At 40.9% G+C, this 576,716-nt stretch overlaps 7 protein-coding genes across 9 annotated transcripts; 4 read left to right on the forward strand and 3 right to left on the reverse strand.

Moving 5' to 3' along the window:
- Positions 1-84,579: 84,579 nt before the first annotated feature.
- LOC128483650 (carbohydrate sulfotransferase 11-like) lies at positions 84,580-89,208 on the reverse strand. The gene is made up of 2 exons (XM_053459909.1): positions 89,043-89,208; positions 84,580-85,413 (listed from the first exon to the last, which is right to left on the reverse strand). The coding sequence occupies exons 1-2, from the start codon at positions 89,137-89,139 to the stop codon at positions 84,605-84,607; spliced, it is 906 nt and encodes a 301-aa protein (XP_053315884.1). The 5' UTR covers positions 89,140-89,208; the 3' UTR covers positions 84,580-84,604.
- Positions 89,209-104,968: 15,760 nt separating this feature from the next.
- Positions 104,969-124,156, reverse strand: EHD3 (EH domain containing 3). Of its 2 annotated transcripts, XM_053460718.1 has the most exons (7): positions 123,547-124,156; positions 119,785-119,961; positions 118,715-118,812; positions 115,330-115,377; positions 109,448-109,860; positions 107,339-107,503; positions 104,969-106,938 (listed from the first exon to the last, which is right to left on the reverse strand). In XM_053460718.1, exons 1-7 carry the CDS (start codon positions 123,771-123,773, stop codon positions 106,411-106,413), a joined length of 1,656 nt encoding a protein of 551 aa, XP_053316693.1. In that variant the 5' UTR covers positions 123,774-124,156; the 3' UTR covers positions 104,969-106,410. The 2 variants fall into 2 exon arrangements, with proteins under 2 accessions (XP_053316693.1, XP_053316694.1); XM_053460719.1 differs by lacking the exon at positions 115,330-115,377 and having other exon boundaries at positions 123,547-124,155.
- A 13,508-nt stretch (positions 124,157-137,664) lies between these two features.
- CAPN14 (calpain 14) lies at positions 137,665-160,678 on the forward strand. Its single transcript, XM_053460720.1, has 20 exons — positions 137,665-138,108; positions 138,778-138,847; positions 140,264-140,382; positions 140,678-140,814; positions 141,235-141,409; positions 141,832-141,897; positions 142,453-142,538; positions 143,034-143,108; positions 143,871-144,031; positions 144,677-144,852; positions 148,032-148,237; positions 148,896-148,935; positions 150,013-150,075; positions 152,188-152,245; positions 153,344-153,408; positions 155,154-155,222; positions 155,935-156,013; positions 156,457-156,573; positions 159,643-159,698; positions 160,385-160,678. Exons 1-20 carry the CDS (start codon positions 137,875-137,877, stop codon positions 160,409-160,411), a joined length of 2,079 nt encoding a protein of 692 aa, XP_053316695.1. The 5' UTR covers positions 137,665-137,874; the 3' UTR covers positions 160,412-160,678.
- Positions 160,679-201,712: 41,034 nt separating this feature from the next.
- On the forward strand, positions 201,713-366,101 carry GALNT14 (polypeptide N-acetylgalactosaminyltransferase 14). The gene is made up of 15 exons (XM_053460717.1): positions 201,713-202,020; positions 269,999-270,168; positions 319,904-320,002; positions 328,910-328,977; positions 335,314-335,379; positions 341,447-341,568; positions 343,169-343,256; positions 346,869-346,953; positions 347,990-348,093; positions 354,216-354,342; positions 356,568-356,660; positions 358,640-358,723; positions 359,448-359,592; positions 364,900-365,019; positions 365,733-366,101. The coding sequence occupies exons 1-15, from the start codon at positions 201,892-201,894 to the stop codon at positions 365,898-365,900; spliced, it is 1,668 nt and encodes a 555-aa protein (XP_053316692.1). The 5' UTR covers positions 201,713-201,891; the 3' UTR covers positions 365,901-366,101.
- Positions 366,102-380,496: 14,395 nt separating this feature from the next.
- Positions 380,497-402,503, forward strand: LOC128483053 (calpain-13-like). The gene is made up of 25 exons (XM_053459089.1): positions 380,497-380,606; positions 381,546-381,784; positions 382,522-382,591; positions 383,299-383,417; positions 384,311-384,444; positions 385,998-386,175; positions 389,208-389,249; positions 389,759-389,800; positions 390,745-390,819; positions 391,109-391,194; positions 391,618-391,692; positions 392,416-392,576; positions 392,919-393,073; positions 393,523-393,534; positions 394,290-394,498; positions 395,803-395,866; positions 397,169-397,219; positions 397,455-397,512; positions 397,973-398,037; positions 398,480-398,548; positions 399,015-399,093; positions 400,268-400,384; positions 400,702-400,757; positions 401,276-401,335; positions 402,302-402,503. Exons 2-24 carry the CDS (start codon positions 381,557-381,559, stop codon positions 401,294-401,296), a joined length of 2,166 nt encoding a protein of 721 aa, XP_053315064.1. The 5' UTR covers positions 380,497-380,606; positions 381,546-381,556; the 3' UTR covers positions 401,297-401,335; positions 402,302-402,503.
- Positions 402,504-412,198: 9,695 nt separating this feature from the next.
- LOC128483054 (calpain-13-like) lies at positions 412,199-452,508 on the forward strand. Its single transcript, XM_053459091.1, has 27 exons — positions 412,199-412,296; positions 412,912-412,946; positions 415,867-416,141; positions 416,938-417,186; positions 430,243-430,312; positions 430,633-430,751; positions 432,442-432,575; positions 432,942-433,116; positions 433,731-433,805; positions 434,988-435,073; positions 436,738-436,812; positions 437,201-437,361; positions 438,802-438,956; positions 439,560-439,571; positions 440,026-440,228; positions 440,858-440,929; positions 441,849-441,917; positions 442,830-442,860; positions 444,600-444,662; positions 445,244-445,301; positions 447,141-447,211; positions 447,952-448,020; positions 448,481-448,559; positions 450,159-450,275; positions 450,777-450,832; positions 451,349-451,401; positions 452,157-452,508. The coding sequence occupies exons 4-26, from the start codon at positions 416,950-416,952 to the stop codon at positions 451,373-451,375; spliced, it is 2,214 nt and encodes a 737-aa protein (XP_053315066.1). The 5' UTR covers positions 412,199-412,296; positions 412,912-412,946; positions 415,867-416,141; positions 416,938-416,949; the 3' UTR covers positions 451,376-451,401; positions 452,157-452,508.
- Positions 452,509-494,671: 42,163 nt separating this feature from the next.
- LCLAT1 (lysocardiolipin acyltransferase 1) lies at positions 494,672-542,323 on the reverse strand. Of its 2 annotated transcripts, none has more exons than XM_053459825.1 (6): positions 542,294-542,323; positions 529,975-530,143; positions 529,091-529,289; positions 525,247-525,393; positions 514,077-514,193; positions 494,672-495,326 (listed from the first exon to the last, which is right to left on the reverse strand). In XM_053459825.1, the coding sequence occupies exons 2-6, from the start codon at positions 530,137-530,139 to the stop codon at positions 494,821-494,823; spliced, it is 1,134 nt and encodes a 377-aa protein (XP_053315800.1). In that variant the 5' UTR covers positions 530,140-530,143; positions 542,294-542,323; the 3' UTR covers positions 494,672-494,820. The 2 variants fall into 2 exon arrangements, with proteins under 2 accessions (XP_053315800.1, XP_053315799.1); XM_053459824.1 differs by having other exon boundaries at positions 542,185-542,318.
- Between the last annotated feature and the right edge of the window lie 34,393 nt (positions 542,324-576,716).

Genomic DNA, 576,716 nt, shown 5'->3' on the forward strand with positions numbered 1-576,716 from the left:
ACAATGGTGGGACCTCCCAATGATGTCGACAGGACGGTCCGCAACGTTAGCAGTAGAAGCATCCCTGAGCACTGGAAGCATCCCAGTGAATAGTCCACACGATAGCCAGGGGCTCTGGAACTTTGGCCCGGCTATCGTGTGGTAAACCCCAGTTCTAAAGATGGGTAATAAAATCATAGTTCCCAAATGAGCTCCCTCTCCGTAACCACCTCTGAATATTGCCCACCATGAGGCCAGTATGACCCCAAAAGAGCAGCGTGGTGGGACAACTGACATCCTTAGCAACTCAGTCCCAAATGCCAGCGGTTCCATTGACTTGCTGCTAGGTCACGGTCAGGCGCATGGAATGTTTCCAGCCATGTAGAGCCCACATAGCCGGCTAGTCCATGGAAGTTTGGCTATAGACATAGGAGGGGACTGGGCAGGTAGGCAAAGAGTCACTCCATAAACCCTTCATGCCCCCCTGCCATACTCTAACCCATCCGCATGTGTTTTCAGGGGGTTACCGTAACACTTTCGATCAATTTTTAGGTGACATTGTGACCTATTGGTTAAGACGTAATGTGGATATAGCCATATCTTTAGTCGAAGCTCATATATATATATTGGGCCAGCAGTGAAAATCTTCTGGGACCTCAGAGGAGTTTTTGATGGACGCTATTTTTAATTTATGAAATTAAGGTATTTAAGAAGACGCACAATGCATTACATTTTAATCATTAATAATTTAGGACTGTAGAACACACATACACTCATATCCACTCAACATTCTGAAGCCCTAGAGCAGGGGTGTCCAACCTGCCGCCCTCCAGCTGCTGCAGGACTACATCTCCCATAATGCTCTTTTAGCTAAGGGGCTGGCTGAGGAGTATGGGAGATGTAGTCCTGCAGCAGCTGGAGGGCCGCAGGTTGGACACCCCTGCCCTAGAGGGTCATCAGGACAGGAAAGGGACAATTGGGATCCAAAAAGGGCCTCTACTCCAACAAGTATTGACTACTTTGCCATTAGTTATTTATTTATACAGGGTATTAATTCCCCAGCAACACAAATATTTATCAAGATCTCTGTTACCAACATTGTTCTTCCCCAGATACTGCGTTCTATATCCATATTGACAGCTTCAATAAGTACCCTCTAATTAAAGTAATTGTTGGCCTGCAATTCCTGGTGTATTTATATATAATTAAACTCTGCAGGAAATCGTATGGGACCGAGACAACATTTAATTTATTCTATACAAATCAAAAACAACATTCACTCTAAAGCTTTAATATCCATCTTGGACAGCACGCCTCTCCTTTTTTTTCACCGGAGAGCTTTATACTTGTAGAATTGTAAAGCCATTTCTGTTGTAAAAAAAAACTAATTTTAAATGTTAATTAACTCAATTTAGGGACGGTTTCTTCACATCGCTTCTATAATGCTGTTGGCTTCACTTGTAGCCAGAAAGAGCTTTGTAATTCATCGTGATTAAGAAATTGTTGCAGTGTATTTCAATCGTTTTCTTCATTTAGAATAAGAGTGCGGGTTTTCCTGTAATGGCTATTATAGTATTATATGACAAACAAGACGAGAATTCCTGGTTTTGCTATCTTAAAAAGTGATGGCTTAATTCCTTCTTGTTCTATATGAAATTACTATACAGGCTTTATCAGGCTATGGTACTTCCTGCAGTGAGGGCTGTGAAGTTGTAGATTTCACAAAACCTAAAAATAAAAAGATAGATTACATATAAACGAAAAAAAAATTGGTGAAGATACAATTATTGATACCATATTACTATATACTAGACATGTGTAAATGGGCCAAAAACGATTCGGACAAATTTTTCGGTCTGTTTTTGGCCCATTCGTTTTCGGCAACAAATTTCATTCCCTGCCCATGCGGTTCAGCCGAAAATTTGGGGCAATTTTTAATTTGGAAATTAAATTTGTTGCCCAGTGCTCACATTCACTCTCACTCACTCTTTTACACTCCCTACCTTCTCTGCAGAACACTTACGCTTCTGCCAACAAACTACCGCATCTTGTTCATCTTCTGTCTTCTCCTTTCTCTTCTCTATTCGTTATTCAATTTTCAATCCTTAAACTGCTATTTTATTTCTTTGTCCGCATCTCTGTGGACATAACCCGGCAGGAACTTCTGCCAAAATGCCGGAGATGCAGTGACATCTTCCCCGATCCTCCAGTCACCAAAAGCGCCAACTGAGGGCAATATGGCGGCATTTGCAGTGAGGCACTCTCCCTGATCCTCCAATTGGGGGAGAGGACGTCACTGCACTTTCGTTGATGTCATCTACCAGACTGGAGGATCTAGAAGAACACGCCATCATCCCGATAATGCCAATGGAAGTATCTGACCCTATTGATAATCTGGACCCTAAAATGATCTTGAAAAAAATGGTGTCCAAACTATTTTGTATTTAGTAGCATAAGTCATTACTGTGCATAAATCAGAAAATAAGAAGTAAAGTAGAACTTTAAGATTTGTAGTAAAGTGGAGATGTTACCACCGCTATGATTTTTATTTTGAACCTCTCTTCCCGGATCGAAACACGCAAAGAAAATAAATGCGATGCGAAAACAGATTATACTCTTATTATAAGTCAACTGTACATCTACAATACAGTGAAATAGGCGGTATAGTGGATGCCGTGTTAAGAGCTGCCGAGTGGGTAATTACTCCAAGCACACTGGCGGTAATCCAGTCCGCTAGAAATTATCTCAATTATATCTAGTAGCTTTACAAAAATAGACAAAGCTCTGTTACCCATATATATATATATATATTATATCATTGTCTGACATATTTGAGTTATTAATAAAAGAAAAAAACATTTTGATTTATTAAAAGTGTGGGATCTCTATGTAACTTGTATCTAATGATGTCATAATTATACCACTGAGGTCCTTTCAAATATACATTTATTTTTTTATTTAATTCATTGATTTCTTTATTATATTTCTATATTTAAATGATATATTTATTTTATTTTTATTTTGTCTCACACAGTAATCAGGGAGCAGGTCTTTTTCTGTTTGCATTTTATATAATTAGGGGCAGGGGGCTCGTCTAAGACTCTGGTTCACAGACAGAATCCTTCAATGGTGTTACCCCTGACGCTATTGAATGATTTGATAACTCTATCCGATATACTTCGTCTTGATAGAGTTAACGTTTTGAACTAATCACCCAATAGGCATTATATGGACCCTGAGCAGCGATTATAATGGCATTAAGAAAAATTAACCCTTTAATCAGACTTAAGTAATATTGCATTGGCTGATGTAATTTTTAAATGTATAAAAGTGAAGATAAAGCTTTAAAAATATTAATAATGTAAGACAGCATTTAAAACCAAATCATTAGTTCTGTGGCGATCACTTCTCGTAAGACGCGTGGATGCCATCTTTTTTTATGTTTGTTGTAATTTATAGCAGGGATAAAGAATGCATTAGCAATCATTAGTAAACGCATTGAATGCCATAACAAGGCCATTTCCATGCAAGCTTTTAAACAGCAGATCACTTAAATAAGCGGAGGACGGGTGATTTGCGATGTGCGTTAGGAGCAGAAACCATTGGGGAAGGTAATTCTCCTTGTAATAAAATTGTAGCTCTAGTAATGTAACGTACTTACTACTCAAATATGGAAACCAGCCATGTGTAAAATAAGGTCTGTTTGTCCATTACAGAACTATTGGATAGAAACATAGAAACTGGTGGCAGATCGGACTCATTCGGCCCATCTAGTCTGTTGTAAAGAATCAAACCTTAATCAGTCCTGATCTTAGATTCCATATACCCATATGACTATGCCACGCATGCCTCGATTCTCTCACTGCCATGGGGCATCACTAAGGGTGGTCTGAAGCTTCAAGTTTTTTTGGTGGGCAGTCCAAAACGGCCATGCTGAAGTTTCCTTCCCACCTGCCCTTCACTCCAGGTTACCTCAATAACCAAGGAGCCCAGCACAATCGCGTAACACACGCTATGGGATCCCTACGCTAGTAGTAGGTGGGCAGAGATGGTCACATTGGTCATATCTCTCATCTCCTTTCTCTCTTTCAAGGTTATGCTCCACCATCATATCCCTCCTTAACACAGCTATCTATTTATCTATCTATCTATCTATCTATCTATCTATCTATCTATCTATCTATCTATCTGTCTGTCTGTCTATCTATCCATCTTACAGTCACACATGCTAACACCACGCACTCATTCACACGCATGCTAACATCATACACAAATACACACATTCCAACGCTATATGCTGACATACACACTCACACCAATGACATACAGAAACACACCATCCGATCATACACGCTAACACCGTATGCATATGAACACAATATCAAACACTACAGCACAGCACACACTATCACTGACTCTAACACTGAATATACACATTAACGCTAGCCCTATACATATACACACACTGACTCTAACACTACCGTTCACACACTACACGCGGCTGCCTCTCTGCTCCCGTGGGGTCATGTAATGCGCCATGTAATTACCCCACTGGGCACCTCGCGGCCCCCGTCTTAGCACCTAATGGCAACCCGGGGCTTCTCGAGCCCTGATGTTAACAATTAAATCATTTGAATTCTTGAGTTTCTAAACCACTGCTTTTCAAGTAATAATTTTTCTTATTACAAAGCCACATTCCCTTGCCTGGTCAGATATATCGATTTTGGCAAAAATGTAAAATAAAGAAATTATTCATTTATAAAATGAACAGCTATGAATTCCGAAATGATAAAGGTATTCGGTAATGTATTCTTTTTAGTTAGATGAGAAGAAAAATCAATTTGCAATTAAAACGGCATAAATTACGCTTTCCAGTCCCAAAATAATGTAATGTATAATCACAATGCTTCGAACGATAACTCCGGCAAAACTTAAAATTGCTAAGACGGAAAACTGAGGTAATAAGTTTAACAAATTCATTGGAAATACTTGCATTAAATGGATAATGATAAATTTACCGAAAAAGCTAATTTTTATGAATAATCGTTTACGAAGGACAATAAAGGCTGTAACGGTCACCATTAGGGTGTTAATTCAAAAGACTTTTCTTTCTTGGCCCCTTTGGGAGCGAAATGAATTAGCTTGTAATTAGCGGTTTCTTCAGATACAAGCTGTGCTGTGTTTTACGCCTTGATTTTTAACCCCTTAAGGACAATGGGCGGTCCCTAAACCCATTGAAAGCAATGCATTTTGAGCCCGTACATGTACGGGCTTTGTCATTAAGGGGTTAAAGTTTGCTCATTTAAGAATGTGTTTGGAAGAAGACGTCTGCCAGGAATTGTTCATTTTGTGCCGAACACCACCGGTAAATACAATTTTATTTAAAGAACCATTAATGTTTTAACAGGATTTGTTGGCAGATCAGACCCATTCCGTCCGTCGAGTCGCCCTTTTTTCCTGCTCAAACCTTAATCAGTCGTTGGTCTCGTCTTAGATTCAGGAGCCGTATGTCTATCCCATGTGTGTTTAATACCCTCGCTGTATTACCCTCTACCACTTCAGTTACCGGTCACTTACAGCAAGAGCAGTGAGCAGCTGTCGCCGACCAGGTCTCCGTGTGCAAGCAAGTAGTGCCTTCAACCCGGAGAAAGCAGCATGTAACTGCTTTCTCATGATACCGCATGCATTGTAAAAATAGATTTTGGTTTACTTTATAGTATTTTAAAGGTTTATTGGTCATTGGTTGTCTATCTCCCACTTTCTCTACTCTTTCTCGGTCTTCTCTTCCTCCTCTCTTTCTTTCTCACATTCCGTATTCTACACTTTTACACATTCGACACATCGCCACACAGACCGCGCATCACCACGCTTCCATGACTTCAGCAAAATCTCCCCTGTGCATTTTGCCTCTTTTCCCCGATGCATTTCCCTGTGCGCATGTACAGAAAATGCTCGTTTTGATAGGAGCATTTTCCTGCCACTGATTGGCTGTTTCAAGCAACCAAAAGACCTCAGAGGAGAGAAGTGTGCTGCAGCTCTGGATCTGCAGCTTCTCCTAAAATGACAATTTGTTTGGCAACAGGTAAAGAATGTACAGTATATTATTAACCTATTCTTGGCTGCCGAGGCTGCATGGGGCATTAAACTATCCCTTTAAAGGAAATCGTAAGCTAAAGTACTTGTGTGTTCTATGTTCAAGTGTATACTAATGCCCCCTAAAGTGCGATGTTTTTGTGTGTTTTCAGATAAGGATTGGAACCTGCATTCTTAAACTGCACTATAGGCAGTCTTAGTTCTTAAAAAATAGATTATCTTCCGCCCCGCTGCTTTCGTGAACTTATTTCTCCCCACAGAGAAGCGTAAAAGCAGCGTGCTCCGGGAAATCGATGTGAGTTCTTATTCCTTCCCCAGATTTAAGCGTTGATGTGGTCATAATTATCTCAGCGTGGCTGCTAAGGAGCTCTGCGTCCGCGGTAAATAGTCTGGGAGGGCAATCTCATGGTTGCCACATTCTGTGTTCCATGGAGTGCTGTTGTGTTATAATTCTATACATACAATACAATCGTCTGGGTTATGTGGGCTGGCGACACATCAATAAGGGACAAAGGTTGATATTCCTTTAACCCTATGACTTCCATGCACATACTAAAAACCTACTTACCTGTAAGCTTCCTCAAATGTAAGCACATGATTGATTTTTTTTACTAAAAATTGTGATTTTAACCAATATTTTGTATTCTAATTCCAATGCATGGCAGATGCTACGCACAGGAAGTTAAAACGACTGCTCCTTTGCCTGTGCTCTACCAACACATTCAGCTTTTCTTATATTTTTTTTAATTGAAATAATTTATATAGATTTTTTATTTTATTTATCAATATTTGTGGCTTTTTTTGTTCATTATTTCTATTGCTATTCTGCTTTTTTTAAAATATAATATCAGAGATAGATAAAAAGATGGTATAGATTTTTTATTTTTTTTTGCATGTTTGCAGTTGCAAAAGTATTAAGACATTCTTGATTTTTGGAACTTAAATTTCCATTTGTTTTATTTAATGGACATCTCCGATCACCTCTTCGGCATTACGCCCAAAGATCTCCCAGACGGTGAGAACGTTAAAAGGTAATAATCACCACTTTGTTATCTTTCCTGGAAGCTGATCACCAACCTAGCAAGTCATTCTAGAGTCTCCGGTTATAGATTTTCCTAATTCAATCAAGATACGTCTTAATGTAATAGTGAGAACTTGGCAGGTAATAGGCAAAGAAATGCAATTCAATTTCTATATCATAATAAAGTTCAGACGGTGTTTACTTCCAAGCCCTTTCTCCAGACCAATTTATCCGAAATATGAAACAAAAGATTGAAACTATTATTGATCGCAGCGTCGTGGATCTTTTGAGGATGGATGGACTTTTTGCATGAAGTTAAAAGGCACTGGAAAGAAGGATTTCATTTTTGTTCAAAAGCATTAAAAATTAATAGGGAAATAATATATATATCTGCTATCTACTGTGAGGGCTTCTGTACCATTAATAATCATCCAAGGGTCGTTCACCTTTCCATTTTTGTCTGACTTCTTACTAGCGAAAAGGTATAATTACTCATGAGGTGTCAGGGGCACAGGTGCCGGGTCAGGATGGCTCAGGGGGCAGGGGCAAGATGGCTCAGGGGGCAGGATCTTGCTTAGGACTCGGCTAGAGGTTACTGTGTTGGGTTGCAGATGGCTGTCTGCAGTAGCCTTAGACTTTCTCGTTGGTGGAATCTGTAGGCAACTGGAAAAGACTGGGAGTCGAAAAATGGGGTCTGCAGTAGATGGAAAGGAGGTCTGGAGTCCGAGCAGACCTGGGAACAATAGCACCGTACCAAACGATTATCCGAAATGGAAGTCAAAGTCCACTCCAAGAGGTCAAAGTCCAGATACAGTGAATGGGAGTACAAAGAGTCAAACCAGGTTCAATGTCAAGGTCCACACCAAGGTTCAAAATCCAGATGAGCAAAACTAATGTAATCCACAGAATATAAACAGGGCCTGGAACACAATGCTCTAGCAAAGAGCTAGGAGCATACCCAGGTACTTATATTGCATTGATTGCCCTTGATTATACAGGCCTTGCTACTGGCCTTTGTAGCAGCTGCCTGACATTGAACACTGTTGTTAAGTGTACTGCATACAATTTCCCAAATCCTTGTAATTTAATGGTTTCCATAACAGAAGCCCGCTTAATTTCGAATTTGCACATTTTCTTCCCAAAATGCATAACTTTGCATTTGTCAACATTAAATCTTTTCTGTCAAATGGCTGCCAACTTCTCCAATTGAACCCAACCTCCTTGCAGGGAATGTAAAAATGACATATATATAGAGAGAGAGAGAGAGAGAGCTTTCAATGCCCACTGCAAGAACATTTTTAAAGCCTAATTTATACAGTACCTCCATGCTCCCAAAACGCTCTACACGACTTAAATAAAAGCTTTCATGTAAAAGAAAAAAACACATAACATTGATTAATTGTCTCTAAAGTACAATCTTCTGCTGGAGAATACATGGAAACCTCATGGCTTTGCTGCTTTTTCCTTGGGAATGCAGAGACTGCTGTGTAACTTGTAACTTATTGTAAATATTGACTTGCTGAAGTCCGCGCTACGTTTCAGGAAGCAATGATAGTCCTCTCGTGCATTGAAATTTCACAGTGTACATATTTGTCCAAACAACATAACTCATGTGATGTAATTGGCCACGGAAACCCAAACTATTTTTTATTGACATTTTCTCCCATTTTTTGGAATATGGGAATACATTGTTGCCCTCTCTCAAGTTCTGGTGTCATAAAAATTCCATAAAGACTATTTGAAATTTGGCATTGATTTTATGAACAAACATTGAATAACATCTAAAAATAAAAACATATAAGAAAGACTTTTTATGTTTCCAGAGTTTAAAAAAAAAAAAAAAAAAAAAAAAAATTTGGACTCTGCTCCTGATATGATGTAAGAATTTTCTCATTGATTAAAAAAATATGTAGATATTTTTTGATGGTTTGTAGTTTATGAATAGTTTATAAAGATAACTCAATGTAAATGAATGAATGAATGAATGAATGAATGAATGAATCAAATACACTTAAATGCAGAAATGCAGAGTCCCTTCCTCAACAAATTGAGATTTTTTTATTTTTTATTTTTTTATTATATTTTAGGAGGACTTTGTATAAACCCCCGCCCTGGGGTATAGTCTGATTTAATCTTTGGTAGGGTTTTGTAATGATATGCGGAACAAAACAAAACATTAATTAGTTTCATAAGCCCCGCTGCTCTTTAAAGTTTAAATCTTTTTTTTTTTTAGCCACTTTATTTACCATACTTTTTTTAAGGATGCATCAATAAAAGGTTATGTTAACATTATAAGTTTCTTCTTTGTATTTTTGCTTGACTTTCGCCGGGATTTCATTCCAAAAATGTTGTAATAATAGCGGCCTTTTGTATATTTCGATGTGTGCAAATATCAAAGAGGGAAAATTGGGCAGACACGGGGAATATAAATTACATTGAATTAGTCCCAGATGTTGTCAGACACAAGGGATACCTGTTTAATTCAAGCAGACTCTAGACAGGTGAGCAAACAATACTGATCTTTGCCGTTTTCCTTTTTCTTTTTCATATTACATTTTCTTACATGAAAAAGTTCTGTTTGTGTTGTAGGGAAAAACACTTAACTTCTGAATAATGCATTTACTCAGCTAAATAGGAATACGTATTAATTCATCTCTATAAGTATTTTGTATTTTTTAATCGTCTTTTTTGATGGGACACTATTGGTCCCGTTCACTAAAGTACAAAGTTGGCTTAAATGCGAGTTTGTGACAGCAAAGGTAATTGCTAATTTACTAAAGCCCACTCACAGTAGCCCTTGCAAAATAAAAATATCACCGTCCACCCCCTTGGGGTCAAAGAAGTGCAACCCGCATAAAATATGTTTATGGTGTTATATTTTAATTCTCTATATATAGCAAGAATGAAGTACACGTTATACTATTCATATTCGATACACACTGGGTCATAAATGCTGATTACAGGGCTGATAAGCTATATAACTGAGTACAATGCCTAATAGTTGGATTACGTATCTGATTAACTCTGTCTTCTGGAAATATCTGGTTGCAGAGAAGCAGCTGTCGTCAGAGATGTACTTACCAGATGTACCCTCTGCGGTTGGCGTCTTCCCTGCATTAATAGATGTGCCGTCCCTTTAAGACACGGAGCGCCGGATTATGATGGCACAGCCTCCATTGAGTAAATGGGCCAGTTTGGGAGATCAAATATCTCCCCCCGTGACCAGCCCATCGAGCAGCAGGACATGGGAAGCCTGGTTATACAAGAGGGTGATCTACCCCTGGTTTTCACAGCCCCTGGTTGCTGCCCCCCTCAATCTATCTCCCTAGTCGGCCCAGACAAGGATATGTCACTGGCTGTCATCATAATTTACCCGATATCATCTGAAATTCCATTTACTGACATTTAAATACACTATATGAGATTTCTCCGCCCTAAAGCACTTTTTTTTTCTTGCAAATGACATTCTATGTTGGAAAATGTAACATTTTCCTTTCTTATAAACTCACGCTCATGACATACTGAGGGTTTATACAAGGTTGATTAACAGACTTTCCCCCCCTTTGGATTCCAAATCATTGTGTCATTTTACCTCCCCTTTAGTCCCTCTTTTCTAGGAACTCAAAATGTTTGCTGGTTTTCTGGGTGTCACACGGCCCTACAGCCGTAGATAAACAAAAGAAAATTGGTTTATAAATTACATTGTACAAATAAAACACATAGTTCTTCTTCTTAGTGCATTACTTAGTTACACAAATGGCTATTCATAGATAGAAATGTCACATAAGAACCCTCATTAGAGCTCTACCATTAACCTTTAACCTTTTGAATAATTTTAGATGTGCTTCCTTATAAGACCACTAGGGGCAGCAGCAATGCGATGGTCTCATTGATACATTTTATCAACAATGTATTGAGCAGAGTACAATTATATTTATTTATATAGCACCAGCAGTTTCTGTAACGCTGTTACAATAAGGGAGCTGTGAAGCTATTTAACAAAGACAATATAATTAACATATATTATATGTTAAAAATATAGGGGCGCCGAAGGAAAAAATGGCCCTGCTCTTACAATCTATCGGGTTCATTGGAAATTACATAGCATCAGTTCCAAAGACCAGGTGGTTCAGGTGCGTTTCATGCCACAGCGCAATCAATCTAAGTGAAAGCCCACAGTACAACTTCAATATTCTATGTCATGCACATCATAGCGCCCTTCTATAAAGGGAATATAATAATAAAACATCTTCATAGCTCTGAAATAGTTACAGAATCAATAGAGAATCAATAGTTCCCATTCTTTCTCTGATGTTTTGTACTACACAGGCTGCTTTATTATGTGTTCATGTGGAAAGCCACCCTTATGCATGTAATTGTGTAGCAGATGGTATCTTATGGAATTGATGTTCCCAAGTATTAAAATAAAGGATTATCAATGAAATGCCTTCTACTCCTTCATATCATTGGTTTATTTCATCTATTTTGCAGATCGGGACTAATTTAGATTCTGAGAAGCAAACCTCTGTTTGTAGCCTGTAATGTGTGAATGGGACAAATATACATTACTTGGCCCTATCAAAATCCACTATAGTATGGGAGGGTAACTATGGAACATACTGGGAGATTTTCAGCCCAAGGGGTTAGTCACTGAAGTGGTGCAAAACCAGAGAACTCCAACATTTGTACTACGGCACTATGGAGGTGCATGGAAGTCTCCCCATTCACCAATCCAATATGGCTGTACCAGGTTCCAGTGGTGGCGATAAAAAACAATACAAGAATCCCTAATATGCAAAATCTCTCCAGAGAAATTTGAAAAAGTCCCTTGATTGTCTTAGATTCTATTTTCTGAACGTATTTTACATCTTCTATTAAAAGTACTCTAGTAGTATTGCTAGTTCTACAGGCATTACATCTTTCTTTTATGCCATATAACAATACCACATCTAGGGTTGGATCCTTGGTCATTGTCAACTAGAGGTTCACTTGGAAGAGAAAATTTCAGCCTGGAGCAGTCATGTTCCCCTTGGTTTTAGCCTCCAGGTACTGTGACTGCTAGGACTATGCTTCTTCTCTCAAGCAGGAGGACCTAGGGACAAATGTTGAAGTTGGAGGAACAAGTCAAAAGGTCAGGACGGGCAGCAACTCAAGCAGGAGGACCTAGGGACAAAAGTTGAAGTTGGAGGAACAAGTCAAAAGGTCAGGACCTAGCAAAGGAGTAGCCAAAGTCAAAGAAACGGAGAGAGACAAAGATGAGAACCCAAAGACCATTAAGAAGCTCAGTACATGGGCAAGGATGTGTTGTTGGCACCTTGGTAAGAAAGATGCAAAGACGCAAAATATTGGTAGACCACCGGATGAACACAGGAGCACCTGAAGAAGACGAGGTAACTAGGATGTTTTTGAAGGTGCGTTAAAGAATGAGAAAGTACTCTGTGACACCATCTCATAGCAAGGGTAGGATCCTGACCTACCATACATCCAGCGTTCCACAAACATTATAATGATGTCTTTATTTCTACCCATAAAGTTCGACATTGGAAACGTTTTTGACTTTCTGAAAAGAAAAAAAACACAAGCTGCCCGAAAATGACTTTCATTACGAAAGAAAGAAATATTTTACCCCATGAGGTTTTGCAAAGAACATTCCACGGTCTCGATAGATCTGCAACATTTTATCAACTGTCTTTCTATACTTTAGATTTTGCCTAACATACATTTTACAACGAAACAATAACCACGCAATAGCCTTTATTTTTGGAGACAAACTAGAAAACTATTCCATACTTCAGGGCTTTGCTGCCACTCAAGTTCCTTGGATGTTCCTTCCAATAAAACATTAAATAACTCTCCTTCATAGCTACTCAGTTTTTAGTTATATAAAATTCCCTTATGACATTTAAAGCTAGAGTAGCATTGGAGGGCATAAAGAGTGTTCTTTTCTTTTAATGTTTCTTTTTGGAAATATTTTTTTGTTACTCCAACAAGCAAAAAAAACACTTTTTATGGCTCGTTGTCCAATACGCTACAACACATGGTATTTACTATTTAAGGAAAACAAAAAAAAAAAAAAAAAAAAAAAAATATATAAATAAATAAATAAATAAAAAATAATAATAATAAAAAAAATAAAAATAAAAAAATATATATATATATTCCAACTTTCTATCTAATTGAAATAAATAAAACTATGGGGATACCGGTCCTGTTAAAAAAAAAATGTTTTATGGAAAATACGAAAATCACATGGTCACGTAATGTATACACTCTTGAATATGGGCAGAATTTTTATTATTTTTTTTAAATTACTGAAAATATACAACCTGGAAAAATATATTAGAATTCATCCTATAAATCTGGAGGAGCTTTAGCAATTACAGCAATACATACAGGAAAGATTTAAATAGCCAAAGTTGTTTTTATTTATAGAAATATCGTTAACGCGTTTCACTTGACCTTAGCGGGATTCTTTTCGTACACTTTATTTTTATTTTTTTCTACTTGAAAATGATTTTTATTCTCTTGTATTCAATTTTATTAGTGCGCCACATAGATATTATTTATACAACCTCTTAAAAAACCTTCCATTTCTTTGTTCTCAAGGTTCAGCTTGCCTGATTGATTTGGCTCGAGCTAAAACATATATTTTTTTTTCAGTTTTTTTACGTCACTGAACATTGTTCTTAATGATATCTTAGCCTCCGCAAAAAAAAAAACATACCTTTCAGAGGACGTCCATAAGGGACACGGAGTACTTCCGTACTTTTTGGAGTTTAGTAAAAACTATAGAAGCGAACAAAAAACTCCAAATAGCATAGAGAGCTTCCAAAAAAGGCCACTTCTTCTAGCTCAATACATCCCAGGAGGCAGAAAGTTTCAGGGCCAGGAAAAACCCATAGGCTAACCATAGGTACAAGTATACCTTGCCTCAAATAGACTTAAAAATGTATGTTTATGTATCTATGTTTATATCGGGACACCTTAAAGTCCCAGGGCAGAGTTTTGTTGTGTTTTATACACAGACAGGGCCGGCCCAAGACATAGTGCCACCTGGGAACCCAAAAAAAACAAAAACACGTGTCACTCAGGTAAAGTGTTTGCTTATAGTGCCACCTGGGGCAAAGTTTGAAATGCCGCTCCCCCCTCCCCCCTGCCAACGCCACTGCTCATTATCTACCCTTCCTCTCCCTACCTTCTCATTATCTACCCTCCTCCCTCCCTATTATCTACCCTACCCCCCCTTTGTACTTCACTTACCTTCCAGCAGTCCTGCGGCGAGTCTCCCTGCTCTGCCGCGGTGCGCGCTGCTTTACTGCTGAGCGACGGAAATGACGTCATATTCCGGCGCTCAGCATTACAAGCCGGCACCGAGACCGAGCTAGAGGGCTCGCAGAGGAGAGAGAGGGGCGCTGAGCGGGTACTGAAAACTTGATAAGCGAAAACCACTCGGCGCCCCCCTCTCTCCTCCGCTTTAAAAAAAAACGGCGCTTGGGGCGGCAAAGTGCCGCCTCTTCAAAAGTGCCGCCTGGGGCAATTGCCCCACTCTGCTCCATGGTAGGGTCGGCCCTGCGCACAGATCTTGTGCAAATTATATGTTCGGGTCCCTGGGGTGGAATATTTGGAGAGCCCAATGCTCCCAATCCAATATCTCAGCAGATTGGATGCCAAACCCGGATTAGCAGATCCAGTCCGGGAGTTTCATGTAGCCTGTATCCGGGACAGGTGGCGGACTTTGAAGCCCACCTGGAGTGAGAGAATACGACAGAGTGTCAAGAGGAGAGGAAGCTCCCCGGTGCTACTGGGGGAAGGAGAGACCCTGAACTTGCACTTACAGAAAAATCACATGGTTTGCTGCAAATTAGTGTTCCTAAGTCTTATTGCCCTAGAGGACCGTGCTTAGCTACAGGGTTTGTCACAATATGTATTTGAAGCCAATGTTTGGTGAACAGCAGCAGCCTTCATTAAATTCCCGCTATGGAAATCTGCGTGCTTATTCCTCTTCATGAAGTTTCCTCTAACCTGCTAAATTGCCGACTGTTCTTGAAACTGGAACCTCTGTGGACAGAGCGATAGCCCTGTGTATATACACAATTGCGGATTTTATGACATGCTGGCAAGCTGCTGAAATATGATACGATGTGTCACAATCCAAGAATACGATATTAAACAAATACAGTCACACGGTGAAAAACCTGCTGAAAGCCTTATTTCAGAAAGCAGCAACCATCACCGTTTTCTTCTGTTTAGAATAAAAAGCCCCCAAAGAGATACCGCATCTTCATCTATATGTATATTCATGTGCTTTGCTCCAATAAACAAAAACAAAACGTAAACATAAATAAAAATTACATAATGGGTATAGAGATACATTTTATGTATGGTATTATGGATGTAGTATTGAAATCCTAATTTTTCTTCCTAATGCATCTTATTGGTCGATTTTAAGGAACAATCAACCCTAATCTTTTTAATGCCACTTAAGTTGTCCATATTATACACTACTGTTCAAAAGTTTGGGGCCACTGAGCTGTTTTTATAGAAAACAAGGACATTTCTGGCTGTAACATAATTACAAAAGGGTTTCTAACGATCAATTAGGCTTTTACACTTAAACTTGGATCAGCGAACACAACGTGCCATTGGAACCCAGGAGTGATGGGAGTGATAAAGGGCCATTGGAAGTGATGGGAGTGATAAAGGGCCATTGGAACCCAGGAGTGATGGGAGTGATAAAGGGCCATTGGAACACTGGAGTGATGGGAGTGATAAAGGGACATTGGAACACAGGAGTGATGGGAGTGATAAAGGGCCATTGGGACACAGGAGTGTTGGGAGTAATAAAGGGCCATTGGAACACAGGAGTGATGGGAGTGATAAAGGGCCATTGGGACACAGGAGTGATGGGAGTGATAAAGGGCCATTGGAACACAGGAGTGATGGGAGTGATAAAGGGCCATTGAAACACAGGAGTGATGGGAGTGATAAAGGGCCATTGGAACACAGGAGTGATGGGAGTGATAAAGGGCCATTGAAACACAGGAGTGATGGGAGTGATAAAGGGACATTGGAACACAGGAGTGATGGGAGTGATAAAGGGCCATTGAAACACAGGAGTGATGGGAGTGATAAAGGGCCATTGGAACACAGGAGTGATGGGAATGATAAAGAGCCTCTGTATGCCTATGAAGAGATTACATTAAAAATCAGCCGTTTCCAGCAAGATCCCTTGTGTGACTTTGCTCAAGGTTCTAGTTGCAATGGATATCTTCCCAGTTAGCCCAGTAATACTATGGAGGACTGGGCCAAGCCAATATAGGATACACCAAAAGGTGTTGAGTGTCTTTAAGACACTGACCAATAGGATTATGACGTCAATGAGGAAGGAGGTGGCGAGTGGGGGCACTGCCCTGAGTCAGACCTAGGTAAGTGCCCAAGGTCAATACACCACTGGATGCATCCCAACGTATACAAACAAAATGGCTGCCTTTCTCCTTCATAAATAATTGATTTTCAACACTCTTGGTAAAATTCCATTTACCTTCATTCTGATCTTTCCAAAAAAAACTTTTATTTTATTTAGTAATTTTTCAATTTCAATTCTTGAAGCTTCGGTAAAGGTTTCCAGCCAAAGTTGAAACAAGTAATGAAAAAATAATATTTTACTTTCTATATCCCAAGGAACCAAATATTTCACGCTACAAGGCCTACGAAAGAATACAAATATGTTTCTTTCCCCTGGAAATAAATTCTGATACATTTTGTAATGCGGTTCCGTCTGCCTGTGGGATACGAAGTAAAAGAGAGAAATGATTATGATTAAAGGCGCTCTGTATCAGAAAAATCAATATCAAATAATAAATTAGCAATTTGAGAAATTCCATCGACTACTGATTTAATATCTGCTTGTTTTGGGGGTTTTTTTCGGTTGTCAGAAATATACTTTTTTTTTACTGATTAATGGGAATGTAAGTTCCCAGTTAACCACTTTCATTTTATTTTATAATTACTATTAATCTTGAGTGTGTATTTATCTACTTCTGAGCTTTACCCCTAGGTTATTTTGTGTTGAATATTGAGTTAAAGATCTTTACCAAGGGCATAAAAGTCTTCAATATTTTAGCATCAAAACAAATTCTAAAATTCATTCTTTTTTTTTTTTTAATATTAATAAATCAAGAGTTCAAATAAAAATAGTCCTAGCATTTATTTGCCATTGTGAGGTCAGTCTGGTTCTTGATTGGGATGCAATGGAAGCCTCTACAATGAAAAAAAAAAAAATTAAAAAAAATATAATACAATATATAATATTATATATTATATATTATATTATATATAATATTATATATTATATATTATATATATAATATTATATATTATATAATATTGTAATAATAAATATAATAAAATATTTTTTTTTTTTTTTTTATTATTTATTTATTTATTGCTTGGCTTTAATTAATACCCAAAGGGGCTGCTAGCTACTTTCGATTTTAGTAAATGTGGACCCCCTCATCGTCCCAATTCCCCTAGTTTCTTCAGTTGTTTATTGGCAGCAAAATAAAACCATGCCAACGGCAAGAAATTTCATGGCGTCCTCGGGGAAGTCCTGGGAAACTAAGATAATTTTAATTTCTTTTAAATATTGGACATGGTACTTAAGATCTTAAGCAATCTGCTTTATCATCATAGTTTATTCTATTAAAAAAAAATAAAAAAATATTTTATATTTTTGTTTTATATTCAGAAAAAATGTACTGAATAGTTTGTAATCCGTTTTATAAAGAGTTTGTAGTCTATACACTAGGACCCTGGTATCCGAAATCCATACAGTAACAGTAATAAGTTTGTAACGTCTCAGAGGTCCTTTTTTTTAGAAGGATTATAGACTTTTTAATACTCGTGTTCGCTGGGACCAATATAGAAATATCAATTTTTGTTCTGTAAAATGTCAAATTCAGGGTCAAAAGGAAGTTAAACTAAAATAAAAACAATGGAACAGGAAATATTTCATCCCACGGATTGTAATAGAAAACGCTCTATCGTGGGAATAAGCCAGAAATTGTTACAAGATGGAAATAAGCGTTTTAAAGGCAAAACCCCCTACTGCTTTTAATGACTTGCTTGTTTTTTTTCGTATATATTTTTATGACTCAAGAAAGTGTTGAGTTGCGAAAAAATATTTTAAAAAGAAAGAAAAAAGGAAAATAAATCGAAAGGAGAGAAAGAACAGATAAATAATGAGATGGCACAGGAAAAAGAATGAATGAAGGGAGACGTTTTCGACGTTTTCGATCATTCGTTCGTCGCCGGGGCCGCCATTTTGACTACACTAAGAGGAAGAGAATATCGCCATTTTAATTCAACTTCTTCTACTCGTTTATTTCTTGTTTCCATGGCAACCGGACGAATGAATGGGATTTCTGAAAACGAAAATGTTGGATGGATTTCAGTGAATACAAAGAACGTTTTTTCCCCCCCAGAAAACAACGCCCAAATCTACTAAATATTTTAGCTCTCAACAAGTGACATGGCAATTGTAAAGGAAGAGATGCATTATCCAACCATTGTTTACAAACGTTCGAATAAGAGTCCCTTGTAGTATTGCTACAATGTAAGCTCTCTGTGGTCCAGTCTCCACTCTGGCTCTTATAAAGACCTTTTGGATCTTTTATCAGAAGCACTGGCACCACGGGCCAAATAAAAACACATTTTTGATGTAAGCTTTTCTGTGCCAAGTGTCGGATCTTCCTTCTGACTTCTAGAAGCGCTGAGCCTTTTCAGTTGAGTGCCAGCAGAATATGTGTAGGTGACCATAAATAAGATATATATTTCTGCTGGTGTTTATTGAGATATGGTATTTTTATGTTCCTGTTTTACTCTGCTTTCCAGTTCATTGGAGTAGGGGTCATATGCCAGCAAGAAAACACTTTGTATGAAGTATCATGAATGAGCAAACAGATTTTAATTTTGTGCCTACAGCTTGCTCCCATTACTGCATGAAGACAATAGAACTTTGATGCATTGTTTGGACTTCTTGCATGCACTTTGAGGAGCTTTGACTTTAAATAACTTAAATTTGGTAAGTATGATAGAATGACTTAAGGCTGTATTGAGGTGGCTGTATAAACTTTCATTATTGTAAACGGAAGTTGCAATGCACCCTCCAACCACTTGGAGTCACTGGTGCATAGGAATATTTTAAAATGTTCCAATGTGCAACCAATGGTTATTTTTTGTTTGGCAGTATTTTTTTTTAGCTTTGTTTGTTGACTGGCCACTTTTCTGTGCAAGTGACGATGACACCGGTAACAACTGTAGAGGAGCCAGAACGATAACTATTCCTTTAAAGGCACTTCTTTGGGTGCCAAGGGTATGGACAGAGAGTAACTTCAAGGTTGGTTGGGAGAGGAGAGGAGCTGTTATATTGACATATTACATTTTAAAAAAAAAATTATTTGAAGGACTTAACCTTCCCCATCCCATATGGGGTTTAGTTGCACAAGTGACGTCTATGGTAAACGGGGGGCACAAAGGGTACCAACCCTTGCCCGATGATCCTGACAGTCCAGGCCTTTACAGCAGAACAGAAAATTGCGTAGGGAATTTGTAAATTAATATCGTGGGCAATGTGACTGTTCATTCCCCTTTCAACTCGCTAATGCTTTAGATATAAGTATATAACGATAAACATAAATAAAATGTCTAAAAAACGGCTGATACATTTACTAATTAGAAGTAATTAAAACAGCTGCCACCATCTGAAGAATTTATTTCGGGAGACCTCTAACCTACGCACTGATCATGTTTTCTGTTCATTTAAGGAAAATCATCCAAAGACGGAACGGTACAAATTAACATTTCACAACATGGTATCAAACCGCGCGCTTTTAATTAGATCGTCTGTCTTCATTTTGATTGTAATACAGAACAAATTATCGCAATTTATGTATGGGGTTTTTTTCTCGTCTGCGTTAGTTTTGAACCACGCATCATTTACTTGCATTTTAGACAAATCAAAATTAGCTTTTTCAACAAGAAGATGAGGAATTTGCAGCCTTACAAGATAACATAATAATTCGCAGGCTATTTTTTATTAGGTTATTTAGAAATAATGTTAAAAAAAAAAACATAAATCACTTGTTATGTTAATAAAGAAAGCAACTGATGCAGCATTTCGATTTATTCAATGAAAACTTGCGGGGACCTGGAATAAAAAAAGGCTGTTTGTTAAAACAGAAAGAATATGTCTAGTTCGGATTTGTCCGTTCGGATTCGTGCAGATTTTATTTTTTAACAAAACTTTAACTAAATTTGATAATTTCATTAATTTGTACAGATGTCCGAAAACAAGGAGGGACCCCACAGAACAAACAAAAATAAAACGGAGAGCTTCAAATTTTTCTTTTTTTTTGCATTTTGTTGCTTTTTCACTCTCACTCACACTCTCTCACGCTCTTACTTGCACTCTCTCTCTCAACGTTTCTCTACCTTCTCCACTGACTGCTTCCATGTCCTCGTCTCCTTTTCTCTTGACTCTTCTTGTTCTTCTTTCTTCATCTTCTTTGCCATTATTCCTCCAAATGAGGGAGAGGGTGAAAGCAGAGGCTCTGCTCTTTGGAATAGTTTTGGATCCATGTGCACAAGTCTACAGTCTATCGCCTTCTCTCTCTCTCTGGGATTTATTAACTAAGGGGAGAGTTGACAGGAGAGTTTATATATGTCACTTTACCAGGCAATCCAATCTATTCACCTGCTATTCTTTCTAATACAACACTAAGCCAACATCACTTGTCTTTCACTGTTTAAAGTGACAGATTTGGCCCAAAATTGCCCAAAATTCCATTGCATTCTCACAAATGGAGAATGCAATGGAAGAATTACCTTATGTCCATGTGGGGGTCTCATTATACACTCTAGAAATCTGACACAAGCCAGAGTTGGAGCTGACTGATCTTGAATACCCAAATGGATCTCCTTCAAGCCAACTACTATGGGCAAGTGACACTCACTAAAATTAAGTCTAGATAAGCTGGTGCCAATGCCTGTCTAAGCCATGCCCAGGTTAAAACCAGCTTGCTAAACCATCCTAACCTCCTCCAACAAGTGCCCTCCAGACCTTTATATATGGAGGACAAGTTGGTTCGACTCATTCTGGGATTCCACTAGCTGCCTGGCATCTGGCTGAGCTCCTGGCTACCTCCGATGATTCTTCCCCTACCGCTGATGTTTTTTTTTTCTGGAGACCTTTTAGGGCAGATGTTCTTAACCTGTGTTTTTCCACCGATCCAGACCACCCAAAGTAAGATTTGGTTCTCTATGGTAGAGCTACCTCAACATCTTCACGCGAGTTTACAAACATTCGTACAGAAGAACCTTTTGCGATTTAACGATTTTGTTTAGCAGAGATTAAGTAGAGGAGCTTTTTTTATGTCAGATAGTCTAAAGGGAATGTCTGCACCGCCGAAGCACATTACAGCTAATTAGAGCATGCTGAAGAGCAGATCAGCTATCAGGCTATGAGCTGTAAGTAGTTTAAGAATTTAGCTGACAAATAAAGACAACCCAACCAGTGCAGAGATCCGTGATCTGACCCGTACATCGTTCCCCAAAGAAATCATAATAATTTATGCAAGTTAGCAAGAGGAAATGTTTCTAGAGCATCAGTTCCCCTTTCAGTTTGGTCTCCGTTTATCAGTTCGCCGAGTAAGACGTCGGCAAATACTTTGCTTCGCTTACTGCCCATGAGCTGACCTAATTCAAAGAGATTTTAACCCCTTAATGTCAAAGCCCGTACATGTACGGGCTCAAAATGCATTGTTTTCAATGGGTTTAGGAACCGCCCATTGTCCTTAAGGGGTTAACTAAAAACTAATCTATGTTGGCAAATAACAAAGTAAGGATAAAATGATTTGAGCATCTCTCTTGTGTTGGATTGTTACATTACATGTATTTTAAAGGAGACCATAAAAAAAACATAAAAACTTTAACCCCTTAATGACAAAATGCATTGTTTTCTATGGGTTTAGAGACCACCCATTTTCCTTAAGGGGTTAAAAAAATATATATATATGATTTTATGTTACCATATTAAGCTGACACATAGTTACAGAAAAACAAGTGATTTTTTAAGTGAGTTTTAAAGTGGTCTTATCGTTATATCACCCAAAAAATTATCTCAGTTTAACCCCTTAATGTCTTAATGGGGACTTTTCATTAAAAAAACAGCGCCTTGTGCTTTTATACACGCAAAAAGCAAATTATTATGTGTGTGCTAGTACACATAAGGTGCCTCTGATGAACAATGTTCCAATTTATGTTTGGCAACATCCCCTAATTACAGAAATATTCCACATACACGTTTTTTATGTTATTTAGGGCCACATCCAACCCTTAAATAGTACCCTATAGAGTAGTATTTTTAATATTGTGGCTTAAGGGGTTTGGGGGTTGTGAACGGGGGTAGGGGGTTATATATCGCAATGGGATATAAGACCTTTTTTTTAAAAAAAATATATATATATATATTTGTTTTGCACTGTTATTAAAGCAATATGGATAGACATCCCTATAGGGATCGCTCATAAATGTTATGTACGCCAGTGATGTCACAATAACATCACTGAGCTCAATGTATTGTTTAGTTATTTATTTTATTTCTCATTTTATTTATTTATATTTTGTTAAAAATTAACACTTTCTTTTTTACTTTTTCCCTTTGTTGGAGGAGGGAGAAACATTGTTGCCTTGTTCTATGTTATCTCTAACCTGTACACGCTGGTCACAAAATCTCCCAAAATATAAAATACTCGGCTTTTCTTTTTCTTTTTTTGCAGAAACAAAGCTCGTTCTTCATGAAGCTTCCAACCAGCCCACTTGGAATAGCAATACCTTTGTTTCTACGTTATCCTGCGCCGTTCGCCATATTATCTCGGGTAACTTTAGAATCTCCTTCATAAAGTTCTTCTGGAGCCTCTTTACATTTGTTGTTGGTGCAGAAATATTGTCTGCGGGGGATCTGACTGCAATCTGCCCTTTTACTTCCCTTTTATGTCGTGGAAGAACGATTCCTCCTTAATTATTCCTTGGAAGCAGCAGGCGCTTGCCCGCTCCCCGTATCCATCTAAAATATTGGAAATAAGAACCTGCTATTTTTCAGTTGTGCGAATTCATGAAACCTATATTTTAAGGAAGATTATCAGCTCTGAGTTTAATCAAATTTTAATCAAAGGGTTTAGTTGTCCTATTGGAAATAAAAATAGTGTATATAGTATGTTATTTTAAATTGGGTTCCACATTCATCTTTTATAGTTTTTCAAAATTAGAAGGATCAGTTTGCTTTAAGTACACAAAGCAATACGGAAATGTTCGCTGCTAACGAAAAACAAAAGATTTAAATTGAGTCTGTCGTTAATCAGTAGAGACGGAGAAAATGTATTTTATGGGGGTTTTACATTTATTAACGTAATATACAATAGCTTAAAACTTTCAAGTCTGTTTGGATGAAGAGGTATATCACAGCTTGCTGCTGGCCTCCCTCTTTATACCTGGATACTTATTTAACACATTAGAATGTTGTATCCCATAATAGCCAGAACACAGTGGATTTAGTACATCCTAAACTAAGTTTTTTGGGTTTTTTTGCAATAACAGAGAAATATTTTCTCTTAGCTCTGTGCTGTGAAAAAATGGTGCTTGGCATGAGCACCGGTTCACCTTCACTGTTTGAATGCCCGATCATGTAATTAGACATTCCCTACTGGCAGGCGTCACTGCCGGCATCACTGGGATGTCTAAGGAGGGGGTTAGAGACACAGGAGGGTCTGTCCATACACTGTTGGGATATCTGTTGACCCCTCTTTTTGGCTGATTGCACACACTGTATTCAGGATTGCATGTCTATATAGCTCTTGCTCTCAGTGTGATCAACTACAGGGGAGATCCCAGTGTGATCAACTTCAGGGGAGATCCCAGTGTGATCAACTACAGGTGAGATCCCAGTGTGATCAACTATAGTTTAGATCACAGTGAGAAGAGTAGTTTTCCCTCATCCTAAAAATGTATACTGTATATTAAACAAATTTAAGAAGAGATAAAAAGGAGAATTAAAAAAATCAATATAGATAATCGTACTGAAAATATAAAAACATAAAAATAAAGTAATACTACTAAATTTAAAAAATAAATTTTAAAAAATTAAAATGAAAAGCATAAGAAAACAACCCCAAAAAAGCTGTAACTTGGCTAAACTAGAATTTTTTTTTTTTTAAATCAATTATTTTATGCAAAATTTGCATGAAATGCCCTGGTTTGGTGAAATCAGAGCTGAAATCTGAATAACATAAAGAGATAGTTTATTGCCCAATGTCATCCCTACTATAGAAGAACACACATTAAAGTACTCTGTGAGTAACACTAACCCCCTAACACTGACACTCGCCATCAAATTTATAGCCACGCTGTAAAAACTTAATGATTTCTTCAAGGTCTGAAATTTCTTGCCACTGATTGGCTGCTTAAGCAGCCAATGAGTGGCAGGAAATTCCTCCAATTGAAATCAATGAAAAGACTTTGCACATGCGCATAGCATGCAGTGTTCAGCATCTCCGGCATTGAATTTGACTAGAGATAATCACATGCAGGGAGATAGATCTCTTGCAGGGCATTTCACTGGGGGGGATGGGGAAAGGGGCAAATGCATTTGGAGGATTCTGCAGAATCCCCCCCCCATTTATTTAAAAAAGGGACCACTTAGCTATCATATGCATTAAGGTACATGGGATGGCTGGAGGGGGTTTGACGTCTTCATATAACCCAACTTTTAAAGAAGAACTGAAAAATATATTATATCGGAAATTATTATGCAAGCCTTTGAATTTGAAACTCAGAGAAACTATTCAGGAAATAACAGCAAATAAATACATACAATGCTTACTGTGATTCACATTTATAGTGAAGGGTTGGGTGTCCTTTATCTGGGGACCAGAAGTATTTCGAATAAGGGATCATTTCGGGCCTGTCTTCTCACATCTTTCTTTCTTCCTGTCTGTTGCTCAGGCTTCTTCCCGCGGACCCAGAGCACTTCCTGTCCATTGTGCAGGCTTCTTCCCGCGGACCCAGAGCACTTCCTGTCTATTGTGCAGGCTCCTTCCCGCAGACACAGAGCGCTTCCTGTCCGTTGTTCAGGCTTCTTCCCGCGGACCCCAAGCGCTTCCTGTCCATTGTTCAGGCTTCTTCCTGCAGACCCAGAGCGCTTCCTGTCCGTTGTTCAGGCTTTCCCAGAGCACTTAAAAATAAAGCTCGCCTTGTGTCATTGAGGCTTCGTTTATACCTGGAGCCTAACCTGACGTGAGGCCGAGGACTATGAATTCATACCAAAAAAATGTGTTTCATATATAATTGTGGACAATTAAAAAAAAGAATGCTGATATGTTTAGGAAGTATTGCTGTCCCTGTAACAGATGTTGTGTTTGTTTCTCTGTAGGTCAATAAAATGGGTTGAAATAACAACAAATTTTTATGTTGTAAGATTCAGACTTTTTTTTCAATATTTCTCATATTCAAGAATATTTGGCTTCATACAGCGAGACAGAAAATTTCTCTTTGAAACCATTTATTTCCAATTGGTTTGCAGAATTTAGCACACTGTGTTAAAGCTATCTGGGAAAAAAAACAACTCTGGAATTTGCATTTAGATGGAGGGATTCCGGAGACCAATTTGCACCATCCATTTTGAACAAAAATCGCACAATATGAGATCAAATTAATACTTATTTCTTATTTCAATATAGCTTTGTATTCTGATCTCAAGATCTCAATTTTCCTGTCCTTAATTATGTTTTTTATATATTTTATGACAATTTTGTTTTCTCCTCTATACAAATATAAGCTTCTTTGGATTTCTAATCTGATTTTGAGGTTGTTGCTACTGGTGTCACGTTCTTACTATTTTTATAGGACAAATTAAACGCTACAAACACAAGTAAATCCAAGTTAAATCCAATGTAGAAAGATGCCAATATGAAGAGCTCTATCGATATGTTACTCGAAGGCTCCCGCTCAAAGCTAGATGGTTCTCCAGGGATGACTATACGTTGAGTTACTGGGCTAACTCAGCTCATCAAATTAGACAGCACTCAACTTCACTTTCCAACAGCAACCCTTTATTCACTAAAAGCTGACGAGTTAAGAATTGTGAAATGTTGAGTCTCAGTCAAAGCACTTTGGACTCAAAGCAGTTGAGTTTGCTGGTCATTTTGACTCGTTGAGCGTTGTAAGTCAACTCACCCTTTTTTTTAGAGCCGTGTTGGAACTCCACCATCTACTCAACTCAACTCAACTTTCCTTAAGTATGCTTTGCTTTAGAACATGGCAGTCATTTTTCATTGAAACAACGTTAAATACATTCACAAGCAATACTACTGTAGTGACCACCACCAACACCCCATCCATAAAGAGTTAATGGCTTGAATTTAATTGGTCAATGGTTACCAGTTAATTGTCCATGCTAGCTGGGTATTAAATAACGTTCCTCTATTTACATCCTCAGCCATTTCATTTCCAAAACTGATCAATTTTTATTGCGGATGAAGCAATATTTTCATGACTAATGCTTATCGCTTCGGAGCCGACATCAGTTAGATAATGAGTCTCAGCTAATTATTTACCACGTCTGGCATGGCGGGCCGTGATTATGAGACTGTATAAAAGTCTGTTTTATGATTCTTAATATCTAACATTAGCAGCTGGTGGTAAATAGAGAGAAATATGCCTTGTGTATTATTTTTTAAGACATCAGGGTGCAAAAAAAAAAGGTGTTCCACGGGGGGTGCCGGCACGGGAGGTTGTCTAAGCGCATCGTCCGGATGGTCACCGGCTGCGGCAATGCGGGTAAACAGCCTCCGGGTTGTTTACCCGCATCGCCGCAGCCGGTGACCGTCCGCACGATGCGTTTTACCTCTGCCCCAAGACTTACCGGAGCAGACTCCCGGGTGTCTTGCGGGGCTGGCGGGGGACATCTACGCAATACGCGTATACAACTTCCGGTTGTATACGCGTATTGCGTAGATGCCCCCCACCGGCCCCGCAAGACACCCAGGAGTCTGATCCGGTAAGTCGGGGGGGGGCAGAGTGGCAGCATATCTCGGGGGGGGACAGTGGCAGCACATCTTCGGGGGGCGACAGTGGCAGCATATCTCGGGGGGGGACAGTGGCAGCATATCTCGGGGGGGGCGACAGTGTCAGCATATCTCGGGGGGAGGAGGACAGTGGTAGCATATCTCGGGGGGTGACAGTGGCAGCATATCTCGGGGGGAGGAGGACAGTGGCAGCATATCTCGGGGGGGGAGGACAGTGGCAGCATATCTTGGGGGGGGAGGACAGTGGTAGCATATCTCGGGGGGGGACGACAGTGGCAGCATATCTTGGGGGGAGGAGGACAGTGGCAGCATATCTTGGGGGGAGGAGGACAGTGGTAGCATATCTCGGGGAAGAGGACAGTGGCAGCATATCTCGGGGGGGGGGAGAGTGGCAGCATAGGGGGCGGCCTATATCCGAGCCAATACGGTAAATTAAATTAATATATAAATATAATGGTGATAATTCCGGGGTTTTTTAAAGGAAAAAAACCTGGCATCAACCAATGAAGGGCAGCTACGTGAATGGACCCCATTATATCACTTGAAACGACAATTGCTTAGAAACTGAAAATATTTTTAAAATCTTATTTTATTTTATGATTCTGTTTATCCTCATTCATCAAAGCATAGGATTAGTTTATTTAACCTCTTCCACACTGTACCTTAGAAAAAAAAAGGAGATCCCTAGGGGCCCCCGCCTTACAACAAACTGGCTGATTCCTTTAAAGTCCAGAAATAAAAATAATAAAAATATAAAAAAAAAAAAAAACCCTCAAAGTATAACCTTCTTTATTAAACATGAGCAAAGGAAGAAGAATGTCTCTCGCCTGCAGTGATTTATAACACCGTGACAATATGTGACAAGTGCCAGCCTAGCATCACCTAAATGCTTGAGGCTATTGGTGTTCCCTAAAATAAAGCTGACATTGTATTACATGCCTACTGTACAGAAATAAACATGAGCTTTAACTTTTTTCATCTTGTTTGTTTTATATTGAAATTGGAAATATGTATAGTTTTGGATACAATCTCGGTCTTTTCATATACTTGTATATTTCTCAACCTCCATAAATTAAAGGGGCATTGAGAATAACAAAAAAAAAAATAAGGACATTCTCCATATTTTGCCAAAATGTAGGTTCTGTTATGTTATTATTAGCGCTCTTTGCCTAAAATACATGGTACAAGTTGTAAGTAAAAAAAAAAAAATGCTACGAGGTCCTCGGTAGTCCCAATAGTCCCATTTTTAACAACTACTAAAAATTATATTTAAAAGTTAGACTGCGTTACATGAAAAAGACCATGTTCACTCACTTAAGGTCATGTTGAATTGAGCTGAAAGCTTAGTCAAATTGTTGAGGCCAAATCGACTGAAAAATGGCGGCATAGGGTGATTCCAGAGTCTGAGAACTTGACCAAAGTTGGCGCTCCGTGTCCTGACTCCCAGCTTGCGTACGTTACGTTGGAAAGTACATTCACAGAAGAGCGAGAGCTTCTGCTGCAAGAAGACCTTGGCCGGCCCTGTGTAATGTCTAGTGTAATCGACGAGATCTCTTGACTCTCCACTCCCATTGAATTATGCATCATTCCGCGCCAGCTCAGCCCCGCTTGTTGGTCTCCTACAAACTCTCCTGCCAACTCTCCCTTTAGTGAAATAACCCCAAAGGAGTTAACTCTTAACCAAAGACAGTTATTGTTGCTTCAGTTTGGTCTGAACTAAATAAGACAGGAACAAAAGAAAAGGTCGGGAGAAACATAAAGTAGGCAGCGATAAAAAGACAATGTTGGCCCATGGCCCCTAAAGGAGGACTTTTCAACTTCTTTCCACTTACACTTTCAATAAAAAGGTCAAAAAAAGGTCAAATAAAAAGGTCAAAAAGTGCGCTTTGATATAAACCCTTGAGGTTTAAATGGTTAGTTGAAACAATGTAATCTCGATTCGGAGGACATCCAAGTGAAGGGTCAACTCTAGCCAGAGATCTGGAAACCCTCATGTTCTTCTTTTAATGCCCTTGTAAATTATTTCTAAAATTTAGATTTTGTAAATTATTTTTTTGGTTTCTGTTGTTAAATAAACAAAAGCCATTCAATGCTAAGGATTAAAAGAATTGTTACACCTTATAAAATAGTAGGTTACGCAGAACTGTGACGTGCCATCAAAATAATCCAACGTCTATTAGAAGAACATAAAATATCTCGTTCTGTAGTAGACATATTTTAATTCCAAGGATAAAAGTCAATCAGAGCAAACGGGAACGTCTGTTAAATCGCGGACCTTTATGCAATCAATAAATGCATAATTATTTTAAAAATCCCCATTGTTATAACGTAATTGATGATATAAGGCGATGATTACCCTTTTAATAAAAGACATTATCAAGGTATGAATTCTAATTTGACAAATCGGATTTGACCTCGTGTTCTAGCCATCCTTGAAAAGAATTATTAAGCTGTTCACATCCTTCTTTTTCAACATATTGCCAATGACAGGAAGGTTATTCTTTGACAGAGTTTGAATGTATTTTTTTTTATATTATTATTATTAATTTCACTTGGAAATGAAGATTCTCCATAAAGTGACTTATCTCGTTTTAACCGCCGTGTCTGCACCAGGGAAATCTCCATCTCAAGTTATAATGTGAAAGAATGAAGTAATATTAACTTTAGGAACTCACAATCTTACAATTGCCTGATTGGAGATTTTAGGGACCTTATATTTTGGGGAATCACCCAAATCTGAGTGTGATTTTTATTTTTATTTTTTGTGATTTCAACCAGACAAAATCAGGTAGGGTAGTCCCAGGTATTCTTTTAAAGGTGCTGTTCCACTTTTAGCCTTTAGACAAAACAATAGCCAGATCACCGCTCATGGACGGCTGTTTCGTCCTTCATAGGACTCGTCAGCATGTGGTTGTGATACTGGCTTAATAGTTGAGGCTGTCTTGTACAGCGGGCAATTACTTTCAAGGAATCCATGTATAAAGTGGATATAGAGGCAAAAAGTAATAATTGCTAACCTTATTTGCATGCACCTACCCAGAATCCCTTGTGGCTGTGGCAGCACCATGAGATTTCTGAGGGAAAAACAAGCCTTCTGGCGTGTCTGGTGTCTGTAGATGAGTGTTTAATAATACTTCTACTACTCCCTTAATTTTAAGTGGAAGGGTTTCCATCATCTTTACTCGCCATAACTTATATAATGGTATTTCTTGGCTACCCCAAGCCTCAACTATTAAACTGCTGTCACAGCCTCATGTTGATGAGTTGTATGAAGGTCAAAATAGCTGTCAATGAGTGGAGATCTGGCTATTGTACCTCTTACCTGAGTTTTGCTTAAAGGCTGCCCTGTACAGCAGGCAATTACTTTCAAAGAATCCATGTATAAAGTGGAAAGGAGGTTATTGTTATCCTTATTTGCATGCGCCTACCTAGAATCCTGTGTGGCTGTGACAGCCCTATGAGATTTCTGAGGGACAAACAAGGTTTCTGGCATGTCTGGTGTCTGTAGATGAGTTTTTTTAAAATCCTTCTACTACCCCCTTATATATATATTTAGCGTCTTTCGTTCACATATTTACTTTGTGGTGTGACAGCCATATTTAAAAAAAAAAAAATGCATACCAAAACCACTTTGGCACTTTGTCATTCATATTTTTTATCCCCATTATCGCTCCTTCCTCAAACTCTTCTTCCTCTCTGATTAACTTCTCTGTATACTTGGAAGGCAGTTCTTCCTGGGGTCTCCGGTTCACAGACTTTTCTCCAGGCAGGGAAGCAGTATTTGCCCTTGTCTTGCCTACTTCTCCTCCTACGTGTAAGGCAGCCTGGGGTTAGCCCCGCTCATATGCATGTCTAGCCCTGCCTCCGCTCCTCTCTCCTTTGTCTTTTAACCTCTCCTTCGTCCGCATCTCTGCTGACATAACCTGGCACAAACGTCTGCCAAAATAGCGGCGCTTCCGCTGACGTCCTCCCCCTCAATGCTCCAACTGGGAGAAAGGACATCACCGAAAACACCGCCATATTGCCCTAAGCTCAAGTAAGGGCAAAAATGACAGCACTTTCAGTGACGTTCTCTCCCCGATACTCCAGTTGGGGGAGAGGACATCAACGGAAGCATCATTATTTGGTAAATATGCAGTTCGTTGAAATCTGAATGCACAAGTCTAATAGATGTACTGTAGATTTATAGATCGATAGATAGATAGATAGATAGATAGATAGATAGATAGATAGATAGATAGATACCATGTTTTAGGTATTATTCCCTTTTGAAACATTTTGTATTATACAATATATCAAAGTTCTGCCACATTTAATCATTACCAGAAAATACGGATACGTGAAACGTTATTCAGACTTCTTGATACAGAAAAGCTATGTGTTTAAGACACTCTCAACAATTAATCTGACACCTCACTCGAAATCCTTCTTTATTAAAACTGACAAAAGCTCCATTAAATTTTCCAACACCCACAGTTTGTCAGATTTCGATGTATGCCTTTTTTTCCTCTAATCTGGCTTTTTGTATATTTTCACCATACATTCCTCTAATATTCCATCAACTCTGGGAGTTTAATATGTCCAACATATCAAGCTCTAGGAGCGATCTGAAAAAAAAAAATCTCTAGCAATTAAATATGATGTTGTCAAGAGTCTGACTTCTACCAGGGAAGTTCTAAAAATATGTTGTGTCATTATTTTCCTTTCATTATAGCCATATCGTGACAGTGTGTGGAAAGTGTTCAATACGGAAATTGAGTTTGAAATGTACAATCCCTTTTTTAAGGCACAAAAAAGCTGTGCTTTGTGACTTTACAGAGATTGAATTTATCATGCAGGCAAAATTCTCCCCCAGCAGCCTCAATAGCTATTAGGCCATAATGTTGGTAAATTTGGCACCGAAAATGAGGGCAGACCCCTCCCCCCCGTGAATCGGACAAAAACTAAGCAAAAACTATGAATTTTCGCCCAGAATTTGTGGGCCCACTTCCGCTTTTGCATCTTCCGCTTTTGTATCTTCTTCTTCGTGTTCTATCTTTTATCTTCTCCCTTCTCTTCTCTGTTTAATTTGCTATCTTCTATCTTCGTCCGCATCTCTGGATGGAACTTCTCTTCCTCGGTCCTCCAATTGGGAGAGAGAACGTCACCAAAAGCACCGTCATTTTGCCCTTACTTGAAGTCAGGGCAATATGGCGGCGCTTTCGGTGACACCCTCTCCCACGATTCTGAACCGTGTGCAGATCAGACAGAGATCTGTACAGCAGACGTTTCCCCAGCTTTATTCCACCTGCTAAAGCACCGTCACCTGCTGCCTTTTAACTGGAAATATAAACCTGCCTCCTCCTTGGTCTCATCTTAGATTCAGGATTAGCTTTATACCTGCCCCATGTTTAAATTCTCTTACTGTTTTTGTCTCTACCCCTTCTGAAGGGAGGCTATTCCATTTATCTACCACTCTCCCATGAAATTAAAGCTTTCTTACGTTACATCTCATTGATTCCTGCTGCCGCCTCCTGCTTTTGCTTCCCGACTACTCTGTCCCCTGGGTTTCTGGTCCTTGACTTGGATTCTGATTCTACTCTGCCTACCTTCATATTTGGAACAACCAACCTTTATTTTCCCTTAAACCTTTGCCCTGGAACAGCCCTTGTCAGTAGTACACTTTGACGGGTGAGCCTCACTGCTCCTGGGCTCCACTACAACCATCTGGGCCCCTTGGCCCTGACAGTATCCCCCCCAACCCCTATGGTCAAACCACTGTATTTTTTGTTATTTTTAGCGTGGCCAACCGAATCTCTTCTCTTCCTGTGAGAACAGAACTGTGAGCTTTGGACCACCCGTACGCTTGTATTACAAGACATGGCAGGAGCGAGCGTCTGTAGAATCCCATCTGCCTAAACAGCCAATTACAAACACAACATCTCATCTGCAACGCTAAATAACAATGTTTACATGATGCCAGAGCTGCCCGGATAATACAGTCGCTATAATTGGAGACGGCTCCCATAAGACGAGCTGCAATGTGGCTGCAAAGGAGAACGCGGCGTGTAGAAGCCTCGACTGTTGAGTAACAGGAGGACAGTCAATTATAAACACAGTCATGTCTTTTGCAATCAATAACCGCGTTTGTAAGGCACAGGTACTGTCAGCAGATGCGGCCAGCGCATTCTGAACCGGTCCCCGATGCCTCTTAGAGCCATGAATTTTAAGCAGGGAAGTGACTCGGAGAGGAATTTTATATCATTTCTTTTAATATGAAGCGTCGATGTATCATTTGCTATCCAAACAGTCCTTAATTTATGATGGGTTGAAAATGTTGACTTTCAAATCTGTGTTTGCAGTTAAGATCAGTTTTTGGGGAAAAAAAAACCTTCTCAGTTTTGGCCATTTTAGAGATAATTTTATTATTTTTTTGCAGGGAATGGGTCTTCAGGGAATAGCTGAAAAGGGACACTTGTTCTTTTCTAAGTTAGGACTATGCCTAAAGTACGTTAGTGTTCTTTTTACTTAGGGGCTCATAATACATAAATACAGCCCTGCCTTCATCATTACTTGTTTGCATGGGTAGTTGCCTGCAACTGTTCATTTTGTGAGATACTTAAGAGGACATGAGTGTTCAAAGTGACCTTGCATGTTCTCGCCTATAACTCAAAAAATTAACCCCCTTTACATAAAAGAAAATAATTTTCAAAATGCGGGTCCCCATGATCCCCTATTAACCAGGGGGGTTGATTCATCCTCCTCTTCCCCCGCCATGTGCATACCCCATCCTCTGCAAATGTGGATAAAAGGGTTATAGAACATAAAAACTCATATGAGGGCACTGACCCCCATTTGTGCCTGTCCATCACCCTCAACTGTATGCAAAATCCCCATTGTGGGGTATTTTACCATTGGGTTGAGAGGGTTAAGAATAAATGAATTTGTATTGGAAGGGGCATATTGAGAGCCGATATCCCCCCAAAGGCTATGATAATTTTATCTCTGCCGCAATAATCACCCCTACTATTAATAAAGGCCACTTATTAAATACCAGTTTAACTATATTGGCACTTAAGCCTTCAGCACCTGATTTTGTGCCGTTTGGTGAATAAATCCTAAAATGATTCATGATTAATCAACACGACTAGAACGGACAGCTCAATAAACCTTTACCATTAAAAAAATTCCAGTAAAACAACTGTAGAAATCCAAGCGGGAATCCAATTATTTTAGTTGCCACTAGCCCTCCCCATTAACAAACAATGTAATACTTTTGTATAGGCACCAGAAAGTGTGTATGATGTCATTAGTCTACAGAAACGCTCTATAATGTTCTTATTGAGTCACCGTCTTCAGAAAACAACTTTCTTTTTGCTCGCCACGGAGAGCGTTTGCACCCTTTTCTAAGCAATTCATTTTCCTGTCCTTAACTTTTAATGGAGCTGTCAGATTTCTCTCCTCGAATCAATTGTTAATTTAAATAAAAATCAATATCGTATATCTGAGCGCAGATTCACCTGTTAAGAAGCCGCGGCTCACACGAGCGTAAGGTTATAAATGAACAGCCGTTCGAGTAATTGGAGGATTTAACAAAAAGGTGTATTTTTTTTTTCTATCCAGGCAAAGGATAGTAAAAACTGTTTATTATAGTGTTAGTAACTAGTTTTGTTTTTGTAACCTTTGAATTCAATAAGTCAACAGAGGCCCTGACACTTGGGCAATACGCCTATTACTCCACGTTTTTGTGAGCTAGGGAGTAAAGAGTATATGACATATAAATAATGAAGAATTAATAATTTGACCTTAAGAGGTAATTATCCATGTGGTTTTCTACTCTGTTCATTTTGAAATGTATGCAGGTTTCTCCTTCATAAGAGGAAACAATGTTACAACAAGAGGTCATGATCTAAAACAAGAGGGTCCGCGGCTTAGATGGAATGTAAGAAGGTTTTACTTCACTGAGAGGGTGGAACAGCCTCCCAGCAGAAGTAATTGAGGCAAATACAGTAAGTGAATTTAAACATGGATGGGATGGCCATAAAGCTATCATGAATCTAAGACAACATGAATGATTGATTAAGACCCCTTAAGAGTTTCCATGTTGATGTCAACAGTGTGATAGTGGAACCCAGGAGAAGGACTAAGAAACTGAACAGGAGGATTTATCTGAAGAAACAAGTCAAAGCCAAAGGTGGTCCAAGGTCAACCCAAAAGAACAGATGGCATTCAAACCAAATCAGGATCCAAAAGGTAAGAGCAGTACCAAGCCGAGGTCAAACTGAAGTCCAAATGGGAGTCAAAGTGAATCAGGATCCATAAGGCCAAAATGGTGGCACGCCAAGGTTAAACCAGGCGTTGTATATATGAGTCCTTGGATGCCAACGTCAAAGGGAAGTCCAAAATCAGGAACACTACAGACGTGTGAAGAGCATCTGGACATACTGAAGCCGACGGTGAGAGGTTTAATACCTGATCCAGGTAATTACCAACATGGAGAACACCCACCTAACCTAATAATTAGTTGCATAGATGTTGGGCACGTGTGACAAGCAGGGTCTGCACATGATGAGGACGCAAACACAAACCGCTATTATGTTTCCACTCTCGAAATATGTTTTAGGTGCCGACACAGTTAAAGATGAAGAGTAAGAGATCTCACAGCCGCCATTCCTCTATTTTTTATTGCGCCCAACGGCGTTTACTGTGCTCCATTGGTCCATAGGTACCGCAAGTTTTATGACTTCAGTTAAGGCTTCCTGCCACGTTGAATGGCGGTTCCCTGCCGTCACTTATATTATATGAATGTTGAAACCACCATGGAGCTCAACAATAGCGAGAGAACCGCATGCCGCCGAGAAATAATCTCTTAAAGCCCTGCCGTATCATGCGCTGTGAGTCTGCCTTCCCATTACCGCACATTCTTTTTGATCCATGACATCGAGCTGCAATGTAAAGCTAAACATTGACTATTTCAGATTGTGGAATGATATCAGTTGATAAATAAAACAATGAATTGTTCGACGAGGGATCTGTTTGTTATGAAGAGCCTCAATGTTTGAGAATAGAGCACGGACGCATTCCTATTTCAATATCATTTTTGTGCTCTGTGTATTCAACGGAATGAAAAGTTCTTGGTGTCCCTGATATGGGGGAAAAAATCCTTTTGATTAATTGATATTTATAGATTAAAAAAATGTGTGTTGTTAGTCATTTTAGCTGCAAAAACATGTGATGGGAAGAACCGGAAAAACAATTCCTGCAAAGGCTAATTTTAATTAACTATCAAGATATCAAAGTATTTAAAGTTAAGATTTTTTAAATAGAAATATAATGTGTGTGTTTTTTTTTATAAAATATCTATCTATCTATCTACCTATCTATCTATCTACCTATCTATCTATCTATCCGTCTATCTATCTATCTATCTATCTATCTATCTATCTATCTATCTATCTATGTATCCGTCTATCTATCTATCTATCTATCTATCTATCTATCTATCTATCTATCTATCCGTCTATCTATCTATCTATCTATCTATCTATGTATCCGTCTATCTATCTATCTATCATCTATCTATCTATCTATCTATGTATGTATCCGTCTATCTATCTATCTATCTATCTATCTATCTATCTATCTATCTATGTATCCGTCTATCTATCTATCTATCTATCTATCATCTATCTATCTATCTATCTATGTATGTATCCGTCTATCTATCTATCTATCTATCTATCTATCTATCTATCTATCTATCTATCTATCTATCTATCTATCTATCTATCTATCTATGTATCCGTCTATCTATCTATCTATCTATCTATCTATCTATCTATCTATCTATCTATCTATCTATCTATCTATCCGTCTATCTATCTATCTATCTATCTATCTATCTATCTATCTATCTATGTATCCGTCTATCTATCTATCTATCATCTATCTATCTATCTATGTATGTATCCGTCTGTCTATCTATCTATCTATCTATCTATCTATCTATCTATCTATCTATCTATCTATGTATGTATCCGTCTATCTATCTATCTATCTATCTATCTATCTATCTATCTATCTATCTATCTATGTATCCGTCTATCTATCTATCTATCTATCTATCATCTATCTATCTAGCTATCTATCTATCTATCTATCTATCTATGTATCCGTCTGTCTATCTATCTATCTATCTATCTATCTATCTATCTATCTATCTATTAATCAAAAGAATGCATGCCCATCTGTTAATAAATCTGTCACTTATCAGGTGGATACATAAATATCAAATTAAGGGTTTTATTATTTATATTTTGAAATTTGGCCATGGAAAAAATAGTGAAAATATTAATAAAATCCTTTTCTTCCCCAGTTGGTTGATAATTAATATAAATTACCCTTCTTTTATTATTTGGCTACCAGAAGTAATTTAGTAATTTAGGGTATGTGTCCTCTGACTCACTACGACATAGGGTTTTTGTTAACTAATACAAAAGGATTTTGCACATATTGGCATCAATTGCGGAGTAGTCAGCTGTCCGAAATACAGGTCTGTTCGTTGGTGGCCAAGCTTTGCAGCATATAGCGGATTATTCGTGGAAATATACAACATCGGCCCATTAAGCAGTTAGAAGTTTTAGGGTGATTTGGGCCCAATTGAGGATTTAATGTAGAATTCCTTGAGGAGCCGATATCAGTAGGAGAAACTTGTAGGAGGTCAATGGTGGCAGATCTCCGGCGTATAGGTGGGCAAAAACTATTAATATTATAATTAACAAAAATGTTACTTTCTGCTCCACAGTAACTTTTTTTTTGTGTTTCCATTAATGTTACAAGATGTGAACATAATGCCACAATGGAACGAATGTTTCCGGAGTTGTCACGTGTCTTGTAATGTTAGCGAGCAGATATCTGAAGCTTCAACCCTACTTCTGAAGGTGGTAGGGATCCCATCAGAGGTTTCAAAAAGAATACTTATGAGGTATTTGCGAATGTTCCAACGGGAAGAGAAATTGTCCTCGACTTTACAAGACAATTTGGAGCTAGAGATACCTAAGGGAATTTGGCCAGTGCTCACAACCTTAATAGAACCTATTAGGGACCTTCTGTTCTTCTCAAGGGTAATATAAGTCCCAAATAGGCAAACATACATATATTTAATATAAAAATTCATAATGAAATAAGTAGTATTTTCATTCTGAAGATACAATTACTATTGAATAATAGCCAGATGAAATATGAATTTGTTCTACAGATGTACCGTATTGGCTCGGATATAGGCCGCCCCCGTATATAGGCCGCACCCTAAAAGTTTGGTGCTTTTTTAAAGAAAAAGTTTTTTTCTTTAAAAAAGCACCAAAAAACATGCTGCCACTTTGCCCCCCCCCCGAGATATGCTGCCACTGTCCTCCCTCCCCGAGATATGCTGCCACTCTGCCCCCCCCCGAGATATGCTGCCACTCTGTCTCCCCCCCCTCGAGATATGCTGCCACTGTCCTCCCTCCCCGAGATATGCTGCCACTGTCCTCCCTCCCCGAGATATGCTGCCACTGTCCTCCCTCCCCGAGATATGCTACCACTGCCCCCCCCCCCCCCGACTTACCGGAGCAGACTCCCGGGTGTCTTGCGTGGCCGGCGGGGGACATCTACGCAATACAACTTCCGGTGCCGGCACCGGAAGTTGTATACGCGTATTGCGTAGACGTCCCCCGCCGGCCCCGCAAGACACCCGGGAGTCTGCTCCGGTAAGTCAGGGGGGGGGACGGTCCGCACGATGCGCTTAGACAACCTCCCGTGCCGGCACCCCCCCGTGGGAAGTGCTGGCAGGGGAGGCTGTCTGAGCGTATCGGGGAGTAGGATGCAGGTCCCCTGCACCGCTGCGGGGGATCTGTATCCTAACCCCGCTGCCTGCCCGGCGCCCGGGACTGCATGTCCCGGGCGTCGGGCGCTAGACCCCGAATATAGGCCGCACCCCCACTTTAAAGACTTAAAGTGGGGGAAAAAAGTGCGGCCTATATTCGAGCCAATACGGTAGTTATAAAGTGCTGTTCCATCTGACAAGTCATCAGAATTGCGACGCAGCAAATCCCGCTTTCATGTCTTACGCCGCATCAACTCATGAAACATCTGTGAAAGGTAGACAAAGAAAACACATTTTAATATTTTCCACCAGCTTTTGGAGACCCGCTTCACCTAACCTGTCAAACATTCATTAAAAGAAATCTATCATGAAAAATGGCTTTGTGTTTTATCTACAAGTATTCGACTAAGCCGTGTTTTACCAATTGTAAGCAAAATTGTTACATTTTTTCAAAAAAAAATAACAACTAGGCTGAAATTCTTGTTTGTTTTTTTTAAGAATTAATCTTGCAGACACAATGCATCAACATCAGTCATATTAAAAGGTATACTCCGGCCATCGTATGCACAGTTTAAAGTCCCAGGCGCCGTCTCCAAAGAAGAAGGAATGGTAAAGCACTTTATGAGTACTTTATTAAGCGTTCTTTAAAAACTTTGATAAAAAAATTAAAGTACATGCCTGGACTCAGTGGAGATGCTTTCTGCCTATGTACAAGGAGGAGGGTCTCATTAGACCCCTATAACTTTCGCCAAGACGGCCAGTAACTATATCACATCTCCTGCACTGAAAATACGCTAGATGGACAAAAGTATTGGGACACCCGACCGTTACACCAACAGGGGCTTTTATGACATCACATTCTAAATACATAAACATTAATATGAACTTGGTCTCCTTTTGCAACCATAACGGCTTCCACTCTTCTGGGAAGGCTTTCCATGTGATTTTGGGGCTTTTCTATGGGAATGGTAGTGCACATGGTGGGGCCCTTTATAGTTGATCTAGATAGCCCTAACCCCTTTAAATGTGGGGTAAAAATGAGCCTTCTCTGCTTATCAACTATGATCAGCAGTCCCTGGAAACAGCACTCAGTCTGCAGTCGCACGATACTTCAGGTAGGGTCACTGACTCCACTCTGCTGAGGCTGCAGCTTCCCCAAGGTAGTTTCATCAACTTGAAGGGTGCTCAAATATAATCAAGCCTTGCTTTTGGCCGAGTCTTTATATCTGCCTGCCTGGAGATCACCAACCGCTTCCCATCTACCTTTAGTATTCTGTAAATGTATCAGTGATTGACAGGTCACTGACCTTAAAGTGCCAACCACTTAAAGTTTCCAACCACCATCATTAACCAATGATAAGATACATGCCCCGTATGTTTTGGGTAACTTGGGTCGGTATCCTGTGTTGAGTTAACTTTCATTAACATTTAATTGTAAATCTGGTAAGTGACTACTCAGATGCCGTGAGGCTTTTTACCATCCACCTAACTGCCCCATGTGACTTTTGTAGGGACTTACAGACTCTGGACCTCATGGAGACATTGGTAACCAATTAGGAGACCTTCAGCCTGTATAACCCCCCCCCCCCAAATCATCATCTATTGGATGTTGTTTCATAAATTCTAAACGATCACCGATGATTCACTGAACAAACATTCTATTCATTAAAAAAATGATTAAGAGGAAATTGAAACTAATTTGCAACTGGCTCAAACTCACCGGATCAACTTGGCCAGTTCACAATATACACTATTTTATATATATTTTTTTAAAATCTATACCTAAACATATCGAAGTTCATCTACATTTTTGAAATTTTTAATTAGTTCACATTTTTTTTATCCGACATAATTAAATAACCGCGCAATAATTTAGTGGGAAAATAGTACAAAACGGACAAGAGAAAAGAATGTCTTCCAGCAAGCTGCCACGGCTCCTCGGCACCAAGAGGGTTGAAAGAACGAGTGTCGCTTCGCGCCGACATTGTATATTCTATTCTCTGCTTTTGTGTTACTCAACATAATCCTGCATGCTGGGCCAGATACCGTATCACCGTTTTCCCATACCCGATATGGGCCGTTTTATCGTGCGCTTTAAACAAAGAGCGTTTCGCCTCCAGGGATTCCGTCCGCCATTGATTGGATTTGAAGTTCAACATTTTCAAAAATAGATCTTTGCATTTGATGTCGTGCTTTGAAAGGGGTTCTCTCAAGTGAATCCAGCGCCGCAAGACACAAGCCTCCGTTTGCTATCGGCTACCATCTTTTTATATATTCCTCTGCCAATAAAGATCTTACTTATCTTTGGCAATATGTAAGTGGAGATTAGCTGTTTTCTTAGACTAAGAAAAAGAAAGAGCTGCTTTTGTCAGGTTTTGACTTATTTTTTTATATGTAATAAAGTGATTTTTTTATAAATGGACAAAGCGAATTGTATAAAAAAAAAAATATTATTACTTTGACATTTTACAATCAGTTTCTCTCCATTTTTATATGTATTTCCAAGCGCTGATGGGGGCCTTCAAGTATTTTACGCTCATTATATACCCAACAAGGTTCCAAAGTAACTCAATAAGATTTACAACTTATATATAAAAAAAAACAATCTTGGGTCTTCCCTATTTGCTGTATTTTTAACATACAGTATGTGACCAAAAGTATGTGGACATCCCACTATTGCTAGCAGGTGTATAAAATCAAGCCCATAGGAAGCCATCTCCCATAGACAAACAGTAGCATAGGATACCCCCTTTGCCACAAGTCAGTCGGGGGCTTCATGAAATGGGTTGCCATGACCGAGCACTATGTGCAATGCCAAGCGTCATCTGGAGTGGTATAAAAAACCCTCCCACTGGACTCTGGAGCGATGGAAATGGAAGTCTGATGGATGAACCTGGGTTTGGTGGACTTCAGGAGAACATAGCCTACCGGAATGCATAGTGCCTGCTGTAAAGTTTGTCGGAGGAGGGATAATGGTCTGCGGTTCTTTGTCAGGGTTTGGGCTCCTTAGTTCTAGTGAACATACAAAGACATTTTAGGCAATTGGATACTTTCTGGCCCTAGTTTGGGGAAGGCCCTTTCTTGGGAACAAGCCAGCAGGTAAGTGGCACGAGCCGAGCTGGGGGTCTCAACTGCAAATATGAAAAAGTGGTCCGCAGTCATGGTTGTGGTGATGTTAGTTGAAATTAAGAACTCCAGCTTATCTTAACCCCTTCAGCACCGGGACGTACCTGGTACTTCCTGGTTACTGGTCACCGGTAGACCGGGACGTACCAGGTACGTCTCCTCCAAAAAACGCCCCCACATCACCACGATCGCGGTGATCGTGGAGGCGCTGCTGCTACTGTCTGCCCAGGACTCCTGGGCAGACAGCACAGCCTGTCTAAGCCCGCCCCCATGCCTACGATCACTCCCACGGAGTGATTTTGTAGGCAGAAACAGCGATTGCAGAAAGATCTGCAATCGCGGTTTCAGCTGCCGCAGGCAGCTTCAGGGAAGGTGGGGGGGTGTTGAATGGGTCCCCACACAAGTGTGGGGACCTGATCCAACACCCCCCTGCTGCCTGATCGCTCCATGAGAGCGTCAGTGCAGCGTTAACCCCTTCAATGCCGCGATCGCGGCATTGAAGGGGTTAATTCCCGTTTTGTAGGGGGCTCTGCTGCTGGTGGTCTGCCTGGAAACCCAGGCAGACCAGCAACAGCAAAAACGAGCCCCCAGAAGTCCTCTGATCAGTCCTGTAGGACTGATCAGAGAGACTCCTCCCCTACAATCTCCAGTCTGTTGGAGATTGTGTCCCAGCTGCCAGAGGCAGCTTCAGGGACAGGGAGACAGGGTTCTTTGGTCTCCACATGAGTGTGGAGACCAGCCCCCCCACCCTCACCCTTCCTCAGTTAACCCCTACCCTCCTCTTCCTCAATTAACCCCTTCAATGCTGCGATTGTGTATGACCCCCATCGCAGCATTGCAAGGGTTAATATTAGTCCTCACAAGCTTGTGGGGACTAAATACCAGTCAATGCTGTGCTTCAATGGAGCATCAGCATTGAAAGAGTTAAAAAAAAAAATGTAAAAAAATAATAATAAAAAAAATTTAAAAAATAAATTAATTTAAAAAAATTAATAAAATAATAATAATAATAAAAAAAATAACAGCACTGACCTGAAAGTCCAGGGTGCTTCCAGGTCAAATGCTGGGCTGATCAGATCGCTCCTGGCCAATAGGAGTGATCGGATCATTATGGCAGCCCACGGATGACCCTGCTCTACAAAGAGAGAGGGGTCATCTAGGGTAATTATGAAAAAACAAATTATTAATAAATGAAAAAATCATAATTATTACCTGATCACTTGTCGGTGACATTTTAAGTCGCTGATTATTGATCGGTCTCCCTGATTGATGTCAGCGGCCTAAACCTGTCACTTACAAGTAATCTGATAAAAAATATTTAAAAAAATGTAAATGCACATGTTCCAGTTTTGCCCTCATAGCTTCCTCAAATAATGCATGAACCATGCATGTGAGGCCTTGTTGGACTCATGGGATGTTGGTGAACAAAATGTGGTGCTTTCTTCCACTGTTGCACTTATGGTGTGCAAGAAATTCAGTGCAACATTGAAATGTATGCGTTAAAAACGCAATAAAATAATTTCCCTGTGAAGTTTGGCAGACATCAGTGAAGAAATGGCTAACTGAAAACTGTCAAAACTACCCTAGTTGAACACCTTGACTCGTCTACTGTTCATAAATGTATACTTTTATGGGGTAATTTACATTGGGGGGCTTCCAAAATCTCCCAAATGGGATATGGGCCCAGGAAACCAATTTCTGAAAATTCCAAATGTGAAAACGAAAATGCGCATGTTCCAGTTTTGCCCTCATAGCTTCCTCAAAAATTGCATGAACCATGCATGTGAGGCCTTGTTGGAACCGGGGGATGTTGGTGAACACAATTTGGTGTTTTTTTCTGCAGTTGCACATATTCTATACAAAATATAATATAAAATCTAAAGCAACATTGCAACATATGCAAAAAAAAAAAAAAAATATAAAAATACCTCAAAATTTGGCAGCAATTGGCGATAAAATCCCTGTTTGAAAAGTGTCAAAATGACCCTAGTTGTACACCTTGATTTATCTACTGTTCATAAACATATAATTTTGGGGGGATAATCAGTATCTGTGACAACTATTGCAGTTATTAGACTACCATGCCAAATTTGAAAAAAATTACATTTCAAAAACGTAATGCATGCCTTGCAATATTTTCCCCTATACTGGTCAAAATAGATAAAAATCCTGGCCATGTTGGGTGGTTTCCAAATCAGGACAACTTAATGAATATATTTGGGATAATTTTTTCCCATTGGTTCAATGTGTGTACAATTTGTATGTATACAAAACTGTAAAAAAATGCATTTTTTTCATTTTTTCCCCACTTTTTCCAGTTTATTTCAAATAAAACAATGTACTACCCAGCTTAATATGGTTTCAAATGAAAGCCCTACTTGTGCTGAAAAAAACAATATATGATTTGTGTGGGTGCACCACTTGATAAGAGAAAAATTACAGTTGAAGAAAGACATTGCAAAAACACAAAAACGGCTCCGGTCCTTTAGCGACACCCTAGCTTAAAAATCCCGGTCCTGAAGGGGTTAAAATGATGATGGTTTATTTATCATTTATTTTTGGTGTCGTTTCTGCATCAGGCTTTTAAAAATTTTTTTTATCATTTGGTTTTCTTGGGTTGAAAGTGAGAATTGGTGGCTTCATGGATCAACGCTTTAAGGGCCTTGATAATGATGATGACCACAGGTTTGCACCATTTGAGTACCAAATGGGTGGACTAGGATTTTTAGGGGGACAAGTAGGGCTTTTATAATTTTTTTTATAGTTTTTTTTTTACCCATAGGACACAGAAGAAGAGGGTCATGGGAAAGGGGCTGGTTAAGTCTTTGTTATCCTTTCGCCCCAGTGGCTAGGGTGTGGAGGACAAGAGACGAAGAGGATAGGAGGTGAGAGGGAGGTATGGTAGGGATCTGTGCCTTCCGTTGGGTACTATTATAATTCCTAAAGCTCAGGACACTTTGGGGGTGTTTATTCTTGTCCCCAAAATCTAAAAATAATAATTTAATTAATGTCTTTATACGATCTAGGCCGGAGGATTGTGTACAAAACTGGATGGAGTGCTTAAGCATGAGCTTAGTATTGAGTCACATGACTTTTGTGGCTCCCAACTCCCCCAAAAATATGGCACAATAAATACCTTACAGGAAATGTACATATTTCCGAGTGAGGGCGACGCACGGCCTACGTTTCATGTCGTTTCTGATGGCAGTAGAATAATCGTAGTAAAAATGATTGCATTCCCAGTAACATTTTCATTTTAGGAAAATGCTGCCATGTTTAGCCATACAATTACAGAATGGCTCTTATAAACCATTTAAATAATTTAGGGATCTATATACAGATCGTTAGCTATGCGCCCTAATCGCCAGACCTTTTCAGGTTGTTAATCCCCTCGGCTTTAAATTAGCTGGCGAGAGTATAATCGCTTTTTCTGGCACATAGTCGGCAGAATTCCTTGGCACGGCTTTTGGGAGTCTCGTGTCTAAAGTGGAATTGAAAAAGAGAATTGCTAGAGAGAGAAAAAATCAATATGTCGTGCCCAAAAGCCTACAGCTTGCCGACTATTTTCAGACAAAAAAAAATAAAATAATAATAATAAAAAATCCTTGTGGGTTTTGGAGATGCCTGCCGTCCTCCGGTACACAGTGGCGACTCTAGAAACAATATATAGGGGGGGCACACAAGATACCACAGTCAAACTGGGGGGGCATTAATAATTTCCACCATTAAATCATACCACTGATAAAACACACACACACACACACACACACATATATATATATATATATATATATATATATATATATATATATATTGCCAAAAGTAATGTGCTATGGAATGATACTTTTGTTATTGGACAATACAATACTTGATCATTCAACATGGGAAGCCTGAAGCCACAATTTAGTACGACTAATCCTTGAAATCCTTTAAACAACACAATACCTTAACTTTTCCACTAAATGATTTCAGGGCCTAATATTAGTCCCTGCTGCCGATATATATATAAATATATATATAAATATTAGACCCTGCTGCCGATAGCAGGTATAGATCAACACATTAACACACAAGCCCAGCTTTGCATGTATAGATCAATTGAAATTCACTTGTGATCTCAGCACTTAAGGTATATATCAAATAAACAGAATCAGACATACAAATCCTGTATTTGCAGGTATACAATAATAATATATGAAATGTAGCATTGCAGGTATAGATCAAATTAATACATGGAAAGAGCATTGCAGGTATTAATCAACTGAACAAGAAATACAAACCCTGTATTTGCAGGTATACATAAATAATGTATGGAAACATTGCATAGCAGATATGGATCTACAGAAGAACACACAAACCAAGCTTTGCATGTACAGATCAATTGGAATTCACATAAAAACACAGCATTAAAGGTATTTTTAAAACCCCCTAAATTACAGGGATAGATCACAGGTTGCACACCCCAACCACACTGCCCACATAGAACCTGGCCAGCACCCAGATAACACACATAAGATTTGCCATCTTTGTCCCATATACACCCTGCCTGTGCCATCTTGGTCCCCAAGGCTCAAACATCCTGCTAGTGCCATCTTTGCCCTTCCACAATTATACATCTATGATACACACAATCACATTAACTCATGCTCTCCCTCATTCAGACAATTCATCCATTTTAAGAAACTACACCCCTTGGAGCTTCAAATGAGGGGCTACATGTATTTCTAGGACAAAAGTTGAGTGCACAAATAATGATGGAATATGTCGCTTTGGCTTGAAAATATGTTTTTTCTAACCATAGCGACATGTTCATTTGTGTCTTGCGCACTCCAGGTTTGTACTAGAAACAAATACAGCCCCTCATTTGATGCGCCAAGGGGTGTAGTTTTTGCAAATGTGTACTTTTTGTGCCATAATTTAACTTCCTACGTGAGCAGTAATGCCACGTCAAGGCTTTAACCCTAATTACTGACCATTCACACGCCTTTCATATCTCCATTCACTCACAGAAGCACACACCATACTATCCATACATTCACTCACAGAAGCACACACCATTCTTTCCATACATTCACTCACAGAAGCACACACCATTCTTTCCCCTTACAATCCCAAAGAAATGATGGTAAAGGGAGAAAAAATAAGTTTTGCAGTAAAAATGCAAGGCGCTCCAGGGATGAGATGGTTACTCACGTACCGCACAGGCTAAATGGCTGATTTTAATAATATTTGCAATTCATCAGGATTTCAAAAATTGCCTCCCTCTACCGTTGGCTAAATTTAACCCCATGATCAAAGGGATCATAGGATTAAAAATTAGTATCGGCCATTTTTAAAAAGGGAATGTGACTTTTTATAGCTATATGATCGCTGTGGTAACATTGGCTACCACAGTGATCATTTAGCTAGAATACTTAAACTTTTTTTTTTTTTTAAAGTTAAACTACTTTATGTTTAAATAATTTAATTTGGGGGTCTCTAGGCAATTTTGATCTTTTTTTATATCTGCCTTTAGAGACCCCCAAATCATTTTTTTTACATTTTTATTTTTTTTAACTTAATATATTTATTATTTATTTACAATCTATATACCGTTGGAAAGGTGAGGCGATTACCTTTCCAACGGTATATGTTGGGGGTATGTAGCTGCTTAGATGCCTGAGATACAGACATCTAAGCAGCATGTCCCCATACCTCTTTAACTGAAAATTGTCAGTTGTTAATAAAGTTGCGCGGTGACGTCATCGCGTCATTGCGCGAGACGTCACCGGGCAGATCGGGTGGACCCGGTGATGCCCTTCGGTGTGAGGGGCAGATCGCCGGGGTAGGTGGTGATGGAGGTCCCCCCTAGGTTATTCCTTGCCCCCCCTGTTGCCCCCCCGCCGAATTTGTAACCACCCAGGACAGTCCTTGACTGCTAACGACGGCATGGTGCCGTTGCTAGCAGTCCCAGTCAGGTGCTAACGACGGCACCATGCCATCACTAGCACTACCTTACCTTGATGGAGGTCTGTGGACCTCCATCACCACCTACCCCGGCGATCTGCTCCTCACACCGAAGGGCATCACCGGGTCCACCCGATCTGCCCGGTGACGTCTCGCGCAATGACGCGATGACGTCACCGCGCAACTTTATTAACAACTGACAATTTTCAGTTAAAGAGGTATGGGGACATGCTGCTTAGATGTCTGTATCTCAGGCATCTAAGCAGCTACATACCCCCAACATATACCGTTGGAAAGGTAATCGCCTCACCTTTCCAACGGTATATAGATTGTAAATAAATAATAAATATATTAAGTTAAAAAAAATAAAAATGTAAAAAAAATGATTTGGGGGTCTCTAAAGGCAGATATAAAAAAAGATCAAAATTGCCTAGAGACCCCCAAATTAAATTATTTAAACATAAAGTAGTTTAACTTTAAAAAAAAAAAAAAGTTTAAGTATTCTAGCTAAATGATCACTGTGGTAGCCAATGTTACCACAGCGATCATATAGCTATAAAAAGTCACATTCCCTTTTTAAAAATGGCCGATACTAATTTTTAATCCTATGATCCCTTTGATCATGGGGTTAAATTTAGCCAACGGTAGAGGGAGGCAATTTTTGAAATCCTGATGAATTGCAAATATTATTAAAATCAGCCATTTAGCCTGTGCGGTACGTGAGTAACCATCTCATCCCTGGAGCGCCTTGCATTTTTACTGCAAAACTTATTTTTTCTCCCTTTACCATCATTTCTTTGGGATTGTAAGGGGAAAGAATGGTGTGTGCTTCTGTGAGTGAATGTATGGAAAGAATGGTGTGTGCTTCTGTGAGTGAATGTATGGATAGTATGGTGTGTGCTTCTGTGAGTGAATGGAGATATGAAAGGCGTGTGAATGGTCAGTAATTAGGGTTAAAGCCTTGACGTGGCATTACTGCTCACGTAGGAAGTTAAATTATGGCACAAAAAGTACACATTTGCAAAAACTACACCCCTTGGCGCATCAAATGAGGGGCTGTATTTGTTTCTAGTACAAACCTGGAGTGCGCAAGACACAAATGAACATGTCGCTATGGTTAGAAAAAACATATTTTCAAGCCAAAGCGACATATTCCATCATTATTTGTACACTCAACTTTTGTCCTAGAAATACATGTAGCCCCTCATTTGAAGCTCCAAGGGGTGTAGTTTCTTAAAATGGATGAATTGTCTGAATGAGGGAGAGCATGAGTTAATGTGATTGTGTGTATCATAGATGTATAATTGTGGAAGGGCAAAGATGGCACTAGCAGGATGTTTGAGCCTTGGGGACCAAGATGGCACAGGCAGGGTGTATATGGGACAAAGATGGCAAATCTTATGTGTGTTATCTGGGTGCTGGCCAGGTTCTATGTGGGCAGTGTGGTTGGGGTGTGCAACCTGTGATCTATCCCTGTAATTTAGGGGGTTTTAAAAATACCTTTAATGCTGTGTTTTTATGTGAATTCCAATTGATCTGTACATGCAAAGCTTGGTTTGTGTGTTCTTCTGTAGATCCATATCTGCTATGCAATGTTTCCATACATTATTTATGTATACCTGCAAATACAGGGTTTGTATTTCTTGTTCAGTTGATTAATACCTGCAATGCTCTTTCCATGTATTAATTTGATCTATACCTGCAATGCTACATTTCATATATTATTATTGTATACCTGCAAATACAGGATTTGTATGTCTGATTCTGTTTATTTGATATATACCTTAAGTGCTGAGATCACAAGTGAATTTCAATTGATCTATACATGCAAAGCTGGGCTTGTGTGTTAATGTGTTGATCTATACCTGCTATCGGCAGCAGGGTCTAATATTTATATATATATTTATATATATATCGGCAGCAGGGACTAATATTAGGCCCTGAAATCATTTAGTGGAAAAGTTAAGGTATTGTGTTGTTTAAAGGATTTCAAGGATTAGTCGTACTAAATTGTGGCTTCAGGCTTCCCATGTTGAATGATCAAGTATTGTATTGTCCAATAACAAAAGTATCATTCCATAGCACATTACTTTTGGCAATATATATATATATATGTGTGTGTGTGTGTGTGTGTGTTTTATCAGTGGTATGATTTAATGGTGGAAATTATTAATGCCCCCCCAGTTTGACTGTGGTATCTTGTGTGCCCCCCCTATATATTGTTTCTAGAGTCGCCACTGCCAGGTCAACAGCCAAATTACCCAGGTTGCGGAAGTGGGGGTCTAAACACGCCTCACTCCCCGTGCCAATTCCCCTTTAAATGAGCGTGTGTGTCCCCCCCAACATCAGCGGGAACACCCACTGACATCAGGGGGACTGCCTGTGACATCAGAGGGACCACTCATCGACCTCAGTGGAGAGTCCTATCCGCGTCTCCGGTTATTGTGATGTCATAGGCGCCCCCCTCACTCTAAGCCCCAATCAAAAATTTATATAAAACAAAAACAAATTAAATAAGACATCAAAGCCAAATACAATTAGTTAAATATTTAGTTTTATTTTTCTTAAATAAAAAAAATGTCCCTTGTAGAAACTTGTAGACTACCACTCCCATCATCCTCAACAGGAACAATGATAAGGGGTACAGTAGGTATACAATAAGGGTGTACATTTATATTTTTTGGCTTGATTTTGCCATAACTTTGTAATTTAACCCTTTGAAGTGTGTCTTTTCCTTACGATACATTGCATACTATCACCTACATACGCTCTATATGTGATTTATATGTATGTACCTCTACATATATATGATACATTTACTATGGGGGTGAGGCTTTTATTGAAAATTACTTAATTTTAATACATTTTACCATTTCTTTTGAGATTGATATGCATTAATAGAGAAAAAAATTATTATTATTTTTTTTTATTATTTTTTTATCCCTATATTGAGTATCAATGTTTAATAAATAGCTAATCTTGTCCTGCAGTGTAAAGTTTTAATTTTTTTGTTACCCAACTATAGCAAAACTACAAAAACCCGGCCTCTTCTCTCAAGATAAAAAAAAAATGTGCCCCCCCCGACCCCCGGCACTCAAAGGGTTAAAACAATGTATCCCCTCCGTAACTGCCCCTCTTTTACCACCCTCATTACTTCAGCCGAGCAAAAGGAGAACCTCATGTCAATGAAGAAATTGCTAAATGCATTTCAACTGCGGCGTCTGTCTGACATCAATTTCAATCATCAATTCGGCTTCCATTAGTTCGCGGGGTGACTTCGCGTTTTATTTGCTGCTCCTGTAAACAACGCTCTGGCTTTCTGCGCAGAGTCGCTTTAATGTAAAGTGCGGGTGGTTATCGATCGTTCGCAGGAGCCGTGACGCGTGCGGAATGTTCGGCTTTAACTTTTATGGCGTTTCCGAACGATTTTGACGATTTCTGTTTCTTGGAACGGGGGGGACTTCGCAGAAGCCACGGGGGGGACCATCACCCAAAAAGCTTTTAACGGAATTCCTCAAAACATACTAGAAACTGTATTTCTTGATTAATATATAAATATATACTATAAAGTTGGCCTAGTCTTTAGATTCAGGAGTCGTCAGAGCCGACCCTTACGTGGGTCCCGGTGGGTACGGATTTACTGCCCCAAGTCTATCTTTCTGGATCTTCCTGGATAGATTTGGGGAGAAAGAGAAGCGTTTTTGCGAATATTTCTGCGTTCCGGTGTACTTCTGTAAAAAGGTCGAGCAATGGGGCAGTTGTGCTTTTGCCCAAGTGCACCGGGTGCAGTGGCATACTTTTGGGGGGGGTCTGGATGGACCCCCTCTGAACTTAGCGGAGTCACATACCGTAAAGCTCCTCACGTAAGGATCCTCACCTGTTGTTGAGTTGAGGGGGTGAGTGAGGGAAGAAGGCGGACGGTAAGGGAGGGAGTATACATGTATGACTGTATAAACATTAAAGTGTGTGTCAGCGTGTATGTATCTATCCTTGTGTCAGCATGAATGTGTATGTGTGTGCGAGGGAGTATGTGTTAACATGAGTGTGTAGGGTTTAAGTGTGGGGTGCCATGTATAGGATCCGCCCCGGGTGCCAAATACTCCTGGGACTGGGAGGCCGGATTCACAGAGAACTGGACGAAGAAAGAAGACACGGGCAGAAGTGGACGAAGAAAGAAGACAGGAGAACAAAAAGAGGCAAGAGAGAAAGCGGCGCTGCAGGGACTAGAAAGGTAGGAAGACATTGAGAGAGGGTGTGAGAGAGTGAAGTTATGGTAAAATATAATGGATGTGGTCGTGGTTTTGGGGGCATGAATGTGGTGGGGGGGCAGCATTTTATCCTTGTACCCAGACGGCACAATGTCTTGGGCCAGCCCTGTGTGTCATATGCCTATCCTATACATTAAATTCCCCTACTGTATTAACCACTTAAAGTAAAACATTCTCAATACAGCAGATTAAACATTGTATGGATAGACGTGTCTTTACGAAAATAGGGAATCGGACCTTAGATCCGGAATTATATTTATTATATTTAGATTATTATTTATATTATATAATATGTTTTAATATATATATATATATTATATGTATGATATATATAATATAAAAGTATATAAAGATACTAAATATCTTTATATACTTTTCTAAAATCAAACATTTTGGCTTAAATCACAATTCTTAGAACCTAACCCAATGTCAGCATGAAAACCCTTCTTTCCTCTTTCTAAAGAAAACAACGTATCCATATTCAAACTACAAATAAAAGCTTTGTTTATGGATGATACATTTATTTATAAATCCCATCAATCACAGCAGGAGGCAAACCATTATATTAAGAGGAACGGTGCGTCTTAGTCTTTGAGCCGCGGGGCCGGCCGATCGTTCCACGAGAAGCATGTTTGTTCTGAAAAGACTCATCACGATCGTCGGGCTTAAAGCCTCATCACCTCTGATCTCAATTTTTCAACATAATCTGGAATTCTTATCGAGGGTCACTCACCGTGACCCGAAATATTTTTTACAGCGATTTGCTTTCGCCAGGAAACATTATTTACGGGAAAAAAATATATCCCGGAGATGTTTCTCGTATTGTCAAGGTGACAAAAATCCAAATTGCCACTTACAGGTTCGTTGCACGGAATCATAAAGAGAACATCGTCTCATCTCCTACGTATCAAGGAAACTTTGTAATCCTGGCATCTGAGAAAAGAAAGACGACGAGGCATTTCCTAAACAGATATAATGCAGATCATTTTTTATTAATTGTGGGAGGGAATCTAAAGTTCAAGTTGCTAACGGAGAATTTAGAAGCTATAATCATACAGATTGCTTTTTAACCCCTTAATGACAAAGCGCGTACATGTACGGCCTCAAACTGCTTTGTTTTCAATGGGTTTAGGGACCGCCCATTGTCCTTAAAGGGTTAAAGAGCGAATAACTCTTTAGCTGTGATTCTATCGGTTTCGATGAATGACATCGGTTTTGACACATTGGATACAGGGAGTGTAATTCTGCCTGGAGGTTCCGGGACCCGGCCACGGAGAAAAATGGAACGGTTCTGGGTCAGAACTGGAACGTGGGTCCTGGCAGTACCAGAGTGACGCGTTAACTTGGCCATAGCACATAGGTCCTTAGATCAGGACTCCTGGAGTCTCCGCGGCGAATCTCGGAGAGTTCCCAGGCATGCAAAGAGCCGTGTATCAGACAAGACGGGGCCAGCAGCCAGAATCACGGTAACTAAAGACGGCCGTCGAAGGGACTCTACGGACAGGAGTGCGGTCTCAGATAAGCCAGGGCCAGTAGCCAGAATCACGGTAACTAAAGACACTCGCTGAAGGCACTCGACAGACTGGAGTGCGGTCTTGATGCAGAAACACCCAAAGTGGCACCCGACACACTATTGGGGTACCTTGCCTAATAATTTTATTGTGTCTCCGTTAGTTGCCTTAGGTTCCTAAATCTTTAACCTCATTGTTTATTGAACATGTTGACTGGGTGATCATGCCAGCATGCAGAAACCTTTATTTTTATCACTATGGAGACCGGCAGCCACGTTAAACCGTCCGTTCCGTGCGCTAACCCCGGCTCAGAGGCAGGGGTCAGAACTTTATGAGAAGCTGTTGAACGGTCAGTGGCGGCTCAACCGTCTTCTCCCGACTCCATCGCAGATTCTGTCTCTCACATAATCTCTGACGGAAATAACAGAAAGGGCAACCCGGAGTCCACGTGGTTGGTATTCCAGGCCTATTTTTCCAATGAGTCACGGAAGTATTCCATGTATCCACTACTACTCCATCTACTCCATTCCCATTTCCTTTTTATCTAATCTAGTCTAATCTATCAAATATAAAAGAGGGTTTTTTTGCACTTATTGTTACAATACAGAAACATAAGTACATATTAGTTTTGTGATGATATGAATCACCGCATGGCTTTGTGTCGGATAATTAGCTTTATTAATCTGGTAATTAAAAAAAGGAAAAAAAGCATAAAGCAATCCCTTTTATCTCTACTTATTTTTGAAATCTTTACTGTTATGTTTGTTTTTTTTCTTCGTATCGTTATTACCTGTCTGGTATCTCGTCGCGTAGATAGTCCCGTTGTTCTAGTCATTGTTGTTGAGCGTTGTTAAGCAGAGAAACACTGTTTCTGTATCTAGGCCAAGCGCTGCATTCTCCTTGAAGCCAATAATATTAGAACCTGAAGCGCTGTCGGCCGGGTCTCGTTGGTGTTGGACGACGGCCTGAAAACACACCGAATCCCGAGCTCTGGATGCTACATCCCTGCCGCTCTAATCAACTCTCCGACGCAGATGGCAACGCTTCTTTTCTGAACGCTCTAACCTTAACGCTCGCTCTCCGCGGGAAATCGCGAACACAAATATTATTTTTCATCGGCAGAATATTGTGAATTCCAATTCTGGCATTTAACCCCGTAAGGACAATGGGCAGTCCCTAAAGCCATTGAAAACAATGCATTTTGAGCCCGTACATGTACGGGGTTTGTCATTAAGGGGTTAATGCACGGTATGTTTTCATTGCTCATCCTCTCGGTTACCTGTTGGCAAGCACAGAAAAAAGAGAGACATCTGACACATTGCAGTCACATCTCTGCATGTTTTGGAGCGTCTACTGCAGAATGCAGATTATGATAACAAATGCTCTGTATAATGATGTAAAATTATAAAATCATTTTTTTTATGTTGAAGATTTCAACCTCGGTTCCAGAATTAGTCTTTTGAGGGCCCTCTTTTGGAATATAAATGCATGCCAGCACCATTAAAAAATGAGGAAGCAAGTGAGCTCCGCACAACACACCGAGGGGGAAGACTTGGATCACTCTTTGGCAACCAAATCCCCATGCCCCTCTTTTTCCCCCCCAAATACCCCTCTTTCATGCCGATGTCCCTCTTTTCAGGAGCTCAGAATGTTTGGGTATTACAGGGTTCTAAAGCCCTAAAAGCCCCGATAATGTGTATAGAAACAGCCGTAAATGGCTTTATAAATTAAATTCACTCAATATAGCCATCAATAGGAAACAAAGTAACAAAATGTTTTGGTAAAGGTCATTAACCAAACTAGTGAAAAGAGCCTGATTCAAATTTTGGAAGGTATAATTTGTGGCTGTCATGTTGACAGAGAAAACATTTTCACAGCAGTATTTTCATACTTTGTAGTAATTTAATTTTATAACGCATTTATGCTCATACTTTTGGGTCTGTTCGCTAGGAGGTTGAGTTAACTCTCGCAAAACAACTCGCAGATGCATTAACCTGTGAGTAGTTTGCTACGGTGAGTGCTTGGAACTTTAAATTTTGCAAGTTACATGTGAGGACATACGAGTTTGACGTGAAGTCAAACATAATGGAAAAATTACCACCAACTCCCCTTATTAACTAAGGGGGGGGGCAGCGATTGTTTCCCCCCCACACACACACCAGAAAGGGTTATATATATATATATATATATATATATATATATATAAATATATATATATATTGTGGAAAATGTTAAAAAGTTTATGTACTGTATAAAAATCATGGCAGTTGCAAATAAATAAAGTTAACAGAAAAAATAACAGAAAACAAACAGCCTTTATTCACAATTTGCACGCATTTACTAAGACATGAAAAATGGTAAATATTTTGACAAAAGAAGAAAATAAGATGGTAATAAAGGAAACAGGTAAAAAAAAGGAAGCAGGGTGCATTGTCAGCCATTGTGCAGTAGAAGAGAAGGTTGAGAGCAGAAAAGCAATGACATCGACATCCAGACTATGTGACATTATCTGACAAGTTAACTTGACCTTAAAACATCTCGGAGACAAGTAGGGCATTGTGAATATAAAACGATCATGTCACATTTCAACAACGTGCTCCACTAATGTTTTTTTTTTTTTTTTTACTTAATATAAATGTGAAGCTACAAATAACTGTGCATCCCAAGCATTGCATTCTAATAAAGAGAGCGTTAAAACAAATTTAAAGATGACAAACCCAGTATTAAAATATCCTTTGGTAAATATCCAGATCTTTTCCACCAATCTTTTAGCCAGATAAAAATCGGACATATGAAGGAAAACAATTCCTCTGGGTTTTGAAGATGTTTCGTGTTGGTGTTATGCTAATTTATTAGTATTTATTTATTTATTTATTTATTGTTTTATACAGCGCCATCGAATTCCGTAGCACTGTACAACTAATGAAATGTCATTGAATATAAAAAAGTTAAATGATTAATATTTGGGGAAAATACTACATAAGTATTCCATGTTCATTAGTATGAACATGGAATATGTCTTCAGTACCAAAAAGTTGTGATATGCTAATGTTTTTTTTACCCAAAAATACATAAAATAATGCTTATTAGATCAAGTTTGGTTTTCCAGAAATCTAGTGAATCCCTGGATTCATAGATTCTTAAAGTGATTTTTTTTTAATCTATCACTTTTCTAAGTCCTATATAGTAAATATCTCATATAATGCTATAGTTGCAGATTAAAACTAAGCAATATGTTTTAGTGTATTTATTAAACGCCCACCATATGTGTATCCAATGGGAGCAGCCATCTTAACTTCCAGTTCTTGAGATCTTCCTTCGCATTAAGTCTTCTCTTCCCTATTGTTAAGTTTTTCTACTTCGTTGAGCTAAATCTCATGGATGTGTAATAATGTGTGTGTATAGATGTGTAATTGTGTGTGTGAGAGCATGGATGTGTAATTGTGTGTGTGAGCATGAATGTGTAATTGTGTGTGTGTAGATGTGTAATAGTGTGTGTGAGAGCATGGATGTGTCATTGTGTGTGAGCATGAATGTGTAAGTTTGGTGAGATGGAGTGTGTTAGAATGAATGTGTACGTGTGTGTTAGTGAGTATGAGTAAATGTGTGTAAGTGTGTTTACATATGTGTGCCAGAGTGTTTGTTGGAAGGGGGGGGGGATAAGGCAAAGACCAGTTGTTGAAGTGGGGGGACCCAGGGGAAATATTCACACCAGGGCCTTGTGGTTTCCAGTTATGCCCTGAGCAAAACCACTGACTCTGAGAGTTCCTTGATCTGCATGAGCGGAATGAATTACCTGCGTGTTAAGGGGTTTTATGCATCCTTGGGTCCCATCTGGTAGAGGTTAAGTCAAGGATATTTATCATACTCTGGAATTCTGCATCAAAAGAGATTGATCACATTGAGAAGTTATCAATATACCCTAGAATTCAAACTTAACCCCTTAAGGACAATGAGCTGTCCCTAACCCCATTGAAAACAATGCATTTTGAGCCCCGTGCACGGGCTTTGTCATTAAGGGGTTAATGCTCAAGTCAAGATCATTTTTGGGGTTCTTTTTTCTTTATTTTTTTTAAGATTTTTAAAATCATCTTTAGAACAATACCTCCGGGCTGCAAGTTACAATTTATGAGCTGTCTCCAATATTACAGAATAGGAGAAAAATATTTTGGTGTTTTTGTTTTCCCAACAAATGATGAAACTTTGCATTTTTTTTAATGTGTCTCTGTTCTGTTTTTTTTCTCTTCCATGAATATTCAGATGTTTTTTTCCCAATTTTTAAGAACACAAAGCTCTTCTTCCGAGCCCAAATCCTTTCTTTTGTTGCATTCTCAGGGGTGGCTCTGTAACAAACACTTTGAGATTCTTAGTCTGACAGTTTTATTAACTGCAGTTTCAAGAGAGCATTCGTGTTTCTTCTCTCTTATCCTTCAATCTTCATTTAATGCTTGAAATCATGTTTTATTTATTAAAAAGTTGCACCAAAAGCATTACAGTAACTTTAATAGGAGATTTCTCTTCATATGTTCTAATTTCTACCGTCGTCCAACTAACCCCAAAAAGTCTAATATCTCTTCTCATCGAGGACCAGGGAAACCAATCACAGATACGGCTTTTAATTTAAATGAGTTTTTCATAGATCGTGCTAAATGAGATGACGCTTAGAGTTTAACCATTTAACAGCCCATCAGGGATTGGACTGACTTGTTAATTGTCCCTAAGAAAACCATGATTCAGGAGCTGATAATGTCACCTGTATTCAAGCAGGGATTTTCTCTGTGATAAAGCAGTGAGAAAAGTAGCAGTTCGGATGCTCAGAAATCATTAAGGTAAAAAATTCAGCTCCAAACTGTGTGACCCTGAGAATCTGCTTATTTGCCTCAAGACTGCGACATTATTTTTATTATTTATTTATTATTATTGTTATTATTATTATTTATTATTTATTTATTGTTATTATTATTTTTTATTATTATTATTATTATTATTATTATTATTATTATTATTTTGAGACATTATTTTGGTGATATTTCAGTTTGTGACTTCTTGAAAACCATCGATTTCTGCTGCGAATCCTGACCAGCGCCAGGGTACCCATTTAGCCTTGCCGTGCTCACTGGGGCCCCGTCTGTTACGTCGGTGCTGTTCACGTTTTCGCCACCTAGAGGGCGTCCTTCTCCATTTACCGCACTTCTGTATCTGCCGCTGGGCTACAACTAATTAGTGTCGGTTGATCTTTCCAAATATACATTAATATGATAAAGCCTCGAACATCTCGTTGAATGGGGTTATGTTCCACAATAAACCTCACTCATTAACTATTAAACAGGTTCACTTATTGCCCCGTGACATGTAACTCCCCGTATCTCTGTACAGGCTCACCTGGAGCATAATTGCGTGTTTAATTATACATGTAAATACAACGATCGCTTTGCTAGTTAAAATCGTTGAGATCCTGTTAAGCTGCTGCTCTGTTTCCATGACAACATCATAGTTTGCCATTTCAAGGCGTTCATGAATTTATGTTTGTCCCGATGGTGGTTTTAACCCTTTCTCTCGCAAATAAACACGCTTTTCTATTTTCTTACAAATATTAGAACATTTGCAGAAAGTAAAAGTTACAATTCAATAACGAGAGTTTGTGTTCAAAGATAGGGATGACATCAGGAATAGAAGTTCTAAAGCCTGAGAGCATCCGGGTGTTACAGATATTCTATTAAGGCCCAAGATTCGATTACTAGAAGAGGTAGAATTTTGACCTCGTTAAGTAGAATGGCCCAAAACAGACTAGGATCTGGCACTGGAAAAAAGGTTGTGGTGACCATGAATGGTGCTGAAGTGGTCAAGGAATGAGTGGAGTGAAACCCAACCAGGAAGTGGTCATAGACAGGCAGATTAATCTGTAGGCCATGATGATGATGGAGGGAGGAAGAGTGACATTGATACAAGGATGGAGTTCCTCTAATATCAACCCCATGTTGCGTCACTATAGTGGTGGAGCCACATTTCCAAAGCCACCATGTTTAATTTCCACAGCTGGTCAAGTTCGCAACTCAAGAGGTATCATCACCTAAATGGCCTAGGTTTGGAGATATAAAACATGAAGGATATAACATTTATTGCTGCGGTGAACCTACCGCCTAGTTATGAGGGGACCAGTCACCCCAAAACCTTCCTACCCGGAATTAGTAGGAAGCACAGGAGGGTGGTTTCTACATACCCTACACTGACTAGTCTAGGCTCTGATGCCCCTTGTCAGGCAGAGGGTAGATAAGACACATGCTTCTCCTTGTTTGACTTGGAATCCTTCCATATACTAGTTGAAGATCTACAGCAACCTGGACCAAATTGTCTATTCACACTATGTCTGGAGAGTAAGTGTTAAATTCTCAGGTCTTAGTGAATTACGCCCCAGGTCTGTTGGGTGAGGATCCCAAAGGGACACCGGGTAACTGCAATAAATCTTTGAATACACAGCAGGCCGCACTTGGCATTCGTATGGTAATCCATTTTGACAATGCTATGATTTTATATTTCCCCAGGTATATTAAAGAACATAACACAACTTCAATATTTTATGCATGTATCAACTCGGAGTAACAAGGCAAAGCAGGGAGAGAAATCATTTAACTGGAAATGGGTTCCGTACAATTTTTGTTTAATGAAACATTATGCAGTAAAAAAAAATTAAAAAAACAAACCAGCCATTTGTACCGGAATATTCTGAAATACATTATTATCTTCAATTGTGTTTTTCTGCACTTTGCTTTTTACATTTTATTGTAATAGAATGAAGAAAAAAAAGAAGTTTTAACCTCAAGAATAATATATAGCGGATTTAATTTCCTTAATCTGTAAATACTTATTAACCCCATCCATCTACTGACTGAAGCTTTGTAAAGGAGCTGTGTTATATAACCAAATATAGTAGGCGTTAAAGGAAGACGCTATTGGCAAGCTTCCTACTTCCTCAACAATTGGCTCATAATTTTATGCTTTAGTAGTTCTTCAGTAGTTTATAAGAGCACCAGAAGGGAAGGGACCACAATTGTTATAATACTTATTACAGGACCATGGAGACCAGACCCGGACTGGCCATGTGGTACACCAGGAAAATGTCCGGCGGGACGCTGGCCATCAGCATCACACACTCACAGACCGGCAGCTGGATACGTCCAGGTCGATTATAAGACAAGATCATTTTTTCTGATGTTTTTTTTTTTTCTGAAAAAACTTGTCTTTTAATGGAGCAAATACGGCAATCCTATACTGCAGGATTTTCATACATTTTGATTGGCTCTGGTCCTCTCTGTTTTAATTGGTTCTGGACCTCATGAATATATAAATGAGACTGCTTAGCACTCGGTCTCTTGGGAGAGATAAAAGAGAGTGGAGAGCAGGAGGCCATGAAACCAAGGTTTCAACCAATCCATTTGGGTGCTTTTTCATGTTGGGAATATATGTTGGAATGTTGGGCGTGACGATATTCCGTTACTTTCTATTATCCGGAACTACATTAGAACTCCAAACAGTACTCGTATGAGCGGAAGTGTGATATAAGGAGAGACGTCATGTTACAGACATTACCATCTAAACGTCTCCTATATCTTCCATCATCTTCAAACAAGACTCCAGGACCAATGCCGGTGTGTCTGTTAGGTGGCAGCTACAAAATAACCCTTCATATAGCAGCTGATTAAATCCTTGAACCTAAATCAAAAAAATAACCAAATAAATATAATAACGTCTGATGTCAATGGCTTTTCATATTGAATCGACTCGGGTCACAGTATGAACAAAACTCAGGGTCTGGAAGCTATGGTAGCTCGTGGCTTATTGATCTCGTTTGCTGTCGGTCAACACATTGATTAATGGTTAAAGTTAGTAATAGAATTATGGAAGGAAATTAAATAGAACCAAATGGCAAGTGGTTATCAAACAAGTTGGTTCTCCAGTCAACAGACAAGAAGTTATCCATTAGCTCATGACTGACCAACAGAAAGTCCACAAATAAGATGAGGTCCACCACAAATCTACTGTGGGATTTAACCCTTGTCAAACAAACCATTATTAAAAGAACTATGACCCAACTTGTAATAATGTAACGCACGATAAGGTCTTATGCAGGCTGAGGAGCCCAAGGGAACCTCCAGCTAGGCTGCAGGAGAAGACATTTACCCACCTTTGGGCTTCAGGTTCCCCACATGCTCTGTTTTCAACTCCTCACCAAGGGTGAAGATATTATTTTAAATTATTTCAATCATCTCCATGTGGATTTTAGAGTCTCTCTGACTGGCGAGGCTGGCAATGACAGGGTGTAAGTGCAGTTGGTGGCCGTGCGCTGCAGCACCCGATCTGGTATGTGTCCTGTGTGCCAGATGGTCAGTATGGGCCTGTCCATATCACTTATTCCTCCCACAACATACAATATTTCAATATTGACACCAAGGGTACAGCATCCTAAACCATTTTTATTTATAATAAATATAACAATATCCTAAAATATATATAAATGGTCTGTACCCAGGGGCGTAACTAGAAACTGCCCCCCCCAACTTCACCAAGCAACATGTCCTACAGTACCACCTTTGTCCCCAAACAGCTTATCGGTGTCCCCAAACAGCCTGCCTGTGCCATCTTTGCCCCAGCTTGTCTGTGCCCCCAAACAGCTTATTTGTGCCATCTTTGCCTTCAGTTGTCTGTGCCATCACTGCTCCTTACCCCCCACCAAGATACACTATGGCACACATATGTAAGCACACTTACACAAATTTACACATGCTAACACACACACACTTACTCATACTCAATAACACACATGTACACACTCATTCTAACACACACTCCCTCCTCTCACACCACTCATGCCAACACACACTTATACATAGACATGCATGCTCACATGCATACAAACATACACACACCCTCCCTGTCCCTACCTCCTTAACTCTCCTGCAGATTTCTTGGTCCGCTGCTCGCACACTGTGACGTAACGTTACCCCACTGCATGCCTGTCCCTCTCTGCGCAGGTTCAAAATTGTTTAGAAAGGCCCAATTTTGAAGGAACAATTGTTTGCATTGGTTTCCCTCTAGAGACGGGCCCCGTCGCAGTTGCTACCCCTGTAGTTACACCACTGTCCGTACTTGTTTGATTTCTACCGAAAAAACACTTTTGCTTTTCATTTTCCCCTGCGGTACATTGTATCGTCTCATAGATTATGCATAGAATATGTTAAGCTTTATTAGGGACATTTTAAACACTAAGGTTGTCCCCAAGGAAAGATGGTTTTCTTGTTTAATTATTAAATTAACTAATAATACATTAATTTGCATTGCTTTTGAAATATTCAGATATGTTCAGTGAGTTTAACAGTACTCCGGAGACGGTGCCGTTCTAACAAGCTATTCAGAATAACCTCGGGGAACCGATCTTTATACCTTATACTTTGTATCGTGTTGTTGTTTTTGTTTACAAAGACAGCTGTTGCTTCTGCGTACGTCGATCGTCCACAATGTACTTTTCTATAAAGTGAATTATATAAAACTGCTGTGATGCGATAAACCTGCCCCATCTGTCCGCTTTCTAGAAATAGAAGCCGGAAACGATGCAGAATTATTTTTTACAGATTGCGAGAGGCATACGGCGCATTTATTTGGTGGCGTAAAAGCCGCGCGTTAGTTAAAAGAATAACATTTACAAATTTGATACAATCAGAAGAAACACTCTACTTAACACAGCCTGTGTGTCTAATCAACTTGTATTTATGTTTATTAATGTGTTTTATGATTTTTGCAAAATGTAAACTCTTTAGTTATTAAAGTAAAAAAATGTGACCGCCCTCTCATGTAGCTCCTCCCCTGGCTGCCTCTCCAGAAAGCAGGAAGCATTCTTAAGTACACTTGTTGGGCATGCTCAGTGAAATAAATCAGAATATATGTGTGAAATAAATCAGAATATATGTGATTGGCTACGGCTACTCTCACGCAGAGTAGCCGTAGCCAATCACATATATTCTGATTTATTTCACCTTTTTTTTTAGCGTGCATGCGAACGTGGAAGAAGTATCATTTCTGCTAACACTTCTTACACATTATCTGTTTAATTTTATATCTATTGTAAAGCTGTCGGACATCTTGCATTATTTAGGCTTTGTAGAGTTTTTATATAAACTGGTAGGTTATTGAGATCCCCATTTCTATAATATTTACCGTATTGGCTCGATTATAGGCCGCATTCGAATATAGGCTGCACCCTAAAAGTTAGGTGCTTTTTTAACCCCTTAAGGACAATGGGCGGTCACTAAACCCATTGAAAACAATGCATTTTGAGCCCGAACATGTACAGGCTTTGTCATTAAGGGGTTAAAGAAAAAAATGTTCTAAGTAAAAAAACCACTTAGTGGAATAGATATGCTTCCACTCTGCCCTCCCCCGATGTCTTGTGGGGCCGGCGGGGGACATCTACGCAATATGCGTAGACAACTTTCGGTGCCGGCACTTCCGCAACGGAGATTGTTAAAGCGCATTGTGTAGACGTTCACCGGCTGCGGCAATGCGAGCGTAAACGACCTCCACTGCCGGCACCTCTGCACGGAAGTGCCGGCAGGGGAGGCTGTCTCAGCATATCGCAGAGTAGGATGCAGGTCCCCTGCAGCGCTGCGGGGGATCTTTATCCTAACCCTGCTGCCTGCCCGGCGCCTGGAACTGCATGTCCTGTGCGTCGGGCGTTACGAATTGCGCATTCCTGCGCTAGACCCTGAATAAAGGCCGCACCCCCACTTTAAAGACTTAAAGTGGGAGGGGAAGCACGGCCTATATTCGGGCAAATACGGTATTTTTTAAAGAATAAATTTGGTTGTTTTCGTTATATTCTAGGTTCATTTTGGAGAGTTTGCGAAAAAATACAGCAATTTCAAGTGTACTCGTGAAAAATACAGCGTATGACCGGTGCTTAAGAAGCCAGCGCCAAGGGTCGCCCGCAGATAATAAGCTGACGTCTTCCGTTTAACGATATAATGGAAGAGTCGCGGGTATAATAAGAGTGATTATCACGCTGTCGGTCAATTATATATGTATTCCGCCTCTCGTTCACAGAGCTGACGATACAGATTTAATGTGGCTTTTGGCAGGCGACGACTTTGAGGATTAAATTACCTGTTTGGTGGCACCGGCGGCATCAAGTTCCAGAAATAGGATTTGCTAAGGCAGGAAAAAGATTTTAAAGGACAGTGAAGCCTCTTAACAAATAAACTTTATATTAACCCCTTAATGACAATGCATTGTTTTTAAAGGGTTTAAGGACCAACCATTGTCCTTACGGGGTTAAAAGGCAATACCGGGAGATCTGTGAGCTCCAACTCACAGATATAAGAGGAAAACGGCAAACAATGTCTCCCCATCATATAGAGCACCATTTTTTTTCTTCAAAAAGTTATGGAAATTGACAAATTGCCCCCCCAAAAAAATGCCCAGAAAAAATGGTCAACTCAGGTTTCAAATGAGTCCCAAAATCTGGTGAAACCATTAAGTTTACTGGTTCCATTTTCAGAGATTTAGTTTGTTGGATGACTTGCTGAGGTTCTTCAAAACACAACCTGGCAACACTCCGCCAAGCCAATCTAAAGAGCTAATTGCCTGCTCACAAAAAGTGGAGTTGTTGACATGTCGAGTGGAGTTAAAATGTTGTTGGGTTGGCAGCGGCCCGAGTAACCTGACTGCCAGGACCAGACTGGCAATGACAGGGCGGCTCTGGCACTTAGCACTCCATCGGGCAGTTTTTGTAGAAACAGTATTTGCCGACAGATCGGCCCCATCCGGCCCCCGTCTAGTCGCCGTTTCTCCTGCTGTAAAGACTCGAACCTTAATCAGTCGTTGGTCTCGTCTCAGATTCAGGAGCCGTATGTCTATCCCATGCATGTTTAATACCCTCACTGCAATACCCTCTACCACTTCTGCTGGGAGGCTGTTCCACTTATCTACCACCCTCTCCTTTTAGAATATGACCTCTGGAACCCCAGATACATTTAGGATACGGATTCTCACTCTCAACATTTGCACGCTTTAAGATTCGTTCAATGAATTTAACTTACATGCCAAATACTATTTTCACTTAAAATCAATTAAAATCACTTAAATAATCGGCTTGTTTTTCACACCACTTATTGTCCTAAGAATTTCTGCTCTTTGTACAAACCTTGGGCCTCACTTCCAGTATTGACGTCCCGGAGATGCAGAATACTCTTAAAACGGACTTTCTAATAGATGGATCCTTTGAGAGTTGAGTGAAAAGATTCAATCCTTCAGGATAAAATGGCCAAATCCACCAGGGGAACGACGCAAAGCTATCATCTGGAAACAGGATCGGTGAGCGGGGTCCATTAGCATTGATTGCGTGTCTATGTGATCTACATCGACCCGAACTCATCTCCAGACCCCCCCCCACAGCCATTTATATCTACTACACGCTTCATCACCTAAAGCCTTCTCCTTTCTCTTTTCTTTGAGCCTGTAAAGTAGGTTTGATTTCCTTCGTTCGGTTCCATTACCTGATTTACATTTTACAGACCCCTTTATTTTTAATGCACTGGTAACTAAATATAGCAAGATATCCACAACGATAATGAGCGGCCATTTTGGAAAAAAAATATGAGGTCATAGTGAAGAAAAGCAGAAGAACGTTCGGTGATTGGATTGGTAACAGAGAATCAAAAAAACAGGTAATAGTAAAGGAAAATACCATCAATATGACATAATACTAATATACAATATATATATATCACAGAACCCGGAATAACCGTTCCAACGTGCCATTGGAACACAGGAGTGATGGGAGTGATAAAGGGCCATTGGAACACGGGAGTGATGGGAGTGATAAAGGGCCATTGGAACACGGGAGTGATGGGAGTGATAAAGGGCCATTGGAACACAGGAGTGATGGGAGTGATAAAGGGCCTCTGTACACCTATGAAGAGATTCAATTAAAAATCAGCCGTTTCCAGCTACAATATTCATTTGTAACATTAACCCTATCTGCGCTGGACTTCTGATCCATTTCATGTTATTTTATATATGTTTATGTTTTTGAGGATAGTTTGTTACCCCGCAACGATCAGCAAGCCAACAGAGTGTAATGGGAGTCATAGTTTCAAAACAGGTCGGCAAAGAATGCAAAGAACGACGTTCATCAATGGCGGCTTCGAAGAAAAGAAAAAATTAAAAAAGGTCTTATTTTGTCTGAGCTACAGACTTGTCTTTCGAGCGCTTGACACATTAATGATATCCAGCTTTTTACCCAATTTCAATACAAATTGCTGGTAGCGCACGGAACCTCACAGCCAGAGACACCGTACATTCCGAAATCGCACTGATTAGTCTGGCTTTGAATAGAATGTGACGAGATAAAAGTGCCGCATGAACATCTGTTTGCACATTAGTCTGGCAATTTACTTATCTTCATCCCACTCGCTTTTATCTAAGACAAAGTTGAGTCTTTTCAAACTTTCTCCTGCATAATGAGAGTCACTGAACTGGATTTAACCTATACATTTAGCAACGTTCCATTTTCGATCCATAGCACAGTTTCTGTTTTTTTTGTTTTTTTATAATATATCGTTGCGTTATTCATTGTTAGTGGGATTCGTTATCACAATTACGATGTCGCAATGACATTTCTGGATTGTGTAATCGAGGGGTCAGGAATTTTACACAAAGGGAAGCCATCACATCTGATATAGAAAGAAAATGGCGGAGGAAACCATTTTTTTGGGGGGGTTATTTTTATTTATATTTAATGTTGATTTTTTTTATTTATCCACGATTATATTTTGAATTTCTGAGATCGGCCAAAAAGCTCTAGATTGAGCATTTCAAGCAAATTATCCTTAATTTCTCCAAACCTCCCAGGTTAGGACCAAAAACTGTTCCTCTTTCCTCCCCTGATAAGCTTTACAGACCTCAAAGGTCTCTTTTTCATGGAAAAAAGATACCTATGGAGAATGGAAAAAAAATCTAAGAATCCAGAAAACTTATGCCACTCTACATCATTCTTTTATGTTGGCTCAATAAAAATGATCACTTTCGACTAAAGCCTCAATTTACTCTTGGACCAATACGGTTATATCCATTTTCCTACTTTAGTGAAAATAATTGAAAACACGATTAATATTTTGTTAATATGTTTAGAGAATAGAATTGAGGATATTAGTTAAATCCGCCTAGCAGTCCCTCCATAGGCATCAGCCCCCGCTCCCCCCCCCCCCCACAGAACCCATGCAGTGATTCCCAGTATGAAATATTCCCAGCTTTCGGTTTCTTGAGTAAATGATATGGTCAGCAGTTTCTCGTTTATTCTATAAATCACAGCTTTGGGTCCGATTTCTGATTTCTGTTACGCTGAAAATTGGCTTTTGGATCAAAACGAGATGATTTAATGTTAAATGTAGTTTCAAGCGGACAACAAGCGGTTTACCTGGAGCCAATACATCTAATTCTGCTTTTAGCAACTCGACAAGGAGTCAGGCTGGTCTAAACATATACACACATACACACATACACACACACATACACACACACATACATACATACATACACACATACACACATACACACACACATACACACACACATACATACATACATACACACATACACACACACACATACATACATACATACACACATACACACACATACACACACACATACATACATACATACACACATACACACACACATACACACACACATACATACATACATACACACATACACACACACATACACACACACACATACATACATACATACATACACACATTCATACATACACACATACATACATACATACATACACACATACACACATACATACACACATACACACATACATACACACATACATACATACATACACACATACATACATACACACATACATACATACACACATACATACACACATACATACATACATACACACATACATACACACATACACACATACATACACACATACATACATACACACATACACACACACACATACACACATACACACATACATACACACATACATACATACATACACACATACATACACACATAAATACATACACACATACATACATACATACACACATACATACACACATAAATACATACACACATACATACACACATACACACATACACACATACATACACACATACATACACACATATATACATACATAAATAGATACATACATACACACATACACACATACATACATACACACATACACACATATATACATACATAAATACATACATACATACACACATACATACATAAATACATACACACATACACACATACATGCATACATACATACATACATACACCGTATATATACCCAAACCTATAAGCGTATTAATCCTTTGAGTGCCGGGTGTTACATTCCATGTTTCCATCCTGGGAAGCCAAGACAATTTTAGTATTTTTGCTATAGTTCAATTTTGGTGATGGGGGAGGGGGGGGGTGTTACGTTTTTGAGGATGGGTTAAGCGATTCATAACTTACTATTTAAATCCTCACACTGCTCACACGCAATCTGCATGCATCTTAATCTACTGGATAGAAGGACTACGGGACGAGACTTTTGGAAAGATTATTTATTAGGGGTTTTTTTGCTTTTTTTTACCACTATATCATGCAGTTAGCTTAATTTACCCTGAAAAACTTTGTTCCTAGGTTAAATGGAAGCTATTTATAAGATTTCCCCCTTTTTTAAGGAAAAAAAAAAAAATATATATATATGAAAATTACTTTTAGAATACCAGTAAAACATAAAGGTTTTAGGAAAAAGAGAGCATTAAAAGTATACTTTTTTTTTTTTACGGTACTTTTCATCCTGACTTATACTTAGAGTTGGACTTAAACTTCCTCCAATTACTTTAAAACTAACAGAAAGTTGCACTTTTGCCCAAATAAGTTTCCTGTGGGCACAAAGTGTTTCAGCGACGGAGATTGTACGGCCATTTGTGCCATTTGTGTCTCGAAACGCTGCTTGGGCAGTGATGTTGGTGGAGAATCTGGCACGTTCTGCCTTCGTTGTTACTGCTGGAGTGAAACACAACGGGTGCAATTATTGTTATGATCCGTGTGTTATTGGTGGTGCGTGTATTTTGTTCCTCTTTCAATTTATTTTACTTTGTCAGGGAAAGATTAATGTCCCAGGCAGTCCCACTAAGTGTGTGAGTACCTTAATATGCATTACTTAAAATGACAAATCTAATAGCTTGCCTTTAGGAGAAGCTGCAGCTCAAGAGCTCCCATTTGGTCCAACTTTCCATGCCATTGATTGGCTGCTTGAATCTGGGTCAGATTTACATCATTAAGTGTCACAGTGCCCCCATGCACTTATTCGATTTAAAAATTAAATAAGGACCCAGCAAAGGGCACAAAAGCTGTTAGTGTTAGTATGAGTGTGTGTGTGATCAGCAATGCTCGTGATAAGTGCTGGTTTTAAGCAGGGTCACTCTTGTTGCACTTAAGGACCACCTTGAATGGGTTGCAGTTGTCTTTCCAGCTATAGATTGTTGTGACCGGCCCCGACTGGCCATCGGACATACTGGGCAAACGAAGCATTTCCGGTATCCCAGACAGAACCGAGCTGCTGGCTAGCAATTCGAAGCTTCTCTTCTTTTACGGATGTTCAGATTAATATGACGTATAAATGGCTACAGGAAAAAGAAAAAAAACAAGTAAGCCGGGGAATAAATCCAAAACATTAATATTTAATGTAAAGTTTTAACTGTTGGCTGAGATAAAGTGCCTTCCTTCCTAAATCTCGTGTGATTTATAAACTTATTTAAACGACTTCGAAGTCCCCACGGCACAAATCATTCACACACCAGCCTGGCTTTCCAAACACTCCGAGAGAATGTCTGGAAAATACATTTAACGTGCGGTGATTGAGCCGAGTATAGCGTCCATGATTGTAATAGGAGGCATGTGCATAAAAGGACCGGATATGAAGAGTGGGTGTGGCTTAGAAAAATGGGAGGGGTAAATGTGAGAATGGACGGGGCCATTGTTAGGCTATACTATTTCCTCTAATACGTATCAAAAGATCACTGATGAGTAAATAAAACAGTGTTTTAAAAAGTGTTCAATTTTAATATAGGGAATCACACCCTCCCTTTTTTGGCGCTTCATTCATGCGCGCAATAATAATATGAATGAGCACAAAAAAAGAACGTATAAAAAGTAAATGAAAGTATTATTTACAGACATCTCCGCTGATTAATATCCTGCAAAAATGTGAAATCTCCTGTGAGTGTTTTTACTTCAGAAGTTAATTATGTATTAACGGCCTAAATTAACTTGATAATTATGAATGCAGTAATTGCTATGTGCGAAGCAAGGAAAAATTAACCGAGTGCAACTAAATAGATCATAAATTTGTATACAAAGCAGGATAAATGAATTGGGGTTTCTGGATTCTAAAGAAACACTACAGAAAATGATAAAACATTAAATCACTCATTTAACAGCTAATAATCTGTGAGCGGTGTTCTAATTTTGACGAACACATTGTGTGTTATCATCCAATTGTGTTTCATTTGGGTAACACGGAAGCGGTTTCTCCCTGTAATCTGTAATTTATAATTTTCACGAAAAGATTTCATTAAACCACAATATATATATATTAAACTGAAAAAAAAAATTAGTTTTTTTATTTAAAAAAAAAGTCATATTGTTAAAATATTATAATATTGCTTCCTCAAGTAAACAACTAAAATCTTACATGTTGAATGAAGGCAATTCATTTTTGGAAAAAAAATATGCAAATATATACAAGAAGTTTTGTTATACTTTTTACTTTTTATGTAATGGGTAAAATAATATTATTATTATTATTATTTTTAATATTATTATTATTTTATTCAAATAATTTAATTTCCTGCTGTTTCTATATACATTATTAGGGGTCTTTGGGCTGTAGAACCCTGCGATCCCCTCATACCCAGCAAACACTCTGCATACCTTAAAATAATCTAAACTATTTTGTGTTCCAGCCTCTTTAATCTGATTTTTGTTTTTTTTTTATCCCAATAAGTATTATATTTTTGCTCTTTCCTCCATGTATCTGTTCCCTTTCCATGCAAACAATGACAGTAAAGGAATTGTGGCGGGATCACAGATGACTTGCCGTTCCAGCCTCAAGTGTGGACCTCATGGAAACCGTGTCTCTTTCCCGTCCAGGGGAGGTTGTATGGAAGGCAAATGCTTTCTGTGACCACCCAATTTAGGGACAGACAGGCATCATGATTGTTTAGCTTTTATGCATCAGTGAAGGAAGCAGCTAATGGAGTGAAGGGGCGCAGGGCGGCAGGTCCAGGGGCTGGAAAAACCTGGAAACACATCAATGTCTCGGGCAATCAGGACCCCTGGCCTGCCACGTCTAAGTGGACCAGTTACAAGGTAGAGCTCTGATATCCGCAACTGGCCCGAGACGGCACGGCCTCCCTAGTATGCATTAAAACGCGCCGGGCACCTTTAGAACACAGAGCGCCTGGATATGATGTCAAATCCCACCACTGAGCTCCGAGGATGGCTGAGGGTCATCTCCGAATGCGCTCTGAGTTCACACTCTCCCAATGGCTTCCCGCTAACAGCGTCAACCACCTCCGTTCCTGCCGCTCCGGCTTAAGTCACGTGTGAGCGGTCTGTCGCGCCCTGCGCTGCTCTCCTTTGCTTGCATTGCAGACTTCCGTGGTGTGAAAACGGTTAATGAAATCACTGCGCAGCGGAGTGCGACGAGTTTGATTATTAGCGAGTGCGTTGGGTGCTCGTCGGTTGCCTCTCGGAGGAGAACATTATTCCCCGGTATCTTCAAGCATTAAGCAAGCAATATGCGAATGTCCTGTTTATTGAAGGCAGCAGAACATTGCCTGCGGCTCTCACATTTGTAGACAATGTAACAAAGCTTCCTGAGAGGATACATCATCCAGAGCTTCACTTCTAGGTCACGTCACCGATAGAGAGAGAGAGAGAGAGGCTACTTCGTTTGGAACAGTGGGTCTGCTGTTGTCAGTTTTTATCAGACAGTTATATAGTGACGACCGGGAGGTAAAACATAAAAAAGCAGATTTATAAAGAAAAATTCCGGAGCGAACGTTTGAATTGTGGTGCAATCACCGTGGAAACCGATACACTATTCCCACTGATTGCTCCATCTTCTTATCGATGGTGTCCCTAATCTCAGATCTTTACTCAGGTTGATTAGCTTCAAAAATGCCCAAAATGCCTAGAGAAAATAACTATTATATAAAACATTAAGCATTTACCAAGCTTTCTATTAAATTATAAAACAACATAGTAATTTAGGTTGAAAAAAGACAAATATGCATCAAGTCCAACCTTGTTGTTGATGTCATATGCCCCAACATTCCAAATGGTGATAAAAATATGGCGACACAGCTGTATGTTTCCATTTTTTAATCAGTTATATGATTTGTGTCTTAAATTTGAGTGATGAGATTACCTTATTGTTAGCATTATATTTTTATAGATTAGTTTAAGGCGTCAGGAATCCCATGATATTAGGGACCTTCCCAGTTTAGGCGTTTTAGATTCATCAGATATGCTTATTTTGTTTTTTAGCATTAGTATTAGGTAGGGAAATATACAAAAGGTGAAGATTTTTTTTACTAGACTTATATTTGATGTTGATGTTTTGAGGCAAGAAAAATAAGTAAAAAGTTCAGTTTTTCGGGGAAGTGAAGGTTATCGGAAATTCGACAGTTATGTATCTGTGGCCATTCATCTCGCAATCCAAAATCTAAAACAAGGCTTTATTGATCATCTGCAAGACCAAGACCAACAGAGAATAGGCCTGGCCGCCGAGTGCACAGCCTCATCCAGACTCAAGAAGGATCAGGCACAGCCAACAATAGCAAAATATGGACCAAAAAAGAGAGGTAGAGGAAGCTGCCAAAGTAGCAGTCAATTAGAACCCAAGCGTAGCAGAGCACAGTGTCCTCTAATCTCCCTTCTAAAGTCATCTTCTTAACATCTATTGTAAGTCATCTTCTTTGTAAGAACACCATTTACTTGCAAAGGCTTGATGATGCTATGAGAGAGGAGGGAAGCCAGGATCATCTCCAGGCTTCCTAACATCCTGGGTGAAACATTTCATCTAAAGAACATTTAAAGATCTAAAGAAGGTATATGAAGGGCCCACTAAAGCCTGGTTGATCAAGGAGCTGAAATGTGCTGTCATCTAATGCCTTGCCCAAGAAAGTAAAACATGAGTAGCTCTGCACAAACTGTGCACATGGGGTTCTTCTCAAATAACCCCCATTCTGAGAATGTTGAAGAATAATTACCTCCGGTCATTGTTACAATAAAACTTTAACTTTCAGATGCAATCCCTGGATCCCAACTTATTGCATATTGTAATGAGCGATTTAAAACAAGTGAATCATTTTCCAAACCCTGATGAAACATGTATTCAAAAATGCTCTGCCCATGAAATGCTGTACAGGATTATTATTTGTATTTATTTACTTATATAGCGCCATCCTATTCCACAGCATCGTACAATGGGTAAACAGGACATAACAAATAATGCGTGAATAACTTGGACTTATAGAAGCAAAAGGCGTGGAGGGTCCTGTTCAAAGGAGCTTACAATCTAAAAGGATAAAATATAATTTCAGTTTATCTTTAAAATTACATTTATTTTAATACTTTTGGTATGCAAGTAAAAATATATTTTTAGTACATTTTATTTTTTATTCCAAGGTTGATATTCATAATATTCATAAAACCAAAACACAGAACAATTTATGACCCTTTAGATTCCAGGTCAGGACCGATTCTTGACTGTATTTGCATTTTAAAAACTGGATATACAAATAAACTGCATGTTATCGGACAGTTGCTGCAAAAGGAGGAGGAATAAAAACTGAAAAAAAAGACAACTGCGCCCCATAATGGAAGAGATGGCTTTAGAGGTGTTATGGCGACATCTAGTGGCTAACAAGCAAACTTCATCTGTATGTTGATTTTCTTTTTTCTGTTAAAAAAATGTGTTGATTGTGGCTGTCTGGTATTTTCAAATAATTGCTTCAGAAATTACAGATAATATAGTGGGTAATCCTGACATGCAAAGAACTTCAATGAATGTGTACATACAAGGGTACATAATTCAAATTTTTGTTTTTGGTCCGTTCATTTTCAGACGAAACAAATTTTGTTTCCTGCCCTAAATTAAAAAAAAAATTCTCCCTCACTCTGGCTCTCTCTCTACCTTCTTCGTCAACAGCTTCCATGTCTTCACTTCCCTGTCTGTCTCCACTTCTCCATCCCCACTGCCCATACCTGGAAACGTTTGGGTTCCCAGGAGCCTTCCCTTGCGGGACGCAATGGGGGTGTTTCCGGCAACGATCCAATGTCAGAGGGACCGCCCACTGACATCAGTGGCCCGATAAATGTCATCAACTTCCACTAAAGACTTCAAATTATCAAAAACACTAATTTCTGTAAGTTCTTCTGTAGTTTCAAGCGTCGGAAATACACTAAACAATAAACTCAAAATCAGCTTAGTTTAACCCCTTAAGGACAATGGGCGGTCCTTAAACCCATTGAAAACAATGCATTTTGAGCCCGTACATGTAAGGGCTTTGTCATTAAGGGGTTAAATAAACAAAATCCTAAAATTACCCAAAACACCCTGGATTTATACTAAGCTCTCTTCGTATCAGAAGCTGGCTGGCCGGGAATTTGCTGGCAGGATTCCCACCATGGCGGCGTCTGCCCCAGCGCGGTTACAACTTAATTGCAAAGCTTTACATAGATATATTCTTATCGGCGTTCTAATCCATCCACAGCTGAAGCTCTGCCAAGTCAGACGCACGACCCGATTATTTATTCCAAGCAGCGTGAGAGGAGAAGCTGGAGCCGATACGCACCCTCGGGGCGCATTCTCCCTGCTTTACGTATCACGTTATTAAAAGACAAGATTTAGAAAAGAGATTATAAAGCATCGAGATGATTTCAGATCTCTCGTGGCTGAACGCTGAACAAAAACGCTTTGTACGTCGTTATGTAAATAGACAAATTATCATATAAGCATTAACCAAAGTTAGGCATCGTTTGAATAACAGACAAAGAAGACATCAAGAGAAGTGAAGGTTGGGTAGATATCTTCAAGAAGAAGACCACCATGTTTAAGGGCAGGAGAAAGGCAGGTCCTCAGAAGCTTAGCATGGAGGTCCCATTGTTAATATCATTTGTACTGCTGCTCTAGTTTGATCTCGTTAACCCGTTGTGACCCGGACTCGTTGACCTTGCTCCTTGTTTTCCGATTTGGCTTATTTCTGCGCTCTCCTGTTACCGACCCGGCTTGTTTGACCTGTCTGACCTTGGTGGCTCTTGCCATTCCAGTCCGTTCTCCTGTATTATACCTACTCTGCTCCACGGGATCCATCGTACGGTCTCATTACACATACAACTTTTTAAACTTTCTACCCATTTGCAACCCAGTAGAATACCACAATTATATGGTACAAAAATATCCGACCAAGCTCAAGTTGCGTTATAAATAACCAATGTAGTATAAAATATTATATTGGTTATTTATAACGCATATTATAAATATTTGGTTGACCCATTTTTTTTTCAACCAAAAAAAATAAAATAAAATAAAAAAGCAACTCTTCCAAATTATGGGTGGTTTGGGAGATAAAGGAATGAGTGAAAAAATGAGAACGGAATATCTAAGGATTAGTACATCTGGGGTGACGACCACAATAATTTACAAAGAAAGGAGAAACCAAGTTTTATCTGGAAAAACTGGGTAAACCCATTATAACCAAACAAGTCCAAGAAACAACAAGATACTTCACACACTGATAATCACAATTGTATTTATTAAAATGCCCATCAGGTATGTAATACACCCAATTTTGAATTTTTTTTGGTCTTTAACCCTGATGATTACGATATTATTAGGTCAAGATCTAACCCAAATTTATGGATTTAAAGAGAATTAGTAAATAGATTGTAAGCTCCCAAGAGCATTGTCGTCTTCTCCTTTTGTACCAGTACACACTCTCTGTGTTTCACCCGGAGTCTCTGGACGAAGCGATGTTTCTCTTCATTTCCGGGTCACCGAGCTCTGTCTGCAAGTTGTAAGAGCAGTGGTTGGGCACGCCACTCTCCGCCCTGTTCCCCTCCCACTCTCCGTCCAGTTTAAGGTATAAGGGGATAACCTCGCCCACATAAGCAGCTAGCCCCACCCCCTCGCTAAGTAACCGAGGGAAGACTCCTGGTAGCCAGGCCTGGGAGGGTCCCAGATATGACAATATATCCTAATTTTGTAAAGTGTAAATTGTTAACGTAAGCGTTAATTTTTACTCTCCCTGTTGTAATAGCGCTACAGGCGCTATTGTAATGTCAATTGTATACATCTATACATCTAAATGACTACTGCACATCTATGCAGCCGTGTATTCGGGACTCTACCGAAAAATGTGGATTTAAAACAAGAGAAAGAAAACAAAATATATCTTAAATTTTCCTCGAGCCAAAAAAAAAAAACACAACTAAGCAAATGCAATTACTCAGAAGGATGCTGAGCTGCCCCGGGGCAACTGATAAGTCACAGGGTTATGACATAAACGTTAACCTCCTCAAGCCAGTTTCAGATTGATTGAAACAGAGGTAGAGCGTGATTCTCACGCGAGACAGAGATTACAGATAAAAAAAATATAAAAAAAATTACAGAAAAACAGCAGGTTTTATTCTCTATGTAGGATGTTCATTAAGGAGAAAAACATGGCTGTCTAGGCCCTCAAATAACAAACAATAACACAGGACAGAAGTGATGGAGGATAAAGCTGAAAGAGGAACTCCCAGGAAAGATTTTTATTACTACCCTTACAAAAAATTACTGCAGTTTTTCTGAAGTAATACTGCAGTTTTTTTGGACATGAAAAAACTGAAATACTGCACATTTACTGCATTTGTACTTCACTGTACTGCAGTTTTACTGCACATTTACTGCACTTTTTTTTTATATTGCAAACCTACAGTTGTACTTCAATGTACTGCAGCTTTATTGCATTTGTACTTCCGTACAAAAATAACTGCAGTAAAACTGCAGTACAGTGAAGTACAAATGCAGTAAAACTGCAGTAAATGTGCAGTAATACTGCAGTAAAAGTGCAGTATTGCAGTTTTTTCATGTCCAAAAAACTGCAGTATTACTTCAGAAAAACTGCAGTCATTTTTTCGTAAGGGTAATATTAGATGAAAATAAGTTTTCAAAAAAATTTCTCTTTTTTACAACAATTCTATTTTTTTGCCCCATAATATAATGTTTTCAGGCAGCTGCATATCAGCCGTTTGTATGAGGTTCTCGCTCTGTTATCTGATCCCCGATCTACTAAACCCCCCCGACTCCTTATCATACTGCCTGTGGGAAATAATAGAATGAAAATAAAGAGAGTTTTTGGATGGGAAAAAAAAAATTGTCAATACGTAGGAGGGGATACCTGACATCTTGAAAGCCAATGTGACTCTAAATTTGACAAGGAAGGTTGTATATGTAGCCCCCCTCCATTTTTCCATTTACATTTATTGCTGCCACACCTGCTGTTTGGTTGTCTGCTCTCTGCACTCAAAATGGAGGAGCTGGTTGTTTCTCTCATTCAAGCCTGCTAGGGTTATACCAGAAAGCGCATGCATAAGATTATTCCTAGTAAACCAGAATGAGACAGGAAATAGACAGGACGATAGCCTAAATGGGGCATTTGGTTCCTATCTGCTGCCATAACCAATGTCTTAAGGTAGTAGTAAGCAGGTTGTGTGTTCTGTTTCAGGAACGCTACAAGAGGAGAAAGAGAGATAATTACGAGAGAGAAAGTTAAAAAGGAGAAGGGTTAGTTATGGCTGTAGTAGGCCAGAGGGGGATCAGAACAAAGGAATGTGCAAAAAGATAAACATCAACATTTGCCCAAAAAAAGAAACAATCTTCCCCCAAAAATTATTTAGTGGTACATGTACAGGAAAACATAAATGAATTAAGAAACTTGCTTGTTATGATGAATGAAAGCAACTGCACACAAAGCGTTAGAATGAATGAAGTCCATGCTCCAATGAGGCATTAGTAATATTAGTTCCCTGATGCCTCCAGCTTTGATGCTAATGATCTTCAGTCCATAACATCCTCGGCTATAGCATGCGTATGAATGTATCATTTACTCCAGTACTAGATTCCTAAATAGCCCCTTCTACTGTTTAAGTAGGTGAACAAAATGGCATCAAGAATAGTCAACAGCATCATTATCTGTTAATTCGCAAAAACTTGGACCAGGGAAATACAGGTAAATATGTCGGTAAATATAAGTACGAATAAATAGATATTTCATAGATAAATATATCTGATGGCTTTACATTTATCATTACGATTCATATATTTTTGTAGAAAAATATTTTTTATTTATGGAATGGAAGCAGGCAGTAAATATATAATTTTATCATTCTCCTCAGGGGTTGTCTGTAAAGCAGACATCGTAAATCCATCTGAAAACGCTCGGGCTCTCTGTTGTGATCAGCGACTTATTATATTGCTTTTTGCATCCATTTTTTTTGAGGACTACTTTTCTTTTTAACCCCCGTGAGAACTTTATTCTCCTAACATTAAAAAAGTTAAGAATAAAATAGTTATACAAAAGCACGGGAAGTCCGTTTAAATATCCGAGTTTACACAAAACACAGAAACAAAAAATATTTAAATTTAAAGAAAGTACTGTGCAAGCTGACAAAAACTGATGTCAATTAGACAAAACGGGCCAAAAACTAATTTTTGAGTTTGTTTTTGTCAACAAATTACGTTCTCTGCCCATTCAATTCAGCCGAAAATTCAGAGACATTTTTTGATTCAGGGATGAAATGTGTTGCCTCATGCCCACATTCACTCTCCCACACGCTCATTCACTCTCCCACACGCTCATTCTCTCTCTCACACGCTCATTCACTCTCTCACACTCTCATTCACTCATGCTCTCTGAATGTCTCCCTACCTTTTCTGCTGACCACTTCCGCTTCTTCTACATATTCTCACTTCTCTCTTATATTCTATCTTCTACCTTCTTTTCTCTCTTCTATCATAAATTTTCAATCTGCTATCTTCTTTCTTCATCCGCATCTCCGTCGACATAACCCGGCGGGAACTTCCGCCAAAATGGCGGCGCCTGAGATGATCAGCTTACCCATGGGGAACACATTTTTAATGGTAATTTGCTTGTAATTTCTAGGATCATCTTATCTGCGAATGCCCTAACTCACGAGTATGTACCGTTTTATGGACAGATACAGAAAAAAATAATTGTTTTCTAAATGGGAAATAGTAATTTTGAGATACGCCAAATGGGATTTTATGCCTAGCAAGGAAAATCAATATCCGGGTTGAAAATATTTACGAAAAATAGACATTTTGAATAAAAAATAATATGGACACAATCCTTGGGTCAGACACCAAGAAATATCCCTTTCATGACTCTGATTAGAAAAAAAGATGTTAGTTTTGTATCGTCGTCGCTCTAGTTTACTCTTTAGAGATGCTAAGTAAATGCAGAGAAATCCAACATTACCTCCAGAACAAGATGCGATGAATGCTTTATGTATAATTGAATGCAAAGCTATTCATATTGCAAATATCACTAACATCCCAAGGGCAGCATTATCTGCCACACTCGCCAGTTTTTGCTTCGGGAATCTTTCATCTTGGTTTACAGGTTAGTACAAGTTATCATATAAATGGCGCTGAGATAAATCTTCCCATCCATCATAATGCACCACGGCTGCCGATATATTATCTTCTTCTGATTCACCCACAGAGTATCAATAGACAGAGGAGAAATAGTTCAATAGGTAGGGTTTTTATGTCTTTATATGTCTTTATATTTGAATAGCACTGGGAAAAAAAATTTGTTAATGCCTAGCTTTATGCGCCATAACTTGGTGATCCTTCCCGTTGCTTCCAGTCAACCTCGTTGGTCATCAAAGCCCATTATCGTCCTTCTGAACACCATCACATGTTATCATCCCTCTGGTAATCATCACTTTGACCATTATCACATCCAGAAATTGACTGCACTCTTTGAAAAAAAGTTAGAAATACTCATCTGGACAATGGCTTGAGTTATGGTGAAGACACGGATGAGTATCGAGGTCAGAGGTCGATTCATTGCTGGTCCACATTCCAGCCACTGGATCCCAGTGCATGGTAATGTGGGTTTGGTGAATTTTGAGTTTTCCTTGAATTTCCCTTGGATTTGCACATTTTGGAATTGTTTCACGGCAGAGGTGGTAGAGGGTAATACAGTGAGGGGTATTTAAACATGCATGGGATAGGGATACGGCTCCTGAATCTAAGGCGAGACCAACGACCAAGGCCTTAACAGGAATAATGGGCATATTAGACGGCCTGAATGGGTCTGATGATCCAGCAAATTCTATGTTTTCTTTGGTACTGAGGTATTAGACAGTGTTAAAAAAGTGGTATTTTATTTTGGCATTCATTTGTTTTATTTATAATAACATCATAAATTTCATATTTACTGCAACACTTATTATTTTTTTTAAAAAATCCGAAAGGCACTATTCCACCTAAGGCGTCTCATAACCTATCACCAGATATTGACCATTTTAATGCTCCCGGTCACTAAAAAGCTGTATCAAAAGGTTTGTTGAGATACTACAGCCGCTTAGCAACAGAGCCCCGCCCTTCTTCCATACAGCTCCTGCTCTGTGTATTACATTAGGTCAGTCTGGCCTATCACCACTCACAGTCCCCTTTAAACCAATAGCCTATCAAGCAAACACGCCTTCTGTGGTGTCGGAGATTGGCAGGCAGCCAGAGCAGCGCGGAGGGGACAAATTAACCCCTTAAGGACAATGGGCGGTCCCAAAACCCATTGAAAACCATGCATTTTGAGCCCGTACATGTAGGGGCTTTGTCATTAAGGGGTTAGGAGTTTTTTTTAAACAAGAAACTACAGAAAAACTGTACAGGAATACGTTTAACACACATATAAGAGTAGGACATAATAATTTAGCGATTTAGGAAAATCGGGGGGGAAATGTCTAAGTGGAACAGCATCTTTAAAAAGGACGCATTATTATGTATTACAGCAAGAGGCTCCATACATAAAAAATGATTGATAATTGTTATTCAAAGATGTTTTCTATCTTATTAAAATGCTTTGCTCCTTCACGGATCCACGAAGCCCTCTACACCGATGTAACGTGTCCTTTGGCCCCGAGTCCTTCCATTCAGTCCCAATTCACGCATAACTTTTTCTCTTGATCTCCAGCCAAGCCAGCCTCAAAGAGATAAATCATTCTTTACGCTAACTTTCCCAACTTGTCATTTATCGAGAGGGGACGTTAAATAACATTAGCATTTTTTGCTCTGACACGACCCTTTGAAGGGCACGAGGAGGAGAGCCAAGGCGCTGCTTTAGAATTCAATGTACGCTCCCCGTGGACTTTTAAAGGGTTAAAATTTAAAACCGTCTATAAATCTTTCATGCAAATACTTTTATTAATGTCGGGCGAAAACCACAAAGGCAAATTTGCTACAATAGAAGCCAGGCTATGATTAAAAAAAAAAAAAAAAAAGTAGTTTAGAAAAGTCTTTTCAGCAAGTGTGAATAGATTTGTTGGGGTGGAATAATAAAACAGGATCTGAAGAAGAAGAAAAAATAAAATATAGCTTAAAGCTCATGTGTCACTTTTCTCAAATTTTGCTGTTTAATAAATATAGCAATTTAATGATGTTTAAAAATAATTAATAATAATAATAATAAATTATTATTATTATATAATTATTATTATTATTATATAATAATATATAATAATAATAATTAGCAATACATATATTTCCAGTATTAGAAACCAACTTTATGTGTATATCCTGAAAGAAGCTATCTTAACTTCCTATTTCCCTGCCTGGACTTAAATTAAAACACCGTTTTTATTTTTTTTTTAACTTTATTTAACATCCTCCGTGTTAAATAAAGTTTAAAAAAAAACTTTATTAAACATGGAGGATGTTAAATAAAGTTAAAAAACAAACAAACAAACAAAAAAACCCCGATGTTTTCATTTAAGCCCTGGGCAGGCGCCCCTGTTGCCATGGCGCCCTGTGGGGCCGCACACCCATAAGGCCAGCCCTGTGCATGTCAAAGTTTTTCAGATTTTCTGTCAGATTTGGGCAACAAATGTTGATCAGTTTTTGTAAGGTTTGCAGAGGTCTAATGTAGCAAGTGCCCCAAGAAGGGCAATTCTGGAAGAATCTAAACAGAGCAGGCCCGAACACCGAATCTTTCAGCGTTTAGCCTATTACATTTTCCCATTCTCACCGAGCTAAATCACATATTATTACTAAAAAATAAAGTCGGCCAAAATAGTTCTTTAATCTCACATTTTCAGCCTCTAACTTGCATATTTTTGTACATTTTGTGACGGGAGCAGCAGAGACAGCGAACGGCCAGCACTAGTGATTTTTTTTATATACACACGGAGTTCAAGAGCGCCATCTTGTGTATGTTATACAAAAGTGCAAGCTTATTCATTTTTTGGTTTATTTGTGTAAAAGGACGTTGCGACAGACCAGCCTATTCAATAAAATTCTATAGCATTGTCAGTTGAGACAAAGAGGAAAACCCAACTCAAACAATAACTCATAAAAAGTGAGTTGCTGTGCAGTTTGAATCTCTGTCTCTCATTCAGAAGGCCAATTCATGTCGCACTTGATACTGTTGGACACTGTATTCTAAATGAAGTCTCACCAGTGATCTATAAGGGTGCGCTAGTACATTCTATATATCCTGCAACTGATACTTCTTCCTATAGAGATTATTTGTCATTTGATTTATCCCTCCTGGAGTGTAATCCCAACCTTTTGTGTCATCTCCAAACAGGCATACTTTCCCTTCCCTGAAGACCGGTCCCTGAGTACTCCACTGGTAAACTTTCCTTGCTTTGAATAAATGCTGATTTTCTAAGTATGTCACCAAGTCATCTTTCATTTAGGCTTCAATTACATTTAATTCCAGTTCCAACGTGTATACAGCACAAAGGACAAGAAGCAGGAGGGCCCGGCGGGAGTGGAAATAGCTTCTTAAAATCATAGCTTCTCAAAATTATAGGAGACATTTTTGAGAGGCTCCTTGAAGAACACGTTGACTTTGGCTACTACAAAGTATAATTTTTTTAGTGAATGTTCGCCTACCTCAGCAGTCCCAAATTGGCCGGACACAAGTCCTTATAGAAAAATGTTTAAGCTATCCATCCCATGTTGTAAACAGACAATGACCCAAACTTGGTCTTCTGTGGATAGCATGTGGGCAAGTTGAGATCTTATAATGACGCCCAAGTGATGTGGGCAACGTATTGCTGTGATGTCACAATTCTGCCCGAAGGATGTGAATATTGAGGTTGTTCCAACCTAAAGAATCTGGAAACTTCACTTGTCATTTATTTTTATTCCAATCTAGGCCTAAAAGGAAGTAATATTCCTTTTCGAACGTTACCAACTCTGCTGAGCGTCTTGAAAGCAAACCCATACCTGAAAACAGAAAGCTTGATAACGTCTTTGGTGAAATCCAACCATTTTTATTTATCTAATCTTTCCATTGGAATTATTCAAAAGTAAACTATTATAAAACGGGAAGGCCTCGAGGTCGGGTTGGTAGACTTCCGAAAGCTGGGTTATTTGTTCAGATGTCAGGCCCCTGAAAAGATTTTGAGTTAACCATTTATGGGTCAGCTGGGACTGGATATTTGAAAATTTGGGCCTCAGTACGGCCTCCGGTATTCCCATTCGTTTCATGAGGTGAAAAACCTCGGCTCTTAAGAAGTCAAGCATTATTATGTAGTCGTATTGAACGAAGCAAGGTTGGCACAAACTGACCATAGTTGTCCCCGAGTCGTCCCGTGTTCCGCGTTCCAAACTAAGAACATCTTCTAAAAACTCACTGAACGTGATTTCTCCAGCAAACCCCTGCGTATAAGCCGAGACCAGCCTTTCAAAGGGATCTCGGACGAAAATGATTTTGGTGTATGAGCGGAAGACCTTTTCCACCATTGCTAAATTGTATCGATTTTCTTGGTTTTCAGTCAGTGATGAGTTCAGGTTGTGGAGGTCAACAACCGGAGTCTCGATCGTTACGTCATCCTTTTCGGTAAGGACCTCTAGGAGCTCTTCCCAGGCATCGATCCCCGTGGCTCCGGCTTTACAGTAAACCATCTGGAGTTTTTCATTTGCTGTCATCCTGCTGAGAAGATGCTCGGCGCTTTCAACCGACTGTAAGCCGCTGAGCTTCGGGTTCTCGAGACAAAAACTTCTCAGCTTCTTTTTCCGAAGCTGTTGGACATGAAGGAACGTGTCGGGAGTAAGAGTGGAAAAATCTTTTGCTTCTTGGTGATCTGTTGATAAAACATGAGCTAGTATTATTATTATTATTATTATTATTATTATATATCCGCGATAATTTATGTTGTTATTATACACATTTTTGTGACTTTTAAAGCTGTGGATTTTCTGTCTACATTAATGTTTTTCCAGTATTAAAATGCTGCTATAAAGCCTACTCTCTACTGTCTATACCTCCGTCCTCGGTCATCTCTTAATCTCTTACCACCAGTCCCACCTCTATGCTGATAACGCACTAATCTCGGCTTTCCTCTCATCTTCCTAACATGCCTTAAAACGATGTCTCTGAAATCACATCTTTGATAGTTTTCCAATAGCTTGAAGCTTGATTGATTTCTCATGGAATGAGCTACTGGAGTGGTCAGTCCCCATCTCCTATATCCCATGTTCCTGATGTCTCCACCACCGTCGAGAACGCCATAACATATCCAACAGATTGAATTCTCTGCCTTGGTGTCACACTTGACTCCTCTCTCTCCTTCATCCCACATCTCCATTGTTTGCGCAATAAGGTTCAATAAGGACATGATGGAACAGGTGGGAATTAGAACTTCCTACATGGTGTTCAATGTCTATGTCATGTTTTGCTGACACTTCCTCACATGCTTAGCCAAATCTCCACGATCTGTAAAGCGAATCAAAGTTGGCTTCGCTGAGAATGTTATGTTTTAGACATTGAACTCACTCAACCCGTTGCTCACCAGATCCTGCTATGTTCACCTGTGAACTGTCTCTTAAATTCATTCTTTTCTTACACAAAACAGAACAAAAAAACATTCCATTGTGATAACCCTCCTCATCGTTCTCCACTCCAATCTATTCTCAACTTCTTTGCCATATTAATCTTCTTATGCCATTGCTCTTCATCAGATGCCCCACTATGCCGGTCCCTCTGCTGGCTCTCCATATTCTACAGAATAACATTTAACCCCTTAATGACAAAGCCCTCAAAATGCATTGTTTTCAATGGGTTTTGGGACCGCCCATTGTCCTTAAGGGGTTAAATTCACCACCCTACCTACAGAGCTCTTGACGGCACTGCACCCGGTGTACTGCGAGTGTGAGCAAGCCAGTGAGAGAGTGTGAGAGTGAAATGTGGGTGTTGGACAACGAAATTCGTTTCCCGAATTTAAAATGACCCCCCCCCGATTTTTGTCCGAAACAAATGGTCAGGAAACAGTGTTCGTTGCCGTGTGTCATGAGAGCGTAAGAGAACAGTTTCTTACCAAAAGCTACAAAATTTTAATGAAAAATCTATTTTAAAATGTATTTTCATTTTTCATGATAAACAAATAACAAAATTGGCGTTATGGTAGATTTTCCTGCCTTTGACACCTACTTCTATCTTGGTATTTTTATGTGTTTTCTCTTCTTTTGAGGCTCAAATGATCAAAGGCTGGCAAGAGGCGTGTTGTACCAGGGCTGCTCTAACTTAAACCATTTTAAATAAAACTTTTTTTTGCTGGTTTCATGTGCTTTTTTCACATAAAGCCACCAGGGTTGTCATCCAAATGTGTATCAGGAACACGCCTAAGTTCGAGGAGTTCACGGTGTTCTTGCTCCCTTGTTTACCTTTAACCTCCTATCGGTAATCCTATTAGATACTACAGTGGAACTGCAGCGCAAGCACGTGCCAAGCCAACGAGGTTAATTACATGACAGACAAAGCTTCTGCTCGATTACATCATAGCCTCTGAACCTTGTGTTCAGTTCATGGAATGAATCATAACGGCGTGGAAGGGAACATATACGGGAATCTCACTTCCTGCTGCACAGGAAATGCCTGGCATGAAAACGTATATTTCAAAGATTTTTCCTTGAAATGTTTCTGCTAATATCAGTCATATTAAAGGTGCTGTTCCACCTACTTTGCAGAAGTTAACAGCCCCCTCAATGACATTTGTTAAAATTAGGATAATTTTTTCCAAAATTTCAAATTTTAAAATAGGGGAAATTGTATTTTATGGTGTGTTTTTTTTGAGATTTATGAGATTTTGTGACCTATTGATATTACTGCCCAAGACACCTAGCAGATATAATGTATTTTCTTTATAAAGGGGAGCGGCACATGCATCTCACCCAGGTGGCCTTATAATTCGGGCGAAAAAGGAGGTTTTCAACCAATTGTCAGCGCTTTTACTGGCAAGGGCTTTTGTATGGGGTCACTCAACATCATATAGCCCCGGTGCAAGAGCATGAAGTTGCCCTCTTTTTCACCAGTGGCGTATTTATCTTTATGGCTGATCAAGGCCTAACCCAGGGCAGCGCCACCAACCACCATACTACAGTCCTTGGGCATCAGGGTATGACATCATATCCTGGCACTCCACTTTTTAAGGGTGCATAGTGCCGAGAACAATGAAACTATAGGGAACTGGGGCAACTATGGTCCTCCATACCTTGATAGGCAGGTTGGAGATATTGGTGTCAATGGGAGCCTAATTGCCCAACTGGGCTATCGTATCCCTGTTAGGAAGCAGAGGGGCTGCAGCCTCCCTGGATCCACCACCCCAGGCTTAGTCCGCCTAGGCAACAAATGGCTTCTGTTTAAAAACTTACATAATTTTTATGTTTTCAATATTAATTTTATGAATTTAATATGTAATTTGTATCCGTGTACAGGTGGGGGAGGTATGTTTTAGGCTGATATATTTGACCTTTGAGAGAAGGTCTTGAGAGGACAGGAAAGCGAGGGCTGGAACCCTGTACATTCTTATTTTAATTGTTGTCATCATCTCTGTGGTTTTGTACAGTACGGTGAATTAAGGACATGTTGGAACAAGTGTGAATTGGAACATTCTACATGCGTGTCATGTTTTGCTGACATTTGCTCACATGCGCGGCCAAACTTCCTCATTCTGCCGACATCATCCTTCGCTTACAGAAAGTTACGTTTTAGACATTCAGATCTGGAAACTGGTTTTGTTGCTTTCAGGCGACGTCACCCTGGATCTGCTGCTAAATTGGAATATGATACATTTTGATTTTTTGTCTATTCCTCCCAATAGTCCCAGATTTCAAGGCATAGTCACGATTTTCAGGCACTCCTGCTGTCCTGGATAGCTGCCCGGGTGTCCTGATTTTTTAAGACAGTGGACATTAGGTGCCCCAGTCAGGGTGTGTAGCAAGAAGTGGGGCAAAGGCAGTGGTGGGGTCAGTGCAGGAAGTAGGCCGGAGATGTGGTCATCTGACAACCATACCCATGAAGCCACCGTGTGGCGCTGAGCTTCGGAGCATTGCAAGGTGACCACAAGGGAGCTGCGATGGTTGATCTTACAGCTTCCTGGGCCGGTCAGGGGAGATCAGAGGATCCCACCAACAGCCCCATGATCACCTCATGATCACCGCAAAAGCAGGGCAGCTACCTGGGACACTGGGGCAGGATTGGGAGGTATGATGATGTCAGAGCCCCAATACCCAAATATCCCTCTGAGTGCCCTCATTAGGACACATTTTCCTCTCTGGGAAGTCAGGAACATTTGGGGGACTTTTGTTCAAGTTATAGAAGTCACAGCTTACGTGAAACCAATAGATTTAACAGAATGTAACTGTAAATGTAATGAAAATTAAATATTTTTTTCCCCCGAACCACTTAATACTGTAAAATTAGCAATTGTATCACCTGTTGGCTGAGTGGAAGTCACATGAAGCATCCATGTCCACAAGCAAAGGAATCCAACCCCGAGAAACACTGTAAAGATTCTTAATAGGAATCGCATTCTGAAGCTGCACAAAGATAAAAAGCAAAAGGATAACAAGGAGAAGGAGCTCGGCTAACCACGTGTGCGTCGGCCATGAGGGTTAAAGTACTGTTTGCTCGTCTGACGCTCACATCAAGTCAGGAGACAAATTAACAGACAGCGACAGATCGGCGGAGCAGGACAGCAGCGAAAGCTTTCAATGGCTGAAATTAAAGGGACAGTAAGGGTCTCGGGAGCCCGCATTGGTCTGACAGTAATAAAACCTTCGTTCTTACGCCATTATGATTAATAATTAATGCACTTTATAGCTTCCTCTATATGTTAGAAATGTAGCTGATGAATGCAGACACGCTTCTACACAATGAATAAAATAAATACATTTTCCATTTCCAAAGATTTATTGGAGTTTCTGTCTCTTTAAGTGATTTTCTGCCACTTTGCGGACCTCTGGTCAGACCTCACATTGTATTGGGGACAGTTCTGGAGATCGGAGGACATTCCGGTGAGAGTTCAGAAGAGGGAGACAAAGAGGAGGAATGGTTTGCAGAATAAAAATGATCAGGAAGGACTTTGGGATCTCAATATGTCCGGCTTGGAGGAAGGGGAGAGAGAGGGGGATGGGAGAGAGACATTTAAATATATAAAGGGAGTTAACAAAGTACAGGAGGGAATTTATTTCAAAACAGGAGAAATGGTCCAACAAGATACCAGAATCTAAAACTAGAGGGTTACAGGTTTAGATGAAATGTAAGGAAGTTTTACTCTATTGTGAGGGTGGCAGATAAGTGGAACAGCCTCCCAGAAGAAGTGGTAGAGGGTTAATATAGTGAGGGAATTTAAACATGCATGGGATAGGCATACGGCTCCTGAATCTAAGACGAGACCAACGACTGATTAAGGTTTTAGTCTTTACAGCGGGAGAAACGGGCAGACTGGACGGGGGTCGAATAGGTCTTATCTTTCATCATGTCCTTGTTTCTGTATGAATTCTGTATTTTGATTGGTTTTAGTAAATATTTCCCATTATACTTAGGAAGAGTTTGCTGCTATTGTTGTTGCCTATGGAGTAATTAACTCCTTGTGAACAGCATTTCCTAATTTACACAGCAGGGATTGGTTAAAAACCATTTCTAGCTTTGTGGTTTTGTTCATTTTTACCACTAGATGGAGCCAAACTTCAATGTATGTAAGTGAATAGCAGTCTATAAATTGCAGCCATATTATATATAGACCATCATATAATGTTAAACATTTACAGCAACCTAAAGGACTGTCTGTTTGTTTATTCATCTGCTTATCTATTTGTCTGTTTGAAGAAATGCAAGGAGAAACAAGTAGAGAATCCTACCTTTAGAAGCCAATAGATTCCCTATGCGAGAGATCTCCATCCATTCCAAAAAGAGTTGATGACCCATTTGATATAAAGATTTTTTTTTATACAATATCATCATTAAGTATCTCTAAGGCTACTTGAATTAGTAGAACTCTAAAAGTATATTGTTATGTTATTTGCTACATGCCATGCCCTGTTTATCCACATGGTGGCGCTATATAAACGATAAATAATAATATGAATGTCCAATACTCCATATTCATACCTGGGAATTTTCAACATGAGCTGACACTGAGATGCTTAAAATATTAACCCTTTAAAAGCCCATAGAAGATTCTATGTGGTCTCACCAAATGTGTTACCCAAATGCGCTAATGTTGATCCTCATGGAAAGCTTGACTTGTCATTATTTAAAGATACACTTAATTCAAGCAGGGCCATCAAACATAACGTAATGGTAGAAGTAGCACCTTTCTATTTGGCCCGCAGTACAAGTCTTCCAGCAATATAGGTTTTATCACGTTCCACGCATGTCGCAGGATGAATGCTCCACGCTGGGCTAGGCGAAAGTTTTAAAAAAACCCCACAAAATCATAAATCCCCAAAGTTCCCTGAGCACATAGATGCCACGTGTGCCACGTATGCGTGGTATTTCAGTGTCACACTAGACCTTTAAATCATCAGAGTGCAAAGTGAATTCAACTTGCAGAACAGTTAAACCAAAAACATGCAGCTTATGGGTTTGCGGGGAAAACCCCCCTAAACATCAAAATACACCCCACAAAGATCTCAATTTTTTTCGAAAGCCTCTATGATTTCAGATACTTGAAAAGTTAAATTGCACATTTCAGAGTGGGGAAAGGTCATTCTAATCTCTCTCATCTTTGTTCCTAGATTATAACAGAAAACTGTTATTAGTAGTTGTTTTTTACGCAATCGCTTTGTATATTGCATATATTTCGACATTTGTTTCGTGCAATAACGTCCCTGATTAGATCATTATCCACCAAAATAATAAAACTCAATTAACTTGATCCGGAAGACATGAAACTTAAAAAAAAAAAAAAAAACTGAATGCAAACGAACCGTTATAAAGAACATTAACATTCTAAGAATAAAGTCCAAATGTATCTGGTCACTACTGGGGAATTCCGGGTGGCGGGAATGGCGCCCCACTCCCTACCCACTTCGCCTGCAACGTCAGCAGGAGAAGCCCCTTGACTTTAGGGGGTCCGCCAATCGTCGTTAGCAGGACCTCCCACTGGTGTCCTGCAAGGGGGGCTTTAGGTAGGGGGCTGATTATCTAGAAAGCCCTCACAAGCTTTACTGGATCTACTAATAAATATGAATAATATAAATACTATTAGTGATTATAACTACTAATATGTTACAGCGATAGTGTATTTAAAAGTGTTTGTGTGTGAGAATAAACTTGTATGTGTATTGATGTGTGTTTGCATGGATGTAGTGTAAGTCTGTATTAGCATGGAGGTGTACGTGCGATTGTGTGTTAGCATGCATGAGTATGTGTGTATGAATGAGCTTGAATATGTAAGTGTGTGAGAGCATGAATGTGTGTGTTAGTATGACCTTTGTGCAAATGTGACAGTGTATGTAAATATGTGAGCCAGTGTGTATGTGAGTTAGGGTTGGGTGGGAAAAGGATTGATGGAGCCACTTGGCTTTACCCGTCCCCCTGGGCCAGTAGGTGCCAGCCCTCCCTTGGCTTTCACAATCTTCACAAGAGTTTGGGTTAAGACCTGCCAGGGAATTTTGTTTTTCAACCAAAGAGCCAACAAACAGAACCCTCTATCAGACACATCAAGCAAATTCGGGTTCCGGACTATTGTTCTCCATCAAAATAAGTAAGCGGGATGTGCAATAAAACATTCTAAAAATTCACTTAATCCAGATAACAAAGCATTGCGTGGGAGCGACGAGGGAGTTCTCACCAGAGATGTGGTTATTTTTATTGAGAACGTCTCTAATTTTAAAATTGTTATTTTTATCTCTGTTAGATATATTGTCACAGCTTTTGTCTCTAGTAATTTATTTCTTTGGGTAGTAAATTCTAAACGAGCAATGCACTGGTCCTGGCTGAGGAGCGTAGACTTTGCCCGCTCCCAGCCCAGGTTCGGACCACTACCGGTCCAGGTTTTGCCCATTCCCAGCACCTGTCTTAAATTTTTGGGGTCTAGCTCTATCCCCTTGTCCAACTAGCCCCTCTGCTTATCTCAGGCCTAGCCCTTCCTACCTTTCCCATGATCCCTCAGGGAACATATGCGCCTATTTAATATGTTATAAATAAATCTGTGCATTATCATTATTATTATCTTTTATTTATATAGCGACAACAATTTACTTAGCGCTTCTTACAATACAAATATTCTGCACAACCAGAACTAAGACCAACGGACATATTAGATAGAGGGGCCCGGCTCAAAAGCTTACAATCTAGAGGGGTCTGGAAAAGTAACAGGAGAGAGAGAGATAGCGCCATAGAGGGACGCGGGGCTGTATTGGTGGCGCAGATTTTAGCTTCTCTGAAGAAGAGGGCTGTGAGATTTTCCTTGAATGTTGGCAGGGAGGGTAAAAGCCGGAAGTTCGGTGGAAGTGAGTCCTAGAGGTATGGGGGTGACATGAGTGAAGTCTTGTAAGCGGGTAAAGGAAGAAGCAATAAGCGAGGAGGAAAGCCCTAGCCCACGAGGATCGAGGATCTTACGAGGGCAGAAATGTATGGAGGAGCGGTATCATGGAGGGCTTTATTTGTTGGCAGAAGGATTTGAAATTTAATTTTTGAGGTGATAAGGAGCCTGTGGAGGGTGTCGCAGGGCGAATAATCACCCCCAAATATATCGTATTTACAACTAAAGCCTGTTGAGTCCAGAGGTGAGTGTAGAGTTGCTGAGTGCATGGGTTCTTGGCTTCCAACGTTTATAAAGCCGTCTTATCACTATAGCAACAATGAAATATTGCTGCTGATTGGACAATGCTAGGGGATAAGTCACCATCTTTGGTGAGTGGGTTTAAGGTGACTGAAATTGAAGAAAACTCCACATGCGCAGGACCAGTAGTACCGGTATTAGCACCAGGCCCGGTAAAACCTCCTTTTCCTGTTTTCATTCCAAACAGGAGCAACAATCCAGTCACTTATTGTTGAATTTCTCTTCTTGGGAGGAAACTAATATTAGCCTTTTACAAGGGCATCAGGATGTGCACCTTTAATACACAAAGACGCTGGGCCAAATCCCGAATTATATACTCAAGCTAAAAATATCTGCGCATTTTTTTCGTTTAACGCTATTAAGTCATCTGGCACTTGTTCATCTCCCACATTTATTTTGTGATTCTAGGATTAGATATCAGCCAACTCTGTATAAATGGCCACAATTATGTCTTCACCCCTTAAGGACTAATTGGCGGTCCCAAAACCCATTGAAAACAATGCATTTTGAGCCCGTACATGTACAGGCTTTGTCATTAGGGGTTAGATGAAATCGGTAACTTCTGTATGGCAACATTTGACTAATTTGACTAAATCGGAGTTTGGGGGGGAAGAACTTGTCCGGCCGCACAGAGCGCTGACCTCAACCCCATCCAACAGCTTTGGGATGAAGTGGGAACGGAGGCCGTCCAACATCAGTGCCTGGCCTCACAAATGCTCTACTGGATGAACGGGCAAATATTTACACAGAAACTCCCCAAAATCCTGTGAAAAGCCTTCCCAGAAGAGTGGAAACTGTTATATCTGCAAAAGGGGGACCAACTTCATATATGTGTTAAGGATGTGATGTCATCAAAGTCCCTGATGATGTAATGGTCAGGTGTCCCAATACTTTTGTCCATATAGTGTGTGTGTGTGTGTGTGTGTGTATATATATATATATTAGTACTACATTCTACATAAAGCTTCTATTTGTCTCTGTGGATTTGTATATGTCTTAAAATGTTTTAAATGCTTATTTTATGCCTCAAAAAAAAAAATAGACAAACAACAATGAAAAAACACATCAGCAGTCGGACCTTACGTTCAATGTATGATTGTTCCATGCCCCCTCTGCTTTACCAATAGTCAAAATTGCGAGTATCGGTGGAAAGCGAGTGTTTACGGCACAGATTTACTTTTCTGAGGCTTATATCGAGTTAAATGATAAAGTACCAAAAATGTCACACTAGCTCTTGAAGAGTTTCATTAATCAAAAGTACCAAAGGTTAAGTAAAAAAAAAATGGCAGGAAAAATGAAAACCTGCACATGTGAATATTACCGGCGTGTTGAATGTACAGAATGTGGTCAGATCTCATTACAAATTACCCACACGGCTGCTGAAAATAAAGAATGTTACACTAACGTGTAAATTACGGTGGCTGTTTATGAAATAAGATTCCGGGGGAGAGTCAGTAAACTTGAGTTCTACTTACCAGTAATTTTAACTTCACTAACAAACTTAAATTTCATTTTTGATCAATGTAATTATTTTGGAGATGTTTAAAAATAAGGGGGTTTTTGTTATCTCACGAAAGCTGACCACCAGCACTGAACTGAAACCGGCCCTGACATTTTACGCCCATCAGTCAACAAACTACTGGTGAGTGGCTACATTTTTCCAAAGCCAACCATGACCTGGTGAGGCTTGTGGCCATCAATGCTTTTACTTCCACTGATTTTAGTCTAAGGTCAGCTCCCATTCCCTGTTGGAGTACTACTGAGCACAGGTTGGCTCTATCACCACTTGAGTAAAAAGAACCCTTCTTCTATTAGTTTGTCTCCTTCTGCCAAGATGGTGGAAAGCCATAAGAGGACATTATGGGACTCCATAAACTAGATCCCCACTCTTCCACAAGTTATCACTGCCAGTTTAGGAAGTCTCATTGAAGGGGCCCAGAATAACATACATATATATGTACACCAGCCAGTAGAGGACATTCGTAGGTGGTCACCAAAACAGGCAGTGAAGCCCAAAGTCACCTTGGACCCAATGTTCAAGACTGCTGTTACCATTATTGTAATGAAAATACCCATCTACAGGAGCCAGAAACTCGTGGTTAAAAGAGACAATCTATGGGTTTTCCAGCTTTTTCTAGATTCCAAGCTTTTTCTAGATTGGTTCCAAGAAGTATGTCTAAAAATTCACGTCTTCCAGGCAGAAGAGATTTGCCAATTGTAAATCCTCAGGATATGGTTGGCTACATATATAAAGAGAACATAAAGAATATTCAAAATAATACACTTGCCGCATATTTTAAGTTACATTTCTGTAAAATTGTAACCTCCGTTTTTATACAATCCAGTTGGTGATGGGAAAAAAGGTGGATTTTGATCTTTAGAGGTCCAGGTTAAGAGTAAAAGTACTTCCATTAGGCGGTAGAAGAAGAGGTAGCCTTTTCCTCTCCATTATCCATGTCAACTAAAACAAAAGTCCCAGGAAGTTTGACAAGAAAATATAAGTAAGGGAAATATATGTAAAAGTACGTAAGTGCTTAAAAAAAATTATTCTTACTTTATTTCCAAGAACACTTAAACTTAAGAGAAATCCATTGTCCAAAGAAAATAAACTATCGCGCCTCTAAAAATATACCATACCAAGAATGCGTTTTGTACAAAAAACAACAATTCTGAAATAAGAATTCTCCTAAAAAAAAAAAAAAGTTTTAAGATTTAAGGCTAAACTAAGAGAATGGAAAATCATAACAGGAATATGTACGCCGCTGGGCAGGAAATTCTATTTATACAAAAATATGTAATGAAAAATAATACAAAGAATTCTGAAATTAAACACATGGCCATTACTTGGCCAAGAACGCTATAACGTAAAGATTTTTAGGATTGGCAGGTTTTCCCCTAAACTAGTAGAAATTAATTTTATACAGAAAATTTAGATTTCAAGTATTGGGATTAGGAATGGTTTCCTCTACACTATAAATATGACCCCCCCCCCCAAAAAAAAAAAAGACAAATAGCTATGAAGATAGGAGATATGGTAGAAACATTTAAAAACATAGAGGGGTTAAACAAAATACAAGAGCCAGGTATATTTTAATGAGAAGGTAGTGGATAACTCGACTAGCCTTCAAGCAGAAGTCGTAGAGGTTAATAAAGTGAGTGAGTGTAAGCCTTTTTGGGATAGCCTATGGCCAAGCAATGTCTGAGATCCTTACAGCAGGTAACCTCTGAAGGTCATCTGTCATCACTTCATCTCTTCTCTTCCTGAAGACCACCAAATGTTCTTCCTCCTAATTCGCAAAGACCTCCCTCCACACCTGAAAGTTAACCGTGTTCTTTGGATAAGAATGGTCAGAGCTTTACTAACCTAGCTTGGACCTTTCCAAGGTCCGGGGGAATGGTTGCTAGCCCCAGACATTCTTTAGCGGGTGGGGAGTGGGAAGTTGGCAATGAGTAGGTGGTGTCTCTGCGTTCCCCTCAAACACAACAAACAGACCGAGGGAAAGCAGGGCTTCACCTGGCCACTTAATCCTAGGGAGTTCCTAAAAAGTTTTATTAACACAACAAAAAGTGCTAAAACTGACTTAAATTGGTCTTCCTTCAAACACAATGACCCAAACTGAGTGTAGCCACTAGTCACAAAACACCAGCTCAACACCATGCCTCTTTAAGACAGTACCGACTTCCTTTCAAGTTACCCCCTATAACTCACTGGCTGCCCAAGGACACCTTTTAAGCAGTCACAAGGTGCACCTACCGTGGCCCATGGCCCCCCACCACCACATTACTCTTTAATTATTAGAGCTCTTCTATTTCCACCATGTCTGGGCAATTCTCTCATAGATCTGGAACTGTCTATCCTAGTTAGAATTCAAAAAATTGGTAATGCACTCTGGGAAAAGTAAATAGATGTAGATACACTGCAGGATACACTGGATTTGCTGGTGTTTTCAGGTAACCACATTGGTCAGAGCGAGGCCTGGGCTATCCATTGGGCTAGTGTCCGATTGTAGCTCTAACGTACCATGCTGTGGTTCCTTTTGTTGTTGTGCAGCCATTAGCTGGATCCACACAGCCACATGATGCAAAAGTGTAATAGTAGGGTCAGCGGCCATTTTTCAGCCACTGGCCTTAAAGTGCCAGTGCCGATTGAATCCCTAGTCTGTCCCTGGTCAGAGCTGTGCCGATCCTGTCCTGATGAGATTAAACATGATCACAACAGTCACATGTAGGTGGAACTCTATGGTGTGTGCACTTCCACCACACACACACACACACACATACACATATATATATATATATATATATATATATATATATATATATATATATATACTTCGTTTTTCCCTATCTCCCTATCTTAAGTGAGCGTGGGGCTCTATGCTTTGTTTTGCTTTGTTGACCCTCCTTCTTTTCAGACATTTGTATGAATTGACAAACTTGGCACATTTTGTTAATATTAACATTTGAAAGAATCAAAATGCACAAGTAAAAATAAGGGCTTCTCCATTTTGGCTTTATTTTTGTTGAATAAATTATGACACTGTGTAATATGTCACGTGTTGTTGTTCATCTGAGGTTGTATTTACCTATTTTTTTAGACATGGTCACAGGACTGTATATATATGTATATAGATAGATGATAGATAGATAGATAGATAGATAGATAGAAGAGGCATCTTTTATTTTAAGATATACCTTAATTTAATAAGACATATTGATACTAAGATGGATTCAATTGTGGATTGTGGTCGCGCAGTCTCAAGTCATCCATGCATTCCTGAGCAGGGACGTTTTGACAAATGTACAAGGCGTTTCTTCATTCTGATTTTCTGCTTTTGCTCCAAGTTTGTAGTACATTTAGAAAAATAACAGGAATCTCTTATCAGCTGGACAGGAAGCTCTATTGCTCAGTGGAAGTGTTAGTTTAATGTTCCTACTTCTTCCAGAAACTGCTTGCGGAGTAATTTATGGGTCTTGACGGGGCGTCGGGTCTTGGCTGAATGTAGGGAAGGGTGAGCCGAAACGGGAAAAAACAACAGAATCTATGCTATCTTGTGGATGATAACATTGCATTGTACAGGTTACTAAATGGCTCGGTTTTCCTCTTTTTAGGAATGGGAGCGATATGCCGAAAACAGAATGATTTATTTTTAAACTTCGAGCAGCTTTTAAAAATAAACAGAGGTCTCTGTCATCCTTCCCTAAGCCCGCTACATTTAATCACGGCCCATACTTCACAAGTGTCCCGGTTTTCGCGGGACAGTCCTTATTTTTGGGCAGTATGCAGCACTCTTTGGTAGCTGCCCTGCTGCTCCACTTTTTGCAGCCAGGAGGGATGCGGAATGGGTTGAAGAGATACTCTGATCTCCCCTGACCTTGGCCGCTCTTAAGTTGATTGGGAAAAGGCTGCCATTGGGATTTCTGTTTAGTTTGTTTTGCATTTCTGCTCCTTGAGCAGAAATAAATTTTTTCACCCCAGAAGAGTTGTTCAAAAAAAAGTATACCCAACAATGGTAACATAAACAGTTTGCAGGAGAGTTATGAAAGTTATGAACGCCCAGCCTCACTGAGCTTCCGCTACCCAGAGCCTTCAATTGTGGGACGTCCCCTTACAAAAAATTACTGCAGTTTTTCTGCAGTTTTTTGGACATGAAAAAACTGCAATACTGTACTTTTACTGCAGTATTACTGCACGTTTACTGCAGTTTTACTGCATTTGTACTTCACTGTACTGCATTATTACTGCACATTTACTGCGCTTTTTTTTTTTACTGCAATTATACTGCATTGTACTTCAATGTACTGCAGCTTTATTGCAATTGTACTTCCGTACAAAAATAACTGCAGTACAACTGCACTACAGTGAAGTACAAATGCAGTAAAACTGCAGTAAATGTGCAGTAATACTGCAGTAAAAGTGCAGTATTGCAGTTTTTTCATGTCCAAAAAACTGCAGTATTACTTCAGAAAAACTGCAGTAATTTTTTCGTAAGGGACAGGGCCAGGACTGCCCGATGACGTCGGTGGACGGTCCCGCTAACGTTGGTGGGCAGTCCCGCTGATGCTGGTGGGTGGTCCCGCCGACATCACTGGAAACACCCCCATTTAAAGGGGAAGTGGGTGGCGAGCGGGGCGTGTCAAGGCCCCACTCCCGCGACCCGGAGGATTCGGGTGTTGACCAGGTATGGTAATGTAGAGTTAAATCAGGAGAGTACTTCAGTCACCTGAATTATACATTATACAGGGTCAGCTCTGCCAGTGATGACCCTTATTAATGAATGATGAAAACCATGATTCTCCTTGTAAAGAATAAACTCAATTGAATGACAACCGTCAACCACATTTGAGTTACAAGGTTGGCCAAGCGGACTCAGGAGGCCGACCACATAAATCATACAAAATAGACCCTGTCTGTGAGCGGGGATCGGTCTATAGATATAATAAACAAACAGCTTAGTGAAGCTGAAGGTTTCCATGGTAACTGCATGCTGGCGAGTTTGTCAATATGGTGGAACAATTTCCTTAACATACAGTTATGTATAGGTTTACTAAAGGGAGAGTTGGCACATTCAAGAAAAAAATACTTCGACAATTTATTGACGAATTGACCTGGAACCCTCACACTTGAGCGATTATAAAATAAATTGCTTGATTTTCACAATATATTTAGCAAGTGTCACATATAGTATAAAATGCTTTGTGTAAATTGACGCATTTAAGGAAATTTATTTTATGATTTGAGTGTCTTTTCTTTTTACGTTGAATTCTTTTTTTTTTTAGAACCTACTTCTTTTTATAGGCTAAGAGAAAAAAAAATAATGTCTCTTCCTATTTGTATCGATGGCGGCCGGCCAAAATCACATTCCTAACATAAACGTTGGGCACGGGTTCCAGGACGGACGTCACGAACGCAAAAGGTCCGGCCTGTCCGCTGTGAACCGAGCTCGGTGAGAAGCTTCCTCGGGTCAGCGCTCCTGACACGCCAGTATCCGACCGCACAAATGTTAAAGAACAACAGGGGACACGTATGTAACGGTCACAGCAGGAGACAGGATGTCAACCAGGAGAAGACAAGATAAAATAACACTCGGCGGAATGAAGCGTGATAAAATAACAAACAGAACGACCGCAACTTGTGTATCCCTACAGGAAAACATTATTTAGATTTTACATGCAACTGAGAAACACCCAGGGATGCAGATTACATGGTATAATTATAATATGACCCAGTGCTCTCCAACCTTTTAATGCCTACAGTCATCTACTGTACTGAAGGAGGCTACCCTGGAGGCTATGTAATGCTACCCGTACCTATTGGGAACTAAGCGTGTTTGCCCATGGGTCTCAGGGTTCTTACCCCAGCATCAAGGTCAATGGGCAGATTCTCAGGGTCACATAGAATGGAGTTGACTCGTCCATGTTCTACTCTGATTTAATGATATCTGATCATTCCAACTGGTGCCTCTCTCAGTGCCACCGTAATATAGTAGACTTGCGCATTGAGTAGAATTTCGATAAATTGTACGAATGTCTGAGAACAGGGAAGGGCCCCAATGAAACAAACAAAACGAGGTTGAAAGATCCGAAAGATATTCTTTCTCTGTCTCCTTTCCCACAGCATCTTTTTCTTCACTTCTTCTCCGTCGTCACGTTGTCTGCATCTTTATCCTTTTTCGATGATCCGCTTCTCCCTGTGATCGGCTTTATTACCCCGGACTCCTGGAGCACCGGCGCATCAGGCGGAAATGCTCCAGGAGGCCAGAATAATGCGGTGGATCACCAGGAGAAGAGGCGCAACGGAGGAGAAAGAAGAATGAAGAGTTGGAGAACACGAAGAAGGAGAAGTGACAAAGAAGCGGAGCTGTGGAGACAGGGAGGAGGCAGGGAGACAGGGAGGAGGCAGGGAGACATTGAGAGAGGACAAATCTTGAAATCGCAGTCGACAAAAGCCAGAGTGTGGAAGGTTAGTTATCAAGGCCTCAAAGCAAATAGCTGATGGCTGTATAAATGTTCTCCCATGCCTGCTTAAAAATGAGAGAAATCTCAATTTATCGTTTCTAATAATATATTTTATAATTAAATACAACACTATGTTTTTTGTGTGTTCAGGGATACACATTCTAGAAAAATAACTTTGTTTTATTTTAGTAGACCTTCGCCAAAAAAGAATATTTGATATGCAGGAAGTGGAATATTTACTTATAAAAGGGGTTATTAAATATACAAGTCTGGGGTTTCAAGGTCAAAAGGTCATAAGAAAGACAAATGAAAAAAGATCACTCACAAAAGAGAGAGAGAAATCTTTATGGCTAGTTCAAAAAAAAGGTCCAGGATGATCACGATTTTGAATGGATTACTGAATCTGGAAGTTGTGTTGCGAGGGCGAGGGTATGCAACCTCGGATGAGGCTGGTCAATTGAGCTACCCTTTGAGTTGACTTTTGGAGTGGGTTGGGCAAATGCCAACTGAGCCGAACCCTGCTTTTCCTTGAACTGACCTTGACCCCTTCCTTAATGCTGAGCACTTGCTCTGTGGGCTGCGTTCTTGCAGGGGAAAGGGCTGCGGAACCGAGGAAGGAAAAGACAATTCCTAAAATAACTTTGTGTTTTCTGTAGTGACAGCTTCGCTGGAGGTTACGGATAGGTGAAAGGGAGTGGGGCTTCCAAATTCAGCTCTGGCGTCGGGTCATAACTTCCGCACTAATGTGCAAACAGCTGGAGATGCGGGCTGCAGGGCTGAGATATTACTAAGGTCACCGATAGTCATGTCTTCTCCAAATCATCTCCATCAGCCCCACTTCTCTGTAGCTTACCTTCATGTGACCCTGTTAGGGGGTACTAGTTCCTTCACTGCCCATTTTCCTCCCCCGATGCCCCTCTTTTCCAGGAGGTCAGAATGTTTGCTGGGTATGAGGGTATTGCAGGGTTCTACAGCCCTAAAAGCCCCAATAATGTGTATAGAAATGTCAGGAAGCTGGAGGAAAGAAGAGAGAGGGGGATTGGATAGAAACATTTAAATACTTACAGGAATTTAAGTACAGGAGGGAAGTTTATCTCAAAGAAGGAGTAATGTTAGAACAAGAGACCAGAATCTAAAACTAGAGGGTCAGTTCAAATGTAAGGAAGTTTTACTTTACTGAGAGGGTGGAACAGCAGCCCATCTCTAGATTGTAAGCTCGTTTGAGCAGGACCCTCCTCATCTGTTTCAAATTGTTATGTTATATATTACTTGTCATGGCCTGTTTACCCATTGTACAGCGCTACAGAATATGACGACGCTATATAAACAATAAATAATAATAAGTGGTAGAGAGTAATACAGTGAGGGTATTAAACATGCATGGGATAGACATACGGCTCCTGAATCTAAGACGAGACCAACGACTGATTAAGGTTTGAGTCTTTACAGCAGGAGAAACGGGCAGACTAGATGGGGGGCCGGATGGGGCCGATCTGCTGGAAGATTCTGTGTTAGTCCACCATGCTGAATTAATTTTAAGATTTTGGGCAATTAACGCCCAAGAATGCTCTTCTTGGGCGTTAATCGCAATCCCACATTATGCCACTAGGGTGTCTTAATGTTACAAGGATTAAAGGCTGCATTTACCTACAGACTAGATCCCTTCTATGCTCATTTTGGTGAGTGTTTAGGACAGGCCTGGATGGTGCTCACTCAGGATACTGCCTGCCAAATGGTGTTTTGGAAGCCATACTGCCTGGCCACTCTTTAGACTAGTACCCCAGCCCAGCAGCCGGTTCTCAAGGAAAACTAGATGGTCTCAAAATGTATCATCCCGTGTTAACTGTTATCTGAAACCGGAGTCACAGCTCGTAAAGCCTGAAGTGGGGACACAGACCCAGATGTGAATATTTTTTCACACAGTACCGGATAATCAGCCATTGGGGGGCTGAATAAGTCCTTCAGCTCAATTAAGCTGTCAAGCATCAAGCGTTGGCCTTTGACTCAGGAAATACATATTTTACTACGATTTATGTGCAAAGTGCAAACTTTCCCACAGGAGCGTATGCGAGAGCGATCACGTAGAATAAAACGTAGTATTTCAAAAGTACGAACAAATAAAAGTTTTGGATCTCGAGCGTCTTCAGATTTAAAATGTCGAAGGAAAAAAAAACGATTAAGGCTTTTGGAAGAACAGTTCTGCGGTACAATCACGATTCACTCAAAGTGAAATAGGTCGTTTTAACAGATTAAAAACGACACGGCCTCATAACCCTATCAGGTGCTGGACACATGAAGACAGGAGAGAGAGATAGCAGAGTGATTGGAGAGAGAGAGAGAGATTGGGGGGAGAGAGAGAGAGAGAGATTAGGACCTGATCCTTTAATCGGGTTTTGACATAGGAAGGCTTACAGCCTGGAGTGGTGGAATGGGGTAAAGCTGCTGTTCCACCTACTCTGCTGAACTTGACACTTTTGTAATAATTTTGTAACATTATGCCTGGTAGCGTTAAACACCCAAACCCTACCCAGAGTTTCATATTTACTATACCGACACCACGCCTTGGCATAATCCCGTCCAGACAGCCATATGATGTAGGACGGTAAGAGCCAAGCGATGAAGGAAGCACATTCTTTAGAATCGGACCGTTTTGTGTTCATGTAGTAATTATCAAAATTGTTAAATTCTTTCCATCTCATGAAATACCAAAGTCATGATGAAATCTCGCAATAGAGCAGAAACGACTGACGAAAGACATGAAAAGCTACAGATTGTGTGTTGACTGAAAAATATTTTACTGTAAGCAAGAGCAGTGTAGCCCATCGCTGATAATTTATTTTCTAATTATTCATGAAATTATTATTATTATTATTTGGATAAACCTTAAACTGCGTAAGAAGTGCCTCTCCGGTTACAAATATTTAATGACTTCAGGGGGCCTGTGACTGGCCTTGTGGTACAGGGATGTTTAAAAGATGTAGATAACATATATGTCGAGGTGGACCTGCCATATGAGCAAATAATGGGACAATTTTTTTTTAGCCCATGTATTTTTTAGTTTGAAAATGAGACTTCTGCTTTCGGTAGCGGCATCTAGGAGGTAGGAGGAAAGCAAAACAGAAGTGTACTTAAGTATGCTTCCTGCACACAAACCGTAGTCCTCCAGTTGACGTCACCCAGAGCTGAGCTCCCAGAGAAATCAGAGTAGCGGCAACCAATCACTGTGCTCAGCTAGCATAGCCAATGACTTCAAATAGAGCCCTACAGCACATAAGCAGGAAGTGTACTAAAGTATGCTTCCTACGGCCTATAAGCAGGAAGTGTACGGAAGTATGCTTTCTACGGCCTATAAGCAGGAAGTGTACTGAAGTATGCTTCCTGATTTCAGTTTTTGTATTTATAGCAAAGCACCCTGGTGGCCAGGCAAAACGGATTCCAATATAAATCGTAATAATTATAAATTACTACCGGTATTAACATAGTAATTATGTCCCTTAGTTAAAAATATCCCTTAACCTGTATTACATGGATGTGTAGTGAATATAAGAGAGATAAACATACACAGACTCGCTACTCAAAGCAAACATAAGACAGAGTCTTTATGTGTCTATTGTATTACATTTAGAAGAGGTATTTAATAAAATAAAAATGTTAATATATGACTGCTGTATAATAGAAATCACACAATGTAAATCATTTCAAACAATATATTTAAAAATAAGTTATATATAAGCAGTAAAAGAAAAATGAAACTACCACTTGCATATCATCTCGGCGTGGATCCGCCCCATTAGGGAATGGCTGTCCGGTAAACCGCCAATTACAGACCTTAACAATAAACGTATAACCCGCAAATACAGAATAGCGGCTTCCGGAATGTTAACAACGCGGGTATCTAAAGCCAACCATACAGGATTCTGTTCTTACATATACCAATTTCTGCATACACCATGCGCCCCTCCCCCACAACGTCCACATACGTTTCCAATCTCTGCAAAATTTGCAAACAAAAACAAATTCCATTTCTTTTCTCCAAAAATAAAGAAAAAAAACCCCACAAATACTATAAAGTATAACATTATATCATATACTTTCGTTTTAAAGTGGACCTGTCACATTTAAAGGTACATAAGCATCAGAAAATGTATTTCTTAAAATACATTTGTGCTTTACGTAAATCAGTGTAACACTTTTGGAATTATTTGCTTTTTTTTATTTCTACGTTATGCATAAAATTCTACGTAATATATCACACGTCTTATTCTCCGTACACCTTCCTCCAAGGGCAGGAGCAATTCTGATGGGGTGGATAATGGAGCATTATATATGTGTGTTAAATATTCCATATGGCAGCTCCTAGATAAGAACATTTCTAAAATTGGTAATTTTTTATTTATTTTTTTTAAAACACACCTACATATTCAACCAATTTTATGAGCTATGAAAAGGTAGCATTTGGAACCAGTAGAATACATAAGGTTCAAGTTTAGGGGGTCCTCAACGAATACCAGAGGCCACGGTCAGAATAAACACTAGTTTAATTTTCTAAAAGTTTTTTTTTTTTTTTTATTTTAAAGGGTGTTTTGTTAATTGTTGATCATGTGATGCTTTAGGACTCCAATTAGACAAAACACAGGTTATAAATTACTTGGATTAAAATCTAATACTCCATGCTTGTTTGCATTAACACATCGGGAGGACGATACGATGAGGTATTAAGAAAGCATAAAAATATCTGACGCGTAATACGTCGCTACGGAAAGAAATGGAACGTCTTATATTCTCTGCGTCAGAAGTTGTTCCCGTTCTAATATATATATATTTATATACTGTATATTGGAAGCTTGAAAACACTTACCAATTAACCTTTTGATAAGGTTTTGAAGAATAACTTCTTGTTAAGTTGTTAAGATTAGTTTTAGCATTTTAATAATATCAGTATGGACTAACTCAATATGCCACAGCAGACTTAATTCACATTATATGTATAACTTAAGTAAACATGTGTCTCAGAGACTTCATTAGATCATGAAACCGCTTCTTCCTCTTCCGTTACTCGACGACTTTTCTTTTTGATGGCGGCAGGAGATGACACGGAAGGTCATTCGGTAACTCGTGACCTTCAAGTTTGACCTTGATAAGATGGTTGGCCAACGCAAACTCCTCATCGTCCAGCAATCCGTCCTTGTCTATGTCCGCAAGTTTCCATATCTTGCCTAGGACCGTGTTGGGCAGCTTGGACTTTACCATCTCTCTCTTGGCATTGGCACCGGTGACTTTGCCGTTGACAGGCGATAGCGTGTAGAAGATCTCATCATACATGGGCTTATCCCTGGACACCACCCAGTCTGCATCGTCAATACCTTCACCTGCACCTTCCCCATATCCGTGTCCAAAGGGACCATTCTGGGTTCCCTCGAAGGCTCCACCTTTGACCATCTGAACTGGTTTTTGAGTCTCCTCCTGTCTAACCAGAACCATCAGATGGGCGATGTCATGAGCCAGCATTTCATCCACGGTCTCCAAGAGTTTACTCTTGATTGGCTGGAACTTGTTAAAATCTTGTGACTGCAAAAGGTCCTGAAAACAAAAGAGGGAAGACAATGAGCCATGGTTTTGGAGGAACCTTCTATTATTTTTTTGAGGAGATCCGTTCGGCTGGAAACAATCTTTGCCTAAGCCTACGAAATGGGTTCTGACTTCCTATGTGGGCTGAAAGTTGTCTGAGGGACTCTGGACATTGGAAGAAAATTTGAATAATAATAATAATAAAAAAAGGCCAACCCCGTTTGTGAATGTAGATTAAGAAAATAAATATAAATCTGAATATATATAAAAAACAGGCTAAATTAAATACTAAGTACTTAAGAAGAGGGGGGTTTTCAGAGCAGGATTCCTTTATGGTTTTATCAGGCGTGGGGAAACTGGCTGGGAAAGAGTAGAAGAAGACACAGTAAGTCCACCATGATGTTTCCCGTACCTGCATCTTCTTTAAGCTGGGGAAGTCGCCTGGGGAGATCTGGTGTTCGCGTTCGATCCGGGCATAAATCTCCCCAAGGCTGGCAATCAGCTCCTTCTTCTTGTTGTCCTTCCCAAACACCGAGGGCATCTCCTTCTTCAGAGAGCTGATAATATACGCATGGACCTTGGGTTGGAACAGAAACAAAATATTTTGACGTGAGCAACCTTATTAACGATTTAATGTCCTTATAACGCACCATTAATTCCAGATCTTTTTTAACATTCTTAGAACTTCTGCCTTGTAGATTTAGCTGGCGTTATAAATATTCAGCGGTGATTTGGTCTGTTATATTACGCCGGGCAGCAGGGATATCATCATATATTACGCCGGGCAGCAGGGATAATATCAATATCATTTGATACAGACAGTCCTCATTTTACTCATCGCACTTGCATTTTAGACCTCATCTCAAGTTAAAATCGGGACAGGTTCAGACTTCCATCATGTTGCCTTTTCATTATTATTGAAAAATACTCAAAAATAGTTTAATTGGTTAAAATGCTCGAAAAGCATTGGGCAGCAGTTCTAGGGATGCCGTTTTATTGCTATATTTAATTATAATAAAAATTTTAAAAAAGTATTAAATTGAATGGGACAGCACCTTTAACACCCACATTTTGTTATTAAGTCCCTATATGTCATTAAAATGGATACATATATATATATATAATAAATATATATATATATATATTTTAACTCGAGCGATGAGGTCACTGAGTAAGGAAAGCACACATTTCAAATATATACAGGAAATACCAAAACACAGATTACCGCTACCGCAGAATAACCTTCAGTGTAAAAATAAATATTTTAAAAAATGTTTCAGAGGACAGAGGATTACTATTTATATCCAAAAAATGCTTCTCTAATGTAACCCAGTTTCATAAATTATGATTAGTAACAAAAACTAAAAAAAGCTTTCCCCCTTCCAGTTTTTTTTTCACAATTCTCAGCCTTGAATTTAATTTATATATTTTTTTTTTTGATAGACTATTACTTGAAATCTATCAGCCCCCAGGCATGCATGTTAACGCGTATAACCCACTGTAATTTGAGACACTTTCTAGAAATACTGAAGCCACAAAAATTAGATAAAAAAATGAAATTGTGAAAAAATGTAAATGCAATAATTAATTTCTTTGAACATTTTAGTCATCGAAATCCATTCTGCAACAACATTAAGAGCATACAGTTTATTAGGTTTACCTAAATTTGCACTTAAAATGCCAAATTTGTTTAATGTCAAATTCATTTAATCTGAAATGTACAAAATAATATTTATGTTTTTTAGTCACAGATGAAACTAGAACAGTGGATTTATTATTATTATATTAAAATTTTGAATGGATGCAATTGATCACTCATCAATTGCTGTTTAACTTTAATTGGAAACAGACTTTTTTTTTTTTTAAATAAACTGTTCCCATGTAATTATACAAGACGCAGATCTTCAATTTACAGGACAGCCCTCTTTACCGATTCCAAAACCATAGAAGCTGGAAACGTCAAATCGTGTCCAAGTCAAGAAAGTGAGTGGATTAAGCTTTACACAGAAATTCAGAACTTTTTTTTGGTGAAATATTTTTTATTTATTTTTTTTATTTTTTTTTAAATGGCTGTTCCAGTAGCTCCAGGGTTAAAAATCATTAACATTGTTCTGCCTTTAATAACCTTAACAAGTCTTAAAACACTGTATTGAGGTTATTCAAAAATATTTTGTAAGGTTGTTTTTTTCAATTTTTTTCCAATTTTTTTTCCCAAAACCAAAAAGAAAAAAAAATCCTAAATATTTCCATTTTTGGCCTTTCAAATCCAATTTTCACAAAATAAATACTTTTTTTTTTTTTAAAGCTACATTGCATTACTGTAAATATCTGGTAACTAGGGCTGGTTTCAACACAATCAGGAAGAAGAGAAAATATTAACAACGAAAACACGAACCCCCCCCCAAAAAAAAAAACACGTATTCATTAATATTCATAACAAGGTGCATAGTGGCATAGTTTTTTTTTTTTTTTTAAGGAGCAAGGCTTTTAAGTAAAGCAAAATTAAATATTTGCACCTTACCTTTGCTAATCGCGCCCTCTTGATCAAGTCATTGAGTTTCCTCAGCGCTGCGTTGCGTGGCAGGCTTTGAATATCCCTAAAGAGGTCTTGCTCTTCGGCCTCAAACAGTTTGCGATTGTCCGGGATGAGAAGCGGGTGAGACCAGAAGGATCCGATGTAGACTCTGATCACCTCGGGTGTGTTAACGATCTTTCCCAGAGACCACATGAGGGCACCATAAACCCTCATTAACTGCTGGGTCTCGATCTGGTCGGCTTTGTTGAGCACCACGCGCATTTTGTCTTCGTGGTTTTTAAGAGCTTTGATGACTTCGGAGAACTCGTCGGATATATCCAGCTTGTGTGCGTCAAACAGCAGAATGATGCGGTCGACTCTCTCGGCAAACCACTCCAAGACGGCAGCAAAGTCATAGCCTGCGACACAAAGAACCAAAAAGATCTAATAAGAACCAAATAGAGAAAACTCGACTGACCAGAATTCTGAACCAGATGGACCATACCATCTAAAGGACAAAAGGAGGTATCTCTACAGGCATGAGTTATGTCAGAGGTCCACAGCTGGCCAAATGTCCTACTCAGCCTTTTGACAATTGGGCATATAATTTATAGAGGTAGCAGGGACTGAATAAGAAGGAACATGGTCTTGGGTTACTAGGAAAGCACTGCAAACGTTTGGAAGGACTAGACAAGTGTCAAGCATGGGAACCAGCTCCAACACAAGGCTTATGAAAGTTCATGAAAGATATGATGGAATGTCTCCCAAAAACCATACTGATGCCTATCCTTGCTTCAGGCTGCTGTAGATGAGATCTACGCTTATTCTGCCCGCTCCTCGACCTTGGCTCAATCCCTCGCTCCATCTCCACAGCTCTCTCTCAAATTAGCGGCCCGGAATATATCTATATCATTCTGGATATGGGGTCTACAGTACTGTGCACGATACTTTAAGCTCTAGGAGCATAGAGGACGCCATGCTGCTAATGCCTCCGACTAGATATCCTGCTTGCATTCCCCACCGTACTTTGGATTAATGTCCATGAGACCTCCCTATTTATCAGTAGGATTTTGCCAGATCTACACGCTTCTCGCTGTCCTGGATGCCTGAACGAGTCATGCCTGAATGGCTCGATAACTCCATTGTGAACTCTGTGCTGGGTGTGCTTTGGAAAGGAAGCGAACGGAAACAAATTATAAATTAGTACAAGATAAGCGCAGCCTCTGCGATGCCTCAAAAAAGGAACGGTCACATCCGAGGTAGAACAATAGCCTAATCCAGAAACGAAAACCATTCGTCACTTGTGATATAATGTATCCGGCACATACGTTAGAAGGCAGGTAACCCGCTTCCTTGGGTTTCAGGGTAAATGGACAGATTCTCAGGGCAATACTGAATGAAGTTGACATCTTCACACTCCGATATCTGAGCATCAATAACACAGCTGGAATCCCTGCTTGAATACAGGTGACTGACTTCATTGAGGAGCTTTACCTATCGATCTGTTATCAGGCCACCATTAGCGGACTGGTGCTTTTATTATTGCTATATCACAACCTCACTGTTAGGGCTACTGTATTTGGTTGGTGGCTACTCCCCGGTGTCATGTTACGCGATGTCACATGACCCCACACTACTAGTGCATCAGCTACCCCAGATATATGTGCCCTAATTGAGACATTTGTTCCATGTTAAGTGCTCATACCTCCAGACTTCTAGCCCCAACAAAACAGGAAGCTGAGGGGGCGGAGCTTGGGAGTGAAAATCAGGACTATCCCGTGCGCAACAGGACAGTTGGGAGGTATGATACCTTCCAAACCTGTCCATTTTTTTCCGGCGGCTTCGGCTTGTTTCTGCCGTACAGGAAACAGCTTTGTTTTCGGGAGGATTGTGTGTCCGGAATGAAGACATTAGTGTCTAGTATCGCCCACTAGAGAGTTTCCCCAACAGGATCGTATCAAGTAAAACCATATTAACTACCAGGAGGTGTTAAAAACACTTCAAACGACCTTCATTTCCTCGGGAATACATAAATACCCTCTCCAGAAACTTTTATCAAGCACGCCGCGGTTTGTTTGGACGATTCGGTCCCACGGAGCAGAGAATACAGAAGTCTAGATCGCAAGTGCTATTAGGTATCTTTTTTTCAAGCATAATGTCCCTCTCTCTCATTTAGTTTAACCACACAAAGTAATATATTTTAATATATAATAATTATATATATAATAAAATAAAAATCACACATATAAAAATCATAATATTTGAAGAAGAAAAAAAGGAAAAACAAAACAAAATGTTATTTTGTATTTTTAATGCAATTATGTTTTCACCCTAAATCTATATATCTGCACAGACAAAGTTGGCTGCAACCCCCCCTCCCCCTAACACTATTCTATGCCTCTCTCTCTCTTTGGCCCAAGATTAGGCAAAGCAGAAAGAGGCAGAGATTACTGCCAATGTTTACCGAGTGCCTCCTATTGGCTGTTGCTGGTACGCCTGGGTCTCCAGGCGGCCAGTGGCAATCATCCCCTCGCCGGTCGGTGCTGCAATGAGCCGCGGTGACGGTAGTGTAGGGCGTAGCCTTACATCTTCAGTCATTAACAGGTTAATAGCATTTTTTGTTTTTAGGGTTTATCGTGACAACGGAGATTAAACTCTCCACTAAACGAAATGTATGTTTACATTTTCCATGCAAATTTCCCTTTGTTTCCCATGATCCCTCAGTTAAGCCATTATCAGATCACAGGGGGATGAAGCCTATAATGGACAAGTATTAATAAGTTACTTGAAAATAAAAAATATTTTATATGTAGCTTACAGATTCGGGAGGCTTACGGTGAATAAAATATGTGACAAACCCCTGCACTTCACGGAGTAAAGCCAGCAAAATAACTTACGTCAACATGTAGACATCTAAAAATAATCTCTCGGAATTCCTAGCGGTACAAAATTTCCAGCGAGCGTTAAAAGGAATGTCCGTGACTCATGAAGGTTCCACCCGTTTCTATCCTGCATGGATGAGATCTAGCAAAAGAAAAGGTCTGGGTTGGCACCTTCTGGCCCGGGGGGTGAGGTGCATGGGCTTAGAGGTCCAAGTACTGGTCCGTGACTCACTCAACACATCCAAACTTACTCTGCCTAGAGAACACTCCCCAATAGCCCGGTGGGGTCATGTAAGGTGACCCCACGTTAGCCTTGCCTGTATGTAGAACGTCTGTCCTTATAGGCCTAACTAGAAACTTTCCAAGACAGGCTTCCCAAAGATCACTGTCTTCTCGAAGAGCGGCTTCATGAAGGAGCAAGACTATAGCTGAAGGTAGGGGGTAGATGACCTTTAGTGGATGGGAAGTGTGGCCAAATACCACTTCACCACCCAAAGAAGAAACTGACAGAGAGACTGGGCGAAGCAGGGCTTCACCTACAGACCAACGACCCATTAAGGTTTGAGTCTTTATAGCAGGAGAAATAGGTCGTATCTGCTGGAAAATATCAGGTTTCCGTGTCCCTTAAGGACAATGGGCGGTCCCTAAACCCATTGAAAATAATGCATTTTGAGCCCGTACATGTACGGGCTTTGTCATTAAGGGGTTATCAGGAACATGGGGCTTCCATTTCCGTAAGAACCGGTAGGTGAGACCTCACCATGCATGATGAAGGTCCAACCCCAGAGAGCTTCTCCTGCAAGAAGGACTGAGCTGGCCCCATACAATGTACAGGTAGACCTTTCAAGCTACTCAAGGACTTATCGGCCCATCTGGTAAAAAGAAATCTTGGAAAAACGCACAGAGAAAACACACGTTTGCAAATAAATGAACGTAGGGAGACGTCCTTCAGTTAGGTCAACATATGCAAAGCATACACGTCTGGCGTATCATCCCTGATCACCCTACCTCCTGGGTGTTTTGCCGCGTTGATGCCAGGCTGGGACGCCGGGGCGGGGGTTGTTGTATGGAACAGAGAGTATCGCAGTTTGGATGATCATGATACATTTCTTTTTTTCTTTATAAAGAAAACTTAGGCAGGTAAGCCGGTACCTTTAACCTTCTTCAGAGACATAAATTATTACATTCTATATTATACCACTTTCCCGATATCACAGGATCTGCGATCAAACATTTTGTTTGGCCGCCCGACAGCTGGGGTGAAAACACTGAGTCTGCTGGTGTTTCAGAAAAACTTTCCTCTCTAATCCATCTGTGTAAACTGCGAGGACGCGATCCGCTTTAAACAAAGCCAGAGATAACACAATGTAACGAGAACAGACGGAACGCTCGGGACCCAGCGCCGGATCAACAGCTTTTATGTATCCTTATCCCAAAGTGTTTACGCAGCAGAGGCAGCCCGTTATCGCCCCTCTATAAGGCCCCTGGCCGTTTATGTTCCGTAGGGTACCTTCCCTGAACTGGGTGTGCGATTATATGCACACAAAAAAAAAAAAAAAAAAAAAATTTAAAATAAAAAGTGAAAACTTTGCAAAAGGTTTCAGATAAAAAGAATCTTAACTAAGCTTTGTACATATGGGACAGCAGCTTTAAAATGGTTAAAAGTTAACCCTTGTATTTCTAGTATAAGACAGAAACCTTGCATCACCATTTATCTCAAGATTGTAAGCTTGTGAGCCGAGCCTCTCTCCACCTCCAATATATTTTATTGTAAGAAGCGCTGCATAAATTGCTTGCTATATAAATAAAATATAAAAATTAAAAAACTAAAGTAATAAGCTATTTTTGCTGCTACTGCGATGACCAACCCTTCCAAGTTAAGGTTCTCACTGCTGAAAAGAACAAAAGAAAAAAAAAACAAAAACACAAAAACATTTAAAAGATAAAGCACATAATAAGCAATAACCGACTTGGCGGGTTTATCATTAATAGGCTGGGTTTTACAGGTTAATGTTATCTGGTGAGCGATTAAAGCGGGTTTAGCACGGTTTGTTTCTAGTATGAAAGTTACCATAATATATATTTCCAGGATTTATAGATTTTTTTTTTTAAATCAAAGTAAAAATCCTAGAAATATAATTTTTTTTTTTTTTTTAAATGAGAATTAAAAATATGAAAAAAAAACCTAACAAAACCATTATGAAGTATACGGCGAGAACACCAGAACATTCATAGTAAATAATTACAAAGGCATGAAGAGCAAACAAGGACAGTCTGGGTTCAGAATGCGCAAAAAATAACACCAGACACCCAAATTTGGGACTTTTTTTTCTCGTAAGACATCTTAGCGGATCACATGACTAAAGCTTGCATCCTCTTCCTGCTTTCCTGTCGGAGTTTTGACAATAATAGGAGGCAACAACTTCCTGTTAGTAGAAAGTTACCAGGTCCTTTTATGTTTGTAAAGCAGGTGTCACAATTTTTGGTCTGTAACAGGGCATTTTTCTCTTTTATTCACCCCCCCCAAAAAAAAGTTACATTATTACTAATAAAGCACTTTTGAATCTGAGCAAAAAATGGTCAGTAAAAGTTACATTGTCAGTTGTTACCCAACAATAGTTCAAGCGCGGCTCGGGGCCAACCAAGGTTGTTGGACTATAACTGTTAATAAAAAGCCATTAATCGCACCTGGGAACTTTTCAGCCATGTTACCCCAATGTCTACCAAACCCCCCCCCACCACCACCGGCTGTCCAGGTGGGAGACAGGAAGGGTGAAGGCAGCGCTTACTGGTATGGGAGTGGCTAAATGTTAGATATCGGTGGGCCCAACAATAAATGGGAGGGGCTAAGCACCACTTCCCCCGCCTAGCTGTAAAGACTGCCCCAAAAGCCAAGTGGGTCGGCTGTTCCCAGGGATAGTTATAGTCCAACAGCTGGGGGGCCACAGTTTCCCACCCGTTAGATGCCGCCAAAGCCGCAAAAAGCCATTTAGTGCCTCTGAATACCTCCATATGCACATCGATGGCGGGTACTAGAACCGCTCTCTTCTTTCTCTAAATAAGAGAAACATAAAACAAAGTGGGTAACGCATGCAAGATCATACAGGAAAGACATGCGCAGCTCCGAAATCGGGCGATTGCACTCATTAACGACAAAACGTATGGCTGCCGGTTAATGATACAGATCATACTATTCTTATCTCTCTCATATTTTCCCTTTCCTTTTTCCTCTCTCATCTCCCTTTTTTCATATAATTTATCTTTCAATTTTTTGTCTCTTTAAACAATTTTTTTGTCGTCAATTATAAAACCATGCCCCCCCCCCCCCCACAGGAGCAGCCCTCCAAACCTTGTCCAGGAGAAGACTCGGCCAAAGGTGGTAACTCTACTCTATCGCCGATATAGCTTGTAGGATAGCTACATTCATTAGTTATCTACCGTTAACCGTGTGCTTTCAGCAATGACCTCTCGCTTTCACCCTTGCTAAGGTTACCTGAACCAATCAACAATAATCAGCAACTTAATAGGCGAGAGATAACGAGGAAGAAAGAAACAATGAGATGGGGGGGGTGTGTGACAGATTCATTTAAGTAGCTAAAGACTTTTTATAGCTGCTACATTGTAAGGTTGAGTACCAGACCTCACAGCCTACAACTATATATCCCTGTTTGAACACAGATGAGTTAAAGGGTCCATTTGATCCATCTGTGTTCAAGCAGATATGCAGTAATACTCATGTGTTTGTAGCCCCCGAGGCCTGTACTTGGCAGAGGGCCACGAGCGGACAGGCGACCAATGCTTTCCGCATATATCCATCAGAGCTATAATTGGCGAGGGCATGAAGGGAGATTCTCCTATCAGTTGGTTAAATCCTCCACGGGAATGTTTAAAATAACTGAAATTGTTGAAACCTTTCCAAATCAATAAAAAGCACAGATAACCCTTCGGTGACCTGCGTGCATGCAGAGTTATTCCATTTGTCAGAGAGAAGGCTGTATTCCGACAACCTGGTCTCCTCTCCGACAGCAGGCGCGGCCTAGCCGTCTCCTTACTGTCAGGCACAATGTATCAGCACACGGCAGGGGGGGGGGCTGGCAGCCTCCCCTCCCAGCCGACCGGATATAATGTAGCGGATAATCTTCCAGCAACCCTCAAGCATAAGGCGTCGCGTTTTAACAATGTCGGTGAAGATGGGGTCTGTGCCTTGGTTAGAGAGGAACACCGGGTCCCCAATCTTCTTCCGCAGCTACACTCTCTGAAGACATATGTAACCCCTTCCTCCCCTCCCTGGTGAAATCAAGAGAAAGGCTGAATTTTTAATGTGTTAACCTCTTCAATGCTGGGGTGCAACTCTTTGCGAGTGTGATGGCATACTGGTCATACGTCGGTGAAGATAGGTCGGTATGATAGATCACAACGGGCCGGAACCCTCCGCTACGCGCGTTCGCTCTATAAACACAGCTGAAAGATGAAAGGTAGTTTGGCCGGCGGATCCTACTGCAAGAACAAAAAGCCACAGCGAGCGTTTATACCACAAAAGGACACCCAGCCAAGTACAAGGACGCGGGGGTTACATTCTCATCATATAATCCAGAGAAAAAAAAATAAAAAAAAATATATATATATTAAAATAAAATGTATAAAACAATCTGACTATGGAGTTTACACCACATTCATAAACCAGTCTTGTGGACAAGAAACCCGATCCTAGAAGAGCACAGGTCTCAGACAATATTCTACATCGGAGCGGAAACCTGCACGCAAATAAACCTCTGCTTTAAACCTAGGATTGGACTATATATTTTTTTTATTTTTTTTGTAAGGCAACGACCTATAAGTTTCTTTTGAGTCACGCAGCAACTCAGCACTCCCTAAAAAATCCTAAACGAAATAACATGTTACATGGTTAAAGAATGATCTTCTTAGACCAGGACCCCCCCCAACCTCGTTTACTGTTCAGATATTTGGGGTCACTTGGAAATTCTCTTGTTTCAGAAAGAAAAGCAAATTCTCTGGAATTCTTTATAAGTGTACACTCCCATAACTCCTGTGTTCCAATGGCCCTTTATCACTCCCATCACTTCTGTGTTCCAAGGCCCTTTATCACTCCCATCACTCCTGTGTTCCAATGGCCCTTTATCACTCCCATCACTCCTGTGTTCCAATGTTGTGTTAGTTGCCGAGTTACGGTTAAAAGACTAAATTGATCGTTAGAAAACCCTTTTACAGCCTGAATTTCCTTGAAAAACAGCCAAGTGACCCCAAACTTCTGAGCGAAAGGTACGCTCACATTGTCATGTGATGCAATACGCGTTATGTCGAGTTTACCCTTTACGTAGCGCTGTGGAATATGATGGCGCTGTATAATTCAAAGGAATGCCCGAAATGTCGCACGTAGCTCTCGAAGCGTTGCATTTAGCAGAGCGGAACCTTCAAGAAGGTGAGAAGTTTCCGTCGTGATCTACATTCTCTAAGGTTTGGGTTTCAGCCGACCCGACAGAGCAGCCGAGATACCAGTCAAAGCCTGCATGACATCCGCCTCGCGGACCCAAGAACTCTGACATCATTCTCATCAATATTCAGCTCTATAAGCTTTCAAGAATTGAATAAAAGACAAACAAAAAACACAACAGCAGCCGGCTTTCCAAATCCAGAGAGGACGGGACCCTCAGCCGGTCACCCAGAAGACTTTCCTGGTTAGATTTTTGGGGTCCGTGTTCGGTTTTGAAAATTAATTACCAGCCGGACGCTACTTTTCCCTTCTCTCAGTTACTTTTTCCAGATCCAGTTATCATATAAGTGCGAAATATCACAATAAAAAAAAATTGGAACTCAAAACACAGTAAAAGAAAAGAAAAAGAGTCGCCCATTGACTTGACCGCATGACCCAGAGATCTCCATCTCCCACCAACCGTCTGTAGCCGTAAGGGGCATCCGAAAGTTACTGTTACCCTTCTTAACCCCTTAAGGACAATGGGCGGTTCCTAAACCCATTAAAAACAATGCATTTTGAGCCCGTACATGTACGGGCTTTGTCATTAAGGGGTTAATGTCCTGAATTTCCCAACAAGGGATGAATACCGGTCATGCTCAAAGCGGCACCGACCTCAATATGATTATGTACATGCGCAGGCTGCCCATACAGCTCTTAGTGGTTGGCTAAAGTAGAGGCGTTGGATCACATGACTATAACTTGGCTTAGAATTCTCCAGGTTCGCACAATGACCCTTTAAACAGTTACATTGTTGCCAAGCACTATATATATTTATATTTATTTTTTATTATATATTTATTATTATATTTATTTTTTTTAAATTATTATTATTATTATTTTATTTTTATTTTTTTTATTATTATTTATTTTTTAAGTGAGATTGTATGATATTCCTACCTCGACTTATCCTCTGTTTCTCCCCGGAAAGGATCCCAGGGGTGTCGATGACGCTGATGCTCTCGAGTACCGGGTTAGGAAGCTGAGCACAGACAAACCTGCAAAGCAAAGTAAGAGCGCATGAGAGTTTAACAGAAACCGGCTCTGGCTGCCCGAGATCCGACCTACAAATATCCCGGATGTACAGCGCGTCGCAAAACGTCGACTCCGCAGACATCCCTTTATCGCCAGGGCCAGCGATTTGTTTACGGAACGTTATCCTCGCGACGGGCTACGGTTCTAGAATAAATTATTAAACGGCCGCGAAGACTGAAAAACTCACTGATTTAACCAATTATTACACAGGCTGAACTAATAATACGTTATATATTATTCAATACAGAAGTTAAGGGAAGTTACAACTATTCTCTAGATTTACCGACGGCTAAAAACCAAAACAAAAAAGTTAAAGAAAAAAAAAAAAAAAAAACTAAAATTAAATAAAGTTAACTTTAAATAAGATTTTAAATGCAATTGGCCATTAAATTATATTAATAATATGACACAATATAAATCAAATATTATTAATCTAGTATATATATATATATATATTAAATAATGTTATTCTAGCAGAAGAATTCTGTGAGTCAGGGAGGAGTGCAGAACAGAATTATACGATATCAGACTCTACACCTGAAGCCACGCAGGGGATGCCGATTTCCAGCCTCCTGCGAGGGTTAAAGTAATGTCCGAGTGATAAAATGTTTTCAGGGAGCCCTTTAATCGTTGCGACCCCGCAGTCATCCAGATCTTTTAGGTTTGGTTTTGCGCCAGAACAGATACTCGTCAATGGGTTTAGTCCGCATACAGAAGACCCGCTACGGTTTTAACAGGCGGCGTCTGCTTTCTAACACCGTACCCCGACACACTGTTCGTGGACAGACCACCCAATCTAATTTCATCCCACCCGGGGAAAGCAGCCCGATACTTCTACAGTGCAGGCTGCTTTCTGGGAGTTCCATTGGAATTGATAAATGGCTTTGGCACCCGCTGAAAACGGAAAGACTCGGTCCAACCCCACCATCACTGACCTGTTTAGGAACGCATTTCCAAAAGCATTCAGTTTCCGGAAAGGTTTCTTGGGATCCACCACGAGGGCGTTTCCAGGGATGACCCCCTCCACATCGCCCTGCATCACTGCAATGAAGGAGTCCGTGGTGGGCTCAGGGCCGATCCTCATGCCCGGGAATTCCTGTTCCAGGAGATACCTGAAGAGAAGGAAACGCGGAAACAGCGTTATTTCCAAAACGTAGTATACACATTGCCTCGCGCAGGTACGGCGGTAGCGTTAACACCAAGACATACAATAGAGCAAGGATGCAAGCCTTGAAGGAGACTTAAGAGTTGTCCAACTCCCATCATCCTTAGCCAGCTTCTTCAATTCAGACATAGCTGAAGAACCTAGAGGGTAACATTATGCGTTGTGTATGCAAGAACCACCCTAACTGAAACCACCTCCCGGGTATCCACTGCCAAGAACACTCAGGTAAAATATTGCCTCGTTCCTATTATATACCGGGAACACTAAATTGTCATGTGACACAAAATGAGGCACTGATAAGCGGTTGCTATAGTAACCAGGGAACATGTTTTTAGGTAATTGAATATTAAGAAGGATGGAACAGAATTCCGGATCTCCTCTGCTGTATCTGCTTAGCGTGCAGTGAGCGGTTTATGTCGGCTGAGGAGCGCCTATACACATCTCCGATGCATCTAGATAGGTTTGGTGTGGGGATTAAAGGGTTAATACATACGGGCGGCTCGGCGTGAGCTCATGTAGCGAGTTTACGGATACGCACCAACGGCCGGGGCATCCCGCACCCCGTTACCTTCTACTCAACACCTGCTAGATGGTATCCTGCAGGGATTTACAGTTCAAAAGTTTGGGGTCACTTAGAAATGTCCTTGTTTTTTTGAACGAAAAGCAGATTTTGCCCATGAAAATAACATGAAGGGGTTAATGCTGTAAATGACTACTGCATGGAAACGGCTGATTTTTAATGGAATCTCTTCATAGGCGTACAGAGGCCCTTTATCACTCCCATCACTCCTGTGTTCCAATGGCCCTTTATCACTCCCATCACTCCTGTGTTCCAATGGCCCTTTATCACTCCCATCACTCCCGTGTTCCAGTGGCCCTTTATCACTCCCGTGTTCCAGTGTTCCAATGGCCCTTTATCACTCCCATCACTCCCGTGTTCCAATGGCCCTTTATCACTCCCATCACTCCCGTGTTCCAGTGGCCCTTTATCACTCCCATCACTCCCGTGTTCCAGTGGCCCTTTATCACTGCCATCACTCCTGTGTTCCAATGGCCCTTTATCACTCCCGTGTTCCAGTGGCCCTTTATCACTCCCATCACTCCTGTGTTCCAATGGCCCTTTATCACTCCCATCACTCCTGTGTTCCAGTGGAAATTGGACAAAAATGTGCTTGTTTTTCCATGAAAACAGCGCAGTGACCCCCAAACTCTTGTGTTTATATTTTAAGCAGCAGCAGCACTTCTATCCATCGCACCAACGTAACCGAAACACGCCGCTGTAACGTATATACATTTTAAGGGAAAGATTTCAAACATCTCTAGATTTCAGCCAATTAACCCCTCGCTGTCTGTCTGGTAAGGGGTTACAGCCTTTCGCTCAGGAATTCTGAAATCATTCGAACGCCCGCCGACCCCGAACGTCCTTCTGGGTTTTGTACGACTCAGAATCCACCGGATATATGTATCGATCCGGACAATCTGGACCCGGTGCTACAAAATCATTCTAGCGCACAGCTAGAGCTGGAATAAAAACCTAGTATGCCCGCTTCTCCTGCTGTAAAGACTCAAACCTTAATCAGTCGTTGGTCTCGTCTTAGATTCAGCAGCCGTATGTCTACCCCATGCGTGTTTATATCCCCCTTACTGTATTAGCCTCTACCACCTCTGTTGGGATGCTGTTCCATTTATCTACCACTCTCTCAGTAAAACAAACGTGCAAGTGAGCGCCAGCACAGGTATCCGCCGGCTGAAGGCGTGTCAGACAAGTTTTCACCCGTGAAGGAAATTGTTCTGTAAACCCTATAATTGATGTTCTGGAGACGAGGCGATGTTAACTTTTGTCCGTGTTTATTAAAAATTGCACATAATACAGACGGCTTCTCTTAGTGTTTTTATTCTGTGGCAGAACGTGCCCAGTTGCAGGGGCCGAGAAGCCACGGCATGGGTGAGTAGCCATCGGCCCCCTGGCCCTTTGCCCCGGTTTGCCAGACGCCGAACCCTTTTTGCAGGAGAAGCTCGCTGAGGCTTTGCTGTAATATTAGTCGATAAACCCCTCGGCGCTCGACCTGCCGGAATGCGGTTTAACAACTCTGCTTCTAACATCATCGCTTGCCCAACATCTGACGGCTCGTGCCAACGTTTACTTAATAGATCGAGGGCCGGAGGCGGGGTGCGGCACATTGACTGCCAATTGGAATACCAATAAGAGAAAATATAAAAGCGGTGTTTTTTAGCGACCCCCGCCCTACGTAATTTGGATTTAAAAACTCAGGTTCTTTTTTAGCCCCAGGATAAATGCACCGAAAACCAAGAAACGGAGGGACTTGTGATGGAAATCCAGGACAATAATAATAATGTAACTGCATAGCTACATCCCCGGGAACTTTCTAAAAGACCTCAACGCCTTTGAAATATTAACCCTTTAATAGCCCATCGTGAAGCGAATTACCAAATGTGTGACCCAAATGGTCATGGGGAAAAAAAAACGAAAAAAAAAAACGTATTATTTAAAGATACACTTCATTGAGTCACCTGCATTCAAGCAGGGATATCAACCAGAACGTACTGGGGGCAAAAGCACAGACTGGGAGGGTTATATATGATCACAGCGCAGGGGGAATAGGAAGATCCAGACTGTGTGACCCCGAGAATCTGCCCCTTCACCCTGAGATCGGGGCAAAAACCCAGAGAGTCCCACAAGAATTTACCGGATATCCACGGAGGGGAATCCAAGAGTTTCTTGGAAGTTTGCGGAGGGGGAGGGGGGGGACTCCTTAAATTACACAACTGATATTTATCACCGATTGGCACGATTTACAGAAACCCGATATAAACACTTAAAAGCACAAGAGACCATCGCCAAAGGGCAGTAGATAAGTGGGATGGCTTCCTGGCAGAAGTGGTAGAGGGTAATACAGTGAGGGGATTAAACATGCATGGGATAGACATACGGCTCCTGAATCGAAGCCACAGGCAACAATGCAACTTGCGTCAGACTCTAACTGCATTGAATAGAAAACCCGCTAAATTATATTTTTATTCATAGGAATTATTTCTGTTGTAATGCAAGATAAGGAAGCTTTACTGAGCGGGTGGTAGATAAGTGGAACAGCCCCCCAGCAAATGTGGTAGAGGGTAATACAGTGAGGGATAGTAAACATGCATACGGCTCCTGAATCTAAATTCTCCATTTATAGAAATATTTGCCGACAGATCAGACCCATTCGGCCCCCCCCCCCCCATCTACTATTTAATGTTTTACATAGTGCCATCATATTCCTCAGCGCTGTACAACGGGCCCTTTCTAGTCGCCCATTTCTCCTGCTATAAAGACTCAAACCTTAATCAGTCGTTGGTCTCGTCTTAGATTCAGGAGCCGTATGTCTGTCCCATGCATGTTTAATCCCCTCACTGTATTACCCTCTACCACTTCTGCCGGGAGGCCGTTCCACTTATGCACCACCCTCTCAGGGCACAGTTTTGCTCTTATATATTTTTTTCTCAAACAGACCCCGTTTCGACAAACACCTACCTGATGAAGGTAGTTTTCCCGGTAGAATACTGCCCCACCAGCAGGATCATGGGTTTATTATCGAAATCAGCGTCTTCCAGGGCGGGCGAGTGGAACTCGTGGAATTTGTAATATTCTTCCAGGGGGAGAAGCTTCGTTTTGTATAATTTCTTCAGCCCATCGCTGACCGTCTGGAAAACCTCCGGATCTTTCCTCCGTCGATCATCTGTACCCAGCCAGCTAAACATGGCTAACGCGCTACCGGCTGCCTACCTAAAACACCTAGAAATGAAGAATAATGGGATTATCAGGACTTCAATAATCCCCCCAGACACACCGCTGCTATGGCAAGGAAGTATTTCAAAATTAAGAAAGTTGGAAAGCTAAATTCATTAAAAATCCCAAAATAATATAATTTAACCCTGATTTTACCCTCTGCTTCCAGCTGATCTCGGATAAACAAAAAATAGCAATCTAGTAACGCTTGCACCCAAATCTGAATTATTTTGGGGACAAAAAGACGTTTCCTCTGCAGCTGCACTAATTTTCCTTAAGAAACCGGCCCGAAAAACCCCAAATCAGCCTCTTCCAGCAGGATTTAAATGCCAGCAACCCAGGAAACTGATGTGAACCGGAAGTTCCCATCTCCTGGCGAAGCCTCCTAGCTGTGTGAATCGGGTGAAGCCGGAGGGGGCGGAGCCGTGTTGACGGGCGCGGCAGATGCTGCGCAGCACTGCAGTGATGGGGATGGGCCGGCTGAAGTCCATGAGCGCCTGCTGGTGTTACACTGACACCTACAGGCCAAACGTGGTAACTACACTTAGAGTCACATTTGAAATTCTAAATGTGGCACAGGGCTATAAATAACCAGCAGTGACATCATATTTATTTTATTGGCCTGGAATTTTTGGAACGCCCGGGCTAATTGGGGATACATTGCTAGTATAACTGCATGTATAATTATTAGTATTAACATGCATTAACAGGTATAATTATTAGCATTAAAAAACTCAGGAATGCGTTCATAGAAGTTAACCCCATCCACATATCTTACTTTCAGTATAAAGTATCTTACTTTGCTAAGAAGGTGGAACAGCCTCCCAGCAGAAGTGGTAGAGGGTAATACAGTGAGGGGATTAAACATGCATGGGATAGACATACGGCTCCTGAATCTAAGACGAGACCAACGACTGATGAAGGTTTGAGCCTTTACAGCAGGAGAAACGGGCGGCTAGAAGGGCCGGATGGGGCCGATCTCCCGGCAGACTCTATGTTTCTATAGTATGGAGTTATTACCTTATTATTACACTTACCGTGTAAATCATTTAATTCATGGTTCAGGTTTCTTTTTTGCTTTTATTTTCAGATTTTAAAAACATAAACCCTCTGCTACTCGGTATAAAGCTGCTGGTGATGGGAGTTGTAGTGATTAGCAAAGGCAATGAGGAGTAAAGTAGATTTGCAATTCACAATCCAGTATCTCTACATCGCCACCTGCTGGAACTTTAATCAATTACACCAACTTACAAAAAAGACAACTAGAGGTCTGCTCTCAGGTGGCCCTGCTTTATATACATACCTGGCAAAAGGTCAGAGTTTGCCCCTGGGTCTCAAGGTTCTTACCCCAGTCTCAGGGTGAATGGGCAGACTCTTAGGGTCACACAGTCTGGAGCCTTTACATTCTACTCAGATTTAATTCTATGTGAACATTCCAATTGGTGGTTTTGAGGTTAAAATCCCTGCTTGAATACAGGTGACTCCATCCAGAATATTTTTATCTCCTGAGGAGTCATGATTTTCATGGCGGTGTGGGTTGAGCCGCCCGAGGGTGATATCTGCGATGTAAATACCCCCGATCTGCCTGCCTGCGATGGGTGCGCGGGGAAGGTCGGCGAGGCACTTGTCGGCTCACACTGGCATCCCTGATTTATTTATTTTTTACCTCGTAGTCAGCCTTGAATGATGTGTAATAAATGAATGACATCACGCCGGGGTTACGACGCGCAGGCGGGAATTGGTGGGAATCGCACTTCACGTGGAGAGAGCTTCCCCTCCGGCTACGATTTTCCATCGCATGTTCCAGGCCGATTGTCTTTAATATAGATTATTATTAATGATAATAATAATAATAATAATAATAATAATATGATAATAACAATAATAATAATAATAATAATAATAATATGATAATAATAATAATAACAATAATAATAATAATAATTACAATTTTAACTTGACATTCACCAACATATTCTAAAACCTTTTTTTGAAACATTCTCCGGTCTAAACCCGTTTGCCTCCACCCTCTGTTTCCTCTTTAAGTATTCCTTTTTTTAACTCCCACAAGAATTTACATAAAAAAAATTATTTTCCAATTTTCCAAAAAAGATTGTTCTGTTTTTTGTTTTCTTTTAGATTTTAGTTTTTGCCCCATAATATAATGTTTTCTGGCCGCTTCATATCAGCCATTTGTATGAGGTTCTCGCTCTGTTATCTGATCCCGATCTACTAAACACCCCGACTCCTTATCATACTGCCTGTGGGGAACAATAGAATGGCTCAGTCTTAATCACCAAACCGGACACTCTATTTATTATTATTATGGTATACAACACTGAGGGTTATATTACTGTATACAGCGCTGGGGGTTATATTACTGTATACAGCACTGGGGGGTTATATTACTGTATACAGCGCTGGGGGGTTATATTACTGTATACAGCACTGGGGGTTATATTACTGTATACAGCGCTGGGGATTATATTACTGTATACAGCGCTGGGGGTTATATTACTGTATACAGCGCTGGGGGTTATATTACTGTATACAGCACTGGGGGGTTATATTACTGTATACAGCGCTGGGGGTTATATTACTGTATACAGCGCTGGGGGGTTATATTACTGTATACAGTGCTGGGGGTTATATTACTGTATACAGTGCTGGGGGGTTATATTACTGTATACAGCGCTGGGGGTTATATCACTGTATACAGTGCTGGGGGTTATATTACTGTATACAGTGCTGGGGTTATATTACTGTATACAGTGCTGGGGGTTATATTACTGTATACAGCGTGGGGGTTATATTACTGTATACAGTGCTGGGGGTTATATTACTGTATACAGTGCTGGGGGTTATATTACTGTATACAGCGCTGGGGGTTATATTACTGTATACAGCGCTGGGGGTTATATTACTGTATACAGCCCTGGGGGTTATATTACTGTATAGAGCGCTGGGGGGTTATATTACTGTATACAGCGCTGGGGGTTATATTACTGTATACAGCGCTGGGGTTATATTACTGTATACAGCGCTGGGGGTTATATTACTGTATACAGCGCTGGGGGGTTATATTACTTATACAGCGCTGGGGGTTATATTACTGTATACAGCACTGGGGGTTATATTACTGTATACAGTGCTGGGGGGTTATATTACTGTATACAGCGCTGGGGGGTTATATTACTGTATACAGCGCTGGGGGTTATATTACTGTATACAGGGCTGGGGGTTATTACTGTATACAGTGCTGGGGGGGTTATATTACTGTATACAGCGCTGGGGGTTATATTACTGTATACAGTGCTGGGGGGTTATATTACTGTATACAGCGCTGGGGGTTATTAGTTATACTCTATACAGCGCTGGGGTTTATGTTTAAGGAGAGCAATATGGGTTTTTATAAGGGGCTTCCTCTTTAATATCTCTTATATATTTCAGTAAAACTTTTCAATGTTTCCTTAAACTCTCCGGCTGATTAATAAAGTTGTTTTTGTACCGGGTTTGGATCGTTTCCAGCGTTTTTAGTATAAATTATCTCAGGTACCGACTCGGCGGCAGCTTTCACTTTTAACACTGGGTGATATTATGTCTTTTGGTTACATCAGCGTTCTTATAGTGACTGATCTAGAACATATGCCACCCGTGTACTCATCACGCACGGCGCCCGTGATTTTGGCGTGATCACATGCCAACTCGAAGGTGCTTAAGCCCTAAAAGCGCAGGAGTCATCTGGTAATGCACAGATTAGTAAACTCGTAAAGCGTACATTCCATGCTGAGATGATGTATTCCAGCTGCTCTGGATCACCCGTGGTGGATGCGTCCATCACACGCACCAAATGTGCCCAAAACATCAGACAGTTTTTAAAAAATGTATCATTATTTAATTATCATGAATTTTTTTCCTCCTATTTGATAATCATTAGGATAATATTTAAGGGGTTAAAAATTTTATTTATTTCCCCATAGTTAGAATAAAAATTGCTAAAATGATTGGCAGCTAAATTATTTTATTGAAATTATTATTATTAAATGTTCATATCTTTATTAACCCCTTAAGGACAATGGGCGGTCCCTAAACCCATTGAAAACAATGCATTTGTCATTAAGGGGTTAATAATAATAATTTTTGAGAACCCCCCCCCTTTGAAAAGATCCGCTATTTAATATTACTTTAACTATTACTGCGACGGCATATATTTTTTCGTTATTTGCGGAAAACACGTAACGGATCTACCCACCTTTTCCGAAAGACAAATCGAGCCCTCACAGCACTGGGCGGCTCAATGCGGTCACTCGAGTTACCCGGCGATTGTGTTTGATTAATTTAATGAGGGGAGGTAGTTGGGGTAAAGTTAAAGGCGCACTCGACGAAAAATGCATTTTAAATACGTTGTAGGCTTGTCTGTTGAAAGAAAAAGGACTTACCTTTAGGAGAAGCTGCAGCTCCAATGCTGCAGCTTCCTGCCACTTCTCAGTTGAGTAACGTTTGAAGCAGCCAATCACTGGCAGGAAAGGGCTTCCATTGAAATGGTGGGAAACTCTGTGATGGGGTGCAGTTTATCTTAAACTTTATTATTATTATTATTATTAATATTATTTTTATTATAATTATTTATATTATTTTTTTTATTATTTATATTATTATTATTATTATTATTATCATTTATATTATTTTATTATTATTTTATTATTATTTTTATTATTATTATTTATATTATTATTATTATCATTTATATTATTTTATTATTATTTTATTATTATTTTTATTATTATTATTTATATTATTATTATTATCATTTATATTATTTTATTATTATTTTATTTTTATTATTGTTATTATCTTTTATTGATACGGCGCCAACAATTTCTGCAGCGCTTCTTACCCCTCCTACATTCAAAGGGTCCCACAAAACTAGAATTGATGGACTAAGAGGACCCGATACATTAGGGCCCGAGGGCCCCGCTCACAAACCTAAAACCTAGTTATCTAGAACTATTCCTGCGCAGAAAATATAGGTTTCCCAGATACAGGGCTGTCTCAGTGAAATATCAAAACTACAAAAATGACCCCAAATGTCCAGGGGCCAAAAATATGTCTATGGGGGGGGGTGTATTTTACTTGCACTTTTCCATATTGCCAGTAGGGTATATAGCAGAGTATTGGGGTATCTGGCAGGACTGGGGCCAAGAATAGACCCGAGCACCGTAACCCTACAGCTAAAGTGATTATTTTAATCGCTCTGTGTGGCCTATGGCCATTAAAGGCCCTCCCCAACACACACCAAGTCCATATCATACTACTTTGGACTCAAGGACTGGATTTCTCAGTCTTAATCACCATGAAGGACCACTTGACTAACACAAGTCTATGGAGGAAAGGACTTTATTAGATTCAAATATTTTTATTAGGCAGCGAAAAGTCACCTGATAAATCCCGTAAAATTTACTGGGTGCGAAAAAGAGGCAGGAAGATTAACACCAGAGAATTGTTGTAGATGTAACGTGTGTAATAATTATATAATTATATTCCGCTTAACGACCGGAGAATGTTAACAGCGTCTTAATGATACATTTACAAGTCCTAAGTGTTTGTAATACACTATACGGCCAAAAGTATTTGGACACCTGACCTTTACACCAACAGGCACTTTGATGACATCACATTCTAAATACAGACATTAATATGAAGTTGGTCCCCCCCTGGGAAGGCTTTCAGTGCCCGATGTGGACAGAATCGCCCGCTTGTATCCCGAAGAGGGGACGCTCCAGGTAGCCGGAGCCTTTATGTTCCCAGGTGAGATCTCTGATCCCCCAAAGCCGTCCGTTTCCACTCTCCATAGACTGCAATAAAAAGCTCTCCACACTTTTAGGTCATGGAGTGCCGAGATATGATGTCATATCCTGTCATATGGCGGCCATAGAAGGGCGACTGGGGGGGGGGGCGCTGCAATGGGTCAGGCCTAGGGCAGCATCCAAGGTAAATGGATACCAGAGGGCTGAGAGAGGTGAATCGGGACAGACGGCCAGTTTAACAGCTTGTGTTCCATCACAAAGAGTGCGTGGAGTCACTGACACATAACGCCGCCTGCCACTTCCTTTCCCGGCCTACCATCATGCGCAGTATTTGATGTGCAACTTTTATTTTAAACAAATTAAACAACATGTGACATCATCCTATTTCATTTTTATGAATCGTATTAAAAAAAATTCTAAACTCAATGGCTGCGCACAGGTGCTTGGACAACATAGCCCCACACGTCGTCACCATTGCCAAGGAACCATCATCAACGATGAATTCAGTTAATTGTATTATCCGCAATGGGGGGGGGTTATTTCGAAATAACAATTCAAGTGCAATGCTTGAAAAGTGGTGTTATTACTCAGTGCTATATTCTAGCGTAGGCTGACTTGGCCTAGTCCGGCAGGTTCAAGGGGGTGAAAGCCAATCGCCCTTTTTGGACGGCCAGGCTCCCTGTAGCCCCACTACTCCCCAGTTGGCCCAAAAACACCATGGAGGACGGTAACAAGTTGGCGCAGCCTCTATAGCTCACTATACCGGGCGCCACGCTTTCTTAACCCCTTAATAACTCAAAATGCATAGTTTTCAATGGGTTTAGGGACCACCCATTGTCCTTAAGGGGTTAAAAGGCAAAGAGCTGGGATATGATGTCATAGCCTGGTGCTCAAAATTAGGAACCGGTGGCCGGTTGGAGTTGGCGCCTCGTGGCACTGCTTTGGGTTAGGACGCCAAGGCCAATGGAACGACGGAATGGTCCAATCATCAGAAAATTCTATCGGCTGCTATCGTGATCCAATCACTCTTCAACCCTTGCACCATTGTCCTAATTAACCCCTGCTGTGCCATGTGTTTAAAATATATATGTTTACGTATTATATAATGTGTTTTTTCTTGAAAAGCCCCCGTAAAGGGTTCTAAAAATCTGTAGGATCAGCAACTATGTATTCCATGGGAGCAGCCATCTAAACTTCCTGTTCTTATAATCCATGTGATTATTCCTCCCCTTTTAAGTTATCTCTCTTCTTTTGTTTAGTTGGTGCTTGTTGTTGATTGGCTGAGACAGAATACATGCATTTATAGGAATATGCGGATTTTGCTAGAAAAACAATGCATTCTTTCTTCAGGAGAATGTGTCATTGTCATGGATAGCGTGTCCTCGCGTGCGTCCGGTATGTTGAGTAATAACTCGAAATCCCGTTAGATCACTCATGTAAACTTTATTGTGTAACAAATGAACGGGGAAAGTTTGTGACACGCTGTCAGAGTTCATATTAACCAACCCATTACCGGTATAGATCGTCGTCACTGGCCAGGGTGTCATAACTATTGTCAAGAAAAGTTGGCCTGCAAGATTTCTTTAGAGGGACAGTTTAATGTCGCGGGGAAGGGGGGCGGTAGAGTTGTAAGTGGATATGGGGGATTCTGCAGAACCCCCCCATGCGGTTGTACGGGGGGGGCACCATTTAAATTGAAAAGGACCTCTCAGGCATCTTCTGCATTAAAGTTGGGTGTCCCTTTAAAAAACTATGGATGTATATATTAACCCTTTATACATAGCCACGTTGTGAATGAAGCTCCGTCTCCCAGTGAAAAAACATTAAAAAAGTTTCAGGGAAAAAAAAAACATTAAAAAAAGTCAGATTTTTAGAAAGTATATAAAATTTTAATTTGTATTTTTTAAATACTTTCAATGTTCCCTGTAGTAACAGCGCTATGGAATCTGCTGGCGCTATACAACATAATCCAGGGCATCCACGACAAAGCCCGTACATGTCCGGGGTCACAATGCATTGCCCTTAATGTGTTTAAGGACAACCTGTTGTCCTTAAGGGGTTAAAAACTTTTGTAACACAGGATGCCTTTTGATAAGTGTTGCTGACCCCTAGTGGCCAACTGTGATAATAGCAGAAAGGATCAGTAGACAGAGCACACATTGGGATTTATTAACTAGCGCAGAGCTGGCGTGAGAGGGTTACAGTTTGAACATTACACAATGAGCTTCTGCTGTAAGACAAGCTTGGTTGGCCCTGTACTGTGTAGTTTAATCAGTGAGATTTCTTGAAAGGCCCAATTTGAACTATACATTATACAGGGCCAGCATAGCCCTTTAACCCTTGTGTTGGGGAGTGTATGGCAAAAGATGTGGCCTGCTTCACAAGGCGGTCAATTGATGTCACATCTCCCCGGGAGGACCAGTGGAGATCAGAGGATCTCCCCATGCAGTCCATGTTTTCTACCGCTCACAAATGCCTAAATGCATTGGGGTACCTGAAAATGAGGACTGTCCCACTAAAACTGAGACTGTTGAGAGGTATGGTTTAGTGGAAACACAATTTAAGGTCTGACTAGCTCAGTAATGTATTATCAGAGGGCTGTTGCACTTGAAGAATATATAAATCGGGTGACATGGACACATTTATTCTTGGCCATGGGGTACAATGATATGTGACCATTTAACCATTTATGGGGATGTTTATGACTTTTTATGGAAGCTAATTGAACTAAAAAGTACTAAATCAAAGCCCTCCCTGCTTGATTGCTGGGTTTTCATAGTAATTGCAGGTAAGAGAATAATGGAAATGCAAATTTGCTCCCAGAATTTTGAAAATAAAAATGTATAGGAAGTTGTCCAAAATGTTCAAAATGTTTGCCTTCCAGAAGTACTTTATAGCATTTTAGTAGAGGCCCTTTGTAAAATTTGGTACCCTGGGACATTTTGGGATGTTCTCGAAATACCTTTAATTTATGAAATATTATAGGGCAAAATAATATCAAGAATACATTTGAAATTTTGCTGGGCAGTATTTTAATAGTTAAAAAAACACAAATATTAAGAACCATTCTTTTCATAAGAATTTAAATGAATTTATGATTTTTTTAATGAATTTTTACTTTTTTTTTTGCCAATATCAAAATCTAAATAGGCGCAGTTGTACTGTAATCGATATCACGGTGTGCTTAACTCTTTGTGTGCAAGAGGGCCGGATAGTAGACAACGCTCTGGTTTGAAGAAAGAAGACGACTTCTATGTAAACCTTAGAACAAAAAGGTCATAACCTAAAACCAGAGGATCAGAGGCTTCGATGGAAACGTAGGGAAGTTTTACTTTATGGTGAGGGTGGTAGATAAGTGGAGCAGCCTTCCAGCAGATGTGGTAGTGGCTACTACAGTGAGGTTATTTATAACTATACATAATATATATAGTTATATAATATATATCTATATACTATATACATATAATATATTTATATAACCCTCCTGGCAGAGACTGCAGCGAATCCTCATTTTTTCTTGTCGCTCAGCAAGTCCTAACATCCGTCCCGCTGCTCGAAAACCGGCCGGGCGACAAAATTGACATTCCTCCGATTTTGGGGAATTAATAAACAAACTCATCGTTTTTCTCAAGGGTGTAAGAACACATTGTGCAATTTACGCCTTCATCAGAGGGGTTAGTATGATGTCATAATGCAGAAAAATATTCCCTCGCGACGTTCCTCGGCATTTTATTTCCTGCTGAGCGAAGGGTGGCGTTACCTAAATATGCATTTACAGTAATTTACGCCCACGTCACATGGGTATTCACTCAGCGGGACGTATATAAAGGTGAGTCAGGTAATGAAGGAGGATGATTTGCTATTGGAACCGCCGGACAGAAATCACAATAACAGACGACCAGTAAACAAGGTAGGTTCTATGGGTTTATATCCAATATTCTGCTATTTGGGGACCTTTAGTCCGGACGAGAGATTCAGGACTTTTATACATCGATCTGACATCCATAGGCGAGTTTATTTCCGAGGAGGAGAGATGTTAGAACAAGATCGGAGGCTTAGATGGAATGTAAAAGGGTGGTAGATGAGTGGAAGAGCCTCCCAGCAGAAGTGGTAGAGGGTAATACAGCGAGGGGATTTAAACATGCATGGGATAGACATACGGCTCCTGAATCTAAGACGAGTCCAACGACTGATTAAGGTTTGAGTCTTTACAGCAGGAGAATGGCCTGACTATATGGGGGCCGAATAGGGCCGAGCTGCCGGCAGGTCAGGCTATCCAGCTTGTGGCAACCACGGGGTAATTCACAATCTTAGATGCTACTTGGATAAGAGGGCTCATATTATCAGGGGACGGCAGCATTCTTGCCAAGAACTTTGTCGCCGGCCGAGTTAAATTTGGTGGAGTTTGGGTTTTGTTTGTGTCGATGAAATTAATTGGCGTTCGACTCGGTGATGTTTTATTGGCCATTCGAGTCACCATTAACACGATAATCACAGCAGTCATCGCAGCTCCCGTCAGACACAGCCGGGTAATAAAAATATGGATAATGAAAAAAGAAAAGGATAACCCAGGATTGTAATTTTAACAATTCACACAATTTAATTGAATGAAGTCCATTTGGTGCAAATGGCTATATATATATATATATATATATATATACACTACCATTCAAACATTTGGGGTCACTGAGACATTTTCTAGTTTTTGAAAGAAAAGCAAATTTTGTCCATTACAATAACATGAAATGGATCAGAAATCCAGCGCAGACGGGGTTAATGCTGTAAATGACTATTGTAGCTGGAAACGGCTGATTTTTAATGAATATCTTCATAGGTATACAGAGGCCCTTTATCACTCCCATCACTCCTGTGTTCTATTGGCCCTTTATCACTCCCATCACTCCTGTGTTCCAATGGCCCTTTATCACTCCCATCACTCCTGTGTTCTAATGGCCCTTTATCACTCCCATCACTCCTGTGTTCCAATGGCCCTTTATCACTCCCATCACTCCTGTGCTCCAATGGCCCTTTATCACTCCCATCACTCCTGTGTTCTAATGGCCCTTTATCACTCCCATCACTCCTGTGTTCCAATGGCCCTTTATCACTCCCATCACTCCTGTGTTCCAACGGCCCTTTATCACTCCCATCACTCCTGGGTTCCAATGGCACGTTGTGTTCGCTGATCCAAGTTTAAAAGTCTAATTGATCATTTTTTAACTCTTTTGTAATTACGTTACAGTCAGAAATGTCCTTGTTTTCCATGAAAACAGCTGAGTGACCCCAAACACATGACTTGTGGGACATCACATGTGAACAACACGTGGTCCCCGCTGACTAGTTGTCTGTTCCGTGGGAATTAATACCCCTTTCTGCGGTCACATGATAACAATAATTCATTATTATATTGCATTATGTTTATAGAGCGCCACCAGATTCCGTAGATCTATTACAATGGGGGGGCGGTGAAAATTAACAATAACATTAAAATTGACAGAATACAGTTATACAATAAGACTGTCAGACAGTACAGAAGGCCCTGATCTTGTGAGCTTGCAATCTATTAGTTCGAATTGGTTAACTATGCAGGGAGCAGGTGAGTCAGTTTTTGTCTTGTATTAGTTATATGTTAGTGGGGTTAATTGGGAATTGTGGGTTATTGGGGGGGGGTATTTGAACAAACATAGGGTCACTTTTTTGGATGCATTGTTTCACTAGAAGAAATTGCCCTGAAGCTAAGCATATGCCTTTCAACATAAAAAATCCTTCTTGTATGGTAGATAGCATGAAATACAACTCCCATTATGCTTAGCCAACACACTGAGAGTCGCAGAAGAAGAAAAAACAGATGTTTGTTTTTTAGCAAACTCATCAACTCTAACTCACCTGTGATAAAGCAGGGAACATTTGTTATGTAAACTGCAGGAGGGGGGGGCGAACGATGACAGTCCTAGTGGTAATTAGGAAGCAGGTTAAAGACTCTTCAGGTGGGGTGAAGGGGCAGATTCTCAGGGTCACACAGTCTGGAGCTGCCATCTTCCTATCCCCCCTCCCCCCGGCGTGATCATAAATAAGACTCCCTATTGGTGCTTTTGATACCCGTATGTTATGGCTGATATCCCTGCTTGAATACAGGTGACTCATTTGGGCTTTCCATAGGGACCATTTAGTTAATATAATTGGTGAGTCACTACATTGAACCTTCACGTTGGGCTATTAAAGGGTTAATATTCTCATGGTCCGCTATTTTAGAATTTTAAACAATTAATTAATTCATTACCTTTAACGGGTCTGAAATCCACCCATCATATTTAATAGTTATTTATAACTCATGGCTCGTCTTTTTCTTATGTCCATAAATTGGTTAAAAAGTTTAAATGGACCAAAAACTCAACTCTCAAGGTTTGAGGCTCCCGAGTCCGTTTCATGTAAAGTTGTAAATCCTTAACTTTGTTAAATATATCTTTAAAGCGCCCCAAAAAATGAAGTTTTAACCCAGGACCGGGATCATAATAATAACCTAGAATGTATCTAATTGTAACGCGCTTTATGTAACGAGGTTCTGGAGACACAGAGAGGTCTTCTTCTCAAGCGTTACAAATGGTCCACCTTGACTGTAATCAACATTTTTATTACGTGCTTAATGACCATTAAAGGGTTAATCATTTGTTTTTGTCGTTGTTTAGTTCTTCATATAAAGTCGATTCAGCCGTCGTCGATGGTAGGACTCATTTTTTTCACGATGATTTACATTTTTAAGTCGATCTCAACAGTCATTAATGACACATAAAAACATTGTATTAGGAGAATGAGGAGTTTCTACGAAACGTCAGCTCGATGCCTATTGGCTGTTTGGTAAACATGAGCATTAATTAAGAAAAAGATGATATTTTAGGGAATTTTTCAGCCATCTATGGATCCCCCCCCCCATAAAATTCGTATTTTCTATTTTTGGCTCACAATTGCGCTTTTTAGGATGATAATTATATACTTATCACCCTTTGCCACCATTGGGCCCTTTGGCCATTTCCGTAGTTTACATATATTTTTTTTTATAATTCTAGAATTTATGTAATTTTTTTCCTTTCTGTAATCTAGAGATTTAGCTAATTATGATCGATATAATACATTGTAAAGTTTAAAGGTTTTCCAGGAATAATTGAATAATCGTGTAACATTTTGCGCCATGTATGTTTTGTTTGTTGAGAACGCTGGCACAAAAGCAGACCCTGATAGGTTGTTGCCATAGACACCGAAAAAGCTTCTGAAAACTTTCATTGGTTTTTTTTTTTATGGGTTTAACTCTTCATAGGATGGAATAACATGACAGGTCAGCTAAGGTTAAATGGACTAATGTAGAAGGAGTAGAAGACCTTTCTCTCCAGTGAGGGACCTTCCCAAACTCCAACGTTCTAAAGAAAGACCATGCTTCCCAAAGATTCCATAAAGTAACAAGATGCCTAGTGGGCTTTGAGTCTTAACCAGATCTCATAACGTGTTAAACCAAGACTTAACAAACCATATGTGACTCGAAGAAGTGTCTCATGCACGTGGACATTTTTTTGCCATAGCTGAACCTTGACTCAATCGACAGCAACGTGATAAAAGGCGTGATGTTCCATGTTTCGTAATCCAAACACGGTGACTCGGACCATCAGAATTCCCAAAAATATTTCCATTGGGATTCGCATCTCCTCCATCCCATTGTGTTAAGGATTTCGTATCATTGGTGGTGGTAAAAGAAGCGTATCTTTGGAACTGTTGTAAAAATCTTTCGTTGGGTGAGGAACGTGAGGCTCGCTTTACGGCTGAAGAGTTATTTCATTGTTGGAATTACATCACGCCGACATTCCACGGAGATGTGGTAACCCGAAAACCTGCGTGGCCGCTCCTGTTGTGAGGAAGTGAGTTCCTCTGCACACATTCTGAACGATAACAACAAAAGAAATAGTAGAACCCGGATAACGTGGACTTCTTACGATGAGATGTGTAGACCTGACATTGATTTTTGAGTATTTTTGAGTATTTTGTGGGAAATGGGGCAAAATATGTTCAATCTCAACTGAAATGTTAAATATTGTCTTAATATTTATATTTATTTCCACAGGGACTGGAGATCGGCCTTGGAGACACCTACTGGATAATGGTCTTTTCGAAAGCGTTGCTGAGAAATCTTTTTGAAGACCCACATTGAGAGCTTGTCTTGGAGATCATCAAAGACTCGGTTAAATTCCCGTTTCGACTTTTGGACCCACCTCACATCACAATGCCGCGTCTTTCTCTCATTACCGGTGGGAAGAAGCCAAGACAGATCTTGCGAACCGGTACATTCAGAAAGCCTCGGAGACTTCAAAACCAGGACTATCAATGTTTGCTGGAGAGGTGTCTGAGGAATAAGGAACTGTTTGAAGATAGCTCTTTCCCAGCTGAACTAAGTTCTATTGGCAGCGGAAATCTTCTCCATAAACTTCCGCCATGCGTCGAGTGGAAGCGACCACATGTGAGTCCATCCAGCTGGTAATGTAATGTGTGGCCAATTGCTTCTGTCAACCCCAACAGACGTCTTAATCCTCCGACTGTAGTTGGGTTGTCACCTCCTGCTCCTTCCAACCATGGATGGTCGAACCAAAGACCCAAAGGTGGAGGCCACAAAATAGGTGCAGGGATGTCGGTGGTAAAAAAAAACAGAATAAAATTTAGCAAATGCGGTTGCTAGAGTTTAATTACAAGGAAATCGGTTGCTAGGGTAACCTAACATTTGGATCATGACCTGTTCCACCGATGATGGGTCCTTTTGACTCTGGTGGTCTTGGTGGTTGATAGTTATGTTTGGAGCAATTCTTTGACTGACATATCTATGAGCTTTCTAAATAAACTGACCCTGAGACTTGAAATATTAACCCTTTAATAGCCCATCATGAAGATTCTATATAGTGGTTTGCCCAATGTTACCCAAACCTTTCTAATACCTCATGGAAACCTTGACTTGTCATTATTTAAAGATACAGAGGTACACTTAATTGAGTCACCTGCATTCAAGCAGGGATATTAACCATAGCAATTGGGTAGCATCTTTTATTGGGGGGGTTATTAATGTTACATAAACTCAAAAAAAAATTCAATTAATAACAAAAGATGCTAAAATATATATATTATTTTGTTCTTTCAGGAGCTGGTTAAGAACCCATTGTTTTTTGCTGAAAATGTTACCAGATTTGATTTACATCAAGGACTTACAGGTACTAACCATGTTTTTTTGGGTACAAAATCATCTAATTTACAAGTTCTTTTCATTGTTACAAACAACATTTTTTAAACTTAACAAAATTCAGCTTGAATCTATTTTTCCCTAATTTATAGAATTTTAGATATTTTTAATTCCTATTCTATTACTGTATAATTCTTTTAGAATTTGGAAATTACTGTCTATTCTTAGTCTACCTGAGCAACCGATATGTAAATATTTGATATGTAACCTCCACTCATCCACTGGGCACAGACTGTAACATTTTGGAACTAACCAACTTTTCAATTTCTTTTAAACATTCCTTGTGAAATATTCCAAAACTCCAGAACTTTCAAGTTCACATATCATACAAAATAGTTTGATGATAGATTAGACGCCCTTTGTAATGCATGTAACAAAAACCCCAAACAAGATGCCTACTTCTCATCATAATTTTGATAATATACATGACCGTTGTAAAGTTTGGGGTAATTTTTGTGTGAAAAAGCCAATTTTGTCCATTTAAATAACATGAAATGGATTAGAAATCCAGCGCAGACGGGGTTAATGTTCTAAATGACTACTGTAGTTGGAAACGGCTGATTTTTAATGGAATCTCTTTATAGGCGTACAGAGACCCTTTATCACTCCCATCACTCCTGTGTTCCAATGGCCCTTTATCACTCCCATCACTCCTGTGTTCCAATGGCCCTTTATCACTCCCATCACTCCTGTGTTCCAATGGCCCTTTATCACTCCCATCACTCCTGTGTTCCGATGGCCCTTTATCACTCCCATCACTCCTGGGTTCCGATGGCCCTTTATCACTCCCATCACTCCTGTGTTCCAATGGCCCTTTATCACTCCCATCACTCCCGTGTTCCAATGGCCCTTTATCACTCCCATCACTCCCATCACTCCTGGGTTCCAATGGCCCTTTATCACTCACATCACTCATTTATCACTCCCATCACTCCTGTGTTCTAATGGCCCTTTATCACTCCCATCACCCCTGTGTTCCAATGGCCCTTTATCACTCCCATCACTCCTGTGATCCAATGGCCCTTTATCACTCCCATCACTCCTGTGTTCCAATGGCCCTTTATCACTCCCATCACTCCTGTGTCCCAATGGCCCTTTATCACTCCCATCACTCCTGGGTTCCAATGGCCCTTTATCACTCCCATCACTCCCATCACTCCTGTGTTCCAATGGCACGTTGTCTTCGCTGATCCAAGTTTAAGTTTAAAAGGATAATTGATTGTTAGAAACATTTTTGTAATTATGTTACAGCCAGAAATTTCCTTGTTTTCCATAAAAACGGCTGAGTGACCCAAACCCATTTCTCATGATGTGCTGTAGCGATCTCTAGTGTTGGTTTTGTACTGTTGTTTGTCGATAAGTTACTATCATTTCCTTTGTATTGCAGAGAATTGCTGGTTTCTGGCTGCACTTGCGTCGCTCACCTTACACCGCGATATTTTAACCAATGTTGTGCCTCGAAGCCAGAGCTTTCAGAAACATTACGCTGGTATTTTCCACTTTCGAGTGAGTGTCAGGGCATTATTTTCTATGAAATATTCGAAAACATTTTTTTCCCCCCAGAGTATAAAGTTTACGATGATCTAATGACCCTCAAAGCAGAAGAAAGTCGGTCCATGGAATAAGAGCTTTCACTTCTCCAGCAGATCGGCCCCATCCGGCCCCTCCTGTTCTTTACCAAATCCCTTTATGTATTTCAACGTTTCTCTCAGGACTGCTTTGTAGCCCTGGAGAGACGGCTATAGCTACTCGGTCTGAGACGTTACGCATGCATACTAATCCCGGCGCTGTTCTCCCACAGTTCTGGCGTTTCGGTGAATGGGTTGACGTGGTGGTCGACGACCGGCTGCCGGTAAATGAAAACGGGAAGCTTCTTTTTGTCTCATGCGTCAAAAAGAACTTGTTTTGGGGAGCGCTCCTGGAGAAGGCTTATGCCAAGTAAGTAACGCTTCAAATGATCGAGCACGTTGTCTGCTAAACTGGGGTTTCATAGGCGCGGGCGACGCGTTTCGCCTCCATCATGGGATTTACGCAGAAACTCTTCTCATAGGCTGCGTCCAACACAAAAGTATGGGAATGAATCACCTGTTCTCATTCTTAACGGCAGCACAATTATTTATCGAGATGTACACGGATACTGTAGCGTCATTAGCCTTGTAGCCGTCATGAGTTGCCGGACAGGTTTTGCCAAAATGAAGACCTGGCTAAAGTTAGAACATTGAGGTCGTTGCGAAATAAATGTTAATTATCTGTACGCACACCGCGATTGGTTGTCTGGCAGGTTATTATCCACTACACCCCGTCGAGATATGGAGATGATGGATCTGTTCTAACAGCCTTTAACAATGTATCTCACAGACTGTGCGGCTCCTATGAAGACATGCAGATTGGCCAAGTGTCCGAAGCGCTCGTTGATTTCACCGGCGGGGTCAACCTGACCGTCAAATTGGCTCAAGCGCCTCCTGATCTGTGGGACATTATGATAAGGGCAGCCAACAGCGGCTCGTTAATGGGATGCCAGACGCGCACGGGCGTAAGCACCTTCTCTGATCCTTTTTTTATCGGTTGTTTCCTATTCGTTGCGGAATTTTACATTTAACGCCCTCACTGCCAGGAGAACCAGGGGAACGCTTCCGTGCTATACCTAAAATGAGTAAATATGTAAAGATGGAAGATTATGATTTTTTATTTATTTATTTTGGAAATTATAATGCAAAAAAAAAGGGAAAAAATACAGAATACGCAACAGAGATAATAATATTAAAATAATATGTTTTATTATATTCACAAATATATTCGATCAAACCAAAAATGTCACTCCAAAGACGAAAATAATTAATAATAATTTAATATTTTTTTAATAAGTAATATTTTTTCTCTTGAAGAAAAAAAAGTTTTTTATGGTATGCACTTCACAGTTTATAATGTGAATTATTTTCTTGTTTCAATGTGTAGCCTGAAATGGTCCTGGAGAATGGATTGGTTGCAGGACACGCTTATACTGTGACGGGAATAAGAAAGGTAAGTCAAGCAAGTGGGCAGATACCCCCCAACCCCCCCCCCCCCCGGTTAGTCTGCCCATTTGAAGACTCAAACCTTAATCAGTCGTCGGTCTCGTCTTAGATTCAGGAGCCGTATGTCTATCCCATGCATTTATTACCCTCACTGTATTACCCTCTACCACTTCTGCTGGGAGGCTGTTCCACTTATCTACCACCTTCTAAATGAAGAAAAGAACGCATACCTTAAATACCCCTAGTATAAGAAAGTTGATAGCAAGGAGACAAAAATAAATAATCTTAATATACATAGTTTATATTGTTATTTATTACAGGTCTTATATAAAATATTTAATATATTAGATATTTAAACTAGTTAGATTATAATCGTGATTATACATTTCATATATATATAAATGCCTTAACCCTATGCACATAGAGGGTTACATTATTAGACAAAATAAGATAATCAGTCCCAATGAAGTCTTAAAATCCATCCTTCATACAAACCCCACAACCCCTGTGATGAATGTTCTTGTCGCCATAAATAAATAATCTGCGCTCTTGCGTTCCTCAGGTGACCTGCAAATCCGGTACAGAGAATTTAGTGAGGCTGAGAAACCCCTGGGGGAAGATTGAATGGAAGGGGAATTGGAGTGACAGGTAACCCAATAAACCCCTGCAAGTGTTTATGGCTTGTTGGCACCCCCTAGTGGCACGATGCGATACTGCAAGATAACTGCTGGCTTAGAATACCTCTTTTAATGTGTTCCTGACTCTCTCGGCACCATGAGGATAGATAGATAGATAGATAGATAGATAGATAGATAGATAGATAGATAGATAGATAGATAGATAGATAGATAGATAGATAGATAGATAGATAGATAGATAGATAGATAGATAGATAGATAGATAGATAAAAAATGAGGGAAAGGAAAAAAGAAGGAAAGGAAAAGAAAGATGAGAAATGATACGATGATAGATGATAGATGTATACATAGATAGATGATGGAAAGGAAAGAAAGAAATGAAGAAAAAAAGTGAAAGAATAACATTGTTACAAAAAGAACTATTAGAATAATTTCCCAGGTAGTGTATTTAAAATCGTCAATTACATTTTACAATAAATCTCGTTCTTTTCCCGACTTTTGCCAGATCTCCAAAATGGGAACAACTCAGCTTTAAGGAGAGACTTTTACTACGAAAGACCAGAGAAGATGGTGAATTTTGGTAATAAAAAAAATAAACAAACTTATCAGTATTTAGAAAACGTAGAACCTGCCGGTGGATTGGCCCCATCCGGCCCCCGTCTAGTCGCCCGTTTCTACTGCTGTAAAGACTCCAACCTTAATCAGTCGTTGGTCTCGTCTTAGATTCAGGAGCCGTATGTCTATCCCATGCATGTTTAATCCCCTCACTGTATTACCCTCTACCACTTCTGCTGGGATGCTGTTCCACTCATCTACCACCCTCCCAGATTCAGGAGCCATATGTCTATCCCATGCATGAAAAACAGGCAGATTAGATTAACCTCTATAAAAACAGTATTGTCCCATCAAACATCTATCAAATTTCTAAATATTTTGGAAAGACGTAAAAAAAAAATGACATGGTCCTCGATAAAGTTCTATTGGAACTCTAACGCTCTGTTGGTCTGAAATCAATGGACAAATCGGGGAGAGAGCGGGTCATAAAAAAACGTTTGTAGTGAAAAGTGGTCTTATCGTCATAGCGATCAATAGATCAACAGGTCAATAGATCAATTATCACAATTGGTTTCTATGGTGATAAGAACCATCTATTTTATCCGATTGCAATTGTTGAGCGCACGGCTCCGTGGCCTGTACCTCTGACTCCCATAATCCTCTGCAGGACTCACTGCTGGATGGTGCATGATGGGAATTGTAGTTCTTGCATTTCTTTTTACGATATTAATCTGACCTGATAACGACCGTTGATGGCGTCTGATGTTTTTTTTTTCTATCTCGGTAGGATGTCTATCGAGGATTTTGAAACTCATTTTGTAGAGCTGGTCATCTGCAAGCTGACGCCGGACCTCATAAGCCATCAAAATGGCAGACAATGGACATTGTCCATGCAAGCCGGCAAATGGACTGCAGGCAGCACTGCGGGGGGTAGAATGACATACACGGGTAAGCAGGCCATCGGACACACCAGGCAAATGCCCGGGGGCCACGGGCCGACCTCACTTCACAGCATACGGCCAGCAGGTGGATATGCCCGACCGACACGCTACATGAGTAGAAAAAACGATATCAGGTGGCCACCAGGCTTAAAGTGCCATGGCCGCCCAGCCACCACCAGTCTGGTCCTGTTGGGAAAGCCAGTCTATTTCTGGTACCCAAATCTCTTTGCTCCTCTTTCCTCCTTGATGCTCCTCTTTCCTCTCCTGATGTCCCATCTTTCTTCTCCTGATGTTCCTCTCCTCCCCTGATGCCCCTCGTTTCTGGTAGCTCAGAATGTTTGCTGGGTATGAGGGGATCGCAGGGTTCTACAGCCCTAAAAGCCCCGATAATGTGTATAGAAACAGCAGGAAATTAGTTATTTGCAGAAATTTGTCCTAATAAGTCCCAAAGTTATATAAAAAGGTCTTGGCAAAGCTCAGCGAGCCAATTCTTACACCGCACTCTATAAAAGTGACCCTTGTTGGCCATTGGAAAATAGCTGATTGACCCCAAACTTTTGAACGGTGGCGTATATATATTTGTGTGGAATATTATTTGCGATGAGGAAATGTTATTAATCTATAACGAGTAAATGCCCTTTTTTTTTTGTAGAAACATTTTGGAAAAACCCTCAGTACCGTCTGAAAATCCTCAAAGGAGACGATATGGAAAAATATACCAACTCCTGTAACGTGCTGGTGTCGCTTCTTCAGAAACAGAACCACAAGCACCGGAACCAATCACCGCCTCTGTTCATTGGACTGTCCATTTTTATGGTAAGTCTCTTTGCGTAGAATGTAACAGACGTTCAGTATTCATATAAGCAAATTTCATGCCTCTCAAATTCTACCCCCCCCGGTGAATCGGGACAGAGAGGGGGCGGAGCTTGGGAGGCTAGAGTGTCAATCAAACTAGCAACACTACTGTGCATGCACAGCATGCACTGGAGAATTAAATCGGGACCGCAGGAGTTACGGTCCTGAATCCGGCTGTCCCACCGAGTTCTACTTCTTTCCCAAAAAGTAGGGCAGCGGGATAGAGTAGAAAATCGTGACTATCCTGAGCAAAGAGGGACAGTTGGGATGCACGAGAACAGGGATTTACATCTCGAGCAAGGATAGGTGTCCTTTAGTCCTCTTTATACGATCATTAAGCAGCAGTCCGTCACATCTGAATACTAGAACATTTCCTTGTTTCCATGTATCAGTAAAAGGCGAGGTTTAAAGGGATACTGACCCAATAATACGGGGGGGGGGAGGGGATATTGTCGTTTCGAGGTAAAGTTATTATTTTTTTTTTCTAATTCTTCCTTTATTTTCTGTTTCACTTTTTAGGTGCCGCCTGAAGTGAGTACCTTCAGTTTCTTATTTATTTTTATATATTGATTATTTTTTATTCTAATAATATTAATTGTGTTCGGGGGAGGGGATCTTCTTAGAAGGCATTGGTAAAAAAAAATAAAAAAAAATAAAAAAAAAAAAACTTGCGGATAATAGAATTAGTCATATAATTTCAGATTCCGCTGCCATGTTTTATACGGGGAAGGCGTTAAATCCGTGTAGCAAATCCAGCCTCTTATACAGAGGCTTAGAACAAAAATTGATGTCCTTCAAGCTTCAGCTTGTAGACAAAACCTTTGTCTTCCCTGCGTTTGGAACGTTGACATAAAATAGCTGTTTCTGGACTTGAGACTGTATATATTTTTTTTAGAGCTTTTGTCATAATTTAATAATCGTCGTTATTATCTTTAATTACATGTTTCGCCGGCGGGAGAATGATGAGGTCAGGGAGGACTCGCCGAGTGTCTGAGTTGCGGGTAGAGATTGCAGAATGTCGGGAGGTCAAATGCAGCTTTTATTGCGCTCAGAGATTAATGCTGAGGGTTTTAAAACCGAAGCCGCTTTCAGCCCTGGAAGGATAATAAATCTCGATATTGATGAAAATAAAAGCAGAGGGGCATTCATTTATTTTACAAGCAAGAGATGGGAGCCCCGATGTAACAAGGAGATTTACTGCCCGTCCTGCTCATTAGATGGCCATCTATATATATATAATATATACATATTACACCAAGTATATGTTATTAAGCAGTCTATAGAGAGGAAAATACATTTTCCTTGAGTATAAAACCTAACACTGTATACAGTAATAAATCCCCACGGCGCTGTATACAGTAATATAACCCCAGCACTGTATACAGTAATATAACCCCCCAGCGCTGTATACAGTAATATAACCCCCCAGCGCTGTATTCAGTAATATAACCCCAGCACTGTATACAGTAATATAACCCCCCAGCGCTGTATACAGTAATATAACCCCCCAGCGCTGTATTCAGTAATATAACCCCCAGCGCTGTATACAGTAATATAACCCCCAGTGCTGTATACAATAATATAACCCCCAGCGCTGTATACAGTAATATAACCCCCAGCACTGTATACAGTAATAACCCCCAGCGCTGTATACAGTAATATAACCCCCAGCACTGTATACAGTAATAACCCCAGCGCTGTATACAGTAATATAACCCCCAGCGCTGTATACAGTAATATAACCCCCAGTGCTGTATACAGTAATATAACCCCCAGCGCTGTATACAGTAATATAACCCCCCAGCGCTGTATACAGTAATATAACCCCCAGTGCTGTATACAGTAATATAACCCCCCAGCGCTGTATACAGTAATATAACCCCCAGCGCTGTATACAGTAATATAACCCCCAGCACTGTATACAGTAATATAACCCCCAGCACTGTAGACAGAAATATAACCCCCAGCGCTGTATACAGTAATATAACCCCCCAGCACTGTATACAGTAATATAACCCCCCAGTGCTGTATACAGTAATATAACCCCCAGCGCTGTATACAGTAATATAACCCCCAGCACTGTATACAGTAATATAACCCCCCAGCACTGTATACAGTAATATAACCCCCAGCGCTGTATACAGTAATATAACCCCCCAGCGCTGTATACAGTAATATAACCCCCCAGCACTGTATACAGTAATATAACCCCCCAGTGCTGTATACAGTAATATAACCCCCCAGCGCTGTATACAGTAATATAACCCCCCCAGCGCTGTATACAGTAATATAACCCCCAGCGCTGTATACAGTAATATAACCCCCCAGCACTGTATACAGTAATATAACCCCCCAGCGCTGTATACAGTAATATAACCCCCCAGCACTGTATACAGTAATAACCTGGTTTTATCTCATTTTGTCCCAATAAACTCCCTTTATCTGCAGACCTGGAGGCGGCCGTTGCTGTCAGTCATGTGATATTTTGGGTGACTTTCCCGGCTCAAACACCACACTGAGCTGATGCTTTTTGACGATGCTAATAAAGTCCGTTCCTCCATAGACTTTCATTAGTCAGACAGTCCAGCTGGATGATTAAGACTGAGCCATTCTATTATTCCCCACAGGCAGTATGATAAGGAGTCGGGGTGTTTGTCTAGTAGTAGGGCTCAGATAACAGAGCGAGAACTCATACTAATATGCAGCTGCCTGAAAATATTATATTATGGGGCAAAAACTATAACTGGGGTAAAAAAAAAGAAAAATAGCGCAAGATTTAAGAAAATGTATTTTTAATCTGATGCTTGGAATAAAGTATACTATTGTAAGGGTTCCCCTTCAACACCTTGATCGAGTTAGAAGTGATATATCTCTTTAACACTGCGTTCAAAAATTGCCATTAGATTTCATTTCAAATGTTATAAAATATTTATTCTCTTATTCTCAACTCCTGACGAACTAAATGGAGCAAATTTAAAATTCTAAGAAAATTTGGCAAAATGTTTTTTTTATGTCATTCTACGTTTATCCCAACTTGGATGTTCTGCATCAACGTCTTCCGGTTGGCTGGTATTAAAGTCGGGTTCTGGTCATGCCGGAGCTGTAATTATCGCATAACGGTTGAATTTTTACATGGATTCCTTTTTTTTCAGTATCAAAGTATTAGAAGCAGGTTACCCCAAACCTTCTTCATCAACCATCGTCCTATCAACAACAAATGTGTTTTTATCAACGAGCGCGAAGTGACCCAGGATTACCACCTGCTTCCAGGATCTTACGTCATAGTCCCTTCGACAGCCGAACCCGACGAGGAATGTGAATTCATCCTCCGAGTCTTCTCCAGAAAACACGTTCTAGAGTAAGGATGGCTCTTTTCGGACCTCACATTATTGTAGTCATTATCAACTGAGTTATCATAAGGAATGGGGCGGGGGAAGCGAAATAGTATAAAAAAAAAAATAACGAAAAATAAAGAAAAAAATAATTTCATGCAACCCATGACATAAAAACTAGTAGGCATATTTTTAAAATAATAAAATTTAATTTATAATAAATATAATAATTTTTTTTTGTAAATTTAATGTAACTCTATTATCCATTTTTAATTCAAGCTAGACCATTGAAAATAAAATATAAAGAGATTTTTTTTAAAAATAATACAATGTAATTTAAAATAAAAAAAAATATTTAAAAAAAAAATTCATGTAACTCAATAGTCCACGTTATACAAAGAAAGGAGAGCATTGAAAAAAAATAGGAGTAGGAACATTTTTTAAAGTAATAAAATTGAATTTAAAATAAATAAATAATAAAAATATATTTTTGTTCTAATTAATTATAAAGTTCTTAAGTTGTTTTTTTTTTTATAAGAACAATACAAATCCAGACAGTGAATTTCATTATCTCAGGCCTCCAGGAACAATTCCCAAAATGTTTATAGTGTCCAAAACTGACTGTATTATTATTTATATATATATGTTGAATAAAAAACCATTAATATTACATTGTTATTTCAGGGAGCAAACCGAGAGTCCAAACATTGTTTTATGTTGCAAAGTGAGTATTTTTTGTATGAATTTCATCAAAAGTGTAATCAATGTATTTAAGGTGTAAAGTGCAAAATTTACAGCAGGGGGCGCTGTATCCAAACTGATGTAACAGGGGCCAGTCTGTCAATAAGCGCGTCTTTACACAGAAACATTGAATATTCAGCCAGATCGGCCCCCATCCGGCCCCCGTCTAGTCGCCCGTTTCTCCTGCTGTAAAGACTCGAACCTTAATCAGTCGTTGGTCTCGTCTTAGATTCAGGAGCCGTATGTCTACCCCATGCATGTTTAATACCCTCCCTGTATTACCCTCTACCACTTCTGCTGGGAGGCTGTTCCATTTATCCATATGCACTGATATAAGTCCCTTCCCTTATGTATCATTCTCTTGGTTTATCCTTCTAGTTAGTGATGACAGCCGATGCTGTGATGTAATAACATAAAATCACTCTTATTTCTGAAAATCTGAGACATTTTGGTTAATTAAACGTTTTAGTGGCAGAAGAGTGTCTTTTGGCGCTCGAAGGGTGAAGTGACCCTCTGTTCTCTTTTGTCCGGTTAGTAATGCATACGTTATAAGTGCCTTATCAGCACCAAACAGCAGCGGGTTTACACGTTGCGATGGGGCTTAAGGGAGATATATAGGACCAGTGATACTCGTATAAGCGCAATAATTAGCATTTTAATGAAACTTCACCATCCCGAGGATGGCGGATCTTATTTCATAGTAAGGGTCTTACCCCCTCCCCCCACGTCTCAGATTAGGAAGGATTGTTCTGCCAGCCCCTCAGCAGCCCAAACAGCAACCCTCTATTTGATATTGCATTGCAACCCCCATCACGCTCAGACAGGAGCCAGTTTTTCACCTGCTTGTCTGGACCGCATACTCGAGTGGCCCTAGGACAACGTTTAACCCCATATTACTGCCGAGAGAACGGGTAGCGGAATTGCCAACATCAAATATATACATTGTTATTCTAGTAATATTATATATTATTATATTATTAGCCCCCCTCTAACACTGTTAGACAGCGGGCCGCTCTCTCATGGCGCTGATGGGTTTTTTTGTGATTTTTGATTGTAACAGAAAATTGCCGACAAACAGGATGAAAAAATTTGGGAAAACGTCTTCACCAAATGCTTCGAAAAAGTAAGAGCCGATTTTCCTGATAATCTGTGCGTTTAATAAAGAGACGTATATCGCACGTGTCGCAATGTTGCATGCTAATGGAACACGGAGTTTGCCCGTGAAATAGTGACGCAACAAGCAATGCATTTTCAAGTATGGATAACTTCCTGTTCCCAGGAGCTGCATGATCATCACTTCCTGTTACGTTAGCTCTCCCCTATTGTTAAGTTGCTGATTGTTTTTGATTGGTTTTGTAAGGGTGGGGAGGCAGGAGAAGGGAGGGAACTTCATAACAGGAAACTGATTGGATAATGCTGCATCCAGTCTCAACTTCCCTCATATAGTCTTTTTATCCAAGTATCTCTGAAACACCAAAAAACACAAACTGTAACTAATTTTAGGTATGATAAAAACCAGGTGCGTAGCTAGAAACCACAGGGGTCCGGTGCGAAAACTGCGCCGAGGCCCCCCAATTTCACCAAGCAACGTGTCTCGCTGTACCACCTTTGCCCGCAAAAAGTTTGTGAGTGCCACATTCGCCCCAAACAGCTTATCAGTGCCATTCTAATTCCCAAACACCTTGCCTGTGCTATCATTGCCCAAAAATAACTTGCTTGTGTCATAATTGCCCCCAAACAGATTGTCTGTGCCATCATTGCCTTCAAACAGCTTGTTTGCCAAACACCCTTCTTTGCCCTTTGCAACATACCTAAACACACTTACATAAATATACACATGCTAACGCACATACTTATGCATACACTTACTCATACTAACACACACTCCCTCTCACACCACACACACACACACATACCGTATTGGCTCGGATATAGGCCGCCCCCGTATATAGGCCGCACCCTAAAAGTTTGGTGCTTTTTTAAAGAAAAAGTTTTTTTCTTTAAAAAAGCACCAAAAAAACATGCTGCCACTCTGTCCCCCCCCCAAGATATGCTGCCACTGTCCTCCCTCCCCGAGATACGCTGCCGCTGTCCTCCCTCCCCGAGATACGCTACCACTGTCCCCCCCGAGATATGCTGCCACTGTCCTCCTCCCCCCGAGATATGCTGCCACTGTCCTCCTCTGCCCCCCCGAGATATGCTGCCACTGTCCTCCCTCCCCGAGATATGCTACCACTGTCCTCCTCTGCCCCCCCGAGATATGCTGCCACTGTCCTCCCTCCCCGAGATATGCTACCACTGTCCTCCTCTGCCCCCCCCGAGATATGCTGCCACTGTCCTCCCTCCCCGAGATATGCTACCACTGTCCTCCTCTGCCCCCACCCGAGATATGCTACCACTGTCCTCCTCTGACCCCCCCCCGACTTACTGGAGCAGACTCCCGGGTGTCTTGCGTGGCCGGCGGGGGACATCTACGCAATACAACTTCTGCGTAGATGTCCCCTGCCGACCCCGCAAGACACCCAGGAGTCTGCTCCGGTAAGTCCCGGGGGGGGTTGTTAAAACGCATCGTGCGGACGATGCGATTAGACAACCTCCCGTGCCGGCACCGCCCCCCCCCCGTGGGAAGTGCTCGCAGGGGAGGCTGTCTGAGCGTGTCGGGGAGTAGGATGCAGGTCCCCTGCACCGCTGCGGGGGATCTGTATCCTAACCCCGCTGCCTGCCGGGCGCTAGACCCCGAATATAGGCCGCACCCCCACTTTAAAGACTTAAAGTGGGGGAAAAAAGTGCGGCCTATATTTGAGCCAATACGGTATATATATATATATATATATATATATATATATATATATATATATATATATATATATATATATGTCACCCCATTCTCTCAAGATTGTAAGCTTGCGAGCAGAGTCTCTGCATCTAATGTATCGGTTTGTCGTAGTCTGTCAATTCTCGTCTTGTCAGACCCCTTGAATATATGTATTGTATTAAGTGCTGCGTACATTGTTGAAGATAATAATAATAGTAATAATAACAATAATAATATACATTCATGCTCACACACACTTACACACTCGCACCACTTATGCATATACAAGCGCTTTCTCATTCAGATTCATGCTCACACACACCTTGTAGGGATAAGTACAATATGCTAATTAGAAGTGGAAATAATTTGCATCTTGAAGTGTTAAGTCTATCTTTCTTCTCCTTTTTTTTTTTCTCAAAGCATCCGGAAATCAGCGTTTCTCAGCTTCAAATGCTTCTAAACAAAGTTTCCTGGGCAGGTAAGTGCTCGCAGCTACTGACCCAAACTCGTATTTTCCCAGATTACGCATAATTTGTTTCACTTGCTGTCTTATTCAAACCAGTAGAAGTGATTTTCATGAATTTCATGAATATATATTTTGAACAAAAATTCCTGCGTAGACTTGTTTTCGGGATTTTGAAACGTATCCCAGTTTCAGATTCTAATAGACGGAAAGAAACGTCTCTTATAAAACAATACGCCCAGGAGACGGACGATCCCAATATCGTACTTATTTGCATATCGATATCATTTATAATATTCTAATTATGCGATGGTATTCTTGGGTTCTAAATGTTATGTTTCCGTAAAATGACATCGCAGAGGCAGCCAACAATGGTGTTTTCTCACAAGCTGTCTGCCTGTTTTGGAATCTTGAATTGTTAACGGTGCCTTTTAAACTGATTGACATCTATCAATCATCCCATTACTTGGGCTGTCAATCAAATGTCATTATATGTAGTCTCAGTTTCTCATAAGCCACTACGCTTCCTGTATTACGGGTCTATGGATATCACACTTAGTGCGCCGGTAGATCGATAACATATTTAAGATGCTGGATTTCAAAGCAAAAATAGAAACACAGAACCCAACAGCTGATCGGCCCCATCCGGCCCCCGTCTAGTCTACCCGTTTCTCCTGCTGTAAAGACTCCAACCTTAATCAGTCGTTGGTCTCGTCTTAGATTCAGGAGCCGTATGTCTATCCCATGCATGTTTAATACCCTCACTGTATTACCCCTCTACCACTTCTGCTGGGAGGCTGTTCCACTTAACTACCTCCCAGGCTTTTTTTAGTGTTGCGTAAAGCTAAAGTTTGCCTCTCCAAGCACCTTTGTTGGAATTCACACCTTTTGCAGTAAAATCTGAAGACTGGCTTTTAGTGTTCATTTTTCCAGATCTTGTCTGTTATTTCTTTGGGTTTTGACCCTTTCATCGCTGCTGCAGTCATCACAAATATTTAATGAATGGTTGAAGAATCTGATAGCAAAGTCCCGATCAGCTGACTATATGACGGGATCTGATCTAGCAGTTAATATCAGATAAATATTATTAACGTTACTATCATTCCTCTTCAGGTGTGAAGCAGACGCCGGTGAAGTTCAGTTTGGACGCCTGTAAAGTCATCATGGCGCAGCTGGATGTATCCTTTTCTTCTTAGTGGAAAGACTTTGGTTTGCTGACTCCTCAGTGGGTCCCGTGGGTCCTCTCAAACCATTACTCCCAACCAGCAGTGTCTGTTTATACAGCTTTCCGGAGAGCAGTATTTCGTTATCAGACACACTCGCTGAGTACACATGCAGGGTGTGTTAAGGTTGGTGGCTGCCCCAAGCGAGACCCAACTCGATGTCCGCAGCCCCCCCGCCATCCCATCAGAGATCTCCTTGGTAACTTGTCCATTCAGTAGGAGATTACTGAGGAGCCAGATCACCCAATAGGATTATTTGCCCCTCTGTTCTGCGGCAGAAGGTACTGTTGCACTAGAATATGTATAAATTAGTATTATAATAACTACAGTGGAAACTAGGGATTTTGATGTCTGGGGCAGGAGCACATGGCGCACCCCAAACTGATGTCACACTCACTTCTAGAAGCAAAAGCACAGGATGGTGCAAGAGCCAGGTGGCCCAAGTGCTCTCCTGGGACAACTACTTGTCTCGCCCCACGGAAGTTATAGACATACGGCTCCTGAATCTAAGACGAGACCAACGACTGATTAAGGTTTGAGTCTTTACAGCAGGAGAAACGGGCGACTAGAGGGGGGCCGAATGGGGCCGATCCTCAGAATCAATGCTTCTATATTTAATCATGATTAATCCTCCATTATAGATTGTGAGCTTTATGGTTCACAACTAGGCAGAATTCCTCTCTGTGCTTCGGTCCACTGCGGTAGCTAAACCATCCTAATCCTTTACGAATTCTACCAGACCTGGCTTCGACACTTTTTAGATTAAGACGGAATGCAGGGTTTATAAATGGGATCTGGCTGAGTGATTTATTTATTGGACCTTTCAGTGAACAAATCACAATTGGGTCGGGGAGGGCAGAGGTGTCGCTAGATATTTATTGCCATCCAGTATTTTCCTCTTCATTACACTGTACCATAGATACTTGGTATCTATCTTTTTAATCATTATCAATACAAGTTTTATTATAATTAAATAATAATAATAATAATAATTATAATATAATATGTTTATTTTGGATAACAATTTTAGTCTACAAATATTATATTTGCTTTTTGATCATTATTATTATTAAAAGTGTTATAATTATTATATTACATTACATTTATTTAAATATAGCGATAGCATATTTTGTAGCACTTTACAATCAGGATAGGATGAATTTCAAATAATAACCAATAACAAACTGGTACAAAATAAGAAGAGGGCCCGGCTCCTAGGAGCTTACAATCTAGTCAGTTGAGGGGGGGGGATAAAACGGTAAATAAAATAAATTACTTATCTCATTTAAATAATAATAAAATAATCTATGTTGATTTCAGATAACTATTTTAGTCTACAAATAATATGTTTGCTTTTTAATCATTATTATTAAGTTTTATTCTAATTAAGTTTTATTATTATAATTATCTATATAATAAGTATATAATAATCTATGTTTATTTAGGATATAAATTTTTAATCTACGAATAATACATTTGCTTTTTAATCATGATTATCAATTTATTTATAAAATTGTTATAATTATCTCATTTAAATAATAATAACAATAATAATATAATATTATATATATTAAATATATATTATAATATGTTTTTAGATAATGAGTTTAGTCTACAAATCATATATTTGCTTGTTATATTTATGTTATAGTATTTTGGTAAAAATACTCCTTATTAGCCTTAATGGACTAAAACTACAGATGAACACCTCTGGGACGTTAAACATGCAAGAATTCAGAGGTTTGTGGAAGAGGCTCCTGTCCTATCAGGTGAGCGGAGCTTGATGTTTCTTAAAGATGATAACTTGCTTGAATTCCATTAATTAAGTCAATATTTTAATGGTTAGTTAATTAGTAATAATAGAACTGATCAATAAACTGCAAGAAAGGTGTCGGGGTGAACGGGCAGATTCTCAGGGTCATACGGAGCTACTCTAATTTAATGATATCTGAGCATCCCTGCTTTATCACAGGTGGAATCCCTGCTTGAATTCAGGTGACTTCATTCAGAATATATTTACCTCTTGACAAGCCATTTTTTTTAATAAGAATACAACTTTTTGGTTTCCATCGTTAGCAAATCCCTAGAACAAAATGTTAATTGTGGACTTATGGTGTCTCAGGGCCAACTCACACGTATTTAATTAATTCATTATTTGTTCTGTAAAAATAGGAAATGTACTGATCATAGAGTGAAATAAAATAAGGACAGAATTATTTTCACCAATCTAGAATTAGTACCACTGTTTCAATAATAATAATAAAAAAAATGATTATTTTCCCCCCTTTCCCACAATTCTGAACCTAGAAAAAAAAAAATTTCCCATAATCTCCCCAAATGCGTAACATAACATTCTACTTACTCCGACTCAAATTGAGATTTATGTGATTCATTTGTTTCTGTTTTTTTTTTACACGGTGGAAATAAGAAATAAAATAAAAATAAAATAAATAAAAAAGTCACCTTTTATTGCTTCCATAGGAGATTTTCCAAAGGAGAGACACCGATAAATCCGGTTATCTGAAACTGACTGACCTGCAGGCTGCGGTACAAGAAAAAGGTAATAAAAATGTTAAAAATAAAATGAAAAAAATAAAAAAAAATAGAATACCAAATAATTTTCAAAAAGTTGAAGAACGTTTGATGTCCTTCATCGATACGGCAAGTAAGATGACTGGTGATTGGTTCATACGTATAGTAATTTTCTTTATGTAGCAAATCATCGATCGGTGTATATATATATATATATATATATATATATATATATATACTGTACTCTGTCTCGGAGAGCGTTCTTGAGCTATATACTTTATCTGACTCGGTGCACACTGTATATATCTACCCTGGTATTGATTCTCTCCCGAGTGGAACCTGCAGGCAATCAATCACTTCTGTGCCTTGTAGAGATAAGATCTACGTTGGAAGATATGAGTTTGTGAGTCGAATAGAGATATCTCCTAAATCCTTGCGTTATTGACCTTTTTTTTTTTTTTGGCCCCTAAGGAATTACATTAAGCCATCAATTCTACAACCTCATGGCGCTACGGTACGGCAACTCATCCCTGAAAATCGACTTCGAAAATTTTGTCTGCTTCATGTTGAGGATGGAAATCAATGGAGGTAAATCAAACAATTTCATGTTAATGAGAGGCTGATGTAGAAGGGTATTGATTGGCTTTGCTACAGAATGCAAATTATCCACCGTAAATAGTTATAAATAAGTGTTAATAAGTATATACAAGATATATATATACCGTATATAAAAATAATATATATATAGTATATATATGGGGAATTATCCAGACTTCTTCTATAATATGTCCAGGGGAGCCTATTTGTTTCTTGTTCCCCAAAATTGCAATTCCACATATGGCCTCTAGGGGTCAGTAGAGCAAGCCATGGCGTTTCCCGAAGACGGCTGTCCTTTTCTGACATTCTACGTCTTAATGTTATATACACACTAAATAAACCCATGTAGTGGTCTTGGCATATGTTTCACATTTTATATTTTTTTACTGGAAACACTTAAGTGTCATGTGACAGGAAAGCAGACACTGATAGGTTGTTGCCCAATCAACTGCATAAACAAAAAAAAAATGCTTTTATACGATAACAAGAAGTATCGGGTGCAAATTGAACCATGGGAGTAATCATCTTAACTTCCTATTCTCAAGATCTTCATGATTATTCATTCCCGTTAAGTTATCTCCCCTCTGTTTTTAAGTAGGTGGTTATTGGGAGTTGTGGTCCATGGCAGATGGATAGTTTGCCGCGGCCACCCTGGGGCGCTCCAGCTGCTGTTGGCCAGGCCTTGGGTGGAGGAGTCATGTTATGGAAATGGAAGATGTCTATACAGATGTTCTCGTGACCTGCATACTGGGAACTTTAAAATGAGGGGGTGGTCTGATTATGATTGTAAATCAACGTAGAGGTCAGAACATGGTAAATAGGCACCAACAGTCTCCTCAAGTCTTGTCACAGACAGTTCTTGTATGGATGCTTGGTTTCTCCTGGACATGAATTAGAGAAGAAGAGATCCACCTAGGCATGGACATGATGGGGCCACATAAACGCCCCAATGTCCCGACAAGTTCGAGGTTTTTTACATGGAGATCCCAACATACAGCAGATCCTTCTTGAGTCTTTTGGGCGGAAATCATGAGATACAAATTCTGATAAGGGGACGATTTCATCATCATCATCAGCTACTAAATTGTAATGGGTGGTATGAGGGCTGATGGGAAAGGAAGTAATGGAGGGTTCTCTCCCTCGTGGTCGTCTTACTGCTTTCCTCACTAATCCACGTTGTGCTCTCATAGTTTCTAGGCTGCGCCGAACCATGTCTCTACCGCCTGCTCCACCTCCGCCGCGTCAAGGCTCTTCTCATCCTTTCCCCACGTTGTGCCACCGTCACCGCCGGCCAGCGGTACAGGTAGGACGTGGGGAATGGATGATGTGGTATTAACAACAAAAATGTGAAGCCCATCTGTGTAACAAAATGTATGGGACAGACAGGATAACTTATAGAAAATGTATGTTCAAAGATGATCAGCGCGCATGGACATATTCTGGGACGTGTGCCCTTTAAATATAGATGTTATATGAACAGATATACAGTATTTAGAAGGTAAAATGTAATTACATTATTTAAATAATATGCATTAACCCATGCTGCCATTTTTATCATGTTACGCAAGCCTCCCGACATAAACTACCATTCAAAAGTTTGGGGTCACTCATGGAAAACAAGGACATTTCTGGCTGTAATATAATTACAAAAGGGTTTTCTAACCATCAATTAGCCTTTTAAACTTAAACTTGGATCAGCGAACACAACGTGCCATTGGAACACAGGAGTGATGGGAGTGATAAAGGGCCATTGGGACACAGGAGTGATGGGAGTGATAAAGGGCCATTGGGACACAGGAGTGATGGGAGTGATAAAGGGCCATTGGAACACAGGAGTGATGGGAGTGATAAAGGGCCATTGGAACACAGGAGTGATTGGAGTGATAAAGGGCCATTGGGACACAGGAGTGATGGGAGTGATAAAGGGCCATTGGAACACAGGAGTGATGGGAGTGATAAAGGGCCATTGGAACCCAGGAGTGATGGGAGTGATAAAGGGCCATTGGAACCCAGGAGTGATGGGAGTGATAAAGGGCCATTGGAACACAGGAGTGATGGGAGTGATAAAGGGCCTCTGTCGTACTATGAAGAGATTCCATTAAAAATCAGCCATTTCCAGCTACAATAGTCATTTACAGCATTAACCCCGTCTGCGCTGGATTTCTCATCCATTTCATGTTATTTTAATGGACCAAATTGGCTTTTCTTTCAAAAACAAGGAAGTTTCTAAGTGACCCCAAGCGTTTGAATGGGAGTGTGTGTGTGTAACATTTCATTACTCGCTCCAGTACTTTATTTTAAACGAGGGATAAGGGGTAAGATACAGTGACTTTTTTTTTAGGGCGCAAACACATTTCTCATGTCACTGCAGTAAGTGGGGTGTATAACTAATTAATTGATTTCCTTTTGCGAGTTCATACACCCCACATGCTGCAGGGGGCAGCACTGTGCAGGCGCTGGTCAAAAAAAATAACTCAATGTGGTCACCCTGCCTGGGAACCAAAATATAGTCCTAAATGATGATTTATTTGTATTAGAAGTCATCCAATTAGTCCACGAAAGCAAAACCCTAAAATAAACATTTATAATACAATTTATTTAACAGCCATAATATAAACCTAATTTTTTTTATTGACGTAATTATAAGTATTTAAAAATTGAATTTGCAATTTTTAAAAACATTGTCCCCCAGGCATCCTTCCTGTGTTTGCGAATGCTTTACAGTATTTTCCTGTGCAGAAAGGAAGTGCAACAGGAAACTGCTTCCCCAGCTCCTTTGACGAGTGCATTTAGAGTATTGCATTTTTTTATTTCATACAGAACTAGATTTTCTCTGTTTTTTGTGATAAGCAAGATTCTTAACCTCAACGTTGTATTTTTACCTTAAAAACAGAATTTTTTGCTAATACTTTTTTTTGGCAGATATCACCAACTTGAAGTATGTTTTATTTGGTGTTGTAAATAATTGTATGTTTTGCTTCAGCAGTTTTAGTTGAACTGCTGTTAAGAAAAAAAAAGTACATTTTTTTTTTATTTCACTTTTTTCCCACTTTTTTCCAGAGGTATTTCAGAACTTAAGTGAAGATGGAAAAGGAATTTATCTTCAGGAGGCAGAGGTTGGTAAAATTCGTCTTTATCGTTTTTCACGGTAGACAAGAGATAAAAACAAATCTGTGTCTCTGCGAGTGTCGATGATGCAATTTCTGTGATCGAGAGCCGAGAGTTATAAATGATGTCAAAGTGTAGCCTATCCACTAATCACAAAGAGTATATACTATACAAGAAAATGGAAGAAAGTGGGTGGAGAATGGGCAGTAAAGCCACGCCCATGAGGTCCCGTAGAGACTCTCTGAAACCTGAATTGGCAGCCATCTTTATTTCAAGTTCTCAAGATCTTCACGATCACTCCTCCTTGTTAACATTTCTCCGCCCTGTTAAGTAACCCCACCCCTTCCATGAAATGGGCGGGCTTACTTAATGGGGAGGAGTAATCTAAACAGGGCAGAGTAATCTTGAAGAACCCTCCTCTCTGTTAACATTATTACTGCCCATTAAGTAACCCCACCCCTTATGTGGAAGCTGATTGGTTCTGGCAGCTTTAAAAGGTGGAGTAAAGGAGGGGAGCTTACAGGAAGGTGATAATTTATTTTGCCACTAAATGCCCCTGAACAGGTCACTGAAAAATAGTCCTTTTTTTTTTAAAAGCACCACTTCCGCCATCATATGGACTTTAATGTATATTTTGAATTTTGGGAACAGTTTGCTTGCGATTAACTCCGTTTTCTTCTTCTCTTTCCCACAGTGGATGCTCCTGACTCTGTACTCCTGAAAAGACTAAAGCCTCCTCCTGACTCTGGATATTTATTCTTTTGCCACCAATTTGAGAGGGAAGATTCTCCATCTCCATTTTGTTTCGTGATTATTTTAAGCACAACAAGGAGGATTTACCTTGAATTTTTTTTTATTTCCGCAGACATTTCTCAAATATTACTTTCATCTTAATTTTTTATAGAACATTTATACTTCTTTGGCTTTTTTTTTGTATATTATTCACATATTTATTTTTTGGACTTTTCCAAGCAGATCCAAAAAGAACACTAAGGTAAGAAAACTGTTTTTTTTTAAACTTTATTTAAAATTTGTAAAATTCTCTTTTACAAGACTTTCGTTTTAACTTTTTTCCACTTCATATAAGCTGCCTTGGACTGGCCATCTGGCACACATGGCAAATGCCTGGTGGGCTGCTGGCCGTCACCACCCCTTGCTCGTCTGATTTGCAGCCCCTCGCCAGTCCCGCACCCCTCAGTTCACCTGCATGATGGGTGGATTCCTGTAATCATACTTGAGAACTTTCCGGGTTTCACCTGCAGTCTCCAGGCGAAGCTCTGCTTCCTCGGGCCTCTGGGTCACTCTGCTCTTTGTGGGTGGTGCTTAGCCGTGCCACTCCACGCCCAGATCTCCTCATACCCAGTTCAGTGCTCTCTGCAGCTAACCCCACCCCTCATACAGCTAACCCAAACCACTCACTAAGCCATTTCCCCCCCGGGAAGTAAAGGGAAAGCTCCAGGTAGCCCTGCAATGCATGACATCATCCCCATGGGTCCACCACAAAGCATCTATGGGCAAAATACCACTCAATCCTGGCAGCCCTTCCTATAATCCTGACAGCTGCCCTGCTTGCAGTGAACCTGTCTTCGTAATCTGTGTGTTTTGGGGCAATTTTTTTCCCATTTAACTGGGTTTGCCTCCCGAAATTGAGGTTATCAGCCTGCCACGTTAAAGCTCCCAGCATGCTCAGCCACCCACATGATAACGGGAGCATCAGGGCCCTGCGCCTAAATCCTTGCCTATCACCCAGTGCACCTTTTGATTGTTTCCTGTAATTACCTGCTGCATGATTTCCCGTTAACGGCCCCGTTGTTTATCTGTAATCAGCCGCGCGTTATTCTTTCCCGGCATGCTCTTTCCCGGCATGGGGGGGGGGTGGTTGCAGCAAGGCCGGTGGAAAAAAAAAAACAACAATAATTGGCGATCTAAATAAATCCTGCAGAACTGTTGACACAAAACATGTTATATGTTTTGTGTCAACAGTTCTGCAGGATTTATTTAGATCGCCAATTATTGTTGTTTTTTTTTTTCCACCGGCCTTGCTGCAACCACCCCCCCCCATGCCGGGAAAGAGGTTAAAAACTTGACTCTATAATAAGAATAACGTATATCAGACTTTAAATCCCCCTCATTGTATTACCCTCTACCACTTCTGCTGGGATGCTGTTTCACTTATCTACTACCCTCGCAGTAAAGTAAAACTTCCTTATATCCCATCTAAGCCTCTTAAATTATGACCTCTTTCTTCATTGTGTATCCACCAGCGTGTATGTATACATTGTGTACATTCAAACTTTGTGGCTCTATAGCTAAAATTGGCATTTGACAATATCCTGTTTTTAATAAGGGAATTATATACAAATGACCTTCATTTTTTGTAGAGTTACCCTGTAGCCTTTAGCAGAGCCCCTAAAATATCCGTCCAACAGCACAGATATCAATAAAATATAAAACGATCACAGGGTTTGCAGCAGTCATGGCCAGAATTCTAAATTAATAGTCTCGGGTGGAAGTAGACAATGGTCTCAACATAATTGGTGCATCCATCTGAGCCTCCCAATCCGCGCTGATGTTTTTTTTTTTTAATATTTATTTTACATTTTTTATGTCTTTTCCAGGAAAAAAAATATTAAAACAATCAACTCTGGGGTCTTAAAAGTGAAAAAATGTTCACATCCGACGGAGTCATTTAACGAGCGGACGAGGGGATGGTGACGCACGGAGGACAAAATCTGAACGATGCCGGCGGCGAAAACCTCTGGATTCTGATGTAAAATACTCCAAAAAAATTACAAATAACTAAATAAATAACTGTGAATATATCACATATATGAAGTATACCATAACTGTAAGAGGAATTCTGCTACATTATCCTGGCTAGTTTCCAAACTTGAAATGCTTTTTTTTGTTAACGATTATGTTCATAAATTAAGTAATTTATATATTTATGTTGAATTATTTATGTTTTATTATTTATATTCCGAAGTTGTGCCAAAAGCGTTGTTGATACATGAGCCAAACATTGTTATTTTTTTTCCTGTCCATGTTCAATAAAGTTTTGTGATATCAAATTATTTTTTTTTCTTACCCGCTTTAAAAGCTGATGTGGTTATTAAATGAATAAATGCATTTTTTAACTATTTTTTTTTTATGTAGATAAAGCCGCATCAGCCAATTCTATAAAAATTGGTCCACAATATTTCATTAATTATTTTTTTTAATAATCACAAATATAATTTATTTATAAAATTAAAATACAAGTTTTCTAAATTAAAAACAATTCCTTATAGATTCCTGCTGTTTGTTGAGCCTCCAGAAAGCAGTTAGAACCCATTGGGCTTTTCTAGCATTTCTAGTATTTTTTTCCTATTTTTATTTAATATAGCACCATCCTATTCCGCAGCGCTGTACAATGCTCATAACAAATAATGTATTGAGCTTGCAATCTAGAATGGCTGAAGCATGGATCATGGTCATTTCCCCAAAAACCACTCCAGAGCAGCATTCTCTTCTCTGTTCTCTCTCTGGAGTGCACCCCACCACCACCACCACCGGGGCATATCCGCTAAATAACGATTATATCTCCTGCATGGAGGCTGGAAGTGGTCTATGGCTTCCATTGCTTCGTTTTTTCAAAGTGTTTTCCAAATAGAGAAAGGTGCACGCAGGGTTAAATAAAAGCAGATATCTAAACGCTAATGAAGCGTGAGCAGGCGTGCGGCGTCGGCGAGTGTGTCTCTGAAGAGCGGCCGAGGCTTTGTGCTTGGGCTTCCTTTGTGCGAAATGAGCGGCGTCTGATATCAGCGGGAGAATCGCGGCTCGAGAACCAGAATAATGCTGACAGCTCAATGGCTCCATTTTACAAATTGCTCCTATTTCCGAGGCGATGCTCGTTCTCTCCTATCTCTTCTTTTACTTTGTGCATCTTTATTACGCCACTTCGCTTCATTTTCTTCCCTGCGCCGGGTATTTACGGCGAGGCCTGAGCGCCGAGGACCGGCAGCTCTACTGAAAGTCAACGCCAAATAGCATGGTTTCTTTGGGGGGGGGTTCATGCGCTCGGCTAAATGAATAATATAAAGACCTTTCTGATATTCATTTAGTGAAGAGCGGGCCATAGGACGCACGTTATATTGTATATTTATATGTATTTATATTTGGTAAATGAATGGAACAGCGTCCTGGCCAATGGGACATATGGCTCCTGGATCTAAGACGAGACTAACGACTGATTAAGGTTTGAGTCTTTACAGCAGGAGGAACGGGCGACCAGACGGGGGCCGAATAGGGCCGATCTGCCTGCAGGTTCTATGTTTCTATACCTATCGGCATCTTCTGGGCTCATATTGGCTAGAAGACATGTTGAGTCAACGTCGCCATAAGTTCTCTCTCCGATCTAAATCCTGTATCTTCAGTTCCCTGCCCCATTTATTAAGTCCTGTCATTTTTAAAGTCTCCTGCGGGCAGATCGACCCCATTCGGCCCCCGTCTAGTCGCCCGTTTCTCCTGCTGTAATCTTCGTGCGTTTCCTTTTATCGCTTTCCATTCCCTAAAATACATTTCTGAAGGACAAAGCTTCTACGGCGTAATAAATTCTGTCACTTTTTGTAGCTTCTTCAACGAGCTTCGATAAATAGATCATGGTCAAGGTCAACGTTTAACCAAATCCCCCCCACCCCGACCCGCTATTAGCAAAAATAAAGGATCGGTCTTAAATAATTCTGCCGTTTTACTGCTTTTAGAACGAACGGCGTCATTTTATGGAACAAGAACAGAAAGATATTCCGTAAATCAAGCGTAACGTTTAGACTCTGCCCATTGTCTTTCATTTCCAGTTGGATTGATTCTTGCCAGAGGTTGGACGGAGTGAAAACGTAAACGTGCCGAGCTCCGCGGATACCACCTTAATTAATTGTATTATATGCCCCAAGTCTCTTTTCTTTGTAATCTTAATACACCTGATGCACATCATCTCAAAATCCTTTTCTCTCCCTGATCTCCAGGTGAAAGCGAGACGTCTCTCCCCCATCAACGAACAAAAAGCTAAAATAAATAAATAAAAAGTCAAAAAGACTTTAGTTTTTTGGAACCGGCTGACGCGTTTCGGTCGAAGGCCTTTTGCCCTCTTCTAACAGGGTAAGCGTGAGTAAGCACATGGTGTCCGTCTCTACCAAAGATACTCAACTGTTTGAGGAGCCCTTAAGAGACTCCAAGAGTTCTGTGGTCATCATCATCATCACTAACCACAAAAGGGTATATAATTTCTGCCCTTTTACCCCCGGGCTCTGAGATTGGGGTTAAAATATCTGAGATTCCATCTAAGCCTCCGACCCGATAGTGTTAGATGATGGTCTCTTGTTCTAACATTTCTCCTCCTTTGAATAAACGTCCCTCCTGTCCTTTATTAAATGTCTCTCTCCGCCATTCCTTCCTCTCTTCTTTCCCTGTCTCTTCTCTCCCATCCCTTCTCTCTCTCTCTTCTCTCCCCCAAGTCAGACATATTCAGCTCCTTTAGCCTTTCCTGATATTTTTTATTCTCCGAACCATTCCCCATTTTAGTCTTCATTCTCCAAACTCCAAAAGGTTGATATCCTCCTGGGGGTCTCCAGATCTGCCCCCAATACTCTAGGCGATGGCCGGCCATAGATCTATCCAGTGGACTTTTCTACTTCTCTAGCCACCTGCATAGTAAAACATTCTTACTTTCCTTAACGAACGGAGTGTTCCGACAAGGAACGGCAAGACGATTGGCCAACAGGGACCCTATTAAAAAAACATATATGCCTGTCGGGTGAAAGCTTTATCATTCCGTACCATAAAGCCTTCACTCCGTGCCGCGGGTTCGTGTTTATGCGCCACGATATTTTCTCCTTTTTGATTTCGGCTCAGATAACCTATAAAATTTAATGATTCAGATCTTATGTTTTGGAAAATTGAACTTGCTTGAGATAAAATGAATTGTATTGATTTAAAAAATACCGGTATGCTCATTATCTCGGTAAATGATACGACAACGGTAACGACGGGCTGACAGCCGGCACAAACTAATGAATCTTCCTTAGATTGAAGCTGAAGTGACGCATGCGGGGAACGTATTTAATGTCTAATAATTGTATATTGGGGTTTATATCTTGCGTTTACTTCAAATGTTATTTTCCTGATTGATGTTAAGTCTCCAAACTGCGCCTCATAGAGTGGACCCTGTTTCATATTGCAAATCGTCGGTGACATAAATAAATGTAATGGTGTTAAGACATTAAATAATCAATATATATGTATTAGAAACACAACTTTTGGGAGCAGTCATTAACTTCATGTTAAGATCCTCAGAATCGTCTTGATTATCCCTTCCCATTAAGTTACACTCATAGTGTCTGTGAGCAGCTAGAAAGCAGGGTACAGACAAGGTAAAGGGTTAAGGGGTGAGTGAGGAAGGGGGTAAGAGAGGGATAGGGTGAGGGAGTAGGTGAGTATGTATATATTCAATTATTCATATATGTGTATGCATGTACTGTATGTATGTTAGGATTAGTGTGTATGTGTGTTAGTGTAAGTATGTGTGTTAGCGTGAGTGTGTGAGTGTAAGAGTATATGTGCAAATATATGTGCCAGTGTGTGTGTGTGTGTCGGTTACAGTGGAGGGCAAGAAGGAGGCTGAGGGGGCCACTTGACTTTAACTGCCCCAAGCCCAGAAGGTGCCAGCCCTGCCCTGGTTATACCTCTCACAGACTGCTGAGCAACATGGGAATGTCTATTTGTACTGGGGAAGAAATGGCCGGTGTGATCACTATAAGCAATGTTATGATCCACTTGGGGTTAGAATCAAAATGTTACCCTTATATAGTATAAAAAAAATGTTATTTATATTATACATATTATACATATACACACTACCGTTCAAACGTTTGGGGTCACTCAGCTGTTTTCATGGAAAACGAGGACATTTCTGGCTGTAACATAATTGCAAAAGTGTTTTTTAACCATCAATTAGCTTTTTAAACTTAAACTTGGATCAGCCATTGGAACCCAGGAGTGATGGGAGTGCTAAAGGGCCATTGGAACCCAGGAGTGATGGGAGTGATAAAGGGCCATTGGCATACAGGAGTGATGGGAGTGATAAAGGGCCACTGGAACACAGGAGTGATGGGAGTGATAAAGGGCCATTGGAACCCAGGAGTGATGGGAGTGATAAAGGACCATTGCAACACAGGAGTGATGGGAGTGATAAAGGGCCCCTGTACACCTATGAAACAAAATCTGCCGTTTCCAGCTACAATAGTCATTTACAACATTAACCCCATCTGCGCTGGATATCTGATCCAATTCATGTTATTTTAATAAACAAAAATTGCTTTTCTTGCAAAAACAAGGATGTTTTTTTAAGTGACCCCAAACTTTTGATTGGCAGCCTCAATGGATGGAAGTCTATTTTCCTTACACAACAGAAGGTGCTATTGTGAGACAAATATGTGAGAAACATTAATATACTCATCCAATGTATTCAAAAAGATTTAAATTCCAAAGGAATGCATGTCTGCGGGAATTTGTCATAATCTGTGCATTTTCTTTTCTGTTTCTAGATACTGAGAATGTTTCATTGTCAAAGCAGTATGTACCGTAATTATTAAGCCCTTTTGCAAACAAAATTATTTTTAAAAACATATCATTTTATTTAATGTGTTGATAATCATCTTACATTATAAAGTGATATGACATTCCCACTATATATATATATATATATATATATATATATATATATATATATATATATACACTTTATTCTTATGGTAGCTGCACGGCCCCTTTACATTTTCGTGGTGCTTTTAACCCTTTCCTGCACATGGGTTTCATCTAAGAAGCCACCAAACACCTTCCACCCATCCTGTTTAATCTAATACAAATATATAAAATAAATATACTGAATAATGACATTGGAAACTTTATAAGTTAGGATCTATCCAAATAATGCCCCATATGGCCAATCTTTTCATGGACTAATTTACCCCGTTACCGCAATGAGTAACCAGTAAGCATAGATGCAGAGTTCACAGCATGTCGCTGCCGGAATTCAGAGGAGATGGATGTTCCGACTCAGCAGGCCAACAAACGAGTTCTCCCGCAATCCCAGCCAACTCATCACAGACTATGATGGAATAAGAACGATGGGGTGATCCTCCGATACACGACGACAGGTTCCTGGTCATTAAATGCTTTGCGACCGGTCTGGCTCCCTTTGTCGTTGTGGAAGGACGGTAATCACCGGCACTCGCCGTAGGATGATAGTAGAAAGATCGGGTAAAGGATTAATCAGAAAGAGGAAGAGTTCTAGAGAAGTCCTCATAAGAAGCCAAGAAGCGTCTGCCTTGGTGCGTTGGCCAAATGCCAATGAAAATAATACATTAACCCCTTAATGGCAAAGCCCGTACATGTACAGGCTCAAAATGCATTGTTTTCAATGGGTTTAGGGACTGCCCATGGTCCTTAAGGGGTTAAAATATCTAAATATTCCAAGCGTTTTGTGATTAACTGAACCCCCTTTTCCTCTTATTCTCCTATTTTATAACTTTATTATCTCTATCATTTGTCTATCTTAAATGGGAAGGTTTTAGGGCCAATACCAATTAAATGATATATTTTCTCTTCTCTCCCCCCATTTTCTTTTCTTTCTCATCCTCTCTTTTCTCTTCCAAGTTCTTTATTTCTCTTTTCTAACTCTCTCTTCCCCCATTCTTTTGTTCCAAGCAAATATTTTATCACAATGCTCCTGTAATAAAGCTCCTCTGATAGCCTTCTACTTCACAGAATCACTTTAAACACTAGACCACTGTGTCGTTCTATTTTTGATTTTTAAGATTCAGTTTCTTCCTATTTTAGAAGTCCATCAGATCAGATATATTTCCTTTCTAATCTTCCAAGCAAGGACACAGATAATGTTCCCGGATGATATCGGTCTGAATGCTGGGCTTGGTGGACTTCCAAATGCTTAAAAGAAACAGGGACGCAATAAGGATACACAAAAAATGCATTGGGGCAGCAAAGCGGATGATAAACACAGATAGTAAAAACAAGTAAATATAATATATGCATTAAAATGAACGTACAGGTCAGGATTGTATTAAATTACATGATTATGTCTGCCGTATCTTTTGAAAAAAGCCTTTAGCTTAATTTAACTTTCGCTCTCCTTTGTCCTGCAGAACGGTCGTCTGTAACACTAATTTTAAAAGCCTAAAAAGCCTGGATTTTCTCCAATCAGAAGCACGAAATGCATTAACCTACAAACAAAAGTTATCCTCTAGATAAAGCCTTCTTGAAATGAAAAGCATACTTAATATATAAATTCCACAATGGAGTCTAAGTCAAAGTCGATATACCCCTTATTGGGCCATTAGAGAAGAAAGATATGAAATAATTTAAATAATTTGCACAATTACCTTGTCATAAATGCCAGCATTGCACATTTAAATTGGGGAAGAGCTGGAAATTATATCCCACTTGCAATGGGCTCTGTAAATGATTTGTGATTGTATGTGAGTGACTTTAGCTTTTATGAGTTACAGGCAAGGACATACAAGGGCACACAAATACAAGGTGAACTCACATATCAAGTCAAAATCAACCCCTCCACCCCCTGAAATGTTAAATAAAATAGTCCCCATTCAAGTCTATTAAGACTCATTGAAGTCAATTGAGATGCAGTACTGACTTCCAACACTAGGGCCTGCTGGTGAGTAGGAGTATAAAAGAACTCTCCTGCCCACCCAGCAGCATGTTTTCAAGATACTACCATCTGGTAAAGGTAAATTAATATTTGTTGCTGATTTTTTTTTCCCTTTTTTGGATGTCCCCTATCCATGAGCCACAAACTGAGGAGCCAGGGCTTTGTGGATGATCATCGGATGGACCCTTTAGAGATTAATTTTTACCAACAGCTGAGAGACACTTTTGAAACCAAAGTAGAGTTTACCCTTCAATCAGTTCCCCCTCAGTTTGAGCGGCCGTGGGACTTACTGATGATGTACCCAGAATCAAAAGTGCCTCCCTAAATCTGTTAGTTGGTAGAATAGTTGGTCTAGCTGAAATCGCATGAACAAATTCCAAAGCCTAGGGTGGATGCCAGAAATCAGATAATTGAAAGTCAAAGCCATTGTTAGTATGGCAGAGGTCAGGAGTCACCAAAAGCAGTGCCCCATCAGACAATGTTGATCTTTAGACATCATTAAATCAGAGTAGAATATGTATGAGTCGGCTTGAAGCTGTATGACCTTGAGAATCCGCCCATTCACACTGAGAGCACGTTAAAGCCGAGACAGTTCCCAGGTATGAAACATTATCTCTCTATGTCATTCTTTCTCCCTCCTTCTCTCTTAAAGTGATCTAGTAGAAGCATTATTAAACACTCATCTACAGACACCTGACAAGCCAGAAGGCTTGTTTTTCCCTCAGAAATCTCATGGTGCTGCCACCACCACAAGGGATTCTGGGTAGGCGCATGCAAATAAGGTAAACAATGATCACCTTTGCCTCTATATCCACTTTATACATGGATCCCTTGAAAGTAATCGCCCGCTGTACAGGACAGGCTTTAGATAAAACTCGGGTAAGAGGTGCAATAGCCAGATCACCGCTCATGGACGTGAGCTGTTTCGTCCTTACTTTCAAGGGATCCATGTATAAAGTGGATATGGAGGCAAAAGTTGATCATTGTTGAGCTTATTTGCATGTGCCTACCCAGAATCCCTTGTGGTTGTGGCAGCACCATGAGATTTCTGAGGGAACAACAAGCCTTCTGGCTTGTCTGCTGTCTGTAGATGAGCGTTTAATAATACTTCTACTACCCCCTTAATTTTAAGTGGAATCACCTTTACCCACCACAACTTATGTAATGGTATTTCTTGGCTACCCCAAGCCTCTAGTAGTAAGCCAGTATCACAACCTCATGCTGGTGAGTCCTATGGGCAGTGATCTGGCTATTGCATTGCTTACCTGAGTTTGGTGTAAAGGCTGTCCTGTGCAGCAGGTGATTACTTTCATGGGTTCCATGTATAAAGTGGATGTAGAGACAGAGGTGATAATTGTTAATATTATTTGCAAGTGCCTACCCAGAGTCCCTTATGGTTGTGGCAGCAAAAACAAGCCTGGCTTGTCTGGTGTCTGTAGGTGAGTGTTTAATAATACTTTTACTACCCCTTAAATTTAAATGGAAGGGTTTCCATCACCTTTTACCCACCATAACTTATATAATCGTACTAAAGTCATCTATACACCAAGCTATAGACTTATAACCCCATGGTTTATTTAATTACCCCTTCGTCCTCTTTGGTTAATGAGATTTTCATTTGGTTTTAAATTATTGGTTTATTTTTCTATTATATGTATTGTAATGGGAAGCTTTGCATGTTTTAGGCAAGGACACGCAAGGTCTTGTCAACTCGTATGCCTTCGCCTGAAGCTTACAACATTTACAGTCGCTGATCCTTGTCCCCACAAACGATTTGAATATGTGAATTGTTTTGCAAGTGTTAGCAAAACTGGGCCTACAACCTCAATCAAGCCTGGTCAATTGAATTAACCCTTAAATTCCCCTGAGTTTAGTTCTCTAATTTTCCTCATCTGTGCAATTTGAGCCACTAAATGTCCGCTCCTATAGATTCATATGCGTCAAATACTTGACAACACAAATCATAAGCCTAATGAATTCTTTCCAGGCTAAAATGCAGTTTGCTTAGACTTTAAGACAAGACTTAATCTGTTTTTAAAAAACAAATTCGTGATCACTTACATGAATAATCCTCAATTCATATGCAAATAGATTCTTTTACTACTGTTCCAAGGAGAATAATATCCGATAATTACATCTTATTTGCAGTTTATATTTACGCCGTACTTGTCTTCGCTTGTGAATTCTTGTTATGTACAACACTGCCTATAAATCAGGGAAGAAGATCATGTGAAGATATTCATATTTCATTGAAGAGCTGTCTATGACACACACACGGTATAAACAACACACATTAACACGTCTTCCTTGAGATATACCGAGCTTGACAAGGCAGTGGGGAATTTGGGTCGAGTATCGGAAGCAGAGAAAGGCAAATAACGCGGATAGACTGCTTTTCTTTAAATATTTTATTAAAGTCTAAGCAGACGCAAGCCATTGTTAAAACAGACACATGGCCAGCGGTTTAACACCCCAAAGGAAGACTATTCTACAAGTTAATTACAGCCGAGCCGGAAGATCTTTCGGGTCTCGCAGAGTATAATTATATAGACTCATGAATATGCATAAGTTATCTGCATCTTAGAAACCATAAAACGCTGGCGCGGAGAAAACAAAAATCAAAAGTTCTTTCTCGGCGATAGAAAACTATAACGTAAAATTATTTTGTTAAAGCTATTCCCTGTTTTTGTTGTTTTTAGAATGTCATTATGGTGACCCCCAAAGGGTTAATTTGACGTCATATATGTTTTCCCAAGAAATAATTTACAGTGTTTTAGTTGTATATTTTTTATTATTTGAGTGGGGTTAAAGACCATATCAGCAGGGAACGTGCAGATAGAGACGTTATTCTATAAATGTAGACATACTATAGAAGAAGTCATATTAAAGTACTCCTTAACCCTTTTGGGTACTTCAATATACAATAAACAAATAAAACACTTATCTGACATAGAATTTATAGCATGGCAGCAAATTCTAAGTTGTTCCTCCATGAGCTGAAATTTCTTGCTGCTGATTGGCTGCTTGAAGCTGTCAATCAGTTGCAGGAAAGTACTTCCAATGAAATCAGTGGGAGTATTTTACTGTCATTGATTGACAACTTAAGAGGTCAATCCGTGGCACAAAAGTGCTCCCATTGAAATTAATGGGAAGACTTTACATACGGGAAAAGAAGAAACTGACTCCTGGGGAGGCCTGGAGACTCCATGTCATCCCTGAAGAGCTCCCAGGTATTCTTCTAGGTTGTATAATCAAGGAGACTTCTGTGAATAGAGATGGTCCATACCTTATATATTTCTGATTTATTAGTCATTGTTACTTAAGCTATTGTGGCTTCATTAAAAATAGGTTCTATTCTATAAATTCAGTTTATTTTTCAACATAAAGGAAAACAAACTAAAGCCAAAACATGATATAACCCTGACCCAAGGGTATGTGGGACCGGACAATTCATGTGATTTGGGTCCTAGAAATACACAATGTTGTCTAGATGACTTTAAGGAGTTGCAAGTTTCTCCAACAGGAAGGGTTGAGCTGTCCCTGGGTAATGTATAGCTCAATTGGAAGTGACTGATGGTATATCAATGATTGAACAATGCATTATGCAGAGTCAGCTCAAGGTCACAATGCTGAAACTGCGATTCTCCTGCCAAAATACCTAATGTTGTATCAAATATACAAATACCGAAAAAGTCACAATAAATAACTAAATGAATAAGCGTATTAAGAGATGGTGCAGCCAGGGGAGGGCTGGCAGCCTAAGGCCTGGGGGGCAAGTCTAGTCAACTGGCCCATTGCACCATCAAAGCGGCTGCGAGCGACATTGAAAGTGGCCGTCGTGCGGCAGTCACTCCACCAGTGCCTAATGAAATTAAAGTGGCCGGCGTGCATGCACCGCATGCCTCAGCTCTTCATCACACCCCTTTTAAGACGTGGGAAGAGGAGCTGAGGCATGGCCATTGGGTCTGACTGCCGCATGATGCAGGGGCGTACCTAGAGTATTTGGCACCTGTGGCAGACCCTGTATGTGGCACCCCCCCCACACACACACTTTAAAACTGCATAGTTTCTATGGTTAGGCAAACATTGACAGGGGTACAGCATATTTGTTACATTATATGCTTAGGGATTACACGGTACCACCGTCAATGTGTGCCTATACACTGAGCCAGACACTGACAACCCCTATCACTATATACTAAGCCAAACATTGATGTGGTGTAGGCTTACCACTTTAGTGACTGGCATAGTATATAGTAGGGATGCACCGAAATGAAAATTCTGGACTGAAACTAAAAATTCAGCATTCACTTGGCCAAAACAGAAAAAAAAAACAAAAAAAAAAACTTTAAAATACTTTATTAAAAGTAACACCAAAATTAGACAAAAAAATCAACAATAATATTAACACACACACATATATATAACAACAATCACAATCCTATCATGCCCAGGTTCTAGCATGTGCTGGCTGACTTAGCATGATAGGAGTGTGATTGCTGTTTGCAATTATATATATCAATATGTATATATATTAATACTGTCATTGAATTATTCTGTCCAATAAAAGTGTTAACACACCGAAGTTGGACCAAAAAATAATTTATAACAGCAATCACACTCCTATCATGCCTAGGCAGCCACTACATGCTGGAATCTGGGCATGAAAGGAATGTGATTACGGACTCCCTATGCCAAGCTATCCCCCAACACTTACACATCCATGCTATCTGAAACCCTCATTTACAAACATTCAGCATAACACCCATCACTCTCACACACTTACATTCAGCATAACACCCATCACTCTCACACACTTACATTCAGCATAACACCCATCACTCTCACACACTTACATTCAGCATAACACCCATCACTCTCACACTTACATTCAGCATAACACCCATCACTCTCACACACTTACATTTAGCATAACACCCATCACTCTCACACACTTACATTCAGCATAACACCCGTCACTCTCACACACTTACATTTAGCATAACACCCATCACTCTCTCACACTTACATTCAGCATAACACCCATCACTCTCACACACTTACATTCAGCATAACACCCATCACTCTCACACACTTACATTCAGCATAACACCCATCACTCTCACACACTTACATTCAGCATAACACCCATCACTCTCACACACTTACATTTAGCATAACACCCATCACTCTCACACACTTACATTCAGCATAACACCCATCACTCTCACACACGTACATTTAGCATAACACCCATCACTCTCACACACTTACATTCAGCATAACACCCATCACTCTCACACTTACATTCAGCATAACACCCATCACTCTCACACACTAATCCACTCTCTCCTACCTTTTCTTCTTTCACTCTCACGTTTCCTCTTCCTCCTCTTCTTCTTCTTCTACTTCTTCTTCTTCCTGTCCTTCCGGTGCACTGAGCGCGGAAAATGTTGGGCGTGGCTTCAGTGTTGTTGCCGCGCGCACCGAAACGGGAGGGGGGTGGTCCGCCCCGGCTGCCGCTCATCTGAGGAGTGCCACCATGCCGGCACGCCTCCAGAAACTGGAGGCGTGCCGGCATGGTGGCACCCCTCAGATGAGCGGCAGCCGGGGCGGACCGCCCCCCTCCCTCCCCCGCCAGGTACGCATGACGGCCGTATTCAATCCTGCTCGCGGCCGCTTAGTTTTTAACTTTGCGGCCGCAGCCGCATTGAATGTCTGTCTGCCGGTCGTCCGTCCGGCCCACCGGCCCGGATTTAGGGCGGCCTGGGGGGCAATTGCCCCCCTGCCCCCCGGCCCAGCCCGCCCCTGGGTGCAGCCCCCATACCCGTGCCCACCAGGTATAAGCATATACAAATATGTTAATATACAGAATGAAGAAGCGCAGAAATGATAAATGCCACCCCTGATAAAGACCTCTGCGTCGAAACGTTGGGATCTCCTCTGCATTCTGCGCCCTTCTGCCGTGTATCTATCAATCTATCTTTTCATTACTGTATGCTCTTCCAGCTCTATTCTGCTTAATAAATGCTTTTGTGGCATATATGTAGCTTCTGTGCTTCTTTATTCTAGACACGTGAAAATGGGTCAAAAATTATTTGGACAAATTTTGTGGGTTCGTTTTGGGCCCATTCTTTTTCGGACAAAGAGTTCCATTTAATGCCTGTTGAAATCGGGCCATTTTTAATTTCTGGAACGAAATTAATTTTCCGAAGCCCACTTTTACTCTCACTCACCCACTCACTCTCATTTTCATGCACTCTCTCTCTCATGCTGTCTGAATGTCTCCCTACCTTCTCTGCCGACCACTTTCTCTTCCATGTCTCGCAGCTCTGCTTATGCGTCTCGCATCTTCTAGTTCTGCATCTTCTTGTTCTCCTTTATCCTCTCTTCTATCTTCTCTTTTCTCTTGTCTTTGTTCTCTCTTCTTTCTTCGTCCTCCCTGCGAACTTCTGCCAACATGGTGGAGTTTTCAGTGACGCCCCCACCTCGATCCTCTAATGGGGACAGGACGTCACTAGAAGCTCCGCTTTGGCGGAAGTTCACACAGGGTTATCATAGTGCAAAAAAGTGGAGCTTCTGGTGACGCCCCCTCCCCAGATTCTCCAATCAGAGAAGAGGATGTCACCAGAAGCTTTGCCATTTTGGCAGAATTTCGGCAGGAGATTATGTTGCCGAGATGCAGACGAAGAAAGAAGAAAGAAGAGAGAAAAAGAGAAGAAGATGCGAGACATGGAGCAGCAAGGGACGGAAGTGGGGTCTGCCCTCGTTTTCGGGGGTTCATACAAATTGACAAATTTAGCAAACGTCATTAAATTTACATTTCATACTAACCCGAATACACAAGTCTACCATCAATCTCTCTACACAACTGCACCCTGCATGTCCGTGGGATGTTAACCTTAATTCTTGATTTAAAGAGCGCCATCATATTCCGTAGCGTTGTACCTAGCAGAGTGTGGGATGCAAAGCACTGACAGCAAACGATAATGAAACCCGCAAAAAAGATTGATGTGAAGATCCAGATTGGACAAATGAAGGCAGGAGAGATGTCCCGTCACAGTTTGTCACTACAATTGATTAAGTGTCACACAAGAGCAAACTCAACAACGCTGAAATCTGCCGAGCTCTGAAGTGTCAGCACACTTTGTCCATCCGGACGTTTGTTGTGTTGCCAATTCAGGTGCTCAAAGTATCATCGCAGTTCTACATGATGTGGAAAAAAAAGACAACAAAAATATCTTTACTAAGAGAGTGGAACAGCCACCCAGCAGAAGTGGTAGAGGGTAATACAGTGAGGGGATTTAAACATGCATGGGACAGGCATACGGCTCCCGAATCTAAGATGAGACAAAGTAGATCGAGGATGTCAGATATCACGCATATATATAGACTTTTGAAATATTAACCCTTTAATAGCCCATCATGAAGATTCTATGTAGCGACACGTCCAATGCGTTACCCAAATGACTGCAAGCCATGCCTGCAATTTCTTAACAATTTGCGTGACAAAGTACCAGGGGAGGGTCCGCTTTAAAACAGGGGTCACCGGCGAAGCTTTTAGCATTGCCAGTGCCGTCCAGCCGTCTGTACATGCGCGGCCACATGTTATGTTTTCATGGCCGGTGGCCACATTTTCTTTGACTCCTGCCTCGTTTTTATGGAGCGGAGTTTTAATGTGTGCAGCGGAAGAAGCTTCCCTCGTATTCTATTTATTTTTCCTATTCTATAAAGATGTAGCCAGACGTATTAACAACCCAATCTTTTTTTTCCACCCAGCCATGTAATAGTAACAGCGGCCCCACTGTGCGTCTCATCCGTTGCAATTAATTTTAGCTCAGCTATTTAATCTAAAAGCCTCTTTGCATTTATCATAACATCCTTTGGTTGAAGAACAACTCAGCGGTGCCGCCGCTGCCATTAACTCTCCAACCGAGCAAAAGGTCGTCCATTCAGATTTTCACCTAAAGCAGCAAAAAGGGTTCTTTGTAGTCAGAGCAAAAAAGATGCGGAATCCGCTCCCCACTGAGACTGTGACACCAGATCCAATAGATGCCTTTAAATATGGGCATATCATATATAATAATATCAGAGTATATAATATATAATATGTGGAATATACAGGATATAACTGGTTATAAGGACGGGATTAGTTATATGGGGAGAGTATATAATATATAATATGAGGAATATACAGGATATAACGGGTTATAAGGACAGGATTAGTTATACGGCCGGAGAGTATATAATATATAATATGAGGAATATACAGGATATAACGGGTTATAAGGACGGGATTAGTTATACGGCCGGAGAGTATATAATATATAATATGAGGAATATACAGGATATAACGGGTTATAAGGACGGGATTAGTTATACGGGATGGAGAGTATATAATATATAATATGAGGAATATACAGGATATAACGGGTTATAAGGACGGGATTAGTTATACGGCCGGAGAGTATATAATATATAATATGAGGAATATACAGGATATAACGGGTTATAAGGACGGGATTATTTATACGGGGGAGAGTATATAATATATAATATGAGGAATATACAGGATATAACGGGTTATAAGGACAGGATTAGTTATACGGGGGGAGAGTATATAATATATAATGTGAGGAATATACAGGATATAACGGGTTATAAGGATTAGTTATACGGCTGGAGAGTATATAATATATAATATGAGGAATATACAGGATATAACGGGTTATAAGGACGGGATTAGTTATACGGGGGGGGAGAGTATATAATATATAATATGAGGAATATACAGGATATAACGGGTTATAAGGACGGGATTAGTTATACGGTCGGAGAGTATATAATATGTAATATGAGGAATATACAGCATATAACGGGTTGTAAGGACGGGATTAGTTATACGGGCCGGAGAGTATATAATATATAATATGAGGAATATACAGGGATATAACGGGTTATAAAGACGGGATTAGTTATACGGCCGGAGAGTATATAATATATAATATGAGGAATATACAGGGATATAATGGGTTATAAGGACGGGATTAGTTATACGGGGGGAGAGTATATATATATATAATATGAGGAATATACAGGGATATAACGGGTTATAAGGACGGGATTAGTTATACGGCCGGAGAGTATATAATATATAATATGAGTAATATACAGGATATAACGGGTTATAAGGACGGGATTAGTTGTAAGGCCGGAGTGAAGCCCATGGAGCAGCGCAGCTTAGGCGGAGTGGGCCTTGACAGAGCTAGGTGGTGTGCAAAAGCAGTGATTTAATTTAATTGGTTCAAAGTTGTTATGGGTGGGGTTATTATCAAGGTATATAAGTGGCAACCATTTTGTAAACGGTCACTTAACTGCTTTTCTAAATCCTGGTTGTCCCACCCTCCCTCCATTTAAGGTGGGTTGTGGGGGGTGACTTCCCCTTTTTGTCACAGCGGCGGGGATAGTTGGGGATTATTGCCTAGTACGGTGGTTTGTTATGTTTTGGTTTAATAATTCGACTTGGTTCAAGTTATTGGTGTAGGTTTCGAGCTGGCCTGTGGCTCAGAACCTGGGGTGGTGTAGGGGTGTCTCGGTATGCCCCTGCATTGGTGTTTGGGTTAAGTTGGTGGTGTAGGGGTGTCTCGGTATGCCCCTGCATTGGTGGTTTGGTTAAATCGGTGGTGTAGGGGTGTCTCGGTATGCCCCTACATAGTTATAATTTGGTTAAACGGTCTGGTAGGGGTGTCTTGGTATACCCCTATTGTGGTCAATATGTTAATGGGTTAATGTGGAGGCACCTGGTATGTGTTGGTGCCATTGTTATATGGTTAATTTATTGGTTATGTGAGGTCATTGTCAGTGTTAATAAGAAGTAAACTGTTAATTATGTTTTAACCGGGGTGGCTGGGTTGACAATGACCTCTAAATATTGTATATATGTTAAGAAAGCTGTGGACAATATATTTTGCACCCTAATAAAGTGTCTGAGTCATTATTTGAGTATGGGGTACGGTCTTCCTGGGCACAAACTCAACTATGCGCTTGTCAAGTATATAATATATAATATGAGGAATATACAGGATATAACGGGGTATAAGGACAGGATTAGTTATACGGCCAGAGAGTATATAATATATAATATGAGGAATATACAGGATATAACGGGTTATAAGGACGGGATTAGTTATACGGGCCGGAGAGTATATAATATATAATATGAGGAATATACAGGATATAACGGGTTATAAGGACGGGATTAGTTATACGGCCGGAGAGTATATAATATATAATATGAGGAATATACAGGATATAACGGGTTATAAGGACGGGATTAGTTATACGGGGGGAGAGTTTATAATATATAATATGAGGAATATACAGGGATATAACAGGTACAATGGGTAATAATAACAACTGTTATTCAGCTGCCGATTCGGATAATTCACTGGAATGAAGGCACTATATAAATACTAGGTGATATGTTATCCTACCAAAAACTATTTATATTAGCTGGAAAGCTATGTAGAATATTGCTGTTAAAAGGATACCAGGAAGGGGTCTATATTAATTTCTCCCTCTACGATAGCTAAATGATATTATTTCATAACCTGCCTCTCTGCTTAGTGATACAGGCATTGGAGAGAAGATGAAAAGGATCTAGGATCACAGATCTCCACACCCCCATTTGGCATGCGGCGCCATATTGGTGGCCCTGCCATCCTACTGGCATGTCGACCGTGTTGACCTGAAAATCTTGGCTGTCTCACAAAACCTCTTGGCTGTCCTCTTTTAACCTCTTGCACTATAGCTTGTAAGGTTACAATTTCGTTTCCTTAGGAGTCTAGAGGTGGTCCTTTTCTCCTCGTGTGTATTTTTCCCTACCGGCCTCCAGCGAGGTCTGGCTTTAGCCGAATTTATTACTTTCCCTCAAGAGCTTGGAAAGCGTTGCTTTACTTTAGGGTTAAACACATGGTAGGAAAACAAAATAGGTTTTCAGCGACAGATTGAGCGAGCGCAGCCGACGGAATTTCTTATTGTCCGCAGAACATGCAGAAAACATTTTCCTGAAAGTGTTCTCACTAAATGCTTTTTCGTTGAATGCTTTCCTCCGACTTGTCAATTATTTTGTCATATTATTTGTGGTCCATCCACCGAGGCACCGACAGCAAGATATTCTGATAATGGCCGCCCTTCGGAAAGGTAATAATAACCGTCGACTTAATCTGTCAGCTTCAGCCATTTTATTTGCTTTAGAGAATCAATCTATAGGAACAAATAAATATACGTTCTAGACTTTTCAAATGGATGCAGTTTTAGGGTTAAAGTAGAAGAACACAGGAGACTTTTATTCTAGGGGCGGAAAAAAATATATATTAGTCCGTGCGATAAAAATGTAAAAACGAAATGTAAAAAAAATGTAACATATAGATCTATAAGACACTTCTAGAATAAATCTTTATTGATTGTTTCCGCAGGAAGGAAGCGAAAAAAAAGTAAAAAAAAAAATATTTTAACCAAAATCTTAAAATAAAATTGGCTTCAAATCATGTATTAAGTCCGATGTAAAAAATGACTTAATGAAGATTTTTGTTGGCCTCTGACAACTAAATTTTTCAATCATGCGATGCAGAAAATGTACGTTTTATAAACAGCTACTTGTTATTTACACGAATAGGAGAGAAAAAATTAGAGTCATAGAAATAAAATAAAGTTAAATGTAGAGGAAAAAATTAAGTGCTGATTTTTGAAGCCGTTTTAACTTTAAAACAAAGTTTCAGGTTTTGATTAGAAGCACGGAATGCAAGCCCAGTAAGCCCAATCAATCGGTAGTCACCCTAATTATTAAAATAGGGAGTTTAGATGAATCTTAGTGTAGAATGTAGGACTAATTACAATGATTTTTTTAAAATATATATAATTTTAGATTTTTCTTGGGAAAAAAATGTAAATTCTACTATTGTAGGTATTTATTTATTTGTTTTTTTCAAGTATAGTCAATATCTATCTTCAAAAATGTTTAATATATATAAGTGCATATGTAGAAATATACGGTATGAAAATGTTTCCATTATATTAATCACCGTTAGTTGTATTCCTGAGAATAATAAGGTGCCCAATGTAGGATTTGGGAGAAACAAATATATATTTTTAACGCATTTGTTTATTACAAATGAAAACCTATTTCTATTTAATAGTTATTTACATATTTATGCTTTTATCACCATTATTTATTGTTTTATATAGCACCATCAGATTCTGCAGCTCTGGTAATAAATATGAATTTGCATTGAAAATTCCTATAAATAGGGTTTGGCTGTTATTGGAAAAGATACATTTTATTGATTTAATGTCAAATCTTTGTCTTCTTTTACTTATGCAGAAAAAGTGTTGTCTTTTACCAGTTCCATGCCATCAGCGTGCGAATCGCACACTTTGCTGGGAAAAAAAAGATTAAAGGTAGAAAACAAACAAACAAAAAAACCCCCGAAAATAAATAAATAAAAATAATTTAAAAAAATACACCAATTAATTCTTTGTCTTCTTTTACTTATGCAGAAAAAGTATTGTCTTTAACCAGTTCCATGCCATCAGCGTGCGAATCACACACCTTGCTGGGAAGAAAAGATTAAAATAAATAAATAAAAATATTAATAAAAAAATTCATATTAATATGGTGTAGGTCCCCCTTTTGACCCGTGGAGGCACGGACTCCACTAGACCTCTGAAGCTGCGCTGTGGGATCCGGCACCGAGGTGTTAGCAGCAGATCCCTTAAGTCCTGTAAGTTGCGAGGTGCGGCCCCCATGGACGCGTCCAGGTGCCGCGTGTTCTCCAGGTAAGCGACGCACCCGGCCGTCCATGTGATGTCAAAGAAAATGGGATTCATCAGACCGGCCGCCTTCTTCCATCGCTCGTTGGACACCCTGACTGGTCTGCGGCTACGGGGCCCAATACGCAACAAACCGCGACGCTCTGCGTGTTCTGACTCCTTTCTATCAGAACCAGCATTTTTCAGCAGTCTGATGTACAGTTTTTCTGAAGTAATACTGCAGTTTTTTGGACATGAAAAAACTGCAATACTGCACTTTTACTGCAGTATTACTGCACATTTACTGCACTTTTACTGCATTTGTACTTCACTGTACTGTACAAATGCACTGTACTGTACAAATGCAATAAAGCTGCAGTACATTGAAGTACAACTGTAGGTTTGCAATATAAAAAAAAAGTGCGGTAAATGTGCAGTAAAACTGCAGTACAGTGAAGTAAACATGCAGTAAAACTGCAGTAAATGTGCAGTATTGCAGTTTTTTCATGTCCAAAAAACTGCAGTATTACTTCAGAAAAACTGCAGTAATTTTTTCGTAAGGGAGGAGCTAGAAACCCTGGAGTCATAGGCGTAAGGGGAACATGACCCTGCCAGCACTACAGGACGGTGCACATGGTATTAGGGCAGGAAAGGGTTAACTCAGCAAGGGTTAGCACGAGGTGAGAATGCACAGGGAACGAGGGGGAAGTCACAAGGAACGTGACTGTAGGGGGAAGGGGACAGGGCTATAAAGCCCCTCTAAGCACACGTGCAAGGGGCAATTACTGAACACCACAGGAGCAGTTTCCCGCCCGCCCTCCCTCTTTTTGTCTTTTGCTTTGTGTTTTTGTTTTGGCTTTGTGTGTTTTTTCTTTCCCCCTTTCCCTCTTTCTTTTTGCAGGATCCGTTTCTTTGCTGTGGCGGAGGAGTTCCCTGGAGAAGTTTGAATGATAATGGGAGTGGTGAGTTGATGGTTTTGGTTAGAGGTTAGAGTTAATGCCCTCCCTGTACAGGATTAACCAAAGCGTTAAGGTGGAGCTCCCCTATCCGACCCGCGGTCGCTTGGGCGATTGTGGTATCCGGCGGAAGGGGTAGTGTGAAGCCATTGTTTTGTGTTTAGGTTGGGAACCCTCAGCTGTTTGTACACAGGTGTACAGAAGACTGTATAGTATTTATACAGAAGTTATTATTAAAGTGTTTTTACAATAATTTATAAGATGTTAAATAAAGTTATGTCGAGACATTTGTTAAATAAATGTCTCGGCCTTTTCTAAATCCAATCCTGCTGGTGTCTGTCTCTTATTTCGGGTTTGAGAGATGGGGAACCTCCTGGGTATGGGCAGTGCAAGGGTCATGTCTGTTGGATTTGACATCAATGAGACATGGTCTGAGCCGGTCGTCTCTCCATCACAATTCGTCCCTCGTCAGAGTCGCTCAGATCCTTACGCTCCCCATTTTTCCTGCTTCTATAACATCAACTTTGAGGACGTAATGTTCACTCGCTGTCTTATATATCCGACCCGCTGACAGGCGCCATGATAACGAGATTATCCGTGTTATTCCCTTCACCTGTCAGTGCTCAGGATGTAATGGCTGATCGGTGTATATGTAATATGTACATGTGATATGTGATTTTTATTATACTTATTTTATTATTTATATAGCGCCAGCAATTTCCGCGGCATTTCTTACAGTCCCTACATTCAAAGGGTCCCACAAAACGAAGACTAGGGGCCTGGCTCGCAGGCTTACAGTCTTCACTCACATTTCAATATAAATCAATATAAAACCCAAAACATTAAGCACAGGGGAAATCTCCATTAGTACGAATCAGCATTCAGACTGAATTAACATAAAATCCAATTAACACAATCAGTGGGAAATGAAAAATGGGTAAAATATGTATTAAAAATAGAATGTGTTTGGAAGGATAGACCTAAATTAATTTACGATGAGGGCTTTATGTTAATTCTGAGAATTTGTTGTGTCGTTCAGATAAAAGACACTATGAAGTGACGGGATCCAAAATATATATTTATATAATAATATTCTATATCAACCGACGCATATAAAAGAAGAATATTGGCCATACTGACACCGAAAAACATAGGCGGTGCTTTCACTGATCACTCGAGATTAACAAAAAGCTTTTTTAACTTTGCAAAATATATGATATTTTAATCTTCCAGCTGTAAGGGGGTTTAAATATGCATGGGAAATAAGTTATCTATTTTATTTTCCTGAAAGGGTGGTAAACAGTCTCCTAAACATACACACACTAACACACATTTCACATACACAGTTAACTCATGTTAACAAACACACATTTACACTTACACACTCATGCTACAAACATACATTCCCCGCACCGGTGCAGGGAACTCTCTTCACTGCGATGGACGCAGACAACCCCCGCTGCTAACTGCACCTCCTTCCGGCTGCAGCGGAATTTGCCTACGCGACTCGCATAGAGCTCTACACACTGCCCCGGCTATGCACCAGGAGTCATAAGCACCGGTAAATTTGGGGGGATTAAGGCATTTCTGTAGGCAGAGTGTTCTATGAAATGCCTTTTAACCCCCTTAATGCCACTCTGCCTCCAGAAATGCCTTTTTGCCCTCTATATTCCATTCTGCCTCCTGAAATGCCTTATACCTCCCTATATGCCACTCTGCCCCATAATATGCCTTTTAACCCCCTAAATGCCAGAGTGGCATATAGAGGTATAAGGCATTTCTGGAGGCAGAGTGGCACATAGGGAGTCAAAAGGCATTTCATTGGGCACAGTGGCATACAGAGGGTTAACAGGCATATCATGGGGCACAGTGCATATAGGGGGTATAAGGCATTTCTGGGGCAGAGTGGCAAGCCTGGGGGCAGATGTGCATAACTGGGGGGGCAGATTGGAAAATCAAAACTAAAATATTTTTCTCAATCATAGCTTTTATTTTTTTTAAAATAGTTTAGATGAATTAACATTTACTGGTAAAACTTTTTTCCTATAGGGTCGTCTTATATTGAGGTTTTTTCTTTTTTTTCCTAAATGAATATTCAGATTTTGGGGGGTCGTCTTATAATCGAGCAAATACGGTACATTTGAACACACATTTACAGACTCATGCTAACACACACACACATTCACACACACACACTCATGCTAACACATCCACATTTACTGTAACAAACATGCATACTCACTCAGCCAAAGGTCAGGTTCATTGGGTTTAGGTTCTTTGTGTTCTGTTGACTGTAGAATGCAATGTCCACCCAACAAGGACAGGAAGATTGTTAGCATGTACACCTCCAAACTGTCCCGTTTACATGGGGCAGTCATGATTTTTGGGCACTGTACTGCTGACCTACTATCAAACTTTCCCAGGCAGTTGGGAGGGTTATGAGTTGACTATGACTATTCACCAATCTATATCAAATATCAGCAAAATACATTCTAAATGCTACCAAAATAAACAGTCATTTTTTTTTTTTTAATCCTGTTTTTCTTTTTTGATTATTTTTTTTTTACAAGTCAAAGGTGCAAGGCCTGTTACTATGGCAACCCGAGGTACAGCATGAGGCTTAGAATCTAAGATTCAGCATTTTGTTATAATAATCGTCAGTCCAAGTCTGGCTCTATGACAAATTTACACTAATAATAATAATAATAATACTAATAATAATAATATATAATTATTATTTTACATCTGTTATTTATAGATAATTGTTATCATCTATCCAGCGAATTTAATTTGTGGAATTTGTTTAGAAGTGTGAAGGCAGGGCTCATTATGTGACTTTGTGACCCGTTTGTATAATCATGCAGTTTATTTTATTTCATTTATTTTTACTAAGGTTTCCTGCTGTTTTTATACACATTATCGGGGCTTTTAGGACTCTAGAACACCATGAAACACTCATACCCAGCAAACATTCTGAGCTCCTAGAAAAGAGAGGGCATCAGGGGAGGAAAAAGGGGACATCAGGGATTTGGGTACCAAAGAGAGACTTTGGATTTCTGATCCATTTCATGTTATTTTAATTTACTTTTTTACTTAAAAACAAAGAAATTCCTATGTGACCCCAAACTTTTGAACCGTGTTGTATATATGACAGATATACATTGTATCAATAGAACACTGTGCTATTTTATATTTTAATATGTTCTTATATTATATTGCCTTTCAGGTTTTTTTTATACATTCTTATGTATCTTTAATTTGTGAAAAGTAATAATTTCTTTAAAATCAGGCGGTCATGAAGACAGATATATTGCTAAGCGGATAGAGGAACATACAGACAAATGAGATGAAAGAATAAGGCACGATCTTCTTAACGGCTCCTCGTAGTTCTTGTCCGTGCCGTTAGAATGAATGTCTCTACCTGCCTTGGGGTGGCATCTAGTAAGGGGGTACATTGGCCGGCGGTGGTGGCTTCTCCTGGATGAGTCTCCGGCTGTGGCAAAGCAAGTCTCACCAGCTCTTGGCATCTGTTAGCCAGAGAGAAAGCAATCCTTCTACTATGACGGATCTAGTCACAGCAGCTGCAGCCACCCCTATCAGTGACAGCCGGCTTATTTCGCAGAAATTGTGATGGATGCCTGTGGTCTGCTTACCCACCGGGCAGTGCATATGGGAAAGCTCATGTTCTACGCAGTGTTTAATGCCACGTCTAAAATCATCGACTCTGCATGTCCTTTCCAGTGAATTTACATTTTGCATGCAATACAATATCTCTGCTTGCAGCCGTTTGCTTGTTATTTCTATTACAAATTGTGTAAATTAAAAAGATATGGATTTATGATGTCTGGATTAATAAGAATAATATATTTATTATTATTATTGTTGTTGTTTTATTTGTATCAATGTCATTGACGTCCCATGCACACAGTTTTCAGACGCAGACTTTATGAAAAGGTGGTGATTTCTTTACAGGGAGGGTGGTAGATTCATTGAACAGCATCCCAGCAGAAGTGGTAGAGGGTAATACAGTGAGGGTATTAAACATGCATGGGATAGACATACGGCTCCTGAATCTAAGACGAGACCAACGACTACTTAATAGTCTTTGCAGCAGGAAAAATGGGCAAACTCCCATACAAGTAAAATATGAATGAATCATACATGAAAATTACTACTACTACTACTAATAATACTCATAATAATAATAAAAATAATAACAATGCTCATAATTATTAATACAATAATGTAAATATTATTATAAATACTACTACTACTACTAATAATAGTAATAAATACAATGATGTAAATGTTATTATAAATATTACTACAACTACTACTACTACTATTACTACTACTACTAATAATAATAACAATACTCATAATAATTACAATAATAATGTCATTAGTAATTATTAATATAATAATGTAAATATTATTATAAATATTACTACAACTACTACTACTATTACTACTACTAATAATAATAACAATACTCATAATAATAACAATAATAATGTAATTAGCAATTATTAATACAATAATAGAATTATTTTTACAAATAATAATATCAATAATATATTATTAAATTAAATAATATAATATATCATTTATATAAGATACATTCTAGGTCATAGTTTTCATTTAGAAAAAAGGTAGGTTTTGTTTTTTTCCTCATATGACCAGCGGGCATTTTTAATGTACATGCAAAATATTGCGTATTTTCCTGGTAAATGTCACCTTATTTAAATTCCTTTTTTTGTTCCCAGAGCCTGGACCAAGCCTTTGGAGATTATATTTAAAAATATGATTAGAATCTTTTCTCGTTTCATTCTTATTTGTCCTTATTTTTTTTATTTTTTTTCCTTTCATTATAAATTTGTCGATTTGGCATTTTACACTTGTATTATTTGCTCAACACTTAATATCAAAAGATGCCAGCGACGCAAAAACCTCACTCCTGTCAGATTACATTTTAAATGAGTTCCAGATGTCTTCTGGGATATGAAGGACTTTGATAAATGTTGTGTATTCTAAAATGAATGAAGCTTACGCAGGTACAGCGAGGGTTAAACATTTCTATAAGAGCAGCACCTTCTTCTATTGATCAGAGACCTTTACTGCAGATCGGCCCCATTCGGCCCCCATTTAGTCTCCCATTTCTCCTGCTGTAAAGACTCAAACCTTAATCAGTCGTTGGTCTCGTCTTAGATTCAGGAGCCGTATGTCTATCCCAGGCATGTTTAATACCCTCACTGTATTACCCTCTACCACTTCTGCTGGGAGGCTGTTCCACTTATCTACCACCCTCTTCCTTACATTCCATCTAGTTTTAGATGATGGCCTCTCGTTCTAACATTTCTCCTCCTGAAATAAACTTCCCTCCTGTCCTTTGTTAAACCCCTTTATATATTTAAATGTTTCTATCACATCCCTCCCCCTCTTTCTCCCCCCCTATCTCCCCCCAAGCCGGACATATTGAGCTCCCTTAATCTTTCCTGATCATTTTTAAGCCGCAATAGAATTAAATACCCTTAAGCCAATATGGACTAAAACCGAGAACCAAAGACCTAAAATGCTTCACTTTGATCACTTTGATTATTTATTATTATAATAATTATAGTTATTGACCCTCATTTGCATAATCCTGTTTTAGGCGCATGGCCTAGGGTCCGACATGCCTGCGCCAGCGAATGAAGACGCCTGCGTAAGCGCGGGAATGAAACGACTGACCTTGTGTCTCCGTGCCTTCCGTCTTAGACATATCCATTTCGTCTTAAGTCTATATTATTTTATATTGTGTGGCCCTTTGTCGCTTTTGGAGCCACCGTGGGCATCCGGAATCGTTTTACCGATCTCATTGGTCCTCTTGTGTGGAATGGCGTCAGCCATGACGCTGTTCTTAGAACACGGAAGCCATATTGGAACGGGAAGACTATACCGTAATATGGGCTATTAAAAAAATAATAATAAGTGGCCCTTAGTCTAGGACAGGGGTGTCCAACCTGCGGCCCTCCAGCTGTTGCAGGACTGCATCTCCCATAATCCTCAACCCGCCCCTGAAAGAGCCTTATAGGAGATGTAGTCCTGCAGCAGCTGGAGGGCCGCAGGTTGGACGCCCCTGGCTTTAGGAAATTGTCAGTACGGAATTCTGGGGCTTCTGCTCCCCCCGCTATGTATAGTGAGAATGCAAATGAACTTAATTAAAATCCTGCTGCATTTCCTCGTTATAAAGATGATTCTACCTAATATGATTTTCATTAAATTGCCAAAAATAAATCTCAGAGTTGTACGGAAAAACATATAAAGTATCAGCGCCTTCGGGCCACGGAAGAGCTTTTACTTCTCTCAGTACATTACACCGCGTTACAATCCAAACTTATTATTTTTTGCTTTTTACGTTTGATGCCAATTTGGAAGAAGTTGTACTTAAGGTGGTCCCGTCACATAAAAATAAATAAAAATGTTGTGTTTAGAATTTTTACACACTTTGGTCGATTCTATGACAATCCTAAAAAAAACCAAAACTTTTTTATGCCTTAGTTTGCCAACTATATGCACTGCGTTCTTAGTGATATATATATATATATATATATATAATATATTATATTATAATATAATAATATAATCTACAAATATATAAAATATTGAGATTACTGCGCCAACTAAAACCATCCACATAAATATTGATAACATTTTCAGCTTTTTTCCAGTTATGTCTTGAAAAAATAAAACTCTCAGAACCCAAGATTAATTTATTTTAGCTTTTTTTGTCTTTTTTTTTCTTTAGCTGTAATGGTTTATTTTACAATCCCACGGGTTTTAGTAATTCCAGCATTGACATAAATCTTTTTGTAATAATCTGGAGCTTATCAGATAGAGAAGCGCATAACCATCTCCACTCACTGGTTTTTAAACCCCTTTTTATTACACATTCTTTATCGCAAAGATTTACCAGGTTGACCAGGAGTTTGCCGACATGAGATAGAACTTTGACTTTTCCTGAACCCCCCATTCCTGTGTAGCTCGGATCTCTTCACGGCCACTTATGTTTCAGGATGGTTATAAGGGATAAACGTAAAAGGTTGATGTCATACACTGAAAGGTGGCCTTTGGTTTTGAATATATGACCGTTGATTAATATTACCTATATAACCTCCCAAATAAATAAATGGTACTTTTGTGTAAACATATAATCATAAAGGTTATAAGGATGGGATTAGTTATACGGGGGGGGAGAGTATATAATATATAATATGAGGAATATACAGGGATATAACGGGTTATAAGGACGGGATTAGTTATACGGGGGGGGGAGAGTATATAATATATAATATGAGGAATATGCAGGATATAACGGGTTATAAGGAGGGGATTAGTTATACGGCCGGAGAGTATATAATATATAATATGAGGAATATACAGGGATATAACGGGTTATAAGGACGGGATTAGTTATACAGCCGGAGAGTATATAATATATAATATGAGGAATATACAGGATATAACGGGTTATAAGGACGGGATTAGTTATACGGGGGGAGAGTATATAATATATAATATGAGGAATATACAGGGATATAACGGGTTATAAGGACCGGATTAGTTATACGGGGGGGGGGAGAGTATATAATATATAATATGAGGAATATGCAGGATATAACGGGTTATAAGGACGGGATTAGTTATACGGCTGGAGAGTATATAATATATAATATGAGGAATATACAGGGATATAACGGGTTATAGGGACGGGATTAGTTATACGGGGGGAGAGTATATAATATATAATATGAGGAATATACAGGATATAACGGGTTATAAGGACGGGATTAGTTATACGGCCGGAGAGTATATAATATATAATATGAGGAATATACAGGGATATAACGGGTTATAAGGACGGGATTAGTTATACGGGGGAGGGTATATAATATATAATATGAGGAATATACAGGGATATAACGGGTTATAAGGACGGGATTAGTTATACGGGGGGAGGGGGGGGAGTATATAATATATAATATGAGGAATATACAGGGATATAACGGGTTATAAGGGCGGGATTAGTTATACGGGGGGGAGTATATAATATATAATATGAGGAATATACAGGATATAACGGGTTATAAGGACGGGATTAGTTATACGGGGGGGGGAGTATATAATATATAATATGAGGAATATACAGGGATATAACGGGTTATAAGGGCGGGATTAGTTATACGGCCGGAGAGTATATAATATATAATATGAGGAATATACAGGGATATAACGGGTTATAAGGACGGGATTAGTTATACGGCCGGAGAGTGTATAATATATAATATGAGGAATATACAGGGATATAACGGGTTATAAGGACGGGATTAGTTATACAGCCGGAGAGTATATAATATATAATATGAGGAATATACAGGGATATAACGGGTTATAAGGACGGGATTAGTTATACGGGGGAGAGTATATAATATATAATATGAGGAATATACAGGGATATAACGGGTTATAAGGACGGGATTAGTTATACGGCCGGAGAGTATATAATATATAATATGAGGAATATACAGGATATAACGAGTTATAAGGACGGGATTAGTTATACGGCCGGAGAGTATATAATATATAATATGAGGAATATACAGGATATAGCGGGTTATAAGGACGGGATTAGTTATACGGCCGGAGAGTATATAATATATAATATGAGGAATACACAGGGATATAACGGGTTATAAGGACGGGATTAGTTATACGGGCGGAGAGTATATAATATATAATATGAGGAATACACAGGGATATAACGGGTTATAAGGATTAGTTATATATCTTTTTCATACGTTACTTAGTTACTATGTTAAAGGTTCTTTTCTACTTACTCTTTTTTTGACTAAATGATGCATCAGACTCGATTCAGTGAGCCGTTTAATAATTAATCGGTGTGAACGGTGGTAAAAACTGCATGGTTTGTGATTCATCTTCCTCACTAAACCCAAAAATACCAAACTTGTTTTCAATTACGACCACTAAAAAAAACAAAAAACTAAAGAGCAACAGAGAATCAACTCAATGGGGAGAGCAGCTTTTATCGATACATTTTAATGATACATCATACACGTACACTCCAGACCTTAAAAAAATTCTCTAAAAATATTTTCAAAAACATTTCATTCGTCAAAGAGAGCAAAAACAAACACCCAACGCTTGCGCAGACAAAGACGGCATAACATGGACAATTTATCCATTTTTAAATTCCATATTAAATTCACGCCCAAGCAAGGGTTAAATTTGAAAACATTGAAGTAGGTTTGTATCAGAATTATTTTTCTCTCTCTTTATACGGCTAACTAATAGAAAATTGCATTATTTCTGCCCAAAAAAGTAGCACGTATTACTTAAATTAATATCAGAATAACTTAATTGACCTGCTAGAAATAAATAAATAAATATGTTAACATTTTCCGATTATTTCCCTTTGAAGATTAAGTAGCTTTAGATTTCTAGCGTGAAACCCGGATAAGTAAATATTAGCAGAAATAACTATTTGACGTCTGGTACCTTGTCATTTTTTTTACATAAAATATTTAAGATTAAAAGAAAATGTTCCTGCGCGTTTAGCTTTGTAAAGTGTAACTTTACAGTGTATATTTTTAACTCGTCGGAATGTGCCGAATAAGCTTAATTCCGGAGGGCAAAGATCAATACCAAAAAGCTGACGGCGGCCCGTTTTCTTTGTAAAGTCAGCACAAATGTTTAAGGTAAATGGATTCTCGGTTTGTGCTACCTCTGATCTCTATTTCTTGAAAATTACAAAAACCTCTCTAAGTATCTAAGTGTTAACTGCCAAATAAATAAAGCGTTTGCGCCGTATTCCCGCGGCGTCACTCGTTATCGAGTAAAAACTCATTTTGGGGCACTAAAGCTGTGTCTCTATTGCGGCAACTTAACTGTTTTCATTCAATTTTTTAAAGGAATATAATAGATTCTATGAATATTTTTCCTGCGTTCATTTTTTTTTTACGTTAACAAACAATATTTCTGCAGTTAACGTTAACGGAAATGTAAAAAAAAAAAAAAAAATTACACATTTTACGTACAAAAATATTAAAATATGGTGTGCTTTTAGCTTAAAAATTTACAAAAATGTACGTTAGTTTCTCCCGCTTTCAAATATTGTTTCTGATTTATTTTGTATGTTTGGGATTCAAAAAATAAAGTTTTAGGTCTTTCATTATTTTCAATTGTAATAAAATTAATAATAATAATTAAAAAAAATAATATGGTGGGGTATTTTTTTTAAAAACTCAGAAGATATATTTATATATTTGTATATATATATATATATATATATATATATATTCTTAAAAACACTTAAAAAATCTTAAAAACTCAACATACAAAATGCAGATAAATAATACTGAAATAAGAGGACCTTGCCAGCTTTTTATATATATATATATATATATATATATATATACAAAAAAATAATTAAATGCGGTGAACACCCAGTCTCAATGTATTATTAATTTTAATCTGTCAGTCATTTCCTTTCTTATATTTTTTATGTCACCCGGCGGTGACATGCGGGTCAGTGTTTTATGAATTTTAAATACTTTGCTGGTCTTAAAGCCTGACAGCTCTGGCTATAAATCAAATAACACACGGTAGATTTATAAATATAATATGCTGCGTATTAAATATTAACATATGTGTCCGGGCTAGAAAAGTTATCTTCATTTATGTTGGTTCTTTATACGCAGAATCTCCTAGGACCTTGCTCTGCATTTCCTCCAGCACTTTAATGCATCTGATAACTGAGAGGTCCCTTTAAATGTATGTAGCGTCCCCCCTGCAAATAAATACAAATAAATGTGGGGGTTCTGCAGAAGACCCCATATGCAGACGTGTTCAGCTAAAACCTCTCATCGCACATGATAGATGAATGGTCTGGGCCGTGTGTGGATACACGGAAAGTGCTCTCATTGATTTCGATGGTAGCACTTTCCTGCAACTGATTGGCTGCTTGAAGCAACCAATCAATGGCGAGATGCGTCAGACCCTGGGGAGGCCTGTAGCTGCTATTCCAGAACTACAAATTTATTTTGCGAATGGAAGGGGGGATTCTGCGGAGCCCTCCCTATACATTTGCCCCTTTACCCCCACGTCGTGGGTGAGACATTTAGAAGGACACTAATTATTGGGGCTTTTAGGGCTGTAGAACCCTGCGATCCCCTCATACCCAGAAAACATTCTGACCTCCTAGAAAAGAGACCTGCAGTACAGAGGTATTAAAGGGCAGAGGAACGTTGGGGTAAAAGAGGGGTATCCCATACTCATACCTCGGAAACTCATACTTTGTGTGAGTGAGTTTGTGTGTTTGAGCAGATAGGGTTAGCAGGGATGAGAGTGTGGTGTTAGAGTGCATGTGTGTATGGTGTTAGTATGTGAGTAGATAGTGTTAGGGTGTGTTAGTGTGTGGTGTTAAGCATGAGTGTGTATGTCAGTGTATGGTGTCAGAGGTAAGCCCCTGGTTAGTGATGAGAGGGGAGAAGGAAAGATGGAGTATATGTCTGTAAGTGTAGAGTCTTAGAGTGTTAGTGTACGGTGTTAGAGCGAGTTTGCGTGTTTTAGTTATGGAGGGTATTGAAGAAATGATGCACCTAGACATTACTAATCCTCGGCTCATGCCTGCTGGGAACTTCCTAGGGCAGGGGCGTCCATCCTGCGGCCCTCCAGCTGCTGCAGGACTACATCTCCCATCCTCCTCTGCCAGCCCCTTAGCTGAAAGAGCATTATGGGAGATGTAGTCCTGCAGCAGCTGGAGGGCCGCAGGTTGGACGGCCCTGTCCTAGGGTATGCTACCAGGAGCTCTCCAGGGGCTATCAATGAACGCGGGGAGATTTAACCACTTCACTGCCCTGACCGAGGGTAGCAGTGCTTCCCCTCGAGGCTCCAGGTCATTCAATTTTGAGGTTGCTCCTGATTGAGTAAAACAACAAGTAACAAAGAAGTTCTAAGGAGCCCCACTTCTCAGCTGAGTGCCCTTAAAGCTGCAGTATGTCATGTTTTACGTCCCATCACACCCATTTTCTCCATCAGAATAAGAAGCAGTTGTGAAATTACAGTACAGCAACCTAAGGACCCCATCACACACATATACCCTCTTTATAAGAGCCTTGGAGATCTTTGGGGAGGAAATGAAAGGGACTGCGATGATAAGTACATTTATAGTATACACAGGGTAGTGATATATGAGTTTTCCGATGTGATATTATCACCCCAGGGGCGGGCTGGGCCGGGGGGCAGGGGGGCAATTGCCCCCCAGGCCGCCCTAAATCCGGGCCGGTGGGCCGGACAGACGACCGGCAGACAGGCATTCAATGCGGCTGCGGCCGCAAAGTTAAAAACTAAGCGGCCGCGAGCAGGATTGAATGCGGCCGTCATGCGTACCTGGCGGGGGAGGGAGGGGGGCGGTCCTCCCCGGCTGCCGCTTATCTGAGGGCTGCCACTATGCCGGCACGCCTTCAGAAACGGTGCGCACGGCAACTGTGACTGTGCGCCGGGACTTGATGTCAAATCCCGGCGCACAACACTGAAGCCACGCCCACCGTCTCAGTGCACAGGACAGGAAGAAGAAGAAGTAGAAGTAGAAGAAGAAGAGGAGGAAGAGGAAAAGTGAGAGTGAAAGAAGAAAAGGTAGGAGAGAGTTGATTAGTAAGTGTGTGAGAGTGATGGGTGTTATGCTGAATGTAAGTGTGTGAGAGTGATGGGTGTTATGCTGAATGTAAGTGTGTGAGAGTGATGGGTGTTATGCTAAATGTAAGTGTGTGAGAGTGATGGGTGTTATGCTGAATGTAAGTGTGTGAGAGTGATGGGTGTTATGCTGAATGTACGTGTGTGAGAGTGATGGGTGTTATGCTAAATGTAAGTGTGTGAGAGTGATGGGTGTTATGCTAAATGTAAGTGTGTGAGAGTGATGGGTGTTATGCTGAATGTATGTGTTAGAGAGTTATGGGTGTTATGCTGAATGTAAGTGTGTGAGAGTGATGGGTGTTATGCTGAATGTAAGTGTGTGAGAGTGATGGGTGTTATGCTAAATGTAAGTGTGTGAGAGTGATGGGTGTTATGCTAAATGTAAGTGTGTGAGAGTGATGGGTGTTATGCTGAATGTAAGTGTGTGAGAGTAGTGGGTGTTATGCTGAATGTAAGTGTGTGAGAGTGATGGGTGTTATGCTGAATGTAAGTGTGTGAGAGTGATGGGTGTTATGTTGAATGTAAGTGTGTGAGAGTGATGGGTGTTATGCTGAATGTAAGTGTGTGAGAGTGATGGGTGTTATGCTGAATGTTTGTGAATGAGTTTCAGATAGCATGGATGTGTAAGTGTTGGGGGATAGCGTGGCATAGGGAGTCCGTAATCACATTCCTTTCATGCCCAGATTCCAGCATGTAGTGGCTGCCTAGGCATGATAGGAGTGTGATTGCTGTTATAAATTATTTTTTGGTCCAACTTCGGTGTGTTAACACTTTTATTGGACAGAATAATTCAATGACAGTATTAATATATATATATATATTTATATATATAATTGCAAACAGCAATCACACTCCTATCATGCTAAGTCAGCCAGCACATGCTAGAACCTGGACATGATAGGATTGTGATTGTTGTTATATATATGTGTATATATATATATATATATATATAGATATAGATATAGATATATATATATATATATATATGTGTGTGTGTGTTAATATTATTGTTGATTTTTTTGTCTAATTTTGGTGTTACTTTTAATAAACTACTTTTAAAGTTTTTTTTTGTTTTTTTTTCAGTTTTGGCCAAGTGAATGCTGAATTTTTAGTTTCAGTACAGAATTTTCATTTCGGTGCATCCCTACTATATACTATGCCAGTCACTAAAGTGGTAAGCCTACACCACATCAATGTTTGGCTTAGTATATAGTGATAGGGGTTGTCAGTGTCTGGCTCAATGTATAGGCACACATTGACGGTGGTGCTGCGTAATCCCTAAGTATATAATGATAACAGTTATGCTGTACCCCTGTCAATGTTTGCCTAACCATAGAAACTATGCAGTGTGTGTGTGTGTGGGGGGGGTGACACATACAGGGTCTGCCACAGGTGCCAAATACTCTAGGGACGCCCCTGCATCATGCGGCTGTCAGACCCAACGGCCATGCCTCAGCTCCTCTTCCCACGTCTTAAAAGGGGTGTGATGAAGAGCTGAGGCATGCGGTGTGTGCACGCCGGCCACTTTAATTTCATTAGGCGCTGGTGGAGTGACTGCCGCACGACGGCCGCTTTCAATGTCGCTCGCAGTCGCTTTGATGGTGCAATGGGCCAGTTGACTAGACTTGCCCCCCAGGCCTTAGGCTGCCAGCCCTCCCCTGTATCACCCATTATATTGTCATTGAGCAAACATGCTGTCTCCTTCTAAGTTGCTATTTCATTTTATGCATGTTCAGAAAATGTTAATTTCCTCCATTATATGGTATCAGGGTATTTTCTCTATACATTTAAGTATACCCCCAATGGGGGTAACTAGTGATCACCCCACCCCACACTATTGGTTGGCAAATAAGGTTAAACTGCTAAAGCAGGACTCTTGGCAACTATGCCCCCCATGATGCCCCTCTTTCTTCCTCTGATGCCCCTCTTTTCTAGGAGGTCAGAGTGTTTGCTGGGTATGAGGGGATCGCAGGGTTCTACAGCCCTAAAAGCCCCAATAATTAGTGCCCTTCTAAATGTCTCACCCACGACGTGGGGGTAAAGGGGCAAATGTATAGGGAGGGCTCCGCAGAATCCCCCCTTCCATTCGCAAGGAGGAACGCCACGAAAATCTAATGGGATCTAAAGTAATTGTTTTACTTTAGTTTGGCCTGAAAGGGTTACTTTAAGTCGGCTTCTCACCAAAGATCCCTCTTAATCTTTCCTGATGTAATTAAATGCGGCCCAGTAATAATCTAGATACGCCGGACACAGCAAATCCTTTTATTTATTGGAACATTTGTCCCGTTTCCCCAACTTTTAATGTCGCTTTTGTTCAGAGTTATGTTAATTGGACCCTCGTGCTAAGGAGACGTCAAGATAATCTATTTTCATTTGAATAAAATGGAGAAGCGCAGCCTATATACCTTCTAGAATGCGTAATAAGGAGTTCGGATTAGAACGATCTAGAAGCCTTTGTCTCGGAAAATATTCTCTCTGTGTTTTTTCTTGTAGAATGAGCCGCCGTGGCGTTTAGACGGAAGACGTTCTGCAAAACAGCATAAATTTGGGATCAAACAAGGAGAGAGAATTTAAAAGAACAGAATAGGAACATGAGCTTCTTCTTAACAAAAGAGCAAGCGATGGTACCTAACAGAGTAACAGAGTAACAAAGTAACACAGTAACACAGTACCAGAATAACACTGTAACAGAGTAACAAAGTAACAGAGTAAAAGAGTAACAGAGTAAAGGAGTAACAAAGTAACAGGGTAACACAGTAACATAGTAACAGAGTAACATAGCAACATAATAACAGAGTAACAGAGTAACAGAGTAACAGAGTAACAGAGTAACAAAGTAAGAGTAACAGAGTAAAGGAGTAACACAGTAACAGAGTAACACAGTAACAGAGTAACATAGTAACACAGTAACAGAGTAACACAGTAACATAGTAACAGAGTAACAAAGTAACAGATTAACACAGTAACATAGTAAAAGAGTAACAGAGTAAAGGAGTAACAGAGTAAAGGAGTAACACTGTAATACAGTAACAAAGTGAAGAGAGACCAAAGTCCATCGCGTTCCCCCCATCTACCGATCCTTCTGCTTTTGATGCAACAGAAGGCAAAAAAAACCCAATTAAGCGATTTTTCAAAATCTGCGGGATACTGGGGTGGAGTGACAAGATCGGGACAGTTGGGAGGGATGGGATAGTCCAGATTTTTGGGCACCGGCCCAGGTAGTTGCCCCCTATTCTGATCCTCTGATGTCCCCTGACCAGCACAGGTGGTAAAAAGGGCTGTGGTGTTGCTGGTCCCACTTCCTCGAGACGCTAGCGTTACAAGCTTACCTGGGAATCCCCCCAGAGCAGGACGCTGAAACGCCAACCCCCCCAACCATTTCCCACCGCCGTCGGCGGGAACGCCCACTGTTGGGCCCTTAATGCCTAAACGTCATGCGCAGGGTCTATTTACCTGACACTACATACAGGTTTTAAGGTATCTCCAGAGCAGGGAACGTGTAGGGTCCCACCTGGAGTTTTGTTTCGCCGTCTCCGGGGTCCCAAGTAGAGTTCATTCTCCAGAATTTTTGGGAAGCCCGCCCCCTATCCAGATTCTGCCCGTCTTATAGCGCATAAAAATCAAGCCGGGGCTATCCCTACCCCCATGAACCCCTAACCCCGCGCAGCTGCACCCCTTCATACTCCTCCAAGCAGCCCTGGGAAGTTCCCAGGTATTCGGATAACTATACATTAATTCTCTCCAAGAAAGGGTTAAACCCATTATAAAGAATATCCTAATTTCCCGCGATTTCCCAACCCTCCGTATCTCCAAACAGAATCCGTTTATCTTCCATCTTTTCCAATTTCTTCCTCCTAAGCCTATAATTTAGCGTCTAATCCGCCGGCAAATTCCAATTACACAGAAATATTGATGGGAAATAATTTCGCCCCGGCGAGGCTGCGTCCTGCGCGGACGGCTTCCGACCAGCGCGGTAACTCAGCGGGAATTACCGACCCTTACGGGGGATTTTTTTTTAACTAAAATGCAATAACGGTGCATTTTTTCACTAAACGCAGGTTTTAGAAATAAAATGTTCTATTTTTTCTAAACATAAAAAACGGTGACCCATAGGCATGACCCTTGGCAGAGACCCCTGACGGTCCCTCTGCAGCCACCGTATGCACTGCGGAGTGATATGACATCATAACCATACAGTAAATAGGGAGAGCAGGGGAAGTGGCTTAGCAAGGAGGCGGGGTTAGCTGAGGGAGCAGTGCTAGCTCCAGAAAGCAGGAAGTTGTACTGGAGTGGGAGGGGAAATGGGTTGGACATGGGCGTGGCTTAATGAGCTCCAGCGTCCCAGACATGGGGCAGAATGTTCGAATTTGGACACTTGTGTTTGGGGATACCAAGAGGCGATGAGGGGCAGGAGGCGTGGCCACTTAGCCTAATTGCCACCCGGAAGAACCTGGTCAGGGGAGACCAGAGGATCTCCTTAACTCGCCCAACTATCCACTAATGTAGGCTAGTTAGCAGGACAGAGCATGAAAATCAGGACTGTCCTGTGAAGATCCAGGACTGTTGGGAGGTATGACAACGGGCTGTCAGAAAACTGCCTCCTTTAAAATATGACGTGGAAGCAAGACGTTCACCACCGAGGGCAGTAACAGGGGTAGATCTTATATTAATAGTGATTAGTGATTGGTGTCAGCCGTGGGATTCCGGGATGATCCGGAGTGTGGCCCTTTAAATACACAGAAAGGAACCCACAGAGGGGACGCGGTTTATATAGATATATATATATATATGAGTATCGGCCCCAAATACATGCCCCCCCCTAAAATAAAGAGTCACAAGAAGACTGTTTCTTTAGTCTCAGATTATGCAGAGCGTGGCGGGAGTCATAGGATAAAATTTAAAGAGCTACGCTATGACATCATAGGTTCGATTTGGCGGTGTCAAAGGAGTCCGAGAAGCGGCACAGGGATAGCTCGTGGGCCGGCGAGGCAAATAATTATTCTACCAATAACAGTCGCGGTGGCGGCCATTGGAATTAATGTGTGCGCCGGCCTTTTAAATATCAGGGAATTCCGCTCTATTTACTGTTTTTTTGGTAATCCAGTTTTCTGAGACTGCAACTCCCATCATCCCTGCAGGGCTAAAAGCCACCAGCGGGGTATCCAGAGCATTTTGATTTCAGTGCTGACACAAAACACATGGAGTGAACGTTCCTAGACAGTCCTTAAAGGGTGCGCCCATAAAAAAACCTGATCCGTTTCTCTATAATTTATCAAGATCTATTGTTTCATCACCTCCTCTGAAGGGGTTAATCCCATGAAAAAAAAAAAAGCTTTGGCAGATGCTACGGCAACAACCAATCAGTGCCTTGTTACTGATAATTCTTTCTGCGAAGGGTCTGCGTATCCAGCAGGACTGAGAACGCTGCGCCTTGTGCTGCGTTTGGTTCCAAAAGGGTCAAATTCAGCAGTTGAGGTGGAACCGCAGCTTTGATCTGCAGTATTCCCCAAAATGACCTGCGTTGGCTGAGGACACTGGGAGTTGTTTCAATCACCCCCACCCTTTGCCGGGTGCTGGCTGAGCACAGTAGGAGTTGCCATGCCCTGAAGTGGTACTTTCGCAGCTGACACGCTCTGGCTGGTAGTAGGTGCCGTGCAGGAGCGCCCGGCAGGCGGTAGGGGGCGATCGGCATCCCCCAAATCGCTCCGTCTATGGGTTTTCTTTCAGTCCTAGCAGCGCTGGGCAGGATCCGGTGCCTCGTGAAGGGGGTCACGGGCTGGTGTGGCGGGTCTCACACACGGACACGCAGGCAGACCCACGGACAGACACAGACACGCGCGTGCCCGGCTGCCACCCATGACCATCAGGAGGGCATCGGCCGGCGCTCACCACCCAGCGGGGCTGTGCACAGGAGGGGCTGCGATGTTGGTGCCCCGCTCCCGCTGAGTTACCCCTGCCTGGGGCATGAGGCGGATGGCTCGCAGGCTGCTGCTCTCCGCGCTGGGCATCCTCTGGATCGCTGCCCTCATCTTCTTCTTCTTAGGGGGCAGAAGGAAGTTAGAGGAGGGGGATTCGGACGGAGACCCGGGGAAGGTAGGTCTGATCCCCTTATACCCACCCGGCTGGTCCCTGGATTGGGGCATCTGGGGGCAAAGATCGCGGTATTGTGAGCTACTTGGAAGGGGGAGGGGCAGTGGGGCTGTGCACCCACATATGCAAATTAATGCACGCTGGGGGTATCAGAGATAATATATAATAATACTAGTGATGGGAGAGATACTTTGTATCAGTGTGGATGTTGCCCGGCGTGCCACTCATTACTGCCCCTGCAGAGTTCACTCCAAACTTTCCTGGCACAGAGGGGGCAGCAGACACATTGTACCACCCCTGCCTGGAGGTGATGAGGAGGGGGGTGCTTAAAGCACTTCATTGTATTGCCCTGTCCCTTTGATGAAAGGGTTAATCTCCCCAGCCAGGTGACATATGACATGATGTGCAGCGACTGCTGACCAGTGTACTGGGATGGAACTGGGATTACTGGGAAAACTGGAGCTTTGTGTCCGATTTATAGTGTGTTTGAAAAAAAAGAGAGGCTTAGATGGAATGGAGGCAAGATTTACTTTACTGAGAGGTTGGTAGATAAGTGGAACAGCCTCCCAGCAGAAGTGGTAGAGGGTAATACAGTGAGGGAATTAAACATGCATGGGATAGACATACGGCTCCTGAATCTAAGACGAGACCAACGGCTGATTAAGGTTTGAGTCTTTACAGCCGGAGAAACGGGCGACTAGACGGGGGCCGGATGGGGCCGGTCTGCCGGCAGGTTCTGGGTTTCTATGATACAGTATGTAGTAGTTACAGTGGTCCGACGCACCTTCCAAGCATTGAGTGACACCAGGCTCAGTGCCCACGAGCCGTCAGGTTCCCCTCCGTAGTCCGCGCAGGAGAAGCACGAATCGGTTAAATTGTTCTGGGAGGCAGGAAAAGGATTGATGAATAATGCATGTTTCTCCCCGGGAAGTGCTCGGGGACGCCGCTTCTTGTGAAGTTCCAATGGATAATTAGGCGTTTTATTAAACCAACAGACGCCAATCTCATCACTCTATCCGTTTTTGGGGTAATTATAATATAAATACGTATAACGTGCAGGCGTATTTACAGAATGTGCCTTTTTTTTTCCTTTGTTCTGCTTCTTCTGGCTTTGAATTCACAAAAGTGCAAATTACAGCCGATTCTGTGATTAGCAATCAGGATTCCTAATTCCTCCACATATTGTACCATGTGAGAAAAGCGCTGTCTTTTTCACTTTACTGAGAGGGTGGTAGATGAGTGGAACAGCCTCCCAGCAGAAGTGGTAGAGGGTAATACAGTGAGGGGATTAAACATGCATGGGATAGACATACGGCTCCTGAATCTAAGACGAGACCAGCGACTGATTAAGGTTTGAGTCTTTACAGCAGGAGAAACGGGCGACTAGACGGGGGCCGAATGGGGCCGATCTGCCGGCAGAGTCCGTTTCTCTGAATGGTTAATAGGTGTGACCTGCGTGGCATTTGTCGGGGGATTTGTTAATAATCTCCAACAACAGGGCTGATCCATAGTGACTCCTGTGACTTTTAACCAGCCGAGTGCCAGAATTCAAAGGGTGATCCCGTATGCGGGTTTCTTGAGCAGCTCCAGATGCGACTCCCAAAATGTGTTCCCCAAACGGCTCTAATACCGGCCCTCACGGAAACCTTGACTTGTCATTATTTAAAGATACACTTCATTGAGTCACCTGCAATCAAGCAGGGATATCAACCATAACATACCGGGAGCAAAAGCACCGACTGGAAGTCTCTTATATGAAAATAGAACGGAGTCAGATCCAGACTGCGTGACCCCGAGAATCTGCCCCTTCACCCCGCGATCGGGGCAAAAACCCTTAGACTCAGGGCCAATGTCTGAGAGTTCCCAGGTATACTGATGTCCCTCTTTCCTCCCTTAATGCCCTTCTTTCTTCCCCTGATGCCCCTTTTTTCTAGGAGCTCGGAATGTTTGCTGGGTATGAGGGGATCGCAGGGTTCTACAGCCCTAAAAGCCCCGATAATGTGAATGGAAACAGCCGGTAATGGGTTAATAAAACCCACTGGGGAAGCCTTAGCTGCGGCTCTAACTTCCGACCCTTTTTTTTCCCACCATTGGTAAAGCAGTAAGGATTTTTCCGATATTAATATATAATGATTTAGTTATTATCGTAAGGTTTCATTTTCATTTATATAAATATATATATTTATCACAAAAATGGGAGCACATGAAAAAATATTTTATTATTAATATTACCTTTTATAAATGTTAAAAATAGTGAATTTATTTTTATTAAAAAAAAATTAGATTTTATCTTAGCTTTTTAATCTTGCGTGATGAAGGGGTTAACGTTTTAATAGTAATGCTGAATATTTTTGAATTAAAAATAAAACACAAATTGGTCCAATTTTGTCTTTTATTCAAATATGTTAGAAAACGATATTGTTCCCTTTTTTGACAACTTTATTATACTTTTCTACTCTTTTATTGAATATTGAATTACTTTGACTATTTGGAATATTGGGAGTTATAACAGAAACATAGAATCTGCCGGCAGATCGGCCCCATCCGGCCCCCGTCTAGTCGCCCGTTTCTCCGGCTGTAAAGACTCGAACCTTAATCAGTCGTTGGTCTCGTCTTCAGGATTCAGGAGCCGTATGCCTGTCCCATGCATGTTTAACACCCTCGCTGTATTACCCTCTACCACTTCTGCTGGGAGGCTGTTCCATTTATCTACCACCCTCTCCGTAAAGTACAAAATCCTTACATTCCATCTAAACCTCCAACCCTCTAGCTTTAGATTCTGGCCTCTCGTTCTAACATTTCTCCTCTTTTTAAATAAACTCCTCTCCTGTACTTAGCTAAACCCCTTTATGTATTTAAACGTCTCTCCCCTCCCCCTCCTCTCCTCTAAGGCAGATATATGATGATGTATATAATGATAGGAGGTAGTTCCGGAAAGTTCCGGCTATTATATACAGAACGCTCTCCTCTCTGTGTCAGCTCTCTCTGCTATCTGATGATAATCCTTGTTTTACGATGAATTTGTGGCATTTATATTAATATAAATTGGGGTTGTTTCAGGTACTCTTGTGTTTTCAGGTCTTGCCGCTAATTAGTTTTCGTCGGTTCTTCACATTATCTTTCTTGTAAATGTTTTATTTATTTATCTATAAAAAGCCAACGATTCCAGACAGCGTTTCATTAGAGTGTCAATTAACCGTTCCATTTCTTCCATTAGGGCAGATATAATAACGTAACATTTCTTTCATCTGACAAAACGTGAATTTACGGAACCATTTATGAGAGAAATTCTGGAGAGTTCTGTCAGTGTAACGCCGCACGCAGCATAATCTGCATACCTGGGAGCCTACCCCTGCGGGACACGGCCAGGACTGCCCACTGATGTCAGTGGGCGGTCCCACTGACATCAGTGGGCATTCTCATTATGCGAGTGGGCGTTCCTGCTGACATCATGGGGAACACCCCTATTTGAAGGGGGAAATGGGCGTGTCAAAATCCCGTTCCCGCGACCCGGAATTTTGGAAGTGGTGCTTCTCCCGAAGTTCTCTGGGCCAAACTTGGATAGTTCCCAGGTATGATAATCTGCAACATAGAATACCCCTTAATTTTGTTGGGGGATGTGGCTAGAAGGAGTGCATGGGCAGGGCCAGAGGTGGGGTTGGGCGGGACCAGAGGTGTGGTCACCCACTAACCTCAGATGAAGAGCCACCTCACATGCCCTCACCTGAAGAGCATCGCAAGGTGGCTTCATGTGAGCTGTAGTGGAGGTCTGTGCTCGGCCCCAACTAGTCACCCATTTCTCCTGATGTAAAGACTCAAACCTCAACCAGTCGTTGGTCATCAGCCCGTCCCATGCATGTTTAAATTCCTTCACTGTATTAGTCTCTAGTACTTCTGCAGGAAGTCTATTCCACTGATCTACTACCCTTTAATCGGGGGAAAGAGAGATGCGAAGGACATCCAGACACTAGGATGAACTCAAAGAACATTGACGAAGAACATAGACGTTCATCTTAAAACCCACTGCTACCGTAATTCATATAAAAGAGGCTTACTGGGGTAAACCGACCAATAGCAGTGACCCCCGTAATCAGATAGAACGATGTAATTGCAACATTATAAAATCGGCTTTTCCCGCCTCTTTGAAGGACGCTTTTGTTTTGATTTGCTGCGCGGATTGTGAATAGGAGCTGATTGCCATCCAGGTTCACGTCAACCTTTATTTTGGAATTAACTTTTTAACTAAATCGGCGCGGATTCTACAGAAGTTAAAATCTCCGTCATAGTTTTCTTGGGAGAAAAAACATATAATGCCCATTTTCAAATTATTATTTTTATTCATTTTGAGACTTCAAAGAAGCCTTTTAGACGTTGCGGTCAACTGAAGGAGGAGTTTGGTCTCTTCGGTCGGCGGCTGATCTTTCTTAAATGTTAACGAGTTATTTATAAGAGCGCCCGCTCAGCTTTCAAATTAACGCGTTAGGCAGAGACGACGGGGCTGGTCATGCCTTAGAAATGACATGACATTTAGTATGTGGTATAAGAGAAGAATGGTGACAGGAGGTGGGGGGGTTGAGGAGGCAGAGAAATATAGAGGGATTTCTCTGGATCTGCCGCGGAAGTCGCTGGAATAGAATGTGATTATTGGGCTTTCTTTAGATCTTCAGGAAGGTGGAGGAGAGTCTGAGGTCCACCAGCGTATGACGTCAGGTTCCTTTCTTAATACGTGAGAATGTTGGGCTATCACGACATTTTCCACTCACTTAACAAACCCCAACTTCAGCTTATTCCCATCGGGTTACAGACGGGGAACAGTTCTTCGCCCACTTGCTTGGTAACGCCAATCCGTATCTTGAAACGTCTCAAAGCATCATGATGTCATGTCTTGAGATGAAATTAGACAGGGAAAGAGATCTCTGTATGTAAGACGCGGTCAAAACTTTTCACCGAGATCTAGTCCAGACCTTTTGGGACTGTTACCTAATATAAGGAAGAAGTAAGAGTTAGGGCACAGATTAGGCGTATGTATGGATAATGATGACCATCAGATTTCTAGAACAACCTTTGGACCTCTAAATAGAAGACATGTTGCTTGGCTTCACTCAAACCCTGCCCCATTCTCACAATGTATAGCAACCCCCACCACATACCAACCCTACATGTGCATTAAAGTAAAGCTCTGGGGGGACCACCCTGGAGAAGACATCTCGATCATCTGAAGAAATTTTATAGCGTAATGGTGGTAGCTCTATGGAATTGTCTTGGAGGAGAGGTGGAAGGACTAGTCAACAAATGTCCAAATAGTCCTATACATTTATTTTGAATATTACGTAGACTCAAAAGGATGTATCTGTTTTTTCCCTTTTGTTGAAGGGACAGAGTAGACAATCCACCGAATTCCAAGAGCCATATTCTCACAATCTAATAATGATACAAATATATCTGTTTCATGTTGTGAAGTGAGTCTATTACATATTTCTTCTCGCTGGTCCTCAAAAAGTTGGAAGGCTCTTTTTTTTCTCGAAGACGGGTCCTGCGTACAGGAAGGAAGACACGCTCTTTAATGTTTCTTTCACGATTCTTTGGAAATTATGACATTCATAGAAATCATTAGTTGCTGTAGGGCGCTCTTATCTGTGCCCCTTCATTGTTGAAAGGCTTTCACAAGTGTCTGGCTACAGATCAAGAAGGAACAGACTCATGCATACTTCACTTTTCCGCTGTACAATTCTCCGGGAAGAATGAGGTCATTGTGGGATTAAGTGAGTACGCTTGAATCGGCGAGTTAAGTAAACACTGCACAATAGACAGCAGCGCTTCCTTATGACTCTGAAATGGATCCGGAGACGGTGAAATATATAGCAAGAGAGCTATTCAAATATAATAACGGAAAGAGGTGGAATTTTCTGTCCAGGTAGAAAAGCAAAAATAAGTATCAGGCGATGCATTTGAATAACTCTCTTCGGAATCGAGTGTATGTGGCTGCAGTGGACAAGCAAATACGATTAACCTTTAGTGTGCCATTATAGACGGAGTCCTAGCTGTGGAAGTTTAGATCAGGGTAGAAAAAATATGTTTTTTCAAGTATAAAAAAAAGTTAAATCTGACGCCTGACTTTAGCTGGGTGTTGATGCAAGGAGCAGGCAGACAAATATGGTTGCCCGCCACCATGACCATAGCTGTGACTGCATGTTGGCAACTGGGCAAGTTGTGTAAAAAAAAATATATATATATAAAAAAAAATATATATATATATATATATATATATATACCATATTTGCTCAATCCGAATATTAATTTAGGAAAAAAAGAAAAAGCCTGAATATAAGACGACCCTATATAAAAAAAAGTTTTACTAGTAAATATTAATTTACGTGTAGACTATTTTTTCATATTTAATGAAGATTTTTTGCTTTTATTTCCTTTTATTTGCCACTCTGCCCCCAGTTATGCAAATCTGCCCCCCAGAAATGCCTTATACCCCCTATATGCCACTCTGCCTCCATAATAAGCCACTCTGCCCCAGATATGCCTTTTAACCCCCTATTTGCCACTCTGCCCCCAGATATGCCTTATAAACCCATATATGCCACTCTGCCTCCCTGACATGCATTTTAACCCCCTATTTGCCACTCTCCCCCGATATGACTTATAACCCCCATATGCCACTCTGCCTCCCTGATATGCCTTTTAACCCCTATATGCCAGTCTGCCTCCAGAAAAACGTTGAACCCCCCCCATGCCACTCTTACCCCTCGAATTACCAGTGCATCACTTTACTTGTGACCCGTGCTTCAGACTCCCTGGTGCGATGCAGACATCCTCCGCTGCTGCCGGCACTTCCACCGGGGCTTCTAGTGGAGCATCGGAAGGTCATGTGATGCTGGCGCTCCGTCATAAAAGCCCCAATATCTCCATCTGAGATTTTACTTTATTTATTTTATTAAACAATAAAATTATATGTGAACTTTAATGAAAATAAAGAAATCATAGTATTTTTACTTTCTTAAATAAAAAAAAATATTCAGGAATTTATTATTATTTTTTTTAACATCATTGCCACTGTTTTGAAATTAAGTGTTTAATTAATTCAGCTTTTTTTTTTTTTATCTTTTCATTGTGCCATTATGACAATTTAATAAATGAAATTAGCGACATTCATGTGACTTATAATATTAAACAGATATTTATAACTAAACGTTATTACCATTTTAGTTTGTGGTTAATCCCTTTAGTTGATCGCGGATGCTTTTGACACAATAATAATGTAACACTTGTTGTTTTTTTGTTACATGACAAAGCCTTTATTTGCCGAGTATTTTAAAGGGAATTTCTGAAAGCCATTTGCAAACAATGTCAGGTACATCAACCCCGGTTGTTCATTGTAATGAAACAATGTTTGACATTGATTGAAAATATGTTCCTCGCGCATGAAAATAGCCCTGTGCGGGTCTGAAAGTTATTGATTAGAAAGATCATGAGAAAATACCGTTGCCTCTAGGAACGCCTTATAACAATACGACAAATTCCTGGTTATTTTATCCCGCTGCTGAATTATAGATTTTTTTCCAGGGTCAACCCACAAGCTGGTCCTACTTGCCTAATGGAGGTCCCTGGGTCACCAGCACTGCAACCCCCACCACCCCGGGCCAGGGATGCCCCTAGGGCAGCGGCCACTACCTACCAGCAGTGCCCAAAAATGCCCAATTCAGCTGTTATTCCAGCTCAGCTATTTTGGCCCCCATTTTGGACGTCCCTTGGAATTTTTACCAACTCTCTGCTTAGTGAGTAGACCCGAGAAGATCTTATCTTTTCAAGTTTATGATTTTTTTTTATTTAAATATATTACACTTTTATTTATTGTTTAATCTAATTTATTAATATAATAAATTAGCAAAAAAAAATATAATAAAAATAAATAAATAAATAAATAAATAAATATATATATATATATATATATATATATATATATATATTTGGGGGCCCTACAAGCTACCTTGCACCAGGGCCTTTACCTCGCTGACCCACATATAAATATAAATATATTACACTTTTATTTATTGTTTAATCTAATTTATTAATATAATAAATTATCAAAAAAAATAATAATAAAATATATATATAGATTTGGGGGCTCTACAAGTTACCTTGCACCAGGGCCTTTCCCTCGCTGGCCCACAGGCCTTAAAGTGCCAGGACAGATTTTACTTCCAGTCAGGTCTGGTGTATGTTCACCACCATACCTGGAAACTTTGTAAATGAGCGGACCGTAAGTTTAATGAAATATTAACCCATTATAATTTAGTGAAGACTGGTTGTCATGGAAACCTTGACATGTTATTATTTAAAGGGTTCACTTATCTGAGTCACCTATATTCAAGCAGGGATATCAACCATAACATACTGGGAGCAAAAGCACCAATATGAGCCCAGCAGGGTAGAAGCTCCAGACTGTGTGACCCTGACAATCTGCCCCTTCACCCCATGATCGGGGCAAATACCCTTTGTGCACTCAGGTATGTTCACCACCCGGTTTCATTTACACTTCACCGGCCTTATAGGTAATATATATAGGTAATATACGTCTTCCCCATACATGACTTCCGCAGGGCTCTCCATTCTCGCTGCCCGTATATCTGCGGCAATAGAATTTATTCATTTTCTCTTTTGTCTCCGGTTCTTCTTTACTGGCGTCTTTTTTACCCATTTGTGAAATTTAATGCCAACGTCCAAATGAGGAAGAATGACTAACAGCCCGGCTGGATCGCATTTGAACATTTTGGAATGAATGGGTCTGATCTATTGCCCAATAGCGTTAATGATTCCGCCGTAAAACATTCCCGTTCCGTGGTATACGGCGTTTGCCTGCACCCTTCGCTAAATGCCAGGGACGAATACTATTTCATGCGAACGCGCCGGGCCGTTAATTTCCTATGAACCGCTCAGCGAGAACACAAGGATACCGAGAGCTTGTTAATTTCTTTTTTTTTTTTTTTCTGTTGTAATTACAATTAATGAATTTTACCCAATTACACTTCATTACAGCTTTACATTGTAACTGTGAGTGATAGAGCCATTAATATTGATTGGACAAGAACTCTTTTTTTTAATGTTCTCTCTGTTAACTAATTGAGGGCCGCAGGAGGTGAATAACACGTTGGATCGGCCAACACAATAGCATGTGAAGGGTTAAAACCAGCCTCTTTATATGTAATCTGGGCCTCACCACTAGCTGTGCCATAATATGACCTCATATGACGTCATATGACGGCTCGCCATTTTTGAAGGGCGTGGAAGGGCTGCTGAGTCGGGCGACTAGGCCCTACAGGGAGCCTGATCGCCCAATAGAGAGGTTAGCCAGCCTAGGCTTGAATAGGCCAATGATAGTTGCCCCATTATTGCAGCATATACCCCCCCAAAAGGGATATATATTATTTAGGTAAAATAATAATTTTATTTACCCCGTTTAATTTATAAAGCCGTTTCCTGCTGTTTCTATACACATTATCGGGGCTTTTAGGGCTGTAGAACCCTGCGATCCCCTCATACCCAGCAAACATTCTGACCTCCTAGAAAAGAAGGGCATTAGGAGAGGAAAGGGGGACACAAGGAAGAAAGAGGAGCATCAAGTGAGGAAAGAAGGGCCTAAAAGAAGGACTGGTCCTCTCAAACCGATTGAAAAGTATATTACAGATAAATAGAAAGTAAACAAAAAAATGATAAAAAGGCTACGTAGTATAATTGAAATGTTTTAACATAGTGTTAAAGTAATAAATGATTTCAGCGTTTCGTTAAAAGTCAATTGGCCTCCCATTTTCATTTCATTGAATTGGGGTCATTAGAAGTGGCAGGTTATTAATGGCATTAGTGAGCTTGCCGGACATAACCGGCAATGGCCGGGATTTATTGGCGGGCAGCATGATTTAGATAGTAAATATCAAGCTTATTCAATAGACGGAACCTTTGGCCTCCCTGCTGTCTCCCTGTTTTAGGATCAGGTATACAGAGAGCGGCCCCTAATGCATATACCCTGCACCCTTAGGCGGCCAATTAGATTGCCTATATGGTACATCTCCCTTACAAAAAATTACTGCAGTTTTTTCTGAAGTAATACTGCAGTTTTTTGGACATGAAAAAACTGCAATACTGCACTTTTACTGGAGTTTTACTGCACTTTTACTGCACTTTTTTTTATATTGCAAACCTACAGTTGTTCTTCAATGTACTGCAGCTTTATTGCATTTGTACTTCCGTACAAAAATAACTGCAGTAAAACTGCAGTACAGTGAAGTACAAATGCAGTAATACTGCAGTAAATGTGCAGTATTGCAGTTTTTTCAGGTCCAAAAAACTGCAGTTTTACTTCAGAAAAACTGCAGTATTTTTTTTGTAAGGGGAGGGAACTGTTGCCGTCACAGCTCTAGCGTATTTAAATAAATATATCGAATCTATACTATATGACCAAAAGTACATGGCGACCCCATCTAATTTTTTTTATGTCTAGAAAGGCACATTGTTAATATATATATATACTTTTTTTATGTACTTTTTAAAATATTAAATCAAATTTTTTGACCCTAAAAGGACAATTTTGAGCAGAAACTAGTTTTACAGCAAAAATGGATGAAAATTTGTAAACTAAAGAGATTTTATTGTGAAAATATTCTTATGCGAATGTTATTAGTTAACGTTATTTATGTGGGTTGCTGGTGGCAGTCATTTGATTAGATAATGCTGGTTCTGCCACAGGCTGCCACCAATCTCAGCGTCCATGGGTTATTTACATATATAGGTAGTTAAACATAATAGGTGATCTACTGCGTTTTTGGTACATTTATAATCCGTTTTGTTCCATCAGCGGGCACCAACGTTCTCCCATCTCACGCTTGTCTAGAAGGTCTGGTGGGCTTCCTGGGTCATCACGTCTGGGTTTCTAATTTGGATTGTGAACGCGTGTCAGAACGGGGCTGTAAATTATAGAGTGGGGCGATATTTCTGAATGTAACTTCAAATCAGCGGCACTTGCAAGCCCTCAAGAAAAAGGTGACCTTTCAGCTCATTCCGAAAGTTCATGAAGACCATCATGGGACGTGACATTCCGACAAGCGCTGTCATTTCATTATAGCTGATATGTACTAAAACGCCTATATAGAATGTCTTGGTAAATCATAACCAGAAGGAGTTTTTTTTTCTCTTTAAAATATGTATCATGTTCTAAAACTATAGATTAACCCTTTATCATGGTGGAAACATGAACTGATTAGTAGGTAAGGGGGGGTCACTGGCCTTCACGTAAATGTTTGGGGGTCTTCTTTAACTGCTACAAAGATTTAAACAAACTAATCAAGATATAAGATATCAGATACATCTGGAAACATATCGGGGGGGGGATATTGAAACTGTGTGGCCGTTAAAAATATGGTTGGCCAGATGGCTCTGTAGTCCTGAGTACAACCCGGGAGAGAAGAGATAGCTGGAATGTATATCTGCATGCATTTATAGTTAGATGCTACTTAGTTGAGTATTCTTATATAATATTTATGGAACTGTCTGAGAATTCTGCTGACTTAGACAATAAGACGAAGGCTCAACAAACCCTAGGTGGCAGGCAGCCATGGTGGCTGGGAATCGTTTCCTAGCGTCTAGGGTTTCACCTGGTGGTCGGACTAACCGGCTCTATACGGTCTCCTGTAGGTGGCCTTTCCTTCTCGGGCCGTCAAGTGCCAAGTAGTGTCATAAACACAATATCACATGATGACCCCACAGGTTGTAATTCTTGGCCCCTGGCAGCCGGCTCCAACGTCTACACCCAATCTGTCGCCTCCAGACCTAGAGGACTAAGAAGACTCTTTGGTTTTCTGTTCCCGTAGTCAGTAACGGTGATGTCTTCTCATCTAATTTGTTCATAGCTTTAAAGGAAATTTTTTCCCTATGTAACCATTAATTACATCCTGGGTCTCTAAACTGTCCTGTAGACCAACTGAGGAATTCTAGACGACGGAGATGCCCCTCTTACCCTTTCCTATGAATGCCTACGATTAAGAGAATGGTCATCCAATTAAAAAAAATTACAAATGAAGAACTTAACACTAATTCAGGCTTCTAATGAATTAAAATTCATATTATAAGCTATTTTTTTGGTCCGACGCAACTCCAAAAATAATCTGTTAGGACCTTATAAAAGACCACAAGAAAAAAAAATAGTCAATTTCAAAATTTAATGCCGCGGAAACGCTAGCAAAAATACTCCATGATAAGAATATCCGTAGAGCGGAGACATCAAGATGCAGTAACACAGCCCAGCGTGAAACGGTAATTATGCGTTATTTTACGGTAAAAAGTGTCTGAGAATTCGCCCTAAATAGCAGTAATTGGGGAGGTTTAAGTACAGAGTATCTCGTTACGGAACGGTTTATAGGTTTAACGCATCCGTTCCGTGCCTTTACCTTACTCCACGGCGAGGGACCAACCGCCACCATTTAGGGCAGGGGATTTATTTGGCGTAATAATAATAGTTCTTGCCTTTCACTCTTAATGAAAGATTAATTCCTTTCTCTTACAAACTCTTAGAACGTTCTCTTAATAGCCTCCGGTTAAATTGAATTTGGTCCCAGAGCGACGTCAGGAGCTAATGATAGAAGAAGAGAGGATCTTAAAATACTTATTAATATCTGAAGGTGCCGGTAGGTCCTTCTGTGCGGCGCATGCACGTCTAATGACTCCTGCAAAAAGCCTTTTGGAAAGGGAAAATAAATGTGATTTAAGTCGTGAAAGTTTTATGAGTGGGTTATGTCAAGATAATTGGGTAAGAATGGCGAGGCTATCGATCTAACTGTCAATGGGATTTGTGTCGACGCCAGCGCCGGTGGAAGTGGGCAGAAATTAGGCAGCGCGGGAACGTAACATTAGTTTTAGACTCCGCTTTCGTGACTCGGGCCGTCGGAGACTATTTGTGGTCGTGCGTAAAGCACTCTGTACTGGAACCCATGGGCAAAAATATGAAGAAGGGGGGGAAAGAATGGAGAATATTGGGCTTTAGCTTTGTGAGAAACGGTTGTTTTAAATTTTGCCAGAATAAGGAATTGCGCCATCAGTCCGTATTCCTGTGCAGTGGCGGACTTCATTGGAATTGACATTGGGAGCTCTTTATCATTAAATAGATTACGCAATAGGTTTTTAACATCAAAAAAATAAATAAAAATGTGCCTATTAATTCTCATTAGTTTTTTCCCCATTGGGAGTAATATTAATTATCTTAATGTTATTATTATTATTATCATTATTATTTTGTTATCTATTATTAAGCTGGTATTTTTGGCCTTCATCCTGATGGTCTACAGACTTCCTCGATTGTTTTTCAGCTTAGGTGTGTCTTCAGGAATCAAAGTAAAGGAGTAGTAAGGCTACAATCTCTTGCAGAATCAGAATTAGAAGCACAGGTTCTACGTGATTTGGGGCGACTGGAAACCAGCGGGGCGACTGGAATGGATGGGGATTGCTGGTCTATGTTGCTTGGGAAGCTCCAGGCTATGGCATTCTATCACTGGGTACGGAGAGCTAAACAAAATTCCGTCGGAGGTTCATGACTGGTCGCTGGAGTTAAGCGTCACGGATCTCACACCTGTTTCCAATCTTGCTTTTGGTTCTCATTCCTAAACCTATAAAAGACTCCTCCTTCTAAGAGCCTCAGTGGACTTTGTGTGGCCTGTTAGTAGCTTAGCTGTACCTTATCCCTCTCCTCCAGTCCTGTTTTCCATTGGATTGTTGCCTGCACTGATTCCTTTCAGTTCTCCTTTATCTTGCCTGCTGCCTGCACTGACCTTTGGCCTGTCTTCTAACTATCTGCATATTATTCTTGTAACATTCGGTCTTCTACACTTTTTCCTCTGCTTGAAGGTCACTTAGTGCCGTGGATCTCTACTCTACCATTATAAGAAGTAGCAGTAGATTTGGGTAAAAAAACATCGTTCTTATATCTGTTGAAATAAATCGCTTCTTCAGATCTTTGGCCCAAACTTTCTTAGCAAGTCGAGGTTTATGTTGACCGTTGCGTTAGTTTAATAAACAAGGAACGAGATTTAACCAGGTATGAAGACGTCCAAATGGTTTTCCAATTTACGTGAACGTCCTTCAGAGAAATTTATTGTGGGTTCAGCCTTTAATATGCAAATCGTCGATTATACATCGAGAAGATGTGAAGGAGAGATAAGCGGCATAAGTTATTTAAAACGAAAATTGGTGAGTTTAGTGATTTTCAGATCATTCCTTTTTTATGACTCGGATAATTTGCTTCATGCATTTTTATTGGAGTTAATGAATAATGAATGTGACTTATTTAGTTCTAATAGCCAAATAGAACCTCACCTAAAAGATACCAATAAGAACCCAAACCTTCTGATATATTACATCCAATTTGCTGAAAAAAAGGCTGTTTATTAGCGGATATTTTTTGTGGAACTACTAAGTTTCAGCTCCAATTTTGGTTTAGAAGGAGCTGTTGGGTAAATCAGTGATTTTGAGCTTGTTTTTAATGGAATTTTGAGATTTAATCCTGGATTGGTTATCTGATGTTTCCAATTCTTCATAGTATCCTAAAATCGCCAGTTTGTTGAGACGTCTGCTGTCAGCTATTCTAGAAAATGGCTTATTGAAAAAGACCAACTTCGCTTGGGGGGGAAACTCTAAAAAAAGTGGGAGGAGAAATGGGCGGGAGTGGGGCGTGCCTGAACACGCCTCCCCTGAGATTCTTCGCGATGACTCTCAGAGACCCAGAGAAGAAACGCTTCACCTGGAGTCTCCGGGCAAAATCCGAGACGTTTCCAGGCTTTTCTGATTGGACATTGCCATAACTGTGAACTCCGGAATTGATTTCTTGTCTCCAACTGAAACCCTCACCCCCCCAGATGGTGGAGAACATCTTTTTGTCACTCTACTGCCCAAGTATAGTGTGACGAGCCACGTTTCTGAACTCACAAGAGGTCTCCGGTATGTTTTTTTTCTTCTTGATTTTAGATGAATTATTTCCTTGGTGTATGAGTTACAGCCACATGCGGCAATACTTCTAATCTGCCCTACATGTTCTTGTCTGACAGCAATTTGCCTGCTATAAAACTTAATCAGTCGTTGGTCTCGTCTTAGATTCAGGAGCCGTATGCCTATCCCATTCTTGTTTAAATTGCCTCATTGTATCAGCCTCTACCACTTCTACTGGGAGGCTCTTCCACTTACCTGCCACCTTTACATGAGATCGAAGCCCTTGACCTTCTAGTTTTACGGTCTTGCATTTTTTTATAGCCTTTCATCGATTGCACTTCGATTCATCTTCAACAGCATGGCATTAGGGAACAGAAGGTAGCTAGTGACTGAGAGACGGCTTCTTACCATTACAGCAGACTGGATATTTTTTTTTAGCTTGTGAATTGCTACACTTAGAGTATGACAAAAATAGCAAAATGTGCAAAAACCCATTAGGCTAGACGTCTCACCGCAATATTCTAAATTGCTTTCAGAGAGTGTCTTTTCTTTGATAAATAGTGTTCGGTTGATCCTTTATAGTTCTGTGTTCATTCTCAGGAGGGTTTAGTAGATCGTGACCCCCCCAGCAGGACTTTTAAAACACCTGGAAAAATCAATAGTAAAAAGCGGAGGCTGTTGTTCTGAAGGTGCTGTTAAAAGGGTCTCTCCGGCCAGCATATTCACTTTAATGCCTATGATAGGTTCGTGGTCCCTTTAAATTTACATGTGGTCAGTTTAGCAAATGAATGAGGGGTTCTGCAGAATCCCCCCAAATTAATTTGCCCCTTTTCTAACCCCCCCAAGCTAAGTGCCGTGCTGGAGATGTGTTGGTCCGAATATATCTCCTTGATGTCATGCACTTACCTCTAGTAAGATCCAGCACCGGCTCTGATGAACGCTGCATGCGGGGGTCTTCGTAGACCCCAATACGCATGTGTAAAGCCTTCCCATTGTTTTAAAGGTGGAGAGCTTTCATGACACCCATTGGCTGCTTTGGCTGCCAATCATTGTCAGGAACATGCTTCCTTTGATCTCCTTAGGAGTACTCTAATGCCACTGAGTGACAGTTTAAGCAGCCAATCAGCAGCAATACATTTCTGATCAAGGAGGACGAAAAAAGATTTTGTAGCATGGCTGCACGTTCTATGTTAAGTATTGTTTTTAGTTTTTTTTAGAAAAATTCATATTCATAAGGTTAGGGTTACTCACATAGTACTTTAATAGCAATTATTCTACAGGGACATTAAACTGTCTCTTTACGGAGGTGGAATGGAAGAAATTGGGTGGGATTATACTAAAAGTGGGAGAGGTCCGGGTAGCCCTAGCCTAGATGTGCTCAGGTATAGTAATACTTGTCCTCCTTTAAGATGGCCAAGCCATGAACGTAGCTTGCGCGAATCCCAGCTTGCCCACCTACATGGTTATGTCACTATATAGCTCTGTTGGGTGTTAGCGTGTGTGTTGGTAAGTTTATGTTTGGGATCCGTAGAGGTTATTTTAGAAAATCCTTCCCGTGATTTGGTCGCCATGTTTGATTAATAGCTCCCCCCCCTTCTCCGGCCGTTCCTTCAACCAGACGTGCAATAGATCAACCCGGATCTTGTTGTCACGTTCTCCAAATGGCACCAATGTTCTAATTTATGTGCCTGAAGAAAACAGAATACATTAACATTGTGAAATGGGACAGAAACTTTACTTCATGCAGGGAGGATCACGTACAGTATATACAGTTCTTGATTTAAACGGAAGGAGACAATATAAAAAATGTTTGTAACCGGTCCTGGTCCAAGGGGGACCCGAGGATTTGGGGGACAATAAGCAAAATAGTTATTGAAGTCCCATCTTTATCACAAGTAATCAAACAAGAACAACAATGGATAAACTATAACAATATTACAATAGTAATGATCACAGTGGTTTTTACATAAAAATACATTACAGTAATTAACCTTTTCCTTGCATAAGCTTTCCTATTCACCCTATATGGGGGCCCTTAATTAATGGGGCCCCTGAGCAGCTGTAATGTCACCACTGCCAGGAGCCCCCTGGTATATATATATATATATATATATATATATATATGCGGCTGCCTCTCTAGTGCCCCCTACACCAATTTCTATAGTTTATAAAAATCCAATCTGCGCCTTTACACAGGTAACCTTGCGTGGTACCGTTTGCCAATATGGCTGCCTGCTACCATGGCAACAGTGGTGGAAAAAATCTCCTAATCTATAGTGAGTTCAACTGGCCAGCATGCAGAACAAAATGTCTGATCCCAGCGATCAGACTTCAAGAGGTCACAAGTGTGACCGGCAGCGGCACTCATATATATGCAGATCAGGGGCTGCGTTGTGGCCAACAGCTGGATAAAACATAGCGTGCGACCGTGCATATCCAGTTGTTGGCCGCAGTTATGTCATCGCATGGCTGCTGTCCTTAAAGTGCCAGGCCTCCCTATCAACATCCCTGTAGTTGCTGTGTACATTGTGCTTATTATAGGGAACTGGAGGCCTGGAGACTGCGCATGAGCGTGCCTGGGAACTCTGAGGGTTTATCCCTAAGTCTCAGGGTTTTTGCCCCAACCTCACGGTGAAGGGGCAGATTGTCAGGGTCACGCCATCAGGAACTGACTCCTTCCTATTATACCCCCGCTGTGATCATATATAAGACTCCCAGTTGGTGCTGTTGCTTCCAGTATGTTATGGTTGATACCCCTGCTTGAATGTAGGTGACTCACTCAATTACACATGAGCAGTTCCGCTGTGCATGCTGTGGACTGCGACCCCCATTATGCTTATCATGGCGGGAAAAAAATGGCTGCCAGTGGAAAGGATCCCACTATATGTGAAACCGTTTCACCTGCAAATCCAAATTATCTCTCAAACCAGCTCGGTAACATCATAAGAACAGAAAAAGAACCCAAACGCACGAAAGAAATTGACGTGAAATACGGGAGGATTCAAAGCAAAACTTCAAAGGCGACTTGAAAAGGGGAAAATAACATCGTTCAATGGGGGGGAGGGGAGGGACGATTCTCGTATCACAAGATGACTTTAAGAACGTTGGTAATGCGGAGTCTTAATGTGAATGGATGGCAGATTCAAGGTGCCTTTCTCTGTGCTGTTTAACGCTCAGCTTTTGTCGTAACAAATGACAACACATAAAAGGCTCAAAACCGATCACAAGGCAAAAAAAAGCCATAAAACGGGGTTATTTGCATTCCGGAGACTCCAATTTCTTTGTTCTCCGTCGCTGAAGAACTTGAAAATAGGTCTTTGCATTTTTACTGTGCTTGGGATTAAGTGTGCGAAGCGCTAAGCCTATTAAAATGTGTTTGATATGAGCCGCGAGCAGGGAATTTGGCATTTCTCCTTCTGATTTTTTTAATGGCAATTTGAGAATCGAGTGAAAGCCGCGGCAAAATATACCAGGTTATAAGAGGCTTCCGACGCAGCAGGGAAAACGGAGCTCGGAGCGGTCTCTCCGTGTGACTGTACCACCAGAGGAAGGTCACCAACAACAGACTGTAGAGTGGAGTTCATACGAGGTGCACAGGACCTTGTGACAATCTGATAGCCCCCCCGAGTGGCTAGAGGTGGAGAGGTGGTGTGGCCAGGCCAAGAAGTTGGCATGGTTGGTGGCAGGACCACCCAAACACCTTGGCGCATTAAAACGTCTAGAGGAGGTCACGTAGGAGCCTCAATGGAGGTGTGTGCTCCAACAGACTAGAGGTTCTCCTCACCAGGCCGATGATCCCGGCTGCCTGGAAAAAGCAGGACAGTCCCAACTGAGACACCTGGGCGCTTGGAGGTATAGTGTTTTAGCCAAAAGTTTTGATATCTATACAAACACACGCACACACGCATACACATATACACTATTGTTGAAAAGTTTAGGGTCGCTAAGATGAAATGGACCAGAAATCCAGCACAGGCGGGGTTAATGCTGTAAATGACTATTGTAGCTGGAAACGGCTGATTTTTAATGGAATCTCTTCATAGGTGTACAGAGGCCCTTTATCACTCCTATCACTCCTGCGTTCCAATGGCCGTTTATCACTCCTATCACTCCTGCGTTCCAATGGCCCTTTATCACTCCCATCACTCCTGTGTTCCAATGGCCCTTTATCACTCCCATCACTCCTGTGTTCCAATGGCCCTTTATCACTCCCATCACTCCTGTGTTCCAATGGCTCTTTATCACTCCCATCACTCCTGTGTTCCAATGGCCCTTTATCACTCCCATTACTCTTTTGTTCCAATGGCCCTTTATCACTCCCATCACTCTTTTGTTCCAATGGCCTTTTATCACTCCCATCACTCCTGTGTTTACATTTTTAAATTATGTTAAATTTGCATGAAAACAGCTGAGTGACCCCAAACTTTTCAACAGAAGTGTATGTGTGTGTATATGTGTGTGTGTGTAGGTGCGTGTGTGTATATATATATATATACTGAATGCATTTAGGTTTTTCAGGTCAAATTAATCACACACTTTAATGAATGACCTTAATGCTGGAGAAATACTAGCACAGACATTATTTCTCACCTGACAAATGATGATGGATGAAGCTGGTCAGGGAAGTGGACTGTGTTCCAAATGAGAACGTCGATATCTGTCAAGTTGACCATATGTGTTAAAAAGAGAGAGAAAACTAAGCTTATGTTGGATTTGTGCCGACATCTATATATCAGTGTTTCAAGGCAGAATATTTTCGTTAAGGCTATACGTACCTGGGAACCTGATAGAAGAGGAGATTTCAAAAAAGGAGAAATGTTAGAACAAGAGTCCATAACCTCAAACTAGAGGGTCAGAGGCTTAGATGTTACATAAGGAGGTTTTTCTTTACTGAGAGGGTGGTAGATAAGGGGAACAGCCTCCCAGCTCCGTCAGTATCAGCTCCGTTAAACCAGGTCTCTCGGAAGCGCCTACGCAAAAAGGCGGAGACTCTGCTCACACCCTCTCCCCTCATTGGATGAATTGGGAGAGGCTTTCCCCGTGGCTCCGCCCCTTTTTGCGTAAGCACTACAAGAGGCCAGAATACTGCAGATTAATCCATCTTTAGATGCTTTAGAAGCAGTGGTCGGAGAAGATAAGGAGAGAGAGACAGCCTCTATTAAAATACCGTATTTGCTCGATTATAAGACGACCCCGATTATAAGACGACCCCCCAAAATCAAAATATTAATTTAGGAAAAAAACAAAAAGCCTGAATATAAGACGACCCTATAGGAAAAAAAGTTTTACCAGTAAATATTAATTCATGTAAATATATTTTTTAAATTCCCTTTTATTTGCCAACCTGCCCCCCCCAGTTATGCCACTCTGCCCCCAGAAATGCTTTATACCCCCCCTATTTGCCACTCTGCCCCATGATATGCCTTATACCCCTATTTGCCACTCTGACATATAGGGGGTTAAAAGGCATATCATGGGGCTGAGTGGCATATAGGGGGTTAAAATGCATTTCTGGAGGTATATATGCATATCATGGGGCTGAGTGGCATATAGGGGGTTAAAATGCATTTCTGTTAGCAGCAATCACACTCCTATCAAGCCAAGGCAGCCAGTACATGCTGGAACCTGGGGATGATAGTAGTGGGATTACAGCCTCCCTATGCCATGCTACAACCCCCACCCCCCTTACACATCCATGCTATCACACACAAACACACATTCACAAACATTTAAATACTCATTCATTCCATTAATCACACATACTTCACACATTAATCACACATACTTACCCAAAAACCCTCCCCCACCCCCTTACCTGAACTGCAGATCTCTCACTCGAAGACTTCTGCAGGGGACCGGCTGTACCAGCAACTTCTCTGGCCCCGCCCCCAGAGGAGGGAGGGGGAGATAGAGTTCTGTGAGGAAGCTACAAGCTTCCTGTCCTCCTGCTTCTAACGGAAGAGACGCTGCTCGCGACCGGTAAGCAGCATGGCCCCAGCCATTTTTTTGGGGTCTGATTAGAAGACGACCCCGATTATAAGACGAGGGGTATTTTTCAGAGCATTTGCTCTGGAAAAAACCTCGTCTTATAATCGAGCAAATACGGTAAATTGTAACCATTTTTTTTTTTTGAGCGCGATGTCTTTAGTTGAATTTTTATCAAATAGCAATTTATTCTGGAAAACGTTCCTAACGCTGACATACGGTGAAGGCGTTATCTGCAAATTATATAATTAAAAGGCGTCCGGATCACTCAAATTGACTTAATATAAAGTATTCATAAAGGACCCGAGCGCACCTAGAACATTTCTGTGCTTACATTCCCTCCAGGAACGGATCCAATTTTAACTTGAATTTCCTTAATGAACGATTTCCTCCAGAGTCGAATTTCACAGACGGGGTCCGTCTTTTGGACAGGAACCAATATTAATGTCTTTTGGCTTAATGTCTAATGACTTCCAGGTCATTGCTGTTAAAGATTTTATTATTGTTATAATTATTATTATTATATCATTATTATTATTTTAACTCTTTCAAAGTTGGCGCTCTGTAGGAGCACAGCATTGGTCATTACTTGGTCCCTAGATTTTACTATTATGTCTTTTATGTTTTTTTTTCATTGAATAACATTGACTTTCAATCAAATAGAAGTATATATATATATATATATATATATATATATATATATATAGTACCCCTAAAACATTTATATATAAAGTTGCCTAAATATTCCATTTAGAAGACTAATGGATTTTATTTACAATGTTTCATTTATAAAGCCATTTTCTGCTGTTTCTATACACATTATTCTGGCTTTTATGGCTGCAGAACCCTGCGATCCCCTCATACCCAGCAAACATTCTGACCTCCTAGGAAAGATGGGCATCAGGGGAGGAAAGAGGGTCATCAGACGAGGAAAGAAGGGCACAGGGGAAGAAAGAGGGTCATCAGACGAGGAAAGAAGGGCACAGGGGAAGAAAGAGGGTCATCAGACGAGGAAAGAAGGGCACAGGGGAAGAAAGAGGGTCATCAGACGAGGAAAGAGGGGCACAGGGATTTGGGGCATAAAAAGGAGGGTATACTAAAGAGATTTCACACGTCTCATAAAACAGGTGAAAACAGACATTTAAGGCAGGAGGGTCCGCAACTTTTTCAGGTTTTTCTTTACAATTATTCTTTTTTTTTTATTTGATTGAATTTTTATCAAGTGGCCACCTTACCTCGACTGCACAGGCTGCTTCTCCAGCCTTTTTTCTCTTTAAAGGATATCGAAGAATGGTTCTAACCGTCATAAACATAATTTGGAATTTCTGACGTTTCAATGCTTGAGCCGGCACATCGCTTTTCCCGCACGATTATTTGTTTCGAGATCAGGCTGCATTATACGGCGGCACAATGTCCCATTATCTCGTTCGATGTGCTGACGCTTAACGAGGAACATCTGCTCCTTGTTATTTCACCTGAGGGTAACAAACAACATACTCGAACGATTCTCGCATTGCTGCAAAAAGCGCGTGAGTATTCAAGGTTATATAAAGTACTAGAAACCGTCATACTTTGCCGCAGTAAAATAAAGGGAAACGGCGTATTTTCCAGACGCAACCAAAACTAACAATGGGATGGAGGGAATTCTGCGTATTTCTGCCTAGGGGCCCCAACGACTTTTTTTTCTAGTGCCTAGTTAGGCCCTTTCAAAATGACGCTAATTATATATTTTGCTAATGATGCTTCTGGAATTATTTATTACTAGGCATGCGCAAGGTGTTCGCTATCCTGACTCTAAAAGACGAGCCCAAGGACTGACACAGCTTTGATTGTAAGGACGTTTTTCTTTAATGAGAGGTGTAGTGGATACGTGGAACAGCCTCCCAGCAGAAGTGGTAGAGGGTAATACAGTGAGGGGATTAAACATGCATGGGATAGACATACGGCTCCTGAATCTAAGACGAGCCCAACGGCTGATTAAGGTTTGAGTCTTTACAACAGGTAGACTAGACGGGGGCCAAATGGGGGCCGATGTGCCGGCAGATTCTGTGTCTCTAACGTATCCGGATGTATTTACATAAAAATCACTTAGTATACTCCAGCAGCGATGCGATATCTTGACTGTGCTAAGCCGGACACATTTCATTGACTGCGTTTCTTATTCTGATGACATGATCGATGCCGCCTCGCGTGACCTTGATGCTTGAATAATCTCTCTAGGAGCTTTTCCAGCGATTAAAAAAAAAATATCTGCCCTTAAACTTATCTTTCTTGGCCCGGAGGAAGGTTCTTTACGCCATTGGGTTTCAGCACTACAAGTTTGATACATTGTATAATGTGTTTCAGAGCTTAGAATGTTTTTAGAGATATTTCTTAATTTAAAACATTCCAAAACTATTAAATCTAAAAGGAAACAATTATATTAAATTTGATTGATTTATTTATTTTACAAATTAAGTTGTAAATATGAGAATCTGGTATAAAATATAAAATATAAATAAAAAAGCTCCAAGTTTAACTCCTTAATCAGGAGTGTAGGTCACTTGCGCTGCTTTGTCTTCAGTTACTACACGGCGATTGGTTCTTGGTGGAAACATCCCTTTGGTGACTTGGCCAAAAAATTGGGGAAAATGTAAGGTTTCTGTTGATTTTCCAGGATTTTTCTTATCATTTCCAGCCAAGGTTCTCCGTAGAACTTTAAAATGTTTACCCAAGGGCCACAACAACAAGAACTGGTGCAGGAGGTAGGAACTTCATCCAATCCTACCATCGATGAAAACCATACATGGAATAAAAATGGTGAAAATAAAACTTTTTTTTTTTTTTTTTTTTTTACATGGCTTTATGAATTTTTATACACTTTTGGTAAAGCCAAGTCCCAAGTACCAAGAAAAATGTTAAATTCAGTTATGAGAGTTTATATTAAATTAGTTTGACATTAATGTTAGAAATGGTGAAATGTGAATGTGGGCACCATGTTTTTTGTAATTATGATAAATAATTCACAGATTTTTTTCCTTTTTTTAATTCATAATTTTTCAGAATTGTATCGCAGCCCAAAAAATGATGCAGAGGGATAATGACTAGGTGTTAGCGTGCGTAGTAGGTGTTAGCGTGCGTAGTAGGTGTTAGCGTGCGTAGTAGTGCGAGTGTCTTCGTTCCAGGCAGCATAGGCTGCACCGCGCAGGTTTCATCATCCCATTTCTAAGCATTTGGCAAAAAAACTATTGTTTTATGGCCCATGGAAGCTCCCGCAGAAACAATCACGTTTCTGAGACTGAATTTCTGCGGAATTTGCGCTTTATGCAACCTTTCCACAAACTTCGACGAGTCAAGTACTCCAGCCTGCTAAAGAGATGCACTTTTTTTTTTCCTTCCCGAAAAACTATAATATCAGAACCAAATAATTGAGATGAAATATTACAATTTTTTAGCATTGTTTTGTATGTTTGAGTAATTTGGATTTCTGTAATTTAAGTCGTGCATTTCTGATGTTCAGTTTGGAGTGAATCTGCGTGATTTTAAAATGTTTCATTCGGAGACGTATAAAAATCAAACCTTTTTGCTGGGTCATCGCGTCCAGCTGTCTGAGACATCTGTGCATATTCTTTTGTCTTGTTTGTGCTTTTTTGTTGGTAAATTTTAATATTATTGATTAATAAATGTAACATAGAAAGTATATTTATAATCCCCCATTATAATTCCCAAACTCTGCATTTTAAAGTATTTTTGTACTCATAGAGTGGTGTATTTATAAAATAAAATAAGCAATGCATTCATCTTATTCTTATATCTTATCTGTATACCACAATGTCTAACACATTCTCTCACCTTCTATTGTGGGACCTCATGGCTGAAACTTGGCAACTAGATAGGAAGAGTGAGTGAGATGATTATATATATATATATATATACATACTACTGTTCAAAAGTTTGGGGTCACTCAGCTGTCTTCGAGGAAAACACGGATATTTCTGGCTGTAACATAATCGCAAAATAATTTTCTAACAATCAATTAGCCTTTTCAACTGAAACTTGGATCAGTGAACACAACATGCCATTGGAACACAGGAGCGATGGGAGTGATAAAGGGCCATTGGAACACAGGAGTGATGGGAGTGATACAGGGCCTTTGGAACAGAGGAGTGATGGGAGTGATAAAGGGCCATTGGAACACAGGAGTGATGGGAGTGATGGGAGTGATAAAGGGCCTCTGTACGAAGAGATTCCATTAAAATCAGTTGTCATTTACAGCATTAACCCCATCTGCACTGGATTTCTGACCCATTGCATGTTACTTTACATGTATATAGATTGGATTTACATTCTGTTGGGTACCTAAATGTAATAAAAGCAATATTTACTTTATCGATAGAGTGGTAGAGAGGAAAAGCTTCCAGGTAGAAGTGGTAGAGGGTAATACAGTGAGGGTATTAAACATGCATGGGATAGACATACGGCTCCTGAATCTAAGACGAGACCAACGACTGATTAAGGTTTGAGTCTTTACAGCAGGAGAAACGGGCGACTAGACGGGGGCCGGGAAATTCTATGTTTCTATGTCCTTGTACCTACACATTGCACATGCTCAGACGTTCCAGCATTATAGGGGCTATAATCTTCTGCCCCCTCCCCCTATTGTCACGTTTTATGACCGACTAATTAATTAATTGTTGCGTTTCCTTACGAATTAAAGGCAGAATGAAGTTGCTAGACTCGGAGAACGACAGCATGCGCTCCATGTCATTCACTCGTCTTGGCTCATTACCTCCGTCTTCCCGCGTCTTGATTTAATTTGGAAAAAACAACTTTGTTGCTTCTTTTATCTTTTCACGCAGATGCATCGCCGTTAATTGCATTCGCGAAGCTTTTTACTTTTAAAGGAGAACAGTCGCATTCCAAATGATTATTATTAATTTGTATAATTCCATCGTATTTCGCAGTGCTTTGTACCACCGGTAAACAAATGGGTCATGGTTTTCATAAAGGACCATTTTGCTCACTATAATCTCTGTGATTTGACGTTAACCCCTTAAGGACAATGGGCGGTCCCTAAACCCATTGAAAACAATGCATTTTGAGCCCATGCATGTATGGGCCTTGTCATTAAGGGGTTAAAAAGGTTAACATTTGAAGATCCTCAGTTGTTTTTGAGGTATGGGTCTACTTTAGTTAATTTTCGATAATTCCTTGAACTTCTATAGGTAGAATTAACTATTTCAGAAGATTAGGAGAACATTACTGTCTCTTATCATCCCACAATTCCGCCATTTTTGACGCATTTAACAACAGCAAAAAAAAAATAGACTTTGGGTCATTGTAAGTGAAATCTGGCAAATAGTTTGCAATCAATCGAAAACACATTCAAATCTACTATGAGTTAATAAAATGTGGTTGCATAAAGATTAAAATGGCGTCGTAAAAATCTATTGTTGCCAAGCAACGTGTCCATAAATGAACGCAACCATCGAAACTGTTTTCCAAAAAGTTCTTTTCACCAAATTATGGGATGAATTCTCATTATCTTCAGTTCAGACGGATTCATCGCAGCCAATTGGCATTTGGAAGGCCGAAATGGATCACGGCTATGGAAACGCTCATCTAACGAGGACGGCTAGATTTCCCTTGGGAAGCCATTTTGGCTCCTTCATTTTGGACGAAAGGATAGTTTTTGTTCGGAATAGATTGCATCGAACACAAGAAAGAACAAAACAAATCAACCAGTTCAATGTGTGAAAATAAAATAGATGTTTCTGTTTATTTGGGAAATTATGGATGTTAATCGTATAACAGTTTGGCCTTTCGAATATGAATACCTGCCAGAGAATTATGGGCACGCAATTACACATTGACAAAAATTTACAAAAAAAGGAACACAAAACAGCCGTGGCGTACTTGGGGGGGGCAGGGGGGACGATCTACCCTGGTGCCACTCATCAGAGGGGTGTCGCAGGGGCAAATAGGGGTGGGCTGTCCCCAGGCCGGTCCAAAATTGTTCACAAAGGGTTGTTGAACCATTCTGGACCAGATTAGGGAGGCAGGAACGTAGTGGGGTCACGTAATGCAAGGTTACGCGAACCCGCAGTTGAACGCGAGGATGCCCACAGCTGGAGGAATAGCTGCGGTGCTGGTAATGGGGCGGGTGAGGTTAGGAGGGAGTGTGTATGTATGACTGTATGTTAGAGTGATTGAGGGGCGGGTGAGGTTAGGAGGGAGTGTGTATGTATGTATGACTGTATGTTAGAGTGATTGAGGGGTTGTCAAATAAAGGATCTGCCCTGGGGGCCAAATACACTGGGTAAGCCCTTGCAGAACAGATAGATGGATTTGAGCTGGAATTAACTTATTCTAAGGAATTTAAGCAGAATTATAGTTACCGAATGTTCTTAAAATATATTGATGGGGTATACAGAAACAAAGAATTTGTTGGCAGATCAGACCCATTCGGCCCATCTGGTCTGCCAGTTTTTCCTCCTCAAACCTTAATCAGTCCTTGGTCTCATCTGTTTAAATTCCCTTTCTGTATAAGCCTCTACCAGTTCTGTTGGGGGGCTGTTTAACGGATCTACCACCTTCTCAGTAAAGTAAACCCCCTAGTAAACCTAGGGGGGTAATTAATACCAGAGTAGGGCAAAACCCTTTCACCTCTATCTGAAGAACGTAGAATAGTAGCACTTTTCTTCTACATGGACAATTCTGTGGGGGGGGGGAAGCATTTCTGTGGCAGTTGGCATTGCCGGTGTTTACGCGACATCAACAGAAAGAAACTTAAAACTTTTCTCAGTTTTTCCACGCATCATTGTGGGCCGGAATGTGACATTTCCACTGTAACTGCTTAGGGAACAAATATTTCACTTTTATTATTTATTGATTTTTTTAATAATTTCTGAATTCTAGTAGGGAGAAATCGGAGAGAATATTTTCGTTACATCATCGCGCTACCTCTTTATTTTTTTTTTTTTACATTTAAATAAAAACTCAATCACTGGGAATATGGAGTCATCGTTTAGCCCAAGGCATGTTCTCCAACAGCTGACTTTTTTAATACTCTCTCTCTAACAGGCGAGATGAAGCCGACATGTGTTAATATATTTTTTTTACGCCAATCTGTGCTCGTAGAGTTGTTTTGTTCGTCTGGGCGCGGGTGCCGCTTTCATGTCGATTCATTATTCCGCATCTCGTAGCGAGTGTTTGAACGTTGGAGCCATATGGACACTTGGTGGGTTACCTGCCAGCCCGTACAACTATATCCGCCTTTCCAAAACCGCGGGAACGGCGCTACTTTCAAGAGTCGGCCAAAAAGCCTTTGTAGTGAGGCATGCGCCAGATTGGCCCTTGGCTGTTACAATATTTGTTTGATGTTAGATAGTCCGGTGGGGGGGGGGGGTGTAGACAACAAAGGAGTTTTGATCAACAGTCCTGGCTAAAACAAAATTTTGGGAGTAATAATAAAGGATTTGGGTTCGATATACCGAATGGCCTTAAAACATACAGCAATTATCAAGGTTTGGCAGGTTTCACATCGGACACCATCAGGTCCGGACTGGCCATCTAGTATGTCAGGCTAATGCATGCCGGGTCGCTGGCCGACAGGGCCCCATTCACCCAGTTTATTGCTCCAGGGGTAGATTAGGTGCTGCAGTGAGCGTCCCCTGCCCGTATTCTGCGTGAGCATGAAAACGTGGTGTGCGGCCTTTCATTCCCCCCCCCCCCCGGCCCCCACTTCCGTTATTTGGTGGCTGCTGAGCCTTAAAGTGCTAGCCCTAATGACAAAAACTACATTACAACCAACATTGGTGACTGGGAGTGGCTGTGGACAGTGAGACTGCTGTGATGTAATAAATAGGGGAGGGGCTTTGGAAGAATGACAGGGCTCTGTTTCTAAGCAGCTCTTGTATCTTAATGAACCTTTTAACGCATTAAGGCAAAAGCAAAGTGACTCATTTCTTTTACCTCACACGAGGAAACAGTTATCTGGGGGTATTTAGTAAGGCTCTCTAGGTGGAACAGCATCTTTTAGATACACCCCAAAAAAATTCATAAACGGCCTCATTTTTATTTTCTGTTTTTCATTTTCTATTTAAAACAGGCATGTGGGTTGCAAAAAAACAACATTGACTGAGAATTCCAAAGAATTGCAAATTGTAGCAAACTCTTGGGAGCAAAAAGCTAATGGCGCATCTTTTTATGCACTCAAACTTCCCCAGACGGGAAGACTGATGTTTTATGAATGACCTTCTTCAGCTCTAGAGGTCATGAAAATGCTGCTTAGTTTATAAGGATGAAGGATATTTCTGTTCCAGCCCCCATACATTATACATTGGCTTGCCGGTCTCGACTTTGTACTGTATGAATGTATGAATAACAAAGAAAGATGAACTGTATCGTGTCTTCGAAATAAATAATTGATAAAAATACAAATAATATCCAGTTTAAATTAAGGCACAATGCTTATTATTATACGGTTTTGGTATATAGGTAATGATTTTGTAAAGAATTCTACCATTTATTGGTAGAATATGAAATCTGGATCTATTTCTTGTGTTAAGATTCTATGTATCCTCTAATAATTTGGTGTTGCTTGTGCACACTCTGCCAACCTGGAGATATTTTAGAATAAATTAACATTTGGAATTGAATTATATTTTTTGAGGCATTTTTTTCTTTCTGCTTTTTTACATTTCGTTTTGTTTTTGGACTTACTGTTTCTAAAGATGCTGATTTAAGCGCTTTGCTTGACATTGGTGGATTGACCCTTTAAAGTAAGCCTTGTCTTACACTCTTTTAATTGGTTGCATCCTCTCAGTACCTCCCAAATGTATTCAATTGAATTTAACCGCCTCATTGGAAGGAAGGTTTACTTTGCTAATAGGGGGTAGATAAGTGGAACAGCCTCCCAGCAGAAGTGGTAGAGGGTAATACAGTGAGGGTATTAAACATGCATGGGATAGATCGACATACGGCTCCTGAATCTAAGACGAGACCAACGACTGATTGAGTCGGTTTGAGTCTTTACAGCAGGAGAAACGGGCGACTAGACGGGGGCCGGATGGGGCCGATCTCCCTGCAAATTCTATGTTTCTGTGTAAAAGTGGAACAGTCGGGCAAGGACAGGCCCTGAAAATCAGGACTGTCCTGCGAATACTGGGATTGTTGAGAGGTGAGCATTCAAGATTAGAATACCTAGGCCTCACTGGAGCCCTCCATCTTCTAGTAGCCGGATGACGTTGATGGACGGGGGCAATGTCATCGATCGTTGGAGATGATGCTGTCAGCGGGCGAGGAGGTGACTTTGATGATGGGATTAGCCCCGCCCACTTTATATTTCCATGGGGGGCTAATCGCTTTATATTTCCAGAGATTTGAGGCCATGACCCAGAGAAACGATGTTTCACCCATTTTCTCCGGTCAAAACCTGGAGAGTTTCCAGGTATGATCGTTGGTGAAGCTGCATGGGGCCAGTAGACTGCCTCTTAACTTCCTGTTCTCAGAATCTGCATAATTTTTCCTCCCCTTCCAAATTTTTCCGCACGTGATAAGCCAATAGCAGTTTGTCTCGATGTTTTCCAATGCAGAACTTTCACCCACAAAAAGTTCACAAAGGCATAAATATTTCACATAAAATTTGACATCCTTTAGATTCACTTTGCTTTGTAATTTATTTATTTTTTGGACAAATTTCACAAAAGCGCAGCGTTTTTCCAACAAATATATTACATAATGTCCCTCCGTAAACCCATTTCCAGAACGCTTCCGCCGGCCGCCATAAATCTCGAGAAACAAATTACGCCGTCATTTTACGGCTCTTGTTCCGTGGCCTTTGTTGTAAATATGTGGAAGGTATTTCCTTTTTGCTGTAAGTGATATATTTCTCCTGAGGGCCTCTTCACATACTAAGTATATTTAGGGCTCCCGCGTCAAACAAATTATGGCCCTCACCGGCATTCGCAGCCTTCCCAGATTTTTATAAACAGCTCTAAGCAAGTTATACGGAGAGACGGTTTTAAGAGAAATTTAATAAAACAATCTCCAGAGGTCGAGTTATTTTATTTTTCTACTTTTTTAAAAAAATTGTTTCGATTTTTTTTTTTTAAATCCAGTCTCATTTTTTGATTTCCAGGTTTAAGTGGGATTTCAAAGCTTACATTTTATTTATTTTTCCAACTAAATTATTAATTGTTTTCTCGTTAACCAGAGCAATACAATTTGGTACAATTTTGAGATTAAGCATCATGGATCTAAATATCTGGGAACTTCCCACAGTTGGTGGCCGGCAGCTTCCCAGGGTTGGTGGCCGAGAACCTCCCAGAGTTGGGGGCCGGAAACTTCCCAGTATTGGTAACAGGGAACTTTTCAGGGTTGTTGGTCAGGAACTTCCCAGGGTCGGCGGTCAAGAACTTCCCAGGGTTCATAGTAGAGAACTTCCCACAGTTGGTGGCCAGGATCTTCTCTCTTCTGCTGGTGTGGCTTTGATCGGGGCTGGGGTTAGCCCCAGTTAGACTTTAAAGAGGTGGAAAGTGGTCCTAGGGTAGGGTGGTAGCCCAATACAAGTTCTGCCCACATAATTTGGTCACTATTGTGATGTCACCTCAAGCTCCACTTTATCACCCCGCTATTTAATTCAGGTATATCTCCTGGTTTGGGCATTTTACCAGTGGCTACAAAAATAAAGACAATGATTGGAACAGGATAAAACATTTTTTTTAAATAATTAGTTTTTTAGTAAACTTCACAAAAAAAGGCACTTTTAACAAAATTTGCAACTTTAGACTTTAGATGAACCTGGTCGTAGGAGACCTACATGTTTTATTCCTATTAAAAGGGACGCCGTTATGTAAATCATCCCAATGAGTCCCACCACAAATTTGATCCATACCTTGTGCTAACCAGACTTTTACCAAACACATAAATCTGAATTCCAAAAATAATTGAAATACCGCACTTTTTTTTTTTTTTTTTTTAGCTGATTAGTATTCAGTATTTTTACTTTGACAAATATCTTTTTTTAATATATGATACATACATTTCTAATGAGCACCTTATGGTGACACCTGCCTCGGGATTCATTAGCCAGCGGTCCCTGAATCAGGCGGTTATCCCCCGGCGACGACTTGAGTCAATTAAATTAATTACATGATGGAGAAGACAGGCAATAGCTCAGCTTGATAAATCCCACAATGCAAGAAATTAGAAGTGTTTAAATTGGAAAAACACAGAACATTTATAACGGTGAAGACGCCGTGAACCGCGCTCAGACCTTTCCGTGACAATTGGATAGGACATGCTGGAAATACGTTTGGAGAAAGCAAATATATGTTTTGTAGGGTTTTTTTCTTCCGTAAAAAGGCACATTTAATGTATATTTTCTACACATTAGTTAATAGGTTTCCTGACAAAGTATGCAATTATTTTGAAAGATAAATGGAAAATGCAGAACAAGATGACCTTTATTATGAGTTTCTAAATAAATTGAAAGATTCCATATTTCTGACACCGTTATGCATTACGAGCAGCTCAGGCCTAGCTCCGCAGGATCACCCTCTCGTGCTCATTATAAAAGGCAGGAAGTGGGTGTGGCTTCCACAAGGGGCGGGGCTAGTGATGCAGAGGGTGTGATTAGCCTCTGTTAAACTTTGAAGGGGTGGGAATTAGGCAGTAGTGGGTTGAACCGAGGCAGGGAATGGGCATGACCAAGCGTCACTTGGAGATTTAAGAAGCTAACCAGGAGCCCCAGGGAAACAGCGTTTCACCCGGAGACTCCCAGGGAAACACGGTAACTTCTCAACTTTGTTTATAGCGTAAAAGGCCAACGCCAAGGAGTTTCTTCTACAAGACAGGCTGAGCTGGTCCTCAGTTACATTAATTAGTTGACTTTCAAGAAATCTCCCCACTTTATGGATTAATGCATATAAATGCATTATACAGAGTCTGCAAAGTTATTTTTGCAGGAGAAGCAGACTAGGGTTGGCCCTTCATAAACAGGGCCGAGAACATACAAGGTTGTCCCTCTTTTCTAGGAGGTCAGAACGTTTGCTGGGTTTGAGGATATCGCAGGGTTCTACGGCCCCGATAACGTATATAGAAACAGCAGGAAACAGCTTTAGAAATTATGTAAATTTTCTATTTTATGCCTCCTCCAAAAGCTTTCATCAATTACATGATAAGCTTATAACAAGTCACATTAAATGTCTTGGTAGAGACCTGCCCTTAGCTACACCTCTAACCGCACCACTTGTGCATATACCACATACACACACGTACACATACTAACCCTCCTATGCATAGCTGGGAACTTCCCAGAGATGAATACCCTGAGCTCTTCCACTTCTAGAAAAGAGACGTTAATTATGGGGGGGGGTAACTGTCTGTTGGGTGGAGCTAGCTGCGATTAAGGGTGGAGCTGGCCCCAGACACCCTTTACTGGGAGGAAGCTGGGCAGGAGGAAAAGGAAATGGGCACTGAGTATCCATAATTTGGGCAATATTGGCAAAGTCAAACACAGAGAGTTCCTAGGTGTGACCCTATGAATATGTATCAACATCACTGTCTATTTTAAATTGGCTTCTCTCTGTAGGATAAAATCTATAATGGCCATCAAGTATTCAATTTAGGATTTTTTGGCAACCAAACTATGCATCTTTACCGTGGAATACATTTATATTAAGATTTAAATATTCCATAAATAAATATTCCATAATTGGAATATATTATCAACGTTAAAAATTAAAACAAAAAAAAATTAAAAAAATAAATTAAAAGGAGAAACCCAAAGAAAACTCTATTCCGACATTCCGCTCACAAAAAAAAAAAAATCCTTATCAACCAGACCAGCGCATGCCTGCTATACAAGCAGAGTAATTTATTTTTAGACTCAACACCTTTGCTGTTCATTTCTGCTCATTCTGTCACTGGTGGGGTTACAGGAGATTGAGTGGCAATTTTTTCCACAACCTTTAATAGAGGCAACTTGTTTAGTCTGCAAAAAAATGGAAGGGAAAATAACGGTGAGAAACAAACCTTTCCTAGTAACGAGCCACCCTGCCGCTGACTTAAAAGTCTCTAGAGATCTTAGATGTGTAAACGCTTTTTCTTAAGACAGTCGAGATTTTTATAAATGGTACAAAATTGTCTGGGGATGTTTATCTTTGGCTTTGTAAGATTTTGTTTAAAAAAAAAAGAGAATAAAAAAATACTTATTATTTAAATTTTTGTAGAGAATCCTGAATTTTTTATTTATTTTTTTATTCAGAAGATAAATATTTATGGGTTTTGGAGGACTATTAAAATCTTATTTTTTTTTTCTTGAAAAAGGGGATAAGGATGAGTTAAAAAAAATTCATCCTGATTACTAAAAATGTCTCTTCTTTTCTTATGACTAATGCACGTTCGTATAACACACACACACACACACGTCTCCTTCAATAAATAATAACCAATCTAAAACGTCCAATAACGGAATATTTCTGATGTTTTCTAGAATTTATTTTTAAACATAAAATTGAAATTATTAAGATTAAAATTATTGTGGTGCCCCATATTTTTTTTTTTTCATGTAACAGAAATAGGTGGAATGATTATTATTAATTTTTATATAATTATTTATTTATTTATTTATTATTTTTTTGTCCAGCTGTTTTTTTTTAAATGTTAATAGGACATTTTCTATTGGATTTCCTTGGACATTTCCTTGGATTCCCATTAGTTGTGTTGATATAAAACATACTCACCGGCCAATGGAAAGTCAAGTACAGCTGCTCATTGTTTTTAATATTAGATTAGTTTTAGGGGAAGAAATGAAAGGCTTGGTATGTGGCATGTCCCGTCGCTCTACCTCTGGAGAACATAACCTGATACTGGCATGGTCTTCTGAAGTCCAACTGAGACGATTACAAAGGACAGCTTTGGTTGATGGAACAGCAGACCTTCCCCCTATAATGTGACATAAGGCCTACCACACTCATGGACCTCATGGACTCATCCCTAGACTTAGCCAACCTAAGTTAGACTACTTTGTTGGTGAGATGTATGACCTGGACTCATGTCTTACTCCTTTAGTCTATGAGCTGTTGGGTGCGCGCTGGCCGTTAGTCAGGAACCTGTATTCCTGACCATTATTACTAGCTAACCAACAATTGTAGTCCATAAATGCCATGACCATATTCTCCAAGGTAGTCAAGTACACCCAACTGCGCCCTTCCAAGTAAAAAATAAAACGATTGTGGTGGAAGATCCTCAGACTCTGAATTTTATCGTCCGTTGTTAACGGTAAATTATGGGAGTAAAAACTAGATCGTATCGCAGCCTTTTTCCATTGACGTTTTTTTTTATTTCTATTTTATTCTAACAAAGCCGACATAAGTCACAATCATTTTACGATCGTCGGTTCTGCTTACACATGAACTGCTTATAAATTCAGATGTTTTGACGAACAGCCCTTTTTTTTTTTACAGCCGTCCGGAACATAAAACACGTCGCCAGAGTAAAGCTTCGTGGATCGAGTTCTGATTGTTTACAAGACAAGCCCGTAATGTGCTTATGTTTTTAATTTGTAGTTTGGGCTGCCAAATCCGCGCGAGTAACTAAATTATGTTAAAGGTCCATATTAGCATTTAAATTGGAAACACCAGATCAAATGTGTGAGTGGGAGTCAGGTACGCCGCAGTATCTTTTAGAGATCATTCATTTTATGAGATTACCGTATTCTAAATAAAACCGAAATATTTGTGAACGTTCCCAGTTCACATGCCCAGTTTTAATAAGCAATTATCTGTTTTTGGATCTGAACTTTTTTCCCAATTCTTTGCTTTTCTACATTTTTTAAAGGCCCCCAAAAGGTTGCTGATAATTGTTCCATGTGACAGAACTAAATATCTCCAAAACAACTAAACAGATCGACAAACAAAAAGGTACAGGCAACGGGTAGTTTTAACCAATGTGGTGGGTGAGGATGAATGGATTAAAGCCATGTGGATAAGCATCAAAAGATAGAGTAGGTAAGAGAAACCCAACCAGAACGAGGTAGGGGGTTTCAGAGAATAGGCACAGTGTGGGTAAAATCTTAGAGATGCGAGTAGGAAGAGGTAATGGTTGAAGATGGTGGGCAGAGTGAGGAGGTCCATTACGACAGTATTTGGAGATAAGAGATGAGATGTTGTTGTTGAGGTGGGAATAAATTAGTATTTTAGAGTGTCTTCCATGGGGAACGGGTGAATTCCAGAGATTATGTAGCAATTGAAGGCAGAAGAATTTGGTGAGCGACTGGATGTAAGGGGTGAAGGAAGGTTTGGAGTGTAATGGTTGGAGTGTAAGGTTGGGTAAATCGAAGAATTCTCAACAGTGATGGAGTTGGATGGCGGAGATGGAGTCATTACCAAAAGCTCAGTCTTGGCGATGTTGAGTCTCAGGTAGTGTGATGTCATACACAATGTGATTTCAGAAAAGTTAGAAGAGAGGGACAGAGGTTAGGATATGTAAACTAGATTAGAGTATCATCAGCACACAGGTGGTACTGGAATCTAGAAGATGGGATTAAATGTCCAAGAGATCAGAAGAGTAGATGACCTTGATGACCTTGAACTGAGCCATGGGGCACACCAATGGAAATCTGTAGAGAAGACATACAAATACCAGAGGAAGAGATACTAAAGTAACAGTCAGAGAGATAGAATTCATGCCAGGAGAGAGTAGGATTTAAAAGAGAAGGTCAACAGTATCAAACACTGAGAGGTCCAAGATGATTTGTAGGAGGAAGTGACCTCTCGGTCTAGTGGTAAGAAGATCCTTTCAAAAGCACAAGAGGATTTTAATAAGTAAATCTAATTATGCTAACACAGTAAAAGCAAAGGTTCCCCTTCGAATAATCTTGGTCAGTTCAATAGTTTGCAACGCGTTGGGGGAGAACCTATCCAATCGATAACATCAGCAGCGCCGGTATTAACCCCTTAAGGACAATGGGCGGTCCCTAAACCCATTGAAAACAATGCATTTTGAGCCCGTACATGTACGGGCTTTGTCATTAAGGGGTTAAATATTCCACACACTGTTCCGCTTGTAACAATGTTTCACTGACAATTACAGATTCTGGAATCATGAGGAAACGCGCATCATTTTGGATCTTATTTACATCTCCAGATTGCCAAGAGCTTCTTTTTTTTCTTTCATTGCATTACTCTCTGCAGACATTTATAGATTTGCTTATTTATTAGTTGAGTACGAGGAGACGTACAGGTGCTGCTGATTATTACAGCCAGCAGAAAAGCCTGCGTGCCTCTGGGTCATCAATGTACCATTCGCCACGGACGATATTCCGGTCACATCTTCGCCGTAAACTGTTGAATTTCCAAGGAGACAATCGCAAGGGTTATAGCTGCTCTTGGTGAAATAAAGAAATATTTATTATGTTTTATGTTGATATTAAATTATTTATTAGCCCCTGGTTTCTATTGATTTTTTTTTTTGAGATTTAATCCAACTATCCTTTTGATCTTGAATTTTGCTATAGAAAAAAATAGTTTTTAAGCAGAAAAGAATAATTTACAAAGAATTCATATGTATCTTTATATTTTTGGGTAGAAGTTGGGAGGAAGGGGACTGGTAGCACCAATTTTTTAGATAATAATGAATAATAGTGAAAATAATAAATTAATATATATTTAATATTACAGAATATTAATATACCCCATAAACTATTTTGTCTGCAGTTAATGTTATATATCAGTCAAACATGATATAAATCTACCATTTCGTTTAAGAAATCAATTGACATATACATTTTGCACAATTTCTAGCAAATGCACAGATCAAAACAACTTCTTGCCCAGAGGCAATGGGTATTCCAGCCTCCAATTACGCCCTGAATTTTCTCTGCTCACTTGCGGTTCATCTTAAACTTTTTAAACACTTTGGCTTTCATATTATAGCCAGGCAAAAAGTTTCTTTCAAATGCATAAAAATGGCGGAAGGCAACAGTTTTTAGCCGGTGGAAGAGCCAACGTTTCAAGTCAAGTTCGCGGCTATGTTAGGTCATGTGACGGACGTGACCTCTTCTGAAGCATCTTAAATGATGTGTCTTTACCCCTGCGGGGGGTTACTTGCGAAAAGTGAGGATTCAGTGATAACTCCAGTAACCTGTGATAAACCGTGACAGTAGACCATGAGGATTCCCAGTGCTACAATTCCGGTTTCTGTGTGGCTCATATTGGATATTCTATTTTTTTTTGCATTATAGGATCAAGTAACTATGAAGAGCCAATATCTGTGCCCAACCATGCCAGAAAGTGAGGTTCTGCAATTTAACTTTTGGTCTTTTTGCCCTTCTTGGTCCCCTGTACTCCTTCTCACGATCATCGACCTTTTCCCACGTGCTTTGTAATGTGCTAGATGTTCATGCAGGACTCCATGTATTTCACCTCTTTGTTAAGAAGGAAGTTCTATTGCCATGGTCCTTTGTGACGGAAGACAGCATAGAACATCCTCTGTTCTAGAGCCCACCTCACGTGTGACGAGTAATCCCAAATAGATCAACGTTGTCTCATGGCAGCCTGGTCTACCCTCTATTAGTAGGAGTGGATACTCTATATGAGTGTGAAGGAAATCATAGTTGACCAAAGTACTAAAATGCTTTGGTCTGTAGAGCATGAAACGTCCTTGGTCATGAAGGGTTTAAGTTCTATGTTATATTACTATTGTTGCCTGCTCTTGTTGCCCTGATGAAGACCCTTGGTGTTGGGTCAAAATGTTGTTGTTTTTCTTAATTTGACAATCTTCATTTTCCTGAATTATTGTAAACTTTAACATTTTGTTTTTGTGTATTTTGGCCGCATTATCTGCTTTCCAGTCCACCTCCCATAAACATTACATTTCCGTGTTGTCTTACGGTGCGTGCGTCCGATATCATGTATTGTTCTATGTTAGGATTAAACGTAAATGCAAAATAAACCAGGGATTCCAATTGTACTTCAATGCTGATTAGAAACGTTACAAGCTTCATTTAACAAAACCAATGCAGGATTTCCCACCAAACTCACAAACATCTCGGCAAGTCAACGTCAACGAGGACTGCGGGGTTATTGATTACAATGTAACCAATTATTGTTCATAGTTTGGATAAACGTTACAGTTTCTGCCGAGTAGCAGGTGCTAATTGAGGTAGTTACGTGGAGTAAGAATACCAACTGACACAAACTGGGGAAAGATTAAAGACGCGAGGGACAACCGGGATTAATGTAATTGAGTTAGAACTCCTGAGGACAGCTGTTGTAATTACGGAGGGATTCAGTGCTTTACACGTTAATACGCATCTCACCGGTCCATCGTTTTAAGGATGCATACTGGAACATATATTTATAATTTACATATAATATACATAATATATATATAATATACTGTAGCCCAAGGTGCTTGCACTCCAAGACATGAACTAACCCTTCGTCATAGACCACGTGGCCACCAGCCCTCCATCAGAACAGCAGATAGAGATCAGAACGCAGACAGACCTTTTGCTAAGCATGTTTTATTACTCCAGCTTCCTTTATTAAAGTTTGTGACCATAGACCACATTCCACCGTTACCCAGAGGAGGTGGCCGAGGAAGGAACCCACCTTAACGAGACGCATTCTAGGAGAAGGCTAATTGATGGTTAGGAAACCCTTTTTGCAATTACGTTACATCCAGAAATGTCTTCGTTTTCCATGAAAACAGCTGAGTGACCCCAAAACCTTTGAACGGTAGTGTATATCACTTATTTTAATCTGTAATCACATAGATTTCGTTAGTGTAGACAATTTAAAAGTATATTATTTGGGGAAAAGTGACCGATCTGCTTTTAATTTTCTTTGAACTTATAACCACGCAGCATCTATAGGATATTATTTAAAAAAGTCATTAAATTCCATTCATTATTATTATAAATATTATTATAAATTAAATCTTGAATATTTTTTTTGACATTTTTTCTCCATGGAATTTTGTCTTTTTATGCCCCAAAGAGGTTCAGAAGATCATCGGTGACCTTTGCTGTACCAGGGGTATTGCTGTCATCAAATGTAGATTTCTTGCCTTCCTTTCCATTTATGAATGAATTAAGCCTTTAATTAACATTCCCCTGGGGAGAAATGCATATTTTTCCTTGGTTTTATTTTCTTCAAGTGCCTGGAACCTGATTGCCTACGCCGCACAAAGCCATTTCGAATCAGTGTTAAGAACCGCGTTAAGGTTACGGCTCTCACGAGATCCGTGGAGCGGCGTCTCTGTGAAGACCCCCCACCGAGCGAGAAGCCGTGTAACTAAGGTGAACTCTTCCATTGCCGTCTCTCCGTATACGAGAGCTAATCAGCTCAGACGGGTTGGGATGACGTTAAATGAAGCATCGTGTCCGTGGAAAATAGCGGAAAATAGGACAGCGAGTTGATTGGTCAATAAGATACTGAATAGCAGTGGTGCTACAGGGAGCATAATTGCCCGATAGGGCAACTGGCTATCTGTAATAAGGCAGAGGGGCTGCTGCCCCTATAGACCAGGCTAGGCCTGAATATGCCATTGGTCACAGCGGTGCCACCACGGCATGACCATGTTTCACGTGGCCCTAAGAGGCAGAGCCTCCCAATGTGGCGAAGTGCAGTGATGGGGACTCTCGTTTTCGTATAAAAAAATTGTTTCCTGCCCAAATTCAGAAGCCTTTTTCCATTCCGAAACGTTGTTGTCACTCACGCTCTCTAACGTGTTCCTGTCTCGTCTTCCTCTCTTTCTTGAGAGTGAGTGAGAGCAAGGAAATGCAAACGAAAACTCGGAGCTCTCTGCTTTGTTTTTGTTTTCTCCATTGGGGGTCCTTTTTCATTTCCGGACATTTGTATGAATTAACGAAATTGCCAAATTTCATTAAAATTTAAATTTGAAGGAATCTGAATGCACCGGTTATTATTATCATTATTATTTATTGTTTAATATAGCGCCACCAAATTCCGTAGCGCTGTACAATGGGTCAACAAACTATCCTGAAAGATTATCTCCTATTCATGTAAACTTTTCTTGAGGAGCGTGATGTCATTAAGACTTTGTCATTGGCTTCTTATAATTCCCAATGCCTGGTAATTGAAGGAGTCTTGGGATATTGCTTTTCTGCCTTGTAATTACTTTGCTGTCCTCTGCGATAAGTTTTTTAATAAGTTACCCATTTGGTATTCTGCTTGTGTCTCGATGATGATAAAATCTTGGCACTGACAGGGCGTTTGATCGGGTTTTGATAACCTATGGGGTAATATATAGGGGCTGACGAACAATGCTAAACTTTTCACACTATAATGGGAAGAATGAGATAATTGCGTTCCAAATATCAAAAGAAGTGTTAAGAAAATGACTCAATATTAGTACATCTATTATAATACAAATAATTTTTAACTTTACTGGGAGAGCGGTAGATCAATGGAACAGCCTCTTATCAGAGGTGGTAGAGGCTGATACAGAGAGGGCATTTAAGTCAAATGAACTCCAACATCCTTTAAAAAATAAATATTTCATATATATACATATATATATATATATATATATATATATATAAAACAGGTATATATATATATTTATATATATATATATATATATATATATTTTATATATATATATATATTTATATTTATATATATACCGTATTGGCTCGAATATAGGCCGCACTTTTTCCCCCCACTTTAAGTTTTTAAAGTGGGGGTGCGGCCTATATTCGGGCTCTAGCGCCCGACGCCCGGGACATGCAGTCCCGGGCGCCGGGCAGGCAGCGGGGTTAAGATACAGATCCCCCGCAGCGGTGCAGGGGACCTGCATCCTTCTCCCCGATACGCTCAGACAGCCTCCCCTGCCAGCACTTCCCACGGGGGGGGGGTGCCGGCACGGGAGGTTATCTAAGCATTTTACCTCTGCCCACCCCCGACTTACCGGAGCAGACTCCCGGTTGTCTTGCGGGGCCGGCGGGAGACATTTACGCAATACGCGCATGCAACTTCCGGTACCGGAAGTTGCATACGCGTATTGCGTAGATGTCCCTCGCCGGCCCCGCAAGACACCCGGGAGTCTGCTCCGGTAAGTCGAGGAGGGGGGGGGCAGAGGAGGACAGCGACACCGGCAGCGTATCGCGGGGAGGGAGGACAGCGGCAGCGTATCGCGGGGAGGGAGGACAGCGGCAGCGTATCGCGGGGAGGGAGGACAGTGGCAGGATATCTCGGGGGGGGGGGACAGAGTGGCAGCATGTTTTTTTTGGTGCTTTTTTAAAGAAAAAAAACTTTTTCTTTAAAAAAGCACCAAACTTTTAGGGTGCGGCCTATATACGGGGGCGGCCTATATCCGAGCCAATACGGTATATCTATATATATAAACTATATATTTTTTTATTTATTATATATATTTAGAAATATTTTTTAAAAAACCCTATATATATATATATATATATATATATATATATATATACATTTAGGGGGAATCTAAATGTAAATTTTAGTTTGCAATTTTGATGATGGTCTATGTTTGAAAAATGTTAGTATTTTTTTGTTTGTTTTTTTTCTATTTTTAGATATACTATTTTTTTTTTTTTTTTAAATGTACAAAATAAAAAAAAAATGATGCAGTGTTGAGGATTAGACTTTTAATGTTTCTAACACAGGTATAAGACGGAAAACACTCGCTGACGAGTTCGATAGTCTGCATAAAACCGTAATACTATAATAAGTACAAGATATCCACATGTAGCGTAAACAGTGTATTTTATTCTACAAGGATGACTTATTCAGCCAATATTGTTCGACTGAATAACTGAAACTAAAACTAAATGAAAAAGGGCAAAATCCTTCTGAAATCTGGGTTATTCCGGAAAAACAAATCGCCGCCTTTGTTATTTTTCCATGCTTTTTCAATTCTCCAATCTAGGTCACGCAGATGCGCGATTGTTTAGCTGTATATGGCTTGGAAATGTCCCGTGAGCGCTAACAAGAAGTAAATCTAAGCTCCTTGAAGACAGGACTCATACAGAACGCCGAAGCGTGTGGAAAAGCCTTAAGCCGTGTTATGAAGAAAGACGCGGAGCTGGATGGAAGGGAGGCTGGAAGTTCTAAGGGCTCTCGCAAGCTGTCCAGCTGCTCCACTAAATTAGTTCCCTCGGGAGATAGAAAGTCTAGAACAGGCACAAAAAATGTCTACGGTCCAAGAATTTCCTTAAAAAAAAATAAAATAAATTGAAACAGCTTAAAAACTCTAGGACCTTTCAAAACAGTAAATAAAAATAAAATAACAATTAAAGGAATAGTGATAATAAATAAAAATATTAATAAAAATACAGATGCTTCTTGTGTTCTGCTCATTTTTTTATTGCCTATTTTTAGTTTTACTAATTACCGTATATCCCAAAGCACAGTGAGTTTGAGATACTGGATTGGCAGTAACAAGCTATAAAGGAGTGTTCTTTTTTTTTTTTTTTTTTTTACTATTAATAGGAAACATAATAAGGAATTAATCATTAATTAATAACAATAATAATTAAGGTGGCAGTTAGAGAGGCGGCAGCTCTTCTGCCGCATAACTGGTTGTGTCTCGGCCTGTTGGGAGATCATACTGCCTGGCATGCACATTCTCCTTGGGCTGGTCGGGGAGAGACATACGTGGGAACTCTCCAGGTTTGACCCGGAGATCTCTGAGTGAAGCACCGCTTCTCCTTTAACCCGGGTCAAGACTCGATTCCTCTGGGTCGCAGGAGCATTGATGCTCCACTCTCCCCGCCCATTTTCCCTTTAAATGGCTATGTTTCCCGCTGACATCAGTGGGAACGCCCCGACATCAGCGAGAACGCCCACCGACATCAGCTGCCCACTGACATCATGGCTCTACCTACTGACATCAGCTGTCCTTGACATCATGGCTCCGCCTACTGACATCAGCGGGACCACCCGCAAATTACAAATAAAATCTTCTATAATAGTAATAATGTAAATAAATCTAAATTAATCTAATTCAACAATAACCAAAGTATTTAGTTTTCCTCCTTGAAATGATCAACGTGCTATACATAGCAAAAAATAACAATTACCAAACCATAAACTCAAAATGCAAATATCTAAACTAAAATATAACATCAAAAGCCAGGATGGGAGCCGCAGAATTAACAAGCGCGTCCTCGTGGCATTTAAATTGTTTTTGTAATCTGGGAAGGTTTATCAAAGCCTAGAAAAAAAATTCTAAAAATGTTTTTTTTATACATTTTTTTTAGTCTGATGTATGCCTAAAACTCAGGAAGCAGAACGTTAAGACGGTGTCATCGTGACACTTTCCTGTTCCTGTTCTGAAAAAAAAACTGGCAAGTATCACCTAATGTTGACAAGTATGAAGTGTCTGTTCGGGGATGAGAAGTTATTTCTTTTTCTCGGCGTGAGCCAGCGGAGATATCAAATTGTCATTCAGGAATGGATCAGGAATCTCAGCCTGAAAAACCTTTTTTTTTTAGTAAAAAAAAAGTGCTCTATTAGAAGAATTGATAAATTGTTCAATTTTGTAATAAAATAGCAAGGTCTTGTCTGAGATTAAAGTAAAACGTCCGTAACCTTCGTTAGTGAATAGCTGGACAGAGACTGGACTCTCCCAGCCGGACCACTGAACGGTGATGACATCATGTGCTGATGTCATGCACGCTACATTGCATATGACCTCATCGCTGCAGTGTTCTGAGTTTTATGGGCTGCCAGGTGGCGGGAGAAGAGTGAAGGAGGATTATGTGTAGGTGAGTATTCACGTTAAAGCTTCAGGTGAGTAAAAAAAGATTTTAACCCCTTAATGACAAAACCCGTACATGTACGGGCTCAAAAAGCATTGTTTTCAATGGGTTTAGGGGCTGCCCATTGTCCTTAAGGGGTTAAATTAGACTAAAATATTTGGTATATATTATCTAAATACAAAACATTTGGTTGAGACGGTGGGGGCCAGGGATAGACTGAATTGCTGAAGGTCGTGACGAAACCTATTGTAACCTACTGTAGAATAAGTCATTCCCGAATAACTTTTAACATATATACAGAGATTTTAAGGGTTCAGTTCCACCAGATCTGTTGAAATTAAGAATTGTGTTACTAATACTGCCTTCCGTTACAGATGTGTTAAATTCAACAGGTAGGTGGAACTGCAGCTTTAGGAAAAAATAATTACATTTACCAGCGCCAAGGGTTGACCAGATGAATTCCTACAGCGATTTCCCTCTCCCGTCTAACATTACCGAGATAATATCGGACGGGCTGCTGTTCGTGGTGCTGCAAGCAGATCCTGTCTGCTGTTCGTTATTATTTTTTCCCCCCAGTAAACCTGTATTTCTCAGCCTATTATACTGGTGTCCATGCAGTTCTTCTGATAGGTCGAGACGATAATTTAAAAATCCATTTTATTCCAAAATTAACTTGAATGCATTTAAATTCTTTACATTTTTTAAAATGTAATTTTTTTAAATTAAAATTTCTTAAATTTAAATTTTTGTGGTGCCCCCTTTGCAAATACAATATCTTTGTTACTATAATACCGTTCAGTATTCTGATATGAATATTTACACTATTAAAAAATATTTATCGATTGCACTTCGATTGCATATATATAGAACACTTAAGGTCACGTTTATTAATAACAATTAATGTCTAAAAAATGGTAAAAATTGGGTAATCTGCTGGAAAATCGCACCAGAATTGCTTATGTAATATTTTTAATTATTTGTAATTTTTACCATTTTTAAAGTGCAGATGTGCAGCGCTGCGGAATATGATGGCGCTTTATAAATCGATTAAATAATAATTAGTAATAATAATAATAATGAGCACTAAGGTGCTTGGAAGGGGTATAAGCACAAATGGGCGGCAGGATATGGAAATAAAATGGACAGTAAACGGGTGACTTGGTCAAAATGGGTGGGGTTTAGTAAAAGTGGGTGGGGTTGCCATTAAGTCCCCTTGGCTTCTAGGCAGTCTGTCTATCCTGAAATCAAGCCTTGCCGATTATATACAAGGCACCATGTTCATTTAGAATGATGTTTTTATACTTATTTTCTCTTTGATGTTTGGAGGAGATGAAAGAGTCAGCACTAGATCCTCCGCTATTAGTTTCACGAATACCCAAGTAGATCAGGAAGCAATTCACCCACCCCTGCTCCTGATTCTTCTTCTAAATGCCCCCCTCAGTTGCATAAATAGCCAGCAACAGGGCACAAAGTCACATAAAAAGTCTGGCTAAAGCCCCACCCCCTGCCACGCCCCCAACCACACCCCAGAAAACTAAAGTGCCCATTTGAAATGTTGGGGGGTAAATGGATTCCGGTAATGGCTGAGCCCCATGCTTTAGCCGTTCCTTTATGAAAGCGGCGCTCCGGCTCCCTCGGGTCGCACTGCGAGCGGCGAGTGACTTCATTATTCCGCCGGCTGACAAATCGTGACAGGTTCAGCCGCTCAAAGCTGCAAAAGTTGCTGTCGTGTTATATTTTCTGAATACATGAGTTGGGAATACGGGGGAGAAAAAAAAGCTATTTTTATGCAAAAGATCTTAAAGTGGGAAAACCCTGCATTAACCCTTTGAGAGTCAGAGCGTTTGCAGTACTCTTTTCTTGTGGTTTGAGACGACGCACTGGGAAATGTATATAAAAAAGGGGGGGGGGCATTCCTTTTGGTTGCTACGGTAATTGTACCATGTTTGCACCAAAATTTCTCTTTATGTATAAGCCATCATTATGTACTTTTTTTTGAAAATTCAGTTTTCTGTTTAACTCATTTAAAAGATATTAAAGATATTTAATATATTTTATTATTTTTTATTATTATATTGTGATACAATTAACCGTCTCCCGTCCAACCTACATTTTCGATTTCCATATGGCGTTCCTACTTTGATTAATTCATTCGTGACACTTATTGATATTCACGTAGTACAGTAAATGCAATCTATAATGCTGCAGACTCCAGTCTACTGAATATTGATCTTTTGGTTTTTTAAAGGGATTTAACCCTTTAGCATGCGAAAAGTAATCCACATTAAAGGAAGACGCAAAAGTAATTTTTTCAAGCTAGTAACAATTGCGCTTCATTTTCATTATTACCAAATATCAATATTTCGTTTTATATGAGACATACCTCTCAAGTGTCCCTGTTTAGTTTGGCCAGTCTCTCTTTGGGCCCCAACTCCCTTTGCCCCTCTATCCTCCCCTGTGTCCCTTTTTCCTCCCCTGATGCCCTCTTTTCTTTTTCTTAGAATGTCAGTGGGTCACAAAGTCATATAAAAAGTCTCTAAAGCCATATCCACACCTCTTACCACACCCCTAAAACAAAAGTATCCATATTTGGTCAGTTAAAATGTTGGGAGGAGGGGTTTGCATATGAAATAGAGTTTATCAACACCCATTCATCGGATGTAGGTGGCACAAGGAAAAGTGTCTGTTGGCTTCTTCCTAGGGGCCAGGACTCCGTGCGCAAATTCTTTCCACGACTGATCTGATTCCTTTTAGTTGGGGATTAAAAACTAGAATTTAATTGTTCTGTTAAGTGAAGCAAATAATTATATTCTTCATTTTCCATTAAATAAAATATTACCTTTAACTCTAAGTTCACCTTTCCCATGGAGAAGTTTAATCTTCTCTGGTATTGCAGCTATTACTACTTAAAAGGCCTTGCCATGGCAATGAATGAGTTAAGAAATCTCAGCGCTAATGGAAAAATGTCCCAATTTTGATTTGATATATACTGAGCGTTTTTTTTTTTTCCTTTGCTTATATGGAAGGGATTATCTTTAATGGCATTTTAAATTACTTCGTTCTGCTTAAAACATTAAAGCTCTCTAACTATGATTCATTTAAACTCGCCCTAGAAAAGCAGGCTGGTTAAGAAATATGAGGCATTAATATTGCTACGATGTGGGTGTAGAAAAGATTATTTGGCAGACAGTTCATTTATTTACCATAATCTTTTACCCTTAAGCCCCTTTGTAGAAAATTTTAATATAGTTTTTTTCAAAATCAGATGCTGAAATTTCATATTTTTTTGAAGCTTTTACTCCCTTCGTAACCATAACTGGGAAGACTCCAGGTTTGACTCAGAGTCTCCGGGTGAAGTATTGCTTCCCTGAGTCTCTATGCCACCCTCTTTGTTCTCCAGGGCAGGGGAGTAATGCTTATCCATGCCCACTCTCAACTCCTTTAATGCTCTCTGGGGTTAGCCCCTCCCTCATATGTGTCTAGCCCCACCCACTCACAAAGCCACTCCCTCAGAAGAGGAAGAGCTCCGAGAGCCTACTTTCTTAAGTTCTTAAACCATCCCTATATGCTCTGGAAACATTATTGTAGGTAAATAAATAGCGGAACAGCTATATTATTTGTTTGTGCAACGTTGTTTAATCTTACGGCTAGGCTTCTGTTCTGTTCTGGATAACCATTAAATATTTGGGGATTAAACATAAACTACACAGAATTATGCAGTTTTCACACAAATATACCAGATTAATATAATTTATGTCTTCAAGGCTTGCTAGAAGAATGCCGGAGTTTATACTCTACCCTGATAACAGGGCTATTTACACATAAGGTTCTATATATATGTGTTATCATTGTACTTCTAATGTCTCATGACAGAAAATTAATACATCTACAATGTCACAAGCATACCTGTCAACTTCCCAGGGTAGGGTACCCACAGCGCTTCGTCTTCTGGGGGAGTGGCTTTGTGTAGGAGACAGCCTTAAGAGGGTGGGAACTGTACAGGAATCCAGAAAATGTGGGTGTGACTGGGCACGGCTAAATGTGGCTAAATGTGGCCAAACTCCTTGGAGAAAGAAGAAATTCACCCAGAGACCCAGGGACGCACAGCCCCTCTTGGAGACTCTGGGTCAAGCTAGAGATTTCCCAGTTCTGGTCCCAGACAACTTTAATATATAAACTCAAGTATATGGGAAAAATGTTGGAACTTAGTTCAGTAATTGACAGACATGAATTCCTATTTTAAGGATTCTGGAAATGTTCCACTAGACCAGAAGAAAGCAAGTATAATGCCGTTATTTTAAAATAATCACGTTCTGAGCCTGGGAATTATAGGCCAGTAAGCCTAACATCCATAGTGGGAAATTTGTTGGAAGGATTGCTCAGAGATGCTCTCCAGGAATTGGTTTTGTGCAACAGTATCAGTAGACGTCAGCATGACTTTGTGAGTAACAGGTCAGGTCCACCTAACTTGCTGTAATCCACAAGGTGCGCCGGAAATATGTGTGTATGTGATGATAATGTAATATTGTATCTTTAGAGATCGTCGTTTGGGCACCAGTTCACAAAAAGACCCTATGGAAAGGGTTCAGAGGCAGGCAACAAAACCAATTCAAGGAATGGAAGACCTCATAGAACTTTACAGATGACACGGGGGCATCTTCTAAAGTTGGAGGAAAAGCGATTTCATGGAAATTCATGTAGAGCAGCTAATATGTAGAATGGACTGCCAAGTCAAGTGGTTTTGGTGGATTAAGTTAATACTTTAAAAAAAGGTTGGCTGTCTAGTGAAAAAAAACCATTTAGGGTTATAACAATTCAGTGTCAGTATATTTAACATTGATCTAGAGAACAATCGTATTTTGAGTCTTATTGGGTTTTGGTGTCTTCTTCTGGATCAACAGGTATTGGAAAATGGAAGCATTTGCCTTGGTGGAGTCGGGATTGACCATCCCGACTCCATTGGTGCAACCATCTACCGGTAATTCCAACTTGTGTTTTAAGTTGCGATATCACTATTATAAATCATCTCCCAAAGTTCTATTTCAACCTAAGCAACAAAGGCGACAAGACATTCAATCCATGGAATTCTCCAACACTTATCCATTAATGTGTCCATGATGCAAGGCTGGTTACTAGAATGGTCCCTGAAAATCCGGTCCTGTTGGCAGCTATGTATCATAGATTATATAACATGTTCACACCTCTTTAAAGCTCTCAGCTACATGCTTCCAATACATCTGGTTACTGTGCCTATGCCAAGCAGAAAAGCATGAAAATGTTTCCCATTCCTCTTAGTATGAATGTTATTTTATCACCGTGCTTGGAGAGGGTATTACGGATTTAATTTATGATAATCTATGTTTATAATTAAATGGAAAGATATTTCAGCCATGTGTAATTCTCCTGTTGAAAGATATATTGATTTTTTTCAGCAGCAAAAGGCAATTTTTAAACCATTACTCTAGGAAGTGGTTCACGGAGTTGGTGTTGTATGGGGTGGAATTATGATGTCCTGTTCGCTGCTATGACATCACATAATGTTCCTCCAATATTATGCTGCTGTCCTGTTCACGTTTCATGAACTCATTTTAGCCAAAAATCAAGCATCACCCAATTCATAAGTAGGGTCTGGGTGAAGGCGAGCAATGCTTGGCTCCGTCCAATCCCACTGCTTTGTAGTGTATCGGTGGCTGCCCCAATGTGTTATGATCCAACCTCAGACTGGGAATGCGATGGGGCCATGTAACTTGACTTTATGTGACCCCATGTTAGTAATGCGGCCACTCACACAGTCCTGACAACTGGGTTCTTATCCTTTAATGGTCTATTCGCTAAACGATGAGCATATTGGAGAGCATATTGATTTTCCTATATTCTACGAAGAGTCAGCCCTAGTGAGCTTTTGCTGCAGAAAGAGTTTGGCTGGCCCTGTGTAATGTATAGTAAAGTCAGTGTGATTTGATCACAGCCTCCTGACCTGTTGAATTATACATTATGCAGGGTCACCTAAGCGCATCTAGCTAGAGAAACCTGCCATTGTTGGTCCTTCTGACAACTCCACCTTTAATAAATAAACCTCAGAAGAGATGATGTATAATCAAATAATAATAATGTCAGAAATATATGGTGCTAATATTGTACCCTAACCAGCCCTAACTTTGTTATACCCAAGGAAATGGTTTTCTAACAAAGCAGCATTAGAAACATCATATATATATGACGAGTCCTGTTAAGGACGAAACAGCTGTCCATGAGCGGTGATCTGGCTACTGCACCTCTTCCCGAGTTTTGTCTAAAGGCTGTCCTGTACAGCGGGGCGATTACTTTCAAGGGATCCATGTATAAAGTGGATATAGAGGCAAAGGTGATAATTGTTAGCCTTATTTGCATGCGCCTACCCAGAATCCCTTGTGGTTGTGGCAGCACCATGAGATTTCTGAGGGAAAAACAAGCCTTCTGGTTTGTCTGATGTCTGTAGATGAGTGTTTAATAATACTTCTACTACCCCTTAATTTTAAGTGGAAGGGTTTCCATCACCTTTACCCACCATAACTTATGTAATGGTATTTCTTGGCTACCCCAAGCCTCTAGTACTAAACCAGTATTACAACCTCATGCTGATGAGTCTTATTAAGACCAAAGTGAACGGCGATCTTGCTATTGTGCCTCGATTTGAGTTTTGTCTCAAAGCTGTTTTGTTCAGCGGGGCGATTACTTTCAAGGATTCCATGTATAAAGTGGATATAGAAGCAAAGGTGGTAATTGTTAACCCTGTTTGCATATGTCTACCCGGAATCCCTTGTGGTTTTTTTTCGGCATCATCGTAAATAATTATCTTTCAATTCCCTCCAAGGTAAAACGCAGAGTCGTTGGAAAAATAACATCTAAAGTCAAATCCTAATATAATCTTTTTTTGCCTTGGTTTATGTCGAAATACCTTTTAGGATATTTTGCAGCCACCTCGAATATATTTTTATTACCCAAGTTATAGAAAGGTGAGCTGAGCTATAAAAATGGCAGTAATACAAGGAAATTATAATGACAATTTAATTATTCCTGTGCTGGGATTAAAATATATAGCCTTCATTTCTTTATATACATAAGGAAGAAGAAAATGTTAAGCGCATTTTAAAAATGGGGAAAAAAATAATATATTTTTCTTAGACATTGCTGTATATAGTAATGCAGTTTAGCATTAAAAAGTTTTAGATAATTTTGTTCCAATAAACTTATTTTATCGGCTGTGATGGTTGTCAGTCATGTGATAATTTTGGTGTCTTTCCCTGCACAAACAGGGCACTGAGATGAGTTGTTGCATGTATATGTTAATGAAGTCCTATTTATGCTAATGAAGTCCCTTTCCCCATTTGCCTTAATTAGTTAGAGAGTCCAGCTGGAGTCAGGGTGTGTTTAGTGGAACATGCTTATTATGCAGTTTGGTGAAAACATTATATTCTGCGAAAATAAAAATATAAAAAAACAGAAAACACCAAATTATTTTAAATACTTAAATGTCATACAAGAAATAAAAAAACAGGACATCCTTCCTTTCAAAAGGCAGTTATCCTTTTTTTTTTTTTTTTTTTTTTTTAGGCATCAGTGAAGCAAACAGCCTGTGCTTCACTCATGTTATTCTTTGAGCAGACCGCTGCTTGTTCGGTTAACTAAGGTGGCGTCTGCCTTTGTTGTGGCTGAAGGCGTGACCTTGACATACAACCATATTTAAATCTAAAATGCAATTTAAATTTAATTTTGCGCTCGATATGGGAGCTGCCATCTTGCTCCCCCATGCCGTGGTTAAACTTTCTGCCTTATCACAAGATATTTGCGATAACAGCTTTACAGATGAGTGATGCGCATGGAAGAAATCTAGAAGTGCTAGCCGCCGAAGGATTATGGGAACTGAAAGAACATTTGCATATTATGCCCTGGCTATGGTCTTTGGTGGATTTTAGGTAGATCCTAAACAAGGAGGCTTTCAGTGATCCAGATCCACTCGTTGCATGAACTTTATCGCTCATGACCTTCTAAAATAAAAATAGGAGTACAACTCCCTAAACCGGGAGGCTATAAGAAAAAAAAATGAAAAAAAAACAGTCACATTCCGCATTATTCTGCAAATTATTATTTTCTCATAAAACAGTTTTATCGTCATTTTACTAGATACTTATATTTTTTTTCTAAGGAGGCTTCGCAAGTCACTTTTGAGGCTGTAACTCAACTACGCATTATTTTTTTCCCCCCTCCTCGAAACCCACGACGCTCCTCTCTGAAGTACTCGCCGATTGTGCGAAGCTGTTACAATCTTTCAGTCTCTCTGGATGGCATCCAGGGGTATTGTGAAGACTTGGATCACGTTGGAGACCTTTGTACTCAGCCGGGTTTCTCTCATTTAAAGGCAGGCGACGGAAAGAGCAATAATTTAATAAAATGGTTTGAAGTGTGGAACGTTTTCACGCTGAACCACAGAATAGTCAAAAAGGAACATGGAACATGCGCCAACAAAATTTCCCACGTCTTCTGCAAAAAAACCACCAAACGTCAACAAAATAAGACTCCTTGGGTGTTGTTTATTGTGTTATACCTTGTTATTTTCCGTGCTAATTGTACGCGATTGTCTTTTTTTCTCCCCCCCCAAAGTGCTTGCATTGAGTCTAGACAAACAGTGATCAATGTTCTTACACGCTTCCCAACCTACAATTAATCTGTCACCAACGTTCCTCGCGCCCCGCAATATGATTATTAAAGGTTATCAGAGAAGTGGTTAAACGGAACCACTTTGTGCTCTCGGGAGTTTTCAGATCCATCCATGCTGAGTTAAAAGCTTTTTTTGCCGGAATGGCAGGAAGGATTTTACTGGTTTAATTAGGGGGCCCCACTATTAATATTTTATTCCGAAAGCCTTTTATTTATTTAATTTTTTATTACCATTGATTAGGAGAAGAAAAGACTTTGTTGTCGAAACCCATTGAATAAAATTTAATGATAGATTTCGGAACGCTTGGCGGATTATTTATAATGGTATTAATTGTTGAACGCGATGACTCTGAGGTGGCTCTGGAAACGTTGATAATTTCTGATGTATCGTATAGGAGAACTCTCAGTGGTACACAGAGGAGAACTGAAGGAGTAGTAGAAGCGTTATTAAACACTCATCTACAGACACCAGAGAAGCCAGAAGGCTTGTTCTTCCCTCAGAAATCTCATGGTGCTGCCACAACCACAAGGGATTCTGGGTAGGTGCATGCAAATAAGGTCAACAATTATCACTTGTCTGTGGATGAGTGTTTAATAAACCTTAATTAACTACCCCTCAAATTTAAATGGAAGGGTTTTCATCACCTTTACCCACCATAACTTATGTAATAGTTGAAGGGATAGAATAATGTCCCAGGCAGCCGCACCAAAAATAATGAATATTAAGGTGCTTAATGAGTACTTTAATATGCATTTTTTTAAAATAAAAAATATAAATGAAGCATTAGGTAGAAGCTGCAGCTTCCCTTCTTTTCCATAGTCCGACAATTAACTGGTTAAGTCTTTACAGCAGGAAAAATGGCCTGACTAGATGGGGGCCGAATGGGGCAGATCAGCTGGCAAGTTCTATGTTTCTATGTAACATTATGGTGTAAAAACATTAACTTTTGGGCTGTGAAAAAAAAGTTGATAACTTTTCTAGCAATACGTAGGCAGCTTCATTTGGAAGGGCCGAGGGTAGCCCTCAACTACTACATGCTAATACCCATGCTTCCATTGTATCAGAATAAGGTAACTTTGAAAATAACAATTTTGATGTCGTTAATGATGTCATTTACCCTTTTTTCTAAATCAGTGAAGCACAACATGAATCAAGTTGCAGTTAACTCTCCCTTCAGAAACCACGGCATCTCTGCTTCCACTTGGGTGCCACCAGTCGTCGTTGACCAACTCACTAATACTTAAAGATGGTGCCTCTGTTCATTAACTCCAGAACCTTGCGTTGCTTTGAGAAGACAACTGTACGATCTGCTCCTGTGGACAGGTCTGTTTTAGGTGTATCTCGGTTGTAATACGAAATGTTTGAATCCCACGGATATAAGCATCGGTCCGCGTTGTAGCTCACGTTGTGTCCTGATGACTGTGTTATGGAATACGTTCTGCTACCAAGCTGATCTGCCGAGCGTCTGTTTATCGCATAACTAACTCACCAGCTGTTATTTTTCTCATTCTGGCAAGAATTGGGGAACTTGTAGGAGTTAACCGCAGAACTATGTATGAATGGTAAATACTGCCAGGGTTTACGTAACTTATCTATTTTTGTGAAGGACACAGGCAAGGAGTCACGTTCGGGAGGAAGACTTTGATGTCTGCGGATACATTAATGTTTGTGATGCATCAATATTTGCAAATGTACTGGCTCTCCTGGTATCATTTCATCTATTTTGAAACATAGACTTTGCCGGCAGATCGGCCCCATTCGGCCCCATCTAGTCTGCCTGTTTTTCCTGTTGTAAAGACTCCAACCTTAATCAGTCGTATGCCTATCCCATGTATGTTTAAATTCCCTCTCTGTATTAGCCTCTAACACTTCTGCTGGGCAGCTGTTCCACTTATCTACTGGCCTCTCAGTAAAGTAAACCTTCATTACATTACGTTGGTGATAGCAGACAGATCCTGGACGGTATAATGTCACAGCGGCAGGGAGTCTGCGGATCATTAGTAACTATTCCCGTTGGCCTCTGATCTTCTGCTCGGTTATCCCTCTGCTGCGAGGGATTAGCTCGTAATACCAACGGGCAGCCGACAAAGCAAACGCAGCACGCGTGCCAGGGATTCCCCTAAACACACGCCATTCAGAGTCCCCTCTAAGTAGCTTTGACTGCATGCCAAGCAGCCCTCTGCGGTTATGGCATAATTATCGCTGAAAGGATTAGCGCTCAGCATTGTTTAATACCTTAAAAGAAATATTAGAAATAAAACTATCCTATTCCACATCTCACAAGTGTCCTTATTTAGGCGAACAGTCACTCTTTGGCCTCCGAATCCCTGTGTCCATCTTTCCTCCCTTGATGACCCTCTTCTCTACCCTGTGCCCCTCTTTTCTCCACTGATATCCTCTTTCCTCCCCTGATGCCCCTCTTTCCTCTCTTGATGACCCTCTTCCCTCCCATGTGCCCCTCTTTTCTCCACTGATATCCCTCTTTCCTCCCATGTGCCCCTCTTTCCTCCCCTGATGCCCCTCTTTCCTCCCCTGTGCCCCTCTTTCCTCCCCTGATATCCCTCTTTCCTCCCATGTGCCCCTCTTTCCTCCCCTGATGCCTCTCTTTCCTTCCCTGATGCCCCTCTTTCCTCCCCTGATGCTCCCCTTTTCTGGAAAGGCAGAGTGCTTGGTATGAGGGCATCACATGGTTCTACAGCCCTAAAAGCCCCGATAATGTGTACAGAAACAGCGGGGAATTCCTTTATAAATTGAATAATGGGAATAATTAGCAGAATGCCCCCCAGACATTGCTGGGCTTTAAGATATAAGAGCAGAGCGATATCGATTCCTCCGGTTTCAATCTGTATATAAGCAGCTTTGTAGCGGCCGATCAGCCGTTGCCATTATTTGTTTTCCCTCGGGATCTGAGATTGATTTCTCATCCTTGCACGTCGTTTCTATACGACTGAAATATACCCCATATGTCCGTTTCGCGAAACACCCACTTTTATAAAGTGTTCTTCACAGTTTAAAGCAAAGCGGCAGACATGAAAACTGGAACTAATATATACAAATATATTTCACTCGAAAACACAAAGTAACAAATTCCCGGCACGCTCACCCCCCCCCGTCCCTTGTACGCCAGACAGTCGGGAGAATCTATTAAGGGGAATGGTAGACAGTCTGGCAAGGTGGATCTCTATCCACTTGGCCTTCTAGAGGAGGGTTGGCATCTTATGGCCCATGGGCCAAATAAAGCAAAGTGGCAACAGCCCAGATCATCATTGATTTTACAGCTCCCCGGGCTGGTCAGGGGAGATCACAGAATCGTCCCAAACGGCTCATGGTCCCCACGGCCCCCAAACAGTTGGGCAACGGCACAAAACATTGGGTCAGTAGCCCAAAATTGAGAGATCATGGGAAATAAGGAAAATTTACATATAAATTAGGTAGAAATTATATTAGGTATAAATTCTGGTAGACGTCATAAAAAAAATCTGAATTTGAACCTTAACTAGAATTTGGAACATTAAAAAAAGATTATAAATTATTATTGTAAATAATAAATAAAGGTAATAACGAATGATAGAACGTTGCTGGATTTAATTTACGGTTTAACCTGGATGCAGTAGTCCCTCTGCGAGGCGACCGGCCTTCTACCGGCCAATCCCGACGCCGGGTCAATCGTCTGGATATTATGTATCCAGCGCTGATTTTGACTCGTTATATCGACGACGTCTCCCTTGAACAGATGGCTCTGCGCTTGTCTGCTGCGTCTGTCTATGGAAATCGTGTACCAGAAACTACAATGGATTCATCAAGCAGCGGGCGATCAGCAACCAATCTCCTTTTTCAATCCTTTTTTAAAAAAAAAAAAAAAAAATTTTTACGTAACCTAAATTTACCTCCGAGTAAAGTATCATTATGACCTTGCCATATTTTCCGCGTTGCTATAGTAATCTCAAGACCTTCTAGCGAATTATGAAGGCAAATTCGGCAGAGGATAGGAGTTATTTTCCATTAGATAAGTCAGGCATTGTCTTTATTATCTTACAAGTCAAGGTGTTTAAATGTTTCTACTACTACTACTGCTGCTGCTGCTGCTGCACCTCTTTGGTCGTCCTTACTCTCTATAACGAAAGGTGAGCCCAGAAGGTGTCAGGGAAACGCGGCCAAAATAAAACGGAGATTTCACTCGCCGTGCGCATGTGTACAGGATATAGATGTTACGACTGCCAGGCAATATTTTAGATGCTGAAAAGTTTGATCAAAACAAGCTTTTTTTTAAAAAAAATCATTTTTTTTAAATGGAAAAAAAGGGATGAAAACTATTGTATCCAGAGAATTCTAAAAACCCAAAGTCTACATCATTTTCTAACTTTCAAAAAAAAAATGAAGACTTGGACCCAAATCGAGCATCAATACCCAAGGATGTTTCACTGTGTGCTCCTTACCCGTGTGAATTATTTATCCGCTATATTTTATTTATATAGCTTATCTTTGTCAAAACGCTGAGCCTCTGCTTTCCTTCTGAACTATAAAGTCAAATATATATATTTATAGAATCTGTTTTTTTTTTTTTTTACAAAGTTTTTGAAATATAGAGGTTCAATTACAAAAATATATAACCTGTTTATGAGAGGGTGGTGGATAAGTGGAACAGCCTCCCAGCAGAAGTGGTAGAGGGTAATACAGTGAGGGAATTTAAACATGCACGGGGTAGGCATACGGCTCCTGAATCTAAGACGAGACCAACGACTGATTAAGGTTTGTAACATTTCCAATAGAATGGATTTATTAAGTGGATATAGAGGCAAAGGTGATAATTGTTGACCTTATTTGCATATGCTTACCCAGAATCCCTTGTGGTTGTGGCAAAACCATGAGATTTCTGAGGAAAAAACAAGCCTTCTGGCCTGTCTGGTGTCTGTAGATGAGTGTTAAGAATACTTCTACTACCCCCTTAATGTTAAGTGGAAGGATTTTCCATCACCTTTACTCTCCATAACTTATGTAATGGTATTAAAAAAAGAAATAAAAAATTAAGAAACCTCTGTTCAAAAAGCTGCAAGCGATTGGTGGGCCTTGGTCTAACATTCTCTTCTCGTCTGCAGAAATATCCCCTTAGAGCTGCTGTGAAAGGTTGTATGAGGGTTAAATCACTGTGACAAGCAATAAAGATGCGTTTATTCCAGCCTTCCATTAATTATCTTTCTTTTTAACGGCATAATCACAGCCTACACAAGCTGTTGGGGATTGATTCATAGTATCCAGAATATTCAGTACTTCTAGTAACCAAGGCTGTCGCTGTGCGCTCCGTCTGCGGAGTGGGTGTTTTAGTGTCGTAATAACGTCGCCATCTGAGCTGGGTTTCATTGTTCTGGTCGCGCTGCTTTTTGGACTCAGATGTCTGGCCGTCTTTCTGAATAACTTTTCAATAATCGTCCCCCAACCTATTCCTTGACAGGTGCTTAGTGGAATGTGCCCAGGATAACCAGGACCCACAACCCCCCGTTTACACACCTGGTTTGGTTCTCCTGGTCAACACCCGAATCCTCCAGGTCGCGGAAACGGGGTCTTGACATGCCCCGCCCATTTCGTGTACATATTCGTGTACATTATTCAACCAATTGGTTGATGCCAGAGGAGCCCCCTGCAGGCGACCAATAGAGTCGCTCGCACAGCCCTTTAACTCCTGACGGCGAACCTACGGATTTCCGCTCCCGTTAACCCCTGCGATGCCGCGGAGATAAGGTAGGCTAGATGGGGAAGGGACCAGGGAGATTAGTAGACGATGATTCTTCATGTTGTGTGTCTTTGTATACGTTTTGCCGCCGCCATGTTCGGTATTCGGGCTGAACAACGAAAATGCACCCTTTGTGTTCGTTTTCATGTTCACCTGAATACAAATGCACAAGTCTAGTTATTACTGTATACAGCGCTGGGGGTTATATTACTGTATAAAGCGCTGGGGGTTATATTACTGTATACAGTGCTGGGGGGTTATATTACTGTATACGGCGCTGGGGGTTATATTACTGTATACAGCGCTGGGGGTTATATTACTGTATACAGCGCTGGGGGTTATATTACTGTATACAGCGCTGGGGGTTATTACTGTATACGGTGCTGGGGGGTTATATTACTGTATACAGTGCTGGGGGTTATATTACTGTATACAGTGCTGGGGGTTATATTACTGTATACGGCGCTGGGGGGTTATATTACTGTATACAGTGCTGGGGGTTATATTACTGTATACAGTGCTGGGGGGTTATATTACTGTATACGGCGCTGGGGGGTTATATTACTGTATACAGTGCTGGGGGGTTATATTACTGTATACGGCGCTGGGGGTTATATTACTGTATACAGCGCTGGGGGTTATATTACTATATATACCACTGGGGGTTATATTACTGCATACAGCGCTGGGGGTTATATTACTGTATACAGTGCAGGGGGTTATATTACTGTATACAACACTGGGGGGTTATATTACTGTATACAACACTGGGGGGTTATATTACTGTATACAGCGCTGGGGGGTTATTACTGTATACAGCGCTGGGGGTTATATTACTGTATACAGCGCTGGGGGGTTATTACTGTATACAGTGTCGGGGGTTATTATTGTATCGCTAGGATTTATGTTCAAGGAGAATAATTTTTTTCCCCAGGGGACTTCACCTTTAAATTTCCATAATTTTTTTAGTACAATATACGCATTAGAAACATTTTTTACGCATAGTTTTGCTCTGGGGTATTTGTTTATGGAATACCTTCGCTGAAACGGCTTTGGAGAGTTTTGCTTCAGGGATAAATTTCATATAAATCATTTGGATCTGAGATTTATCTTGTTTATTAAAAAATGTCAGATGAACGTGGACTGTAGCGATGAGTGCCTGCTGATCAAAAAGGGGTTTAATTGTAAGCTAATGTACTGAGAGACGGATCCGCAATTTATCTCCATTAAGGACCTTCCTGGTCATGCCTGAGAGGCACACGTGTGCTTCGGATATTTCTTCCCCCGCATCCCGTCTGTAGACTTCCACACGTAAAATACATTTTCCCACTCAAAATATTACATACGTTCTCCTCCTGACTTACTGTAGCCTTTTTCTCTTATATGTATAGCCTTTTTTTTACTTTATGCGAAGACAGAGCCGGACTGGCAATGACAGGATGGTCGTGGCACTTTAAGGCTAGTGGCCAAGTGTGCCAACAGTATGCGCAGTTGCACGCTACATTTTTATATTCATGCAGCGTCCAGGGCGGACCTGCATGCCGCAGCACCGAATCTGCCACTGGAGCAGCAGCGGCGCTATCGGCCAGGAGCCCACTGGGTATTTGCTTGGGGCTCCAGTCTGGGCAATGCTTGAGGAAACATCTCAGCTTCTCCGGGTCAACTCCCAAATCCTCTGAGTCGCCAGAGCAGGGTCCTGACGCGCCCTACCCTCGTCCAATTCCCCTTTAAATAGAGGGGTTTCTCCGCGACTGACCTCGGCGGGAATGTAGCAGACACTCAGTTATGAAAAGACAGAACATCTCTTTGATCATTCATATTTTTAAACTAAACTTTCTCACAAACTATGCATTATGAAGTGGCAACTATGGTGCGTTTCTCCATCCTTCCATCTCCATTGGTATCAGATGAAAGTATTAGACTTCAATACAGACTCTATACAGCTTGAAACTCAATGTATAATGGAGAGAAAAAAGTTGCCTCGCTGTGTTCGGTAACATTAATTCAAACCGGCAACTAATAGGCACACGTGCAAAGCATGGAAACAAGTAAAATGTTCAGCCGTTTCTGGCCAAAATAAAAAAAACTCTGCTCATTCCACAAGCCAGTAAGGGTCAAGGGTAATAATGCATGCAGGGTAGCAGAGATTTCAGTGCATTTCATACACACACCTTTCACAGTACAAGTGCAGACTGTGAAAAAGTGACTCCAGTGATCACACTAGAACAAATAACCACCTTGGGCTCCTTGCCACCTCAGCCCTAAAGCCAGAGGAACCGGTGTTTTCCCCCATTCTCTCAAAGAGTACTACACTCAATCTTAACCAAAAGGCTGAGAAAGAGCCACATCTTACCAAAACATCAAGCCAAGACTCATGTTTAAGTAATATAGAAACTCACTTTATTGAAGAAGCAATCACCACCAGCCTCCAAGAGCCTTTCAATAAGGTGGTGGTGAGCTACAACCAGCATGCATCACACCATATGTAAAACAATATGCAGATCATATGCAAATTAGTTTTACCAGCACACAAAAAAGCACATGGACACAATCCTGCCATCAGAACCAAAATTACTGGTCAGATAAGCAGGAGGAAGGGTGAAACTGGGATGTAGAAAGCTCCAGCTCTCTCGCTGTTGACCCCCTGTACCCCTAATCAGATACAGGGTGATCCAGATATTGTACTGTAATTTGTGTCTGCTGTTACCTGCTGGACGTATGTAATGCAATCCAGGGGTCCATCGTCTATCATGGGAAATACAGCGTCTAGGCGCCACCCAAGTCCCAAATCACGGAGGCTTCCTTGACAAGTGGGTTTTTTACATGGTGTTTTAACCCCTTGAACGCACAGTGCATTGTGAAGGGCCGACACCAGCCATATTCTCCTGCAAGAAGGGCTGAGCTGGCCACGTATGAAGTTAAGTAGAGATTTAAGTGAGATTTTTGAAAGTTAACTTGCCCACTAAAATATACATCACAGAGGACCAGCTCTTCCTCCGTAAACTTTCATTAGCAGGAGAGTCAAACTGGGTGGTTAAGACTGAGGCATTCATTTGTTTCCCGCACGCAGTATGATAAGGAGTCAAATGGCTAATATGCAACTGCCTTAAAACATATAATATAAGAACTTCCATGCAGAAGAAGCTTTCCATGACTGGCCCATCGTTAAGAATTCTGCACTCTTCCGACTATCATTTACAGCTAGCAGATGCCTCAAAGTTGAGCTTCTAATTTAGTAAGTACGGTGATCATTTTAACTGTAATGTGAAACAGGAGCATTTTTTTTTAATGTTGCAGTTAGCCCACGGCAGACATATGACCTTGTGTAACGAAGGAGTTATTACGGGTGTGAAGCTCCTACAATATTTCATAAGGAAAACTCCCTCCGCCGAACGGCTCCTTTTAAAATGTTAAATTACGGCCATTCTCATTGCTCGGTGCTCTCCATTAACTCTCCCAGGATAACTTGCCAAACGCCATCATTTTCTTTTATGATGTGGCTGAGAGCTGGTTCTTCATGTCTGTGCGTTCACTACCTGACTTGGTTAGTTCAAGTATTAGCGACATTACTACTGTCTATCTATCTATCTATCTATCTATCTATCTATCTATCTATCTATCTATCTATCTATCTGTCCATCCATCTATCTATCCATCTATCTCAATCATTATCTAGCTATCCATCTATCTATCTATCTATCTATCTATCTATCTATCTATCTATCGATCCATTTATCTCTCTCTCTCTCTATCTCTCTCTCTCTCTCTCTCTCTCTCTCTCTCTCTCTCTCTCTATACATTAGTCTATAGGCTCCTGTCTATCTATTCTATCTATAAACTTCCCAGGATAGGCTACGTGGAGCTCTTCCTCTTCTGGGGGAGTGGCCTCATGACAGGGCTGGGTTAGCTGCATATATGGGTGGAGCTAGTCCTAGACAGCCTATAGTGGTGAGTGTGTGGGGAAGTAGGCGTGACCAAATGCTGCTCCTCTGCCTGAGGATTGATGAAACTGACCAGGAGACTCCGAGTCAAACCTGGAGAGTTCCTAGGAATGCACACGTATGGCCTAAAACCGGGACCGGCACGGAGCGCCGTACGATGGGCGCTATCGCTGCGTATGAAGCATGATTGGGGTGGCAACTACCAAGCCCGTGATTTGAGCTTCTATTTTGTTCCTTTTGGCTCGGATGGAAGCTCAGCTTGGAAGATAAACATGTTCACGGCATATGACGGAAAACACACATTGCACGTGTAGACTGGATAAAATAAAATACACAAAAACATACAAGATTGACTCTGATCCATGAATTTCAAGGTTTCTGAGGATCTCTTTCGCTGGCTGCGTAGCAGTAAGAATGTAGCAGAGCAGGATTCCATTGGCTAGCGGGAGATCGGAATATTATATACCGGAGACTGGCTGCTGGGACCCAGCTGAGCCATAGACTTTTGGGCTGGCTTCCAGATTCTATAAATGATAGTCAGGGTCATAAGAACCCAGCTGGCGTTCCTTAGTAAATCTGGCATATTTCGCTATCACCAGTTAGACTTCTCTTGGAAGCGAAACATCTGCTCTGGGATCTCAGAAGCACCAGAATGCTATCAACTTCAGATGCTTCGTTATAGAAAATTTATATTTGTGAAGGCACTTGTGTTCGTAAGATTTGGTAAAAGAGGGTCAACACTTTTAGTAAATATCTCTTAGGATAAATGAGAATGCTTTTTTGTAATGAAATCAGAGCTTTAAGCGGTAAATATAAAATATGATTAATTCATTTTATTTGATATTAATTCCAGAAACTCAATTTACTAAAATCCGTGCTCTGCTGCAGTCGACAGATGGAGAATGGAGTAAATAAAAAATGATGCTTTGTTTCAGAGGGCGTTCTGACCGATATCGTGCTACTGCTTTTCACGGTAACTTGAGGAACGCCGATGCCCTCGAAAGCAGTTCATAAAAATGTAAATATCCGATGACAACGCACACAGAAATCCGATTTGCTTTGTGTAGTGAGATGTAAACATAATGTCGCATTACGGCATAATCGCTCATACCTGGGAACATTCTGGGTCTGACCCGGGGTCTCCTGGTAAAGGCTGCTTCCCTGGGGTCTCCGGGTCACCTGCATCCTTCTCTAAATATGGCGGGGTTACATGGTTACATAGTTACTTTTACCTCTTACTCCAATCCCATTCAAGGTAATGTGGGGCTAGCCGTGCCCTGAGAATGACTAGCCCTGCCCCATGTATGACTAGCTCCTCCCCATGTATGACTAGCCCCACCTATCTCGCAACCACTCCAACAGAACAGAGAGAACTCTGGGTAACCTACCCTGGGAACTTTCTATCATGATGTAAATGAGCCGACCTGGAGACTCTTCAAGTATTAACCTTTTAATAGACCATCCGGAAGATTCTACATAGCGACTGGCCAAACGTGTTGCCCAAATGGCTTTAATACCGGTCCTCGTGGAAACCTTGGCTCGTCATTAAAGATACACTTAACAGAGTCACCTGAATTCAAGCAGGGATATCAAGCATAACATACTGTCAGCAAAAGTCTTATATATCACAGCTGTGTAAAAAAGGTAGGAGTCGGCTCAAGACCCTGACAATCTGTCTCGTCACCCTGAGACCCTGAGAATGGGGCAAAAACACTGAGACTCCGGGGCAAACCATGAGTTCCCACGTATGACGATAATACATAGTATGTAACTGGCTGCAAAATACAGTTTTAACCATGAAGGTTTCCACGGGGCGGAAAGAGTAATTTTCTATCAGTTTTAGAATATTGGCAAATTCCGAGGCTGCATACTTGATCTACGCAACATAGACGCGAGGATTCTGAATTCCATTTGTAACAATCAGTACTCGGTATTACATGCTCCATCATATGTTCAAGCACCATCGGTTGACCTAGTTGCCTTCTGTACATCAAATCCAAATTGCCAGCCCGATTCTGATATGAAGCCTCTACCTTATTGTGACAAATTGAGTTTTATCTCTCTCAAACAGTCAGCCGACGGAGCAGCGCGGGAAGACCTTGGCTTTACGCTCTAATTCTTCACGGTTGAAGCGATACGCTGATAATTAGGCGCTGTAAGTGTTTTTTAATGTGTGCGTTTCATAACGATGGAGGTAATGCGGTACCAGAGCGGGCAAGATACACGGAACGTTTTCTACGGGGGATGACATTTTGTCTGTCCCGTGATGGAAGCTGCTGCTAGTAATTAATAAGGGCAGGGTGGAGAAGATCCAGAAGTTCCAGGACTATAATGAAACATTCTCTTACTTCTCAACAAGCTCTAGGGATCTTAGAGGAAATGTAGGATCTATTTCTTCTAGAAGGGTTTCTAGAACCTTAGAGTACTTAGAGTGAGCGTGGGGTCAATCAGGGGAGATCAGAGGCAACTTGATCCCCACTGCGTGCAAAAGTGCCACAGTGGGGCAGGTACATAGGACAGTGCCCCCAGAAGTGGGACTGTCCATAGAAAAGCATGGTACTTGGGAGGTATACCTTCATAATGCATAGTACTATCAGGGAGTTGGAATAATCAGCTATCTTGCAAACGCCAACTTTAGTGAATAAACTCCACTTTGAGTTAATAGTAAATCGCAAGGAAATGATATTGTCTTCATTATTCCCTACTTATGACATCATCAAAGCACCCCAGATGCAAACATTCTGACCTCCAGAAAAAAAGAGGGGCATCGGGGGAAGAAAGAGGGGGTATCAGGGGTTTGGGCCGCAGAGAGGGACTGGTCCTCCTAAACAGGGACACTTGAGAGGTAGGAATTTGGGACACTTACTGCAGTCAATCGGAAAATACGAAAGCAGAAATGATGGGATGAACGACGCGTTTCATGCTAGGAGTTTAATGATGGGCTGAAAGACGCGGGGTGTTTGTACAACAAAAGAACATTAATAGACGGGACAATAAAACCATCCTTATATGATAGATGCTCTGATTTTTATGACGGAAAGCCCCGTTATGCGGTCACTTATAAAAATCCATTTCTCTGCCCGGCCGGCTGTAGAGCTCCATATAGCACATGGTGTCTCTCCCTTCATAAACTCATAAATAGATTGTGTCATAAGCAATTCTCAAAATCGTATTACTATGATGAATGTGCATCCACGTCGTGAGTAAAAATCAATTATCGGATAATATCGCGCTCCTCAAAAGCTTGAGTTACCTCCATTAACCACAAGAAAGAGACGGAAGAATGATTTATCGGCAGGGCGAGATTACAGGTTTCATTAGCGCCCAGGCGGCGGGGGAACCCGCGTCAAAATTCACAGGCGTTACAGGTCTGTCAGCGATAAGACGTGTTTTTATGTTAAACACGGGAGATACGTTGTAAAAGCAATCTGGTTAACGGTGGCGATATAGTGAATGAGACGTCATTAAAATCCTGGGTCTCACGCAGTAATCCCCGCTGTTGCATGTCTATATTGTGCGCTCTCTCCGATCGTCTCTGTGGTCGAGGCTGTGTCTGAGTGTGTATACGCACAGTGTGCGTGTTAGTATGTGTGCATGTGCGTGTATGATTAATTATGGATTTTATGGCCGGCGGCCCTCCGGCATTTGTCCAGCTGGCCAGTCCGTGCCTTTGGGAAGGGAACATATAAAAATTACATTCCTCAGACCTTTTTCCGGTTAATAATAAAATTTACCTGGATTCCTCAAAAAGAGGTTTTGTTGTCTCGGTCGCCGTCTGATAACATTAAGAATCGATATTTCTGTCTGACTGTTTGACAGACTCTAATAAACTCGCTTCATGGCTCAGTAGACGTTAAAGGTCCAAAGCACCAGATTTGTAGCCAATATCCAGGGCCTATTTTTATCTTGTTCCTGTATTGTTTGAGATTGTGAGAGTTTCAGTTGTGATCTTTTCACATTTGTTCTTTTTAGACCTGAATTGATGCATTCTGTCAGTAAATGTGTAAAATGAGTTTATTTTTGTCTTTTTCCCAAATAAAAATAAATAAATAATAATAATATTAAAATAGATTAAATGGATGTCAATTCTTGCCTTTAAAAAAAAAAAGTAAAATATATTAAATATTATATTATTCCCATTTCTTAATTTTAAAAAAGTTAAAAACATTAAAATACTTTAAAAATATGTTTATTCATGCCTTTTACTGAATAAAAAGACAGCAAAAAACGCAAAAGTTTAATTTACGTTAAAAGTATGTCCATGCTTGTCTTTTTCAAAATTATAATACGCTTAATAATGTTTATTCTTGACTTTTTGGTAAATTAAAAAAAAAAAATAAAATCTGCCTTTATCGTATTGAGGAATCTCAATTAATTGTGTATTATATTTGACTTAATCAGTGTCCTGACATAATTATAAAAAAGTTTCCTATGTGCTATATTAACAACGAATAGGGGATACATTGTATTCATCAATAGGTGAAACTTTTTTGTTATCCTACATCAAATATTTTGAACCCTTTTAACTGAGAAAAAACCCTAAATTTATCTTGTAGCTAATTATTTGCTTTTTATTTTACACAAAGGCTGGTTGAGAAGTGGAACAGCCTTCCAGCAGAAGTGGTAGAGGGTAATACAGTGAGGGTATGAAACATGCATAGGATAGACATACGGCTCCTGAATCTAAGACGAGACCAACGACTGATTAAGGTTTGAGTCTTTACAGCAGGAGGAATGGGCGACTAGACGGGGGCCGGATGGGTCTGATAAGCATGTATTATACATTGACTTGGTTGAAACATTTGGAATGCCTTGAAACCATACCCCCTCCCAATGCCCCATTACTTATTTTGTATACCGTAACAGAGGACGTTGTAACCTTGAACCTAACTCGGTGGCTCCTTCTCTGTGTGCAGGACTTGGACGTAGATTGGGATGATTTATGGGACCAATTTGATGAAAGGAGATATCTGAACGCTCAGAGGTGGAAGCCCGGAGAAGACCCTTACAGGCTGTTTGCGTTTAACCAGCGAGAGAGCGAGAGAATTCCAAGTAATCGAGCCATCAAGGACACCAGACATCACAGGTTAATGTCTTTTACCATTTTTTTTATCGAGTGGATTACATGTCTTTGTAGAGTATCAAGAAAGGGAAACATAATAACCAAAAAAGTGTCTTCACCGAGGTCCAAGCTCAACCCTTCTTGCAGGAGAAGCTCATTATATATATTTAATGGACCAAAATTATTTATATTGCTAAGGTTTAGATATTTTTAATTTAAAACAATGTTATTATGTTTTCTCGATCACCTTCTTTGGTTTGGTTTATATAGAATATCACAGATATGGCAAAAATCCTCAACACTCCCGGGCACCTCTGTTGGGGTATGAGGTGAGAGACATTGAGGGGGCAACCTTTGGGTTGAGCGGGTCTGACTTGGAAGTGTGTGGGGCTAGAGGTAGAATCAACCCCCCTGCCCTACCCCAACAACCACCTTGTGGTGCTCATCTTCAGAGTGTCACGAGGTGATTGATTTTACAGCCCCCTGGACCAATCAGGGAAGAGATCAACTGCCCCATGATCCCCACTACCCCCAACAGCTGAACAGTGGGGCAGCTACGCAGACAGTGCCCGACAATCAGGACTGTGTTGCAAAAACTGGAAGCATTGGGAGGTATGGTCTTGTTTATTTGCAAAGGGAGACTCTAATACTTGTTTTTGGGGGAGAGAGGGAGAGGAAAGGCAACCGCAGAGTGTTTCCCATCGATATCGTCCACTGGGAGGCACCAGGGATTTTAATAGTTAAGGATAAGGAAATGATGTGCATTCCTATAAATTAAGAATCTCTGGGAAGAAACAAAATCTTTTTTTCTGTTTCAATAGTTAATTTGTATCAATGGGTAAGATACATGGACAACAGTGGGAAACAAAAAAATAATTCATTCGCTTTTGGGTCGAAAGAAAGCGAATGAGGACTTAATCATTTTGCAGATTTATTGACTAATTATACGCGGCATGGATGCGCTTGTTTTAGACTCGAGCAGGGAAGGAATTTCTCCGAAGGCACCGTGGGATGGATAAGAACGTCACTGTAGCTATCGAGGAGATGACAGCCATCTGGTAGAACCTTTGCTTGCCACTGGGAATGAGACATTTACAAAAAAAAGGAAATCTAAGATGCAGAAATTTTAGGTCATTGTTCAGCGTCGATGGTTCCTTCAATTTTTTTTTTTAAGAAAAGGAACAATCCTCCTTTTTAGACGTCCTTTTTTTAATAGAGCTGAATGAAGAGCCGATAATTAAATGCATTCTTATAAAGAGAGGCAACATTCTCGTGATACAGTGAGAGGCAAACAGTTGGCAATTAATATGGTGTGATTGTTTTGTATTAGGCAGTATGCTTTAGTTCAGCTGTTTTATTTGCCCGTTAGGCTTAGTTGCCCCTAGGCATGATTGGCATGTAGTAGCTAACTATGCCAACATGTGTGGCACATTTACATAGCATGTGCAGAAGTTATCGGTTCAACCATCTATGACATCATACTACCTTCTAGGTATTATGCATGGAGTTGCATGTGATGTCATAAACTGTCTTTGGTCCCAGGCATTTGCCCAATGTGGCAGATGGCCGGTCCAGGCATGTAGTCCTATCATTAGAATGGACATAAACCATTTCTAAAGTAAAGTCATTCTAAACGACGGGGGGGGGTTATCAGCATTTCATTACTGGAAAGGACGTTCCAGCTGGAAGAAGGACATTTAGTCCATGAACTAGCAGCGTGCGGCATGCGTTATCTCTGAAGAGCCAAAGCAAATTGTGAAGTTACTTTAAATAACTGCAGGCTGTAACCTCTATTAAAATCCCTGAGGTGGAATGAGAGCAACCTGTCTATCCAAAATATATAACCAGTGGCGAATAGCTAAAGCCATCACCCCCCCCCCCCCCCCCGGGCAGGAGAGCCGGCGCCGCTCCTCCGCCAGGAGCTTCGTGTTCCGAAACGTGCATATATCAGCATTTTTTAACGATAATAAGAGCGAGAGGTTGGGTAAGGGTGGTTGGGGTTGATTCAGTAAATAGCGAGTTCTATTAAAGATGTCGTTCTACCTGCTGAATGTAACACTTTTCTAAATAAATATCCAGTCCAGTGTCAACGAAGAATGCATATTAAAGTAAGTTAGTTTAATGTACGTTCTTCAACCTGCTTGAAAATGACTTATGCCTAGGAGAAGCTGAAGCTGCAGAGCTGCAGTGAGAGGCCTCATCTGTGGTCTGACTGCTTTCTGAGGGTGCATGAAGTGGGTGCAGATGAACCAAAAAAGGATTCAGACAAGTGTTTTGCTTCATTCTTGGTCCATTCGTTTTCAGACAACAACCTTTCAGTTCAGAAAAAAAGTTCTACAGCTTTTTTGCATTCAGAAATGAAACTCGTTGTCCCTCTCACGCCCTCTCACTCTCTCTCGTGTTCTCGTTCACTCTCTTCCACGCCCTCTCACACTCTCTCGTGCTCTCGTTCACTCTCTCTCACGCTCTCTCTCAATGTCTGCATATCTTCTACGCCAACTGCTTCCCATCTTCGCTTCCTCTCTTGCCTCTTCTTGTTCATCTGTCTTCTTTCTTCTGTCTTCTATCTTTGTCCACTTCTCGCCGTGTTGGATCTTAACGTAGGCTTTGGTAACACTATCCCTTTAAGTACATAGATTGCAGTGCATAGGCAATATATATATATATTTTTGCCTAGGGGTACCCACCATACTTGTAACCCAAGCTCTAGGTGCAGCAGGTCGGTTATCCTTTAACAGGCAGACCCGTCGCTCTCATTAGAGCTGCTCGTCTGAAGTTCACTCCGTGTTCTATTTAAATGTTCTGTATTGTTGGGATTTTTCTGACCGCATCGCTCTCCAGTTAATATCCTCTCATTTATCTCGCCTTCTAAGGCTCCGCTTGTTGAAATTTTCTTTCGCCATCGTGGGATTACTTTGTTTCTTGTCAGTTACATAAACGGCTCTTCTATTCTCATCAGATTTCCCTTTATTCTCTCTTTCTGATATTACAGATTCATACAACGTTCTCTTAGCTCTAAGCCTGTCTTGCTAGAATTTTTATTTGTGGAAGAGTTTTAGACAAACAGAAGTGACTTTAGAATGTTAAACTAAAGAGAGGTTCTAGCCGGACTGGTGATTCCGAGGCAGCACTGCCGCTTTAAGGCCAGCTGCCGCCTGATGATGTAGACACAGCAGACAGATGGATATACGTTTTATGCATTTGCCGAGTGTGCCAGATGGCCGGGCCCACATCATACCTAGGAACTTTTCAGGACAGGTCACATGGACTCACTATCTTCTAGAGGAGAAGCTTCATGTGGGGTACAGTTAGTTTTGGGTTTGGGGCTTTGGTCGGAGGCAATGTAGGCTAGGATCCAAGGAAAGCAGGTGGAATATGGACAGGGTAATAGACATGGCCACACACCACTTTCCCTTCCCAGAGAAAAAAGAAGCTGACCCCGATACCCGGGGAAGTTGGGCTTCACCCGACGACTCCAGGTCAAACATGAAGAGCTTCCAGGTCTTTACAGGTTTCAATGAGGAATGTATCTGTTTTATTTTTCTTCTTGTTGTCAACTTGTCGATTGGTTCTGGAAGCCTTTATAATGGTGAAGGCAGGAGAAGGTGGAGAACTTCAGGACAGAAACTTTATTAGATAACGCTGGCTCTGCGACATTCAGACGCTCATTGTTCCTCTTCCATAAGATTAAAATTTCTACAAAAACCATTACACAGATTGAGAAACATGAAGCACAAGCTATAGGTAGTTTTAATAAATGAATGTTGTCATAGTTAAAGCTGTGATGGCGATGGTTGGCCTCTGATGTTTGTAGCCAAAGATGAGGAGTTACATTTGTCAAGGCACAAAGACCCTCTTTCCTCCCCTGATGCCCCTCTTTTCTAGGAGTTCGGAATGTTTGCTGGGTATGAGGGGATCACAGGGTTCTACAGCCCTAAAAGCCCCGATAATGTGTCTAGAAACAGCAGGAAACTGCTTAATAAATTAAACGGGGCAAATAAACCCCATTATCAATTGCTCATAATTCGCCTGGATGCCATACCTCTAGTTGTCGAGTACGAGGTTGTCGGAGCTTTCAGATCCGTAGCCAGAGCCTCGTTACGTCGTTGACTTTGTGCTGTTTTGAAATGCCTAATTTAGTTACACGTGGAGGTGGCATCTGTACCCCATTTATCATGTCAGTTATTAAAGTGTTGAACCATTTCGAAGGAATATTGATAGTCTTCCTTCTTTAGCCGAGGCTGTAATTCTAGCCGCCTGACAGCATTTCTCCCCTCTCAGCGATAGAAATAATCAGCGAAGAAAATATTACATCGGCGTGCGTAGGGATGGGAGTTATCACAGGGGTTACTGCTATATCACAAAATCCCTCCCGAAAAAAGCTCTTATCTGCAAATAATATTACACGGGATACTTAAATGTAAAATACAGGATTACGAAAAACTGGTGGTTTAACGGACTCCTTTTCATGGTAACAGAGCGAAAAAATTCATTTAAAAAACCCTAAAAAGACCCATATTCACCCAAAAGCTCCAACAAAGCAAAGCTAATGACCTTCGGGTCAGTATATATGAGTATATATAGAGTTTGGCCACACCCACTTCCTGCCCCCTTTTCAAGGCAATAAAAGGCTAGCTCCTCCCCTATATCATGTTAGACCTGCTTTCAATATTTTATATTATTTTTAATATACATGTGCTATTTATATTTTACGGAAAGAAGGACCGTGTTGAGATCGGCCCCATTCAGCCCATTTATTCTGCCCCTTTCTCCTGTAAAGACTCAAACCTTAATCAGTCGTTGGTCTCGTCTTAGATTCAGGAGCCGTATGCCTACCCCATGCATGTTAAAATCCCCTTACTGTATTAGCCTCTACCACTTCTGCTGGGAGGCTGTTCCATTTATTTACAACACTTATGTCTTCTGTCAGATGATTTAGATGTGTAAAAGCATTTTAGATTCTGAAAACCTGTAAAATTGCTCCTAAACTACTCAACAACTAAAGTAATAAAAATGTTGAATTCCTTGATCTATCAAATTAAAATGTAGTATATTTTGCAGAGCATTTATTTACAAAACCTGCAGCAGCTCTGCTTCCAAGTCCCAAATACACAAGTTCCATAGATACTGCATATACATTGGATCCTGCCATATATCAGCCCAAGAGAATGTGAAGCATTAAAGTTGATGTTTGGCCAGCCCTGAAAAATATCAGCTTTTAGTCGCTCGGAGGTCAATTCCTGAGATAGAATGTGAAGAAGAGACCTTTGAAGATCCCAAAACCTCATGTGACTTCACATCTTTTTCAGTGTTGGCCAAATGAAAAGGTGTCAACTTCAACTAAAGACCCCAAATATTTATAAGAAATTAGACTTGGGGAAATTAGACTTTTTTTTTTTACATTTTTTTTTATATTTGTATGTTCTTCGTATTAATTTCCTGTCGGTTTTCTAGCAGGGGTTAATATGGGGTTAACACGGTAACAGTTAGCAGACGTTTTGGTCATTAAAAGCGACTCTATCGCTTTTCATCAACCAATGAAGGGCAGCTGCTCTTCACTAAACTCTTCGTTCCTCCCAGGCCAAGTTGCTCAGAGCGGTTGTCTGAGTCCAAGGTAACCTCTCTGAGCAACTTGGCCTGTGAGGAATGGAGATTTTAGTCCCCCCTGGGAAAGGGCAGGTCGAGTTATACCTCAGAGCCTGGGGAGACCAATGGCTTTGGTGCCAGGATTTTAAAGGTCTATAAGAGCGACCCTATTGGTCGTCGGCAGGGGGCTCCTCTGGCATCATCCAATAAATGGCAGCTGCTCTTCATTGGTTGATGCCAGACCAGCCTCCTGCCGGCGACCAATAGAGTCAATCTTACAGACTTTTAACTCCTGGCATGATACTACGGATTCCCGTTAACCCCTTCTATACTAGACTTAATATAGGCTAGAGGCAGTATGGCATTGGGGGAAAGGACCAGGGAGATTAGCCAGAAGATATTTACAAAGACAAACACGAAGACACTAAACATTCATGTTCTCCCAAATACGAATGCACAAGTCTCATAGGATTCTCTTTGGCTCAATTTTTTTTTTTCCTGTATAATTTTTTAAATATATTTTTTATTTTTTATTGTTAAGAGAACAATCATGTCGTTCTTTCTGAATTCTGCAGCCCCTAGAAGCTCCGTAATAGCGTATCCTTCTATAATGCCCTAATACGATGGACAAACTAAACGCAATGTTCCATTTTACACAAAAACAAACCATATTGTAGATACGATAACAAACGTGATGGAGGCTAACCTTCCGCCCTGCCCGTTCCGGGTTCCTTTGTAGCTCGGAGCTTTCATCTCTATTTTTTTATATCCAGGCTGCTATAATTCAGCAGTGAATCTGGATCGAGGCATTACCCAACGCGGCGTGCAAATCATGATGTGATCCCCACGGGGAAGAGGTTACAATGGAAATGAAAGCACGGGTTATTAGATTTCTCTTTAAATAACTGGATTCATCCATCAAAAAGTCATATTCGGTAAACACTTCAAGGGAAAAATGCCCTCGCACCGACGTAATGCCGTACTTACGACCCAAAAAAATATTAAGATATTCCAACACAACAAGAAACGAGCAGCGGAAACATTTTACCCAAATGTTATTTTTATTTTCCTAGTGTATAACATGTTTTACGGATGAATATGGCCTCCTTGTCGGGAAAAAAACCCATTACATTTTATATATAACGGTATAATTTCCGTGGGTATATATCTAAATGATAAAGAGGAAAATTAGGGTGAAAAAAAGACGTGAAAAAACCCAAAACATTACTCTGGTCCTGTAGTGTGAAATAACCACGGCCCTTAAGGGGAATAAACAAGGACAAAAATAAAATTGAAAATAAAATAAAAACAAAAAAGGATATAAACCAATTTTGATTTAAATTGGTTAATTTAGGGCTTCTTGCTTCACTTTATATTTTTTGAGAGACGTATAATGCGATTATTTGATTAAATAGACAAATTTTAGAAAGGAATAGATGGAACTTCAATCGAGCAAAAAATGTCTCCTGGTTAAACGTATCTTTTCTCAGTTGCTGAGATATTTTTTAACTTATCGCAAAATGGCCTTCAATGAGTCCTGTGAAAGTGGTCAATATTTTATACTTTAAAAGTAAGAGAATTATCGTTCCCAAATGTTTCTTATTTCCTGGAGAGTGGCAGACATATTTAGGAAGCAGGGTAGATTCTAAAGGCACGATCGCGTACGTAGAAAAACGACATGCGTCAAATCAATATCAGCCTTTCCCATATCTGTCTATTTTTATATGGAAACACTACGAAAAAATGATCGGCTCCTGTAGCATTTAAATTCCATAATCTGAAAATTATTATCTAATACAGGGGTCGACTCGGTGGTCCCAATGGCTTTTATCTATTGCCAAATTCTGTGTTTCTAAAACAAATCACAAAATCATACATTAGTTTCATCTAGAAGACTGAGGACACTGATAGTGTTATTGGACGATGGAGGTCTTATTTGGTCAGTCTCTACAGTATGGTTTTCCAATGGCTGACCATTGACTTCCAGGACCATGAGCACAATATGGTACCAGTGATGTAGGACTACGCTGGAGTCTCCTTTTGGTCAGTACCCAGCGTTTCTATATTTCTATATTTATGTATTATAATAAATATCATAACCCTTGTACATGTAGCTTTGGACATTATCATGCATGTGGTCGGTTGAGTTAAACCTTCCAACTACTAGCCTCCACTATGGATTATGAAGGGCCAACCCCAGGGATGAGATCTGTGACATACCTAGGTCCAGGGGCTTGGGTCATCTGGCCCCATGTTGTATCTCTGCTCAATGGGCTAACTACAAAGGAGAACTCTGATCTACCCAACTGGTCCATTGACGCTATGGATGACTCTATAGGATAAGTTAAAAGTGGCTTGTCTCAATGGCGTCATACCCCAATGCTCCGCAGTGAAGATGGCGGCCGTAGAGGAGGAAGGCTGGGGTGAAGACACTGCTGGATGAGGTGGCCCTTTATAATACAATGTAAGTGTGGAGAGATTACTTAAAAGTCACCAACAGATTTTACTATACATTATGGAAGCCTTTCTTGTAGGAAAAGTGTAAAAAGTCAGTTTTCAGAATGTTCTCGTGTCAAGAATAAAAAATATCCCTGATTAATTTAGGCTGGAGACACATCATCGTTCTAAGAGACGTTAGGAACATATTAAACATTTTATATTAAACCTCCGATCACCTAAAAAATATTAAGACGATGGATCATATTCTGGCTGTCGTTTCATGAAATTAAGGGTGATTAATAACACGGTCTGGGAATACCTGAATACTCGTATAGAGCAGAACGTCCTAGAGGTCTGCCTAGGAGAAATATGGGGGAGGGGGAATAAAACCTGCACCTTATTTGTCAAAGAAATGGAAACCAACACAAAAGAAAGATGATAGTGTGTTCTCTAGCACTGCATAGCAATTTGGGGGAAAATACATGTATATCGTAGTAGGGTTTATTTTACATTATCTTGGGTAGGATTTCAGATTATTTGAGGATAGAAAAAATAAATTATATATATTTATATAATTAAAGTAAGATCAATTACATATATGTTGTCAAGTACTGCACATTAATGAAACAATCAATATGTATATATATATATATATGTTATATGTGTATTAGACTTGTGCATTCGGATTCGTACGAATTGCAATTTTACTGAATTTTGGTAAATTCAGCGCTTCGTATGAAGCACAGAAAAGAGCCCAGACCCCCCATGAAATGGGAGGATCAGTTGACATCCTCCCTGATCCTCCAATCTGGGGAGAGGACGTCAACGAAAGCGCCAATATGAAATGGTGACGTCCTCTGCACAATATAGTATAGTATATATATATAGTATATATATATATATATATATATATATATAAAATAAAAACCCCAAAAATAATCTTATGCAAAAAAATATTAAAAATGTATATAAAATTATTAAATGAAACTTTACATTTTCAAAGTTAAAAAATTATAATTTGTAAATGGCAATATTGATCGAATATTACTTGCTCCTCCCCCAACGCCTTCCTGAAAGTACGCATATGGATGGGGGGGGTCTGAGAAATGTTATAGTTGATGATTTGGATTTATATTCAGTTAGTTTAGAACATTCGGAAAAAGATATTGCGTTGTACAGAAGGATTGGTAAAGCTATCTCTGGCGTCCAGACACTTCAGCCGAATCTTATTTTATGTCCTCTAAGGGAAAATCATTTCTTATCCTTCTGGGATGTAAAGAAATTTATATGACTTTTTGGCAGAATGATTCAGATTATGAAAAGTCCCTACTGCGAGATAACAACTTAAACCAGACTAAATCAGCCGAGAAGGGGACCTTAGTTGTCAGAACATCCATGTTACCCTGGGACTTAAATTCAAGGCGAAGCTTTAAAAATTGTATATAATTATGTTTTAAATACATTATTTTTATAATATATCTTTCCAATCGAAGCTACCAATGCTATTAAGTGCTGATATTGTGAATTTGATGTCTGAAATATGATTACTTAAAAAATGCAGGTTTTTTTTTTACATACCAATAATGTACTTTTCAGAGAAAATTTCATGGAAAAAATAAAGTTGCCACTTGCGGATTTTCCAACGATTTCTAATTTTACTTTTTATATTTGTTTTCTAAAACATTCTGTGGTTTTCTTTTTTTTAAACCTGACTCCTTATCATACTGCCTGTGGGAAATAATAGAATTACTCTGTCTTAATCACATAGCTGGACACTCTGGCTAATGAAAGTCTATGGAGGAACGGACTTCATTAGCATCGCCATAAAGCATCAGCTCAGTGTGGTGTTTGAGACGGGAAAGTCACCCAAAATTTCACATGACTGACAGCAACGGCGGCTCCAGATCTGCAGATAAAGGGAGTTTATTGGGACAAAATAAGATAAAAACAGGTTTTTGTTAACAACGACTGACCTTACTGTATACAGCGCTAAGGGTTGTTACTGTAAATAGCACTGGGGGTTATATTACTGTATACAGTGCTGGGGGGTTATATTACTGTATACAGTGCTGGGGGTTATATTACTGTATACAGCGCTGGGGGTTATATTACTGTATACAGCGCTGGGGGGGTTATTACTGTATACAGCGCTGGGGGTTATATTACTGTATACAGTGCTGGGGTTATATTACTGTATACAGCGCTGGAGGGGTTATTACTGTATACAGCGCTGGGGCTTATATTACTGTATACAGCACTGCGTGTTATTACGGTATACAGCGCTGGGGGGTTATTACTGTATACAGCGCTGGGGGGTTATTACTGTATACAGCGCTGGGGGTTATATTACTGTATACAGTGCTGGGGGTTATATTACTGTATGCAGCGCTGGGGGTTATATTACTGTATACAGCGCTGGGGGTTATATTACTGTATACAGCACTGGGGGGTTATATTACTGTAAATAGCACTGGGGGTTATATTACTGTATACAGTGCTGGGGGGTTATATTACTGTATACAGTGCTGGGGGTTATATTACTGTATACAGCGCTGGGGGTTATATTACTGTATACAGCGCTGGGGGGGTTATTACTGTCTACAGCGCTGGGGGTTATATTACTGTATACAGTGCTGGGGTTATATTACTGTATACAGCGCTGGAGGGGTTATTACTGTATACAGCGCTGGGGCTTATATTACTGTATACAGCACTGCGTGTTATTACGGTATACAGCGCTGGGGGGTTATTACTGTATACAGCGCTGGGGGGTTATTACTGTATACAGCGCTGGGGGTTATATTACTGTATACAGCGTTGGGGGTTATATTACTGTATACAGCGCTGGGGGGGGGTTATATTACTGTATACAGCGCTGGGGGTTATATTACTGTATACAGCGCTGGGGGTTATATTACTGTATACAGCGCTGGGGGGTTATATTACTGTATACAGCGCTGGGGGTTATATTACTGTATACAGCGCTGGGGGTTATATTACTGTATACAGCGCTGGGGGGGGTATTACTGTATACAGCACTGGGGGTTATGCTCAAGGAGAAAAAATACTTTTTTTCATGGAAATCCCCCTTTAAATCTATAGTTTCTATAGCAAATACATCTATATAACGGTTTATTAGAAAAATCCACAGGAGCAGCCGTGTTAACTTCCTGTTCTCGTTATCTGCATGCTTGTTGTTCTTTATTGCTGCTCCTCCTCTTTGGTTGGCTGCAGCAGCCTTTGTAGGGGCGGAGCCGAGAGAATGGAGGTCACTTCACATCAGCTTATCCACGTTTTGGCAGAGCTGCCGTTGGATCTTCCCGTTGCTTCCTTTCGGTTTTATGCATTTCTACACATTTCTGATTTCAAATATATTCAGAATCCCGAAGAAGCCGGAAAGTAAACATCAATAATTACTGGATATTTCTGAGAGGTTCGCAGTTACAAAGATATCTCAGCGTTCCATTTCAACCGGATCGCCATTGTTCTCATTCATTATCATTAATTATCAGACATTCAGGGCCATAACTATCTCTTTTCTTCCCTGCTGGTTCTTTAACCCCTTACAACCCAATTTCAATGCTTTACAAAAAAATACTAGATGAGAAATCCTGCAGAAAGAGTGAAAACTTAGTTCTATGCCAATTCTGCGGATTTGTAAGTAAATAATTAAATATGGTATGAAAATACTAATGAATTTTAAAAGTGATAATATAAACTATTTTTCTTTGAGCTCTGGATGTTTTTAACCTCTTAAGGACCAAGGGCCTTTTTACACTATGGTAGCACAGCAATTTTCTTGTTTTTACTATATCTTTTTTCAACTATTATTTCCCTCTTTCTCATTAAGTGAAACCACGCAAATTATATTACAAAATTGTAAATGGGATATATATATATATATATATATATATATATATATAATTTATTGATTTTTAAACCATATTCATACATATAAGACTATATTTTTAAGAATAAAATGTTTAAATGATTAAAAGATTTTTTTTTTTTAAAAAAACATGTTTTTCACAGTTTTACAAATACATAAATTATACACAGCTAGTATAAATGGGAAAAAATACCCAAAAATATATTTAATGCTTCCTGATTTGGACCCAACCCTACATTCTCATATCAATTTCTTTTTTTAAAAAAAATGTTTTAATTTATTTGTTTTGATTTTTTGGAATTGAAGGGTCGGGGGAAAAGGGTGTGCCCGGAAATGGAATTCAAGACCTCCCGCCATTTTGCGTGAAGATAACTTCCATAAAAATGTGAGGTTCCGCCATTTTTGAAGAACTGCTCTGGGAGGTCTTGAATTTTGTTTCTGAATTTAATAAGCCCCCGATTTTCAGCAGAATCAAAGGGGGAAATAAGTTTATGAGGGATTCTGGAGAAACCATCCATGCGATTCCAAAGTGGACACCATGAAATTTAAAGGGATCATTCATCGTATGCATTAAATCGTATGATGGCTGGAGTGCCCCTGTAATAGCATTGGGAAATGTTATATATTATAAATATATATTATATGGCAGATGTGTCTCTGGTTCTATACCTTTTGTCACCTTAGTCACGTAGACTCTTCATACACAGGAGGTTCTCAAATCAAAAGACTTGGTCTGTTTTATCGGTTTTCATGTAGAGAAAATACTCAGCAACAAAATAAACCAAATCCTCGCTCTGCTGAGCGCCCACTAAACAAATCTCTCCTCATCGGTATACTTGGACGGCTTGCAGTTTGCCGAGATACAAATCATCAGGATGTTCACCCACCAGGAATGATAATGTGGATTGGAGCGTGGGCCAACCCTACACTCCATCCCAGGGACCCGAAATACACAGAATAAAATAAACAATAAATCACATCGTCCTGGGGCCAACCCAAGTATATTTCCTGCAATAGTTGGGGCGCTATATTCACCCCACCCCCAGTCATAATTCTGGGGACACTGTTTTCATGGAAAACAAGGCAATTTCTGGAACACAGGAGTGATGGGAGTGATAAAGGGCCGATGGGAGTGATAAAGGGCCATTGGAACACAGGAGTGATGGGAGTGATAAAGGGCCATTGGAACACAGGAGTGATGGGAGTGATAAAGGGCCATTGGAACACAGGAGTGATGGGAGTGATAAAAGGGCCATTGGAACACAGGAGTGATGGGAGTGATAAAGGGCCATTGGAACACAGGAGTGATGGGAGTGATAAAGGGCCATTGGAACACAGGAGTGATGGGAGTGATAAAGGGCCATTGGGACACAGGAGTGATGGGAGTGATAAAGGGCCATTGGAACACAGGAGTGATGGGAGTGATAAAGGCCTCTGTACGCCTATGAAGAGATTCCATAAAAAATCAGCCGTTTCCAGCTACAATAGTCATTTACAACATTAACCCCGTCTGCGCTGGATTTCTGATCCGTTTCATGTTATTTTGAGAAAAATAGAGCACATTCTCTGTTAACAGAAATTAAAGTTATCCTATATTGTTATTGAAATTATTATTTAAAAAAAAAACTTATATAAAAATAGCTGCACAAAGACTTTCCAAAAGCTGCATTCTGTGCACGTTTGGTAGCAATAATGTACATTTCTATCATCGTCCAATACATAATGCTGCCATGACACCGGTAATTGTATAGGACAAGGCGCTAATCAATACAGCAATTTCTCCGGGAAAAAATAGAATTCTGAAATGTTTTGTTTAACTAAACAATATAAACACGAAAAAGGAGTCATTACGTGATAAAGCACCGTATACATTCTACAGAAAGAAACGTTCGAAGCGTATAGCCCGATGATAATTCTACACAGCTTGGTTCTTACTCGGGAAATTGCTAGAAACGCATTTGCGAATGTTTTGGTAATTATCAGTCATAAAGTTTCTATTAAATTCACATCTTTTAAGATGAAAATGAAGTTGCCGGTTTTATTGCGAATAGCTTAGGAAACGATGAACATTTTAGTGCTGTTTGGAATGGATCACAAGGACGAATTGGAAACAATTGTTCCTGATGATGAACATCGCCATTAATTTTTATTACAGTTTGAATTCCAAACATCGTTCGGTTCGAAGCGAGACAGACAAACGGCGTCACGGAATAATAATATTCTTTATCAGAATCAAACCGAAGCACGAGAAAAAAACATAAAATAACAAAATGCAAACAAAATAACAAATTCACGATTCACAGGGGCGCATGCCCCTGGAGTGTCCTGCACTTACACCTCTGTGCACCACGAGTAACCGCACCTAGAGGGTTAACTCCTGCACCGTACCAGCGTAAAAACCTGAGCCCCCGGCTAACGCAAAAAATCAGGGAGGGATGGGCGGGAAAATATTTTTTTAAAATGCTGACCCTATAGCATAAACCCCCCCTTTATATACCCCCCTCAGGGAGGGCAATTACCCCCTCCCTTCTGGTCTTGCACGTGCCTCAAAGGCTTAACACCTTAGGTGCTAAAATTTTGCCTAGTCATGCCTTCACCCTTAACACTAGGCTTTCCACGGGGTACCTCGTCCGGCACTTCATTCATGGGGCCCCTTCGTCCAATTCTTTCCCTACGGGGCTGTTCTTGACGTGATCAGTGGTCATCCTAATTAAAAATACATTTCCAAATCATACCTTAAACTGCCCTACTGCTGTATACAGTAATATAACCCCCCCCAGCACTGTATACAGTAATATAACCCCCAGCGCTGTATACAGTAATATAACCTCCCCAGCGCTGTATACAGTAATATAACCCCCAGCGCTGTATACAGTAATATAACCCCCCCAGTGCTGTATACAGTAATATAACCCCCAGCGCTGTATACAGTAATAACCCCCAGCGCTGTATACAATAATATAACCCCCAGCACTGTATGCAGTAATATAACCCCCCAGTGCTGTATACAGTAATATAACCCCCAGCGCTGTATACAGTAATAACCCCCAGCGCTGTATACAGTAATATAACCCCCAGCGCTGTATACAGTAATATAACCCCCAGCGCTGTATACAGTAATAACCCCCAGCGCTGTATACAATAATATAACCCCCAGCACTGTATACAGTAATATAACCCCCAGCACTGTATACAGTAATATAACCCCCAGCGCTGTATACAGAAATATAACCCCCCAGCGCTGTATACAGTAATATAACCCCCAGCGCTGTATACAGTAATATAACCCCCAGCACTGTATACAGTAATATAACCCCCCAGCACTGTATACAGTAATATAACCCCCAGCGCTGTATACAGTAATATAACCCCCCAGCACTGTATATAGTAATATAACCCCCAGCGCTGTATACAGAAATATAACCCCCAGTGCTGTATACAGTAATATAACCCCCAGCGCTGTATACAGTAATATAACCCCCAGCGCTGTATACAGTAATATAACCCCCAGCACTGTATACAGTAATATAACCCCCAGCACTGTATACAGTAATACCCCCCAGCGCTGTATACAGTAATAACCCCCCCCCAGGGCATTTTAAAGGGGTTATCTTAGAGGGATTATGATACAAATAATACAAATACACACGGGACAACACTAGTCGCTCTCTGAAGATCACACACTAAAACACCAAACACAATCACGTGCATTCAAACCATTTTCTAGAACATAAATGGAAAAAATAAAATAAAAATATTAATAAATCATCTGCCATAATTTGCGGGAATCGATCTGCAAAAGAGACAGGAAGACGAAATGATTAAATCCGAGCACAATAAACTAAAATTTCCCTTTAATCGCGGTTTTTAATAAAAAGGCTAAAGTATCGATCCAAAGCATTGAGGATATCTTACTCTACAGAACCGCTTAGTAAATGCAGAATGTCCGGGTTCTTTCAGTCGCCGTCTCTGCGGGGAACGCGCTTTATGCTGTTCTAAAGGAAAAAAAAAGAGAATAAAATGGGACAATCACAGAAGAATAATAACAATAAAAAAGAGGACGGAAGAATACATCCCGACAATAGACACAAAGCAGCGAGGTGACATTTCAAAAGAAAAAAATGGAAAGTCTGCGGAAAACAAACTCCGGAGAAAAGATGTGAAAGGGCCAGCATTGTCCTCAACTTTTTCATACAAATGAGAGTCCATCTTCCATCGACGCCGATACACTTAACAATATTTCATATAATGTGGAGTCAGCGGGGTGTTTATTTGCCGTTGGCCTCATATGCCAGAATATTCCACCGCTTGGAGTGCCGCATTCTCATTGGTGTATAGAGAAGAACGCCGGGGTTGGTGAGTTCTTCTGGATTCGTAGACTCAGTAATCTCAGCCAAAATGATTATAGACTTTGCATCTTATGACGTGAAATGAATATCTAATGACTGAGACTAAATCGAATGACTGGTCACAAAAATTGCACTTGACCCCGCAGGTCGCCTTTCCACCAGGAATAAATCAGGAGCTGAGATGCTCAACTACCCTGGGAACCTTAATTTGTGAAAACACCACGTTGGGTTATAAAGGATCTGCCCTGGGGAGATTCTTCTTCCAGAAACACAGAGTTATCCCCGAATCACGCATTGATAAATCTGTGAGGTTTGTCGAACGTTGGTCTCGTAGTTCTTGCAGAAGAACCTTTTCAGTGTTGGTCCTCCATGACGTTGAGTCTGAGCTTCACCTCGATCGTCTAAACTCACTTCTACTTTAGAGAATAAACACATATCCCGACGCCGATCTTTATACAATATTTCTTGTCATGGGAAGCAGAAGCACAACAAAGGGCCTTGCGTTTGGAATTCTGTATCAAATCACGATCAAGGCAGACATTTATTTGTAAAGAACCTTCACCGTAGCCTTCAACGGAATGGTCGAGGCAGCACAACAATTCAATCGGTTCCCATGGCGATAACATCACTTTTCAAACTTTGTGCCAGAATTCCATTTTTTTTTTTTGGAACATACAAGCAAACTCTAAATTTTTACTTAACGTTATATAAAATGCCAACCCCCCCCCCCGTAGAATGTTGTCTCTCGGCGGTAGATTTCTGCTTTCTCAGCAGTAAGAGCTTTGCTATTTCCGCGTGGAAAGCAGCTTCGCATTATCCGAAGATATAATTGCAAACAGCTAAGAAGAACATCTGCAGGACGTAAGACAGCTTGGCACAGCCACGCGCGTTTCGCACGTTCTCCGCGTCGGCCGCTTCCATCGCCCGGGCACCAAGACGTAAATGTCTTCCTTTGCTAATTGCAAGTACAAAATCGGATCTGTTATTTAGACGAAATCGCAGAGTCGCGCTCCTGTCTGTATCGGTGGAAAGGTGCCCTTGGGGGAGGATTGGCTCTTGGCAGCTCTTCAATAACGCAGGGTACTCCACGGTACGACCTACAGTAAAAAAGAGAAGAGAAAAAAAAACCAGAATCTCCTGCTGTGTTGACTTTATGTTCTCTCTCTCGTCTTTGCTGCTGATAAAAACGAGCAGCTCGCGCATTAAATGTATTGTTTCTCGATGGAGTCCCAACGGCCCCGGAAGCAATCTGCTCTTTTGTGTTTCTATATCAGCGATGTTCACACCAACAGGAAACCCCGGCGTTGGTGAGAAATAATAGGAGAACGGGATTTTTAATATAGATTTACATTTTTTTTTGTTAAAAATGTAGTATTTGTTTGGCATGCATCAGAGACCTCTTGGAATTTCAGCTCTTGAGCGCTCTCTTCCAGAGACCTCTTTCGATACGTGGCTTGGTTGATATTTCCCGAACCTCTCGGCACTCATAGGCGTTAAAGTACCGAAGCCCTGCCGCGTTCACGCAAATGGAAGCGGGAAGGGTCTGGAGCAAGGTTTCTATCGCGTGCAGAAGAAGTAGGCAGAGCTTTAGAAGGACTCGATGTCCTTACGGTCTTCGGTGGTTTGCCTCCCCGGCACAGATAAAATGGTGGCGACATTTAGAGTGTTTGGGGGACACAGAAGGCAGGAGTCCTGGCAGAGCTCGGCCAAAATTGCAAAGCAAAGGTGTGTCGGGAGCATAGAATATGCCGACAGATCGGCCCCATTCGGCCCCCATCTAGTCTCCCCCTTTTCCTGCTGTAAAGACTCAAACCTTAATCAGTCGTTGGTCTCGTCTTAGATTCAGGAGCCGTATGCCTATCCCATGCATGTTTAATACCCTCACCGTATTACCCTCTACCACTTCTTCTGGGAGACTGTTCCACTCATCTACCATCCTCTTAGTAAAGTAAAATCTCCTTGCATAACATCAAAGCCTCTGATCCTCTAGTTTTAGATTATGTTCTAACATTTCGCCTTCTTTGAAACTTTCCTTGGTCAATCCAGCTCTCCGAAGTGTATCTCTACGTACCCAACAACTAAGGCTGGAGGATGAGGGAAAGATCTGGGTTTCATCGAGCACCGACTCTCCAACTAAAGATTTCCCCATTTGGTGCTATTAAAGAAATTATTAAGCAACCCTTTTTATATTGAAAAGTAGGATTTCCTTACCTTGAGAGAAATCCCCCTTTCACTTACCTTTCAATTTCCGATCGAAACAAAATGCAAAACGCGTTGCCAGAACTTCACTCTTGATTGAGCTTCTTATGTTTAACCCCTTAATGACAAAGCCCGTTCATGTACATGCTCAAAATGCATTGTTTTCAATGGGTTTGGGGACCGCCCTTTGTCTTTAAGGGGTTAAAGAAACTAAATATATATTTAAGATTTTAATAATACTATTCTCATAGTATCTCAATCCCATATCCTTATAACCTCATTTTTGGGGGCGGGGTTTGGTATGGTATGGGCGGAGCATTGTAAGATTTAATTTTTTAATTTTCTTTTTTTAAAAAACATTCATTAAAGTATCTTGTTAATTCTCTCGATATTTTAACTCCTGATAAACCACAGCCTTCTAGCCCGATGGTTGCCTGTGCTACGAAACAATAAATATTCATAATGAAACTATTGATTACAGATCAATTTGTTTAAAGTAATGAGTTGGGATGATAAATTGTGAAATTTAGATTTGCTGAAACTCAATTGATTTACTAATGATCAAATTTAGATTTTCCTCCATTTATTTAAATACATTTGCGTAAATTATTATAATTATTTGCTAATTCATCAGACAGATAATAAATACATCGTAAATAGCGATGGTTATACTATGTATGTGACCCGAACAATCAATCCAGGTCAAGATACCCCCAGAGTAAGCGGGAGAGGGTCGTACATTAAATTAGGTTTGAAATATTAGGGTTTGGACTGCAATTAAGGCAGTAGGGAGAGGATTATGACCTCAGATTTTTGATCGGATTTAGGCTTAGTGGGGCTTTAGGAGCTCAAGGGTTAATAAAAGTTGCTGGTAACAAGGCACCAGAACAACTCAGCACGATGAGTCTCGCTCAAGGATTCGGAGAGATCCTGGGTCATAACGTCGGGACTGATGGTGACTTCCAGGTGCGTCTGGAGATAGAGGTGGCACAAAGACGCGGACACAAGGCATCTGGTGTCTGTTGTCACGTTAGAACGATATTCCGCTGCTTGCGTCCGCAGCCTTGCGAAGCGTCTTGTCGCAGCCAATGGCCAGCAGCCACACTCCACCCTCCTGGTGCACTACGTTACCACCCCACCACCACAATCAGACGTGCAAGGTCTACCATGACAACACAACAGCGTGATTCACCCTGCCACAGTCACACCCGACTCTCTACTCCAATGACATGACACAGTGCATGCCACGCTCCACCGCGGCCATGCGTGGAATGAGGATTTACGGTCATTGGATTGGGATGGACCGCATGGACGATAACGTGATTTGTTAATTCACAAAGTTCTTTCGCTTCCTATTTTCATCCAACATGGATAATGCGCTTTAACTCGTTTGGCTTCCAAAGCCCAGTGTACCTTTACACGTTCAATTAATTGATGGTTTTCCCCGTTACCTACCAGGGAATCACACTCAAGGGGCCAATTATGCCGTTATCAGTCAATCTTCTGTAATGTTAACCGATGAGGCCATCTCTCTGCTTGCGTTATATTGGCGGTGGAGCCAATTAGCAAACTTCCGAACAATGGCTATAGAATTGTGAAGTCAAAACGGGTTAGTGATTTGGACTGAAGAATATATATTTTCCTGGACTTGATGATACCTGGGAAAAAAAAATCTGCATTTATTAACTCCGACTGTCAGTTCGGTGCCTTCTGTCTGACTCAGAGTTCACTTTAATTTGAAGAATTCTAGGCAAATGCAATTTTACCTTTCTTGCCACAATGTATATATATATAGATGGCTGCAAACGGAATCCTAAGGGATTATAGATCCATGTCCACTCAACCCCCTAGCGATTTTTAATTAGCCAGGGGGAGAAACTTGTCAGCAGATCGGCCCCCGTCTAGTCGCCCGTTTTTCCTGCTATAAAGACTCAAACCTTAATCAGGCTCCAAACACTATACACTGTTGTGTTCTAACACCACACACAAAAACTCTAACACAGTAAGCAAAGACACATTCACTCTAACAACATGCACCCACACACTCACTTTAATACCATACACATAAAAATATACTTTAACACACTCACTCCTAACACAGTACACCAACATGAACACTCACTGTAACCACATACAGCTAACACACACACTAACAAGAGACACTGACACCGACATTCAGTCTTAATGCCATACAGTAACACACACACAGGGGCGTAACTAGACCCCTCAGGGCCCGGGTGCGAGAATCTGTTAAGGGCCCCCCACCCCCCAAAAAAAACATGATTTTTACCCAACAATTTTTTTTCAACAAATTCAATTTACATATTGAATCATTTCTGTAAAAAAATCAAAGAAAAAGGGGCGCATGTTCAAAGGGCATAATCAAAGAAAAAGGGGCGCATGTACATAGGGCCCTTTTTGTACATGCGCCCCTTTTTCTTTGAATACATAAATAATCTTTCCACCAAAACAGCCTGACTGTGGCATTTTTGCCACCAAAACAGCCCGCCTGTGGCATCTTTGCCACCAAAACACCCCGCCTGTGGCATCTTTGGCCCCATAACAGCCCGCCTGTGGCATCTTTGCCACCATAACAGCCCTCCTGTGGCATCTTTGGCCCCAAAACAGCCCTCCTGTGGCATCTTTGGCCCCAAAACAGCCCTCCTGTGGCATCTTTGGCCCCAAAACAGCACTCCTGTGGCATCTTTGGCCCCAAAACAGCCCGCCTGTGGCATCTTTGCCACCAAAACAGCCCGCCTGTGGCATCTTTGCCACCAAAACAGCCCGCCTGTGGCATCTTTGGCCCCATAACAGCCCGCCTGTGGCATCTTTGGCCCCATAACAGCCCACCTGTGGCATCTTTGCCACCATAACAGCCCTCCTGTGGCATCTTTGCCACCGTAACAGCCCTCCTGTGGCATCTTTGGCCCCATAACAGCCCGCCTTTGGCATCTTTGGCCCCATAACAGCCCTCCTGTGGCATCTTTGCCACCAAAACAGCCCGTCTGTGGCATCTTTGCCACCAAAACAGCCCGCCTGTGGCATCTTCGGCCCCATAACAGCCCGCCTGTGGCATCTTTGCCACCATAACAGCCCTCCTGTGGCATCTTTGCCACCATAACAGCCCTCCTGTGGCATCTTTGGCCCCAAAACAGCCCGCCTGTGGCATCTTTCCACCAAAACAGCCTGACTGTGGTATCTTTGCCCCCCCCTTACACATCCATGCTATCTCTCACACACACATATATATTAATTCACAAATATTTACTCACTAATTCACAGATAATCCATTCAATCATTCAGATATTCATACATTGATACTCATTAATTCCCTCATTCAGATACTCATTTACATATACTCATTCACAAACATTCATTCACTCACTCCTTCACAGATATTCATTAATTCTCTCACTCAATCTCAAATACTCCTTCATGCAGCCTCCCCTTACCTGAACAACCGAAGATGTAAAAAGTATGTGCCGCTCGGCGCTCGCAGACCAACTTGTTCAGTGCATAGGGGGAAGCAGATGCGCAGCAGGGTCATGTGACGTACGTCACGTACGTCACGTGACTGTTGGATTCCTGCGTCCCCCGGCATCCTCGTCTGCCAGTAAGTAGCGGCCCCCCGCGGAATTAATCGTGGGGGTTGCCCGGGCCCCCTAGAGTGGCGGGCCCGGTAGCAGCTGCTGCAGGGTTAAGGGGCAAGTGCCCCTTTTGCCCTGAGTTATAGACGGCCGTAGAGGCCGCATAGGCCCAGTCAGTCCGGTCCTGACTGGGCCTATGCGGCCTCTACGGCCGTCTATAACTCATAGACCTTGGGGCCCCTTGCCGCCGGGGCCCGATTTCGGGCGGCCCCTTGGCTTGGGCCCCCCTGCCACCGGGGCCCGGTCGCAGTCGCGACCCCTGCGACCCCGGTAGTTCCGCCACTGCACACACACTTCTTCTAACGTCATATGCTAACACACACTCTAACATACAGACACACACTCTAACATACAGACACACACTCTTACAGCATACAGACACACACTCTAACATACAGACACACACTCTAACATACAGACACACACTCTAACGTACAGACACACACTCTAACATACAGACACACACTCTTACAGCATACAGACACACACTCTAACATACAGACACACACTCTAACATACAGACACACACTCTTACAGCATACAGACACACACTCTAACAGCATACAGACACACACTCTAACAGCATACACTAACACACATTCTAACACATACACTAACACCCACACGCATTTGCTATAACATCATACGTTAACACATACACTCCTTCTAACACCATACGCTAAATGCCGTATAAACTCACTATTTGCGAAAACCCACACACATTCACTCTACCCACATAAGCTAACACAGATACACTGTAACATCATACATTATCACACACTTTCTTAAGCATCAAATGCTAACACACAAGCTAACACCCACAAACACACACACAAACACCATACTCTAACACCATACCCTAACACACACTTATTCTAACACCATGAACACCTACACGCACTCTAACATCTTACGCTAACACACACTCTAACAACATGCTCTGTTATAACACGCATTCAAGAAGGTTTCAGATGTTTATCCCTTAAAACATTAAGTAGAAGCAGAAAAATGGATTGAAAAAGAACAGATGATGAGCCAACTGCATTACTATCCTTAGGACCAGGCTACTAGCTGCAGGAGGACGTCCAATTCTACCAATACAAAACGAGTTGCGGTAAATACTCAGCTGCTCTTCACATAATCAGAATCATTGACACGGGAGACCCGACGGCAGCGAGAACAGTTACTGAGGGAACAGATGCTCGGCTAATTTTTATTTTATGATTTTGTTAACACGACAGAAGCTATAACCGTGCTTACGTTTCAGAAAATGATTCTAAAAGCTCCTTTTAGTTTTAAGTGGAAAAATTGACAAAGAAGAACATTTTGTTTTGGTCCCTGGATACCTACTTTTTATAAAAAATACATATATATATTTATCAGCACTTGATCAGTGACTACTGGGTCCATGGGCAGGACAATCGTACAGGTGGCTCGTCCATATGATTAAGATATACTGATGTCATGTAGGGTGACACAGAATCTATAAGGACAGAGAGGTGTTCCTAGGGCATATACTTCCTCATAGAAGCATCTCTTAGATGATTCATTGGTAGGTAACATGTGACTCTGTCGTAAGATCCACCTTATGAGGACAGGGGCAAGCCTAGGGTTAGTGGCTGAGTCTGAGTGCAGTATTTATTCAGTCCCCCCTATAACTAACACGCATACATACAAAACACAAACTCCCTTTAACACCCACTCATGGTACACTTACATAGACACATTCATTCTCATGCTCCACTCTCCCCCTCCCAGGCACCACTAACCCTAGGCTCACCCGTGACACTCCAACACTATGATAACACACACACACATGCTAGCACCATACACTTACACACTCTATAACACCATACAGTCACACATGCACACTAACATCATATGCTCACAAACATTAACAACTGACACTTTCATACACGCACACATGCTTACACTATACTATCCTTGTGTGCGTGGGATGTTATGGAAAAGGTATTGGTTTGTTCAGCCCAACCCTCGCTACGCATAGTAATGGACAAAAATCACAACACAAATTTACACAACACCAACAGTCTCCTTAGATCTATTACAACAAGGTTAGAACACAAAATGAACAATAACATGAGCAAACATAATGTATACCGCTACACAAGGGGCTTACAGTCTATTAAATACCCCACTCCCATACGTACAACTCAAAAGGCAAATACTAACCATATGGCTCAATCAAGTCATGTCAAAGAGTTTTGAGTCAATTTTTAAGAAAAATAATTTATTTTTCAAAAATATGACTCCCCCCTCCCCCCCTATTCCTTTTGATCTTGCTGTTTTAGGTATAATTATGAGCCCTCTCGACAAAGAAAACACAAACAGGAGAATAATTCCCAAAAAAATGGATTTAAAAGCATAAATACTTTTGGAAATCATAACCTATTGAGGCAATGCTATATCATTAATGCGGCAATTTAGCTAAGCACTCAAACGACTGCTAAGAGCGCGGCCAAAAACCTACTTTTCCCTTCCAGTCTTAAAGACGTGCCTCTCGCAGCTAAGTATTTTCATTTTAAATTTGCCTGCGGAAAAATACAAAATTGATCAGACCTGCTAGTGAGATTGGCTTCGCTGACTTCTTTCTTTATGTACGGAATGCTAAAGTATGGTGAGAGAAAAAAAAAATCATCGAATGTATTTGCTAGACTATGAAGATTTTTCCCTGTGCCTCTCAAATTGACCTTTTGAGCGCTAGATGTGTGCGACATGAGCAGAAATAGGCACAACGTGGTTCCCGGCGGACATTTTTAATGTACTGGACACAGTGAAGGACCCTCTTATAAATTTTAAGTAATACTACATAGTCCTCCTGGGTTGAAATATATCAGAGTGAAGCCCAAAACAGAAATAGTAAAGGATATGCGGTCAAGACTTTTTTTGGCAAATTTGGCGATTCGTACAAAGCTCCAAAGATGAGGTCAGACCCCCTCATGAAGACCCCCTAAATGTTTCCCTACATTCTCTGCCAATCACTTCCGCTGACCACTTCAGCTTCCGCATCTGCTTGTTCTTCATTTTCTGTCTTCTCTCTTTTATCTTCTTCGGCATCTCTGCGGACATAACCTGGCATGAACTTCCACCAAAATGGTGGCACTTCCTCTCGCCGGATCCTTAACTCGAGTGGAAGGACATCACCGAAAGCACTGTGATTTTGGTGGAAGTTCACCTTAGGGTGCTGCCATTTTGGTGGAAGTTCACGCCAGGTTATGTCCCATTCTCCAATTGGATGAGAGGACGTCACCGATGGCGTTGTCATTTTGGCAAATGTTCCCAACAGGATATGTCTACAGAGATGCGTAGAACAGATAGAAAAGAGAAGATAAAAGGAAGAAGAAAGAAGATGAAAGAGAGAAGATAGAAAATGGAGAACAAAAAGATGCGAGAGCGGACATGGTCAGCAGAGAAGGTAGGTAAATACGTGAGAGAGAGTGAAAGAGAATGAGAGCCTGACAGAATGAATGAGGCTGTGAGAGAGAGTGAATGAGAGTGAATCTGGGCACCAAATTTTGTTCCAGAATTAAAAATGTCCCTGATTTTCTTCCAAACCGGATGCAGGGAACAAAAAATAATTGTCCGAATGGTTTTTGGCCTATTTGCACATCTAGTACCCATATTCATTCTTGCCCTTACACACAAACATCCTAGAATTCATTTGCCCTGTCATTGGGGTCTTTCCCACAGACACAACAGGGAGATACCACAAAGTGTGTTGTATTGAGCAATTTATTCGGAGTACAAGTGCACAAGAAGAATCACCAAACACAAAATGTATTTTATATACACAATTTACTTGATAAAGTGTTTTTTAAACACATTATTGTGATGTTCAGGGCTACAGAACCCTGTGATACCCTTTTATAGAATAAATATTCTGAACGCCTAGAAAAGAGGGACATCGGAGGAGGAAAGAGGGGCACAGAGATGTGGGTCCTAAAGAGGGACTGGACAAATTAAGGGACTCTTGAAGGCATTCTTTGGTGGCAATGGCACATAGGGGTAAAAATGACTTAGCCGACTAACTGGAATAGATACAAATACGGAATTTCACCCAGAGGAGAGGCTCACTGCAAACTTCAAGTTTTGGCATTTAAAGCAGTGACCTACTTATTGCATGTCATAGCAAGTTGCAAAGGATAAGGATCAGTTATATAAAGAATATATATATATGTGTATGCAAAAGCGGAATTTAATAGAGTTTTAACATTCCGATCACCGGGCATGACAGGTGGAAAAGTTAATTGCTTTCAGCTTCGCAATATGGAAGTGACACTTTATTTTACTATCAAGATATAGAGATCGCCAGTCATTACCTTAGAACAGCTGGTATGTGTCCCCTGACTACATCGAGGGGTAATTGTATGCACAGTTTATAGGAATATGATTTCTAGACTCGTATGTTTATTTTAATTTCCCCCACATTTAGCTAATTTGTATTGTGGATTTTGGTTTTCTTTACATTTTTTGCTTTTTATGTAAAATGTGTATATGCCTCACATAGGGAATGTTCACTTAAATATGCAGTCGCTCATGCCCGAAATGTTAAGAAAGAGTGTTTCTCTGCTGATAAGCATGCTCCTAGTGCATTCTCCCCTAGAGCTTAAATGTGTAGATGTGTGTGAGTGTGATGAAAGTGTGTGTGTGTTAGCATGAATGTGTATGTAAGAGAGTGAGTGTCTTAACATGAATGTAAGTGTATGTGAAAGGGAATTTGTGTGTTAGCATGAGTGTGTATAAGTAAGTGCATGTTAGTGTGTGTGTGGTAGCGTTTGTGTAAGTGCCGTGGTGCGTGTAATTATGTGTGCTAGTTAGTTGGAAAAAGAGCTGATGAGGCCACTTGGATTTAAACAACCCCCCCCCCCGAGCCAGAAGCAGTAAGCCTCCCCTAATCGGCCCAGCGAGCTGTAAAATCAATGGAAGACAGATGTCTCAATTTGGGCACCTGAAATGTTGGGTGGGTATGCCAGCGGCTGGGTTTACGATTGGTCCTTGTAACACCCTGTCCATGCCATCCGCACAATAGCTTGTTTCATTGTCCTTATTTCAATATTTATACCGTATCAAGTACATAGGCCACTTTATACTAAATATAATCAGTGATAAAGGAGAATAACATATTTAGGAGATGGACAGATGTCTACCACTTGTGATGGGAGGCTGTGCCACTTATTAACCACCCTGTCAGAAAAGCATTTTCGTTACTGATTCTTTACTTTGAGATTATGGCATCAACATTTCTCCTCCTTTGAAATAAACTTCCCTTCTGTGGATCCCTTTATGTATTTAAATGTTTATGTATTTAAATGTATCACATGAATAAATATATTCCAAAATATCATTTTTTAAATCAAGTCATCTACGTCTAACCTATTTAGTGCCACATGGATGTGCAACATCAAAGAGTTAAGATTCCATTCAAACTCTAGATAAGAAAACAAAAACACTCAGGACTTGAAGGAGCGCTATCAACATTGACAGAGATTTTATTTTTTTCCCCCCTGAGGGTATGGATTTGTTGGAATGTTTGTAGAGAGACTTTATTTTAGAGACAGACAGATGCAATCCCATAAAACAGAATGCTGGCCCTCTGCGAACCTGCTTGAGGGTCTGTGCTCTACACTGTCCCTGGCTGGGATGTCACTTTCCATATGTCAATCCATGTGTCAATATGTCACATTATATAACAAATACAAATGTGTGAGTGTGTGTGTGAGAGGGAATGTGTGCTTTAACATGAGTGTGTTAGTGTGTGAAAGAGTGAGTATATGTAAGTGAATGTTAGTGTGTATGTGTTAGAGTGAAGGTGCCAGCCCTCCCCTGATCAGCCCAGAGAGCTATAAAGTCCTTTGAGGTTTTTACTGTTGCAACGTAGACCTTCATTTCAGCTCCCACATGGCTCTTTGGGTACGGTGAAGAGATGGTCTTGCCCTGAACTCATCTTTACATGAGGCTGTCCATGTAGCCCATATAGACTATCAAGCACTGGGCTGAGTTGGCACTGGGTCCATAGTAAATTCAACCCGCGCATGCAGAGCACTGGGATATGGCATCATATCCAGGTGCTCAGTATGGAGGATACTGGCCGGGATGGTGGGGCACCAGGTTAGCTGCCCAGGCTGATTGTCATTTATAATTCACCAGCATATTCCATTTGAAAATGAGACAACTTTACATCTTTTTCTATGTTGGCCCAATGAATGGTATCAATGTCAGCGAAAGACTCCATTTTCTTACTTAAGTAGTAGACTTGTGCACGTGGACCAAAAACTATTCGGACACATTTTTCATTTTGATTTTGGTCCATTTCAGGTGAAAAATGGAGGACTTTTACATTTGGAAACAAAATAGATACTCACCCTCATTCATTCTCTCATTCACATTCTTTCACAGTATAATTCAATCTCTCACCCTGACTTTCTCCCTACCTTCTCTGCTGACCGCTTCCATGTACCTGTTTCTGTGACGCACAGGTCTGCTTCTTATCTTGCCTCTTCTTGTTCTTCTTTCTTCTGTCCTCTTTTTTCTGTCTACTTTCTTTGTCCGCTGCTCAAAAAAAGTCTTCATTCTTTGTGCATACCTGCATACCCTGAGACTCTTGAAATATTAATCCTTTACTAGTCCATCATGAAGATTCAATGTAATAACTGACCAATTGTGTTACCAAAATGGCTCTAATACCGGTTCTCATGGAAACCTTGACTTGTCATCATTTAAAGATACACTTAACAGAGTCACCTGCGTTCAAGCAGGGATATCAACCATAACATACCAGGAGCTAAAGCACCAACTGGGAGGCTCATATATGATCATAGCGGTGAAGAATAGGAATGGGTCAGCTCCAGACCCTGAGAATCTGCCCCTTCACCCTGAGATTTGGACAAAAACGCTAAGACTCCCACCTATGCACTTAAACTGGTGAGAAACATTTACTCGTTAGCTATAAGGGACAAATGAAATGGTTACAAAGACATCTCATATCAGGGTTCATTTGCAGCCTCCACGTTATAAAGCCGGACCACAATACCATAGAGATACCCTTCATGTGAGGTCATCTTTAAAAGACCTTATTACTGAGGCCCCGTAAAATACAGATTGGCAGCATGGTCCATGAACAGGGTTATTACCGCAGCGCTGCAAGGCACTATTTTTCTCGGGGGAAAAAAAAAAGAACAATATGAAACAAAATGGTTTCAATTCCACAGACAATAACCAGAGGCACCAGGAAGTGATTTATATCTTCTTACGGGGGCCGTCCAATTTCTAAGGATGTGATTTCCACCCCTGATTCCAAAAACTACGAGGAGCGCGGCAGGACGATTACAATAAATTATCCAGAAAAAAAAGAAATGTCGCCATTTGTTTTTTTTGAAGGATATGACTTTTTTTTATATGAATCTGTTTCAAAGCCATGAAATTTTGAGTATCCTCAAGACATCTATAAACACAAGAACCATAACAACTGATATGGAGGTCATTCGCGATTAAATACCTTCATATACCTACACGGTGCAAAAAGGTGGATTACGTAGCTTGCTTATAACCCGTGAGCTCAATCAATGTTGCATTTGTTGAGATATGGGTGGATAACTGGAACAGCCTCCCAGCAGAAGTGGTTGAGGTTAATGCAGTGAGGGGATGGAAACATGAATGTATTTAAGTGGATATGATGGCTGGAGTGTCCATTTAAGGGCCATCACTGTATTTCCTTGTGTGCCCCACCGCATGCATCTGACCTTGCTATGTATGAGACGTTATTAAGCAAGTGGGGGAACATAACCCCACCAAGATCAGATGCTTTTCCTTTAGGAAAATCAGCCCCAAACTATGTGCCCTAGGCGGTGTCCCTTGGCTTAAAGTACGTGCGGAGGGGGAGCACCCCGTGAAATTGTTCCAGGGCCCGAGCCTTTCCGAGGGGCCCTGCACCCGTTGCTCCAGGGCCTCTGTATTGACGGAGCCGTAGCTCTCACCTGTCACAAGAAGCGACAATCTGCTTAGGTCCCACGACGTGCGGCAATCGTCCTTCCATAGTGACACTGCTCACCCAGAAGTGATAAATGACATCATCTTAATAAATGACATCACTTCTCAGCGTGGAGTGAGGGGGAACGATTGCTGCACGGGACCCCGGTCATGTCGATGAGGGAGCTGCGGGCCACAAGTGGAGGATGTGGTGTATGTGTGTGTGTGTATAAATATATATGTATGTGTGTGTGTGTATAAATATATATGTATGTGTGTGTATATATATGTATGTGAGTGTGTATATATATGTATGTGTGTATATATATGTATGTGTGTGTATATATGTATGTGTGTGTGTGTATATATGTATGTGCAGGCCCGGACTGGCCATCGGGCCCACCGGGCATTTGCCCGGTGGGCCGGGCCACGGCAGGGCCGCATTGACTTAGGGGCTGATGGAGCTGCAGCTCCAGGCCCCTACCCTACCTACCGGGTCCGCCACTCTAAGGGGCCGGGAAGTCCCCACCAAGGCCGGCCTTACGGGTCTGCGGCCGCACAAGGTATAAATTAAAACATCAGGTTTTTTTTTACTTTATTTAACATCCTCCATGTTAAATAAAGTTTTTTTTTTAACTTTATTTAACATGGAGGATGTTAAATAAAGTTGAAAAAAAACCCCAATGTTTTAATTTAAACCCTGTGCGGCCGCAGACCCCTAAGGCTGGCCCTGGTGGGGGCTTCCCGGCCCCTTAGAGCAGGACCGGCCTTTGGGGTGTGCGACCGCACAGGGCGTCACACTCTAGGGGGCGGGGGGCGGTCCGCACCGGGTGCCGCTCATCAGGGGGTGCCAACCCGGCTTAAAATCACTCAACGTCCGCAAAATGCATTTTAACCCCCCGACTTACCATGGCAGACTCCCGGGTGTCTTGCAGGGCCGGCGGAAGACACCTACGCAATACGCGTATACAACTTCCGGTGCCGGTACTTCCGCTGAGTGCCGGCATCGGGAGTTGTATACACGATGTGCAGAGGTGTCCCCCTCCAGCCTCGTAAGACACCCGGGAGTCTACTCTGGTAAGTTGGGGGGGAGGACAGAGTGGCAGCATATCGCGGGGGGGGGGACAGAGTGGCAGCATATCTCGGGGGGGGAGAGGACAGAGTGGCAGCATATCTCGGGGGGGAGAGGACAGAGTGGCAGCATATCTCGGGGGGGCAGAGTGGCAGCATATCTCGGGGGGGGAGAGGACAGAGTGGCAGCATATCTCGGGGGGCGGAGAGGACAGAGTGGCAGCATATCTGGGGGGGGGAGGACAGAGTGGCAGCATATCTCGGGGGGGAGAGGACAGAGTGGCAGCATATCTCGGGGGGGGAGAGGACAGAGTGGCAGCATATCTCGGGGGGCGGAGAGGACAGAGTGGCAGCATATCTGGGGGGGGGAGAGGACAGAGTGGCAGCATGTTTTTAAAAAAGCACCAAACTTTTAGGGTGCGGCCTATATACGGGGGCGGCCTATATCCGAGCCAATACGGTATGTGTGGATTGGTATATATGTGTGGATTGGTATACGTGTGGATTGGCATACGTGTGGATTGGCATACGTGTGGATTGGTATACGTGTGGATTGGTATATGTGTGTGGATTGGTATACGTGTGGATTGGTATATATGTGTGGATTGGTATAGGTGTGGATTGGTATACGTGTGGATTGGTATATATGTGTGGATTGGTATATATGTGTGGATTGGTAAATGTGTGAGAGTGATGGGTGTTATGCTGTACCATTTCCAATGTCTTTTTCATGATCTAATTATGCTCTAAAAGTACATCATAACTCCCATCACTCTATACTGTTCCATACAGTGGCAGAGCTGGGAGGCAGAGGCCTTGCACCCCCACCGCAGGACTCCTGAAAGGTAAGTGAACTTCAAAGAGGGAGAGGGTAGATAGTTAGGAGGGGGTAGATAGGGAAAAGGGCGTGAGACGGGGGAAAGACGGTAGATAGGGAGAAGGGAGTGAGAAGGGGTAGATAGGGGAGAAGGGAGTGAGAAGGGGTAGATGGGGCAGAAGGGAGTGAGAAGGGGTAGATAGGGCAATCATACTCCTATCATGCCAAGTCTGCGAGTACATCCTGGAATCTGGGTATGCCTGGGCATGATAGGAATGTGATTGCTGTTAACAATCATATATATATACATATAATATTGTTTTTTAATTGTTTTGTCCTATTTTGGTGTGTTACTTACTTTAAATAAAAGTGTTAGATTTTTTTATGGTGTGGGGAGGTCATATTCGGTTTCGGACAGGTAAATGCTGCATTTTCGGTTTCAGTCCAGAATTCGTTTCGGTGCATCCCTACTACTAAGCCAGACAATGAAGTGGTAGGCCTACACCACATCAATGTTTGGCGTAGTATATAGTGATTGGTGTTATGCTGCACTATTGTCAATGTCTGGCTCAATGTATAGTGATAGGGATTACGCTGTATCACTGTCAATGTGTGCCTCAGTATATAGTGATAGGTGTTATGCTGTACCACCGTCATTGTCTGCCTCAGTATATAGTGGTAGGTGTTATGCTGTACCACCGTCAATTTCTGCCTCAGTATATAGTGATAAGTATTATGCTGTACCACCGTCAATGTCTGCCTCAGTATATAATGATAACAGTGAGAAGAGGCAGAGGTGGTAGATAGTGATACAGGGGGATAGATAGTGAGAAAGGGGAGTTTTGTTACAAGTTTTTATTCCTTTCTTTTTTTGGGATGGGGGGCACCAGAGGAGTAGTCCGCACAGGGCGCCAGAACACCTAAGGCCGGCTCTGCCTTAGAGTGGCGGACCCGGTTGCAGTTGCGGCGGGCTTAAGGGGCTCTGCCTTAATGTGGCCATATTTTAAGGTACTAGCCTGGAGCTGCAGCTCCATCAGCCCCTAAATCAATCCTGCCCTGCCACAGGCGCGGTCGCAGTTGCTGCTTGCTCTGGCAACAAGGTAAGTAGGGTGAGGGAGGGGGCTGCAGTGAGAAGGGGCAGAGGAGGGTTAGGTAGTGAGAAAGGGGAGAGGGGATAGATAGAGGCGGTACATATTGATAAGTGGGGAAGGGGGTTACATAGTGAAAAGGGGGAACATAGTGAGAAGGGGAAGATAAGATGATGAGAGGGGGTAGTGTGAATGCGTATGAGAATGAATGAATAAATGTGTGGATGAATTGTGTGAATGCGTATGACAATGAATTCATGTGTGGATGATTTGCTTGAATGATTTGTGAGACTGCATTAATGAATGTGTTAATGATTTGTGTGAATGATTAAATGCAAAGATGGTACATGAAGGGTGGGCTTTAACAATAAATAAATAAATAAATAAATAAATATGGGCTGCTCAGGCTTAAATGCCCGGGCCTATTTTTTGTCCCAGTCCGGGCCTGTGTATGTGTGTGTGTATATATATGTATGTGTGTGTGTATATATATGTATGTGTGTGTGTATGTATGCAAGTACGTGTATATGAATGTACGTGAGAGGGCAGAGCAGAAGTTTGAATGAAAAAAGTGAATGAAGGCGAATTAAAAATATAAAAAGGAGACAAATGAGATAAAAGAAAAAAGAGGAAAAGATGTAAAAAATAGACGGGCAAAAGAAAGAATAAAGCCAAATGTAAGACAGCAAGAGGCAAAAAAAAAGCTGAGAAAAAAGAAGATAAAATAGGAATAAAAAAGAGAAGGGGAACTTCCTTTATAATGGATCCAGGGCACAGAGCTCCTTAATTTGGCCTTGGCCGTGCGTCATGGGATTTGTATTCCGCGGCTGCTGGAGCGCATGCACTTTCTACTCGTTTCTGATCCCCGCATTGACAGACTCTTGTAAGAGAAATGAACGCGTCGGTGGAGGCAGATGGGGTGGCTTTGTTTCTCCAGAAGTTGTATCGATTTTGATTATATTGTTACAATCCAATTTCCAATCTCATTTAATTTTCTAGTGGATTCAGGCGCTCTGTATTCTTTAATGTCTTCTTTTTATCGGAACAGAAGCAGCAGACAAACACAGTACATCGTTTAGGATTGTAAAAGATCCGCCTGATTTCTTTATTCTAAAAAAAAAAATGGGGGGCAAATAAGATAAATGGTCTAAATGTGGGTGGTTTTAAAACTAGTGGACTCCACAGACACTTGGCAAATTATCCCACCGGGACAGGCTGGAGGTAAACTCTGGTGCTTGTCCAAATCACTCAACCAGGGTCACACCAAGACAGGAGAGTGTGGGGTTGGGGTGATGGTTGCCCCAAGGAATTCAATTGAGGGAAGATTAAGTTTTAGGAACTTGGTTAGTTGGGTAAATAAGTCCTTCATGAAGCTTTGGAGGGGAGAGGCCAGATTGGTGGGGCCAAGGGAGGACTCTTCCAAGATGGCAGTTATGGTACCATGCTTAAAGGAGGATGGGGTGGATCCAGTGGAAAGGGAGAGATTGAAGATATAATTTAGCCTAGGGATAAGAGTGGATGAGAGAGACTGGGTAAAATGTGAAAGGATAGGTTCGAGGGGACATGTGGTTGGGCAAACGGAATGGAGAAGAACGCAATCTTCATCTTTAGTGACCAGAGGGAACATATGTAATGCAGTGGAGGAAGGAGAGTTCAGTGTATGTGAAGCGGCGGAATCTGAGGAAGGAGGAGAGCAGGAGGGAGGCTGTGCAGATATTTCATGTCTGATCATTTAAATCAGTGATGAAAGGGTAATGATGACCGAACGAAGAAAAGCATGGAAGGTACCGACGAGGAGTTTAAGGTTATGAGACAAGGAGATAAGAGAGGCGAACATTAAAGCTTTACTGAAGACAAGTTTATTGATCCTGCCCCTTCACTTCCAAAGTATTTAAGTTAGGAAAGACATTAAGAAGTTAAATCGTGACTTTAAAATGGGCTGGCGAGGATGTTTTAACTTCTTCTTCTCAGGATCTGCATGATTTATTCTTCCCCATTACGTTATTTGTGTTGTTAAATCGATTTATTAGCCTTTGGGGCTGGAGGCTGCTCAATGATGTTAAGTGCGAGTATCCAGCCAGCAGCCGCCCATTGCTGACCCATAACTTCATTTACTGCCAATTTTGCATATGGAAAACATATAAATAAAAATGTTACATGTTATGACCTAGCGTGATAAGTTCATACGTGATTTCTTTTTAGAAATGTAATTTCCTGCACTGCTGAAATGGGTATATATATGAAAATATACATTCATTAAAAAAAATGGTATCCCAACCAGAGAACGGCTTTATGAATGGTGGGAGGTATATGTAATGGGAATCTTCTCTTTTTATGACTTTTCTATATATCATACACTATTGTATATTCCCCTTGAGTTTATTCTTCGCTGGATCACATTGAATATTTATGTATCAAAGGATGTGCAATCGCTGGTGTATATTTCTAGCTGTGATTTTATACTGATATTCGAGATACAAGCAGATACCGGCAGATCACCGGTGTCCTTAGCAGGCAGGTTATTCTTATTTATGAATAGTACCAAAAAAAGAATGATACATTGCAGTTGATCAAATTTAGAGTCCTTTTTATTGGCTCCAGCTGCCAGTTTCTGCATCCTGCCCAATGTCATTTTTTTTTTTTACTTTCTATTATTCTTTAAGGGGAACTCTTAACATTTTTTTATTACTGTAAATTTGTAAATATATATATTTTTTACTTTCTATCATTGTTTAAAGGGGAACTTCTAAAATGTATTTTATTCATGGTAATAAAACAGCTTTTAAAGACATTGTGACTTTTATATATTTTTTTGCCCCATAATATAATATTTTCAGGCAGCTGCATATAGTCGTTGTTCTGTAATCTGAGCCCAATCTACTAGACAAACCCCCCGACTCCTTATCATACTGCCTGTGGGGAAAAAAATAGAATAGCTCAGTCTTAATCACTCAACTGGACACTCTGACTAATGAAACTCTATGGAGCATTTTAAGCAAATTTTACGCAAATATAATTAGCTTAACTCCAGACTTTGGTATTTTTTATTTTTATTTATTATGATTGTTTTTTTTTTCATATTTATATTAAATTACTAAGTCCTTTCCTGATTGGTGGAGTTTTATAGGACATTAAACCGTCACTTTAAGTGAACCAAGGACCTCTAACAAACACAGACTGCTGCAGGTCAACTTTTGTCTGCAGATGGGCTAATGGATACTTTAGGATCAGCTAATTATCGGGTCCCCTAATGGCTGTCCTTAATTGCATGTTTCATCTAATCTTTCTAATAGGAAAATTCTGGTTAATTATAACAAATGGGGAGAGGGAAAGACGCGGCATTAATGATTTCATTGGTATTTGGAGGTCAGATAAACGGCTTGGCTGGAGAGATACCGGTAGTTAACAAATATTATATTTTTGCAGAGGAGGATAAATAAATTATTTGTATAAAAATGTGTAGCAGGGTATTTGCTAGTATTTTAACTATTAACCCTTTGGTAATCATTTTTGGTCCATTTACCCGCATTTGTATGCTTTTCATGTCTGCAAAGTGCCCCTGCCAAGTAGTGCCAGTCCGTCTTTCCTCACTGGTCTCCTTCTTTCCTCCCCTGTCTTCCTCTTTCTTCTCTTAATACCACTCTTTTTTAGGACTCTAGAACCCTGTGATACCCTCATACCCAGCAAACATTCTGACCTCCTGATGATTGGAACGGGGCAGAAGGAATTCTTAATTTCCAATCATTTTACTTTGTTGCACTGAATTTTGTATTTTTGCACTAATATTTACCTTTGGTGGTCCTCATAGAATCAATTTGTCCAAAAACAAATTACAAAAAAATGCAGGAACCCCCCCCATATATTTTAATGCCCCCCCATCTACAGCCCTTTTTGTAAATTGGTGTTTTTTGCGTATAACCTCTCGATTTCCGCTCTCTGACTTGAAATCGTGCCTTTGGGGTCTCGCATTAAAACTGCTTCCCCGTTGAACTTCTTCTAACCCCTTTCTATGTAAGGTGTATAACGCCGCCACCATTTCCACTGCCTCTGCAAATACTAAATTATTATGACATCTGTTGCTATAGGGATACAACATCCTTTTTTGTGTCTCAATAGAACATTTCTGTAGAACATAAATATTAAATTGTAGCACAAAAGAAAGTCTAATAATTCCGAGCCGGATTCATGAGATCTTTATGAGAAGCCGTGTCAGCATTCATATTTTATAGAATGTTCTCGTCGATAAGGGAGAGAGCTGCTTAACTCTTTATTATTATAATAAGCGCAAGAAAGTCCCAAAAGGATTGGGTAATTCTCCAGTGGGAGGAGGGGAGTTGAGTTTTAGCTCCACCCATTGACTTCCTGGTTGTCCCCATTGTCTTCCTGTTTCACTCCCACTCGTGGCCAGCCTTCCTCTCCTATCTGCCAAAGGGCAATGAAGGCCAGCTAGAATTACCATCTATATGGTACTGTATACAGCACTGGGGGTTATATTACTGTATACAGCACTGGGGGGTTATATTACTGTATACAGCACTGGGGGTTATATTACTGTATACAGCACTGGGGGTTATATTACTGTATACAGCGCTGGGGGTTATATCACTGTATACAGCACTGGGGGGTTATATTACTGTATACAGCACTGGGGGGTTATATTACTGTATACCGCGCTGGGGGTTATATCACTGTATACAGCACTGGGGGGTTATATTACTGTATACAGCGCTGGGGGTTATATTACTGTATACAGCGCTGGGGGTTATATTACTGTATACAGTGCTGGGGGGGGTTATATTACTGTATACAGCGCTGGGGGGTTATATTACTGTATACAGCACTGGGGGTTATATTACTGTATACAGCGCTGGATGTTATATTACTGTATACAGTGCTGGGGGGTTATATTACTGTATACAGTGCTGGATGTTATATTACTGTATACAGCGCTGGGGGTTATATCACTGTATACAGCACTGGGGGGTTATATTACTGTATACAGCACTGGGGGTTATATTACTGTATACAGTGCTGGGGGTTATATTACTGTATACAGCACTGGGGGTTATATTACTGTATACAGTGCTGGGGGTTATATTACTGTATACAGCGCTGGGGTTATATTACTGTATGCAGCGCTGGGGGTTATATTACTGTATACAGCACTGGGGGTTATATTACTGTATACAGCGTTGGGGGTTATATTACTGTATACAGCGTTGGGGGTTATATTACTGTATACAGCGCTGGGGGTTATCACTGTATACAGCGCTGGGGGGTTATATTACTGTATACAGCACCGGGGGTTATATTACTGTATACAGCGCTGGGGGTTATATTACTGTATACAGCGTTGGGGGTTATATTACTGTATACAGCACTGGGGGGTTATATTACTGTATACAGCGCCGGGGGTTATATTACTGTATACAGCGTTGGGGGTTATATTACTGTATACAGCGTTGGGGGTAATGCTTAGCAAGACAAATCCATTTTCACAGGTCCTTTCCTGAATCGTTACAAATGTTTCTTTTTTTCTTTTATAAATCCGTCTGTTTGCAGGGAGGATGGACGGATCTGATTAGTCCGTACATTAAAAAGATAACGGTGAATATCGGCGTTCCGGTGAGCTGGGCGCCTCTGCGCGTACACATGGGGCGAGCCGGTATGCGGAGAGCTTTATCTGCTTAATAACGGTAATCGGAGAGCTGCACTCGGGGAGTTTGGCCGCTGTAAATGCGCTCGGTACAGAGCCAGCTATTTAGGCAGCATTTGCCCAAGGTAGCGAAATGATCACTTACGGATTTTTGTTCATTGTTATAACGCATTTTCGGGCTGCAGGCTGCAATTTTCGCTTGCGGGGAAGGTATTAAATCGCAATTACTCCAGATGTAATTGTCACGCGCGATAATTATGGACATGCTGAATTAAATGCTCGTCGAAGCTAAGGCTTCATTGCCGAGGCAAAACTGAAAACGACTATTGAATTGCTGAAGGGACAAATGCGTTGCCGAGCTTTTTAGCGGTCGTTTCGGGGACAGACATTTTGACAAAAAAGTTCAGTGGATCTGTCAACAGTATACCATACGTTATCATAATTATGATGTAACACTTTTAATATATCATGTGCTGTCTTGAACATACCTGCCAAGTGTCCCTGTTTAATTAAGACAGTCCCTCAATTCTCAAGGTGAAGGGGCAGTTTCTCAGGGTCACACAGTTTTCTGTGAGCACATATATAGTGGAGCCATAACATACCATATTTACGTACTGTTTATAGATATATATATAGAGAGAGAGAAATATTTAGTATGTCTAACAGTGTCTAAAGCATTCCTGGTGAAGCGCTGTTTCTTTGGGTCGCCACGGAGAAAGTCTGGGTTGCGGGAGCGGCACACCCCACTCCTCGCCCACTTCACCTCCAGAAATGGGCTGCTTTCAGTGGGACCACCCACTAGCATCACAGGACCACCCACCGATGTCAGCGGGCCGCTAAACGACAACAGCAGGACCGCCCAGTAACATCAGCAGGACCACCCACTGACATCAGCAGGACCGCCCACTGACAACAGCAGGACCGCCCACTGACATCAGCAGGACCGCCCACTGACATCAGCAGGACCGCCCACTAACCGCCGACCTTCATTCTAAAAAGGGATTCCTCCGGGGAGACACCTCTGACATCACCCCCAGCTCCGTGTCTGTATGATGTAACATAACCCCTCCAGCGCGTTTCGCCTTTTTTTTTTACAAGACAACGCTTTCTCTCCGTTACTGTTTTTATTCCGCTCGGTTTATATTTTCCACCCGTAAATAATTTGAATATTCAGCTTTTATTTCAAAATGTGTTTTCCTAGTGTTAAAAACTATAAGTACCGGGAGCGTATCAGCTCCCGCACGGCTTTGACTTTCTCGCTCATCGGTACGAAATCGTTTAACTATGAAATCTGCGCCCGTAGACGTTTTCTCTATAGCACAGTGCATTTTTTTTTTTTTTCATCGTGTTTCCAATTAATAACTACTGCATCAATTAAAACAATCACATTTCTGGAATGTGAGCGGCAGTTAAATGCAGACACAAAAGCCAATTTACATTTAAATACCACAGTCGGCGGCACGCCTGGATCCCCCGAGAAATTAAAATGGAATTTAAAATGCACTATTAACCATGGAAAAAAAGTCACTGAAACAGCATTTTAATACACATGTTAAATCTAATTTATCTCAGATTGTTGTATGTTGACGTGACCTAGTTTAATGTCGTCTTAGAATCTTATGATCCAGATACAATGTATATTTTGAGCTTCTGAATTAAGGAATATATAAGAAGTACGTCGCTGGGGTTTAATGTTGTTTAATATTTATAATTCAGAAAAAAATAAATTCTGAAGAATTGGATCATTTTTACCACTTTCTTTAATACCTCCTCCCCCCATCGTTTTAGGTGTCCAATTGAGAGGGACAAAAGATGTTGAGGGGTGGGGCCTTGTGCTGGGAATGGGTGGGGCCAGTGTCTTAGCCAATGAGCCACCCCGTGGCGCTCTGCTTCAGAACGTCATGAAGAGGCCACGTGGGAGATGCAATGGAAGCCATGGGATGCCCCAACTGGTCCATGATCTCCATCGCATGAACAAGTGGAGCGGGCCAGCTGCCAAAAAATTGGTACTGTCCTAAGAAAATCTGGACTGTTGGAAGGTATAGAATCAATTAACCCAGAGTGCTAATGTATGTGGTTTCCCAATGATCAGCAAAGTACAAGGGCCTGTCCCTTTAATTGGCTCTTATTTGGAGTTTAAGTTTAAGCCACTAGCAAAGTTGTTTTTTAATTATTTTACTTGCGATTCTATCTGGAGCCGTGAGGATTTCTAACGGTAAAGTAAGAGATGGGGGGGGGTCACAATTAAGGGGCAAAAAGTAATTGCTGCTGTGTTTACCTGATATGAGACTTAGATGTTACCAAGTTATAATGGCCAACAGCATTAGGACCACCTAAAATTCAGCCTGTAACCCAAACAGCTTTACAGGCTCGCAAGGCCCAACCCTTACAGAAAATTACTGCAGTTTTTCTGAAGTAATACTGCAGTTTTTTGGACATGGAAAAAACTGCAATACTGCACTTTTACTGCAGTTTTACTGCATTTGTACTTCACTGTACTGCAGTTTTACTGCACATTTACTGCACTTTTTTTTATATTGCAAACCTACAGTTGTACTTCAATATACTACATCTTTATTGCATTTGTACTTCCGTACAAAAATAACTGCAGTACAGTGAAGGGAAGGATTGTCACTTTTAGAGTCTTTCCAACTTTGATGTCATAGATATTGAACCAAACCCTCTCCCCGGATTGGGAGTTGGGAAAACATCAGATTCTGTAAAATATTATATATTTCATATCAGAAAATGGAATACCAGAGCTGTAATTGTTAATTTGACAGGATAAAGGACATGTTTTTATTTATTTATTTATTCAAATTATTTATCTATCATTTGTCATATTAGACCAAAAAAAAAGCAATAGTCCTCAAGAGGAATGGCAATTTTAAGGAGGATAGAGGAACAAAAAAAGCAATGTGTGAATGGTAGAAAGAAAGAAAGAAAGAAAGAACGAACTTGAGGAAAATAAAAAATAAATCAAGAAAGAGAAAGAAACAAGGAAGGAAGGAGGAAAGGAAGTAGGAAGTGAGAAATAGAATATAAAAAGAGAAAGTAAGTGTGAGGGAACCTTCCGGGGGGGGACTGATGGCTGGCCTCCTGCCTGCTGACAATGGGCCCTGACATGAGAAGGGGTTCTGTTTTTGGGGTAGTGGGTACAGGGGCCCCCTTTCTGCCGATTTTCCCTTGTTTCATGTTTTCCCACACAGAGACTCAGAACTGTAAATGCCAGCTGGGCATCCTGGTGTAAGAAGAAGGGTGGTTATCTGCGTTGTGAAGAAACGGGTATTAATGGGTTACGTGCCAGACGTTAGTACTTTCCTGCCCCCCACGTCTATTGTGATGTCAGGATATATGTGTACCCCCTACTGCTGTGTATACAATTACCAAATACACAGCCAGTAGCGTTGTGTCCTAGCCATCGTCTGTTTCAATGGCCAGAAGGAAGCAACGTCTGGCGGGTGTCCCCAGTGGGGGTGCAGGTCATTCCCGCCACAGTAAGACAGAAAAATAAGAAGAAAAGGAAAAAAAAAGAGAAATGCAAGGAAAAATATAGATTCCCACTAAATAAATGTCATTATCTGCCAGTAGAGTGATTACTTACTGTGATAATAATAGATCACATTATAACATGTAGCCATATCTTATCAACATTCATCAGCAGTAAGTGACACTTTCACTTATATGAAAGGTGTCTTGTAATATGTAATAACAGAACGGGTATTTATGCGAGTAATAATGATAGCATCGTTACTAAGAGTTCTAGAATGTATATAAATGTATCACGGGCTGGAGCACTTTATAAATTTACCGCTTTCTGTAAAATTCTTACAAGATAATAGGCTGCACTCTGTCATTTAACAAATTGCAAGTAAACGTCTTCCTGACAAGTATATTTCAATATCCACGCATGCATAAGTAATATCGCTTGTAAAACGATGAGCCGAGCACCGCGTCGGTCCCAGACAACAATTTTCTGTGATGCCTATACGAGGGAACAAGAGTTCACAGTCGGCACGGATTTGCTACAGTTAGAGTAGTAAAGATGTGGAGTTCACTATTTATGCTGGGAAGGAAGAGCAGATACCTAGACATTCCACAGGAAAGGATGGCCATGATATGATCGTACGCCCGATGTAAGTTGAGTCATAGGGCTTACTCACAAGCCTGGTAGTTTGGATCAGACTCACCTGGCCCCATCTAGTCGCCAGTTTCTCCTGCTGTAAAGACTCAAACCTTCATCAGTCGTTGGTCTCGTCTTAGATTTAGGAGCCGTATGTCTATCCCTGTTTCAACTCCTTGACCTCATTTTGCTTTTGCTGTATATGAGGACAACCTCATTGAGTTTTATCTAAAAGGTTTGTTTGACCCAACCCAATGTGGAGTTAAAGCAATAAGGGTTCTCAACCATAGAACGATGCATTGGGGGCCAGCTCATCACTTTTGTAGAAGTAGCCAACCTTTGTTCGTTCCTCTCGCCATTTTGAACGGCCAAAGACGGACATTTCTTTTAAGGGGGGGTATTAGAACAATGGGGGTACAACCGAATTGAACCTTGAAACCTTCCAAACCACCTCCTCCTCACCATCGCCTACCAAGCATGTTTTGCGCAGCACCTATGGCCCGTCCATAAGAGTTTAGGCAGTAGATGCTGGGCAGAAGCATCTAGGGAAAACGTGCTGGGTCAAAGTGACTTTTTCCTTTCCATTTCTTGAAGATCGTCACCCTGATTTATCTATACATTATGCAGGGCCAGCTAAGTCTTTCTTGCAGAAGAAGCCTACCGGGGTTGGACTTTGGTGATGTAAAGTAAGATGGATTTATTGAAACAATATGGGGTAAGGGAGCTACATTAGATGGAGATTCCATACCTCATTCATTTCATTCATTCTCAGTACCAATAATCAAGGCCAATTCTCTCATCCAACCATACAGTAAGTGTATAAAAAAATATAAAATACATATATTTATTTGCATGGTGTTGAATTTTTAATAACATGCTGTAGAATTTATCAAAACCAATAATTTGCAGAATCTTTTCCAGAACGGATGCGATGATGTAATTAAGACAGTGTTTGTTTCTAACTGTGAATATGTCGAAGCGAGTGAATTATTTGACACTCTGGGTATTTCATGCGTGGTGAGAAAGTAATAAAATATTTAAAAGACCTTTTCCTTTTATATATAAAAAAAAGATTAATTTCAATGCTTCGTCTCAAAGCTTTGATGTGACGGAAAGGAATTTATAAGCCGCTGGTACAAAGCTTCGGAGGAGCGAGAAAATCGAGACTGTTATACATTCCCAGGGAGGGATGACATCTATCCGGCCATTCCGAGGTCTTACATTCATTCCGTTGTTATTAAAACTTTTTATTTCTGTTCAAACGCAATCAGCTGGTTGGCTACTGGAAACGCGGCTATGGAGCAGGATGAAACACATTGTATCGCGTACACTGGAGACATGACAGGACTGCCATGCGCTGCTATTGAATCTGCCAGTCTTTGGACAAAGCTGCTAGTCTGGCAACAGAACATGAGAAATTTCTATATCTCAGGAAATTAAACCTCTTATATTCCACTAATATACCTCCCAAGTGTCCCTGGTTAGGAGAGACAGTCCCTCTGTGGGCCCCAAATCCCTGTGTCCCTCTTGACCGGTGGAACAACAGGCTGCCATGGCATTCCTTTATGTATACTATGGCCGACGGCCTCAAGACCCTTGCTTTCTGGCCTGTCACCCCACATCTCATAGTATGTCTAGCTCATAATGCTCAGTTGCCCCACTTTTCCTCCCCTGACCCCCCTCTTTTCTAGGAGCCCAGAATGTTTGTTGGGTATGAGGGTTCTACAACTCTAAAAGCCCCAATAATGTGTATTATATACACAACACTGGGGGTTATATTACTGTATACAACGGTGGGGGTTATATTACTGTATACAGCACTGGGGGGTTATATTACTGTATACAGTGCAGGGGGTTATATTACTGTACAGTGCTGGGGGTTATATTACTGTATACAGCGCTGGAGGTTATATTACTGTATACAGTGCTGGGGGGTTATATTACTGTATACAGCACTGGGGGTTATATTACTGTATACAGCGCTGGGGGGTTATATTACTGTATACAGCGCTGGGGGTTATATTACTGTATACAGTGCTGGGGGGTTATATTACTGTATACAGCGCTAGAGGTTATTAATGTATACAGTGCTGGGGGTTATATTACTGTATACAGCGCTGGGGGTTATATTACTGTATACAGCGCTGGGGGTTATATTACTGTATACAGCGCTGGGGTATATTACTGTATACAGCGCTGGAAGTTATATTACTGTATACAGTGCTGGGGGTTATATTGCTGTATACAGCACTGGGGGTTATATTACTGTATACAGTGCTGGGGGTTATATTACTGTATACAGCGCTGGGGGGTTATATTACTGTATACAGCGCTGGGGGGTTATATTACTGTATACAGCACTGGGGGGTTATATTACTGTATACAGTCAGGGCCGGCCTTTGGGGTGTGCGACCTGTGCGACCGCACAGGGCGCCACACTCCAGGGGGCGCCGCCGCCGCCGCGGGGTCCGCCGCAGCACGGTCCGACGCCACTGCCACCGCGGGGTCCGCTGCCGCGAGTATGGGGGCACCCGGCACCCCTCCAGAGACGGACAGTAATGTCCGCCGCTGGAGGAGCAGGCTCGCAAGGGAGCAGTATCGGAGGTCTTTAACAGACCTCCGATACCGCTCCCTTGTGATCCCCGCGGCAACAGCTGCTGTGCGCCGGGGTTTGCTGTCAGATCCCGGCGCACAGCACTGAAGCCGCGCCCACCGCACTCCGTGCCCTCTGACCCGGAAGAAGAGAAGACAGAAGAACTAAGAAGAAGAGCGAAGAGGAGGCAAAGAAACTGAAAGAGGAAAGGTAGGAAAGCATAGAGTGACAGTGAGAGTGGATTGGTGTATATGTGTGGATTAGTATATATGTGTGGTTTGGTATATATGTGTGGATTAGTAAATATGTGTGGTTTGGTGTATATGTGTGGATTGGTGTATGTGTGGATTGGTGTATATGTGTGGTTTGGTGTATATGTGTGGATTGGTATATATGTGTGGATTGGTATATATGTGTGGATTGGTATATATGTGTGGATTGGTATATATGTGTGGATTGGTATATATGTGTGGATTGGTGTATATGTGTGGATTGGTATACGTGTGGATTGGTGTATATGTGTGGATTAGTATATATGTGTGGTTTGGTATATATGTGTGGATTAGTAAATATGTGTGGTTTGGTGTATATGTGTGGATTGGTGTATGTGTGGATTGGTGTATATGTGTGGTTTGGTGTATATGTGTGGATTGGTATATATGTGTGGATTGGTATATATGTGTGGATTGGTATATATGTGTGGATTGGTGTATATGTGTGGATTGGTATATATGTGTGGATTGGTGTATATGCGTGTAGATTGGTGTATGCGTGTGGATTGGTATGCGTGTGGATTGGTGTATATGTGTGGATTGGTGTATATGTGTGGATTGGTATGCGTGTGGATTGGTATATATGTGTGGATTGGTATATGTGTGGATTGGTATATATGTGGATTGGTGTATATGTGTGGAGTGGATTGGTGTATGTGTGTGGATTGGTGTATGTGTGTGAATTGGTGTATATGTGTGGAGTGGATTGGTGTATATGTGTGGATTGGTGTATATATGTGTGGATTGGTGTATATGTGTGGATTGGTGTATATGTGTGGATTGGTGTATATGTGTGGATTGGTATATGTGGGGATTGGTGTATATGTGTGTGGATTGATATATATGTGTGGATTGGTATGTGTATGGATTGGTATGTGTGTGTGGATTGGTATGTGTGTGTGGATTGGTATATATGTGTGGATTGGTGTATATGTGTGGATTGGTGTATGTGTGTGGATTGGTGTATGTGTGTGGATTGGTGTATGTGTGTGGATTGGTGTATATGTGTGGATTGGTATATATGTGTGGATTGGTGTATGTGTGTGGATTGGTGTATGTGTGTGGATTGGTATATATGTGTGGATTGGTGTATATGTGTGGATTGGTGTATGTGTGTGGATTGGTATATATGTGTGGATTGGTATATATGTGTGGATTGGTATATACGTGTGGATTGGTATATACGTGTGGATTGGTAAGTGTGTGAGAGTGATGGGTGTTATACTGTACCATTTCCAATGTATTTTTCATTATATAATTATGCTCTAAAGTACATCATAACTCCCATCACTCTATACTGTTCCATACAGTGGCAGAGCTGGGAGGCAGAGGCCTTGCACCCTCACCGCAGGACTTCTGAAAGGTAAGTGAACTTCAAAGAGGGAGAGGGTAGATAGTTAGGAGGGGGTAGATAGGGAGAATGGAGTGAGACGGGGTACATAGGGCAATCATACTCCTATCATGCCAAGTAGTCTACGAGTACATCCTGGAATCTGCGGGCATGATAAGAATGTGATTGCTGTTAATCATATATATGTATATATATATATATATATATATATATATATATATATATATATATTGTTATTTAATTGTTTTGTTATGTGTTATGGTGTGGGGGGGGGTCATATTCGGTTTTGGCCAGGTAAATGCTGCACTTTTGGTTTCAGTCCAGAATTCGTTTCGGTGCATCCCTACTACTAAGCCAGACAATGAAGTGGTAGGCCTACACCACATCAATGTTTGGCGTAGTATATAGTGATTGGGGTTTTGTTACAAGTTTTGATTCCTTTCTTTTTTTGGGATGGGGGGGGCACCAGACGAGTAGTCCGCACAGGGCGCCAGAACACCTAAGGCCGGCTCTGTATACAGTGCTGGGGTTATATTACTGTATACAGCGCTGGGGGGGTTATATTACTTTATACAGCGCTGGGGGTTATTACTGTATACATTGCTTCGGGTTATTACTGTATACAGCGCTGGGGGTTATTACTGTATACAGCGCTGGGGGTTATATTACTGTATACAGCGCTGGGGGGTTATATTACTGTATACAGCACTGGGGGGTTATTACTGTATACAGTGCTGGGGGTTATATTACTGTATACAGCGCTGGGGGTTATTACTGTATACAGCTCTGGGGGGTTATATTACTGTATACAGCGCTGGGGGTTATATTACTGTATACAGTGCTGGGGGTTATATTACTGTATACAGCGCTGGGGGGGTTATATTACTTTATACAGCGCTGGGGGGTTATATTACTGTATACAGCGCTGGGGGGTTATATTACTGTATACAGCGCTGGGGGTTATTACTGTATACAGCGCTGGGGGTTATTACTGTATATAGAACTGGGGGTTATTAATGTTTACATTGCTTCGGGTTATTAATGTATACAGCCCTGGGGATTATGATCAAATACAAAGGTATTTTTTTTTTACCATCAAACATCCTCGTTTAACTTTTATAGAAAAAATGCTCATTGAGTTTCATATAGAACAGAGATAATACTGAAGTTTGTTAGGTAATGGGAAAGCACATATAAACTGTACAAAATGTAATATTTATTTTTTATTGTTAATCTCTATTTTAATGTCTGCCGGTGGAGTGATATATAGCGCTTTGTCGCTGCTTCCCTCTTGGCACAAATGAATGGCTTGATGAATGAAGCTTTCCTTGAACTGTGATAATGCCATTCCTATATAATGTATTGTCCTCGAGCGAGTCAAGGCTACTAAACCGTGGCGATTATCATAATGACTCTAATATGTCATTTGTGTATTCTATTTATTACAAATAAGGTCAGATGTTCTGTAGAATTATAATTTGGACGGGTAATGAAGTCAGCGGTTCACCCGCTGTAATTTGCACTTGCCTCCACCATCTCATTAATGGGTTAAATTTCACATTCTAATGATATGTATTGCTGTAGTAAATGTCATCTCTGACATGAGGATAGGAAAATGGGATTAAGGATCAAACGTGCTGTTGCCGGATCGGATAGGATAAAGGGCAACAGGACTAATGTAATACTAAACACTTTCCATTTTATTTAACCCTTTAGTTTTATAAAAGGGCCCACCGAGCACTGAGAGTTATATGGATAAAGTAAAGAAATGGTTAGTATGCAGCCCAAGGTCTCACGGACTTCATTTGGCGTCTGCTGGCCTTAAAGTTCCAGGGCCATCCAAAATATTATATTTATTATATATGATAGCTAGGTGCTTCCTTTAAATTTTTAGTGTAGTCCTCTTTTGGATGGGGGGGTCTGCAGACCATATGTAATGTTCCTCTTTCCACCTCTGCCAAGTCCTAAGCTTGCGGGAGATGGGTCTGACTGAAGGGCAAAGAGCATGCGCATTATAATCACCGCTACCCGGATCCAGGGCTGGCTCACCCAGGATTTCTAAGGGGTCTAACAAGACCCCAGAGTGCATGATTGGTCAAGTTAAAAAATGCATATAAAAATACTTACAGAGAGTTCCTCGTTGATGAAATTCCATGAGACACTGGAGTTTCCCTTTAAAATTCAGCAAATTCATACAAAGCCCTTAAAATGAGGCCAGACCCCCCACAAATCGGACGAAAACGAAGCAAAACCTTCCGAATTTTCGTCCGAAATTCGTGGGTCCACATTCACTCACACTCTCACTCATTCTCTCACATTTTCATTCTCGCTCACTTTCCCTACCTTCTCTGCTGACCACCTCAGCTCCTGCATCTTCGTTACCTTCTATCTTCTCCATTCTCTTCTCTCTCAAACCGAACGGACAGGGAATGAACTCCCTTGCCCCAAAATGAATGGGCCAAAAAAAATTTGTTTTTAATTGTTTTTGACCCATTTGCACATGTCTAATACCCACTACGACTCCTTCTGGTGTTCAGGATATTAAAATTGTTTTGAAAACACATCTTAAAGGTTCGGCTGGAATAAAAAAACCTTTCTTGCCGACACAGAAATCACTCCTTTAAGTGCAATTCTAAATGAGAATTCTTTTTATAAAATGTAGCACTTAACGTTCTAACTTCCTTCCATTGCAGATGTACGGAATTACACTACTCACCCGATCTCCCTCCTACGAGCATCGTCATCACCTTTCACAACGAGGCACGATCCACGCTTCTGAGGACAATCAGGAGGTAAGATGCGCAGACTCCAATTTGCCGCGTGTTACCGCCGCACACGACGAGCCGAGCGCTCGGTTCACCTCCGCCGACGTTCGGGGGTCACCTCCCGAAATACTTCCAATTAAAACGCATAAACTGTCCACAGGAACGCGCTAGCGTCGCTGAAATGTGGCGACAGGTAGTGACAAGGTCGGGGCGATCAAAGCGGCCTTCTTCTACGGTCGGATTCCCTTTTTTGTAATTATTGTATCTTTGAAGTTACATTAAAAACTGGCGGCAAGTTGTCGGGGATCAACTATTTTCTAGGTGAATGAACCTGTCCGTTTGTTTACATTTAATGAATCTTGGCGATAAAAGATGTGCTCAAAATATAAAATTCAACAAAAAACGGAATCGGTAGAACCCTCTCTTAATCACAGGTGTGTTCTCTTTCTTTGTATCCTTGTTTATTTCTCTGTACGCTGTCCAGAGATGGTAATTCTTCTCCTGCGCGAAAAACGGCTGTCACCCAACAATGACTCTTCCACAGCCGCCCTTGAAAAAAAGCCCATTCTCAGCAACTTTAATAACATTATTTGTATTGTTTTTTTATTGTCTTTTTTTCCCCCTTTCGGTTTCACTCAGAAACAATTCCTTACGTCCCTTTTTTCTATTACGATCTTTAGAGATGTGATACAGTTTGAGACGGTTAATCATCCCGCGTTCCAATTACCACCGAGCCGTCACCGGTTCCTTTTCATTTTTTTGTTTTCGGGTTTTTTGAGCGTGGACCGGAATTTGTGTTCCCGCTGCGCACTGTGTATTTTATTTGTAAAAAGCACAAAAAAACTTAACCCTTTGAGTGCCGACGGTCTGGACACACTTTTGTCCGTAGGATGCCGGGGGGCGGTTTTCATAGTTTTGGTCTGGTTAGTTGACAAATATATTGACAGCTTACCAGTGTAGCCCACAGGACCCCAAGGTAGACACACATACAATGGGGTTATGTAAAGGTGACCCCAAGAGCGACCACGTATCTCATATATGGTGGCACTCTAGGGTCCCCTCTACATGACCGGTCAGCTTCTTGAGCCCACCGGCAGCCATCTTCATCCATGGGAAGTCAAGTTCTTTTAACAACACGCGCAAGACTTTAGGTAAAGAGGAAAGCCACACTTGTAATGGTAAGCGCTGGTCAAGGCTTAACTCAGGGCACCACCACCAGCTGCCCCCGCAGCGTCGCCTTCCTTACTACCGTTTTAGAACATGTGGCGCTGGGTGGCAGGAAGCTATGGAAGACTGTGCCGACATATTAATGGGCCGGTTGGAGATATCAGTGATCCTCCTTAACTGGCCCAGTGAGCAGAGGCCCTCCAAGCGCTTGATCGCCCCCAATAGTGCGATTGTCTCCTTGTTATCCACCATCGGGTCTGCCGCGACATGCCTCGACCGACCAGGGAACATGTCAAATCCTTTCCTCGCTGCATGTTGTGTATCGCGCTCTTAGTCCCCGCGGCCTTCAGACGGTTAATCGCAATCTTATTAGAATGTCTTGTACGCCACTCACCTCGCCGCCGGTAACCTTTCGCATTCTGAAAGAACTCTGGGTTTCTCTGGGACGCAGCCAGCAAACAAGCTCATTAGACGCCTTGTACTGGACATAATGGGATTTATGTCGACGAGATTTGCTTTCTCTTTTTTCACATTAGAGGGAAGTATCACTCCGACGCTCCGTTGCGTTTAATTTCCTAAGGCCAAAAGCGTATCCAAAAATTTCCAACAACAGAAGAATAACTCAGCGAAAAAAAAGGGCAAACGAATCAAAAGGGAACTAATTAAGATTGTGCATAATAATACAGACGCTAAGCGGAAATATTGCATGACCACATAAAGGGGGATTTAAAGCCAATTCAATTTCTCGCCAATGATACTTGATTCTCTTCCTGGAACGAAACATCCCTGCGGACCTCTCTCTCTCTCTCGCTCGCTCTCTCTCTCTCTCTCCGGTACATATATGTTTGGGGTAAAAAATTTAAAATTAGCACATCTGGGGCGCCTTATTCCCCCACTGTAAATCCCCCACTCTCCTATACCCCCTTCCAGTGACAAGTGACAAGTGACAAGAGGCAGGGAGGGGTGTGGTTGTATCATAAGTAGGTGGAGCCTGAGGCGTGGCCACTGGTCCACCTTACCCTCAGAGCGTTGAGACATTGAAACCAGCATTTCAGGTGTCCTAATCGGGACACCTGTGTTGGGGGTGTGGCAAGAGGTGGGGGAAGGTACTAGAATTGGGTGGGGTCAGAGATGTTTCCACCCGCTCATCTTACTCTTAGAGCATTGCATGGTGGCCACGTGGGAGATCTAAAGGAGGTCTGCGCTGCAACAGATCTCCGCAGCTGTCCCAGGATCCCCGCCGATTCAAAGAAAGATATTTCAAACAAAGTCACCTGTATTCAAGGAGAAATTAGATCTGTGATAAAGCAGAAAGAAAAGCACCAGCTGGGAAGCTCGGGTATCATTTAATCAGAGCAGAATATAAGGGTGTAATATTGTGCCACCCCCGAGGATCTACCCAGAGACCTTAAGATTGGGGTAAATACTAAATACCCTGATGCTTCGGGGCAAACCTACTCTTTGGGTATTAAAAAAAAAAAAGAAAATAAAAAAGAAAGGCATTAGACATTAGTCCTTTACAATGACGGACGTATAATGTTATTTATATGATAAAAGATGTGAATTAATGAATCCAGGGAAGAAAAGTGACACTTTTTAATTTTCAGTGTTCCCAGGGAGGGATTTTTGGAGATTTATTTTGGGGATTGGTTTGTTATTAAGACAGGATATTAGCATAAGCTGCATCTGTTTGAAAATGTTAATATGACATTTTGAAATCCAATAAATCACAAAGAAATCTGTGGGACGGCAAATTATCCGTCAAAATTCCAAGCAGAAAAGGCACTCTCTATATCTCATCTCTTATTTTCCCCCTAAACATCAGTTTCTATTTCAATTTGATTGACAGCTTCTGGAACCTTAAATAAGGAGTCTAAATTGTTAACCCTTGCGTGCTAGATGGATTGATCATGACTCTGGCTATAATGTCACATAATGCGGAATGAAGAACAACCTAAAGGAACATCTCATACACAGTATGACCAAAAGCACGTGGACACCTGGCCATCACATCTATATGAGCTTGTTGGACATTCCACTCCAAAACCATGGCCAATAACATGGAGTTTTCCTCCCCTTTGCAGCTATTACAGCATCCGCTCTTCTGGGAAGGCTTTCCGTAAGATTTTGGAGTCTGTCTGGGCGTTTGTGGGGTCAGGCACTGATGCTGGATGTCAAGGCTTGGCTCGCAATAGCCTTCCAATTCATCCCAAAAGTGGGGTTGAGGTGAGGGCTCTATGCAGCTCGAGTTCCCCCACACCAAACTCATCCAAACTTGTCTTTATGGACCTAGCTTTTTGTGCTGGGGCGCAGTCATACTGGAACAGGAAAAGGCCTTCCCCAAACCAGTGCCACATAGTTGGACGGACACCATTGTCTAGATTGTCTTGGTATGGAGTAGTATTAACATTACCCTTCACTAGAACTAAGGAGCCCAAACCCATGAAAAACAGCCCCAGACCAGTATCCCTCCTCCAACAAACTTTACAGTCTTTGCACTCCTGAGGGAAGCATTCTCACGGCATCCGCCAAACCCAGATCCATCCATCAGCCTTCCAGATATTATTATACTAATAATAACAATAATAGCTCTTACAGAAATTGTACAAACTGACTTGCGGCAAAGGTGTCATCCTATGACACAGCACTAAAAGGTATGTTACATTTCGATAAGAGTGAACTATTGTATTTAGAGTATAATGTATGCGCAGTCATCATCGTATCTGGGAACTCTCTGAGTTTGACCCGGAGTCTCCTGGTGAAGCTCTGCTTCCCCGGGTCTCCAGGTCGATTTGTTCATTCTATACAAACAGATCTGCAGGCTCGGTCCGCAGGTTATCCAAACGTCTTTTACCTCCAAAATCCCTCAAAGGGTGCCGAGACCAAACAGGAACAGCACCTCATATGCCCTGGAATTCACTGGTATATGCAAATGAAGGTCGGCAGCTCCAGATGGAACACAAAAAATCCCCTGCTGGCAGCGTGATATAATAATATATCTCTTTTATTGTAATCCAATATAGGTAAAAACAACAATAAACTCGTCACAGACACTAAAACCTATTTTCATATTCTAAATCGTTTGAAAGAAAGGAAATAACACCAAAAATAGGGTCGATCAAAAAGTCAAGAATTATTCTTTGTAGACCCTCATAACAACTATGTGCTCCTGATATCCAAACAAGTATGCTGCCCCCCCCACCTAGAGATGTCTATCAAAGGTTAAAGGGATACAGCCATAGTTGACTTTGAACTCATCTATAGATAAAGCGATATTTATATTGTGGCCGGAAGGCACAGAAAGGCTGGGAGTCACATAGAATTTTTATATTAAAAATTAAAACAATAATAAAAGGCTTGGCTGTTGGTTCTGGGCCTCCCGAATCCACCTTTATGATCCACTTTATAAAGCAGGTACCTTTCGCTGCTGCGCTTCCGCAATAGAAGCAAATTCAATTTGGAGTTATCTGTCCCATTTGTGTCATATATTTCCGACGATTCGATTAATGTAACGTAATAGTATTTACATCGTAGCTGCTTGTTACAATTTCAAGGCAAATAATCAAACCAATTACGTACAATGTAACATGATGTACTCGGCCCCATGAATCAGGGCTTACCGCTGTTTAAACATTTGTTTGCAGAGAAAGAAACACCATACATGTGTAGCATTTATCTTCACGCTTCTATACAATAAAATATTTCTGAGGGATGTGCTGCAGGAATGGCTACGAGCAGGGGTATCTTCTCCGGAGGGCAAAATCACCATCTGCTATGGTCCACTTCCTTCAAGACTGAATGATCTGCCTAGGAGCGGCCCCCACTCATCATCTTGTGGTCCTCCAGACTGCCAATGATGGAGGAGAATTTGAGCAAGTTGAAGATCATCCTGCGACGGTCTCGGAGAGTTACCTGTTCCCTACCAAGAATCAGGCGGTTCCTGGGAGACAGCAAATGGTCCTTAAGGCAATGCATCGGGTTCCAGGCTTCTTCATTGCCACCCATTGTGTGCGTTCCTCAAAAGAGTCCATCGCAAACTGAGCGGTAGGAGAGGAACTTTCTCGCCCCAGAGACTTTGAGCTCATTTCCCATGGATTTCAACGAAGACCTGGACTTTGTAGAGAAAAGGGAGGCATCCTGAGGAGCATACCTGAAGAAGCTATTCGTCTAGAGAGTCTGTGGTCCAACTTGGAGAGTTATTGGGTATGTGAAGGAAAAAAAAAAGAAAAGGCAATTGTGCAGTTCCATAATAGAATTAGATTAATTATAATTTATTAATATATAATAAAATTAAGCAAACAAGTACTACACTTAAGATAATCCCGCTGTTGAGTGCTATCCCTGAGCACTCTTGTTGTAAGTATTACTATATTTGCCACAATGTCTCCTGTATTCTTAACCGAGGCGTAATCCAGCCTGAGTCTGACTTGCAGCGGGGTTTCCTACCCGAGGATCACTAACTCACTAAAACGCTCTCCTGGTCATTAACTACACAGCTTGTGTCCTACAAATCCCCACGAGCTGCCTATAACTCACTGTCTCTTTAACGTCTTCAATCCTTTAGAATTCTAAGGGTTCATCAGAATGTTGCAGCATCAAATAGTTTCTAAAAGCCAACCTAAAAAGTTCCTATTATGTATGGGTTTTTTTATATAACTGCTTTACTTATTAATTATTTGACCATATTTAATGACATTGAACCCTCCTCCAAGACCGCACAGCACTTTCACCTTACTTTATGGCTTTGAGTAGCTGAGACTGAATAATGACTTTCAATAAGTCATTTGACAGAGATTTAGAACCCTCTGAGCTTACTATCAGTCTGTGAACTGGTAACCTGGGGGTATTACTAGAGATTTACCAAAGAGGAGGAAGGAGATACTAGAGATGTTTAGATATTGGAGAGAAGATAACGGCAGATAACCGGTTGTCACTCCAGCCAATGAAAAGCAGAGTGTAATGTAAGGAAAGTTTACTTTACAGGAGGGTGGTACATAAGTGGAACGGTCTCCCAGCTGAAGTGGTAGAGGGTAATACAGCGAGGGTATTAAACATGCATGGGATAGTCATACGGCTCCTGAATCTAAGACGAGACCAACGACTGATTAAGTTTTTAGTGGCAGCAAAAATGCCAAATCCTTAGTAACATTGTAGCATTTTTTGTCTCAACCTTCTAACTTCCATAGGTCAATGTGTTGGACGCGCAGCATCATTAATGTGTTAAAATTCACATTTTAATGTTTTTTTATAGCTGTAGTAAATGTCATTTCTGGCATGAGGACAGAAAGGGATTAAAGATCAAACATATCATTGCTGCATAATAAAGGGAAACAGGACTAATTTGATACTTAACCCTTTCAATGTCTTTTAACCCTTTAATTTGACAGAAGGGCCTATCAAGTACTAGGAGTTCTATACAATGGTAAAGGGTTTGCAGAAATAAATTAACAGGAAAGACTAAAGGATCTCAATATGTCCAGCATGGGAGAGAGACATTTAAATACATAAAGAGATTTAACAAAGCACAGGAGAGACGTTTATTTCTAAAGAAATGTTACAACTAGGTAATCGAAAACTAGAGAGTTAGATGGAATGGGGGGAAGTTTTAAAACTTTACTGAAAGGGTGGTAGATACATGGAACAGTCTCCCAGCAGAAGTGATAAAGGCTAATACAGTGAGGGAATTAAAACATGCATAGGAATCTAAGATAAGACCAAAGATTGATTAAGGTTTGAGACCAAATGGGCCGAATAGGTCTCATCTAATTAAAACCAAATATTAAATCAGTAATCCTTCTCTGATGTAAAAATCTCGCATATGTTTCTGTTAAAGCATTCAGCAATAAATCCCTCTTGGGTCTTGGACTAGTTACAATTGCCTTTAGCCGTATGGAGAACGCAGAGGAATATTCCCGTTGAATAACACATGCCCAGCCCGGATTGTAACATCTTGCGGGACCCATGAGCGATACAAGTCATGTGTTTTCTGCGGGGCGGCAGATGGTCGGATCATTTCTTTGGGCCTCTCGTTATTCTTTAAGAACAGGGAAAGATGTGCATCCATATGATGTATTGTGTTGGAATATTACAAACCAAATGTTTGCCAACAATGTATACAATTGGGGTCCCAATGATTAAGTCAAGTAACGCAGATAGTAACAATGTACGGGAGGGAGACTAATTTCAAAGGAGGAGAACGTGAGGTCATAATCTAATGGGTCTATTCACTAAGCGGTCGAAAGGTTAGTCGAGTTACAGTCACATTCACTCGCATGCTAACGCTTCCAAAAGATTTCCTAATCTGCAAGTTGTTTGCGAGTGGCTGTGACTTTACGTTTTGTGAGTTTCAGACGAAGACATGCGAGTTCCATTTAAACTTGCATGTTCTTTCCTGTAACAAAGTAAACCCCCTGCTACAGTAAATAAATCAATAAATAATAATGGAAAAAAACAATAAATAATACAAAAGAAGGGGGGATCCCCATTACCTCTTATTGGCCAGGGGGAGACAATGATTTGCCTCTCTCTCCCCCCACCCTCCCTCTTAGGGGGGTATCTTTACGCTCCTGTTCCCTACTATTGGGATGAGGGCTTACAAATGAAAGAAAATTCCCTTTTAGAGGGCACAGTTCCCTATATTAGCAGATAACTCGCAAATTAGCGATATCCGTTGGGTTGAAGGGGTTAAAAATGAAAGCTCATTTTATAGGAGCTCAGAATGTTTGCTGAGTATGGGGGTATCACAGGGTTCTACAGCCAATCATGTGTTTAAAAACAGCAGACATTGGCTTGAAAAAATTGTATGAATTGGTTGTAAATTTGAAACGTTTTGGTAAAATGGTCCTTATTAACCCTTAAGGGTAACGATTGTTTGTAACGGAGATAAGGACATCCATTGTGACCTCGTTAACTATATTTTATACCTTGCATTGTGTTATCCTTTCTTCCGGAACACCGAGTATAGAGAGGCATAAATCTCATATGTGAAATTACACCTTGATGATCTACTACACAAATGTTTTTTAAACAGGATGATTTCATTGAGTGTGTAACTCATTAAAAGTTGTAATTATATCTGTTCATCGAGAGGGCATCTCAGGACACTTCAGAGATGTCTGAGTCTTAAACAGAAAATCAAAAAAGATTTCATGAAAAAACATCCTCTTTATTTTATTTTTTATTTGTGGCAAAAGTATTTTTTAGGAAGGAAGGCGAGACAGAATCTTCTTTTAATTTTACACAAACATCATGTTTAGCCTTTTGAGTCTGGGGAGAATTAGAGACATTGTCTTGCCTTAGGAATTTCTACCAAGAGTAATTATCGCTCCAGAAAGCGAGTTAGTCTTCTATTGATACTTAAATACCACGCTGGGCAGTGTTTCTCCCTGTTCTGCGGGTACAGGGGTATTAAATAAGGTTAAATAAGACCCCTTTCCATCCAAGCTGCCCATGATAGGCCTGGTTTGGCATTGTCTACTTGCCATCGGCCACTAGTCCGACTCTTGAGACATTGGTCAGGGACTAGATGAAGAAACATTCACCCATATTCCTGCGTAGGACTTTCCATGTAATAAAGTTTTCGGTTGTCCTTCATTGACTACATGTAAGATCGTTGTGTTTTGATTGGATGTGTTACTTCTTATCCCCCCCCTTCTTCTTGGCTATGAGTATATTTTTTTCTGTATTTTTTTTTAATAATAATATTAATATATCTTGACCAGTTTATATTTTTTGCGAAATACTAATACAATCTTGTTTTCTCCGCAGTGTGCTAAACCGAACACCTATGCACCTTATCCATGAAATTATATTAGTGGACGACTACAGTGAAAATTGTAAGTCATGAGATCTTTAATTTATATCATAGCTAAATGTATAAATATAGTTAAATGTGTGTGTGTATATATATATATATATACAGTACATCACATTTATACATCATTATACATTTATACACTTTTTATAATTTATTTTTGTTATTTTTTTAAATTTTTTGTAGTTCTTTTACCTAATATAATCTAATTATTTATTAATTTAAATATATGAGAAATAAAATTGGATCAAACAGTTATATGAAAATATCTTGGATTAAAGAAAAAAAGCAGGTTCTGCTAAGACCGACAATGCCAATAAAAATTATTTTATATCCAATTATTGAAATCTTATTTTCGGCGAGAAGGGACTGGCTGTTAATATATAACCTAATATAAATAATAGACTGATAAATTGTGGTCTTGTCACCATAGCAACCAATCGGACTAATGGACCATTCGATGAGTTTCCACTACAGTTTTCTACTGGATCTCTTCAGATTTTCATAAATATGTCCACCAAAAGCCAAAATTATTTAGTTTAAAGGCTCATCGCTGTCTAAAGCCTGGCTACAATTAATTGAAAACGTAAAAAGACACATTCTTGCTATGGTTTTTTTTGGCCTATGACCAAAACAAATCACACTGGTTAAATTCCAGGTCTTGGCCGGGGTAGAATTGGCCTGATAAGTCGATGAAGGTAATATACAAAAATGTGAAGAGTTACCAGTTTTGGCTGAACTGGTATTATACTGGTTTGCTTTTGTTAAGGTTGCCACCAAGTTTCACCTGAGCTTACTTATAGACCTTACTTATAGAGGTCAATGGGCGCTCTACTAGGTTGACCAGGTCCTTGAAACCTCTTGGGTGGAACCTCTTCTCAAATAGTAAACGACTCAGACTCGACGCAGGAACCCCAATTAGAGACAGAACATTTAACACTCATGTGACGGTAAAGGGTCTGAGGTCATTGGTGGTGGGCTTTGGTTCCCTTCTCACTTACGTCCCATGTCACTAAGGTGACTAGCTTGGTTGGACAGAGTAATGTAATTCCCCACATATTTTACCAGGCTCCCTCTAAGTGCAATGATTTCCACATGGAGTTCTGTATGGTAAAGGTAGCCATTTTGAACCATTATGGTGGCCCAAGGGTTCCTGGGCCTTGAGTGAACGGCAAGAGAAATATCTACTGACAACTTTTAATTGTATTTGAGATCTATTAGGCTAAACCTATGGCTTTATAAATAGCTGAGGGTACCTTGGGCGATACAAGTTAGCACAGAGCCCTCTTTAACAAAATATATTTACATTTTTTTTATTTTATTTTTTAAATTCAAGCGGTTTGAGAAGTTATTGGCAGTCTAATTTTCCTTTTTTTGTGTGTAAAAGCTGGTAACTAAATAAACTCAAAGGAAGTGATGAATTACACTTAACAGAGTCAAATAAGAAAAAGCCACTTCTGGTGGAAAATAATTAGAACCATTAACTACTTGGAAACGGCGAAAAGATTGAAAGATGCCGTGACGCGTCGGGAATAGATGTTCCTTTGAAAAGACGCCCGTTAGAAATATATGAAGCTAATAACGTTCAAAAGACTCATTGCAAACCCCTTAATTCCGCATATAAAATTCGTGAACGACAATGAAGTATTCTGTCAATGTCTTTGTGCTCGGGTTAAATAAGAGGTTTTTATTTCCTCTCTATTTCATTGTTAAAAAAAATAGAATAAAAAAAAAGTTGAGCGTCACATTAATTTCAGGGTTCTATTTTTTTTCCAGTTTTTTAAGAAAAAAAAATATAAAAAAAAGCACCGTGGCAGAATTAACTGCGGGGTGGTTTATAGAGAAAGGTTTCCGCTGATTTCAAATTATCGTAACTGCTAAGACTCTTAATAACAGTCTTTTTTTTAAAAAATGATTTCCCAGTAAAAAAAAATGGAATTTAATTAACTTTAATGTAACTTTTTTTACATCAATCTTTTTATATACAGAGTTGTAGACTTTTGAAATGCATTAATAAATAATAGTAATAATAAGCAGATATCTTCTTTTTTTTTTAACCAGAACTTGCTGCGGTAGTTTTTTTTTTTTTGTGATAATTCTTTTATTGCCATGGATAAAGATGGAGTCGAATCGTCCATCACGAGGAATGATGGCCAACACTCTGTAATTATTGCCTTCATAAGATTAAATGATATGGCGGTAACTCATCTATCGCTGATAAAAGAATGAAAGAAGTGTTCGGCCTCTAGAAAACTTCTTTATATATATATATATATATATATATATATATATATATTTTTCCCCTAATACAATTTAACTTTTTTTTATTAAATTATTCTAAATCTTTAAAAAAATGAGTTGCATAGAAATCTATGAAATTAACAATAATTTAAGCGCTGGCTCGGCAAAGGGTTTTGGGGAGATCCTTGGCCACATGCGTAGAAAACAATCCCATTGGTTTCCATAGGAGCGGTTACCTGCCACTGATTGGTTGCTTAAAGCAAAAAAAAAAAATAAAAAAATCGGTGGCACAAAAACAGGAGCGGCGTTGCTCTGCAGATATGGAGCTGCAACTTCTCCTAAAGATTATCTCATTTTTATTTTTTCCTACAGAACGTATATTACGTACTTACAACATACTGTATTAGCTATTCTTCGTTAGTGGTGCACACTGTGACACCAGACGGTCCCTTTTTAATACATCTTTATAATGACAAAAAAAGGAAAACGAGGAAATAAATGTTTTTGCGTAAAGGCATTTTTTTTTTTGGTTCGTCCTCATCCCCCATTGCAAGGCTGCAGTACTCGAGAATCAGATTTAAAACCAATTTAGAGCGCTGCTTAGTCAGTCTGGGCCTGAGGGTTTGTGTGACAGATTAACTTCTGCGAATTGTTAATTTTTGCCTTTTTTTTTTTCTTGTATGAAAACCCACAGACATGATTCCCGTCAGTGTTAGTTTAGGACAATAGGGGGCTTCGTATTTAAATAGACTCTGACAGTAAATATATTTGATGTGATTAATATTCTCCTGACATATATTGTGCCGGTGACAAGATACAAGGCTGTGTTTATCCGGAATGAAATCCCTTTTCTTGATGGAACACGTGCATTCCGTTATCGTCCCGCTGAATGTCATGTTCGTTTGTCCCACGCTGATTGTAGACCTCAAGCGTAATTTTTCTGCCAAACAATTAATAATCAGCTGCTCGCGGAACTGGATAATTCCGATGGCCGGTCTTTTAGATAGTATTTTAAGAGATTTTTTAAATGATTAAAGATCTATTTTGTCACTTGTCTTTCCTCATAAGGCATATTAGTTATGTACTTAAATCATACTTTAAGGGAGCTCGGAGAGCAGAGGAGGGGCTTAAAGTTAATCCCGCCCATTCCCACATGGCATCGTTATTCAACAAGCTCCACCTACTTTCTCCTGTTACCCTTATTTTTTTAGAGCACTAGGGGGCGACTGTGGCCTTCATGCCTAGATATGTCTTGTGAATCGGCTATAAGAACTGGTTTTTCAAGCCATGTTAAACTTTGCATAGGAACTGTCGGGGTCTTGGCAAGGTTTAGGCCTAATAATAATTGCTCATACTTTGGGAGGAACGGCACCTTGTGGCCCGGGGTCAAATGGCCCAGTCTGCCCCCTCGCACACGCACTAGCACACCTATATACACACACTTACACAAACTTATGCACTTATGTTAACACACACTCCTTCTCATACAACTTACATATAAACATTCATGCTCACACAAACACTTACACATACGCATCCATGCTAACATACAAACACTCACACATAAACATTCATGCTCATATACACTTACACATACACATTAATGTTAACACAAACACTTATACATACATTCTTATTCTAACATACATACATACATTCATACGCTCTTACCCTCTCATTCACTCCCTTGTTCCCACACTGTCGCATTCCCTTACCTTGCTGCTTACTCTCTGGTCACTTGCACAGAATGCAAATAGCCTCGATTTTAACCTCGCGTTATGTGACCCAGCTGCCCATCTGCCTCACTGTGTCAGTGCAAAATTGTTCACAAAGGGCCAGTCCGACCTGGACCAGCTCAGTCCAGCCCTTTGTGAATAATTTTGGACCAGCCCGGGTGACATGAGTGCACACTTTCTCCTCTTAGAGGCCGAATTACTAGCAGAAGCCACTGAGTTACTAATCTATATGTTGATAAATAAGCTGCCAAACTAGACAGGCCTCTCCCCAAAACCCTCCATTTTACAGTTTAGTGCGCTTAACGAAGCTAATGTTTTAACTTTATCTATATCTAGAAAGAGCTGGCAAGCCCTCCTCCACTCATCAAGTATTGAAGCCAGCCTTATGTATATAACATAGGAGCAGACAACTTACCTCTGTGCTCAGGATTTGCATGATTATTCTTCTCTATTAATATAACGCAACCACTTTGAAAGCTGATTCCGGTAGCTTTAGTTGGATGAATGAAGAGAATGAAGGTAAGTTTATGTCAGGGAGAGTAATACTAGTTACCGGCCAACCCGGAGGCCGCCATTGTTGTCGGTCATGTGATATTTTCCCGGCTCAAACACCACACTGAGCTGATGCTTTATGGCGATGCTAATAGTCTGTTCCTCCATAGACTTTCATTACACAGAGTGTCTAGCTGAGTGATTAAGACTGAGCCATTCTATTGTTTACCACAGGCAGTATGATTAGGAGTCAGGATGTTTGTCTAGTAGATCGGGCTCAGATAACAGAACTAGAACGCATACAAACGGGATACTATATTTAACTAGGAATAAAAAATGTGTGAATTTTACTTCAATTATGCACAATGGCTCCCATAAGTATACCTTCGTTAGTTGAGGCTATGATAGGATAGCAAAGATATGCATAGGTATGTAGTGAATCTACATTATACAACATAGATTATATACATTGACCGTATATCAAAGAAATTGTTATTAAAGCCAGTGTACATAACACTACGCAGTAAGTTTTAGACAATCCCTTCCTTGTAGTTCATGTTGATAAACTTCAAATGAAATATGGGCGTCCCTATCCTCCAAAGCTTGCACTCACATCAATACACTCTTCTGCCGTGGCGAACGCCGTTAATCATACTTCCACACCTCCGTGTCGTCTCACATAGCGCGCAGTGGGAAATAAGTATACGTCCCCGCGCTCTACATACGGAGCGTGATTTATGAGAAAGCTATAATAGTCTTTCTTATTGTCTAATCAATCATGAAAAGTGTTTTCATGCAGCTGGGTGTATACTGTAAATGATCCGCGATACTCGACATACTTAATGGGGAAGCGCAAACGGTATTTAAAATTAACATGCGGGAACCTCGTGGTTAGGCGACGCTTTCGATTGAGAATGATACAAGTAAATCATCGTTTGTGAATTTATTAGCTTTCAGGGTGATACGAATGTTACAAAAATTTAAATGTTACCAGGCTATTTAGACAGTAATACCCCAAAACCTTGCTCCATTAGATGTACAACATGTCAAGGGAAAAAACTTCATGGTAGCCCTCAAAAAAAAAAAAATATATATATACATATATATATATTTATGAAAAAATATAATAAAATATACAAAGAAAATAAAAATATATAAAACAAAAAATAAAAATATTAAAAAATATAATAAAAATATATATACATTTCTATTGTGAGTGATTTAGTTTTCGTACATAAAATGTAATTGTAACAAAATTTACGTGTGAGACGATCTTGCACGGAGTTGTCCCCCCAACCTCACCCAATTCCTCTTTCTTTGCGCTGTTATTTTTTAATTGCTGTCTTAACCTATGATGTAATAGCTTTACAGAGGAATTGTGCCGCTCGAAACTATCTCAGGGACAGTTTAAGATTCAATGTTTGTGGCCTTGTTTGTTGATTGCCTTACAGGCTTGCGGTATTGGTTTTTCTAGAACAAAATTGTGTTGGAAAAGTTGAATTTTATTGTTTTTTTTGCCATTCTCCACCCAAACCAATGTATATTTTAAATTTAAATCCTACCTCAAAATATCAATAAACATATGTATCTGGAGGACAGTGATTGGAGTGATGAGTTGATCAAGCTCTTCCCATACCAGAGCTTAGCAAATGAGACCATAGATTTCTTATCGCATTTAAAGTTTGCTGAAAAATAATTAATTGTGCATTCATAAATATTTGATGAATACAGGTGCTCTGTTGATATGTTCTATGCATCTATTAAATTCTGCATCCGGGTTTCATGGAGCCCATTAATGTATCATATTCCTAATAATACAATATAATATAGCGTTATGTCGCCGCGACTCTCATGAGGGTTTACTCATAAACACCTGTTTGTTTCGACAGCCGATGACTGCCGTCTTCTGCGCAAGTTACCTAAAGTGAAGTGCTTACGCAATAACCAAAGGGAAGGTAAGGGCTTATGTGCAAATACAAGTCGCCATGGAAATAGCAATAGCAATTTGCATATTCACCAATCTGCGAGTTGTTTGCAAGGGCATGCGAGTGCCTGCAGCTTTACATTTTGTGCGTTACAGATGAGGGCATACGAAGGTATGAGTTTAATTTGAACTTTCATGTTCTTGCCTGCATCTCACAAAACCCAACCGCTACATTAAATAAATGTAACACACTTTTTTTAAAAAAATTCATCTATGTTTTTACATGTTTGTATCATATGCTCTGTCTTCTCTCCTCCAACCCATACGTATTTGGGTATATTCACTGGATCAGTCAAGTTAAAGGTTAGCTCAACTGAACAGACTTGGTTTCAGTCTCATACAATGTGCAAATTCACCCGAGTTGTTTGCAAGGGCATGCAAGTGTCTTCAGCTTTAAATATTGAACTTGCATGTCCTTGCCTGCATCTCGCAAAATAACCCCCACCAGCTACATTAAATAAACATACCATTTTTTTTATTGAAACAGGGGTCTCTAGCCCTATAAACAAAGGGGGGGGGGCAATGATGTTCCCCCAACTCATGCATTATAGGGTGATTAAATATTCCTTTGGGGGGGTTAAATACCCCAATTCCCTGCAAATACCTTTTCAGACAATATTAAACAAAAGCCTCATTGTTTTGTTTTGTTTTTTTCTCACAGATTTGGGTGTTTGAAAGGGTTACATTTGTTGTGTTTTTGTGTTGTTTCCCCCCCCCCAATCTCAGCCACTATCCTACACTATAATAAAATTGCCAAAGAGAAGTCATTGTTTACTATTAGCATGGTGACAATAACCGGGAAGTGTCACCTATCACTACATCAGACCCAGAACACGGATTGATCTTTCGTCTGTAACATGTTTCCCGTGTAGCTGTTAAAAGGAAAATCACGCCGATGATTCATATCGAGAAATAAAAAAAAAATATATAATTCAAAGCTGTCTTTGGGTTATTTAGCGTGGAATAAAACAATTTAGCCAGCAGAAATTCAATTTTCATTCAAACCGCTGAAATAATAATTTAGCGAGCAGACGGAGATGCTATTTGTTTATACATCATGAATTCAATCATATTACATTCATATTATTCTTTTTTTAGTATTAAGCAATTTGTAGACATTACTGATTTCCCAGCTTTCATCCACTTTAAAGACTTTGTATGCATGATATGAAGTCGTATTTCTACGCAATGTGACCGCTAAATCTATGGATTCTGGATTCGCTGTCAAATTACATTTTAGTTCAGTATTAATAGGAAACATTTTTTTTTTCCCCAGGACCAGTGATTTATGTTTTTATAGCCATTTTCCTGAGAACTATATAGCATCTCGCTCACCCGGGGGCTTCTGTTCATGCGCGTCCTGCTATACATATCCATGCGGAACCATACATGTCCCGGTGTCATTTTGACTCTGGAGGCTGGGCCTTTGTACAGCGCTATGGAATTTGATGGCGCTATATAAAACAATAAATAATAATAATAATAATAATCATAAGTAGGCACCATACCATGCCATCAGCATTCTAGCCTGCTGGACAGATTAGGGTTAATGTCAGGCTTAACAGCTATAGGGACATAGAATCTGCTGGCAGATCGGCCCCATTCGGCCCCCATCTAGCCGCCCATTTCTCCTGCTGTAAAGACTCAAACCTTAACCCCTTCGCGACCTTTGCCGGTTCAGGACCGTCATGACAAGAAGGTCACTAAATGACCTTTGACGGTCCTGAACCGTCAAAAAGTTAAATAAGCTTAGAAAGTGATCAAGGATCACTTTCTTCGCTTAAACGGGCTTGCTGCAATGCCTCGATGTCGAGGCATTCAGCAAGGCCGAGATCGGCATCGGGGGCCATGTCTGGCCCCTCCCCGGGGCGTCAACAGCCGCCATACATTGTATGGCGGCGGACGCCCGTTTTAAAAGCGTTTAGGAGGCGATCAACGATCGCCTCCTAAACTTAAATGGTGTCGCTGGAATGCCTCGATCAGGAGGCATCCAGCGACACCAAACACTTACCTTTAGGTGGGCTGTGACCGCTCCGGAGAGCGGTCACAGCCGCAGCTGCCGGTGATCTTCGCCATCAAGTAAGATGGCGGCGGCCCGGGAAATAAAACAATAAAGAAGAAAGAGTTCGCTAGAGGGTCTCCAGACCCTCTAGAGAACTGGCTCCACTTGCTGGTTGAATACAGGTACTGCATTCAACCATGCAAGTCAATGGAGCCCAGCTTTCTAATCACTATGTGATTAGTAAAATATTAAAAAAAAAAAAAATAATAAAAAAAAAAAAAAAATGTGCTAACATTTTAAAATAATTATGCAGTGATGTCACTAGATGAACCATCCAGTACCAGCAAAATGTGTAAAAAAAAATATAAAAAAAGTATTAAAAAAATAAAAAAATAAAGTTTATTATTTTGGGCAAGTGCTAAAATTTCTCAAAAATCTCAAAGAGTTAAAATAAAAGCACTTCAAATACCCAAGGGGTGTCTAATATATATAAAAAAAATGGCTGATGGGGTAAATTGGAGTGGCCTAGCTCACAGATAGGGCATAGGTACAGACTGACCAAAATGGAGAAAAAAAGCGCACTTCCCAAATGTGGCATTTTAAATCTGAAACAACCCGACAAACCCATGCATGTGGGGTATCACTGCACTCAGGAGATGTTCCTGAACACATATTGGGGGGTTGTTTGACAGTGACATATACCAGAACCTGTATATCTATAACTAAAGTACAATTTGTGTGAAAAAAATTACTATTACAAAGTTTGACAAAGTGTAGTTGTATAATTGGTGCATGGAAAGGGTTAAAATAACAGCATTCGGAATACCCTGGGGTGTCTAGTTTTCCAAAATATATGGTTTGAATGGGTTAAATTGAGTTAACCGGCTTCAAAGATATTCCAAAGAGGAGATGGAGGCAGAATGACCAAATGACCACCTGAATTACGCATGCCCCAAAAGTAGCCTTTTACCAGCCAAACAATCTGACAAACCCATGCATGTGGGGTATCGCTGTACTCAGGAGATGCTGCTGAACACATATTGGGGTGTTGTTTGATAGTGACATATACCAGAACCTGTATATCTATAACTAAAGTACAATTTGTGTGGGAAAAAAAATAAAAAAAATTACTATTACAAAGTTTGACAAAGTGTAGTTGTATAATTGGTGCATGGAAAGGGTTAAAATAACAGCATTTGGAATACCCTGGGGTGTCTAGTTTTCAAAAATATATGGTTTGAATGGGTTAAATTGAGTTAACCGGCTTCAAAGATCTTCCAAAGAGGAGATGGAGGCAGACTGACCAGATTTGTTAAAAAAGATTTGGAAATCATAAAACGCTGCTTGTACTTATTGCCCTATAACGTACAAAAAACAGCAAAAAAACATAAAAACATTGGGTATCTCTAAACTCAGGACAAGTAGTAGAATCTATTTAGCTAGTTTTTTTACTTGCTTTTTTAGGTGAGTAAAAGATTTTTCAAATAAAAGTCATAAAATGTCATTTTTTTCATTTTTTCACCATGTTTTTTTTATTTTTTTTATAGTAAATAAGATGATACGATCAAAATAATGGTATCTGAAGAAAGCCCATCTTGTCCTGAAAAAAACAATATATAACTTATGTGGGTACACTAAATGGGTGAGGAGAAAATTACACCTGAACACAAGCACCACAAAAGTGTCAAAACAGCCTCGGTCCCACAGGGTAGAAAACGAAAAATGAGCCCGGTCCTTAAGGGGTTAATCAGTTGTTGGACTCGTCTTAGATCCAGGAGCCGTACCCCTATCCCATGCATGTTTAAATTCCCTTATTGTATTAATCGCTACCACTTCTACTGGGAGGGGGTTCCATTTATCTACCACCCGCTCAATAAATTAAAACAGAGTGTTTCTAATAAATTGGGTTTAGGTTCCCAAAGAACGACTGGCAGCTGGTTAATAGGGGTCTTCCCTGCCCCCCCTTACAAATCTGCAACGGCAATCAAGAGATTCATTAACGAGGAGGAATAAATGAACCCGCATTCATAGATATATATTTATATATATTTTTTTTTGCTTCCACGGTCTTTACTGATTTAGGTTCCGCCGTTTTCCTGCACGCACCATTTTTATTCGTACCCTCCGTGTCATTACCTTCCCATTACAAGCTCTTCCCCGGCCAGCCTTCCGCTCTCGCATTAACAGATGGATTCTTTTGTCTAACGATCCTATAACCGCACCGACGGCCCATTTTCCTCTGGGTCGGGTAAACGGCCTCAGCTGCGCGGCTCTCGTTAGCGAGAACGCCGCGTGAATCTCCGGATATAGAAATTCAGAGATATTCTGATTACACATTTTTGGAGCTTTCCACACCTAAATCTGCAAAAACCAACACACTTCTGCTAATTATGTTACAGCAATTAATTTTGGAGATAGGAAAAGGAGCGTTGTTGACTTTAGTTCAGATCATCTGGGTGCTGATGAGCTTTGGCATCGACGCTCGACTCATCGCGGGAGAGATCTCTGCTGCAAACATTAAACGGAATATCTCCTGCGTTTAAAGGGACAGTGATGATACACACTACCGGGCAAACGTTTGGGGTCACGCCGCTGTTTTCATGGAAAACAAGGAAATTTCTGGCTGTAACATAATTACAAAAGGGGTTCTAATGATCAATTTTCCTTTTAAACTTAAACTTGGATCAGCGAACACAACGTGCCATTGGAACACAGGAGTGATGGGAGTGATAAAGGGCCATTGGAACACAGGAGTGATGGGAGTGATAAAGGGCCATTGGAACACAGGAGTGATGGGAGTGATAAAGGGCCATTGGAACACAGGAGTGATGGGAGTGATAAAGGGCCATTGGGACACAGGAGTGATGGGAGTGATAAAGGGCCATTGGAACATGGGAGTGATGGGAGTGATAAAGGGCCATTGGAACACAGGGGTGATGGGAGTGATAAAGGGCCATTGGAACACAGGAGTGATGGGAGTGATAAAGGGCCATTGGAACGCAGGAGTGATGGGAGTGATAAAGGGCCATTGGAACACAGGAGTGATGGGAGTGATAAAGGGCCATTGGAACACAGGAGTGATGGGAGTGATAAAGGGCCATTGGGACACAGGAGTGATGGGAGTGATAAAGGGCCATTGGAACATGGGAGTGATGGGAGTGATAAAGGGCCATTGGAACACAGGGGTGATGGGAGTGATAAAGGGCCATTGGAACACAGGAGTGATGGGAGTGATAAAGGGCTGTTGGAACACAGGAGTGATGGGAGTGATAAAGGGCCATTGGAACACAGGAGTGATGGGAGTGATAAAGGGCCATTGGAACACAGGAGTGATGGGAGTGATAAAGGGCCATTGGAACACAGGGGTGATGGGAGTGATAAAGGGCCATTGGAACACAGGGGTGATGGGAGTGATAAAGGGCCATTGGAACACAGGGGTGATGGGAGTGATAAAGGGTCTCTGTACGCCGTTTCCAGCTACAATAGTCATTTACAACATTAACCCTGTCTGCGCTGGATTTCTGATCCATTTCATGTTATTTTAATGGGGAAAATTGCTTTTCTTTTAAAAGCAAGGAGATTTCTAAGGGCTTTATAGGACTTTCTCATAGTTATGTTACTTAGACATTTAGACGAAGAAATATAAATTAAATATACTTTATTTAATTATTATTTCTTTCCCAGCAAATTGCCCCCGTCTAGTCACCCGTTTCTCCTGCTGTAAAGACTCAAACCTTAATCAGTCGTTGGTCTCGTCTTAGATTCAGGAGCCGAATGTCTATCCCATGCATGTTTAATACCCTCACTGTATTACCCTCTACCACTTCTGCTGGGAGTCTGTCCCTCTTAGCTACCACCATCTTATATGACCTTCGTTATTTATCCAATTTAATTTATAAATACACATTATGGGGGATTTTAGGGCTGTAGATCCCTCATACCCAGCAAACACTCTGAGCTCAGTTTGTTAGGAAGCCTTGGATTTAATCTGAACCTCATTAGTTTTATTTTAATTGCTGTACCGTTCATTAAGCAGGTTTGATCCGGTCTCGCGTTAGAGGGGCAGATGTCGCCGAGGCCAACATCCTCACTTTCTTGGACAGTCATTGTGAGGTTAATAAGGACTGGCTGCTGCCTCTTCTGCAGAGGATTAAAGAGGTAAGAGTGTGTACAGTACTTTACACTTTAAATGCACAATGTTTGCTTAAATGAGATCTCCCACCATTTCCTATTCCAATTATCAGTTCAAAAATAAGTTTTCCAAAATATTGCGCTTTCTTTTTAAAAACAGTTCTATTTTTTCCCCCATAATATAATGTTTTCAGGCAGCTGCATATCAGCCATTTCTATGAGTTCTCGCTCTGTTTTCTGAGCCCCGATCTACTAGACCACCCCTCCCCCCGACTCCTTATCATACGGCCTGTGGGAAACAATAGAAGGGCTCAGTCTTAATGACCCAATAGGACACTCTGACTAATGAATGTCTATGGAGGAACGGACTTCATCAGCATTGACATAAAGCATCAGCTCAGTGTGGTGTTTGAGCCGGGAAAATCACCCAAAATATCACATGACTGACAGCAACGGCGGCTCCAGGTCTGCAGATAAAAGAAGTTTATTGGGGCAAAATTAGATAGAAACAGCTTTTTGTCAACAGCGACCCAACATTACTATATACAGCGCTGGGGGTTATATTACTGTTTACAGCTTTAGGGGTTATTGCTGTATACAGCGTTGGGGGTTATATTACTGTATACAGCGCTGGTGGTTATGTTACTGTATACAGTGCTGGGGGTTATATTACTGTATACAGCGCTGGGGGTTATATTACTGTATACAGCGCTGGGGGTTATATTACTGTATACAGCGCTGGGGGTTATATTACTGTATACAGCGCGGTGGGTTATATTACTGTATACAGTACTGGGGGTTATTACTGTATACAGCACTGGGGGTATATTACTATATACAGCACTGGGGGGTTATTACTATATATAGCCCTGGATTTTATATTACTGTATACAGCGCTGGGGGGTTATATTACTGTATACAGCGCTGGGGGTTATATACTGTATACAGCGCTGGGGGTATATTACTGTATACAGCATTGGGGGTTATATTACTGTATACAGCGCTGGGGGTTTTATTACTGTATACAGCATTGGGGGTTATATTACTGTATACAGTGCTGGGGGGTATTTTACTATATACAGCACTGGGGGGTTATTACTATATATAGCGCTGGGGGTTATATTACTGTATACAGCGCTGGGGGTTATATTACTGTATATAGCGCTGGGGGTTATATTACTGTATATAGCGCTGGGGGTGACTCTTTAATTATTCCAGGTTCCCACTTGGTAGAGCTTACTGAAGTTCAAAAAAGTTTGCAATATGGCCATCTGCTGGAACATTCCACATTTCCCTACCTGCTGATTATCCATTTACTTTTAGATAGATAGATAGATAGATAGATAATAGATAGATAGATATATAGATAGACAGACGGATAGACGGACGGATAGATAGATGATAGACAGACAGATAGACGGACGGATAGACGGACGGATAGATAGATATATAGATAGATAGACGCGTTTATGTATTTCTATTTCCTGACATTTGTAATTTTATATTCCTGTATTTTCCGTGACCCTTGTATGGCGATCGCTGCATCCACTTGTTTTATTACCACGATGTATTTTAAAATAGAAGACGTGACCGGCTCGATCATCTCATGCTTGTCTTTTTTCCCCAGAACCCTACTCGCGTGGTCAGTCCCGTCATAGACATCATAAACTTGGACACTTTCGCTTATATAGCGGCTTCGTCGGATCTTCGAGGAGGTGAGTGTGGCCATGGGGGCGAAGTTTACCAATGTCTGTAGGGGATCTGTAAAGGCCTCAGCCTTATCCAAACTAGAATCCTCCATGCAATGCCTTTGTCCAGCCTGATGCTCTTCAAGGTATGCTGGCCAGAGTCAACTTCTTTGGGACACCATCTGAACCTCCTTACGACCTTGACGTTGTTTGGTTGCAACCTATGTAGCTTCTCAACCTCATTGGATTGAGAGGCCATGAGGATAGTCATTGTTTCTTTTGTAGATGTTCTCCTGCTGTGTTCTAAACCTCGTACGAGCTCCTTATTCCACATTCTGAGGATGACAGCATTGTAAAGAATTGTATCTTCTTTCACATTCCTGTTTCTGCCTTTGTTCCCCTTTGTAGGTTTAGTTACACCAACTAATCACACATCGGTTTCACTCTCATGGTTGTCATTTTTCGCCAGTACAGTCATTCATAAAGCTGCATTTCAATCTATTCCAACTCATCTAAATGTGCAATCCTTATCTCCATGACGCACCGTTCTCAATCCCAAATACCATTCTATATCTGGTGACTCGGACAGAAAAAAAATGATTTGAATCCCTTAGCGGAAATAAATGGAGAATTTATGTCTCAGGTTGTTTTATCAAATTCCAAGGAAATTTTAACACGCAATTACCCGGAAAATGCATTTTCACAATGTCATTCGCACATCCCTGCTTATTCTAATCTTAAACAGCACATATAGCTCCGAAACAGAATTTAACGGGAACAAACAGTGGCTTCTACAACCATCATGGAGATCATTGCTTGTCGGGATCTGCTACTCTAGGTACCCGTTAGTAGACAATTTAATTCAGTGGAGACCCAAATTCAGTCTATGAGTCAAGCCAAGGTTGGTCAAAGTGGATATTGGAGAAGGCGATGGAACCTTCTAGCTGTTAATTCCAATCCAATGGGGTGGACAAGGAGACTGCTGGCACCTTCAGCTACACGGTGCCCATAATATAGGCATGTGACAACATGCGCTGTCCACGGGACACCGGTGGTTGTATTTATAGTGCTTGCTTCCCCAGACCTGACCTGGGCAAAGTCCTCAGCAGGCCCCTAGGACTTATCTCAAGGAGGACCTCGTTATTGTGCCGGTCATCATCTGTGCCGAGCACAAGGATATGATATCATATTCTGCTGGTGCCTCAGAAGAATGCACGGGGTAAGAGATACCATGAAGGATATGCCTAGTAGAATTCCTTTGTGTAAGTGACAAATTGAGTTCCTGTGGACTTGAAGTTCTAGACCTAGGCTACAATATGTTGCCATTGAGCACCTCATCTCAGCCCCTTGAGTTCATAAAATCCTCAAAATCTGAATTTAATAAATAACAATGTTGCCGCCATCACAAGCACTAGAGCGCGCGGTCTGCTGTAGGCTCCATCCAGGAAGTTGGTTACAACTTCCTGTTTGGGAAGAGAGTTGGGTTCCAATGCAATTGTAGCTGAGGGCTCATGAATAATGGAGGGCAAAAATTGCATGAAATGCCGTAAACCTGATGACAAAGCTGGAAAGCGTAATTCTGAGACTGACAATAATAATTTTAATGTTTTGGGTATGATAGATTTAAAGGGGAACTGGCACTTCTGACACGCAATTATATCTGAGTCCAGAACCGAATGCAAATTTGATGTGAGGTGTGCCAGGTCCCCGAAAATGATGGGTCGGTGTAAATAAGCAGGTCTTATTCCGTTGTAATTTATTTTAGATTTTGTGGTTAGCGAGTGCAGCGTTTCAGTCTCCGAGTGGGAAAATTCATGCACCTGTTTGTAGAAAGCGTCGTATTAAATGGAGTGCGTCCAAATACATTATAAATGAGCAACATGCAGATTCTTACCTCGCTTCCCAGCAGCTGTCCTCTGCTCCGTCGGCGCTGCAATTCGCTCAGGAGAGCTTAACGTGTTCAACGTTCAGTGGATTCAAGCAGAATAAATAGCCGATGCCGACGAGTCCACCTGGGGGGGGTATAGACGGAAGATTCAGGAGCAGCAATTTTCCTTAATGAATCATAAAGGAGCAGAGATAATTAGTATGAATCGTTAATGTGTGGATGGAAAAAAAAAAAGAACCGACATTTATAACTTATAGTCCAAGGCAAGAAACGGAAATATTTGCTGTAGAAGACGAGCTATTTGGGCCATCTAGTCTGTATATTTATCAACTTCCCATAAGATCTCATACTGTCCTCGTCTTATATTCAGGATAGCCTCATGCCTATACCATGCGTGTTTAAATCCCCTCACTAACATTTACCAATTCTGCTGGAAGGCTGTTCAATCTACCAAAGGCATAGGCTTTGTACGTTCCTTACAACCTATACCTTCAGCTCCTTCTCCTCTCTGTACGTCCTTCTTGCACAGTCTACTAACTCAATCATTCACAAGAATGGACCCACTCACAGCCTAACTTTCTCTAGCTCAATCTCTAGTTCAGAGGTGTCCAAGCTGCGGCCCTCCAGCTGCTGCAGGACTACATCTCCCATACCCCTCAGCCAGCCCCTTAGCTGAAAGAGCCTTATGGGAGATGTAGTCCTGCAGCAGCTGGATGACCACAGGTTGGACGTCTCTGCTCTAGTTGATGGTTCTCTCGGATCACCACCTGTTACCCTGCTCCCCTACTATACCCCTGTCCCAAACCTCCGACCAACCTTATACAACCAGATACCTTTGCTCTCTTTGTCCCCAGGAATTCTGCACCGATGAACTGCTACTACAGCCAGAACTCTCCTACCTTTCCCTGCAACCCCATCCTTGCATCAGTTGTTGAGAAAGCAGCCCTAACCACAACAGCCTCTTCACAATGGCAACTGTAGCATCTTTGACATTGCTCTCAGCCCTATAAATTCATGTCATGCTCTTCATTATTTCTCATCTTGACTATCGGTGTGACCTTAACCAGTCTCCCAACCCAACTCAACCCATCTTCCCCCTTACAGTCCACCATGACTGCTGCTGCCAGGCTTTTGTCCTTACCCATCACTCTACTAAATGGAACCTCCGACTCTACTCATCTAATGATCGCATAAGTCCACTATTCCATTGTCTACCTCCAATGCTCATATATTTCTCCGGTACCCTATCCTGAAGACTGCCCTACCTCACCTTATCGGACTCCTTGTCTGCGGTCCTCCAAAAAATCTCTCTCTTTTCCCCTGCCACTACTTAAGGTCTCACTCACCCCTCTACTCAAAGTCTCACTCTTACTCTCACAAAGCCTTCTACTCTTTAGTCTGTACATCTTTCTAGTAATATTTCTTTAACAATCTTTCCCCCCGACATACAGTTGGGTGGTGAAACCTTTTTCACTCATGTAATATATCGTCACCTCCTTTTAGATTGTAAGCTCATTTGAACAGCGCCCGCTTCGTTTTTTGTTTTGTTTTTTTAAATAATCCAAATTGTTATGCGATGCACTACGTATTATGTCTTTGTACAGCGCCACAGAATATGAAGGTGCTAACTGAATCGATAAATAATAATAATGCATGTGGCTAAGCCTTCGATCCAGTTGAGTGTTCCTAATTATACCATTTATAATGCATGTGAGCTGGTGATTTGCTTTGAAAAATGTATTTTTGTTTAGGTTTCGACTGGAGTCTGCATTTTAAGTGGGAACAACTTTCTACGGAGCAAAAGGCTAAAAGATTAGACCCGACGGAGCCCATTAAGTAAGAATAAATTACCAATTTGTGAAACAAAGAATCTCGCTGTCCAAAACATCGCTGCACAAACCACTGAAAATAAAGAGAAACTCTGATCATTTGCAGTGTACCGCGCAGTATCCGTAACGCACGCTGGCACCGAGAAACCTGAATATTTTTATAAATAATATACATGGTTCTGAAAAATGTTCTGAAAAATGTAGTACAATTAGACACACACACTAACACACCCTGATACACACAGATACACTTACATACCCAGACACATACACATACCTAGATAAATACAGATACACACTAACACACCCCGATAAACACACCCTTACGAAAAAATTACTGCAGTTTTTCTGAAGTAATACTGCTATTTTTTGGACATGAAAAAACTGCAATACTGCACATTTACTGCACATTTACTGCATTTGTACTTCACTGTGCTGCAGTTTTACTGCAGTTATTTTTGTACGGAAGTACAAATGCAATAAAGCTGCAGTACATTGAAGTACAACTGTAGGTTTGCAATATAAAAAAAAAGTGCAGTAAATGTGCAGTAAAACTGCAGTAATTTTTTGTAAGGGCAGATACACACTAACATACCCAGACACACACCCAGATAAATACAGACACACACACTAACATACCCAACCACATAAACATACCCAGATTATCACAGACACACACACACACACACACTAACATACCCAACCACATAAACATACCCACATACAGATACCCAGATAAACACAGACACACACACTAACATACCCAGATAAACACAGATACACACACACTAACATACCCAAACGAATACCAAGATAAACACAGACACGCGCACTAACATACCCAGCCACTCACACACACACATACCCAGATAAACACAGACACACACACACTAACATACCCAGACACATACCGAGATAAACACAGACACACACACAGATACCCAGATAAACACAGACACACACACTAACACACAAACATACTTCATACTCCTTTCTTAATAAGTTAAAGTAAAGCCAATTCTTGTGTTTCATTTCATTCACAGGACACCTGTCATTGCTGGGGGCCTGTTTGTCATTGATAAATCGTGGTTCAACCATTTAGGCAAATACGACACGGCCATGGACATCTGGGGGGGAGAGAATTTTGGTAAGTGCCATGTTTTTAATGCTAAGAGCCCACTCTGCTCTGCACAAGGGCAACGTATTTCCATGCCTATTATGTAATGTACCTATTTTTCAGCTAAAGAGATCAAAACAACATCAGTCACTGGTAAAAAAAAATACCAGGGGCAGGGTCCCTTCTCCTTATTATGTATCCTTGATATTTTCTTTCAAGCTCTATTGTAATAGTGCCATAGAATCTGCTGGCGCTCTATTAACAAATTAAATATAATATATACAGTACTTTCCAAGTTGTGACAAGTTTTACAACCAGAAGGACTTTTGTTGACTTATGGTTCACCTTTATCTTAACTATTCCCAGTAGCCATCCTGATTCAGAAATAGTACATGAGATAGAAAGGGTCTTTTTGTGAAGCAAGTAGCGAGCTTTAAATTTATAAGTCAAACCCAAACCTAGGGCTTCTAAGAAAGGTGGAAACTGGAAGATCTCTCTATGGCTCCACCACACAAAAAGGAGGCGAGCGTGAATAAAGGTGTTATATGTTACAGAACCTCCGCATATTCAGTTTGTAAGCCAAACTATCAACCTTCATATACTGCAGAGATACATAGCTAACTGCTAGACATAGACATGCTCCTCTGGAGTCCACAGAGCTTGCACTTAACAGATATCAATCAGTCTTTGATTGGTTCTCGAACCCAAAAGTAGTTTAAAAAACAATGTTTCTTAGTAACATTATTTCAGAAACTCTTTCTTGGCGTTGTTGGGATTTCTCACGTTTGTTAGCTCATTTTAAAGGGTGCACCATGACATCTTCAACCTATATGGCTTCTGTGGCCGGCATCACCAATGGTCACCTGAATTCAGGTAGTGTTCTCCATTATAGATGTGTGTACTTGATGAGATTCTCCGCAAGGACCGCCTCTGCATGGCTGACCCATGAGATTTTGGCACTCAAGACAAACTGTGATTATGAGATGGGAATACTTCTACAGGAATTCCCTTTAACTTAAAAAAACTGCCACATCCTCCTCATCATGGGGAGCCAGTTGGTAGTTCTATGTGATTACTGCACCAAGTCTCAGGTGGCCTTTAGTAGGTTGTCCAAAGTCCTGCTGGCCAACATCACTGATGCATTTCAACACTACGTACATTCTATCCCTTTCTGGATCCTGTGTCACCTTGTTGAACTTGCATGCCCTCACCTAAACGTCTCAAAATGTAAAGTTGCCTGCCCTGTCAAGGCATGCAACCTTAGTTGGGTGTAAACAGTCAAGTTAACCCTTAACGTGACTGATCGCTCAACAAGCGTGGAGTTTCCTTTTTCTTCATCTCACTTTACATTTTGAAGGACCTTTTGAAGGATTCTTATCAAAAAAATAGCTTGGATAAACCTCTATAATTCATATTTAAGTCAGTGTGATTCTTTCCAGACTATGAATCGCTTCATAAGTGACTTATTCCTGGTGTATTGGGTTTTATACACATTTTAAATTTAGTAAAAAGAATAGAGCCCAGTAAATCATTAATTGGCACCAAACATGAAGTCTGTTTTACAGAATCGACCTCTGTGCTGAACACATTACCGCCGTTATCTTCATATCCAAAATCCACTTAAGCTAAATTTGCCCAATCGTAAAATATAAATATTATAATACAGCATAAAATTATTCAAACATCTCACCAAGATACATTTTTAAAATATTCAGTTTAAATTTCATGAAACCTCATTAAATACATTAGTATTTACTAGAGATAGGGTAACGTTCTACAGGAATAGAAAGTACATAAATCACCGAGGTGATTTTATGAAAAGAGGCAAATCAATTCAAATGACTTGTTATTTTTGGTGTATGTTAATCAATATATTTCCTCTAGGGTTTTTTTTTTCTGTCTGGAATGCTAATCTTCCTGCAAAGGAAAATGATATTGACTTGGATTAAATCACATCTGAGAAGGGCCATTATGGTAACAGCTCTTCAAATCCACCCGATATAATAGTTAGAAAATGAATGTGCCTAAAACGTGACTGTAATGTAAAATTTAAAAAAAGTGTAAATACTGTAAAGAAAGTGATTTAAAGAAAAAATACAAAGTTTAATTAAAAGTATAATTTTTTGGGGGGATGGATGTCTTTTGGTGCTTTTTGAGATGAGAGAATTTTTTTTGTTGATGTTTGTGATATCATGATTTTTTTTTTTTTTAAAAAAACTCCTCAGTGGGTCCTAAGGACCCCTAATAGGTTTCTTCTATTTCCTTTTTTAAAAAAAATAAGTGTATTGTGAAAGGGGCGGGGCTAGTTTTTGCAAGTTCTATGCAAGGGCATGCGAGTTCATGTTGACCTTGCATGTACTTGCCTAAAGGCTTCAAAATTGAAAACCCAATGCCCTCTGAAGGCATATGACCTCAGTTGGCTGTAGTTAACCCTTAAGTCAACAGATCACTCATTTTGTTTTAGTGAATAACCCCTTTTGTCGTCGCTGATCAAGTACTACTAAGCGTTTTAATTCTCTGTCAGCCTAAGGATATTAACAACGCGCTTTTGTTGGTATTGAGATGATACATTATTATGTTGTTATCATAAAGTTATTAGTTTGTGTTTACTGAGAGGGTGGTAGATACATGGAACGGCCTCCCAACAGAAATGATAGAGGTTAGGGAATTTAACCGGCAGACTAGATGGGTCTTAGACGCCGTCAGATTCTTTGTTTCTATGTGTAAGGTAAGTTGGAAACGTGTCCTGTTTTAACCGGCAGACTTGATGGGTCTTAGACGCCGTCAGATTCTTTGTTTCTATGTGTAAAGTAACTTGGAAACGTGTCCTGTTTTTAAAAATGCATACGGATTTAATGAGATGGAGAATGAAAAAAAAAAATCAATACTAGTCCGTGTCTGTCATTCCACTGACAACAGCGCGAAATAACTGGAATTACTTAGAAACAGGGCCGTATCTTGAGTCCGTAAAGAGGCCGTGCTTGGCTGCACCAGAACAAGCTGATAGTTTAAAGAATGACACTTTCTATTAAACAACCCAATCTACTAGAAGACAGCAAATCCGGAGCCGCTAACATCACCGCGGCGGCGGCGAGCGTGATTAATGCCGCTTCTCACCAAACTCCTTTCAACACAAGAAGAGCATTAATAACGGCACAGACTACAAAATGTTACAAACCCCTTTACAGCGATCACTTCTTTTTCACTTATCAAAAGCCTATTTATGAGAAAATAAGAAAATTTATGGGAAGTTAATCAATTATAATGTAAATATAAGAGGGAATAGTCAGTTTCTGTATATGCCGTGTTTGCTCAATTATAAGCATACCTGGGAACTCTCGGGGTTTGACCCGGAGATTGCTGGGTGAGCACTGCTTCTCCTGTTTTCCGGGTCGCGGGAGCGGGGTCTTGACACGCCCCGCTTCTCGCCCATTTTTCCTTTAAATGGGGGTGTTTCCCGCTGCCATAAGCGGGAACGCCCCCAACGTCAGGGGGTCCTCCCGCTGACGTCAGGGAGACCTCCTCCCGCTGACGTCCATCTGACTCTCTGATAACAGTTCGGAAGGTGTTTCTAATTATATAGTTTAATTAATAAACACAGTTCCTGCTGTTTCTATACACATTATCGGGGCTTTTAGGGCTGTAGAACCCCGCGATCCCCTCATACTTAGCAAACATTCCCACCTTCTAGAAAAAACGGAGGACTTCAGAGGAGGAAAAAGCGACACAAGGACCTAAAGTGACCGCTGTAGCTCCTAGAAGAAGATAAGTGATAGCAAGACTTTTAGTGGCACTATGGCGTTGCCAAGAAAGACTTTTAAGACTTTATCCTTTCCCTTTAAATCTGCCTGCGATGGGTTCCTCTTGATTATGCAGAAACTTTTATTATAAACAAAAAAACAAACAAAACAATTTATTCTGGGAAATGAGAACACTTCCATACTTTGCACGTCAGTCTCTCTTTAATACATCGTCTCCTGGACTGCGTTCGAAGAGAATGGCGCAGAGCCTGTTCCCGTCAGCCGTATTGAGATTGACAAATTAGTTTATGTAGCAAGCAGAATATATGAATCAGTTTAATCAGGTTTCTCTTCTGCGTTCGTTTTTTTATTTATTTATTTATTTATTTTATTTTTTTGCCCTGATAATACATTGACTCATCAAATGAATGTGTCCTCCTGCGGGATCTCAAAGACTAATATGGATGTGTTATCTTGCGATATGTGTGCCGAGCGCAGTCAATATTTTCCTGATTGAATTTTAAGCACCTGGCAGAGAAACGCCACCTACTTAAAAAAAATAAATAAAAAAAAAATAAAAAAATTAAAAAAACATTTGCTTTGCCTACGAAAACCCGTACCGGGGAGACGAAAGCAGCGCACCTTTGAGATAAGAGCTCTTATTAACACATAAAAAAAAACAAGTTTATTGTTTGTTTACTGCGGGGAGCGGATTAAATTAGATGACTTCCAATATATTTTTATTGGAAAATATCTCAAACTTATTGCCGGTGGCTGTAGCGTTTCTAATATGCTATACGGATGCCGCGTACCTGCAAGTTTAGGTTTTTTTTAATAAAGTCACTCTTAAAATCACAATCCTGCCAAAAATGTTGTGTCGTTTTGTTGTGTCCCGTAATTTGTTTAGTTTAAGGCAATTTCAGTTAGAATGAAAAAGAGAACAAAGAGAGAGAAAACAATGCCCCCCCCTTCTTTGATCTTTACATTAGGAGTTTCTCCATGCTGAGATCCTTTAGTCTTTCCTGATCATTTTCATCCTGTGGATCGTTATCCATTTTAGTCGCCCACCTCTGAACTCACTCCGATGCGTCAATATCCTTCTGGAGATGATGAGGGTCTCCAGAACTGTCCTCAATACTCTAGATGAGGTCTGACCAGAGATCTGATGAGTGGCAGAACCTTCTCCATCTTCCTGCTACTAACGCCTCTCACATAAATCACGTTTTTCACAGGAATGTCATGATTTTTTTTATGAATTGTCCCACCGAGTTGCCATCATGGCGCTGTTATGGAGATCTGAGGATATTCCTTTACCGACTCCTGGAGTTGTTGGAACGATGATGGTCTGAAGGTCTGCATTAAAGACCTTAATCATGGTTTCAATGTTGGCTCTCCTCGATCTATTACTACAAAAAAAAGGATATGACCTCATATAATCTGCAATCTGCTCCAACAGATAGAGAAGTTTAGGTATTTTTGGTCATGTCCCCTCAACGGAGGCGCCCCACTACAAGAAACCTGAAATTTGGTGAGTACGTTCTCACTATGACGCCCAACTTGGTCCTTGTTGAAGGCAGAAGACTCTCAGGGGTGTTTGTACGGCCTCCTTACCCTTGAAAATACAGTAGTTTTTTATAACGTTATATCAAAGTGTTAATAATATCTTGCTCTCACACGGCAAGGAAGTTTAAATGTGTTAATTAGAAATGAACTAGATCAATTAAAAGAGAATGGACTATTTACACGGCATCATCTCATTTTTTATCTGCAGACCTGGAGCCGCTGTTGCTGTCAGTCATGTGATATTTTGGCTGACTTTCCCTGGCTCAAACACCACACTGAGCTGATGCTTTATGGCGATGCTAATGAAGTCCGTTCCTCCATAGACTTTCATTAGTCACAGTGTCAGATTGGGTGATTAAGACTGAGCCATTCTATTGTTTCCCACAGACAGTATGATAAGGAGTCGGGGGGGTTTGTCTAGTAGATCGGGGGTCAGATAACAGAGCGAGAATCATACAAATGCATAATATGCAGCTGCCTGAAAACATTATATTATGGGGCAAAAATTACAACTACAATTAAAAGAAAAAAACAAAAAAAAAATAGTTTACCTGCTTATTTTTTTTTTTTTAGGAATTATCTTTTACTTTCCTTCCAAAAAGATTTTTTTTTTTTTAATGGCCAAAAAAAAAAAAATGTTTCATGGAAGATGAAATGTATTTTTTTCCACGGAAGATAAGGAGTTCTATCTGTCAGAAGAGATCTGGTTGAGCGAGTCTCGAGTTACAGTAACTCTGATTAGACGTGCCCTCCGCTGCACAATCTGTTTAATCCATAGTGTACGCCGCGCTGATCTTTCCTCGACTTGGCTAACAGGGATAAGACGCGGCTGAACTTCGTTTCTTGCAGAGATCTCGTTCCGCGTTTGGATGTGCGGCGGGAGTTTGGAAATCATACCCTGCAGTCGCGTCGGACACGTTTTTCGGAAGAAGCATCCTTATGTCTTTCCGGAGGGGAACGTTAATACTTATATCAAGTAAGTGCGGCCTTTTCACATCTGCCAATTAATACAATTAATGCATTATGTATTTCCTTTCTGGAAGCAAAAAATCTGCATTTTTTTTCCAAATTATGGTTTTATATTTTTATATTAATTATTATTATTTTTTTTATTATTATTATTTATATAGTGCCAACAATTTACACAGCGCTTCTTACAATACAATATATTCACGGTATATGACAAGACAGACCGATACATTTCGTGGAGAGGGCCTGTCTGTTGATTTTTAAAAAGAACCGCAAGGACAGTTGGAAATTTTTCCAGGATTTTAGTCCACTTAATGGGAAATTATCCCAGTTGGAAATCAGATGTGATGTCATATATCACCTATAGAGCTACAGTAGCCTCAGATACAGATAGGGTCGTAGGCAGGTTACCAAAGGAAAGTTCTGTCGTTCAGGATCCACAGTTCTTTGTATTTGTGGAGACCCTAGGCACGTTAGGTAGTCCTTCAAGCTCAGTTGGAAACCGTAGGGTCTCCTGCAGCCCTGCCCTGTTTAATGCCAAGATCATTAGGAAGATGATCCGAGGACAAACTTGTCCCACCAGCTACCTGGTGCTGTAAAATATATCCTTACCCCATATTAAATATCATGATGGTTCTTCCAAACCATTGACAAAGTTAGGTGCTGTAGATATGCAACCGGAAAAGATGGCTGAGATACCAACAGAACGTTCCCGTTCCTCATCATTAACCCAATGGAACGAGCATTCTTAATTTCTATAAGGTGGCCATAAGATAGAGATACTTCAGCAATAAGGAAAGAAAAAAGCAACAATCCTGATGCCCACGGGGGGGCCAGAATGGGCCGGAGCGGGCCTTGACTGGGATACCCAGTAGGGCTAGGCCTGATGGCATTTTTTGAGTTTTGGGGTGGAGTATTTGGGAGGTTATTTAAGGACGGGTGTCATTAGGTTAGGGGCTATTGTGTGTGTCACCCTACCTCATGTCGTTCTTCCCTTTCTATTTTTGGGGCATTTAAGTGGGTGGTTCATTTTGTCACAGTCGGGGGCAGAAGCTTACCAGGCATCTACTAGGTTAATGCTCTGGGGGAGGGCATTTGGTGGTATTTCGGTGGGAGGTTCCTGGCTGGTAGTGCTCGTGTCTGGTGTTGTGCATCCTGGTTTGTCTTCCCTCGTGTTGGTGTTACCTGGATAGCCTGGTAAGCTTTATTATTGTTATTTATGTTATCTACTGATGTTCAGGTTAGTAGTCATTGCCCTGGTTTGGTTAAATAAATCAGCTGTGGCCTTTTCAACCCCAATCTTGGTGTCGTGTCAATTATCGGGTATTTAATTTGATTTCGGGGGGTCTGGCCCGGCCATCGAGGGTACATCGGTCACGCTCATGACGTTATCCGCTTTCACGGGAGCTATAATTGTATCTGCAGCTCTATGTAAAGATTTTAGCGTGGGTTGCAGTTTCCAATGCCCTCCGCTTATACGGAATCACTCGATGGGAAGCTAACCTGATTAACCCCGACTCACCGTCTGCAAGACACACAAACCGTTTTCTCCTGCAGGCCACGTATAGATATATGTATATATACAGTATGTACATATATATATATATATATATATATATATATATATAGTGACCCATCGTCACTTACCATCAGGGTGCGCTAGGCCATTTTGCTTCCGGGGGTCCGAGTCTCCGCTTATAATGAGAGACTTGAGTCTGGCAGGTCCTCCGCCCAGCAAAGGAGTCTGGTATAGAGAAAAAGCCTTATAGGTGAGAGGCATGGATGGGTTATGGGGGCAAGGCTAGCGACACAAGGGGTTAAAAAAAGCTGGATCACTTCATAATATTATTTTGTATATGGAAGTGATATTCTTTAGAGGACAAAATATTAAGAAAAAAGAGATTTGACTTTTTTTTTTTTTTTAACAATTCCTTTAAGAATTCCATTGTTTGTTTTTTGTTACCGCCGCTGATGGGAGCCGGACCGCACCGAACCTTATTTCCATTTTAATGAATTTGGGTATTTGGGGGGGGTGCTGCATCTACCTCCGGCCGGGGGCCCTTCCGGCGATAAATAAGATTTGCTTGAAATGCTTTAAGAGAATGTTTACAGGGGGAAGGAGGGATGTTTGTCTCTGCGGAGAGGTACCCGTTATCTGTTGTAGGCAAGCGTGCAAGACAAATACAATTGCTAAAATCGGCTTTTTTTTTCTTCTTTCCTGTCGCTCTTCAGAAACACCAAACGCACGGCTGAAGTATGGATGGATGAATTCAAAACCCATTACTATGCAGCAAGACCAGCGGCCCAAGGGAGGCCATACGGAGAGTACGTAGCCCCTCCGGCGGAGCGAACAGGCTCCTCGTAGCGATAGCTTCCCAATGTGTATTCGTTGCCGTGCGGAGCAGAGGTTTCCGCGGCCGGAATGTTTGCTTTGTTACACTTTTTTATGTTTCTGGTATAAAGACCCGTGAAGCATCATTCCTGGCTGAATTGCACGGGATAGAAAGTATCGTAGAAATTGTTCATATTTTGGAAGTTTTGCCTTACTGAGATGGTGGTAGATGAGTGGAACAGCGTCCCGGCAGAGGTGGTAGAGGGGATTTAAACGTGCATGGGATAGGCATATGGCTGAATCTAAGATGAGACCAACAACCGATTAGGTCTCCGGGTCAGTACGAGGAAACTCCGTGCCATGGGAGAGCCCTGGGCTATTCACTTAAATCTCAGGTTGTTAGTTGATTTAAGGGTTAACCGGCTGCAACTCACACTCACACTTTAGTGAATAGTCACTCCATTCAAACAGAGCGATATCTGACTCTACAGACCCTTGGCACTGAAATGGTTCACCAGAGGGGTTTGAAAAGATCTTTATCTCTGTGGAATGGCTGCTGCTTGGCAATTAACAGGTTAATTGGTATCATCCATTAGTTCCACCTTACTCAATACACGCTGATTGTACTAAACACAGCACTTCTTCTTCCGCCCCGCTTAAACCCTTTGATTAGGAAATGGTTAAAACAAAAGAAAGTGAATTGCATAAAAAAGAAGTGTTTTTTTTTCTTTTTTTCATTTTTATCCACAATTGTAGCTGCAAATCATCTCTTAATTATATCTGAAAGCGAGTCTCATATTCTTAAAACGTTACCCATTGGATTCTTTTTTAATTAAAACTCGCACAGAGATGAGTAAACGATTGAGAATCTAGAGATTTGCATTCTTTTGAGGCATTTTTCACGCGCGGTATTGAATCGCTGTAGCAATATTATGCGTTTTCACCAATTAAGTTGTCTTCTCGGCGGCTCGTGATGCTAAATAGCGTTGAATATTTTTTTTCATTACAAGTTAATTACCACCGAAATCAGAAAAGGAACTAAACTTTGCTTTTGGTACTTGGGGGGGGGGTCGAGTGCCAGTATGGTGTACAAGACAAGGACGTGAAAGGGTTAAAGTTTTTTTAAAAAACTTTTGATAGGGTCAGTAAGCCTCGATGTAGCAGGTACTTCTCACCCTAACTCAGCTCTATATAACCATAGCTGGAAGTTTGGGATCTCTTAGAAATGAAATGAATCAGAAATCCAGCACAGGTGGGGTTAATGTTGTCATAATGTTATAGCCCTTTATCACTCCCATCACTCCTGTGTTCCAGTGGCCCTTTATCACTCCCATCACTCCTGTGTTCCAATGGCCCTTTATCACTCCCATCACTCCTGTGGCCCAGTGGTCTTTTATCACTCCCATCACTCCTGTGTTCCAATGGTCCTTTATCACTCTCATCACTCCTGTGTTTCAAGAGCCCTTTATCACTCCCATCACTCCTGTGTTCCAATGGCCCTTTATCACTCCCATCACTCCTGTGTTCCAATAGCTCTTTATCACTCCCATCACTCCTGTGTTCCAATGGCCCTTTATCACTCCCATCACTCCTGTGTTCCATTGGCACGTTGTGTTTGTTGATCCAAGTTAAAAAAGGTTAATTGATTGTTATTGCCTCGTTTTCCATGAAAATAGCCGAGGGACCCCAAACATTGGAACGTTAGTGTGTATGATGTAATATTTATCGAATAACGTCCACTCCTGTCCAACATCCATCATTCAAAGGCATCTCCATACAAATCCTAGAACAAAATGTATAAAGAAAATAAGAAACAAAGCATACAAAGACCGTTGTTTATTTGGTTTATGGAAGGGTTTGGTGCTTCTGCGTCTCTCGAGATATTTTTACGGTGTGATGATTGAAACCGATATCTCACAGCCCAGCGGGAGACGACATAAATAACTTTGCGATTTTGTCTTTTATTTTGCAGTATTCAGAAGAGATCGCTACTCAGGAAGAATTTAAAATGTCGCACCTTCAAATGGTATTTGGAAAATGTTTATCCAGAACTCAAGTAAGTGCCAACGATTAAGAAGCCGTATTTCTGTGTGACGAGATTATCGATAACCACTTTTTGTATAAATGGAATCAGCATCCCTTATATGGAATTCTGTCGCGGACGCAAAATAAATTTTTTTATGGTGTGATGGGGCATCTGTCCATTTAGAGATCTCATTTTGGGGCGTTCGGATTTGTACAAATTTTACATAAATTTGACAATTTCCTCAAATTCCTATGAATGTCCAAAAATAAATAGAAAATAAAAAAAATGAAAACGAAGGAGAGAGCTCAGAATTTTTATTTGCATTTCGTTGTTTTTTTCACTCTCACTCACTCTTATTTGCACTCTCTCACACTCTCTCGGTCTCTCACACTCTCTTTTCCTGCATCTGCGCTTCTTCTCTTGCCTCTTCCTTGTCTTCTGTCTTCTTTGTTCTTTTTTTCTTGGGCGGCTTCTCCCTGTTATCAGCTTCATTAACCATGTCTCCCGGAGCGCTTCTGCAAATGGGTGGAGCCTCCAATCACACCCTACCCACCCCATTTGGAGCAACAGGGGAGAGGCTGTCCCTGGTGGCTCCGCCCTTTTATGGAAGCGCTCCCAGAGGCCAGAGTGATGCAGACAGATTCACAGAGATTCTATTCATGTTTTTTTTCACCTTTAATTTCCTTAAACTAAAAGTATTTTTGCAGGTCGATTATTAAACCCGAAAATCCTTTTTTTTTTTTTAACCCTTCAGAATCCCAGCCAAATCTTTATCAAAATCAGGAATCATCAGGCAAAGACAAAGATGTATTGAGTCTCAGAAGACCGGCGGTCAGGAGCCTCCTTATCTTAATTTAGTACCTTGCAGTAGCCTTAAAGGAGCCTCTGAGCCATCTCAGGTAGGATCGGTATTTTTAATGCGTAAAAACACACAATGGACTAAAATGTAACGTTTCTTACTGAAGATGGGGCTTTTCTCCCATTGGTTTTGGCCTCCATTGGAGGTTAGAGCTTGGTTGTCGCTTTCGATGGTTGTCTTGGGCGGCAGGGACCTCATTCACAAACCTGGGCTTTCCAGCTGATCTTCAGGGAAGGGAAAGAGTCCACCCCTGGTCCTATTATTAACATTTGTGCCAAAAAAACTACTTAATGGCAGTTTTCATGTAGAAGGAGATCCTTTGCCCTGGGAGCACTCATTTGGGAAGAAGGAGTTCCATTCACCCCTGATTCATTCTGACTTGAAGATTTTGAGCCTCTGCCTTTAGAATTCCACACACAGCCTCCAGGCTGTCTATAATAACAGGGGGGGGCAGCAGTTACACCATGACTGGATACTTACTGTGCTCCTTCATTAGAGTCCATCTGAGATAAACTGGGATGAACAGAGGATAGAACGCAGTATACATTTTAAAGTCATTTAACCCTTTATCCCCTTATGTTGTACTTATTATTATTATTTATTTAAAAGGGTCACACTGACCAGTAGGACTTGCTCTTGTTCTTAATGCTATTACACTGAGAGGGGGGGGATTAAATGCCCCAAACAAAAGTGTTGGCAACGAAAGGAGGGATCCCTCAACGTAACAGATCCTGCTGATCCTCCGATGATACCCGTCTGCAGCAGATCCCACACACCGATCTGAATAGCAATCCGAAGATAAAATAAAAAAAAATGCATAAAAAATAAATCGGAAGAGGGGACACCGCTAGGGATAGCCTCTAGTTACAAAATCGATCATTGGGGCTACAAAGACCCCAAGGCAATCGCGAGTCATGCTGCTCTTCTTTCTGATAAAGAAAAGTGCAAAAAATTTAGTAAATAAATAATAGAGCACTTTGGATACCCTAACAGTAGATATAAAATAAAAACATCTAAAAAATGTTCAGTTTGGTCACACTCGGGTTAAATGGATTTCTACACAGGCTGAATTGGCAGATTCTCTTTGCGCTCTATTTAAGCGGGCAGCCCCCTCAGCCACCCCCTCGGACCTGGGGGGTCACACAGCCTGGAGCCAACTCCACCATACACTACTCTGAATAAACCATATCAGAGCATCCTGGTTGGTGCTTTTCTCATTGATATGTCACCACTGAAATCCCTGCTTGAACGCAGGTGACTTAATTCATAAAGACCTTAATCAGAATCATTATTAATGAGTTAATACAATACAGTCCTTGCCATGCACTATTCCGAAGGTTTGAAGACTCTCAGGGTCATTTGACTATCTCTGTCCCCCTGCCTGCGCATGTTTACCCACTAAATATGCAAATGGCTGCATTGTTTTTTGTTTTTTTTGGGGTTTTTTTTATATTATGACCCCCATGACTCCAGTGTATCCCCCCCACACACACAGGGTTAAAACCTGCGACCTTCTCTTGGCTCTCATTCCGCCGGATAAAGCAGTCGCTTGGCCTCGGCTGACATCGTGAAATGGAACTAACTTAGTGTCAGCCGTTTAGCCGCAGCCGCCTTGTTGCCGACCCGTGTCGCCGGGGACGCTTTTAATTCCGGTTTCCCATTACTACAAACAGATCGTCTCTCGTTTCTCTGAACTCGAAACCGCTCGCCGCTAAAACGTTTCCACAACGATTTCCTTCGCAACAAAGTACTGTAGTTTGGGGTAGCCGTATTAGTCCAGTGTATACGAATGCAAAAAACAGAATGTTGCAGAATCTTGTAATACCTTTTTTATTGGACTAACAGTATTTAAAATAATAGACGAGCTTTCGGGAGTCCTCCCTTTGTCAAGTCAAAAGCATTTCTGACCAAGCAAGTGAAAAACACAGTTTAAAACAGTTTAAAACTGACCAGTACATGTTCTGATACAGGGTTAAAACAGGGGTTAAAATAACAAGATAGAGAATTTGCAGACAAAAAACTAAGAGGGTCGTAAATAGTAAATAGTGGCATATACTGCACAGATAAGGCTGGGGGGGGAAGCAGGGGTGAGCATGTAGGAGAGAGAGGGAGAAGGGAAAAAAAAAAAAAAAAGGCACAGGTTATAGGAAGTTTTGATAATGAGCTAAGAAGCTCAAATCCACATTAAGTCCTCTGTTTTTACAATCATAAAAATGTATCATTTTGGCTTCAAATGTCTTTCTTTCTTGGGTGTTTTTGAAATGACCTCTCAGTGTTTTGATTTTGAGGTCATGTATGGAGTGACCGGTTTGGGTAAAGTGGTGCCCAACTGGGGTGCAAAAGTTTTCTTCATCATGATGGTTGATGGAGTATCTGTGCAGATTCATCCTTTTATTAAGTTGCTGGCAGGTTTCACCGATGTAACACCCTATAGTACATTTAGTGCATTGAATCATGTATACAACATTCTGTGAAGTGCATGAGTATGATCCTTTAATATTGTATGTCTTGTTGTTGTGGGTGGCTGTGTTGCTGGTACAGATGTGTTGACAAAGTTTGCATCTGGCTTTGTTGCATGGTTTGCTTCCATTATCTGTGTGTGTTGTTTCGGTATGTAGTTTGCTACTCACCAGCTTTTGTTTGAGATTCGCTGGTTGTCTGAAGGCCAAGATGGGGGGTTCAGGGAAAATTTCTTTTAACACCTCATCCTCTGCTAGCATTGGTTGCAGATCCTTGATGATTTTTCGGATTTCTTCTAGGGCAGGATTGTATGTGGCTACCAAAGGTATGCGTGAGGATGTTTGTTTGTCTCTGTATTGCAACAGGTGTTCACGTGGGGTTTGTAGCGCAGAGTTAATTTTCTTATTGATTATCCTGGGTTTGTATCCCTTTTGTTTGAATGTCTCAGACAGTGTTTTAAGATGCATGTCTCTGTCATCAGTGTTGGAGCAGATGCGGTGGTACCTGGTGGCTTGGCTATGGATGATGCCTTGCTTTGTGTGGGATGGATGGAAGCTGGATTTGTGCAGGTAGTTGGATCGGTCTGTGGGTTTTCTGTACAGGGATGTATGTAGTGTGTCCTTGTTTATTGTGACAGTTGTATCCAAGAAGTTTACACTTTCTGTGGAGAAGTCCATTTTGAGTTTGATAGATGGGTGAAATGTATTGAATGCGTTATGGAACTTTTTGAGGTTTTCTTTTCCGTCCGTCCAGACAATGAAAATATCATCAATGTAGCGATAATATTTGTAGGGTTTGTGAAGTTGTGTTTCCAAGAATCGTTGTTCCAGGTCCGCCATGAATAGATTGGCATATTGTGGTGCCATTCTCGTCCCCATGGCAGTGCCCATGGTTTGCAGATATATATTGTTGTTAAAACTGAAGTAGTTGTGTGTGAGGATGAATTCTATGAGTTTGGTGATGGTTTGAGGACTGTATTTCTGGTTATGAGTATGTTTTGAGAGGAACAGAGAGCAGGCTTCAATTCCATCTTCGTGTGGGATGTTGGTATATAGCGATTCCACATCCATGGTTACAAGTATGGAATTGGCAGGTAAGTTTGTAATTTGACTGAGTTTGTTAAGGAAGTCAGTGGTGTCTTGTATGAAGCTATTAGTGTTTTTAACAAAGGGTTTTAAAATATTTTCCACTAGGCCTGAAATTGGTTCGGTTAGTGGTTCGGTTTACCCAAACCGGTCACTCCATACATGACCTCAAAATCAAAACACTGAGAGGTCATTTCAAAAACACCCAAGAAAGAAAGACATTTGAAGCCAAAATGATACATTTTTATGATTGTAAAAACAGAGGACTTAATGTGGATTTGAGCTTCTTAGCTCATTATCAAAACTTCCTATAACCTGTGCCTTTTTTTTTTTTTTTCCCTTCTCCCTCTCTCTCCTACATGCTCACCCCTGCTTCCCCCCCCAGCCTTATCTGTGCAGTATATGCCACTATTTACTATTTACGACCCTCTTAGTTTTTTGTCTGCAAATTCTCTATCTTGTTATTTTAACCCCTGTTTTAACCCTGTATCAGAACATGTACTGGTCAGTTTTAAACTGTTTTAAACTGTGTTTTTCACTTGCTTGGTCAGAAATGCTTTTGACTTGACAAAGGGAGGACTCCCGAAAGCTCGTCTATTATTTTAAATACTGTTAGTCCAATAAAAAAGGTATTACAAGATTCTGCAACATTCTGTTTTTTTTGCCTTCGCAACAAACAAACTCTTTGTCCTTTTAATACAATGTAACGCCTGGAAGAGACACAAAGGCCGAGGTCAGGGGTACTAACCGCTCCAACACCGCTTCAGTGTCACAGAAGTCAGCATCATTCTGGCACTAAAGGGGTTAACACGTTGCTAATTGGGTTCGTATGGAATTCCATGTCATGCGACCATAGAAACCTAGAACCTGCTGGCAGATCGGCCCCATCCGGCCCCCGTCTAGTCGCCCTTTCCTCCTGCTGTAAACCTTAATCAGTCGTTGGTCTCGTCTTAGATTCAGGAGCCGTATGTCTATCCCATGCATGTTTAATACCCTCTCTGTATTACCCTCTACCACTTCTGCTGGGAGGCTGATCCACTTATCTACCACCCTCCCTGTAAAGTAAAATCTCCTTACATTCCATCTAAGCCTCTGACCCTCTAGTGTCTAGTGATTATCGCCTCCTGTTCTAACATTTCTGTTGAAATAAACCTCCCTCCTGTACTTTGTTAAATCCCTTTATGTATTTAAATGTTTTTGTCTCATCTTCTCTCTCTCTCCCTCCTTTTTTCTCCTCTCCTTCTCATCATGTCTCTTCCCCCCTTTCTCTGTCTCTCTCTCTCTCTCTCCCCTTTTCTCCTGTCCTTCTCCATCACATCTCTTTTATTCTCCTTCTCCTCTCTCTCCCCTCTCTTTCCCTTTTATTCCTCTCCTTCTCCATCACGTCTCTCTCTCTCTCCCCTCTCTCTCTCTTTCCCTTTTATTCCTCTCCTTCTCCATCACGTCTCTCTCTCTCTCCCCCCTCTCTCTCTTTCCCTTTTATTCCTCTCCTTCTCCGTCACGTCTCTCTCTCTCCCCTCTCTTTCTCTCCTCTCCAAGTTGTACATATTTATCTCCTACATAAAAGGGAAACTAATTTCCAACTTTCACATTTTTATTTTTATGTACATATTTTATATCATTTTCCTTCACCTTTTTATTTAATTGTTAAAAAATGTATCATTTGTGTGTGAGGCGCCTCATCACGCGCCCCCCGGGCATAAACACTATTGGTAACCGACGTGGTGACGCATCTCCTGTGGTTCCTTCTAAGTGAGAGATGCCCGACATGAAGGTGTTAACGGCCGTGCTTTGTCTTACAGGAATGGATTTATACTCAGGTCCAGCAGATCAGCCAAGACAAACTCTGCTTCTCTGTGCACACTTTGTTCCCCGGGACCCAGGTCGTTCTGTTGCCCTGCAGAGAAGGAGACGGGAAACAGGTATATAAATATATCCATTTTATAAAGGACAGCTAAAAATGTCAATTATTTACACAGTAACGGTAATTTAGGTCGGAAAAAGACACAAGTCCCACAGGTTCCTCCTCGCTTTTGACCTAGAAGAAGCAGAACCCCCCCCTCGTTGAAGCGACTTCCAATTGTGCCTAAAAAAGGAGAATTGAATTGTGATTTGTTTTTCATTTATTTTCTAATTCCTCTAAATGGGGGGGGGGTCTAGTTTTCTCTTTTATATATAAAACCAGGAAGTCGTGTCCTAAAGAAATTAAATCACGTTCACGGGTGGGACGTAGGACAGGAGCTCAGGAACCAGCTGTAGGAGTTGGGTGGATCACGAGAGTAGATTTAGCCGCTAGTAGATCTGGCCGCTAGAGCTGGGGACAAAAAGTAACATTTTCTTCAAGCTAGAACGAATATTTGTGTTTATTCATGACTTTTGGTGCGATGGGAGGAGGCATCTTCTGCTGTTTTTAGAACATGGGCAATCTTCTTCTGTCCTCATCCACGTGTGAGGAGTCTGACCCAGCTTCAATTGAGCTAACCAGGTTTTGATACGTTGTAGTTCGAAATGCCAGCATGCACCCGCTTCCTAACGTTAGAACGAGCCTCAGCCCAACGTTCTAGGCATATCCGTGACTCCAAAAGGCGAATGTCTCTGACTTCTTAACCTTCCTTTTGCGTTTCTCGATCACCAGAGATGGAGCAAAGTGGGTTCTCGCATCGAGCACATGGCCTCCCGGTTCTGCCTAGATACAGAAATCATCGGAGATTCCGACGACAACAACCGAGAAGTCGTGATCAACCCTTGCGAGACGACGGCCATCAGCCAACGATGGGAAATGGTGCTTCACGATCTGCACTGAGGAGAACGGGACTTCTTAGGAGGAGACCTGACGGCATCGAGACGTGCCCACGAGACCCGGACCGTTTGCACTTTCCGGTGGACTCCGCGACTGAAGACTTGAAAGAAGAAAAGAGAAAAGAAAAGGCTCGACGGAACATTTTGAACGACTCAAGAACAATTTGAAGTTCGAGCTGACCTTTAAAAGTCAGTCTAAGAAAAACTAGACAATTACGAGGCATGATTATATTTTTATGACTCGAGGAAAAACAGCGCTTTGTGCTAAATGCTGACGATTTTCCCCGTGACCGAGAAATAAAACGAAGAATGCTTAAAGGGTACGAAAGTAATCTTTCTCAATGGAACGCCTCGGAACGAAAGCACGCGATTGGCCGGGAGACGCGTGCGTTTAATAGTAACGTACCTTAAGCCTAAGTGTTTTTCATTTCTATACATACCCCCTTCATGACAAAGGCCGTATATGTACGGGCTCATGATTCATTGTTTTTAAGGACATTTAAACCCATTAAGGGGTTAATAGGAAACGTCGGGTCTGGAGCAGAGCTCTAGAATTCACTTATATAAATATATCTATTTTATTTGTATATTTAAGAAATGCAGATTAATATATACGTCAAATTTCTGATTAAATGGCAAATTAAGAAACATTTGGAAATAAAAAAATTTTCCCGTTTGGCCCGAAAATTTTAAATCTGAGCTCCGGATTAAATTTAGTTTTAAAATAAAATGTTTTTTTTTTGTTTCCTGGAAATCGCAGATGGGAAGTTCTAGAAAAAAAAGGCACAAAGATTTTATTTTCTGATATGTGGTTCACTAATGCACCTTGGCTGCTGGAAATAAAATCGTTTTTCATGAATGCTTTTCATCTGGTCTTTGCGTGCATGTACAGTAAGAGTGGCGGATACACTGAACAGCCTCCCAGCAGAAGTGGTAGAGGGTAATACAGCGAGGGGATTTAAACATGCATGGGATAGGCATACGGCTCCTGAATCTAAGACGAGACCAACGACTGATTAAGGTTTGAGTCTTTACAGCAGGAGAAACAGGCGGCTAGATGGGCCGATTGGGGCCGATCTGTCGGTAGATTCTATGTTTCCAATTAGATATATGAATCAGAATGCTGCTGACATCACTAGTAGGAGTAGGTTCACAAAGTAGGGCTATTGCTCAGGAATATCAACCAATCGGGAGTCTTCTATATGATCCCAGCGGGGTGAATAGGTAGTCAGACTGTGTGACCCCGAGAATCTGCCCCTTCACTCTGAGATTGGGACAAAGCCCCTGAGACTCGGGGAGGTCCCAGGAATGGTTATAATCCACCGCAGCCGAAGCATACTGACCTCCGAGGGGCGTAAGCATCATTTTAGCTAATAAGACTTTTATTTAGTCAATAATAACGTCTATTTAGTCTATAGGCTGAAGTGATGGGAATGGTTCCACGGTGCCACATTACTTGTATTTTCTCCTGCATTTATTATTATTTTTTTTTTTTTTACATTGCTTATATGCTAAATAAAAGTCTTACTTTTCCTGGTAAATAAAATTAAAAAAAAATAAAAAATATGGCTAAAAGAGTGAAACTTTACCATGGGACTTATGGACCAAGTGATGAATCACATATATATATACAGTATATATATACATACATCTGTGTATTAATATAGTTTCAAGATCAGCTTGTGAATTAGGAGCCTCGTTTCGATGTTCTGGTCATGAATAATGAGATAACGCACCCGAGTCTCCTGATTTTAATGTAACGTCGCACGGTTGTATAATTTTCCCATGAAACACTCCTAGTTTGCATGAAATTCCCGCTTTTGCTCGGATTCCTGCTGCTTTATCGGTTGATAAGTGGCTAGTAGTTTGACATTTTATTTACAGAAACCTCCGACACAGCGACGACGCAGCCGAGAAGATACCGTGTTTCTCGCTGTGTAGAGAATATCTTTTTTATGAGTTAAAAAAGTGGAGATGTTGTGAATTTGAAACAAGTAAAGCTAAAGAATACGTTTAACGCTGTGCCTCGAGGACCACATTCAGTCCACGGTTTCTGGACAGCATGGACCTCTGTGTAGAAGTTGTCCATGTGGACCCACGTGTGATGTTTTGGGTCGGATCATTGAAGGGCTCGACTTTCCTGACCTGTACGTTGCTTCTTGTTTGACCACACAGTAGTAGAATCTTCAGCTTTCAATAGATTTCAACGATGCCACCCTTCCACCCCACACCTGTAGAGGACATGGGCAAAGGTGGTTCCAGCATCTGAAGAAAGAGAACGTCGATATTCCATGATTATGAGACTGGTCCAGACTCATTTGGCTTCTCCCCAACTGGCATCCTCCAAATTATCTCCATATAATTATCTCTCACATCAAGATTTGCGAGAATTCTAATAGATATTGAGAAATTCCGTTTCATTTGTGGCCCTCAACCATCAGGTGTTTACTTCCCTTCTTTGAATATCATAACCTAAATAAAATGACATACGTCGGGGGGCCTCCATCAGTGGGGTGCAACCAGTACTGGCATACCGGGCCCGGCCAAACAGAGGGACCCGGCCTCCCAGTTGTCTCAGGGGCCCCTCATTGTCTGGGACAGTAGGAGGAGCATAAGGCATGATGATGGGAGGAGCATTTGGAACAGAAGCATAAGGCGTGCTCATGGGAGGATCATAAGGTGGGGCCATGGGTAGAACATTGGTGCAAAAATAAGCAGGACAATGGGGTTGACATGGGGAGAGCTGATAGGAGGGGCATAGGGGCCCGGGGTTTCTGATAGTGGCCCCTAGGTATACTTCGGCTTGCGTAACCCAGAAGTGAAATACTCAAAAGTACATTGATATAAACAAATCTACAAAGTAAGCTAAGCCTGGAAAATATCTTCATCTAGTCCTACGCTGTCCATCTTCGTAACGTGAAGGGCCACATACTATCCGGCAGCATACTCCGGGGCGAGATGTACTTTCAAATGAACTTCAGAAGACCCAAGAGGACTGAGCTCTGACTTAATACATAAGGTACCTTTTTATTTCTTATTATTAGAACTGTATTATTTATTTTTGTTTATTTAGTTTTTTAGTATTTCTGCTATTTTATGCTTTAGGAACTCTCAGTTTTTAAATACGCACAAATCAGAGATTTTTTCACGTATTTTCCATTAAAATCACAGTAAAGTGGTGCTGACACCTAGTGGCTAACAGAAGCTATTAGCGGATGAAAATAGTAGCAAGTTGAAATATGTAAACTGTGAATATCCAAAAGTGAGAATATTTGAGAACCAGATAATTCAAGTAACATTAACGCACGGCTGTTACACATGAAACCGAGTGACAATGGAAAATCAATCATACGGGGTCACCTCGCCTCTTATTCTCAGGCCCCTGTGTGCAAGTAAAAGAACGATTCAGATAGAATGTGACATTAGAAAACTTTACAGGATACGGATCAAGTCTGCAAGAGAAGATGGGAGGTCAGAGGACAGAATAGGACCCTATATGGGACTTTATATCTCGTTGATAGCTACCTACGTAACTGAGTAAAGGGGTTTAGAAGAAATAGATTTTTTTACTTGCATCATTTAATTTATAAATACACAAAGACTAGTACATAGATATATAGATAGATAGATAGATAGATAGATAGATAGATAGATAGATAGATAGATAGATAGATAGATAGATAGATAATGGATATATATATATATATATATAGAGAGAGAGAGAGAGAGAGAGAGAGAGAGAGATGCAAAGATAATGGATAGATAGATGATAGACGGATAGATAGATAGATAGATAGATAAATGGATAGATAGATGATAGATAGATAGATAAATGGATAGCTAGATAGATTGATTGATAGACGGATAGATAGATAGATAGATAGTAATCTAAGTTGAAAAAAGTTCATCAAACTCCACTTTTCTCTTGCTCAGTAGATAGACGGATAGATAGATATTTGAACATATTTAAACATGCCTCCCCTCTAGGTTTTTCTGTAAAGTCGGCTTGTGATCGAACTCTTTAATATTTAACCTGTGAAGAGGCTGCACAGCTCACTGCAGGAGACTCCAAATCGATAGTGATGGTGGGGAGCGGCGTAATGAACAGCGGAGCAGCAGGACCGCGTTTGAGATGAAGGGGCATATTTCACGGGGTCCACTGGGATGCGTCTTTGAAGAAGATAAAGAATATAAGCTGGAGGTGTAATAAAAAAAAAAGAAAGAAAACATACGCGCTTTGCAAAGGCCGCACTATACAGCTTTGTTCAACCAGTAAACCCTGGAAGAAGGCTGCAGCCATTCCCCGCGTGCATCTTTGGCCTCATCACAGCATGAAATGGATGAGAAATCCAGCGCAGATGGGGTTAATGTTGTAAATGACTATTGTAGCTGGAAACAGCTGATTTTAAATGGAATCTCTTCATAGGCGTACAGAGACCCTTTATCACTCCCATCACTCCTGTGTTCCAATGGCCCTTTATCACTCCCATCACTCCTGTGCTCCAATGGCCCTTTATCACTCCCATCACTCCTGTGTTCCAATGGCCCTTTATCACTCCTATCACTCCTGTGCTCCAATGGCCCTTTATCACTCCCATCACTCCTGTGTTCCAATGGCCCTTTATCACTCCCATCACTCCTGTGTTCCAATGGCCCTTTATAACTCCCATCACTCCTGTGTTCCAATGACCCTTTATCACTCCCATCACTCCTGTGTTCCAATGGCATGTTATGTTCGCTGATCCAAGTTTACGTTTAAAAGGATAATTGATGGTTAGAAAACACTTTTTTTGCAATCATGTTACAGCCCGAAATTTCCTTGTTTCCCATGAAAACAGCGAAGTGACCCCAAACTTTTAGGATACACCTTTATCGTTCATTTTACGATAACAAGTGCATGTAACGCGTGCTGCTGTTGTTTATGGGTCACTGATCTTGAAGACGTTTTGATACTTTCATCTTGTCTCTGGTGTTTAGAGCGTACTGTTTTCCTGAATGCACCCGACCTCTAATTCCTGATTGGCCGCTCATCATAAATTCATAAACTTTTGTTATTCGTCCGATAATTGATGTAGGATCCAGGAGCGAGGATTAGGACGGACGCCGCGTGTAATAAGCCGCTACATTCCGCGTTCTGTCCTCATAACGACTTTATGGAAATCCCGGCCCGTGTTTCACTCCGAGCGATCAGCTTTTGTCTGCTTGCCGGACGGACATCGCTGCCAAACGCAGTGAAAATTATACAAACAGCGCTGGTGTCGCTTTAGCCGTTTTTATAATTATCATGAAGCGGTGAAAGTTAATGTCTGCCTTGGATCCGGGAAAATTGCTGTTGGATGATTAAAATAAAAATGCAATTTATAGCAGCATTGAGGCTGATTTACTGCGCTCTCCCCAAACTTCATCTCATCAAATACTGCAAGGCCGGGTTAAGGAACTTTGGGCCCTGGAACAATTATACGCCTTCCCCCTCTGGATTTCCCGCCTTTAGTAAAATCTTTTCCCTATATATATATATATATAAAAACACTAACGTTCGAATGTTTGGGGTCACTCAGCTGCTTTCATGGAAAACAAGACAATTTCTGACTGTAACATAATTTGCAAAAGGGTTTCTAACAATCAATTAGCCTTTTAATCTTAAACTTGGATCAGCGAACACAAAGTGCCATTGGAACACAGGAGTGATGGGAGTGATAAAGGGCCATTGGAACACAGGAGTGATGGGAATGATAAAGGGCCATTGGAACACGGGAGTGATGGGAATGATAAAGGGCCATTGGAACACGGGAGTGATAAAGGGCCATTGGAACACGGGAGTGATGGGAATGATAAAGGGCCATTGGAACACGGGAGTGATAAAGGGCCATTGGAACACAGGAGTGATGGGAGTGATAAAGGGCCATTGGAACACAGGAGTGATGGGAGTGATAAAGAGCCATTGGAACACGGGAGTGATGGGAGTTGTGACGGATCGTCCTGTGCCCCAGACTGGACACATCCGCCCGTCAGCTCCTTCCCTCTCCCAGTCAGCGGACGCGCTGTGGCTGTCCGAAGAAAGCAGTCACAGACCAGCACTTCCCTCAATCATGAGACAGGACTTCATGCTTTGAGGTTAAAAACAGAACTCCCTTTATTACAAACACACAGAACTTATATACAATCTCCATTCACTGTGCACCGAACCCAACCCCCAATCCTATCAGCCACATCCCATCACAAATCCCATCAGCCACATCCCCTCACAAATCCCATCAGTATACAGGGGATGTATCAGGTGAGGGGATTAAGGGATACAATGGGTTCCCCCACCTGTGTTATCCCCCCTGTAGTGCGGGTGCCGTCTGGGGAGACAGGGCTGTGCTGGCTGATTAAGAGCCCCAGCCGGGTTATAGGATCGTCTCTTTGAAGGCTGGGGCTGAATCCACATTCAAACCGGGTACACATAAATATAATAATAATAATAATAGTGAAGATCAGACAGGGTTCGTCACAGGAGTGATAAAGGGCCATTGGAACACGGGAGTGATGGGAGTGATAAAGAGCCATTGGAACCTAGGAGTAATGGGAGTGATAAAGGGCCACTGGAACACAGGAGTGATGGGAGTGATAAAGGGCCATTGGAACACAGGAGTGATGGGAGTGATAAAGGGCCACTGGAACACAGGAGTGATGTGAGTGATAAAGGGCCGTTGGAACACAGGAGTGATGGGAGTGATAAAGGGCCATTGGAACACAGGAGTGATGGGAGTGATAAAGGGCCATTGGAACACAGGAGTGATGGGAGTGATAAAGGGCCGTTGGAACACAGGAGTGATGGGAGTGATAAAGGGCCATTGGAACACAGGAGTGATGGGAGTGATAAAGGGCCTCTGTACGTCTATGAAGAGATTCCATTAAAAATCATACGTTTCCAGCTACAATAGTCATTTATAACATTAACCCCGTCTGCCCTGGATTTCTGATCCATTTCATGTTATTTTAATGGACACAATCTGCTTTTCTTTCAAAAACAAGGAAATGTCTAAGTGACCCCAAACTTTAGAATGGCAGTATACATATACATACAGATACACATACCCTCCTCTATGTTCCTTGTGGGCTGTAGCGCCCTCACTAAGCGGTGATCCAATTGGGTTCTGTCACTGTGCTCCGGGAAGTGATGTCATTTGCGAGCACTCAGTGCCATTGAGTGAGAATGATTGACAGATCGCCTCTTTGCAGGACAGGAGACATTTCTTGATACCAGGCTCTTCTAATTGCCTTCTAATAATTTAAGAACACTAGAGGGTCAGAGGCGTAAATGGGATGTAAGGAAGTTTTACTTTACTGAGAGAGTGGTAGATGAGTGGAACAGCCTCCCAGCAGAGGAGGTAGAGGCTAATACAGTGAGAAGAGTTAAACACGCATGGGATAGACATTTGGCTCCCGAATCTAAGACGAGACCAACGACTGATTACAGCAGGAGAAATGGGTGATTCGTTGGGGCCGCATGGGGCCGATCTGCCGGTAGATTCTAGATTCTAGGGTCTGGAATGAAACAAAGCAGAGACATTCTCAGAGATGTTTAATAATCCCAGCTTGTTAACTCCGCGCGATAACCCTCCCCATCGCTCAGCCGCTTGTTGATTTATTAATGCCTCCGAGCAGATTGAAAAGCAGATATTTCTGAAAGTTCCCTCAGATACGAGCTCAGTCATCGCGCCGGGTAAAAAGCTGCCGGGTTCTTTAATACCATCAGATTGTTTATTTCCTAAAATAGCTGAGCAGATGGTAGCAGAAATCTGTTTGACTTTATTCTATTTCATTAAATATTAAAATTCCGCTCTTGACACCCAGCAAGCGACTTTTTAGAATTTTATTTGCAGAAAACATATTTTTTTTTTTAAATGTTCCAGAGACGGCAGATTTTCGAAATAACAGTTTTTTCGGAAGAAAGTAAAGAGTCGCGGGAAAAAAAGATTACGACTAATTGTCTTTTTTTTTTCATCCGACACTAGAAAGTGAAGTGTATGAGGCCGCGGTTATTAGAACCCGTTTATTCTTCATGATTATCCCTCCCCGTTCAGTTATCCCTCCCCTATTGTTAAGTTGCTGATTGCTGTTGATTGGCTCAGACAGCCATTGTAAGGGTAGGGGGAGGGGGGGCAGAGAATTGAACAGATAATGCTGACTCTGCCACAGGCTGCCACAAACATCAGTTTCCCTGAAATAACATTTAGATTTATATTTAAGATAAGTATCTCCGGAATAATTACCCTGGAATAAAACCTTCCTAGAAATAATTCTTTCATTTTTTTTCCGCTTGGGACACTTAACTCAAAACCAGGCACTGATAGGTTGTTGCCATAGAAAATACCCCCCTAACCGCCTAGATGGGTCCTCTCATGACCCGCGTCTCCCTTCTACCATCATTACCTCTTCTCACTCCCGTATTCAGGATTTGCCCCGCGATTCACCCCTTCTTGGAATTCCCTTCCCCCGTCCCGTCAGACTTTCTCGCTCATACGCGACTTTCAAAAGCTCCCTGAAAACCCACCTTCCTGGAGAACCTACAACCTTTCCTCCTAACACTCTCAGCCAGCATCCTAATCAACCCATCTGTAGACCAACAACCTCTACAGATCATCCGGACCCGACCAACTCATCCCCATCCAAGCCGTCCTCTCCTACTGCTTCACCTCCCCTCAACCACCGACTAGATTGTAAGCTCACGGGAGCAATACCCTCATCCTCTTTTCCTAGATCGATCAGGAATGATGAAATATTTCTTCTCGTATATATCTCCATGGTTGGTGGTGGTTTGATTTTTAGAACATCAGCCATGGACTGGGGCCTTTATGGAGCCCCCCCCAGTACACCCAGTACTGAAAACCCCGCAGTGGAGCCGGGTGTGGGGGGGTGAGTTGGCATTCTGCCTCCCATGTCCCCTTGAAGACCTCAGTGGAAGAGGACCAAGAAGATCCGTCCCTTCCTTGTAGCCCCAGAAGAAGATTGAGGACCTGGTGTTCTTCTGTGGCAAGGAACTGTTTTCAAGGACGTGGCCAAAGGATGACACTTTGGGGTTAAATCACATTCTTTCTTGGAAATCTGCCAAAAATATTCTTTCCAAATCCCCCCAAATCATATTAAAACGTCGAAAACGTCCTCCTTCCCTAGAGACCTCATTATCCCCGGAGGAAGAATCCTTACCAAATGTGTAGAACTCCAGCAGAAGTTGTGAGTAACTTTTCCCAAATAGGTCTAAATATTTATCAAATTAGGATATTTATTTTACGGCATTAGCTTGATCTTCTGAGATTTTTTTTTTAACTTTGTTCGCACATCTGGTCATAAATCACTAGTGCGGTTTTAGATCGAAAAACTATAATGAAGTTTTCTGCATTACTGCAGGTGAAGACGGTCACAAGATTTCCTAATCACAATACCCGGGATTTTGCCCCAAATTATCGGGGTCACACGGTCTGGACCAGACTCGTTCCAATCCAACAGTGCTGTCATCATATATAAGACTCCCTATTGGGATGGTTGATATCCCTACTTGAATGCAGGTGACTCAATTAAGCGTATCTCTAAAGGTTTCCGTGAGGGCCGGTATTAGAGCCATTTGGGTACCACATTTGAAGAGTCGTTACATAGAATCTTCACGATGGGCAATTAAGGGGTTAATATTTTAAGAATCCCGCGGTCCGCTCATTGAGACAGTTCGCAGGTATGAGGCTTAAGTATATATATATATATTACACAGCAGAGCCGCTTAAGGTTAGATAGCCTTCCGCCAGCTTAACGTACATTTAATTGCTACAATGTTTCGTTCGCGGAGTCTCATAGTAAAGAAGATAATTACGCCGCGTTGACGTCTTCATAAAGATGTCCGTCTGGCTCCAGGTCGTTGGCAGCGCCGGAGATCGGTGCAGTTCTGGTTTTCATTGTAAATTCCAATCTGCCCTGAAGGAAGGCAAGTTAATGACCTGACACGAGCCAAGCGTTTGTTCGACTGCGCCTCCCGATCGTGTTAAACGGCTAAGACCAGTAATTAAAAACGTGGCAGTGCTCATCAGATGAGACGTTCCAGAGCCAACTGGAAGCCAACATCATCGCTCCCGGCAACCGCTTTAATTAATTTGCTGAAAAGTAAGGCTACAAATAACTTAAATGTAGCAATAAGAAGAACGTTGTAGGCGGTGCGATTATAATGCAAATCGTCTCGTTACAGATGTACTTACAAATTGTCTGTGCGCTTGGACGATGTTCAGGAATAACAGGGTATCCGGCGACTCCGCTTCTGTTCATATAATTGTTACGAGCCGTCTGATGGCCGCAGGGGTTGGATTGCCCAGTTTACATAAAATATATGAACAGCTGAGTTTCTAATAAAAACAGTGAACTGGGCTAAAACTTCTGGTTTATATGCAGAGCCAGAGCGAGGAACGGGGGCCGGCAGAAAGCAAGCACAGGATCCGGCCCCATCTAGTCGCCCGTTTCTCCTGCGGTAAAGACTCAAACCGTAATCAGTCGTTGGTCTCGTCTTAGATTCAGGAGCCGTATGTCTATCCCATGCATGTTTAAATTCCCTCACTGTATTGCCCTCTACCACCTCTGCCGGGAAGCTATTCCACTTATCTACCGCCCTACTGGTGAACCTAGGTAGTTGCTGGCCTGGTTTGCGTACCTCTTGAGTACCGGTAATTGCACCATAATGGCTGAATATTCATCAGGGTGAACTTGCATGTCCTCGCCTGTTACCAGCAAAACAAACACCCCACCACATTAAAACGAAAAAAGGAATAAATGAAAAAAAAAAAAAGAAATGTGGGCCCCCAGGACTTAAAGTGAAAAAAAATATCCCAACCCCCCCTTCCAACTCCTTGTTCATTGGGGTGTGGGGGATTCAAAATGACAAAAAAACACATCCCATTCGCTCCCTCCATCCACCACCTTCCACCACAAACATGGTGTGGGAATAAAGGGAAGTCATTAACCCTCCCTCTTGGTTAAGAGGGGGTCCTGGAGACCCCTATTTCATTATTTATTCATTTTTTAACTTTATTTAGCATATGGGGGGGGCAGGTTGGACTCACATGCACTCGCACTTTAGTGAATAGACGAGTATATGTTGTGAATCACAGAAAACAAATGCAACGGAAATAAACCCAGGAAACATTATTTAGAGCTGAATAAAGCTTCGAGTGTTATGGAAATGTTTGAGGTATAATGGATTTTATCATTTCACTGACGCAAATAAGTGTTTTATTCTTTTATACGAAATTAATTTATAAGCACATGATTAGGTTTGGTCATTAATGCTAGAGAAATGTGTGGGGAAAAGGTGCCTCCCGACATTAAATTATCCCAAATGGAGTCATTTATTGTGTAAAATGAAATCATATTAAATTATTATTAGTGTTTTGTGTGTTATATTACACATTTATTAGCACATTACCCCCATACCCCATATACAACATATTCATTAATATGCTATTTATTTTCTCATTAAACCGTAGCATAAAAACAACCTGTTGAGCTGTATGTCGGAGCGGCCATCTTGCTGTCACATCACATCACCAAATGATTTTATTACATCACATAACCAAATGATTTTATTACATCACATAACCAAATGATTTTATTACATCACATCACCAAATGATTTTATTACATCACATCACCAAATGATTTTATTACTATTATCAGATTTCAACAATATTGTGCTGTGGTAGTTTTTGCCCCCAAATATAATGTTTTCAGGCAGCTGCATATCAGCCGTTTGTATGAGGTTCTCGCTCTGTTATCTGACCCCCGATCTACTAAACCCCCGACTCCTTATCATACTGCCTGTGGGGAACAATAGAATGGCTCAGTCTTAATCACCCAGGCGGACTCTCTGACTAATGAAAGTCTATGGAGGAACAGACTTCATTAGCATCGCCATAAAGCATCAGCTCAGTTACCCCATGTAGAGCCCAGGCAAGCGATTGAGTCCAGCCCCTCTGATCATGGTCATGGCCTCTCTCATTGGGTCTCATGGCCCACTATCCCCACCCTGGGCTCTTGCTGGAGGGGCATGGGGCAGGGTGGGTGGGGAGCTGGACAGGGTGGGGTCATATGATATGATGGCGACATTCCATCCATATCAATGGCTAAGCAGAGCATCCAACCAATAAAAAGGAGGTGGAGCCAAGTTGCCAATCAGTTCCCAGGAGTCTTTCACTCAGAGATACCCTGCGGAGCAAGAGGAGGCTGGGGCAAATTCATAGAATTTAGGGAAAGTTTAGGGAAAGGAGGTTTTTTTGACAGGGCTGTTCCTTCATCGGGTCAGCATTCTGCAGAAACACAGATGGTTTATCAGCCGTCTGCAAGCATTGCACCAAAAATCACATTTTTTATATTAAGAAGAGATATTTTTTTTTAGATTAACCAAGAAGAGGAAGAAGAAGAATTTCAGACGCGTTCTTTTTGCCATCTGTAGCATATTTTTTTTTTTCTTGAAACAAACGAATCTCAAAGTTCTGAAGAAATTCAGTATCTTTTCCCGCTGTGTGCTGACTCAGCAGAAATCCACGAGAATGATGAATATTTATAATATCTGGGGGTTTTTTTTCAATCTGCCCCCGGGGTCGTCTTGGTTTTTGGATCTGGGTTAAACAGCTGGAATTATGAAACATCCGTTTTATTCGATTATAGGAGTTATTATAAAATTCTGCATTCATTCAGTTTAGAATCCTGCAAATTAGGGAACTATCTGGCTACCTTTTGGGCTACCTGGACCCCCCCTTGCGGGATGCGGGTAGGAAGTCCCGCTGACGTCGGCCGGCGCATCAAGGGAGAAAAAGTGGATGGTGTGATGTGGACCCTAAAGAGGGACTGACCCTTGTAAGCTAGGACACTTGGGAGGTATGTCAGTTCAACAAATGGACTGTCCTGCATTGTAAATGCTACTCATGATGAATGAATTCATTGTTAACCCATTAATTAACTATAAATAATAAGTAAGAGGCCGCTCGCCGGGGTATTAAAGGGTTCATGGTGCGATGCGCTGGGTCTCTGCAGCTGTTCGTCTTAAAGGCAGTTCAGACAGATTATCTCAGGAACGACGTCCAACAGGTTTTACACCTAACACAAAAAAAACGGTGTTTACCAAGCCTGCAGTGTGTTTTTGGTACTATATTTAACCCCTTGAGCACCAAGGGATCTGGAAACATGTTGGTCCTCCCCCGTCTCACCGAACAGGGGTGTCGGAATGAATTTAGAACGAATCTCAGTATTCCCGATTCATACTTTGTTTTGTTTCTAGAAATTATTTATTTGTCGATCTTTGTAAATACGCACGATCGGCGTCACGGTTGTCCAACGAGTGGCTTGCAGACCAGAAGCAACCCAGTTGGGTAGGGTGACCACACCGGCCATGTTTTCCAGGACACATATAATTTATACATATTGCTGACCAGCTCAGATAAAATGCTGCCCTGCAGTTAATAGGATGCATGGACTTATGGAAGGGAACCAGTTAGTCAGTTATACATCCTCCATACTGCAGGGCAGCATTTTATCTGGGTTGGTCAGCAATATGTAAAAGTTATAAGAGCCCTGGAAAACATGGCCGATGTGGTCACCCTACTCTGGGGGGGGGGGTGAGTGTCAGTCTATTTTAAAACATGGGATATCAGTGTCAAAGAAGTCCCTACAGGACCAACGACGTATCTGGTCCGCTATTGGTTAAAAACGCTCCTAAGTCGCTGCAATAACAGGCTCACTGTTGTGCTTTTTTTATTGAAAGTTATATTATGCAGTTAGTGTAATGTGGAAGGGGTTAAAAAAAATAAAAATAAAAACCTAAAAAAATTTTGAAAGCTTAAAATAAATAAAAATCATATGGTAATATAGGGAAATGTTAGTATTTTTTCCCCATTTATACTAGCTGTGTATAATTTTATAGCTGTAAAATTGTGATTACAGGCTCTCTTTTTTTTAAACATCCAATTTTTTTTTATTATTATTATTTATGAAAAAATAATGTCTTGTTCCGAAAAATAGAGATATATATAAAAATGTTGGTGTTTTTTGTTAAATTAGAAATAAGGGAAATAATGGTGGAATAAAAACATAGCAAAAAAACATGCTCTGGTCGTTAAGGGGTTAAGGAGTCTAAAAAAAAGGCAATATACAGTGAAGAAACTTTAAAGTGGAAACAATTGTTTAATTAAAAAAAGATAAATAATACTTATTTTGTCTTTTAATAGAGCAAAAAAAAGGCATGAGGGTCCATAGGTGGCGTTTATTTAACCGATTAAATGGGGAAGGCGGTTTGGAGAATTAGTTTGGAATTATTAAAAAAAAAAGTTAAAAATTTACAGAAAAAATACATGTGTTTATTAGACATTTCGTGTGAAATTTCTATGAAATACTTTTGCTTTTTGTTGTCTATTCAGCTGGGTCATTTCTAAGCCGACGTGAAACTGGAAACCAGCTGCCCCCCCCCCCCCCCGGGGCATTTAGGAGACCTGCCTTTACCTGTCGGCATTGTCACTGCCTTCTGAAATTGAGCTAAAAAGTATAAATGGTTTATTTTTCCCGTGGATAGAGCAAGTTCCCGGCTTTCACACGACACGCAGACACCCATCACCCCCCCCCGCGCCGCGCAAACCGAGATCCTACCCAAAACCCGAAAGCGGTCACCCCGGAGAGACGGAGAGAACAGGACAGCAACTTTGTAAGTAAAACAGCCGTTTCCAGCACCCAGACTCAGACCTTAATCAGTCGTCGGTCTCGTCTTAGATTCAGGAGCTGTATGTCTATCCCATGCATGTTTAATACCCTCACTGTATTACCCTCTACCACTTCTGCTGGGAAGCTGCTCCACTTATTTACCACCCTCTCGGTAAAGTGAAACTCTAGTTGACCCTCTAGATTATGACGTTTCTCTTATGTGCTCCTGTATCATGGTGTTCTTATAAAAGCAGGAGTAGAATTCATCCGAACCTCACGGGAAGCGAAATCTCCCGCAGCTTCATAGATCTTGTTGTTTTCTGAGCGGTGATATAAATTGATTTGTTTGATTTAATTACCCCCATAAAGCGAAGGTCGATGATCTCCGTGATTTATTTCCAGTTTATTTACGACTTTCTCTGTAAATGGCGTTAAAGGAAAGAACGCGATACAGTTGCAGGGTTCCGTTTCTTCTCATTGCGTAACGTTGCATTTGGATGGATCTTTCGAAATCTGCTTGTCCTGGAGGAGGGGATCCTCCTCTCCGCGGATTTAGAAAGATCCAAAGAAAGCGTTCTTACAAAACAAATTGATTCATTTAACGAGGCATAAATATTAACTCCAGTTCTGTAGGACTATTTTACTATATTGACAGTGTGGTAGATAAGTGGAAAAGCCTCCCAGCAGAAGTGGTAGATGCTAATATAGTGAGCGGATTTAAACATGCACGGGATAGGTATATGGCTAATATATATATATATATATATATATATATACAAGTATATTTATTTATACACGAGTATATTTATTATTTTATTTATTATTATTTTTTTTAATTTTTATTATTATTTTATTATTATTTTTTATTATTATTTTATTATTATTTTTATTTTTTATTATTATTTTATTATTTTTTTTTAATAATTATTTTTTCATTTACCAGACCGAGTCCTAATGGATCCTTTAAGGATAAACACACAGCCCCGTCCCCAAGATAACTTCACGCTTGGAAGCGCGAGCAATCCCAGGAAATTCAAGAACCAGGACTTCGAGGCGCTGCGCGAATACCACCTGAGGAAAGGTCTGCTGTTCGAGGATGAGCTCTTTCCGGCGAACATGAAAAGCATCGGCCCCAAACTGGAGCAGCAGTTCCAGGCCAGAACTCTAGAATGGAGAAGACCAGTGAGTCTGGGATATATAAATTTATGATAATATTCACTATATTAGTGATTTTAAAGAATTCCACAGCCCTGCCTTGAAATTATTAGAATTTGTCAAGGTTATTACCCCAGTCTTGGGGTAAATAGCAGATTTTTAGGCTCTGGAGCCAATTCCTTTGTATTCTCCTCTGATTTAATCACATCTGAGCGTCCCAACTGGTGCTTTCCTCCCTGCTATATGATTGTTGGAATCCCTGCTTGAATACAGGTGATTTTGTTCGGAATATCTTTACCGCCTGGCAAGCCATGGTTTTCATAAGGACGGTTATGACAACTTTGCCACCATTAATGGGTCACTAAACTAAAAATATCTGTGAGCGATTAAAGGGTTAATATTCAAGAGTCAAGAGACATTCCATGAATTCATTTATCACAAAATTGTGGCGGGAAATTAAATGAATTAAATTACAGGAAGTGTGGAAAATGTATATATCTTTATAGTAATTTTGATTGGGCGACGATACGCGAGTCCCAGTTTGTATTCGCTGGCTTCCATTATGGAGCTGGGTAAATGCCCCGTGATGGGGTAAATAAGGCGTCCTATCAGACCTTATTAGCGGTAAAGAATCCTTATTAGGAATTTACCGTAATTGGCTGTTTAAGTGATTTTATTTCTCTGTAATTATTAGTAAAATCGGAGTTTCGGAAGATCCAGTCATGTGTAGTTGGTGAATTGTGATTGGTTGATTTTTCCTGCAGAAACTCGCGGATCGCCCACAATTCATTGTAGATGGTTCTTCTTTGTTCGATATTTTACAAAGTGAACTAGGTAAGAAAACTTGGGTTCCTCGCATTGAGCATTCTACCCCATCAATCTAAACCATCCATACTATACATTCCACATTCTACCCCACGCACCAAACATTCTACCCAACGCACCAAACATTCTACACCATCAATCTAAATCATCCATACTATACATTCCACATTCTACCCCACGCACCAAACATTCTACCCCACGCACCAAACATTCTACACCATCAATCTAAATCATCCATACTATACATTCCACATTCTACCCCACGCACCAAACATTCTACCCAACGCACCAAACATTCTACACCATCAATCTAAATCATCCATACTATACATTCCACATTCTACCCCACGCACCAAACATTCTACCCCACGCACTGCGCATTCTACACCATCAATCTAAATCATCCATACTATACATTCCACATTCTACCCCACGCACCAAACATTCTACCCCATGCACCAAACATTCTACCCCACGCACCAAACATTCTACCCCACACACTGCGCATTCTACACCACACAGTGAACATTCTACACCATGAATCTAAACTATACATTTCACATTCTGCCCCACTCTGAACATTTTACATCATACTCGAAATCATCTAAACTATAAATTCCACATTCTACCCCACGCACTGCAAACCTTTTAAACCACTTGGGAGGTATGTGTTAATGTCCATACATTTTGAAAGCTTGTTTTCATTTCAACCACAGGTGACTGCTGGGTTCTGTCGGTGCTAGGAGCGCTTACCTTGAAACCCTACCTACTGAAAAAAATTATCCCGTCTAACCAGGAGTACGATAAAAACTATACCGGAATCTTCCATTTCCGGGTAACGTCCGCCTCGTATATTATTCATGTAACATTTTGAAATCGACATCAAATGCCCTTTAAATATAAAATGCTTTACGGAAGAACTTCGCGGCCGCGAACAATCTAGGGGGAGGGAATAACGGGCAGTCCAGGAAGTGGGTTACGACTTCCTGTTTGGGCTGACAGTAGAATTCTATTGAATCATGGGAAATCAATAATACATTAATGGAAACAGCCATACCTAAATGGAACATAAATCTTTCAATTCCAAATCTAAATAATTTGAGAGCGGGAAGAGCGGAGATTTCATCCACAACAAAGGAAGGGATTCTTTACAGTGAGGGCAGTAAAGGTACGGAATCCACCGCCGAGAGAGGAGGTTCTATCAGATACACCGGATGCCTCCAAAAGGGGTAAAAGCAGAACATAGAGGGGCATAAATGACAGAATAAACAGTGATATTTTACATCTGGAGTCAAGAAGGAATTCTTCCCCCTAAGTGGCAAAATTAAAAAAAATAGTTAAATTATTTGGGGGATTTTTTTGCCTTCTTTTGGATTAAAAACAGGAAGGATCAGTAAAAAGTGTTACACTTGATGAACTTAATTTACCATAATACTATGTATTTTACCATTAAAAAAACGAGCTCTTAGCATAGGGTTACTGGGCTTTATTTTACTTGAAATAAAGTAAAAAATAAATAAATAAAAGAAGTAATCATAGAGAACTGTTGGAAGAGTGGTCCTGTCACCATAGCAATAAACGAAATGGTCAAATGAAAAGGAATCTTGCAATGGTTGCTACGGTAATAACTTCACTTTTAGAACTTTGCACCGGAATTACTTTTTGATAAATAACCCACGCTATTGCTAGATTTTTTTTAAAGAAATCTTTTCTTTTTTTCCCCCTTAGTTCTGGAGTTTCGGGGAATGGCTGGACGTTGTTGTCGATGATAAGCTGCCTTTTGTGGACGGGAGGTATTTGTCGGTGAAACCATCTTGTGAGAACGAATTGTGGCCTTGCCTGGTGGAAAAAGCGTATGCCAAGTGAGTCTTTTTTTTTACGGTCTTTGAACGACTGGTCAGTGGATTCCTGTTTTAAGGGAACATTCTAGCTCCCCGACTTAATTGAAGGGTCAACCCCAAGGAGCTTCTCCAGCATGAAGGGGAGAGCTGACCCCGTATAATGTATAGATAGGTAACCTATACATTATACAGGCCGTGTAGACAAGAGAAGAAAAAGTTTGACGCGTTTCGCACATCAGTGCTTAGTCCTGCGAAACGCGTCAGGCGTGTTTTGTTTTTTTATGTTGTGCCGTAATTTATTCCATGTAGATTCATTAATAAATAGGTAATAGTGTTGGAGAGGCACTCGAGTCTCTGTGGCTTAATTTCCTCTTGCTGTTATACATTATACAGGGTCAGCTCAGCCCTTCCTGCTGCAGAAGTAATATTAGGGAGTTCAAATGTATGTAAAAAGTCATGTAGCGGCTATATCATTACAGCATATAACTCTATATCACACGTCGTGACATGAGTATTTCCACCTTAAATGCCCCAGGAGACTAGGACTGTGAGGCAAAAGAACATGATGTATATGTGATTGCTTCTTTCAAACATAACATTTAAACATTTAAAGAACGTTAATGGGCCCATTAATCATCCTATAAGGGAAAATCTGAAGAAAAGGTTTATGTCTAGAATGGAAACTAGTCCTTCTGGACTATATTGATGGAGGGCCCTTTGGTTGCCTAGCAACAGTCCAATTATCCAATGTTTTATTCTTCTAGAATTAGTATGGGATACTAAATCTTCCGTGTTAACGCTCCCTTTAACTCCATTTTCTAATAGTCTCTATAAGTCAATGGAGACCCCACTTTGAATATGCAGGGCAAGTTTGGGCAACTTCAAAGGGACATTTTGGAGCTCGCAAAAAAATGCAGAAGCCGGAGAGTATATAATATATAATATGAGGAATATACAGGGATATAACGGGTTATAAGGATGGGATTAGTTATACGGCCGGAGAGTATATAATATATAATATGAGGAATATACAGGGATATAACGGGTTATAAGGAAGGGATTAGTTATACGGCCGGAGAGTATATAATATATAATATGAGGAATATACAGAGATATAACGGGTTATAAGGACGGGATTAGTTATACGGCCGGAGAGTATATAATATATAATATGAGGAATATACAGGGTATAACGGGTTATAAGGACAGGATTAGTTATATGGGTGGAGAGTATATAATATATAATATGAGGAATATACAGGGTATAACGGGTTATAAGGACGGGATTAGTTATACGGCCGGAGAGTATATTATAATATGAGGAATATACAGGATATAACGGGTTATAAGGACGGGATTAGTTATACGGGGGGAGAGTATATAATATATAATATGAGGAATATACAGGGATATAACGGGTTATAAGGACAGGAATAGTTATACGGGGGAGAGTATATAATATATAATATGAGGAATATACAGGGATATAACGGGTTATAAGGACAGGAATAGTTATACGGCCGTTAATTATGTTACATTATGTTATATTACATTCATTGTCTTTCAATTTTTAGGCTCCTTGGTTCATATGAAAAGTTGCATTTTGGTAACCCGGCAGAAGCGTTTGTTAACTTTACAGGCGGATTGGTGTTAACATTCGATTTAAAGAGCGATATCCATCAGCCTGAGATATTTCATATGGTGAACAATGCAGGTCCAGAAACCCTAATGACATGTACCACCAAAAAGAAGGTACGTGCTTCTTAAGTCATTCGGCGCACATTTCAGCTTTTGTTTGCCGTGACGCATATAAAATTTGAATAAATAGTAAAAAGAAATCTACGGGTCTAAAGCAGTAAACCTTTGATCCTGTTACAATTCATCGTAGATGACTGGTTTCATCCCGTCCGAGATATGGGTAACATTTATGTTATAGATTGTAAGCTCACCAGAGCGGATCCCTCTTCTCTTTCTGTACCGGTGTGTCTGAGTGTTAATGTTATTATCAAACTCTATCTTGTCAATTCCACCATTGTCCCCTTGTAATAGTGCTACGGAATCTTCTCCTGTCGGCCGTCAGCCCAGGAAAGGATCGTTTTTTGACCGATTTGATCTTTTTTAAAAGGTTAAGCCAGTTGGTGGTTGAATACACGCACTGCCTCTATAGAGAGCCGGTTCTTATAGGGAGAGTTGTTATCTGACAGCCTGGTCTCTTATCTGGCATAGCTGGCTCCTTACTGTCAGACATAATGTAACAGGAGCCGGCAACCTCCCCTCCCAGCCGGCCGGATACAATGTAGCAGATACGTTGTAGCTAATGCTAATGTGTCTTTAACAGCTGATGGCAAAGCCTCCATGTGTGTAGATTAACCTCTTCAATACTGGAATGCAAAGCCTCCATGTGTGTAGTTTAACCTCTTCAATACTGGAATGCAAAGCCTCCATGTGTGTAGTTTAACCTCTTCAATACTGGAATGCAAAACCTCCATGTGTGTAGATTAACCTCTTCAATACTGGAATGTGCAAAACCTCCGTGTGTATTTGTAGTTAACCCTTTCAGTGCTGGAGTGCACGCGATGACATCATGTAAACCGCGTGCCAGATTGATGGGTGCGCTGCACCATGGCTTCAACGTGGGGCAGTTACTTGTACGCTGCGTAGCGGTATTCTCTCATGTCTTACTGTTAATCCTGCCTCTACCCGGAGCGAGACCTGAGTCTTAATCTTATTTGAACCTACAAAGTTTTCCCCTGCTACCGTTTGTATTAATGTTACTTGAGTGATTTATGAAAGTCTACCTGGGGGAGTCGCTATGATGAAAAACTCCAGACGCAGACTAAAGGTTCCTCAGGTACGTTTCTAAACACAGTTACCAATAACTAAAAAAAAAAAAAAAATTCTTTGCAAAATCCCTCCAGCTGTGACTGCTGTCTTCCCACGCTCTAATTATACAACATATACATTTCATACGATCATATTATCTGCCGGCAGATCGGCCCCATCCGGCCCCCGTCTAGTCACCTGTTTCTCCTGCTGTAAAGACTCAAACCTTAATCAGTCGTTGGTCTCGTCTTAGATTCAGGAGCCGTATGTCTATCCCATGCGTGTTTAAATCCCCTCGCTGATCTCATGTTATAAATTTCATCTAAACTTCCTGATGTTTGGATTTGCGTAATTATTCCTCCCCAATATGTTGTGGTGCTATGGGGAGCCTGATCGCTCAGCTCAGAGAGGCTGCCAGCCTCTACATCTGCCTTCCTAGGCCATGGTGCTGTTGAAAAAAAGGTTTTCACTCGAATGTAAACTCTGCAACCTTGTATTTAAATAAACCCCCCTTTAAATAGTTTTGTTTTTTGTGAATAAATAATGCAAAAAAGATTCCTTGTGGTTTTTAAAATTCTGAATTTTTCAGAAAATCTCAATATTCATTAAGTTTCAAGAACATAAACCGTTTTTTTTTTCTTTTTAACAACCTTTTCGGTAAATCCGGAAGAATGAAACCAATGATTCCATAACGCTTACGATCCTTTGAGCCAGTTGGTGAATTTTAAGCAAACGTGTAGTTTGAATGCTTCGTTGATTAATGAACATGACATTTTTGGCTGACAATTCCAGTTTTTAACAGAATATTGTGCCGAGATATCATTTTCGAGAAATGTTGACCTTTAAAGTTGTTTGCGCTTCGCGCCGGAAAAACCTGTTTCTCTTATTCTTCAAAACAAAAAAAGGACGCAGAAGGTGGGTTTTATGAAGAAACTTCTGACTTCAAACGGAATTTAGCTTTTTCAGTTTTTTTGGGGTACAGATTATCACATTTTCATTATCAATATCTTGATATATTATTGTTAACTTCATTATTATTATTTGTTTTATACAGCATCATTATATTCCATAGCGCTGTACAATGGGGATAATATGATAATATAATATAACAATTATCTACTAAGAGGGTAGTAGATAAATAGAACAGCCTCCCAGCAGAAGTGGTAGAGGGTAATACAGTGAGGGTATTAAACATGCATGGGATAGACATACGGCTCCTGAATCTAAGACGAGACCAACGACTGATTAAGGTTTGAGTCTTAAACAAGACATTCACCGATCGTTCTAGAGTGTTACGTGAAGAATCTGTCATTTTATGATTTCCTCTGATTTCCTCATGACAACAACCTATCATGGCTTGCATCTGTGTCATGTGACAATTAAGTGTTCCCTGCAAAAATAGGAACGAGGAAGATCCTACGGTGGGGTTTGAGCATTCATTGGTTTACCGTTTACTTACGGGAATCAAATTGAGCGCGACAAGTATAACAACACCTTTCGGATCGGTGTAACGATAGACGGAAATATTTGGGCCGCGCTGCTACATTGTAACCCCCGTGACATCAGATCCCCGATATTTCACAAGCAAACTGATTCACTAAATGAAAGGGTTAATGCTGCGAAATGTATCCGGATGATTAAGAAAGTTTGCAGGATTTCTCTTATGATGTAACACTTTCCGAGAATCTGTGTCAATAAAACCGGTTTATTTTTTATTTCCTTCCGTGAGGCTCTGCCGTTAAAAATCATTACTCCCCGCTCTGCCCTGAGCGTTCTTTACAAATCCCTCCTCTGTTATCTTAGAATGTGCGTGATTTCTCACACCTGTGTTTACATTTTATCAACAACTGTTTTATTTTGTATCCACTGAAATTCTTTGAAAATTCTTTCTTTTTTTTTTTCTTTTTTTTTTATTATTTTTTTTTATTACCTTTTCTTTTTCTACTTTTTTTTTTTTTTAGGACGGTTCTGAAAGAAACAGGAGTTTGAGTTTGCCAGCACTGGTGAGCATCGATTAAATATTTCACGTCTTTTACCATCTTTGTCGTTTCAAATATAAGTTAATGCTGTTAATGATAAGTTCACCGGCCATGCCCAAAGTTTTCCCAACCGGAGAGCCGTAACTTGCCCCCCCGCCACCGCCCCCGCCCCAAGTTACAACCCTGTTCTTTGGAAATGGTGGCAAAAGGGGGCATAATACAGACAAAATTAGCCAAAACGTTTAATTTAGAAATCACCTTCACGTTAGCTAATAATTACTTTTCTAATAAAATAATTTTTGCAACTATCCAATGTATCCTGCTTGGGGGGGGGAGAAAGAGGGGTTTGGGAGAGAAACATTTAAATGCATTAAGGGATACAATCTAAATCTAGAGGGTTGGAGGCTGAGATGGTATAGAAGAAACATTTACCCTACTGAGAGGGTGGTGGATATGTGGAGCAGCCACCCAGCAGAAGTGGTAAAATCTGGCTGATCTGTGTTTCTGCCTAACAGATATGTTGATTTTTACAGTATGTACACAATGATATCCGGAGGGGCAGCGTACCCATCAGCGTGAGTATAGAATATTTTGTATATGATATTTTATATATTGGCACAAAAAAATGATTATATTATTTCTGCCATTAGTTTCCAAATAATAATCAATTTGCAAGGATTTGCCCAGTTATAAGGTTATTTACTTAAAATTAATTCATTTGTTTTTAAAGCTCTCTCAGTACAGAGAGATTAATGATACGGACACCTAATTCTCCATTCCTTTTTTTTTTTTTTTTTAACCATTTTCTGATTTTTTTTAAAAAAAAAGTGTAGTGATGGTCCATTTGTGTGAACATCAATAATGCTAAAAAATAATTTTTGGAATTTTCTCCCAAAAAAAAATGAATTTGGGTGTCTGGGCAGCAAGTCTACCTCCAGCGGCATATTCTGGCCTTGATCTAGGGTGGCCGGGCTGGTTAGGGTTAATGGTTTGGGGCAAAACCAAAGGCAGGTCGCCCTATTGGATCGTCAGGTTCCCCAACTTTTCCGTTTCCACTATGGAAGACTGTGCCCAACGGTGCGTGGATCAGCTGGCACCGTGTGTCCTTCTGATTGGAGCACTGGAGTATGACATCATATCCCAGCGCTCAGCAGTAACGACGGCACCTGCAGAAGTTGTACTGGGAAGGTTGGGGAACTGCCCTGGGTCCCAATGTAACGACACTATCTATCCCTGATTTAATCAAGCCCCCTCACTTGCAGAGGAACAAAACCCATCAGGATATACTTTTCTACCTTTCCTCCAATCAGGGCGGTGCCGTTTGGCCTGATGTAGCCCAGATATGAGTTGAGCGTCGTCACATTTTAATGGTCCATAAAAAAAACCAAAAATCATTGAAATGTATATTTTCTTTAATTTTGCGCCTCTGTCTTATACTCCAGTAGAACTTGGCAACTCAGATGCCTCATTCACAGAATAGAAGAACTCTTAACATCGATTATATTTTTGATATTTGCAGAACATTCCTGAAAGCGTTCACCTGGGCGACGGTCTGGTTGAAAGTCACGCTTATTCCATAGTCGGCACAGAACGGGTAATGATTGTAACAAAAATGTTATTTCATTTTCTTATGTTGGAACGCAAAGCCCATTTAAAAGGAACTTGAACGGAAAATCATGTCCAATCTTTTTAAAAATAAATTTTAATTATTAATTTGTTTCAATTGGAATTTTAATTAGGAAGCCAGTGTTGGATTAGCATCAAATTTAAGTTTGAACATGCGCATTCCCATTACCTCCGTACCCAGCTCCTGACTTTTCATTTGGTTTGATTTTAGCTAAAATCTAATATAAAAATCTGTTTTTTTTTGGTTTTTTTTTCAGGTGAATTTTAGAAATGAAGTTGTGAATTTAGTTCGAATATGGAACCCATGGGGTTATGGTGAATGGATAGGACCCTGGTGTGACAGGTGATTTTTAAAACAGTACCTCATATTGACATATCTCCTAGAAGAATCGGAATAGCCGAAAAGTAAATTCCGTGTTAAATTTTTTACCATTTTCTTAAGTTAATTTTAAAAAAAAGTATTAATTAAAAAAAAAATTGGAAAAAAATAAATATATATATATTTTTTTTAAATATTAAATTTAAGTTAAAAAAAAAAAGAGCAACAAACGTATCCAGTACTATAAAAAAAAAAATAACAACAAATCAAATACAATAAATTAATGCCAGCTTTGCATTTAAACATTTTTGCCTCCCTGCTTTTGGCGCAGCCATATCTCCAATCCCCTAATGTTTAGTACCCTTGCCGCGCCGTCCCCTCTCAGCCTTCATGCTTGTCTCACTTTTGTGCGTTTTGCCGATTACCCTTAATTTGTTTGCCGCGCAGCTCTCCGCTCTGGAAAGAAGTGAGCGCGGGGGAGAAACTAAGGCTTCACAGATTAAAGGAAGACGGAGAATTCTGGTAATGTCGTTTTACAGGTCTTTTTTTATTCATTATAGACAATTATACCCCGTGTCATAATGTCATTGGTTTATCTAATTAACCCCTTCACGACATGTGCCCTTAAAGGGGTTAATCCCAATAACACCGATCGCACATTTTATTCCACTAATTAAATGTGAAGTTCAAGCAGTGTTCTCTAAGGATATTGTGCAACAATCTCCTAGAATAACCCGGTAAAAGTCAGTCTTGTAAAATTGCACAAAATGCAGATTTAAGGAAGGAAGAAAGGAAGCAAGAAGTAGCAGCACAGCGGTTTGTGCAAAGAGTGCAAGCTGTACTGAAGATAGAGCTCCAATTGTAGGAGAGAGATGTATTTTTGGGTGTATTAGCATATGGTGTTAGCGTGAGTGTGTGTATGTGCATGGTGTTAGAGCGTGTTTCCGTATTAGTAGGCGTGTTTATGTGTTGATCTGTGAGCCGCTAGCCCTAGACTCACTCCTAAGCCTAGTGGCGTTTCCTGACTCAAGAAAACTTGGGGCGGGCATAAAGTTATCATAAAGAGTGAAGAAGTAAATGAATATTATTAAGTTATTTTCTGCTGTATCTATGCAGAGTGGCATATTCCGGTCAAAGCCTAGGGACAGCGGTCCCCCTGCTCTAGAACCGAGGTTCCATTAAGGTTCTTACATCATCATAAGAAATAAATATTAACACACGTCTCTTTTTTTATGTTACCGGAAGGATGTCTTGGGAGGACTTTGTAGATAAATTTTCCAAGGTGATTATCTGCAGCCGTGCCCCCGATTTTTTGGACTGGGATCATCAGCCTAAACAGTGGTACAAGCAAAAGTTTTGGGGGATGTGGCCTAAAGGAATCGGCGTAGGAGATTATACTAATGAAGGTAACTCCACCGATTTAATGATGACATCAGAACAAGTGGTCATAACCTAAAACTAGAAGGTCAGGGGCTTAGATACATTTTACTTTACTGAGTGGGTAGTAGATAAGTAGAACAGCCTCCCAGCAGAATTGGTAAAACAGTGAGGGAATTTAAACATGAAACCAACGACTGATTGAGGTTATTATTATTTGTTTTATATAGCGCCATCAGATTCAGTAGCGCTGTACAATGGTTTGTCTTTATAACAGGAAAAACCCGATGGGGCGGAATGGGTCTGAACTCTGGCAAGTTCTATTTTACTCTGAATATACAATTAAAATTAAAAAATAATTTCCATTTTAGATCTCCTTTACACGAATCCTCAGTACCTACTGAAGGTAAACGGGTCGGACGTGCTGAGAAAAGGTTACAACGTGGCCATATCGATCATGCAACATCCGAACAACTGGCAGAGGTTTAGCGGAGAGTGGCCATCGATCGACTTTCAGGTTATCGAGGTCAGCCCTTCGTAATGCTGCGGCCGATATCCCCGAACTAGAAAAATTGACATTTTTACATTTATTTTTAATAGCTTCGCTTTTGACGTTTAAATCTATAATCCCGCGCTGGTAACCTTACCATCAAACAGCATCGTTTAATAAGTGAATTTATTATATTGATTTTTTTTTATTTTTTTTTTAAATTAGAATTAGCTTTTTTTTTTTCTTACTTTTGACTTTGTGAGATTTTGCTGGCAACTTAAAATAACAAAAAAATAAAAAAAATAAATAAACAATATAAAATATATTTAAGAATATTTTTTTAAATTAGTATTATTTTATTATCGGTTCAAGTAATTAAAAAATGAAAAGCGTTACTTTATTGTGTATTCTATAAATGATACTCCATGTTTAGTATTCTATGATGTAGTTTGCTGACTTTGCTTTTTTTTTCTCTTTTTTTTTAGGTGGATTCTAAGGTATGATTACAAAGAAGAATTTTATTAGCATTTTTAATTAAAAAATGAAGACCAAAATCAACAGAAAAAAAATGATCACAAGAATAACGTGAAATATGGATAAATAATCAATATAATACTTATATATCTTGATAGGGGTCTACTGTATGAAAAGCATACATGGAAAATGTCAGGGTTTGCCCTTGGGTATCCAAACCTGAAGGAACGATAAGGGGTTAATGTTTTTGACCATCAGAACATTTCGCCTGTCCTGTTTTTTTCCTCAAAGTCCCATAAAAAAACATTGATTACCACTGTAGGCATGCAATATTTTAGGTGATTAACTCAAACCCCACAATGAGATGATTCCTAATGGCAATCCTAGTGAGCTCCTTTCCTCCATAGACTTCTATGTGAGTCCTTGCGGTGATTCAGACTGAGCCATTCTAAAACACATACAGATGACTAATATGCAGCTGCCTGGAAACATTATATTATATTTGTTGGGTGTTTAACAGTCTCCAAAAATTCAAACTGAATGTTTAAAAGATTTAATTGTATTAATTTAGTAATAATGGATAATATGTAATTACTGGATGATATGTAAGAATTATTATTGTCATTTAATTTTTTTATTTTTTTTTTGGAGCGTAATTATAATATATATAGTTTTAAAGATCTAAATTTCATAAGTTTTCTTGAAAAATAAAAATTGCAGATATTACATTTTTCTTTAAAAAAAAAAAACTTTTTAATCATTTATGTTTTTTATACAGTTCTACGGTTCACGTGAGAAACTGCCAAGTTCTGCTTTTTCTAAAAAAATACTCTCGGGATTAAACAGAAACACTCAAAGCAGACGTGATCTTACAACGAAACTCAGTCTGAACGCCGGAACGTATGTTATTATTCCTTCTATCGCAAGGACGCCCCTGGAGGCCTCGTTCCTGCTGCAAATTTTCCTGAAGAGTAGAGACAGCGTCGTGTAAATATTCCTTTTATTTGAAATTCTCATTTTTAAATATTGCACCAGAAACCCGTAGATCAAACTGTCTAAAAACATGAATATTTTATTGCATTCTCGCTATAAAAGTTATAAATGGAACTGTTTATTAGAATGGGCAGTAAAATGTATCTTATTATTTATATTATATTATTTTTCAAGCCTTTACTATACAATCAAGGAATACAATAATTATGGGCTAATTACTTGGCATTCCTAATTATATTTATCACTCTAATAATTTATTAGTATGTAATTATTATTTTTTTTTAATTTTTATATTTTTTTTAATACATTTTAAGATATAAAATACCCTTAAAATACATCTGCTTTAATTTCAAAACAGTGGGTATAAAAAATATAATAAATATAAATCATATTAAATGCATAATCTGGGGGAAAATACATTAGTAAACTTTTTTTTTTTTTTTAAAGTTTTTAAAGTTAAAGTTTGTCCCCAAATATGTCTTGGTTCATAGAATGTAATTTTTTATTTTTTTTAAACATTATTTACTAACTAATGGCCTAGAAGTTCCTTATGAGAGGAACATTATAAACATTATAAAAAGTATCATTGTGTGCATGAAAAGATCAATGTACTAACAATGTATCAGCACAAAAAAAATCTGACCCGTGTGCTTTTTGGAGGACAAAGTTTGAGGTTAAAAAAAATTACAAAAAAAACATTTAAATATACAAAAATTATATTAGCAAAAAATATCATGCTTTTTATGATTTTTTTAAAAAAAGAACCAAAGTATTAGAAGAAGCTTAGAAATACTCTCCTGATATCCCTCCTGATTTGAGGCAATCTGAAGACTTTTAGCATCATGTTTAGCTTTTCATGTTTTTTTTTTTATTATTATTATTTGGAATTCCTCCCTTTTACGATGTGGATTTAATATTGAGAGATGAATTATGATTTCTCGATTTTTATTATATTGGCTTTTCTTGGTCACCCAATGGAGTTGCCCATGTCTTCTAAGTGGAGTCTTCTAAGCGGTTGGAGACTTTTTAAATGCCTTATCCTTTTGCCATCTTTCTGGCCAAATTACCCACTTCTTCCACTCCACTCGCTTTATCCAACCAGCTTCATTCCCCATAAAACGATTTATTATTAATTGATTCCAAAGAAAGGATTTATTCCTACTCGGCAATTAACCGATATGTGCAGCTCTGATCATAGCATAAAGTTGGGTTGAACACTATCTTCTTCTTATTATTGAAACAATTAATATTGTTTAATTGCGTAAATGATGTTTTATTTTTTTTTTACATTTTTCTAGTGAACTGGGTTTGTCGTCGGGCTCCGACATTCATAATCCCGGACCGTTACCGGCTAATTACTTGGTAATTATAATATGCTGTTGGCGTTCCCGTCCAATGGAGTCATTCGATTTTATTTAAATGATAAATAATGTATTGTCTGATAGCGTTCAAATACAGAGTAAAAAGAATTAGTGAAGTCGTTAGTCTCAAGCAGCGACAGTTGTAAATTGTCACAGCTTTAAGCGGATTCGAGACGACCAGAAGTTTAATGAGAGTCGTTATGGGTCAGCTCAACGAGAGCTTTACTGAGCGAATGTACAGAACGAGACGATTTAACCCCTTAATGACAAAGGCCGTACATGTACCGGCTCAAAATGCATTGTTTTCAATGGGTTTAGAGACCGCCCATTGTCCTTAAGGGGTTAAAGGGTGGGTTCTAATAATACTTTGGTAAAAAAAAAGGACATTTAATGGATTTACTTTTTTATGTGGGAAATGAAGCAGAACATTTAGAATTTTTTTTTTTTACTTTTAAGAAAATATTTTTTTACATTTTTATTTTTTTATTTTTTTTTTTACATTTTTTTTTTAGAAAAGTTGAAGTTGTCATCATTTTTCCCAGGCATTCTTTAACGCTAATAAGGTGGTGAGAGTCGGGTCTCTTCTTCTAAGCCAAATACGCTTCCTAATTAGTCTCTAAAGCTTGTCACCGAGCACAGGGGCGTCCAACCTGCGGCCCTCCAGCTGCTGCAATGACTACATCTCCCATACTCCCCAGCCAGCTCCTGACTGATAGCGCATTATGGGGGATGTAGTCCTGCAGCAGCTGGAGGGCCGCAAGTTGGACGCCCCTGACCTAGTACAAGTCAACCTAGGTATGTTTATTTAGCTAGAAGGGATACAATGAGCGATTATGAACATCTTTTATTTATATAGCACCAACAAATACTGTAGCGTTTCTTGCAGTCCATGCATTCAAAGGGTCTGACCAAACTAAAACTAACAGACTAAGATAAAGGAGGCTCGGCTCAGAAGCTTACAATCTAGAGAGCAACAAGTCTGCCCAAAGCCACGTGTCCCAAATATTTGGTTGCCCCCTTTCACAATGGCTCTGTGGGGTGGCGAGTCTCTGTGAACCCCTCTCTCTGGTGGTCTAGAGGGGGGAGACCTGTTTAGGAAGGCAGTCCCTCTTTGAGATCCCTCTCTCCTTCCCTGAAGCTGAACTCACAAGGTTACTATTTTACAATCAATTAAAGAAAATACGCTGGGAATTGAACCCCAAATAGTCTTCGGGGTCCTACCTGCTCTGCCGACCGGCAGCACAATGTAACAGTTCACTGAGCGTCTCACTGCGCTGGGAATAACAATGTTTCTGTTTTCTAGAGATACGAAGACCGGTCCTATGAAACGACGTTCAGGAGATACGCGTCTCAGGTAAGAAATGATACCGCGCTACGTACCGCGCGTTATTCACAGAGCGGCCCCCGGGGCCAATGACTGCACGAATCTTCAGTATATTATGTTCTTTGACTTCTTTGCCACATTCAGTCACTCATCGTGTTTAAAGTATTTTAAATATATATTTTCATATTTTACATTTTGAAAACATTTATCCAATTTTAGTGAAAGTTGCTTTTAAGTATTAATCGCTTGCTGATTTATTTTTTAGGGAAACAAGATGAATGTCAATGATTTACATAGATTTCTCAATGAAGTCGTTTTGAAAGGTAAGACTTTTTATTTGAAAAAAATGGTAACATCCCATATTATCCATAGAATTATTTTCTGTTTTAGTTTTTATCTCTATCTGATAATATATATATATATATATATATATATATATCTGATAATATACATAAATATATAAAAAAATATTCATATATATATATATATATATATATATATATAATAAAAAATTATTATTTTAATTTTTATTATTGTTATTATTATTATTATTTTTATTATTTTTATTATTAATATTTTTATTATTTTATTAGTATTTTTATTATTATTATTTTTATTATTTTTATTATTATTATTTTAATTTTTATTATTATTATTTTTATTATTTTTATTATTATTATTTTGTCCAAACAGATTTATTGGTTAAATTGAAGATTTATTTTTGTAAACAATTTCCATATAGTTTATTCAACAGAAATGGCTAATTCCATCTATTTCTTCCAGGTTTCTCTTCTCCAGCCGGTGGCTTCACCAAAGACTCCGGCAGAACAATGCTGACGTCAATGGATGTATCCTTCTAAATCTATCGTATTACGCTTTCTTCGGAAAGAACGGACGCTGACCTCACATACAAATAGGATTCTTTATTTAAATTAGTTATTAAAGAAAAATGAATCGTCAGACTGTTATTAGTTATTAAATGTGTGTTTGGGGATGGAAGTCTACCCAAGGTGGTGCCAGAGGTGGCCCGAGATAATGGTGCCCGTCAGCCTAACCTTGATAAAGGGATCGGAGTTTATTATGGTTTAATATGGTTGATATAAAAGTATTAGAAGAGAGAAGCATTAAGAATATTCATCGGAGGTCCTCTTGGGCCTCAACAGCCGGCTTCCTCACTGCGGTGTTCCGAGATATGACATCATATCCCGGCACGTTGGTGCCCATGCACTACAATGGGTGCTCAATGGGCCCTTTTTAACTGGCATCATTTTCTCTTAACTTCATGGACAGCAAAGTGGAAGCGGATATCTTACCGCAGAGAGCTTCGGACAATTATGGCGTTATCTGACCCGGTTTAAGGTAACCCGCGTGTAGGGTTCAATAGACGTGATACACGCTAGTGATTCTGCGCCACTGATTGCAGCATAACCTAGATGGGAGCTAGAGAAGTAGGCTGGGGAATGGGAGACAGTATATCTCTGCACATAGCAAAAGAAAGCATATGTATTTTGTAGTGGGTAAGTGGAACAGCCTTCCAGCAGATGTGGTAGAGGTTAATACAGTGAGGGTATTAAACATTCATGGGATAGGCATACGGCTCCTGAATCTAAGACGAGACCAACGGCTGATTAAGGTTTGAGCCGTTACAGCAGGAGAAATGGCCGACTAGACCGGGGCCAAATGGGGCCGATCTGCCATTAGTTACCATTTTTTTTAAATTACCAAAAATTACCATTTTTGTCAAATAAATGCAAATACTGTATAGCTTGAACCCCTTCAAATACATACATGTATTTTTTTTTTAAACATTTTATTTTTTTTTAAGGATATTTTTGCTGAAATTGATGTGAATCGATGTGGATTCCTGGATTCCTATGAACTACAGAAAGCGGTGGAGTTTGCAGGTATGATATGGGATAGAGAGGCCGGAGTTATTCATAAAGTTGAGACCTTTTAAGATGAGACGATGATGATGTTAAAAATACTGCAGGTATTATTTAGTTGTTCGTGCACTTGGTAATTTTATGTTAGAAAACGTAAAATACTTATTTTTGTTTAATACACAGGCTCAACCTAAAAAAAGATCACTAAATTCTACATAGAGGTCATTTTACTTTGTAATATATTTATATATTTATATATATCGATATTTAGTAGAGTACTATCTATGCAAGAAATGCCCCTTTTTTTAAAGAAAAGCAGATTAAAATAATGGAATCTCTTTGTAGGCGTACAGAGGCCCTTTATCACTCCCATCACTCCTGCGTTCTAATGGCCCTTTATCACTCCCATCACTCCTGTGTTCCAATGGCCCTTTATCACTCCCATCACTCCTGTGTTCCAATGGCCCTTTATCACTCCCATCACTCCTGTGTTCCAATGGCCCTTTATCACTCCCATCACTCCTGTGTTCCAATGGCCCTTTATCACTCCCATCACTCCTGTGTTCCAATGGCCCTTTATCACTCCCATCACTCCTGTGTTCCAACGGCCCTTTATCACTCCCATCACTCCCGTGTTCCAACGGCCCTTTATCACTCCCATTACTCCTGTGTCCCAATGGCCCTTTATCACTCCCATCACTCCTGTGTCCCAAGGGCCTTTTATCACTCCCATCACTCCTGTGTTCCAATGGCCCTTTATCACTCCCATCACTCCTGTGTCCCAATGGCCCTTTATCACTCCCATCACTCCTGTGTTCCAATGGCCCTTTATCACTCCCATCACTCCTGTGTTCCAATGGCACGTTGTGTTCGCTGATCGAAGTTTAAGTTTAAAAGGCTAATTGATGGTTAGAAAACTCTTTTGTAATTTATGTTACAGACAGAAATTTCCTTGTTTTCCATGAACCCAAAACTTTTGAATTGTAGTGTATGTATATATATGTGTGTGTGTGTATATATATATATATATTGTCAGCATTTCTCAGTTTGTCACTAATAATGAAATATAAAAAATATAAATATGAAAAAATTTGACATAAATCATTAACATGTATAATGAAACATAAAATAAAATAAATATACACAGAAAACAGACAAACAGTATATTGTATAATGCCATTTTTTTCTTACATAGGACTTTTTGTTACCAAAAGTCGTCTAAATCAACTAATCTGTCTGTATGGGAATAATGAGCAGAAAGTACAATTTGTTGACTTTTTGCTTTGTATGATTCGACTAAAGGCAATTTCCAGTAAGTTCTGATTTTTTTATTTGTTAATATTTTTTGTTTACACATTTAACTCCCCAAGCTGGATATTTTCTTTGTAACCCGTCAACCCATGTGGAATGTCATTTGATTTTATTTCTTGCACGGTGACCCTAATTTAGTTAAACCCGGATGAAAAATGGGTGATCTCGCTAACTTTGAAATGCAAAGTTTTTTAAAAAAATTTTTAAGCAGTTAAAGAGAAATCGTCACAGCTTTCATATATTTATTGAAAAATAATATAATAATAATAATCATACAATAAAAATCCCAACTAATGTTTCTCCAATTTTCTCCAAAAGATACAATGAGAAATTTGTCTACCGATGCAAAAGGAATATATCTGAGTCAAGAAAAGGTATGTAATATTTTTTTATGACGGGTGTGATGTCACAGTATTATAAGGGAATTTATTTGTTATTATTTGTGAGGTTGTGAAGTTCCACATGGTAGCTGAGAGGTCCCTTTAAATATATTTATATATCTGCCAGTCAGTTCCAGGTGGAGGTCTAACAAGACCCCCGTGAGCATGTGCAGAGAGCACTATTATTGATTCCAATGGAAAATAATTTCTGACACTGATTGGTTGCCTTAAGCAGCCAATCAGTGGCAGGAACCCTTGGACCACAGAAGAGGTGGGAAGCTGCAGCTCTGTAGCTTCTACTTTTTGGTAGGTTCAATGAATGAAAGTACTACACATTCCACAATTACTAAAAAAATGATGATAGTTTGGCTTCAGCTCACATTGATCCAGGGAACAATACGGAGTCAAGAAGGAATTTTTTGCAAAGATTTTTTTTTCTGGTTCGACTGATACGAATAACGGAACCCGAGTAACTCTTTGACTGTAAATATGTGTAAATAATGTGTTTGCAGCTCATCCAGCTGATGATATGATATCGCAGCCTGAACATGAAGGACCTACAAAAAACTCTGGTAAGAGACTATCTGGATAGAGATCATTTGCATGCAAAAGCTAAAGAAATAGTATGTTTTTGGTTTTATAATACCTGGGGGTCAGACTTCGCATGTGGATGCCAGGGTTTGACCCTGTTGAGGTCTGAGGAGCTCGTGGCACCTGCCTGTTAGAATGACCTGTGGGTTAGGGATGATGTCTGCCACCAATGGTCCATAATTCATACCCACGATAGTCCTAGTGTCCAAAGCCCGGGGCAGGATTTCTACCTTCCCTGAAGAGCCACCTCCTGACGCTCAGCTTGGGAGAATTGCGAGGTGGCCACGTAGGAGCTGCGATGGAGGTCTTTGTTGGACAGAACTCCATCGAAGTTCTAGGGCTGGTCAGGGGATCTCCTCATCTGCCCCGAGATCCCCACGTCTTTGTCTGTGGAGGCAGACCTCTAATGGTCCTCTCTTTGGCCCAAACCATCAGGAAGCCAAACAGAATACAGCAGCAAATTAAAGGTCCTGTTCCACCTACTCTGCTGAAATTAACATTAGCTTAAGGCACATCTTCATCAACGTCCTAAACGTTCCCAGATATAATTCATGAATGATGTCGAATGTTCATACTTTCTTCTGGAAATGCTTGTCATGTGACAGATTTGTTGTTTGTTTTGTTGCTTCAGAAACCGATAAGAGTTTTTATAGTTTCTGTGTCGTTCTACGCGATTAAACCTAACAATAACGTTAATATAGCTTTTTACTTTCTAGAATCAGAGAAAGGCTACGTGAGAAATGGACCAAGTTCTATCCCTTTTCATATGAAAAACCTTTATATAAAGACATTTCTGCGGATTTTAATAAGTAACTTTATTGGGGTTTAGGGTTCATTTCGCTAAATGTCATAATAATATCAAACATATCAATCGCAGAAGCTTGGAAGAATCGAGCCTTTTCTGGATTTGTATATTCATATAATCTACGCCTCGCTTTCTTTTGCAGTCTTGACCACCAGCGCACGCCAGGAACGCGTTCACAGGAAAGAACACTAATGTTTTATTATTTTTTTATTTTGATGATTGCTATAATTTAATAGAATATTTCAAAGTATTCTCCGTGATGGGTATGAAGCCCACTTATTGATGGTAAATCATTAAAGGATGAGTTCTATGGAAAATAAACTTCCGTTCCTAAACCCTAGAGTTGTATACAGTAATAACCCTGACCTGTATAGAGTAATAATCCCCCAGCACTGTATACAGCGATAATCCCCAGAGCTGTATACAGCATTGACAAAAACCTGGTTTTAACGCATTTTGTCCCAAAAAAAACTCCCTTTATCTGCAGTCCTGGAGCCGCCGTTGCTGTTGGTCATGTGATATTTTGGGTGACTTTCCCGGCTCAAACACCACACTGAGCTGATGCTTTATGGCGATGCTAATGAAGTCCGATCCTCCATAGACTTTCATTAGTCAGAGAGTCTGGTTGGGTGATTTAAACTGAGCCATTTGTTTGTTAACCAGAAGGTAGTCTTATCTACAAACACCAGCTTATGGTCTGCAATGGCCCCTAACTCCATATTACCGATATTTTAAGAATGTGAATTTGTTTGCAACATTTTAGTTTTTCTTTTGTCAGCGAGTATTCCTAGTTATTGGATGTTTGCTTTTTGTTTTTTAAGCAAATCAAACATTTATTTTGATCTATACATTTACTTGCATTTCTACATTTACTCTACAAGTGCATTCAAAATATCAATTAACTGGAACCATATTAACCCCTTAATGACAAAGCCCGTACGGGCTCAAAATGCATTGTTTTCAATGGGTTTAGGGACTGCCCATTGTCCTTAAGGGGTTAATTACGTGTTGCATGCAGATCATCAGTGCTGTTTTTAACTTAACCCAATACAAAAACCTACCAGTAGTGCTATAGTATCATACGATATACCTAAACTTAGATACTGCTAATTAAAAACTATTCTGTAATATAAATTGTGACTCAACAAAAAATAAAATAATTTATGTTAATACCCAAGGTTGCCAGACCTGTCTATGTGTCCTTTTTAAGGCTAATTGTGTTGTTTTATTGTATTAATAATAGAATATATTTTATTTTATATAAGATCCATCAGCAACTCCTTCCCAAGCCCCCATACTCTTTGGAGCGTTTCGATATGAAGCACTCTGCAGGGCCGCGGTCGTTCCTCCTCCATTCACATAAATGCGAGTTACGCTTCTGATGGAAGTTCAACATGGATAACTGTGAGTTTACGCAGCTGCCACTTAATAACTCCGCTTCTATACAATCAGGTGGAGAAAAGGGAATGGTATCCTCACAGTAGTACAATCAAGGAGGGTATACGGGACCCCCACTATGCCCAGTAAGAACCAGACGCAAATAGGTGGTAATACCAGAGGGACCTTCGGTGACTTAGAGGGTTCCAAACAGCTGTTCGCCAGCTTGGGGCAATAAAACCCCACTCCAGTACCGAGGATATACCAAAGATTAGCCTCCTGCTGTTGTTTTAGGTTCATGCAAATCCGCCCTGTCCCCGTAGTGTGATAACCAAGTGTGAATCCTATGTAACCCCGGGCCGTGGAACCAGAAATAGTGACATGTTTTGCGTGCCTTTGCATAGCACAGCCTGGGATATCAGCAATAGAGTATATGTCCGGGTCACCACATCAGCTGCCATTCCTATAAATCGTAGAATTCTATTTATTTCAGTATAATTCTGGTTATATTTTCACAATAATAGTCCAACTGGGACCTGACTGCCCCCCGAAAAAGGCTCCCGGGGCCCCCACATGCCGTGCATTGAGAGCATTGCGTAATAATAACTATATTTAATATATAAAGCCACAAAATGCACTTATATCTGCCCCTGGGCACTATGTGTGTAATTAACCTCATAAGTGCTACATGTATGTAATTATTTAACCTCTTTAATGCTGGAATGCAAAACTTCCACGTGTATGTAATAACTCAGAGCACTGTGTAATAATAAATATGTTTAGTATATAAAGCCACAAAATGGTCTTATATCAACTCCTGGGCACTATATGTGTATTTAACCTCTTTAAATGCTGGAGTCCAAAACTTCTGCATGTATGTAATTATTTAACCTCTTTAATGCTGGAACACAAAACTTCCACGCGTATGTAATTATTCAGAGCACTGTGTAATAATAAATATATTTAATATATAAAGCCACAAAACCCACCTATATCTGCCATGGGTTGTCTATCCGCCAGCCCGTGTCTATGAGTGTCGTGGGCGGGGCATACATTATAGGACCAGCTTGGGCGGGGCTATACTTTAATTCAGCAACAGGTGGCCCCCACATTTTGTGTTATGCCTCTGAATGTGGAGTTCCCCTTATTCTGATGAATTTAACGTTTTTATATCTAAATCAAATATTAGAATCGTCATTCCGTATCCTGCTGACTCCCCGGACCTTTCCCAGAAATAATACTTTTATTATGTACATTTTTTTCGTTTGTCATCATTTTTGTCGGGAACATGTAATTGTCACGCGACACATGAGCGGGCACTGATAGGTTGTTGCCAAGAAACTGAAAAAAAGCTTTTTAAAACTCCCTGTTATTTTAGGTGGTTATACCTTCAGAGAGAAGAATAAAGCGACAGATCTGATAAGGTTAATTTGCATAATTCTTTTGTCTCGGGATAACAGCACCTTTAAGGGGTAAATATTTCCTTCACACTCCTCTTTTCCTTACCCTTACAAAGGCTGCCTGAGCGAATCAACAATCAGCAACTTATAGTGGAGAGATAACTTAATGGGGAGGAATAACCATGCGGATCCTGAGAACAGGGAGGAAAAATGGGATACACATAAGGTGGCTGTCTAGGTCATATACATTGCTTTTTTATCATGGGTTTATTAAGTAAACAAACCTGTAAAGTTTACGGTTTAGAGAAAGTGTCCGATCTGCCTTAATATGTATTTTACCCTATACAATATCGCTTAAACTTTATTAGTATTGTATATTAGAACATGTACAACAAAGGACAGGATTTAGAAGACATTACAGATCCGCTATATGGAATGTGTTAACATTCTGGTAATGATAAACATTGCAACATGTTAACACTTTCCGATAATAGTTACTATATATTACATCATATACAGTATCATTCCACGAAGCGTCACGTATGGCTGGAAAAAACAGCCGTTCCTCGCTAACTGCCTGCGTTAGACGCACGACCTTCTTCTATCAGATTACACGGCTCGTATCTCTTCAGTCTTCCCAGTAAATACGACTGAAAGCCGCTCCTTGAATCACAAGAAATCAGGATAGCGAATGAAGCTCTCCATCAGATGCTGTTTACGTCATGAAAGAAATAGCACATGGGAGCAGCCACTTTAACTTCCTGTACTCAGGATTTGTCCGAATTATTCCTCCCCATTAAGTAAGCTTCCACTTGATGTTACGTTGCTGTTTGCTGATTGGTTCAGGGAGAGACCTTTAGGACCATAGATGGTGTTAGTGTTTCTTTAATATGCAATAACATATGTGGTATATAATAATAATAATTAATAATAATAAATATAGGTGTTCAATAAGTAGATGTTTGTGTAAATGACATCACAATAATCCACTCATTTGATCATCATTGAGATAATTGTCTCAATTGCACAATATTTTGCTTATGTCATTATTACATCACAAGATTTTCACTGCATCTTTAAAGGCAACATGTCTACATTCAGAGGAAATCCGGGTTTCTAGGGGGCGCCATTTTCATGCGATATATTACAACCCCAACCGCCACACTGGGCTGAGTCTTCTTGGCAATGCTAATGAAGTCCTGCTTATGCTAATGAAGTCCCTTTCCCCATAGACCTTCATTAGTCAGATGGTCTCTCTGGGTGATTAAGACCCGGGACATTTTATTGTTTAGCACAAGGTAGCATGATAAGAATTTAGCGTATATTGTTTAGTAGATTTGGGCCAAGATCACAGAAATAGCGCACGTACAGGAGGTGACTACACGCCCTGTAACATGCATTATATTCAGATTACTCATTTGTGAAAATGGTAAATGTTTCGTGCTAGCGTATGATGCCGAGTGTTGGATATTCTTTTAACCCCTTATCATATAGTTACGGGATCACACGTAATACTGACCGGCTTCGTAGGGTTAAGTTACAGACCTAACCCTCCCCTTTAAGAACCTGGGTAATCGTATAACCTTTAGCTTGCTTTTATTCCGTGTCTTATCTACGAGCTTCCTTGTATTTATTTCCCGTATCAGCCTCGTCAGAATGATTACACTGTGGACACCTTCCTGTTGCACAATATGTATAATTTATTATCCAGGGGAGAGGTTCCGGTGACAGGTGGAAAATGTATGCAAATATGTGGTCAGGGGTGTAACTAGAACCCCCCCCCCCCCACACACACACACACACACAACTTCTCCAAGCAACAGCTTTGCCCCCAAAAAGCTTACCAGTGCCATCATTTTCGTCCCCAAACAGCTTGTCAGTGCCATCTTTGCCACCAAACAGCTGGTATTACACACACCAAGAAGCTTTTAAAGGGGTGATCCAATGTGGGACAAGTGGCCCCAGCTGTAACCCCCGCAGCCATGATTGGATAAAAAAAAAAGACAAATATGTCCTTTCCATCTATAAACATGCGCAGACAGAAACACTTAACACAGCTATATTTTATATAAAAGAGGAGGAATAATAAATTAATTACCCATGCAGATAATGTAACAGAGGGGACGACATATGTATATATTGTAATATAAGCTCTCTGTCCCGTGGAGCTTACAATCTAAACTGATTTCATTAGGATTACTCCAACACACGTGTCTACATCCGAGGGTTCTCTTTTTTTTATATGCGTAGATATAACAAATAAATGTCATTTTTATTTGATGCATATTTGTGATGTTTATTTACTGTAGGGGACTAGAAAATAATCAAGGAATTAATTAGTAAAAAAAAAAAAACTATATTTGGGGGAAAAAACTACTGCGCGGAAAAAAAAAAAGTGGGAGACGCCGCCTTTTCTTCATTGGTATAAACATCATCTCTGTTGAAGAACAGGTGGGGCGAGATAAGAGTGTTACTATATTACATGGGGTAATAAACCGTAGGTGATAAGTTCAGAAGCTCTATTAACCCCATCATGTAAGTTAAGCAGATATTGCGCATGGCCATTGGTATAAATTGATTTGGTGACACCAAATGTGCGACAGTCTGCTGGATTTCAGGACTGTCTAGGAAAATCCAGGACACATGTGCACGCTGCTACACCCCCCCCCCCCCGTAGGCACCGGTGGCACTCGTACACCCCCCCCCCATTACATTCTCCCCTCCAGGTGGGGATACAAGGGAACCCAGCGACCCCCGTCTGCTCCATCAGCAAAGGAGGCTTGAAGAAAGGCCAGGCTGCCGACGTCGGCTTCGCATCAAACACTGTTATTTACAAACATAAATCCAAAAGAGACGTCGTTCCGGTAAATACAGACGGCAGGAACCGGAATATCCAGCAACTCCTGTTATATGAGAAAGAAATCCGCACTGAACAGTTACAATCCACTCTATCATAACATACATCCCACGGGTGCCATTATTATATACCCCCAGCGCTGTATACAGTAATATAACCCCCAGCGCTGTATACAGTAATATAACCCCCAGCACTGTATACAGTAATATAACCCCCAGCGCTGTATACAGTAATATAACCCCCAGCGCTGTATACAGTAATATAACCCCCAGCGCTGTATACAGTAATATAACCCCCAGCACTGTATACAGTAATATAACCCCCCAGCACTGTATACAGTAATATAACCCCCAGCACTGTATACAGTAATATAACCCCAGCGCTGTATACAGTAATATAACCCCCAGTGCTGTATACAGTAATATATCCCCCAGCGCTGTATACAGTAATATAACCCCCAGCGCTGTATACAGTAATATAACCCCCAGTGCTGTATACAGTAATATAACCCCCAGCGCTGTCTATAGTAATATAACCCCCAGCACTGTATACAGTAATACAGTATTACTGTATTACTGTATACAGTAATATAACCCCCCAGCGCTGTATACAGTAATATAACCCCCCCAGCGCTGTATACAGTAATATAACCCCCAGCGCTGTATACAGTAATATAACCCCAGCGCTGTATACAGTAATATAACCCCCCAGCGCTGTATACAGTAATATAACCCCCCCAGCGCTGTATACAGTAATATAACCCCCAGCGCTGTATACAGTAATATAACCCCCAGCACTGTATACGGTAATATAACCCCCAGCGCTGTATACAGTAATATAACCCCCCCAGCGCTGTATACAGTAATAACCCCCAGCGCTGTATACAGTAATATAACCCCCCAGCACTGTATACAGTAATATAAGCCCCCAGCGCTGTATACAGTAATATAACCCCAGCACTGTATACAGTAATATAACCCCCAGCGCTGTATACAGTAATATAACCCCCCAGCGCTGTATACAGTAATACCCCCCCCAGCGCTGTATACAGTAATGTCAGTCTTTGACAAAAACCTGCTTTTATCTCATTTTTTCCCAATAAACTCCCTTTATCTGCAGACCTGGAGCCGCCGTTGCTGTCAGTCATGTGATATTTTGGGTGACTTTCCCGGCTCAAACACCACACTGAGCTGATGCTTTATGGCGATGCTAATGAAGTCCGTTCCTCTATAGACTTTTATTAGTCAGAGTGTCCAGCTGGGTGATTAAGACTGAGCCATTTCATTGTTTCCCACAGGCAGTATGATAAGGAGTCGGGGGGTTTAGTAGATCGGGGGTCAGATACCAGAGCGAGAATCATACAAACGGCTGATATGCAGCTGCCTGAAAACATTAAATTATGGGGCAAAAACTACAAACAGTGCAATATTTTTTTATCTAATTGAATAGCAAATAAAAAAAAATAGAAGGAGCCTCTCTTTAAATTCTTGGGCCCATAACCTAAAAAGTGGCTTCTCCAACAATTTTGGGGGGTCACATAGGGGGAGGGGGACAAAATTAGGGGGGCAGTTATAAAATGCTATTTATATACATATACTTTATCTGAGATATGTATGATCTCTCCAACCGGCCCTGCTCCTCCAGAGGCATCTCAGATGGGGGAGGGGCACCAGATTATTTAAGGGGGGGGGCCTAATGTGGTGAATATATCTCTTTTGTGGATTTCTCACCGAATTAATTTCTCCATAATTTTCACGCGATATCTTCCTGAATCCGCTGCATGTCGCAATTAAGAACGTTCAACGTCAGTTGTAAAAAACCCCGAATATCCAGCTATTCCAGATCGACGTAAAAATACACGAAAAGAGTAAAAAGGAAGAAAAGAGCTTATGATCCGTAACCAAATGAAATGCACCCTGCACAAAACAGAAACTGCCCAACAGTACCTGCCAACTCTCCTAGATTTCAACAGAAAGAGGCAGGAACGCTTTCTGGAGTTTATCAGCCAAACAAACTTCTTTAGATGTTTCGTGTAGAATCTCTGGGAACTTTCTAAACGTGCGGATCCCGAGACGCTTAAAATATTAACCCTTTAATGGCCCATTGTGAAGATTCTATGTAGAGACTCATCAAACATTTTACCTAAACGGCTCCAATACCGGCCCTCACGGAAACCTTGACTTGTCGTTATTTAAAGATACACTTACACGAGTCACCTGCATTCAAGCAGGGATATCAACCATAACATACTGGGAGCACCAACACCAACTGGGAGTCGTATACACGATCACAGAAAGAGTCAGATCCAGACTGTGCGGCCCGGAGAATCTGCCCCGTTACCCTGAGATTCAGGAGCCGTATGTCTATCCCATGCAGGTTTAAATCCCCTCACTGTATTACCCTCTACCACTTCTGCTGGGAGTCTGTTCCACTTATCTACCACCCTCTCAGTAAAGAGCATATCGGGGAAGGTTTTTGCATGGACGCGGCACTCCAGAGGCTTTTAAGTTACGAAACATCAGGTGACTTAAGTTAATGAAAAATGCGGTTAGTGGTTAAAAGCAAAAATACACCCGCAGGTCGTGTCTTGAAATCACTTTCTTAACGGCACGATCCATGCTTTAGAACAGGTGGACTGCTCGAGAAAACAGGAGCTTGCTTGCTCGCTTCCTTGTTGACGGATTTCCACGACGTGTCGGCCGGACGGACAGGAGAAACCCGACTACCCCTTCATTTGTTTAACAATAGCCGGTAGACAAAGGGACGGGCGTCACACCTGCGTTGGTTCAACCCCCCCCCCCGCTAAACACCGAGAGATTGACTCCAAGGGATAACCTGACCCCACGAGACGGCGAATCAGGGAACACCGCAGATCCATCAGCTAATGTTTAACCAGGGTGAGGACGCAACGCGAGCCTCGCAAGAGCAAAAAGAAAATAAAAGAAGAAAAAACAATTCCTAATAAAAGAGAAGACGCCTGAATTCATCGCGTTATCACCTGGCTGCGCATGTTGGGGGGAGTCTGACTGCGGCTACAGGTAAAACCATTTGTTCCTTTGATACCCGTGTATACCGGCTCGCCGTAATGGAGACAATCTTACAGGTTAGCGGGAATTCTATGGAAACGTCTGCGTGAGTTGGCCGCTGCGAAACACTCATTTTCAAAAAATTCACACAAAAAAAATGTGAAATTCTATGTATTAATCTCTCATTTGCAGGAAAAAGGATTATTTAATTACGCACCGTATGATTTTTGTGTTTACTTTTTGCGTTGTTTCAATAGGGGAGGGTGAAAATTAAGAATAACATTAACATTGCCAGAATACTAAACTGACAGTGAGCTTGCGATCTATCAGATTTAATATATGTATGGAAAATAGAATATTTTTTAAATATATATATATATATATTTTTTATTAATTAGAAAATTCTACAATAATAGAAACATAACCAGTATTCTGTTCTAAAAATAATAAAAGCAAAATAAAGGCAAAAAAATGTAATTGTATCACACAAACAGTTAATATTTTTATTTAAATTAATATATAAATATAGCCTTGTTTTTACCCCTCCCCCCCCCCCCGGGACCTTTTCCGTATTAGCCGACCCCTTCTCCACGAAACATTCGAATAGTTATAAAGGCTTTCTTAATATGGATAGCCCGAGGATGATACAGGATGATCCGTTATCATGGAACCAGTTAGTTGTCGAGATGCTAAGCGGTTATGACCCGTTCATTTTTATTTGCGGAGCCAAAAATTCAGGAGAACCAGGCCTATCATTATGTATCTATAAATGTGTTTTGGTGCTTAAGGGGTTAAATGAGCCTCCTCTATTCAGGTGGTCTTGAAACTGTAATGTAGTACTGCAAAAAAAGTATCAAGAAAGATTGTGGAATCCCGGTGAATTTCATTAATTGACCAAGTTTGAAGAGTCTTAGGACTTTGATAAAATCATAGGAACCCCCCCACACACACACTAACACACACACAGTAACACACACTAACACGCACACTAACACGCACACTAACACACACACTAACACACACGCACACTAACACACACACTTACACACACGCACAATAACACACTAACACATGCACACTTACACACGCACACTAACACGCACACTAACACACACTAACACACACACTATCACACACATGCACACTAACATACACTAATACACATCCACTAACACACGCACACTTACGCACACTTACACACACACTAACACACACACAATCCAATTTGCCTCTAGGGTAATTCAAATGAATGAGTAACAAATCAGGGACAGTTGGAAGAGGGGGGTTAACAAATGACTTGATCTGAAATGAGAGAGGAATGAAAGAAAATTGGCAATAATGGTTTTTCCCGGGATGATTTCCATTGGACGTTTCCGTTTCGTGGCGGCTCGTGATATCGCAAGGCTTGCGTAGTTTAATGAAAGGTCGCGTGGGCGATTCGGTCGGCGGGAGGAACTGACGGTTTCCACCTGGTTTTGTCGCTGTTTCTTTTTTGTTTCTATGGGAGTTTTTTGGGGGGTGACGTTGCGGAGGGTCTGAGGTTACTCCCCGGGGAACACATTTTCGTTTTCCATCTACTTCTTGAAGAACATCCATCAGAATGAAACATTGTAGCATTTTTGTGTTACTGGACTTATTAGAATTGAAAGGGTTAAAAGGACACTCCTGGGACCCAGAGCTCCCCCCGTTTGGCTGCTTGAACCTTTTAAATTAAGGGGGCACTCTCTGCTCATGCTCTTGGTGTGTCTCGTTAGACCCCCAGAACATCAGGGATCCAGCACTGGAAGCATACCTGGGAACAATGTAAATGAGCTGACCCAGAAGTATTAACCCTTTAATAGCCCATTGTGAAGATTCTATCTAATGTCTCGCCAAATATGTTACCCAAATGGCTCTAATAACGGTTCTTGACTTCTCATTTTTTTAAAGATTGAGTCACCTGCATTCAAGCAGGGATATCAAATTGGTAGCAAAAGCACATATCGTCAGTCTTATATATGAATAATATATAGAATAAGAAGGAGCCAGCTGCAGACTGTGTGACCCCTGAAATTCTACGCCTTCACCCTGAGATTGGGGCAAAAACCCTGAGACTCCGGGGTCTCCGGGGCAAACCTGAGTTCACAGGTATGATTGGAACCAACTGGCATTGAGTGCATCATGTGGCATTAAGCCAAATAGCAGGGGGACAGGGGCAAATGCATGGGGGGGGGCTTTCAGAATCCCTCCATGTATTTGCTAAGGGGGATGATAGCTGGACTGTCCCTTTAAATGCTGCTCTGTAACCGCCCCCGTATTCCAGTAGCGGTTATTGGGGGGGGGGTATATTGTTCATGGACGGTACTTGTTAATTTCCAAACTACATGATATTCGGGTTATTTCCTAACGATCGTTGAGTAGGAGCCGGCTTGTAAAGCTGAACACCCGTCTGACAGCTCACCAAGATCGGGGGAGTTTCTGTAAACTCGTTACAGCCGCTCGTTTACTCCAAAAAAACAGAATTCCGAGTGTGTAGAGAATGAAGCCGTTTATCCTGAACCTGCTCACAGACATATAGGAGCGAAATGCTATTCTAAACACAATTTAAAGCATGCGGGTAAAACGAAGCATCTCGGTGTTGCCTCTGTTTTAAATAATTTCCTGATTTACCTTCTTAAGAATCTGAAAATTTCATATTAGAAACTTAATTCCAATAAAATGTAAACATTACTAAAAACAAAAAGCATAAAAGAGACATGAGAGGTTCTGCTGGATCTGGGAAACAGCTCATGGATGTGGACCTCATGGAAGATCTGCTGGTTGTCACCAAGATGGCATTGGAGAACGTTGGAGAACATTGGAGAACGTTGGAGAACGTGGCAAAGCTTGCAGCTGAACGGCATCAGCGTGTTTACTAGAGAACTCCACACAGAGATAGTAGAAAGTTGAAAAAATATTATCTTTAGGGTTAGAATCATCACTCCAAGGTTAGGGACGCCATCAAGAGGGTACAAAGGGAATTCATGGATGGTGCTCAGAGAAGCCGGGGGACCTGGCCGTCCTGATCTGTCACGGGCCTCCCCATTGGCCCTCGCGTCTTCCTATGTCTAGGACCTTGTGGACTTTGGAGCCCAAATGGAACTTTTCTGGGAAATTGGGGTCAGGTGGCCTTTTTTAAAAGGGATTAGATCCCCGCTGGCATCTCTCTGGACTAGGGTTTCCTGAATAAGTCACGTGACCTAATCATCATGACCCAAACGGAAGACCATATAGTGATATTTTCTTGGGGAGATTCTTTAAGATAGAAAGTTCTATCGACTTTCTCCTCAAGCAGAATAAGAAATCAGGGACCCTAAGCCTGCGTAACACTAAGTAACAACCAAAACCGCGTAACCTGGTAACAAATCACCCGGTTCTTCAACTAGAAGGACAAGCGGCATTGAGCCGCTCCACAAGCCCCCTTCAGCTTCTATCCTCATCAAACATGTTGAGGTTCCTCAGCTCTCCACCGATGAGTGTCTACCTGCCTCTAACTATCGAGGTTCTTACCATAAGATCCTTGCCGAGCCTCAGCATTTAGAACATTTTTGTTTCTTTTATTCACCTACGTTTACTGGACATCGGTCCTCGCTTATGTTCTTCGCTCTTCACTGATTGACTTAATTATTATCCATTAACTAACTATAGCAACGGACCGTTTCCTTGGAGATATTATCTTCTGAGGGCAAGAGTTAGGATGGAATTTTTATAACTCCATTAGAGACCATTAAGCAGGGAGTGTTTCCGGAAATGAATGAGTAACCTCTCATAGCCATACCATCTAAGTGTCCTTCTTCAGGCAAGGGCAGTCCCTCGTTGGCCACAAATCCCCAAATAAGAACCGATCCCATACATGGTTAAATTCCTTTACTGTATTTACCTCTGCCACTTTTGCTGGGAAGCTGTTCCACTTATCAACTACCCCAAGGGAAAATCTTCTTACATTACATCTAAGCTTCAATGCCTGTTGTTTCAGACCATGACCTCTTGTTCCTCGTACTGTGCTAAAAGTTAAGCCAATATCACATGACACTTTCCATAATCAAATCTTGTATTGGCAAAAGTAATGATAGAAAAATGTAGTGGTGATGTTCATTTGCATGTTGTCGCTGCACAGAAATCTTATAGGCAGAGGAAAGAAAACCACAAAAGTCCTGAGTTGACGCGGTTTTTCTGGGAAAAGGGGAAGGCAGGATTTACCAAACAAAGTAAGTAGCTGCAGCTGTTTAAAGCTGCTGTCCCACTTAGAAAACAATGTTACTAGAGCTCTGTAGGATGTTAAGCAAATAAACCTTAGCAGATCTGTTTTTTTTTGTTTTTTTTTCCCCCTCCAATCGCATAAAAACATGAATTTTTTGAGATTTTTTTTTTTTGTCGCAACAACCTATCAGTGCCTGCGTGTCTGTCACATGACAATTAAGTCCTTGAAAGACGGTGAATGAGGCAAAATCTTATGGGAATATTTATTCTCTGGAAAAGGTTTTGGAATTCAGCTGTATTAGGAAAGATGATTTAGTTACAAAAGTGTTAAATTCAACAGGGGGGGCACCATTAAGGAGAAGAGGAGGGAGGGATAAAGTATATAAAATTAGTGAACTGAAGCTCTAACTAATAAGATACAGGGAAATCACCATAAATAAACATTTTTTACTTCCTTCACTTTTCTTTCCATCTTTATCATCCTTCTTTCACTCCTTTCTTTCCCCCTTCCATCTTTCCTCCTCCCTTCCATTCCTTCCTTCCTTTACTTTACTTGCTTTCATTTGTTCCTCATTTCCATTCTTTCTTCTTTTCCTTCCTTCCTTCTCTTCTGGTCTCTTCTCTTTTCCCTTCTTTACTCTCTTCATTCCTTCTCTCCTTCCCTCTCTTCATTCCTTCTCTCCTTCCCTCTCTCTCTCTTTCCTCCCATCTTCTTTAACATATGTTTTTTTCTTCCAGAGGATTGAGCTACAAAAAAAACTCTTTCCAAATCTCATATTTCACAGTTCTATAGACCCCGTGTGATGATGTTTTTACTTTTTACTTATAGAAATCCACTATATGCGTATGCAGTGGAAGCAGCCATCTACCTCAAGGTGTTTCCTGCCCATTAAGTTAGCTCTCTCCCACGATTAAGTTGCTGATCGTTGCTGATTGGTTCAGGGAGCCGTCATAACCGGAGAGCAGAAGGAAGAGAACTTCAGGACAGGAAATAAATCAGATATCGCTTCTTTGGCTACTGTGTGCCGCAGACATCTGCTTCCCCGGGAAACAATCTCTCCAAAACAATTCCACTGATTGACAAACGAAAAGCACAAGCTGTAGGTCGTTTTAATTAACGACTCTATTTATGCTAAAAGCCGCCATGGCGTAAAAGAGAAATTGCAGAATTTGCTATTTTTTCCCTTCTTTTTACTTTCTGACGTCTTGTCCTAACCTTTATCGGACTCGGTTACCTCCTAAATCTTTACTTAATGATTTGCACTTAAAGACAAACAACTTCTGCCCATCGATTTTGTTTGCTACAGCAGACAAAGTACATTGATTTCCGTGTACTAAATAATGCAATTAAACCGGCGGGAAGGGGGTTCTTGTCAGGCCCTCTTATCTTCAGGCTCTGTTGGTTTTTAATTTGATTAGAAATTATTCATGCCGGAGCTGCGTAAGACGGAATGGATCCACCGGCTGATCTTTTATTGATGCAAAATGTTTCTGCGGTTGGACAGAATGTAACAAAAAAATAAAATGTTCTGAACAATATATTAACCATTATACGGTGGCGATTCGGGGTATCTCGTCGACTCAGGGGGTCCTATTCACTCCAGGAAGTGTCGTATTTATGAGAAGGCCTAACGCAGCGTAACGTCAAAACCACTTATGTCCTCACTGCTGACGTATGATGTCATATCATGGATTTATTTAAGAGCAGATTTTTATATATATATATATATATATATATATATATATATATTTATGCTGCTATGGCAACAAATTGTTTGACCCTAATCAGAACAGGAAAGAAATATGGATGGGAAAAACTTTTTTCTGGGCAATGTTGGGGTCATGTTCTAATTTAAAATATACCTCTAAAAATGTTTTTGTTTTTTTTGTTCTTAAACAGCACTGAGCAATAATGCCCATCCCTGGGGTATTTAAGAAGGTGGCTGAGGGGCAGCAGTTTCAGCGAAGCGTTGGCACGGTGGACAGCCCCAAAAAGTTCCGAGGGCAAGATTTCAGCGATATCCGAGAAACCTGCTTCAACCGCAGACAGCTGTTTGAGGATGAGACCTTCCCCGCGCATCTGTCCTCCATCGGCCAACAGCTGCTGCCCATGGACAAACTCCTCAGCATCAAGTGGAAAAGACCAAACGTAAGTCACCGGCCACACCGCGAACGTCAAGGAGTTATTATTTCATATAAAAATTATCTCTCTTATTTTCTGAGGACCTTTTATTTTTTCTTCGAGGTTTGAGGTTTAGGTTTAAATAATTTCAGTTCAGGAACCTTTCCTGTGCCAAGTAATAATAATAATAATAATAATATGTGCATTGATGCAGCGCCAACTGACATCCCTACAGAAATGTAGCAGGCTTGTGTTTTAATATAATAGTATAATTATGAAACAAACGCTGGCATTCTTAGGGAAAAAGGAGGGTAATTATATTTACCTCAATCATGTCTTCAATGTATTTTAAACGTGTTTACACCGAATAAATGAACTCTTTTTTGCTCAAAATATTAAAGGGAATCTCCCACCATTTTTTTAAATAGTATTTAAATTATTGTATCCAGCGCTGGGGGTTATATTACTGTATAGAGCACTGGGGGTTATATTACTGTATACAGCGCTGGGGGGTTATATTACTGTATACAGTGCTGGGGGTATTATTACTGTATACAGCGCTGGGGGTTATATTACTGTATACAGCGCTGGGGGTTATATTACTGTATACAGCGCTGGGGGGTTATATTACTGTATACAGCGCTGGGGGTTATTACTGTATACAGCGCTGGGGGGGTTATATTACTGTATACAGTGCTGGGCGGTTCTATTACTGTATACAGCGCTGGGGGTTATATTACTGTATACAGCGCTGGGGGGTTATATTACTGTATACAGCGCTGGGGGTTATATTACTGTATACAGCGCTGGGCGGTTATATTACTGTATACAGCACTGGGGGTTATATTACTGTATAGAGTGCTGGGGTAATATTACTGTATACAGCGCTGGGCGGTTATATTACTGTATACAGTGCTGGGGGTTATATTACTGTATACAGCACTGGGGGTTATATTACTGTATACAGCGCTGGGGGTTATATTACTGTATACAGCGCTGGGGGTTATATTACTGTATACAGCGCTGGGGGTTATATTACTGTATACAGCACTGGGGGGTATATTACTGTATACAGTGCTGGGGGTTATATTACTGTATACAGCGCTGGGGGTTATATTACTGTATACAGCGCTGGGCGGTTATATTACTGTAAACAGTGCTGGGGGTTATATTACTGTATACAGCGCTGGGGGTTATATTACTGTATACAGCGCTGGGGGTTATATTACTGTATACAGCGCTGGGGGTTATATTACTGTATACAGCGCTGGGGGTTATATTACTGTATATAGTGCTGGGGGGTTATTTTTCAGTGGGACTTCCCCTTTAAATAAAAGTGTGCCAAGCGTTAATCTTTGTCCTGGAATCTGAAGCGCAGAATGTTTGAAGTCAGAAGGTTTTTTGCCAGAAAACTCTACTGAATGACATAATAATGTAAAATTAGAAATTCATCCGTCCCTCTGATCAGCGTTCATGTTGACAAACGGATAAAGTTAAGCTGGTTTTGTAGGATTTTCCCAGAATAAAGCAAATAAAGACCAACTCTCTGGGTTTCTAAAGCAGATGGAATATCCTGGAGACGATTTTCTGTCGCTTTGAGGTAAAATGACGTTTAAACGGTTAAAGGTGCGAGCCGTTTTGAGGTGTGAGGCGTTTTGCGTGTGAATACTCGGACATGGAGTGTAAACAGCGCCTAATAACACAAATACAGAACGCGGCCCAAATTTGCCTTCGAAGAGTAAATATTACTTACAGAGTGAATAATAGATAAAATGAAAAGTAAAGACGGGTGATTTACAAATTCAAGTCATTCTCGGTCACGTATGGCTGTTTTTGTTCTCATATCTAAAACCAGCAGCTCTGCCAGTAGATCGGCCCCATTCGGCCCCCGTCTAGTCACCCGTTTCTCCTGCTGTAAAGACTCAAACCTTAATCAGGCGTTGGTCTCGTCTTAGATTCAGGAGCCGTATGTCTACCCCATGCATGTTTAATCCCCTCACCGTATTACCCTCTACCACTTCTGCTGGGAGGCAGTCCTACTTGTCTACCACTGATATCATCTGGACTACGGGGGAATCCAGGTAGCTGGAGCCAGAAATTTCCCAGTTATGGTCGTTTTTCATTATAACCGACACACCATCAGGATTACACATCAAAGTTATTCTTGAACAAGGTTAACAAAAAGTGATTTTATTGTCCTATAGGTTGCTATGGTGACATCATTACAAGTTTTGCCCCAGAATCACTTCTTATGCACAAAACATTTTTTAACCAATTCCATTCACAAAGCCCTGGATCGCAATGCTATCCTAGAATAAAAAGTCGGGGAAAATATACCGGTCTCCTGGTGGAGATTCCTTAAAAGTCAGTTCACTTATTTGACTATAATTTATACAGGGCCTGCTCAGCTATTGCCACAGAAGAAGCTCATTGAAAGTCAGCCTTTTATAATGCAGATTGAAGTCAGGGATCTGAAAGGTTTAACTCTCTTGCTATGTCCAATTTTAATAAACGTTGCCCAAAGACTTTGGCTTTACCTTTAACTACAACAAGCCACGCCCCCCCCCCCGGGCTTGGTAAAGTGATAGTGTTTGCCATAAATATGTATTGTATGGGAGGTTCACTTAATACTTTTTCGGTCCGAGGTTCTAAAGTTCATTTGCTTTGTGTTTCTTGTCACATACGGTAGATATTTAATCCCCTACACAAAGAACTCCTCTGTGACTCAGCGTTTGCCCCGGCTATTATGTTTCCAGCATATAATTCATACAAATAATATGCGCTACAAAAATAGTCTTTATTGTGCCTTAATGTGTTGTTTGTTTCAGATGTTGTGTAGTGTTCTAGTTGGCATCGTGCAATTTATTCCATAATACTAGGGTTTAAAATGTTAGCTAATAGGTTTACAAGACGTAGCCCCTCCCCCTACACAAAGGAATCGCCCCCGGGGCATTTTCTTATCACCAATACATACCCCAGGAGTTTGACCAGGTTGGACCCGGAGTCTCCGGGCGAAGGGCTGCTTCCCAGGGTCTCTGGGTCACTTTCATTTAAATTATTATTTTTTTTTATTATTTTGTTATGGGTGATTGTAGGGAAATATTTGAAATTTAGAAATGTTCATTTTAAATTTCAATTATGTTAATTTTAAAATTGAAAATGTTTATGAAACCTTTTTTTGCAGTCTGTGCCTTGATGTTTTTTTAACATATTTGTATTTTTAGGGTTATTTAAATCTGTCTTTAAGTGATTATCTAGGGGCAATTAAAGAAACACAGGACATGAATCATAATAATGGCATAGAATCAAAGATCACAAAAGATTCTTCAGGAATTTCCGATGAATAATTCATGATTTTGGGCGCTTTTAAATGTTTTGTGCTGTATTAGATCTCTAGCTTTCTAGAAAAACAGAACTGCTGGCAGAATATGTCTCATCTTTCCACTAGAACGTTCTGGATTAAACATTGTACATTTGAGTGAAGTGTATTTACTCAGCCAATGAGATCCCTCAAGCTCCTCTCCATAGCTTTTACATCGTATGACACGGACTATTGAGGATTTAGTTGCCATGCAATAAGACAAAACATAAGTACTCGTTACTTACAAGCATTCCTTACAAGAAGAGAGTGATTGTTTCATAATAAGTCAACCAATTAACCCTGTATTATGATATTGTTGAGTTAATAGAAATATATAATGATGTCATACTCAAATACCCAATACATGATGTCATATGAATGCATTAGCGCAGAGAACTCTTGATCGTAATTTCCAGGGATACATTTCATGATAAAGAGGGTTATTGGAGATCTGAAATGTATTTACATTGATTATTTTGTAGAACAATCAACCGGTACCACAAGTGTTTGTTTAATAATGTAAAGTCAGGCCATATTAATGCATCCGTAGACAGAAGGTATGAAGAATGAGTGTGATGTCATGAATGCGGTGACAACAAATTCACAGACCCCCAATGTTTCAGATGTCTAAACTGTCTTATTGTTTGCATTTCGTTGGTTTTCTAACTCTCTCTCACTCACGCTCTCTCACACTCACGCTCTCTCACCCTCTTTCTTACACTCTCAATGTCACTCTGCCTTCTCCGCCAACCGCTTACGTGTCGCCAGCTCCTTTTCGGCAGCTCCGCATGGAGGAGTGGGGAGAGGCTCAGCCTCATAGCGGAAGTACTACACCAGGCCAGAATAATGCTCCCCCCCATGCCTCCAATCAGGGGAGAGGGTGTGCACAGAGGCCCCGCCCCTTTGCGGAAGCACTCCAGAAGGCCAGGTTAACAGAGCTAATAGAGGGGAGAAGCGGCCAATAAAAGAACAAAAAAGAGGGTGAGGGGCAACAAAGAGGTTTCCAAATGAATGAAGCCCTCCAAATTTTGTCTGAACCAAAAGCGTAGGAAACGCAATGCGTTGTCTGAAACCTGAATGAACCAAAAAGGAAACAATAAAATGGCCCATATGCACAAGTCTACTAATTGTATTTTTTCACTGATTTGTGTTTTGGAGATAAACATAATATTAAGGAGAAAATACATTGTGCAAATGATGCTTTTATGTGTATTCTAAACAGCTACGGAAAAATGACTGAATTAGAAGAATGGTGTATGGCAGCTGCAGTTTAATGTTGATAAACATAATATAACGCAGTTGGTACCGACAAATCAGGAAAGAATAAAGGATTGCAGCATGTACGGCTTTGAAGAGCGAAGAAGGGACGTGATAGAATGATTCAGATATTAAGGGGTTTAATTTAAGCACAGGAGGAAGGTTTGTTTCAGAGGAGGAGAAATGTTAGAACCAGAGACCATCATCTAAAACTAGATAATCTTAATGCATTTCAGTGGAATGGGGGGGGGGCAAATGTAAAAATATATATATTTATTATGACTGCTACATTAAATTTGTTAGCCAATTAACATACAATTTGACTGAAAAAAATAAACATGTCTTCAGTACAATAAAAATAATTAGATTTGTTTCCCCTTTTTTTTTAAATCAGAGATTTTAATTAGGACGTTCCAGAAGCAAAATCTGCTAAATTCAGATTCCAATTAGTTTTCAAGTTTAACAGAAAAGTGTTTCTTCCTTAACTCCAACCTCAAATCTTCAGAACTGCAATAAAATACATAATAAATAATTGTGTGATTAAAGTGTTAATTTTGAAGGGGGTCTCATGGTCATTATATATATATATTTAAGGTTCCCAAGTATAGTAATAAGAAGAGTAGTTAAGAGCCCTGCCAAAGTATAGGATATTTAAACAAATTCCTTATAATCAAACACAATTCCTTGGTCAGAAGGCAGATATAGGACAGAAGAGACGTCTTCTTTCGAAATCATTGTATGCTGTCCCCGGGCCTTGCATGTACTCTGTTAGTGATGTCACAAGGTTACTTATGACTTCATTTAGAGCTAATAGCATTCCAGAAATTTGTATTGTCCTACTAGAATGTAGCTTTATGCGCATCCCGATACATTGGCTTTCAGCCTCGTCAACTCTCCCTAGACCATTATACTGATCGTTATTTGCCAAATTCCGGAAGCTTTATCTGCCATGAGAAGAAAGAAAGAGAGAAGAAAAGTGTGCTCCATATTTTCTTTGTTCTCTGCAGCGGGCATTACTTAAAATCATTACGTTATATTAACCCCTTAATGACAAAGCCCGTACATGTACGGGCTCAAAATGCATTGTTTTCAATGGGTTTAGGGACCACCCGTTGTCCTTAAGGGGTTAATAGAGCTCCAGCATATTGCATTGCGCTATTACTACCGGGGAGGAGAAGGGAACTTTAACCCCTTGAGGACAATGGGCGGTCCCTAAACCCATTGAAAACGATGCATTTTGAGCCCGTACATGTCCGGGCTTTGTCATTAAGGGGTTAAAAAATGACAAAATTGACAATAGAAGTCAGTAACGCACGTTGAGAAGGCCACATACAGTCGTATCTGTCGGCCGTCACTCAGCACAGTGGTGGACAATCCAACCCAATTTATCAGCATGAAGCGCCTGCTCCCCCCCAGTTACACTAATATAAAGGAAGCGTACTTTATCCCCGTGCGATCCATCATCTCCTGCCAGTTACCGGCATTAAATCTTCAAACGAAACCGCCAGCTGAGCCAAAATACATCTTTCTGAAGTGAAATACTAACGTTGATATAATCCGTCAGCCCATCTTTTATTTAACGGAAAGCACTGTTTTTTTATTAAAAAAAATTCTAGCAGGACTGTATTGACGGAGAGGCGCTCTAAAATAATTTACGGTCATCGGTACTCGTTAGCGACTATCGAGCTACTCTTCTAAAAACGCCATCGTGATACAATATATAAATCCGCTAGCCATTGATTAGAAATCGGTGTTAGGTGCGGAGACGAGCCGGCGTTAAAGCCCTTCCTGGGGCAGAATATTCTCGATAAGATTCTGCCCCTGTAGCTTTGAACTGCCTGGCTGTAAGGCGATACACACACACCTGGATCCCCGGAGCCGTCCTTTACATTACATTTATTTATAAAGAGCCAGCAGATTCCGGGTGGGCGGTCCTACAGATGCTCGTGGGCAGGACCGCGGACGTGGGGGGGCTGGCCCCAAAAGCATACACATTTAAAAGTGATAGGAGAGAGGGAAGTGGATGGGGGGAAAAAGTTAAATTAAAATGTAAAGTCAGGCAAAATAAAATCAGTTTTGCCTGATATTCAGACGATTTCTTGCAGGCCTGTGCTGTTTCGCCAAAAATACCTAAATTCTAATCAATAAAAAATAATGTTTTTCTTTTGCTTTTGCGATGTTTTGCCAGCGACAGCTTTTCAAAAAATAAATATTTATATTAAGGGATAAAGAAACCTAATCCATTTGTAATATTGATCATGGGCCGACCTGTTCTAGATCTCCGCTAACGTCGCATTAAGCGTGTTTGACTGGTAAACAGTTGGAGCTTACATGGAGCTCGCGGGTCACCTTGACAAAGAATTAATTGGCAGCGACTCGTATTCCGAATCCAAACGCTGCGTTCCCAAGGCATGTTTATTTACCATTACAGAGGAGAATAAATCCACCCTGCGCTATATTATATTTACAGGTGATGTGCGGCCAGGGCAAGTGGGAAGTGGGAAGCCTGCTCACTCGCAACTAGAACGTTCCCTCTTTTATTTTTTTCCTTATTAGTGGAGAGGTGCTATGATGATTACGTAGAGAACTTAATGGGGAGGAATAATCATGGAGATCCTGAGAACAGGAAGTTAAGGTGGCGGCTCCCGTGGTATACACGAGCGGCTAGCTTCTAATATATAAGTTATGGCGGACTCACTTTAATAAGGTTAGGTTATATATAGAGTGGTTAGATATAGAGTGCTTCCAGCAGCGGATTGGAGGATAAAACGTGCCCCGAGAATGTAGGTGAGATGAAGGTCACTCTTTATTGGTCAAAGGGAATTGTTGGCAGAAAATGTTACAAACAATTATTTCAGTTTATTTAAAGACCTTGATTTCTTAATTCATTCCTTCCTTCTTTCTTTTTCCTTCCTCTTTCCCTTCTTTTTTCCTTCCCTTCTTTTCCTTCCTTCCTTCTTCTTTCTTTCTTTCTTTCTTTCTTTTTTTTCTTTCCTTCTTTCCTTCCTTCCTTCAAGAATCTCAATGAGCTGGAGGTTACTCTTTATTGGGCAAAGTGAATTCTTGGCAGAAAATGTTACAATTATTTCAGTTTTTTTGAAGACCTTGAAACCATTGACTGTTTTTCTTCCTTCTTCCTTTCTTCATTTATTCCTTCCTTCTTTTTTCTTCCCCCTTCCCTTCTTTTTTCCTTCCTTTCTTTTACTTCCTTCCTTCTTCTTTTTCTTTACTTCCTTCTTTCTTTCTTTCCTTCCTTCCTTCCTTCCTTCAAGAATCTCAATGAGCTGGAGGTTACTCTTTATTGGGCATTTAAGTGAATTCTTGGCAGAAAATATTAGAAACACTTCAGTATTTTAGTTTCTGTTAAGACCTAGAAAGGTTTTTCTTTTCTAACTACTCTTTTACTTTCTTTCATCCTTTACTTCTCTCCTTTCTTAATTATTTCTTACATTCTTTCTTTCTCTCTTTCATCTTTTCTTTTGTGAATTATTTCTTCTTTTCCTTCCTTTCTTCATTTCTTCCTTCCTTCTTTCTTTTTTCTTCCCCTTCCCTTCTTTTTGCCTTCCTTTCTTTTAATTCCTTCCACTTTCTTTCATCCTTACTTCCTTCCTTGGTTGATGCTTTCCCTCCTTCCTCTCTCTCTCTGTTCCTTTTTCTTTCATCCCCTCTTTAACCCATTCTTTCCTTTCTTTGTTCTTTCTCTTTCTCCTTTTTGTTTCCGTATGCATTTGTATAATAATATATATATTACATTTAAAAGAAAATACACATTCTCCCCTTTCAATTTGCAGTCTCCAATAATTCCGATCCTGGTTTAAAACCGCAATGTCCTCTCTGATTACCTAATGGCTACTAATGTGTAACTCTTCTTATTTCCTTCAGGGCTGCAAATGATATTAAAAGGAACGCAGTCCCTAATGTGCATTCCGAGAGTAGATGAGGAGAATTAATGCATTGTAAAATGAGCTACACATTCCAATTTTGTGTGTGTTTTTAAGCATGAATCAGTGAATTATTTTTTTATTGTCGTTACGGTTTATAAAGGCTTCGGGATGGAGGCAATAGTGTGTGAAATGGTTAATTTATTTTAAAGTGGATTGTACTCCTAATGAAAAACAAAAGGGTGTTCTCGATTTAACCCTTTGAGTGAAAACACATTTTAAGATTGGCGCTGTGAAGTTTACAGCATAATAAACAATGTCAGTATCTAACTAGATAGATAGATAGATTGTCAGCTCCTGTGACCCGGGCCCTCCTCACCTGCTGTTTCTGTAAGTCAAATTGTTATGTTACATATTACTTGTTCTGTCCTGCCTACCCGTTGTACAGCGCTACGGAATATGATGATGCTATACAAAACAATTCATACTAAAATAATAAAATGAATGTTTCATTGTATCAAAATTTGTTACATTTGTTCGTTTCTGTGAATGTCTGAAAATGGAAGGGGAACCCCCAACAAAACCAATGAAATTTTTTGGTTTTTTTCCTCCTTCCTCTCTCTCCCGTTCTCTCGCTACCTTCTCCAGCAACAGCTTCCGTGTCTCTCCTTCTCCGTTCCACCTGCTCTATCGCTCCGCTTCGGGGGGAGAGATTGTCCCCGCGTTGTCTACTCTGAAGTGGAGAGGAGAATGCAGACCGAGGAGCGGAGAAAGAGAGGGGAATCTGAGAAAGGGAGACAGTTGTAGGAAATGAGTGAAAGAGCGAAAAACAACAAATTTTATTTCAGAAAAAAAAAAAAAATACAAAAGTGTATTCTAGATTTAACCCTTTGAGGGGAAATGTCTTGCAAACTCATTGCAAAGGCTTGAAGGACCCTGTGATACCCTCATCCCCACAAAACATTCTACGCTTCTAGAAAAGAGGCACATCAGGGGAAGAAAGAAGGGGTTTAAGTTACAAAGAGGGACCTCTATATGCTCTTCTATGGTCGTGTTGACTAATTAAAAAGTATCTCAAACCACAAAGGCAATTTCTCTTGTATTCGTAAATCAGAAATTATAAAAAAAAAATAGATACGAATAATATGTATTTCTTCCATAAATGTGTATTTTAATAATGTGAGTCGCTTGAATTTGAATGCTTTGCCTACAAGGAAGGAACTCGGTGTAGCATAGAGGACCGTAAAGGACTAAATTGCTGGGATAGAGTTAAAAAAGTTATTTATAGCAGAAAGATCCGGAATCATTGAAGCGCAACCTAATCAGGAGAAGCTGCTTTAACAGAACAATTGTTCATTGCCAGAAGAAGTTGCCCGGTGCGGTTCAATGATCGCTTAAAAGCGGCGTCTAACACTTCCAAATGAGATAATCGCAAGGTGTGAATGAGCGCCTGATGAACACTCATCAGCAAATCAAAGACACATGAAGAAGATGCAGAATATTCTATTTAAAGGGAAATGGTAGCTACCGCCGCATTCACCAAAATGTATTTATCGGAACCATCTATAATGAGTTATTGTTGCTTGTCTATCACATTAATTGCATCGCGGGTATTTAGTTTTAAGAATTTACTTAATGGAAACTGGGGTCTGTGGCTGAGAGGGGCACCACTATGTAGGTATATTTATTGACGCTGTCAAGTTCACAGTATAATCGAAAGGCCTAGGGACATTTTGAATGAGGTACAATAGTTACATAGTTACATAGTTTGTAACATTGAAAAAAGAACTAAGTCCACCCTAGGTATGAACAGGGGTGAGCCTAGGGTTAGTAGTACCGGGGTGCCTATGCATGCATATATTAAAAGGCAAACTTGCTTACCCATTCACCCTAACAGTATACATTTACACATTCATACACACGCTATCTCCCACCACACACGCTAACCCTAAGCTCATCACTGACAACCCTAACACCATATGCCGACACATACTCACACTGCCACCATACATTGACATATACACACAAGCTAACAACAAATACTAACACACACACTCATGCTAACACCATACACAAACACGCACACTCTAACACCATACAGTAACACACACACGCTAACAGCATTAACTCGCACATTAACACTATATACTAGCACATGCACACTCTAATGCCATATAGTAACACACACTCATACTAACATTATATGCTCATACGCCATACACTTACACAAACGCATACACTCACTCTAACACCAGTACACAGTACACTATACACTAAGGAAATAGACAAGGGTGTGTAAGCATATGATGGAATATCTGAGATGGTATATAGGATGGCGTGAGAGTTGAGGAGTCTTAATGGTAAGAAGGAGGTTTATGAAGGTGATGCTCTATTTTATAGGAAGCCAAGGCATCAGTTTGGGGTGAGTTGTGTTCTGGAGGAAAGCAGCGTCTATCCCGAATTTTAATCCGTCCAAACCCCACAATTAGCAACTTAACAATAGGGAAGAAATATCTTAATGGGGAGAAATAATCATGCAGATCCTGAGAACAAGAAGTTATGATGGCTGCCCCTGTTGTATACACATAAATATAATTTACTTTGATCAGTAAATATCATACATACGCTTATTTAATGTACAGAACTGCAGATTACTAACCATGACACGAATACGGATGTAATATTACGTGACATAAAAGTAAAGATGATAAAATACATTGGATTTCCGTAGCTCGTAAATTGAAAAAAAAAAAACAAAAATACGATCTCAGACATAAAAAAAATAATCATCGTTTTTGGTTATTTAGCAAATCATTTACTCCGTTCTAAATTTGCTATCAGTTGTGATTTCGGTTCTGTTGTGTTGGGTAAAGCTATGCATTTTCATTGATTTCCGTCTGTTTATAAGATAATGCTAATTTTCATTGTTCAAGATAACAAATCAGACAAAACATGTTTAAAGGAATAATTTGTCGTTTATTTTGTACCGTGGGTGATTATGAAAGATCTCAGACAAGTCATTTGCCTTTGTAATATTCCCGTCTCATTTGAGACTAACAGATAAAAAAATATATATATATAAATTAAATAAACGGCAGTCAGGCAGCATTATGTCTTTAAGGATTTATTATCATTTTAGTAGAAGCCTAACCAAAGACCTAATGTGTCATAAAAAAGAAGTAGGATCCTAATGCACAGTCTCTCTCTCTCTCTCTATAAAAGAGTCACCCCGGGGCTCTCCCCTAGGGATTGGTTAACGCCGTCTTAATTTTAATTATTTTTCGCATGCGCGATGTCAAGTATCTTTAAAGAGAAAGTTGTAAAGTTTGGACGGGAGATTTTGGTCTTCCTTGTGATTTTTAAAACAAAGCAGAAATTTCAGCCCGGATAATCGATCTTTGGAGAAGTAAGAAACATGAAAGCAAGACGAGCGTCAGGCGATGCGATGTCAATATTTGTATTTATTGCAAAGCAAGGTTTTTTGGATTGTACTTGGAAAGAACTGCAGTGTCTTGTAAGGAAGGGATGCAAAAAAGCTGTTGAAAGGAGCAGCTTATAAACATTTACGTTTTATAGAGTTGCGTCCAACTCTGATAACTGTAACATGTATATACATCTAGGTTTATATAAAACATATATAGTATATCACCAACATACATATTTAATGCATTACAGATGACATGTATGTAAAGCTGTGAGGCACAATAGATCTACAGAGAGATCTTGCATCCCACACTGGAGACTGCTCTATAGCGGAAAGAAGAGAGAGAGGGGATGGGAGAGCAGAGAGAAAGGGGATGGGAGAGAAGAGAGAGAGAGAGGGGATGGGAGAGGAGAGAGAGGGGGGGGGATGGGAGAGAGGATAGAGAGAGAGGATGGGAGAGAAGAGGGGGGATGGGAGAGAAGAGAGAGAGGATGGGAGAGAAGAGAGAGGGCAGGGATGGGGGAGAAGGAGGGGATGGGAGAGAAGAGAGAAGGAGGGGATGGGAGAGAAGAGAGAGAGAGGGTATGAGAGAGAAGAGAGAGATAGAGAGGGGGATAAGAGAGAAGAGAGGGGGATGAGAGAGAGGGGATGGGAGAGAAGATAGAGAGGGGGTGGGAGAGAAGAGAGAGAGAGGGAATGGGAGAGAGAGGGGCAATGGGAGAGAAGAAAGAGAGAGGGGATGGGAGAGAAGAGAGGGGGGGATGTGAAACAAACAATTAAATACTACAAGGGATGCAACAAAGTACAGGAGAGAATTTATTTTAAAGGAGGAGAAACGTTACAACCAGAGACCAGAATCTGAAACTAGAGGGTCCGAGGCGTAGATGGACTTCCAGCTCGGTATGTGAGCCTCCAGGTCTAGCGAGATGTTGGGTTTCAGCCAAAAACCCAAAGGGGCTTTCAAAGAATTACAAACCCTTTATTCAGTAACATATAACAAATTCAAACAAAACCAGGCCTCTTGTTAAACTTAATGGATATTCTTGTAATTAGTGACATTTTTGCTGTTCGATCCCACGATCTGATATAATGCTCTAATTTCGACCCTGAATGACTGAATTGAATTATTTTTATATTTTCGTCTTTATTTTTTTTTTTAGGAAATTGACAGAGACCCTCGTTTCTTGGTGGACGGGGCTAGCATTTTTGATATCGTCCAAGGCGAAATAGGTAAGACCAAAAAAATTACACGATAACAACCCAAGGAAATAGTATCAGGAATCTCTAGCCGTGGTGTGAAGAAAACCTTAACCCCTTAATGACAAAGCCCGTACATGTACGGGCTGAAAACGCATTGTTTTCAATGGGTTTAGGGACCGCCCATTGTCCTTAAGGGGTTAATCTTGTCAAAGGGCCAACAATAAAGATAGAGAATCACATAAACTTCCGGGAGCTCGGAGGTCTCCTCGGTTTTTGATTGATTTGATGGTTGTAAGATAGTTATTTTTCATATTGAATATAAAACACTATTTTTGGCTGCTTCCTTGAAGGTGACTGCTGGGTCCTCGCTGCTGTTGGTGGGCTGACGCTGCACAGAAAATTCCTGGAAAATGTTGTTCCCAAAGATCAAGACTTTACATACAAATACGCAGGAATTTTCCATTTTCGGGTATAAGTTCAATACATTTTTAATTATAGTACAAAGTATAATTTATACAGTATATATAACCATTTAAAGTTTTCTAGTTTTTTTTTTTAAGAAAATCTGATTCTTTTCCATTAAAATAACATGAAATGGATCAAAAAATCCAGCGCAGATGGGGTTAATGTTTAATGGAATCTCTATATAAGCATACAATGGTCCTTTATCACTCCCATCACTCCTGTGTTCCAATGGCCCTTTATCACTCCCATCACTCCTGTGTTCCAATGGCCCTTTATCACTCCCATCACTCCTGTGTTCCAATGGTCCTTTATCACTCCCATCACTCCTGTGTTCCAATGGCTCTTTATCACTCCCATCACTCCTGTGTTCCAGTGGCCCTTTATCACTCCCATCACTCCTGTGTTCCAATGGTCCTTTATCACTCCCATCACTCCTGTGTTCCAATGGCTCTTTATCACTCCCATTACTCCTGTGTTCCAATGGCCCTTTATCACTCCCATCACTCCTGTGTTCCAATGGCCCTTTATCACTCCCATCACTCCTGTGTTCCAATGGCACGTTGTGTTCGCTGATCCAAGTTTAAGTTTAAAAGGATAATTGATGGTTAGAAAACCCTTGTGCAATTATGTTACAGCCAGAAATGTCCTTGGTTTTAATGAAATACTTCTTATCAGTAGTGTATATATATATAGTAATCTTTATGCCAATCCAAACTGGCTCCTTTAAACCCAAAAGGGCCAGTGTATAGCCAGAGCTTTTAAACATCAGATACTTTATTGAGGGTTGGCAACATGAACTCATTTTAAATAAATGGACCAATTAATGAATACCCTTATAATGATACAAAATGTTGTTTTCATGTAAACATTGTAGATATCCTAAGAAAAGGTGAACACTTTTTCATACTATCCTGCTATAAAAGTGTAAGCTTACTGGGCAAGAAAAGTCATTTTGAATCCATTCTTGCTCCTCTACCATAGATAATATGTTTGTATTGTTTTATTATTAAATAAATGGACAATACACTTTTGTTTATTTTATTTATTGTAAAAAATTGAATTTCTATTTTTATTTGAATTTCTTTATTCTTTTGAACAATGTCGTAAAATAATCCGTATTTACCCCGGGAATTACGCGCTTTAAGTCTTCTCAAATAACGTCAAAGTGAACGAAGCCAAGTCCGTGGCCGTTTTATAAACATGCGCAAGCGGCCACAGGTTCGGTTTAAACACCGACCTTGAAAGGAGTGTTTACAAAGTGATGTAATGAATGCTAAGAATGACCCCGCATGACTTTACTGCCCAGGATTTTGCTTAATTAGCTATAAAATAAATAAATATTAATATTTCTCTGTAATGCTCCTTTGATCAAGGTTTCCGATTTAAACATTTTGGGCCACTACTTATTTATCTGTCATTCGCCTGCATTTTTACATACAACCATGAGGGTGTCTAACATAACGCTGACACTGTGCAGCATTAACATCCTGACTGGATCCTTTCTGTGCTCCCTTCTATGGGATCTCTATGGATCTCCTTTGTGTAAATGTGCATGTTGGCTGCCAGATGGTTTATTATAAGGCCATGGCTGGATATGCCCCCCCCCCCGGGCTGAATGCTGTCTCCCAAAGGGTGAATTTCTGGGAAAATATATATTTTTTGTAAATACTCGGTTTCCGCCCTCTTTTTTGCAGTTCTGGCAGTTTGGAGAATGGGTGGATGTGGTGGTGGACGACCGGCTTCCAACCCTCAATGGAAGATACCTGTCCGTCCAGCCTCGTAGCAACAATGAATTCTGGCCGTCCCTGCTGGAGAAGGCATACGCCAAGTAATAACTGAATTATATATAATATTACCTGCTTTACGCCCAATCTTTACAAATATATCTAAAAAAAATAAAAAAAACTCATGAATGTTTAAAGTGTAAACCTCTATTGGACTACCCTGGATCCAGAGCTAGTCTTAGAAACCTAGATTCTGCCTGAAGATCGGCCCCATCCGGCCCCCATCTAGTCGCCCATTTCTCCTGCTGTAAAGACTCAAACCTTAATCAGTCGTTGGTCTCGTCTTAGATTCAGGAGCCGTATGTCTATCCCGCGCATGTTTAATACCCTCGCTGTATTACCCTCTACCACTTCTGCTGGGAGGCTGTTCTACTCATGCTTTATTTTAATAACGACTTTCTTTATATTAGACTCCGAGGATCTTATCAGAATTTGCACTGGGGATTTATTTCGGAAGCTTTGGTCGACCTAACGGGAGGAGTGCAAATGGAATTTATTTTAAGCAAGCCCCCGGTGGATTTGCGTGACATTGTCATTGCGGCTGCTAGATCCGGTTCTCTGATGGGTTGCACAACTCCAGGGGATGTAAGTGTTGGTGCCGTGTAAATATATATATATATCATTTTCTTAACCTATGAAAGGATACATTGTAACATTCACAAATACATTTACAGATGTGCGCGAGCTTGATATTAAAGGGACACGCCACCCATCACGTGCACTTTAATGCATAATAAGAGGTCCCTTTAAATTAATATAATATGCCCCTTTCCCTGCCCCCACCTATATTCTGTCCCCACCAGAAGTGTTCCCATTAATTTCAATGGCAGTGCTTTTCAGCCACTGATTGGCTGCGTCAAAGAGCCAATCAGTGGTGAGAATCAGCAGACCACAGAGGAGGCGCAGGCTGCAGCTTCTCCCTAAGAAGAACCCCTTTTTGTGAGGCTGTCAGGGACATTCAAATGCCCTTTAATAAAGCAGCCAAAAATATAAATGATTTACTTCCTGTAAAAATCTATATTTCATTTCTGAATGATGATGTCATGATCTACGCGGTATGTATAGTGGACGAAGCCTGAACACGAAGTAGCTCCTGTATTTTAAAGAGCTCAGAGGTATGAGTCGGAGCTCGTGTGATATCTGAGTGTATTCCCTACATACTTCTGAGTCCTATTTTTAATCATGTTTTTCTTTTTTAGCTACAATCTGGAAATGCGGAATTATTAAATGGTCTTGTTCAAGGTCACGCATACACAGTGACTGACGCCACGCAGGTGATAATGAAGAAGTTATATTTATTTTTATAAATATAATATTATATATAATATCATTATATAATAATTATTATTGTTATTATTATTATTAGATACATGTACAGTTGCATTATACACTTTATACAATAAAACACTTTGTTATCCTATGTAATTATATTATATACAGGTGAAGAATCGTGTTCAAAGAATGTTTTCCAAAATATTATATGTTATATAATGTAATATTTTTCTATTATTATTATTATTATTACTATTCTATTTATTTACATACGTACAATTAAAGCTACATTATCCATTTTATAATAAAAAATATTGCTTAAAGAATATTTCACTAAAATATTATATATGATATAATATTTTTCTACATTATTATTATCATTAATAATAATAACAATAATAATATTTACATGTATACAGATACAGCTACATTATATATTTCACAATAAAAATACTTTGTTAGCTTATTATTATTATTATTATTATTATACATTCGTATACATAGTCTCGTAGTAAATATAAATACTGTGATAGGGTCCCTTTAATTGGCTCACTGGTTGGCAGAACACATTTATTACTAAACAATGAAACTATTCAAATAGGAACAATGGATTTTTTTAAATATAATTTGGCTGGCAGGAACCTGCGTTTTTTTTTTTTTTTTTTTTTCATTCTGTTGGAAAAGTGAGACACAATAATTTTTTTGGCAACTGAAAAACCTTTCCACATCTTCTAAAAGACACTTTTATTACATTACGTTTTAAGACGGTATTACATGATGCGTTACACAACAGCCCTAGAGGGGATTATTGCCACATCTTTACAATTAAACAATACTACATAAAAATATACATTTATTATAGAAGACTCCCAGTTGGAGCTTTTGCCCCCAGTATTGCATGGATGATACCCCTGCTTGAATACAGGTGACCCAATAAATTGTATCTTTAAATAATGACAAGTCAAGGTTTCCATGAGGACCGGTATTAGAGCCGTTTGGGTAACACATTCGGCAACTTGCTACATAGAATCTTCACAATGAGCAACTAAAGGGATAATACTTCTAGAGTCTCAGGGTCAGCATGTAGGCTCAGTGAAGATGTCATAAATATGTTAATAGTGTAATTAAATGGATGTGAAAACTACCATGCATGATATGGGGTTTTAAGGATTTGTGTCATGCAGGTTGATTACAACGGAAGAACGGAAGATCTCGTTCGCATCTGGAACCCGTGGGGTCAGGGTGAATGGAACGGGAACTGGAGCGATGGGTAGGCAGCGAATCTTCTGTCATTAACATAGTAACATAATAGTCAAAAGTTTGAGGTCACTTAGAAATTTCCTTGTTTTTGAAAGAGAAGCAAATGCTGTCTATGAAATACGGCACAGACGTATAACTAATCCCGTCCTTATAACCCGTTATATCCTGTATATTCCTCATATTATATATTATATACTCTCCCCCGTATAACTAATCCCGTCCTTATAACCCGTTATATCCTGTATATTCCTCCTATTATATATTATATACTCTCCGGCCGTATAACTAATCCCGTCCTTATAACCCGTTATATCCCTGTATATTCCTCATATTATATATTATATACTCTCTGGCCATATAACTAATCCCGTCCTTATAACCCGTTATATCCCTGTATATTCCTCATATTATATATTATATACTCTCCCCCCCCGTATAACTAATCCCGTCCTTATAACCCGTTATATCCTGTATATTCCTCATATTATATATTATATACTCCCCCCCCCCGTATAACTAATCCCGTCCTTATAACCCGTTATATCCTGTATATTCCTCCTATTATATATTATATACTCTCCGGCCGTATAACTAATCCCCTCCTTATAACCCGTTATATCCCTGTATATTCCTCATATTATATATTATATACTCTCCCCCCGTATAACTAATCCCGTCCTTATAACCCGTTATACCCCTGTATATTCCTCCTATTATATATTATATACTCTCCGGCCGTATAACTAATCCCCTCCTTATAACCCGTTATATCCTGTATATTCCTCATATTATATATTATATACTCTCCCCCCGTATAACTAATCCCGTCCTTATAACCCGTTATACCCCTGTATATTCCTCATATTATATATTATATACTCTCCGGCGTATAACTAATCCCGTCCTTATAACCCGTTATATCCTGTATATTCCTCATATTATATATTATATACTCCCCCCCCCCCGTATAACTAATCCCGTCCTTATAACCCGTTATACCCCTGTATATTCCTCCTATTATATATTATATACTCTCCGGCCGTATAACTAATCCCCTCCTTATAACCCGTTATATCCCTGTATATTCCTCATATTATATATTATATACTCCCCCCCCCCGTATAACTAATCCCGTCCTTATAACCCGTTATACCCCTGTATATTCCTCATATTATATATTATATACTCTCCGGCGTATAACTAATCCCGTCCTTATAACCCGTTATATCCTGTATATTCCTCATATTATATATTATATACTCTCCGGCTGTATAACTAATCCCGTCCTTATAACCCGTTATATCCCTGTATATTCCTCATATTATATATTATATACTCTCCCCCGTATAACTAATCCCGTCCTTATAACCCGTTATATCCCTGTATATTCCTCATATTATATATTATATACTCTCCCCCGTATAACTAATCCCGTCCTTATAACCCGTTATATCCCTGTATATTCCTCATATTATATATTATATACTCTCCGGCCGTATAACTAATCCCGTCCTTATAACCCGTTATATCCTGTATATTCCTCATATTATATATTATATACTCTCCAGCCCTTATATAAAGGCATCTAGTTGGATCTGATGACATGTGTGGATTGCACATCTTTACTGCTCTTACTGTAAGAAAAAAAAAAGTTTACACCTTAATATTTTGCAGATCCCCGCAGTGGGAGGGGATACAACCAGAAATCCGAAATAAATTGAACGTTCAGAGAAATGATGGAGAATTTTGGTGAGATTATTATTATTTTTTTGCAGCATTTTAAAGAATATTTGTCTGCTGTTAATGCCACATTTTTAGACATTAATAAAATAATAAATATGGGTGTTGAGTATAATCTGTCCCAAGTTCTACTAACACCACTTACGTATGTTTTTAATGTATATTCTTTCAGAGGGGGACTGAATGATTTAAGTAGTTGTGCCTATGGGTACCTTGATACCTTTGCCCAAGTTCTGTTTAGTTTGGAAGTGATATATTGTACATCAGGAGCCCACTTTGAATGTTTTAATATGAATTTTATTTTATTGTTGATAAGAAGAGCCTTGTATTTTTTTTTTATGTTTTATTTCCTTGCGGTCTGAGAATCTCACAACCTCTTCATATTTCATTTTAATAGGATGTCTTGCAAAGATTTTTTGAAGAATTTCAACCGCGTAAGCATCTGTAACCATACTCCATCTTACATGGACTTTGACAACCCCCAGTGTGTTTGGAAAGCCTGCTCTTATTTCAACCAGTGGGTGAAAGGGAGCACCGCCGGGGGATCGAAAAATGCAGGTAACGTCATACATTATTTGTTTTACGCCATTCTGAATTCTAAAGTGAGGAAAGAGGAATATAAATGGGGAAGGATTAACGGTGGAGCACAAGGAGCATTTGCTCTAAGCAAGCATGTATTTATGTGTGTATACGTGTGTGTGTGTGTGTGTGTATGTGTGTGTATACGTGTGTGTATACGTGTGTGTGTGTATACGTGTGTGTGTGTGTGTGTATACGTGTGTGTATACGTGTGTGGGGGGGCACACTATAAATTAGAAAGAAGATACAAAATGTAAAGGACAGGCAAGCAAGATAAGAGAAGAAAGGTAAAAAACATAGAGTGAGGAAAAGATGTCAGGAAGTGAAGAGGAAAAGAGACGGGCGTAAGGAATTTCCAAAGAGGAAAGAAAGAGTAGAAGGAAAAAAAGAGAGAGCAGGAGGCAGAAAAGGGAGAAAAAGAGCTTGTTAGATAAGAAAAGGGACCCTTCATGTGCTTAATTGATCCAGGACCCGAACTTCTTAATCTGGTCTTGGACATAATATAGTATATTCATATTTTTATTGAAATTGTCAAGATGTACAGTGTAATTTGGGTTATAAACACATTCTTAATCCTTAAAATGTTCTGCTTTATGTGTTTAATCCGTGCGTAAGATTCTCTGGTGGGGAGTTTTAAAGAGGTCTTCTCACCAACCAATGGTATGGTCCACCTAGCAGGAACATTTCTGCTCTGGAGATAAGACAAACTTTGGACTAGAATATTTTTTCATACAGTATTTTCTCCTTTGGTTCTTTGTGGGTTCTAAAGTCTTCTTTCTGGCCAACTCCAAAATGGAATCTTAGCTTATATTTTAGATTATAATAAATGATTTTATACAATCTGTAGATAATAGTGGGGGTTTTCAGTATCACAGAATTTCTGACTACTATTTATTTAATGTTTTCCTTAGAGACTCTTAAGTGCTCATTAACTGACCAAATATAAACGTTAAAAAAAACACCTCATCTTTTAGTGTCTTTGGGTGTCAGAAAATGTTTCACGGTTAAGTGACCACATGCTTTAATTTTAAGATGTTCAGGGAGCGTGCATCGTGTTTTTAGAGCCTAATGAATGCCATGGCCGGGGTATTAAACATGTCTTCCAACATGTCATAATACCCAACATGTGACAAATAAAAATATTTTTATTTGTTCCTTTTCAAGTTGTTTGTGGTATTTTTTTCTTTTTATTGAAGAAAAATTGATACATTGCATATGGACATTGTTACATTGTCACTACATTATGATCTCCCCCCTGTTTAAGGGGCCATCTTTTTTTAACGTCCTCCCCTATTACCCTTTATTCTCCAGTAGTTCTTGTCTCCTTTCTAACCACTTTTTTTTTTGGGGGGGGGCACAGAATAAGCAATTTGCAGATATTATCTTATTGTATATATCTTTCCTTCTATTATGTTATAGATGACATCTGGAAGAACCCACAGTATGTTATTACCGTGGAGGAAACACAAGGAGGAAAACTGTGTTACAATGTAACAGTGGCGTTAATGCAAAGCCTAAGCAATGAGCGCAGGTTTAGGCCCGCGTGGCTACCCATTGGCTTCTTGTTCTGCAAGGTAAAAGGTTACATTTTTGGACAGAAAACAAGTAATTTCAGAAAATGGTGTATTTTTGTCTTGCATATGCAGGGGTGGTAATAGCAGCCAACATTTGCAGCTAGCGGGAGACGAAAGTGTCGATTTGTAAGATTTTTTGTTCTAAGGTTATATGTATTGCATATTGTATGAGATAAAACATTGAAGCTGCTATCCAGCAGCCATTGTGACTTCCTGTACTCAGGACCTCGTGACTTCCTCTACTCAGGACCTCGTGACTTCCTGTTTTCAGGACCTCGTGACCTCCTGTTTTCAGGACATCATAGCTTCCTGTTCTCAGGATGTAGTAACTTCCTGTTCTCAGGACATCATAACTTCCTGTTCTCGGGAGATCGTAACTTCCTGTTCTCAGGAAATACAACTTATTAACATACACATAGTAGAAGGTATAGGTATCTTTAGTGTCTGCACTGAGCTAAAAAAAACGATGATAGTAAAATCACCCCCCTATAGAACTCCGGTGTATCAAAAAAAGCTGTAAATCTAGAAGACTATTTTGATTGAATTTTATTTTTGTAACATAGCAAAAACTGATTAGTGTTTTTTTTTTTCCTCCCCCCTCAGGTGACATCCAAGGTGAGATGCAACGTGTCCTTTCATAAGGGTCACTATTAAGACAACAATACATTTGGAAAATATAGCAGTGGTGCATACATTAAAAAGAATACTGAGAAGATCCATATATCCCCTTGCACAAGGATGACAAACAGATATTTAAAAGAACTGCGTGAAAAAAATGGGGAGAAAGATGAAAAAGTGGTTGAGATGGTCATGGGAAGACCAAGTTGGAGTTGGTCATGGATAGAAAAGACAGAAGAGAAGGCATCAATAAGTTGCTTGGATCCAGCTCACATTCCTCCTCTTCTAGCAAGCCAGGCTCTTGGTCCAAGCCTACAGTAGCTCACCGAGCTCTAGAACCAGGCCCCTTAATTCTTTCTTTACTTAGGTCTCCTAAAAACATTCATGTTCTAGTCCAAAATCTAAGCCATCAAGTCCTGCTAACTGGGTCTATTTTACTTTCTACATGCAGGGCGTAAAGAATGGATCACAAATGAAATATTCCCGGCAACAAGCATTGGAAACGATAAACTCGGGGCTGCAGAGGACACGGGAAGTCACCAGATCTTTTATGGCTCCACCAGGAACCTACGTTATCATTCCCTTCACAGAACACAAGGAGCAGGAGTCAGAGTTCCTCCTAAGGATCTTCACAAAGACCAAAGAAATTGCAGAGTAATATTTCATGTGATGTGAATTCCTTGTTGATACATTAAATCAATAGCATTAGTATCAATTGCCATACTTGGAAAAACTAGCGATTTGCCCCAAATTTCCACACCAATCTCAGAGAGCAAAAGCATATTCTCAGGAGATGATTCACTCCACCAACCCACCACATGGACCTTCATAAAAAGAGGGGGGCACGTCTGATCTTTTTTTTTTTCGTGGATCAATAAAGCCATGGGATTCTAGTTCTTTAAACCCATGGAAGCTTCCTTTAGAAGCCCCCAGCCCAATTGCAGCTGCTCCAGAAAAAGCTGCTCCAGAAAAAGCCCACTTCTGGAGGAGGTCTATGCTTGCTCCTTCATGATGAGCTCCAGGATACAATATCAATTTTAGCAATTTTTTTTTTGATGCATCAATATTGGGTCAAATTCATGGCTGTCAAAATTAAACAAATAATACCCATAGATGCTACTAAACATCCCTGTATGTTAATTTTGCTTATCATTTTTTATGCCATTTAGATAACATTGAAATAGAATGTATGTTTACAGAAAGCATGTTTGTTGCATTTTCAGATATACCAGAAGAGAAAAAATAATTGTCTTTTTTTTTTTATATTACCACTAACATTTTAGATATAATAACTCCAAATCGGAGGCTAGAGAAGAAAATAATTTATTGCATCCTGTGAATGATACACCATCCAAGTAAGTTAATATTATTATAATATTATATATTATCTTATATTATTATTATTATGAAACGAGAGGCAACCCAAGAGTTTGCCCTATGACCACATGGCCTTGAACCATTCGACATGTCTCATGTAGAAGAGTCAAAGAAATTCTTCAAAGCGTAGGAGAGGTTGGTGGTGTGACACCAGCAGAGGACACTTGTTCTTGTGTAACAAAACCTTAATCACATGCGAACAGACCAAAAAGACCAAAGTGGAGAAAGACTCTTGAGTTGAGTTGACTTGGCCACCATGTCACCAGACCGTGCCATAAGTTGGGCTAAGTTCATCCTGTGCTGGCTTGCTTAAGTGTGCCTTAACTGTCCATCAAGGTTGGACTTCCCTATAAGATAGAACAGACACTGGAGTGGTAGGCATGGTTTAGTGATAGCTCCTCCCACCAACCTTCCCATTTATGGTCATGTTCCACCCACCTCATTTGTATATCTCCATGTAAGTTCTAAACTGCTTTTCAGTCCATAAAGTACATGGCACACCTGACTTAACGGGAAAATGGCGATTGAGTGTGTAGCGGTGTTGTGTTATTTACTACATTAAGACATTGATTTACTGTTTTACACATAAAAGAGAGAAAATACAGCCATTGTTAAACAGTCATTTCGGGTTAAAAAACACTGATTCTAGCTCGAAATAAGCCAGATTCTCTTCTGTTTACATTTTCCTCGATTCTCGTTTCTTGGAGATAAGGAGCCAGCAGGTTCTCTAGTGCTATACAATTATGAAAATATAAGGTTGTTACAGCTTAGAAACCCCACATTTAATAAAATCAAAAGAACAGAAAGTTACATTCTTTAGAAACGTGTTTTATATTGAAAATTTGGCATTTAAAGAATATTCCTATTTTTTTAACAGTATTGTTACTATTATTCTAGATATAATTCTTCTAGATCAGAGGGAAGGGATAGAAGTTCGTCATCTTATTCCGACGAAGCTTTATCAAAGTAGGTGAATCGTAACCATACTTGGCATGTATTGCTGGGAAGAGTTTTATGTGTTTTTTTTGTTTTTTTAAAAAAATCTGTTACATGTTTTAGCTAATTGCTAAAATCCCACTTATTTTTAAGAATATTGCATCATAAATAAACATCATTGTTATTTATTTACTTTGGTTGCGCCTGGACTGTTTGGGACGCACAACCTTATTCCGATTGGAAGTTCAAGCTAAGTTAAGATCTTAAGTTAAGAGCTAGTCACATGTGACAAGCCCGGATTAGCCATCTGGAGCACGGGGCAAATGGCTAAAAGCGCTCCATACTTGCCCGATCTGTTGCCCCAGTGGCAGATTGGGTGCTGCAGTATGCGGCTGGAAATGTTCAGCTGCACACTACGCGAGTATAAAAATGTAATGTACGGCTGCGCATCTTCAGCCATCAGCCACACTTATAGCATCAGATGGCCTCTGGCCTTAAAGTGCCGGGTCCGCCCCATCATCCTCAGCCCGCCTTTTACCCCAAATCACCTTAAATGGGGGAGGGGAGTAGAAGGGGACACTCCGTTGCCAGGAGTATAGGAGACTGACTCAGAGAAGCAGTACTTGCCCCGGAGACTCCGGGTCAAACCCAAAGCATTCCCAGATATGCATATGGCCGCTCTGCACAACGGCGAGCTCTATTTATGCACAAATAGTACATTTTAAGTAACAATAAAAACCAGCACACACCTTTCTTAAGTATTAATGTGTCCAACAGCAGTACTTAATTCCCCCCCCCAAAAAAAAATAATTTCTTGGAACTTCCCCTTTAAATTGCGTTGCAAATGTTGCAGGTTTGTATAAAAGTCATTAAAATAGCATTTTATGCCAAGCGGTCACCCTGTATTTTTTTTTAATATTAAAATAACGTTTTCTGTTCCAGTGACTTTGGTTCCAGGCTGGAAACTCCTAAGGTAAAATAATTGCATTTACTAATATTTGATATTCAGTCCTCCCGTATTAACTCTATTAAGCGGTATTTCTGCGCTATAAACGTCCCGTAATGCCGGCGTACAGCACTATAATCAGGAAGCTTTGATTAATGACCTTGTCAAAACGTTGCTTTTGTGTCTGAGAAAGGTACGGAGTAAATGATTGTTCCGACACAAATGCGGAACAGAAGCTGTGCGCACAGCGGTTCCCGTGAACAGAAGTTTTAATCATAACTCATTTATAGCGGAAGTGTCAACACGGCTTTTAGCATAAATTCACGTATTAAAAAATACTATGTTTTGGTTTGTCCATTATGGTCTTGCTATGAGGATCCTCATTATTATTCCTCCCCGTTTAAGTTATCTTGGCCCCTATTGTTAAGTTGCTGGTTTGTAAGGGCGAGGGAGAAAAAAAAAGGGAGAGAATAGGAAATTGAAAATGCTGACAGTCTGCAACCAGGACCAGGACCAGGGCAGCTCCACCACCAGCCCCCTCTGCGCCTCCAGCCCCCTCTGCACCACCAGCCCCCTCTGCACCACCATGCTTCTTCTGGACGCCAGGATATGACATCATACCACTTTTTTAAAATACAGAGGCTACTCCGACTCAGCACAGTCCCCCATAGAGTTAATAGGCTGGTTGGGGTTCTCACGGAGCTCCATTGTAACCATCCATTTGAGCAGTGAGTGGCCCTGGAAGCCCCCTGCTCCGTGGCAGAAGGACCGGCACTCCTGGAACTCCTGTCCTAGGTCTAGTTAGTCTACTTAGTGTGGGTATCTAGGGTGTGTGACAGTGTGTGTGTTAGTGTGAGTGTCTGTGTGTGACTGTTAGTGTGAGTGTAAGGGAATGCTTGTGTGTTGGTGTCAGTGCCTGGGCATGTGTTAGCGTGTATTTGTTAGTTTGATTGACTGTGTGTGTGAGAGAGTGTCAGGGTGTGTGCTAGTGTATGTCTGTGTGTTGGGTTGGTGTGGGAGTGGATGTGTGAGTGTTGGAGTCTGTGTGTACCTTACCTGTCTCTCCTCCCAATGTTCTTTTTGTTTCTTTCTCTTTTTTTCTTCTTTTCACTCACCCCGCCCCTTTCTCATTTCTCTCTTCTTTACATTCTCTCCTTTCCCCTCACTTTTTTCTCTCTTTCTTCTCCTCTCCTTTCTATTTTTAGTTACATTTCCACCCCCTTCTCTCACACATATTTTGTTTACGTTCTTATGTATCTCATACACAAAATATGAAAAAAAAAGAATTATAAACCACACCCTGACCACACCCTCACCACACTCTTAACCACGCCCCCTGGGAGTAACCCTTCAAAGATTGTCCAGGACATGGCTCTATAAAAGGCGTCGACCCTAATCAGGACAATTCAAAAACAGCGTAAATTAACCCGTTTTTGCAAAATTTATTGGCTACAAAATTTAGGTACAATAAATTCAAACATTTTTGATAATGCAGGAGCAAATCTTTTGCGAGACGCTCGGAATCCTACATTATAATTCTATTTTGCCAATATGACAATAAAATAATTATTCTCTGTCATTTTTATTCCGATTCACCCAAGCTGAATAATGTTATGCCGCGGCGGTACCTTCTGTCAGACAATAAAAAAAGTTTCTTAGCGGATACGGCTGTTTCATTCGTAGCTGAATGTAATTTTGAGTTTTTTTATAAAATTAAATGGGATTAGTATATTAATTATATTTTTCATGAATTGAATTATTTTTAGGCTGTTCTAAAAAGATATCAAGATTTCAACTATGAAAATATTTTTGCTCGATTTGCGAATAAGGTGACACTATGATTGGACAATCCATGTGATATACATATATATATAGATATATATAGATATATAGGTATATAGATAGATAGAATATTTATACTACATATTACAACCGCAGTCTATTTACTGGTGACCGACCTTATATGCAAATTAACCGGTTAACAATGCAGCCCTTTATTTACCTATGATGTCATGTTGATGACATATTTAAAACAAATCTCGCAATATGTAAATGTGTGTGATTTGTTTGGCTCAGCCAAATATTATATAATCTACAGTGATTAGACTGAACTTCATCAAAGACAGATCATTTCTGATCAAGTGATAGAGAAACATCGAATTATCCAACGGATCGGCCCAATTCGGCCATCTAGTCCTAAAATGTCTTTCCCTTTGAAATGAACTCCCTTCCTGTACTTTGTCGAATCCCTTTATGTATTTAAACATTTCTATCACACCCCCTCTTCTCTCCTCTAAGCCGTATATATATATATTGAGATATATATATTGAGATAATTTAGTCTTTCCTGATCATTTGTGGTTTGTGTAAAATAAAATCTAACCTTTTCTGTTTTTTGCACATTTGCTAGAATTCAGAAATGTATGCAGAACAACTCCAAAGACTTCTGAATGATGTCATACTTACAGGTAGGAGTCTGTCTTTGAAAATTGCGTAAGCTTAAATGCCTCTTATACTGGTAATCAAATTTTATATGGCTATAGTTATATTATTATTATTGTTATTATAATTATTATTATTATTATTATTATTATCATTATTAGTGTTATTATTATTATTATTATTATTAGTGTTATTAATATTATTGTAATAATATAATTATTATTATTTTATCATTATTATCGTTATTATTGTGGTTATTATTATTATTATTAGTGTAATCAATGAAAAAACTACAAAAAAGCTTTACCTTAATACGATCATTAGGCAGCTTTATATAGATTTTATGATTAGCTATTAGTGAATAAATTAGATTATAATCTAAACTTTTGATAAGATTTTACACGCATGAATATAAATAATAATTAATATTTAAAAAAAAATCACAGTTGTCTCTAGAATTATTTATTTCAAATTCATTTTGAAATATTAGATTTTTTTTACTATAACATATAGCTTTTAATATTCAATGTAATTAACCGTTTAAAAAATGTTTGCTATTTCCTTGGAATAGGTAAAACATCGTCGATAATATTCTGCATTTCATTCTCACAAAACTTAATTGAGGCAGACCACAAAATCAAATGAATTCATCTCATTTCTATAAAGTAAATATATCTTTTTATTAAACCACTAATTCAAATAATATTGCGGGTTATGTTTCAAAATTGATTCTGCTGCAAAACTTGAAATAAAAAAGTGATCTTTTCACCATAGCAAACAATTGATTCCAATCAGTTGCTATGGTGATAAGATGTTTTTTTTTAAACTTTGCACCAGAATCATATTGTCTTCATAAATCCAAATTGCATTATCAAATAGCTGTCACTTATGCTCTCTGACACTCTCATTCACTCTTTCACACTCTCTCTTAATGTCTCTCCCTACATTCCTCACTGACTGCGCTGCCTCTTCTCTCTGCCTCTTCTTGCTCTTCTTTCTTTGTCCGCTTCTCCCTGGTATCAGCTCCGTTAACCAGGCCTCCTGGAGCACTTCTGCAAATGGGTGGAGCCTTGCCGCACACCTTCTCCCTACTTCTGCAAAAGGGAGGAGCCACAAGGACAGCCTCTCACTCTTTCCTCCAATCAGGTGAGAGGGTGTTTGTGTGTGTGTGTGTAGGCTCCGCCCTTTTTGCGGAAGGGCTTCCGCAGGCCTGGTTAACGGAGCTGATACCAGGGAGAAGCGGACGAAGAAAAAACGTCAGAAGGCAAGAAGCGGAGCACAGAATTGGTGGAAGGAGAAGGTAGGGAGACATTGAGAGACAGCGTGAGAGAGAAGGAGTGAGTGTGAGTGAGGCAATGAAACGTAAATGCAAATTCTGAGCTCTCTGCTTCTTTTTCGATTGTTTCGTTGGTGGTCCCTCCTTTTTTCAGCAAGAATTTATGAAATTGACAAATTTCATTAAAAGTAAAATGCAAAAGTCTAAAATAGATTATTAAATAACTCAAGCTTTGGGCTCATGCCTCTCACAGGGTCATTTTTGTTAAATTAGATTTTATATTTACTTAATTACCCTTGCATTCAACTTGCAGAACGGTGAATCTTCAGGTGTTTAACCCTTAACTTGACAGACTGCTTGACTTTTTTTTTTTAGTGAATAGACCACTTCGCTGAATCCCCCCCTCCCCCCAAAAAAAGATTTCTCGAATCAAGAACTTACCAGAGAAGCGCAAACACATCATTAAACCGTTTCATTTCACTTTAATGACATTTTTGCTCATGGCTAATAAGGAATATGGCGGCTTGCAATCTGCGCCGCTAAATTATTTTCTACGTGGCCGTAATTATTTCTTAATCCTAATTTGCAGATCAAACATTCGTTGCCGACAAAGGAGATTTTACCTTGGACGCCTGCCGAGGGATTTTAATACTGATGGATGTATCTTTCTTCACTAAACCTTTTCCGTCTGTCTGAGGAGCTCATTACCCCCCCCCCCCGTTCTTCATACATGTTTAGAAATTCAAAAAGGATGATGATGCCAATCAAAAAAAAAAAAAATTCTTATATTTATTTTCTAAGAATCCCCTGATGTCCAAATTGAACACTCTTTAGGAATGTTCTACGGCCCAAAAAAACCAAAATTGTTAAATATTATATTTTTTAAATGTTTTAATAGAATATTCTCAGATTTATTTTCATCCAGCCGCCCGTATCTCCTGCTGTAAAGACTCAAACCTTCATCAGTCGTTGGTCTCGTCTTAGATTCAGGAGCCGTATGCCTATCCCATGCGTGTTTAATCCCCTCACTGTATTACCCTCTACCACTTCTGCTGGGAAGCTGTTCCACTTATGTACCACCCACTCTGACATCCCCCAAGACAGTACTTAATTGAGCCTGTCAGAAGCATGGTGGCCTATGTTAAATTCCCAATATTTTGAGTAAGAGCGGAAGCCCTCTACTTCGCGAAGAGTCAATATGTATCCAATCCAAAGTATGGGACCTTCAAGACGTAATAAAATAAGAAACTTAAATTATAAATTAATAAAATTAATTATTAATAAATTAATAAAATAAATAAAATAATATCCTCAGCGTTCCTGGTTAATGAACCGTCTGCCTCATAAAGGAAACCATTAGAGACCTCAACATAAAATGCTTCTTAACATAAAAAAAACAGCTTAATGCAAACGGAAAACTTAACCTCGAGGAGTTTGGGCGCCTGTGGAAACGTCTGAACATGTGCAAGGTAACGTGAAGTACATACTGCGTCATTTAACCAGCAGAGGAGGTACTGGGGATGATTCATTAATTTTTTGTGACTTATGCCACTGCTTCTGATGAAGAGACCTCTAAGCTCATATAACTTTATTATCACATGGGACGATCTATTCCTACTATAGCTGCGATAATTAGCTTTCATTCAATGAACTTTACCCCAGTCCTGTATACAGTAATAATAACTGCCCCAGTGCTGTATACAGTAATAACCCCCCAGTCCTGTATACACTAATAAGCCCCAGCACTGTATACAGTAATATAACCCCCAGCGCTGTGTACAGTAATAACCCCCAGAGTTTTCAGTCATGTGAATTCTCTGCTGCAAACTGACATTACATACAGTATGTTTAATATTTAAGTATAGAATTCTTCATAAGAATGGATTTTTTTTCATTTATTCCCTTTTGTGTTTTTTGGGTTCTTTATAGGATCTTTTCCGGTCGATGGATGTGAACCAAGCAGGGTACATCGATGGGTACGGGCTAAGGAAAGCGGTTAAAGAAGCAGGTATCTTCATCGCACTGACGCCTTCTTATATTCTATCTCCAGATCTGGTCGGAAATACATGGAATGATATTATTTGGGGGGTAAGGGGGCTTGTGTTATTAGCATATTGCGGCCCAGGCTGACTAGGCCTAGGGCGGCAGGTCCATGGGGCGGCGGCAGGTCCAGGGGGCAACAGGTCCAGGGGGCAACAGGTCCAGGGGGCAACAGGTCCAGGGGGCGGCAGGTCCAGGGGCAGCAGGTACAGGGGGCGGCGGCAGGTCCACGGGAAAGCAGCCCCTCTCCTGCAAAACAAGGAGCCTATCACCTTCTTAGGCGCCCCACTCCCCTACCTGTCCCCAAACACTATGACACAGTCCACCATAGTTGACTTCCTCCGATAATATAAACATTATAAACATTATAAACACAAACGACATGCTAACACTATAACGCGCAGAAGCCTACTTGCTCACAGCCCTATCTTCTCTTACTCTGTGTTCCACGTTTTCGAGAGGTGAAGATAGATGGTTAGAGGTAGCCATGCGTACCCACCGGTCCGGTCCACCGCTTTCCAATGGTCTGAGCCAACCGGCTGTCCATTTTTGCTTAGCCCCCATCTCTAAGTCTCAAGACGTGGATACCAGTGGTCCGCGCGCCGCTATGTGAATGAACGTTGAATGCGGACCTTCCTACAAGCATTCACCGTGTAATAGGATTCGCAAAACACGCCAACAGCCAAGCTGCGATTTAACATTTTCCATCAAATAATAAATCATTTGCCCGCAGATCCGTCCTCCTGCAAAATAAGGATTGATCTGGGTTTCCAGTTAAGTGACAAACACTATTACTTACATTTTTCTAAGAAAAGAAATTCGCAGCCGGGAGGCGAAATCCAACAGTTTTGATAAATTGGCCCCAATACGTTGTTGAGTTCTCCGTTTAGTTTTAAAAAAAAAAAAAAAAAAAAAAAAAAAGAATACGTACAAAGATGTAATGGCCGGCGAGCGCTGTAGATGTCGGCCGCATTAATCACCGGCGAAGGGTTTTCAGTTTCATCGCAATTTGCCGATAACTTAATTTAAAGCAACATAGTAGCGGGCGCAGCCATCGACCCTGGTAAAGCTGCTGTTCCACTTAGACAAAACATGCGTTCTCTGGTATGTTACGCATATAAACCTTATCCGATCTGTCATTTTATTCTTTCCTCTACCAATAACAGATTAATAAAAACAAATTACAGACGTTCAAACCCTAACCTGCAAAATGTATACATTAAATAAGCGCGTGGCTTTAAGGTCTTCATCTGAACACTGGTAAATTGTTCTTCTTTGTTCAATAACGGGACAGTTTAATGCCCCAGTGAACTATTCCAAAGAAAAGTGCATATTAAAGTACTTTTTGAGTACATTGTTGAAAAAAAGTTTAAAAACAAGGTGTACTCTGCCTTAGGTAGAAGTTGCAGCTTCAGAGCTGCAGCTTCCCGGCTGCTCTCTGGTCTCTCACATGGCAATTAAGCATTCCCGGAAAATTAGGGAATGATCATAATGCGGTTGGTTGATTGGGCTTTAAATATATCTCCGTGGACTCCTGGAACTAACATGTATTCTTTGGTTGCGCTAGGACTGGTGGTCAGCGACGATGTACTGAGTGTCATGGTCATGAGATACGCAAACTCTTCAAATCTGATGAATTTCTCTGACTTTGTTTGCTGCATGATTCGGCTGGAGACTGTGACAAGTAAGCGCAAAAAAAAACAGACCGGCCTTTTTTAAATGTATTGAGAATTTTTGGGGTGCATGAATGAGTAGACCCCGGGGTCACCAGCACAAGGACGCTAGTGGGGTGACAAAGACCAAAATAATTAACATGATGAAGATATAATCTACTAAAAGAAGGTTCCGCAGACTAAGATATCAACTTATTACTCATGGAAGGACATTGTTAGTCTTGAAGATATGGCAGAAAAAGACGAAAGAATTGGGGAACGGCGAAGGCAATGAATGAACGGCATAAAAAAATTATGAGCGACAGCTGAATACTTTAAAATAGCAAAATAAACGTTATCTTTTTATTTCTGGTCAGTACGGTGAGCGGCACTTTGAAATGCCAGGTTACCGATTCAATTGTTTTTGGGAAATATTAATTTAAAATATGTCTCATTTATAATATAATATGTATTAAAAGTAATAAATGTAAAATGGATAAAAAATGGATAAAAAAATCATGTTTGATTTCCAGGAGTGTTTAAGAATTTAACCAAAGATGGAAGAGGTGTCTACTTAACCGGGGAACAGGTAAGAAGATAATCCATATATATATATATACGGTATATAAGATCAGTTCTAGGTCAGTGTTTTAAATGTGGAACAGTTGCCATGGAAACCAATTTTTCTGCCAACGACTCCATATTTATCATTTTGCCCCGGATATAGCTGGCCGAGCTCCCGAAGAGCGCACGAGGAGCGATTGGAGCCGGTACCAAGTCAACTCAAGCTCTACTAGTCCTAGAACAACTCTATCCTTTTTTTAACCACCATAGAGACTTTATTATTATATTTATTATTGTTATTTATTGTTTTATATAGCGCCATCATATTCCACAGCGCTGTACATCTATATATAATTAATATATACAGTAGATATAGTTACGCAATGTACAAGAAGGCGAGCTCTGATGAATCAAGTGACATTAACACCAGCCAATGAGCTTCTAGATCAGAAAGCAGAAATTTGAGTTTCACAGGAAGATTTTTCTTTAAAATATAACATTTTATTAAATCGTATTTAATGCGGAATTCCTTGTGTTTTAGTGGATGCAGATTATAATGTCCAGCTGAGAGCCGATATGATTCTGCACAGCAGGGTGAGATACATCGTGTTCTGTTTCCAGAATATTGCAGCGCATGGGGTAGACGGTCATTAGGGGGTCATTAAGGGGTCATTAGGGGCGATCAACAATCATTTCATATCTTTTGCAACACTTTTAAATAATTTAGTGATAGGGGAATAGGCGGTGCTCTGCAATATGTTGTATGCCTCCTGGCACCCAGGGGGTTAAGATTACTGGAGCACATAGAGATGGGAAAAGTCGCATCTGGGGAGGAGAGAGAGGCACGAGGATCTGGGGCCTTCACAGGGACTGGGCTTCCTAAGGAGGGACACTTGGAAGATATGAAATTATTGGTCATGTGGAAGGAGCATAAGGACCTATTCCTGCCGTACCCTAGGGGCAGATAAATACCTTTCCTGTCCTTAAGGGGGATTTGGGGACGATGTCTTCTCAACGTTGAGTCTGGGGCTCAGGGTGACTTCTTCCAAAGCCAAGAAGTTTTACCCAAAGTCACCGCTAATTGGCGGCTTGGCAAGGGTTCCGATAGAAAGACATGAAAGCGGCCAATGGAATGCTTCTGCTGATTGGATCATTCTATTGGTTGCCAACTTGATCACTCTTTACCCTTAAGGTTCCACCTGAAGAAGAGATCGCTGTGGTCCCAAACCTTTTTTTATGTTGGTCCAATAAAACGCGTGAACTTCGACTCCAAAACGGTTCACCGAAACTATTTTTTTTCACGCACAGAACCCATTGTCTTGCTTGTGAAAATGTTATTTTTGTTCCAGGAAGACAGACATGAATTCCGAGGAGCCGAAGCGATTATGAGACGCCAAAAGACGCCAACTGGGAGACGTCCCTTGTAAAGAAACGATTAAACAGTGTAAATATCCAAAAGAAAAGTTTGCTGTCGAACTCAGAATAGCGGAAAAAAAGGGGGGGGGCGATATATTTGCCAGCCAATAGGAAGCTAGAGACCTTAAAAAAAATCTATTTTATAAAATATCAACTGATTTTCACCGGAATTTAAATCTGCGTTAATGGCTATTTTTTGTTAGTCTGTTACTTTGTATAGAGTTTACCAGCTGAAAAAAGTTAAAAAAGTTAGACTGAACTTTTTTTTTAGTTTTTCTTGTCCATGACTTTATTTGTGAAAAAAAATCAGTGCCTTTTTAGAAATGATTTTGCTTGTCTGGCTAAAAAATAGCTATTTTTTATTTGAATTTTTATTTTTGCTTCTCTGGCTTAAAATAGATAATTTGTATTAGAATTTGTATTTTTGCTTGTCTGGCTAAAAATAGATAATTTATATTTGAATTTTTATTTTTGCTTGTCTGGCTAAAAATAGATAATTTATATTTGAATTTTTATTTTTGCTTGTCTGGCTAAAAATAGATAATTTATATTTGAATTGGTTTTTGCTTGCCTGGCTACACAGATAATTTATATGTAAAAGTATCAAAATTATTTTGTAAAGCATTTATTTAAATAATAATAAAAAAAGATAACCGTGTGCCTTTTTATATTTTAGAACCAAAATAGTTTCCGTGTGTTTATATTTTCGATGTGTAAAATCTCATGCGGTACCCACGGTGAACAATGCATCCTCATCGGAAGACTGGGGTGAATTCACAGAGCCATAAATTGGCCCAAGCCTGAATCCATTGTGCAAATTTTCACTGAATTCAACAAAAAACAGCATGTCCTAAAGTGAACTCAGTGGCACTAACTGAGTATTAGTGGAACTTTCTTCGACTTGAATGTGTCTTCCAGTAGAGGTGGTAGAGGGTAATACAACGAGGGGATTTAAACATGCATGGGATAGGCATTTGGCTCCTGAATCTAAGACGAGACCACATGAAGATATGTTTTGGGCTGAGAGATACAAACTAGTTACTTTGTTGCATAATATGTAATGTTTGGTTCAAATAAGAAATTCCACACCCTAAAATAGTTTTGAATTCTGTGTTTTAACACCTAGGTCTCTTCCTCAGGGGAAGTTGTACGAGTATATATATACAGGCTAAATGAAGAAATATGTTTTCTGTAACATTATATAAGCAATTATATATTAAAGATATAATATGTAATAATTAGAATATATTTAATGTCCTGACTTCTATTTTTTATATTGTGAACATTAAATAATATTTTGTTGTTTTTGATCGCCATCTACTGGGTGTTTTTGGTAATGCTAACAACCGTGTTTTTACTTTTTCAACAAATTTCTGGGTTTAAGCAATTTGTTTAACTAATATATGTGTAAAAATCTGCATACTTATCATGTCACAGTAGCCCTGTTGAGTGGGGGCAATGGAACAGCGTTGGGATAAAACATCATCTTAACACTTTTACCCGATCTGCTGCTCCGGCGGCTGTATATGTCCAGCCACATGCTACGTGAGCATAAAAGCGCGGCATGAGGCTGCTCACATCCACTTATACCAGCAGGCAGCCACTGGCCTTAAAGTGCCAAATATTGTTTAATGCCATTACATAAGTTATGGTGGGTAAAGGTGATGGGAAAACCCTTCCACTTATAATTAAGGGGGTAGTAGAAGTATTATTAAACACTCATCGACAGACACCAGACACGCCAGAAGGCTTGTTTTTTCCTCAGAAGTCTCATGGTGCTGCCACAACCACAAGGGATTCTGGGTAGACACATGCAAATATAGAGGCAATCACCTTTTTGCCTCTATATCCACTTTACGAGTTTTGTCTAAAGTATTTGCATGCGCCTACCCAGAATCCCTTGTTGTGGCAGCACCATGAGATTTCTGAGGGAAAGGCAAGCCTTCTGGCTTGTCTGGTGTCTGTAGATGAGGGTTTAATAATACTTCTACTACCAACGTAATATTGTTTACAAATTTAGGTTTTAAATTAAGTTTTTTCCATCCAAGTACTAATATACCCAAGTAAATGAATAGATTGCAATGTAATTTCAGAAACAATGGTTAATTATGTTATATGTGATATTGATGCAGCTTTCATTAGGGCGGTTATTAAGAAATTACTGAGCAAATGTTGTACAATAGCACCACCTAGTGGACCAAGACTACACTGCAGGTATTAGCTGCTTGAACTTTTTCTGGGTCTTTTACTCAGGTTAAGACTGGCAATTACAAGAAAAAAAAAATATGAAACAAAATTATACTATATACCAACCTTCTTTAGATTTACTTTGTTTTACCTCACTGAGAGGGTGGTAGTTAAATAAGTGGAACAGCCTTCCAGCAGACGTGGTAGAGGTCCATACAGTGAGGGAATTTAAACACGCATGGGTTAGACATAACGCTATGCGGACTCCCAAAAGAGGCCAAGGATTGATTAAGGTCTGAGTCTTTACAATAGGAAAAAATAGGTAGACGAGTCTAAAAAGTCTAGTGGTCAGTCAAGTTTAGGGTTAAACGTTGCAAGGGCATGCAAGTCCATTTTGCCAGTTAGAGGTTAGAGGGAATGTGAAAATATGTTACGTGTGAGCATGCATGCCCTCTCCAGCAACTCACAAAATAAAACTATATTTAAAATAATAATAATTTATGAAATAATAAAAAATTAAACAGGGGTTCCAAGGAACCAATATTATTTGGGGTGAAAAGTGTACCTTTCCTTAGTGCAGAGTGGGGTGAGGTAAATTAGATAATTATGTCCTTTATACCCTGTGACGGAACCCTCCATCACTGTGTGGCCCAGAGGGTGCCTGGGTGGAGTTCATCCCTCCTACCAAAGGGACTTATGGGTAGGTAGAGTTTATATATTTTTTTAATTGTTTGATTTAGCTCCCTCCATCCCTGCCCTATGGGACAGGATGGGTCCATGTCCCATCAAAGTACACTGTATCTTTTAACCTTCTTTTCACCTGCCCTACTGGGAACGGGATGGGGGGGGTGAGGCATGGCTGGGGATTGGTGCTTCTCATAAGTTTTTCTAAATATATTTTACCCCCCCATCAGGGGAGGGCTAGCCTAGGGGGTAGGGGGCAATTGACCCTTGAGCCAGTCCAATAGTCTTCACAATGTGAAGAAAGTGAAGAATTTTGCATTGGCCTGGAGAGGTGAAACCCCCATGTAGTGGACCCCCATGTAATGTGATGCTAAACGATCCAATTGTAAAAGTAAGCTGTGAGTAAGATAACAGGGTGAAAGAGAGAGTAAGTGAATGAGTAACTGAGTGAAAGCAGGGAGTGAGTTTGCAGCATGTACGTTAGACTGAGATGTGTAAGTGTGTGAGTATAAATGTGTATGTGTGAGCATGAATGTGCAAGTGTGTGTGTGTGTGAGTAGAAACGTTATTGAGTGTGTGTAAGTGTGTGTGCTAGCGTAACTATGTGTGTTAGCGTCAGTGTATATGTGAGAGTGTGTGTAAATTAGACTTGGGCACCAGGGGGCTCTTTGTGTTCGTCTTCGTGCTTGTCTTCGGGGGGAAAAAAATCTTCGTATTCCGCAAATATTCGTTCCTGTCTTCTCTTCGGGCGAATATTAGTTTTTTCTTCGTTTTTTCCGGTTAAGGGGTTAATACGGGTTTGACGCGTACCGCAGCAGCTCTGGCGCCAGTACTTTAAATGTGTGTATCAGCAACTCCATTGGCCGCCAGCAGGGGGCCTCCTGCTGGCGACCAATGAGCACAGTACGATATATAGCTAATAAATTCTCGGGCAGAATATTCTGCTACTCAATGTAAAACCAACAGAGGGCAGCATTCTGTCCGAAGATATATTAGCCATATGTGGCAGTGTGATCATTTTCATCTATTAATTATTTAAATAAAATATATTTCCATGATCCGCTGGTCTCCCCGCTGCAACAGTTAAATGTCCGCACTCGCAGACATTAATTCTGTCAAACTTGCAAACTCGTCTTTTTAAATTTATTTTGGGGGTTTTTTGTATTAAACTGTTAGACGAAATGATCATGGGAATATATTTTATTTGAATAAATGCAAATGAACACACTGCCACATATGGCTAATATATGTTCGGACAGAATGCTGCCCTCTATTGGTTATACATTGAGTAGCATTGTTCCATATGCTTGAAATCCAAAGTTATTATGCTACTTAATGTAAAACCAACAGAGGGCAGCATTCTGTCCGAAGTTATAGTAAGTTATTTATGCTAAGTTAAATGTCCGTACCGGCGACTTTGTTGGTCGCTGGCACGGACTTTTAACTGTTGCAGCAGGGTCCCAGGTTGCTTTATTTTTTTTTTCTGCATAGCAACTAGTGGTAAGGGGCCGTGCGAGTGAGCCTATTGGTCGCTTGCACAGCCCTTTACCCTACGGATTTCTGCTCCCGTTATCCAACGCAGCATCGCAGGGGTTAACGGGAGCGGAAATCAGGAGTTAAAAAGGCCGTGCGAGTGAGCCCTATTGGTCACCTGCAGGGTCTTCCTCTGGCATCAACCAATTGGTTGATGCCAGAGGAAGACCCTGCAGGTGACCAATAGGCTCACTCCCACTGCCCTGTAACCCCTGACGACTAACCTGCGGATTTCCACTTCAGTCAACTCCCGCGATGCTGTGAACATAAGGTAAGTTAGATGGGGAAGGGACCGGGGAGAATAGTAGACGAAGGCGAAGATTCTTCGTGTGTGAGTCTTCGTCTTCTCTTCTTCATGTCTTCGGAACGAATACGAAAACGCACTCTTCGTGTTTGTTTTCATGTTCGCCCGAAGACGAATGCACAAGTCTAGTGTAAATATGTTTGCTAGTCTGTATGTGAGTTACCATACGAGTACAAGGAGCCGACGGGGCAACTTGGCTTTACCTGCCCCCTGCCCAAAGGGTGCCCCCATGCTCTTTAGTAAGGGATCAGGGTATCTTTAGTATTCATATTGGAATCCAGCTGTATTGGAGACTATCATTTAGTTATTACGTATTTCAGCCATAGAGAGTTCTGGAAAACCTCACAGATTCGGGTCTATTCACTATTAGCAGGGGATGGTGTAAGTAGGGGCTATTGCTAATGATCGCTGGCGTTAGACTTGTTTTGCCGACTTGCAGGAAGTCACAGTATAGTGAAAAGACCCCAATGAACGTCCCAATAAATCGGGAAAGCTGGCCATACTTTTCCCTAATCTTCTGCATTTGTTCTCGGATTATCTTTTCCTTTCGAGCCCCCCGAGTCTTCTCATAGCGGGAAGCCTTCACCTCAACCTTTAAAACAACAGGAAAAATACCCAAATTACAGATTAGCGAGCGACCGCTTAATAAGGATGATTGATTCAGGGCATGGGCTCTGTAAGGTATCATTTTATCTCCACTTACAAGCGCAGGCTGTCACAATCGTGACTGATTAGCGACGGAATGCCAGGAAAACGATGAATAGACTAATTAAACATCAATTAAAAAGATGCCTATATTTAGCAGGGAAATGCAGATGACTGATCACAGACTCGGAATTAGAGCGAGGCTACCTCCATTATACCTCTACGGGCCTTTTATTCTCTCAAATGACTTTTTTTTCATCGGTGGTGAGTTTTTTTTTTGCATAAATCGCCAGTTTTGATAATTTTTTTCTGTGGATAGATAGAATTTCAGGATAAATGGGCCACAGCGTGTCATAGGATAAGATGGGGAAATTGTGCAGTTAAATATATGTTTGAAGTGACTCGTGAAATGTTTTTTGTCGTACATTCACGAACCTTCCATGCTTAGAATTAGCATTTAATAAATGTGATAAATTAAATTAATAGCATAAAACTGTAATTTGCCTATTTAGCAAAGGTCCAATTACCGGTACTACAGAATTTTAAATCCCAGAACATTTTAATAATTTTACTGAATTCCCCAGATCTAATCGAGCAGATACGGGATATATATATATATGGATAAACGATTCAATTTATTAGATTATTAAAGATCATAAAGTAAGTCAAGTTCCTCCCTGATCGCAAGGGTATGATGTCATAACCCAGCACTCCTCCTGCAGCTATGGTGGCCGCTTGGCACAGTCCTCCATATTGTAAATGGGCCGGTTGGGGAGATCAGCTTTCTCCTTTGGAATCAGCCCGTTAAGCAGAGAGACCCAATGAAAAAGCCTAATTACTCTGATCTACTGGCAGAGGGTCTCCCTCCCACGCGGGGGTCTCCTTGGCATCTCGGTGGGTTTGGGATTCATGTAGCCGCAGTTATCTAGTATAACGTTTTCCGAGCGTAGAAGCCGCGAGTGGAAGGTGGCGTGTTTATATAGCCGAGGTCCGTCGGAACGATCATTATTCTTTTTCACCGTGTGAGAGTTACACGCCGGGCAGATGATTCATTGATGCCGAGCGGATCGATCTATCATTTATAGCAAACACAATACATCCCGCGACCCATCACACCAAACGCGCGCCCCCCATATATCTCAGTCTTTTTTTAGCTCGCAAGAACTCGGGAGACTCGGCTTTATTATTCCGCAGAAACAAACAGACCTGGCGTGTAGTTTGCTACGGATTTGTTTGTGTGTTATGCTGCTGCTTTTTTTTTTTTTTTTTTTTTATAAAAGGGCACATGTCCTAATACTAGTTATTTTTCAGTTGTATTAATATGCAAATCCTCTGTTACTTCTGGGTGATGTGGAAGCGATATAATTGAATATGTGTTTGTATATGTGTATGTATGGATGTGTGGGAGAGCATGGATGTATAATTGTGGGTGTTTGAGCATGGATGTGTAAGTGGGGTGAGATGGAGCGTGCCTAAGTAAGTGTGTGTAGTTTGTGTAAGTGTGTTTACATATGTTGTATGTTGGCAGGGGGGGGAAGGGGCAAAGAAGGCACAGACCAGTTGTGTGGGAGGCAATGATGGCACAGACTAGATGTTGAAGTTGGGGCTCCAGGGCAATTTTCACACCAGGGCCCCGTGGTTTCTAGTTACGCCCCTGGTAGAGGACATCACAGCAAGCGCCACCATATTACCCCGAGTTCAAGTGAGAGCAAAGTGACAGCTCTTTAGGTGGTGTTCTTTCCCCTATTTGAAGGATGGGAAGAGGACGTCACCACAAGCGTAGCCATTTTGGTGGTAATTCCCATTGGGTTATGTCCATGGAGATGCGGATGAAGATAGCAGATTGAAGATTTAAGATAGCAGATGAAGAGAGAAGAGAAGGGAGAAGATAGAAGACAGAAGATGAAGTAGAAGGAAATGTGGAAGTGGTTGGCAGAAGCAAAAGTGGTTGGCAGAGAAGCTAAGGAAACAGAGAGAGTGAATGAGAGTGAGAGTGTGTGAGTGAATGTGGGCCCACAACGATTCTGAGCTTTTTGCTTTGTTTTTGTCCGATTCGATTTTTGTACCAGGGGTTACTAATGAAATTGCTGATTCTTCAGTGGGATCAATTTCGGAGACTGGCTTTGAAAACAGACAGTGTTGGGGCGGAATGTCCATCGTGGATCTGGCTTGAGAGGGGCCTTTAGTTTGATTCACCTGGCTCTACTTACTAGGAATACTTGTAATAGCATTTGGAGAGAATGATGCTTTGGTACTATGGGAGGTCACTAGTTTAATGACAATTATCGTAGGAAAATTGTATAAAATGTTTTAAGAAAAAAACCCACATTTTTAAATATACCATTCCTACTAAATGTGGGGCTATATACATACAAGTGGTATCAAAACAAAGCTGTACAAATCAATATATAATTTGTGTGTATTCACTAAAAGTAAAAAAATATATATATATATTGGTTGAATAACTATATGGCATAAATTTGAAAAAAAAACCCTTATCTTTGAGAAAGGGTTAAATAGCCCCCATTGTGTATTCATTCGGGTGACCAGGAGGTGGCAGCATTTAGCTGTAAACATACATTTATTTGAAAGACAATAACTTTATACAATAAACCATTAAGAAATAAGTATCTTAATTAGTATAAGAAATATGTTTTTATTATAATCACAGTTGCAGATTGGATTAGAATAAACTAATATGTTTTGGTCTCGTCTAATCAAGTCGTTAGCATACAGTAGACATCTGACAATTATAAAAAGAGAGTGGGTAAATATTTTTCAATTCATAAATATGTTAATTAGCCCATGTCTTAGATTAGCTGATTGGCTCACTAATGATCTGACTGAAGGGCTTACACTTCAAACTATTTGCGCAATCCCACCGAGCGTTACAATTACGGCGAACCAATCAACAAACGCTAAAACATTCTGAATGAATTGACCTCCGGACTCTCCAAACATCAATCATCTTATATATATTCACAAAGATTCTATTGGGGTTTCTTGCAAAGGCAGCAAGTAACGATAGCTGGTATGAAAAGCAGGGATAGGCAAAGTGCCCGTGGCAAGGGTTGTGAAGGTCCATAGAACACAGGGCCGGACTGGGACTGAAAAGCAGCCCTGGAAAAATTTGGAGACCAGCCCCATATAGTTTATCTCACGGTCGCGCTCTTTAACCACACGCACCCCTTATACACACCCGACTCACACTATTCGCCATTCTTTTTATCTCATTATTTGTATTAAAATGCCAGAAAGCAAAAGTGTTAAAAGGCCCTAATAAATGAAATACATTACACATAATGGGATCAAAACATTTGCTACAGCGAACATTTTAGATGAAAAAGTTCAGTGGAACAAAACACTGATCACATTATTCTTCACGATATTCTGGTAAGAAACTTTTGTTTCTTTATTAATTCATGTAGACTATTTTTTTCATATTTAATATAAGCTATGATTGAGACATGTTTGGTTTTTTTTCCTTTTATTTGCCAACCTACCCCCGAGTTATGCACATCTGCCCCCAGGCTTGCCACTCTGCCCCCCTGATATGCCTTCTAACCCCCTATATGCCACTCTGCCTCCAGAAATGCCTTATACCCCCTATATGCCACTCTGTCCCATGATATGCCTTTTAACCCCCTGTATGCCACTCTGCCATATAGGGGTCAAAAGGCATATCATGGGACAGAGCGGCATATAGGGGGTATAAGGCATTCCTGGAGGCAGAGTGGCAAAAAGGGGGTTAAAAGGCATATCATGGGGCACTCTGCCTCCAGAAAAGCCTTATGCCCTCCTATATGCCACTCTGCCTCCCCGATATGCTTTATACCCTCCTATATGCCACTCTGCCCCATGATATGCCTTTTAATCCCTTATATGCCACTCTGCCTCCCTGATATGCTTCAATCCTCCTATATGCCCCTCTGCCCCGTGATATGCCTTTTAACCCCCTTTTGCCACTATACCTCCAGATATGCCTTTTGACCTCCTCTATGTCACTCTGCATCCAGAAATGCCTTATACCCCTATATGCCACTCTGTCTCATGATATGCCTTCTGACCCCCTATATGCCACTCTGCCATATAGGGGGTTAAAAGGCATATCATGGGACAGAGTGGCATATAGGGGGGTATAAGGCATTTCTGGAGGCAGAGTGGCATAAAGGGGGTTAAAAGGCATATCATGGGGCACTCTGCCTCCAGAAAAGCCTTATGCCCCCCTATATGCCACTCTGTCCCATGATATGCCTTTTAGCCCCCATATGCCACTCTTCCTCCCTGATATGCCTCAACCCTCTTATATGCCCCTCTGCCCCGTGATATACCTTTAACCCCCTTTTTGCCACTATACCTCCAGATATGCCTTTTGACCTCCTATGTGTCACTCTGCATCCAGAAATGCCTTATACCCCTATATGCCACTCTGTCCCATGATATGCCTTTTAACCCCCTATATGGCAGAGTGGCATATAGGGGGTTAGAAGGCATATCATGGGACAGAGTGGCATATATGGGTATAAGGCATTTCTGGAGGCAGAGTGGCATAAAGGGGGTTAAAAGGCATATCATGGGGCACTCTACCTCCAAAAAAGCCTTATGTTCCCCTATATGCCACTCTGTCCCATCATATGCCTTTTAATCCCCAATATGTCACTCTGCATCCAGAAATGCCTTATACCCATATATATGCCACTCTGGCATATAGGGGGTTAAAAGGCATGTCATGGGACAGAGTGGCATATAGGGGGGTAAAAGGCATTTCTGGAGGCAGAGTGGCATATAGGGGGATACACTTACATACACACACATGCTGAAAACACATTCAAAAAAATATTATACATTTTGTACAAAAAAATACATTACTTTACTCACCTTCTACTTCTCTTCACTGACCTGACATCCGGTGCTGCAGCAGTCTGAGTGCGAGGGGGCGGAGCTTCCACCTCACGCTGCTCCCATCACTATGCAGCCATCGGACTGCTGGGAATGTAATCTGAACGGCCGGTGCGTGCTGATGCCCCCGGCCGGAGCTACTTTAACACTTTTTTTTTATTTATATGGTAAGCTGGATCGGCTCGCCATATAAAGTAAAAAAAAAAGTATTAAAGCAGAGCCGGCCGGCGGCATCAGCACGCACCGGCCGTTCAGATTACATTCCCAGCAATCTGACAGCCGCATAGTGATGGGAGCAGCGTGAGGGGTGAAAGGTCAGTGCGAGGGGGCGGAGCTTTCACCCCTCACGCTGCTCCCATCACTAGGCGGCCATCGCACACGGCTGCTGGGTGCCGATGCGGTCGGCCGGCGATACTGTAATACATTTTTAAAATTTAATATGGCAAGCCGGACCAGCTTGCCATATTAAATTAAGAAAAAAGTATTATAGTAGCGCCGGCCGCATCAGCACCCAGCGGCCGCTCAGATTAGATTTCGGGCAGCCTGGGGGGCAATTGCCCCTGGTCCCAGCCCACGGACCTTCCGGCCCACCGGGAAATTTCCCGGTATCCCGGTGGGCCAGTCCGGCCCTGATAGAACATCATTAAATTGTCCACCACGGACCCCATTCGATGTCCACCATGAGCAATGTTGGTGCCGACCCCTGCTTGTCAGGAGGTGAAGATATTCTAAATTAAGTCACCTGTATTCAAGGATTCTGGCTATGATAAAGCCAGGAGAAACCACCAGCTGGGATGCTCAGATACCATTAAATCGGAGGAGACTACGAAGGAGTTGGCTCCAGACCGTGTGACCTTGAGAATCCGTGCATTCACCCCAAGACATGACGCCGTCAGGAGAATAAAACCAGTACCTGTTTATGGGGCTAAGGCAAGCAGGGAGACCCGGCCTCCCTGATCTGTCACTTCGTTGGCCCTTGTGGCCAAGGTTCTTCCACAGTGTCACAAGCTTCGGCAGAGCCTCCTCCTTTGCTCTCTTTGATTTCATTTCCACTTGGGTAAAAAGTCTACCTCTAATGCTGCGGAGACTTCCATGATTGCAGTTGTTGATGGAATGCTGACATTAGAAACAGAATCCTCCAGCAGATCGGCCCCATCCGGCCCCCGTCTAGTCGCCCGTTTCTCCTGCTGTAAAGACTCAAACCTTAATCAGTCGTTGGTCTCGTCTTAGATTCAGGAGCCGTATGTCTATCCCATGCATGTTTAATACCCGCACTGTATTACCCTCTACCACTTCTGCTGGGAGGCTGTTCCACTTATCCACCAGCCTTTTCTTGAAAAAGGAATGCCATTATTTATTAGTCACTCTGTTTCCAGGAAGGAGGCAGGTAAACATCTGCGCACTCTGGGGCATATAATTACAGGGAATTGCATGTAACGGGGAGTCAATCTATCAATTCCTCGTTCTGTTACATTGTTTTCAACCAGTTCTTCTAAAGCCATCAATGTTCTTACCAACCACCATCAACCTCTGAATATATCTGAGGACACAGGACCTTTCAGAACGTTTCTTCTGGGTATGGATCCTACTGGATGTAAAGCTCTGCTCTTGAACGAAAAGAACTATGTTATTCAACGATGGAAATGATTCCCCAGCCTTATACAAACCAGATGAGAGCCGTACACTTGAATATCTTATCAATGACTTGCTATTCCTTGGCAGAGAAAGTCATGTATTTATACAGCCCACCCAGTGGTGTTGTCGAGGGGCAGCTCGTACGACGGCCAAATGAACATAATAGACAATTTGCCGAACCCAATGAGATGATTTAGAATTCCATACGCGCGGCTAAACAATTCCGCAAGGAGCAATGATTGCCGTTCCGAACCTCAGAGACACGACTTTGGCCGCGGTGGGACGCTTACCCGACATCTCCAGGGAAGAATTCCTTGTAGATAACTCAACGTGGTTTTGTATTTTTGTAATTCAAGAAAAGGTTCAGAGATAACGTTAGGGAAATTGCTTTTATTCTGAACGTCTGCTTGTCATTGTTTTTGAATATTGAATCTTTGTATATTGATCCCAGATGTTTCCTCATCAGTCTATCAAACATTTAGAGCAGATCAAACTGCTTGCTAGCTTATAGACGTCCGCAGATAATCACAGGGGTCCTTAAACTAAGGAGTATATAGTATAAACCCAGAAAAAATATCAGATGATAATGCACCAGAAGAAGCGAACGTAGACATACGTAGGGTCACCACCATCTTTGATGAGCACAGGCTTGCACCTTTTTTGACTGGGGGCCATGTAAAGCCAATGGTACATATACAATAATATATAGTTTTTTTTATACATTGAGGAGACAGCGGTAAGTACATGGAACAGCCACCCAGCAGATGTGCTAGAGGGTAATACAGTGAGGGTATTAAACACGCATGGGATAGGCATACGGCTCCTGAATCTAAGACGAGACCAACGACTGATTAAGGTTTGAGTCTTTATAGCAGGCTGGACTGTCGGTGGGTTGATGCCCAAGGGCGCCTACCACACCCCTTGATTGCTGCTTGTGTGGCAGACTCTGACCTTTAATATGTATCCACTTGGCTCATGCTACAAAGATGTTACAAGGGCCAAGCGGCCGCGTGTATCCAGCAGGCAGCCGCGCGAACGTCATTCTAATCCTCGCTCGGCCGTTTGTAAACAGGGGTTTATTGAGTTATCGGTGGCCTTTCTGTCAGCTTGAAGAAGTCGAGCGCGCTCTCCTCTGACCTTTCTCATTAACAAGGCTTTTCCAGCGAAATACTAATAAAAAACACAATTACAATATCATGGAGACTTTCCCTTCTGTTCAGTAAACGGAACCACAAGCGATGCTTGCTTATTAATTTAGTAAAATTGCTAATTATTAGGGGCTCCCAGGTAATTCCTGTAGGGGGGTATATCCTCATGCCTGGGAGTACTTGAGCCGCATCTGGAAAAGGATTCAGTGTTCCATTTCCTTCGACAAGGTCCTTCCAAACATGCTGGCTTCGTCCCTGTGGCTGGAAAAGCCATCTCTGGTATGAATAATGGAATAAGGCCTGGGTAATTCGCATTATGAGCTACTTGGGGCTCCCCCTCTTCTAGGGAAGTGGCTTTGTGTCATATGGGGGCAGAGCTAACCTTGGGTAGGGTGGGGCTAGCTGTGGCATGGGGTAGGGTTAGCCCCAGACAGCTTTGAGTGGGTGGGGAGTAGGTGTGGTCAACATTGCTATCCTGGACAGAGAAAGAAGAAAGTGACCCACTGACCTGAGAAAGCATCGCCTCAGCAGGAGACTCCAGGTCAAACTCATAGTGCCTTTCCAGGAGACTCCAGGTCAAAACTCACAGAGCCTCACCAGGAGATTCTAGGTCAAATCCAGAGAGCCTCACCAAGAGACTCCAGGTCAAAACTCACAGAGCCTCACCAGGAGATTCCAGGTCAAATCCAGAGAGCCTCACCAAGAGACTCCAGGTCAAAACTCACAGAGCCTCACCAAGAGATTCCAGGTCAAATCCAGAGAGCCTCACCAAGAGACTCCAGGTCAAAACTCACAGAGCCTCACCAAGAGACTCCAGGTCAAAACTCACAGAGCCTCACCAGGAGATTCCAGGTCAAATCCAGAGAGCCTCACCAAGAGACTCCAGGTCAAAACTCACAGAGCCTCACCAGGAGATTCCAGGTCAAATCCAGAGAGCCTCACCAAGAGACTCCAGGTCAAAACTCACAGAGCCTCGCCAGGAGATTCCAGGTCAAATCCAGAGAGCCTCACCAAGAGACTCCAGGTCAAAACTCACAGAGCCTCACCAGGAGATTCCAGGTCAAATCGAGAGAGCCTCACCAAGAGACTCAAAGTCAAGCCCAGAGATCCTCACCAGGAGACTTTAGGTCTACCGCAGAGAGCCTCACTGGGAGACTCCAGGTCAAACCCAAAGAGTTCTTAACTCCGTAATGACAAAGCCTGTACATGTACGGGCTCAAAATGCATTGTTTTCAATGGGTTTAAGGAATTTTAGTATAAAATAAAGTTTTCATTTATTTTGAAATCTTTAAAAATGGTAGCTTAAAAAACTAGAAATCATTTTTCTACTTACTCAACAATGTTTACCGGTTACATAACGTGCTACTCAATCATGGAGCCATTAGAGGGGATAAAACTCACTCATTATAATATAAGTTCTCTCTGTGTTGAACCTCCATGGGTTTTTTTTGTTTGTTTTGTAATCTCCAGACATTGAGAGGAATTGATTTATCTTAAATTTACCTAAATCTCCCATCTAATCCTCTCTCTGAGTTAGAATTTCAATTGTCAGACGACATTCTTATAATTGCATTTGTGGACAAGCAGAATTATTCTAATCCTCGGGTACAGAAAGCTTCCAATCGCAATGTCTCAGATGCTGTATTATTGCATTTTTTTTTTATTTGCCCCCGCTCTGATCCAGGCCGTGCCAGCTTGTATTTCGAGGGCTTTACCGGTAATTACGATTATTCTACAAGTTACAAAAGCAAAAGCCAATCCGCAAATGAAATTCGCATTCCAATACTGCCACATTAATACGCATGCGATCAGAAAATAAGTGGAAAACCCGGGCTTTGGAGACAACGTACAGAAATGAAGCAAACTACTAATGCTGCTGTCCCACTTATTCAAAATATTAGTAAAGCTCGCAAGTAAAAAAAAAAAAAAAAAAAAAAACAAACAAATTTTCAAGAAGATTTTTTAGTTTCTACTTTCGTGTCTCAAGACAAGTATTCCCCGCAAAAAATATGGATGAGACTAAACTTTAATGGGTTAAAGAATTATTTCAGGGAAGGGTTTGGGGACTTGGAAAAATATTCCTAATTAGTTATAAAAGTATTAAATTCAGCAGAATAGATGAGACAGAAACTTATTTTGATCACATGTCTGGCCTTAGGTTTCATCTCCATGATTATTTTTTTATTGAATTTTTTTTTTTTTTTAAATATTCATTTTATTTTAAAATAATGATCATTTATTCGTATTTATTTCTTGTATTAATTAAAATATTCATAATTATATTACCGTCATTTAGTAAAAAAATATTTTCCCAAACTTTTTTCCCCATTACTCCTGCCTTCCTAAATTTTAATGAAAATAGGTAATAGTTTTTTGCTAAAACATTAGTTTATAGTAGTGAGTTTGGGGTCTAAACAGAGAGAAACTCCCTGTTTAGTTGAGTTTAATTAAATGGGAGAAAAAAAAAGAATTTGAAAGAAAAAACAAAATTGAAATATTTTGTATTGTTTCATTTTAATATCCAAATGTTCTTATTAGTTCAGATTATAGTTTTAAACCCCTTAACTGCTGAAACGTTTTTCTGAATCCCGTAGTTGAACGAAATTAAATAATAATAAAAAAAATAATAAAAATGAGCAAATTCAACTAATATTCTAATTTATAGCCATTAGAATGTTGCGTTTGCTTTGCTTCCAGCACTCTAAAGGGTTAACTGCTTTCCGGAAGGAAAAAAAAAAACAACTTTTTTGGAACAAACACGGTGAAAAATAAAACACTTAAAACGGCCGACATTTGATACAATTATAGGTAAAACGCTCCATAAATAGCATCCGTCGATCCTCTGCGGCGTCCCCATTATGGAAAAGGACATTCGTGATTAAAACGTAGAGCTTGATTGCTCTCCGGAAATAAATATGTATCCCGTTATCCAAACTGTTAGCCATTGAACTCCATCAATATGTATCTAAAGATAGTCCGTGTGTGCAATAATGACATCTCCCCGCCAGCATTTTTGCGTCCCGCCATAATTACGTTGCTGGTTTGGATGTTTGCTCTGTTTCTTGCAGAGATGGCAAATTGCTGTAGCTGGAGGCATCCCGAGCGCCGCTAGAATGATCAAATCCCGTCTTCTGTCCTTATTCTGCATTCCGTGTGATAAGAATATCGACAGCACCCCGATTGTCTCATCCAAATCCCCAAAGTCACATCGATGCGTTTGAAGAAGAACGTTTGAAACGTCCCTGCCGTGCTTTTATAATAATAATAATAATAATAAGAGATCTGAAGTTTATGGTGGAAGGAACTTTAACCTCTAGAAAGGTAATTTTTTTTCTAAAAAAAAAGAAAATATAGTCAAATTACATGCTTTTCGGGGTTTTTGTTTAAAAATTGTCTCTTTTCATCAAAAATTCTACATTTTACACTTTTATACACCAAATAAACCCCGTGCGGTGGTGTTTACAGAAAACATTAAAATTGCAAGTGTAAATTGTGTATATAATTATTTTTATTATTAATTTTTTATTATTATTTCTAATAATATTTTCTTTTATTTATGCGGGGGAAATAATTCCCGCAGCTCTTCATAGAGTCATAGTACCAATACAGTAGGTAAAGAGGGACATGCATCTCAACCACCTGTGCACAGAATTATTCCTCCCCATTAAGATATTTCTCATCTTTGGTTAAGAGACTGCTCTGGTTTGGTGGGGAAGAAGATGCCCGGCTCGCAATCTCCGTCCTAGTTGTCCCAAAGGTATTTGATGGGGTTGAAGGTCAGGGCTCTGTGAAGGCCACTCGAGTTCCTCCTCACTTAATCGTCAAACTATTATTTCCGTAGTGCAAGGAACGTCTTGTAAAACCTCAGCGCATGTCTTCTGTCCTTTGCTCCACTGTGTTTGTCGCCTTGCAGTTTTTCCAAACACAAGCTTGTCTTGTGTACCAACATTGGAAATCGGGACTGCCCCACAACAAATGGGAGTGTTGGGAGGTATGCAAAAATCTTAGAACCAAAAACACTCAAAAATATACCTCGCTTCGGAACAATTTCATTTAACTTGTTTGCTCCCCCCCCAAAAATGGAAGCTACAATGGAAGTCCATGCAAAACCAAACGCACGGATGGTGGGGCAGCTGTCGGAAACCAGGACACTTGGCATGTATGTAGCGTCTTCCCACGTCTAAAAAAACCTGGACCAGTAAACTCCTTTCTGTGTCATCCGTTCCTTACAGCCGTCCAACACAAATGCTTTAAAACATGATGTTTTTTTTACTTCTTGTTGTTATTATTACTAATTTCTATTGGGAATTTTGCTTTTTCAGCATTTTTTTTAAATTATTCTAATAAAACAGCCTGTTGTGGTGAAATTAATGTTTTTTTAATATATTGTTTTGTGTTTTAATACCTACATTCCGTGAATCTAGTTGATACAATGTAACTGTCAGGCCGACGCGTAATTGTTATCTGTTATACCCCGCGCGTTCGCTCCAACGGCGGTACCGCTGCACTTATCTCCGCAAATCCCAGCTCTGCAGCAGATGCCGGCGGAATAGGAGAAGCGGCCATTTAATTAATGTCACCGAGCGACATCTTCAGCATAAAACAGCAGCTGTAAAAAGCCTGCAGAGGACCACGTCGCAGATTACAACACAACGGAAACATTGAGTTAATTCAGCTCCCGTATTCCCCGCGCAGGAAGAAAAAATAATAGGGGTCCGTTCGCTATGGCGGGAGTTTGCTGATGGGGTTAGAATTTCAATTCCCTAATAGCCCTGTGCGTTGGAAAGGGAAAGCTCTAGCGATTTTCTCCTCCCCGCTGTAATACGGAACCAAATCGGTGAAATGACTTTCGACAAATGTCCCCGCGTTACGTCCGAGAAGATCACCGGGGCGGTCCCTTCCACATGAGAAATTGTTCAGCTTTCCTGTCAACTACGGGGTTAGCGTGCATGATGGGTATGGCTTGTAGACTAATGTCTTGGATATGAATATGATATGATAGGCTCATACTTCCTCGTAGTCCCGGATTTTTGAGGGAAAGTCCCGATTTTTACGTACTGTCTGCTGGCCCACTGTCGCACTTTTGCGGCAGCTCAGACCTCCATCGCGGTTCCCGCTTTGCCTCCTCGAGACGCTGGCATCGTACTGTAATTGCCACACAGTCATATAAAGCAGGACCCAGCACCCAGAATATGCCACCCAACACAGTCCGGTTCCCTCCCAGATGGTTCAATCCAGTCCCAAATGTTGGGCTACTTAGTGGGGCCCTTACTTTGTGGCAGAGGTACCAGATGCTGACAGGGAAGCTGCAGTTTCTTCCGCCCTGAGCTGCACAACACCCTAAATAAGGAGCTATATACAGGATCAGTGTCTTAACTAGGCCCCAGGGCCCAAGGCCACACACAGTTAAAAAAGGAAAACAAATTAAAATTATCCCCTCAATTTCTTAATTTCTTGCAGGGTCCAACGGCTCTGAACCACCCTATTCCACCTGAGGAAACTGATGCGCTCTGATTGGCTGGATTTGTCTCATTGAAAGAGGTCATGTGGATTGCTTTAGCCTGGGGGGGGCAACAATAGTGTTAATATGAAACATTCTTGTGTTATTTTCTGCTGTTTTATACATGGGAGCTGCCATCTTGTTACCACATCACATGTTTATATGGCTACCCGGAGCCTTCCCTTGCGGGACGCGGCCAGGACTGTACTCTGACGTTAGTGGGTGGTCTGCTGACATCGGTGGGCCGTCCTGCCGACATCTGGGGTGTTCCCACGGGAACCGCTGACATTGAGGGAAAAACCATTTAAAGAGGAAATGGGGTGTACCAGGATCCCGCTCCCGTGACTCTGAGAAGCAGAATGATTCTAAACTATCTCTAGTGGTAGAGGCTCACAGGCAGTCCGCTAAAAACACACAGGGGGACTCCAGGAAGTGAGGTCATAACTTCCTGCTTGGGCTGACAGCAAGACTCCAATGTGTCCTCCTCCAAGGAGTCATCTGTCTAAGCCTTGATGGATTTTAGAGCTGGAAAATACAACTATGAATAACTTAAACACGGAAACTTTCATTGCGATTGTTATATTTGGCAGATGTTCTCAGTGCTGGATTTAATTATGGTTTCTCCATATAAATATAAATTTCCATTTAAAATGACAATATTGTTCATTTAGAATGGTCCTAGAGAATACCAAAGGAACCTTTAAGGTCATCCAGTGAAACATCATAGAAATATTTTCACCCCTCAACAATCGTTATTTAGAATGTGGCGTCCCTCTTATATATCTAAAAAAAAAGACAGAAATAAGTGAAAAAAGCCCAGTTGTTTTCATAACATGTAATTAAACATAGAAAGATAGACTTTGCCCCCATTCGCCCGTTTCTCCTGCTGTAAAGACTCAAACCTTAATCAGTCGTTGGTCTCGTCTTAGATTCAGGAGCCGTATGTCTATCCCGCGCATGTTTAATCCCCTCACTATTTTAGATATATAAAAAAAAATGTTTCATTTCACCCGATTTCACCCATAGAGGTTGGAGCCTTACCACCCAGTCTGTCAGTCAAAGGGTTACAAATGGCATCATACTAATGAGGATTTCTTTTAAAGGTCAATAGCACACGAGGGGTAAATGCCAGCGCCGGCGGGTCTGAGACGGATTCTTATCTGTACTTATATTATCTTTCTCCATATAACCCACCCACAGGGAGGATGAACTTTTCTTTCTTCCCCGGGCTCTGCATTCTATAAAATATTCAATACTTCGCAGAATCACTTGTGGCATGGCTCGCAGGGAGCATGAAATGACTACAATATTATGAAAGCTGGGTGATAAATTATACATTGTTAACAGACTCTGTGAGGTCCGGATGGTTTCCATAAAATCACAACACCGCCATTCATCCACATTAACAAATCGCCGACAGACCGCTCACTTCTTGCGTCCAAAGAGCGATGACTCCCGCCGATCACTTATTGGTCCCAATATTTATTAAAAGAAAATGCCTTAGCTTTAGGCTCTGATATTGTTCCCGTAATGCCTGTCGTGCTGTATAAGGGCAAACAAAACGATATATTTGCAAAAAAAAAAAAATAGTAAAAGTAAAGCGTTTTGAAGGTTTGGTCAGGAAATGTAGACGAATATAAGAAGGTAAAGCTCTGGGTTGTAAAGTTCTAAAATACATTACGTGATAAAGTGAAGTTTATTGTTACTAGAGAGGTTTAGATTTAATTGTAGGAAATATCGGCTGTAGTTTCACATTCATAAATATAAGGTTATGCATTTTGTAATAGAAATTATTTGTGTGTGTGTAATAAATTAATGGCTGCTCCATGCGTTCCCACCTAAAATACTTTAATTCTCTACTAGGACCCTTCAGAAAGCATAACAGTCATTACCAACAAGCCTCACTAAACACTAACAATACCCTCTAACCATCCGCTCATAGAAAAGATTCCACTACTACAAGCCAAGCCCCCGGAGCCACAGAAGTTTGCTTCTACTTCAAAATGTCTAAGGACCATTGCAACGCTCACAACACGTCCTTACCTCCTCAACCACTGCCCAGTAGTAGTTCTTCTGAAGATACCGGTTAGGCGTCTGGCCTCCTTAGCAGCCTCTTTTTGAAACAGTTTTTGGACTACATTCTAAGAATCATCCCCCCTTCATGCATAAAGTCACCACCTTCTGAGAATTGTAGAACCAATTTCTCCTCACACCTATCTTTTGGGATTGAACACATGGATACAATCATTGAGCTTGACTTTGGTTATCATTTTAACCCCTTAAAGACAAAGCCCATACATGTACGGGCTCAAAATGCATTGTTTTTGATGGGTTTAGGGACCGTCCAATGTCCTTAAGGAGTTAAAAGGCTGTTGCAGTTAAATGAGAAGGAATGGACATTAAAGTCTTCTCCTGAAACACCAGAACAGCCCTACGACACGTTCCTCCGTCAGCTTCAATCGCCCAATCCTGCCAGACATGATTATCTATCAAGGCACATATTTTATTAGGTTTTCTGCGATATTTAGTAGAACTGGCAGATTCCGAAAAAAGGTTCTGACCCTTCTTAATAAAAAGACTCACAACACTGAGAGCTTCTTATCAGCTTTAATTGCTAGACAGTCAGATGAAGGAGATCGACGGGCGAAACAGAGGACACAAAATATGAACCCTCTTGAACATATTGCACGGTATTTCATATCACTTTTTTTTTACTTAGAACGCTAAACATTAACTTGAAGAAAGTCTAATTTTGAAATATGTTCTTGTCATTTTTTACGCAGAACTACTCACAATATCGTTACATTTAGTTAATGAAGATTGGTTGTTGGCGTGCTTCCAATTTCAACTATTATTCTCCCGAAAAAAAAATTCAATCAAATCTAATTCAAGGAGCATTCAAAATAAAATGGAGAAAATAATGCAGGAGGTGGAGGTTCTCGGGCTTTTAAAATTATAAGTTTAAATTATAATGTTATACAGTCAATATTAAAAATAAACCAAAATAAACCAAAAAATATAAAATTTTATTAAATCACCGCAATATGCCCTCTAGATAAGGGTGCTAGTAAGTTAGAGGTTTTTTTTTTCTTATTTCACCATTTTTTCATTAGCTATACATTATATAACATCGGGAAACAGGATTCCCAGCTTCTCAACCATCTACAGCTTTAAGACCATGAGAACCTCCAGTGTCAATATAAAACTTAACTCAAAACCCCAAAGGGATGGCTGAAATGTTCTACTTTTAAAACTCCAGCAAGGGAACAGCATATATATATATATATATATATAGTATTTACATATTATTATTATTATACTTTATTTATAAAGCGCCGACAGATTCCGCAGCGCTGTACAAAGAAGAAAATGTTACAGATTTACTGTAGAACAGCAAGGCCGCATTCCCCGAGGATACCTGGAAGCTCTCTGAGTTTGACTTGGAGTCTCTGGGTGAGGTTATGCGTCCCTGGGGTCTCCGGGTCACTTTCGTCAACCAGGGGAGTGTTGTTTAGCCACGCCTATGCCCCACTTCCCCTCCTTCTCCCCGCCTACTTAAGCCTGCCTAGAGTTAGCCCCACCCCACACTGAGCGAGGTCCTCCTCCATGTGTAGACAGCCCGGCCCTCGCTCAAAGCCACCCCTAGGACTAATACTTTTGTCCATTTAGAATATATATATATAGCACTGATAGGATTATCTTAAGAGTTCCCAGCCTTATATATATATATATATATATATATATATACAGTATATCCCCAGATGTGAGGTTGTAGAACGTGAATCCTTTTAGCCAGGGATCTGTCTTTTTGGGGTCTCTATGTTATTGGGGTCCCAAAGTCTCTCTTTTCAGCAGTTGGATCGCATGTTCTGAAGCAGAATAAGGACTCAGTTCCGTTCTAAGCAATAATCAGTAACGCGCACCACGGATTTCCAACAAAGGATCTCTTCTGCTGGATTTTAATCCATATAATACGTGTTCTCTTTCTGATTATAAAATGAACTTTCGTATACTACACATAACATTTGTATTTGGTGGCAAAGCAGGGGCGTCCGAGCCAACAAAATAAAATATATTCTCCAGTCTCTTCCAGGGGCCACAAAAAGCAATAGCATTACAGTATATTTTTATATTTATATATTTAAGCTCTCAAAAGCAAGGCTGCCCCGGTCTGACTTAATGCGTGTTAATGGTACAGAATCTGCCGGCGCTATATTAATAAATGGAATTAATTATAGTTTCTTATAGAGACGCGCTTCTTGGGCGACTGGATGTCCCTGACAACTTGGCATTAAAACGTATTCTACAACATGACGTTTCTGACAGCTGGTATACGATAAAACAGGTTCGGGATGGATAAAAGATCCCCTACTGGCCGACGGCATCATCAGTGAGCGTCGGCTGTCGGGACCAACCGCTGGGTGCGGGTATGAAGGGACAGGAGACGTACCAGACAGGGCATGTCAGTTGAGACTTACGGGCATTGCTGCCCAGTATGAAAACACTCCATTTTTTATGCCATTGAGGTTATACGTCCTTAAACGTCCTTAAACGACTGAGGAAGATGCCTTCACCCTTCCTGTTCTCTGGAGCCACATGATATTTCCTCCCCATTGAGTTATATCTCCTCCATAGTTTGTCCATTTCAAGCGTCAGGAGGTGCCGTATGCGTCTGCGTTAGTAACAAAATCCGTTACATATGGATGTACGGTAAACCCACAGACCGTGAACGCACTCTTAGGAAACAAGGTCAACGTCTAGAGAGAACCTGATGACCTCCTATTTCCAACATACCCTGCATGAGAGCGTTTGCCATCGTACCGTATGCATCGTCTGTACGGTCAAACCTATATTTCATGCACTCATTTCTTTCTGTTTATTGTGTTTGTTTCGTAATCTTTTATATAATTGATCCGCTAATCGTGGATCGTTAGTTATTTCTGCAAAATCAGGTCAGGTCAGTGGGACATTGAACCGTTTACACAGAAAAGCCAACTATAAATGCTGCAAGATATAAGTCTAGGTTTCTTAATTTTTATTCAAAATTTTAATTGCAAATTAAATGTTAGTTATTGTTTTATTTATTATAGATAATTTATCTATAGATAATATTTATTATATATACAGCTCTGGTTTGTTTAATATTTAATATCTTAATAGTAAATTAAATATTAATATTTGGTTTATTTAGTACAGATTCTAATTTATATATATATATAGATAATATTTGTTTTAGATACAGATCTAGTGTGTTTATTATTTGATATTTTAATAGTAAATTAAATATTAATATTTGTTTTTTTTTTATTATAGGAACCCTAATGTAGGTTTTTTAAATATTTCTTACAATCATTCGTATCAGCATGGATTTATTCACATAGTGATTTATTTATAAAACCTATCTATGTAGAAAAATATTATTATTAATTGAAAAAAAAACACAATTTCTCTGGCGAGCGCACTTACACAGTTTTGCCACTAGGTAGCAGTGCAACATCCATAGGCCAACAGAGACAAGATGCTCAGAAACGGTCAGTCCTGCCGGAGGAGAAGAAAATAGTTTTTTTTGTAAATTTGTGTTATTTATTGCCTTTTAGATCATGAAGTTCTCATATAATATTGTGACAGAACGAGATGAGTGGAATAGCAATGTGTTTTAAATGGATAAGTTAGAATTGCATAAAAACATATCGGTAGAATGTTCATCTATATCAGAAAAGTGTCTCGAAGGCCGGACAACAACTCACTCTCATTATTTCCTCCATTTCCAACCAGGGAATTTTAAGGCATCCAAATCCAGCTTCTTCACTGAATATATTGGTTATTTTATTACAGAGTCAAGATTAATGCTCTAACCGTAGAGCGGAGACGGGAAAGAACAGGGGAGGAAGTGTCAGGGGGAAACTGAAGAGAAGACAGGAAGTGTGATGGTATGAATGAAACAAAGTTTATAAAGGCAAGAATTTAATAAGCAAGGAAAAAAAATAAAACAACAGTGTACTCAGCAAGAGAAATCTCCTACCTAATCTCCCTGGTCCCCCTTCTGGCCTACCTTAAGTCTTTGTAGCATCGCAGGGGTTAACGGGAACAGGAATTCGTAGTATCGCTCCAGGAGTTAAAGGTTCGTAAGAGAGACTCTATTGGTCGCCGGCAGGGGGCTTATTTGGCATCAACCAATGAAGAGCAGCTGCCCTTCATTGGTTGATGCCAGAGGAGCCACCTGCCGGCGACCAATAGAGTCGCTCTTACGGACCTTTAAAATTTAAATCCTGGCGCCGAATCCATTGGTCTCCCCAGGCCAAGTTGCTCTGGGGTGTACCTTGCCCTGCCCTTTGCCAGGGGGATTCAGGTGGGGAAAGAGAAGAGGAGAACAAGTAGAGGAGCTGCAGAGAAGGAGACGGAGAATTGTAGACATGGAAGCAGTCATTGGAGATGATGAGATGAGCAAGAGTAAGAGAGTGTGAGAGAGAGCGTGGGAAAGAGTGAATAAGAGGGACAACAAATTAAATTCCCGAATCAAAAAAGAGCTCAAAATTTCGACTGATCTGAAAAGGGCAGGAAACAAAATATTTTGTCCCAAAATGATTGGATCAAAAAAGAGAGAAAAAAAATGTTTTTTTTGGTCCATGTGCATTTATCTAATAGAAATCTATTGCTTATTTTAGCCCGGAAACACAGTTCCAGGGATGTACGGTGGAGAGAGCCACGAAGGTCAGGGTCTGGGGTGGGAAAGGTGACAGATCTGATTTAATAGACAATAGTAAACAATACATGAAGTGACACAATGTTCCAGTTACATAACACATGATATATCGCCGGACGCATTTTGCATGTGGGCACCTCGCAAGCTCTAAACCGCCAGATGTTCACTCATTATAAGATGTAAAAGCCATCGGCTGGGGCTGCGACGCTTCGCTGCACACAAATTGGTATCTCTAACATCCAATTTCTTCCTTCCAGATGAAGAACTTCAGATTCCGTTCAGATGAAAAACATCCAGCGGGCAGCGGTGAACGGCTGGCGAATGGAGGGTTATTCGGTTTGTTTTAAAAAAATAAATATTTGCTATATTTCTTTCATGCTTTGGTTTGATTATTTAAAACTTTAAATAAAAAAAAATGTAAAAAAAATATTTCCTAAGTATCTTTGCAACGAAAATATTTATATCCTGATTTTTGCATTAATTTTTTTATAATAATGGAAAAATACATATATATATATTTTTTTTAAATAACATTTTTAGCTCATATTTGCTCTTCAAATGTTGGTTGGCCCCACTTGCCGGGACACATATACATTTTACATGTTGCCGACCAGAGTATGTAAAGTGCTGCCCCCTTCAGTATGTGGGAGGTATAAACTCACAGTCAGTTACACATCCCATACTGCAGGGGGCAGCACTTTATACCTGCAGGTCAGTAACGTGAAATTTATACGCGTCTTGAAAAATTGGATGATGCAAATTATTTTAATGTTCATGGGGGATTCCGTTTTTTTGGGGGGGATCATATTAACAGTGTATCTGAGTTTTTGGGGTGTAATTACTAAACTGGTCATTTACAGAGACAGTAAACATTCCAACTCCACGAATAAAAAGTCCATCCCAATAAAACCTCCTGCAAAAAGTTCCAATTATTATTCTTTCAGTTCTGCACCAAAAATATTATGGAACAAAGCTATGAATAGTGTTATTTATTGACTTATATGGTGCCTTCATATTCCGCTGCGCAGTACAATGCATCACGTAACAATTAGGACTTACAAGACATATATATAAATAATAAAAACAATTTTTGATAACTATAGATTTTTTTAAATTATTAATGCTATTATTTTTTCCTTGTCCATGCAGGGATTCCTTTTACGTGATTTAACACTTTATTCCCATCAGTGGGAAACTTCCACCATTCCAAGACATAAAAAAAACAACCCAAGCTTAAGGCTTCCTCAAAAACATTGATCCTGAAACCTATTGTGTATCAGTTTATCTTTTACAGTGAAAGACGTTATCATCTTGTTTGAAGTAAGGAGGAACGACTTTATCATCTTCTTTGAAGAAAGGAGGAACGACGTTATCATCTTCTTTGAAGAAAGGAGGAACGACGTTAGCATCTTCTTTGAAGAAAGGAGGAACGACTTTATCATCTCCTTTGAAGAAAGTAGGAACGACGTTATCATCTTCTTTGAAGAAAGGAGGAACGACGTTATCATCTTCTTTGAAGAAAGGAGGAACGACTTTATCATCTCCTTTGAAGAAAGTAGGAACGACGTTATCATCTTCTTTGAAGAAAGGAGGAACGACGTTATCATCTTCTTTGAAGAAAGGAGGAACGACGTTATCATCTTCTTTGAAGAAAGGAGGAACGATGTTATCATCTTCTTTGGAGAAAGGAGGAACGACTTTATCATCTTCTTTGAAGAAAGGAGAAGAATGTTGGTCCCTTTCCCATCTCTTCTATAAAGGTCATACTTGTGAACTGATTGTATGCTGTCCGCTCCATGTGACAAATATTCTTATACTAACCTGAGTATACAGCGTCCCCTGAAGGGGGGGGGGCTTTTTGTGAGGGCATGCAAGGGTATGGTGAGTGTGATGTCTACAATTTTGGGTGATGTATATCAATACCCAGCTCCATGTCATACTGCCAAACATTCCAGATGTCTAAATCAGGGCACCTGTGTTGGGGGGGGTAATGTCAAAAGTGGGTGGGGCTGGAGCTATGGCCATCCCCCATCTACAAAAGCCCAGACCTCCAATGATCTCCTCAACTGACCCATGATCCCCACCGCCTGAAACAGTGGGGTACAAGGAAACTTGGGCAGTGCCTTGTAACCGAGCCATTTGCCCTACCCGGTCAGCCTCCATACCGCTTGTACCCTGCGCTGTACGTCCACAAGGTGGCAGAGTACTGGGACATTACATTATGAGGACACGGCGAGCCCCTACTTGCCAAAATTGTTGTTGGAAAACCAGTCCTATATCGGCACGGTGAAAACGTGTGCTTGTTTTTCTTACTTTTTTGTCCCCAAATATTAAAAAAATGATATTTACCATCCGTCACATAATTCTTATAATGACAAGTTGTTTTTTTCTTTTATTTCATTTAAAACTCTAAACGTTTCAACTCCATATTGAGGCTAAAGATTCAGGATCGGTTGAGTGGTCTAATTTATTTCAATTTCAGCGCAAATTAATTTTGCTTTTCAAAAACAAAACAAAACAGCATTTTCATTACTTTAAAGCTTCATATTCCATCGTGGTTTATTCCCCCCCCCCCGGCAGAGATAGGTCATCCAAAAATAGTGCTTTCTGTCCTCTGATGTATGTAGCGACGCACGCCGAGAGATAATTATTTCAAATGACATTACCCCAGGTATATTATTCTAATTACAGCCAGTCAGACCCCATCAAGCATCCAGTATGTAAAGAGTATGTAAAATTCAGACTTCCATTCCTGTAAAATCTCTTTCATTCATGTTTTTTTATTAATATTTAGTGTACTTTAGTGCTAAAATAATTGAAAATAAGACCCATTCGGCCCCCGTCGAGTCGCCCGTTTCTCCTGCTGTAAAGACTCAAACCTTAATCAGTCGTTGGTCTTGTCTTAGATTCAGGAGCCGTATGCCTATCCCATGCATGTTTAATACCCTCACTGTATTACCCCCTACCACTTCTGCTGGGAAGCTGCTCCACTTATCCACCACCCTCTCAGTTAAGTAAACATCCTTAGATGACAGGGTTTATATGTTAATTATAGAAATGATGAATAATGGTTGTGGAATCTATTACAGTCTGAATAGAATATCAGTAATCACTTACACCTATCGTAATTAGCAGCTACCTACCTATTTACTGGGCTTATGGTTTTCAAAATCATGGAAACAGCAGCCCAAATTTCACAATTCATTCATACACTATTGTGCGATCTTCCAAATGTGATAAGCACAAAGACAATATCCACCGTCTTCAACGTATTATAGAGCCGAGCGTCTCTTTTCAGCGGGGAACGAGCCAGAACCTTCCAGAATACCCTCCAGATCGCCAACTGGTGCCACCAGCTCATTTCGCATACTTTGCTCTTTGCTTGGCTTTATCAGAGATGGGAATCTGGTCAGTAGAAGCGAGAAGCTGCTTCCTCTCCTCTTCTTTAAGGAAAAATAATTCATATTACGTTCCTTGGACCAGAGAAAGCATCTCTCTTTACTGTTAGCGGCAAGGGATTGTTTTCCTGGCGGCTAATGATAAACTATGAAAATTGGTGTAAGTATGATAAGCGTGTGCGTCAGGGCTGGCTGATAAACTAAAGACAAATAAAGGACAACCCACGCGGTTCGGCTCTTCGGTTGCGGATATTGGCCGTATGCAGACCCGGTTCGTGTTTATTCCGGATTGTCTGGCAAGAATTCTATTCTTAAAAAGCTTTCATGGATTCCAGAGTTGTTGGAAAATCTCCACTCAACCTTCACATCTGCCCGTTATATCAATCCAACAAGGCCTAGGGTGACAGACTGTGAACTTGGGCGATCAGGGTCCCCAGGGTGCCGCTGTCATATGGGCAAGTTACCCTCCCTGATCTCCCCAACCTCCCTGATTTACATTAAAGAAGAATGTGCACAGCCTCCATAGGAGGCAGTAAAGGCTGTGTGCCAGTAACACACAGAGTCTCCTCGTAGAAGCCTTCATGTCTGCTGGGATTGAGTTATAGACCATGATGTTAGTCATTGTACAAATGGCGCTATTATGAAACAAAAGCTGCCGACGTTATTGCCTTATATTTAGTTTTTTGTATAGAATTGCATTTTTTTTTTAGCACGAAGTCCCGAAATGCTAAATAAACAGAAAACCGCTTAAAAATTTCCCAAGGCTCAAATTTGCGAGGCTTTGGCATTAGAAGGCCGGGGCCACTGCAGGAAGCAATGGACAATTATCTCTAGAGACAGCTGGGACGGACCAAAAAGGGCATTTTCTGAAGACCTACAAAATATTTCCAACGGAATAGATTAAAAAATATGCAAAAGAAGCGATTCAAAATATTACAAAGCCTCTCTTCCTGGGCCGTCCGTTTAACGGCTGTGTAATATGTTTGGAGATTTAACGGGCACAAAAATACATCAATAACGGATAATTGTTTTCCTTTTATCTTGCTTTGATTTTTCATCTCCTGGTTATTTTATGCATGAAAAAAGAAAAAAAATAACAAACTCAGATGACTTTGGTTTCTCCGGGACAAATACATCAGTCGGGACTTTGAACAACAATGTTATTCAAATTATTTGGTTTTTATATTTTGTAAAATCACTCAGCATTTCTGTTGACAAAAAAAAGCAAAGGCTATCAAGCATATCTGAAAATAATGCTATCAAAGCCTCGGGGCCCCGAACGTTCACTTAAAACAGCTTTTAGTGTTTTTTCTTTCCTTCTAACCTAGAAAAAAAAACATATTAAAACAGTTTTGGGTATGAAAAATGCTAAATTAGTTATTTTCCTAGTGTCTATCCTATTAAACGTCACTTTATATTAGTCATTTGGGTTGATTCTTTTTGAAATCGTGTTCCCGTGTTAACATTATTGTTGCCGAGATGTACAGAGCAGCTTATTGAAAACTGGAGACGGATACTGATCACGTTCTACAATTTTAATACATGAATGATAAGCATTGTGTATGGTGACCCACTTATCGAGATACAGTATGGTGGTGGGGTATGTTCATTATTATGGACCTTTCTTCTCTAGAAAGGACATCCAATCTGCTCCTCAGGCCAAGCTGTGTGTAGGGTAATAAAAAGAACCAAAATAATAACAATACCTGGGCACTTCCTAAGGTGCTCTGTGGAGCTTGCTTTTTTTCCTGCTCCTCATGGGCGGGATCACAGGCCTGTGTGTAGGGCAATACAAGGAACCACAATAATAATAATTTCTGGGCACTTGCCAAGGTGCCCTGTGGAGCTTGTTTTTTTCCTGCTCCTCATGGAAGGGATCACTGGCCTGTGTGTAGGGTAATACAAGGTAACAAAATAATAATACCGGGGCACTTCCTAAGGTGCCATGTGGAGCTTGCTTTTTTCCTGCTCCTCATGGGCAGGATGAAAGCTAAAGGGGATGGTATTGCCACACCTAGGTGTGTGGCTAGACCCAAACTGTGAGTGGGCAGACAATTCTTTTCCTGCCTAAAAATTAAAGGCTGTAAGGCTAGATTTCCATTTGGTTTTTTTTTGCTAAAAACGCCTATAAAAACGCCAATAGCGCCACCTGGCGTTTTTTTTGTGAAAAACGGCTGCAGCCAGATGTTAGCTGTAATTCAATAGGAAATCGCAAAATGCCATATCCACTTGGCGTTTTTCTGTTTGGCGTTTTTTCAGTCCTCTTTGGCGTTTTTCTGCTTTTTTGGGCTCTGTGGCAGTTTTTCAAAACTGCAGCATGTTGACACTCTGGCGTTTTCTGCAAGAAATCTTGGCTTTTTTTCTCCAATAGAAGTCTATGGGAGAGAAAAAAACGCCATGAAAAAGCCATGTGGGTTTATTGCCTTGGCGTTTTTTATGGCGTTTTTTCCACAGTTACAATGCAGAGGATGGACCCAGTATCTGTGTGTCCTACGAGAAATAGGCTGAAAACAAACAGTTTCACACAAAACAAAGTCCTGGACTGGTTCATATTGAATTTTACACCATTTGGAACAAACATGCCATTACAAACAAACATACGCGACCAGATCCTGCGTGCCAAAAGCAACAGCAAACAATTTGCACCATCATTTGGGGCCAATCTTCCCAGAGGAGCAGACATTCGAAATAAAGCATGCCTTACAAACCACAGAAAAGAGACAAAAGGGTCTACCAAGTAAATGACATCAGGAGAGGGCAGATACTTGCCATTTATCCTAATCCCTTTTAGCTGGGTGAAACTTCTAACTTGTAAAGGCTGGAAAAACTGCCTAAGGTCAAAAAAAGCAATTTCCACAGAAAGGCTAAAACGCCAGAAAAAACTGCAGAAAAAACGGCAAAACGCAGGTAAATGCAGTGGCAGTTTTCTTGGCAGTTTTCCTGGCGTTTTTCATCAAGAAAAAAACGCCGGACAAAAACCCAAGCGGAAACCTAGCCTTAGACCAGTTGTGATTTTGAGGTACCCAGAGAGGTTCTAGTTATGCCTATAATTCTGTATACAGCTGCAGGTTAAACCTCTGGGGTCAGTCCAGAACACTAGACTTCTAGAATGTTATCAGATTAGCTTTTGTTTTGCCGATATCCCAGTAGATCCCAGTGGATACCAGATCAGCCTTGGCCATGGTCAGGCCCCATCAATAAAGTATATCAGAAGATGCGTGGTGTTTGATGGTGGCCTCTTCTTCTGGCCATTCTCCGTGGTTGGATAATTCAGCATTAATGTCACTTAGTGGTAATCTCTGAAAACACTATTGCAATCGGGACAGTTCATGGTTTTATGCAACAGTTCTAATAAGCGTGACCTCTCCGTCTCTCCGACCATGGAAAAACCAGATCGTCCTTCCTTAGACGACCACTGAAGCTTGAATGGAAGCATTTGAGAAAGCAAGGCATTTTATTTCCCCAAATGTATATTCTAAAATGGATTAGCCAGAGATCTCAAACAAAGAGCCCTGTGTACGAGTCTTGTTTTCACTATTTCTATCATCTCGGTGAAGTGCCAGAGAAGTCATCTAATGGATCGCGCCTCAACCAAGCTATTAATTAGAGACGCGGGCAGCTGTGAGTTATGGTTATAAAAAAAAGGCCAAATTCCATTGGATTAAGTTAAACAGATTATCTGTTTTATTAACATTCTTTATTAGTCATCAGTAAAGGATTATTTTCATGCGAAGAAAAAAAAAAATCCGCCCGCATTTGATCTGGAAACTCCAACAGCGACAAATACCGTAACTGCTGAAATACAGTTTCTGTAAATGTAGCCCTTTTTTTTAACCCATTAAGTTCATGTAGTGCGCCATCAACAGGTTAAGCAGCAAAAAGCAGATCAGAATTTTGTCGAAACAGCCCATTTCCAGCTAACCTACCTCAAACCTTACATGGTCCTTGGTCTTCTCTTATGTTCAGAGGAGCCATATGCCTATGTTACCCCCCTCTGTATTAACATCTACCACTTCTGCTGGAAGGCTGGTCCACCACCTTCTGACCCTCAAGTTTTCACCAGGATATATAATTAAAGGGACAATAATGTCAAGAAACGGCAGGACCCTCGCTTTTAGAAATTTCATTTATTAAGGACTCATGTTAGGCCATACCGGCCAACAGTCCCTATTTTCCCAGGCGAAGCACTGCATCCCTGGGTCTCCTGGTCATTTTCCTGCTTCTCCCAGCAGGGGCCGGCTTTTAGCCACATCCGTTTCCCCTACCTAGTTTTCAGCTCATACTGAATCGCGGTGTCTATTCTGAATAGTATTTTCAGCATTAAACCTCTTACGTGGAGCCATCCGTAAAAACGGAGAGTCCTTGTGCTATTTTTTCCCATTATCTCCCCGTTTCGACGACTTTGCTGCCGCGTTGCCGAGAAGTTAATTAACCGCGGCCCTCAGACACGAGAGCCCATCACCGGACGCGGACGTTGCGATCACGCGTTTGCTCAGCACGCGGCCACGGAAAAATGAGCGTTTACTGCGCCCGTCGCAGCTTTTCTAGAGAACTGTGTTTAGGGGATTGGGGACCAGCGGAGCGGCCACAAGCGCAAATTCAGTGTAAAAAAAATCTAATTCTGTGTAATCGGTGTGCATAAACCTCGTCTAATGGTAAATCCGGGTGATGAGCTGCAGCAGGGCCGTGTAAAATGTATTATTTATAAAAATGTATAAAAAATATCATTCTGTATCTAAAAATCCTGCGCTATCTGTTAGGATCGTTACTTGATCTTAGTTGATGACTTGGAGATAGACTTTTGTAAAAGGTTGGTAAGTGCCGGTACGCGTCACGGGGAAGAGGTCCCGGCGTTGGCTAAAAGGACATTACATCCAATTTTTTTTTCCAAGCAGTAATCACATAAACGACATCGGCTTTACCGGCGTCGCGGTCTGGGTTCAAACTGAGCGGGACTTCGCGGGGAAACACCTTTTTCACTGTATTTCTCCCGATTTGGGGTTTTTATCCCAGTAGGTGTTCCATGCCACTTAATCAACATCCAAAAAAATAAGATGGGGCGTCAGCGTCACCCAAAGGGGGACAGAGCCCCAGAACGTGGTGGGAAGAGCCATGAAAAAGCACAGGCTCCTTTTCAGCTACCCAGAATGCCATCAATGGGGGGGCTAAACTTCTCGGCTTGGGATTTCATGGCCATTTCTTGCCCCCATGACATCATCTCATCATGCCAAACCAGCCCCAGAACAGCAACTCTCATCACTTATACAGGTTGGAACAGCAGGATGCAGATATAAGACATATACGTTGGGGATTTTTTTTAATCCGACAGTCCCAAAATGTTACAAATACAATCTATTTTCAGGAAATATTTCATAAAGGATCATTTTCATCCGCAGGTTGACCTTTTAAACCCCCCGCTAAGGAATGGAACGTGGACCCCCCCCCGTAGGGAACGTTTCATGCGCTGTATCCAAAGAACAAACATCTGGTTTCAATGTATGCATTTTATATATTTTTTTTTTCTTGGGGGGGGGGACGAGGCAAAAAAAAAAACAAAACCAAAACCAATAAATATTAACCATAACTCTAGAAGAGGGAAGAAAAGATTTTAGAAACGAATAAATTGTTTCCACATGGAAATTTGCATCAATTAAATCTTGAAATCAAATTTTTCCAAATTACCGAGACCGGGCTGGGGGTGTTTGGGGTATATTTATGGATTTTTCTGCTTTATGTTCTTTTTAGGTGATAAAACCGGATTCACTTAACAAGCCTGTTTAATGGCGTTTCCAGAATGAAATAATCATCACAAACCCACCTGATGCAAAGTAAGCAGTCATTTTAACTTCCCATCCTCCAGAACGGCTATGAACGCGGGCAAACAGAATCTGCCGGCCCCATTCGGCCCCAGTCTAGTCGCCCGTTTCTCCTGCTGTAAAGACTCAAACCCGTAATCAGTCGTTGGTCTCGTCTTAGATTCAGGAGCCGTATGCCTATCCCATGCATGTTTAATCCCCTCACTGTATTACCCTCTACCACTTCTGCTGGGAGGCTGTTCCATTTATCTATCACCCTCAGTAAAGTAAAACTTTGTTCCATTCCGATCCTCTAGTGTTAGATTCCGGTCTCTCCTCCTCTGTAATAAACGTCTCTCCTGTACTTTGTTAAACCCATGTGTTTAAATGTCTCTCTCCCATCCCCTGCTCTCTCTTCTCTCCCCCAAGCCGGACATATTGAGCTCTTTTAATCTTTCCCAATAATAACCCCCCCCGTAACCTTATGAATGAATCCCAGTCTGTGTGCGTTGTTGACGGACGTTTCACGGAACTGGAAATTGTAGCTTTAATTCCAAACAGTCGCTTGATCAACAGAGTGGACGTTTTATTAACACAGGGAAACAAAGACTTCCAACGCGTTTCATCCCTCGGAAGGGGGGAGGGGAACATATTACAAAATGTGATTGACTAAAGAACATCAGAGGAAAGCGTCACGTAACGAAGGCACTAAGGAGAGGCGCGTATCAAAGATAAAAACCTATCCGGATCTAAAAAGGTAACGGAAATATAAATACAGGCGTACAACATCCCGGCAGGGCTTTTCTAGGTATAATCCCATTACTCCCAGGCAGCCATCGGCTTGGATCCCACCATATAACAGCGTTTGACCTGTGCTATAAATTCACGGTATTGATGGAACCAAGAGTTGTAGTTTATTTAAAGTAGGAAGACCCGAGATGGCTTTATGTGAAACGCGAAGGTAAAAGCTTTCCGAACATATCAAAGGCGAATGTATTTCTTACGGCCACCGCGGCCCTTCTTTAAAGGAACTTCTGCTTTAACTTGAAGAACTCCGCTGGCGGCCCACCAAAATCTGTTGATTTCAATAAACAAAAAACAACTTTGAAGACGAACGTGATGGAAACGCAATATTTTAATAGAATATTTAAATACAATTAAATATTTTAAATTTTAATAAAAATGCAGTTGGCGTATTTACTAAATGGAGCGATAAAGATGGACGACCGCAGCAAGTTCCTGATCTCAAAGCATCCAGTGAGTAGAGGCGATTTGGCCCATCGAGTCTGTCCAGTATCTTTTACTATAGTATCCTTTCATCCCCTAAACGCTCCATCGCTAATTCCTCCCCATTGAGAAGCTCAGAAGGAACGTTCGATCTTAAAGAATGAGCACCTATCGGATTTTATACCTGTGTTAACTAATCGAGAACGGCGGGAGCGATTCATTGCGGTTTGCATGTAACCCTTTTGAACGTACGAGTGGAGATGCCCCGCTGGCATTCAAAGAGTTAAAATAGATCTCATTAAAAACCTTTTATTTTGTTAACATAACAGGTGAACGAGATTAACACAGAACTGCCCCTATAAACCCCAGAAAAACAATAGAAACCCCTATCCATTGTTCAGGATCCCCCCCCCACATAGTTAACGGTTTCACTGCCAGAATCCAGACCGGTGAACCAATACAGAAAGAATACATTGAGATCACAACTAAGGACTATTCCATAGTTACCGCGGCGATAAGACAGCATTTTAAACCAGAACAGCCTTTTATACACAGCGCCTGTACGGGATACAGGGTAATCTATTTGGTTTTCTTACGCTCCGGGGAGCAAGGGGTTAAGCAGGGCAGCTCTGGCATTAACGGGGTTTAACCAGATCTACGCGTTTCCCGCAAAGTTAAACGCTACAAAATGTAAGGTCCGTGTTCATATACAATTCTGCCCGTGTACAGTTATTTATGGGGGGGAAACATAATAAATATTCACAATATCAATGACTTTAAAATATATATAAAATCTAGGGCTGCAACTAACGATTATTTTAATAATCGATTAATCGGCCGATTATTTTTTCGATTAATCGATTAATCGGATAAAAAAAAACAATATGCAAATTTTTCGTTTATTTAAAAGAATTTAATGAACTGGATGTTAAAAAACAACTTAAAATTTACATTAACCCCTTAAGGACCAGGCTGTGTTTTACCTTTTGTACCATTGGGACCGAGGCTGTTTTAACACTTTTGCGGTGTTCGTGTTTAGATGTAATTTTCTCTTCACTCATTTAGTGAACCCACACAAATTATATGTTGTTTTTTTCAGCACAAGAAGGGCTTTCTTCAGATACCATTGTTTTAATCATATTATCTAATTTCCCATAAAAAAAATAATAAAATATGATGAAAAATGTAAAAAAAAAACACATTTTCTGACTTTTACCCCAAAAATCTTTTACTCATCCAAAAAAGCTAATGAAAAAACCTACTAAATATATTCTACTATTTGTCCTGAGTTTAGAAATACCCAATGTTTTTATGTTTTTTTGCTTTTTTCTGCACGTTATGGAGCATTAAGTACAAGTAGCATTTTGCTATTTCAAAACCATTTTTTCCAAATCTGGTAATTCTTCCCCCCATGTACCATTTCGGGTATCTTTGAAGCCGGCCAATGCATTTTACCCCATCAAGTCATATATTTTTGAAAACTAGACACCCCAAGGTATTCCAAATGCTACAATTTTAACTCTTTCCATGCACTAATTCTACCATCAGCCTTTGTCAAACTTTGTGGTAGTAATTTATTTTGTGTTTTTTTATCGCTAAAATTGCTCTTCAGGTATGGATATACAGCTCCTGGTATACATCACTTTCAAACAACACCCCAATATGTGTTCAGCAACATCTCCCGAGTACAGTCATACCCCTCATGCATGGGTTTGTTGGGTTGTTTGGGAGGTAAAACGCCACATTTAGGAAGTGCACATTTTTTAACTTGGAACTTTTACATCTGGTCATTCTGCCCCCATGTCCTAATAGGACCATCTTTGAAGCCGGCTAATTCAATTTACCCCATCAAACCATATATTTTTGAAAACTAGACACCCCGAGGTATTTCAAATGCTAGTATTTTAACCCTTTCCATGCATGAGATTCTACCACCAGCCTTTGCCACACTTTGTGTTAGTATTTTTTTGGTATTTTTTTTTACACAAATTGTACTTTGGGTATACATTTATAGCTCCAGGTATACGTCACTATCAAACAACACCCTAATATGTGTTCAACAACATCTCTCGAGTACAGTGATACCACCCATGCATGGGTTTGACTGCTGTTTGGGGTTAAAAGGCCACATTTGGGAAGTGCGCTTTTTTTCCCCTATTTTGGTCAGTCTGTGCCTATGCCCTATCTTTGAGCCTGGCCACTACAATTTACCTCATAAAACCATATATTTTTGAAAACTAGACAACCCAAGGTACTTAAAATGGTAGTATTTAACCCTTTCCATGCATCAGATTCTACCACCAGCCTTTGCCACACTTTGTGGTAGTATTTTGTTTTGTATTTTTTTCACACAAATTATACTTTGGGTATAAATTTATAGCTCCAGGTATACGTCACTATCAAACAACACCCTAATATGTATTCAGGAACATCTCCCGAGTTCAGTCATACCCCACATGTATGGGTTTGTCTGGTGTTTGGGGTTAAAATGCCACATTTTGTAAGTGCGCTTTTTTTTCCCCCCATTTCGGTCAGTCTGTGCCTATGCCCTATCTTTGAGCCCGGCCACTCCAATTTACCCCATCAAACCATTCATTTTTTTAAATTAGACACCCCTTGGGTATTTGAAATGCTTTTATTTAAATTTTTCCATGTCAGTGCTAATTTTAGCACTTGCTCATAATAATAAACTTTATTTTTTTATTTTATTTATTTTACTCTTTTTGGACTTTTTTTTTACATTTTGCTGGAACTGGATAGTTCCTCTAAAGCATAATAATTTTTAAATGTTACCATGTTTTTTTTAAGCTTTTTCTTTTTTTCCTTTTTTTTTTTTTTTAATATTTTTTTTTTTTTTAAATATTTTCCTAATCACATAGTGATTAGAAAGCTGGGCTCCATTGACTTGTATGGTTGAATGCAGTACCTGTATTCAACCTGCAAGTGGAGCCAGAGTTCACTAGAGGGTCTGGAGACCGTCTAGCCAACTTTTAAAACTTTATAATTCTTTTTCCCGGGCCGCCGCCATCTTGCGGATGGCGAAGACAACGTGCAGCTGCGGCTGTGACCGCTCTCCGGAGCGGTCACAGCCCACCCAGAGGTAAGTGTTTGGTGTCGCTGGATGCCTCCTGAACGAGGCATTCCAGCGACACCATTGACGTTTAGGAGGTGATCGTTGATCGCCTCCTAAACGCTTTTAAAACGGGCGTCCGCCGCCATACAATGTATGGCGGCTGTTGACGCCCCGGGGAGGGGCCAGACATGGCCCATCATGCCGATCTCGGTGTTGCTGAATGCCTCGACATCGAGGCATTACAGCAACACCGTTTAAGCTTAGAAAGTGATCGTTGATCACTTTCTAAGCTTGTTTAAGTCTCATGACGTGTCAGGTACGTCATAGGTCGTTAAGTGACCGTTTTGCATGACGTGCCTGACCCGGCAATGGACGTTAAGGGGTTAACATTCTTATTTTGTTATGATGTAATAAAAAACAATATTTTCAAAGTACAAGAACCCAAACACAATATTTATGAAACAAAATAACCCCAAACATTCTGAAAAGAGGTGGACTATTACTGTTCAAGAAACTTTGCCCCAGCACTTTGCACCCAGCACTTTGCACCCAGCACTTTGCACCCAGCACTTTGCACCCAGCACTTTGCACCCAGCCCTGGCACTTTGCACCCAGCACTTTGCACCCAGCACTTTGCCCCAGCCCTGGCACTTTGCATCCAGCACTTTGCACCCAGCATTCAGCACTTTGCACCAGCACTTTGCACTTTGCATCCAGCCCTGGCACTTTGCACCCAGCACTTTGCACCCAGCCCTGGCACTTTGCACCCAGCCCTGGCACTTTGCACCCAGCACTGGCACTTTGCACCCAGCACTTTGCACTGTGCCCCTGCACCCAGTCTCTAACTCTGCCCTGCACCCAGCCCTGCCCCCACATTCTGCCCTGCCCCCACACTCACACTCTGCCCTGCACCCACTCTGCCCTGCACCCACACTCACACCCTGCCCTGCATCCCCACCCCCACTCTGCCCTGCACCCAGTCTCCCACTCTGCTCTGCACCCACACTCACACCCTGCATCCCCACCCCCACTCTGCCCTGCACCCAGTCTCCTGCCCTGCACCCCCCACCCCCACTCTGCCCTGCACCCCCACCCCCACTCTGCCCTGCACCCACACTCACGAACCGCTCTGTGCGAATGGAGCCACTCGCACAGAGCGAACCGCTCTGTGCGAATGGAGCCACTCGCACAGAGCGAACCGCTCTGTGCGAATGGAGCCACTCGCACAGAGCGAACCGCTCTGTGCAAATGGAGCCACTCGCACAGAGCGAACCGCTCTGTGCGAATGGAGCCACTCGCACAGAGCGAACCGCTCTGTGCGAATGGAGCCACTCGCACAGAGCGAACCGCTCTGTGCGAATGGAGCCACTCGCACAGAGCGAACCGCTCTGTGCGAATGGAGCCACTCGCACAGAGCGAACCGCTCTGTGCGAATGGAGCCACTCGCACAGAGCGAACCGCTCTGTGCGAGTGGAGCCACTCGCACAGAGCGAACCGCTCTGTGCGAGTGGCTCCATTCGCACAGAGCGATTCGCTCTGTGCGAGTGGCTCTGTGCGATCCGTGCACATAGACATGAAGAATACTTACCTCCGGAACGCGTCACATCCGTCACGTAGCTAAAAGAAGGCGGAGACTGCAGAGCGTGTAGCAGAAGCGGGGAACGCTCGCGGAGGTAAGTAAAAGGAGCCGAGTGCTCCAACAACGAATTGATCACTCGATTAATCGATAACGGAAATCGTTATCGATGATTTCCGTTATCGATTATTATCGATTTTATCGATTCGTTGTTTCAGCTCTAATAAAATCACAATAAAGGACGGAATTTCTTGGGGCGGGGTGGGGTGTTTGAGGTCGGCCTCTAGAGACAGTTACCCCAGCTTGACGATAGGGGGTCTTATTCTGTGAGAGTGAAGAATAGCCCCCAGTGGGCTCCAGCATCGAGAATAGAATGATTACAAATACAGCGATGTACATAAACCTCTTTAACCGCGGCCCGGGGGTCTCGTCATATGCTCTGACCTGGTAGCTGCATTATTATTTTTTCCTACTTAGTTTTAGTATTTTTTTGGTCATTTATGTTTTTAAAGCACATTTTCATGCCGCCTGTACAATACTCGCATAGAACGTCACCTGAAGACTCCCTTTATCTCTTTCCACAGGGATCACTGAGCGATATAACGTTACGGTACAGCCGGGTCGGCTTAGGGACTGCGTCCGTGGGGCTTATTCACTAAAATGTGCGTTACAATATTTACTCTCACCCCTCGAGAAAGAAATGAAACCAGGCCGGCACTCTTTCTATACGAGAGTAGCTGGGATCTCTCACCATCATCACCAACAAGCCAGTGGCGTATACACTAGAATGAGTGCGTGTGTGTGAATGTGCATTTAAGCATTATAGTAAACTAGGTCCCCCCCCCCCCAGCGAAAAGGGCTGAGCTGGCCCCATGTAATGTATAACTCAATGTGTACGGAGACTGAAAAAAAATTCACTGATTTAACCATACATAATACAGGGCCAGCCAAGCTCTTCCTGCAGTAGACGCTCACGGAGGTCGGCTCTTCATAAAGTCAAGGAGCTAAAAAAGAACTCTCCCCATAAGTAAATCCTTAAAGGCCAGTGCGACGGTGGTTCGTCTGTTCGGATAGATGATCGCCTGAAGATATAAAGCCGGTGTGAAAAACATACAAATTATAATAAGAACATAAATCAGAGATCCTATGTAAAAACACGGTGCGTGTCGGGGCAGAAAGAACCGCAGCGCTTCCATGAGCGCCTTCAAATCGATTGGACCCCTAAGCTCTGTTTATAAAGTCTCTAAAGAGTGAAAAGGTACAATTTGCCCCCAGAATCGCTGGCGCACACAGCCGGGTGAGACGTGGAGCACAAAGGCACTTGTGCCACGACATCGACGTTACTTTCTGCCTCTTCCACGCGTATCTGCATCACGTAACCAAAAACCCACCTCTGCTCCACCTTCGTCTCCATCAAGTGCCCACCCCCCCGGTATTTCATGTAAACAGAAGGCATAAGACGACATTGCGGTAATGCGGGATATTTCATTCCTTCGCTTATGTCCAAAGCACCTTGGGATTTACACGGACGGAATCAGAAGATCCGGCAAGAATGAAGGTTCTCATTAACGTGCCTCGCGCATGAATCTCGACTGAAGTAAACGAGCTCCGACTTACAGTATTATGATACAAAAAGAGAGAAACTCACGATTGTCTAACCAGGGAACGGCTGCGGACGGAGCCCTGAATTTCCTATCTTACCCTATAACCGAGGATCATCATTTAAAAAGACATTATATATATATATATATATATATATATATATATATATATATATATAATTATACATATACGTACTTATATAAATAAAGAAGGACCCCGACATACATAGCTCCAGACGTACGTAAAAAAGTTCCAAAACATCTACGCAATTCACGGAACAAACCGGTAACGCAAGGTCCGCTATATCATAACACAGGGTCTCCGAGTTACGCAAAGCTCGGCTTAGGGTACGTAAGCCGGGGATATTTCTATGAGACAGACGCAGGCAATCCATTAAATTCATAAATTGATTCCTGGTAAATAATCACCGAATGTCGCACTTCTAACCGCCCGTTGACTTGTTACCGTATAATACGATCGCACTCACTCATGGTTTATAATTCGATATATAGAATGATCTGCTTGACATGTTTTTTTTTTTGTTTTTTTTCTTTTTTAAAAACAAAAAAAGTGCAAAATATTCCTTTAAAAAAAAAAAAAAAACAGTAATGAAGGTTTTTGGAAAGATGGTTTACATGCAGAAATTGTCACAGTTTACAAAAAGGTAGCTTGCGGATGAAGCCCGGCGTTAGTCTCCCTTCGCAGGCAGGGACTGGCGTTGCTTACTGGTGTAATATCGGTGGCAGGCGAGCTCGATGAGCTCCAACCCGCCGTAGAACTTTTCCTGGAGGGTGAAGACGACGACCGCGGCGAGGAAGTACCACCGCACGCAGCTGTACATGTACATCAGGACACACATCGCGACGGTGAACGATGTCCAGTAAAGGAGAGAGCCAAACTTTATCAGGTGGACCCTGAACTCGGACTTGCAGGGTGGGATTCTGCTCCGCCTCGAGGCGTCGAAGTACCTCTCTCCTTCGTAAAAGGCTCGGAGCCGCTCTTCCTTCTCTTTCCACCGATCCTGGCACCAGACCTGCAGGGCTTCCTTGGAGGCCGGCAGACAGCTGACGGGGTACCTGCGGACGTGGAAGTGGATCTCTTCGGGGAAGTTGCCGTTTAGGATGTGCTTCTCTGTTTGAGGAATATTCTGAGGGTAGGCGACTGTTATATCATGGATGGCATCGAGGTTGTTACCTGAAGAGGAAGCAAAAATGAGACGTAAATAAAAAAGCTTAAAATAAAAACATTCCAAAATAAAATAATTTATGGTTTCAAACAACGGCCCATCTTGATATTTATAGAAACTTTCCAGGTTTGACCAGCAGTCTCCAGGGGACGCCCGGCATCCCTGGGCCCCCGGGTAGGGGAGAAGTGTGTGGCCGCACCCAGTCCCCACCCATGAATAACCATCTGGGGCTAGCCCCGCCCCTGCCAGAGGCGCTAACATTTCAGAACGTCGGGCAAACCAACTGCGCCAAGAAACGTAACGGTTTAGCCTCCTCTGCTTTTGCTGACAGAGAATCTAAAACATAAATCATAAAGTAAACGTTGTCCTCGTCGGCCGAGATTTTAACGATCGGATGATTTCGTCTCTTTAGCCGTCAGAACGCTTATCCCTCCCCAGGCCCCCCCCCTGCGTATTCCGCACAAAAGATAAAGGTTTTTCCGGAACATAAACGAGACGCGCCGCCTGTTCCTATAATCACTTCTCGCAGAATAATCTTGTGAGGGTACAAGCCTCGGCCAGATGGCAAATCATCCGAATCCAGCATCTGATTGTGAAACAGCGACGAGAGACTCGCAGAACAGAAACACAGAACCTGCCGGCAGATCGGCCCCCATCTGGCCCCCGTCTAGTCACCCTTTTCTCCTGCTGTAAAGACTCAAACCGTAATCAGTCGTTGGTCTCGTCTTAGATTCAGGAGCCGTATGTCTATCCCATGCATGTTTAACCCCTTCAGCACCGGGACGTACCTGGTACTTCCTGGTTACTGGTCACCGGTAGACCGGGACGTACCAGGTACGTCTCCTCCAAAAAACGCCCCCACATCACCACGATCGCGGTGATCGTGGAGGCGCTGCTGCTACTGTCTGCCCAGGACTCCTGGGCAGACAGCACAGCCTGTCTAAGCCCGCCCCCATGCCTACGATCACTCCCACGGAGTGATTTTGTAGGCAGAAACAGCGATTGCAGAAAGATCTGCAATCGCGGTTTCAGCTGCCACAGGCAGCTTCAGGGAAGGGGGGGGGCTGTTGAATGGGTCCCCACACAAGTGTGGGGACCTGACCCAACACCCCCCTGCTGCCTGATCGCTCCATGAGAGCGTCAGTGCAGCGTTAACCCCTTCAATGCCGCGATCGCGGCATTGAATGCCGCGATCGCGGCATTGAAGGGGTTAATTCCCGTTTTGTAGGGGGCTCTGCTGCTGGTGGTCTGCCTGGAAACCCAGGCAGACCAGCAACAGCAAAAACGAGCCCCCAGAAGTCCTCTGATCAGTCCTGTAGGACTGATCAGAGAGACTCCTCCCCTACAATCTCCAGTCTGTTGGAGATTGTGTCCCAGCTGCCAGAGGCAGCTTCAGGGACAGGGAGACAGGGTTCTTTGGTCTCCACATGAGTGTGGAGACCAGCTCCCCCACCCTCACCCTTCCTCAGTTAACCCCTACCCTCCTCTTCCTCAATTAACCCCTTCAATGCTGTGATTGTGTATGACCCCCATCGCAGCATTGCAAGGGTTAATATTAGTCCCCACAAGCTTGTGGGGACTAAATACCAGTCAATGCTGTGCTTCAATGGAGCATCAGCATTGAAAGAGTTAAAAAAAAAATGTAAAAAATAATAATACAATTTTTTTAAAAAATAAATTAATTTAAAAAAATTAATAAAATAATAATAATAATAATAAAATAAATAACAGCACTGACCTGAAAGTCCAGGGTGCTTCCAGGTCAAATGCTGGGCTGATCAGATCGCTCCTGGCCAATAGGAGTGATCGGATCATTATGGCAGCCCACGGATGACCCTGCTCTACAAAGAGAGAGGGGTCATCTAGGGTAATTATGAAAAAACAAATTATTAATAAATGAAAAAATCATAATTATTACCTGATCACTTGTCGGTGACATTTTAAGTCGCTGATTATTGATCGGTCTCCCTGATTGATGTCAGCGGCCTAAACCTGTCACTTACAAGTAATCTGATAAAAAATATTTAAAAAAATGTAAATGCACATGTTCCAGTTTTGTCCTCATAGCTTCCTCAAATAATGCATGAACCATGCATGTGAGGCCTTGTTGGAATCATGGGATGTTGGTGAACAAAATGTGGTGCTTTCTTCCACTGTTGCACTTATGGTGTGCAAGAAATTCAGTGCAACGTTGAAATGTATGCCTTAAAAACGCAATAAAATAATTTCCCTGTGAAGTTTGGCAGACATCAGTGAAGAAATGGCTAACTGAAAACTGTCAAAACTACCCTAGTTGAACACCTTGACTTGTCTACTGTTCATAAATGTATACTTTTATGGGGTAATTTACATTGGGGGGCTTCCAAAATCTCCCAAATGGGATATGGGCCCAGGAAACCAATTTCTGAAAATTCCAAATGTGAAAACGAAAATGCGCATGTTCCAGTTTTGCCCTCATAGCTTCCTCAAAAATTGCATGAACCATGCATGTGAGGCCTTGTTGGAACCGGGGGATGTTGGTGAACACAATTTGGTGTTTTGTTCTGCAGTTGCACATATTCTATACAAAATATAATATAAAATCTAAAGCAACATTGCAACATATGCAAAAAAAAATAAAAAAATATAAAAATACCTCAAAATTTGGCAGCAATTGGCGATAAAATCCCTGTTTGAAAAGTGTCAAAATGACCCTAGTTGTACACCTTGATTTATCTACTGTTCATAAATATATAATTTTGGGGGGATAATCAGTATCTGTGACAACTATTGCAGTTATTAGACTACCATGCCAAATTTGAAAAAAATTACATTTCAAAAACGTAATACATGCCTTGCAATATTTTCCCCTATACTGGTCAAAATAGATAAAAATCCTGGCCATGTTGGGTGGTTTCCAAATCAGGACAACTTAATGAATATATTTGGGATAATTTTTTCCCATTGGTTCAATGTGTGTACAATTTGTATGTATACAAAACTGTAAAAAAATGCATTTTTTTCATTTTTTCCCCACTTTTTCCAGTTTATTTCAAATAAAACAATGTACTACCCAGCTTAATATGGTTTCAAATGAAAGCCCTACTTGTGCTGAAAAAAACAATATATGATTTGTGTGGGTGCACCAATTGATAAGAGAGAAATTACAGTTGAAGAAAGACATGGCAAAAACACAAAAACGGCTCCGGTCCTTTAGCGACACCCTAGCTTAAAAATCCCGGTCCTGAAGGGGTTAATACCCTCACTGTATTACCCTCTACCACTTCTGCTGGAAGGCTCTTCCACTTATCCACTTTACTCTGTAAAGTAAAACTTCCTTCCATTCCATCTCAGCCTTTGACCCTCTAGTTTTAGATGATGGTCTCTCGTTCTAACATTTCTCCTCCTTAATAAACTCCCCTCCTGTACTTTATGTATTGAAATGTTTCGATGAACTTTAACCCCTTAAGAACCATGGGTTGTCCTTAAACCCATTGAAAACAATGCATTGTGAGCCAGTACATGTACGAGCTTTTTCATGAAGGGGTTAAAATGTGTGGCTTCAAAACAATTTAATAAAAATATTGCATTATAGCAAAAGCGCCAATATCCTTTAACAAAAAGGGTAGATTGGCTAATTTTATCAACCTCAGTGGAGGAGGAGAAGCCACATAAAGCCCCAGTATACGAAGGACAAAGTGTAGCCTGGGAATTAAATTCAGCCCCCCCCCCCCGCAGGCTACTGAAAGCCCAGGTTACGGCCGGCTAATCCAATGAATAATTCTGAATAAATAGGTATTACCGGGAACGAGTTTGATTATCGCTCTCTGCTACCCGCCGATGAATTTTCACATTTATTTTTTTTTTTTTTTTTTTTATTCTTCTTCTTAAGCATTCCCCCAAAAAATCCCAAAACAAACAAAAAAGTGGTGGTCAAGTTAAATACAGTCTAAATGTAACATAAGCTAACAAACAAATCAACTATTCATCTCAGCTTGACAATGGCAAATGTAAAGAAAAAATAAAAATTTAGAAAAAAAACTGTCAAAATGAATTATTTTTTTTTTCTTTTCTAATGGATTTACAAAATAAAGTTTCTTTAAGAAAATTTTGCCTCATTACAGAGACAGAAAATAATAAAATCCTGAGAAAGTAGCGGGTACTTTAGAAGTTACAAGCTGCTTTCTAATGATGACCGGCACTGCCTGCTTACAAAGATCCGGCTCCCGCTAAGCCCCCCCACGATACGCATTTGCCCTGTCCCGCCCCCCCCGGGCTGAACACATCTCCCTTTACGCGATGAACTCGCCTCTAGTCAGCTCTGGTGCTGTCCCGATGCGCTCCCATTGAAGAAGGAGGAGGGCATCTTCAGCAGGAGAGCTGCAGCTTCCAACTCAGGTAAGCACTTTTGATTTGTGTTGGCGTTACTTACAGGGTACTTAACGATGGCTTTTTTTCTTTAATGAGTCTCAGAGGGACATCAACCCATCGAAGAACATTATAGAGAAGCACAAGTCAATAAACATAAGTGCTGACATAGTTCTGCTCAAAAGCAAGTCCGCCTTTAGGCACCGTAAATCTGAAAATAGGTCTATGGCAGCTGATCTATTTTTCCAACATGCATGGGATAGACATACGGAACTGAATCTAAGACGAGACCAACGACTGATTAAAAACTCTTTACATCGACTAGACGGGGGCCAAATGGGGGCCGATCTGTCATCGGTTTCTATGTCTTCAGGGTGTAATATAATAGATATTTTAGGAAAGTTACAAAGCTCCTTTGGCCGGCCCCTGAACCGGGTAACGCCGGCGTGTGAGGATTACGGAGATCCGTGGCCAGTCTTGCCAAAAAGTAACACAAGAGAGCCCATTCTTCATCGATACGAACCCCTTTCCCGTCAATCCCCCCCTCTTCACTTCCAGCTCTATTTAAAGCTCGCAGAGTCTCCGTCCGGCCCGCCGCTCCTCCGTTCCATTAACGTCGCCGGTCAGAAGACTTAACAAAGCCCAATTTCTTTTCAGATCCGCTGAGCTGTCGCTTTGAAGATTCGCCCGTAATTTTCTCCGGCGCGGCGAGGCCGAGAGGTCCCCGGCTTCAGCAATTTGCCGTGAAAGCTCAGCTTTTTATTATTGCTGTTTAACAAAAATGCCATTAGCCGCCGTCTCCCCCTCCCCCACGCGCGGGGGGGACACATCTGTAAAGCCCGCTCAGAAACCCGCTCACGTAGGCAGGAGATGACTTACGTCGAGATGAACACCTTGATTAATGGCTGCCTGATGGCGGGTTTAAGTTGACAAGGGGGAAGAATTTGATGGCGCGCGTTGCGTGCCTGATTTTAGGGCGTCTCGCTTTCAATCTTAGGTGCTCGCTCCCCGTAACAATGGAGATCTCCTATATTATAAAGGGTAAGCCTATGGGCAGAGACGGATCTTGACACAGCGCAGCGCCCCAGCAGGCTCTTACCTCATCGGCCGCAGTATGATGTCATATCCTGAATCGGAGGAAGGTCACTATGGAGGCTGCGCTGGCCAGGAGTGCTCCATAGTGTTTTTGGACTGGTTACAAGGGAGATCTCTTCCCTGACCAGCCCTAGGAGAAGTTGCACGCCAGGGAGCGTCTGCATGCGCCATAGGGGCCGACGGCCCCCGAAGCTGCTGCCCTTGGAGAGAATACGCCACTGCCTATAAGACAAAGCGACCCACAGGACCAGTTAAGGTCCAACCTAAGTAGTGACATATACAGGACTTAAGAGGCTGCAATGGTGCGATCAACATTTGGAGACAAGTCTTGGAACAGCCTCCCAGCAGAAGTGGTAGAGGGTAATACAGTGAGGGTATTAAACATGCATGGGATAGACATACGGTTCCTGAATCTAAGACGAGACCAACGACTGATTAAGGCGACTAGATGGGCCTGAATGAGGCCGATATGCCAGAAAACTCTACGTTTCTATGTATGACATCATGAGCAGGTGGACTCATTTAGGGTTTTGTCCCCCTTTAACAAGAGGCTAAGGGCCTAAAAGAAAAAAAAGCCCCAGAAAAACCAACATTTCAGTTTCTTTAAGTACAAAGAACAATAGGAGAAGCGGTCAGGAAGTTCCCATGGCGATCGTGGAATGACGTTGAGCTGGGATTTGCTACATTTAATACCGAGCAATGGAATGAAATCTCTCTATTAGCCTTTAATTAATCTCTCGTCACATGATAGACTGGTTTATGCTCTAGCCGTTTCAAGCCTGTCAAGTCTGGGATGAGGATGATGGGAGTTGTAGTTCAGCAACAGAAATATAGCAATCCCCCCTGCTTTTAAGAATTAAAATTTTATCCAGCCACAAGAATTCTGATACATCGTCAAATACGAGTGACTTTATGAGCGAGTTGGTTAACTTGCTGATACACACTACTGCTCAAAAGTTTGGTGTCACTCAGCTTTTTTTTATTGGGGGGGGGGATTTATCGTAACATAATCGCAAAAGGGTTTCTAACGATCAATTAGCCTTTTAACTTTGGATAAGCAAACACAACGTGCCATTGGAACACAGGAGTGATGGGAGTGATAAAGGGCCATTGGAACACAGGAGTGATGGGAGTGATAAAGGGCCATTGGAACACAGGAGTGATGGGAGTGATAAAGAGCCATTGGAACACAGGAGTGATGGGAGTGATAAAGGGCCATTGGAACACAGGAGTGATGGGAGTGATAAAGGGCCATTGGAACACAGGAGTGATGGGAGTGATAAAGGGCCATTGGAACACAGGAGTGATGGGAGTGATAAAGAGCCATTGGAACACAGGAGTGATGGGAGTGATAAAGGGTCTCCGTACGCCTATGAAGAGATTCCATTAAAAATCAGCCGTTTCAAGCTACAATAGTCATTTACAACATTAACCCCGTCTGCGCTGGATTTCTCATCCATTTCAAGGAAATCTGCTTTTCGTTGAAGAAAAAAGAAAAAAAAAAATGTACGTGAACCGCAGCGCGTAATATTTAAAAAGCGCAGATGCATCATATCGCGCTGCTACGGAAGGACACAACAAATACATCCGTAACACCAATATCTTAGAAGCATCTTCATGGTGTGATTTTTTTTTTTATTTTTTTTTTTTTAAACACAGTAGATTTTTCTTTCCACTACAGATAACCCCAAGTCTATTTTTGGTTTAATTTTATAACAAACCCATGTCCGTTTTTGCTTGAAGGATAATTTAGGTTCATTTCCTACCAGCCGCACTTTAATACGCACGAAAGCTCAGGAGGCTCCTTTCGGCCGTATATATCGCTTCACTAGCCGGTACGTCAAAGTACCCCCCCCCCCGGTTAGATTCCCCTCTTAATTTTTCCCGGCGATATTGTTTGCCAAGGAGCTGAATGGGTTAAAACGCAGTCCCCACCGAGTCTCTCATGGAATTTAAAGGCGTCTCTGGATGTTTACTCGCTGGGCATGCGCTGGATTCTCGCGTCGTGTATTTATTGGTCATTATTATTCTAGCGCCAACCCAGGAATGGGAATCTTTTATGCTTTTTAGGTTGCGTGCCTCACTTTTTTCGTCGCCGCTGTTATTTCAGGGACCGGGGGCTATAAATAGGTCTATATAAAAAACACATCCATTTCTATTTCCAGGCTGAATGAGATGTACATGCGCGGCTCGCTGCCCGGCTGTCACATCCAACATGCGCGGCGTCTCCATTTGAAACAATCGAGTTACTAGCCCAGGCATGTTTGCGCACAGCAGTCTCCTCATTAACATTCAATCGTGGCCAGAGAGCGAGCGCGGCTTAAGCTCGCCCAGGGTATAAACCGTATTTCCATTTCATTAAGGCCGCCTGGAATCAGCGCCGAACGAGCGGCTCTGACGTCGGCCGTCTCCCCACCTCGTTAAATGGTCATTTTATGGCTTTTAATTCCCTTCTGAAAGCCGCCTGCTACGGGAAGCTGCGCATGCGGAAGGTTCCGGAGAGAAGGTCACATGTTGGGGCTTCACCAAACCTTTTATGTCACTTTGTGATGTAATGATACTTTATTCTACTTATGTAATGGAGTAGGGTATTTACCATACTTACTAACCCTACCACTTTTCATGCAGCAGTGCTGATATTTGAGACCATGGCCTAGGTAGAGAGATCTAAGACGTATTATATTCATTATCGGGGCTTTTAGGGCTGTAGAACCCTGCAATATCCTCATACCCAGCAAACATTCTGACCTCCGAGGAAAGAGGGGGCATCAGGCGAGGAAAGAGGGGGAATCAGGCGAGGAAAGAGGGGGCATCAGGTGAGGAAAGAGGGGGAATCAGGCGAGGAAAGAGGGGGCATCAGGCGAGGAAAGAGGGGGCATCAGGCGAGGGACTGGCCAAATTGGGCCGTTCGGACCTAATGGCTCTTCTAGCATGACACGCTAATTGGAAATTACTTTTCATAATGAACAGTGAGAGATGTATGTTAAATGTGCCATGTTACAGTTTCGTGAATAAATCCCTTTTACTGACCATCTTGGAAACAGAATTCATTAAGATTTCAATGCAAAATTTCCACCCCCCGATTTGTTGGCTTCTGTGGGATTCAGTCTCACCCCCCCCCCCCCATTAGTTATTAGAATAGTTTTCGCTCGGCGATACATGTACGACGCTATAAACCATCTATTATCGCAGAACCCCATAGATTAACGGTTTCGGAGTTACCAGGATTACATACGGGACAAATACACAGCACCGTTCAAAAGTTTGGGGTCACATACATTTCCTTGTTTTTGAAAGAAAAACACATTTTGTCCATTAAAATAGCATTAAATGGATCAGAAATCCAGCACAGATGGGGTTAATGCTGTAAATGCCTATTGTAGCTGGAAACGGCTGATTTTTAATGGAATCTCTCCATAGGCGTACAGAGGCTCTTTATCACTCCCATCACTCCTGTGTTCCAATGGCCCTTTATCACTCCCATCACTCCTGTGTTCCAATGGCCCTTTATCACTCCCATCACTCCTGTGTTCCAATGACCCTTTATCACTCCCATCACTCCTGTGTTCCAATGGCCCTTTATCACTCCCATCACTCCTGTGTTCCAACGGCCCTTTATCACTCCCATCACTCCTGCGTTCCAATGGCCCTTTATCACTCCCATCACTCCTGCGTTCCAATGGCCCTTTATCACTCCCATCACTCCTGGGTTCCAATGGCCCTTTATCACTCCCATCACTCCTGGGTTCCAATGGCCCTTTATCACTCCCATCACTCCTGTGTTCCAATGGCCCTTTATCACTCCCATCACTCCTGGGTTCCAATGGCCCTTTATCACTCCCATCACTCCTGTGTTCCAATGGCCCTTTATCACTCCCATCACTCCTGGGTTCCAATGGCCCTTTATCACTCCCATCACTCCTGGGTTCCAATGGCCCTTTATCACTCCCATCACTCCTGTGTTCCAATGGCACGTTGTGTTCGCTGATCCAAGTTTACGTTTAAACGGCTAACTGATGGTTAGAACCCCTTTTTGTAATTATGTTACAGCCAGAAATGTCCTTTTCAATGAAAACAGCTGAGTGACCCCAAACTTTTGAATGGCTGTGTACCAGGAAGAAACGTAAGCACGGCTGATATATGAAGAGCCGCGTTCTTTACCACTAATGAGCTCGTTGAGACGCACAGCTCGGGGATATTAAATAGCAGGAAATTGATTTATTTTTCAACATCACCTAATCTCACAAACTCACCACGGGGGTCACAGAAACCGACAAGTTCCTACCCGGGCACCAGCGGGCTCTATTCACTAAATGGTACGTTCCATCTCCTTGACTTCACTATACATTATGAAGCTGCAACCCCAGCGAGCGTCTGCTGCAGGAAGCACTTGGCTGGCCCTGTATAATGTATAGCTAAATCAGTGAGGTTTCTTCAGTCTCCTTACACATTGAATTATACATTATCCAGGGCCAGCTCAGCCCTTCTTGCTGGAGAACCCTGCCAGCCATAAGGAATAGCGAAGGAGGTAAATCCACAACTCTGCTATTAGTGAATAGATAAACATGCGCAATGTGGTTTTGTTCGTTCTGCTGGATGAACCGCCTGGGAAAATGTATTTTCCAACGCTGCAATGAGCTGGGCTAATACGGGACGACTCAGGGGAATAGTTACGGTTTATTGGCCTCCAGCACGGAACCTCAGCGTTTGCTTTTTTTTTAAAAAAAATGATTGTAGAATAAGCAAAAAAAAAATAAAATAAAAAATCTTTATGATGACGCGCGATGTCATTCCTGGTGGCCGAGAAGCCAGAGTGTATTTCATGAGTGGTTAGTAAGCAGCTTACTGCGCTAAAGAGTCCTGGGCTGAGCTATTATTAAATGTTACCAAGAAAGAAAGAAAAATAATGAAAGAAGCATTAGCAAAAACTCTCTGCGCCCACAATAAAAAGAAACCCGCCACGGGAGCTCGTCCAAGGTCGGCCCCCGGAGTCTCCAGCCGAGGTGATGGGAAAATGTTACTTTATACAGAATGTTATTTTCTAAAGTGAGAAAGGAGTTTCTTTAAAGGGTCGGCCTAATCCCCCAAATTATTATTATTATTATTTTTTTAATGCATTCTTTAAATTGTTAGAAAAGATCTCTACACTGGCTCCGCCCCCTGACCACCTCTATTGAAAAAAAGCATACTTAAGTACACCCGCTGCAAATGCTCCGGATACTAAAAACGTATATCGACACGCATTTCGCTGTACCTTTGTTTTCATTTTTTTGGGGGGGACGAAATGACAAATCATGAAAAACCATTCTGCCTTTACACACACTAATTATATATATATTAAAAAAAAATAAAAAAAAAAAAAATAAATATATATATTTAAAAAATGACACCAAGCGTATGCAACACAAGAACAATTTATTTATTTATTTTAAATCCTGATGAAGATATTTTTGGGCGAAACACTTCTATAATGTCTCATTTTTTTTGTATGGAACTAAAAGGAAATTTTTTCATTTTTTTTTCATGTGCGGGATACTTGGTGCAGATCTCTACTTTTGTATCGGCTTTCTACAAAGAATAACGGGGACGTGGCTTACAGGAAGACCGGGCCGCTGTATAAAGGATCGACATAACGGATCGCTCTAAGGCACCTACGTGGCTTTGATGTACCTGTTCGCGCTATTGACCGATTTACTTCGGGACATCGAAGTTAGAACGTTAATAGAGGTCATCCTGTTCCGAAGGAAGCCACCGACATCCTCACGACGAGAATTAATTAAAATACCAATAAAAAGCCATCAAGAAAACCGATTAAGAACGGAAGATCACAGCGGGCAATAAAAAGACAGCCAAACACTGAACGAAGTCATTAGAAATACTTGGATTTTGGGCTTTTAATGTATGAAACATTCACTTTCCAATTTTAAATGCCGCTTCTTGCGTATTTTTTTTCTCTCTCTCTCTCTCTAAGAAGTTCTGTGTTTCGAGGGTCCGGTTTCAGCAACGGAATTTGTTCCCCGGCCAAGGCTGTATTTGGCCGCCCTCCATCAGACTTGGACGAAGAAGGCCTTTTCAGAGCGGAGCTCGGCCGCATCACGCCCGGGAATTCTACGGGACGGGACTCTGGAATTTCGCACAGCAATGCGCGCTTTTAATCCGCTCTTGATTATTCCGCCGACCTAACGCGATTAGTCGATTTTTTTTTTTCATCCGCTGCCAATTCATTTAAAAATGGATTGTTTGGAAAGTTCGTTAAGAATGTTCTGCAGCTTGTTTGTTCCGGCTGAAGGTATAATGCGCCCCGTGACCTCAGAGCGGCTCTTTCTAGTCGGAATGTAGAGTTTTGGCTTTAAATATCGAATAACGAAAGTTAATACGGTGTGAGATTTGTAATCATTCAGGGACGTAACCAAGAATTACATTTTTTTTATGATTTATATTTAAAATCGTGGTAACCTCGGTCCGGAGCGTCACTCGTTGCGGCAGAAAACTTTGCCGATTGCTGTTAATTGGTTCAGCAGATTTTTTAAGCGTGATTGAAGGGGAAGGAAGAAGAGAAGTTTAGGACCGGAAACCGATTACACAGTGAAGTCCTGTCTACTCCGAGACACAGATCTCAGCATCTACTACCTTAACCTTCAAACTAAACCGCTCCAAAATTATTATACTGATTGACAAGCAAAAAACACACAAGTCTCGGGAAGCGTTAGTGAATTAAAAGAAGCGACAGATCGACATTTAAATGGCCACTAATAACCCTTTCTTTCCAGGCATTTATGACAAACAGAGACCTGGAGGCGTGGCTAGAGAAGAGACGAGGGAGGAGATTGGTGCTCTCATCCACCTCCTGGCCTATCAAAACAGAGCGCTTGGAACATTCCTACAGATCCTCCGATCTCCTGAACCCTAAACCACAATTACCAATGCCAACAAACATGGGACAGCCCAGCACGTGCCTGAATATCTGCCCAGGATAGTTGGGAGGTATGGGCATTGAACCCCCCCATCGGCACTTTAACCAAAAATAAGCCAACGGGCCGTAAACTGCGTTTAGCAAGCGCCCGCCTTCCGAGACCCAAATATTTTACCTACTTCCCGTAAATAAAGCCATCGCGAGTTCTTCTCTCGGTGGAGTCGCGGCCCTGCTTATACCCCGTGTATCAGAGAGTCTCTGGAACCTTATTCCGTAACGAAGGGGTCCTTTGCTCGCATTAACTATTCATGCTCCGTCCGTGATGTATTTTTAATAGATTTCCATGTTGCTGCCCACTGCTGGCTAATTAGCTTTCTGAACACTTAACCCGAAATGCAAGAAGATCTTATTTAAAGACAAGTTTCCATTCGACGGCAAAACAAACTCTGCATGCGCAGCTCGGTCCTTTAATTATTCACCCGATTAATTTTTACCTTTAAGACGTCAGAATCGGTGGACTAACGCAGAATACGACGAGAATATTTCACACTGAGCCCCTGACGCCCTCCCCAAAGTATTTAATAAAACACCAATGTAAGCGAAATGTACTTAGACTACAAAACTAAGAAGGGTGTTGGGAGAGGTGAATAAATATGTACGGGGCCCGATATAAAGAGCTCTCCGGCGACCCGACCATTAACAGAAACGTGCAAAGAGCGGAGATTTCACTCAAAACAAAGGAAGGGATTCTTTACAGTGAGGGCAGTAAAGGTACAGAATCCACCGCCGAGAGAGGAGGTTCTATCAGATACACCGGATGCCTCCAAAAGGGGTAAAAGCAGAACATACAGGGGTATAAATGACTGAATATTAATATTTTAGAGCTTCTCGATCCGAGGAGAAATCTGATCGCCTTTTGGAGCCAAGAAGGAATTTTCCCCTCTAATTGGCTCCAAAATAACGTAATAGTTTTTGGGGTTTTTTTTGCCTTCTTTTGGATCAGTAGATGGGTTGAACTCGATGGACTTTGGTCTTTTCTCAACGTTTCTATGACTTGACTTTCTGTTTAACGCGAACACTCGCCTACCGATGACCCCCTGGAACTCTTCAGTCTCCTCCTGGAGCTCTGGAGATCGCCGTGATGACCTCGCACACAAGGAAACGCGCAACATTGTCGCATAAGCATGGAGGCTGATGAAGCTTCTTTCTTTACGGGAGTTCCAGATCAGAGAATGTCGCTGACCTCGGGAGAAACGGCAGCCGGTGGCAGAGGGAACGAGGAAAAATATGGCCATAGAGTGACCATAGAGTGACGGGATCCCCAATACTTATGCCCTAGTCGGGGGCTTTTAAAGAGTATTTGCTGGGCATTTACATGTTGGGTCTTCTCAGCAGCGCCCCGGAATCTGAGTGTGCAAATTATATTTTAGGGTGTATTTTTTTTTTTTATCAAGACCATCGGCCTTGCTTAGGAACGAGACACTTTGATTACCCCCCCCAATGATTAAGCTTCCTCGCCATCTAAAAACGATCTCTACGAAAGCCCCAAACAACCCAACGAATCAGGAAAAGGCATCTTCAGAGGCCCATCCCCCCCCATAAGCGCGTCCCCACCGTGACCCAAACAGTATAAGAATTATCCGGGGATCATCAGTTTATTTTAATTGACATTTTTAACAGAAAAGCTTCATAAAATCTGTTTTTTTTTTTTTATTTATTTATTTTTTTTTTTTAAATCGGACCCCGGCGATTCCTTGACGGTCACCAAAACCCAACATCAAAAGAAACGAGTCGGCGCGCGAAAGATCACCAGACCGAAGCCGGTGCGGATAGGGGGCAGCGCTCGCTTCTATAATTAGTAACTCCGCTCCTGGAGAGCGCCGCGGGTAGCCGGTATGATTGGTGACGGCTGTCAAACCGACCAGCTGCTGCCTCGCCGAGAGTAAATAAGAATAAATCCCTTCAAATCGGCGCGTGAAAGCGATGCACACTGAACGGAGGCGGAGATATATATTTTTTAATGGTGCATGCGCGGCCGGGGGACACGGGCTGGGAGACTAGCGAGACTGAGGCGCGAGCTTCTCCCATTATCTGATGGAAACATCCTTTATACCGGAGGAATATCTCCTGAAAACATTATAGGAGAATAAGAACAAGAATGTATTATACTGGAAACTAGAGCCCTAAACTATCTATATATAAGACTTTGCCCAAGTGATTTGTTAATGGGGAGGAATAATCAACCACATTGGTAGAACAGGACCTCATGGAGGACCCCTTCTTCTTTATTAGGAAGCAGGCGCATGGACGAAAAGGACATCTGTGACAGATCACCCAGGGTACCAGGAACTAGTGAACTGCCCCTTAATTAACCAGCTGGTGATAGAAACATATGCCGGCAGATCGGCCCCATTCGGCCCCCGTCTAGTCGCCCGTTTCTCCTGCTGTAACGACTCAAACCTTAATCAGTCGTTGGTCTCTTAGATTCAGGAGCCGTACGTCTATCCCATGCATGTTTAATACCCTCACTGTATTACCCTCTACCACTTCTGCTGGGAGGCTGTTCCACTCATCTACCACCCTCTCAGATTCAGGAGACATATGTCTACCCCATGCATGTTTAATATCCTCACTGTATTGGCCTCCAATACTTAAATTTGGTATTTTCATCGTTTTCACCTGGATTAACCCTTAAACGGCTCCATACGTGGTTACCTTCACCTGTGAAACGCGCCAACTAAAGGATAGAAGGACCGGCATTCGGCGACGCTGGGAAGACTGTGGGCGCCTCAAATATCTCAAGCATTTACCGCGATCCCCGATGCATTTATGTTGGGAGCAAACAAGAAAGAAAAGGTTTTCTCTGCGAGCTGAAAACGTGTGGGGCCCGTAGAGTAAAAGCGCTGCATTTTTTCCACTAAATCAGGTTTTTGATTACACCGATTACAGAGCGTTCGTCATTACGGACAAGGCAGAAATCGCAGACGCACAGAGCGATTTGCATGATTGCAAATAAAAACAAGGCTGGAAACAATAATCATCCTTCATCTGGAGATACAGACCAGAATTTCAAACGGAATAAAAGAACAAAACAGAATATATATAAAAAAAAATTAAAAAATTCCGCGGTGACGGCGGAAACTTTTGGCTCAATGAAATTAATTTCTTGATTTTAAATTTGAGCCACCCCGGGCGACCAAAAAGAAAAAGGGGGCAATCGCGATTTACGATGAGGTGCGCGGCCCAGCGGAGATTATTAGTATTTATTGTTTTTAATAGAAGTTTGTGTCAGCAATTCTGTAATATTTTATGCTAATTGGGCAAACGGCCGAATGGGGCTTCCATAATGCCCCAATAACATGAAATTCAAGAGAATGTACGCATTTAGAAATGCAAGAAGTGGGGTAACTTGGCCTTCCCCAGCATTTCCTTAACCCCTAAACATCCATTGACGGGTCAGACACGTCACGAAAAAGCGGTCACTTAACGACCTATGACGTGCCTGACACGTCATTTCATTAAACGAATTGTTTGGATGCCAGATGCTTTCTAGGCTTTTCTTATTGTGCAAGATATATATGTATATACTGGTATTTTTTTTTTTTTAAGGCTGTACAAATTGTTGACATTTAACTCCTTCATGACAAAGCCCGTACATGTACATTTTTTATGAGTTTAAGGACAACTCATTGTCCTTAAGGAGAACGATCTACCTCATCACCCCGTCTCATCAGCTACCCCGTTAGCTCCAGGATTGGCTGCTAAAGGTGTCGTAAACTACAAGGCTCTAACTCCTAATACTAATCTAAATTCTGCTCCGCGATGTCTGAAACCTGAAACCGATTCAAACGGCCTTTGAGAACCGAGTAAAATTTACCCCACTAGGGGGCACTGTGGGCTTAAGTGAAAATTTTAAAAAAACAATTAGAATGCGAGAGTTTCTTACGAAACCCTCAAACACGACAAGCAAGTTCATTCGGGATCTTTATGTTCCTGGGAAGACCGACATTCTCATAAAGCGATGCAGGACCTAAAAAGGTCTAATGCTTTGGAGAAGATAGAAAAAGGTTCTTAATCTCCAGGCTCTCGTCTTGTCCACAACAGCAGGCAGAAAGCACCAGATCCATAGAGGCCGGCATCTACCGCACGAGACAGGGCCCAAAGCGCAGACCATGAAGAGAGGCTTCCGAGACAGTCTTACACACAGCGGCCGGGTGTAAGACGCACAGGTAACGGCCAATCAACCCAACATCGTGGTGGTAGACGAGGACCAGAGGACAGCGGTGGTGATAGACGTAGCGGTGACAGCAACATCAGGAAGAAAGAGTACGAGAAGCTGGAGGAGAAGCACCAGAAGAACTAGAGAAGATGTGGAGAGCGAAGGCAAAAGTGGTCCCAGTGGTCATGGGAGCTTTGGGGGCTGTGACTACTAAACTGGGAGAGCGGCTCCAACCGATTCCAGGAACGACATCAGAGCACTCTGCGCACAACACTCAAACTCCCAGGCCTGTGGTAGAGGAGGCGAGGTTGGGGAAGACTCATACCACCCACAGGGGTGAGAAGGGAATTTTTAAATATATATATAATGCCTGAACATAACACCGCGGGGCAGTCATACCCAGCGAACATTCTGAAGAAGAAGAAAAAAAAAGGGACATGGGAGGGGAAGCGGGGTATCAGAGGTTTGGATTCTAAAGACACTTGGCAGGTATGATGTCACAAAATACCGTGATGGTTTTGTTTCACGACCGGATACAATAACACAATTGTTATCACAAACATGAGCATGTGACTTAGATGGAAAATCATCTGTGATCATTAAACGTCCAACTGTGAGGAGGTCCGCACTGAATCCCCACCGTGCCACGCGAGAAGAGGACGAAGAACCGCCGCCTCGCCGCATATACGTTCACAGTTCTGCCCGCGCAGGCACGAGGAACGTACAGCACCATGCTTACTGGAGTCTCGGGACTCTTACACTCATTAACACAGAGCATATCGTTTATTGTGAAATGTTAGAACGAGAGACCAGAACCTTAACACTAGAGGGTCGGAGGCCGAGATGGAATGGAAGGCAGTTTTACGTTACTGAGTGGGTGGTAGATAAGTGGAACAGGCTCCCAGCAGAAGTGGTAGAGGCTGATACAGTGAGGGGATTACATTCAGTGCAGAACGTGGGGTAATTCATTTATACCGGTCTGTGTAATGGGACCAGTCACGGCTCATTTCACAGACTTAGAAAGCAGAGCCGATTCCCCGGACTATATCTCCAGTCCTATTTTTAGAGGAAAGTCGTGTTCTTGTGCTGGTTTTTCTCCCCGAGGAACGCAGCCTGCCAAGAACTAAAATTAATTCACACGAAAGCCACCGGGGATCAGTGCTGCTGCCGACGCAAAGGATGTGCTGAATAATATACACGTGGTATAGCGTGTCGGCGGCCCCGTACAATACACAGCTTTCTAATACGGGGAGGAAAAACTGGGTGAAGCTTTCGACGTTGGGGGTTAAAATTACGAGACAGGCAGGAAACATGTGCATGTCTCACACATATAGGCACCAACAGAATAACCAGCCTGCATAAGCACATTGGTTACATACAGCACTGGACTGGGGAGGACTAGGGGGCCACACGGTACGTTCTTATTCTCACCTGGCGCATGGACACCCACATCAAGGACCAGATGAGCTCCTGGAGTGGCAGTATGGGTAAGTATGTGGCCCTGTTGGCCAGCGGCCCAACCGGCCCCTGTCAGTTTTGCAGGAGGCCATCCCGGGACTGGTTGTGGATACGGCACCCACCATGTCCGATGCGCTGGTTAATATTGTTGGGTATTTTTGACATAAAATTCTTATTTAAAGAATAAACCACATTTTTTATGGCGTATTTCATTTCAAAACAAAACAAAAAAACAGGACTTTTTCTAAATGATGCGCATTTTTCTACCGTTTCATTTTAATCCCCTGTTTTCGTGTATATAACATAATTATCATTCCATTATTATTACTCTTTTTGATACAAATGCCATGAAAAATATGTATTACTGACCATTAAGAGTTTAATGACACGCCAGATGCCCCCTAGGCACAAAACTACCCCCCCCCCCAGCCTTTGAAGATTTGTTTTTAACCCAAGCTATTCCCCGACTGGCTGCTCATCTATTAAGTAATATGTAATGACGATTTAAGGATAGCCATAAAACCACACACACTATATACAATTTATATATATATATATATATATATATATATATATATATATATATATATATATATATATATATATATATATATATATATATATATATATATATATACACATATACATACATACATACACACACACTTATATATATATATATTTGCAGAAACTGTCTTTTTGTATTACTGTTAGAAAACCGCTTACCTTCCCTCAGGCGATCGACGATAAACGTAAAACCCGTGGTCCTTGGGTGCAGGACGTATTCGTATTTCTGCAAGTCGTTCTTTACAGCAAAATCGTCGCTACGGGCCTTGGTATTCTCTAAAACACAGACACAAAAAAAACATTTAATACATACAATTTCAGGATTTATGTGGCAACAAAATATTTGTTTGGGTTTTTGTTGTTACCCCGAGAAAAAAAAATAAAAATAAATAAATGTACTGACAAAATAATACATTTTTGGTGTCATAAAAAGGATTAAAAATCAGAAATTAAAATTTGCTACAAACACTAGTTATAGGGCCGATAACACAACGGTCTCAGCTCGGTCTTTCCATGAACACGCAGATTCTTGGAAGTACTTTGTGCTTCGCACACCTGCCCGTAAACGAGTAAATAATCTTAATCCCCGGTTTAAGCAAATTAAAATATTAATTAGCAGTTTAGCATCTTGCATTAAAATTAAAATCAGAGACATCATTGTTTTAATATCAATTTGATTATATTTATTCAAATTACTTCATGCAACAAACCAAGGTTTTTTTTTGTTTTTTGTTTTTAATTAAAACTGTCCACAAAATGAAGACGAGCCAATCAGAAAACAGGTTTTTGTTTGGGGGAGGGGCTTGCGACGGCTACATTTATTATCTGCTTTCTTGAACACGTAGCTGAATTTGTAGCAGTGAGAGTCGCGTTCTGTAACATTATAAGTCATGATATTTTATATGTTATGATCCTTTTTAAGGGAACGTTTGTTTTGTGATCAGAAATTCTGCCGCAGAATAAAAATCCCAATTTGGTTGGGATCTAGGAACCTCCCAAATGTAGGAGCCGCTAATAATTCATACACACAGACTCATTCTGTAACAGTCACGTTCACACACACAGACTCATTCTGTAACAGTCACGTTCACACACACGCGCTTACACAACTACACAGCATTTGTTTTCCTTTTTAACTCTACCTCTGCTGGCTCTACTCCCTCACAGGGCCACCTCTCTGCCCTCAGACTCCGCGTGCTGGGACAGAGGGAGCGCGATGTGGCTGGCCCAGGGGAACATGGTGATGAGCGGTGTTAGGGTTGGAATTGCTCGAGCCCTGCCTCAAATAATTAGGCATTTGTCAGGTGCTTGTGATCCACGTAATGCCAGATAACAAGTACACGATTCCATTTACTGACTCAGTATGACAAAAAAAACCAACACGCAGCCGCTGGCTGGATATATGAGCCGGTGGTAGATAAATAGAATAGCCTCCCAGCAGACGTGGTAGAGATTAATGTTTGGGTTTTTACAGCAGACTAGATGGGGTCGAATGGGTTAGATCTGCCATAAAATTCCAAGCTTCTAATGAGATTAATGTTTTTAGGACTATCGATACCTTTCCTGACAAATAGGCTTGAACATCGTATAGTTACAATATTGTACTTTACTTATTGTATGACCACTCATGTTAAAGCAAATACCATTTTGCAGAAGAAAAGTTAATTTCATTATAAATGAAGCAATATGGATTTAGCTCGGCACAGAAAGTACAAATGGCTTATTTATTATTCACGCGGCCCGGAGTCAACGGAAAACGCTCCTTATCTCGCAAACGCTCGTTGTTTGGGGTTACGTTGCGAAGATAACAGATAAGCTTCCAGCGCACGGAGTTAAATGTACTGTTCTAGGGAATCATAAAAGGGGAAATGGGGCGTGGAGGGGAAGCGGGCGAGTAATTGGGATGCAAAGATTATTAACCATCAGGAGAAGTAACGCCAAGTTAAAAAATAATAAAATAATAATTTTCAGCTGCTATCAGATTTAACTCTTAATCACCCGTTCTAAGCGTGGACAGGAAGCAAAGGCGACGACGCAAAGTTCTAAATGTGTAACAGAAAGGTCTCCATGGTTACTGCTCCACAAGTACCATCACCACCAACAGATGACAGTCATAAGTGGTCTTGGTGAAGTCCCAGCCGCAGCAGCCATATGCCCATCATGTTCACTGTATTAGCCCCTACCACTTCTGCTGGGAGGCCCTGTCGGTAAGTAAAACTTCCTTACATTACATCTAAAGTCTTTGACCCTCTAGAAACAGATAAGCAGTCGGGTTTACAGACACAACTTTCTTCCCAGGTCAGATAATTGTTACGCCACCTGAAACTCCTCCACGTAGATCGATAAAGGGATTTACAGAGCGAGTATCTCTCCAGCTTCCTACAGAAACTGTGTCACCGCGGGGCCTCAGCCACAGATACTCACAGAGCCGCGAGCTCGATTTATCTGGCGGTCCGGTCGTGTCGACCAGTTTTTTTTTTTGCCGGGTTTATGGTTATTCTGCGGGGTTTGATAGAACGCAGGACGAGGATCGCAGAGGAGGAATTCCTGGCTGCAAACGTCACTCGGCAGATATTACGAGTATTAACACGACGCAGGTTCTAGAACAAAATCGCAGCTGGGAATGTTCTACTTACAACAAAGTGTGCCGGCTCTATCCATACAGCGAGGGAGTATATAAATATATAAAAAACTGGTTTATAATAATAATAATTAAAAAAAAAAACACCACTCATTTTTGAAGCAACCAAAACCAGGAGAACCTTTCACAATGGGGGTCTCGACCCCCTGGAACTTTTGCTGGAGCTGTTTTTTTATTGAAAATATCCCCATATAGATGAGACAACGTATGTCCCGCCATTAACGGGGCCGTCGCGAGGGCAAGACAGAAAAATGTTAACCTTCACCTACGAACGTATACCTTATTGGCTTTAATAAGCTGGCAGATTGGCCCCATTCGGTCCCCATCTAGTCTGTCGGTGGTCTCATCTTAGATCCAGGAGCTGTATGCCTACCCCATGTAGGTTTATATTCCCTCACTGGAATAGCCTCCACCGCTTCTGCTGGGAGGCAGTTCCACTTATCTACCAACTTGTCTATAAGTGGGCCCCTGTTTCTGCCTCTTGCGCTTGCACAGCTTCTTGCTACATCTCTCTAAAGAGAGGGAGAGAGGAGAAACGGAACTTGGCACATTTCCAGTTGCTTAACAAATCCATGTGTTGGTTTCCAGCAGTTGCTGTGATGTCATCAATACAACCATTCTGTAACTTCCTCTTTATAAATAAAAAAAAAAAAATCCCATTGTTCTATTGGACTTTGTAGAACATCAAAGATTACTTTGTGTTCCAATTTTTTATTCAAGCAAAACATAATTTGATCATTTGGCTCCGTTCTCTCCTCGGCTGTGAATGTGACGGGAAGGAGCCGCGTGATTGGAATTCAGGTGTCCTGTAAATGCGTTTCCATTTAATAAATCAATGCTTCCTGCGCTGGTAGCAGCCGCACAAACAGAATCCACCAAATGAATCTAATTAATCGCTCCCAACACGTGAAAATACAGCATGCGTTATGCATTAAGCCTCGGTACATTTATTGTGCGCCTCCTAAGATTTAACAGCCGCAGCAGTAAATGGGGACTTTATTAAAATAATAATAATTACAATTCTGAAAATAACTGGATGGAAAAAGAAAAAAAAATCTTAATATATAATAATTACTTATATATATATGAGGCTTGAAGTTGATTTGTAAATCTCCCTAATCATACGTTTTATAGTTCCATATACATATACATATATATACATATATATATATATATATATAATATTGTATACAGCCTCACCAAACAAAGAATGGCTACTTTGTTAGTACTGTTTGGCACCAAATGCATAAAGGGGATTCGGATTCTGCATTTAGAAGGGGAGTGTTATTAGACGCATGCAGGAAGTGTACACAGGTTGGTATGCTTCCTACTTTCCGTACAAGCAGCTGGGGGAGGAGTTAAGCAACGCAAAAGGCTCATTTTCTAACTTTAATAACTGAAGAATGCCTGCACCGATATGAATACAATAAAATGCAATGAAGCGTCCGGTATGGATCGTTACTAACAAAAATATTCCAAAAAATATCAAGCCGTCATTAGTAGAACGTTAAACGCGCGCGATGTTGGACAGATTAGCTTTTGAGATGCGTCAAAAACACCGTCTTTCCCCCCAAAAAAATCTATGGCCCAGTAGATATATCCTTCTTATAATTAACCCAGAACAAGTGAAAGTTAATGATCGCATAGCAGTAATCAGCCCCCTGGTAAATTAACTTGTCAGTCTCCAAGTTTAATCAGCTTTAAAACATACAATTAACATAAAAAGGACAGATAGTTCAATTTTAGAACATTTTTAGCCACTTTTATAGCTTCAAATGTTAATAAACGTTTATTTAGAGGCCATTTCTTAAAGAAAGTCTTCTGATCTTTCACCAATAGAAAATATATCAACAAAATCCATAAAGCAGCCAATCAGTGGCAAGAATGGCACAACCATAAAGGAAGAGGGCAGCTGCAGCTTCTACCTAAGGCAAGTGCAAAAACTCAACATTGAAGAAATTTCCATTTGTGCCTCAAAATAAAATGGGAAAAAATTATTTCCAGCCCCCCAAACGGCATCTGATCTCTTACCGGATTGCTGGCGACCATCTACTCCATATGATAATAAGAACGCCATATAATAAAAAGTATGCCATATAATATTGCACCTTGTAGATCAGGGCACGGGGGTAATTGGCAAATAGTTTACCATTATGTATAAAGGATTCTCTGTCCATGGCTCTGACAGCGCATGAAGACAACACTGGATCCCTTAAACCTCTATCGCTCCATCTATAGAGGCGTATATTCATTAGGCCACTCTGCATTGTGAGGAGCTGACCCTGTGCAGGAAGGGCTGATCTGGCCCTGTACGATGTATAGTTAAACTAGTGAGAAGTTCACTAACTTCCTATATTTAGGCTAGGAGCCGTGACTTCATGGATTGTCGACAAACTATTACTTGAAGTAGCTTCCCGTTAAGGGCCCGGGTCTACTCAATGAGCACGGACTCGCGTCGAGTGCCTGACTGGTTTCAGTTTTCCATGGCAGCTCTCGATATACCCGTCGCTAAGCTTGTTTAGATGCCGGGAGACCTTTAAAAAAAAAGTTCTGCACATTAATATTTGGCAAATACTGTTAAAAACAAACACGAGCGTCAAGTTTAACTAATTAACCAAGGACACGGCATTAACAGAAGTGCCGCATTGTGTTCAAAACACTTAACGGCGCGATCGATCGGGATTCTAAGACTAATGAGTTGGAAAGAACGAGTCGGAGATTAAAACGAGTCTCTGAACGGATTACAGATCAATGAAGCATTTAACCCCCCCCCTCCCTGCTTTGAAAAGTCTTGCTAGCTCCTTTGCTATCTCAAAGGGTTAAAATAAAGTAGGATTGCTGTATTTCTTGCTATTTCGTCTCGCAATATATTTGTTCTAGAAACATTTTTGAATGAAAGCTATAGGATTTCGACTTCATTTAAAAAAAAAAAAGAACAAAAAAATAAATAAAAATACATCAGAGCAGGCCGAAAAATTGTTTGAAAAACGGGCAAAAAAAAATAAATAAAAAATTAGTTTCGCATTTAGGGAAACTTTGCATGCTGCGTCTATCCCGGAGTTACCATGGCAACCGGAGTAAAAGTGCCCTTCCCGTGGGAGCATATTTCCAACTTTTCACCTGGATTTATAATAAAAATAAAAGAATTTGCAATATAATATTTTGGGCAAACCACGATGCCAGCCACTTCATATCTGACATTTTCAGACAAGCGAGGCGTTCGTTTTGCTCGGCAGCGCTTAACATGTCTGGAGTAACCGGAATTCGGTCTGTTAAGCAGCTTTTCTTTTTTTTTTTGTGAAAGGAACAATTTGGAGTGGAACACGCTGTTCTTCTTTGACGTTCCAAATCTATTCGGCTCAGAATAACTTGCTTTTGAATAGCTATGTATCTAAGCATTTAAAGATTTAGTTCTGTTTAAATGGTCTTGGAGCTCGCGTTTCCAGGAAGAGGTTTTGTTTGTGACACCAGGGAAAAAAACAACACAAAACAACACTATTGTATGACTGGTACAGGTACTCGGGAGATAACGAGTAAGAGAAACTTAAGACAACTAGACAGAAGCAAAATCAATTCCTTTTCATAATAGACGTGATTTAAAGTGAACCCGGTCACCAGAAGCGTGTTTTGGACAAGGTGCTACTTCAGGAACAGCCTCTAGAGGGCGCAAGAGATCATAATGCAATGACATCGGTAATAGAAATGTATGATGTCATGCACGCTTTACACTGTAGTATAGATTATGGTGTATTTAAAACACTAGAAGGGAGGCTACACAGATTAGTAATCCAGTGGCCCTGGCTCTCCAGTTACCCTTAAAACATGTTCGTAGGGTCCAAAGCATGATGGGAGTTTTGGACCCAAAGAACGATGGGGAAGGAAACAGGTGGAAAGGATCATTTGAAAAAGAGAAAAGAAAAAAGAAAAACAGGAAAGAAATAGGATTCTCACACCATTTGTCCGGGAACATAATTCATGATTATTTGGTTCTACGCAAAAAATAGGACTCTATTTACATCGTCTATACCTGGAATCTGATGGGAGACAAAAAAAAAACAATCAATATGCCCGTATTTACCGTATTTACCAAATATTCAGGATGCGGTGGGAATAGGAAAGAGGGATTTGGGAGCCAAGAGATGCTTTTTGTTAAAATATAAGGATGTAGCTTTTACAGATAAAAAAAAGACTGATTAACAAATAGTTCCTGGAAACTTGACAGAAAATTATGTTTTTTTTTTTCTCTGCGGGGAAAGACTGCGCACGGCTCAAATGTGACTGCAAGCAATTTATTATCTAAATAAAATGAATGAAAAACAGAAATGGGCGCACGCACGGTGACCCTGCCTTGGGCTGCAAACACAATTTGAAAATGTAATTGCGGAAAGCGATCACCATTCCAAACGCTGCATTCGCATTGTCTGGGGCTGGAAATTTCCATTTTGTATTATCTATATAATTGGGTTAGCTACGGACTGTGCTTAAAGGGGAACGCGCACCATTTATTTATTATTTTTAAACTTTAAAAACGGAGAAGCGAAGAACATTGTAGCGCAAACTGCCCTATGAAGAGTTATACGCCAGTCTCATCCAACTCTTTTGCACTTGAAGGACGCGTACCGGGGAACCCCGCTCTATTAAAGTCATCGGGTACGTCTGTACAGGAGATCAAACTGTTCTTTACAACAAGAAAAGGACAAATAGAGAAGCCACAAAAGGTCACCACACCGGAAAACAATACAACAGAGAAGGACCTTTACAAGCATCACACAACATCTGCCACTAAAAGCACGCAGTTACTTAGTAAATAAGGTTAAAAAAAGACCTAAGTTCATCAAGTTCAACCCTTCTACCTAACCTTCCTTCTCTTAATACGAAAGAAGGCAACAACCCCTAATGAAGCTACGTCGAATTCTGACATCAGAGGGAAAAATTACTTCTAGACTCCAAAAGGCAATCAGATTCCTCCTTGGATCAAGGTCGTGGAGTTTGGAAGCAAATCATTAATATGTCCCCCGATAAGCGTTTAAGGCTATTCGGAACATAGGACAGGGTTTGTGGCCCAACAGCAACTACAGCAATGGGCAGACTAGATGGGCAGTGTGGCTCTGAGACACTAAAATTCTGCCCCTCTATTAGCCCAAATCCAATATATTTAGACCTCTAGCCAAGAAACCAAACTCAGAAGGTCTATGAGTAAGGGTGAGTAGATCTGAACGACGTGTTCTCCATGCTTGCAGGTGTCCACCACTGGTGAAAGAAAACTGTTCCAAGGATTTCCCTTATTTCCCGACCCTGCTCAAAACCCTTCTTTCTTTGCCAAAGTTTCCAGTTCAATGGCGTAGTGCAAATACCGGATGGAGAAGCACGGGGCAAGAGAGGATTTACTTAACTCAGTATCACATGATGGTCCTTATTTCCTGGTTGGCCATCGTCTCCAGGTCAACCAATAACGTTTAATTAACCAAAAAAAAAAAAAAAAAAAAAAAAAAAACACACACACAAACACTACACCACACCTTAATATTCATAAGGACAGCCGCCGCTCATAAGACTTCTCATCTGAACCCACGAGAAGAAACCAGGGCATAAAGATGGAGAGCAATAAGGAAGAGAAGATCTTGGCCAAATCCCTGGCTTCCATTTGGAGAAGCAGCTGAAACCATTAAACCTTTATAAAAAAAGGATGTCCAGTCCAAAGTCCGCATGGAGCCAAGCCCTATTAATAGCTTGTCATCTGTATTTAAACTTCAGATGTTCCTAGTGATTTCCGGCCATGTTTTCTCGGTCGCTGCCAAGACCATTCTACTGTACCTTGGTCACACTTAATCTTTAATATGTTTCTCTTCCTCGGTTTGTCTCTGTCATCTTTTTTTTTTTTTCTTAGCTGGATCTTCTTTATTTCACGGAACACATTGTACAATGAGAGTTTTGTTTCCCGGCCGTCGCGTGCCAGCTGGCGTACGACGGTTAGAGGTCTTCTTAGTCGTTTTCCAGAAGATCTTGAACCGAGTCGTGGACGTACGAGTCTTGGAGCTCCCGTTGGAACGAGAGGAGCCTCAGTAGTTGCTCTAAACAGACACACATTTCATCTCGGAGTTTTACTTGGATCAGCATTAAAGCTGTAAAAAGATACAAATGCGGTCTGAAAACCCTAAAATAAATGTTCCTTCTTTTGAAGTAGAAGATAAAAAGTAAACCTCATAAGAGTGTAATTCACCCTTCCGTGACGGTAAATGTTCCTACAAGCCACAGAAGATGCTAATTACCTCTCTTCTATTTAAAGGAAACCTCGCATTTTTTATTTTTTTTATTTTTTAGCACTACTTTTGTTTCCTTTCTATTAAAACATTGAAGTTCTCCCAAGACTCTAACGAGCCTCCTGGCCCCACGACCCTTCTATGATCAGGCAATGGCACGGAAGAGCGCAAAGATGGAACAGGAGAAGGTGTCACGCGCGTATGTGGAGTGGTCCAGGTGGACATCTTTTCAAATTTTCGGCCGTACGCACGAGCCTCTAGGCTTCAAGAACAAAAATAAAAACAATAAAACATCCAAGTGCGAGATACGAACCAAAAGGGGACATCTGTATCTCCCGCTAAATTCTGTTGTCGTGGAACTGTCCCAATTCATTTATGGTCATGTAACCAAGTATTTATATCAAAAATATCGAAGCTCCTCCTTTCATACTTTGTGTAAGAAAAAGACGTTCTATTGCGAGACACGAGCGCAGACGCACTTTCCGGGCACATTCTGTAGCTCCGCCATTTTTCCTCCGAAGCTCACCAGGTCACATTCCTGTCCTGTTGTCCACGGAGAAGCGGACAAAGAACGAAGACGTTTTTGGAGCAGCAGAAGAGCGAAGGCAAAAGGACACGAAGATGCAAGACGAGAAGTGGAGCTGCGTGGCAAGGAGAGAAATTCCGAGAGAGATTGAGGGGGAATGAATGAGACTAGGTGAGAGAATGAAAGGACAGATTAAATGTAAATGAAAATTGAGCTCTTTCCTTCATGTTTGTTTGTTTTGTGTGTGTGTGTGTAGGGGGGGTCCCTTGTTTATGTGTGAATTTTGAATGATACACACATGTATCCTGGGATATTTTGGAGAATGACAGTAATTGGGAAAGTGTTAGTCCTTTAAAAAAAAATTGCACTTTTTGATTTTGTATTTTTACTATGTAAATATGGAGCTGACGGTATGTTTACTATTCGCAGGGCCTACGTTCGCATGCACGTCACACTCGCTGCCCCGCTGCATTCTGTGTCTTTCTATGTCTATTTCACTCCATCCCGACTTGCTTTCTGCATGACAGACCATTTTCTTCTCTTTCTTTATAGGGTTGGAGAGAATTTAAGGCATTTCCCGTCATTTTCCAGCTATCTATCTGTGTAAACACCCCCAACTGCAGCAGCTGCTATTTTTATTTTTTTTTCTGAAAAGTTTACCGTCAACCTATTATGCGTCACATGACAATTTAGTGTTCCTTGCAACAAAAAAAAAAGTCAAAGGAAGCAAAATTTTAAATAAACCATAAAATTATGGGATGGCTTTTGAACATTAGTAACCAGAAAGTATATCCAACTCTACATTTCATTACAAGAACTGTTACAACTCAGCAGAGTAGGTGGAACAGAAGCTTTAAATAAGACCTTATTACACGGTATTTTTTTTTTTTTTTTTTTTATTTTTTTTAACTCCTACACCTTGGATAAGCATTCGATATTGCTTGTGTGCATGCAAGCGCTTTCCCCACTTTTTTTCAACCTGTAGAACCCAAAACATTTTCCTAACAATAATTGAATCCGAACTGCATTTATGGCTTTAAGCCTATTTGATTTTTTCCATTGCACGTGACCTGTGGGGCTTGCTGGCAGCCATGATGCAAGCCTACAATCTGTGTACAGTACGAATTTATTATTAAAACACTAATCAACATGCATGGCGGGGACAGGCAACGAAGCAGATAATGATGCTATTAATATTCCCGCGTTACGTCTCTCTGACGTCCTGGCCGTCCGCTGCCTGAAACAGTCGGGTGGAAATTTAATCCCGGGATGCTATGCAAAGCCGGCGAGATAATCTCCTTGTCCGAGACGACATTCTGTTACCCACTTCTTTCTCTTTCAATGAATGGCATTATAGATTAGTTGTCACTTACGCAAATGGTGGCAGCTCTGCGGAGGATAAAGCTGGCACGTTTAACGCCGGCTTTGTCTGCGTGCCCGGAATTGGAATTCTCCGACATACCCCGAGCTGCGATTTTTTTTTTCTTTTGTGGAAAAAAAATCTTAATAAAGGGGGCACAAGAAACGAAGTGGCAACCTTTGTGACAAAATTACATGTTTTCATTATTCATTCATTATTTTCAATGTTTTTTTTATTGTCATGCTCGGACATTCAGATGACTCAAGGCACTCACAGCCGCACACAATACAACAGGCACTCCCACCATAAAGGGGCCTATCAAGCTCTTCTTGCAGGAGAAGCTCACTGGGGTTGGCCCTCCATAATGTATAAATGAAACGTGTGTTTAAACTGCAACTCTCCTGTAAACTAACTTGTTTGTTTAATAATCCTCCAGGTTTGGTGAGAATAAACCATGAAGGTATCTGGCCCGGATACACCGGATAAAGCGATCATGGCTTCCTCAGCTCTGCGCATGTTGCCGTTTTGTGATATCCACTAACCTGTCAGGTCTGTTCCTTCCGGGAAGATGAGGAGTTGCAGCGGCTCCTTGATGTCGCAGAAGTAGTCCAGCATGGCTTCAAAGTGACTCTTGTCCTCTTCCCATTTCCTTCGGATAAAGATGAAGGCAGCGACCTGCATGGCCCAACCTGGAACAGGTTTCAAGATATTCAATTAGAAGAATGAAGTCACCGGGGTGACCACAAACGAGCGGACCATTCATAACACTTCATTAGCAGTTACCCATATTGGCTTGGCCATCTAACTACTGGAACTGGTAGCGCAGGCTCAGCTAGGCTCCTCTTAGCTGACCCTCAGACATGTCTAACGAGTCGAGTCCCGAGCGAGCCTCGGTTAGACTCAAGGACCTTATCAGCAAACCCAAACAGCTCTAAGACCCTGCAGGCCCTCAGTAGACAACCCCGAACTCAGTAAAGCTCTGAGATAGTGAGGAGCCTGCGAGGATCCACATCTAGAATGGCTTCATATGCGCGTCATTGAGGAAGTGCCCCAGGGCGGCCAATATGCTACATTTATCCTGAACATCCTACGGTTAGGAACGGATTAAAGAGCCAAACTGCCAGATCTATAATTTATCGCAGGGTTGATGGAGTGGACAGTTTATTTCCTCCTGGAATTTTCAGATCCCTCAAGTTCCGTGTAACAATTCATCCTTTCACCTTTCAATCTGTTAAAACATTGAAACAACGATCTACGCCACATTTCAAGCTCAAACCAGGAGAAAAAGCTACGGAGAAACCGGGGAACCCGCAGTCCTAGCTGGAGTTTGGCTGATGCCTGTATGGAAAAGGATGAAGGAGAAGATCGGCGGTCAAGGTATCATACCGGAAAACGCGACTTGCAACGCTCTATATAACCATAGCGCTGTCCAACCGAGGGCCCGTGGGGCAAATACGGGTTGCTACCAGACAGGGTAAGAAGTATCTTGAAATAAACCAGCTGACTATTACTTCTTTCTTTCTTGCGCTTCAATCTCTCGTCCACGAAAATTTAAAGGGACCTCTCAGCCATCATCTGCATTAAAGCGCATGACAACGGGAGCGTCCCTTTAATGCCATAGAGCGGCCCCCGTAATACATACTGAACTTCAAAACCCTAAAGCTTTGATAACATCCTCAAATCTAAACAAAAGATGCGGAAGGTAAAAGCTAAACACGGCCATAATTGTACCAAACATATAAAAAAAAATAAAAAATTAAAATAAAAAATAAAAAACACAGAAAATAAATAAATAGAAAAAAAAAATATATATTTTCGCTGCTAAAACTGCTTTCTGTTGAGTTGATTTTATACACACGAGAGAGAATTTTAGTTATTTTCAGGAATGCAGATGTAAGGAATTCTTGATTTAGTCATTTTTCCGCTTGTAAAAGAACGAGAAAACCCAATGTATACAAAGTGACGACACCGGCGCGGAGACGTATCTGTTGATGCTTTTAAAAACCTTTTAGCGAGATGCAAGCGGCCTCAAATTCCTTTCGCCTTGTAAATGTTTTAATGGGTAATTTGATGCTGACAGATAAGCACCGGGGCGGGATAACGCCGCATTATCTGGTGACATGGGGAGATTAAACGCGGCAGAAGGCATGTCTAGGTAAAGGTTAGCGGAATGAAAGAACGTTAGTAAATAAAAAAAAAACGAGATGCTACGGGGTTTATTAGAGCCGTAGCGATGATAGACGGGAGAGCTAGAGTTTAGAGGTTAAAGTCGTGGGTGATCTACCCCGTCCAGGGGCAGAATTAGCCGTGTAATCCCTACTTTAAGTACATAGTAACCAATTCATCCGACGGTCTCGGGTCTCAGACATCTGGGAGGTGATCTCACCATTCGTATAGCGCCATCATTCTGCAGCGCTGTACAAAGGGTAAAGGGGGCATAACCGGAGCGCATCACACGATGATTGGAAAGCGCTTCAATATGGGTGAGAGTGGAGACGGAGGATTGGGAAACTATCCCTAAAACACCCTTTGGAGGGAGCCACACCAGCTTCAGCTTCCCACACCGGGGGGGGGGGGGGGTTATGTGGTCAGGGTTTAAATGTCTTCCATTTGTCAGCACAGGACTCGTCCCGGTGCTGTACATGTTAAGCTGCTGGCAGGCTCTGCAAATTCGGCATTGACAGGGAGGCCAGCTGCTGGAAGCCGGGGCGTTGGGACTGTCCATTCAGATGCAGAAATGTTGGCAGTTACAGATGAGCTAGTGTCCAAATCAAGACTTACCCCGTCAAAACGCTACATGACATTGTTTAACATGCCGTGCCAAGCTGATAATGGTGAGCTTAGCGAAGTTCCAGGACTGAATTATCAAGTTAGTCTGACAATAATCAGTAGTCTTACATTTTTTGTCAAACCAAGTTGTTTAGGAGGAAGACACATGGGGAGGAAAAAAAACCAAAAGTTTTCCTTGACCACAACCCCCAGCGCTGTATAAAGTAATGTAGGTTGGTGACAAAAGCCTGGTTTTATCTCATTTTGTTCCCCTCTCTTTATCTGCAGACCTGGAGCCGCCGTCGCTGTCAGTCATGTGATATTTTGGGTGACTTTCCCGGCTCAAACACCGCACTGAGCTGATGCTTTATGGCAATGCTAATGAAGTCCGTTCCTCCATAGACTTTTATTAAGCAGAGTGTCCGGATGGACATTAAGACTGAGCCATTCTATTGTTCCCCACATATAGTATGATAAGGAGTCGGGGGGTTTAGTGGATTTTATGATTCTCGCTGTTAGTTGTGCCCAAACGGCTGATTTGCAGCTGCCTGAAAACATTATATTACGGGGCAAAAACTTATTTTTTTTTAGAAGTGAAACCAGCACAATATTTTCAGCGTTTACTTTTAATCCGATACCAGTAATACAAAAATGGAGAGTGATCCCGGATAACAAAGCCATAGAGCCAAGTTAATACAGTCTAGCAACAGCTGATAATCTTCCGACACACATCGAGGATCAGGACCGGTGGAGAAAATGTTACTTTGTAATGTAGAAATACGAACATTGGGTTAATTTAAGTTAAGATATAGAGAATAGGCGCAGAAATTCGTGACGCACAGAACAAGAATGCAAACTAAGCAGATTTAACACAAACTCTAATCTCAAAGCTTGAATGGTAAACACGGACGCTTTAAGCACCTCTTTGGATTAGGAACACGGGGTATAAGTGACAATGAGACTCACAGAGGACAAAGCGGGAGAACATAGAGGGGCAGCGAGTTCATCATCTCGGTATACGACGCACCCTGCCAGGAACACATCGCTTCGGACCGCCGCATTCTGCCTTTTATAGTCTTTGCGTAAGATTTTTTTGTGATATTTACTCAAAAAGGCAATTTCACCATTAAAGGTAATAACAGCTTTGACCTTACAAGACAGACTGACTGCGGCACAGACATAAGACACGGGATAACCTGCCAAAATTCAAGAAAAAAAAAAATATATATATATATATATATATAATAAAAAAAAAATTGGAAATGAGTTTAAAACAAAAAAAAAAAAAAAAACATTTTACTTTTAGCTGCATACAGTATCTAATTGGTAGCTTACATTGTTTGGTTTCTATATACATACATACATATTTATTAATTAAAGGGACAGTTTAATGCTCCCTGCTGGACCCACATTGACATGATGCTTAATCTTGCTGGAATACCGGCTGAGAGTAATGGGCTTCTGAAGTAGAACATGTATGCCTTATTTTATTCTTTATTTTTGGAAACAATATGAAAAAGTGAGAGGGAGAAGTACATTTTTTTTTTTAGGCTGAGAAAGCGGAACAATCCAAAAAACTATTAAACGGAAATAAAAGTCATAGAATGAGAAGCCTACCGAAGCCGGGGACGGATTTAAGACTGGACTTCAGACAAATTTTCTCCAGCCGGAGGTAGCTGTACCGCAGCAAGCAGTTCCACAGAAACATCCAGTCCAGCCTGGTGCGGTGGTTCATGATAATCACGCTGCGCTCTCCGGGAATGAACCCGTCGCCGGTGATAACCACCTTGGCGCCGAACACCAGCTCCAGCAAAGCCTAACAAACATAAAACAGTTATTTTTGTTTAGTTTGAGCCTTCCATACAGACGAAGCATACAGAGAAACAATCAGGACCGGCATGTAATACGTTACAGGACACGGCGACAGAACCTGAGCGAGCGACGCATAAAAAAAACTAACAAAAATAAAATTTTAAATAAAGAAAATGGGAAAGTCGTAACAGCAGAAGAGAGAAACAATTTGTAAATTAATACAAATATTCATATATTTCATGCCTTTTTTTTTTGCTTGCCAATTAGTGTTTTGGAGGCATTTAGATGGAGACGGGTGGCAGTCTGTGGCAGATCCTGCATTATCCAATCAATTTCTTGTCCTGAAGCGCTCTCCCTTTGTCTAGCTAGTGAAAATGTCACGGACTCTCTTTTCTCCTCCTCTTTGTGCTGCTTCAACCAATCAGCCTCCACCAAACGGAAGGAGTAATACATGAGAAGCGGGAAACATGGCCGCTCTGAGTAGGGTTTCCAATGGAGGGATGTTGGCCGCTACGGTTACCAATCACAAAGCATCAAATCAGAATCTGGTTTTATCACTGCAGTAGCCAATGAAATGTTCTGGACCATCTCACTGGTTGCTATGGTGACAGCCCCCCCTTTTTTCCCCTTAAATACACCCACAAATAAGCGCAACATATAAGGGATACATAGAATTATGAAAGTCTTACCACTGGTAGCGTCAGCCAGGTGGCTACGACGCGGTCGGTTATCCAGCGATACCAACTGGGAGACACGAACATCAGAGGGAGAAACGGGCTGAGCATGAAGATGCTGCCGAAGAAACTTCCCAGGAATAAGGCGCATACAAAGTAAATCCCCCTCCATGACACCATGGCTCTGAAAGACAAAAAAGGTAAGTTAAGGTAAAACGAACGTTGTCTTCTACACCACGGCTTACTATATAAAATAACACAAAGAAACATCTTCTTTCCCCATCTTATCGGAGCGCCAACCACTAGGCAAACATCCAAGTTGTGGTAAACTACAGATAGGCTCAGTCTTAATCACCCAGTGTGACCCTCTGCGTAAATGAAGCCCATGGATGTAGGACTCAAGTGTGGCGTTTGTGCAGGTGCCGTCACCTAAATATCACATGACTGATAACAATGGCGTCTTTCAGGATGCTCCCGCTTTTCTTCAATGCCACGGTGCAAACCGCATATAATGTAAAATATTTATATTTGAGTGGGGGGGCATACTTAATTTCCCACCCCGGTAGGTTCAGAAAGCCGAGATGACTGAGCTCATTCAATCACTGCCTCATGAACCTACGATTCACACAAACGGCAGGATTTAGTAGACTTGCGAGCTATAGGCTTTTGCAACACAAAGGACGAGGGGGTATTTGGGTCACAAAAAGGGACTTGCCTACTATAAACAGGGACACTTGTAGGTATGCAATGCAGCGGTGTCTATACTCCTTGTAGAAGTGACATTCCTGCCTGGGAAAATGTGACCAAACTCTCGTATACATTAAAAATACATTCCCGGCGCTCATTCCCTCGCAGCATCTGTATTCTGCGCGTCGCTCAGACACGGAGTCAATTCAATGCTTATTCTCCTTTTCAATTTATTTGCTCTGAAGCGAGTTACGCCGACAGCTTATTTCACCTCCTGTCTTCCCCGGCTCCTTATCGCGTCCGGCAGGACCAAGGAGCTTCACGGTTTTTAGGTTTTTTTTTGAGAAGTCACTCTTTTATCTTTCTATTTTATTTTTTCCCCCCCGATGTGTTCGGCGGCTCGCTGCGCCGGCAGCCTGTATGATCTCAGAGTCGAGTGCCCAGCGGATCGCGCGTGACATTTAACAAAACACAAGAGCCGGGAACAAGAGGTCGCGCTCCGAATTCATACAACAGGACGGGAAATCGGGAAGAAGAAGAAAAACGCATCTAGATATTCAGACAAATAGGACAAAAATAATTCAAACTCATTTTTCAGTTTGTTTTTGGGCAACTAGCTTCGTTCCCTTCCCTATCCGCGTCTGCATTGGGGTTACTTAGTAATGTCAAATAATGAATCGCCCCTCAACGACTTCTGCTGGAAGGCCGTTCCACTTATCCACCACCCTCTCAATAAAGCAAAAACGTCCCTCCATTCCATCTTAGCCTCCAACCCTCTAGTTTTAGATGTACGGCCTCTCATTCTAACGTTCCGTTCAGGGTTCTGCACCCCGAATGCCCCCGATATACAAGCAGGTACCCAAACACATCTAAATATTCACCGACAAAGATAAGCTGTGATAAAAGCAGATAACCCACGCCTTATTTTATCAATTCGGCAATTTTATGACCCGCAGACACCGCGGCATTCAGTGAAATCCTATATATTTATATATTATCTTTTATTTTATTTTTTATTTATATATTTTTTGTTAAGCACTGGAATTGTGCAATAAAAATAAACTTAAAAAAAAAAAAAATCTATCCAAGCTGGATTTCGCCCGATCGATATTTGCATATGAATTACATTTTATTTTATCTAATTAAGGAGAAATAATAGTTTTATGGAAATCTCTGGGATATATAGGAGTTTTGCAATTTGATAACGGCACAAAGGATTACGCGAAAATACCCCGGAGTAATGTCTGATCCTTACACAGAAACAATAATTACATCCATTATATATCATTAGCATTACATATGGAGCCCAAGCTGCATCCTATTATTCTTCCCCAGCACATTATACGGCCTGAAACAGAAATCCGAAAGGGAAAACGTCTCCGTGTTGAGACATTTCTTGGTTCCACTTGTTTAAAAAGAAAATTATTGTTTTTATTATTTATTATTTTGGGCTGAAATCCTGTAATTACAAACCGTAACACTACAAGTAGGCCTTAAAGGTGGCAATTAGGCCAAGATGTTTAAATAACCCCGTTTGGTCAAGTCTGGCTGGGACAATGGGGAGAAAAATAAAGAAAAATTAAAAAAAAAAAAAACACACACACACACACATATATATATATATATATATATATATATATATATATATATATATATATATATATATATATATATATATATATATATATATATATATATACACACACACACACACACCTGGATCTCTCATACAATTGTTAGGGCTCCTAATAAATGTTCTATTTTATTTATATTTCCCTTATTTTTTTTTTTGGAACGATCTCTTGATCTGTTTGTACTAATCACAGTGTGATCAGCAAGCAGGGCTCCATAGGCCTGCCCTGCCGATTGCAATACGTGTGATCAGCCAGCAGGGGTCGCTGCAGACTCCGTTGAGCCTCCCATGTCCTCCAGTCACCTTCCGGTACACGTGAGGAGAGACGACTCCCGGAAGGCTAAACGGGCATTACTTACTTAACAGCGTACCAGTGCTGGCGAGGCTTCTCTGCCCCCGCTGCTGTTAAAGCATCTTTAGAGTAAAGAAGGGGTTAACATAAGAGTTTTGCAGAGGGTTTTAAAATGTCCCAGATATAAAAGTGGTCATTTTGAGGTCAGCGCTTTGCCGTTCTGTATATCCCCGGCAGCGCGAGCCGAATTTACACAGAAACCATTTCAAACAGATTAAAAAAAAGCTTTTTCTAAGAGAAAATCGATAGAAGTTTTATCAGGATCGGCCGCTTTGAACGCGGCATCGGCCGGGGATATCTGTAAAGTATTTTTAAAAGGAGCCGCGGAATAGAGCAATGCGATAAAATCTCCCGTGTAACACACACGTTTCACCCGTGTGCAATTAAGGTGCCTCTTATTTCATACGCGTGTTTAGTATGCACTCAATGCCAAACAAAAAAAACAAAAAAACTATTATATATTATACCCAATACTTTATGTTCTAGCCAATAGAGCGTAAGCTCACAAGAGCAGGGCCCTCTTCTCCTTCTCTAACAGTCTGTCTTATGAGTTAATCTTATTGTCATTTTAAAATGATCCTTGTTAACATATCCCCCCCCCCAATTATAACAGCGCTACGGAATCTGCTGGCGCTATAAAAATAACGTAAATGTAATTTAAGTTCCAGTGCAATTTTACAGTATTGGGGCAGAATAACCAAATTATTTTAAACCAATGTTACAATGTTAAAGTTTAAACATTTTCCAAGGTAAAAAATATATATATACCGTATTGGCCCGAATATAGGCCGGCCTATATTCGGGGTCTAGCGCCCGACGCCTGGGACGTGCAGTCCCGGGCGCCGGGCAGGCAGCGGGGTTAGGATACAGATCCCCCGCAGCGGTGCAGGGGACCTGCATCCTACTCCCCGATACGCTCAGACAGCCTCCCCTGCCAGCACGGGGGGGGGGGGGGTGCCGGCACGGGAGGTTGTCTAAGCGTCCGCACAATACATTTACCCCCCCGACATACCAGAGAAGACTCCCGGGTGTCTTGCAGGGCTGGCGGAAAACATCTAAGCAATACGTGTATACAACTTCCGGTGCCGGCACCGGGAGTTGTATACGCGATTTGCATAGATGTCCCCCTCCGGCCCCGCAAGACACCCGGGAGTCTGCTCTGGTAAGTCGGGGGGGGGGGGGGACAGAGTGGCAGTGTATCTCGGGGGGGGGACAGAGTGGCAGCATATCTCGGGGGGGGGGACACAGTGGCAGCATGTTTTTTTGGTGCTTTTTTTAAAGAAAAAAACTTTTTCTTTAAAAAAGCACCAAACTTTTAGGGTGCGGCCTATATACGGGGGCGGCCTATATCCGAGCCAATACAGTATATATATAAATGTAATTAATAGTCTTAATAACAGACTATGGTATCCTTGCTTGGGTTTTATACCGGGGCATTTGGGGCAATCCCCTCACATTCATGCATTAGTGTTCCAATACAAGCTTTTCAACACTAAAAGCCAAATTTCTCCCTTGGAGCCTCTAAACAGGACACGGAATTTTAATTATAGAATCAAGTTTACTGACCCTGGTTGATAACTCAAAGGTCACATTTATTTGGGACTTTTGTTTTTTTTCACCCCAAGGTATCCATGAAGCTTCCGGCCGGCATGCACTGGATCACTGAAGGTGCACGCCGACACAGGAAACAGGAACATGTATTCTTCATATGACCCCAATACCCTGGGATTTAAGCACAAAAAAAGGAATCTTGCTGCAATGGTTGAAAAGCGGTCTTATTGCTATAGCATCCAGTGATTGGACAATTCATTTAGTTGGCATGGTGATTGTGGCATTAATGCTTTTTCTCATACATATTCCCCATTGTCCTCTTTCTGAATCCATCGGAGACAGCCATACATTAACCGGCGAAGGGAAAGACGGGAGGCAGAGCAGCTCCGCAGAGCTTTTAACGCAGAAGCTCTCCGCATCACCGACGGACTTCAATGACTCTCTGTCACAAATAAAGCCATTTAAAGGCGCTTTCAAGAATAAACCCAGCCGTGGCCCGTCTGCACCCCGGTCCTGCTCAATAGCCTTATCCGCCAACTCAGATATTAAAGCTCAGATCCGGGTTACGGACGAGCTGCTGCGGCAACCGCCTTCAATACCAAATAACGTGCAACCAACCATCACGGCGAAAGCAGATCTCCGAGAGACCTGATGTTTGAGAAGCCACATGTGGCTATAACCACAGTGTATCCCAAGCAAATGGCAGAGCAATACGTCACCAGAAAGAGCTATATTGTAATATAAAGTGCCCACGTTAGCAGCACTCTGCTGGTGCGGGAAGGGTTAAAATAGCTAAGGAGCGCATGGTTGCGCAGGATCGTTTAGGTTTCACAATAACCACAGCGCAGTAAAGCTGGCAGCCCGTCGGCCGTTATCTTACACAACAAGCAGAGCAGGAGGAACAGCCGGTAAATGGGACCAGGGGCATTCAGACAGTGCCAAAAACTCTAGAATTACCCCCAGAACATGCATAGACAACACAAATTAACAACAGATCTTTAAAGGCTGGACTGTCTCTTTAATTATCTGCTTACTTTAGCTCAGGGCTGCACAACTCCAGACATCGGGAGTCCACAATCTCTCTGTATCCTCGTCTGAAGATCAAAACCGGAGTATCCAAAAAGTTTTTAAGTAACAGAAGCCCCATCCGAAACCTGACCAAGAAAGGGGGTCCATAAGACACAAGCGTGTAATGTGAAGACCACCGTGCCACACAATTCGTATTACAGCCCTGTGCAACGCAAGCTAAAACATTTAAAGGGCATCTACCACAAAATGTTCTTATTACAATTATTGTATTAAAAATAGCATTAAACATATTGCCCCATAATATAGTTTCAGGCAGCTACATATTAGCTATTTGTTCTCTCTCCAATCTACTTGACAACCCCCCCCCCCGACTCCTCATCATACCGAGTACATTGTGCAATGGTGTAAAGAGTGGGCCAAAATTCCTCCACAACGATGTTCAAGTTATTGCTGCTAAAGGTGGTTCTACAAGCTATTGAATCATAAGGTGTACTTCATTAACACACGGCTTCTCCATTTTGGCTTTATTTTTGTTGACTAAATCATGACATGGTGTAATATGTCATGTGGTGGTGGTGTTCGTCTGAGGTTGTATTTACTTAACTTTGAGACTTGCTAAGGAACAGATTGTTATATCCTGATATGTAAAACCATAGAAGAGTGTGTAGTTTCTCTTTCACACGACTATATATGAAAAAAAGGTTTTTGAAAAGCATTTTTTATTAAAATTAAATAAAAAAAAAAAACAAATAAGTCCATCCAGTCCCAGAAATAATTATTTGATTTTGCAAGGAATACTTGCCATGTGACATAAGCAGGTGCTAAAGGTTGTAGCCATAGAGACTTAAAGCCTTTACTGAGAGGGTGGCAGACAAGTGGAACAGCCTCCCAGCAGAAGTGGTAGAAGGTAATACAGTGAGGGTATTAAACATGCATGGGATAGACATATGGCTCCCGAATCAAAGACGAGACCAGCAACTGATGATGTCTGTCGGTTTGAGTCTTTACAACAGGAGAAATGGGCAGACTAGACGGGGGCCAAATGGGGCCGAGCTGCCGGCGGGTTCTATGCTTCAGTTACACGATTATAAATAAATAAAAAGACAGATCTGCTAAGGTATAATTGCTTACTTATTTGAAATTAATAGTATGTTTTAAGCTAAATATCACCTATAAACTAAAGTCACATTATATCCCTACTTTAAAAGTTATTATATATAAATGCACAGCAAGTGTGCAGAGAGTTTATGGGTTATGTAGAAAATGTTAGAAATAGGCCTTATTCTTATTAAATTCTTTTTACGAAGCCATAAAAGTACAAAGAGAAGCGCCAGCAAGAAGACGGCAGCAGCCGCGGCTTTCCGATCGCTAGGATTTATAGAATTGTCTGAATACGGAGAGGTCACTCCACGTAGTTTTTTGGTTCAAACTCTTCTATTATGCAATTTGTTGCTGTAATCATGACCTGGATCTCCACGAACCTGGACTTTCAGCAGATGACAGAACAACAATCATTAACTTTCATTTGAGATGGCAAATCGGCGTGGGGAGTATGAACAGGCAGGACATCGCAGGCTGTTAAGTGACCCAGCAAACATTGTTATATATATACCCCCCCCATCCACCCACTACCATCCAAAGTTTGGGGGTCGCTTAGAAATGCCCTTGTTTTTGAAGAAGAAAAACGCTAATAGAGTGCTGCAGTGCCCAAGATACGCAAGCATAAAATAGCCGCACATATCCAGCCCTCAGCCACACTTACTTTATTAGGTGGCCGCTGGCCTTAAAGGACCAGGATCGTCTTGTATCGAAGTGCATAATATTTAAGCAATTGGAATATATTTAGGAAAAGTGACATCGCTTTGTGTGATGTGGAATACTAAAGAGACGGTTCGTCACTCTGCACACGAGTGGACCCCCCACGGACTGTCTAATCCCTTGTACAGCGCTACGGAACTTGATGGCGCTATATAAAACAACAAACAATCTCTTACAAGGTTGTGTGTATATTCCTGAGGAATTGAAGAAAATGCTCAATTTGCAATTTGTTTCATGCCATTTTAATTTCCTAATATTTTAATTGAATACAACATTTGGACCCTCGCTACGCGATGAGAACATAACACAGATCAAGTCCTCAACTTTCTTCGAGGTTTCTCTTTCCTCTGCTTTCATCCTCCATTCCTCTTATCTTCCTTCCTTCTCTCTTTCTCACCTATGTTGTTCTTACCAAATCTTTCTTTTCCTTCCACCCATTCTGGTCAAACACATCCGCCCAACACTGTCTTCTCTATGGCATTCTCTGTCAAAAAAAAATGTCTCCCTTTCAAACTCCGCTCCTCTACCCCCCTCCATGCAGCCGGCTCCTCGCCTTTCCCTCATCTCTCCATGAAACACCACCAGGGAATCCTCTCCAAGCGCGTCCACAACATTTATTTAATTTTTGTCTCAGAATTTGTCAGTCCCACCATAGATCTATTTCTATAAACCTCTCGATGCACGCTTTGCTACAAACGTATCTCTGTGAATCACAAGAACGCTCTCGGTGATAGAGATTGACAGAACGCAGCACAATTTCACTTAAATGCAGGTAATTATAAATGCATTAATTACTATAATTATGTCATAATTACTAAATCGTATAGCTGACATTTTATTATTACTCAGATAGGAATGGAAAAGTTGTATTGCACATACGAAGCCGATGTGTAGAGTTATAAATATATCTTATGGTTATTTTTCAGCTGGTTTGTGTCAAGGGTATCTGGACACATTTTTCACAGCTAGTTTGGCTTTTCTGTTCAGTTACTTTGGTCTGAATTGTTACATTTGCTACATGTGTACCCAACGTTGGATGATTACCGAGTGTCACTCGACTATGTGCAGTGAGAGGAGAATCACCAGACAACCGACAATTTGGCCCTATTTCTCAAAAAGTCCATCAGCTTCTGCGGGACTTCATCTCCCATACTCCTCAGCCAGCCCCTTAGCTGAACGAGCATTATGGGAGATGTAGTCATGCAGCAGCTGGAGGGATGCAGGTTGGACACCCCTGCTCTAGAACCTAAATGGGTTGTTGGGTCGGCCCGTTTAGAACGCGGAACCGGAGGGGTAAGTTATGAGATGGTTTGTACGCAGCTGAGGACACAATTCTGTATTTACCGGAAGGGAAGCTTTAGAGACAAATCTACAGCCTTGCCCTAATATCAAATGGAGATACAAACGCCTGAGTTTGGGGTAAACGCAAGAGACGCGATTTATTCCAAGCTGGGGTGCCCCCCGCCTTCTCTGCTGACATGCGTCATCAAACATGTATGTAGGGTAATAACTGCCATGCAAGGTATAAATAGCAATACATACTTAGTACTAATTAGCACATTACACATACATTTGGAACCCAAACCACGTACCGGTTCAGCACCCAAAGGCACGCCCTGTGCTAAATCCGGCCATGTCCAAAACATCATCCAGCAGCCCCACCAGCACCTCCGACACCTCAAAGAACAGCACAAACCCTCACACTCAAATGTAATCCTCACTCAAATCTAAACCATTTCTGGCGAGAGCAAACGCCAAAGCGATTAAATACTATAGGAAGGGCATTAAATGATTTGTAATCTTGCCGCTAGAGCCCCACTCAGTGTGCCAGAGCCCCTCAAAAGGACCACGGACCCCATCATGAATGACACTGGTAGCAAACAGAAAAAGAATAGGACCTCACCTAGAATATCGTGTAGAAAGATTCCACAGAACGGGGGTCAACACGATGCCGGAAAATAACATTATTAACTAACACTAAGGCATCATCTAACATACGAGAAAAGCAACACAACAAGCAGAGGGTTGGCTGCGGGTGAGGACACGCTACACCAGGGCTCGACAAATCCCAGGCGCCAGGTCGCCATGGCGACAGAGAATTTTGTCCTGGCGCCTAGGTTTTGTCAGCCTCTTACATCCAGAAAAAATTGTGGATGTAAGAGGCTGAGTCACCACATGGGGGCGCTGTTGCTGTCTGCCCAGAAGTCTAGGCAGACAGCACAGCCACTCAGAGCCCGCCCCCGAGCCTGAGACCACTCCCACGGAGTGAGCCTGTAGGCTGAAAACGCGGTTGCTGGAAAAGCAGCACTAGTGTTTTCAGCTGCCACAGGCAGCCTCAGGGAAGGGGTTTGTGTGTTGATTGGGTCCCCACACAAGTCTGGGGACCTCACCCAACACCCCCCAGCTGCCTGATCGCTCCATGGGAGCGACAGCGCAGCGGTAACCCCTTCAATGCCGCGATCGCGGCATTTAGGGGTTAATTCCCGTTTTGGGGGCTTTGCTGCTGGTGGTCTGCCTGGAAGCCCAGGCAGACCAGCAACAGCAAAAACGAGCCCCCACAAGCCCTTTGATGACTCCTGTAGGTATGGAAGCCTACAGCAGTCATCAAAGAGACTCCCCCCTGCAATGGCTGGTCCATAGACCAGCAATTGAGTCCCAGCTGCCAGAGGCAGCTTCAGGGACATGGGAGAGGGTTCTTCGGTCTCCACATGAGTGTGGAGACCAGCCCCAACACCCCCCCCCCCCGCTGCCTGATCGCTCCCTGAGATCGACAGTGCAGTGTTAACCCCTTCAATGCCGCGATCGCGGCGTTTTAGGGGTTAACTCCCGTTTTGTAAGGGGCTCTGCTGCCGGTGGTCTGCCTGGAAGCCCAGGCAGACCAGCAACAGCAAAAAAATGAGCCCCCACAAGCCCTTTGATGATTCCTGTAGGCATAGAAGCCTACAGCAGTCATCAGAGACTCCCCCCTGCAATGGCTGGTCTATTGACCAGCAATTGCTTCCCAGCTGCCAGAGGCAGCTTCAGGGACAGGGTGAGAGGGTTCTTTGGTCTCGCCATGAGTGTGGAGACCAGCCCCAACACCCCCCCTGCTGCCTGATCACTCCATGAGAGCGACGGTGCAGCGTTAACCCCTTCAATGCCACAATTGTGTATGACACATTCGTGGCATTGCAGGGGTTAACATTTGTCCCCACAAGCTTGTGGGGACTAAATATCTGTCAATGCTGTGCTCCAATGGAACATCAGCATCGAAAGAAATGAAAAAAATGTATTTAAAAAAAAAAAACAAACAGCACTGACCTGAAAGTCCAGGGTGCTTCCAGGTCAAACGCTGTGAGTTTAGTAAGTGGGCTGATGATGATCAGATCACTCCTGACCAACTGTTAGTTTAAAAAAATCCTGGCTCCTAACTTTTTTACCTGGCGCCTAGACTCACAACAAATTTGTCAAGCCCTGCGCTACACGCATGAAGAACCGCACGCCGCTCACGCCACTGCCAACAGCGGTTTTTATTCGCTAATCCGTACAGATTAACTGTAACAACAGATCACGGAGAACCACAAAGTACCGGCAATAAGTGAGATCTCAACATCAAAGGTCGACAAACAACGGAAAATTCACTTCGAACCAAGAGGGCCAGAGGAGCCGGCAAAAGGGACAACGATGCGGCACAAGTGCTCAGAGCCTCAGAAGTCACTTATTCAAGTGTTTTTCCTTTGAGGAAGAGACCCCCGTGGTCACAAAAAGAGGTACGACCAGAAACGTTTCCATAAAGGGTTCTCCAACCTCCTCGCAGACATAAATGCTCGATATATTGTGTTCTTAAGTGGACCTTAAAGCTGCTGTTCCACTTAGACAAAACATTCATTGAACTCAAGTATATGAAACGCGTTTATCACTTGAATCTTCCCTCTGGAGATATAAATCACACGAGAAGAAGACAAGCCAATCACGCGGGTGGTTGTGTCACATGGGAATTACAGGTTCCCAGCAAAAATGATAAAAAGGACGCTTTTTACTAGATCAAATAATTATTTAGGCTTGGAGTGAGGATTCTAATTTAGTTACAAAAGTGTTAAAGAAAACAATGAGCGGGTGGAACCCCACGGGCCAGACGGCATCCCGTCCTTAATATATTCAGACCCAACGAAACGTGCTTTGATTTTACTGGGTCCAAGAAAGGGTTAAAAGCACTCCATGGGAAGTTTAAGCACCTTTAGGAGCCCCATTAACTCCTTGTTCACTAATGATTCACATCACACAGAGTCATACATGAAGGCTCATACAGAAAAAAGATTAATAGTCACAATCTACCGGCACCTCAGCGGTCTCTTCGTCAGATGAAATGATGAGACCACAGAGACCTGAAAGCCTACAAAACTACATTTTTTTCTAAATAAAAAACTTCTCCTCTCGGACCAACACGGCTGTATCATTTTTCCTGATAGAGAAGGAGCTCTTCAGCCCAGGTAGAAGTACAACGCCCATGACATAAAGAAAAACCCCCAAAAGGTTCTTTTTAGGATAGGTGCCGAGTGTGATGGGAGTTGTAACACCGCAAATGAACGCCAACTGTCAGCTTTGCCCCGGGCAGCAGAATCCGCCGGCAGACATCGCTCATAACGAAAGTTATGAAAACCGCGCAGGATCCCCAGCGGCCATTCGCTGGTTAATGCAAATTGTCTCTCTGCTAATAAAACCGCAGGGAACTTAACCCTTTAGAGCACAGCCACCCAGGAGGTACAAAAATATATAGAATAGTCATAACATTCAAAAAAAAAAGTCTTATTATCTATGCATTATATGTTAACCCTTTGGTGGACAAATTAGCCATTCACTGGCTAAACATTAGGAAATAGTTTTCTTTTGTTATATATATATATATATATATATATATATATATATATATATATATAAAATAAACGCAATTTAACCCTTGATAAGCAGGCCACCCAGGTGGTATGAAAACCATTCACAGTCTGAGTAGCTATGGCGGGATTAAAGTCAGCTAGCCCGGGTTTGTCTCAGGTCGGTGCCCTTGTGGAAAGCTCTAGCGGTGAGATACCCAGCCACCCCGAGGTTTAGTGACTAAAGAATGTCCAAGGGCCACGGACCCACGTGTGGGGGTACGAGTGTGGTCCCTGCCGATAATCACCTGCTCGCAGGACTCGTCGCTGCCGCTCTCTCTCAGGCGCCCAGACCGTCTCGTGTCCCCATAGAGTGCCGGTGCCCAGGGAGGAAGGGGTTAAAGGGCAGCCGCTCACCTTTCTGCGCCTCAGCCTAGCTGACAGCGGTTTCTCAGCGTTCTGGTGACGTCGCGCGTCGCAGGGGTTGTTGCGTCACGGAGCGGGCGTGGCCAAGACGGCGGGAGCTTCTAGTGAGGAGTGGAGGGAGGTCGCGCTGCTGACACACAGGGGCTCTGCATGACGGGGCGGGGAGGCCTTCATTGTTTGTTACCGAGACATATATACTCCCGAGTGTCCGTGTATGCGAGGAGCAGTCCCTCTTTTCTAGGAGCTCGGAATGTTTGCTGGGTATGACGGTATCGCAGGGTTCTAAAAGCACCGATAATGTGTATAGGAACAGCAGGGAACGGGTTAATAAATTAAACAGTACGTGAAATCCATTATTTGTTTTGTATATGTCTTTTTTACATAACTAAATGTGTCACAGCCACGCCCCAAGTACGAAAATGTTGCCTTAGTCGTTTCAAATGTTGGTGGGTGTGAAAACACCCAATACCCCCAAACCGCCCGGTTTTTGCCCCAATCTCCGGTATTGGGGAGCGTTACTTGCGGTATTTTGATGAGGCTCACTGCTTAATTTCCCGACCTGCACACTCTTAGGGATTTACGCCACATCTCAGGGTGAAGGGGCAGATTCTTGGGGTCACGCAGTCTGGATCTTGCTCCTTCCTATACCCCCCCCCCCCACTGTGATCATATATAAGACTCCCAATTTGTTCTTTTCCTGCCCATATGGTTGATATCCCTGCTTGAATGCAGGTGACTCAATTAAGCGTATCTGTAAATGATTTCAAGTCTAGGTTTACATTTGTGGAACACATTTGGCGAGTCAACGCATAGGATCTTCAGTATTGGCGATTGAAGGGTTAATATTTCCAGAGTCTCGGGGTCCGCTTATTTAGAACGCACCCAGATGTGTATATGACATGCAGGGGATGTGTTCGGCCCAACGCTCCTCCCGTGCTGCAAATACCCGGGGGGGGGGCAGCGATAGAGGCAAACATATAAGGGGGGGATCCTGTACAGTGATTCCCTCGGAAACAGCCAACAGTTATTATCTTATATTTATATGGCGCCAGAACTGACGGACTAAAACCATTCGATACGTTAGGCGAAGAGAGCCCGGCTAGTGAGCTTACAATTCAATAATGATTGCTAATTTCATGAAATGAGTATCTGGAGTTCTAAATATCACCATGGTAACCGATACAATGATTTTGCTAATTGCGCTGCATTTAGAGTGGCATCAGAAAGCTTTTTTATAAATATGGGCTATTAAGTTTTATCCGACTAAAAATGTATAATTCTCAGACCTCAAATATTAATTACTGTATTTGCTCAGTGGTTTTGCGCAGGGATGCGCAGTTTGTGACACCCAAGTTTATTTTTTTTCTTTATCCCTGCTGCATGTTAAGAGCAGGGTTAGGATCCAGATCCCCTGCAGCGCTGCAGGGGACCAGGATCCTTCTCTATGGCAGCCGGTAAACATCTGTGCGATGCACGCAGACATCCTCTGCGTAGAAGCCCCGGCGGAAGTGCCGGCAGCAGAAGAGGTTGTCTACATGCATCGCACAGATGTTCACCAGCTGCCCCCGCTAGACACCAGGGAGTCTGGGGGTGCATTGGTAAGTCTGGGGGGGGGCAAAGTGGCATATCTGGGGGGCAGAGTGGCATATCGGGGGTTATAAAGCATATCTGAGGGGCATATCTATGTAAGTAAGGTGCATTATGAATTAAGGGGGACCTTAAAATGGCTATTGGTTTTCTGTCTGTATATAACATATGCTGACAAACTGTATAATAGATACCAAAAATGTTAAAGTACATGTATTCCTGTTTATCAGATCAAATACTGTTTTACCATTCCACTAATGTGTATTTTTTCTTTAATATAGCACCAAACTTTTAGGGTATGGCCTATAATCGAGCCTATACGGTAAATTCATTACATTTAACCCTTTTTGATCCTATTGATCAGTGGGGAGCTGTCTGTTGACCAATTGTGAGAATGGGGATCTTACACCTGCGGAAGGTTTCCGATTCCTTTCAGGATTTATCGCCAAAGTGGAGAAACATAGACTTTGCCAGCTGATCGCCCCCCCATTCGCTCTCCTGCTGTAGAGACTCCAACCTTAATCAGTCGTTGGTCTCGTCTTAGATTCAGGAGCCGTATGTCTATCCCATGCATGTTTAATACCCTCACTGTATTACCCTCTACCACTTCTGCTGGGAGGCTGTTCTACCATGCAATTATTTCTTGACTGAAGGATATGGTCTGCCACAGTCTGCATTAGTTATACAGAATACGATGTTGCTGAGTCCAGAGTAAATAATCCTACAAGGAATTATGTAGGTATTCTGATGTTTGACAAAATAATAAAGAAAAAGCACACTATGGGAAAAGGGTAAGAAAAGGACAGCCCAATTGGTTACAATGAAAAGTATCAACCTATATATATATATATTATATATATATACCTCGCCTTATATGATTAATTGGCAAAATGTGACCGTGGGACAGTAAGCAAAAGCAAAAAAAATATTATAAAATTGTGAATTCTGTCTCAAAAACCCATATACACCATAAATAATGGGGTTTTTTACCAATTGATACAAAAATCCACTTTCAGCCCGGCCGATTATTGATCCAGTTTATTAACTGACTTGTTCTTACAATTAAAAATCAAAAATTCAGAATATCACGGACGCAGTGGGGTTGCAATTAATATATATAAAACATGCAAAGGTTTTAGGTGGTCTTATCGTCATAGCAACTATGCACCAGAATCACTTTTTACACATCACCTCCAGTATGTTGGCGCGTTTTCCACATGAAAGCAGTGGTGTATATTGACCTGACCCAAAGTTGTGCCCCTTCTGCCCCTTTACCACTTACATGGGTGGCTGCCCCATACTGGGGTACGATATCCTATCCTAGTGCTGCGCTTTAAGGGCGAGTGGTCCAAAGAAGTGGGGTAAATTCGTGGTATAAATTGGACGCTTACAGGGAAGACCTCAGACCTATGACTCCCTGAGAAGCCTGGTCCCAAATAGAGAGATCTGCCCCCCGGTTACGCAGCAGAGGACTGCCGCCTCCTAGTCAGTTAATGGAAATGTAACAATTAACAGTTTGGGGGGGGGGGTTTGCCATTAATGGCATGATAGCAACCAGCCGTATTAGGCTGCCTACCCCATGTACCAGTCGCTGCCGTTATGCCTTTTTCTGATTTGGGGACGTTTGTAAAATGTATTATTTTGTAAATGTCCCCAGATCAGATTTCCTGTAAGTGCAGAAGCCTCACATATAATATAAGCATTAGACCTCCGTGCTATACAGGGGTCTTGTGTCTACATGTACTCGCGCATGACGTCCGACGCGAGGGGGCTCAGTAACGGCACCTGCCGGCCGCCTCGAGTCCCCTGATATTTTATGAAGAGTCGAACAGGTTAAAGACGCGGTTATGTAGTTTTCCTGTTCCTGCCTTTTCCATAATTTCGTTCTTTTATTTTTTAAATGTTTTCGTTAGTTTTTCCCTGGGTTTTAGCCAATTCACAATCGGGGTAATAAAAGTAAATCATAAAGATGAACACATGAAATATATTTTCTTTTACTGCGCCTTTTGATGTGTGTTCTCCGCTGTTTGTTTTTCAGCTAGACAGGAATTTTGTGGGATTTTTTTTCCTACAAACATCATTTTAAATTATTTCGTTACATTTAACCCTTTTTAGTCCCAATAATCAGTGCTAAGCTGTCTCTTGACCATTTATTCATCATGAGTCTGCTGTTGTTGCCTATCCTTTATAAGGTGAATTGGTTACTTTAGATAGAGTAGATCGGCCCCATTCGGCCCCCGTCTAGTCGCCCGTTTCTGCTGTAAAGACTCAAACCTTAATCAGTCGTTGGTCTGCTCTTTTTCTGTGCTGATTCTTTTTTCCTCGAGACCTTTGTGGGTGGATGTTAATGTTTTTTTTAGTTCCTGTGGTTTTTGTTGGCACGAGTTTTGAGATTTTATTACATTCTTTCGCTCTGAGAATGCCTTATGATAAATAAAGAGTGAATTTGTGAGGGTTTTTTTATATGATAGGTTAAACATAATAAAGCATGTGGATAGTTTTTTGGTCATAACCCCAAAACTATTTAATACGGCCTTAAAATTAGTCTATGTATGTATCCATCCATTATGTGACTGTGTATCCATCTATCTTTATCTATCATATATCTATCTATCTATCTATCTATCTATCTATCTATCTCTATCATGTATCTATCTATCTATCTATCCATACCTATCGATTATCTCTCTCTCTATGGAAGTTTTTTGTCTTCTAGGCATGTCATATAACTCGTTGGACCTTTCCTTCAGATCGAAGTCCCACTCTATGAATATAAGTCATTGAATCAATCAGTCTCAGTATACTCGGACAGACCCATACCTGATAATGTTAAATAGATTATAAACTCCATGGGACAGCGACCCCCATTGATAATGAATGCAAATATACCGTACCCGTATCCTGAAATCTGTATGACTACTAATACTTCTTATATGACTGCACTTATAGCGCCTTCTCTTTATTATACTGTAAAGCGCAAATACATCTGTTAACGGAAACGAATTGATAATATATACATAAATATATAACAGAAGCTTCCGTGATAGGATTTCATTAAATAACATGTTTCGACGCGGAACAGTTAAATAGTTATTAGTTGGACGGCCAAACTCATAATATTTTTGATGTGGGTTTCACCGGGTGAATGGGGGTTGATGGTAACTATCCGGCAACCAACATTTTTTAAAGGGACGATATGCTTCAAGCAGCCAATCAGTGGCAGGAAGGCTCGCTTTCCGTGCATGCGCATGGGGGTCTCAATACATTTAGGAGATAGTTCGATCGAACACCTCTGTGTGCTCGCGATAAACTTACAGCCGGTCAGCGTGAGATACTTACACCCCACAGCGTATGACGAGCCAGTGCTAGAGCTCACTGGCGGTAAGTATATCACGTGCGGAGATGTGTTCAGCCACCGGGGTGCGGGGAGGAAAGAGGCAAATGGATATAGGAGGAATTTTTTAATCGTTATTATTTGTTTTATTATGCAAAAACGACGCCATAAACATTTAAAGGGACCTCGCAGCTATCAAACGTATTAAAGTACATATGGTGGCTGAAGTGTCGCTTTAAGAAGTCGCAAACCCTGCCATGGAAAATATTATCCGATTATTGCACAGAAAGTCTCGGGGTTTGATACTTGGGTTCCAAAGGAAAAAAACACAGGACTTGTGATATTATTTATTTATTTTTAAAAACTGTTTTCAGCACTGGATAACATTTCACATAAAATCCATGTTGTCGACTTGGAGAGAATGTTGGGATTTTGTTTTCAAATTTGGCTTAGCTTCTATGTTTTCTGGAATGAAAAAAAAAACATTCTTGAGGAGGATAAAACTCTGAACAGAATCCTGGGGCAGATTAATAACCATAATCCATAACTTAAACATAATTATACCGTTAACACTATGAAAGGATCCAAAGAAAATCTTTTTCATCGAAACATTTGATACCTTTATTAATTCTGCTATTCCCACATAATCTAAAACTAGAGGGTCAGAGGCTTAGATGGAATGTAAGGATGTTTTAGCTGAGAGGGTGGAAGAAATTGGAACAGCCTCCCAGCGGAAGTGGTAGAGGCTAATACAGTGAGGGGATTTAAACATGCATGGGATAGACACTGTCCTGTGAAAAAGAAAGTACACCGTCTTTGAATTCTATGCTTTTACATATTAGGACATAATAACAATCATCTGTTCCTTAGCAGGTCTAAAACTTAAGTAAATACAACCTCAGATGGACAACAGTACATGACACATTACACTGTGTCCAGGATTTATTCAAGAAAAATAAAGCCAAAATGGAGAAGCTGTGTGTGAAAAACCAAGGACACCGTATCATTCAATAGCTTGTAGAACCACCTTTTGCAGCATTAGCTCGAAGTAATCATTTTCTGTATGACTATTAGTTTCTCACGTCGTCGGGGAGGAAATTGTTGCTTCAGTTTATTGAGGTTTGCAATCATTTGTTAATTCACAGCTCTCTTAAGGTCCTGCAGCATTTCAATCGGGTTAAGGTCTGGACTTTGACCGGGCTGTTGCAACGCATTAATTATTTTCTTTTTCAGTCGTTCTGTTGTAGATTTGCTGGTGTTATTGTCTTGTTGCATGACCTAATCAGCCAAGATTTAGCTGTCGGACAGATGACCTCACATTTTACTATAGAATACTTTGGTATACGGAGGAGTTCATGGTCGACTCGATGACTGCAAGGTTCCCAGGTCTTGTGGCTGCAAAACAAGCCCAAATCATCACTCCACCACCACCACCACCACCACCGTGCTTGACACTCAGTATGAGGTGTTTGTGCCGATAGGCTGCGTTTGGTCTGCGCTGTTCATTATGGCCAAACATCTCCACTTTTCTCTCGTCTGTCCAAAGGACATTGTTCCAGAATTCTTGTGGTTTGTTCAGATGCAACTTTGCAGACCTAAGCCATGCTGCCATGTTCTTTTTAGAGAGAAGAGGCGTTTTTCCTGGCAACCCTTTCATACTGACCATATTAGTCTTTTTTAACATACTAAATGAGGCCTTTGGAGTCTGAGATGTAACTCTTGGTTTTTTTTTTTTTTTGCAATTTCTCTGAGCATTGCACGGTCTGACCTTGGGGTGAATTGGCTGGGATGTTTACTCCAGGGAAAATTGTTTGGAAATGACCTTATAACTCTTCCCGGATTGATCTAAGACCATTGCTGATGTCTTTCCACCTCGGCATTGTGTTAACACACCAGAATGCTCCAGACCACCAGGAAATGGTATAAAGGTACGAATGGGGGAGAATAAGGAAAGTGTGGACGAGTTTGGCCAGGAGGTAATGGTGCATGAAGCGAGTGCCAGACTGGAGATAATAAGGCGGCCCTGGCACTTTAAGGGCAACGGCCACCTGATGATGTGAGCGCTGCCCACAGGTGGATACCCGCAGCCACATGCAACATTTTTAAGCTCATGTAGTGTGCATTCAGGCATATCCAGCCTCGTGTGAGTGTGGGGCATTATCAGCCAGCGACCCACTGGGCATTGGCCTGGTGTGCCGGATGGCCGGTCCATGCTTGTTGGACAAAAAAGATGACTCTTTAGGCTAGTCAGACTGGACCTTCAGGGTCAATCCAGAGTTCCCAGGGGTAAAATATAATTCTGTAACAGTATTAACTGGCTCCGAAGCAAAACATTTTTCTCATCGGTTATGTGGCTAAATTCCAAGTTATTGGGTCATTTATTAAGTTCCTTACTCCGTGTTACCATAGCAGGGAAACAACATACTTTCTGTTTCCAGGTAACTAAAAACATCAAGTCCTAAAATATGACACATTTTTGAAGTTTTGGTTAATTTTAAACATTCCTTGCTATCTCGGGACAGAAATGAGATTCCAAAACGGTTGCACTTCTGGAAGAACTGAATTACTTCACTAAACAATCTTTTCCCTTAAATTCTTTTTTTTTTTTATTTTTTTTTTTTTACCTTAAGCAGCATGACTTTCCGTGTAATCCATTCCAGATGTTTTCCTTTGTGATCCGTACCAATTCCCCGTTTGTGCTTAATGGTTTAAATTTGAAAGTATTGTTTTCGATCCAGGTACTGCTAAAACATCGTTGTTGCGGCAATTATTCCAGAAAGGCAGAAACGCGATACGCTTTCTGTGTGTTCCAAGGGCTTTGTTTACTCTACTGTCGGCAGAAGATGGAGAGGACGAAAACCAGGGGCTAATTTTCGGAACCAGATCACCGATTTTGGGCCAAAAGTTAGAGTTGCGTATGATTTGCTTCCTTCTTTTCTAATTGGTACCCCATGCGCTATAACGTCTAAAGGAGGATAGACTATAACTCGGTCCTGGTAACATAAAAAACACAATGTAACACACTAAAAAAACTCCATTGATGATATCAAGACTTGGAGGCTACCTCTTACCAGGTTCTCATACTATGGTTGGTGGTTCCTGCATGAAAGGAACCCTTGAATGAAGGGCAATATGAAGCAGAAGAGGTGTTGTTGGAATAGGACTACACTGTCAGACCAAAAGTAACAAAACGCATTGTTATGAGCGTGTGGTGTCCATGTAAACAAATCATGCGTTCCATGGATCTACATGGCCACCGTCTAAGGCTGGAGGGTAAGGACATATAACACGAGACATAAAATTATTCATTCATTTTAACTTAGGTATCGTATAAACCTGGAGCTACCATTCATTAGGAAGAAAATGTATTGCCTGCTAATTCTAAAATAAATCAGGTTTGATAAGAAGCTTCATATCTTTCACATTAAGATATTAATGTCAGCGAGTTGGCAGAAACCAAACGCAAAAGATAAATTAGATGGCTATGGGATGACCAGTGGTGAGTATCTGTCTTAAGTGCCTCCCCGGCGTCCACGTAAGGCTGCCTCCATCCATCATTAAGCAGGAGATGAAGCCAGGACAGCAGAGGATGGAGACCGCAGCGTTGGGACCTCATGTTGGTCCTAATGTAGAGTTAAATTGGATGAGAGTGGGTAGAACTAGGTGGTGGCAGACCCCAGACATCATAGGGTGCTGGTGATCTACTGCCACCTGGGGCAAATCCTAAATCTTCCCAGGTATTGTGATATCTACATAGCAATGATAATCCGTGATACGATCTAAATTGCGCATCAGGGTCAATGGTAATTCAACATTTCATTTTCAGTTTGAAAAGTAATATTTCTTCATGTTCCTCTTCTATTGTTTTAATTGAAAGATAAGTTAAATGGCCTAATTAGATGAAACAGCCCAACGTCCGATACGGAGCACGCATAGAGTTTGGGCTTTTTATAGCGGGCAAACGGTAAAAACCCTGCCCACAGTGTAAACCCCACATTTGATAATATGGTAGCTAGAATTATTATTTCTATTGTTGATTTTTTTTTTTCCTATGAACATTTTCTAGATTTTAACCCTTGGAGTCTGTAGCAGATGGGAGATTACTATGTTACCCTGCCCACCCCTCTGACAGACCTCTTATACTTAACTTTACAACAGGGTATTTTTCTTAAAAAGGGGCTTTTTTTTAATTCCAATCACCTTTCTTAATTCCTTGACACAAATAGCAAAGAGGTGTATTTTACAAAGGATTTAGCATCTTAGCCTTTAGCATTAGTATTTAAAGTGCAGAAGGGGAGTTTATTACAAAGGAGGAGAAATGTTAAAACAAGAGGTCATCATCTAAAAATAGAGGATCAGAGGCTTCGATGGAATGGAAGGAAGTTATACTTTACTGAGAGGGTGGTAGATAAGAGGAACGGCCTCCTAGCAGAAGTGGTACAGGCTAATACAAAGAGGGAATTTTGTGTATTTGCAAGATTTCACCTGCTAGACTCGATTCGGGAGGGTTTGCTTTATAAATACCCCGAAGTGTATTTCTCTTATGATAAATCAATTACCATGCTCCCCTTCCCAGCAGCCTGTCCCTTTTAGAGCAGGCGATGATTTATATAATAATAAATGTTTCACCTTCAGCTTACAATAACCCAAAACGAGCTACTTGATTGTAATTTTCTTTCAGTTCCATAATCCATCACGTCAGGACTTTTACTCAGCTCAGCTTCGACATGATTTATGTGCGTCTGCATTTCATCGACATCTCCCCGTGCGATCATATTTTATTATTCGGTGTGCTGCATACCACAGGTGGAGGGCATCTTAGACAGATAATGGGGAGGACTGACTGGAATTTGGGTATCGGAGAGGAACAGTCTACAATGGTAGACTTACATTATATTACATAGAAACACACAATTTGCCAGCAGATCGGCCCCATTCGGCCCGTCTAGTTTACCCGATCCTCCTACTGTAACGACTCAAACCTTAATCAGTCGCTGATCTCGTTTTAGATTCAGGGGCCGTATGTCTATCCCATGCATGTTTAATCCGCTCACTGTATTACCCTCTACCACTTCTGCTGGGAGGCTGTTCCACTTATCTACCACCCTCTCAGTAAAGTAAAACGTACTTTCCATCTAATCCTCTGACCATTTATCTTAGATTATAACCTCTAATCCTAATATTAACGTATTGGCATATGTTTGAACATGAGCTGTGGTCGCCGTTATCTTGTTCTGTACACGGACCCAGACTGCTTGTCTGGCACACCATGCGATTTGCCCCCCCCCCCATCTTTTGTGCACAGCCGTAAATCAATTTACACCCCTGTATATTTTTATCTTCACTATGCTCATACTATGAAAATTTTGTAACATTTTCCCAATACCGTCTACATTTCCCCCCCAATCCTCAGTAGGTCTTGCGAGGCTGGAATGGACTGTGACCAGAAATTATCGTCATCCAGATGTTTCCAATAACACAGCATACAAAGGTAAATTTGTGCAAAGTTTAGGGCTTACAGAGTTCAGTCTTAATCAAGGTCATATTTTAAAATCGCAATCAAAAGAAATCCAAAACAGGGCACAAGTTAAACGTTACATGAAGCAAATTCAGTCCAGATTTAAAGAATGTGCCGGTTTATAAAGGGGACTCTGTAAGGACCGGGTGTTCTCCGGTTACAGAATTAGTGTGTGTAGATTTTCATGAATGTGCAGAACGATGACATGATACTCCAGCTTTCTCAAAAAGGATGATCACTCACACTCTCTCCCTGCATGGTTTCTGATCCAGTATTCAGAAGGTGACATCACATCCATTTCCCGCATGCCGGATCAGTCTGCACGGGGGCAGAGAAACACAGGCAAGCTGTGTTGCGGCTAAGATGTCACTAGCAAGCGGTTTGAGGACAACGATGGTGCAGATAGGCTGTTTGGGGGCTACGATGGCACAGGCAAGCTGCTTGGGGCTAAAATGGCACAGAGAAGCTGTTTGGGGGCAAAGTTGGCACTGAGAAACTGGTGGCAAAGCTAGCACTGTGGAACATGTTGCTAAATGAAGTCGGGGAGGGGCAATTTTTTGCACCAGGGCCCTGTAGTTTTGTAGTTATTATGGAATATTAAGATCTCGTCAGGGCAGGCGGCAAACAGGCAAAGTCACGATCAGGCTTGAGGTTGAGAACCAGAAATGTTAATCTACAAGAATCACCAAGTGATCAGGAGAAACCCCAAACAACTGATCGCTGTGGAAGTCCTTAGCAGGGTTAAAATAGGAAATGTGCCAAAAAGCCACTTAGTGACATCATCATCACCATGCGCTGTAACAATTACGGGTCTACACCGCTTATCATGGCGGCCATGCCTCATCCTCCTGCGAGTTTTGATTTAGTGGTATTGCATGCTGTTTCCAGGATGACAGACGCTGTCGTTACTCATCACATCAATGTATTCAGGGACAAAAGGTTCTTCTATCTCATTCTAAATATCCTGTGATTAAACTAATGATTTTAACTAATACTTAACTGTTAATTAATAATAGTTAACTATAATGGTGTCTTCTCAGCAAAGTTCTAAGTGTGGAGCAATCGTCATGGAAACCATTTGGAATGTCACTGCTGATAGCTTACGTATACTTGTTAAATTGGTCTTCCTTAAGGACCTGTCACGCCGCTAAGACCCGCAGTGCGCGGTATCTATGCATCGTCATCTTCTTACCCGATGGCGGTCTGCTGTAGGGTCCCGTTGGGAGGGCAGTAGTCCTGTGACACACAAGTGGCGGGTCAGGCTCGGCGCTCGATTTAAGAATCTGGAACTGCTTTGTGATCCTAGTGTGGTCCGGCTATCTGGGATTGCTCTATCACGTCCTGTTTTAATCTTGATTTCAGGTTTGTCTGACTACTCTCTACCTTACCATTTTCTCCCTTGCTGATCTGTGTGCCGTACCTGGCTGTCCTGACTACTCATTTTGTGTACCGGACCTGGCTTTGGCTACCTGACCTGGGATCGTGTGGCACCCGCAGCATTTCCCATACAGGTACTTGGCTACTTCTGCAGTGCTTGGCCACCCATACAGTCAGTGACTATCTATATCTGCTGATACCTGAGCCTCCTCACTGTTGGGATCATTAAAGTCCCTGCCTTGGTGCTCAACCCTTTCCTAGGTGTTTCAGGGCAAAGACCTCCTGCGGTGTAAGCTCCCGGGTCACGGCAGTCTTAACAGGACCCTTAACTAAGCCAATGGTCCTCAAATGTTGCACTATTGACCCTTATTTGAATCTGAACACACATCTATTGAAAAGAAGGATCCTATAGGAATTTGTCGATGTGATGATGCATACACTGGTTGGGATTAATGCAACTCAAAATGGGCAAATACATGCTCGTAATTCCCCCAAGTGCTTTGCTCCATGATCTCATGTTACTAATAAGAAATGCCCACATGCCATGGACATTACTAATGGTCTAGACGAGTCCAAAATGTTCTATATTTCTGCGTATTGCACAAGGGACCCAAAATATAATTCTTTATCAGAAACCAAAAAGGCACGCTAATCCGGAATAACTATATTTAGAACTATTAACATTAGGAACGGAATTCTTGTGAAATGAACCAAATATCGCCTCCAATCTTCCGCCTGCTCTCTCACGGACTGAACCGGCCTCACGTGGTCCGCAACGCTTCTTAAGGATTCTAGAATGTTAAAGGGATTAGTGGGAGAAGATCGCTAATCAGCATAATGAAATAAAAGACTCCTATACGGCGGTACAATTTGTGAAATTAAAAGCCGTGACCTGGCAGAGGAAAGCGGTCAGGTGACCTTCTCTTATTTTATGGCTCATTTAACAGCTACCCAAAACCAACATTCTTTTTTATTATACTGAGTTAAAAAAAAAGGTGGTAAAAGAATGAATGAGAACGAGAAAATACAAGAAATACACAAGAAGCACCAAATCTATTATAGTGACACCTGTTGTCTGTAGGGAACACATTAATCTCTTCTGCATGACGAAGTCAACAGCTGAAGCGTCACCCGGCCTGAATGAGAAGAACATGAGAAAATGTAGCGGGTGATATATGAACGGAGACAATATTTCCGTATAATTAGATCTTCTGACAGCGATGAGGCGGGTCATTTCGTAGTCATCCAGATGCACGTTTCTCACACTTCTTGAAAAGGAACATGAAGGGAACATCTTTGGAGTTACTGCCAATATATTCCTTCTGAAGAACATACATGGACTGCTATGTCTCATGGGGACGCTGAGAGATCTAGGAGTCATATCTAGGGCTTTTGGGGTTGGGGGCATTATGCCCTATGTTGAGACCACTTCCTCGAATGGGCATTGCCACCAGGTAGCTCAACTTCACACCCCTCACCTTGCGGCAACTGGGGTAGCTGTCCTTGTACAATGGCCTTTTTGATCCTAGCTTACATTATTTTATCTGTTTAAATATCAGAATTGCACAATTTAATGTTTTTTGGGGAACCCTTAAGCCTCAGGGTGTTTTGTGGCAGAGTCAGATGGACCTTCTGGGTTATTATGTCCAATGATTGGAGCACAATGGAGGAGAATTGGGCTGGAGATCTTCACCAGCTGTGAGTGCATTGTCCATCGACTTGAAAGTCGCCACGTTGTATCCAAATTTAAGAATATTCAAGACTATCCAAAAATAAACATAATAATAAACCCAAAACTCTTGAAGCTTAAAAATACAGCCATATGTGATAAAAACAAAAAAAAACAAAAAATATTTCTTTGTACCAATAGATGGAGCTCTTTCAACAGCGTCAACCAAACGCCAAATCACCCAATCAGCTATTGCTTAATTATACGCAAAAGCCCTAAATGTGGAAAAGATGTTACAAAAATATTTAATTTTTAAAATATTTCTGTTTAATTTAGTTCTAATCAGCCATAGGTTTTTGTTATCAGCAGCAATTGCATCATTTAAAAATTTTTTTGTCAGATATCTCTATTTTTAATTTTTAATTTTATTTAACAATATATTTTTTATTTTTTTTATGCAGATTGCGAAATATTTATTGCAGTTCTGCAGTGTCGTATATATTTTCTACGGGTTCCAAGAAATATCCAGGGCTACTGAAAAAAAAACATGTTTGAATGTTTTCAGAATTTGAATACTTTTGTTAAAAAAATAAAAAAAATTCATTTTATATTTCACAAATTTCTTTAGACCTATAGCAGTTTAATCTTTGATTAAAAATACGAAAAATAAATAAATAAAATAAAAAATATTTTCAGATAAGCATTATTTCTACTCTCGGCAACACATGTCCCTTTTTTGTTTTTTGTTCAGTGATGTACTTCATAAAGTTGGTTATTTTGTTTAAAAAAAAAATGCTGAACGGTTTCATTTTTGCACATATGGAAAAAGCTCACTTTTTTTTACCCACGAAACATCTTTTTTTCGCTTTTAATTTCCAAAAACATGTTAACTTTCTCCTTTGAATTTGAAATGTTTTTCCACAACATGTCAGGGTGTTTTCCATTAAGTTTCTGTTCCACAAGGACTTTATTGTAAATCTATACGATCGTTGTGCTTTTCTATATATAGTTTCCACTCTCCATTCGTGGATCCCCTTTTCATTTTTAATTTGTGGTTTTTTCGCTTCACAGTTTCTGTTTCTTTATTTCTTCAACTACAATCTTTTTTCTGTGGTTAACTTGATTTATTTTCGGTAGTATATCGCCTGTTTATTTCGAAGTATTTTATCTAACATAACCAGCTGAATCTAACCATAGTCTCGTTATCCCAAACTCAGTTAGCTGTAGTGAATACGATATGATAGGGGTGCCTTTTCCTACACAATAAACAGGGCAGCTGCCTAATGTCCCCTAACCCTTAGGGCCCTTAAAGAGTTCCATGGAGAAATATTTCTCTCCTTGTAACATAAACCACAGCGCTGTATACAGTAATAACCCCCAGTGCTGTATACAGTAATATAACCCCCAGCGTTGTATACAGTAATATAACCCCCCAGCGCTGTATACAGTAATATAACCCCCAGCGCTGTATACAGTAATATAACCCCCTAGTGCTGTATACAGTAATATAACCCCCCAGCACTGTATACAGTAATATAACCCCCAGCGCTGTATACAGTAATATAACCCCCAGCGCTGTATACAGTAATAACCCCCAGCGCTGTATACAGCAATATAACCCCCCCAGCGCTGTATACAGTAATATAACCCCCAGCGCTGTATACAGTAATATAACCCCCAGCGCTGTATACAGTAATAACCCCCAGCGCTGTATACAGTAATATAACCCCCAGCGCTGTATACAGTAATATAACCCCAGCGCTGTATACAATAATATACCCCCAGCGCTGTATATAGTAATATAACCCCCAGCGCTGTATACAGTAATATAACCTCCAGTGCTGTATACAGTAATATAACCCCCAGTGCTGTATACAGTAATATAACCCCCCAGCGCTGTATATAGTAATATAACCCCCCAGCGCTGTATACAATAATATACCCCCAGCGCTGTATATAGTAATATAACCCCCAGCGCTGTATACAGTAATATAACCCCCAGTGCTGTATACAGTAATATAACCCCCCCAGTGCTGTATACAGTAATATAACCCCCAGCGCTGTATACAGTAATATAACCCCCAGCGCTGTATACAGTAATATATTCCCCAGCGCTGTATACAGCAATATAACCCCCAGCGCTGTATACAGTAATATATTCCCCAGCACTGTATACAGTAATAACCCCCAGCGCTGTATACAGTTATAACCCCAGCGCTGTATACAGTAATATAACCCCCAGCGCTGTATACAGTAATATAACCCCCAGCGCTGTATACAGTAATATAACCCCCAGCGCTGTATACAGTAATATAACCCCCAGCGCTGTACACAGTAATATAACCCCCAGCGCTGTATACAGTAATAACCCCTAAAGCTGTATACAGTAATAACCCTGATTTATGTGTTGACAAAAACCTGGTTTTATCAAAATTTGTCCCAATAAACTTCCTTTATCTGCAGACCTGGAGGCGGCCATTGTTGCCAGCCATGTGATATTTTGGGTGACTTTCCTGCTCAAACACCACACTGAGCTGCTTTATGGCAGCACTAATGGAGTCCCAGAGGGTCTCACTGGGTGATTAAGACTGAGCCATTCTATTGTTTTCCACAGGCAGTATGATAAGGAGTCGGGGTGTTTGTCTAGTAGATTGGGGCTCAGAGTGCAGCTGCCTGAATATACATATGTATATATATATATATATGTATATATTATGTAACTGTAACTAGTTTAAAAGAAAAGTAAACAGTGCAATAGTTTTTGGAAATGTATTTTCACTCGTAATGTTTTTTGTGTTTTTGCTGGGCATTCCCCTTTACAAAGTCTGATTTCCCTAACAATTGATAGCGGTTAACTGGTGGGACAGGGGAAAATGAGTCAGTATTCTGTGTATTCTTTGTTTACTGACAGAGCAACCTACTTGACGATCTCTAAAGGTTATGGAGTTTGTTCTGAAGGCAGAGCAATAACGCCATACAGGATGGACCAGGGACATCTGATTTGTGAAGTCTTTTTGAGAGTTGATGGGCTCAAGTGAGAAATTTGCTTCTAATAAGTAATATCTAATGCTGTCATACTAATCATATACTTGGCGGCGCGGCTTAAGTCTGCGGACCTGACGCCGGTTGTGAATGAGGCACGGCTCCCCTCCGCTAAGATGGTATTGATTGGTTGGGGGGCAAGGCCGCCACATGTGGACCTGATTCTGAAATAATCTGTCTGTCCCCGACTTCCAGCTATTGCGACCCGACTCCGAAGTCTCTTTCTCCGTCACAGCAGATTGAGAAATTAGCCCAGGTGATGGTGGAGATGCAAGCGCAATATGGCACAACGAAGTCACAGATTTTAAGGCTCAGGTGGCCTCCCCTGCGGTTCCTGACGTTTCTCCAGCTCCTGTTGTCCCGACTCTAGATGTCCATACAATGCTGGAACCTCAGGTGCTGCTACTGGCTAAATTTACAAGTGACAGCAAAACCTTCCAGAGGTTTGTGAATAACCGTGAACTTATGTTCTCCATGAAAATACGATGCTGTTAAGATACGATCAATTATCCTGCTTATGGATGGCAAACCCACTAGCCTGTAGTGCACCAATACCCATTGGCAGTCCTTGGAAGAAGATGGAAGCCTTTCCCCTTGCGTGGATAAACATGGACTAGATGCAATAACTATAAAGAACCGGTACCCTTTGCCTTTGATGCCCAAATTATTTGCAACCATCTTCACAAAACTAGATTTAAACTTGGTTTGGGTCAAGGAGGGTCGTGAATGGAAGACAACTTTCTGAACCCGTTATGGACTTTTCAATAATAACATTTGACGCTGCACCATTTTCTAGTTACACAAAAGGATCTTCTAGGGGAACACTACCTTGATCCGGCACACCGCCCAGAGTAACAAAATGCAGACGTACGGGATGGTCTGTGTTCAGGGCCGGCCCAAGGCAAAATGTCGCCTGGGGCGAATTTTAAAATGCCGCCCCCCCCCTCCCTTATCTACCCTTCCTCTCCCTCCGTCCCTGCCGCCCCCCCATTATCTACTCTTCCTCTCCCTCCCTATTATCTACTCTTACCGTAGATAATACTTGCCCCACTCGGCTCCATTGTCGGGCCGGCCTTGTCTGTGTTATAAAAACGGTCGCTTGATGATTCCACCACACTGCCAATTGGAAGTCCTTTGTATGGATCACAATGCCCCTCTCGCAGGACACCCGGGGGTTTCAGGAGCCAGAGCCCTGGTGGCCCTGGCTTGTGTCTACGATAAGAGTGTATGTCTCCTCTTTTCATACTTTTGCCTGCACCAAAGTACCACATCACTGTCCCTGTGGCCTCCTACCGATTCCCCAGACACCCTGGTCCTTGGCGTCCATGGACTTTATCGTTGACCTACCTGTTTCTGAGGGACACAACACCATCCTCGTCCTTGTGGATAGACTTACTAAGATGGACCATTCCGTTCCCTATCCACGCCTCCCGACAGCACAAGAAACTGCTTGCCTTGCACCGCTTACCTCTTGCACTGCTTACTGCAGCATCCCACCTCCGAGCTGCACAGAGACGTCATACGGAGATGCCCGACGTTCTGCAGGGCTCCGTATTGTGTTACTAAAGAATAAACCGGATTTCTGTAGCCTTTGTACGGATTTCATTTTTTTAGATATTTAAACGTTTGCTTTTATTTCCAAACTACGCAGGTGGTTAAATACTTTCCCGCAAACCCAATATTCATCAAACTTCACAATTTTTATAAATGGACAATTTTAAGTCCGTATCCGGATTTGACTGGATAACATTCACAGCGAGACGTTGCTTGCCTCAATCTGCTTGTGGTTGATGGAAAATCAACTTTCGTTTCAACTGCTCACCTTAAACATATTTTTTGACTTAGGAAACGCAAGTTTCCATAATACATTATTTTGGACGAACAGGCAGAATGTGATTTCCTCCCATAATTCTCCCATCTCATATGATGTGTATAATAAGACCGGTCCTATGTTTTGTACCGGACGAGGAGACGGTCGGGAAAGGAAATGTCATATTTTGTCTCCATGCAGCCCTGGGTGGGAACCGTCATTGAGTTATTAATATTTTTTTTCAGAGAAATCAGTATTTATAATGGAAGCTTCAACATGCGCGGCAAAGGAAAATACTATGCTTTTCACGAAATGTATATTTTTTTATTTAGTCCTAATTTCTTTTTAAAGTCCCTCTTTAACTCCTGCAATGAATCCTCGGCAAAGTAAATTTAAAAAGGCAATTTTAGCCAATATTCATTTTTTTTCCCCCCAAAGCATCTGAAGCCAAATAAAAATTTAATTAAGATCATTTGCTGTTTTCAAGTTTCTCAGACATTATTTTTTACAAACTCATGAAATTTTATGATGTGTCGATGAAGCTGAAATATGTTGGTACGTTTCGATATTTTTTATGAGACGATGTTCCTCCCCCAGCTGAAATTCATTTTAATGACCTGCACCCCGTCTAGTATTGTCTAAGGATACAATTTAACTATTAGCGCGCCACAAAATAAGACCGATGCAGTTGAAAGTTGATTAAAAAGTATCACTTTCCCGCCTGCGGAAGCTCCCGGAAGAAGTCATGTTTCCGCGGGAGAATGTTGTGATGTCTGCTTGTGTCTTTGTTACTGCGGCAGTGAGCAGAGTCGTGACGCTCCCAGCTCTGCTTTTCTCCCTGTTTATTAAGAGGTGATGTTTTCTGAAGGTGATATCGATTTTCAGGGAACCCAAGAATTATCACTTTAGCCCAAATTGCAATGAACTTGCGTTCCAGCTCAGTGATCCTGGACAAACCCTTCGGAATCTGGAACCCCGCTGAGTTCCATGACGGTTCCCATTCAGCCATCTGCAGAACCCGGTACAAACGGGTTGTACAAAGTCAGTTACAAATTATTTTTCATCTTCTTTTAGAAACCAGACTTTAGAGCAAAGTTACAGGTTCCAATTGCCATGACAAGCTTTGGGCAACAACCCCTGGAGACAAGCGCTACTTACTACAGAAACACGTGCCCCGGGTCACACATTGTCAGTGACATAACCTTTGGTCTTGCATCTTTTTCCTCCTTTCGGCTCAGCTTACTTTCTTCTTTATACACAGCAACGCTCTGCGAGTCAATTCCTACTCGATTCAGGGTATTGATTCCTCTTCCTTTCAGTTGGTTGTTGTCCATTCGATGAGCCAGTTGTCTGAGTTTGAGTGCACTTCAGCGTTGCTTCCTATGTACCGGACCTTTTGCCTTCATCTCGACTACTGGGTGAGCGCTGCCTGCCCGACGGCTTGTTTCCAGTTTGTGATTTTTGCTGAGTTACTGTGCCTTAGCCTTTAGGTTCCAGTGCCGCAGAGTACCCAGGGGCGCAGCCTCGAGGTGAAGAGGTAGTCAACTTCTAACGCTTACAAGTCCTGGCTGCTCCACAGCACCCAAGGGCTCAACCCCTGGAGACGTACTCTTATAACTTATACATCCTGGTGGCCTTAGGGTCTGATTATATATATATACGTAGATAGAAAGATAGATAAATAGATAGATATTCATTACATCAAATAGAAAACCATTTGTACAGTGCGTTTTTGGATATATATGTATGTATATATATATATATATATATATATATACCGTGTATATATATATATATATATATATATATATATATATATATATATATATATATATACGGCATATATATTACCCACACGCACACACTCTTTTTCCAATTACCACTTGAAATGACCATTTCTCTAGGTTCCTGTAAGTGTGAAACACGATGAGGAATCGTTTTTACAATAACAGGAAACTCTAAGAGGGCATCCCTCGCATGTCAGACACGCTTTGACCCCCGCAAAAAAACCTTCACTTTGGAAAATTCAATAGATGGAAAGAAATACTAAGTTGGTAGCAGCAGAGGTTTTAAAGAGGAGGCACTTGTTTACTCTGTATATATATATATATATATATACATACATATATATACATGTTTCATTTTAACTAATTACGGACAATAGAGAACCCACTGAAAAGCTTAAGAAAGATAGGGAATTGAAAGATAGATGGAAGAGGGAATGGGTTATAAACTCTGGGGGAAAGAGGGAAGAGAGTTAAAAAAAAAAAATAGGAGAAAAAAAAGTGCATGAACTATGAGGAATATAGAATATATACAGTAAAATACATTCATATATATTCTATATCCCCCTCCCAAACTCTCTCAACTTTTCTTTATTACTTTATTATTTACATTTTTCTTATAATAAGAAAGGTGGGGCAAGGGAAAGGGGAGGAGCATAGGCAGGAAGCAGGTGAGAGTTTATGGGAATGGGTGGAGTTTGAAGTGTAGCCACACCTATTTCCAGGAGACACCCATAAAATTTCAGCACCCAGGTATCATCCCCCTGTAATAACATCTTGTTATTTCTCTATCGGAGGAGAGGACGCTCAATGTGTTCACGGTTAGTTTCCAAATGTTTCCAAGGCTTCTATGATATCAGAATGCAGCCACCAGAGCATCTTCTTTAAGGATAAATACTGACATGCTTCTTCTGAATGTTGAGATGTGACATCATACATTCGCATTTCCTCTTTTAAGGACAGCTGGCGCCAAGTGGAAGCAAAATAGGGAGGCTGCGTCGGCTTCATACAGTCCTCCATAACGTAAATCTGTCCATCTGGAAGATCAGTGACCTTCCTTTTAACCGGCCCATTGACCAGCGACGCTATAGGGCACTAATTGCCCAAAAAGTGCAACTTACTCCATGATTGGCACAAAGGGGCTGCCCTCCCAGGACCTGCCACACTAGGCCAGGATGGGGGGGGCACCTGTTTGCCTTTCTACGTTCTACATAGAATTCTTGTTAATTTTGATTAATTTCAGTAAATATTTTTTCACTCTCCCTATGCTATATATATATATGTCCCTGTTATTGCTGAATATATCAGTTTGTTAAAGTCATATCCAAAAACCCCTCTGGGTTTTAACGCCATGTTTCAAAAAGTTAGACAATAGTAACATTTTGCACGGAGCCGTTCATCAGGGTAAATGGCGAGGACGGACGCTGTTGGGCAGCCATGATTAGCGGCACAAAAAGGGAAATTACATGAAGCTTGGAAGCCATCAAAGAGCCAGACCAGAAGGTTTTGCTCAACCTGTGATTAGAGCTTTCGGCGGTGGGATACGAATCAAAACATTTGCTTCTTTATAATAATCATTTTTTTTTCTCCTTTGCCGAGTTCATGCTGAGAAATGTTAAGAGTAAAATGCCGCGGAGCGTGGAAATAATTAAATGTCTCTCTGAAATCCTGGGAACAATCATAAAAAGGAGAGTCATCGTAGGACAAAGAAGAGGAAGAGCTGCCGAGTCTGTCATATCTGAATACGTGAAAAAGGTCAGATTACCCAAAACGCAACCTAGATGACTGAAAATGTGATAGAAATAGCATATAAATGCACAAACGCTACCGTATAAAAGTTTGGGGTCACTTAGAAATTTACTTCTTTTAGAAAGAAAAGCACATTTTGTCCTTTAAAATAACATGAAATATATCAGAAATCCAGCACAGACGGGGTTAATGTTGATTTTTAATGGAAACTCTTCAAAGGGTGTACAGAAGCCCTTTATCACTCCCATCACTCCTGTGTTCCAATGGCCCTTTATCACTCCCATCGCTCCTGTGTTCCAATGGCCCTTTATCACTCCCATCGCTCCTGTGTTCCAATGGCCCTTTATCACTCCCATCACTCCTGTGTTCCAACGGCTCTTTATCACTCCCATCACTCCTGTGTTCCAATGGCCCTTTATCACTCCCATCACTCCTGTGTCCCAATAGCTCTTTATCACTCCCATCACTCCTGTGTTCCAATGGCCCTTTATCACTCCCATCACTCCTGTGTTCCAACGGCTCTTTATCACTCCCATCACTCCTGTGTTCCAATGGCTCTTTATCACTCCCATCACTCCTGTGTTCCAATGGCCCTTTATCACTCCCATCACTCCTGTGTTCCAGTGGCCCTTTATCACTCCCATCGCTCCTGTGTCCCAATTGCCCTTTATCACTCCCATCGCTCCTGTGTTCCAGTGGCCCTTTATCACTCCCATCACTCCTGTGTTCCAATGGCTCTTTATCACCCCCATCACTCCTGTGTCCCAATGGACCTTTATCACTCCCATCACTCCTGTGTCCCAATGGCTCTTTATCACTCCCATCACTCCTGTGTTCCAATGGCCCTTTATCGCTGCCATCACTCCTGTGTTCCAATGGCCCTTTATCACTCCCATCACTCCTGTGTTCCAATGGCCCTTTATCACTCCCATCACTCCTGTGTCCCAATGGCCCTTTATCACTCCCATCACTCCTGTGTTCCAGTGGCTCTTTATCACTCCCATCACTCCTGTGTTCCAGTGGCCTTTATCACTCCCATCACTTCTGTGTCCCAATGGACCTTTATCACTCCCATCACTCCTGTGTCCCAATGGCTCTTTATCACTCCCATCACTCCTGTGTTCCAATGGCCCTTTATCGCTGCCATCACTCCTGTGTTCCAATGGCCCTTTATCACTCCCATCACTCCTGTGTTCCAATGGCCCTTTATCACTCCCATCACTCCTGTGTCCCAATGGCCCTTTATCACTCCCATCACTCCTGTGTTCCAGTGGCTCTTTATCACTCCCATCACTCCTGTGTTCCAGTGGCCTTTATCACTCCCATCACTTCTGTGTTCCAATGGCCCTTTATCACTCCCATCACTCCTGTGTTCCAATGGCCCTTTATCACTCCCATCACTCCTGTGTTCCAATGGCACGTTGTGTTCGCTGATCCAAGTTTAAGTTTAAAAGGCTAATTGATGATTAGAAACCCTTTTTGCAATTATGATACAGCCAGAAACTTTTGAACGGTAGTATACTTCACAACATTCCAAATTACCTTGAATATGTTTTTTATGTGACTTTGTGCCCTATTGTTTACTATTTGCGTGAAAAATGTTTTTTTTCTAGATTTTGAAGACTTTTGCTGCTGTTTCTATACAGATTATCGGGGCTTTTAGGGCTGTGGAACCCTGTGATACCCTCATACCCAGCAAATATTCAGAAAAGAGGGGCATCAAGGGAGGAAAAGGAGGCATCAACGTTTTGGATCCAAAGAGGGACTGCCCTTAAACTGAGACACTTGGGAGCATTGTTGGACCTCAGGGGCCCCTAGGCCTATAGATTTTGAGGGACTCTTCATAGTTTCATGCAACCTGTCAGTCACCAGACTCCACTCCTGCTTGCCGAGTGCCGCATTACTAGCTCTGGGTCTCGTGACGACGCATTTCGTGGTCCTGATTCTATAATGATACGTAAGGAGCTCTAATGTAGAGATGAAACATTTTCTTTGTTCACTTTTGTCATTTTTACATTTCTGTCTGCCTTGACGTTCTGAAAATGTATTCTGTGTATTGGGTGATTTCCTATAGAATTGGTAACAATGGCCACGGAAAACCTGTCGTGTTGGGTTTAGGTAAACGCACCTCCAGCGTTATGCTTTATAGATCATCATATCATGTCACTGATAGCGCCTTGCTTCAACCCCAAAAATGTTTGGGGCCATATTTACTAAACAGAGACTTTACGGGTAAACATTTCCTAAAGGCCCAACCCCGGAGAGCTCCTTCTGCTGCTGGCCATGTATGAAGTTTTCTTGGTGTAAGGAGGTTTCCTAAACTCATCTTGTTGACTCACCTAGGCCTGGCCGTCTGGCGCACCGGTGAAATCCCCGTCCACTCAAATGGCCAACCAAATCATCCCTAGTCCGCTCCTCATGCCCGGGAACTTTCTGCCTCCGGCTCCCTGGAGCCCCCCTCATGGGTTGGAGGAGCCACTGCTGAAGTTGGGGGGACTGCAGTTTTCCGTAATGACCCGGAGAAGCGTTGCCACGAAACCCGGAGAGTTCCCAGCTACACACCTATACATTGTTCACAACTACGATATAAATGTCTTTATCTGCTATTATTGATCAGTGGGTATAGGGTTAAATAAATGAATAGCAGCGTTTTCAGACCCGTGGAAACGTCTGTTTGTCAAACCGAGGTGCAAAAATCCAGAAGCGGAATCGTTACAACCCAAATTAGTTTCACAGACATTGTTGACTGCGGGCAAGATCAGCTCTGCCCGGCAGCCTCCGCTGCGTGAGATACGGCCACCAAGACTTTGGGGGGTTTTTTTAATGCAGAAAAGGGAAAATGCTAATCTGTCCTACAGAATGACGTGAAAGGACTCTGAGATCTGCAGCCTTAAATGACCGCTCCGCACGAGGTATGTTCCGAGAAGCATAAAGATCGCTGTTTATTTTAACGTATATAGAAATATCCTTTCTGACATAGTAACGGAGCTTCAAAGGAAAACATGCTCTTTAGTGTTAGAATTCTGCCCCGTTTAATGTGTTTTTTTTCTTTTTTAATGTTGAAGCTTCCATTATAATCTACAAACCGATTGGAGGATCAAGGGAGAGGGTTTGCCCCGAAGTTCTGACATTTTGCCCGGAGAGAGAGTAGAAGATGAAGACACGAGAAACGGTCAACGGAGAAGGGAAACGTTCAGAGAGTGTGAGAGTGAGTGAATGAGAGAGAGTATGTGTGTGAGCATGAGACAGTTTGTGTGGCATTTTAAAAGGCCCCGATTTCCATACAAAATGAACTGTCAGAAAACGGAATTTGTTGTCCAAAAATGGGCCAAAAACCAACCGTAAAATTAGTCGGAGTCGTTTTTAGCCCATTTGGACATGTCTAAAAGGAGAGCTTTGATCTCTAATACCAGCCCGTTGAATAGAGAAACCCTGGGAGCCTGATCAACCAATAGGAAGAGGGGGTGTTTGAGGCTTGCACTCTATTGCACCGTCTCCGCCAGCATTTTTCTTGGCCATGACTCAAGCTCCTGCCGGATCCCCCAACTAAATTCAAGGCCAACCTTAATTCAAGGCTATTAACGCGCTGTTACCCCAAAAGAGGTGGGACCCTAGGCATCCTGCAGAATGACCTAAAAACGCTCCGCAGCGCTGGGAAGATCCGACGCGACTTCATGGAACGGACCATTTTCCTTTTTCTTGATCCGTTTCACAAGCAGTCCAGGGATCTGGCTGCTGCGCATGATAGTTATGTTATAATAGATGGTTTGTAAACGAGGGGGTGTTCGCTAATAATGCGCGGCCGTGAGACTAAACGTGAGTCACCGAGAAATGCGTCAAACGGTCTTTGTTAAGCGGCCTTTCGCCGCGGGACTCTCTTTTATGTCTCTTCCGTGGCGGGCAAAATAAAAGGGGATATTTCTTGAAACTTAATTTCAGTAAATATAGCTATTTGTGCAACCCCTGATGGGAGGATTGTTGGTTACTTTGCAGCAAGACCGCCAGACAAGGCTGGTGACAAAAATCACACCGATTTATCCAAAAAAAGTGAGAAAATAAGAGAAAAATCAGAGGAATATTTTCAGTGCAATAATTGTGATGAGTTTTACCTGGTAAATCTCTCCTTTTCAAAATGTATTTTCTTTAAGCTTTGATATTCCTGATTGACTGGCAAATTAGGAAAATGACTCTGATTTTTAGAGCGTGATAGGTAAGTTGAACAGCCTCCCAGCAGAAGTGGTAGAGGCTACTACAGTGAGGGGATTTAAACATGCATGGGATAGGCATATGATGAGGACAAGGACTGATTAAGGTTTGAGTCTTTAAAGCAAGAAAAGCGGGTGACCAGATGGGGCCGAATGGGGCCGATCCACTGTCAGATTCTATGTTTATATGTAGTATGATGTATGTCTGAGTTTGCCACGATGTAACTTGAGATTGGGTATAAAATGGAATCAGTGAAAATGAATTCAATATAAAATGAGGGCTATAGAACGCTGTAAGTGTTACCCCCAAAGCTCAGGAAGCCTTGACGAGATACCCAAAAAGGTGCACACATTCTAGAGTTAATAACATTTTATAAAACAAGTTATTCGCCTTAAACAACAGAAAAAAAGAACTCCCGATCTTAGAATGTTTTTCCTGCCAGGCTGCATGGAACAGATCGCATGTAACGGAATCCGAGTAACCGGGGGCCGCGGATCTGGTTAATGTGTTTGTCTCGGCGCAGACAGCTTTGCATTATTTCATAGACAAGACTGTAATTTTAAATCGGTCCAGGAATGTAAACAATTTCAAGGGTCTTCGTACGGAAAGACAGAAGCTCGAGTGCCTATTACCACCCAGAGACCTCTCTCTCTCCCTCTTTATCTCTGTCTATTTTCATTAAGGTTCCATGAGGCAATGATGAGATGTTCTGTGATCGCTTGGCCTCTAGCCCCATTCCAAGGCTGTCAACGATTGTTTTGAGACCCTCTGCATGGAGCAGCTCCTTTCATAGCCTTTGTTGTATGTATCTTCAGCATTGCCCTAACCCTTTCAAGACTTACCTCCACTCCAAGGCTCTTCGAGGTCTCCTCGGTCGCCAGCCCGTCCCTGTGGCATCATCTGAGGTGGCCTCACGATGTCCTTGGTGGGTCTTCTGAGACAGCAGGTTCCAGCATAGTGGTCCTGCTGCCTTGAGCTGCCATCCAGCCGCCTGGTAGGTCGTGATCCCATGGGCGCCCATCCTCTTGGGTATGCTCTATTCATTAGACCCCTGGACCGAATTTGCCTCGTTTTCAGTCCTCAAGGACTTTATTTACCTGGGACTTTCAAATTACAGTTGCCCTCGGTCGGTGTGACTCTGCTTTGTTTTGGTTTCTAGTTTTTGACCCGGCTCTCCTTGACCTCGCTCTTGTTTTTCGACTTGGCACAGCGAACCAGATCTTGTGGTTGAGACCCGGCTAAGTTTTTCTCTACGGCTTTCTTCAGTTTGGGTTTATCTCTCAGCCATCTCCTGCCTATCCTGCTTCCTGGGAACCCAACCCACTGAACCCCTACAAACCCTAACCCAGCGCCCATCCACGCCGCGGCCCGTAATGCCGAGTCCCGGGGTATGACTTCAACAGGAAACATTTATTTGGGGCGAAACCAATGGATGTGTTTGGGAAACGACTCAAATGTAGCGAGTCAAAAGTCGAAGAACTAAATAGTCGATGGCCGGCAAGACAATAGGATCTTTAAAATGTCATTTTTTAAGTAAAATTAGGACGTGTTTGGGATTTAAAAGCACATTTTGTAGACTGTCCTTTTGGTGGCAAAGAACAGGAAGCGTGGAGTGACAGCTGAGAGGACATTTCTAATTAGGAGAGGATATTTTGGATAACCGCAGGAAAGAATTTAGCATTTAAAACCTTTGGACAAGGATTATCAGGGGACATGGTGCCAAGTTTCCAGATGGGTTCCTAATTTATACAGCAGAACAATAAGCAAAGGACGGGCCGTTTCCAGGCTGAAAGCTTTTCATATTTGGTTTTGTTTGTGCACCTGTGCTTCGGACTCACACACGGGGACGGGCGCAAACGAGGCATAACGCGCAAAAGGGCATTGTTACCTAAACTGTATTTATAGCCGGAATGTAAAGGGGCGAAAAAAAAACAACAAAAATCTGGATTGTGCAAATAGAATTGCAAGTAAATGTATAAATAACAAGAACGTGTTAAATTAGCTATAACATTTATACTTCATCATTTATGACATCATCAAATGCCTTTATATTGAAAATGTACCGGAAGGAAGAGGACAGGGCTCCATAAACAGAACTTAAACAATTTTCACTTAATTTATAAATATATTCTCATATTATCCTTAAAAATAGTAGTGCGAAATTTGAAATGTGATCTTATTACCATAGCAACCAGTGGAATTGTCCAATATTGGATTGGAATGGTTACTATAGTGATTTGGCTGCTGTAGGGTGACCCGTTTTATATTTGGTTTGATTTTAGTGTCTTCGAACGTCCAGGGTAGCGATCAGCTCAGAATGCCATTCTTATTCCTGCCAACAGTCCGAGATTTACTGGGACAGTCTCAACACCCAGTCAAATGTCTCAGCCGTCCCATAGAAGTTCCAGTTGTAGGGTTGACCTCCGAAAGCTCCATGTCTAATGGAGAAACACACCATGACATCATGATACGTCCAAGTGATGGCACTTGTGCTCAGCTGCCCCAAATAGGGGTTTGAGAGGAACCTTTGCCACCCCTGAAGATCAGTGGAAACACTTAACCCTTCCAGGCCCAGGTGAGTGAGAAACCAATTGGTTCTCCCAGTTCCTCCAATGGTTCCTGAGTTTATTGTGATCTGGTTACTGTTACAAAAAATGGATATTGTAATGAATATCGCTAAACAAACCCAGATGTGCACAATGGTGTCGAATGAATAAATTAACACAACGGAGAAGTGTTCTATTTAACCCCCCCCCATTCGTGATCTGCAACAAACCAGAGAGAAGATGGACAGAACTCAGTCTGTACTTAAAATGTTTCATACATGTCAGACGTTTTGAGTTTTATTATGGTGCCCTAATTCTAAACGAATTATATTAGCCGAACCCAAAGATTCTGAATCTAAAGTATATAAAACTATTCAGTTAATGTGATGGTTTTTTGTTATTTTTTATTCATTTTAGACATCGTTTTACATTTTGAGTAACATTCTTTCGTTGTAATACCCCAGTGAACTTATGATGGGCCTGGAGAAAAGTTGGGTCCTCTATCTAAAATATTCCACATTATGATGTGAAGCAGGTCGGTAGAATTACATATGATCTTGTACGGCTATGTCTGTGAATCCTACCGCTTGCGCCCCAAAGCCTCCTGGTAGAACAACCGATTACCAGCCAGGTCTATCCGCACCCTGTCTACTCATAGTAAGCTGTGCCCTTGATGTGGCAGGACTTCGGCCAACAGCCAGGACGTCACCCCGCTTGCGTGGACTGGATTTGCCACAGGATCAATTATGCATGTTTTTCAGAGGTGGTATGGAAGTCAAGGGGTACCTTGCCCAACTCCCATGGGTCAATTCAGGACATTACCCCCAACACACCAAGAGGAATTAGGTAACTTAAAAGTGACAGCCAATGGTAACTCTTTGGCAGGCCAGTGAGATGCCGGTAGTAGAGTCACCAATATCAGCACAGCCATCAAGCAAGTTCTTGAGGTCTCGGTAACGTCACGTAACCCTCTGCCCATGATCTGCTTCTACTTATTCACACCTACTTTCATTCTCTTGCAGGGACTTTTTGCTCGCGCCCATTCCTGTTTTCAGCTACACACAAAAGCCTTTTCATTTATTTTCAGAGCATTCTTCGGGGAGCCGGTACCTTTTGTGCCTGAGGTGTCTGGGACATAAATCCAGCCCTGATTATACTGATAGACTGGTTTCTCCATGAACTTCACAAACGCTTGCCAAGGAACTACTTAAATGGCAACGTTATCGGTCTTCTTTCGCTGACACTCCACGAATTAGCTTGGTATTTTCCTGTATAAATCGGGGTCAATGACAGAAAGTCTTTTGTCTATAGTAACAGAAAGGATATTGCTGCTGGTTGGACCATACCATTGCTGGTTATGGAGAAAAGTTTATTTTAAAAAACAACAAATTTCCACCCAAAATACTAAATACTATCAATAACCCCCTCTTAGTATGCAATGCTTTTATCTGCATCAATCAGCGACAGTTTATGCTCCTTGTCTACCTAAGAGGGCCCGAGATAATTGAGCTTATTTCTGGATTCTAAATATAGAATTTTCAACGTTTAGAATGTTTCTCCAGGCGCCTCCGATACTCAATGCACACAATTTATTTTTCACACCATGTGTGATGTCTAGGAATTATATTATTAAGTCAAACATAAGTGAGCTGACCCTGAGACCCTTTAAACAGTAACCATTCAACAGGCTCCATAATAACTCTAATAACGATCCTTATGGAAACCTTGGCTAAATGAAGTCACCTGTATTCAAGTAGGGATTCCAGCTGTGATAAAGAACCAAGATGCTCGGGTATCATTTATTTAGAATATGAAGGAGTTACTTCAAGGCTCTGTGACGCTCCATGGAGGGGCTGAATAATACCTCAGGCTATATAGAGTAAATGACCCCAGATCTGGCTTCTTACCCTCTCGCTGAAGTAATATGTCACAAGTCATTATATTTGGGGCTTATCTCAGGTAGAGGCATCACATAGACCGCTGTGTTGTGGGAGATCTAGGTCCTTGGGGACCCGAAAGGTTTCTTGACCCAAGTGTAGTCGTTGATTCTGGCACTAATTTGTAATGCACTTTGTAGTGATTTATTACTAGGCAGGCACAAGGTGTTTGTTTAATCAGCTCCATAATGTGACGGCACGCACATTCTAATTTGGATCCACAATAGGATAGATATGAGGACAGAAGCCCAACACAGACTGCAGGAGGGTCAACATCTTGCGTTGCACCTGTAATCTTAGGCAGAGGTTGCCCACATGCTCCCATGTCCCATGTACTCTAAGGTCTGATGCATACTGAGGAACGCCATGCTAAGAAGGGCCATGCTGAGGAGCGCCATGCTGAGGAAGGCCATGCTGAGGAGCTCCATGATGAGCAGCGCCATGCTGAGAACGGCCATGCTGAGGAGGACCATGTTGAGGAGTGCCATGTTGAGGAGTGCCATGCTGAGGAGGGCCATGCTGAGGAGCGCCATGCTGAGGAGCGCCATGCTGAGGAGGGCCATGCTGAGGAGGACCATGTTGAGGAGTGCCATGTTGAGGAGTGCCATGTTGAGGAGTGCCATGTTGAGGAGCGCCATGCTGAGAAGGGCCATGCTGAGAAGGGCCATGTTGAGGAGTGCCATGCTGAGGAGCGCCATGCTGAGGAGCGCCATGCTGAGAAGGGCCATGCTGAGGAGCGCCATGCTGAGCAGTGCCATGCTGAGCAGTGCCATGCTGAGGAGGGCCATGCTGAGGAACGCCATGCCGAGGAACACCATGCCGAGGAGCGCCATGCTGAGGAGCGCCATGCTAAAGAGCGCCATGCTAAGAATGGCCATGCTGAGGAGCGCCTTGCTGAAGAGGAAAACAATGATGTCCTTTAACTGCAAACCTCAAAGGAACATGGAACGTGACAATTAGACAAGTGGTCTTCATACTGCTTGGAAAATACTGTACAAACACATCGATCTGCGGCATGGACTTCATGTTTTGCAGTCACCCGCTGGTAATTGGACAACCCGAGCGTAACCAAATTTCCTTGATGTTAAGTGGATTCCGTCCAACTGTGAAAGTTACCGACTGAGCCCCCGCTGAGCGTCAGGGACGCAATTTTACTTTCAGATTTCGATTAGCATTTTTGTGACACGTTCCGACGTTACTGTCACCTCCGTCTGTCGTTTTTTTTATTTTTTTGGGCGATCTGTCCTGCCGTCTCTCATCGCACATAAGGGTCGCCTCCGTTTTTTTCCATAACCTTTCCTAACGGCAGATTACATTTGAATCCAATATTCATGAGCATCACGCTGCCAGAATGTACGCGACTTTAAATGAATTCTGCATATTGACTGTGGGGATTCAGGTGAAACGTTTGCCGCTTTAGTTCACCCAGTTTTCATAAGTCATACGAAAAAATTTTGGGGGGTTCGGATTTCCTTTGCGTATTTGCCCACGTTTTTAACATTAGGGAACATTCACAGGGTGGATACAAAGAAAACAATATATTGGCATATATGCCAAAACAAGTTTTGTTACGGTGAGAGAATTCCTTTGTCTTAATGATTTTGGTCCAACAGGTGGGATCTAAATTTCCATTGGCCAAAAGATGTAAGATGTGACTTGTACAAGCGATGAAAAGAATAATTTTACATCAACATGGCCGCTCGTCCTTAAAACAGAGGCCTATGATGTCATGATGCCACAGCCCCCATCCATGCTGCCATATGACATCATAGCCCTCTCTTTTAAGGACGCGAGGTGTTGATGTAAAATGACTTAGATGGTGTGTTCAGCCAATTGATTGCCAGGCGGTAGGTGACAATATCAGTGAGGACGGAGCTAACGGGGTTCCTTTATCCCATCTGGAGATCCTGCAAATATTTAATGTTTGTCGGGAATCTCCAGTGACCTCAGTGAAGGGAAATTAAGTAATAGATGTTGACCGTTTGCAGCTATGAGGATGTTGAGCCTCCTTCCTGTTGTTTACGGCCGAGGAGGTGACTCATTAGAGGTTATAGACAAGTCCATATAAGGACATTTTATTTGCAAGGTAAATTTGGGTTATGTCCTCAGATAATGGACATTTTGTTAAAGTCACATTAGATATACAGTCTAAATATAAAAATATTATATATATATATATATATAGATAACTAATACACCACCATTCAAAAGTTTGGGGTCACTTAGAAATGTCCTTGTTTTTTGAAGCACAAACAAATCTTTTCCATTAAAATAACATGAAATTGATCTGAAATCCAGCGCAGACTCTTTATCACTCCCATCACTCCTGGGTTCCAATTGCCCTTTATCACTCCCATCACTCCTGTGTTCCAATGGCCCTTTATCACTCCCATCACTCCTGTGCTCCAATGGCCCTTTATCACTCCCATCACTCCTGGGTTCCAATTGCCCTTTATCACTCCCATCACTCCTGTGTTCCAATGGCGCTTTATCACTCCCATCACTCCTGTGTTCCAGAGGCCCTTTATCACTCCCATCACTCCTGGGTTCCAATGGCCCTTTATCACTCCCATCACTCCTGTGTTCCAATGACCCTTTATCACTCCCATCACTCCTGTGTTCCAATGGCCCTTTATCACTCCCATCACTCCTGCGTCCCAATGGCCCTTTATCACTCCCATCACTCCTGTGTTCCAATGGCCCTTTATCACTCCCATCACTCCTATGTTCCAATGGCCCTTTATCACTCCCATCACTCCTGTGTTCCACTGAAAAGAAAGCCTGTTTAGATTTCCAAACGATATCATTAGAAGATCCTTATTTATTTTTTTAGATAACGTTTCCACAAATGGCATAATTATCTTGAATCTCCGCCAAGGAATGAGTGTTTTTCATCTGATGGGAAGATAAAATTACTTTGCTTTAATCTAAATAATTTAAACAGAAGAATTTAAGAATAACACCAATCGCATATTATACAGTGTATTTTTTAAAGAAATCACTTTATTGTGTTTTTTTTAACCAAACAATTATACAAAATTATACAAAAATATAAAATTGAGAAAAGTGAGAAATTCCAGAAAAAACAGCTTTTGATAGAAATAAATGAAGAATATAAATATTTAAGTACCCTAATTATTTGTTGGTCTCGTCTTAGATCCAGGAGCCGTATGCCTATCCCATGCATGCCCTCACTGTATTACCATCTACCACTTCTGCTGGGAGGTCGTTCCACTCATCTACCACCCTCTCTGTAAAGTACAACGAGGGGGGGGTAAACACTTTTTACTGGATGATTTAATATTTTCCAAAACTTTGCTCTTTTTCAGAGCTTCAAAATACAAAAAAAAAGCCCCAGCCTTCCTTCTTGTATAAACATTTTTGAAAGGACGGTTACATGTTACAGATGTTATTAAAACAACCAGATACGTGAAGCGTTGGGGAGGAAAAAAAAAAAAAGAAGAAGAAGAAAAGGTCCAAGGGAGGGTGAGACGGAGGAGGCCGGGGCTCCGAATTTCATTAGAATGAAAGGCTGGGGGGGTCAGCGACCGCTGAATGGATTTTTCCATCAGTTTCAGTCTAAGACTCGCGACGTGTAATCTCAACGCTTTTATCTGTTACCCAAAATAGACAGGAATTTTTTCCACAGTCGGCTCCAATCTGGCCGTATAGATGCTCGGGATTACGCGGATAACTCCGCTTTCTGCACTCAACATGTCTTTCCGAACAAACCGTTCTCTTTATTGCTGACGGGCCGAGCTGTTATCCTCGCAGGATGCCCAAACCTTCCGTCCGCCGCCGACAGATATATATATTCATTTTTTAGATTTAAAAAAAATACATTTTATATTATTA

Source organism: Spea bombifrons, chromosome 3, assembly GCF_027358695.1.
Source record: "Spea bombifrons isolate aSpeBom1 chromosome 3, aSpeBom1.2.pri, whole genome shotgun sequence".
NCBI lineage: Eukaryota > Metazoa > Chordata > Amphibia > Anura > Pelobatidae > Spea > Spea bombifrons.

Coding starts and splice junctions, on each gene's coding strand:
- LOC128483650 (XM_053459909.1), bottom strand. CDS start 89,139: ATGCGATTCCTATTAAGAATCTTTACAGTGTTTCTCGGGGTTGGATTC. Junction 85,414..89,042: donor GACTTCCACTCAGCCAACAG/GTGATACAATTG, acceptor TTTTATCAACAG/ATCACCAAGAAGCAAAAGAT.
- EHD3 (XM_053460718.1), bottom strand. CDS start 123,773: ATGTTTAGCTGGCTGGGTACAGATGATCGACGGAGGAAAGATCCGGAG. Junction 119,962..123,546: donor GGGAAAACTACCTTCATCAG/GTAGGTGTTTGT, acceptor CCTTCTCTTCAG/GTATCTCCTGGAACAGGAAT. Junction 118,813..119,784: donor GGAAATGCGTTCCTAAACAG/GTCAGTGATGGT, acceptor TTTGCTTTGCAG/GTTTGTCTGTGCTCAGCTTC.
- CAPN14 (XM_053460720.1), top strand. CDS start 137,875: ATGCCGCGTCTTTCTCTCATTACCGGTGGGAAGAAGCCAAGACAGATC. Junction 148,936..150,012: donor ACATTGTTTTATGTTGCAAA/GTGAGTATTTTT, acceptor TGATTGTAACAG/AAAATTGCCGACAAACAGGA. Junction 159,699..160,384: donor TTTATCTTCAGGAGGCAGAG/GTTGGTAAAATT, acceptor TCTTTCCCACAG/TGGATGCTCCTGACTCTGTA.
- GALNT14 (XM_053460717.1), top strand. CDS start 201,892: ATGAGGCGGATGGCTCGCAGGCTGCTGCTCTCCGCGCTGGGCATCCTC. Junction 320,003..328,909: donor CTTCTGAGGACAATCAGGAG/GTAAGATGCGCA, acceptor TTTTCTCCGCAG/TGTGCTAAACCGAACACCTA. Junction 348,094..354,215: donor CTGGGGGGGAGAGAATTTTG/GTAAGTGCCATG, acceptor CGTTTCTTGCAG/AGATCTCGTTCCGCGTTTGG.
- LOC128483053 (XM_053459089.1), top strand. CDS start 381,557: ATGGATCCTTTAAGGATAAACACACAGCCCCGTCCCCAAGATAACTTC. Junction 383,418..384,310: donor CCGGAATCTTCCATTTCCGG/GTAACGTCCGCC, acceptor TTTCCCCCTTAG/TTCTGGAGTTTCGGGGAATG. Junction 397,513..397,972: donor CAATGAAGTCGTTTTGAAAG/GTAAGACTTTTT, acceptor TATTTCTTCCAG/GTTTCTCTTCTCCAGCCGGT.
- LOC128483054 (XM_053459091.1), top strand. CDS start 416,950: ATGCCCATCCCTGGGGTATTTAAGAAGGTGGCTGAGGGGCAGCAGTTT. Junction 444,663..445,243: donor TTGCTCGATTTGCGAATAAG/GTGACACTATGA, acceptor CACATTTGCTAG/AATTCAGAAATGTATGCAGA. Junction 448,021..448,480: donor AACGTCTGAACATGTGCAAG/GTAACGTGAAGT, acceptor GGTTCTTTATAG/GATCTTTTCCGGTCGATGGA.
- LCLAT1 (XM_053459825.1), bottom strand. CDS start 530,139: ATGGTGTCATGGAGGGGGATTTACTTTGTATGCGCCTTATTCCTGGGA. Junction 529,290..529,974: donor CCTGGCTGACGCTACCAGTG/GTAAGACTTTCA, acceptor TATGTTTGTTAG/GCTTTGCTGGAGCTGGTGTT. Junction 495,327..514,076: donor CGTCGATCGCCTGAGGGAAG/GTAAGCGGTTTT, acceptor CTTCCTCTTCAG/GTAACAACCTCGATGCCATC.